The sequence below is a fragment of the Echiichthys vipera genome (assembly GCF_963691815.1).
Source record: "Echiichthys vipera genome assembly, chromosome: 22".
Taxonomy (NCBI): Eukaryota; Metazoa; Chordata; class Actinopteri; order Perciformes; family Trachinidae; genus Echiichthys; species Echiichthys vipera.
In genome coordinates, this window is record NC_139847.1 from 20,308,734 (window position 1) to 20,828,052 (window position 519,319).

The 519,319-nt window shown below is 41.9% G+C and overlaps 7 protein-coding genes across 9 annotated transcripts; 3 read left to right on the top strand and 4 right to left on the bottom strand.

The window, feature by feature from the left end:
* Positions 1–7,641: 7,641 nt before the first annotated feature.
* Positions 7,642–11,198, bottom strand: LOC310964333 (bolA-like protein 2). Of its 3 annotated transcripts, none has more exons than XM_083937420.1 (4): positions 11,138–11,198; positions 10,894–10,958; positions 10,336–10,433; positions 7,642–7,902 (listed from the first exon to the last, which is right to left on the bottom strand). In XM_083937420.1, exons 2-4 carry the CDS (start codon positions 10,954–10,956, stop codon positions 7,803–7,805), a joined length of 261 nt encoding a protein of 86 aa, XP_083793546.1. In that variant the 5' UTR covers positions 10,957–10,958; positions 11,138–11,198; the 3' UTR covers positions 7,642–7,802. The 3 variants fall into 3 exon arrangements, with proteins under 3 accessions (XP_083793546.1, XP_083793545.1, XP_083793547.1); XM_083937419.1 differs by having other exon boundaries at positions 11,052–11,190; XM_083937421.1 differs by having other exon boundaries at positions 10,894–10,972; positions 11,052–11,190.
* A 401-nt stretch (positions 11,199–11,599) lies between these two features.
* slx1b (SLX1 homolog B, structure-specific endonuclease subunit) lies at positions 11,600–21,618 on the top strand. The gene is made up of 5 exons (XM_083937487.1): positions 11,600–12,020; positions 12,115–12,166; positions 15,832–16,161; positions 17,765–17,966; positions 21,374–21,618. The coding sequence occupies exons 1-4, from the start codon at positions 11,848–11,850 to the stop codon at positions 17,948–17,950; spliced, it is 741 nt and encodes a 246-aa protein (XP_083793613.1). The 5' UTR covers positions 11,600–11,847; the 3' UTR covers positions 17,951–17,966; positions 21,374–21,618.
* A 96-nt stretch (positions 21,619–21,714) lies between these two features.
* Positions 21,715–31,278, bottom strand: LOC310963840 (membrane-spanning 4-domains subfamily A member 4A-like). Its single transcript, XM_083936780.1, has 7 exons — positions 31,176–31,278; positions 30,830–30,951; positions 28,482–28,592; positions 25,824–25,877; positions 24,575–24,736; positions 24,267–24,389; positions 21,715–24,131 (listed from the first exon to the last, which is right to left on the bottom strand). Exons 1-7 carry the CDS (start codon positions 31,180–31,182, stop codon positions 24,093–24,095), a joined length of 618 nt encoding a protein of 205 aa, XP_083792906.1. The 5' UTR covers positions 31,183–31,278; the 3' UTR covers positions 21,715–24,092.
* Positions 31,279–34,421: 3,143 nt separating this feature from the next.
* LOC310964014 (uncharacterized protein) lies at positions 34,422–46,065 on the bottom strand. Its single transcript, XM_083936981.1, has 6 exons — positions 45,909–46,065; positions 43,288–43,997; positions 42,816–42,935; positions 40,053–40,122; positions 39,502–39,675; positions 34,422–37,387 (listed from the first exon to the last, which is right to left on the bottom strand). The coding sequence occupies exons 1-6, from the start codon at positions 45,955–45,957 to the stop codon at positions 37,248–37,250; spliced, it is 1,263 nt and encodes a 420-aa protein (XP_083793107.1). The 5' UTR covers positions 45,958–46,065; the 3' UTR covers positions 34,422–37,247.
* A 10,545-nt stretch (positions 46,066–56,610) lies between these two features.
* ing2 (inhibitor of growth family, member 2) lies at positions 56,611–60,549 on the top strand. The gene is made up of 2 exons (XM_083937517.1): positions 56,611–56,819; positions 59,243–60,549. The coding sequence occupies exons 1-2, from the start codon at positions 56,675–56,677 to the stop codon at positions 59,941–59,943; spliced, it is 846 nt and encodes a 281-aa protein (XP_083793643.1). The 5' UTR covers positions 56,611–56,674; the 3' UTR covers positions 59,944–60,549.
* A 23,460-nt stretch (positions 60,550–84,009) lies between these two features.
* rwdd (RWD domain containing 4) lies at positions 84,010–93,733 on the bottom strand (the record flags this gene model as incomplete). Its single annotated transcript, XM_083937293.1, has 7 exons — positions 93,579–93,733; positions 92,863–92,943; positions 91,740–91,849; positions 90,662–90,812; positions 90,307–90,409; positions 86,916–86,997; positions 84,010–84,028 (listed from the first exon to the last, which is right to left on the bottom strand). The coding sequence occupies exons 1-7, from the start codon at positions 93,600–93,602 to the stop codon at positions 84,010–84,012; spliced, it is 570 nt and encodes a 189-aa protein (XP_083793419.1). The 5' UTR covers positions 93,603–93,733.
* A 64,577-nt stretch (positions 93,734–158,310) lies between these two features.
* adam19a (ADAM metallopeptidase domain 19a) lies at positions 158,311–424,912 on the top strand. The gene is made up of 23 exons (XM_083937316.1): positions 158,311–158,479; positions 197,629–197,708; positions 270,896–270,972; positions 325,609–325,690; positions 336,465–336,541; positions 347,699–347,882; positions 355,656–355,721; positions 356,330–356,401; positions 356,770–356,936; positions 359,502–359,586; positions 368,838–368,980; positions 369,439–369,616; positions 375,017–375,106; positions 378,481–378,676; positions 380,829–380,937; positions 384,100–384,304; positions 390,435–390,512; positions 407,127–407,235; positions 408,865–409,006; positions 413,978–414,077; positions 414,806–415,057; positions 416,298–416,506; positions 424,138–424,912. Exons 1-23 carry the CDS (start codon positions 158,350–158,352, stop codon positions 424,187–424,189), a joined length of 2,883 nt encoding a protein of 960 aa, XP_083793442.1. The 5' UTR covers positions 158,311–158,349; the 3' UTR covers positions 424,190–424,912.
* Positions 424,913–519,319: the final 94,407 nt, after the last annotated feature.

Genomic DNA, 519,319 nt, shown 5'->3' on the forward strand with positions numbered 1-519,319 from the left:
CATTCCTGAGTGAGACAGGTAGACTATGATGCATCATTAAATCCTGAGGCTGGTAGACTATGAAGCATCATTCCTGTGTGAGGCAGGTAGACCATGATGCATCACTAATGCGTCAGGCAGGTATACTAGGATGCATCATTGATGTGTGAGGAAGATATATTATGAAGCATACTGACACTTTTATGGGCAGCATGGAGGCTCAGTGAGTAGCATTGTGGCCCCACAGCAGAGGATCCTGTGCCTGATTTGGGGGCCCTGGTCTTTTCTGTGTGAAGTGTTCTCTCCATGTTTGCGTGGGTTTTCTCCGGGCGCTCCGGTTTCCTCCCACAGTTCAAAGACGTGCACTTTGGATAAATGAATGTAGTGTTAATTAAATTCTTCTTTAATAAACATTGAATTGGGAAAGTTCACAAAGCTGTGTAATGGTTGATTTACAAATGGTGATATTAATATCTAAAGTATGGTGGAAGAAGTATTTAGATCCTTTAGTTAGACAACCCCCCCCCCCCCCGACAAATGTGGTTTTATGTTTATATCTCCTCAAATGTCTGATCATGTCTTTACTGACTTGTGTCTGTGCAAAGTTTGTCACTTCCATGAATACTGACATTCCAACATATCCCAGGCAAGCTATAGGTGGAACAGCACAAATAGTCTTCTATAACAAGTCAATAAACAACAGAAAATAATAATAATAATAAATAATAATAATAAAATAAAAGATGCTGAATACATTTACCATTCTCGTACATAAACTCATCTTCTCGTCTTTTTGACCACTACAATGAAAGAAAAACTACTATGGGGACGAGCATCATCCAGGTTTTATGCGGGGTGGTAAAAGGTAGTAAAAGGTAGTAAGTGAAATTAACCCAAATTAAAGCCAGTAAAAAGTAGTAAAAAGTAATAAAAGTCATGTGACGAGGGAGTACATTTTTGAACCCCCATCCAACTAGACCTATGAGTATTTCAATTTACAGTATGTAACTTACATGCAGGCCAATCTCCTTAAATTACCGTATTTTCCACACTATAAGGCGCACCGCATTATACGGCGCACCTTCAATGCTTGGCTTATTTTGAAACTTTTTTCATATTTAAGGCGCACCACGTTATAAGGCGCATAGAACAGACGCTACAGTCGAGGCTGGGGTTACGTTAAGGACCGCCTCTAAATTCATTGATGTTAAGTTTGCGTGCTAGCGCTGTCGCCTTCAGTTGTATAGTGATTGTACGGACACTTCTACTTGCTGCTCTCTGTTCAACAACCCACTGTTGGAGTTTGTCCTCCAGCTGCAGCCGTCTCGCTCTGTTCCCTCTAAACTCTGTTTAGTCTTCTTTACTTGGCGCAGGTCGTCTTGTTGCTTCCTCCACTTCGGCACCATTGATTTGTTCATGTTCAACTCTCTGGCTGCTGCTCTAGTCCCGTGTTCTACTGCGTGACTAATGGCCTTGAGTGTAAACTCTGCGTCGTAAGCGTGTCTCTTAACAGGAGCCATTTTGGGCTCTTTACACAAACACACACATGGAAATGAAACGGCACGCTTCACGCAGTCGTATATCTCAACATGCACCGCGCGTTACTTCTTCTACGGGGGAAAATAGAGTCGGCGGCTGCTCACCGTAGTTGCGAGACCTGTTGTGGCTCAATATTGGTCCATATATAAGGAGCACCGGATTATAAGGCGCACTGTCGGCTTTTGAGAAATTTGAAGGTTTTTAGGTGCAACTTATAGTGCGGAAAATACGGTACTAGAACTTGCGTACACATGCGCATGCTCGTTGCGTTATGTTTGTTATGTTTATGTTGCAAGTAGAATCTAATATTAATGATTTCACATGGTGTTGGTGAACAAACCTCGTTGGCGCTGAAACCAAACATCATGGGCTTATTGCCACGTCTGCAAGAAGAGGATAAATATAACCTGGATGGGGGTGAAGGCCGTCAAATCGCATATGGAAGCTAATAGCCACCAAGCTAGGATACATGGTCGTAACCGGACGTAAGGAGCAGCTTCCTATGTCACTGTTCTGCACTACGGCTGCATCACCGCCCTCAACATCCACTGCTTTGCCTTCAACCTCGCCTGCTCTCCCAAACCACTGCCAGCAGTACCACTAGTACCATTATCGTCAACAGATGGGTGACAGACGTCAGACAACAGACGCTCACTATCACCACCTCGACATTGTTGGCTGAGGTACTGTGGGGTTTAGACCTAGCATCTAAACATCTCTTTCCAGTCTCACTACAGCATTGGTGAGCTGTTTATGTAATCCAAAAGAGTCTCAGCTTTGCAGTCAGAACCTTTTCATGCAACTCCAAGACTGTTTAGGTACCCAAGTATGCAGATATTTAATATTCAAATACTCCATTTTAGAATAGGCAAAATAACAGATGAAGATGACACAGTTCTTAATCCCACGTCCCCATTTCTATTTAATTCTGGCATATTTCACATTTGAGGGCAAAGCATAGTGAATATTCATCTGGGGAACAATAAACCAGTTACAAACAGGTTTAAGTATTATATGTTATTAACCTCTCCTCTATACAGATTCTTACGAGATGTATTCCTGCTGTTAACTATACATTAATACTCATATATATATATATATATATATATATATATATATATATATATATATATATATATATATATATATATTTATATATAATACTCATATAGTCATATATATCATATAGTCATATATATCACATATGACTATAATCCAAACAATGTCAATATCAAAATGCTGTACAAAAAAATGTACAGGAAATCACTTAGGGCACATACGAATATTACACACACACACACACACACACACACACACACACACACACACACACACACACACACACACACACACACACACACACACACACACACACACACACACACACACAACACACACAAACACATATATATATATGAACACATACAGTATCCTAAAAAAAATCTAATTCTTAAGCTCATGTTGTCACACAATTGACCTGAAAAGGTATCTTTACAATTGTATCAGATACACTCTGGAGCAATGTAGCAACCTTGTCAGCTAATAATGAACCAAGCCTCATCCTATAGGAAGAACAGCTGAGAGGAAGTCACTAAGGAGTGTTTGAATCCTGATTATATGCATCAGTGCTGTCTTACACCTCACACGGCTTTCTAATTTCACAGATATCTATGTATTGCAACCAGGAACTCAAAGGGCTGCTTGAAATGGGATCTATTATTAAACATAATTGCCTTAACTTGTCTGTGTGGACCATTGGCTGACTGGACAGAGAAGTACACACTTCCTAATGTGTCAGGTAATAAAGGGCTTTTATTAAAAACAAGCAAAGTGATGCTGTCAACCTCAGATACAACCCAGTCATATTTAAATTTACGGATCAAAGGCCCAATTTCAGGAGCCCGGTCCATATTCAACAGAAGGATCCAGAGAACAAAGAGTTAGTGAGCAGATTGCTCCATAGCTGCTCATCTCATCTGTGGAAGCCTCCATGTTGTTTACACTGAACAGTCTCTTCTCGTTTCATCACTTCAATCCACCTCTAAACTAACTCTGATTGGTTCGGTCGCTTAGCAAACTTTGCTCCAAATTTTCTCCGCCGCACGTTACCAGACTGATCTGAGAGTAAAATACAACGGAGCTCAGAGATCAGGATGGACTCACCAGGCTAAACCACAGACACATTGAATCTCAAGTTTCTGAACCGCTGTAATCTGTTCTCATTCTCTACATGTCACATACTAAGGAGCACAGTTTTAAACATGTGGTTAATGCTGTGAAACTACATGGTCAGGTTATATACAGGTATATTTTTAAAATAAATGTTCAGACGGCAAGGTGGTGTGGTAGTTATCACTGTTGCCTCACAGCAGGAGGCGAATCCGGGCTGGGGCCCTTCTGTGCAGAGTTTGCATGTTCTCCCCATGGCTGCATGACTTCCACATACACACATTCATTAAGAGGGTGAACACGCAGCTTGCTGTGCTCTACGGACGAATACATGGGACCTCAAGATGGAAATATCGCCCCAAACCACTCCCCTAATCTCTCTCTCTCTCTCTCTAAGTCTTGCCCAAGGCTATGGAAAAAGGCAAGGATGCCAATCAAAGATGGCGGTACTTTGGGGGTATGACACATACGCAGTGGGACTGGGTTGGTTTCCACTCTGGAGGCTGTGGTTGAGAGGAGGACACTGAAAAAACTCTTATCCATCATGGCTAATCCTCTCCACCCTCTCCAACTCACACTGGTCAGACAGCAGAGCACCTTCTCCAGAAGGCTGCTTCAGTTTCGCTGTCGTAGAAACAGAAACAGGAAATCCTTCCTGCCATAATCCATCACTGTATATAATAACTCTCTCACCTCTGCCTGACAGAGAACTCTGCTCTCTCTACTGTTTTGTTTATTATTGTTATAGTATATTCTGCATATTTTGTTGTACATATTATTATTGTTTATAGCACACTGTGCACTGTATATATACACTATGTATATGTTGGATTATATTTATGTTATGTACAAAGTGTTTATTTGCTGACCCACTACTGCTGTTACAAAATCATTTCCCAGTCTGGGATCATTAAAGTAGTTCTATTCTATTGTATTCAAAGATGACGGACAAGTAGTTTATCCAATCATATGCAAGGATTTTTGATAAGACCCAGCCTCCTTAAATCCCTAAATCTGTTTAAGATCACTAACTGATATACTTGTTAAACAACTTGGGCCGCATCAGCGTGATGTTACAGTTGAGCAGACAACCAGTGAGAGAGGAAAAGAATAGGATCGATGGTGAAAACTTAACCGCTAACTGTCTGTTGGGTTGCTCAGGAACTATGCTGCTTTCCTTTCCTCCTTTTCCAAATCAAAATAACAGATAAAGCCTGGTTATATACTGGTGTAAGTGATCTAAAGCACCGTTCTGGAACAAAATAATGAAATATGGAAAACTTTCAAAGGAAATGTTCGTTTAGTTATGTTCACTTCAGTAGCAACGTGTCAATCATTCTCTTAAAACCATGTTTTTGAGGTTATTGATAGGAACCAAATAGGGACATTATGAACTGTATCCGTGTACATTATATTGACACGCAATCTTCTCACTGTTTCTGAACACAACAGGTGATATTTTTTCTGAGAGAAAGTCCGCTTTTTTCATTCCCCAGAAATAAATTCCATCAGCCGCCGCTGCTCTGCACCCCCACGTCTGTCCACTGCACCCGTCTACCAGTCCACCTTTAAGATATTTTTAGCTATACATCCACACACTCAACAATGAAAAAAAAATATGAACGTATTAATGCACAGTGACAATATTACACAGTAAAATCACACAATTCTGTTCAGATCAATGTGACGGTGCTGCAGCACTACTTTCGAACCCCTATAGAACACCTGTCCAGATTTCAGGCTGAGCAGACAAGGTATCCAGGTCCTCCTGGGGGGTGCCCTAAACAGAGCGACAGCCTGGCTGGGGACCGACGATGGAGACCCTGATCACCACTGGATCTGCTTACTGGGTTGTCTGCAATGTATTTTGGCATACCGATTACATCGGTTCACCGGATGGTCCACAAGATTGCAGAAGAGGTGGTTGCTGTTTGGTCCAAATTCATCCGTCTGCCACAAAATAAGGAGGAGGTCCTGGACATGGGGGAAGGGTTTGCCCTAGTAGCGGGGCACCCTGCCTTCACGAAAAAGCAGCTTGGGCCATTGATGGGTCACATGTTCAAATTAAATTTTTATATATATATTTGAATCAAATTGTGTTATTTTTATTGATGCACTATATAAACGTAGTAATTATATTATATGCAATAATAGATGAAATTTGTTGGAGACTACAGTAGTCTCACTTTGTCCCACAGCACACTAAAATAGTTTAGATTTGTGTGCACTGCCTCTGTTGATAAGTTATTGTATCAAGTGTCCATTTCATTATAATATTCAGATTGATCATAAATAATTCAACGTGCACATGTATTTTTAGTTCTGTAAAGAAGGTGGAGGTGAGGTCCAAATTCTTTGACACATTTGAGCATTTAAAAATGAAGTTTAAAGTAACGCAAAAGTTACTTTCCATAGTAAATAGTTACGTTTAAAATTTGCAACTCAGTAACTAATGCAGTTACTTTTTGGGAAAAGTAACTAGTAACTATAACTAATTACTACTTTAAAGTAACATGCCCAACACTCCACCTGAGTAATGGTGTTTTGACATTAGAGTGTGTTTAAAAGCCTTTTGACTACACGTGGTCAAAGCCACTAATGCAGCGCATACACTTTGTACTTTAGTTGGAGGACCTGGATCAGCCCAGTTTAGTCCTGTCTGTATATATGCTGATTGTTATAGTGGTTAAAGAGTAGTGGTTAAGAGTATCACATTGATAATCATTGTTCATTGTAGCCTGTGTTGTTCATTGTAATTTTCATGTATTGTGCAGACAGTAGGTGCTTGTTTCTCAGCCGTGAAGCCACAGTGGGAGTGTGTGCAGAGAAGAGATAAAAAGGAGTTTGTGTAGCAGTCAGTAGATAGGGAAACTACGGGCGAGGGAGCACTGAGGCCTTCAGGGACACTGTCTGTGGGTGTGTGATATCTGCTTATACCTATAAAGGGGAAGTGTACTCTGTATCAGCAGATCTCATCGGGCTTGCAGCCTGAACACATGTGATTCTCTGTGGTGACGTCCCCAAAGATCTTTGTATTCATAAATATCTTAAGCTTGTTTGTGTCCAAACTGATCACTTCTCATGAACAGATCCGGGGAGGCTGCTTCACTGCCTCGACACATTCAAAGCAGTCACAAGCAGTTTTTCCACTGCAGGTAGAACCTTCTCACTGTAGGTGTGTGTAGGAGTGTCACGGCCAAAATACATAGGTCCATCATAATTAACTGAAGTTGCTACATTGACCATGGGAGCACATCACATCTCTATTTTTACGTAGCTAGTCTACGTAAAAAAAATAATTTAATAAAATACCCCAATTTACCAGAGACAATGAAAGCGATGTTACGTTCCACATCACGTGCAACCGTAAACTAACGTGCATTGGTTAAGGACCTGTCTGGCTCTTAAACTCGAGGCCTCTTGCTTTCAAACGGAGGCTATTTTCTGGATCTTTCCGCAGAAATTAAAATGAACTGGCATCAAAGAAGGCTCATCATTTTGACAATAAAAACAGCTGATATAAGACACAGTATCTATGTATGTAGGTTATGCAAGGATTGGACTGTCTATTGGACTAAAGTTCTGCTAGTCACCTCCAGAGACTGCAGTTTAGATTTGTCATTTCAGCTGTAAAAATAAGATAAAAATAAAATAAAAATAATAATAATAATTAAAAAAAAGTCGCACCTTGTAGTCTATTTAGAAGTCAAATCAGCCCAATATCACAAATAAAAAAAGAATTGTGGTACTTTATAATCTCTACAGCTGTCCTTCACTCACTTCAGTTATGTTGCTTCTGATTCTGGCTTTAACTCTTGCAAAGTTAGTCTGAAATCCATTTTTAAATATGAATTTATCAGAATGGAGAATGCAATTGCAACAATTCTGCTATGGGGCAAATATGTACAGTATTTATTGAGCTCTCGTGAAAGAAGTAACAAAGAAACCCAGCCTGCAAGTGTTTTATTTATTCATCAGCAGAACATTCTGTCATCATATCAATGTTACTGATTCACAGAGAGCTTGTGTATTGTTTCTACATATCAGAAAAGTACAAGGCCTTTTAATAGTAGACATTTGAGAGTGATGTAAGTGTGATATTGTGCGACTGTGTGTCATTGTGTTTTCTGTTTGTCCCACTGCTCTGGTGTGAGGGTCTTCTGTTCAAAAGCGTGGATCTGTTTCAGCTCCTCGGCTAAGCAGGTATTCACCATCCTGTTAAAACACAACACACAGGTTTGGAGTGTACAGTACATGCACAGGAGTCAGAGGAGCAGTGTTATGAAGATCTTTACTTGTGTCAAATCAAACTTTGGTTTATGTACAGGTTAGGAAGTATTATGATTTGCTCACGGGTCAGGCTGTAAACAGCACTAAAGCCAACCACATATTAAAAAAGTAATTTTACTCCAAATGAGACATTTCTGCAGAGAGTGTGCGTGTGCTTCAGAATAAGAGTCCAAGCTTAACGCATTCATCTGTGTTGGACCAGTGGAACATGTCACCTTGTGATTCTGATGAAGAAAAGAAAATCTTCCAACAGCAGATTCTAACAACTAGTAATTGTAAAACAAGTGTCATTAGGCTGCGTTCACTTTTTACTGCACTGATCTGTCAAATGATCAAATAAACAAAAGATTACACATATTGCATTTTTTTTTTATCTCATTAATGTAACTCCCTTTGTTCCCCATGCTCATTCTACAAACACTGATCAGCTCTATAGCCAGTGTTAGTATTATGAACAGAAACTCTGCACCAGTATACTGCACTTTTGCATAAGCAGTGTTATTGACAGGGTTTTTAAAGACTGGTGAGCGGACTCCGGTGAGCAAAATTCTCTCCCAAGGGAGCATGACTCCCAACGCCATGGTATGAATGGTGATAACACGGTATAGACATTAATTGACTATATCATTAGATATGAATGGTGAAGTCACACCGATAAAGCATGGTAAACAAGGCCGTGTTTTAAGACGGGTCAGCGCTCTGGCTGTGAGGCGGGTGCTACCTCAATAACATGGTCAGCTTCCCTATAGGCTATTAGCCCTGGTTGGGTCTAGATGGTTACCTTAGATCTGGCTGGCTTAGATGGCACCTGGCTGGCTCAACTCACTAAACGCTGGACTCTATGCTTTCCTTTGATATGAAAATGTTATACTGTGTATTGTACGATGTACCTTACTGGCGCTGCAGGATCGCATGATATTTGTGTGATGATCTATTGGCTTTGTTAAGCTCAATTACAGACTGGTTCGGTTTGGACTCAGATATGGGGTGGTTTCTTGTAGCATAGCTGTTCTAGAATAACTTAAACACACGATATAATGGATAGTGAAACAACTGTGTGTTTATAAAACCTTGTCAGTAGGGATGGTGAGATGAAGCATTGGAGCTTTCCATCCAGTTGGTTCACTCTTGGGCTTAAGCTCCCCAGCACTTCATTTGCTCCACTGTGCCACCAAGTGGACAATACATGTAAAACAGGCTCAGGAGTGATAAGAATGACACCCTGGCTTTGGTGAATCTTTGAATTGAATTGTGCTTAAGTGATAATGTGAACGAACAAATAATATACTCATTAATATAGTGTATGTTTTTCTGACCGTATGATGGCAGGGGCAGAGGGGGGAGTTCAAAGTAATTGGGGAGAGGGTTGTGATGTGGATGTGCCTGTGTTACAAGGGACATTTTATTCATTTATTTAAAAGTAACTTTTCCACAGTGCTGGGCTTCTGGCGCTTTATTTTTGTTGAAAGCATTTCACCGGCTTTAGAAAACACCCTTTCACAGGCCGCAGATGAAGCTGCGCTACAGAGAAAACTAACAGCAAGTTGAGATATATAATGTTACCATTTTAAACCATTTCCCAAATCAGTTACATGGTACAGCCGGCTCACAAGGCTTCAGACATCCCCACATCAGCATCGACACAAGCCTCCACACAGGCTTCTCAAAAAGCTTCCTCGATTACTTGACACACGCTTCGAAGCCTCGCCAAAAAGACACATCAGTACTTATCAGTTTGATCACTGATTATTTGGTAGGCCGATATTGAACTATCACAGACAGATCAGTATCGGCGTATATGTTTTATGATATGTGTCGATATCAAAACCTTTTTGACAGAACACATGAGACAGTAAAACGATGCTTGGGGTGAGTTAGAAATGGTATATGTATTTGAACTTTGACTGATTGATACTGAACTTGATGTTTATTTAGCTATTCATTTTACTTTTATTTATTTAGTTTTGCAGTGTTCATTTCTAGAATTGGTCGACAATGTAATACATTGTACGTATAACATACTGTGTGTATAATAATCTGAAGTATCCTATAGAAAAGTTATTTGCTTAAGAAAAGCAGCCTTCTTAGCACATTACTGCAAATTGTGTGCACAATCCACGTCGTAGAGCTTATATCAGCCGCCATATCCCTGATCTGTAACTTTTCCCAGTCTAAATAGTATTGTCTCAAAAGTCCCATGTCGTCCGGGCTTTACCTATAATGTCAGCAGAAATCACTTTTGAAAACTAACACTCTGTATTTTATCATGGTATTAATACCGTCTGCATGGCCCGCCCCTGCTTGTAATGTCCACACTGCACACATCCATTATAAGATAGTTACTACAGTGTGTGGTACCTGTGTCTCTGTAACAGCGGTTTGCCCTCAAACTGGGATGACACCACCACGACTTTGAAGCTGGCAGCACATCTGTTGTGGGATGTATCCTCCACTTCCTGTAAGACAAATCAAAGTTGCCATTGCAATGCTTCTCATACTGGATTACTGTAATTAAGATGATCTCTATCTTTCTACCTGGCTCATGTTTTAATACCACGGCTGCCTAGTTCTTGTATGAGTTAGTCCTCTAATCCAACAAAACCAGAGACCATAATGATCTGCCTTGTTTCATTAGTTGGGGGCCTGCACACCATGTATTGTCATGGTCACATGTACAGTCCACCGGGCTGCAGCGTGGACTGCGGTAGGAAGAGGGAAAATGTAGCCTGGAGAATGGGCTCGAAATTGCTATAGATTACAAATATATTAAATACATAACTCCTCAGTTATGTTCTACCATGTTTGTACTTTTTCAGATTAGCAACATAAGGAAACTGTTTAAATGGAGTTCGCGTGTTCCTGCTCTCTACAGCACACTCATAAAGCTATATAAACACAGAACAACAAGAAACCTACCACGTGTACTGCCGCGAGCTCCTTAATGAGTGTATCCCGGATGTGATCAGCTGTAATAGCCATGTCTGCGTGAACAAAACTGTAATGTTAGTAAGATCAACCTGGTTCAGCTGCACTGGGGCTCAAATGTATGTATGCTGAGACCGGAAGTACGCTACCTTCAGGTGTAAAATGTCTATAGCTCTTAAAGCACTGTTACAGCAGAGTTGTGAGATGAAGGTGTAATTTAGAAGTGTATCATTACCAAAGGTTGTTTATTATAGATATTACACGCTCGCTCATTGCAGTCACCGTGTTCATGGGTGGGTGGGTGGGTGGGTGTCACTAACCGCATAACCGACTGAAGAACGCCCGAGACTTTGGCCAATCAGCTGCGGTATATACACATTAAGGGCGGGGCATATTTTTTTAAAGCAGCGAATCACACTATTAGGGGTCCGTACAGAAAGACAAAATAAATATTATTATCAATTCATATAAACGTCAAGATATGTTTCGAGTTGACCCCATTTCAGTTAAATTAGTAACAATTTATTGTGGTCTATGAGGTTAGAGTTTTTATTTTTATCGCAGCTTGACACATTGCGTCATTTTGAAACACATTTGATCAGGCAGTTTTGTAGGCTACTGAGACAGGCTCTGTTTACGTCCCAACCGTAACAATGTATTGATATACTTTATGGTTTTAAGTCCGCTATGGGTAACTCAGAGCCCTCTACACACTCTCTAGCATGTCCAATATCTGCCTTCCTGCAAGTCATGTTGCCTGGAGAGTAGCAGTGTTACCACATCATAAGTGGCGAACATTTTATAAGTGTTATTACTGTTTTCGTCCTGGTTGTACTAACGTTAGCTAAGATGTACACAAGTCAGCTCCTCGGCTAACTCCAGCGATGCTCTATCTAACGTTAAAGCTATTGTACGATAACACCCTGCTGCTTATTTGATCCTAAAATGGTCGTGGAGGTTGAGAGCTTCTTCGGTGTGTACATGCTCTACTGCACCAACCCTAAATTCAAAGGTCGGATTTATATCGGTTTCACTGTGAACCCCGAGCGCAGGATCGGGCAGCACAACGCCGGGCGGCACAGAGGGGGCGCAAAGAGGACCAGTGGAAGAGGACCATGGTATGAGCCGACCATACTCTACTATGCTACTATAGGATGGACCCTGTGTCATTACATAGTTAGTGATATTCCTCGTGTATTCCTTGTTCTTCAGGGAGATGGTCTTCATTATACATGGCTTCCCCTCCGATATTGCTGCACTTCGGGTAAGTAAGAACAAGTGACTGAACATCCTCAAAGCAATTTCAGTCAAAAGCAACTGGACTTGGTTGTTTGTCTAGGAAGACGTTTCACCTCTCATCCAAGAGGCTTCATCAGTTCATGTACGCATGTGACCAGGCTGGGACTGGTCCTGGTCCCATGTGACTGGACAATATTGTTGCCAAAAGTAATAATAATAAATGTGACTCTATTCCATCCTAAATCATGAATAGTATTTGCCTGACATCTCTGTTCTTGACGGGCTGTAAAAGGCCCCGGAACAATCTAGGTTTGAAAGGGACAGCTTAGCTCCACTGGATGAACTGAATCAGCCTAAGCCCCACATGTGCTTCAACATCACTATGAGGACATGTATGAACAGCACATCAAGACAGAAAGGATTGTCCTTTTATTTCTGTGGGGGACAGTAATTCATTAAAATGCTTTTGGTAAATTCTTGATTCTGATTGGTCAATAATGGCTTTCTATGGACTGTTTTTTTTCTGAATAACAGACCGTTGCCATGGACGCAGTTCTGATCATAGACTCAGGAGAATCATTTTCAGTTCTATAAAATAATTTTTAAATAAATCATTCATATCAAATGCAGGGCTCAAGACTAACCTTTGTCACTAGGAGCACTGTGGCCCCCAACTGAAAATTTTAGGGGCGCAACCAGAAATTTTAGGGGCGCACACGTTAAATCAATAATAGATGGAGAAATGCAATGTGCTGTTTCAAATTCAGTGTCACATTTTTATTGTGCTCTTTTAAAGATGCGATATAGAAGGTAAAGTTACAGCACCATCACTGTCATGACAGTACAATATTAAAAAATATACCATACATTCAGAATAAGGGGTGTGACGAGACGATATACGGCGATATTTTAAGGCAATTTGAAATTGTCAGTATTTTCTTTTCAGGGGGTTGATTTTAGCAGACAGCTGTGGTGGTGCTGCAGGTGTCTTTGCATAGTACTCTGTTAGCCGCGGTGTAGCCTACAGTACTCACGCTGGTATAATATAACCCCACCCCCCCACACGGTCCACTGCGGGGGGCTTCGCCGCCTAAAAGAGCCCCGCCCCCAACCGACAACATAAGGCACTGCTACACAGAGAGCGAGATATTAAGCAGTGTGACAACCGTAACTCACTCATCTCACTTTATTAAGTAGACTGACACACACCTGAGTTTTCTCCCACTGTATGTGTTTTAAACATATGTACCGTATCTACACTGACTGATCAGATCAGTCTGTATGTGTGATCTCTTCCCATAGAGCCGACATGAAAACTATTTTGGTTTGGTACATTTCTGTTGTTGGGCTCGTCACAGACGGAGACTTCAGGTCCGTCAGGTCCTGACACTGTGACTAGTTGTGTTACGTGTTTGTGTTACGGTGCTGATGGCACTATCTTCTCACACTGCTTACATGATCTGTCACTCTGTTGCTGTTTAGCCCCCTACATATTAATATGGAGAGACATCTGGTCGCGCATGTGCAACTAGATTTAAAATCCAGTCGCACACTCTCAAATTATGGTCGCAGTCTGGAGCCCTGTAAATGATTTATTTAGTAAGTAGCCGAGTATTAAGTGGGATAATGTAGAGTGAGGGAGTCATTAGCATCTCTCCACTACCACGTCTCTGTGAGTTAGAGATAGCCCTGGGGCGGCCAGCAGAACCGCTGAACGCCCACACAGGTGTTTCGGTTATTCTGGCTGATTAGACCACTGCTTGGGGTGAAGGTGGGCGGAGCTTTGATGGGAATTTATGAGGTCACAAATCTCCATTGAGCACTAAGAATGATAATGGTGTAACTTGTCCTGCCTTAACATGTGCAAGAAAGCTAACAGGAGACTCAGGAAGATGTCAATCACTTTCCCTGTTTAACTAGCAGAATAAATACACAGCAAAAGGTTCACTGATGGACCATCATCCAGAAAACAAGAGCTCAGACCTGCTGCCAAAACCACAAATAAGTGACCTAGTTTCTAGACTCTGTTAATATAATAGCCTACTTTTACACAAATCATCTCATCTCATCTTATCTAAATTAAATCATGTCTGACTTTCAGGGTTTTCCGCAGCACTTTACAGCTTAAGGTGGCCACCTAAGCAACACACACCTGCCACCTTAACTTATGTCTTCCAAAAAAAAAAACCAATTATAAAAGCTATTTATAGAAGCTTTTCTCCCTGTCATTCCAAACCGTAACCGACGCCAGTCTCCCTTCTCTGCAGAACACATTTTAAAAAAACAACAAAAAAAAACGTTTTTAAAATCTGCCTCCGAAATATATGCCTCAAATCGTGTGATGTGTCCGGACAGCGGCATGTTACCTTTACAGCGTGTGAGCTGGTCTTATCCCAGAAACTTGGCTCGTGGCAGGTTACTTGTGTCTAGTGGCCGGGGTTAATGGAGCCGGAGGACTAAACAGCGAGGTGGTGGTTGCAGCGATGAACTCAGGCTTTATTACTTCACAGTGAGACATATTCACGGGCATAAAAGGCCCTTTGTTCTGCTAGCACTCGGGCAGAGTATGGACTGTGTTACCATTATGTTCACACCACAACCTACCACCTTAACTAACACATTTTCTGCGGTAAACCCTGACTTTGTGTGACACCTAAAACACATTCACAAATTTCACACAATTCCTCATTATTTTTATCTCCATGACCATGTGAATAAATGTGACGTTTCCGATACTTTTCTGACTTAACAACTCAGTTTGCACATTTTTATAGCTGCTGATTTAATATTCCTACGTTCCGGCATCCTGAATCAACCTGAAGGGGTTTATTTCACAATATTGTTTCCTGCTCCCTCTACATGATTCCTTACATGTACTTACATCAAAAACTAAATTGTGTCGTCGATTTCCCAACTAGTCTACAAAGAGCGAGATAAATGGAGAGACACTGGCGGTCGTTAGGGGAAAGTTAATGCGAAAAATAAAACTTTATCAGCCGACTGTTTCATTATAATAAATCACCATCAAAGACACTGTGGAGTTTTCAGTCTCCCTTGTGTCCATTCATTGAACTCTCTGAAACATCAGTCACTTCTTAGTAAATAACAAAGAACACAAGCACTCTGTGTTGCTGGTTTGTCATGTGTGACAATTCTTTTCAGTCTAATTCGTCTGATCTCCATGGTTCCTCAGATGAGGGTGAAACACACACAGTCAGGCCAAAGGGACGTTAGTTCCAAGGTTAGGTTTTAGGCTACTCATGAGTTTTAAACCCAGAATAAGCAAGTAAACATTAATACGTTAGTTTCACTAGATTTTTGGAATAAAGTATTGAAAGAAATGATTATTCCGCAGTCTACAGTTGAAACAACCCTTCAGGGTCTCTGTGGGGTTTCTTGTTGCTTTCCAGACTTCAACTCACCTGAAGATATCGGGCCCTTATATTTTTTATTTAATTCTAGCATAACAAAATCTTAAATAATTCTATATCAAATGACTTATCCCAAGCAGATTTACTAGAACTATGTTTTCTGTCTTGAAAGATTTACTCCAAATTACATCCTTTAAAATTTAGTTACTGATGTCCTTTCTTTCTTCTCTTTCTCTGCTTATTTGCCTTATATATCATATTCATTTGTGAAAAAAGCTTTTATCAAAGAATAATTCTCACTAATCATTCTGTTTGTCAGTTTGAGTGGGCATGGCAGCACCCTCACTCCTCTAGGCGTCTCTCCCACGTGTCTCGGCGCTCCAAGAAAGAGTCGAGTCTGCAGTTCCACTGGCGCGTCGTTTCCAACATGCTGCGGGTGGCGCCTTGGAATAGACTGCCGCTGACGGCCCGCTGGCTCAAACAGGAGTACAGGATGGACTTTGAGCCCAGTCTGCAGCCTCCTCTGCACATCCCCATCGCTTACGGGGCTGTGAGAGCCAAAAAGAAGCTGCCGCTGCAGGCTGCAGGAGAGGAGGAGAAGGGGGAGGAGAAGACATCCAGGTGTTGTCTCTGTAAAGGGCCGCTCAAGGTAGAGTCTCTATAGAGATTAAATGCTGTTTATTAATGGAGGAGTTTAACATTTTGTAAAAGATCCCCAACCTGTATATAATCAGTGTTGTGTAACATTAGCTATTTCAGGGGAGTGATGTGCTGGAACTCTCTTGGATGAACAACATTGTACCCATTCACACATTCTGTGCAGCATCAGGGAAGACCCAGGACCAGGTGGAGAGATTATATCTCCACACTGGCCTGGGAACGCCTCGGGATCCCCCAGTTAGAGCTGGTTAATGTGGCCCGGGAAAGGGAAGTTTGGGGTCCCCTGCTAGAGCTGCAGCCCCCGCGACCCGACCCCGGATAAGAGGTTGAAGATGAGATGAGATAAGATTGATTGATTGAATTAGTCACATTAGCTCACATTGGCTCCACCGCTTGGAAGCTAGGCTAACAGAACACATTACTAGATAAACAGGAGTGGGAGTCCAGTGTCTCTAGCGGAGGTTTCACCGGCTCCGGGTGTGAAGTGCAGGCAGCATTTATGATCTATGATTTAAACTGATATTCAACAGTGCTCCAGATTAGCATCTACTGTATGTGCCATCGATAGTAGGCTTTATTACAAGTCATGGTGCAAGTGCTGCTATTTAATTAGCATAACAGAGCTAACGTTAACACAGTGTGTTCCCAAACCATCTGTACAGTTGATCGAAGAGCAAACCCTCTTGTCACTTATGGAAACACCACCACAGGAAAGACCACAGTCCAGGCCGAGATGTTTCCGCTTAGAGCTGTTCTTTACTGTACTCAATATGATCAAATGTTGCATGTTAGCTTAGCACTAAAGCTGACACTCTGATAGAACAACATAAATCATCCGGTTTTAGAAAAAAAAACCCCCCTCTACGTGCACATAGAGAATGTTGTTTGTTTTGTAAAAATCCACCGCGCCCATATCATCCTGTCCACTCAGCACAGTTCACAGTTTGTGCACACACCATAGACCCTCGCCATGCCCCTTGCGCATGTTACAATGTCACATGCACACGCCTCAAGCTAGGCATACGCTAAATGAAGTTAGCAGTTGTTATCCATGATTTAGTTAGCCAGCCTCCCTCTGTGTAGCCTGTACCCCATGTTGTTTATCGATGAGAGAAGACACAGGCGCGTTCACAGGAATCTGGTGCACACGCACTGACGAGAACTTGATGGGAAGGAGCAGAGGAACTTGGTGGTAGAGTGGGAGGGGCGTGAGTAGACTCGATGTGCCAGACTTTTTGACCGCAGCTTTAATGCTAGGACTTAATTTTTAACAGTTACCATGTTAGCGTGCTAATATGCTAGCATTAGCATATTTCCGTATATGCATACAGTCAAAACTGTAAAAAAACAAAAAAAAACACAGCTAAACTCATAATAATAATTCCCTGTACCTTCCACCTGGATCAATCACTGCCAAACTAGCAGACTTTCTGGTAGGAGGTAAAATAATGGTACAGCTATGTTCTGTAGTCTGGAAAAAGCCTTGAATTTTAAATGGTCATCCCTTTATTCCAGTACAGTCATTAGTAACTTAGCTGTAGGCAGCAAGGTGAACTGACGTGTGTACATGTTTGTCTCTTTCTTTCCCTCAGGTGTCAGAAATGCTGAGCTGTTTCTTGTCGTCCTGTGAAATGAGCAGTCACGTGACCTGCCTCGCTAAACATTTCCTCAAGTCAGAGCCGTCCCACCTCCTGCCAGTGGAGGGTGAATGTCCAGCCTGTCATCACTCTGTGCTGTGGGGGAGTCTCATCCGCCATAGTCGGGCCGATGGGACTTGATCTATCAACGTCTGTGGTGAGTCGGCACTCTTTATGTTGGCAAAGGGATTGGAGCGGTGGAAGGGAGGGTGGGTGCGTCATCTGATGACCAAATTTTGCATTACTGTATTTTTTAAGATTCTGGTGGTTTCACAGTATATCATGAATGTTGTTTTGCATGACTGGGCCTTATTCTAGATTTATAGTGGCTTATTCTGCTGGCAGGAGTTCATGCACTATTAAAACTTGCTGTTCAAATATTAATGTTACTACACATTGATGTGTCACAGATTGTTGTGAGTCAGTGTGTTTTGTCCTGTTAACGACAGTTAGTGGTGGGTTTTTAATGGTTGTTATAAAAAGGTCTAACCATTCGTTAAAAGGGTATGCATTACACTCAGCTCTTCCCGACTGTAGCGTTATTCACAGTGAACAAGAGGTTTTTGCTGTTCAATAACAGTATCTTCAGATTCAGTGAGATTCATGACCAACGTTGCTTTGGTGCATTTGAATTTGAATGGAAAGGGTAATACCAGTTTGCTGCTACCGTACAGTCGGACAGGACTTAAAGGAAAACTTCATTTACTTACCTGTGTTACCTTGAATTCTTGCAACAAAAAAATGATTCTCCCACAGTGAGTGCAAATTTATATAGATAAACAAATGATTAGGGATGCTTCTTTACAGAGACAGAGGCTCAGACATACTTTCCGTGGACAGCTCCTACAATATTGTGCACAGGTTGCACTGGCCTGTCTGAGCTGCATCCACCTGTGAGGTTGTCAGCTGTTTGGCTGCCTGACATACTCTGTCAGTGCGTTTACATGCAGTTTAAAAACCAAATATTATTCGGTTTAAGGGCACACCCTGGTTTCTTGAACACCATGTAAACACCGTACCCCGGGTAAAATCTGGGTTTTCATACCCCAGTTAACAGACCCAGAGAACAGTGGCAGCTGCTGGTCTTTCAAGGAGGGGAAGCTCATTTTTCCGACCTACATCATAAATGTGTTTTTTTATTTATATGTAAATTCTTCCCTTTGTTCCTTTTCAAGAAAATGATCTGTGACCTTGTCGTACCAACTAGGCGTCTTTTCCAGAGACTTGACCAGTGTCCTCTCAATGGCAGCAGAGCTAGGCTGCTTAAACGGCCTTGGCCCAGCTGGAGCTGCTGCGCCAGGCTACTGTGAAGTGTGACCGCCTTTGAGTGTGAGTGATGGTGACGGGGGGAGAAGCTCCACAGCTGCCGCTGCTTGTTGGGGAAAGAAACCACAGAGTAACAGAACAGAGTCTCCAAACACAACGCTAGTGGTTTTTAACAAAGACAAAGTCTCTGGGGATTGGTAAAGTCTCCGAATCAGTGTGGAACAACAGAATGAAAAACTTGGAAAATGCTCCGGTGGATGTTTACTCTTCAAGATCGCTGATTTGCTCATTTATCTGTCAATCAAAAAAAGGATTCCGCCTCAGACAGCTCATCCAATCATCATGCAGAAGCCGAGTGTCCGGGCCAGCCCACTGCCCCATAGACCCCCAGAGACGCTGAGCGTCCGATGGGCGGGACAAAGCCCAGCATTTATCCAATGAGTGTCCTGTTTGGCTGCAGTGGAACAACCCGCTCTACGCTTCCCCATCAAAGTCAGTAGAAGCTGAGCGTCCGACTGTGTAAAGAGCTGTGGAGCTGTGGGGATGAATGAGAAGGAAGCTGCTCCAGTTACCTGTGATAAGGAGCTGATTCTGAACTAAAGATGAAGGCTTTCTTGTGCGTATTTAGTCAATGAGATGTACACACAGCAGTATATATTTCACCACTTTCTTTTTTTTTTTAGTGACATTTTAGGGGAAGCTGAGCTTGCAGTCTTAGAGCACTCACCACTGGTAGAGAACTCCTTCAGTTCCCTGATTATTCATGTACGCATCACGCATGTAAACAGCGTTCTCAGATTTTTAGCAGGTTTCTCGTCTGCGCATGCTCCCCACGCCACAGCAGTGGATTCTGACCAGGAAATAGAATAAAGCAGTAAGCAACAGCACCGAAAACAAGGTGAAAAAAACATTAACATTAATACCAAGAAACCCCGTTTTGGCCACAATTCTGTCCAAAAGTCGGCCATTTGTGATTTCAACCCCCTTTCATGTATATGTGGGGAACTTCAATAATATGATTATTCCCTAAAACCGGGGTAAGGTCGTTTTCGGGTTACTGATGTGCATGTAAACACACTGTAAGCGTCATGGAACTCTAAGCCACTGTCTCACATGTACACTGATCACTCTTTTTTCTAGCTTTTCCACTTAGTTGATGGTTTTCATACACACAAGTCTAGGCAGTTTACCAAACTGGAAGAACACAGCAAGAGTTGGTTTTGCTCATGCACGCAGGGTATGTGGTTGTATCCTTTATGAGTAGCTCCAACTGCTTTGTATCCTGGAGCTTTGCATCATACCATCAGTCCAAGCTCTTCTACTATTACCAAGACTAGGGCTGAAACTCCAGTTACTCCAGTTACTCTGAAAATCTCTGCTTTCGGTTTCTGGTTAACTCACAAGTGCGTCTGCGGTTGGCGTAGTAACTGCAGATGTTAAAAACAGGAAGAGAATGTGTAACGTTGGCTATACTCATGAATGTTTAGTTTTTCATGAATGTTAAACAGAACGTCACCTCCCTGATCAGTCTTTATAGTTTTGTTTGAGTAAATGTGTCAGTGGACTTTTGTTTGTTGTTTGTTGGAGAGAGAGACTCACTCTTCCTGATAAAATCTATCTCTAATTCATTTATGACTAAATCTATTTGTCTTTAAACCTGTTTGAGTAAACACACGTGTGTCACAGAGAATTTTATGCTCCACTTTGAACTGTGTAAATAGTCAACATGGTAAATTGCGAGTATTGCTTCAACACACATCTCATCTCATCTCCTCTCTCTCTGTCCCTCACGCATGCATGCACACACAATCACACACACCCAGATAGGCCTACCCCAGACATAATATACTTTATAATGTTAGTAATAATGCAAAAATGTTTATTCTTTTATCCGATTACTCAATTAATCGATGGAGAAATCAATAGAATACTCGACTATAAAGAGATTTGACAGCTGCAGCCCTAGTTAGGACCTGTGAAACCTGTGATCTGTGACTTGGACAATGGAGATGTTTCTGCACTTGCTTCATCTTCATGAACAATGCTGCCTCAGAGACCTGGAGATCACACTGGCTGCAGCCTGGTTAAAGAAGATATGCAAATATTCTATTGGAATATCTTCTTTCTGTGTCCTAAATCCTCCGGACTTTATACATTTTAGGTATTCTAACCAAAGAAAATTACATCCACAGTTACCTTCTGCACTAAAGACTGTGACCAGATCTTTATTTTAAGAACTAATGTCTTTGAAGAGAATGCAGTTTTTGCTTTACTAATTTGTCCTCTGATCTCCCACAGAGCCCCTGGGCGGATGAACTGCAGATATGAGGAAGTGCAGCCTGCGAAACTGGGCGTTTATTTCCTTCTCAATGAACTGTGGTGTCACGTGGCACTGTCATAGGGAATTATGTTTGAAGGACGTGCCTTTTCAAACTGAACATCTCTCCAGGATCCTGTTCTGATCATGAGGCAGTACAGGGTTGTTGTTGAAGTGTACATAAAAGATCATTTTTCTGTCGCATTAATACAGAAGTGAATCAAGTCATTTACTGTCATTTACTTTTACTTTCAAATAAAGAGATGAAACATTGACATGTTGCCACCTCACCCGCCAAAGCAATCTCTTTCACAAAGAAAAATAACAGTGGCAAAATGTGTTTTTATTAATCATATTATTAGTTTCAGTGACAAAAGAAACAAAGTGTTATACAGGTAACGATCATCATAAAGTCACCAACAATCTTAACAAAAACATTTGAAAAAAGCAATAATCATTTATGATTTGACATGTGTTGTGAGCTTTAAAACTAAGTTTATTTGATTCCATACAGCTGTAGTATTTCACTCCATGGTGGTCCTAAGCAGGCATGTTAAGTGAGACTGTCCACCTTTGAAAGAAGAGATAACACAATATTCCCTCCACAAATGAAAGGTTGAATGAACTATCACTGAAACACTCTTGTTCACTGTTGTTGCTTCAGTCTGACTTGGCCTGAGATGAACACTAGCTTATGGTGGCTTATGTAAGCTAGATACAGTATGTCCATGTAACTGATATTACTGAGCTGTTCACAGACTTTATGACTTTCTCTACTCATACTACTGTTATGGTACATTTTCACATTTGTCATTACCATGTAAGTGCTTCATGTGGCCACAAGTCAGCCAACATTACATACTGTAGGGACGCTTTAATGTCCTCCTGTAAATACACAGGAAGCACATGCACATGAGCCTGCTGTGGCATTTTAATTGACAGAAATATGGTTTAGAGAAGGAATATATATATCACTAAACAGGTATCTAGTGAAGGTAATATGCAAGTGTGAGTACATTCTTATTGTTCTTATAATACTGAAGTTCTTGCTTTAAGGAGCTCTACTCGAAATACTGAAAAAAAGTGCGATGAGAAAGCCTCCACACGGCCCTCAGAAGTCTGTGAAATACTGACGTGTTTTCACGGCCTTGCACACTCCACCGTCTATCACAACACAGAGAGAGACACTGGGATTACAGCACTCAGGGAGAGTGAGCTCATTCTCTGCTCTGGACGCTGCTACTCCACTATATCTCCAAATAGAAAACATTTGTTTGCTGCCATGTTAATGCTCTGAATGTTCAGTACAGGTCCTTTAAAGTGGCATTCATACATTTTTCTTCCCTTTTACCACTTGGGTTCAGTGGAACCAGCTGTAAACACAAACTTGACCTATTATCACTATATGACGTTGCTATGACAAATCTGTTAGAAAACATTTGCATACTTTTACATCCAGCAGACACAAAGCAACATTAGCTCCTGAGAAAGATCTCTCTCTCTCTTGAGCTGCTAAAGGCTTCCCTTTGTTCACCAACTAGACTAACTGTGTCTGTCTGCTGCTCAGCAGGTAGTTGACAGGGACTGATAATGAGTCAGAGACTTTAGAGTGGAGACGGACATAGCTTCTGGGTCTAAAGAAAACGAAAAGTGTGGAAGTGCTTTAAACCGGCATTCTTTCTAATGTCCAGCAGGGGGCGACGTCACTGGCTCCATAAAGAAGTCTGATTGTACAGAAAATGTACCACTTGTATGAGAAATGAGCCTAAACCTTTCACTTGATATATTACCTCAGTGAGCATTTCCCTAATGAGTTTCTGGTCTCTATCACTAGTTTTAAGTCTTCAACACAGCATGTTTGAATTATGGTCCCATTCAGAAAGCAGCGTACGCTTTGGGGCTTGGCTACTTTGTAATTGACCAATGGCTGTGCTGGATACAGGATAGAGGTTAAGTAATGCTTACTCACAGTGCTGTGTACATTAAAATAGCTGTGAATTTCTTTTTAGGTCTTGTCTATGTTAAGGTGCGTACATACTGGCTGCGTTTCCTGCAAACATACACAGTCAATGGAAAGATACAAATAAGAATCTTGCACGAATGGCGCTAATTGGTTTCATTTGCGTTTTCGGGCAACTCGACCAAGCAATTTGTGTGTTGCTCTGTCACGGAAGCCTACAGATCTGCCCCACAGGAGTAATGTATGTAACGTGAGTAAACACAAATGATCCAAATATGTTCCTGTGATTAAAGTCTCATGAATAAAGCAAGGCGAATATTTGCTTTGCATCCGGTCTGAACACCTAAGGACTTTGACCCACTCACAGTGTGTTTTCAATTCAGCACAGTTAAATGTTAAAATGTCTTGTTCAGTGTTCCGTTGCACACTAACGTTGGTCAAAAAAACATGTTGGCAATGGCCAGGAGGCTTCAAAACAGTTAACCCATGGATGACGTCACAGTAGCTACGTCCATCTCTATTATACAGTCTCTGTGATGAGGTTAATAGGAATGGCAGTCCGGAGAACCAGAAAAATGAGCTTGGGGCATCTGCAGAGGTGAGAACTCTTCGTAGGTTCATCACTACAACACTTTCACATTACACATGTTGGTTTGATCCATTGTTAATAAAAAAATATTGATTAGTGCAGCTTTAAATGTGTTTGTATGTTGCTGAACATCTGTCTTCTGCGCTCGTCCTCACTGTTGGACCGCGGGCACCTGTACAGTGATCACCGGCTGAGAGGGCCAGAAAAGAAGCAGTGTAAGCCATGGGATGGTTGACTGCTACAGGGGAAAGTTACTGATGTGGTGGCAAGATTTTTGACACAACTAGAACATCTCTGCAGCAGTATCGCTACAGCTTTTACTCACCATTTTGGGAGCTGGCGAGCAGCAGTTGACCACCTTGCAGCAGTAGGCGGCCAGAGTGACGGAGATGGCCAACAGAGCAATATTAATGACCACACCCTCAGCATAAAAGTGGGAGTGGGTGCTCTGTAATAGGGATAGGATTTGAATATCTTATGCTTGGACAGAATAAATAAAGATAAAAGAAAAAAAATAATGAAAAGGGTGAACAAATTGACTACTGTGTCAAAATGCTTTGACACAGTAGTCGACTCAAAATACACATTCTTCAAAACTGTTAGAAACAGTGCTTAGAAACAATTATAGCTCACCTCAATTTTATGGCAGGTGTTGCCATAAGATTCTGTGGTGTTGGCGTCATAGTAATAATGCCAGCAGAAATAGGGCGTGTCATCCATTTTAATCAGAGTACGGATTATGTTGACGACTGAGGCGCCACTGGCCACAATCTGCATCCCCAAACACGCCCTCAGCTGAAAAACAACACATTGAGCTTTACAGACTGGATCAAATGAGAGTAAAAGGGCAGGATATTGTCTGTGTACTAAGTCATTGCTGCCAGTTGAATCTGATCACATACGGAGAAGTCTGAAGGGGTCAGTGGACTTGGGTAACAACCAGCTTACCCAGTGACTCATCTGACAATAGAGGAAGTGACTGAAAGCAGGTCTTGTTGTGAGGCAGTCCGATAGTGCAACATTCTCATGACATTTTGGGGCGGCAGTAGGCCTGCACTTGTCTCTAATATGCCCTGTAGGTTTGTATTGTATGAGTTATGCACAAAAATCTATATGATATCTTATGAAACATGACGGCAACAGATTTGTACGATATCTTAGTAAATATGACTCTGTTTAAAGGGAAATTCCGGTGTTAAATCATCCCAGGGTCTTTTCCGGCAAAAACACTCATCAAATTTTTAAATTTTTAATATAACAACTATTGACGGAGAAATCCCAGAGAGACGCTAACAGCAGAATGTGGCTAACAGTGATTAGCTCGGGGCAGTACAATGAAGGCATTAAAACAGCTTTTTTAACCACTAATACTGCTGAAAATAACAGCAAACCTCAAACCAGCAGACGTTTGAATGATGTTGACGTTTGACTCTGGCATGATTTTACGCCGGGATTTCACTTCAACCTAGTTAAAAGGCGACTGGAAGTGGAATGTGAGGGTTAAGTTTAGAAAAGAAAAGGTGACGTTGGGGTTAGGTGTCAAAACGACTTGGCTAGGATTAGAAAAACGTTTGGGGTGTGTCTTACAGTCTTAGCACATCCAGGACACGAAGACCGTCCCTTCAGGTGAAAGTGTGTGTTTTACACCAGCCCAACTTAACTTCCCAAGTGGAGTCTAGCAGTCTTTTACTAAGTCACCTGATTATGCATTTTGCTCTGAACTTCATTTCTATGGTAATAAAAACATGAAATACATAGTGTTTCACTCCATTCCTTTTGGTAGTTATAAAATGAACAGTGAACGAGGACAGTCTGATGTGGTAGCTGTTTTTCCGTAGATTGCTTGTCATGTTGGTGTCTCCTCTTCAGCCAGGTGACTCACCGTTGGCAGATGGAGGTTCCGTGCTGCCACAGCCACACTCCCAGCTATTATCACCTGTGACGAGAACACAGATGATCCAACCAACAGTTTGTGCTGTCCTCCAAAATTTCACCAGTGAACTGCACAGTCATACACAGCAGAATCATGCCTGCTGTAACTAGGAGTGCAAATTGACATTAATGAAATCATTTCAGACTGACATCATCCTTTGACTGGGCAAACCTCTGAGCAGTGATGAAGGAAGTATTCAGTATTTTCTTTCTTTGCTTTAAGAGAGTTAACGTACGTCTGCAGCTTTAGTTATGGGGATATTTACTTAAAAAGACAGAACTGGCACTGGAGTGTGGTCTGAGACTATACACACTGTCGCTCTATGAGAGCTGCTACTTGTACCTGTGCATGGAACAATATTATCGACAGGACCCAATGAAAATCTGGGGACATGACTTACATTTTTTTCCCCCTCTGTATTGAAAATATAACATATTCTTAATTTTGGATGAGAAAAAATATATTTTAAGTCTAAATTAGAAATAGAGTCTATAAAGTCATAGAGTCATTTTAGTCAGACAATTAGCACTGTCGCCTCACAGCGAGAAGGTTCCAGGTTCGCATCCCGGCATGGGCCCTTCTGTGTGGAGTTTGCATGTTCTCCCCGTGTCTGCGTGGGTTCTCTCCGGGTTCTCCGGTTTCCTCCCACAGTCCAAAGACATGCATGTGTTAGGTTAATTGATGACTCTAAGAATTCCCCTTAGGTGTGAATGGTTGTCTGTCTCTGTTCGTCTCTATGTGTCCTGTGATAGACTGGCGTCCTGTCCAGGGTGGACCCCGCCTCACGCCCGATGTCAGCTGGGATCTGCTCCAGCCCCCCCACGACCCCGACCCCAGGATAAGCGGTTGAAGATGAATGAATGAATACAAAAAACCTTCTGAAAGATTGTAACCATTCTATTTCATGGTATAGTGTTAGAGGGTGGGGGTGGGCTAGGATCCTTTTTTCCGTGTTCTTGTGCATGTGCAGGGTGATGATGCATAAACCAACCCACTGTTAGGAGAAATAAATTGGTATAGTAGCCAGTTCAGTTCTAAGGGCGCACTCACACTGTCCATCCGTACCGTGCCCAAACAGGTTTCACGGCTAAAGTCTAGTTCCTTTGACCAGTGTGAGTGCCGTCCACGGACCATTTGGGAGAGGTGGGCACGTTTGCACATGTAGGAGCACGAGCGTGCACACGTGTACGAGCACGAGCACGAGGCCTACTCTGAGGTCATTTTCTGTGAGCCTGTTGGGACATAGAAAAAAGAAGGAGGGACCATGCGCGTACATTTATAACAATGGCGGCGAAAGGTTCACGTTGGTGTGATGCAGAGGTGGAGTGTTTACTGCAGATTTGGTCGATGAAGAGATTCAAAAACAGTCGACAAGACGCACAAAAACTCTGAGGTCTATGTAAAGATTTGGAAACAAAGTGACGCATCGCGATGACGTCATTAATGCGTGTGACGTGTTACGGCGTGGTGACGTATGGACAGGCAAGAAGCATTTGCGCGAGGCCCAGGCAGTGTGAGTACAAACATGCCTAGACCGCGGGGGGAGAGGGAGGGGGGGACAAGGACCCTAAAGCACGGGATGCGGTGCGGACGGACAGTGGGAGTGCGCCCTAAGAGCACAACAAATAAAATCTTGTAAGGCGTCTTCTTGCCCCACTGTTGGAGAGGGAAAAGCCCCTGATTCAGTGGAATGGCTCTCAACCATTCTATTTTGCATCCGTCTCTAACAAGTCCCCCAGCTTTAGGGATGCAAAATACTGAATCACAACATGTAACCGATGTTAATCCTCAATAGGTAATCTAGCATATTCATTCGGGGCTTGTAGTAAACTTTTTTTAAACATTTATTTTTTAAATGTATTTTTCATTGTTTTTCTAAAAGGCTTTTGGTAAAAAATTGGCACCCAACCCTCTGGTCGCCAATCTAGGGGCCACAAGTGTCCTTTTTTCTGTCAATAAATCTGAAAGAAGAGCAGTTCAGTTTGGGATGGTGATCACTAAAAAGCTGATTTTATGTGTGTGGAAACGGATTCTGTGCCTACTTATGACTTGTGGTTTGGAGAATTATAAACACTTTACATCTAGAGAGGCTGAGATTCTATAGTGAAGACAGGGGGATATGTTTGAGAAAACATGGGACCCAGTACTGAACTAACGTAAAAATGTGAGCTCATAAGCACTGGCTATTGTACAAAGCCTCACAGTGCCAACAAGAACGTGATCTTGCAGAAGTCTACCGACCTATTTAACTACTGTTTTCTGTGCTCCTATATTCTGTCTTTTGTTTACGCCAATTTTATAACCATGACGTATTGTTGTACTGTTTGATTTGCTGTGTTCTTTACTTTTTCTTCTTCTCTCTCTTCTCTTCTTTATGGAAAATCAATAAACATAGAATTAAAAAAAAGAAAATACTGAATCACTGGATTGATGACACAAGTTCAATTCAATTTACAACATTGCCTTCAATGAGCAGATATAACAAGAGCTTTTAAAGGCAGAACTACTGCACCTCTGCATACACTACTACCAGAATATACTGTACATATTTGACTGATCACCTACAGCTAATATAAGTTATAATACCTAATATAACCACATGCTTACCAGTAGAGATGAAATGAAGAGAGGTATATCAGATTCGACATGGCTCAGGCCTTTGGCAAGGAGCACAGCCACACAAATGATCTGAAACACACTCAGGCCGATCTGGGTGATCTGGGACAGCAGAGAGGATTCTTTAGACAGAGATGGCAACACTCATGCTATAGGGGAGACTGGGGATAGTTGGAACAATTTCTATTTCTCCACTCAGGAACAAGCTACGAATCACCTGCTTCACTCAGCACACGCTTAGTTTATTTCTTCTTATCTTTAAATATTATCGTGTCATTATCGTAGTTCTTTACTTAAGCAGCACCCAGTGAATGACACAGTCACGTTATCAGGAATTAAAAATGAGTGAAATTCTGGTGTAAAGTGTATTTTGGCAAATACACTGATCAAATAATCCATTGAAACATTAGAACGTCTTTTTTAACCACTAATACTGCTGAAAATAACAGCAAACCTCTGCAGCAGCAGGAGAAGAGTCCCTACACAGAAAACAAAGCACCAACAGGCTCCTTCCTTTGGGATTGACTTTGGTAATCCACTGTAATGGACTTTACTATGAGAGGAGCTGGTACAGGGGCCAGTAGGTAAGTCTTTAAAACACTCTTTTAATAAACTCTTGGTTCTCTAACTACGTTGTTGGTGCTTTGTTTTCTGTGTAGGGACTCTTCTCATGCTGCTGCAGAGGTTTGCTGTTATTTTGAGCAGTATTAGTGGTTAAAAAAGACGTTTGAATGCCTTCACCGTACTGCCCCAAGCTACTCATCACTGTTAGCCATGTCCGGCTGTTAGCCACTCTACAGGAGTTCTCTGTTAATAGTTGTTTCATGGAAAAAAATTGCCTCAATGGCTCATCAGATGAGTGTATTTGCCGAAAAAGACCCTGGGATGATTTTACGCTGAAAATTCACTTAAGAAAGTCATTTTTATATTTCATTCATATTTATATTTTTGTGATAGCATTGGCTTTGTTGTAGTTGCATTCATCAAACTTAAATCAAGTTGATTATAGTTTATTGTTTATTGATTTTTTATACATACAGTATACTTTCTGTATTTATTTAGCTAAGAGTTTACTGGTTTTCCTATACTGTATTTTTTTATACCTCTCCTGTGCTTTTGGAAGCTGCTGGAAACTCAGTTTCCTTGCAGGACTCAGCCCAAAGGATCAATAAAGAGAAGTCTAAGTCTAAGTCTGTTTTGTGTCTGTGTAGATACCTTCAATGCAAGTTGTTAGTGCTAATGTTGTAGCTGTTAGCTGTAAGGTAAGCTAGCTCATGGCTACAAGAGTCTGGGTTAGTTGTAACAACAAAATGTTACAACCTACCCCAAGCAAAATTTGTATTGATCTGTTTTCTATGAATTTCAGTATGTGTAGGTGTTAGAAGAGGAAGATTGACAGGGATGGGATGCCTCTTAACCACACAGTGTATATAAAGATGGATGACGCATCACTTCCTTTCTCTTTACAAAAGTGAAGCAGTAATATCCAGGATACAGGGGCCGCCATGTTGTAATTTTGCAACCAGAGTCTGCACAGCAGTGATGGGGTGGTAGAGTCACGTCACTGAAGATCAATACACTCACCCCACCAATTGTGAGTCAATGACAGCTGTCAATCATGACGTAAAAGAAAAATGAACACTTGAAGAAACATCAGCGTGATACAAACTGCCTACACCATCAGCAACCTACAGAAGCCCTAAAGGGTCATACATTACATACGTTTTAATTAATCTGTTTTCTCGTGAAAAAAATATCATTTTGATCTGTTTTCCCGTGATACCAGTACAGGAAGGAGTTTGAGTACAGTTTAATTTCATACAGTAAATAACCAACTGAAATCATCAGTGTTGTCTATAGTGTTCTTCAAGATATGAGACGTCTTTATGAGGCGTGACATGTCAGGTGTGATGGCAATCTCAGGACTATCCTGCTTCATTATCTATCAAATGAATGAGCTAGTTATCTCAGGAAAACAGGAAAATGATCTTGTTATAACGGGAAAACAGAGGAAATCAAATGTATGACCCTTTAAGGCTTCCGTAGGAACCAAACCATTTTTGTGAAAAATTAAATTTGAGGTGTACTTTGACTTTTGAGTTTGGCTCAGGTCATGTCCCATCCACTAACATGGAAGGGGCGGGACTTAAGACCTATACTGCAGCCAGCCACCAGGGGGCAATCCAGATGTTTGGATTCACTTTGGGGAGCTGTCAGGCCGTCCATCTTTATTATACATGATCTCAGCATTAAAGGAGAGCATCAAATATGTTACAATCATCCCCGGTTTCGGCTATGCAAAGTACGTACACACACACACACACACACACACACTGTACCCCCAGAGCTTTGGGCTCAGCCTCCAGGTACTTCTCTATCCTGTGGACGTTTCTCTGGAAGCTGACTTGGACCAGAGGGCTCTGGGCTGGGCTCATGCCTTCCTCCACCACCGCTGCTTCATCTGAAACAGCCACATCGTGTCTTCTGGGTTACACTGACACGGAACAGGCCCGTGGAAAACACAAGCGCACGCATTTGGCGTGTGCGCAGCGGAAGTCAGCGCCAGTATCTCCAGCAGAAAGCAACATCTGGACTTCATCACTCTGCACAAACAACACCGCCAGGGTATCGTGTCCTCCGTGCATCAAAGCTGTGAGATAAGGTTTGAATAAAGCGTTTTTTTACCTGCCATGGCCACGATATCCGCGGTCGCTTCCCTTTTCAACGAGTTTTCCAGCAGTCAGTCTGCAGATCGGAAGTTTTGCAACAACTCTGAGTTTGGGTGATTTAGTCCCGCCCCGCGTCTGCTCTGCGCCTGCAACATGACTCCTGCTGCGCACACACGCACACACACTCACACACGCGCGCACACACAGAACTGCTTTTCATTGTTTTCACACAAAATTCAGTGACCCCATTTGACCAAATCCATTCTCTTTTCTCATTCACACTGCATCAGCTGCAGAACACAATAGGCCCGACTGTATGAAGGGGAGACCGGGGTTGGTTGTGTCTGAGGTTAGTTGTCACAGTGTTTATTACAGCCAGACTAGACGGCTCTTTCTCATCATGTTGATACCAAGCCCCCACCACAGCGACTTCCTGTTCGTGGTTGTTCCAATCAGGAAGCTCCAAAAAATGCAGTGTCCACTAGGAGTAGATTGCATAATAGAGCAGTTTCTCATTGACCCCCATGTTAAACAGGCCGTTTTCACAATATAAAATTAAAACCTGTTGAAGGCCTGGGAGAAAAGAACATTATAGTCTGTATGTTGAGGTCATATCTCCATGACAACACTGAGGGGGGTGAATTTTTCTGTAACAGGCTAGTTTTTATTTTATTGGAGGTTAAAGTTTATGAATAATTAGGGGCGTGGCCTCTTGAGTGACAGCTAGCCTCTGGCCCTCACTTCTCCTCGGAGGTAACCATCCCCCCCAACGTCACATACATGCCCTATTTTGGTAAAAGGAAATGAGGCGGAGTCAAAGTCTGACAAGATGGCGACTCCCGGGGGCGAGGACGATTGGATCAAGTTGAGAGAACGGACCCCGACGGGTATGCTACGTCCATTTTGTATATAGTCTATGGTTGATATCAAACATTTGACATGATGTCATGCTCATTTCTATCTGGCCATTTGTGGAAGACACAAAAACATGGTGAGGAGAATTTTTCATATTAATGTTTTGAAAGAAACATTTATAGGCCATTATACATTTCATAATCAAACACATTCAAACGAGGAAGGTGATTGTTTTCATTTGAGTGTACTTCTAGTGGCTAGCCATGTGGTAGCTACGGCAACCTTTGTCAAAAGGTCAGGGCCTGTAACTAACTTGCTGATTTAAGAGTAACTCTTTGTGTCAGTCCTAATTTAAGAACCCCTCCATTTAGGTCCAACAGTATTTGACAAAATGTTTTAGCATTAAAAGAAGCTCCTAAATCAGTGAAAAGTTAGAAGTAGTCAAGAGGACTCCTGAGTCACTCAGAGCAAATCACAAACGATCCTTTAATGTCTGCTGCCAGTAATCCGCCTCGTAATCACCTCAACAGTTTAGAAACCTTTAATGATCGTGAGCTTTTATAAATCACTTTATCACTTCTGTTTAAGTCTTTTGCAGTTATCCCCACTTAGAGTTGTTGTTTGCAGTTCTCACTGTCATCATGGTTTTTGTATCCTGATCATTACGAGGCTTCTTACGTGGATACCTGCTTCCCCGGAGTTGTTTGTGCTTTGTCTCGCAGGTCTGTGCTGATCGTGGTGGTGCCTGCTGCCGTGGTCCTGCATGACGCTTCCTGCTGCTATTATAATCTATAACCATAGCTGTGCTTGTTTCTACTATACAGCTGCATTAACTGCCATAACATATAAGTCATATTCACATTACTATAGATATTATTATAGTTACTGGAAGTGTGTCCGTCTCTGTCTTTGTATCTGTCTTTGTGTCTTTCTCTGTCCATCTGTGTGTCTTTTCTCTCTTTCTCTCTCCTTTTCTTCCTCCCCAACCGGTGCAGACAGATGTCCGTCCTCTACAGAGCTGGGTCTGTCTGACGTTCCTGTCTGTTAAAGTGAAGGTTTTCATTGCCACCGAACTCTATGGGGGAATTGTTGGGTCTGTGTAAATCATGATTGAGTCATAGAGTGTGGTCTATACCTACTCTTAACTTTGTTATGATGTGGCACTATAAATAAAATTGAATTGAATGAATTGTTAACGAGCTGTCAGACATGTGAGAGGCTGATGATTACCTGCACAGATACTGGACTGGTCTGCAGCTGATGTTACTCTTTGGTTCATGTTCAATCATATTTTTGTAAACTCTTTATTTGAATATGGAAACACACCTCCTACAGTATTTCTATCAAGAATTCACTGACAGGAACACAAGACAGCCAATCACAGTTTGATGAAACATGACTTCACCATAGCAACGGGGTCAAACCCGCCCTTCTCCCAGTTCTTTAGTAAAAGTTGGTGTCAGCAGCTTTGTGAAGAGGTTTTAAAGGACACTTTAGTGAGGAACTTTAGTGCTGCAGGAGAACTCCTTGTAAAGGATCAAATGTTTTGTTAACACAGACCCAGGTGGGGACGGTTGTCTCACTGCCCTGGCCGTGGGTTGTCACAAGTATGAGAAATGTTTTTTTCTTCCATTTATGGATTTGTAAGAAGTTTTTTTGCTTCCTTGTTGGCACAATGGTCGGGAAGTTCAAAAGAAAGACAGAGGGGGGCAGCACACCAACAGACATGAGACCAAAAGTATAAAGGGCCTTGATGAGGATCGAGATGGTGAAATATCTCTAAAATATCAATATAATATCAATTTATGTCGCATGTGAGCGGTAAATGCCTTTAATTTAAAAAAATATATATTGTTTGAAATGTTACTATTGATGCATGAACTTGCATATTCATTTATTTAGCGTTTTTTTTATTTTTTATTTTGGCAGGTTCAGTCCTCCATACTAAAGAAGGGGCTACACTCTTGGTGTTTAAACTGGGACATTACATTCTAAATCATTCTAAATGCTTAGTATAAATAAAGAAATGTGTGAGCTTCAACTGTGAAAATAAAAGAAACAACAGTAGAAACTACAAATACTCTTCTACTATAATTGTATTAAAGTTCTGTGTATTAGATATTAGAATAAAACACCAGTCAAATACAGAGCAGCAAAACACAAAGCTCTTTATAGTAAAGATGAAAAACACATAATCTACCATAAAGTATATGTATAAATGATTGAAAGTCAATATGTAGCTATGGCCCTGGTAATATATAAACTTTACTATTGCATTATTATGATGATGCTGTGTATACAGTATAGTATAGGTACTGACACACTATTTCCCTCTGAAATGTACTAGAATAAAGTAATAAAAGAACTTTGCAGATCACACACACACACACACACACACACACAGGCGTAGAAATATATCCGTTTTTATTAGCACAGGAAGTTAACAACAGGTAAAAGTGCTCACACACTGTGGATAATTGTACATACAGGCCCCTTGTTTCTGTTCATTTCCTATCTTCAGAGCGTCACCTCATGGACGAACTGAGGAAGTGCAGCTGTGAGCAGCAGGGTCATCCTTCATCAAGCCTAACTGCTTCACTGGAGTCACTTACATCACACCCAGACCCCTACCTACCCCACCTGCCCACTGTTCATTCCATCAACACAAGCCCATGGAGAAGCCTACTTCACAACACTCAAAGGTTCAGTTCACACAAACAAAACAAATAACTCCCTGTACCTCTTGCAGACTCTGACATCAGACAGTTTTGCTTTCGTTTGTCCAGGTTTTGAGATATCTGCTTCCACCCAACACAATGGAGGGGCACAGAGTTGAAAACACCCAATGTCTCGATCCCCCTGTGTAATGTACACACTCCTGACAACCGTTTACACTGGAGCGACTTTCTACCAAAGAAACTAGCAAGCAAGAAAACTGCTGACAGCTGCATCTGTGGATCACACAGGGTGACCGGGACATGGGCTGTGGAAATATGAGCCATTATACAGTTTTCAGATTTATCAATGTATGTATGGAGGCGGATATAACAAAACCTGAGCACATAAATGTGAAAGATACCACCGGTGGTGTGGGATAAGTCTCTTTAAAATGTGGGTGAGTTGAGCCTTTAACATGAAGCTGGGATTTGGGCGTTAAAGCTGAAGAAGGTCATTTTTGTTTTTGTTTTTCTTTTCCGTCATGTATTTTATTTATAGTCATATTGACTGAAAACTCACTATATCCTGACAGTATAAGGTTACACAGACGACCTGTGAAACAACATGTTATCTGCCTCCGCCTGCACCTGCTGATCACATAAAGTGTTTTCTGAAACACATCTCAGTGAACTGTTCGGCTGTAAAATGAGAATTGTGCGGCGGGTTGGCAGGGCTTGATTTTGGTTGGACTTGGTCACAATCTCTCTCATTTTACAGCCAAACAGTACACTAAAATAAGTTTCTGAAAACATTTATACAGACATCTGTCCATTATATACGAAGCTAGCTCGACTGTTAGCTTAGCTTAGCATACAGACTTGAAACGGGGAAAGGGCTTGGTTAAAAAGCTTATTTACCAAAATGTCAAACTATTCCTTTAAGGTAGTATGGTGCATGAGAACAGACTGGGCGGGGGGGAGAGATGGACTCTGAGATGTGATGAATGCATTTAAAATGGAATCAGAATCAGACCACACACACTGACCCACATGGACCCATCCCTGCACTTCTATGGTACCAGTTACATACAGTATGAAAAAGACAAAGGCAATCAAGTTGGATAAGCAATCAGTGCAATTTGATTTTAATAATCCCTTTCAAACATCCCTCTAATTTTCCTCTTGTGCTCGTTAATAATGCAAACACAGTGTACTCCACTGTAACATTAATGATTGGATAACTTCCCTTCTGTAAAAAGACCTGGAAGACAGGCAACATAATATTTGATTCTTAAAAAACACAAAGGAGTAACAAAAAATGTACACATAAAAACAATGAAGAAAAAATAAAAGTACTTTATGGTGTATTTGCTGAGACAAGCTGAATCTAATTTGGCCAGTGCCAGTATGATGTGGGGTTAGAGTGATAAAAGGAGCCAATGTCAGCCACTGAAACGACTGACTGGTCGTCTACGGGAAAAATAAACCGAACTGATTCTAATGAGACGCTTTGGTCTGTTTTTTTTTTTATGTCAGTCTGTACAGACATTTTTAGTGTCCCAGTATAGGAAGGCTATTTCAGGGGCCAGTCAATGAGAAGACATGTCAGGGGTCAAACTCTTGTAACATTGTAAAGCACTGTTAAAAAAATAAATGCTCACATATAAAGAATAGTTATTGGCACGTTAAATCTTAAAATATTGATGTATGTATGTATGGAGTCTAAAGGGTGTTAATGCAAAAGCTATTGTAACTTGATTAATGATTCATTCATTTGCATTTGAGTGATGTATTATTCAACTAAGTTGATGAATTACAATTGACAATTACCAATTATATTTCTTATTATATATTTAAATAATAACAATAATTGTGTTTGTAAATGAAATTACAAAGTTATTGTAGACTAGAATTGTACAGTTTGTAATGGCATTTGCTCACGTGTCCGCCTGTCACATTCCACCACACAGCTCATCTGTTTCCTGCTGTTGTAGAACATTTATAGTTTCATTTTGTGTTTCTTTCCCAACTCGCACCAACACACAGCTGCTCAATAAGGCTCCATCTACGTTGGACTTTAGATATCATGTTTAGGTGACACAATGAAGCTGTAGATCAAAGACAAAAGATTCCCTCAATTGATCACAACTCTAAATGTTTAGGAAGGAAACTGATGAATTGTAATGGAATATGACAGACAAACAAACAAACAAGTAAACGGGATAACAAAAAGATACTTCTAATTGCCTTTTGAAAATGTATTTTGTATCCATTTAAATGCTAATTCCAGCATCTTAAGACAGAATGGAGGGATTCATTGGATAAATTAAATATCTTTGTGTTTTTTTTTTTACTTTGAATTGTATTACTTTCTTTAAAACATCATTTAAAATGGTAAATAATGGTAATTTAGTTAAACCATGACATAAAAGACCCTAAAAATGGCACCAAAGGCTTTAGTGGAAGTGCCCTTTAGCCCCTGAGAAAGATCACAGCCTCACTGACTTTGGTTTATAACGGGTGTGACCTCTGAGTGACCTCTGAGTGACCTCTGACTGAAGTGTGTCCGGCCTCCCTCACAGAGACTGGTAGCCATCGGCCCTCCTCCTGCGGCCCAGCAGGTAGGCCACCACCACGATGATGATGAGCACCAGCAATGTCACCCCCACCGCGATGGCAACACGGTAGTCAGGCTTGTCAGCAGCACATGAGTCAGCTGGAAAACACACACACGCGCACACGCACACGCACACACACACACGCACACACACACACACACACACACACACACACACACACACACACATCAGACATTTTGAAAACACATTATTACTACCAACAAATTTCAATGAAAACAAAGTCAACCATTGTAATATTGCCTAGTTTGACCATAAGAATGTTATTTCAATCTCATTATCATGAACGATGTGCTCGTATCAGGTTAAAATGCACGAGTCGAGTCTGCACTTCAGATCCGTGCAGCAAAGCTCATTTACGGCCAGCTGCGGCTCGGCTACGCTGCACGAATCTACCGTCGATTGCTCTGTGGCGTTGGCCGATGGTTGTGATTTGCAAACAGTAAGCTGTCGTGGACTAAATATGATTGTAATTAGTTGAACAGCGTCTGTTAACGTGATGCTGGTCAATCATGCTCAGGCCTGTGAAGTGTGAGCAACAGAGTGCCGGCTGCAGTTCAACAGACACCGGTGTCGCTCATAACCAGGGTTTTCTGACAGTTACACAGAGAGCCTTCAAGTTCACGTCACACACTGTTTGACTATTTGAAAATGACAAAGAAATCACAGTGTCATTATTATTATTATTATTATAATTATATTGTAATGCTTAAAATGATTCCATTGGGTTTAATTTGATTTTGTTGCAGTATATAAATCAAATACTATTAATTGTTAAACATACAATTGAACATAAAAATTTAAAGAATCTATCATTCATCATGCTCACCCACCTGGAATGAAATGACATCTTTACATTTATGAATTTGTTGAAATCATTTGATCTGAATAACGGCAAACACATACCTCCATAACTGTATCTATGTATTATGTATGTATAATTCACATACATAAATAACACTTGTTATGATTTGGCACTATAAATAAAATGGAATTGAATTGAATGTATTATAATATCATTTACAATGAGTCCGATCTGTACTGTGTGTGTGCATACTGGGTTCAAAGTTCCACACATGACACCATCTGTTTCAGCCTGCAGCCAGTCGCAGGCATGGGAACACAAGTGTGACGTGTAGAAGTTATTAAGCTGACGAGCAGCAGTCTATGCATTTGTCTGCTAAACAAAAATGAAAGTGTTTCTGTGGCTGCTTTATACTGTTGTTGGATAAACTATTTTACAACTACATGTTCCCTGGAGAATTGGATGCTAGTCTATCAACATTTTAACATTCAGAAAGAATGCTACAGTTCACGCAGCAAGCCTGCTCATGCTGTACACTGGGGATTAGGAATATGACCAGGCGAAAGAGAAAGCTCATTGCTAAAACAGGAAGATGTTTTTGTGTGTGCTAATGCAAATCTCCCATCAGGCACAGGCTGCTGGGGCAGTTCATCCTGCTGTTCCTGGCCTACAGGTGGCTGCTGACAACACACCGTCTTATGACACCCATGTGACTAAACTGTCTAAGGTGGACATAACTAAATACCTTTATTTAAGTGCTGCATTACATTTTAGGGGAAAATCTACTTTACTTAAATATTTCTATTTGGTGGTATTTTATACTTCTCCCTCACTACATACAGTGTATTCTTCTTTTTTAAATATTGCACTCTTTACACCACTAAATTGGTTTTAGAGCTGAGTAACAACTTAACCTAAAGTGAAATTACGGCATCAAATAATCCCAGGATCTTTTTTGGCAAATACACTCATCAAATAAGTCATCGAGACAAATTTTTTCGTGTATGAACTATTAACAGAGAAATCCCGTGGAGTCGCTAACAGTGATTAGCTCGGTGAAGGCATTCAAAGGTCTTTTTTAACCACTAATACTCGCTCAAATTAACATCAAACCTCTGCAGCAGCATGAGAAGAGATCCTACATTCACTTTTACTTAGCATTTAGTCACAAACACATGATCAGTTTGTAAAATAATGCGTTGTTACTATTTAAATTTCACAACAAAACTATTTTAACAAACTGAACTGTATATAATACATATAATATTATGAAAGGAACCATTGTGTGTAACGACTACTTACTTACATTAATGGATCTAACATGCATTTAATAGACTGCTCCATGTACTGTATTGACACGCTCTGTTTTTATTGCATGAAGACACTTACAAGTGCCAAACTCGTTGCTCTTGGTCAGGTTGAAGGCCTGCATCCTGTCTTGGTTGACATCCAGGTACAGTCCATTCCCCATGTAGAGCGACTCCCCCTTGCAGGAGTAGGAGTGTCCAATCCTTGCAGTGAAGAGATGCATCGACTTGTTGTTGGCAGTGAATGGGAGGTTGACTGCAACAGTGAAACAAAGCAATGCTCACGTGCGCTCAGGTTATACAGACGGTTCCCGTCAAAAGAAATGCCGATGATCCGATTTGGAACCAAACTTGTTAGACTGCATTGCACTGAAGGTAGGTCGGTTGTTACCTGCATCACATGCTTAACAGTAAGTCCACAGACTATTTTTATGTCTATTGAACACAAACAAGGAAGTTGCCGGCTCCTCAATGCCTCCTGTCCTTGTTAATATTTAGCAGTCTTGCACAACCTGACCTGCAGCTGAAATATCAGTGCGTACGCAGTGACCCAATTAGTCTAAAGTCTGATCGATCAAATGGCAGCATTTCATACGTGGAGACTGGAATAAAATATGAGGATTCACAACTTACCTTCTTTGCTTAAGGGGTAGGAGAGGTCGAAAGACAGCGCATCCACGTACACCGTGTTTTTATCAGTGCTCTGAGAAGAGAAGATAGGACATGTTGTTACTGTGATTAAATGTGAGATATTGGTTTTTATTTCCATGAACAAAGATTATACACTGAATGTCTTGGCAGACTTTACTGACTTCTGTGCAGCATTTGACATTAGAATGTGGGAGGGAATGAGCTGGATTCCTTTACAGCTCAGACAGATTGTTTTATAGCACAAACAGATTGTTTTATAGCACAAACAGATTGTTTTATAGCACAAACAGATTGTTTTATAGCACCAACAGATTGTTTTATAGAACCAGCGTTTACACCAATACACGTTGGTAGTAGTCTACCCACAAAACAAAACAAATACACTTGTCGATTATTCATAGACCCTTGTAATGAGTTTTGACTTTTGATTATTATAGCTAGACTGTTTTTAAAGTATGTAAACACCAGCTATTGGGCACTAATGTGGTGTTACACAAGACTATTTTCCCCCATGCATTTGTCATAAGAGGGACTGCACTAAGGACGTCCTGATTCTTATTCCACTTGTAGAAGCAATAGCTCATGACGGGCAGTGGTTGGTTTGATTATATCACAGCTGAGAGGCGTCTGTCCGCACGCAAAGCACCTGAAATATTCTAAAAACACGCCGTTCTTTCTGAAAATATCACACTGACTGGAAATAGTCTGATCTGTTGAAACGTATCATTCTAAATTCATATTCATGCCATTCTCGACTGTACTTCACAAAGGTTCCACACACAGTGCAGGTGGGTGGTAAAAGGTTACCAGCTAGCTCACTAACACCCAGTTAGGTAGTCACCAGCTGTTGATACTTTTTCAACCTACTTTTCAACTTTCCACAAAGACTCTGAGATTCACAACACATTTTCAATATTCTAGATGTTTTTTCCTCTGTTTTTTTTATTCTTCAAATACTATAATGCAATTCCGTTCTTTCAGTTTTTACTATAATGTATTTATTATAACTTTTGTACTTTTGAACGCTTCACTTTAATAGTAGTTAGGTATTTTCAGTCAAATAAAACAGACACTTTGTGAAACCAAAACCTCTGGGTTCAGTTACAGAAAAACTGGAGATATGAAAAAAACATAAGAAAACATAACACTCCTCAACAGTGTGTTATGCACTTAACTCATAAGGACGGTGCATGCTTAATAGAGATGTTCTGATACTATTTAACTTCCTGATACCTGACCATACTCAGATGACACCGAGTCCCAATCCTACAGCAGTGCTTCCAAAAAAATGGATATATATTATCATACTTTGACAGCTGTATTTTACTAACCCTGTATGACCGGGCTCTTGTTATACATAGAGAGAATGATAACTGAAAAAGAACATAAACAAACTAATTCAAAGTAAAAAAATGAATAAATTCATGATATCAGATCGGTGCTTAGACACAGACTCGCCGACACAGGGAGCAGCATTATAGGCCGTATCTGAGGCATTTCCAAAACTGGCATCAGTGTCGGAACAGTCATGCAATTTCTATCCATTTTGTTCTTTATTTTCTAATATTTGATATACTGTACATTATTTGTGTCCTTTAACAACATTTCACAAAAATCCAGGCCAAACCATCACTTATCACTTATTTAATTTGTACTTATTTTATTTCAACATGCTGCTAAACTGCACGCTGCGTATTGTTGTGTATTGTATTTACCTACGTTTAACCACAATGTGTGTTGCACTCTGTCACATCTAGTTAATTGTTTGATTTAATTGATGTTAGCTTTATTTTGATGTGATTTATGTTTTTATGCTTATTGTCACTCTGATCCTTTCCCATCTTTGTATTGAAACTGTTGCACAATCATTTCCCTCGGGATAAATAAAGCTTCTTGGATCTTGAATCACTATGGATTTGGAACTGGACTTTCCATCGTAACAGAACTGAGGGGGTTCTACACTGTACTGTACAACAGTCTTTTTAAGGGCTCCTTTTCTGGACTGATTTCAACATTATTCATTGACATGATTGTGTTCTGATACGCGGATGAAGTGTGAAATTATCCAAATGTCACCAAACCAAAGCTAACAGGTCTCTTTGTCCCCACTTTGTCATTAGCAAAGAGCAGTGTAAAGAACATTTAGGAAGTAGTTGAGTTCACATTTTAAAGTTGGTTATAACTTTCATTTGTTACAATTTTTAAGAGCTTTAATATCGATTAGTAGACTGACAGAAAATTAATCAGCAACTATTTTGATAACATGTCATTTTTTAGGCAAAAGGGACACATATTCACCAGCTCCTGCTCTTTAAACGTGATGATTTTCTGTTTTGCTCTGTTGTTTTTCCAGACTGTTGGTCGGACAAAGCGAGATGTCTGAAGATGGCACCTTGGACTCGCTTGGGAAACTGTGATGGCTGTTCTTTCAGCTCTTCTCTTTATTCAGATAATCACTAAATGAATAAGACGAGCGCTGCAATGTGAGCAGTGTGAGGCACTCCCCGTCACATGCTCTCAGAACAGGCTCGTCGATTAAACTTCCCTTTTTACCAACTCTTCTCTGGTTCCAGTTCCTAAATGAAGTTACCAGTCCAACTGAATGGCTTAATTGTGTTATTGTCACAGAATTGAATTGCTGTAGACTTTAGTAAAAATGCCAAATCAGCGTGAGCCAAAGATAGAAGATCTGCAGTTCTCAACATTAAACTTATTTTTGTGACAAATTTAGGACACGGAAAGTACCTTGTTGAACATGAAGGTGATGAAGCCCTCCTTGAAGACGAGCGTAAGGTTGGCCTTGGTTTGTTGACAACTTCCTTCTGCTTTGGTCGACTTTGGTTGAACAATGAAGGTTCCATTTGCCTGAAAGACAAACAGAAAGAAATCAGGCAATGAGATGGCCACCTATCGCAATGTTCCAGAAGGTACGGGCAGGGCTTTATTTGGCGTAGTCATGTAGCAACTGTCATATGACACACATCAAAACTTCCACAGTCTATCGAATGCACCGCAATGAGGAAATCAAAACTTGCTGTGAAAACATTTCTCAATCCTTCAAAGTAGGATGCTGACAATAGCATTGCTTAAAGCTGAGTCAGAGGCTCGTGCAGAAAGTTCCAACCGTGTTGACAAATTCCTAAATGGCTTAAAAACAATCTATAAATGCAACTTTCTCCTTTGCTGGGGCTCCTGTTGTGTCTATTGTGAAATGTACCTTTGGTGTTACCAGCCGGATCTGTAGCGCCATCTGAGCCATCAGACAAATCACTTTTTTGTCTGCCATCAGGGTGTAGTTTCCTACGGTCAAGTTGGTGGGAGGAGTGGGTTTGGGAGGTGGTGGGGGTGTAGGTTTGGTGGTTGGTTTGGGTGGTGTTGTGGTGGTTTTTGGTTTGGGTGGTGTTGTGGTGGTTTTTGGTTTGGGTGGTGGTGTGGTGGTTTTTGGTTTGGGCGGTGGTGTGGTGGTTTTTGGTTTGGGTGGTGGTGTGGTGGTTGTTTTTTTGGGAGCCAGTGTGGTGGTTGTTTTTTTGGGAGCCAGTGTGGTGGTTGTTTTTTTGGGAGCCAGTGTGGTGGTTGTTTTTTTGGGAGCCAGTGTGGTGGTTGTTTTTTTGGGAGCCGGTGTGGTGGTTGTTTTTTTGGGAGCCGGTGTGGTGGTTGTTTTTTTGGGAGCCGGTGTGGTGGTTGTTTTTTTGGGAGCCAGTGTGGTGGTTGTTTTTTTGGGAGCCAGTGTGGTGGTTGTTTTTTTGGGAGCCAGTGTGGTGGTTGTTTTTTTGGGAGCCGGTGTGGTGGTTGTTTTTTTGGGAGCCATTGTGGTGGTTGTTGGTTTGAGTGGCTTCGTGGTGGGGTCTGAATCTTGTCCAAACGCTCCTGCAGTGGACATGGCTACAGGAGGGTTGGGTTTCTTTTCCTCTGCAGCCAATGACAGCGCTTCATTCAAAAAGAGAGAGGGAGAAACAAATCACATTCAGCATTTATACATGCAACCTAAGAAGAACATGCTGAAAACAACATCTAACGTATTGTCAGGTTTAAAGCAGCTGTTCTTTACCTTCAGAACATTAATACAGCAGCAATCAAATCTTTTATGTGTAAAGATATAGTGAAGTATTGGAGTAATTGTAATCTGAGCTTCTCTGTTGTTTGTTTTGGTAGCCAGTCCAGCTGCGCGTACATGTTAGTGCATATGAGCCTGAAAAAACATGGCTATTTCACACAATCAATCCAATCCCACTTTTTTAACATTTCAAGGACAACTCATTAAATGAAGTTGTTATGGCTCCAAGTTAGCGAGCACATTTATTCATCCGGCCGGCTCAGAGCAACATTGTTGTTCATTTGGCGTCGTGCCTCCTTTTAAGTCCAATCCGGGCTTTGGCGTGATCGACCCCCCTCCCTCTTCCCCCGTGGCCCAGGCCCGTCCTGCACTCACGTGACTTGAAAAGATCTGGGCCGCAGCTCGATTGCTTCTTGCATATGCGTCATAACCCTCAGAGTTTGTTTGTTGTCCGACTGCTTTTGAATATTTGCATCTGACTAAATGTGCAGTTAACGCTCCTCCTCCACATCAGACCGGCGCGATCCCTTTTTGAATGTCCGTCACAGTTGTATATAAACAGTCTCAGGACCGCCGTTGTCGCTCGTGCTCGTACATGTGCAGTCGTGCTTTACTAAAGCCCACTTCTCAACTGGGCCGTGGCCAGGAAGTGGGCTAAGTGGGTTAAGCATGGAACAGTGTATCAAACCAAAATACTGAGCTGAAAAGGGCTCAAAAACACCCTTTAACCGAGGGGAGCTGCAGAGTTGGATGCTAATTATCTGTCACAATAAGTGATCCCTTTCACAATACATAAACTATTAATTGGTATTTATTTAGTCTTTTTTAGTCCATTGTTCATATGAGGAAATATTAACAATGTGAAATACTAGGCTTATTAAATACATTTTAGAGCAGCTTTGATGTTTGTTGATTAACATGGCTGATCTTTGAATAGTGAGCTGCTTATTTCTTTAAACAAACAGGAAAACCAGCAGACTGACATTTGATAACAAATGAGGGTGTCACCACAGTCAAGTCCACAGCACATGTATGACACTGTGATGAGTTCTCGGTGCACGAGTTCAGGCAGGGCTTACTCAAATGTCCCATTTCAGCTTTCAGATAGAACAGGTGACAGGTTTTTTTTGCTTTAAAAAAAGTTAGATTACCAAATGAGTGTGTGTTCTCATCTTGAACTAGAGAGGCACAAAAGAGTAAATACAGACCATGACCTCCAGTCAGTGGTCAGCATTAAACACACACAGCCACCAAAGTGGACGCAAATGAACCAGATTTCTGGTAAACATCATTCTAAACCATTTGATTTATTGAGGGTGATCTATTTGACTCACTTGTGCTTGTGTAGTATTTAATTGTAGGCTACACAGCAACAATAACAAAACCTGCTTCCTGCTCATTTCTTATGAGAGTTTGGGCTTCAAAACAAGTTTCAGATCCATCCCGTCCTTGAAAAAAACAGGCCTCTTCTGCCAGCACACATGTGACTCTGACAGAGGGCGGAAATTTCTGTTCCCCAAACAATCCAGGAAGTCACAGTGAGGTCTCATGAAACCTCTCATCTCTGCGCCGAGGAGAGGAAACACGGATAAAAGGAGAAAAGCGAGACTCCAACATAAAGGCCGCATCTAAGTTAGAACTCTGAAACGTAGAGCAACACCGCAGCATTATAAAGCACCTATTAATGTAAGCACTGGAGCTCCTGTTCACAGTCGCTCTTCACTAAACCAAACCAAAGAAACCACCTTTGGCACGGTTTGGGTTGGAGTCGGGTGCAGTCTTACCTGGGACGGCCCAGCAGACCACACAGATGAACAGCGCGGCCCTCTTCATGGTGACAGGTGCTGACAGGTGCTGACAGGTGCTCACTCACTCACTCACTTCACTGCTGCACTTTTCCTGACAGGACCTCACTGTGCATCAACTGCGCTGCGTCTCCACGCTTAAATCAACAGGCGCGTAAAGGTGCCGCAGGCGCGCACGCACGAGCGGAAATCATGTATTAAAAAGTAAAAGCTCCCATTATTGTCAAAGAAAAACAGTACCGGGGCGGCCGGTGGCTCAGTGAAGAAGATGAAGATGAAGATGAAGATGAAGAATTCCTACTATTTATCCTGCAAGTGAAATTCATTTTTTTTTTTTACCTCGTATTATTATTCATGTTACACACACACACAGGCCCGAATTACACACACATGCTCAGACAGGACCTATATACATGCAATTAATGGAGAGATGTCAGAGCGAGGGGGCTGCCAATAGTTCAGTGCCCCGAGCAGTTGGGGGTTTGGTGCCTTAATCAACAGCACCTCAGCAGTGCCCAGGAGATGAACTGGCACCTCTCCAGCCACCAGTCCACGCTCCATTCATGGTCCACACAGGGACTTGCAGTCGCCCCAAGTCAAGAGGCCGAAGGTCCTAATCACCTGCGTGCAAGGATGTGCTGGCAAAATGAATGAAAAGATGATGAAGATGACAGTCGTGGGAAATGATAACATGTTTTTTTCCATTAAAAAAAACCTAAAAAGATCCAAGATCCCATATGGGTTGGCTCTGAGGTCTAAGGCTATTTTTTTGTGATTGATGCATACTTTCTTTAATTCCCCTTTAACCCTTTTGCTGTGTTAGGGTCAAATCTGTTTTCAAGTTTAGATGTGTAAAAAGTATCATTTGCTTGTTTATATTGGAACAAGGATTCATGATATCCTCAGAGACAGCTAATATATCACACAAAAAATATATTTTTTAAACATTTAAGACAATTTAAAAGGTCTCTAAAAAAACACATGTGGGGTTTCTGGTCCTGAAGTGGCTGTCTGAGTGATTAGAGCGGTCACCCAATGTAAAGAGGCTGAACGTCCTCGAGGCAGCGGCCGCAGGTTAGACTCCGACCTGCGGCCCTTTGCTGCATGTCTCCCCCTCTCTCTCACCCCATTTCCAGTCTATCCTGTATCTAAAAAAAAAGGCTTGGAAAATGGCAAAAAAAAATAAAACTTTAAAGAAGGAAAAACAGTAGCTACAGTCGATGGCCCTTAGTCCTGCTCCTCCAGGATAAGTTGGATCAGCCTGCAATTATTTCTTTATTTTTTAAAGATCATTTTTTTGGCAGCCTTCAAGCCTCTGCTATAAAGGACAGACGGGAAACAGGGCGAGAGAGAGGGGGACACAGGCAGCAAAGGGCCGCAGGTCGGAGTCGAACTGCGCCTGCCTGAGGACCCCCAGCCTCCCCACATGGGGCGACCCTCCAACCACCATGCCATCGCCCCTCAGTTTCTTATTCTGATTTTAAGTGTGTTTATAAATGCAGCTCTCGGCGGGTTGATGCTTTTGACTTCCACTGACTACTGTAATATCATTTTGTTCTCAACTCTTCATACATGTACAATCTTGAAAGATGTTAACCTTTCAAGAGCTGATGTGTGATTTACATGTTTTTGAGCAGTGTAGGATTAACATAGGCGATGCATGAGATGAAACAAATGATTACCATAATCGAGAAGGAGTTGTGCATATTCCTATGGTATATTCAAAAAGAGGCGATTTTATTTTGAAAGCTCTAACCGGAAGCTCCAGTGTTGATTCTTGAGTGCTGGTTCTGGTTCTTTTAACTTGTGAGCTGATCTCGATACTCAGGAAACGAAAGTAATGTGACAGCAAGGAGGGAAGTCACTGCCTAAAAGGGGAGCGAAGGGTCGGCCGGTTACTTTCCACCAGAGTGAAACGAAAGCAACTACACCAAAGAGGCCGACTGCAGACAGACAGACAGGCAGGCAGAGAGACAGACGGGCAGGCAGAGAGAGAGAGACAGACAGGCAGACAGAGAGACAGACAGAGAGAGAGAGAGAGAGAGAGACAGACAGGCAGACAGAGAGAGAGAGAGAGAGAGAGACAGACAGACAGGCAGACAGAGAGAGAGACAGACAGGCAGGCAGGCAGAGAGACATACAGAGAGACAGACAGGCAGACATAGAAAGACAGAGAGACAGACAGGCAGACAGACAGAGACAGACATACAGAGAGAGACAGACAGACAGAGAGAGACAGATAAAGAGGGACAGGGACAGACAAAGAAACTGATAGACAGAGACAGGCAGAGAGACAGACAGACAGGCAGAAAGAGAGACAGGCAGACAGAGAGAGACAGACAGGCAGACAGAGACAGACAGACAGGGCCAACCTGCTCCGGTACTTTCTTCATGTCTTTTCCTTCCCGTGTGGTACATTTATCATGGTGATACACTACAATATATAAACAACTACCAACATAACAAATATTTTACTGGCACAAGAAGAACGTGTCTGTTAGCTTCCTTGTACATAGGAACACACACACACACACACACACACACACACACACACACACACACACACACACACACACACACACACACACACACACACACTGCAGAAGTTGACCCAGTATGAGGTCTAGGCAGTAGTGTTGTAGTTATAGTAGCAGTGATTGTGGTATTTAGTAGTAAGCTAAATAATAGTGTGGTGGAAATTACACTATAGGTACTATCTCGACTACGCTAGTTCTGATCTATCTCAAAAGAAATTTCAGTCTAAAGCAACTGGACTTTGTTATTTGTCTAGGAAGACATTTCAGCTCTCATCCAAGAGGCTTCATCAGTTCATGTACGCATGAACTGGTCACCAGTCCCAGCCTGTCAGATGGCAGATGCATGAGAACATTCACAGGCTTGCAGTTCTGACCTACTGTAACTACTAGTGCTATTACACTACTACTTAAATGCCACAGTTGTAGTAGTAGTATTTATAGTTAAAGTACTTATTATACAATTTGGCTCATTTCAAAAATATATATATCACTAGATTATAATCATGATACATTAATGAGGTTATAGCTTTAATTTATTTATTCTTTTCAAGATTATTTTTCTGGCAGTTTTCTAAGCCTGACATGAGAGAGAGAGGGGGAGACATGCAGCAAAGGGCCACAGGTCAGAGTCGAACCTTCAGACCTTCAGCCTCTTTACAAGGGGCGACCGCTCTAACCACTGTGCCACCGGCCGCCATGTAGCTTTAAAACTTAATGTATTTGATGCAAAGGTGAAACTAATTCCAATAACCATATAACCTCAGAACCCTGAGGACATCTGACATCATGTGACAGAAAGAGGAAATAAGTCATTTCCCAACACACACACACACACACACACACACACACACACACACACACACACACACACACACACACACACACACACACACACACACACACACACACACACACACACACACACACACACACACACACACACACACACAAGCAGGTGATTTGCAGTGACACTGAGGTTAAAGCTGAAGTTGGAGACTTTCTGCTGAAATTGTTACTATATTCCATCACAGTGGTTCTTAAAACTTTGTCCATGACGAACCACCTCAGAAAATATCAGGCTCTCTCCAGTCCCACCACTAAGACCAATGTTCAAACACAGCAGCTACGGACAAGAAGGTGTATTCCTAATCAGAAGATCATTTATTGAAGGTTTATTCCTAATCAGAAGATCATTTATTGAAGGTTTATTCATAATCAGATTATTTATTGAAGGTTTATTCCTAATCAGAAGATTATTTATTGAAGGTTTATTCCTAATCAGAAGATTATTTATTGAAGGTTTATTCCTAATCAGATTATTTATTGAAGGTTTATTCCTAATCAGATTATTTATTGAAGGTTTATTCCTAATCAGAAGATTATTTATTGAAGGTTTATTCCTAATCAGAAGATAATTATTGAAGGTTTATTCTTAATCAGAAGATTATTTATTGAAGGTTTATTCCTAATCAGATTATTTATTGAAGGTTTATTCCTAATCCGATTATTTATTGAAGGTTTATTCCTAATCAGATTATTTATTGAAGGTTTATTCCTAATCAGAGAAGATTATTTATTGAAGGTTTATTTCTAATCAGAAGATTATTTATTGAAGGTTTATTTCTAATCAGAAGATCATTTATTGAAGGTTTATTCCTAATCAGAAGATCATTTATTGAAGGTTTATTCCTAATCAGAAGATCAGTTATTGAAGGTTTATTCCTAATCAGAAGATCATTTATTGAAGGTTTATTCCTAATCAGAAGATTATTTATTGAAGGTTTATTCCTAATCAGAAGATCATTTATTGAAGGTTTATTCCTAATTAGATTATTTATTGAAGGTTTATTCCTAATTAGATTATTTATTAAAGGTTTATTCCTAATTAGATTATTTATTGAAGGTTTATTCCTAATCAGAAGATCATTTATTGAAGGTTTATTCCTAATCAGAAGATCATTTATTGAAGGTTTATTCTTAATCAGAAGATCATTTATTGTTGACTGTCTTCAGCCACTGTCACACTGAATGAAGGGTTAGCATCAGAACTGACATGAGAGTGTTTTGAACCATTCATTTGACCTCTGTCATGAACGGTGTGGGGAATAACTCAGAGGAGCAGGACCCAAATGCAGACACAGAGTAAGGGCGCACTCACACTGTCCATCCGTACCGTGCCCAAGCACGTTTCACGTGAAGGCTAGTTTGTTTGACCAGGTGTGGCACGCTTGCCGGCCATGGCTCATTTGGGAGAGGTGGGCTTGTAAAGCACTTTTGCACGTGTACGAGCACGAGGCCTACGGCGGTTCTGACATCATTTTATGTGCACCTGTTGGGACATAGAAAAAAGAAGGAGGGACCATGCCAAATCATTTAAAACAATGGCGGTGTTGGTGTGATGCGGAGGTGGAGTGTTCACTGCAGATTTGGTCAGATGAAAATATTCAAAAACAGTCGGACAAGATGTACAAAAACTACAAGTCAATGGAAAGATTTGTGAACAAAGTGACGCATCGCGATGACGTCAATCAATGCGTGTGACGTGTTACGGCATGATGACGTATGGACAGCAAGAAGCATTCACCGAGGCCCAGGTAGTGTGAGCACAAACGGGCCTGGGCCGCGGGGGGGAGAGGGAGAGGGGGACAAGTACCCTAAAGCACGGGGCACGGTACGGATGGACAGTGGGAGTGCACCCTAAGATTTAAACAGATATTTAATAAACAAAAACAATAAGCAAACAAAAACCAGGGAACGGGAGAACAGGTACAAGGTCCGGGTGAAGACGAGGGGTAAACCAAACGCGGGGATCAGGAGACGAAACACGAACGGGTGGTGGAGAATAGGAACTCGGGAAACTATAACTTAAGAACGCAACACGGAAAGGGAACTCGATCATAAAGTAGGTAGCAAACCAGGAGAGAGACACCAACCATTAAATAGCAATACGGTCTGGCACCAGATGTGGGTCACATCCAGCTCTTTATCCGTTGCACTGATGAGCGGACGAGCCACAGCTGGGCGAAACCAAGCCTACCAGCTCCAACAGACAAACACACAGGGAAAGACACATGCAGGGAGAAACAGATAGAGGGAGACAAACTCACACAAAAGGAAGAGGGGAGAGACTGACAGGACCGGAATCCTGACAGTACTGAGTGACGCAGGGAGCTTGAGGCGAACAGCACTGGGGTTAATGGTTGCCTCGATCTCGAAGGGACCAATAAACCGGGGAGCGAGCTTCTTGGAAGTGACATTCAAGGGAATGTCACGTGAGCTTAGCCAGGCCCTCTGACCCGGTCCGTACTCGGGAATGGGAATGCGACAGGGATGCGACAGGGATGCGCCATCCTGCGATTCTGCTCAGCCATGCGGAGTAGTGCCCCTCGGACCTCTCTCCAGATCCGACAAACCCGTCTGAGGTGGTGCTGAACTGAGGAGACAGTGATCTCTGCCTCCTGGGCAGGGAAGAGAGGTGGCAAGTACCCTAAAGATGCCTCGAAGGGGGACATACCTGTGGTGGAGCAGGTTAGGGAATTGTGGGAGTACTCCACCCAAGACAGCTGGGACGACCACGAAGAGGGGTTGCGAGCACAGACGCAACGAAGAGCAGTCTCCAAATCCTGGTTAGCCCTCTCCGTCTGCCCGTTTGACTGCGGGTGGTAACCAGAGGACAGGCTGACACAGGCTCCCAAAGCCTGGCAGAACGCCCTCCAGACCCCGGACGTGAACTGAACGCGCCCGAAGAACAAAGCCCACCAGGCTCAACAGGAATTTAGTCTCTTTGCTGTCTATATGTAAGAAAGGTTCTTATGGTCAGTCCAGACCACAAACGGCGTCTCTGCCCCCTTCCAACCAGTGCTGCCACTTCTATAAGGCTAATTTTACAGCCAGTAACTTGCAGTTCCCAACGTCGTAGTCTCTCTCTGCCGGGGACAGTTACTTGGAAAAGAAAACACAAGGCTGAACCTTGTTGTCCTTTACAGCTCGCTGCGACAACACTGCAGCCACTCCTAGGTCCGAAGCATCCACCTCCACGATGAACTGGCACGAAGGATCAGGCTAGACCAACACGGGGGTGGAAGAAAAGAGCTTCTTCAGAGTCTGAAAGGACTCCTCCGCAGCATGTGACAAAACAAAGGGGGTAAGCTGTGAAGTTAACTTGGTCATAGGGGACACCACTTGGCTGTAGTTCTGTATAAACCGATGATAGAAGTTGGCAAACCCAAGAAAGCGCTGTAACTGTTTCCTGGAGGAAGGAGTCAGCCACTCCGTCACAGCTTGCACCTTAGCTGGATCGGCGCTAACTTGCTCACGCTCAATGATGTAACCTAGAAAAAAAACAGTTGAAACGTGGAATTGGCACTTCTTGGCCTTGATGAATAGCCGGTTCTCCTGTAAGCGTTGCAAAACCTGGCGGACATGCTCGACGTGTTCCGACAAGTCTTTAGAAAAACTCAGGATGTCGTCAAGGTAAACGAACACAGAGCGGTTCAATAGATCACGGAGGACATCATTCACAAGGGCCTGGAATACAGCTGGGGCATTGGTAAGACCAAAGGGCATAACCAGATACTCAAAATGACCTAGCAGTGTATTTAAGGCTTTCTTCCACTCATCACCCTCCTCAATCCGGACCAGATGGTACGCAGTGCGGAGGTCCAGTTTAGAGAAGACGGTGGCACCATGCAGCGGTTCAAAGGCGGAGTTGATCAGTGGCAACGGGTACTTGTTCTTGACAGTTATATTGTTCAAACCACGGTAATCAATACACAGTCGTAGTGATTTGTCTTTTTTGGCCACAAAGAAAAAACACGCTCCCAGCGGAGAGGAAGAAGGATGGATAATCCCGGTTTTGAGAGAGTCATTGATATAGGTCTCCATTGCCTCACGCTTAGGCCCTGACAGATTATATGGGCTACTGGTGGGAAAGGTCGACTCGGATAACAAATCAATGGGGCAATCATAGGGAAGGTGAGGTAGCAAGAATTGAGCCTTAGTCTTGCACGGTGGCACGGAGGATAGATCAGGAGGTTCCCTGCCTGTAGCCCAGTCAATTACAGGATTTTGAGTGATGAGCCAAGGAAGACCAAGAACTACGGGGGCATAAGCAGTGGGGAATACCAGGAAAAAGGCTATGGTCTCTGTGTGATTCCCAGCTAGCGACAAAGTCATGGAAATCGTCTCGACTGAGATCTGGGCTACTCCTCACCACCGAGACCATTAATCACTAGTGGAGAATCTAAAGGTACGGTGGGAATCTGGCTATGACGTACTAACTCGGAGTCCAGAATATTTGTATCTGCCCCTGAATCAATTAAGGCGTGGAGGGAGGAATCTCTGTCCTCGCAGCTCAAAATAATGTCCAGGTTGATACGTTTACAGGGAAGTGCAGGGACAACAGAACGACTCACCAGAACCCTGTCTGCAACTGGTGAGCCTGGGTGTTTAACCTGACCGGGCAGGAGGCCAGTTGGTGATTGGGAGCCCCACAGTGAATACACAGCCTCTCCCTGAAACAATGTGTTCTTAAGAAGCAATTTATTCAATGTGCACAACTTCAATCTTATTGTAGACGTTGTGGACATTGTAGAGGTTATTGTATTTCATAGTAAATTTAGCAAGACTAGCAAACAGCTCAATAAATGTTATGATTCATATAAAATTGTTAAAATTGATTTAAATTCAATCATTAATATTCTAAAACAATAAGGACTATCAATCCCAATTCTTCTGAGCTGAGATGATAAGTCCATAAATCCTTTCTTGGGGGAAGAGATGAAGGGAGGGAATAGCCAGGCCCAGCTATTCCCCCTATTCTGCCAAACTGATGAAACACATGTCTTTACTCCTACTAGTACGATCATCAACTGTTAAAATCCTAAGTGAGTACTGATTAGCGATTATCAACTGTTGAAACCCTTAGTGAGTAATGATTACTACAATATCATGTCACGATTTATTACAATATTATATGGCAGCTCCAATCATCCTTATTGGTTACATACTTTTGTGTACTCATCAATACCATCTAGTGGCACAGCTGGAAATTACTCCATTCTCCCGCTTTATGTCTCAAATTGCATAATTTTAAGACCCTATGTTGGTCTAAGCAGGTGAGGGATCTCAACTAATTTTGCAGTATGTGCACGTGTGTGTGTGTGTATATGTGTATGTGTATATGTGTGCATGTGTCTGTATGTGTGTATGTGTATATGTGTGTGTATATGTGTATGTGTATGTGCACCTGATACTTCATAAGTCAGAGCCCCACTTGGGTCAAAAATGTTTAGACACGCCACTGTGACTGATATTATATTACATATTTTAAATAAACATTTTTTTAAATGCCATGTAGCCCCTGTCGTACAAAGTACCTCTAAGGGCATAGGTCCCTCCATTATAGAAACACTATAGCAGATGCTTTTGAATCAGAATCAGAAATACTTTAATAATCCTGGGGAAATTGTTTCAAACTGCTGCGAACATACTCAAACGTGTTGGAACACTGTCCTCTCTGCCCCTGGTGGTCTTATTGTTTAGTTGTATTTACTGCATAACAAAATATAAAGTTACCGCTAATTCACAAAAGCATGCAAACTTCCTGAGGACAAAGTGAAAATATGAAAACTAATAAAGTATAAATATTAGAGCTAAGTCCCCAAACTCACCTCTCAACCAAAGCTGAGGTTGATGTCCTGTATCAGATGCAAATGCTAAAGGAAACAGTAGTTGGGAGGAGAGTTGCTCAGCGTCATGGGTCAGTGTCAGGCCTCTGTTACTCATGAAGAGACCATGATAGACACAGTGTGGTCTAGACCTGGAGATAATATTGTAATGATTTGGCACTATAAATAAACCACTTGGCTAAATAATAAACCAATTGAACTGAAGAATTCAATTGAATTGTGAAACAACACTATGAAGCCTCGAGCCAAATCCATACTCTCAACGCCCCTTACTAATGAAAGGCACCAAGTTGCATTATGGGAAGTGTTTGTTTTTCTTTATAAATATATAAATATATTAACCCATGTTAAGGACTATATTAGACTTTTCACAATACTCAACCAGCCCTCGTTGCTTCAATTTTGACCATTCTTTTTTCAAAATGTGTTACGTTTTGGATATTAAATAATGAATTGTTAGAATAATTCTTTATGACATAAGGGGTGTATTGTTTTGATATTTTTAATTTAAGGCCCAATTTGAGTACAGAATATAGAAAAAGGTCTGCAACACCAGCACGAGTGTAAAAGAAAAGATAGGAACCTGCTGTTGCCCCTAACAACAATCCTAAATTCTTATGTCCTTCTGTTTTAGTACATTAATAATATGTGTAAACATGGTAGTAATTCCGAGTTCTGGCAGATCGGGATATTGGGATACATATATTTACATGTACATTTTCATTTTCATTCCCCTTTATTTAACCAGGAATATTCTCACTGAGATTTAAAATCTCTCTTCCAAGGGAGTCCTGGCAAAGACACCAGCATAAACACACAAGTTTCACATTTAAAACCAAAACAACACACAACTTATCATCATGACACACAACTAAACATGACAAATTAACTAAATAAAACAGCATTAAAAATAAAAAAGAAGGTTAAGTGCTCAGAGACAGTACATGTGCAAACTGTATTTAAAAAGTCCTTAATCCTGTTTTTGAAATGCTCCATGCTGCTGAAGGATTACACTTTGAAATGATGCTGGAGTTTATCAGTAGTCAAATGTTTCTGTGCATCTTCCTCCTCCTTGTTTTTATTTATACGTCTGTTTCTGTGTATGTGCATTGTCAAATTCCTTGCATGTGTTCACACACTGCCGTTAAAGCTCATTCTGAAACAAAAATCCAAATAGTTCACTGTCTACTATGCAAGGGAACTGCAGCAGCTCTGTGTTTTCAGTTTCTCCGCTGGCTTCATTTCCCGGGAAAATGTTATGATAATGAGCTCACTCTCCGCCAATCCCGACGCGCCAAACCCAGTTGGACCCGCCTCCGGTGACGACAAACGAGAGGAAACTGTACAACACCATACAAGGAAAAGACTCGCGCATGCGCAGTGGCGTGAGTGTTGTTTGAAGTGAACTGCTGCCTGGGACTGCCCTACGAGCTGCAAAGTCGCCAAGCATTTGAATCGAACAGTGTAGTTTTCTCCTCTTCCCCGTATTGTCTTAGTGCTTCTATGCAGCGTAGAAACGATGTTAGGCCACCACTACCCAAACGCCGACAGGTCGCAACAACTGGTCAACTATGTGGAGGATTATCTGGAATGTGTGGAGTCCCTGCCTTTGGACATACAAAGAAATGTTTCTGTGCTTCGAGAGATCGATGCAAAGTACCAAGGTATTGTGTTTCTGTGTTTTTATCAACCATTACAACTGCGTGTAAACACTTGTCAAACAGTAGTGCAGTCTAACGGGGTGGGCTGAAATGGTGGAGCAGGCGCGGGGCTTGAGTTCCCATTTTGCACAAACCGAGCCCCGCTTGTTCACATCTTCCCTACTTCGATAAACAGCAATGCGAATAGCTGCAATGTGGAAGAATACAAACGAGCCACTTGGTAAATAAACAGGTCGACCGACCGACCGTCAGTTAGCATAGCCCGGATACACTCCGTCCTGTTTCGTGTGTGACACCAAACTCAATGAGAAAATTCAGAAATTTGAGCTGTCTTGCTGTTGGCAAAGGTACGCATGCATCATGACCGGACACCAGATATGTATCGAAAACTGAATGTCCAATAGCAAATTCGGCGTCAGTATAATCCAAAAACTAGCACCGTGTAATGATAAAATCTCAACTTTTCAGTGGATACACACTGCCGCCCACCACGGTGTTTACGCGGAGGATTGTTTCGCGAATACCGAGGAAAACAATGAATAAACTCGAGCATTTTTGTGAAGTAAATGCTGCTTGCTTTCTTCAGTGTCTACCGAAGCCCAGCACGTATACTAAAGGGGTAGACGCGAATAAACTGCCCACTGACGTGTGAACCCTTGTCCGATAACCCCGGTGAACGCTGCCGTCTTTTTAATGTGAAACAACCCTCACTGATGCTTTATGTTGACTCGGGGTTAGCAGCAGCAGCTAACAACTAGCCTCCGGTACCCGCGACACCGTCGACCCACAATCACATATGTCGACAGAATTCGGGACACATTACATCTGGGTGCTTTTGAAACCGAGATTACACATCTTCTGTGTGTGTGTGTGTGTGTGTGAGAGTGAGTGGCAGAGCTCCTCTCCCAGGCAAACCCCTTTGACCATCTGACTGCCGTCACTTCCTGTAGGCAGACCTCACTGCAGCTCAGCCCTCCTCCTCCTCATCCTTCTTCTTCTGTGAGGCTTTAGGGCAGTTGGCATCCTAAAGGGTACTCAACTGTCTCCCTCTGTAGGTTATATAGACTACAGTCCTCAATGGCCATTTAAAAAAGTCCTTTAATTAGTCCTGTAGTTTTCATAAAACCAAATAGCCATTTGCCTGTGAATGTTCTCAGATAGCCGTTTCCTTCCCTCAACACTGTCTCTAATATGGGGGAGACCGGGGTTGGTTGTCACACTTTTTACTCTTGCGTGCATTTCTCCTCATCAACACATCTTACTATAGTCCTCCCTGCATAAGAGGGAAGCTTAAGGTATTGAGATGAAATGGGTTTGACGCGGAGTCTCCCTTAGAGAGAGGGGGAGAAGTTCAGCATCCGCGAGGAACTCGGAGTAGAGCCGCTGCTCCTTTGCGTTGAAAGGAGCCAGTTGAGGTGGTTCAGGATCATCTAGTAAGGCTGCCCCCTGGGCGCCTCCCTAGGGAGATGTTCCAGGCACGTCCAGCTGGGAGGAGGTCTCGGGGAAGACCCAGGACCAGGTGGAGAGATTAGATCTCCACACTGGCCCGGGAACGCCTCGCAATCCCCCACTTAGAGCTGGTTAATGTGGCCCGGGAAAGGGAAGTTCGGGGTCCCTGCTTGAGCTGCTGCCCCCGTGACCCGACCCCAAATACAGTCCAAAAGGAAGGAGCCCATTGGTGATTTTATTCCAGCAAAACACGTAAACATTTTTTGGTTTGTGGCAGTTTGGTGAAATATAAGTTAATAATAGATGGTCAAAGATCAGATCTCAGGGGCCGGGGCAGTGCAGGCCCGGGTAAAGCCGACTAGCCTGTAACACGGCACACTAAGTTAAGAGAGACAGAATGGTCGTGTTTGTATCTTTCCTGGCTCCAAAACAAAAATGAAACCTTACAACCCAAAAACTTTTAATAGGCTGCTATTGTGGTACGATGAGCGCGCTCTGATAACCAGTGGATTATTGTTCTAATCTGGACACTGAGACGCTGAGGTAGAGGGATTACCGTGTCTGCTGCAAACCACCAATCTCCATGGCTTATTTGATGACTAAATTTTCTTAAAAAGACCCTGGGATGATTTTACACCAGAACTTCACTTTAGACTTACCTGAAATGTCTGTTCTCAGTCTTGTGACCGGGAATCTTCAAGTTTTTCCATCACACTTGTGTAAGTTGCATATTGGACCATGATTGGTCACAAAATCCTGCTGGAACATCCAAACTGAGTTTTAAGGTGGGCACAGAAGCAGACGCAAGCACCATTCATACAGGAACAGTCAAGGAACAATAAGAAACACATTTTGAGTGTAAGGGGAATTAAAAAAACACTTCATTTTGATTGTTATATTCTATTGTGAAGTATCTCCTTGCTCTTCTCTGTGTCATTAATTAGTACAAATCTTTGTCTCTGTATCCTATGTTGCAGAGGTGCTAAAGGAGGTGGATGAAGTATTTGAGAAGTACAAAGGTGAGCAGGATGCAGCTCAAAGAAAGCGCCTGCAGATCCAGCTGCAGAGAGCGCTCATCATCAGCCAGGAGCTGGGCGACGAGAAGATCCACGTGGTGACCCAGATGACGGAGTTGGTGGAGAACCGCTCCAGACAGATGGACTCCCACTCCCTTTGCCTCCAGGAGCCCAGCGAGCCGGAGCGGCTTACTACGGAGCGGCGTTCTAGCGTCCAAGACACCCCAGCCCCTGAACGCAGCTCAGCCCGCCGCCCACGACGCCAGCGCAACAGTGAGAGCCGTGACTCCAGCCACCCGTCAGCCAATGGCTCCCTGGTGGACGACCCCGTGGAGGAGCTGTCCATCCCTCCGCCCCGAGAAAAGAAGTCGAAGTCTGCGAAGAAGAAAAAACGCAAGGCCAAACAGGAGCGAGACGCCTCGCCGGTCGACTTCGCCATCGACCCCAACGAGCCCACCTATTGCCTCTGCGAGCAGGTCTCGTACGGTGAGATGATCGGCTGCGACAATGACCAGTGCCCCATCGAGTGGTTCCACTTCTCCTGTGTGGGGCTGACCTACAAGCCAAAGGGCAAGTGGTACTGCCCTAAGTGCAGAGGGGACAATGAAAAGACCATGGACAAAAGCCTAGACAAAAACAGGAAAGACCGCAGGTCCAGGTAGTGACCCGTCTTCCGCTGCCCCTCACTCATGTGGAAGGTGTCTTCAGCCTGAGGGTTAAGACTATCAACCGTAGTTGATAACAGTACTCGTGATGTCGTAAGAGCACAATCGAACACCATTAGTAGCAGCGCTTATTATTAATCAAGGACAAGTTGTGATTGAACTTGTTACATCACTGATTGTTCCTACTGGCTATAACTGTTCCGTAGTCTTTAGGGAGTCAAGCTGCTGCAAGAATCATCCGCCTGGAGCTGCCATCTTCAAGGGTTTTGCTTTTTGTGAGACTTTGATTTTTTTACTTTGACTTATGAGGGGAAAAAATGAAAGCATCTTTTGGTTTGCTATCCCTTTTCATTCTTATTAAAAAAAAAAACCAAGGCGTTCCCGCTCATGATCATTATTTTCTTCAGTTGTCGCCAACAAACTATATTTTTCTCTTCATTTTTAACTTTCTCAATTGTACAGTTTGTACAAGAGCTAAGATTTGTTTTATTTGAAATCAGTGTCTCTATACAATAATGGCTTATAGAGAATAACTTACACATGTTTATGTTTACAAGAGATTGATATTTAATTGAGGAGATGATTGTTGATGGGACACTGGAATAGGACGTCATGTTTGTGGACTTCATATTTTCACTGGTTCACTATCGCTATTGTGTAAATGTCTTTTTATATTCATTAAAACAAAGTATAGTCATTCGGTTACCATTCAGTTCTCTTTTCTCCTTTGTCATGAGGTATGCCACAAGGTTTCTGCACAGCCTGGATCCAGCCAGTACACTCTGACTCTGTGCTGAGTGAAACAGCCCCTTAAAGCAACTCTTACCTTTCTGGCATTTTGACACTTTTCTTTTGTAATCTTCAAATGCTCCTAATAAGCGTATGGCACACTAAAATGTTGAAACTCATCAATATACAATTCTCATATACAGTCCTGATCAAAATCTTAAGACCAGTTAAAAAATGGCTTGAATTTGTATTTTGCACTGTTGGAACTTAACAAGGTCCTAAGTGGAGCTTCAAGATGCAAAAAGAAGAAATGGGAACAAGAGACCAAACGTTTTGAGCAGGTAATTTATTGAAAACCACAGTTTAATTGAAGTAGGCTGTTCATCAGCTGATCAATAGTTTAAAACCACAGCCTTTAAAAGCCACAGTCTGTGCAAACATTTGGATTCCCTGTCATTTCTTGTCAAGTAATCGTACTGTGAGGATCTCTTGATGGCAAAGGCAAAGAAGTTGACCGTCTTTAAACGTGGTAGGATTGTTGAGCTGCAGAAACACGGCTCTCACAAAGGGCCATCGCTGCTGAGGTTGGATGCACCGGCACTGAGCCGGATGATCCAAATGGCTGTCTGTCAAGACAGGGGACGATCCTTGTCCCAAATTAAGGCCATTACTGGTGCTGACTGCAGCTCAATAACCATCAGACGGCATCTGCACAGGAAGGGCTTCAAAAACAAGAAACGTCTACTTCAACGCCACAAAACTTGCCCGTTTGGACTTTGCAAGAGAGCACCAAACTTGGGACCTTCAAAGATGGAAGAAAGTTTTATTCTCTGATGAGAAAAAATGTAACCTTGATGGTCCTGATGGCTTCCAACGTTACTGGCATGACAAGGAGATGCCTCCTGAGATTTTCTACGCAGCACAGTGGAGGGGGTGCCATGATCTGGGGTGCTTTTTCCTTCAATGGAACAATGGAGCTCCAGGTTGTGCGGGGGCGTCAAACAGCAGCTGGCTACGTGGAGATGTTGCAGCGGGCATCCCTCATGACTGAGAGCCCTCGTCTGTGTGGTAATGACTGGGTTTTTCAGCAGGACAGCGCTCAAATTCACAATGCTCGAGATCAAGCCTTTTTTCCAGAAGAATAACACCACTCTTTTGGACCGTCCTGCATGTTCCACAGATCTTAACCCAATTGAGAACATTTGGGAATGGATGGCAAGGGAAGTTTACAAAAATGGACATCAGTTCCAGACAGTAGACGCCCTTCGTGAAGCCATCTTCAGCGCTTGGACCATCATTCCCACCAGCCTTTTGGAAACGCTTGCATCAAGCATGCCAAAACAAATTTTTGAAGTGATCCACAGTAATGGAGGAGCTACTCATTACTGAGACAGTTTTTGACACACTTTCGACACTGCAAAATACAAATTCAAGCCATTTTTTAACTGGTCTTAAGATTTTGATCAGGACTGTATTTCTGATAAAAGTCTGATCAATCATTTTATTGGTTCTTTGTTTCTTGCGCTGCTCACTTTCTCACCGCACGCGTCGGGGCAGGAGGGAGCGTCAGAGGTCAGGCAGAGGGGAAGAGGGTGGGACTTTGGAGGGAGGCGGAGTTGTTCAAGTGCTGTGTGACATGCAAGAAAGGTTAGAATTGATTTAAAGTCCCGATCGGCAACATTTGCACGTTACAATATCACAGGCACTCGTCTCAAGCTAGGCATACGCTAAATGACGTTAGAAGTTTCTAACTATGAGTAAGTTAGCCAGTTTACCTCCGTGTAGCGTATGGTCCATGCTGTTTAACGATGAGAGAAGACACGGAGCGTTCACAGGATTCTGGTGCACACGCACTGACGAGCACTCGATGGGAGAGTGGAGGAGCTCGGTGGTAGAGGGGGAGGGGCGATCTGCCAGACTTGCCAACTAAAGTTTTAAGTGTTTACTAGCTGCTATTCATGCTCCCCAGAGGATAAACCCTGGTGAATTTGGTTATCCTCTGACTTTTTATATTTATCAGGCCATTGTCCAGCTGTCCATCACTGCAGTTTATACCAGGACAATAATGACTGACACTAGCAATGCAGAATGGTACCAAGTGATTAAGTATTTCTTGTCTCACACTGAAAAAACCGTCACCATGTTCTTCCGAAATAAAACCAAACAAAGTGATATTCCCAACATATATGTGGATGGTAAAAAGCTAAAAAATGTTTCCACACTCACTTTTAAAAAACACATTAAAAATTAAAAAAGCATGAAAATCACTCACCTTAGGGCGAAATTTGCCGTTTTGAAACCAAAATAGGTGACCTACGTGAATCGTGTAGATCCGATGAGAAAATATTTTTGTGGGTCTTGGACGGGACATGGAGGAGATTATCAGTGAACTGCGGACGAACGATGGAATATTTCCCGGCCGTTTGAGTAGAAGCATTGACTGTATAAATGAAGCCTGTGTGAAACAGTGATTCATGGCCCTGGTGGCCCATGTTGACTGCTGTCCTCTGATCTCAGCGCGTCAAATTCCGGCACGATGGTGGACTTGCTCCATGCACGCCCTGTCGGCGCGCGGCCACAACGCTCCTGCTACACTACCGCTACGCTCTTCTTCGTGGGTTTCTGAATCATCTTGGCAACAACTCGCTATGCTCCGCTCTGTTTTTGCTCTCAATCGTTTCCGTCTCTTTCTACTCTGAAAAAAAGGAAGGTTGACACAGAAAACCGGAAACTGTCACTGTGAAGCCTGTGTTTACTCTGCAGCCATATCGGTGTGTAAAGAGTATAAGTTGTGAAGGCTAAATCATGCTAACTTCAACACCACTTTCCTACTGTACTTTAGAAAATACTCTGCATTTACGTTAACGTTCATTGTTGTCAGTCCAGTTTTTGATGAATAAACTAATGTTTCATATGTGCTTGTCAGCCTGGTAAAGTAACTAGTAACTGAAGTAATCAGATAAATGTAGTGGAGTAAAAAGTAGAATATTTCCCACTGATTTGTAGAGGAGCAGAAGAATAAAGTAGCATGTAAATAAAATACGCAAGTGAAGGACAAGAGCCTCAAACTTGTACTTTAGTCCAATAATTGAGTGAAAACCTCGGGTTCACAGGTTTGTTCATTTAACAAGGATTGTTTTTTGACAAGCTTGTTGCTTTGAGTCGGCCTATCACTACTTGTTTTGATCCGCTGTTATGCTGTTGCACTTTGAGGCCTATTGCCACTATTTATTGATAAAATAAAGACAATATATGCACGCCTATGTCACTGTAGTGTTTTACAATATCAATTAATGTAACGCGCTACCACCACCTTTGAAAGAATTTGTCCGTCTGTGCTCTGAACGAATGGGCAGAGCTACTAGATTTTGCTATGCTTTTTTGGGGATTTCTTTGTATGAGACTGGGGATGGCTGTAACACTTGGTCTCAGCACCAATGGGCCTGATCAACCTTCTGGGCCAGATTCCGTGTCGCCATCCTGCCTGAAGCACTGTGCAGACCAGCTGTCTCCTCTGTTCACGGACATCTTCAACACCTCACTGGAGACATGCCGTGTGCAAGCTTGCTTCAAGGCCTCCACCATCATACCAGTCCCCAAAAAAACAGGACCCACTGGATTAAACGACTACAGACCTGTCGCCCTGACCTCTGTGGTCATGAAATCCTTTGAGCGCCTGGTTTTGTCCCACCTCAAATCCATCACAGACTCACTCCTGGACCCCCTGCAGTTTGCCTACAGAGCCAACAGGTCTGTAGACGATGCTGTTAACATGGCTACACACCTCATCCTCCAGCATCTGGACTCTGCAGGATCCTACGTCAGGATCCTGTTTGTGGACTTCAGCTCTGCATTCAACACAATCATCCCGGCTCGTCTGCAGGACAAGCTTTCTCAACTCAACGTGCCCGACTCCACCTGCAGGTGGATCACCGACTTCCTGACGGACAGGAAGCAGCACGTGAGGCTGGGAAACCTCACCTCGGACTCCAGGACGATCAGCACCGGCTCTCCACAGGGCTGTGTTCCTTCTCCCCTGCTCTTCTCCCTGTACACTAACAACTGCACCTCCAGTCACCAGTCCGTCAAGCTCCTTAAGTTCGTGGATGACACCACCCTCATTGGACTCTGGTGGGGATGAGTCTGCCTACAGATAGGAGATCGACCATCTGGTGACTTGGTGCAGGGAGAACAACCTGGAGCTCAATGCTTTGAAAACAGTGGAGATGACTATAGACTTCAGAAAGAGCACAGCCCCACCCTCCCCCATCATCCTGTGTGACTCTCCAGTGGACACTGTGGAGTCCTTCCGCTTCCTTGGAACCATCATCTCCCAGGACCTCAGGTGGGAGCCAAACATCAGCTCCATCATCAAGAAGGCTCAGCAGAGGATGTACTTCCTGAGGCATCTGAAGAAGTTCAATCTACCGCGGACAATGCTGGTCCACTTCTACACCGCCATCATCGAGTCCATCCTCACCTCCTCCATCACCCTCTGGCACGCTGCTGCCTCTGCCAAGGACAGGTGCAGACTGCAGCGTATCATACGTTCTGCAGAAAAGGTGATTGGCTGCAACCTCCCTTCTCTCCCAGAACTCTACTCTTCAAGGACCCTGAGGAGAGCAGGGAAGATAGCTGCTGATCCCTCCCATCCTGGACACTATCTGTTTGAACCTCTCCCCTCAAGAACAGTTTCTTCCCCTCTGCCGTCAGGCTTTGGAATTCTGTTAAAGACACTTAACTGTCATTCGTTATATTAACGACATCTGGAACTCATACGTTATATTAACGTACCCAAATCACAGGTGTTATATTAACACCCCCCCCCCCTTTTTTTTTCACTGGACACTTTAACTTGCACATTACCACCTGCAATGGTCATTCAAACACACTCACTTATATTTCATGTATATAATTCAATGCCATATGTTTAGTTTGCTTGTGTTGTTCATGGTTATATTTATGTAGGCACTGTCAAATCAAGTCAAATTCCTTGCAATGAAAATTGTCTGGCAATAAACCTGATTCTGATTCTGATTCTCACACAGTTCTCATGACGTTTGTAACATTGACCAATCATTCTTATATTTTGTGAAGCTCAACAATCCTGCCACGTTCAAAGACAGAAAACTTTCTTGCCTTTGCCATCAGGAGATCATGACAGTGTGAATGTCTGACAGAAAATGATGTGAAAGCCAGATTTTAGCGCAGATTTTGACTTTTTAAGGCTATGGTCTTACACTTTTGATTGATATCTATGAACAGCCTGTTTGAGTTTAAATGCAGTTTAGAACCTATCTCTGATAAAATCATTTTAAGGTGAAATTTAACTGTAATCTAAAATGAGGAACTTTTTTCTTCAACATATGTGCTATGTTTACTATATACTACACTGGAGATCAACATTAGAGAACAAATTATAAGTACTTGATATATATATATATATTTTTTTATTGTTCATAACTTGATAGAATATCCTCTGTGGCTATACCACTGCTGTAGCCTGTGTTTTAAATAACCAAGGCACTTCAACAAAAAACTTTATTTTGTAAAAAAAATAAAATTAGAACAGTACCATTGTGGTACCAATGTTTTCTTCTGTAGGATTCAAAACTGAACAGGAAGTGTAGAGGCCACAGCTTTGAATGACTTCAGCACATCTGCACCCACAGGACATCACTAGTTTCTCACACTGCTCTGGTTTGATCTGCGTCCATTCTGACTCACTCTCTAACACAGTTCACTAACTGTGAAAGTGGGTTTCTTAGTCATTACTTTGTTCACAAGGATTTTCCAGAGATTCTCTATGGAGTTTAGATCTGGACTCTGGCCATTTCATTGTCTCAATATTCTTAGTTTCAATTAACTGCTTCACCTGTTTTGTAGTGTGACAGGGGGCATTGTCTTGTATGAAAATTTCAGCTGATTGGGAGACAGTTGCAGTGAAGGTATTGCATGTTGCTGAAGGAGGTTCACAAACATGTGCATTCACCTTGCCATGATTGACTTCTTTACACACTTTGGGTTGAACATAATTTTTCCCCCAGACCCAAATAAACTGAATGTCCTCTCATCACTGAAGTCACTCTGGACCGGTTCTCCTCTGTCCACACAACAAGCTCCTCAGCAAAGGCAAGCCTAGCCTTTTTATTCTTTCTGCTGATGAGAGGTTTGGTCACTGCAGAGTCGGCTTTCAGTCCAAAAACTCTTAGACTACGAGACACTTTGCCACTGAGTGCAGAGACAGATCCTTGTCCTGTTCAGCACTGAACTGGAGACCAACTCCAGCTGCAGTGTTGAACTGATTCCACATTGAGAGTCTTCTCATAATCCTGTCCTCTGGTGCACTTGTTTTACGTGGGCGACCAGCCTTTTTGAGGGACTTACATGAATCTGTGTCCTTGTGAAGTTTCAGTATTCTTGAAATCACAGACTGTGAACCTCCAACCTGTGAGAGGGTCATGCCTTTGGCCTTCATCTGGACAACCTGCTGTCTCAGGGTTTCAGTCTCCTTAGAGCAGCTCGCCATCTTGTAAAGTAACCAGGAGAGCTGCAGATAAATAGGGTGTTTCCAACAAGAGTCTACTCACTTTAATCTAATACAGCGTAGGAGATTAAGCCTACTTTTGTTATGGCTAAAATATATCAGTCGCTGAATAAATTATAGATTAACACGACTCGTTAAAATTTAGGATTTATTTTACCTCGAAGTAAGAGCACCACACCAAATTAAGACAGGATGTTTATTAAACTTTGGTGAAGGTTTAATACCTGTTAGTTATTTAAGTAATTGATTGTTAAATTTTATCAGTCTCGTCTTGAACGCGTTAAGTCGTACCACAGCCTTATCAGTGACCAACACTTTCTGCACAGAACAGAAGACTCTCACAACGACGTAAGGTTATAAACATTTATTTGACCACATACCAAGGAGAATACAGGACAGTGTGACATTGAATAGACAAGTGAAAAAGGTTAAATGTGGATATAAGAAGCTTGAGGCTCGAGGGGGGCTTGTTTATAATATCACTGGCGGATACAAAAACTTGCTCTAATTAGCCTGCCAACAGAACTCCGATCAGAATCTAACTGTCACCAATCGTTTAACCAAGAGTTGTATTAAAAGGCCAACCTTACTTTGCCGTTGATGTTACAGTCGCCCTGGCGTCTTACAGTACCGATGCAGGTTCCGTGGGTCCGCGTCCCGGTGTTTGGCGGACCTCTGCTCGGTTTGTAGACTGGGTCAGCTGTGTGGTTGGACTGGCGGCTCTCGTCGAGTCCCGTTGTGGCTTGGATTTGGTGCTTCAGGTGGCTTGGATTTTAAGTGGTTTGTGGGTTGACAAAAGCTGGAGTCGCGAGTTCGATGCAATTTGCCGGCCGGACAAAAAGGCAAAGACAGCACGAGGGGTTTAACTATACTTATAAAAGATTTAAAAAAACGTGTCGTAGAAAACTTAAAAAGTCAAGCGATAAAAATAGATTAACAAACGAAAATACTTTAGTAAGAAACAAAATATAAAGTAACGTCTCTTGCTAACTTTGGGTTAACAAAGGAACGAACAGTTGGAGGGGTGGTCAGAGGTGCTCAACGCAGAGAGAGAGGTCAAGAGAGGTCAAGAGAGGTGAAGAGTAGAAGATATGCAGAAGAGTAGAGAGAGGGCCGTGGTGACAGCAGTCTCTTCCTTTTCTACTCAGCAAATGGGGGGGGGGGGGGTGTCTCAGGGTTTAACCCATCCCTTTGGCTCTGAGCGAATCAACTGCTTTTTACGCCGGAATTCTAATTCTGAGATTAAACTATCTTTGGTTGATTTTCCATTATTAAGCTTTCTGATATCCAATTAAACCAAAATCTTTAGGCAGACAGTTTTAACAGATACAGATACTACACATCATCACACTCTCCTGGATATAGTGACGGGCCTATTATTAAAACACAAATTATTTCAGGAATTGGACAGAGACTTTGCACTTCTGAAACCACATAAACATAATCACAACAAGATACAAATAATGCATATACTGTTACACACTTGCAAAAATGTCTTTGAACAGCCAGTTGCAATGAAACATCGAACTTTAACTGTTTTTCCAAACATCTACACAAAGTTCTGTTGCTTAGATTTTATTAATGAAAGTCCATCTGCCTCACAGAAGCTCGAAGTGTGGTCAGATTTGACGTTGATTTAGGTTAAAAGGGTAATTTTCTCGAGTTCTGGGTTATTTTATTACCCTAGGAGGTTTGGGGTTGTAAAACACCTTATCTTCTTAGACACCAGTATAAAAATGTCTTCATCTACGACTCCCTTACTGGGAGTCTGAGCAGACCAACCAGACTCAAAGAATTCCTTAAACATCACTTCCCCTGGAGGTCCTACAACAGGTTACATATTTCTAACTTCAACAGTATCAGTACTAATCCAAAACATTACTCTCTTACCTCCAAAAACAGCATTTTTGCTGCAAAATATGCTTTTTCACACAGCTATGAAATTTCGAATGCAATGTCAAAAAGGAAGTGGTCACATATGAAGTTGATCACATAACTCTCAGCTCATCTCTTCTAGGTAAAAGTGGTGCTTTTACAACCATCCCTGCTCTCCCCATCTGAAACATGGTTACAACAGTCAACTTCCGCTAATGTATTTATGGTGCCTGCATATCAATGTTATATATATATATATATATATATATATATATATATATATATATATATATATATATATATATATATATATATATATATATATATATATATATAATAGACTTTGGAATAGGGGATGGCTGCAAACCATGTGACACCAACTGGCCCAAAAAGACCTTTTCCTATCCACCGATATGAAGAAAGAGGTGTAAAACGCTGAATTTTCACGAGTCCTCTTCCTTGCTACTGCTGGACTCTCCAAACAGCTTCCTGTGTTGAGAGACTTGACTTGCTGAGCTGACAGTCCTGGGTGTTAACCTGACGCTGATGAGGGCCGAGCTGTGGCTGAGGCCGAGCAGGACGGAAATCTGGCATCCAGGAAGCAGCTTCATACAGCGGACACGTGCATCCAGGGAGAGCAAAGACAGGACGGTGAAGGCCTCCAGGTCCCACAGAGTCAGCTGTCCTGCATTATCATAGCAAGGTAAAAAGTCACTGTTACACATGGATCATGTGATCAAGTAGTATTGAATAGTGTGAATAGTTACTGATTTTTTGAGTAAACCAATTTTTTGGGGGGTGACATGTTCATTCCTAAGATTTTAGTTCTGAAGGATTTGGTAACACCTGTGTGTTACTGCTGGTAAGAGCAAATGTTTTTTAAAGACCCCCTACGATGAAAATAAAGTTTTTAACCTTGTTAAAGCATTCTTACCTTTCTGGCATTTTTACACTTTTCTTTTGTAATCTTAAAATGCTCCTAATAAGCGTATGGCACACTAAAATGTTGAAACTCATTGATATTCAATTCTCATATATTTCTGATAAAAGTGGATTCGGGGGGGATCAACCTACTCCAAATTCGATAGTAGGAGGTTCCACTTTGACAGCCAGTCCAGTGCTCTTTGCCTAGTTGGAGGTCCAAAATATCGGACTTCCCATTCCACTCAAACGCAGCATTTCTCTCAGCGCACATCAGAGGTCAAGCAGGGGGAAGAGGGTGGTACTTTGGAGGGAATCACTGTGAGACATGCAAGAACAGAAAGAATTGCTTTAACATGTCTATATGATGTTAATCTGCTACAAGACATATCATCGCTGAGCATTTCTGACCTCAAACTGCAGTTTACTAATAACAGTGTCTAAATCCTGGATTCAGACAGCCAGGGTTTCATACATCACAGACCTATGGACCAGTCCCATCCACTTGTGACTTTAGTGTTCCATAGAGTGCTGCAATGAGTCGTAAAACCCTGTAATGAGTAGGCATCGTTGCACTTCCAGTTCTCTCACTGGGTTTTTGGGTAGATGAATCAAAGTGTAATTCAAGCGCAAAATCACCCCATAGTCATTTTCAGCACGTACATACATCCAATAAGCCATCGAGACAGTTTTTTTTGTTTAACAACTATTAATGGAGAAATCCAGGAGAGTCGCTAAGAGCCAGACGTGGCTAACACTGATTAGCTAGGGGCAGTACGGTGAAGGCATTCAAACGTCTTTTTTAACCACTAATACTGCTCAAAATAACAGCAAACCTCTGCAGCAGCGTGGAAGAGTCCCTACACAGAAAACAAATCACCAATGGGCTCCTTTCTCTGGGATTGACTTTGGTAATCCACTGTAATGGACTTTACTATGAGAGGAGCTGGTGCAGGGGCCAGTAGGTAAGTCTTTAAAACACTCTTTTAATAAACTCTGGCTTCACTAACTACGTTGTTGGTGCTGTGTTTTATGTGTAGTTAACAAACAGTTAACAAGATGGAAATCCTTGGATTGTATCTTTAACACAGATTTGAGACCTTTTACCGTTTTGTTTTATGAGATTTTAAAAAGGCTAAACTTGATTTATGAGATTCAAAGTCGGAAAAATAGTGTTTTGTTTTACCACCTTTAAAGTTTTATAGTAGCCTATTTATAAGGTGAGAAGCGCCACAATGTAGTCTCTCATCAACTGCTACATTAAACCTTGTAGCATCCTTCATTCTTTCTAACCTTCAGAACACAGTATTTTTCAGAGTTTGCTGCAGACATAGAAACCTGCACAGCATGCAGCAGTTGATTCAGAAGTGATGTAGTTTAACAGGTGGTGTAAAACATAACACTGGAGGTGTGAAACAAAACTTTGAATCTCATAAATCTGTGACTTTTTTCTTGAAATGTTACGGGGGGTAACATACTATGCAACGCAGATGTTTTGGCTTCTCTTTCAGGGAGCTGTCAAGCCGTCCATCTTTATATACAGATTGTTTCCAATAGATAGCAAACAGCTTGGTCAGTAGTTGCAGAGTAAACAGAGACATTTCCAAAAATTCCAACACAATTGTAATGTTGGTTAAAAAAAGAGAAAAGCGGAATACTTTTTTTCTACATGTTTTTATTTTGTATTAAAGAGTCTGCTCTTTAATTAACATTGTAGGTGAATAAACCCTTTAATGTGATCAATTTCTAAAACACTATCATCAGTATCATAGTACATAAAGAGGCTGTTGTCAGACTGATGATCTAAATCAGCCTCCTTTAATCCACCTGAGACTGCACTGGTTTCACTTGCTTGTAAGTGTGAAGACATGCTGTAATATTGCACCTTAATGTGAAAGAGCCCTGAGGAAACAGCTTGTTTTTAGCACCGAAGCGCAAAGACAAACACACACCTCAGGCCTAATAAATCCTATCATTGCTTCATAGGAGCTCTTAATAAGTCCTAATTGTGTGTCCCACCTGACAGCAGGATGGCTCTGGTTCCTCCCTCCTTCATGTAAAGCTTACTGGAGACTTTGATCGTCAGGTTCTCATAGCCACAGATGCTCCTGCAGTTTCTCCTCGAGGGCTCCCACACCTTCAGTCTGTCGGAGCAAACGGGAACACTCATTTTTAGATGTGAAAGCATTTTCACATTCACACATTTAAAACTGAATTCACTTGTCACACCTTTGGTGTTCTCCAAAGTTTGGTCTTTGGTTGATTTAATGCAGACTTTGCCCGTAGAAAGTAAGTATTCCTATGTAAAAGTGGTATCCCAAAAAGTCTATACATGCCCAAATGTAGCCTTTCTTTGAAAGTGGGACACGCAAAGAGGTGTCCATGTAGGCAAGCTCACACTGTCACTCAGACATACCACACACTGAGACACACACAGACACACAAACACAGTTAAACGGACGGATTAAGGACTTTTTAAATTCAATTTGCACATGTACTGTCTCTGAGCACTGATCTGCTTTTTCATTTTTAATGCGGTTTTATTTTGTTGATTTATGTGTGTCATGTTTAGTTGTTTTGGTTTTAAATGTGAAACTTGTGTGTTAATACTGCTGTCTTTGCCAGGACTCCCTTGGAAAAAATCTCAATGGGAATATTTCTGTTTAAATAAAGGGGAATGAAATCTATGATAGGGTACGTCCACACGATCGAAAACAACTGGGGAGACGCAGTGGAAAATACAAACACTGCCGAGTTTCTCTGGAGACTTCCCAAATCCTCCTCCATCCTAGAGACAAATGTGTCACTGTTTCTGGTGTAAGTGGAGACTTTTGTGCTGTTTTGGACTCTGATGCACCGATCACTCTGCAGTTAGTGTCCTCAACGAGCAGAGGGTGCTGCTGTGAGGCCCTTACCCGTCCCAAAGCACTCACAGGCGCCACTTTCTCACTACATTTAGAGACTTTTCACACCTTCTTAGAACTGCATTTAGAAACAGAGACTAGAGAGCAGTTAAGCTCCTTATTCAGAGCATCAGGGAAAAGGGAGAAATCTGTGCTGGGCCTCATTCAGTCCCATGCATGTGGCTCAGAGTCCAGCTCAGTAAACAGTCTCTGGGTCTGTCTCTCTCCTCTCACGCAGCAGCACTGTTGTTGTTATGCGATGACTGCATCGTTTAACAAAGTATGAGGTTTCACCGTCCAGACGACGCCATAGGGGGGCGTTTTTAAATCTTCCCACTCTGGGACCCGGTTACAAAAGATCCTGTTTTCAAGCTCTGATAACACCGGCTGTTGTGGATGGTCGGACAAAACCAGACTAAAGTTGTGCCGTCTCTGTGTGGATGGGCCCTAAGAAAATGTTAAACACACATTGACCTAACATGGTCAGACATATAGACAGAAAAACACAGGAATATACATATTAACACTACATTGTTGATGCTGTTGTGAATCAGGGACATTTAGGTTTGGTGTAAACTAATAGAAATTTTCTCTGACGGCTGAACAAAGTCTGTCTCAAAGCTACCAGGCCAGCAAAGGCCAACAAGCTAGGCTGACAAACAAGAAAGACTATTTCGCTGGGGAGTTATTTCGCTGCCTTAGTTGTCAGATTTCCACTGCAGGGAATCCAATTTCAGGACTATACAAGGTCAAAAGCTGGGTGTCATCTGTGCAATAACGGTATGAGTGTTGAAGTCATGAATAACATGGCCATGTCACTCAAGAAAGCTTAACACATATACCTGTTGCTTCCTGTGACCGCAAAGGCAACCCTGTCTGCATTGTCTATGATAGCTACGCAGCAAACTCCAGCCTCGATCTTCAGGGTTTACCTCACCTAAAGCAGGTCAATAAGAAATCAAATCATCCACAAGGCAATCACAAATCACCTATTTTTCATCAGATAACTGACAAATGCAATAATGAATTGCTTACAAGAGTTAAATAAAGTTAAAACAGACAATTAAAGAGCGTAGTTGAAGTTCAAGCGAACTGTAAGAAACAGGGACAGCCCACCGTTCCTCTGTGCAGGTCCCACAGGGTGATGTAGGGGGTCCTCCGCTCGTGGTTGTAGTTGGTCAGCACCAGGTGACTGCCAGTGTGGTTAACAGCTGCAGTGTTGATACTCAGCAGTGCTGTTTTATCCTCCAGGGTGTGGAGATGTTCCTTGAAAGCCATGCTGAAGACATTGAGGTGGTGAGCAAAATAGGAGCACACCACCACCTACAGAACAAAGGTGTGGGGGAGAGAATAATAAAACAATATTGTTCACGAGTGAATGCTCGGCCTATAATGACTCTGGTTTTTGCCCGTCTCCGCTCACTCAGCTGCTGGGACAAATAACGCCCCCTTCACTGAGGCTCTGAAGCAGCTGCAGGATTGGCAAACTCCATTTCACCCAGTGCCAGCCTACAGTAGCTGCACCCAACAACAGACAACTCTGGCAACTCGCTAATGGCTGGTACAATGGAAACATTGTACCAGCCATTAGTGACCCATCAAAAAATAAATTGCTTTTAATAAGAATTCTACATATTCAACCTTTACTAATAGGTCTGGATGCTGTTGAGACTGAATCAGAGTACACACGGATGAAGTGTAGACCAAAAACTAAACTGAACTGACATCAAAGAGAGTGTGACCTGGAATGGATATGAAGTGGCGCCCATGCTGCTGTTTGTGCTTCTGTCTGTAGATTCAAGATTCAAGATTCAAGATTCAAGAAGCTTTATTTATCCCGAGGGAAATTATTGTGCAACAGTTTCGATACAAATGCGGAAAAGGATCAGAGTAACAATAAGCATAAACATAAATCAAATCAAAATAAAGCTAACGTCAGCTGTAAAGATGTAAAGTTTGAAATCATGGGTGAGCACCACATCAGTGCTGCTCTAGAGGCCGTGCTCCACTCTGACTGGTCGGCAGGCAAAATGCCGTCTGGACAAGTTCCGTACATACACCGTCCCAGCTCTGATGGAGCGACACACAGCATACATGCCAGCAGAGGGAGCCAGACTCCATCAAAGGAGAAGGAAACCACATACACATACAGGTACATACACTACATAATAGACTGTATGGTACCTCAGAGAGTCTGTTTGGATGACAAGTGAATCTTTTCTTATCATTAAAAACAGAATCAAACAACAACCATAACATAAGTGAATGGCACTGACTAATATCTTCTGGATCAGAAGCATCACAAGATGAAAAGACAAAGTGACTGCTGTCAGTGCTACATCTCAGTACCTACCTCAGTGTTTTCCCCATAGGTACAACCTCCTGTGTGCCTTCACTCCTGGGCTTATAGATGTTATAGGTAAGAGCCTGGTCACTGATCCTGGCGGTCAGATCCCACAGGCGAAGGTACTTCTCTCCTCTGCAGATCCCCAGGCAGTAGCACAGATCAAAACCCAGGCCTGAAGGGAAAGGAAGATGTCTAGCTTAGTGGTTTTCAAAGTGGGGGGCCGCCAGAGGGCGCTAGGGGGGGCTAAGAAAATTGGAGGGAAGATAAGAAAAAAAAGGAAGGACAAAAAAAAATACAATCTAATTATTTTTCATCATTCTTTATCATTATTATAAGATATAATCAGATTTAAAAAAATCATAATCATAACACATCATTTATAATTTTAGAACATATCAAAATGTTATTTGCCATGCCCTTCTTTCTGTTTGCCTGTCAGTCAAAACATCGTTCATGACGTCATGTAAAGATCTGGTGGTTTGCGCCATTTATCTAGCTGCTTTGCTCCTGAAGCTAGCAAGCTAGCTCAAAATTGACAGGTTTTTGACAAGAAAGAGACCAAAAGAACAGACCTGTGGAGGACGCTGCAACCCCCCCAAGAAGTACCAGCCAAATAAATTCAGAAGGTATGGGGCAGCGTACGTTAAGTATGGAAAACATGTTGTTAATATTATTCTTATGCTAGACAAATGTAATAATTATTGAAAAGTGAATTAAAGTAACAAAAACGTTCTTGAAGTTAATGTGTGATATATTTTGTAGCATTGTTGGTGGGTTTGCAAATGGGGTCCCCGGCCAGAAGCTAATGCCCAGCCTTGGCTTGGGAAGGTTTGGGAACCCCTGCTCTAGCTAACATAGCTGCACTGACCACATATTGAGTGTAGTCAGGTGTGGTCCATTACATTGTGCCTCTATTCTCAGTACAGAAAATGGTGTAACAGCGTGTAGCAACTGTTACACTGCAGCTACAAAATCTGTCATTATTTCACAAGTCTTTGATGTCAGACAGAAGTAAACAAAGCACCTTCTTAGCTTGAGTCATTCATCCATTTTGTTGTCTGAGATAACAACTGTCACTACCATATTTTACCAGCTATAGCTCGGTAATACACATAACATTTATGTTACATACATTTGATGACTACATACATTTATCATTTAACAGTATGCTGCAGAAAAGATGATAAAGCTACATGGTGCCAGGAACGTTAGTTAGTTGTAGTGTAGGCTACCATAACTCCATTCAGATATTTTTTTTTTTACAAGCAACACAAAGGCTAGATGTATACTTTATTGCATTTGCAAGCATTATTTTTCACCTTTACATTACAAAGGTTAGAACTAACTAATGATATGACAAACTCATCTTTAGTAAAATTCTCCAAGTTTAATAAAGAGCAGGATAGAGTTGCTAAACTCCCATGCACAATGTAGGTCTAGCTAATCAGTTAATGATAGGCCCAGGTTAACTCTTAGAGTTACTTAAATAGATAGTAAGCTAGTTAGCCAGGACTGCTAAGGTTAAGTGTTTAATCCATTACACTTTAAAGATTAAGTTTAAAATTTTAAAAGATTTAACTTCAAAACATTTGATTGTTCTAAGTAAGGCTCTTTCTAAAAGTTACCCGTATTACCCACAAAACAAAATAGTTAGGTAATGTTAACTCTTGGACTTGGAAAAGTTACTAAAATAGGTAGTAAGCTAGTTAGCCAGTTTTAGCAGCAGACAAGAAAATGCTTTATCCATTCTTTAGACTTTCACTTCTTTTTTGGTTTTGGAAAGGTATTAAAGAAGACACAAGTCAACACAATACAACAATATTTAGTATTGCCATTACTAGTGCCCACTGTGGGCCATATTGGTATATTGGAAAATCCATCTTGACGGACCTGCTGTGCCTAGTCACTGTTGCTAAGCTATAATTGGACTGCTATAACTGCTGTTTGAGGGAAGGTCTGGTTCATTGGTAAATAAATTGTTTGGCCATCTTCTCTGGAAAAGCCTAAACCCCCTCTGGGTGTGAGCATCCCCACACTTTGAGCACCCCTGTGAAAACAAACCTTTCGTCAGTACAGCGGGAAGATGAGCAATGTGTTTGTGGTCCTCAGTCTCCAGGTTCCAGGTGACCAGCTCAGTGATGCCCGTACAAGGGGTGGGGCAAAAGGCCAAGATGTGTGTCCCTGCCCAGAATGTTTCACTACAGTGAGGTTTCACTGATACCTCAAGGGAGCTACCACATCAAATCCTGCAGGATTTCAATTTTGATTCACTTTATTATGACTTAATTATCCTTACTTTACTTGTATCATGTCAGAGATTTTTCTTCAGCATTTAACTGCTCCAACAAAATGTATTGCTGATAAATGAATCTAAATAAATCTAAATGTGTACATGTCTGTACTTTGTACAAGACACAATGCACACACACACTCTCACAGATAGCTGCTGGATGTTATAACAAATACAGGAACTGTACCTGTGTTCGCCACGCAGTGTGTCTCTGGTGTAACCTGCAGAAGAGCACCAGGTGTTGTCCCGCCTATTCACCCATAACCACCGATTTGCTTCTTCTGCTGCACCTGAGAGGGCTTTGATAGTTTGGCGCATGGTTTGGCCTCAAACTCCCAAGTCCTTAAGCAGCCTGATGGTTGACTTGCCTACAAAGCCTCTGCAGCCGACATCCACTGAGCAAACCTTGGCTCTCCATCCATATTGCCTAGCATCCTCTGCCAACTCGGTGTACTTAAGGCTCTTGCGTTCGAATGCCTCCTCGACAGCAGCCTCCCAGGAAACGTAAGCTCTATGATGTACACGGTGTGGAGTGAGGAGGATCAGAGCACAAGGTCTGGTCTGAGGTTTGTTGTATTAATCTCAGGAGGAAAGCAGAGCCTTTGGTTCAGATCTGTGGCCAACGTCCAGTCACGAGCCCCTCGGAGCTGGCCAGTGTCCAATGTTGTATGTGTCACACTGCGGTGAGAGGTGTCCTGTCTTGAGTTTTTGTCTTGTGAGATTATTGTTTTATTTTGAAAAGTAATCTTCCTGTCGTTTCAGGTCACTTGCCCTTCCTTCTGTGTCACTGATCTGCTATGTTCCCTGATTACCTGATTGTGTCCACCTGTGCCATCCTCTCTAATGTTAATATAGTCCTCGTCTTCCCTTGTCTTGCCAGAGTATAGCGTCTCGTCGTGAATCTCCAACCATTGCCACAGCCTTGTATTTTTTTTCTGAGGTCTGACTTTGCCTGCTGAGTAGGTCTATTTCCTTCCGGTCACCAGGGTAGGAGCTGTTTGGGCATTGCATGGGTCACAGGATGCTGCTAGTGTTGGTGTATTTTCCAACCTGAATTTAGAGCACTTGAACTCCTCTGTCAGGCTGGAAACATGAAGCTCATTTAGCTGTCAATCAAAAGCGTGTATTTAGTCACATTTAGTCACACATTTCAAGTACAGGCAAGTCCAGGCAAGTACATATTGCACCATTTTTTTTGGGTGACAGTTTAGGGGACTCTGAGCTTCCCTTGCAGCTCCACTGGAGCTGGGGTCTATCTGGATGTTCTGCAAACGCTCAGGGTATAAAGAACTACTGCAACCTCCTCCTTGTGTATTTTCTGGAAAAATAATTCAGTTTCAAATCAGTTTTTCAAATAAAAACAGTTTTCTTTCTTTGCATGCTACTTATCCAAATGAAACCTAAAATCTAACAAGTTGTTTCTACACAGTGGTTAGCATTGTTATCGTGCAAAATAATGTTGTTGTTGTTGCAGGTGACCTTGCTGAGATAAGGCAGAAAAATGATAGTTCCTCCTCATTTAAACCACTCAAGTCTAACCTGCAGACTTTGTCCCATGCAGACTATAAGCATCCTATCATCCTAGTGGGACTAGAACTACACAACAACCAGTGAAGCTAGTAACACATTAAAAGCAACAGACATTGTATACTGTATACAGTATACATTAGAATAAACCAAGACTGGTTTAAAGGTCACCATGAAATCTAACAGCATAAATACAGTATGAACTTTACCCAAGTAGCTGTATTTTGTATGTATTTAATATGTATCCAACAAGCTACATTCATCTTCCAATCATTTCTACTGTTAAGAATGACCAGTGTCTTAAAGCAAAGTTATGTTATATTGATGGATTTTTTATTTTTTTGCACACAAGGCTGCTAACAGAAAGCTCTCCATGTCAATATAACAACCACCTGCCACGTTTCATGAAAAGCAAAAGTCATAAGTGTCAAAGTGCAGGTTTGAGTGTTTAATAAAATTCTGCTAGTTATCAAATTAACATCATAAAAGCGCTGTGACACAGGCCTGTGATGTATGTTTATGGAATAAAATACTGATTTAAATGACTTACAATGTAAAAATATATAATACTTCAGGTCAGGCCTATTTGACTCATATACATCTCTTGACTCTCTCCACTTTTTAATCTGACCTCGTCCTCCTAAATACAAGTGAAATCGCATTATTAGCATAGGAATTCTTCAGTGTCATGTTGTTCCCAATCTTCATTGCCATACAGACCTAACAACACTGAAATATAATGACTGAAAGGCTAATCAAACTATATGATGAAGCTTTACATTTTTATATTGATGGGTATATATCTGCTGCCAAGACGCTGAGCTCAGAGGAGCTGATATTTGAGAAGAACACTGTTGGGTTGCCCATCCATCTGTCCCATTCTTGTGAACCTGATATCTCAGGAACACCCAGGGAAAATGTCTTGGCACAAAAGTTCACTTGGACTCAAGGACGAACTGATATGTTTTTGGAATTCAAATGTCGTTTTCATCTCACAAACCCATTTTGGGAAGATATTTTAAATTTAGGAAAGGGTCTGTGACAATTTAATTAAGGAATCCTAACTTTGGAAATCCCTAAACAAGGATAGTTTTAGCTCAATTCCTATCGTAAGATAAGATAGAATTTTTTCTAAATGCAGTTAGGAAACATGTTTCAATACCAAAATGTCTCAATGTCATCCAAAACTGATCTGAAATATGATTTCAGATCAAGGAAGTGTAACAAGGCAGTATATACTGTATATGATGTGTTACCTGCCAGCAGGGTGTATTGGAGGCCTCCTGGGGACAGCAAGAAGGTGGAGGAGGGCAGCAACAAAGTTAGTTTACGAAAGTAAACATGTCGGATATTTGCATCTTCTCCTCTGAGAAAAGCCTTCAGTGCTGTTTTTCACTCGTCTTTTAGGAATACTCTCTAATTCTGATCAAATTTGCTAGATAGTATAGATAGTATAGATGTATTATTTACTCTGTCATAACTTATGTTTGTGTGCTTGGTGATGCTAGAAAAAAACTTGATGTTGCTTGGAAATAGGACGTTTTGTCCAGGCCAAAGAGTGAGATGACCGGCCAGGAAAGATTAGACAAGAATAGGAGGACACTGGTTGGAAAACAGGATGTTTAGTTCCTGGAACGTCCTTGCGATTATAGGAACTCATCACTTGCCAGAAGAGGAAAAACCTTACTTAGACAGATAGAAGTTGGCCGATATTCAAACAGGTGGTGGATAGCTGGTCAGTGGTAAGCACATACCAAAAAAGGAACAATATCTGTTACAAAATGCTGACGTCAAGACTAAAGTCATGGTGGTTTTTGCATGATTATAAGAGCTCATGTAAGAGACATAGGATGGCTTTTTTTCTGACTGTGCTTCCCGGGAAGACAATAAAAAGTCTAGCGACTCTGTTAATCTTTGATGAGTCTCAATGTCATCGATTTTCTTTGAACAGTAACTAAATCTCCGCTTCAACAATAGCTGCACTCATCTCATCCCTGAAAGCCTCCGCGTTGTTTACACTGAACAGTCGCTTCTTGTTTCGTCACACTTAAACCCGCCTCAAAACCAACGCTGATTCGACGTTTGCTTGGCTCCAAAATTTCTCCACCGCACATTACCAGACTGATCTACGTGTAAAATACAATGGAGGCTATGAAGTCACTACACCACCAAACACCATGTCTTTAATGAAGACACGTGGATGAAAGACAGAAATATAATTTTTAATGCATTTGCCAATCTGACAATGCATTACTTACTTACTGTCTCATTTCATGTCAGATGAGACAGTAAGTTAGGTCAATCAATGTCCAGTTCTGTGCAGATGACTCATCTCATCTCATCTCATCTTCAACGGCTTATCCGAGGTCGGGTCGCGGGGGCAGCAGCTTTAGCAGGAGACACCAAACTTCCCTTTCCCGGGCCACATTAACCAGCTCTATCTGGGGGATCCTGAGGCGTTCCCAGGCCGGTGTGGAGATCTAATCTCTTCACCTTGTCCTGGGTCTTCCCCGACACCTCCTCCCAGCTGGACGTGCCTGGAGCACCTCCCCCTTGAATGCCCAAACTCAGGTCAACAGCCTCAGTCGCCTGCAACATCAAGAGATTGTCGGCTGAGTCCAGGCAGAAAAGGCAGGCCTAGGGTGGGGAGAAGCACCAAGGTTATGGTGCAAGGCCAACCACAAAGAAAGGAAGGAGATGGTGGTGGCGAAGGTGACAAGGTTGGAGGAAGAGCGCTATAAGATCAAGGCTGTGTCACAGGGCGGACACAGAAGCTGGACAACCTGGTAAAGGAATCATCAACCGAAACATCAGTTGGACAGACCTTTTGAAGATCCTGCAGGCAAGGCTCAGCTTCCGTATTCATGCAACATATAACACGCTTCCCTGTCCTCAGAACCTTCACCAGTGGTTTGGGAACAAGGAATGCTGCACACCCCTAATGCAAACCTCTAGCACATCCTGTCAGGCTGTAAGATCACGCTCTGCCAGAGACGCTCCATGACCAGGTCCTGAGGAAGCTAGCAGAGGTGTTGGATGGCCGTCGACAGGGCAGCAAAGGGGTACCACCTGCAGACAACCACAGCTTCATCGGCTTCGTCACGGAAGGGTGGGGGGAGAGGAGACACCAGGCCAAAAGAAACACCTAGGCTGTTCTCCCCTAACCAGGAGTGAAACATAAGAGTTGACCTCGACAGGCAGCTTCGCTTCCCGGTCGAGATCACTGCTACATCACTCCGCCCGGACGTATTGGCGTGGCCCTCTAAGGCAAAATCCCTGCTCCTTACCGAGCTCACGGTACCAGAGGAGGAGGAGGGGCTCGAGCCCGTCTATGAATGAAAAAAGGCCAAGTACTCAGAGTTGGCTGCTGAGTGTGAAGCTTTTGGCTCTGGTTAAGGAGGGAAGACAAGTGCTGGGGAACAAACAACTAACCCCAACAACAGCCGCAGGGGGGAACACCTATCAGCTGCAGGGGGTGGCAGGGAGACGTCCCTGTCACTTCTCCGCCACCAGGAGACGTTCCAGGATTAAAGGAGCGAAACGTTGGTGATCGGTGGTTCCTGGCTGATGACCCTGCAGCTTACCCGTGGGCACCGGAGGTGGTGCGACCAGCAGCAATGCCTAGCAGGTGATTCTATCTCCCTGTTATCTCTACTAACCCTGAAGTGGAATTAGTCTGTTTTGACAGGGCATTTCTTTTTAAATTAAACCCAAGTTCATACGTAATATGTCTCATATTTTAATTTCTTGTAGGCGTTTATTTTGAAACTGGACATCAGAATGTCTTGAAACTTCCTTTGTGACACTATGGGGTTGTGATATATAACCCTGATTTTGAAGAAGTGTCTGGAAACCGAGCAAAATTCCAATAAAGTCTATTGGCATCAGGTAACATTTGACATTTAGTTGGGCTTTTATTTTGAAAGTACATATCATAAAGTCCGTATATGTCCTTCAACAGTATTTTCTGTTATTGACTGTCTTTCGGTATGTACCCGAGGAATGCTTTGATTTTGAAACCAGTTCTAAGATGCTATCACCGTATTGGCTATATACAGTATATATATTGAGCCAAACATAAAATCGCTTGCCTGTGATTTGCAAGAGCATGTTGCACTTCGATTAGTTTTGGTTTTAGAAAAGACAAAATCAGCTTCTCACAAAATATTAAAACCTGTCTGTTTCGATCCATAACATTTACAGAGGGTCGCCATTTTGCGGGCGTTACGTTACAACACACTACACAGTTCTAGCTTTAGGAGATCAATCATTTTGATTTGATGAGCTAATCAGTGCTATACAACCACTTACTGTCACATATCACAGAAAGTGGGACAGAATCAGGGAGTGACCACCAGGCAGACGAAGATGACAGGGAGGAAGAGGGTCCCAGGCCTACTGCAGCTCCCCCTGGACCACATGGTAGGTTTATATTCTCTTTCCATATAAATTGCAGTACAGTAGCATTACATATCACGTCACTAAGGTCACCCATTTACATTTGGGGATTCCTGCGTATCATCCTCCCATGCCACGCTGCCAAGACCTCTTGCCACTGCTTTGCCACCCCATGTGGAATTTTCTAGATCCGCCACTGACAGTTGCTAACAGAACACTAACACTGATTAGCTCGGGGCAGTACATTGATGGCATTAAAATGTCTTTTTTTTTTTTAGGGGTGGCTGGTGGCACAGTGGTAAAGAGGCTGAAGTTCCTCGAGGAAGGGGCTGCGGGTTTCGACTCTGTTCATTGTGCATGGGGACAAGTGGGTGGATGTGGAGGTAAGTCCCTGTCAGTCCCTGTTCAACAGTCATGATAGACAGCCATGTACAAGATCTCCTTCCAAAACCATCTAATCCATGTTGAGATATGTGAGTCTGCAGATAACCTGACAGAGAGCAGTTGGGCCGTTGTTTATAGGTGGTTACAGCCCGTCTATCCTCCTGCAAGACAGGGCATATAAAACATCACATTTAAGAGACTGAAAGTCACATCTTTATCAAATACAGCAATTATACAAGTTACAACCTAAAGATAAACATCAAAAATAACATCCAAACAGAAGTGGGACTATCTATATAATAAGAATAACAGAGGTCCCGTATAACAATTAGGCATTTGACCAGTATAGGGTCTGCCTAACACTTTACACTCATCTGATGATGTATTTGGTCTCATTCAACACTGGTTTGGTACGGGTTGTTTTTTTCAAATACATTTGAGCTGCAGTGTTGGATGGTACTGCAGTTAATGAATAGAAAGCATCAATACAACTGAGATGTAAAGAGTTTTCAAACTAACAAAAATGATTATCCATGATTGCCAACTAAGGCTCTATAGTTTGAGGTTGAAACACTTACTTCCTTTTTCTCTGTGGGAAATAGCCCGTGTCTGGGATGCGTCCACATTCCGCCACCTCGGTGTAAGACATCCGTCCGTCTCAGGAGCCTCTATACATGGTAACCCTAGATTTGCGAAAACTCTCGCGAGACTCACATCCGACCACCTACACTAGCCTTTGCCATTTGATTTCGGTGCCTAACCTTAACCATCTCGCGAGAACGTCGCAAATCCGGGGTTAGGCTACTATGTAGCTCTAGACACGACCGTCAAGAGTAGGAAATAACGAAAGGCTGTCTTCCGGTTGCAAATAATAATAATAATAATAATAAATACAGTACAATAAAACGTTTAAAGGGGGCATCATCTTCCAGAATGAGAAATACCTCCAATGAGACAGTGTAATACAGAAACTGTGCCCCGTTCAGATACATACCTTTCATGATATAACCTTTCATTCATATGTAATATGCAGTCATTATTCCAGATGTCACTTATAGTCATGGGTGCAGATCCGGCGGGACCGAATTTCTGAGAAACCTGAATTGCTGTAGTCAACATCAGGTGTTCTCTGGACTGCAGATTCCCTCAGTCCCACCCCCATAACACTATTTTCACCAGCGTATAAAAAATAATTTGATTGTATCTATCCACTTCCCTTTTCAGTTGTGTTGTTTCTTAATAATGTCCATCTGTCTCTATTGTTGTTATCAAATTGTAATAGTGTGTGGAGTAGTATGAAATATCCCACTGTCAGTCACGTGCACTCACTTTAACCTTCATGAGAAAACAAATGATAAACCAAACAGCCTCAGGTTGTTTTCATGTCCTGTGTATGTCCACTGCTGCTTGTCTATATACTGTAGACCTTACCTGGAGGTGTTCCACTGGCCCTGTGCAGGTGTTTTTCAGTCGAGACGTTTGGTTCTGATCTCCTGATGTGCAAGACTCTGTAGAAAGTGGCTCCTGTTAGGATATGAAGTGTTGTAGGTCAGAGGTTATTAAAGTAGAGGTGGGCCTTCCCAGGGGGCTCCAAACCGTTTCAGGGGAGGCTCAGTAAATGGAAGTGAAAACAAATCTCACATTAGTTATCAAAGGAAGATCACACCGAAGAGTCCAGATGGGTGTGATTTGCTTAAAGGTACTTAAGCGATACAGACGTCAGAAACTAATACACGCAGGAGGACAGAGCTTTTTATGTGTTTGATGTAGGCTGAAGTTGTCAAACAGCAACATTAGGCTGTCCCAGCTCAACTGTTGAGTGTCTTTGGTATTAAATAGCAGTCATGATGTGATCCCATAGGCATCCAGTAATTCATCTTAAGTGTAAAGGGCTTACTTTTTTCCAAGCTTTGTCTAAGGGGAGGACCACAGTCTCAGACTTTGAAAATCCTTGTTCTGGGTCATATCATGGGTGTCTCTGTTATCTGTAAAATGTCCACTCCTTTTCAGGCCATGCAACTCTCAAATGTTACAGGACCTCAGCGTTCTCAATGGCAGCAACAGTAATGCTTAGATTTGGTTTTATTTAAAGGCCATTTTGGAGTTGTAGCCTGAGAACAGTCACTGCTGCTGTGATAAAAATAATTGTGCTGCAGAGTTAAGTGCTAAAGTTTGAAGGCAAAGAAACCTACAGGATGTTTACAGACGAAACACACGTGGTTCACATGAGTCAAGCACTCTTATACTCTTAAACCTCACACAATTCAAACCGATGGTAAACTTCCTTATTAGACAAGCAGTAGACCATTTGTTTTTATTTTTATACATAGGGAAAAATATGTCAAAATAGGAAAAAGATGGCATTTTATGTGTTATTAAAAATTCTCTGCACTGGGCTTATCTCAGAGTGAAAACATGGCAGTGACAGCAAGTATCTCAAGCCCACTCCCCCCTGATGGATGACTGAGCAGAATACTTCAGTGCTCATTGTGTATGATGAACAAAACCTAATGAGGGCCAGGTGATCTCTTCACCTGGCTGCATTCCACAAACACATAAAACACAGCAGGGGCTTCAAATATTCCCCAGCCTGAAGTCCTAGTTTGGCTGGAAGTGTGTGTTTGTGTGTCCTGAAGTCCTCCATTACACTGCCTGCTTTGGTTCTCAGGGTGAGGGAAGCAGCCGTGTTGAGTGTTACAGGTTGAAGATGGAAGATGTGAAGGCATCTTGACAGGAGCAGCAGCATCAACAGGCTGTGGCGAGTTCAGACTTCACTGCACCTCCCTGTACACAGCAGCACCAGACCGCTGCCCTCAGGCCTAATCGTCATCTTTCCCTCCCGTTTTACTCAACTGCAACAGGACAACAGAAGAAAAACAATAAGACGCTGCATTGTGTGAAGGATTTCAAACAAGTTCTTTCATTTAGATGCTTTTCACTTACATGCTGCATCATCAGGTAGAGGTGTGAAGCGAGGGAGAGAAAGAGAACGAGACAGAGACAAATGAATATGTGCAGGTCTATGATAAAAAAACGGATTCTGTGCACCACCTTGTGGAGAGAAGATAAAATGCACCTACTTTGATAACGTCAACCCAGTTCCAACCTCTTGGCAATTCCCCTTTGTTATCTGAAAGCAGATTATTAGAATACGCACTGTTACCTAGAGAAAACACAATCACTACTGACTTCATATTCTAGTGGAACTTCAACATGTGATACAGCTATAGAATATGTCTGAATGTTCAGGAAATGGGGATAAAACAGCATTCAATTTAAAGGAATGATAGTCAAGGCAGCATGGTGGTTAACACTGTCACCCAGCAAGAGGGTTTCGTTTCAAATCCGAATACTGTGTTCGAATCCGAATTCTGTGTGGAGTTTGCATGTTCTCCTCGTGTCTGCGTGGGTTCTCTCTGGGTTCTCCCGCTTCCTCCCACAGTCCAAAGACGTGCAGGTGTTAGGTTCATTTATTGCCCGTAGGTGTGAATGTGGGTGTGAATGGTTGTCTGTCTCTGTTTGTCTCTATGTGTCCTGTGATAGACTGGCGTCCTGTCCAGGATGGACTCCGCCTCACACCCAATGTCAGCTGGGATCCGCTCCAGCCCCCACAACCCAACAACCTTTTGAAGATGATGGAATTTTAGTTAAAACAATGAGCAGAGCTCCCACACACTGTCTGCTTAATGCTGAAATATTGAGAGAGGACTTTGGAGGTGGCATTCATCATGTTTACGTGGGTGGTTTACACAGTTTTCTGAAGTCAGCAGTGTTTTCTGGCCCTGGCGTGTACGAGCCCACAGTCCAAAATAATGTAAGAGAAAGTTAAAATACTCCTGCATGAGGCCCATTCAGTCCACTCAAGGCTCCCCGCAGATTTTTTTTTGTAGACCAAGAAAAGTAAATACTTTCAGTGTTTCTCAACAAAACCCACTGTGTGTTAACCTGACTCCTCCCGATATATTGATTCTCATTGTCTCTGCAGATCCATCTGGGAACTCTGGTTTGGAGATCTTTTGGGAAGGGGTGAAAATACTGGTTGCTGATTGGATAAACCATCTGTCTATCACAAACATACGCTTCTCTTTGCGTCACTGTTTGGTTCGGTCTTTTGGCAAACTTCTCCAAGGATGATCTTGCGAGGCTAATCGTGTGTATCCTAGAGCTCTAACCAATAGGTTGAGTGCATACTACATCTGCAAAGCTGATTTTATGGAAGTATTTTAAATACAGCCTTGTTAACATCCATTCTTCTTTGGTGCATATCTTGGTGTAATACCCCACCTGTTCCTCAGTGGAATAATGAGACAACTCTGTAGGGGCTTAAACAATTAATCAAATAATTCACTTGATTACAAAAATGCATCGAGGCCTATCTCGTGTGTCCTGCGGCCTGTCCAGTGCAGGGATCATTGTTTCACACGGACCGTTTTTGCAGATGCATACCACTACAGCCCGGAAAAGGCAGATAATAAGTTTGGGATCATTTCACATCACATTTGTTACCGTCATTTCACTGAGCGACGCTGTTTCAGTTTAAGGAGGATGGTTGCCGTAGTTACAGACAACCAGGAAGAGAATGGGTAACGTTAGCTGTCCTGGTGAAAGCCTCCATGTTTAGTTTTTCATTACAATGTTAAACAGAACGTCACCTCCCTGATCAGTCTTTAGAGTTTTGTTTGAGTAAATGTGTCAGTGGAGTTTAAAACTGCTTGAGTAAACACACGTGTGTCACAGAGGATTTTATGCTCCACTTTCAACTGTTTGAATAGTAACTTATTCATGGTCAATTGCGAGTGTATTGTCGCGCGCACACACACACACACACACACACACACACACACACACACACACACACACACACACACACACACACACACACACACACACACACACACACACACACACACACACACACACACACACACACACACACACACACACACACACACACACACACACACACACACACACACACACACACACACACACACACACACTTTTTTTTTATCAACGTTAAACATTGGAATAATCGGTAGAATACTCGATTACACAAAAGATTTGAAAGCTGCAGTCTAACACCTCTGGAAGCTGCTGCCTAAATGTTTCTACACTACATCTGCTAAAGCTAGTGCTAATTAGTAATAATTAGCGTCAGGGTTAGCATGTATTTTGCCAACCCAAGTGTCAGAACAGAGTCAATTACCAGTGCCATCAGGTAATATTTCACATTCACGCACTAATTTCCGCTGGCATATGGCTCAGAATGCTTGCAGTGTTGAGTCCAGCTGTTGTAAAGGAGAGCGGTGCTGAAGCACTAGCAGGCTGAGGCAAAGAGACACAGCAGAGTTCAGTAAGGAAGGACCACTGAAGTGAGCTAACTCATTCTCTTTCTACGGTCAATGCACGGAGCTAGTGCTTTTGAACTAGTCAAATGACCACAGCAAACAGTTCAGTGTCTGTTCTACACTCTCTCTGAAAATGTCTTGAACAGTTTTGTCGTTCTATCAAGCTAACCAAGCTAGCTTGTAGGCTTTTAAAGTTGATTTTAAAATTGTGTTCACCTGAAAATGTAATTTGATTGCAACTGGCTAACAAAGCTAATGTAAGGTAACCAGTGTTGGCCTTCCAAGTATTAGCGAATGTCCTCTGCATCATCAGGAGTAACAGTAAGACTATTACTAATCAGAGCCAGCAGTGGCTCCCAGGTTTGGTGGAATGTTGTCAGAGAACCCCTCTGTGAAAACTTTAACTTCTCCAACCGGAGACATTGTAAAATTTCACAGATCCAACTGTTATGAGTCGGTGGAGAAACATGTTTCCATTTAAGGAGAATGTTACGTCTGGTGAGCAGGGTGGTGAAGGCCACAACACGATGTGTAGTAATGGTCAGATTTTTAGATGGTGGAAGCCCAAAAAGAGCAGTCAGAGGAGTTGGTTCCAAATTTGTGTTAAGAGTCTGTTTGAGGGTTTGAAATATATCAGACCAAAATTGGACGTCTAGAACATGTGTATGTGGTCGGCTGGGGACTGCTTACAGCGGTTACAAGCGTCACTGTGACTAGGGTATATCTTAGCCAGTTTAGCGTTGGTGAAATGGGCTAAAAAAGAAACTGATGATTTTCAACTGGTTCTGTGTCAATGCAGGGTCCGGCCCCAGTGACCAGAGCTCATCCACCAACAATAGTCCAGCAGATGACTTGCATTTCACTCTTTAGCATTTAGCTTAGCGCAGTGCCATATAAACAACAGATATGGACAGCCTGAAGCTGCTTGGCACTCCTCCTCAGCTCCACCCTCTTGTCCAAATATGGTCACGCCTGTTCTAAAAATAACAAGATAGCGACAGGAAAAATTCCAATCTTGTCGTCCATCTCTATTATAAAGTCTATAGGACAATCTGACGACTGTTTTACTGTTGACAGGCTGACTGATGTACCTGTTCTGTTGATGATCCTCCTCTTTTGAGCTTTAGTCAGCTGCTCCTTCTTCTCCTTTTTCTTGGCTGCTGAGGTGGTATTCAGCCCCTCACTGCTGGATATCTGCAACAACAGGAAATAATATCGTATTTTATTAAAATATCTTGACACTGGCGATTTGTTAATCAATCATTCAGTTACGAGGTTCTCCTAGCCTAATCTAGGGAAGGCCAAAATAGCACTAATCCAGGGAAGGAGCTGTCACACAAAGGTTGACTGACAAGAGCCATCCGGGGTTGTGCAGATATCAAGGCTGAGTACCAAAAATGGAGACACAGAAAGTTTAAAAATGTCAGAGTGATGAAATATACTGACAACAGCAGTGACTACAGGCTTGTGGTTCTCCATGAGGGCCTCCTGGTTCTCCTTGGCCCATTCAAACAGAGTATACATCATTGCGGTGCCCAGGTTAGCCTCCACCTGCTCCTCCAGCTTTGTAAGGATCAGCTGCTTCGTCTCTGCAGAGCTGTTAATCAACATAAAAGGAAAGAAACAACAGGACCATCAACAACACACATTTAATGTTTCAATTCAACAGCTTTTAGACCGATAAGTAACTCATGGATTTAGTATTCTTTCATGTCGAGACATAAAATGTGCACAAATCTAAGTCCTAATCCACACGAACACGGGCATTTTTCGAAACCAAACTTTCATGGCCCCCAGTTAAAAAAACAACACAATTCCCATCCACACCGCCAGTGTGATAAAAAATATCTCCGTCCACATGAAACCGCAAAATCCGCCTCAGCTGGTCACGTCTAGAGCGCTCCACAAGTCTCCATGGCTACAACTACAACCGTTTGCCGTCGCACAGTGTGACGCTAAACAATGTCGACAAGAAATTGCGTTTTCCCTTGGTTTTCTTGTCCACACATGACTGCTGAAACTGGACTTTTCCAAAGAGTTCACCCTGGACCCGGGTTACAATAAACTCCAGTTTCAGGAGCAACAACTGCAGTTATGTGTGGATGGAAGGCCAAACTGTGCAGAGAAACACACGCTTTCAAACATACCTGTGTTTGTGTGGATGGCCCCTAAATAAACAGTTAACTTAATAGATAGAATGCAAAATACCTAAATAATTAAAACTTTTCTGATGTGTGGTTAAAAAAATTTTTTTTGGGGGGGGGGGGGGGGGTACATTGGGGCTACTGATGACCTCAGTATTTGTTCATATGCGCTTAGAGCACAGATGGGCTGCAGCTTTGTTCACAAATAAATGAACAAATTGAAAGAAAAAAAGATACTTTCTGCACAAAACACAAAATTCTACACATAGTGCCTTTAAGACAAATTGGCTACATCCAGATACAGCATAACACTGCTTAAAAACTACATCTTTTGTACAGTCATCGTGATAATGCTAATAATGATCACTGCTGCAACTTACATTCTGTTATTGAAAAAGGCATCAAGAGACATTTGTGGGGCTGTCTCAGGGTACATCTCAGGCCAGGTGATGTCCAGGATGAACGCTTTGGTGTCCTCAAGGTCTCCTATCTGGTGTATTACATTAAAATAGACGGTAAGACGATGTACTGTTACAGCACTGATCCCAGTTTGTGAAAGGTACAGGGTCAGTAACAAGAGAGTACAGGGTCGGTAACAAGAGAGTACAGAAGATGGTAATATGAGAGTACAGGGTCGGTAACAACAGAGTACAGGGGACGGTAACAACAGAGTACAGGGGACGGTAACAAGAGAGTACAGGGGACAGTAGCAAGACAGTACAGGGGACAGTAACAAGACAGTACAGGAGACAGTAACAAGAGAGTGCAAGGGACAGTAACAAGAGAGTACAGGGTCGGTAACAAGAGAGTACAGGGGACAGTAACAAGAGAGTGCAAGGGACAGTAACAAGAGAGTACAGGGGACAGTAACAAGAGAGTACAGGGGACAGTAACAAGACAGTGCAGGGGATAGTAACAAGACAGTACAGGGGACAGTAACAAGACAGTACAGGGGACAGTAACAAGACAGTACAGGGGACAGTAACAAGACAGTACAAGTGACAGTAACAAGACAGTGCAGGGGACTGTACAGGGGGCAGTTTAGGGGATAGTTTAGGGGACCGTACAGGTGACAGTGCAGGGGACCGTAAAGGGGACAGTTTGGGGGACAGTGCAGGGGACAGTACAGGTGACAGTGCAGTGGACCGTACAGGGGACAGTACAGGGAACAGTTTAGGGGACCGTACAGGGGACAGTGCAGGGGACAGTGCAGGGGACCGTACAGGGGACAGTGCAGGGGACCGTACAGGGGGCAGTGCAGGGGACCGTAAAGGGGACAGTTTGGGGGACAGTGCAGGGGACAGTACAGGTGACAGTGCAGTGGACCGTACAGGGGACAGTACAGGGAACAGTTTAGGGGACCGTACAGGGGACAGTGCAGGGGACAGTGCAGGGGACCGTACAGGGGACAGTGCAGGGGACAGTGCAGGGGACCGTACAGGGGACAGTGCAGGGGACCGTACAGGGGACAGTGCAGGGGACCGTACAGGGGACAGTACTCACCCTAAACTGAAAGGAAACAGAACTGATTTCCTTGAAACACTCATCCCCCTCGTAGATGGAGCGAAGAGCCTCCAGCTCCATCTGTGTGTGAAGAAGAGGAGTGACAGAGGTGAGTGTGATGTAAGCAGATACCTACAGCAGCAGCAGCAGCAGCCTGTCCTGAGAGCATCATTCGGACATACCGTGTATATGATAATTTAAAATGAAACGGGTTTGCAGGATGGAACCACGACTCAGGACCCTTCAGATATGAACAGACTACCATTAAAGTCAACAGTTTACCTGCTAAAGCCACTTGCCGGCGTCACCACCGTTAATGTAGCTTCTGTAAAGCACCGTTATTTAACCGGTACCATGCCGTTAGACAGAACACAAACACACCGGGTAGATTCACGGACGTTTTAGATAGAGAAAAGGTTGTGACTCATGGTTTCTGTGTGAGGCAGTTAAACCCACAGTTAAACACACTTTTGAAGGAGTGTTACGTGACATACTCCCTGTTAAACGCTCCCGGGGCTCAGCAACAGCTAGAAAGCCGTTTGACACTGTGGCCTGAGCCCTGACAGACCGACTCAAAGCTGACACGGTGACTCGTTTCGCGGTGTAATGAGCAGATACGTTGTCAACTAACCATAAGCTCGAGTAACACGCTAGCATATCTAGCAGTCCGCTGCTAACAACAGCTATCCTACTGCTGCAGCATCACTCATTCATACCTCCTGATCCTCGTTAGCTGTCATGGTGTTCCTTCTGTCTCCGTGCAGTATACTCCCCGTGTAGAGTTGATTAAAATCCCAGAGTTAACAACCCATTTCTCTCATTAAAACGTCACTATGATAATAAACTCACAACTTCCAGAAGCTGATACACACAGTGCTACCACATTACACGCATGCGCAGTGAGGCACTCCGCGTGAACTCTGAACCACGTCATTGGGATGGAGTTTTTACTTTTTTTTTTACCAAAATAAAAGCTTCGAACTTTTGGACTTCACGGACATAAATTAAACATTTAAACTGAAATGGGTGAAAGAGTGTTTGATGGCCCCTAATTCAAGTTGGTATTTTTTATTTACAACATATTTAAAGAAGTATTTTTGATTTTCTGTTAAGATGTAATTATAATGTATCCAAACTTTCCCTCGGTCTATCAAAATTCTATCAACCAGCTAGCATGGGAATTATGTTACACTCATCATTTTTCTCCACATAAAACAATCATTTGCTATAATGAGTATTTTACTAAAGGAAATAAGTCCCTCTATCTTTTTAACAGCGGAGGTCATACAATGTCATACGAGATTATTCTACAAAAAAAGGATTTCCCATCAAACCCAAGGAATATAGATTTATAGTAAGTTCTACCCCCAATGGTTAAAAAGGGCTAATGAAAGGCTGCAGTTATCTACACGAGGTTAACCCTCAACAGACACTTTACTTAGATGGAATCTAATTTATTACTTACAAATGTACCAATAAACTTATTAGAAGCTGCTTTTATAGCAAAAGGAAAATAAACCCTTATGGTAAGAGAATGTTACGTCTGGTGAGCAGGGTGGTGAAGGCCACAACACGATGTGTAGTAATGGTCAGATTTTTAGATGGTGGAAGCCCAAAAAGAGCAGTCAGAGGAGTTGGTTCCAAATTTGTGTTAAGAGTCTGTTTGAGGGTTTGAAATATATCAGAAGCTTCGGCACGTCCAGAGCATGTGTGTGTGGTCGGCTGGGGACTGCTTACAGCGGTTACGAGCATCACTGTGACTAGGGTATATCTTAGCCAGTTTAGCGTTGGTGAAATGGGCTAAAAAAGGAAACTGATGATTTTCAACTGGCTCTGTGTCAATGCAGCGTCAGGTGCCAGTGACCAGAGCTCATCCACCAACAATAGTCCAGCAGATGACTTGCATTTCCCTCTTTAGCATCCCTCTTCAATGATACAAACTGAAGTAGAGCTTGGCTTGTCCCGTTTAAATTTGGAATTTCTAACAAAATTAGAGAATTACGTCTTAAGCTATTACCGGAACATAACATCTATCCTACTGATGCATACATATCCACATGTTCTGACACTGATGACAGCTGTACCTTCTGTAAACAAGGTAGAAAAAGGTTCCATTTTGTATCACCTTTTAGAAACATTTGGAACATTTTCTTTTTTCTAAAACTACAGTTAGGTATCACTTTGATGATAAGATTATTATTTTTGGCTCCTTCTCTCACAATAAGAAATTTAACATAATTAATCTCTTCATTTTACCAGGTAAATTCAGTACACATAAAGTCAAAATGTCCAAGGCAACCCCTTCATTCACATTATTTTTATTTGAATTGAAAATATATTTTGAGTCTCTATTATCCTATGTTGAACCCAAAAAGAAATGTTTATCAGCTTCTCAATTTTCAAATGACATTCAGTGAACTTGTCTGCCGTTGTAACTCGCCCTAATGTTTGTCCTTATATTGCTTCGATGTGTGCCTTTGTCATGTCTTGGAATGTCTGTCGCTTTGTTTTTACCTTCCCTTTTCAATTGTTCGTACTATTTGATGATAAAAAAAGTTAAAAAAAAATAATAATAATAATAAAAGAGTAGCCAACTGTTTAATCTATGTGTTTAATAGGAGCAGTGTAGTTTTGACTGGAATGTGTGGGAGATTAAGACTGCTATTGGATACCATTTGTATTTCTGTAGATTAGAAAAATAGCAAGACTGTTTTTTTTCCATCTGATAGTTCATTGATCACACAACATCCTGGATGATCTTCTCAGCTCAATCATTTCATGCTCACAGATCTTTTAGTCATTTTTACAAATTGATGTGGACAAGCATTACTCAAACCCACAAAAGTTAACTGGAAATTCTAAACTTAAATTGAAGAACCCAAATCCAATTATACCCAACACTGTCTGTAACTAAGTTGTAGATTGGGTGTCCTGAACCCGGCATCAGTCAGACCCAGACTCAGATGAGAAGTCTGTTGTGCACTAAAGACGTATCAGAATAGTAAGTGCTGTAGTCGGCCCAATAACCTTGCTTGACGTTAACTCTCCTCTCACAGTTAGTCGTAAAATGAATTCAAAAAGTACATTTAAAAAAACGACATAACAAAATAGTCCAATCATGCTGGATTTGAATGTGATGAATAAGGATGAAATGTTGCTGAGAGCAGCAGGAGGATTTAATAAAGCCAACCACAGCAGCTCCTCTCATCAGCAACAGACGGTTGAATGAGCCGAGACTTGGGGAGAAAAGTGTTGTTGTTGTTGTTGTTGTTGCTGTTGCAAGACAAGCACACACACAAATATCCTGTTGAACATAAATGATGAGACAGGCATGTTTGCTGCTGTTAGACAGAATGATGAGAAGCTAGCAGTCCGTGGGTAAAGGCTGCCCACTGCTGGACTGGACAGGATCCAACACGGATCCACTTCAAATACTACTCCCAACATTACACTTAAAGTGAAATTCCAGCGTGCAATCATCCCAGGGTCTTTTTTGGCAAATGCACATCAAATAATCCATGGTGACAATTTTTTTCATGTAACAACTACTAACGGCGAAATCCCGGATAGTCGCTTAGAGTCGCTAACAGTCACTAACAGCCGAATGTGGCTACCACTGATTAGCTAAGGGCAGTACGGTGAAGGCATTCAAACATCTTTTTTAACCACTAATACTGCTCAATATAACTCCAAACCTCTGCAGTAGCACAAGAAGAGTCCTTACACAGTAAACAAAGCACCAACAAAGCACCATGCACAGGCCAGCCTAGGCTGCAGCCTAGGGTGTGACTATTTTAAACTATTTTAAACTTTCTTAATTTACCTCAATGGAAAAAAACTTGCCTTCTATCGGGGTCCTTAGAAACATTAAAAAAATTAAGTCACTGATTGGATAGATATGGGACACATTTACCCAAACTACTGTATGTCTAAGTCCAAGTGTAGGCTACCCACGTTGCGTAAAGATTCACACAGCTCCATTAAATGTAAGGGCGCGTACCTATGTACCCCAGGTCCCATGTTCCCCAGGTCCTATGTTCCCAGCTTTGTATGTGACCGGGGAACAGCAGACCCTTTTTTAAGGAAAGGGCCTGATGTTCCCTACTTTTCACAGAAAGGGTTCTTTGTTCCCCGGTCTGTTATTTTTTCTGAAATCAGTGCTGAATTCCCCGACAAATAGGCCTGACCATAACAGTAACCCCTAACCCTGACCCTAACAGTAACCCCTAACCCTGACAAAATGCTCAATTAAAGCAGCAAAGGTAGAGGCTTATGCAACTGGGGAACATAGGACCTGGGGAACATAGGGATGACCCCAATAAAAAGAGCCAGTTTGCCAGAGATTTATATATGTTATCGAAACATGTAGTGACTCTTAGCCATTGTCCGTAGGTTTACATTCTGAGTTTATCATGTTCATGCATTAACGCCAGACTTTAAATGTTTTCAACTTGCCATTAGTTTCTGTTGTTTGTTAGACGGTAACTGTCAGTGTCTGACAGTGTGTTTTCTCTCTGTACTGATAGGCCGCTCTGAGCTGGAGGTTTTCAGATTTCTTTGTCGGTGTTGTGTTGAAGTTGTTCTCACGTCTAATAGTGTTTCACATATCAGACAGCTTATGGGTTTTTGGATTAGTGACGTACCAACTAAAGCTGCCCAGATACGTTTGAATCTCAAATTACAAAGAAGTGCACAGACATTTCCTCTTTCAGGAGAGAAATGTGAAAACACCTCTCCAGTGACAAAAATGTGTCCCTTATAATCAGTGTCAGACAAAAACCAAAGGAAAACCTCCTTTTTGAATGGAGGGGGACTTTAAAATTTTGAATGCACGGTTCGGTGCAGTGGGTAAAAAACCTGAATGCATGCAATGATACGTTTCTTTTCATTTATTTGAGCAGACAAGTGCACATTTCACAGACAGACACAATCCTCCTGCTGGGGCTAAGGTAACGTTTTGCCAATTGGCCACTATGGTAAATAATTGTCTTTATTTCAAAAAAAGGAACATTTTAGTCTCTTCTGTCTGACACAGCAGGAACATCGGACAAACACTCTCTCAACAGGCAGCAGGTCACCAAAGGTTATAAAACTGAAAAGCATCTCTAATGCTTTGAAATTGAAAATACAATATAGGGGTTGCTTTTCCTGGTGCCAATGATTGGCATATCTGACTGATGAATTATTGCTAAACAAGCAAAGCCAGTCGGCCTGTTGTGACAAACTTGTATAGTCATCTAATAGCCACTTCAGGCAAATTTTTACTATTCATGACAACTGTACAGAGGTAAATGTTTATATAACCCATTTAAAATTTATTAACGCTTAAAGTTCTGCATAATTCACGATGTGGTTAGTGCCATCAGCTCCATCCATGCTCCACCTCTTTGTCTAGCTTTGGATTAACCGGGAATTAGGTGGCATCAGGCACTGGCAAGATAGTGTGAGCTGGAGCCACTGGGAGGTGCCAGGATCCACCCACTTTACAAAGGCCCTTCAGAAACCTACTGTATGGGTGAGGTATCTACATACCACATGCACTAGACTGTGACCCCCTATCATTAGAGCCCTATTGACTGCTGTTCGGTCCTGGACAGGCACTGTTCGGTGGATTTATTCGAGCATTTCCCCCGTAAACAGCTGCCAGCTGCTAATTCAAGCAATGACATAAATGAGAGTGGAGACTGTGGCCCAGAAAACTCAGAGAATGAACGAAAGAGGCTAAAACGCTCTGTGGAAGAGGAGGGAAAAGCAGTGTTTGTGACAACAAGAATACACAGTCATTTGATAAAAAATATTTTTATTACAGCTTTTATTTGTATTATATTTATATGTTATTAAGCCTCTCTTTCTTAAAGCAAAAAGCTCATCCTCTACAGAGCTACAGTATAAAATGATCCATGTTTACGTATGAGTATTTTGGCTCTATTACTGTGAATCTTACAGGACAGAAAAAATGAGCTGCTGAGTGCTGCCGCCGCTGCTACACCCCTCAGCTGAGATCGATTGGTTTGTTCAGACCAATTCAGGCTCAGCAAGCCTGAGTGCCTGTCTTTACTCCACAATATCAACATTTACATGAGAGAAGATGTGGGGCAAGTCCCACTGAATTCACTGGAAGTTGAAGAGGTAATTGAAGAGAAAGCAGATAGTGACACAGAGTAGCCTTGGTCCTCCATCCTCTCCATACTAATGGGTTTGTACTGCCAATACCAATGAAAGCGAACTACATGCCCATTTCTCTAATTAGATCCAACTTCTACAAAACAGGTAGATGTTTGTACGTTGTGCACGCACAAACTGACCATTTTAAAGCATTTTGATACATAAGTAATGATGCATGAACGTTTATGCTGTTCTGTTTAGCATTACAAGGCCTACTCACATGCTTCTTGATCAGAGTAAAATGATTAACAATGTAATATGAATTTAAAAATTATATTTATAAAAGATACCTCATTTTTTTTATAATTAATTGTAAATAAATACAAATCATCCTAATATTACAGGCTTCTTTATGTTCCAAAGCAATATTTGGAACTCACTGGCTCTGGACCTGGTCCACCTTGAGATCAGGACTTTGAGACCTGATCAAATCCCCATACTATTTGCTGTTATAAATGTAGTTTGTAGATGTGGACGAAACATGCCAAGTAAAAGAAGTCTCATACTTATTATATAAGAAGGTGTCTGTCTCTCACTCCCAGTCGCCTGTGCCTGCCCTGTCTTTAATGACCTAGAGACAGTAAACCTACAGTGTTTAGACTCTGACTCTACCGATCCACAGCAGGAGGACAGCTTCTGCTGGAGTACGGCAAAACCACTTGGACAAACCACACGCAGAACTTCAGCACACCGAGAAAAGGCAGTAATAATAATAATGGAAATTTGTCGCATTTATTTGATTTCCCATTTATTTGATTTCCCAGTGATTATCAGTGTGTGTGTCTGCCTGTTACACCATAGCAATTTTGTATTAAGATATATTTTTATCAATATATTTAGGGCACATCTTCAGCATGAGGGGAACATGGCAGAAGTCCATCACTCAACTATTGACTCTCAAAGAGAAAACTTCTTGGGCCTGTTCATACACTTTTATTACGGATCTCTTTTGAAACCTTTAGATTCTAAAAATCTCCTCAGAACAGTAAGCACCTCCAGTATTAAAGATGCCATCAGCATTACTCACTTTCACAGACTGCAAAAGCAGCTGTAGCACACCAGAGGCTTTAGAGCAACAGGTGGATACTATGAAGTTAATGAGGGTAATAATGGGGAGACACATTAACATAGAACAAGGCAAACAAAATTATCAGTATGTAATATTTTGGTAACAATATGGTAACCTGCCAACAATAATATGGTTATACCTGTGTAATATTGGATCACATGTGGTAATATGGTGACATTAATGGGGTAGTAACCTAATAGAAATGGTCATATAAGTTGTTGTTCCCACAATATTATAATTATTGTCAAGGTATTACCTTCACAAGAAGATTCTTGCAAACCAAAATGAGCAGTTACCATATTATCCATCCTCCCCATGCTCCAAACACGCTTTTGTTTCAGCGTTATACTGTACAAATCTGTTTTATGCTGTGACTTGTTACCTGGTAACACCTGTGGTACTTCCTGTGAAGCATTTTCCAAACTTTCAAGACTTTGTACAAACCCTGTAAAACATGAGTAGATGCATACAGACAATGGATACCCTAGCACTTTATTTTGTTTGTTATTTAGTAAAATAAAAGACATTGTTGTAGAGTTGTACAGTATAGTACAATTAGTATAATAGTATCATGAAGGTAGAGTAACAGTTTCAAACAGTAGTGCATCTATTGCATCTGTCTAACACACTGGTGCAATCTTTCCACCAGTGTGTTAGAGCGTGATCACACTGTGCTTTTGGCCGCGGCCAAAACCGGTTTTTCAGCTAAAGTCTAGTACCTTTAAGTAGTGTGAGCGCACCCGCTCCGCGCTCAACTGGGGCCAGCTGGCCCTCCACGGCCCGCTTGAAATAGGTGGGCTTTAGCGGAGCCGTTTGCACATGTACGAGCACGAGCGTGCGCACGTGTACGCGCACGAGCACGAGCCCTACGGCAGTAGCGTTATGTCCGCCTGTTCGGACATGTAAATAGAATAGACTTTATTGATCCCACAGCGGGGAAATTCACATGAGCAGTAGCTTACAACACAGACACAGACAACACAGACCCTTAGTTTACATAAGGTAAACAAAGATAATTAAAAATAAAAATAGAAGATAAAAATAAAAAATAAGAATAGAAAATATACTATATACAATATACAACAATTTACACTATGTGTCATAAATATGAAGTGGAAAACTACAGTGGATGGAAATACTAAGTACAGATGTTACAAATATGCATTACAAAAGTGACTTGTGATGATGTGGAAGTGTAATTGCACATGGGTGAATTGACAAAATAAACATAACAATCATTACAAATTATTATTGTGCAGTCTGACTGCGGTCGGGATGAACGACCTGCGGAACTGTTCTTTTTTGCATCTCGGATGCAGCAGTCTGTGGCTGAAGGAGCTGCTTAAGGCTCCCACAGTGTCATGGAGGGGGTGAGAGGTGTTGTCCATGATCGATGTTAGTTTGGATAACATCCTCCTCTCACCCACCTCCTCAATGGAATCCAGGGAACAGTCTAGGACTGAGCCAGCTCTTCTGGTCAGTCTGTTTGGTCTCTTCCTGTCCCTCTCTGAGCTTCCACAGCCCCAGCAGACCACCGCATAAAAGATAGCAGACGCTACCACAGAGTCATAGAAGGTCCTCAGAAGTGCCCTGCACACTCCAAAAGACCTAAGTCGCCTCAGTAGATGGAGGCGACTCTGGCCCTTCTTGTACAGGGCGTCTGTGTTGTGGGACCAGTCCAGTTTATTATTGAGGTGAACACCCAGGTATTTGTACTGCTCCACCTTCTCAATGTCCAAACCCTGGATGTTCACCGGTGCTGTTGTGGGAGCCTTCCTGCTGAAGTCTATCACCACCTCCTTCGTCTTGCTGGCGTTGATGAGCAGATGGTTTGCCTCACACCAGGCGACGAAGTTGGCGATGACGTCTCGATACTCCAGGTCGTCCCCCTCGGACACCCGTCCAACGATGGCTGTGTCGTCGGAGAACTTCTGGAGGTGGCAGCTGTTGGTGTTGTGGCTGAAGTCTGAGGTGTACAGTGTGAAAAGGAAGGGAGCGAGCACCGTACCCTGCGGGGCCCCTGTGCTGCAGACTACCACATCAGACACACAGTCTCGAAGCCTCACGTACTGCGGTCTGTTGGTGAGGTAGTCGATGGTCCATGCAGCCAGGTGACGGTCGACTCCCGCCCCTTCCAGCTTCCCCCTGAGCAGCGCTGGCTGGATTGTGTTGAAAGCACTGGAGAAGTCGAAAAACATGACTCTCACAGAGCTCCCGGCACTCTCCAGATGTGTCAGGGACCTGTGCAGCAGGTAGATGACAGCGTCATCCACACCGATGCCAGGCCGGTACGCGAACTGCAGGGGGTCCATCTCACTGTCCACAAGGTGACGCAGGTGGGAGAGTACGATCCTCTCCATGGTCTTCATCAGGTGGGAGGTAAGGGCTACTGGCCTGAAGTGGTTCGGCTCCCTGGGGTGAACAGTCTTTGGAACCGGAACCACGCACGATGTTTTCCACAGGAGTGGAACTCTCTCCAGACTGAGGCTCAGGTTGAAGATGTGCAGGAGCACACCGCTGAGCTGATCTGCACAGTCCTTAAGCAGTCTGGAGTTGATGCCGTCAGGGCCAGTAGCCTTCCTCGCCTTGGTTTTCCTCAGCTCCCTCCTCACCTGGTCTGTTGTTATGACGAGGCTAGGGGAGGGGCTGAGGGATGGGTAAGGGGGGAGGAGGTGGGAGACTTGGAGTGAGGATGGTGTAGTTGTTGCTGTTGGAGAGGCAGTGGGATGGAATGGGGGAACCGACCAGGACAGCTGCTGTGGAGAAGGGGGCGAGGGGGAGCATGAGGGGGAGGGAAACGTGTCGCCATCGAACCTGGTGAAGAACTGGTTCAGCTCATTCGCCCAGACCTGATCACCTTATACAGGGCCCCTCCCACTGTCCTTGGAGTGGCCAGAGATGGTTTTCAGGCCTCTCCAGACCTCCCTGGCGTTGCTCCCCTTTAGCCGCTCCTCCAGCTTTCCTCTCCTGATCCCCTTTTTCAGCTCCTTCTGCACTCTCCTCAGCTCGTCCTTGTCCCCAGATTTGAAGACCATCTTCTTCTTGTTGAGTAGGTCCTTCAGATCTGGGGTCACCCAGGGTTTGTTGTTGGGAAAACACCGTACCCTCCTAGTAGGCACGGTGTTCTCCACGCAAAAATTTATATAGTCAGTGATGCAGGTTGTGAGACTGTCAATGTCCTCCCCGTGAGGTTCACACAACACATCCCAGTCCATGGTGTCAAAACAGTCCCTCAGTGCCATACTAGACTCCTCAGACCAGTTCTTCACACGCCTAATGGTGGGTCGTTGTTTGTTCACCATAGGAATGTATGCAGGGGACAAGTGGACCAGGTTGTGGTCGGAACGACCCAGCGGGGGGAGAGGTGATGAGCTGTATGCATCCTTTGTGTTGGCATACAATAGGTCCAATGTTCTATTGTCTCTGGTGTGACATTTCACGTACTGTGTGAAGGTGGGAAGAGTGGAGGACAGGGAAGCATGGTTGAAGTCACCAGAGATTAGCAAGAGGGACTGAGGGTGCGATGTCTGGTACCGCGATACTACAGTATGCAAGAGCTCACAGGCTGTTGCAGCATCGGCAGACGGGGGAATGTACACAGTTATCGCGATAACATGTGAGAATTCCCTCAGCAGGTAATATGGCCGGATGCTAACAGCTAGCAGCTCAATGTCCCTACTGCAGTACCGCTCCTTCACCCTGATGTGACCCGGGTTACACCACCTATCGTTTACAAACATCGCAATGCCCCCTCCTTTCCTCTTACCAGTCTCCTTCGCTTTCCTGTCCGCCCTCACAAGCTGAAATCCGTCCAGCGCAACGTGCGTGTCCGGCGTGAGATCGTTCAGCCAAGTCTCTGTTAGGCACATGATGCTACACTCCCGATACTCCCGCAGCAGCCTGGTGAGCGCCGAAAGCTCCTCCATCTTGTTGGGGAGAGATCTCACGTTCCCCATGATGATTGACGGAACAGATGGTTTGTACCGTCTCTTCCTCTGTCGGCGCTTCAGTCCGGCTCTGCAGCCCCGTCTCCTCCTCTTTAATTCCGCGGGGATCTCCGGTCTTTCATCGGGGAGTACCTGCGTGTAGCGCCATGCTAACAGCTGCTCCCTGCTGATGGTAATGGAGCCCTGGTTGTACAGGTCCGCTGAAACCGGGTTAAACAGTCCAAAACCAATAAAAAGAAAAATGCATAGTCTTAGAAGAAGTACATCCATAGGAGTACCCCTCCGACCTAGACTAGCGGCAAAAAAGACACGAAAAACGGACAAAAACACAACAAAACACAGAAAGACGAACGGAGCTACTGCTACTGGCTGCCACACGCGCGGCTCCACACGCGCCACACGCGCGGCGCCATCTTGAAGGAGGGACCATGCGCGGACATTTAACAACAACAACAATGGCGGTGAAAGGTTCACGTTGGTGTGGTGCGGAGGTGGAGTGTTTACTGCAGATTTGGTCGGATGAAAATATTCAAAAACAGTCGCACAAAAACTCAGACGTCTGTGGAAAGATTTGTAAACAAAGCCACACACGCGATCAATGCGTGTGACGTGTTACGGCGTGATGGCGTATGGACAGCAAGAAGCATTGGCCGGCCCTGGCAGTGTGAGTACAAACGGGGCTGGGGCGCGGGGGGGAGAGGGAGGGGGGACAAGTACCCTAAAGTCCGGGTCTCGGTCCGGGAGGACAGTGTGAGTCCGCCCTTAGACTGATGCATGGAGGGACAATATGAGGAAACTCTTGTCATGGTAAACGAAAAATAACAGTAATATTATTAAACATTAATAAAATTCCTCTGCTGGCAGTCCAAATTGGAAAATTATTTTTTTACTCTGTTCTAAAAAACAGTAGTTGTCAGTGGCAGCACAGCACAACTGCTGTTTTAGTGCAGTGAAGAAGAATTGATTTCCATGAAAATGGTGGATTTACCTGGTTGGAACTACTTTAAAGCACAAGGTACTGAGACTTGCATGCTTAAGCAAAAGCTCACGACACCTTGTGGTATGTTGGGACTATATCCCGGCTAAGGGGCGTTGTTCAGCCCATCGTGAAGCGTCAAAGAAAAAGAAGCAGACAAAGAAATAGGCCCTCCTGGTCGGCAGTTGCTATGGCACATACTATCTTGATGTAATTTAGCCTGCTGCTGCCCTGTTGGTTTAACCGAGTGTGGCCTGGCGTTAGCATAGCTTGTAGACATCATGCAGTTTCTCAAACTGAATAAAGACCACACATAATTAGGGGTGCACATAACTGGTATACAGGTACTGCACATGCCACTTGTGTTACTACCACGCCTTTTGTGTAGCTACATGACCATCTCTCCTCCAACCCTACACACGTGTTGCTTGTCAACTACTGCCAGAGATGTCCAAAAAGCAACAGACAACAGTGAGCAGTTTCTTTGGCATTTCGCCGCCTACAAAGAAATGCCAACTGGAGCAAGAGCCGAAAAAAATACTTTTTTTGGAAAAGTGGCTCCAAGATGTGCAGTTACTTGAAGCAAACAATCAGCTCACTGAAATGTGGCGCAATATTTGCTGCTCACATCCACATCTAGCAGACAAAACGGGTACGTTTTATAAAGGAAAAGAGCAAAGAGCACACATATGTGGCACAAGCCATTACGAATAAACAAGCTAGCTGAGAAGAAATAGCTTCCCTTGCAGTCTTAGAGCAATCACCACTGGTGTAGACAGACAGTGTTGATGCGACTTGATAGTCTGATGCTTGCGTGCTGTTAGGACATGAAACTCCTGCGTTCTGTTTATATTTTCAGTCATCACCTTTGACTATGGATGAGAAATTGTCGTCACTGCCTGTATTTCTCTATGATTGGTCGATCAATGTGTCTTTAGGGCGGTGCATAAGGCGCACTAGCCTTTGGTGTGATTTGGCTAAGGAATAAAAAACATAGAACAGCAGTAGTTAGTTAGAATGTTCCTATGGACGATACTACGATCTCTCTGCTTTGGCAGATGGTCTATCAGAAATGCATGGGCCCATCGTCAACCCAAGCTGCTCCACATACACTCCAAACCCAGCTCTCCCACTAACTGGATCTTTAGAGCCATCTGTAAAAACAATCAAAGCGTTCTCACTGATTGAATTAAGATATTCCATTATTCTTGCAGTCACCTTGCCCTCATCTTTTTCCTGAAGAAAAGCAAGCCCAATAAGCAGTTCAGGTAAAACCCAATAGTGCATAGGCCCCCTGTTCTAAGCCCAGCTCACTAGCCCACTGATTTAGAGTGACACATAATGTGTTCTTACCATCCAAAAACTCTTGCAACAAACACCTTGCTGGGAAGGTATGATTACACACACACCCAAGTTTAACCCAGTAATGAAACTCTAGCTTAGTGCAGCTTAACCATCAGGGCATTTCTCCCATTTCAACAATCAGGGCAGGGACTGGGGAAGTTCTGAAGGCCCCACAGAAAAGCCTCAAAGCCTTTGCCCGCAACACATCTAGCCTAGCCGGAGCCGTTTTAGACGCAGACCCGTACACAAAGCACGCTGTCAAGAAGAGATCTGAGCATGGCCTGATAAATCAGCCACCCCCACCCACAACCAACCATACTCTTTTCACAATTTTACCTACACGCACAGCCCAAGTCACATGCTCTTCAAACCAAACACCCCAAAACTTAAAAACCTTTACCTTCTCCAATAGAGACATATACATATACCCATACCTTTTAAAACCAAATATCACATATTTACTCTTCCAAGCCGAGATTTTAGAGCCATGTGTGTTTCCCCGTTCCTCCACTCACACACTGTTTTAAAACAAACTCTACATTACGCCCTTTTTTCCAGATGGCCCCGTCATCTGCAAACAAAGACCGACCATATCCTCTCTCTAATTTACAAAAGATGTTGTTTTTCATTAGATTGAATAAAACTTGACTGATAACCCTTCCCTGCGGGGTTCCACTCTATTTCTAAAGTCTTTGAGCTGACACTACCAACCAATACTTGTATTGTTCTATTCATTAAAAAATCCTTAATCCAATTGAAACATTCGTCCCCTGACTCCCAAGTCAAAAGTTTTAATCATTAATCCCTCCTTTCACAAAGAATCACATGAAGAACTAAAAAAGGCACTTATATGTAGCACACTATAGATCAGCTTATTGTTAAATGCACTTATTGAAAGTCACTTTGGACAAAAGCGTCAGCTAAATTAAATGTAAGGTAATATGCCTTCCTGCCAATTTTCAGGAATACTCTCTCACAGAATATGTGTCAGAAGCCTGAGACAGGAGGAGAAAACTGACGTATGAAAAAAAAAACCTCATGTATTGTGTTTATGGGGCCATGTCTGTGAATCTGCACATATCCTATTCTACTTGATTTGTATTTATTTGGTAATTTAATTTATTTTATTTTATTTATATATATATATTTATATAATTATATTTATATGCTTAGTTTTGGCTGTTGTGGACGTATGCTCTGGCACGCCCGAAGGCTTAGTTTTTGTTGCATATATTTAGGTGTCTGTATAATCCTGTATGGGGTGGGACATGGCTACATGACCAGACAAGAAAATAAAAATGTTTTCATTCATTCATTCTGTTACTGTTTCCTTGCCCTTTAATATCCTGATCCAAAACTGATACAGACTCCATTGTAGAACTTCCATTCCTAAAGCCATTCTATACATCAACACAAAGTCCTCTGGTTTCTAATAACTGAACTGGTCTGTTGGTTACCATTCTCTCTGTAATTTTACAGAGCCCTGCTATGAGTGCTATACATTGCAAAACTCCTACAACAGCCCTTCCTCTCCCCGGGGTGGAATTTGCACCAGACATCATTGCATCCTTCAACTCTTTTATGGTAAAAAAAACAAAAACAGATTAAAGGTATTATCATTTTCTAAACTCCTCTCCAGCTTCCACTGATTAACTGCCATCACCTTGGTTCTCTTTTTCCACCTCTGCACTCCCATTCTCTCTGATCTATGCACTGCTTGAAAACTGTCTACACACATGTTTGCCTTTTCTTTATTGGAGAACGCTACCACCTCAACCTTCTGCAACACTAACAATCTTCTTTTATATACCCCTGACATTTTATGATTCAAATGCCTTACTGGACAAAACTCCCTCTAACTATTTCATCTTTGCATCCTTTAGAACTCTTTTTGCTCCTGCTCTGAGCTGCTTGTAATCAATTGCATTAACCAAAATTGGGTAGCTACTTTCTTAGTCTTCTTTAGGCTATATTCCTACTCCTTACAACGTCATCACATTCTTTATTCCATAAGGAACAGACGAACAAGGCCTAGAGTTGTTTTCCAATGTGAAGGTAGAATGCTCAACTCGCAAAGCACTGTTCCAATGTTGAGAGTATGAACCATGTAACAGCCACGGGAGATCTTCCTGTTTACATGATGCTCTATAAAAACGATTTAAAATAAAAATGTATTATAACTAGAACATTCCTTCTTTCAGCAGCAGAAAGAGAAGGCTTCTGTCTCTCCTGTGACCACATTGAATATTGATTCAGTTAGCGCATTTCCCGACCGTATAACAAACTTAAATTTAAAAACAAAAACAAAACAAATTTAAGTGATGAAAGTGTGTAGAATGTAAACAACATGGGGGCTTCCACGGATTAGATGAGCAGCTATGGATCGAGCTGCTCAGTAACTCTTTTTTCTCTGGATCCTTCTGTTGAATATGGACCGGGCTCCTGAAATTGGGCCTTTGATGTGACACAAACGGAAAATATCCTTTACCCACATGTTGTTTACTTTCTGAGCTTTGCCTCGATGCTGTTAGCACGTCAAACGCTTCAGTGATCTGATTGGTTGATTTGGCCCGTATGTTGGTGATAGACTGATGGTTTATCCGATCAGCAACCAGTATTTTCGCCACTTCCCAAAAGATTTCCAACCGGGAGTTCCCACATGGATATGCTGAGACAATGAGAATCAATCCATCTGGAGGAGTCAGATTACTGGGTTCCGGCTTCACATGAATAGTACAACAATCAGCCTCATGCATCATGAGACTGATGGGAATATTCCTACTATCATGAGATCCCTCATTATTAACCTTAACCACAACTTAACTAAACTTTGAGCCTTCTCTTGGAATTTATCCCATTTGACCTGAGAAAAGTTATACATAGCGAATTTCTTTTCCACTTCTCTCCTTAAATCCCTACCAAATCTACATAAAATTATCTTGTCATGAACGGTTCAGAGATAACACACAAAAATGGTGGACCCAATGCAGACACAGACACGAAGTAAAAGTACAAACAAAACGTTTAATAATATTAACAGACAGACGCAAAACACTACAGAGAAAACAGATAATATAACTAACAAGACGATCACGGGAAAAAAACAGGAACGAGGAGACGACGGAAGATCAGGGAGACGGACGGGAAACGGGAACACGGGAAACAACGGAGAAACAGAAAACAAACACGATTAGTATACTTAACGACGGGGAGCGTGATAACCACAACGTGAAAGGGGATGCCAATCCGGGGGGAATAGTTTTACCAGTTAAGGGTCTACAACGGTCCGGCGCTGCATGCCTGTCAGCTCAAGGTATTTGTAGTGGTACAGGTGATCAGCATAACAGGCTGCAGCTTGGGGGGAACACCTACCGGACCTAGACAAAAGGGAACACACATACACAAGCAGGGATAGACAGACAGAGGGAGACAAACTCAAACAAAAGGAAGAGAGGAGGGTACTGACAGAACCGAGTCTTGACAGTACCGCCCCCCCCCCCCCCTCAACGAGCCCCTCCAGGCGCTCCACCGGGCCTCCCTGGATGAGCCCGGTAGAAGTCCCGGATCAGGGATGGATCCAGGATAAGGGATCTGGAGACCCAACTCCTCTCCTCTGGACCGTAGCCCTCCCAGTCCACCAGGTACTGGAACCCCCGACCACAACGTCGCACGTCTAAAATAGAGCTAACCGTGAACGCCGGATGGCTGTCGATGGTACGGGGGGGTGGTGGTGCGACGGCAGGCGGGCACAACGTGCTGGTGGTAACTGGCTTTATCTGGGACACATGGAAGGTCGGATGAATCCTGAGGGACACAGGAAGCTTCAGGCGGACGGCACTGGGATTGACGATGGCTTAAATCTCAAAGGGGCCAATGAAACGAGGAGCGAGCTTCTTCGATGCGACATTCAGGGGAATGTCTTGAGAGTTAAGCCACACCCTTTGTCCGGGTCTGTATTTAGGCGCAGGGATGCGATGGCGATCTGCCATCCTACGGTTCTGTTCCGGACGAGCTCCGGAGCAACGCCGCATGGGTCTCCCTCCAAATCCGACGTACTCTTCGGAGATGGTGTTGGATAGATGGGACAGCTATCTCAGCTTCCTGGGCCGGAAACAGAAGAGGTAAGTAGCCCAATGAAGCCTCAAAGGGGGACATACCTGTATCGGTGCTGGTCAGGGAGTTTTGGGAGTATTCGACCCAGGAAAGCTGCGAAGACCACGTTGAAGGATTGCGGGCACAGATGCAACGGAGGGCAGTCTCCAAGTCCTGATTCGCCCTCTCCGTTTGACCATTAGACTGGAGATGGAACCCCGAGGATAGACTGACCTTAGCCCCTAAGGCCTGGCAGAAAGCCTTCCAGACACGGGACGTGAATTGAGGACCACGGTCTGAGACGATGTCCGCTGGTATCCCATGGAGGCGAAAAACATGGTCCACAAGGATTTGCGCCGTCTCCATGGCCGACGGCAGCTTAGGAAGTGGAACAAAATGTACCATCTTAGAGAAACGATCCACAATCGTAACAATGGTGTCTTTACCTTGGGACAAGGGAAGTCCAGTAACGAAATCCAAAGCGATATGGGACCATGGTCTTCCGGGTACCGGGAGAGGGCAGAAAAGGCCTGCTGGAGGTCGATGAGAAGTCTTCCCTCGGGCGCAGACGGTGCAGGCCAGGACAAACTCCCTGGTTTCTGGATGGTCTTCCACCAGAAGTGGCGACGAAGAAGGGCTAGGGTTCTGGTGATTCCGGGATGACAGGAGAGACGAGAAGAGTGTTCCCACTGTAGTACCTGGGAGCGAACGCCTGCAGGAACAAACAGACGTTCCGGTGGTCCACCACCAGGGTTGGGATGAGAGCGCTGAGCCTGCCTGACAGTGGACTCGATCTCCCAGGTTAACGCTGCCATCACACAAGACGAGGGGAAGATGCTCTCCACACCGGACTCCTCCTCCTCGGCTGGTCCAAACTGCCGCGAAAGGGCATCTGGTTTAATGTTTTTGCTCCCTAGAATATAGGTCAGGGTAAAATTAAATCGACCAAAAAAACAAACGGGAATTTAGTCTCTTGGCTGTCTGAATATAGGCCAAGTTCTTGTGGTCAGTCCAGACCACAAATGGAACTTCTGCCCCCTTCAGCCAATGTCGCCACTCCTCCAACACTACCTTAACTGCTAGCAACTCACGGTTTCCGACGTCGTAGTTCCTCTCCGCAGGCGACAGCTTCTTGGAGAAAAATGCACACGGATGAACCTTATTGTCAGACAATGTTCGCTGGGACAGAACCGCCCCTACTCCCAGATCCGAGGCGTCCACCTCGACGATGAACTGGAGAACCAGTATCAGGTTGCACTAGCCCGGGAGCGGACGAGAAACTCTTCTTTAAAGTCAGAAAGGTGCTGTTGGCGGCAGGAGACCAGTCAAACGGAGTAGAGGGGGATGTCAACCTGGTCATCGGAGAAAATACCTGGCTGTAGTTACGAATAAACCGGCGGTAGAAATTGGCGAAACCCAAAAATCTCTGAAGTTGCTTCCTGGAGGTGGGTGTAGGCCATTCGGTCACAGCAGTGACTTTCGCAGGGTCAGCCCTAACCTGTCCACTCTCCACAATATAGCCCAAAAGTGCTACAGATGACACGTGGAGCTCGCATTTTTCGGCGTTAACAAATAGACGACTCTCCTGGAGATGCTGAAGAACCTGACGAACGTGCACCACATGTTCACTCAAGTCCTTAGAGAAGATCAGAATGTCGTCTAGATGAACAAAAACGGAGCGATTGAGCATATCACGAAGCACATCATTGACTAAAGACTGGAAAACAGCTGGGGCATTAGTTAATCCGATAGACATGACCAGATACTCAAAATGTCCGAGTGGCGTGTTGAAGGCTGTCTTCCACTCGTCCCCCTCCCTCACCCTCACAAGATGATATGCGTTGCGGACGTCGAGCTTAGAGAAGAAGGTTGCGCCATGCAATGGCTCAAACACGGAATTGATCAACGGGAGGGGGTACTTGTTTTTGATTGTGATATTATTTAGTCCCCAATAATCTATGCAGGGACGCAGCGACTTTTCTTTCTTGGCCACAAAGAAAAAACCCGCTGCCAGTGGAGAAGAAGAGGGGCGAATGATCCCTGACTTGAGCGAGTCATTTATATATGTCTCCATAGACTCTTGTTCGGGGCCTGACAAGTTATAGAGATGACTAGTGACTAATCGTAAGGACGGTGAGGAGGTAGGGATAGCGCCTTAGTCTTGCTAAATACCTTGGCGAGATCGTGATACACGGGAGGCACAGAAGACAAGTCAGGAGGATCAGGTACAGAGGAACTGGGAGCACTAGAACATCTAGGAGGTGATCAGCGTAACAGGCTGCAGCTTGGGGGGAACGCCTACCGGACCTAGACAAAAGGGAACACACATACACAAGCAGGTATAGACAGACAGAGGGACACAAACGCAAACAAAAAGGAAGATAGGAGGGTACTGACAGAACCGAGTCTTGACATGTCTAATGATCACAAGTGTATATCTATCCATTCCATTCCATTCGCCATCTTGCTAAGTTTGATGAAGCAATTGATAAATCTATGCTGCTGCAGTTTCTTCTCTCCATTTTATACCTAGATGGCCTTCCATTATTTAACATTACCAACTGATGCTTATCTAGAAATTCTTAAACAATAATACAGTTTTCATCCCTGTAATTACTACCCTATAAAGGATTATGCGCATTCAAATCTCCAATCCATATAACTTGATATCTTACCTTCTCTGTTATGCCATCAAAATCCGACAATATCAAGGTTTGTAGTTTTTCACAGTAATAGAATTCTGACTGTGCCAAAACCTCATGATTAGAATAAATGTCAACTCTCCTATACTGCAACCCAGTCTTAAAAAGAGTTGCACAACCCCCATCGGATCTATCAGACCTATCTAATCGCACACATTCATAACCTGCAATTACAAAATCTAGACATGGCTTTAACCATGTCTCTTGGATACATACATTAATTCTCCAGGCATTCCTTTGAAGTATATAAAACATTACCACCTCACTGACATACTCCACACTGCTAGACCTTGACAGCTGTGATTTCACTCACTGGTACATGTTAAAAAATAAGACAATCATTGGCCTGCCCCCATCCTATCTATGTACATCCATTTATTAAAAGACAGAGTGCCATTACTCCTCGTGGTCAAAAGTATTTTATATGCTGTCTCTCCCCAGCGTTCGTACAGAGAGCGGAAAAGTGGCGTTCCAGTACTCCTCAGAACAGTTTACAGCTGCTTCTGTGATATGGGATTTTATTCAGACTGCATCTTTTGTTTGATTGTTGTGACCGCTGCAATGTCATTTTTTCTGTCTGTGTTGTCTCAGTTTGAACTGTTGTTGCTGCCTATCTTCGCCATGTGTCCCTTGAAAAGTATATTCTTCTGAATGGGACTTAACCTGGTTAAATAAAGGTTAAACCTCTCCATACACTGGCCCTCATTTATCAATCTTGCGTGAAAACGGGCACAGATCTGAACGCAGAATTGGTCGTACGACAGGACCCACGTGTGATTTATGAAACATTCGTATCTGACCAATCTCAGCGTATGAATGAGTGGGCCTTGATAAATGTAGCGGCTGACTTCGATCGTCATTAACATGTTACACCCTTAAATATTCCTGGTTCGGAGGCCTCACCCACTGAGGTCAAACATGAAACACTGGTAAGAAAAGAAACTTTTCCGACACAGAGATCGGCATCCTGACATCCAATATGGAGCAAAATAAAGATGTGCTTTTTGTCAGTCTTAAGAGTGGAATAAAAGGGGCCCATAAAAACGCTGTATGGAAAAGAATAACGGAGGCAATCAACCCGAAGCAGCACTCCACTGTGACCCGTGTGTGCGCACTGTTGAACCTGCGCTCCTGCTCTGTAGCGGGGTTTGCCAGCGGGGTTATTAGGTATTCCGTTAGAGGATAACCTTTGTCACCTAGAAGAACCATTCCAAAATGTTAATCATCTGATACCTTGTTTGATTTAATGTAATTTATCGAGGGTAGCCACTTACCGAGGAGATGACTTTGGCTCTGCCAAAACACATTCACATCACATTCGTTAATTCATTCATCTTCAACCGCTTGTCCCTGTTGGGGTCGCGGGGGGCTGGAGCCGAGCTGTTTTGAAATATAAAAGAATCGTGTGTGTCCCCCTGGCCACCACGTTTAAAAGCGACAGCTTGGCATCACAGATCACCTGTACATCTATCGAGTGGTAGTTTTTGCGATTGATGAATGCGTAATCATTCATGGATGGTGCCTTCAGACGCACATGAGTACAATCAATCACTCCAACCACAATTTATTTTTTTTAATTCATTTTTAGAATCCGTTTTGATCGCAAATACACAGGCTCAAATTTGCGTACACGATCTCAGACCTGACATGAGATTTGATCGTAAAGTCATGTGCCTCTACCTCCACCTTCTGCTCCTTGTCTGCTCCCAGAGCCCTATCTGTGTGCTCCTAATGGCTTCTGCTAGATTCCACTGCACAAGCCCCGACAGCAACCAATAAGAGCAAAGGAGTCTCTGACATAAGCTGTGTTCAAAATCGTTCCCTATCAAAGAAGTAGTGCACTATATAGTGTGAACACCATTTTGTAGAGGTGTTCGAATTCTCCGTGGTTAATTTCCTTCACCATATAGTCCCCTATAAAATACCCACAATGCACAGCTAATTTGAGCATACATACGATGTACACTACATTGTACTCCCTCATACCACAATGCGGTCATGTTTTACCAAGTGGAGGAAAAGGAAGAAGCAGAAGAAGCACTAACGGTAGCCAGAGAGCTAACTGCTGTTACTCTGTTGTGAAGTAAATTTACTGTGGGTCATTACAGCTCACAATAAGGACACAACCATTGTTAATAAAACCCCACTTTAACAACATAGAAATTTTAACGATTTATTCGGGACTTGGAATTGAAATAAACAAGCAACATAAATACAACCTTTACCGTCCTCCTCAGAGCAGGTTTGTATCATAAACACAATGTAAAATGAGTTTACAGCTCTGTGTGTTTACATGATGCTGGACGCACCGGCTTCCGTCACACATATATCCGGCGCATCTACTGACACAAGGTTGTTGTTGTTTGTTAATTCCAGTGTAGTGTCCGAAATCTCACTATTTAATAAACAGTATAAAGTATATAGTGTATATATACACTATACACTATTAGCTTTCTCAACCTTAAACCCATACATGGCTATATCATATATCAGAGAGGGTGCTCCAGTTTGGAGACAAGACACACACATCCGGGATCCTTCGATAGATCTTGTAGAACAGGGCTATTCAATTGGCGGTCCCCAGGGGAATATCAACTGGCTCTTTGAGTAGAAGTCTGTGTGAAAAGTAATTAATGACCGCTGTCCTCTCTCGTATCCATCTCAGCGCTATCGCCACAGCACGTTAAATCCCTGCGCGCAGGGAGACTTGCTCCATCCGCTCCCTGTAGACGCGCGGCCACAACGCTACTCATGCTCCCATTACGCTCTTCTTCGTGGGTTTCTGAATCCTCTTGGAAAAAGCTTGCTAAGCTTCGCTCTGTCTGGTTAAATCTGTGGTTAAATCACCACCGCAATGTCTCTTTCTACTCTTAAAAAGAAAGGTTGTCACAAACCGCCAGTTCTCCAGAGAACAGACGGAGAAGTTTTAGTTTCTGTCACTGTGAAGAGAGAAATCAGTTACAAGAGAAATCAATTGGAAGCCTGTGGTTAGTTTGTTTATAGCACTCACAGGAGCATAGTTCATTTGTTTCCTGCTGAACAAATGTTAGCATCATAAACCTTTGTTTGCCACAGAGCTTTTTTTCTGAAATATTCCCCCCAAAAAATGTTAAATCCTGTTGTCTTTTTGTAGCAGGAACCAGACTGATGCTAACTTCACAGGCAGCCTACAAATATACATACACATTATAGAAGCTTTGCAATGGCCATTGGGGGGTGCTTGGTTTTGGAATGACTTGGTCACAAGCCTTCTCATTTGTCAGTGCACTAAAATGTTTCTAAAAACATAACTACCAGGAAAAAATAGGCAATACAGTAACAGAATTGAACAGAAGGTCACATTTGGAGGTCAAGAGCAGTGACCGACACTGTGAGACTCCTATATTCTGATTGGTTGTTTCCCTTCAGGCATGGTGGATTCTTGCAGATGTACTTAGAAGCACCAGGTGGAGGCAGAGGAACATATTCAGTATAGTGACAGTTTGAGCAAATATGACAAAAATGTACCCACAACACAAACAAAACAAGTTGAAATGTTGTTTTTTAAATTTAAATCATTTAAAACATGCATGCATGCAGTCTGGCTGTTTGATTTTTAATAACATATGAAATTCCACACTCCAAAATCAAGGTCACATATTTGTTAGTCAACACCAGTCTTATTCTGCTATGATTTCATAGGGACAGGCTTGATAGTCCAGTGCCTTTCTTATGCAATTTCCTTCTGAGCAAATCTTGTCATGGTGAAAATACATTGAGCCCATCTGCTTAAGAGACTGAGACTTTTTAGAGCTGCATCAGTCAATTGGCTCGGTTCCACTCTGGCCTTGTAAAATAATGAGGTGTTTTTATCTTTTTAGATTGTGGTCCTCTGATAGACAATGACCCCCTGCCAGAAATACTGAGTATGAATGCAATTATTGTACAGCACAGGCAAAATACAAGGCTGTTATCATGCCTTCACTGTTCTTAATTAACTTATCCACTCTGCAAAAGATTTCTGGCCTATAGGGCACAGTCTAAATTGGCTGAGAGAGGCATGCTTCCTCTTGAGATGTGATAATCCAAATAAACATCTCTCTCACCAGGGTAGCTCAGAATAACTCAGAGAAAAGAGTAAGTAGGAGAGCTTTGTTCTTGGGTTTTAGCAGAGGAGGGGTAAACTTTAGGCACACTTGCTGTCATATGGGGATCCAGCTAAGCCCTGATTGATAAAACTGGTCCTGTGTTGTGAGAAGTGTGTTGCGTTCCCCAGACAGGTCTGTTAATAACATTAGTAGAGAGGAAGGAAACCTTTTACTATCTTTCACACACAGGATGTCACTTGCACATTTGCTTCCTCTTCAGACTCAACAGAGCAAATACACAGAACACTGAGAAACCATATGGCATGTATAAATAAGTAATTTGATTTAGAGGGAGCATTTCTCCAGGCTACATTCATCTATCAGCTTTGTGTTGGTGGCTTTGAGCTGGCAACCCTGTGATGAGATGTGGCTGGAGCCTCCATCCTCTTCAGAGGCTGAGGATGTTTCTTCCTGCTGGAAACAACAGCTCAGAAACGGTGGGCTTGTAAATAACATTGCTGTCCCAGACACCTGGGTTTACTGATACTCATAGGATGTGTGACTTGGCTAATTTTTGGGGGCCCATATTATTATTTCTTTAAGGAATAGTGATATTTTATGTGAAAATAGCTTGTTAGCTTCCTTCTTGAGAGTGAGGAGAAAATATTAAGACTCTTTCCACCCCCTTACTTCACACCGATCTTTGACCTCAACCTTCATTTTGATCTCCACTACACACACCTGTAACTAGGGATGCAACTAACGACTATTTTTTATTTTTTATTTTTTATTTTGCACAGTTCTTACACATGGATAGAAATGACAAAAATGACAAGTGATAAACAGTGTAGGAAGAGGGAAAAAAAACGAGAGGGCTTGTTTTGAAAGTCATCAAGTCTTCCATTATTGAATCAATTCGTTGACTTATTGGATAATAAATCACACAATAACTCATTGTCTCCCTTTAGCTACCAGCTTTTTAATTTACCTTGTAAAAGTTGTTTTTGTGCATATGCTAACTAATGTAAAGGAGGAGAGGTCCTACGACATGAAATAAGCATTAACAAATGAATTAAACATGATTAATTTGGCTAATTCATTTTTCCTCAAAAGGGCACCACGCCAGGATCTTATTACACTTTGGCAAGGATTTAATACTTTTTTTATCAACTTCTCTTCAATTATTTTCTCAATTTATTTGATCAATCTCAATCTGAAAATGTGTGTTCTCATAAAACAGTGACAGCAAGACTCTTTACAAAGACAGAATAAAAGATCACAGACATCAACTTGGGTGTTTGGTTATTTACTACAAAAATATAAATCTATGTACAGCATATACATACATATGCAGGGAATATTATAGGTTATAACATGAAATGACATACATAAGAATAACACAGGAAAATAACAGCCATGGTAAAAGTTAATCTAACTAAGTCTTATTTAAAGTAAAGTTTAATATCAACTGGCCAACGGTCACCATCTGCACTTTAAAGTTTACCAACTACAAGTCAAAGTGTGTTTGACTGATTCATAAAATATTAATAATCAAATAAAACACTGAACTTCTTTGAAAGGAAGTCAAGCAGGAAGTTACTAGATATCAAAATGAACTAGATAGATAAGGAAGAAAATAGTAATGGACAGGACAGCACGAGACTGAAGACAAGACTAGACTGAAACCGACATCGAAGTGGACAGTTTGGGTCTGCTATCTGTAAGTCCAGTTTTCAAGGTGTGGCTGGAAGGAGGAGATGCATTCATTTGCACGCTCAAAACGTCACAGTGTGTGAACCAAAACTCTTTTCTTTGTTAATAATCTGTGGAAGTTAATTATGAGAACAAAGATATTTCTATGATTTTGCCATAGTTGGTTATATAAAGATTAAAGTTGTTTCAAACACATATTTATTGACAGATTAATAAACTTTCACATTATTTACACTTAATTTGATAGTTGTTGTAGTTGTCCAGCTCGCAGCTCCTGGATCCGGCTCCCTCCCATGCTACGGCCATCTAAGGCTGGACAGCCTTCAGCACATCCTCAAGGAAAGAGCGATCCTTTTTCATTAAACTGACAACAAGGCCACACTGTTTAGGCTTTTCATGGCCTCCACCACCTCCACGGCTCTAGGCAGCCATCTTCTTCTGGGTTCCCGTTCCGGCTTCGCCAGCACACATCGTGCCGATGATTTCACGGCCTCCCGCAGCCCTCCCCGAGGGCCAGGTCGTATGTCCCCCTGTGCCTGCTCCCTCCGTGTCTGATTGGTCCTCTTTTTTTCATCCACATCCTCTTGCCTCCCATTCCACAGGTCACATTTTGGGGAACCTCGACTCATACACTCTAAAATTTACAGGATGGTATGCAACAACTTCAATGGTGTGGGCTGTAAAGTTTCTAGCTGTCACTTCCTCCACACATTCCACACCTGTTACTTTTTGGGCAGCGGGTCTGACTACACCGGTGTCTCAAGACACCCATCAAGATAAACAGCCAGTGTATCCTCTTCCATATCTGCAGCTTCACCTTTGGCATAGAAGTCATCCCAGACTCAATCTCCTGTCAGAACCAGCAACGGTGGAAACCTCTTGGAACAAGGATTTCTTACTTTTACAATAACCACATAACCCAGCCTGAAAACAGGCCGCTTCAAATCACTCGACATCATGAATTTCATCAGCAGACTCACCTTAACTTCAGTTTAACCAATTCATCATCCGTGCCGCCCACATTCCAAGCTACACAAACTCATTCACTGGCTCCCTCTCCCATCTCTCCTTTTAAAAATTATAGTCCTTGGCAGCAGACTTGGATCCCCTTACAACATTGGTCCCTCAATTTCCAGCCACCATCTTCAACTGAACCGGCACTTCCTCCACCCGGTCACCGCATCCCAGCAAGCAATCCTCAACAGTCTTGCCCCCCAAATCCTTTCATCATATTATTCGGGATGGTGCATCTTCAGATCTTTCCATGGCTCACACAACTTACCCTTCCCTTCCATCCATTCACTCTATAGTATCATTAACCAGCTTCATCACCCACACCCACTCAATCCTTAAAAATAAGAACATCCACCATCCAGGTTTACCTCAGTGGCATCAACTTTACTTCATTACTTCATTCAACTGCTCACTGTTGTCTGCCTCTTCCATTTCTCACCCCACATGTTAACATGTTAATCAAAGGCCTACCAAAAACAGAACCTCATCTCGCTCCAAAACATTCACCCCTGACAGCCGACCTAATCCTCATCTGCTGTTTTCCGACCCTCCATGCAGAATAATTCTCCCCCTCCATCGTCTCACCCCTCAACTCTATGTTCCTGGTAGCATTCTTTGGTTTTCTCAGATGTTCAGAATTCACCACCTCTTCATCCACATTCAACCCATCGATGCACACAACGACATCTTCATCCAGCCAAATCCTGTCAAAATCCTGAATTCCTCCTGTATTAGGAGTATTATACTCCATCCACTCCTTTTGCATATGAGCCTCTTCAACTGCTTCCAGGCAAGGGATACCACACCATAACATTTCTTTGGCACTGGCCCTTCTCACCTATCCGTTGAAATTCTCATTTTGGGGATAATGGACCAGCAGACCATCAAGACGTAACCCCATCTGAGCCGAGCTCCCCGGGTTCTGAGGCGCCCATCCACAACTTGACTGGGCTGACTGTCTTGCAACTTGCTTTGGCTCTGTAGAGTAGAAAGATACTCTCGTCTACATCTCTCCCAAAAGGCAGTTGCCAAATGCTGGACTGGCTGGATTTAAAGTGCTTGCAAAATAAAGAAAAGCAATGAGTTCAAAGGATAAAAAGAGGGCATCAAAGGAAGGCAAGTGTAAAAATGACCTTTAAGAAGTGACACTGATACACAGATACTTTTACTCAAGTATTGCTTTCAAGTACTTTATACAAGACTGAGCTAGTGGTACACTCATTTGCTCTTGAATTGCTTGGCCACTAATTGAGTTGTAGCTAAAACCGCGGTTGATGAGGAAATCAGATTATGCAAAAATGCAAAGCAGTGGGGCTGTTTTCTTGTCCTTTGGGGATTGGACACATAGCCTAGCATTTAAACGTGGAGATTTTTAAACATAAAGTGTTTGTTTTTGTCCCAAAATGATAAACATTTTGTTATTACTACACAGACAGCATTATTAAAAGGATGTTGCAGATAAGGTCCAGGTTAAAACTAAGTGCAGTTGTCAGGCCCGGGCAGGAATGAGGACTCAGATGCGGAGGTTTGCGGATCAAAACTGAATTTATTTTCCTGACGACAGGAACGTGGCACAGAGCAAAAAGTCACAAACAAAAAATCACTCCGCACAGGAGGAACAAAACAAAAGTCGCTGGTAATAAAACAAAGTACAAAATAAAGTCGCTCCGTCCAGGAGGAAAGAACAAAAGACAAAGTTAACAAATTAATCTCTAAACTAAGACGCTCCGTACAGGAGGAATAACAAAAAGCAAAGTGAACAAAATAAGTAATTAGACAAGGCCGCTCCAACCAGGAGGAAAAACAATGGATACAAGAAAATTCAAAAGGTTAAACTTACTATGATTAAACAAGGAGTACAAACGTGAACGTGAAAGCAATGAACCTAATGGCATGAACAAGACTGTCGAAAAACGCTGGAAACATTTGACATGAGGTACGAAATAATCTGGCACGGAACAGGGGGGAAGACACAGACTTTCTACACATGAAGGGAGGGGAACCACAGGTGGAAACAATCAAGGATCAGGGAATGACTTCAGACCGGTGACGTAAGAGGAAGGGCAAGTGACCTGGAACGAGAGGAGAGTTATGTTTCAAAATAAAACAGGAAATTCACAAGACAAAAAACCAAAGACAGGACAGACCTCACCGCTGCGTGACAGCAGTGAGATGAGAGGGGATCAGCCCCAGGAAGGAGTAGGGAGTGTTCTTTCTACAGGAACTGGCTGTTCATTGGAGGAACTGTGTGACCAGGGGGCAGAGGATTGAACTTGTGAACAAATGAGAGGCTGTCTAGGAGTAATGGATAGTTTAAAGTCTGGAACAGGGACTGTCTCAGCAACATTCTGAACCTATTAAAACAACCCAATGAACTTGAATGAAGGGAGGGGGTTCGGTGCTCTTTGTGGTTCATTGGTTGCAGTAACAGCTTGGCTAAAAGTCAGGATGACTGGGATTTCTGACCCCAGAGAGAGTCCTTGGCTAAGCAGAATATTCTTTGCTGTTTTTGTAATAAACTTTTTATACCTTACGTAGTAGTATGGCTTTCCTTATATAAAAAAAAAACAAGTAGCTGCTAACTGAGCGTGACTTGACTTCCCCAGTAGACAGCTTGAGGACACCAAGTGAGACAGATGCTACTTATCTTGTGTGAAACAAACCAGCTCAGAGCAGTGTTGTTGGTCATGCTAGAGTGTCTATTCACCCCACAGACCTCCAAACAGCTTCATCTTCCTCCACATGCATAATGACACAGAATAAAAATATTGCCTTTTTTAAAATATATGCACATTCTTTATAAAAGCCCCTCAGGTGTTTTTGGCAGTTTTTTTATTGTTGTGATTGGTCCTTTTGTTTCTGAGGATTACGTGTGGTACATTCTCTTCAATGAAGCGCTTCAGGCAGTTTGTTGTTTTCAAGAGCACAGGATTCAGCAAAATGGACCTGAACGTTAAAGTTGAAAAACAATGGGGGAGAAAGGGGAGCATATGGGATAATTCTGTAAAGATTAAGCTGCAATTGCTTTGAAGGTTTTATTTTGACTGTCTTTTTAAAAAATTCAGGGACCAAGCTGGTCTGAAGTTATCACACTGAACACATTTAAACTCAGTTAGTCAAGCCTAAGAAACAGTGATTGAGGTAGCAGAGGGGGACTATGAAGCATTCAGCCCTACTTACTGAAACGAGACTAGGAGGCCCTGTTAGCAGCCACCTGAGCTACAGTGTTAATCACTTAATAAAGTTTGAAATAAACTAACAACATATTCACAGGTTTCTATTGTTGAGCTGGAACTCAATATCATCCCACTGCAGACACAAAAATTGTGTGGTGGGGGTTCTACCGAATCTGGCTTTTTTCTGTAGTTTTACGTTAAATGTAACTATTGGTCATTGGTGATTTATTGTATTTGTAATGGAAGCACAGACTTCAGCCTGCCAAGATGTGAAGTCCGTAGTTTACAAGAAAAGGACAGGAGCTAGCTTCGTGCCGGAGTGTGTTTGCAGGTGAAGAGACTGTACTTTACTGCTACATCTGTACCGTAAAACATTGTTGTGTAACATTAGGGCACTCTCTTATTTTCCTGGTGATATGATGGATTTCAGAGTGAGACATTGAAGCCGACGCTGAAATACATGTGAGGCAAACAGCTGGTACACTTCCTTCAGTACTGCAGCCTCGTCAGCCCCCGGTGCTGCTGACGCCCCGGCGGGAGGGATGGTCATGATCATGGATATACCATAGATTTAATTTTCCAATGTTTGTCAGCTTACAAATGAACCAGCATAAGTGTTTCAGTAATAAGAACCGAAGTGTGGTTAGTATTTATTGCTGTGAAGCAGCCAAAACACACCAGCTAATAAGCTAATGTTATTGTTAGCTAGCATTAACAGTTAGCATCAGATTTTGTCAAACCTACATGTTGATTGAGCAAATTCTGTAACTCACTGTAATTCAGTTTGCTAATGTTAAAACCCTAAAGTGTAATTACAGAGTGTTAGTTTGAGATTATGTTTGCACAGCTTATGTATTTATAATTTATGGTTGTAACGGACTGTTACTGCCTGGGCCCAGACAGCCCACAGAGACAGTTAAAACCGAGATTCTAAGTTTAATGGAGAGACTGTCGGTAACGTTAATGTAGGGACAGATGCACCTACAGTTACAGAGCTACAGTGTTGTAGATTCAGAGCAAAGACATGTACATTTACTCTGATATATTTTCACTGTGACTAAAAGATCTGAAAATGGAATATAGAAAGAAATTACAAAGGCTTAAGCCAGCCAGAACAAGCGCCTCCAGCCCAGAGCTCAGAGCAGGAGGCCCATCGAGAATGCCCTTATTTCTGGTATTTTGATTGGTGGAATAGCTGCGCGGTATAATGTTATTTTCTCTTACGAGAGGTGGCTACAGGTAAGAGATTCTTTCATGAATTCATGCATCCATTCAGCTGTAGTACACACAGCAGAAATATCACTGATTGGATAGGCCAACCAAAGGTGTTCTTGTAAGTGTTACCGTTTATCATCTATGTTCTATGTTTGTCAAGATTAGTTTTTTTCCATCCCTCCTCTCTCCCTCTTGTGTGAGTTTGTCTCCCTCTGTCTGTTTTTCTGTGTCTCCCCTGTGTGTTGCTTTGTTCCAGGAACAGGAAGGCGCGGTTCCACTTTAGCTGCAGCTTGTTACGCTGATCACCTCCAGGGGTATAAGAAGCCGGAGGTGACATGCATGCAGCACCGGGCCGTTGTTCTCATTTACTTGGTAACTCTTCGTTGGTTGGCTCCCGTATCTCGTTCGTTCCTGTGTTTTTGTTCTGTGTTGATTGTTGTTGTTAATTGTTTCTTTGTTTCCCTCCGTAGTTTCCCGCGTTCCTGGTTTCTTGTCCTGATCCCTGACCGTCCGTCATTTCCTCGTTCCTGTTTCCCCCGACCGTCTCGTCTTCAGTGTCCTTGTTTCCCCTGTAGTAAATGTTTTGTTGTTTATATTAAATATTTGTTTGTACTTTTACCTCGTGTCCTTGTCTGCATTTGGGTCCAGTCTCTTCGTGTTATTCCCCTGCACCGTTCATGACAATGTTATTTAACCTTTGATTTATATGTGTATTTATTATTATTATTATCTATAATAAGTGTGGTAAAACAGATCTGTTTGTCTGTCAGCCACAGCTATTGCTAACATTTTTAGCAGCGCTGCAACTAACAATTGTTTAATTCTACTCTACAGTACACAGTTTTATTATTTTGACATTTCAGTGTCACACCAGCAGAAACTTATTCTAAACTATTCATCATAAACTTGTGGCAGCCTGTCAGTGTCAATGATGACCAGTGATGCGACTAACACCTTAGCCTACTTAGTAATTCTAATCTTACTACTTTTTCTCAGTAACAAGTAGGCTTGTTTAACGCGTTTCTATTTCCAAATCAGTAGTCAGAGAAAAGTTTAAAAAGCTAAAAGAAAAGCCTATTATTATCCATTCAGAGTAGCTCATTAGTTTCCTCCATTTTGTGTTGAGATGATGTGATCAAATAAGATCTAAAGCTAAAAGTTATATATTATGTTGCACAGTGCCTCACATTTGAGATGCATTCAGGTTTTATTATGGTGAAGTGTTTACTAAAGTCACAAGACTAGCAGTGCCATGTTTTCGTGGCTTGGCTTGAATTGGCTTAATGCTACTTTAGAAGGCATCAGTACAGACCGTGGTGGGGACACACCCTCACCAAACAACGGCTAATATTTTCATGTGGTTCTGCTGAGAGCACAATGAATGTCCCTGTGTGTGTGGAGTTATGGTATTTATTTATTGCAGTGTCGTGTGAACCCTTATATCACCTGTCTGAGGTACTTCCCTTAAAGATTGTTTTATATTTTGTTTTAGTTATTCATGGTTGTTTTATGTTCCAGGCATGAGTATTTAAAGCCTTTTGTTTTGATCCTGGTTTACACTGTGTGTTTTCATATTTTTACTGCTTTGGAATAAATTATGCCTTTGTTTCATATCCACATCTCTGATTTCAGTTGTGGCCTTTGCTGGGATTGAGGGAACCTCTGGTTTAGAGAATGAGAGGTAATTAAAAGTGAGAATTTGTGTTTGAACCTAAAGGTATACATGCAATACTACAGGAGGGGTTGTCATTTCTAATCCTCTTATTCTCAACTCTGTGCAACTGAAAGCCAGGTGAAGCAGACATGACGCGAGTAGGACTGAATGCCTCTCTCATATGTCCTTGATATTAGTGAAGGGAAAGTTCTCATATACCCCCAATCCCCCGTGAGTGATCAGTTTAATGAGCTGCATAATTATCAGCAACCAGCCACTAAAAATCACCAAGAAACAAGAGTGTACAGAAAAACACCTGAAGAGAGCAGAGATAATGAAACAGTACTTGAACAAATGAGGACCTCATGGCCTGTAAGGAAAAAAGAGGTGACTTGTTAATTAAGTGATTCGAGCATCTGCTCTCCTCAAGATTACGTATACAAAACCCTGGTCTAGCATTCAGCATGACTGAGCTGCGGCTAGTCTGATGGTTTTTCTGCACTTCATTAAGTCGTGTTCACTAAGAGCAAGATGCAAATCAAACTGTGACCCAAACAAGCCCATTTAAAGCACCCTATGCCAGGTAATAACCCCTTCATCACCAATTCAAGCAAAGATATGGCTGATGCTTTTTGTTAAGTTCCTTGTAATAAGCGTTAGTTAATAGGTAGTAAGGGCCTTAAGTCCCTATAAGAGGATTACAAGTGTCATAAACAAGTTCGCTGTTAGGTTATAAGATATTCATGAGCACTAAAAAGTATGATGCCTCTATTAACAGGTCATTTTACACTTATTAACAGTTAACCATCTGGTTCCTTACTCGTCCCATACTGACGCTTTTTGATGCTCCACGGTTTAAATGTTGTGAATTTAAACAAAAACTGTTAAAACGTCACTTAGGTTTAGGCATCAAAACTACTTGGTTACTACACTAGTAACTACTTTGAGACACTACTATGATGACGGAGGTTTTTTCCCCCTCAAACCACAATACTTAAACCTAACGAATCCATTTATATGCTTAAATCTAACCAAAACCTGCCCTGTCAGGTTTGTCCCATCAAGATCACAGCACTTTTATTCCTGGTTGTCCACATATAAGTAATCATGAAAAACAGCACTCACAGCAAGTCCTCCAGTCTAAATGACACAGTTTGCCATATGTTGTTTTGGTGCTCGGCCCAGTTCTGTTCACTCTCTATCTGGTTTTGTCAGGAAGTGGTTTGGATGTCTTCCCTTGCTATGCTGATGCCATCCATGTGTCTGTCAAATATGCTCAAAGGAGATAAAGACCTGGGGAGTCGGGACACATAAAACAATGAATGATCTTTTATTTTTTTCCTTAATATGGAAGTACTTTGAAAAGTCTCTTTCAAAATCAGTGCTATAAATAAATCCTTGATCTTCATCATTCTCACGTTTTAATAATGATGCTTGAGAGATCACCGTTGATGGTGGTTAACAGATACAAGTGATAAGTTAATGGCAAGGACGCTATAAATAGCCGTAGCTGTGTGTAACGTTTGTGTGACAGCTGTTGTGGTGCTATTGGAGAAACTCGCCCATGTGACATAATTGGTAAAACTGCACTGCTTCTGTGGTGCTCTTCACATTGACAGGTCTAATGAGGAATGGAAACAAGTATCTACATGCAAACAAGGGTTTAAGGGTGTATCTAAGGCTGACTTCGGAACGGAAAATGGAGCTTGTGCCCATGAACCCAGTTCCACAATAATTTGGATTTTTTAAAACAGATCCACGCGTACAGTGTGCACAGCTTTATAAATCTGATACAACTCTTGTTTTTACCTTTATCCGTTGGTTTTAAGTAGTTTTATTAGAATTCACAACATTAAAGGATCTGCGTGTAACAGTTTACATGTATCAATTGTTATTGTTTTTGCCAATTGATGGTTGTAACAACACTTAAAAAATGAGACATTCCCCTTCTTCCTCTGTTGCCTGTAACAGCCGGTGTTCTATGTAAAGGATTTGGTTTTCTTTTCTGATGAAATCCAAAGGATGGTGAGTTTGTGCTTGCCCAAGTCCATTGAAAAGATTTGATCACTGCAACTTTTTTACTCTTGTTGGACAATGGAGACCTGCTTTTTATGAACGCTCCTGATCAGTTTTTATAGAAATTGGACCCTGTTTACCACTGTGCTTTGCGGTTTCTTACTGGTTGCAGCTATCGTGTGCATTACTCTTTCCTTATATGCCGTCGCACATCGTCCGTCTTTGTATGTCCATAGGCTCTCTCACTAGCTGACTTTTATTTATAAATCTATTCTAGGATTACTGCCTACATGTTTGTGTTTACACATTTAGAAACCTCAGCCAATATGGCCTGAGTTCTCAGGACATCATGCAGGTGCAGGTCCAGAGAGTCAGAACTGAACGGAGCAAAAAGGCTTTTTTCTGCCCCGTCTGCCTGGAGCGATGCGCAGAAGGACTTGAAATTTACACATCTTTTAACTCTGGGGGAGTTCGAGACAATTCTAAAAAACAGAGGAATAAGGTCAATCAGATTGTCATTACATTGTGTAATCTTGTAATCCCTTAGGTTTCTCATGTCAATGAGATTTTTCACCTGGTAAATAAAGGATATTGAAAATTGTCTCTCTTCTTCTCCCTTACAGCCAACCAGAGAAATGGAGTACGCTAACATGAAGAGTCCACATATGTTGTGTTTCCATTATACACTTTGCAGCAGTGGGTGGCCCTGCTGGACCTAAGGTTGGTGTAACCATAGACATATATACATAAACGCAGCAGTGACTGTGTTGGGCCATGTAAACCAAGTAGAGGTGAAAGCCGTGGGTTTTCTGAATAAAAAGCGCTAACGTTTACATTAAACTGATTCTGAGGAATCAGTTTTATATGATTTATGATGATGATGATGTATATAGTAATAATAATAACAATCATTGAAAAAATTAAAGTCTGCAATTTTTCCTTCTGACCTACAAACCCAAGTACATCACTGATCTCCTCCACCTCCACTCATAGGCACAGTCCCTGCGCTCAACAGACATGGACTTACTTTCCTCTCCCTGTAGACTGAAAACCTATGGGGATAGGGTCTTCTGTGCTACTGCCCCAACTCTATGGAACAATCTACCACTTCACATCCGTTCTGCCCCCTCTCTAGAACTGTTCAAAACACACCTAAGAGCACACCTCTTCTCTATGAGCTACTCTCCCCCTGAAATAAAATTTTACTTGATAAACCATTAACATACGTTGTCTTTATCTCAATTTCAAACCTTAACATATACCTTCAATGACTGCACTGGTGGTGGAGCTGGACACATGACAGAGGGGAAAAGAGTGGGAAAATGAGAGCAAATAGCTTCTCTGTGCTTAACTATAATAATGTAACCCGAAGACCATATGGAGGATGTAAATGGGGTGTAGAAGCATGTGTGCTCAATTATTTTTTAGTTTTTTTGTACATTTATTACATAAAATAAGCTAAGGCCTCTGATAGCCTACTCACACTGTCCTTTTGGCCGCGGCCAAAACCGGTTTTTCAGCTAAAGCCTAGTACCTTTAAGCAGTGTGAGTGCACCCGCTCCGCGCTCAACTGCGGCCAGCGGGCCGTCCATGGCCCGCTTGAAAGAGGTGGGCTTTAGCGGAGCCGTTTGCACATGTACGAGCATGAGCGTGCGCGAGCACAAGCCCTATACGGCAGTAGCGTTATGTCCGCCTGTTCGGACATGTAAATAGACTTGTACATACAAGTACCCTAAAGTCCGGGTCGCGGACAGAGCGAGAAAAAGTTTTATAGAAAAAAAGGATACTTCTTGAAACGGGTCAATTTTTTATCAGAACACCATACAAGGGTTAAATAGGCTATGTGGCAATTCCTGCTGAATAACTTGTCTTTCTGTAAGTTTAATTTGTCATCTGTAGAGGGATTCAGTGACTGGGCAAAGCTGCCAAGAAGAGAGAAGAAGTCTGATTGGTATACATTGAAAAAGTGCATGGGTCAGGATCTGGGAGTGAGTAACACATTATCAAAGCACATTATCAGGGATAGGCTGTCTTACTGTGGTCTGTTCTGTTATTAGCAAAAATGTAAAATACAGAGTGTTCTAAACAGTATCCTTATGTGGTCGGCTTGTTGCTATCAAAACACACACACACACACACACACACACACACACACACACACACACACACACACACACACACACACACACACACACACACACACACACACACACACACACACACACATTGCAACGATGTGAACAACCCCAAGCAGCACATGAATAAGCAATCTTTCTAGCTTGTCACATCCAACATGGCAGTGATGTTGACATACGGCTCACCGTATATGTATATATGTCGATGGTCGTAACAGCAGCAACTAGTTTGCTGATCCAGCATGGAGTCTGACTTAGTGTGGTCGGGGATAAGACGTGTGTTTGGGTTTACACTTAAAATCCTATCAGAAAGGAGACACTGACTATATTGTTATGTTAAAGTAATAGCTGGCTAATGTTGGCTTACGTTAGCTTTCTTGCTAATTGAGATGAATTTCTTCCTATAGCTGACAGAAATACTCCCAGGGCTGATCTGGCTGGCTTGCCGTTTGCAAGTTACTTTATCAGCAGACGTAAAGCAAGAAATACTGGATCTATGCAGCGTAGCTAAGTTACAGCCAGCTGGCCTAACCTACACTTGCTTGCTTGCTTACAGGATAGCTAGAAAATACTGTCTGAGTGGAGATGTTAGTTGGCTAACTTGCCAAATTACTTTACCAGATAACGTGATGTAATGATAAAAAGCAAACTAACAATTGTTTTCTACTAGCCAAGAGAGATGCTAGGCAGGGGCCAACTAACATTAGCTCATCGTGTTAGCTAGCATTATTTTAACTTTCTGTCTCACTGTTTCGAATCTCACTCCACCTATGAAGTGCGAGCCAACAGGATGCTGACAGCACTTCTCTAAACAGCCACCAGCGTCACTAATAACAAGGGTTTTCGGAGAGTTGCTTACTTACTATAACCATGTGTCCATGTTTAAAACCGTAACAGTAGTGGAGCATCACAGTTTGGTGCCCAGGGCTACCCCAAGAAAAGCGTCCGAATGAGTTTACATGAGAATGGGTTGTTGTGTTCAGCTCCGACTCTGCTGACTCAACTCAGAACTACCCAGTTCTTTCATTTCCCTCCTGTCTCTCCTTTTCCCTCTGGTCTGTGTACGATTTTCAGGCAGATTCATAGAACCCAGAGGAACCTTTTTGAGTGTCTTCATGAGAAATAATCTTAACATTCTTGTCTGCAAACTACTTCTCCTTTATGGAGCACTTAATATTCCGAAAGAATTGCAACACAGTGAATGAGCTTTGATAGTTGGAATCCTCCATTTTGGACACTCCAACTCTCCGTCCCCCTCAAAGGTCAGCACTGTCAAGACAGCTTGCCCTTGTCTATTATCAATGGCGCAAATTCATCAAAATCGACACAAAAAGATTTACTTTAGCCGTGCACACCCATTCACTAATTGGGCCAATTCTACTGGAATGAATTACATTTCATTTGAGTTGCACTGTAACACTTCCTGTACAAACATGCCATTATTAACTTTGTGTATATTTTTGTTTTTTTTAACTCTGATAGATTGGGATATATATATATATATACGTATTCTGAAAGCCTTAAGGCCCTGAAAAGCCAAGTAAATATTGACACACTCTTCTCTCCCTGAGCAGCACGCAAGGGATGATGGCATTGAAAGTGTCTGGATCTAAGCTTTTGACATTTCAGTGTAACAAGTGGTGGTGACAAAATCCAATATCCCCCAAACAGAGCCAAGCAACAACAAAAAAAACAAGCCATTTGTGCCATGGCTCAGTGAACGAGTGTAATGTCCACTCCCCCACAGGCAGGATAAAGAGTCACTGAAGTGGTCGTATGGCAGAGGAGACATTTTCCAGATGAGGTGAAATAAATCCGTCTTATCCAGCACCCCCTCCTGCCAGCTAAGTCTAAATCCTTGCCATAATTCCAAAGTCAAAGAGAGTGAGCATGACACCAGCACGCTGCTGTAGCAGGGGAATGGATAGACAATGACTCTGGGCTTCATCCTGGCCTGCCAGCATGCTCTGAGTGCTACACATCCACTCATTATAGAGTAAGCAGCTCGTCAGCGCATGATCTGAGTCCCCTGGAAGAAACAGATAGCTTTTCTGAACTAGACCAAGCTGTGGATGTCATTTTGTGCTGGGCTAGATATGGCAGAGCAGAGGGCAACACAGCCAGTAAGCTGATAGAGAGCTGAAGCTGTTCAGATTGTTTGATTTTGCACAAGGCAGCGGGATGGAGAGGGCAGAAGGGGAAACACCAAAGAGAGGAAGGAAGATAAAAATTTGAGTTGCACAAAAAAGTTTCTACTCAGTGTTGCTACAGGCGGTAAGCTCTGAATGTAAATTTATATTGAATAAGTCCTCTAACACTGGTGGTAACCCAGCAAACTGAGAGGTAGTCTGCATTATATACCCAATCCCTTCTACATACTTTGCAACCCAAGCTCATAAACAGCCCAAAACACGCAACAATAGGTGGGAAATGGTACTATGAGGCCAGATAACATCCCAAAGCAACAAAGAAGCTTTTAGTATGGAGCCCCCGAAGTCTTCAAAATAATGATCTTTAATGGAATTAATGTCTCGTTTGTGATTGTTCACCTCAAATGTGTATTTTTCCAAAGATGATTAATGTCATTATGTCTGATTCCTACTGCAACATTACAACATGGCGATGCAGATATTTAGCTTCACTTTGTACAGTGGGTGGAAGTGGAGACATGTCATTCGTCTATATATTCAGTTTATCGTTTGCACAAGATATTATGTTGTTATTGTCACACTCACAGGTCTGTCAGGGAGAACATGCACAGAAGAGACATTAGTTAGAAATGCATAAGAGTGGCATGCTGCTGAGGAGCTCTTTCGAATGATAACCCTGAATTATTTTGGCTTAGTATATGTCTCTATTTGTCAACCTAAATACGATGAAACCCCAGCAGAGCTCAGTGTGGTTGGCGACACTGCCCAGCACAGTAAGTGAATGTGCAGAGGGTTGAGTAGAGCGACAATGGATAGCAAGTTAAGCTCACAGAAGTTCAGAGGGGTGTACTGCACAGCGGCTAAAGTCAGAGGTTTTAATGTCATGAAGGTGACTCTCTTTGAACCTGGCTGGATCACCATGGTAACTTATGCTGCTAATTTACCGGAGGAGATTATGTTTAGAGCTTCGGATTGAATTCTGCTATAAAAAGTCTCTTCCACTACTCAACTCTCTGAATCGCATCACCATTCTTGCAAGATCCCATGGATCTGAGACTAAATGGCTACAAGTTGATGTACAATGCTTGAAAAATGGTATTCATGCAAAAAAGAAGACATTTGTTTGATTCTTTCCGCTCTGGACCATAATTCTTCAGCCATGCATCTTTCCAGCCTGAACAGTAGACAGTACATCATCCTCTACCTCTGAAACCAATCAGCAAGCAAAGATACTTAATTACAATTTTGAGGTCCCCTGAAGCAGTTTAGCCTATGTGCCGACTACAACAAGCATATCATTGGATCATGATTACTTTCAGGCATGTCTGCTCTGGTTTACTTGGGTCCATAACTCCACCATATGATTTAAAAGAATTTACCTTCAAAGCCATCCATCCCTAAGTACATACACAGTGCCTCCTCATCATTGAGCTCCAACTGAAGAATTAAAGGGAAAAATCCACCACCTTATATGTGTCCAATCAGTGCTGATTGTTATATCAAATGACTGTGCTGGTGGAAGGAAGAACAGATTTTGCAGCTGCACCCCTGAGATAAAGAGAACATCAGCAAGAACTGCAGGGGTTCACACCATATACATAACTCTGATAGATGGAGCTAATGTAGAAAATCTGGATTCTTTTCCTTTAAGAGAACTGCATAAAGTGGATTCAATACATCAGCAAGCATTTCACACGGCCTTTCTCACACAGTCTGTTTTTTTGTGGTGGCTGTTACGCCTTACACATGTCCCACCATCTGTGTGAAAGGTACAGAGACAGATGGGGGACAGCTATGCCAGAGCATAGCCCAAGTTATTTATAATTTACAGAAACATTGCCTGTAAAAATCCACTGTCCTTTCCTGTGGCTCACTTCACTATCAGTGTAAAGTTTTATTGTACTTATAACGTCAGAAGCGCCACAATGCAGTCTCTCATCCGCTGCAGCTGTTTCACACACAGAGTGCACTAGTCTGCGAATAGCGAAATATTGAAACAAGTTAAGATAAAAACTGTCTGTATCTGTTCTGACTGTTTTTCTTTGGTTGACAAAACTCTTTGGCCAAGTGGTATAAAGGAGCTGCTGCAGAAACTAACCTGACACCTGTCTCTACCAAAGGTGGCTTATGACACATGATGTCATCGGACCTTGTAGCGTCCTTTATTCTTTCTAAACTTCAAAACACAGTATTTTTCAGAGTTTGCTGCAGACATAGGAGCCTGCACAGCATACAGCAGCTTCTGTGTTGATCCTAAAGCAATGTAGTTCAACAGGGAGTGTAAGTCAGAACACTAGAAGTGTAAATCAAAACTTTGAATCTCATAAATCTGCGACCTTTTTCTCGTAACTTCGCTTCTTTTTAATCTCATAAAATCGCTACTTAAGCTGCAGGCCCCGATGGTGTATTTCCCAGGGTGCTTAAAGCCTGTGCCCCTTCAGCTGTGTAGAGTACTGAGTCAAGTCTTCAGCCTGAGCCTGCACCTCCAGAGGGTCCCTGTGCTGTGGAAGATGCCCTGCTTCATGCCTGTGCCAAAGACATTGCGTCCCAGTGGCCCTCAGGACTACAGACCGGTGGCCAGGCGTGTCGCTTGCTCGTGAAATGTTTGAAATTGGGCTGATGAATATGCAATTGTGACGTAGTTTGGGAATTAAAGGAAAGACCTGGTCATGTGTGACTCCTGTCGGGGCAGGTCTACTGAGGAGGTTAATGTTTAGGTCAGCACAGACACCAGCAGCAGAATGAGACATGAGAACAGCCTACAGCCTCAGAAACACTGACATGCACCGACCCGATGTCAAGTGGACCGGGCTGAATCCACTGCAGGTCTCCTGAAACTGTGCAATCTCTCCTGACCAGTGTTTGGGTTTAACCCGTTAACTGGACACTTTCAGCTGAAAGCGTCTGTGGTTGCCATAGTGGCGGCCTCTGTTTACTTTTCATGGCACTTTTAAACATAACGTCACCTCCCTGATCAGTCTTTATAGTTTGGTTTGAGTAAATGTGTCAGTGGTGTTTAGATGTTGCTTGTTGTTACATTAATCAGGAGAGCGAGTTGTTCTTCCTAATAATATCTGTGTCTAATTAATTTTCTAAACAAATCTGTTTGTCTTTGAAACCTGCCTGTGTAAACACGTGTGCGTAGAATTTTATTCACCACTTCAAAAAACAAAACTTTTTTAGGAGATTTGTAGGAAAATAAATGAAAGTTAAGAGAATAACCCAGTGTTCCACCAGCCATGTCACCCTGGTGGAGTATCTAACAGATCTCCTTTGTGTACAGTCTATGGGTATCTCTCTTAAAAACATAATCCTGTTTTGATGATCTGCAACCGCAGAGGCACTCAGCTGAAAGTCTCCAATTAACAGAGTCACTGTTAAACCCAAACACAGTCACTCAGTGTCCTTTAAGTTTGATTCGGAAGTTAGCACTTGTCAGTGTGTGGACGCGTCAGAATGTTGCGGTTTTCACTGCTACAATGTTGCATCTGTGGCTGCTGGTAATGCAAGCACATAAAAGTCTACTATACTGGGCTATTTTCATCATCATTATGTTTCTTTTGATGATGGCAGAGAGGTCAGGGGCTATTTCCAAGAGATCCGGGGCTATAGCCCTGAATGCCCAAGTCTAACGACGCGCCTACCGGTGGCCCTGACGTCCCATATCATGAAGACCATGGAGAGACTCGCTCTGGAGCAGCTAAGGCCTTTGGTCAGGCCCTTCACTGATCCACAGTTTGCTTACCAGCCCTGCCTGGGAGATGAGGACTGCATCACCTACCTGCTGAATAGGAGTCTACAGCCATCTGGACAAGCCTGCGAGCACTGTGAGAGTCATGTTCTTGAAGATGGCTGCGATGCAGGTGGAGGCTCCCATCGTGTCCTGGATTGTGGATTACCTGATGGGCAGACCACAGTATGTACGCCTACAGAACTGTGTGTCTGACAGGGTGGTCAGCAACACTGGGGCCCCACAGGGGACTGTCCTCTCTCCCTTTCTCCTCACCCTCTTCACCTCAGACTTCAGAATTCAGAGTCCTTCAGAAGTTTTCTGATAACTCAGCAATAGTTGGCTGCATTGGAAAGGGGATGAAAGTGAATACAGGTCTGTTGTGGGCAACTTTGTCACTTGGAGTGAGCTGAATCCTCTGCAGCTCAACGTGACTAAAACAAAGAAGCTCGTAGTGGATCTGAGGAGGGTGAAAACACCAGTGACCCCTGTCTCCATCCAGGGGGTCCCTGTGGACACTGTAGAGGAGTACAAGTACCTTGGGGTGTACTTCAATAATAAGTTGAACTGGACTAGAAACGCAGAGCCTGTCTACAAAAAGGGCCAAAGTTGACTCTTCTTCCTGAGGAGGCTGAGGTCCTTTAACATCTGCCGGACAATGCTGAGGATGTTTTATGAGTCTGTTGTGGCCGTGGCGATCTTCTTGGCTGTCACATGCTGGGGCAGTGGGCTGAAGGTTGCAGACACCAACAGAATGAACAAACTGATCAAGAGGACCGGTGATGTTGTGGGGGAGGAGCTGGACACCCTGACGACCGTGACAGAGAGGAGGATGCTGTCCAGGCTCTGGTCTATCCTGGACAATGTCTCCCGCCCTCTCTACGACACACTGGCCCAGCAGAGGAGCACCTTCAGCAGAAGACTCCTCCCCAGATGCACCACAGAGCGCCACAGGAAATCTTTCCTGCCTGTGGTCATTAAACTATACAACACGTCCCTAGGAGAGTCTGTCACCTCCTTTCTGTGATTTAAACTTAACTATAGACAATCTGTTCTATCGCACATTAGTCTGTATAATATTTGTTGTTTGTATATCTGGAGTTTTGTGACAAAAATAATTTACCCCTGGGATTATTAAAGTATTTCTGATTCTGATTCTGATAAATCTACGATTTTTTTCTTGTAACTTTGTTACTTTTTAATCTCGTAAATTTGCAAATTTTACCCAAAATATCTCCCCCTCACCCGGATCCGTATTTTTTTTCTTTTTCATACTTGGCCTTAATACCCTGTCGTAGAAATCTGAGGGGAACTTCTGTTTTTAACATAATTCTTAATTTCGAAGTTGCTGCACGCGATCTTTGTCGCTGAGCTTCACTGCAACATTTTCAATTCCTTGAGTCTTTGAAGTGTATCGCCCACAGCAACTTTAAAGTTCCCCTCGGATTTCACATTTAATTGGTTTTGAAAATATACAAAAAATCCAGCAAACCTCAGAATTTTGAATATGTCCATTAAAATTTGATATTTGATATAATAATAATAATCAGGATCATGCTGAATGAGGAAGCGTTGAAAATATTAACAAACCTCCTTAAAAAGAATTTTAATGAATTTATTTTATTTACCTCAAAATCATCGCCCCCTTCACATCTCCATTACTGGCCAGCCTTGAGTGCTAGAGAGGGTCTCCTCTGAAACTGTGTAATCCAGTAGAGCTGACCCCCTCCAGTCTTCCTCCTCACGTTTTCTCCCTGTCTGCTTCAGGTTATATTAACACTTTCAAATGTGCATTTCCACATCATCCACACACTAAAAGAATGATCAATGCATAGCAACAAGAACACAGTACTTTGGATTATTTATTTATGCTTGTTCCGGATTTGCTGCCCTGTAATCACAGATATTATTCAATTAAATGGACATTGTGTAGCGTTTTTAGTAATTTATATCCTCAAGTCTTCATTCATAAATAAGTCATCATTGTTGCCCAGTGACCTCTGCCAACAATCTGACTTGTCCTCCTGAGTAAATCATTTCTTATCTGTATTTCCATAGGACGGGTCAGGTCTATGGAGGGTTCCATGTCTTTCTGGTCTATAAAAAACTATGAGCGGCAGAGAGGAACATAAAGCACTACATACGTGTTTTTGCTCTTAGCCAGCGTGACTGTGGAAGCCTGGAGAAGGAGCTCAGCGAGATGCGCTTGTCACTGCCCTGGCAAAGCGTGCACTGCACTTTTGTTCATAATGAAAGAGCATTTTCATGCCACGCCACAGGAGAGGGAATCCTCGTCGCCAAAAAAAGCAAAAAAGAGACTTAAAAAAGCAATGTGACCGTACATGAAGGCCACCGTAGCTTCTACTGCATGCTTGGAAAGGGAAGGGTGAGGGGAGGGGTATTGGCTGGTTGACCACTAGATGGCGCTAAATACGGCATTTCAGAATGTTTGCAAACAACAGCCGTCAAGATACTTCTGGTGGGGTGAACTACGAAGCTGGATCAGTGAGTTAGCGAGGTATGTTGCGCTCAAAGCCTGGGTCAGCTCGGACACGAAAGTCCCTCTCTTTTAGCGTGGCTGTGTCACCATGGTAACTTGTGCTTTCATCCAAACCTGGTCTGGAGGAGGTTTTCAGCTTAGACATAAAGCTAAGTGACGTAGACTTTCGTGTTAGATCGGCTCCTTAAAGCTCAGATCAGCTTCCTAGACCTCCTTTATGAGAGACACAGGTTCATCAGAGGGGATTCACTATTTGATCGTCCTTGTTGGACCTTATGTGGGAAATGTTACACAAAGAAGCCGTGCACGTAGTATTGCTCAGTGTGTCTGTTTCACAGTGATTCTTTGTCACAGGTACATATTATCATGCAGTTGGTGATGCCGAAACTCTGAGCAATAATCCGCTGTGCGGTGCTATCAGCAGAGTTGTAGCTGCGCTCAATTCATTGCACAATATGCTCGTAAAGTTTCAGAGCTTTTCGCCCACTCAAACTGTCACAGAAGGATTTTATACTGTTTCAAATAAAAGAAAACCTCAGGCTCTGTGAGACAATGGTTGAGTGGAGGCAGTGCGTCAGTCTTGTAATCTGTGTGTGGGGTTCGTTGTGCATTTATGTGTAGTTTAAAAAAAAACGAATTCTTATGTCACATGGAAAACGTATACACTAAAGGTTATGGAATTATGGCCAGTGTGGTGTATTACACCTTTGCATTCCCTGAAATATAAAATAAAGCAGGTTGCACTTTTTTGCATTTTAAATCATCATCACTCTATTTGTATTAATGGAGATCAATTCTGTATTTAGCATAGTTATTTTTATACAATATGCAGAATCTTTTGAGCGTCGCCCAAACGTTCTGACTGCTTTCTCTCATCAACGTCACTTTATTTTACTAATTTGACATGGAAATGCCCATGTACTATGAAATCTACCTTCTACTTCCACTTCGGTGCAGGTCACCCAGTAGTTCAAGCCATTGACTCTGTTTTCTCGATCGGAAGGATTTGTTTACCAGTGCAGCCAACGGAGAACGCTTTGCCTTTTGCCACCTGTCACATTTTTGCATTTAAAATCATCATCACTCTATTGGGATTGATGGAGATCAATTCTGTATTTAGCATAGTTATTTTTATACAATATGCAGAATCTTTTCACTGACGAATTTACAACATCTGCTATTTTTTTTTGCCAGCACGTCTTTATAATGATTCTAATGATCTGCTCCTCTTCAGTGAAATATGCGGCCCTTTATCCAAAGGACGACATCAAATGACGTGATACACATCCCTTTTATGAGAACACAATGAAACTAAAGCAGAAACCCTGGCTTGACGAATTCACTCTTAAGTGAGCTTTGTGATACTGTTAAACTCTGATTGCGAGTTTCTTTTTGTCGATCCAGGTTATCCAAAGATACCCTGGAAACCCTGCTTCGTAGCACACCCCTTGTGTGGCAGAATGCAAGCAGCTTCCACTGACCTGAAGTGATCCAGCCGGCTACTGTAAATGGTGTTAAATAGTTCAAAATGAAAACGTGTTGTGTTTGGGGTTGAGTAGAAAATGACCCTGTGGGAGAGCCGGGCCGCTTTTCTCCCCTGAGATTTACCTGATTGCTGATTGGATGTAGCTCTCACCTGGATGTGACGTGTGGTCATACAGATGCCACAACAACACAAAGAAGTAGAGCAGACACTTTTATCCAGTGGGGAAGAAGAACACAGCACAGAAAATGATCTGTCCACCGATTCTGGATTGAATTTCCGAACTGTGGTCCATTGCTGCATGCTATATACCTCTCTCTCCCTCTCTCTCTCTCTCTCTCTCTCCCATTTACACACAAATGCACGCACACGCAGACACACACACAAACACCGTACTGCAGAGGGGTGACAGCCTGTCTGTCAACAAACACTTTTACAGGGCCTCCAATCTTTATGGTAGAGCGTTTTCTTCCATGATACTTGTACATAAGTTGACGTTGTGAATCATACGGGCCACCTTAAATCAAACCACAACTATTCTATATTTTTCTTGAGGAAGAACGTGCACTGCTGTATCACTGATTACTGATCACTGGTGATCTAAACCCATTCAGAGTGATAGGTCACTTCTGGAGTCTCGTAAATCCCTCTCTGGCCTTTTTTTGTAATGGAAACACGGCAAGTGAACGGCCATTTGAGAGGGCGTGCCCTGAAACTTTACGAGAGGCCACTCTACAGGGCTGATGGAAACACGCCTAGAGAAGACCGACAGACTGTGGAGGAGGAAGAGCCTCTTCTAACGGGGCAGACTGGGAACAAACGGCGTGCAGGCGGGTCGTGCACCTCGAGACCACGGGAGTCCTCCGCCGTCACCTCCGCGTACTCGCCCCCTCTTCTCCCCGACCACACTGATAACCGGGGACTCCATCGTCAGGAATATTCGCTTCTTCAATGCTGTCACTCGCTGTTTTCCTGGAGCCACCGTGCCAGATATCCTGGACAAGCTCCCGGGGCTGCTGCTCTCACTCCCTAACACTATCAGTCGGGTGATAGTTCACGTTGGGACCAACGACTTAGCCCGGGAGCAGTCAGAACTGACCAAAAAGGATTTTAATTGTCTTTTATCCTTTTTAAGTACCTGTGGTAAGTCTGTTTTTATTTCTGGCCCAATCCCCACAGAGTTCTTCAGGAGCGATGGCCTCCACCCTAGCACGCTGGTTAGCCGCATCCTTTTGACTAATTTACAGTACGCTGTACAATCTGCACAAACGACCCACTGACTCACTACTGATACACGTGCACACGGACCCTCTGCTCCACACTCACCTTCACCCTCCCCCTCCTACACTACACACACCCCCTCTGCCCCTCACTCACCTTCACCCTCCCCCTCCTACACTACACACGCCCCCTGTTCAGTTTCACCTGAGGCACAGAACAACATCCACACCATCAAAACCAGAATCTCACACAAACAAATTACACCCAGGACTGTTTTTAGACCGCGCTGTGTTTTTAATGTTCCTTTAGAAAGACATGACGAGCGCACGTTCAACACAGACATTAAAATAGCTGTACTGAACGTGCGCTCTCTTTTAAACAAATCCTTTATTATTAACGATGTAATTTTAGATACCACCTAGACAGCATTCTCCTTGCAGAGACATGGCTTGGCACTGATGCACCTGTTGTTCTCACTGAGGCTTCCCCACCAAATTTTAACTTTTTATTTTCTACTAGAGGGGGACAAAGAGGAGGCGGAACTGCGTCAATCACCAAAGACACCATGTTGTCAAATGAAGTCTTTTTTAACAAATATTTATCATTTGAGTATCATGCCTTTGTTTTTGCCCCATCCTCTGTATGACAGTCTACAGAACACCCCGCTATTCCACCTCTTTTAACAGTGAATTCTCAGAGCTACTGTCAATAACACATAGCATGTATAACAGAATACTAATAACCGGTGATTTTAATTTACACATAGATAATTCCTCAGATCCTATGTCGAGAGAAATTTTAAACCTTCTCCATTGCCTTGATTTTAATCAACATGTCACGCAGCCGACCCACAGCAGGGGGCGCACCTTGGACCTGGTCATAACCTATGGCCTGTCCATTGGTGCGCCCTCTGTTGTGGACCTGGCTGTGTCTGACCATTTTTGTGTGTTTTTTACAATCACCAGTTTTAACCAGCAGGAGGCCCCAGTGAGAACAGTGAGGAAACGCTACCTAACTTCTGAAGTGGCTGCAAATTTTATCCAGATTTTACAGAGCACTCCTGCAGAAATTTTACCAGCACCATGTGATTTTATTGTTGACAATTTTAACCATAAAATAAAATCAACGCTGGACTTGGTGGCTCCACTCTCAATAAAAAGAAATATGACAAGACCGACACCCCTGTGGAAAAATGCAGAAACTAAAAAACTAAAGAGAGACTGCAGGAGTGCTGAGAGGAGATGGAGAAAAACAAAACTGACAGTTCACTTTGAAATTTTACGTGAACATCTCAAAACATACAATAACGCAATCAAACAGTCAAGAATCTCCCATTTCCAAAAACTAATCAACGAACATAAAAACAACCACAAATTCCTCTTCTCCACAATTGACCTTTTTAACTAATTTTAATAGATCCTCCAAAACAACAACTGACGCCCTTTGTGAGGACTTTGCAGATCACTTCAGAAATAAAATCAATGACATCAGATCGAGTCTTTTACCCCAACAGATTTCCAATGTTGACACACCTGGATCATTGATTTTACCCGAGGAAACACTGGAGAGTTTTGCCCTGGTTGATGCGGGGACACTTGGTCGAGTCCTCTCCCAAGTAAAGTCCACAACCTGCCTATTAGATCTCATTCCCACACCGTTTTTCAAAACACTTTGTGGATTCTTTGAGGATCAGCTTTTATACATGGTGAATTGCTCTCTTCAGACGGGGGTCTTCCCCGCCTCCTTTAAAGCGGCGGTGGTGAACCCCCTTCTGAAGAAGAGCAATTTAGATCCCAACATCTTTAATAATTATCGGCCTGTATCCAACTTACCGTTTTTAAGTAAAATTTTGGAAAAACTTATTTTCAATCAAGTAAATGACTTTTTAATTGCAAACAACATTTTTGAGAAGTGTCAGTCTGGTTTCAGGGCGAACCACAGTACAGAGACAGCCCTTTTATAGCGTGATCACACTGTCCTTTTGGCCGCGGCCAAAACCGGTTTTTCAGCTAAAGTCTAGTACCTTTAAGTAGTGTGAGCGCACCCGCTCGGCGCTCAACTGGGGCCAGCTGGGCCGCCACGGCCCGCTTGAAAGAGGTGGGCTTTAGCGGAGCCGTTTGCACATGTACGAGCACGAGCGTGCGCACGTGTACGAGCACGAGCCCTACGGCAGTAGCGTTATGTCCGCCTGACATGTAAATAGAAGGACGGACCATGCGCGGATATTTAACAACAACAACAATGGTGGTGAAAGGTTCACGTTGTGTTTACTGCAGATTTGGTCGGATGAAAATATTCAAAAACAGTCGACAAGACGCACAAAAACTCTGAGGTCTATGGAAAGATTTGTAAACAAAGCCACACACACGCGATCAATGCGTGTGACGTGTTACGGCTTGAAGGCGTATGGACAGCAAGAAGCATTGGCCGAGGCCCAGGTAGTGTGAGTACAAACGGGGCTGGGGCGCGGGGGGGAGAGGGAGGGGGGACAAGTACCCTAAAGTCCGGGTCGTGGTCCGGGAGGACAGTGTGAGCAGACCCTTAAAGATTTTAAACGACATCAGGTGCAACTTGGATAACAATGAACTCACAGTCTTGGTACTGCTGGATCTAACCGCCGCCTTCGATACAGTAGACCATCACATTTTATTAGATAGACTGAAGAACCTGGTCGGCCTCTCTGGTACTGTTCTTAACTGGTTCATTTCTTACCTCACAGATCGACACTTCTTTGTAAGTATGGATACATGTTCCTCAGAAACCCACAAAATAAAGTGTGGTGTTTCCCAATGGTCAATTTTAGGTCCAACTCTTTTTAATCTTTCCATGCTTCCCCTTTGGGACGTCATCAGAAGGCACGGCATCAGCGTTCATAGTTATGCTGACGATATGCAACTGTATATCGCCGTGTCTCCTGAGGACACAGGGCCTATTGATGTCCTTTTTAACTGCATTTTAGATATCAAGACATGGATGGCAGGGAATTTCCTACAGCTCAACCAGGACAAAACAGAGATTTTACTCATTGGTCCTGAGGGCCAGAATGAGAAACTTTTACCAAAGTTAAAGAATTTTAAACTATCACAATCTGTAAAAAATCACGGTGGGATTTTTGACTCTGAGCTCACTTTTATTCCAAACATCAAAAATATAACAAAAATAGGTTTTTACCATCTTAAGAACATAGCCAGAGTCCGCCCGTTTCTCTCTCAGGCCAGCACGGAGGTGCTGATGCATGCTTTTATCGCTTGTCGTAAAGACTACTGTAATGCCCTGCTCTCTGGCCTTCCCAAAAACAGCATTTCGAATCTACAATTATTACAAAACTCAGCTGCACGAGTGCTGACAAGGACCAGAAGGCGGGAGCACATAACACCAGTTTTAAAGTTGCTGCATTGGCTCCCCATGCGTTTCAGGGTTGATTTTAAAGTTCTTCTACTAGTTTTTAAGTGTCTAAAAGGTATTGGGCCTTCTTACCTATCTGATTTGCTTTGACCTTATCGGCCGCCGCGGACCCTGAGGTCTTCCGGCACCAGCCTTTTAACCATACCACAGGTAAGTTCAAAAAACACGGGGAGGCGGCTTTCAGTTGTTATGGGCCCCGACTGTGGAACAGCCTGCCGGAGAGCCTCAGGGTCGCGGAGACTGCTTTGATGTTTCTCTTTTTCTGTTCATCTCTGTAAGGCACTTTGCAATACTTTTCTGTATGAAAAGCGCCATATAAATAAAGGTTGATTTGATTTGTTTTGATTTGATCATGGTGTTTGTGGAGACATTTTCTCAAAGAGAACACATCTGTGTCTCCAGACAAACAGTTTTTGGCTGAATTCTATCAAACTTTCTCTTTAACCTATAAATATAAATGATGGTGTCATTTTTAGAGTTAAATTGATGGTGTTAAACTAAAGTCTAACTTCTTATCTCTGTAACCAAATATTGTTTTAAAGACCTGATTTATCTTAATGACATACTTTAACAGCTCCAAAATACACCGTCTTCATTTCCATTTTTAATGTAAACCTACATCTGAGCTGCTCAGGCTGACCGTCGCCCAAACGTTCTGACTGCTTTCTCTCATCAATGTCACTTTATTTTACTAATGTGACATGGAAATGCCCATGTACTAATATGAAATCCACCTTGCAGATTTTCAGAAGTGTGTAAATAAATTCTACTTCCACTTCGGTGCAGGTCACCCAGTAATTCAAGCCCTTTACTCTGTTTTCTCAATAGGAAGGGTTTGTTTACCAGTGGTGCCATCGGAGAACGCTTCGGCTTTTGCCACCCGGAAGAACAATTATGATTGTTGTGATGTCATGGTGAATTGTTGTATACTACACACTGCTCCTTTAATATAATTAATTTCACTTTGATTTGGTCAAAACCTGAAATAATTTCCAAGTATCTTTCTTTGTGGGACGGTGTCAGACCTAAATTCAGTTCTTGAGTATATTGTTTAAATCTGCTGCATTAAGTTTAAAGAGTAAGAACAGTAGAATATACTGCTGTCACATTTAATAAACAGTAGGTATTAGTAATTGTGAAACTGTCCGATCATCCTAATCTGAATCTTTTATTTTCAACACTGAGTGTAGTCCTAGTGCCAACCCTCAGGATGGAGACTATATCACCAGCTGCTGCCGTCTGGCAGGAGGCTCAACGTTGCTCTAGTCAGAATAATGGCTACAAAGGTGGTGGAAAACAAATCTCCACAATGACATCTATACAGAAAGATCTTTGCAAGCCTTCGTCTATGACATCATTGCCAAAATTAATAATAATGCATGTGCCTTGTTTTCTACTGTTGACAGGCGAACAAACCCTGAACTGCTTTCCACCAGGGCCTGCAATGAATTTGTCTCCTTTTTCAATGACAAAACTAAAAACTTTAGGCAAACAGCCAGTGCCTCCACATCAGGTGCAGGGCATGGGCTGTCCATGTATCCACCTAACGCTAACTCAAATACCATGGCACAATTTCATGTGATTAACCATAGGACCTTGGAGGACATTATACAACATTTGAAATTCTCCTCCTGCTACCTCGATATTCTCCCAACAGGCCTTTTCAAAGATGTAACAAACTGCATGGCCTCAGATCTTCTACAGATTTTAAACACATCTCTTCTGTTCAGGTGACAAATTAATGTTAATAAACAGCTGTTCTGATGTCTTCCAGACCACACCACAGCACCGAGACAGCTTTTGTTAAGGTCTTCAATGACATTCACTTAAACACAGACAATAGCTAAATTTCAATGTTAGTATTACTGGGTCTCAATGCACATTCCTACTTCAGGGCGAACCACAGGACAGGGACAGGGACTACTTTGTGCCTATAGGTAAATACACATCTGAGCGGGGAAAAATTACATGTGGAGTTCCCCAAGGCTCCATTCTGGGGCCTCTTCTGTTTAATATCTACATGCTGCCACTGGCTCAGATCATGAAAAACAACGACATATGTTACCACAGCTACACAGACTACACACAACTGAAGCAAAGAAAGAACAATCAAAAGTTAGCACCCAGCTTCAAAAGGTAATGCTAAAAACCCCAAACCAAGCCCTTAGGTGAAATCTTGGACTCAGACCTGAACTTCAACAGCCACATTAAAACAATTACAAAGTCAGCCTACTATCACCTAAAGAATATATCAAGGATGAAAGGATTTATGTGTGAGCAGGACACATAAGTCTTGTAAAAACTTGTCCATGCATTTATCTTCAGCAGGCTGGACTACTGTAACAGTGTCTCCCTAAAAAGTCCATCAGACAGCTGCAGTTAATTGAGAATGCTGCTGCTTGAGTCCTCGCTAAGACCAAAAAGTTGATCATATCACTCCAGTCCTCATATCTTTACACTGGCTTCCGGTCTGTCCAAGAATTGATTTCAAAATACTTCTGATCTTCTGCTCTACCAACTATCCAGACCTCTCGGATCATCTGGGAAATGTCTGCTTTGTTAGCGTCATTAGCCCATCCTGATCTCTGAGCTCCATTGTATTTTACTCTTAGATTAGTCTGGTAACGTGCGTTAGAGGAAATTTGGAGAAGTGACCGAATCAATCAGTGTTGGTTTTGAGAAGCGACTGTTGAGTGTAAACAACATGGAGGCTTCCACAGATGAGATGAACGCAGCTATGAAGCAAGCTGCTCACTAACTCTTTTTCTCTGGATCCTTCTGTTGAATATGGACCGGGCTCCTGAAATTGGGCTTTTGATCCCTAAATTCACGTTACACAAACAGTTAGTTTGTCATACGCGTCGTTGATCTGAGTTTTTGATGTGGCCCGTATGTTGGTGATAGACAGATAGTTTAGCCAATCAGCAACCAGTATTTTCGCCCCTTCCCACAAGATCTCCAAACCAGAGTTCCCAGATGGATATGCTGAGACATTGAGAATCGATCCATCTGGAGGAGTCAGGTTACTGCTCTGTGTTCCAAGAATCAGAACTGAACATGGAGAGGCAACATTCAGTTTTTATGCTCAACATATCTGGAACAAACTCGGTCTGCTGCAACTCTTAATTCTTTTAAATTAAGACTGAAGACTTTTCTGTTTGCTGCTGCCTTTCAGTAATCAAAATAATGTATTGAAACCTGGGGAGCATCGTCCAGCCCGTGTGCTCCACTCCTGGACCTTCCTATATCTTGTCCCCTGTGCTTCAACCACGGTGCGCCCCAGGTACACTGAGGGAGGTGCACAAATAAATTAGTGGTCATAAGCACACCTCACCTGGGACCACAGGCAGGCATTTCTCTGCTCACCAGCTCCAATCTTGTCCACCATGTTGCCTCGGCCGTCTCTCTGTGTGTCTCTCTTCCTCTTGCTCTTTTCTTGTCTGCCGTGTGTCTGTGTCGCTCCACTTATATCTTGCCAGCAATCTCCTGTTAATTCCCTCCACACAGGTAAGTCCCATTTCACTGATGGCTGTGGCCACATCAAAATCTCAGAAGCTGTACACTAGAACTCAACACCATGGGAAACTAACAACTTATATTTACAAATAAGCAACTTATAATGATTACATGTAAAACAAGATAAGCAAAAGTAAAATATAATTTGTGCAATCGAACAATGCAAACCAAATCGGGCCATAACAGGTCACAACTGCACACACAGAGCCTGATGAAAAGAGCCTGGGTTAACAAAGTTGATAACCAATGTTGTAATGTCTGTTATCTCTGACTGGGGCTTTGGGCTTTGTCCAATCAAGAAAGCCTGCCTCTGTCCAACTACATCTTTTCTTGTTGGCAATTAAGGTATTGATGGCCCTGTTCCATAAAGCGCACTAAGGGCCCAAGCACGAATCACGTCTAGTTCTTTTGACACTTGTGAGTAAAACACTTCCAGGCCGTGGCCCAGTTAAGAGAGCTGGGCTTTAGTAAAGCACGGATCCGCGTGTACGAGCACTAGCCCAAGCTTTGTCGGCGGTCCTGAGACTATTTATATAGACCTTTTCAAAGATTTAAACATAAAAATTCCAAAACAGTCCTAGTTTATTTCCTGTTGCAGTGTATGTGAATGACATCAGCTGACAGGAAGTTATCAAGGACCAAGGCTGTTGCCTAGCAATGGAATCTCGTTGAAAAGGTCTATATGACCGTTTTCCACAGAGGGCATGTGTTTACTGCAGATTTGGTCAGATATATAAAGCAGTTAGACGAGGGGTGATGATGTATAATCAAGAGGCATTTGAGCCGTGGTCCGGATCATTTCAAGTAATGTGCAGTGAGTGCAAGCGACCTGGGCCGCAGGGGAGGAGGGAAGAATCAGCATAAGCATAGATCCTCTGGGCCAAGTGTGAGTGCACCTTGAGAAATGTGGGGCTTAAAGACAAAACCTGTCTTGAATGAGCTATAGAAATCAGCAGTGTTGGGCACGTTCCTTTAAAAAATGAATTAGTTATAGTCACTAGTCACTTCTCCTGAAGTAGTTACTGAGTTACAAATTATAAAAGAAACTAGTTACTATGGGAATTAACTATTGTGTTGTTTTCAAGTCAATTAAAAATACATGTGCATGTTGAATTATTTATGATAAATCTGAATATTATAATGAAATGGATACTTGATACAATCAATTAACGGAAACAGAATCCCCAAATCTAAACTATTAAATGTTCTGTAGGACAAAGTGAGACTAGTCTCCTATCAAATGCCATGTATTATTGCAGATATTATAATTACTATGGTCATATAGTGCATCAATAAAAATATTGGAACACTGGAATTGCATAAAGAACTGACGTGCAGAAGCACGGGCATCACAGGGCATGATGTGTATTTCATTTCTACGTTTGTTCCTTTAATTTCATGTGAGGAAAAGTAACATCTATACTTCCAATTCAAGAAGGCTACTTTGGGATTATCTGGGCTCATTATTCCTGTTGTTGTTGGTTGACTCAGGCCTTGTCCACACCAAAACTGATCATGTGAAAACAGATTGTATGAAAACAATCAAATTTTTGATCAATTAGAATTGATTGCTCATTACTGAAAAAAGATTGGCTGTTAGTAACGCCGTTATGTTTTAACCCTGTTATTCTCATCATCGGAAATCAGTCGGGCTAAATCAGCTCCATAAAGGTCAATTGAAGCTTAGGCAGTCAGACTAATTTGAGACAGGTTCAACTGCACGAGGTTGAACACAGATCAAGCCGATACACCATGGCAAACAGCTGTGGTAAAGAGAGAGTGTGACATTCACAGCCACAGAGAAGCACTTCCAAGCCGTAAATACTATAAACATATAAAAGAAGATTGAGATGAAAGTCAAGTAAATCATCTCTTTTCCCGTCGGGTCGGTGCTACAGTAACTCTGCTTAAACAACACCTCAGTCTGAGCCCTGCACCAGGCTAGTTTGCCAGCATAACTGAGCCTGGCTATTGCTGAACGTGCTTTCTGGAACTGAATTAAATGAAATGAGTCAGACTAACTGAACTTATAATAATAAAAATTAAATAATAAAGAATGGTTCATTTGGTAAACTTGCTTTATGGAACCTCAACTTCTGGAAGCTTCAGGTTATCTTGTGGCCTGTTATCAGCTGGAGCAGCTGAACGATGTGATAGTAATCAAATCAACTAGACCCAACAAATAATCATTTAACCAGTACTATCTGTGGTGTGAATATCTGGCATTACCTTATTAGTTAGTATCTTGTTTACAGATGTTTTCTTGTTTGCACAAACTAATCATTTGTGCACACAAGTTGTTTAAGTAATGAAGCGATTCATTTTGGGGACTCCACAACTCATTTCTTTACTCTACAGAGAGCTGTTACTGTTCTAATACTGTTATACTCCCTCCAGCAACCTGCCACATTCTGCCTCTCTGTCATGTTCCCACTTCCTCAAACCTGTTGGTAATTCTCTCACTGTCCACCAGATGCCCTCACACTTTTATGTCTTCCCTCATCTACCCTGCAGCATGGTGCCAATCCCCTGCAGTCCCAGTCACCGAACCTTCCACCTGCTCAGAGGCAATTCAAGAGTCTGTTGAGGCCCTAGGCAAGAAATCTTTAGACAACAAAGGAACTTCAAATAAACTGACCTTTGAAAATTGTGCTTTACGAAAAAACAGCCATTGTTGACAGAAAAATGTAATAGGTTGGCACGATATAAACATACAGGGCTTATGACTTAAAACAAATACATATTGCATTTGTTGTCATTATCATTAGGTGTATTTCAACTGAATCATGCACGTCACAAAAAAAACCCCAATAAACTTGCGACGGGAGTGGGTGGAGGCCCCCTAAGGAAGGTCAGGTTTCCTACTGTCATTGCAAACTTTGCGCATTGTCACTGCTGCAATTTAAAGTTTGTCAGTCCTAAGGGCCCCCTTTCAGCCTGCTGGCAAACAAGGCCTCTGCACCTGCTCACCTGTTTCCACTTTCCACCAGCCCTGCCGTTTTGAACCGGCCCATTTCCATCCATTCCCTACCAGATTGTCAACATTTCAAAGTTGCTTTGTTGTTTCTTTCCATTGCTTTTGAGCCTCTGATTCCCTGTACCCTTGATCCTTCTTTGTGATCCACAAACTGATGATTGCCTAACCCCTGTGCCTGTGCGGACTGCCTTCCTGGTTGTGCCTGTCTCTTCGTCATGTAAACTTATATACATCCATTTGGTCAATAAATCACTGATAAAAAGGTCCAGCTTGAAAAAAAAAGCTTCAGATTAAAAAAGGAAAGAAGAAAGCATTACACACACACGCGCGCACACACACACACACACACACACACACACAGGCCCAAAATACACACAGGAACAAACAAGACCTATTCACATGCATTAAATGGAGAGATGTCAGGGGCTGCCCCATGGAATTGTATGTAGATCAGGTCCTTGTATAACCTGTATGTAAGAAAATAAATTAGCAGGTAAGGTCAATTTGATTATATTATGTAGATTAAACAAGACTAGTCTTTGTATAAACAACTTATTTTTTGCATAGACAATATATTTGCAAGTAAAATCATCGTACTTTTTGCATTTCTCTAGTCAATTATTCTGAGAATGTGATCTGTTTATAATCCAGTGCAGGGGAGTATGTTTATGTAGCAAAGTGCAGCTGTGGTCAAGCAACCCAACAGCCCGCACTCATCCAGACTCCTCACATACTGCTGTTTTGTCAGGACCCTGTGCATAAAACGTATGATGCTCCTGATCGCTCTTTTTTAACATAGAGAACACGTTTCTGTTGTTAACTCACATATAACTATGTGGTTAGGTTTAGGCAACAAAACCACTTGGTAAGGGATAGGAAAAGATTGTGAGATGGGTTAAAAAAAACTGCACGGACTGCTGTTTGTCTGATCAATGCACCACCCAAGCCTGCCTCCATACACAGAATTTGGCGCTCTTAATCCTAGAGCACTTGCTCTTACAGTCTACTATAACCACAGACCGGTTTACAGTTGAAAGCCTGGTGCTTAATGCAGAGGGATGTGACTAAGTGCTGGTGAAAAAAATGACAATTGCCAAAACAAATGACAGAACGCCATGTTGGACGCTAACATAAAGTAAGATTTGCATTTCGGAATATAAAGCAGCAAATTTAACCAAATGCTCAGTCCAGCACTAGGCATGATGGGAAATGTCGGCCCTCCCACTTCACAATTTTATTCGAACAGAGTAAATCTGACATGGTCCTTTTTGTGTTGAGTCGATACCAAATTCTCCTTTCACAACGGGGGCTCAGCCAGGGTTGAACCAGGGTAGATGGTGTCTTAGAAAGGGTTATCCGGGATGACTCACCCTCACAACCCAGGTCAAGAGGTGGGTTGGACACAGGTCGGTTTTAATGTGAACTGCACTCTACCAGGGTCGAACATTTGTCATTGGTTGCAAATGGATGCGCACAGTCAAGATGGGGTGTTTTGCAGTAATGTTAATGAACATAAACGCCACCTGCCGTAAAACTGAGCAGGAATGTTTTCAGCGATAGTGGAGGTTAACAACTGACAATGTGAACAACACAGCACAGGCCCCCAGGAAGTGTGCCAGACTTTGAAGCCAATTTGATAAAGTGGTCAAACGGTGGAATTGCAACTATCGGGTGAGTCATGGGATGCTTTTTCAAGATTCAAGATTCAAGATTCAAGAACCTTTATTTATCCCGAGGGAAATGATTGTGCAACAGTTTCAATACAAAGATGGGCAAGGATCAGAGTAACAATAAGCATAAAAACATAAATCAAATCAAAATAAAGCTAACATCAAATAAATCAAACAATTAACACGATGTGACAGAAATCAAACAATTAACACGATGTGACAGAAATCAAACAATTCACACGATGTGACAGAATCCCATTGTCGAACATGGCAAAAAAGACTTCAATTAATTCTTGGATACATTCTTTCGAGCATCACAACCCCCATGGAATGATGATTATGTTCATATAAGAATTTGTTTAGTTTGGCCCGATAACATTTTGAAAGTCTAGAAGAGCCACTTGATTGAATCATTTAATCCCCATTCAAGTTAGCTAAACTGTCTGTAGCCAGCTGGGCTGCAGAGGCCCCTCATGTGCCTGCTCTACGAGCTGCACAGTGCCGAAGTAGTGCTGATCATCCGGGGAGTTTTGGACTCATGCACCACTGAGCAACCTTCAAAGTAATAAACGGAGCTTATGTATCATTTACTTTATATCATAAACTTCAAAACTAGATCATGTAAAGACAGAGATATCACAGATTTAATTATTACATTCAGTAAGATATATTTTTTTCAGGGTACTGTTCCTGTCTGCTCCATTGTCTGCACTTGGGTCCAATTCCTTGTCCCCTCACACTCCAATGACAGTAATCTAAATATTCAGTAGGGTCTTTGGATCTGAGTAAATGGCAACCACATTGAATGGCGCACAAGTGGTGCCCCGCGATGCATTATTCATTCCGTCTCATTTTCATAACTTTATGGAAATTGATAAGCCATAATTCATACACATTAGAACAAAGAGAGGCAGCGCTGTGTTTCTGACAGCCCACCACTCACATTGTGCGGACCCCCACCAATAACACACCTTCCAAAAGATGATAAGCTCTGCAGCACACAAAGATCTGCACAGCTGGAATTGAGTTAGAGCTCCTGCGGTTTCTACAAATTAAGAGCTTCATGTTTTTATTATTATTTTGGGCTGTATTGTTACAGGGTTTTGAAAAATAATCCAGATATTTTCATGCTGAAGTTTATCCATCCCTCCAGTACTTTTTTATTTCACAAGCTTAATTAAAGCAATTATTTTAAGCAATATCGGGCTACTCTCATAAAAGAAAACTAAAATGATTAGACTTAATTTAGTTAGAGTTTAAACTAAGAGCCCTTTTATGTAAAGTGCATGCTGCTTTTTTAAAATTGAAACATCAATTTCTTGTTTAATTGATCAATAAAAATTCAATGCCGAGACAAAAACCATTTCCTAATCAGTCTGATGACATGATCAGATTTTTTAAATCTCTGAAGTCTTTCTGTGTCTTCTGAATTTGGATGAAGGAGTTTACAAGGACATGTGAAAGCAACATTAATCAAAACCATGCCTTGTTTTCTCAAGTAACCTCAAGTTAAACACACTGAGGTTGTTGCCGGATGATAGTTGGCTTGGACTTCAAAATAAAAGCATGAAATCTTGCACACACACCCCAAACTGTCAGACAACATTTATAAGTAGTGAAATCATTACAAATAAGATGAAGCTAGTAAGTAAATAAGGCATATTATCATCACAGTTGGTGGTATTAAAAAGCCCCCAGTTCCTGTGGCTGAGGACCTGCAGCTGTGGCAGGCTGCATTACAGGCAGCAGGCGGGACAGCTGCAGGTTATCGGGCTGATTAGCTTGCTGATAAATAGGCCAGGAAACAGGTGTTTACGCTCTTTGGCTTTGCAGCGAGGTTACAAGAATACACAGTGAAAGGACAGAAGCAACTGCTGAGTGTTTAGCTCAACATTTTGTGTATGCAAATGTATTGACTTTGTGTGCACTGTCCAGCCCGTGATTGATTCAATCTGAAGTGGAAAATGTGGACTGGAATGCAATCAAGTTTTCCAGTCAAGGAAAAATTAAGTAGGAAAGAAGTCTATAATCTGTCTGCTATATATTAAAGTGGAAATCTACCCTAAGTTAAACCTTAACTGTCTTAAAGAATGTATTTGGCTAATATGGTTCATTCCTGAGGTCAAGTGTGAAGGTAGACACCTTAAACATCAAATGGAATGAAATGTTTTCATTTTTCTCAAAGCTTTGACTTCACTGAATTTCCAGATTGTTTTTTTAGGTTTTCTGTGCAGGGGCGTAGGTAAAGACGGTGCCTATGGTGCGACGCACTGGGGCCCTTGATGGGCCCCTGACCCCCAAAAATCTGTTCAACCAATGGATTTCCATTGGTCCAAATGCAGATGCAGGCCGTGCTCTTTTGTAAATGTTGAGAATAAAATAAAATAAACGAAGTAATTGTGATTATGATTTTTTATATTCACAGCCAAAGTATCATTACTGAAACCAAATAAACATACATTCAAGAAAAGGAGAATATAAAGTTCTCCTAGAGTTGGGTGGAATTACATACCACCATGACTGTGATGTATGAGAAAGTGGACAAATACCAGTCAGATTTACAGTATGTTGTTTCATAAGGAACTGTTCACAGGTGATGATGGTGAATGGTAGTGTAACAGTGTAATCTGGCACTGCATTTCTGCGCGTCACACTGGAAGCACCCTCCTTACATCCCTGGGCCCAATGCAAGGCTTGCATCGGAGTCTAGCACAACTACCCTACGCCCCTGTCTCTGTGTAACCTTCAGAAAAAAAAAAAAAAAAAAACGGTGGACGTTGAATTGCAGTCAGCATCCTGTTGCTCTCGCCTACATGCTAGCACACTCTAGTGTGTGTGACTACCGGCCAGAGAAAGGAGACTGATCATAATTGACCGGCATCAAATGAATTACAGTCATAATTACAACAATGCTAGCTTGCTGTTTTCAACTCACCCCGTCAACCAGCACCACAAAGCAACAATGGCAGTCACGCAGTAAAGCCCAACCAGCTTAGGGTTTGTCGAGCGAACATTAGCAAGCTAGCTGTAACTTCGCTATGCTGCATGGGTCTGGTGGTGCTTGCTTCGTAACATTAGCTGATAAAATGATTTTGCAAGCGATGTGCCAGCCAGATCAGCCCTGGGAGTCTGGATAATTAGCTGATGTCACCAACTCAAGACAGTATATTGCTACATCAGGTAGCTGCCAATTGTTGGGCACATACCTATGTTCCCTGGGACCTTTGTACTGTATGTTAAAAAAGGGTCAGATGTTCCTGTTATTCTTTCCACAATTAGTGCCAAATTCCACAAATAAAAAATAGGCCTATGTAGACCCTAACCCTACCCCCCAACAAAATGCTGAATTAAATCAGCTAAGGCAGAGGCTTATGTGACCGGGGAACATCACAACATAGGACCATGGGAACATGGGGACGTGATGGTAATGATAATGGTTTTCTGAAGTGTTCCTGAGCCCCTGAGGTCATATCCTTTACAGAATGATGTCAGTTTTTAATGTAATGCTGCCTGAGCGATCAAAGGTCACAGGCATTCACTTTTATTTTTTTGGCCTTGCTGCTTACATGCAGAGATTTCTGCATTTTCTCTGAATCTTTTGATGATATTATGGACTGTAGATGATGAAATCCCTAAATTCCTTGCAACTGTACGTTGAGAAACCTTGTTCTTAAACTATTTGCTCACAGTTGTTCACAGAGTGGTGACCCTCGCCCGATCCTTGCTTGTGAACGACTGAGCCTTTCAGAGATGCTCCTTTTCTACCCAATCATAGGTTCAAAAAGATTTGCAAGTTATTGATGTTTTACACAACATCCCAACAGCATGTGTCGACTCTGCCGGTTCATTTTTTGACATTAGCGAACTCCATTTAGCTATCACTGTTGGGGACAGGCGAGGGACTTGGGAGCGCATAAAACGTTTCTTTGGAGTTTCCTGGGCAATCATATCCTCTACATAGAAGTCAGTCCACAGTTTAAATTTTTCCGTTACGTAACAACCCGTTCACCTATTGGCAATAGAAAACGGTTTAAACATGTTAATTGTTGAACACAGGACCTCTAAGTTCTGCTAATATAGTGCATTTACTTGCAGTTAAGAAGCTGTTATATCTGAGCTTTGAGAGTTTGCTGGAGTCCAGTAGTTACCACGGGAAACAAACTGCCGCCATGTGGAGTGGTGAACATTCCTCATTACAGCAGCAAAGTGGATAGCAATTATAGAATCATAGCATCAATAAGAAAACAATAAATTGTTGAAAAATGTGAACAATATATAATAACAGGTGCTATTAAAAAGATAACAGGAGAAACAACATAGTCATCCCATATGTGGCTGGGGTATCGGAGAAACTCAGGAGGATTTTCAACAAACACTGCATCCCTGTGTATTTCAAACCCGGTAACACACTCAGACAGAGACTAGTACATCCGAAGGACAGAACACCACACCACCACAAAAGCAACCTGGTTTATGCTGTCCAATGCAACGAGGAATGCAAAGATCTTTACATTGGAGAAACAAAACAACCACTGCATAAACGCATGGCCCAACACAGGAGAGCTAACTCTCCTCAGGCCTGGACTCCGCTGTCCACTTACACCTCAAGGAGAAAGCCCACTCCTTTGATGACAACAATGTCCAAATCTTGGACAGAGAGGACAGATGGTTTGAAAGAGGAGTAAAAGAAGCCATCTATGTAAAAGTGGAGAAACCATCGCTAAACAGAGGAGGGGGTCTGAGACACCACTTATCTCCAATTTACAATGCTGCCCTTTCATCCCTTCCCAGGAGATTCAACAATCTAACCTCAAAGAACAACTGTTCACAAAAGGCCCGGGTGACCCCAACGACTGTCGTTCAGACTCAATAGAGCACTAACGAAGTCGAAACCAACTGCCCACCAACGACTGTCACTCTAACGACGGGCGTGGGCACTTGGAGCACAAAGGGTGTCAGTGACATCATCCGCCTTGTGAGAGGTTAAATACCTGGATCTCACGCCAGTTAGTTGGACCAGTCCCAGTCTGGTCAGATGAGTACATGAACTGATGAAGCCTCTTGGATGAGAGGTGAAACGTCTTCCTAGACAAACAACCAGTCCAGTTGTTTTTGACTGAAATTGCTTTGAGGATAACGATGACCTGGACGAATGAGAACATTCACAGGCTTAGGTGCTATTAAACAATACTTAAAATATTTGAAATGTACACCAGGGCACAGAGGTAAATATTAGAATTGCACGTTGAGCATAATAGTATTCATAGCCTACTGCTGCTGAGTTATGCCAGCTAATGAAAACTGGTCTCAATGTTAAACGTCTCAGGCTCATTTTGAGGTAAATCCTCGCACAACTATGTTAAATGACCATTCCAATTAAAGACATAATGTACTATGTAAGGATGGGTCGTCACGGTTTTATTTTGACGGGTCGGACAGGAAGTGGTGTATGTGACTCTCCAGTGTGACGCCGGGAGAAGTCAGCGAAGGAGGCAGAGTCGAGCACGGCGAGGACAGGGAGGACGGGTGGCGGCACCGAGGGTCACAGGGATGTACAGTAAACACAGGCAGAAAAATGGCCAGAAAACACCGGCAAAATGTGGACGTTTGTTGGTTTTTCTTTCTTTCCTGTTGCTGAACTGCACACTGGACAGAGCCAGCGGAAACAGCGGAGAACAAGGTAAAGAAAAGCGCGGACATGCTGTAAAACTTCTGTCAGTGTTTAACCAGTTGCGTGTCGGAGCATTGGAGCACAATAGATGAACACATGAAATGTTTAAGATGTGTCATTCACTATAACACGGTGTAACTGGCGCGGTGTGTGTTAGGTGTGAAGGCGTTGAAACTTTACCAGAGTCATTAGCCGTTTATATGACGCTCATGGTCGCGTGGGCCGAATTCCATATACAAATCTGCAATTTAATGCCACATTAGTTTGAGGCAGAGGCACAGGACACACATGACACACTACATATGTCCCGTATAGCACGAGTTCATCTTCATGTTACCGTGAGCTGCATCTGAAACACTGAGACAGAACCTCTGTGATAACATCTGTATTACCACCGGTTCCCTCCCACGACCGCCTCCTGATCAAGTCGGTATGAGGCGGGTTCCAGAGGTGGAATCAGGTCAAATTCTAAAAAGTTGACGTCGTTGAGTTGTGGCTTTCATGCCGAAGTTGGCGGAAGACATTAGGTGTTTCAAAAACAAGGTGCAATATATTCCCTAACATATTTCTATTCCAGTGTATGCTAGAGAAGGTGAAATGGTCAGTTTTCGAACGGGATTCGGTCGAGCGTCTCCTCACACAAGTTCGGATCGAAGCGCGCGGCTCTCCGCTAACCAAATGGTTTCTTATTTAAGATCTATAACAGAAGTCTGTGCACTTTTGTAATGTGGGATAGCAAAAGTTTGAAATGTATTTATGTTCAACGACGGGTGCTTTTCCAGCCTGACTGCAGAGTCAGAGCTGGACTTGGTGTGCTGTCCTTAAAAGGCAGCAGTTCAGAGACATGCTGGAATACAACAGCCCGGACCGGTACAGTACAGTAGAGGGGTCCACATTTAGGCCACTTATGCCACAGGAGGTCCGTTCGTGGGCTTAATGAGTGGAAGTGAAGCAAAGTCTTGGCTGGGTTTTCTTTCTCACTGCTCTGACTTGGCTGGGAGTCCTGGAAGCACTCTGGATTTGAAACCACATGAAATGAACTTTAAACTGATCGTATTGAGCACCCTGTGATTCTCAGCCGACAGGGAAAGGTCGTGATAATGGCTGCTACGTGATGCATCACCCTGTGTCCTTTCATGTGCACTGAACTACCCCGAGGAAAAAACAAGACTCAAACACTGTCTCCATTCAGGAAAGATGTTCCAAGTTAATGCAGTTACAGCCCGTGTGTGTGTGTGTGTGTGTGTGTGTGTGTGTGTGTGTGTGTGTGTGTGTGTGTGTGTGTGTTTGTGTGTGTGTGTGTGTGTGGCCTCTGCACTAACCTCTGCACACAGATGAGTTTTCTGTAAGAGTACACACATGTGGTTTTGTTTCAGATGTCCAGTCTGTGTATACTATGACATGTGTTGTGTATCATAGTAAAGTGAATATGTTGGCTGTTGAACTGCTGATGTGTCAAAACGATCCATTTGTGGATGTTGCCATGGGCAATTGTGATCCTTGCAGCCGTACAGCTCCTACAGTCAGGAGAGGAAACAATGGCCGGCCTTGAATGAATGAATGATATGTTTATTTCGAACGATTATAAATATTTGATTTATTCTGAAATATTGTTATTTTTGAATGTTCATAATTTGATAGAATATCCTCTGTGTCTATACCACTGCTGTCCTAGCATGATTTTAAATAACCAGAGCACTTCAACAAAAACCTTTATTTAGAGAAAAAAACAGTGATCAGAATGAGAGAACAGTGTTGATTGTGTCAGAAGAGAAGATTTCAACAATGTTTTCTTCTCTAGGATTCAAAACTGAACAGGAAGTGTAGAGGCCACACTTCAGCACATCTGCACCCACAGGACATCACTAGTTTCTCACACTGCTCTGGTTTGTTCTGCGTCCATTCTGACTCACTCTCTAACACAGTTCACTAACTGGAGTGGGTTTATTACACATTACTTTGTCACCAAGGATTTTCCAGAGGTTCTCTTTGGGGTTAAGATCTGGACTCTGACACTTCCTCCTCCAAATGTAACTGACTTCTTTACACACTTTGGCTTCAGTCTTTCCCCAGTCCTACGCCAAACATAATGTTTCCATCAGACCCAAATAAAGTGAACGTCCTCTCATCACTGTAGTGACACTGACGAGACACTAGGTTTGTTTCCACTATGGTCGACTACCCTGAATGAGGCGGCTCTATCTCTCCAAAAACGCCCCTAATTTGCACGTGAGTCGCTCAAGAGGCTGTTTGACAGAGTAGAAAATGGCCCCGTCGGAGAGCAGGGCCTCTTTTGTCCCCTGAGATTTCCCAATGGCTGATTGGATAACGCTGAGCTGGGTGTGACGTGTGGTAGTAGAGATGCCACAACACCACGGTGAAAAAGACACAATTGTCAAGAAAATGATGTGTGCAAGCACTGGCACGGCTCCCTCTCCCTCTCTCTCTCCCATTTACACACACACACACACACACACACACACACACACACACACACACACACACACACACACACACACACACACACACAGACACACACATACACACACACACACACACGAACACACACACACACACACACCGTAACGTTAGTACTGCAGCGGGTGTCACAAACACTTTCACAGCGCCTCGATTCTTTAAAGTGGAGTGTTTTCTTCCATGTTTCTTGTACATACTGTAAGTTGACGTTGTGAATCATGCAGGCCACCTCAAATCAAACTATTCTGTATTTCTCGCTCTGAGGATGTGGGGCGCAACGCTATATCACTGACCAGCTGATCACGGGTGATCTAAACCCATTCAGGGTGATATGTCACCTCCGGAGTCTCCTAAATCCTTTCCGGGCCTTTTTTTTACAAGAGAAACACGGCGAGTGAACGGCCATTTGAGAGGGCGTGCCCTGAAACTTCCCGGGAGGACACTCTACAGGGCTGATGGAAACACGCCTACTGTGTGCAGAGACAGATCCTTGTCCTGTTCAGCACTGAACTGGAGACCAACTCCAGCTGTAGTGTTGAACTGATTCCACATTGAGAGTCTTCTTATAATCCTGTCCTCTGGTGCACTTGTTTTACGTGGATGACCGGCCTTTTTGAGGGACTTAAATTAATCTGTGTCCTTGTAAAGTTTGAATCCTCTTGAAATCACAGAGTGTGAACGCCCAACCTCTCTCTAAGGCTGAGAGTGTCATGAACGGTTCAGAGATAACATAAAAATAGTGGACCCAATGCAGACACAGACACAAAGTAAAAGTACAAATAAAATGTTTAATAATAACAACAGACAAACGCAAAACACTACAGAGAAAAACAGGTTATATAACTAACAAGACGATCACGGGAAAAACAGGAACGGGGAGACGACGGAAGATCAGGGAGACGGACGGGAAACGGGAACACGGGAAGCTACGGAGAAACAAAGAACAAACACGAATAGTATACTTAACGATGGGGAGCGTGATAACCACAACAAGAAAAGTAATGCCAATCCAGGGGTAATACAATACAACGGTCCGGCGCTGCATGCCTGTCAGCTCAAGGTATTTATGGTGGCACAGGTGATCAGCGTAACATGCTTCAGCTTGGGGGGAACGCCTACCGGACCTAGACAAACATGAACACACATACACAAGCAGGGATAGACGGACAGAGGGAGACAATCTCAAACAAAAAGGAAGAGAGGAGGGTACTGACAGAACTGGGTCTTGACAGAGAGGGTCATCCCTTTGGCCTTCATCTGGACAACCTGCTGTCTCAGTGAGCCGATCCCAGCTGACATCGGGCGTGAGGCGGGGTCAACCCTGGACAGGACGCCAGTCTATCGCAGGGCACATAGAGACAAACAGAGACAGACAACCATTCACACTCACATTCACACCTACGGGCAATTTAGAGTCATCAATGAACCTAACGCCTGCATGTCTTAAGACTGTGGGAGGAAGCTGGAGAATCAGGAGAAAACCCATGCAGACACAGGGAGAACATGCAAACTCCACACAGAAGGGCCCCACACCACCATGCCGCCTAGATAATGATATATATCAGCCAATATGAATTTTTGCATACAACCAATAGAAACCTTCTAGCGAGGTTATCACACCCCCTATGACAGCGAAATGGTTCCAGGGGCGTGAAGTGGGGGTGGGACAAAATATCGATACGGCAATACATCTTCTCATTTCCTCTTGCAATGCATTATGGATACACTGGCTCCAAAAATCAATCTGTTTATTAAAAATATGTACTTTTTCCAGTATTTTATTAGTGTTTTTAGTAGTACTTATAGTTTAGAAATAGAAAATCCTTTAGTGAGGCATAGTTGGATCACTCCTTTAAACATTTGAAGCCCACAACTGTTCTGCTTTCTGGCAGTTTGTTCTCTGGCCAGGTCATGGCTGTTTTACATTGGGATGATGACGCACCTGGTCATGGATGAAGTGTGAATCTATATAAATATAGATAGTCATATACTAATATGCAGCCTGTGTATGTGTTAAAGAGGCACAGTGGTGCATAAAGTCGATTTATAAGCTTAGCTAACATTCAGTTCTTTATCACACCCCTCCTTATTTCACAACAAAAACCCTGATAAATGTGTTGTTGGAGCTAAACAGGGCCAGATAAGGTAAAACCCGAGGAGTCTCGGAGGAAATGAGAGTGTGTGGCACACTACAGGGCAGGAGTGGAGATTTGGGGAGACGGTATGTGAAGTGACTGCGGCGCTGGCTCCTTATTTGCTAAACACATTGGAAGTCCGCTGGTTCACATGTGGCTGTTTTTCAGGAGCATATTTTACAGCTTGTTCCTCAATTCCATACACTTGCAAAACGTCCTTACTTGATTGAGGAATACATTTGTGCTCATCCCGACCAATAAATCCCCATAGAAACCATAAAACAAAACATTTCAATCATCCTTTAGTAAATGCTCTCTTTCATTTGAACAGAACCAGGAATTTAAGGCAACACAACAGCATTAGAACAATAAAGTTGTTATTACAGATGACAACCTAAAGTGCGGTTCATCAGTTTTTGGACGGTAGCATTTCCCAGGTCCTTATCTGTTATACATGAGTTGTATTTGAGCACAGATACTGGTTATGAAGCAGTTCATTGGTGCAATCTCTTTATTTAATGTATAATAGCAGATGTCCCACACTTGTCTCCCACTGATGGAAACTGGCAGCAGGTCCAACAGAAGAGGACCGTGCCACTTTTCCAGTCTGTTCCCAAACCAGTCTGTCCTCCTCCCTTTATGCTTCACCATATTGTATCACTTTTTGTCGATCCATTACTGTGTATCAGCATTTTCTTCTGCAGCATGGTGTCACTAGTAATGCACCAGTTAATCGGCTGCAGATCATAACTGGCCACAATCACTCTAAATAGAACAGTGATAATGGGCTGCTCCCCTGTTCCCACTGCCTGCTTGAAAATCCCCTCCAGAAAAAAACCCAGTACATCAGGAAAGTGGTGATTGTGGGCCATTAAAGCTGGGAGCTCATTTGCAGTAGTCAGCAGAACCAAAGTCATCACATCATCCATCTGCCATCAACGGTTCTTATCTGAAGCAAGACAAGGGAAAAACAGTCCTAGAGAAAATCATTTGGGGGGTTTCTTTGAATCACAAACAAAAATAATTATTTTATTTAAATAATTTTATGGTATGTTATGTGCATGACAGGGCGATTCAACCATATTGTTAAGGGGGCCTGGGGACCGGACATAGCTGAGCTATTTTTCTTATTATGTATGCACACTTGACCTCATCATAAACAAGAGCATAAAAAGGCTTTATGTAAGTAATACAGCTAGGTGCTTAATTTTTACAAAAGCAAATATATTCTACAACAGGTCATGAATGATCTCCAGCTTTAGCTACATCACAGCATTTCTTACATTTACATTTATAACCATCTTTCTTGTCTTCAGTCATCTATTTCTCTTATTGTAAACAGCTAGTTCAGGAGTTTGAGCAGCACCAACGGAGGGCTTTCACTAATGCATGTTGTGATTGGCTATTTCTTACTCTTCATTTTTACTGTGGCAATTTGAAAAAAATGCTAAAATTTTATTCACATGATTTCTAAGCCAGACTGGCTTGAATAGGTATAGAATGTTTTTCAGGGAAAAAAAGAAACTGGTAGACCAACTATGTGACAGAGGTTAGAGCCCAGCACTGGGGGTTGCTATGGTTGAATTTGAGTTGCAGGGCTCCAGACTGCGACTAAATGGGCTCATTTTGCAACCAAAACTTGAGTGGCGACTGAATTTTACATCTGCTTGAGCATGTGCGACCAGATGTCTCGCCATATCAATATGTAAGTGTCTAAACAGCAACAGAGTGACAGACGATGAAGAAGATAGTGCCGGCACCACAGTAACACAAACATGTAACACGTGAGCCCCCAGCCTGGTATCACCAAAAGGCGCGTGAATGACACGCTATTTCTCTCAAGCCATCTCGCGTATAATTACAACGCATTTCATGATTTTTGCGTGTCATTTCACGCCATGTAGTCTCAATTGACTTGTGTAGTGCAGAGATGGCGTTGTCATTTGACGCACAAATGTCATTGAGGGAAAACCCACGTGTTGGTATTTCTCCGCCACCTTGCGGAGAAATACGAAGTGGTGGAGCTTTCTGCCAGAGGGTTGTTTTTAAATCAATATTTCATGTGAAGGATGGCTGAAATAACGGGCGTGAAATGCCCTAACCCTAACCCTAACCCTAACCCTGGGGAACTACGGGCGTTAAATGAAAAGCTTAATATACGCGAAAAGCGCGAAAAGCTTAATATGCGTAGACATGCACGCGAAACGTCATGAAAGTCACGAAAAGTGGCGTGCTATTTATACGCCCTCCCATGAGACCACGTAGCAGCCCCAGTGTCGGCACAGACCAGTTTACATCTGTGAGTACCGCAGGCGTCACTGCAGCTAACAAAAGTGCTATGCAAAGAGACCCGCAGCAACACCAAGGCTCTCTGCTAAAATCAACCCCCTGTAAAGAAAATACTGACATTTAAAAAAAGTGTTAAAATCGTTGCATCTCGTCTTGTGGACTCAATATTGTGTATGGTATATTTTTTAATATTGTACTGTCATGACAGCGATGGTGCTGTCAGTTTACCTTCTATGTTGCATCTTTAAAAGTGCACAATAAAAATGTGTCACTGAATTTGAAAGAGCACATTGTAATTTCTGCATCTGTTATTAATTTACCATGGGGGAACACATTTCCAGTTGGGAGCCACAGTGAAAAAAGTTAGTCTGGAGCCCTGAGTTGCTCCGGTAGCTAACTGAAGGTCTGTTTCTGGAGCTAATATAAGATTTTACACATTTTAAATTGTAAAAGAAAAAAAGAAGAAAATATGTGGTGGCCAATGTTGATGTCATGGTAAACACTGTCTATCAATATGTATCAAAATCTTGTATCCTGAAGTAGATAATTTCATATCTCAATAATGAGACATATCACAAGTAGAATGTTCTCTGATAATTCGATAAATAAATATTCTATATGAAATAACCACATGATAAAGCCTATTTTTGTATTCTCCTGTGTGAATTTAAAATATAACAAATGGAAAATATTGAGTATTTTCTCATTTGATAAATATTTATTATATTTATATAATTCACATCAGATTTTCTGAAATTATTAAGTTAGTATGTGCTTGTTATTATTAATTTAGATGACATAATTGTGTATCACAATATCTCTATATATGATTTCATCACAATATGATTCCATTGAAACATGGTAAACAATCATATCCAATTATTGCCCAGCCCTAGTATAACCTGACTCTTGCCAGATGAGTTTGGTTCCTCCTTGCTTCACTCATCACTCTGGGTTCCCTCCATAGGAAAGTGATTTCAGGAGGCTGGGCCTTATCAAAAATCCTTTCAGATGATTGGATAAACCACTTTTCCGTCATCTTTATTGACAGGCTACTTCAACCACTCACATGGAAATCAACCTGTGAAGCTGATGAGAGCGACGCAGGGAAAAGCCAAAACAGAACAGCCGACATGGTTTCCACCAACAGAAGCCTTCAGAGCCGTTCTCTGGTGTTCTTTAAAGAAGAAAGATTCTCTAGATTGGACAACACGGATGAAACAGCAGCATCCATGTTGACGTCTGCTTCCTCGATACGAGCCGCAATTGTTATCTGAATCACAACAGTGCTTCTCTGCTACGTCACATCTATAAAACCCCACCCGCGGTCCTGATTGGCTCGACCACCTGAAATCATTTTCCTATGGAGCGATCCCAGATGGTTGAGTGGAGGTAGGCGAGTCAATGCGGAAGCAAGGAAAAAACAAAAGTCATCTGGAGAGAGTCGGGTTAGTCCTAGTAGGCAACCACAGACAGAAGTCATGCCACAATAACTTCAATGACAAGCAGCTCAGCTCCCGACTGTTCACCCCCGTGTAATGTCAGCCAGCCTCAAGTGGCCACTCGATGAACTGCAGTTGGCACTTCCTTGTTGGCTTCATTTCTCTGCCGCTGCTGCTTGCTGCTTGGTTTTCTCAAACTCTCTCTATCGCAGATGTGTCATCCAAAGGTTAAAAAAGCCCTCTTAACTCCTAATGCACTTTTGCTCTGCCAGGATTTAAATAAACTCTGCGCTCAGCAGTTTACTCTAGAATATCTGCCTTCAACACGGCCCATTTAGCAGGCACTGAGCACAGCCTGCCCTGGGCCTGCGCTCCACATGCTTTTGCAATGCAAGGCCTGTTCTCTGAGCCCAGAGAATTCTGTATGGAATGATCTGAGAGCTCTTGAGAGCGTGGGCTGTTATTTCCGGGGGGGGGCAGGGGCTGGCTGCGCAGTCGGCAGAACTGTTGGAGCTCGACCTCATAATAAGCAAACTTTTATAAGCGACATGCTCCCTCACAATGCCCAGCTCACCTTTTCACATCGCCTCATTTTCCAACTGCCAAAACCAGCTCGGTGTGACTACGAGGTTGCACCCTTTAAGAAAATTTTGTTTGAAAACTAGCAGATTGCGTGGCTGTTATTTGTAACACCCACAGAAATACTGCGTAAGGTCCCTTTTGGTCTGCTGTGTGGGCTTCCTTTAGTCATTATTCATTTTCTGAGTGTTATGTTTATGCTTTGTGGATCTGGTGTGTAGGTGAGGGGCTGCCACAGAGTGCTGTTTCTGAGAGCTTTCTGTTACAGTCTCCATGCTGGGATGGAGTGTAATGTAGTTCTACAACATAAAAGTTTCTAACCCATTTCATAATGAACTGAGAACAAGTGTCAGAGGCTATTGAAATGATTACATCATTTAAAGGAATACTTTTAAGCTTTAGATCTCTAGTTGGGATAGGCGTGATCGATTCCTCAAGTCCTCCTCGTTTCAAATGAACTCAGTTGGTAAACAACGGCATACGAGCTTTTTGTGTGTGCATGTGCAGCACCTCTTGATTCTGCGCTTGACCCGAAACACAAACACCTTTGATATTTGGGACCGGCTCTTCGTCTCACCATCAGAGAAGTTGTGTGACCTACAGGACGGGGTTACTGTGAAAGGCCCAGATGATATGGAGGGAAAGAAGTCACGTTGAGGGCTGCAGCATCGAGTCAATGGACACCCTCTTCAGGAGGACTAGTTTGAAAATATTGATGTCAACGAGCTAGAGGCTTGTTTCAGTGAGCCATGCATTGGTGCTTAGAAAAAACCCACTTCAGTAGTGGAAGTCCAACAGGCACCAGGACAAAAAAGTGAGCGTTGTGTCTGTGGCAGCAGCTGCTGATACCTGCCACCTCTGTGCCAGAGGAGCACCTGTTCTCCACAGCTGACTGATCATTAACAGGGCTTTGACTCCGAACTTCAATATTCGATTATAAAAAAAAAAAGATATCTGAACGAATATTAGGCAGCCCTTAATATTCAAACCTGTTATGGACAATATCTTTTGTAAATCTGTTTGCTTGTTAACATTGTTTTCAATTCAGATTCCAAGGCTTATTCACGCTTGGTGAAGTTGTGAATCGCAAGCTCATTAGCAAGGCTATTATTGTCCATCTGGGCTCCTGTAGGTGAGGTTAGCGTCAGTCAGGAGGGGTCAGGAATGGGGGTGTTTACACTCAATGAAAAACTGATGCTTATTGTCTGAGCAACATCCTCTAACAGCAGTCAAGTTGTGAATTTGTTGTAATGTCAGGCAAACTATGCTTATTCATTGGTTGTTACCCTGTTCTTTGTTGTTGATTGGCTGGCTGCTGGTCAGCGGCAGCTCTTGATTCCTGCCGGTTCCACAGTGAGAGCAAAGAGAGCGGCGTTGCTGCACCGCGGCCAGAGACTTTTTGGGAGCTGTAGCATATTCTACATAATTTTTCCACGTGAGAAATACGATGTGTGGGGGGAGTGGGTGACCAAAGACCGAAAAGAGTGACTGACACGCTTAATTAAAAGCAGTCGCGCCGCAGGGTCTTACTACTGATATTTAATGGTCAAAATATTATTCAAAACTATTAGAATATTCAAATATTAATATTAATAAACAGACAATCTTTAAACATGATTTTTGGGCAAAAGTCACAGCCCTTCTCATTAACAGAGTGAGAACGTTTTTGTAAGGAAACAATGTTAGAAGTTGTGGTTGTGAAAAATAAAGTGCAGTGCTGTGCATGATTATTCCTGCAGGAAGATGCGTTGACTTGGAATATTGGAAGATTACAGTTGTTTTGTTTGTTTGTTTGTTTGTTTGTGTACAATAAATATCAGTGTACTTCAGGACAGGAGTGAGGTTAAAGTAAAATCATCCCCGGGTCTTAATCGGCAAATACACTCACAAATAAGCCATCGAGACAATTTAGGTTAATTGATTACTCTAAAAATTGCCCGTAGGTGTGAATGGTTGTCTGTCTCTGTGCGTCTCTATGTTCCCTGCGATAAACTGGCGTCCTGTCCAGGGTGTGCTCCGCCTCACGCCCGATGTCAGCTGGGATCGGCTCCAGCCCCACCGCGACCCCGACCCCGGGATAAGCGGTTGAAGATGAATGAATGAATAAATTAATGGAGAAATCCTGGAGATACAGTCACTAATAGCCGAATGCGGCTAACAGTGATTAGCTCGGGGCAGCACGATGAAGGCATTCAAACGTCTTTTTTAACCACTAATACTGCTGAAAATAACAGCAAACCTCTGCAGCAGCATGAGAAGAGTCCCTACACACAACAACGTAGTTAGTGAAGCCAGAGTTTATTAAAGAGTGTTTTAAAGACTTACCTACTGGCCCCTGTACCAGCTCCTCTCATAGTAAAGTCTATTCAAGTGGATTACCAAAGGAAGGTGCTTTGTTTTTTGTATTCAGCTGTTAGCGACTATCCAGGATTTCTCCATTAATACTTGTTACATTTTTTTTGATGACTAATTTGATGAGTGTATTTGCCTAAAAAGACCCAGGGGTGATTTTACGTCTGAATTTCACTTCGAAGTGTCTGATGACTCGCATATTTGTTACGGATGTTTGGAAACACTGATGTAGAGTGTGTCCAGGAGTCCTGTCCCTCCCTGCAGGGGGAGTGAGGGTGCAGTGAGTCTACAGCCCCGTGGAGCTGTGAGGTTTGACAGCAGCCAGTCTGTCAGGTAGGCTGCTATCACGGCTTTCTATTGAGATGGCTTTATGTAAATGGAAGTCTCCGACGTCCAGCCCTTCCAGATCCATGTGCTGCGTGCGGCCTCGGGAAGCAGCAAGGTCCATCCTGGCCCGGGCCTTTCCAAGCTGAACAGGTGGCTCACCGCCATGACCTGCCTACTTCAATCCTCTGGGCAACACTGCCAGGTCCTACAGCTGCTTCTGCGCCCGTTGAGAAGTGTAAAAGTATTTCCAGTTCATTATGAAACTGTGGTGTTCCTCCTGTTTGACTCATAACAGCATGGCCTGCTGCTACTGCTGACTGGAAATTATGAAGTTCACTGTAAGCATTTTCTTCAGCTTAGAGAGAACTGTTTTCAGAAAGATTTTAATTTGTTGGACTTTAACAGATTTGACTGGTAAAAAAACAGCAAATACCAGATAATGGAAACCCAGCTCCAAACTGTACTCAGCTAAAGTACTTCAGCACATGTATTTACTGTAAATGTAAATTTGCCCTGTAAATGCAGTTCACTGTTTAATGCTTCATGTTCCTCTTTAGTATTTGTCTAGCTACGTTAACTCTATTTGCAAAAATATAAGAAATTACCAAATCAGCACAATCTGAAAGTCCAAACCGGTTTTAAAATGCTTCCAGTGTGGTATAAATGGAGGACAGAACGAAGCGCAGTCGCAGGCGGAATGGGGCACAGCTGCACCTGGTGAGAACAGCTGTTAGTTGGACGCTGGAAAGGACACATCGATAGTGAGTTTACTGCTCAAGTGATGTCACTGCCTCCTGCTATGTTCTCATTGAAGCCAAACAAACCCACGATTCTGCGTCTTGGAGACTGTCGCTAACTTTGGTTAATGCTGGACACTTTTCACCATGGTTTGATCAAATACTGATAATTTAAGTTGAACGATCCCTACATTAGACATGAACTTAAACTAACATGTTTGAATTTTAAAAATGGCTGTAGTTCCCTTTTAAACTTAAGGGGAACTACCTCGCTCACGTGGACATAATTGGTTTGATTATATTTCCTCCCTGAAGTAAGAGCGCCAGGATGACACACACACAACATCACTGTACTGTAGCTCAGCTCAAGGGAATGCTGTTTGCACGTGCCAATCCCTAATCCCTGAGTACTGGCACACTTTTCCTTCTGTGTAGAGATAGACAGTTGGCAGGTGTACTTTGGTACAACACAGATCTTAATGAAACAGCACTGCGAGCTCCGTGGATTATTCTTTCTTTGTAATTTAAATGTGACAACGCCTTTACAAATGTCACTGAGCTTTGTTGTATGTAGATGATAGATATTTTCAAAAAGCGCTATCACCATTTCCTGTCTGTCCTGTATAATAAAATGCTTAAAAACTGCCCAAAAAATAATCTTAAAAAAAAAAAAAAGATTTCCGGGTTCAAACGCTCCGTTGAAACAAAACAGACAACAGTGGGCGTACTAGAACAATTACCATCACCTCTTTCGTCAGACAACTTTTTTATCGATAAAGGGTTAAAATGACAATTACCTTTTTCTGTTTAAAAACAACTCAGATCTGTTCCAACTACGGGGGACACAGCACTGCGGCGGTGTCCGTCGTAGAATACGAGGCTTTGACCGGCTTGGACCCGGAAATCATATTTTGAAAGAGCGTTACTTGGCGTCTTAAAAGCCAGATAAAATGTCAGACGATAGTAAAAAAAAATGACCATCACATTTTCCCCATAACTAAAGATGAGGATTTAAGCCATAAAGATCATTGTTTGGCCCTTTTCTGTGCACATGATCAAATATGTATTAGATGATGAAAGTCAGGGATATGTTTTGTTTGGATAGGAGGTTCCATTTTGGACCTTTGGATCCTAAGGATTTCTCCTGATGTTCTGCCAACATGTCTCCCTGAAGTGAATAATCAAGGGACACTTTAAAAGTTTACCGTAGCAAAATTCCACACATCCTGCAAAGCTTTTGTTATTTTCCTCCTTGGCATGACATTAAAGTGCAAACATATAACCAAGAGAATCCTAATTTTTCACAACACCGGGAAACAGCTAATCTAAAGCAGAGCGTGTCTGAATGACTGCTGTGTCCAATCCCTTGGTGATAGAGACGAGCAAAACCCACACTTATTTATATGTAAATGCTGCAGCTTTTTAGGAAGTGCAGGAAAAAAGTTTCAGCGTATCATTGGATCTGGTTATTATTCCGTCTCACACACATTCTAACAATGACTCTCTTTCTGCCAGGTGTGAGGGAAGGTGAACACTGCAATCATCAGTGATGATAGGGACCCACTTTCACCTCGCAGCACTCATACTGATTCATCCCACTACTTCACTTCTGTGGAAAACAAGGAAGGAGGAGAGAGAAGGGAAACTCCTTCACTGAGCGCCTCATTAAGACTGGGATTAGCTCAGGAATGCTTGAACTGAGAGAGAGAGAGAGAGAGAGAGAGAGAGAGAGAGTGAGAGAGAGATAAAGAGCGAGGTAAAGAGATGGAGTCTATGGGGATTCAGGATATAGGAAATATACTGTAAGTCTAAGCTGTTATAGGGGGATTTGGCTGCTGTGGCACTCCAATACTCACGTGGAGAGCACTAGTTCATCACTGCCAGTTCCTGCAGCTGCATCTGTCCCACAGCCCCATGGGCTTTTTGAACCTAGTCTTCTTTTGATTTTCAAGCCTTGTGAGTCCATCCTGATCTCTGAGGCCGTTGTATTTTACTCTCAGATCAGTCTGGTAACGTACAACGGAGAAAATTTGGAGATGTTTGACCAGCAACCGAACCAATCAGCGTTGGTTTTGAGGTGGATTTGAGTGATGAAACGAGAAGAGACTGTTGAGTGTAAACAACATGGAGGCTTCCACAGATGAGATGAGCAGCTATGGAGCAATCTGCTCACTAACTCTTTTTTTCTCTGGATCCTTCTGTTGAAAATGGACCGGGCTCCTGAAATTGGGCCTTTGATCCGTAAATGCACGTTACATAAAGGGAAAATATCCTTTACCCACATGTTGTTTACTTTCGGAGCTTTGCCTCCACGCTGTTAGTACGTCATACGCTTCGTTAATCTGATTGGTTGATTTGGCCCGTATGTTCGTGATAGACAGATGTTTTATCCAATAGGCAACCAGTATTTTCGCCTCTTCCCAAAATTTCTCCAAACCAGAGTTCCCAGATGGATATGCTGAGACACTGAGAATATGCAAATCAGTCCATCTAGCGCAGTCAAGTTAACACTCATCTAGGTCCTGTTCAGATTTGAATTCCCTTGTTCTGTTGTCCCTTTGCGTTCTGCAAATGTAGCGGTGCAACGTTAGCCCTGTTTGGGACTGTCCCCATTGCATTAGAGACAGTTCCAGATGCTCCCTATTGAAAAATGACTGTGAGCTACTCTGTATTAGAGAAGGAGAAATTAATGATTTGCTGCCAGACCACCTACTGGGGCCTCATCCTTGCAGTTTTTTCTTCTATAAAACTGAATCAATTTTGAGATTCAGATGTTCGCTTTTATATTTTCAAAACTGTAGAATTTCAGAATCCTTTAAAAAAATAATGCCTTTATTGAAACAAAAGACATGTTAAAGGACTGTTTCCATTTTAGCTCAGTGTGTGAGACTTTACTGCGTGTCACCAAGCAGTCTGAAGTGTGATGAGGTCTGTGTTGTTTTACTGAAGCAGCCTGGTTTCAAATTTATGCCATTTGATAAAGATAAAAACAGTTTACGGTTATGTGTAATACCAGTGGTGCTGAGCTAGCTGGCTGGCTCCTTATATACATGTATTCAGGGTACCACAGCATAAATACTGCCTTTGCATTGCTTGTTGAGGTTTGTTGTTGAGTGAAACTTGAGTAGTCTCATTACTGAAGGGGACAACAAACGGCCAAACGGGATACCCAACACAACTATAGTTGGTGATTCTCACCAACTATAGTTGTGTTGGGTATCCCCCTCCCCCCACCCTCCAAAAGACCACAGGGGATCGGAAGTCGTTCTGACGGGGCTCACCAGAAAGGTGTGAAGAAGACGTTGCACTCCACTGGATTTGTGATTAGCTCCTGGTTTACATTACCAACAGTTCTAATCAGCTGGTGGTCACACAGGACAACGTACACATACATACACACAATCATAATACGACTTTATCTCTCAATTAGTGGTCGACCAATATTGTTTTTTCAGGGCGCATACCGATTACTAGCAATTAATGAGACAGATAACCGATACTTGATACCCATGCGGATTTAGGGTTAAAATGAATATCTTGAATTTAGAATCTTATGACACAACATACTTATCGTGACAAGTCAAAGTGCATTCCAGAATAATACTGTATATTGTACTGCTGGATTATAATTAGTGATGCATCAATGTGTTCAGCACTTGCAGGTGTTGCAGCTGATGAAGGTGGAGCTCATTTTATTTTATTTATACTGAAACTGCAAACTAACAATTAACTAAGTCATCTTATACATTTGAAGTGGTAAAAAGTAGTATTTTGCCTCCAAAATCAGGTGTAGTAAGGTCATAAGCAAGTATTTATTAAGTACCAGTTCTGTTATGTCTAAAGTCTATTTCCCTCATCTCTATAACATTACAAGAAACAGCTTCAGGACATTTCAGCAGCGTTGTTATTAACAGGTAGCTCAGGTGGTCATGGGATGAGACTGAGATTATGACCAGCTCGTATACATTATGTGCAAGAAATACCATCATAGCCTTTCTGGGTTTTTTTTCTAGTCGTCTGGTTAAATAATGTCAACAAATGAATTTATGGACATTTGCTAAGGCATTCAAATGATCTGTAAGAGACTGTGGAAGCTTCAGTCAGTCCCACTGGCACCAGTGTTATTTAAAAATACAACATTATCTGTCGCTCCATACATCATTTGGAAGTCCTTTAATGCTTAGTCAGCATAGTTAACACTGCAGGCTAACTTTTTTATAACTTCAGTGTGGGGGACAGTAATGTTATGAACTATAGAAATACCTGCTACTCTACATTCAGAGCTCAGCACCGCCAAATCAACGGGCGACTATCCTGCTCTCGTCCTGCTGCAGCTGCCGTCTAGCCAATCAGATAGTGTTGTGGGCGGGACATGAGAGAAATTGGTGAGTGAAAACAGACCAGAGGAACAGAGAGGGCACAAACAGCTGCCTCAGAGCCAAAGCCATTTAAAAAAATAATCCATTTAATCTGTAATCAGTACAATAAAAAGCTATAATTGGCTAAATGCTAAATATCTGCCTCCTGTTTTTGGCCAGGCCGATAATCTGTCGACCCCTACTCTCAATGGATGCGTTTGGAGGTTAAACGGCACCAAATGATCAGAATTGTAGTGACGAATCCAAGGGTTTATCTTGTTTTATGCTTTCCAGTGTGCTTGATGTAAATTTGTCCAAAGCCCCTACTACAGTGTTGAAGTGCAATAACAGCTCCTGTGAGGACGAGAGTGTAGCAGCATCAGTACGTTCAGACAGGAGTCCGTAGAGGAGATGGAGCAGTGGCCTTGTTTAGATCTTCAAACTCTTGCAAGGGAGCCACTAGTCACTTGAAACCCCGAGCACTTGCCTCAAGGACAGACCCATCATAGTGCAACACCTTTGGTGAAACAAGTACCGAATTGGTGATCGGGCGCCGCTTGGGCCGATGATACGATCCCTGATTTTGTAATAATGACCAACAGTGGCCTAAAAGTGCAGAATGAATCAAATGAACAAATGACAGTGTCTGTTTCCTTTTTTTGAGGCTTAACTGGAATTTCAATTCAACCATGGTGCGTTTTACACTTGCTGAAAGACCAGCTTCACACTCACACAGTTAGTTCTTGCATACAGTACATGTATAATGCAAGCAACCTACCAACATCCCTGTTTTACTGAAACTGCCTCAAACCTCTGGTACATTCGTAGTTTACTTTGTTTAATACCACAGACGTTAAATAAAAAACATACAGTAGACTAAATCATGAATTTTTTATGATTCAATCTCAGACAGAGACAGAGTGCGTTTTTACTGAGGTAACAGCAAAGTGAATGTGAGTGCCTTGCTGTTTGGAATAGTTAAGCAGTCATTTTGCTTTTAAATGAGAATGGTGCTTTGGGAAAACAGCCATAACCTGGGGGTACAACAGCATATTCTGGAGGCATTACTTACACATGTTGATAGCACAAGTGATATATTCAGGGGACTATTGATTTGTATAGTGCTTTTACAGTTTTATGTGGGCTGCAGTAGTGTAATGGAATCTTAATAACAATAGAAATGCTTGTCAAATAATGAAACTTAAGACATAAAAGAGCTGCCATGTGCAGGGTTGATAATGATGAACGCGTACAGTTGAGTCAACCGTAGTGCGGAATATAAATTCTTAACAAGTCCGAACTTGGATTTAAAGGTTGTCAAAGTTGGAAAAGGTCTTATATATTTTATAGGTTTGTTCCAACTCTGTGGTGCAGAGTAAGGGCGCACTCAAACTTGGCCCAGATGATCCGAGCCATGCTTTAGCGTGACTGCACCCCCCCTGTCTCTTCTCTCATTGTTAAATAGCATGGAGTACATGCTACATGGAGGAAGGCTGGCTAACTCACTCATAGTTAGCAACTGCTAACGTCATTTAGCGTATGCCTAGCTTGAGGCGAGTGCCTGTGCTATTGTGACATGCATGCGCATGAACTGTGAACTGTGTGGACAGGCTCTATCTGCACATATAGGTGCCTTTTTTGTCTAAAACAGGATGATTTATGTTGTTCTATCGGAGAATAGTGTCGGCTACAGTGAATATGATCAAACAAATGTTGATGACCGTGACTTTAATGAAGAATATCTCAGCACTGCTCTTATTAACCCAGAAAGCACCTGAGTCTCTGCTATTTTTCTGACTCATCATGTAAATCCTTTTAGATAAGAATTCATGCACAATGATTATGTATCCATGATGATAATTCCATTGCTGATGTTTGGTCAGTGATAACAGTTAAAAACACATAAAGCACAGTTGGACTTTTATAAAACTCATTTGAATATCTTCAAATATCGATTTCAAACATCAAATATGAAAACATGTTTACAGTACACAACAAAGCTATGAAAGACTTGGGCAGATTCTGATTGGATAGGGCAGGAGAGGTAGCTTTTGCTATGACTTTTGTCATCATTCTGCCCCTCAATCCCTAACCCCCTTGGCTCATGCTTCAGAAGACAGAGATCACAGAATGACTTCCTACTTTGTGAAGGATTTTACATTTAATGAGGCGGTTGGCTGCATTAGAAGTGAGTGTCCTCAATGCCCAGTGAAAAGGAAGCGGCTACACTAGCCTACACCACCCACTTTTAGTGCTTGATGTTAATACTGCATGAGTTGTGATTATATTTGAACAAGTTTGGCAAAAAAAACTTAAACCCCTCCCTGTAACTTTCTCTCCTGGTTGCCGTCCTACAAGCTTCCCACCAACACTCTCGGTTTCACAAAAAGTCCCCAATGTGGAGTAAAAAAAGAGCATCATCCATTCACATACAATCTCACACTGGACGTCAGGGAAAGCATTTGCTGTACAATCTCAATTTTCTGTAGTTCTACACTGGGCATTTACCACAGAGGAAAGAAGAAGAAGCAGAAGAAGCAAAAAAGGGATTCAGCACTTGAATAGGACTGGGCAAGCGTGATATGAAACAGCAAAGCAGCAGCAATGTGAACATGCCAAAGCTGTCATTACAGGTGCCATCGGTTGTCACAGACAGCACAAGGATGGATGGTAATAGGCCAAAAAGAGGTGCATTTGAATCCGATAACATAAAGCAGCTGATTGCCCTCCTCTTTGGAAATTCCCTACTTTATCTCTTCCATTATTTGTCTCCTGAGAGAGCCCTCGACGCTCCCTTTACAAAATTAATCTGCACAGTCATTTCTCGAGAAGATAAAGCATTTGCTGTGTATTATTCCTCCTTTTCTCTGCCCAACCCTCTTTCCCGTCCTTCCTGTTTCTTTCTTTTAGCCTCTGGAGTAGATATCCACCACTGTCAGATATAGATCACGACTCTCATTGTTTTCCCCCAGCTCCATGCAGTGATAGCTCGCATAAGAGTGCCGCGTGTGAGCGTGACTCCTCCGGCTTTCTCTCTTGATGACGACTGAGTCCCTCAAGGGCCGCAGAAGGAAAGTAAATAAAAAGTAAATAAAAAAATAAATCAATAAGACGAGTGTAAGAAGTGTGTGTACGAGGCATGGTGAAGGACAGGGCCTTGGATGGCTTCACAAAAAGAGTGTAAAACAAGGACACTGTTTGGACAGGACGTGTATTGTGTGTCTGTTGAACGTGATAGAAGACTGAATATACAATGACTGTCATGTAAGTGATAGCATTTCTAGGAATATTCTCTTTCCAGGGGGGCTGCCAGTGGGTTATATTCTGATGATATGTCCTTAGTAAGACTATAGTGTGGTAGTAGTAGGGATGTTGCCATAACTGCAGTTACATAACATCACAGTTTTGTTGCCCTGTGAAAACAAATCCTATGAGTCATGTTGTTTGTGTGCATTCAAATCTCCTCTCACCAGCCACGTAATAAGTGTGTGTTCCAGTTTGTTTTGTGTATGAGAGTCGTCGTGCCACTCACCTGTTAAGAAGAAAAGCTTTAAAAATATACGTTATATATATGTCCCAGCATCGCCGAGATAATCATCCACTCCTTTATGCCAAACACTGCATGAAAACCCAGATTATCGGCCTGTGAAGTCTAGATTATTCCCGCAAACCTCCCTGATTCCTCAAAGTTATCAGCAGTTCATCCGTGCCGATAACTGTCAAAACCAGACTCACGGGGTGGGGGTTGGGGGTTGGCTCTAATTAGCATTTCATGTCACACCTGTCTGGTCTGCCTGATTGGCACAAACAACCATTGGATGAAACAACAGACAGCTCATGAAGCTCTTTGGGGCTTGTGGTCGTTTGCCCCTCCCATGTTCAAAATAATAATAATAATAATAATAAGAGGAAGAATAATAATAATCAAAACGAAACTACTACTACTACTACTACTATTATTATTATGATAATTGTTATAATAACGATACTACTACTATGCATATTAAGGATTATAATAATAATGATACTATTGCTACTTCTACTACTTATAATAATAATACAACTAATGAGAGTACTGCTACTACTAATTATCATTATTGCTATTACTAACTAGACCTGTAACAGCAGTTTATTGAGAATAAAAGAGACATAGGAAGGAACATACTAAAATAGTAAAGCTTTATTAAAAAAACAAACAAACACTTTCCACTGTGTTCCCTTGGTCTGGGTCACACACTATAACATTTGAATGAAGGTTCTCTTGGCTGCTTCAGGGTCATATGATGTCGTAGCTGGTCTTGCTGAGGGTGGCCCAATGTGCAGCCTTCTGTGGTGGGCTGTCTCTACTGCAAAAGTGAACACAGTTCAGACAGCTCCTGGATCCTCGCTTCCAGCAGCTGGAAACACAAGTCATACATTAGTGCTGTTCTGTGGTGTTAACATGACAAAGATATTGTGTGTGTGTGTGTGTGTGTGTATGTGTGTGTGTGCCCGTTCATAAGGAAAAGGTCTTATAGGCCTGTTTGTACTCACACTACCTGGGCCTCGGCGAATGCTTCTTGCTGCCTATATGTCATCACGCCGTAACACGTCACACTCATTGATCGACGTCATCGCGATGCTTCGCTTTGTTTCCAACTCTTTCCATAGACTTCCGAGTTTTTGTGCGTCTTGACGACTGTTTTTGAATATTTTCATCGACCAAATCTGCAACACTTCACCTCCGCATCACACCAACGTGAACCTTTCACCACCATTGTTTTAAATGTCCACGCATGGTCAGTCCTTTTTTTTCTTCTTTTTTCTATGTCCGAAAAGGCGCACATAAAATGACATCAGAACCGCTGTAGGCCTCGTGCTCGTACACGTGTGCACGCTCGTGCTCGTACATGTGCAGACATGCTTTACAAAAGCCCACCTCTCCCAAACGGTCCCTGGTTGGCAAGCTGGCCGCAGCTAGGCGTGGTGCGTTTGCACTCACACTGGTCAAACGAACTAGGCTTTACCCGTAAAACCTGTTTGGGCAAGGTACGGATGGACAGTGTGAGTGCGACCTCAGACAGAGGGTGCTGCAGCCATGAGCAGTATAAAGTGTTTTATATTAAACTGGAAATTGAATGTGAACATTAAAGCATGTAAATATGTTCTAGTAGAAACACAACACCCATGTATGAAGCTGAAAAAGAGTACAATAGGACCCCTTTAAAGGTAAAACAGCAAGAAGCTCTTTTGTCTATACTGGGATCTCTGTATGAAACATCCTGCCACTGCATATTAAACAAAGCCAAAGCAACAATTTTAAAAACAAAAGTGAAGGAGGCTCTGTGGGGAGAGTTGATGGTTCATTTTTAAGGGAGTTTAAACAATGGGCGTAGAGTTGCAAGAGAACTAGTGGGTTTATGCACTAATTTGTAACTTTGGATGTTCCCATGTAATTCGTTTGTTGTTGCCATAGAAGAACATTTTGTAAGTAAGTGTTTTTTGAAATGCTTTTAAGTGCTATCTTCTGGGATTATTGTCACAATAGTCATTTGAGTTTGTGTGCTTTTAATTCCTAAAAGAAATAAAATACTCAAAATAATCATGGATGTAACTCCTGTTCTACGGAGTTCTTTAGTATGTGCAGGCGAAACCTTGGGAGAGCCGTTGTATAGAAATAAGGGCTTTTTCTTCTCAGAGCATTTCACTCTTGTGGAGTTATTAGAAATTTCACAATTTCCACATCACTGAGGGTCACTGAGGTGTCTGATCTACTGTTGGTGGAGAGAATGAGTTGTAACTCTTGCGGCAATTAAAAGTGGATTCCACAATCAAGGAGGAAGAAAGACATGCTGTGACTGTCTGCTGAAGTGAAGGCCCAGATCTCTGCTGTTTTTTTTTTACATGTTCTATTCTAATTACCTATTCTTACTGTAAATCATGCTTTTATCTAGATGCGATTTTCTGCTCCTGCAATTACCCACTTCACTCATGGGGACTTTAATTTGATCTAATGTACTGAAATGATATTTTACCACCTAAAACGTAATCTAGTTTACTTGTGACAAATGACATAACTTGTGTCTAAGTGCACAAAACGCAGTATCACATAGTATCTCAAGTTATTATGGTGTATTTATTTAGATAGATGTGTATTTTAAAGCAAATTGAACAATCACTCAAGCTTAAGACCAATAAAATGATGTCAGTTTTGTGGATTTCCTTCAATTATAGTGGATTATCTTAAGTAGAGACTCATTTCATGTTACAAGTCGTATACAGAAAGTAAATGCCTCATCGTGAACAGAGACCATGCTGTGTCCTATTATGTAAATCACAGGCTTCCATTGAATTTACATCAATTCATTATAAATGTATCCATTATTGTTGATGGACATACGTTTTGGCACAGCAGGGACACATTACCCGATGCAGAGGAAGGAAGGGTTTTTAGATTTTATATATTCATTTATCTTTAAAGTTCACTGTACAAAGACACAAAGAAAAGTGGGACAGATGTGACAGCATGCCATTAAAAGTCCTGGTCTGGCCTTGAAGCTGATACATTTACATAATATGCACCCCGGCACAGTAATCCAAAAGGATGTCTTAAAGCTTAACTGATTTACTCTTTAGTTGGGGAACCTGTGAGAGACAGAATAGTCAAGAGGCCGACTGACTCAAGGGTTTTTTAATCGGCTGATATTCTTTTTTTTTTGTATTTATTATAATAATTCATTGAATGTGACAATTGAATTGTGACCAAGAAACAGTGTCCTGAGCAGGATAACTGTAAGATAATAATGATATACTATAGTACAATAATATCAGCTGGCTGATGCATAGGTTGCACATTTCTAGGGAGAGAATTTGGGGCTTGTGTCTGAAGATTTTTGTTACTACCTGAAAATGACACTGATAAGAGGGCAAATTTCACGCAGCCATGGCACAGATGTGTGGAGGTGAGAAAGAAGCGGGGGTTAAACTTCTCTCCTAATCTCTCTTTTTTATTATGCCTCTATGCAGAGGCATTCTATTTTTCAGGTTGTCCGTCTTGAAACTAGGCACACATGTCCACTTGGTCTCAAGTATGAACTGATTTACATTTGGAGGCCAAAGGTCAAGGTATATAAAATGACTACACCACTACATGGTTAGTGGAGGAATACAACCACAAGGTGCTGATTCTAGTTTTTCACACAATGACTTCAGACACTTGGGAGTGGATAGTTGGAATTAGTGATAGCTAGGGCTGTAGAGTATGGTCAAACATGTAGATCACAGTATAATTTGAAGCATAGACGCAACGGTATTATATCATGGTATATTCATTAATCTTAATTGCTGTTACAGTTACTGTACTGAAGTATACATTTGAGGCTCTGGTTTTTTACTTAGTATTTTCTTTAATGCTACTTTTTACTCCACTACATTTGAGTGGGAAATAAATTAAGATTTTTGCTTCACACCCATATACACTCATAGCAGAGTAAACACACAGGCTTCACAGTGACAGTTATAAACTAATACTTCTCTGTCCATTCACTGTTGAATTGCAGGTTTTCTGTGTCAACCTTTGTTTTTTTTAAAAGTAGAAAGAGACGTTGTGGTGGAGATTTGACCATGAATTTAACCAGACTGAAATGATTACAGGAACAACAACAGGGGTCCGTTTCACAAAGCATGTTTAGTGAAAAAGTCTGTTAACCCTGAAATGAGGGAAACTCAACCCAGAGAAAGAGGGGTAACTCTAGCCTGTTTCACGTAGGAGGTAACTTAACCTCTCGGTCAGTAACCATGGTAACATGCTCTATGAATCTAACCTGGTCGGGACCAGGTTTTTCTCAGCAAACCTCGAGTTTCTCTCTGTCTCCGCCCTCTTTCAGCCACACACGGTGTTTGATTTCCTCATTCATTCAGTCAGCAGCAGAGTTTTGGCGTAGTATGGTTCTGCTATAGTTCTATAGTCTGTTTTCTGAGAAAATCATTGCAATTAAATTAAATTAAATATCCTACCCTCACCTATGGTCATGAAAGTTGGGTCATGACCCAAAGAACAAGGTCGCGGGAACAAGCGGCCGAAATGGGTTTTCTCAGGAGGGTGGCTGGAGTCTCCCTTAGAGATAGGGTGAGAAGTTCAGCCATCCGTGAGGAACTCGGAGTAGAGCCGCTGCTCCTTAGCGTTGAAAGGAGTCAGTTGAGGTGGTTCGGGCATCTGGTAAGGATGCCCCCTGGGCGCCTCCCTAGGGAGGTGTTCCAGGCACAGCCAGCTGGGAGGAGGCCTCGGGGAAGACCCAGGACTAGGTGGAGAGATTATATCTCCACACTGGCCTGGGAACGCCTCGGGATCCCCCAGTTAGAGCTGGTTAATGTGGCCCAGGAAAGGGAAGTTTGGGGTCCCCTGCTAAAGCTGCTGCCCCCGCGACCCGACCCCGGATAAGCGGATGAAGATGAGATGAGATGAGATAATTAAATATTTGTTGGGAGATGATTATCCGACCGCGCATTGATGTTCTTACATTTCCAGACAATAATCTTTTTGAGCGGTACAGTTTCACGTCACAGTCCATCATTTACATACACAACCTCATCCCTCCTTACATTTCCAACATTAACAACCAAAGTCACGCTCTCACATCCCAGCAGATATTGTGCGTTGCGCTACGGTTTTTTTGCAAATGGGAGTTTTTTATACAACGTATAAAACAGCCACTTACGGTAATATTTACTTTACAATGTAAAACATGCTCAAAATGAGGTATCACCATGAGATTCTTCTAAGGTTTTACCTGTTTAAACATTTTTTTTTATGTTTCATCTTAAGCTGCTGCCAAGTGCGCTTCTCCCCCGTGTGAAGCACCTAAATTAAATAAATTAATAGACTACAACTCAAGCAGTTTCCCCTGTGATATTACTGTGATTGCAAAGGACTACTTTAAAACTTACACATTGACCCGTGCAGCAATGTTCTCCCGCGCTGTCTCCCTCTCTTTTGTTGCTGCAGCGGTGTTACACTTTAGTCGAAAAACGTGCTCAAACTCACCGTATGAGCGCATTAATATTTACAGTTGCAGTGGTAGCGTAGCCCTCCTCTTTTCTGTTGCCATGGTGACTCGTCGAATCAGGGCTCCATTGATGCTGTCTTTTTATACTTGTGGTGCACGCGCTTAACTCCAGGTCAAACTACTCCGAGTTGATCAAACTAACTCAAATCAGCTGTTCTGGAACTGAAAACTCAGTTTCCTATCTCAGAGTAGATCAACTCAGAATTCAGGGTTAGACTCAGAGTTTGTTGAACCTGCTTCGTAAAACGGACCTTAGGTGTGATGAGGGCTGTTATGGACATGAGCGATGCAAAAACAGTGGTAGCACGTGGAGCGCATGGAGCAGGTCCCCCAGCGGCAGGTAGTTGACACACTGAGACAGTTTTGCTGAGATAGGAAAAGAGGACATCGGCCACTACGGTCATGAATTACTTTTTTCACATAGGCTTCTAGTTAAAGGGCCAGTAAATATTCCCTTGTGGACTAGATCTGTTTTGTTTTGCCTGCGCGCATTGTGTGGTTACATCAAAGCTGAGCCAAAATCCATACCGTAGGCAAATTCCTACGGTCTATATCGTTTATACCATACACCCCTAGTGATAGCCACTGTGGCTGTAAAAAGTGCAACATTTCCAGAAACTCATAGCACAAACATAAAATCCAGGGACAAATATGAAACACCACTGTCCATGCTGTTAGACAGGTGATCATGAGAAAGTACAGGAGAAACACCACCACAGTCAGTGCTTTGTAGTAAGATGGAGAACTAGAGATTAGAGGAGCTCACAGGTCCATAATGATGGAGGAATAACTTCTACTTTACTCCACCCCTCTGTATAAGTTCAGAGTGAATGTGAAATAGCAAAGACATTCCCTCTAATCAGTGGCACACTTTCTTTAATGACTCCCCAAAATCCAGTGTGGATTACATCATGTAGTACAGTTTGTCAGAGCCCTCCGGTTTTGTCTGTTGACTTAAAGCAAATGTGGATTTTAAATCTAGCAAAGTGGGCTGGCCTTTAGGGAGCTGTGAGAGGCTGAGCTTCACCTCTTAACCCTTTTCTATCCTGAGATATTCAGTTTATGGAGCTGCCAAGTTGTAGAAGAGCTGGAAACTCAGTGTATGTAGTATGACACCTTCTTAAACATCATTTGAATTTCTCTAAGGCCGGGGGCAGCCGTTGTGAAAGACATGCTGAACTGCCTCTCTCAAACTTTGTCCAACTCATCTTTCTCCTGCGTCAGAGTTGCCGTAGAGGTCAGAACTCTGTGAAACTTTGAAGCTACTCGATGCTCAGCAGCCCCCGCTTTTCCGTATGAGCAGACGTGAGACTATCCAGCAACACTTAACAGAGCTGTAATAGGAACATGACGGAGAGGAGCGGTGAGGAACAAGACATGAAAGAGAGCATTTAAAAGATCATTTGCCATAGACAGCTCTATCTCTGTCCCTGACTGTGAACGGATGCCCCGAGGTTTGCGTTTTAGCAGGCGGATAAGACGGTGTATCCAATGAGCTCTCTGCTAAACTGGGGAACGGGTTTAGGTTCTTGGTTAGAGGAGCGGCCCCTCTCATCCTTTTTGCCTTTCCTTATCCTCTTCCATTTACCCATCTGTCCATCCATCCATCGCCGCTTTATTCTTCCCCTGCAGAATGAGGGAGATCGGCTTACCCAGCACACATGTACCACCTGACAGACACGCTCACACACACACACACACACACACACACACACACACACACACACACACACACACACACACACACACACACACACACACACACACACACACACACACACACCACCCACACTGTCAAGTACTTTTGTAATTGTAAAGCTTCACAAGAGACTCTGGCAGTGTCGCAGCCAGGCGAAGTGAAGTAAAGAACAGCAGTGATTTGTCGACTCAGAGGTTGGGCATCGCATCTGCCTGGTGTTTATTAAGCACCCCCAAAGCCTCGCTGAGCCACAGTCGATCATTCGGCAGGAGCGACGTGATGGAGAGCCTCATCCCCTCCAACCTCTAATGCTGCTGCTGAAGCTATTAGCCAGCCTTAATGTTTTCTGCAGAAAGGATGCCATAATGACACACTCCAGACCAATGTGTCATTTGCTGATTTTGGCACTGAATGAATATTGAATACCGATGTTGCCTTTTTCTGTGCCACATCTTAGCTGGCCCTATTTGAAAAAAGCTAGTGAGGTTTGAAATGTTTTGAGGCTAAGAAAGCTTGGGAGATATGTCAAAAGCTGCAAGCTCCTAGTTTGGACTGGGATTTATGTCATCAGGTAACATGTACTGTATCCTTTCCTGTAGTGCAGCAGTAGACCACTGTATCTGAACAAGCATCCCTTATTTTCTACTTTCAGATCAATACCATATCTCTGCCAATATAGTTCTTTAAGGAGCCCAAAGACAATACTGCAATCACCATCAGTTTCCATATAAACCCAAGAGCAATGCGTGCTGTATGCAGAGGTGGGGGCTTGGGGGAGGAGAGTGGAGCTACAAATTTGAATTGAATTTCCTGAGAGACTGTAGATTAGAAGCGAGACGGTACAGCTCAGTCATTTCCTGTGTATGTGTCATCACGGTGGCAGGTCCTGAGTGAATTGATTCCAATGGGAGAAGTAAACGTGAATACAGCAAACGCCTCAGATAAGACATTTTTGTAATGCTAAATATGGCTATTTGCTGTGTAAGTATCTAATGTTATCAAAAGAAAATCTGAATATAACTATGCACACACTGGGCTCAACACTCACTTTTAAAAGAGGTTGCCAGGCTGACCACCAGGCCTCAGCTTTTGGCTGGCAAAAGGAAGATACTTACTAAGTAATTAAGATACTATGCAGTTATATGTCAGCTTAATAATGAAAATGTGACTATTGAAATGTGAATATTTTCTGCAAGTTGTTTCCATACTTAATTTGCTTCACCATTGCCTCTAAAACAGCCGCCTGTGTGCATGTGTCTGGATCTGGCTCTGACTGTAAAAGCAACATCTAAATATCCCTAACAAATATTAAAAATGTATTTAGCTGTTTCCTGTCTATGTTTTATATCTTAAAGCGTGGATACAATTGATGACACCCAAAGGCAAAGAATTGGTTGCCAATGGCAAGCTGGAAACCGTTACTGTCGAGCCCGACATATAACTTTTCATCCATCCATGTGACGTTCACTTAACTTTGAAAGAGGTCACATCCATTTAGGCTGTATACCAATGAATTCCACTGGCGTTTCCATACAGCAGCCTGTGAAAAGATGTTGCTTACCATGATGAGGTGATGTTGGCAATTTAAGTTCACCCAAAAGGCCTTTTGACATTATCAGAGGTCAAAATTGACACAGCACAACCAGAGATTTCGTCTTTTTGAATGCCATTTGAAAATGTTCTTCTTTCTTGTCAAAACCTGGTGCCTACGTAATCCACAACTGCCATAAGTTCGGTGGGGGACTCTTGTCTATTATGCTAGAAGTAGTCTGGCTTTGTGTAGATAGAAGGGGAAGAGAATGTCTGCCGCACTGTACATCCAGTCTATTTCGCAGGGTTAGGGTCTAGTTAGTTTTACCAGTGTGACTACAACTGTACTATGCTAGGCACGGCACACTTCCTAGCAGTGGCCCGGTTGAGTGAGCTGGGCTTCAGTATAGCACGAATGCACATGTTCCCTGCAATGGACATTTTAAAAAATGCTGCCAAAAGGGTTTGGGGTGTTCTGATGCAGAGTTGGAATGTTTACTGCAGATTTGGTTGGATAAAAATATTCAAAAGTTGGCAGTTGGCTAAAGCAAAAAACTCAGAGGGGTGATGACGACGTATAAAGAAGAAACAAGTGAAGAGGGAGGGGGGACAATCACACTAAAGCACCACGCGGACCGACCGTATGAATGGTAAGTGTGAGTAGATCCGTTTTGACTTACAGTTCAAAACGATATTACCATGACAATCCAATATGTTCAGTTTACAGTGGTATGAAACAGAAAAGTAAATTGTCACATTGGAGAAGCTGCAACCAGAGTTTAATTGGTGTTTTTTTTATTATTATTAAGATTTTACACCAACTAAAATCCCCAGTATAGAGTCTACAGAGTATTGTACCACTGTGGGACAATATACTGGAACTGAACTGGCTGTCAGAACTCAACTCGTGAGTAGGGCCCTCAAACTTTTGTCAAATATACAGGATGGTATTATAGAGATTCACTCAAAATCCAGTACATGTATGATATTCAATGGTTATTCAACAACTAATGTCAATAATAATAATAATAATAATAATAATAATAATAAGGAAATAAAAAGGGGTTATATTGGGCAACCTTGTCTGACACCACTTTATGTCAAAGGGGAGGAAGTTAATAACAGCAGAATTATCTAATTGCTTGTTTTTTACTCTTTCATCATCTCATCTGTATCCAGATTTAGATGTTGAACAATATTTATTAAATGAGCAGTCGGGAGGCTGTGGCTAATCTCTGTGACTAAGTCAACACCAGTTGTTAGCCAGTAGAAAGATTACATTGTGAGTGATGTAGTGATGAACAGCAGCAGTAACAGTAGTAGCAGCACAACGAAGGCTTTCTTTACAGCTCTCCACTGAGTGTATCAGCTTTACACTGAAGATATGAATGTGGTAAAAGCTACTGAAAGCATTCTTAGTCTTTGCATCTTCCCATATTTGCATACCTGACCACACGCAGAGTCAGTCACTTTACCTTAATGTCGACACACTGTGGTGGAGGACAGGCACCGGCCCTGCTCTGTGCTATTACCCTTGGTCAGCGTGGTTGCCCCCTAATGTGGGGATGCAATAGAAATACAAATGAGCACAGCATGCCACACCAATATGTGCACACTAGGTAGGTGGGTGGGGGGTGGGGGGTGTAGAGATCGAGATCAACAACTCAAGCAACCACAGACATTCATTTGTTTCCCCTCCACTCCGCTCAACTCATTATTTTGATTGTCCCTCTTGTGAAATGTCACAGAAATGTTTCCCTGTCCCAATCTGTGGTAATTCCAAGCCAAGTGCTGCTGACATTTTATGGATTCCTTTCCGTCTTATAAGTGATTAATGGTGACCTTTTCTGGGGGGGGGGGGGGGAGCACATACCACAGCAGATTATATGGCATACTGCATTCCCTTTGGGGAGGTATTATTTAGACATGCAGATTGCACAATAAAAGTGCACTTGACAATGAGAGCATAATGGATTATTGTACCAACAGAGGCCATGGTTACAATTGTCTTTTTTAATGCCACATTTCTCATCCCATCATGCTAGGATGTATTAACTGTCAAAGAGGATGTTCCTCTCATTGGGATCTGATCAGCTCGACCACATGCTGAGGAGTAACTCAGTCAGCGTTTACATGCACAAATAATCGGATACTGAAGGAGTTATCAAGGTCTGTTAATCGGGTTATGAGAACTCCGATTACACTACGGTACACTACGTACTAGGGTACGGTTTTTACATGGTGTTTGAGAAACCCGAGTTTTCCCTCGACCTGAATATAAGCAGGTTTTTACGCACTGACTGAGGTGTGGACAGCGTGTGAGCACAGTCCCCCAACACAGGAGCTTTTTTCTCCCAAAACAGAGCAAAGGGAACTTGGGTTTCTGGAATGAGCCGTTCTGCATCAAGGATGTATCTTGCAATGCTGTTTCCTGACTTTGCTGCTTCATAATTGAATAACAAAATAGCTTTAATGTTGCATTCACACGAAACGTGAATGATGCGAATACAATCGCTTCAGACTTTGCATGTTTTGCAGGTAGCTGCCGCGGCGGCTAGTGATTGTATAAGCGTCATTCGCGTTTGGTGTGAACGCAACATGATTCTGGGGAAAAATGAAATGTGTGTCACCATATTTGCAGAGGTTTTTTAGTTGGTTAGTTTTACTGCTATTCCTCAGTAAAAACAAGAGGCTGGAGTCCCGCTATCGCCGCTGCTCTCTCCTCAACAAAGCGTGTCTTTTACAGGCTCTGCTGCCAAAATAAATGAAATATGGAGAAAAGAAGAATGCTCTCTCTTGCCCCAAGTTTTATTTTAGATGCACGTATTGTGTTGGAATATATCCACGTGGATCAATATACGACCAAGAAGGCCACTTTAAAGTGTCAGTCGCTGCGATGTGGAGCAGCTGATCACAAAAGTCACATTGAGAAGACAAGTGTAACCTCTTCCACAGAGAGTGACACTTGCATTCTGTAAGACGTAAGCACAATATGTATAGGCTTTCACCTAAGCCTGTTTTCAGGTAAAAGCTTTACTTCTACCAATGTAGGCCAGCCTAAGGTGTGTGAAATAGCTGTGTCAGTTCCAGCAGTAGAGTTTGATTTGATTTCTTTTATCTCTAATTGCACATAACATTGTGTGTTACCTTTGCATGTGTCAGTAATAGCAGAAACAGTTGTAACGCAATATAATTGGGCTTCTTCTGCATTTTTATAGATATATATATATATATATGAATCCAGTGTTGAATCTGCTTATTGAAGCGGAATCCTTTCAAACATATTTAGGTTAAGCCTTTCATTATTTTACAGAAGGGAAGTTGAAAATGGAGAAGCTGGAATGCTAATGGATCATGAAATAAATCTAAATCTAAATAAAACAAATCAAAATCCGATCATTTCTGTCCTGTGTTTTGTCACAGCTGTAGCTCGTCTTTACCACTGAGCGAGCACTCTGCTGCATATCCAAGTGGAAATGAGTGTGTGTAAATGTGAGAAATGATTGGGGCGAGTACAGAAACTGAGGTTGGCAACATGCCTGGACTAGCTAAACTACAGTTCTAATAGTCATCTCATTAGCAAAGAGCAGTGTACAAAACATTCAGGTTGCAGCTTCTCTTTTAAGCCGAATCTGACATCTTTTTCACCGGTTACCTCATGTCTTGACCGCATATGTCATGTCAGCTTTTTGCTCACGGGCCAAGTGACAGCGTAAATGTATAGTGTAGGTTACAGTTTGCCCAAGAACTTACACTGTCTTGCTTCCTAGCTGCTGGGAAAAAGTGAAGGAGAGTCTGTGCTGGGGGGTTGTCAAAAAATCGATACTCAGAAAATAAACATTTAAAAATTAGTTTTGGATTAAATACTAATTTACGGAAGCCCTAAAAGGGTCATACATTACATACATTTTTTTCCTCCGTTACCTCGTTATAACAAGAAAATTTTCCATGTTTTCTTTTGATAACGAGATCATTTTGATCCGTTTTCTCGTGATAACGACATCATTTTGATCTGTTTTCTTGTGATAACAAGATCATTTTGATCCGTTTTCTCGTGAAAACGAGATAATTTTGATCTGTTTTCTCGTGATAATGAGATCATTCTGATCCGTTTTCTCGTGATAATGAGATAATTTTGATCCGTTTTCTTGTGATAATGAGATCATTTTGATCCGTTTTCTTGTGATAATGAGATCATTTTGATCCGTTTTCTCATGATAATGAGATCATTTTGATCTGTTTTCTCGTGATAATGAGATCATTTTGATCCGTTCTCTCGTGATAATGAGATAATTTTGATCCATTTTCTCGTGATAATGAGATCATTTTGATCTGTTTTCTCGTGATAACGAGATCATTTTGATCCGTTCTCTCGTGATAATGAGATCATTTTGATCCGTTTTCTCGTGATAATGAGATAATTTTGTTCTGTTTTCTCGTGATAACGAGATCATTTTGATCCGTTCTCTCGTGATAATGAGTTCATTTTGATCTGTTTTCTCGTGATAACGAGATCATTTTGATCTGTTTTCCGGTGATAATGAGATAATTTTGATCTGTTTTCTCGTGATAACGAGATCATTTTGATCCATTTTCTCGTGATAATGAGATCATTTTGATCTGTTTTCTCGTGATAATGAGATCATTCTGATCCGTTTTCTCGTGATAATGAGATCATTTTGATCCGTTTTCTCGTGATAACGAGATAATTTTGATTCGTTTTCTCGTGATAACGAGATCATTTTGATCCGTTTTCTCGCGATAATGAGATCATTTTGATCCGTTTTCTCGTGATAATGAGATTATTTTGATCTGTTTTCTCGTGATAACGAGATCATTCATTTGAGATGTGGAGAATCAGTGTATGAATGTCAGAGGAGCAGGAGAATATGGAACACCATCACAGATCTCTTCAGTCAAGTCCTAACTTTATGCCTTTTTATCACAGTTCACATTAGTGAGCGTCATTTAAGAAGACAGTAAACAAGACTTCAGCGTTATCAGAGGAGTGAGGGAGCCTGATGTCCTCATTAACTACAGTTTTCTGCTTTTTTAAAAACTTTATTGTCAACAATATTATATTACAACGACATAAATACCAGTACAGGGAGGAGTTTGACAACGTGCACATAAATATGCAGAGTAAAGTTTAATTTCATAACAGTAAATAACCAACTGAAATCATCAGTGTTGTCTATAGTGTTCTTCAAGATATGAGACGTCTTTTATGAGGCGTGACATGTCAGGTGTGATGGAGATCTCAGGACTATCCCGCTTCATTATCTATCAAATGAATGACCTTGTTTTCTCAGGAAAACAGGAAAAGTATCTTGTTATCACGGGAAAACAGAGGAAATCAAATGTATGTTATGCATGACCCTTTAGGGCTTCAGTACTATTTTGCAAAAGCATCAACACATCTGCCTTCAACAGTGCCATCTCCGCCCCCCTCCAGCTGATGCGTAACAGCACCCAGCAGCTCTGCAGACAAAACAAGACAGAAGCTAAAGTGTCTCAGCACATAAACGCTGGTTCATCACGTCAACAACACTGAGCTGACTGAACACAGCTAGAGAAAACGAAGCAGTTTGAAAGCCTAATCAAACAACACACATGAGCAGATCTGGTGATTGACCAACAACTTGTGTCAGTTCAGATTTGGTGTAAAACTGTGTGAAATCAGGGCCGCTTCCCAACAAGGTCCCAGGCTGCGTTTTGTTGCTTGTCCGCCCCTGGGGCCGCTGAGGCAGGTTATATTAGGTGTGACTGATTAACACAGCTTCTGTGAGTAACTTATGAACAGAACAAAATAAAACATACCTGTTGTCTGATTTGTGTGCCCTCTGCAGTCAGTGTCTGTCCCCTGCCTTACTGTAGATCTGTTTTGAGGGAAAAACATCCACTGTGTAACACGACTGTGTGTCTCACTCTCAGAGTTAATCTTTCACTGATGTCATATCAATAACTTAGGCTTCTAAACGTAGTATCCTTAAACCACCAGGATCTTCAGTAGTTGGACTAGGTTTAGAATTAATAAGTATTAATATTCATAAGTCAAAATTAATATTTAAGTAAATATTAATATCATATTGGACTTGGCATCAGCAGACATCCAACATTAAATGACCTGATCAGGACATCGGAGCTGTGATTTTAGGTATTTTAGAACTAAAAGTCAAAGCATGGCATTCAAAGAACTAAAGCTATTTGCCTTGCCTTTGAGCTGAATGACTACCATAGTGTTTTGTACGTTGCCTTTTCCTAACATCAGAGCCAGGAGATATTCAAAGGATTAATAAAGGATTTGATTCTGAGCTTAAAAAATAGGAGTATTTCTCTCATGTGGAACTGGATTATGTACAATATTTAATCAACAACTTCAATAAATAGTATCTGTCTCTGATCCTCACATTCTTTACATAGAGAAAATGTACCTGTGGACATTATCCTCATGTTCCTGACGCCCCCACAATATCTACATGGTTCACTTTGCCATTAGTGTCGTGCAGAGTGAAGATCATCTCCATGTTTCTGTGAGTGGCTCCTCATTACCTGCTGTGGGTCGGTTAATTGGCTCCAATGCAGAAGCTGGAGATGGGAAGGTACATTGTTCCAGGGAGGGGCAATTTAGACATACAATACACATGCTATTACTGCTGTCAGGTTGATAGCCATGTCCCTGGGTGATTATTGATCGTCTTATTGACTTGGGGAAAGAAAACTCATTTCCAATGTGCCATGTTTTTTGCCCTTTAAAAACCTTCTGTGTCATTCATTCGGTAAGCATGGAGAGGGAGATCATTACAAAAGCTTGTCTTCTCCCATGCTTGGCCAACTGTGTGTTCTTTTGTGTGTGTGTTTGATTCAGGGGGCTTGATAAACCGCACACAGGTCTTTATAAGTCCATTACACTGTTCTTTCAGATGATATCAGCTAAATGTTCCCCAGAGTTGAAATGAAAGTTCTAAAACCCTTTTGTCTGTTCTGTTCATTGTGTTCCGTTAAAATAAAATGCTCTCTGTGATAGAATGTATAGCTGGCCCGGGCTGACGTGTATGAATCACTCTCTTTTAAATCCACCGTCCTGAGAAGTGGTTTTGTCAATTTGAAGTGGGTCATGATTCATCTGAGCTAATCTAGTCATCCTGTTGAGATCTTTGCTCAGTGAAAAAGGGAACCATTATTCCACAGAACTGCATTGGTGCAATGACACAAATCAAGCCACTAAGACATTGGTTGAAATAAACCTAAGAAAAATAATAGTTTTCCAATGATTGTGGCATATTTATTTAGATCCTTTAATGATCTTTTATGAAGATAGATTGTTGGTTATAGGCTTTTGTGTTGGTCTGAGAAAACAATGGTGAAAATTTGAATTTTTTCACTTCCAGCACCAGAGCTATTGACACAACAACATGTATAAAGTAATGTGCACACAAAACGTCTGCATCTAAAAATCCCTGGATGATTGTCACTACTTCCGCTCCAGCTAACTTTAATAGGGATTAAATGATTTAACCATGCCGCTCTTCTAGACGTTCTATATTTAATCGGACCTAATGGATCAAATTCTGATTGTGGAATGAGTCGTTTCCTGACTCAGGAGTAAGTGGGGACCAAAGCAGAGCTAAAACCAGCTGAATGTGTAAGCAACTGTTTGCTAACAACTTAAAGGGTGACGTTATGTTCAGGGCGTGTTCCCCCTACCCTCAAGTGGCTGAAAAACATCGTTATTGCATGTTTGAATTTGATTATGCTTTGTGATCAACTTTCATTTACATCAGAGGATTTATTTTCTTCTGTCTGTAATAAGATACTATTTCTGTCTTATGGCCCGTCCACACAGGGACGCGTTTTCCTGTAACAGCACAACTTTAGTTTGGTTTCAGCAGCCGGTGTTATCTGAGCCTGAAAGCAGGATCTTTTGTAACCGGGTACCAGAATGGGAAGATTCAAAAATGCCCCCCTCCGTGGCCTTGTCGTCTGGATGTCCTCATACCTTTTTAAACGATGCAGTCATCCCCCCACTTCCAACCTCTGACCCTGCGACGTCACATAACAACAACGGTGCTGCTGCGTGAGAGGAGAGAGAGGGACCCAGAGACTGTTTACTGAACTGGACTCTGGGCCACATGCATGGGAATGATTTAGGCCAACCACAGATTAGCTCCTTATTCAGAGCATCAGGGAAAAGGGAGAAAAGTGCTCTCTAGTCTCTGTTTCTAAATGCAGTTCTAAGAAGGTGTGAAAAGTCTCTAAATGTGGTGGGAAAGTGGCACCTGTGAGTGCTTTGGGACGGGGAAGGGGCTCACAGCAGCACCCTCTGCTCTTTGAGGACACTAACTGCAGAGTGAAGGGGCTCACAGCAGCACCCTCTGCTCATTGAGGACACTAACTGCAGAGTGATCGGTGCATCAGATTCCAAAACAGCACAAAAGTCTCCACTAACACCAGAAACAGTGACACATTTCTGTCTGGGATGGAGGAGGATTTGGGAAGTCTCCAGATTTGGAGAGAAACTCTCCGGTGTTTGTATTCTCCACAGCGTCTCCCCATTTTTTCTTCTCTGTTGTTGGTGTATTTCTGTGGCAGTTACAGCGCTACATCCAGGCCTGGCATGTGCACTACAGCTTTTGGAGTCGGTTTACCTGGTTTCCTGTGGATGCAGATATTTCTTGAGCTGAGTTCGTGTGGATGGAAAAGTTTTAAGAACAGCAGAGAAAAAAAAGATAGTTTTCGATCGAGTGGACTAGGGGCGGGGTAGCCATCGAGACAATAGGGAGAATTCCCGGTCGGCCAGGGGCCAATAAGCTCAAATGAACCGGCTGGCACCAGCTGGGTGATGTTCATGACCGGTCCATTGAGTTAAAACTCCTCAGAAATCTCTACAAATCGTAGATACTGAGTCCAGCCACTATATATAAGACTTGTTGTGTCTCTACATCTCACTCTTGGTTGCTACAGTGTCACACTCACTCTCATTAATCCAGTCTTGATCTAATTATTTTTGTTCAGACGTTACATTACTTTCATGACCACAAATATAAAATGACCAACGGTTGAATTTGTTTTTTGTTCATTAATTAATGTAGAATTGTCGGAGCACAGCCTCATGGGAAATGGGAAATGCGTATCGCTCTAATGATCGCTCCGTGTTTATCCAATGAACGAACGGGGATGAATGAGCAGCTGTCAGACAGAGAGAAAGGGCCATGGTTGAAGTAGTGGATTTTCTTACAGTGGAAAAGGAATCAGATTTGCGTGCTTGATTTGCTCAGTTACACCTGATGGAGGGAAACAAGAGAAAGGAGAAAGGAGGGGCTGAAAAGGCCAGAATACAGAAAAAGCAGATGCTGGAGGAGAGTGCATCAAAATGGTCAAAAATCACGGCTTTATTCAGAAACAACCAGGCGTCAACTAGTGATGCAGGTGAGTTGACAGGGAAACGGTTAGCTCAAGCTTTGACATTGTTGAGAATTAGCAAAACATTTGAGCTGAGTTCTTCATAGTTCCTCCTAGGTGGGGCGGTGTCGTCATTTAACTTGTGTCAGAATAACAGTCTCAGTCAGTACAGATCAGTAGGCTCTGATGGGTTGGGCCAGTTGTGCAGTCAGAATTGTCCCGGTGGATTTTTGTGCCCCACTCCGCGGCTGGTGTATCCCAAGACATTGGTTATCCTGATTGTTTCCCCGACATCGCAGTGTGCTCCTGTGATAAATTATGAAGAGAACGGACAATATGATTAATCAGTTAATCACCTACGGTACTCATCTGCTTATTTTGTTTTCATTGTAGTTAGATGATGGTCTAAACATCTGCCTCACTCCTGAAATATGGGGCCTTTGCTGTGTCATGTCACACCACTCTCTTGTTATAGACATCATTAATTTCTTCTGATATTAGTGGAGGTGTTCTTGACTGTAGGGGGAAATATCCACAAAGTTAACATGTGATGCCATGTTTACCACTACAGTGCACCTAGGTCATATTGCACTTTCATTGTAAAGGCTGTTTGCTTTTTTCCTTCAACACAACACAACACAGCACAATAAGTTGACCCTGTCTATTACTGCTCTGTGTAACTTCTCACCTGTAAGCATCTTTGCTGATCTGCCTCTCAAGTAATGTGACAGTCTATGTACACACTCCTGCATCCTACTCATGTCCCTCCTATTCTGTGTGCTGCAGGGCTGCGGGGAGGAAGGACAGTGACGGCGCAGTGGCTGTCTCAAAGCCGAAGCAAGAGGGAGGCTGGAACCTTGACACAGGTCAGACAACTCAATTACCCTTTCACTGATCTTTGTTCCCTGAACCTGGCCCTGCCTTACAAAAGAAACTAAACACTACAACTGACTTGCCTTTGGCTATTGCTTCAACTGTTTATGATTACACCGATATAGCTGTCTGATAACTAGAGTAAAAGTCTAAAGCCTGCTTGTGGCCCCAAGAGCTGGCAGTGGTTAAAACATCTAACACGATTAAAGGGTTGTAGAAAGCCAGCAACACGGTCATTTTTCCTATTGTTAGAGCCTCACTGGTGGTGGGACCTAAAATGTAGAGTTGTGGAAAGGCCTGGGGATGGGGCCATAACAATCAAAAGGATTTATCCATACTCTGAAGTGTGCCTAAACATGTGCTCAGATTAAACACACAAGTGTACTTCCACCATCTCTTAGAACTTGGTCTTGGTATTTTACATGTTTGATCATCACACACAACGTGGTTCTGTTCTTGTATCCTGAAGGGACGCCTGCTTCTGTGGTGTGATTTTTGATATGGAAGCTTTTTACCGCCCTCATTTTCAGCCCACAGACCACCTCATCATCCACAACCTCTTCAGTGGTTCACACACACACATACACACAAACACACACACGCACACACGCACACACACACACACACACACACACACACACACACACACACACACACACACACACACACACACACACACACACACACACACACACACTGTTCTGTACATACACACACAGGTGGGAGGATAAAGACATTAAAGACTATGTGCCCTTTAGAAAAATGATGAGGAGGAAAGGAGTTCCAATGTTGCACCAGTCGTCAAAAGAACAGACAGATTTAACTTAGCACAGCATATTCCAACAAGATTAGCAACCAGACATTTACAATACAAGGCTTAGTTTGTAAAAACTGACCTTAAAATAATATTCTGTATTGTGTGTGGCGCTTACTTCAGTTCAGTCAATACAAAACCTCAGCGGTTTCAAAGACCTACAAGGTATGAAACAAATGCTGAAACACAATGTGCACAATGGGCTTGGTCAAAAGGATAATGTTCTACAATGAGACAAGTTCAGTTTCTCACTGTTGCCTTACACAGCACCTAGTGAATCTTAAATGCGCATCTGTTAAACTACTACTACTTTAAGTATCCATGAAATATCCTAGAATTTGGGAAATCTACAGAAAAAAAACGCTACCATACCTACTGGCTAACACTATCATTCCTACTAGCTACCACTAACGTACGTACTTGCTGGCACAATCATACCTACTAGCTAGCATTAGCATACATACTGGCAAGCATTACCATACTTGCCTGCTAGCATTACTGTACCTATTTGCTAGCATAACCGTAGTTACATGTTAGTAGAGTATGTGTTGTAGCTAAATAATGTCTGTATTTTAGTTAAGGCATAACCACTAACCAGTAGAACCCAACCAATGCTGGATTTTTGAGGCCAGTTATTGATATCAATATTTAAGAATGTAATACATTTCATACATTAAAGTGGTTTTATAAATATTTTTGACAAAAAGTTGTCTTTTAATTGTATATTGAAGAACTGTAACCATAAACTGTCTGTGGCATACAATGGTATATGTGCCAATATAGACACAGCTACAATCAGGTAGTGATAGTTAGCTCTAAGCTATTGACTCATGAATAATGGGGGATGGTGAAAGGTTTTGCGACATAAAAGTGAAATTCAGGCGTAAAATTATCCCAGGTTTTTTTTGGCAAACACACTCATCAAATAAGCCATCGAGACAATTTTTTCCGTGTAACAACTATTCACAGAGAAATCCCGGACAGTTGCTAACAGTTTAATGCGGCTAACACTGATTAGCTCGGGGCAGCACGGTGAACAAATGAAAATTGCTTTAACCACTAATCCTGCTCAAAATAACAGCAAACGTCAGCAGCAGAATGAGAAGAGTCCTTACACAGAAAACGCAGCAATGGGCTCCTCCCTTTGGGATTGTCTTTAGTAATCCACTTGAATGGACTTTACTATGAGAGGAGCTGGTACAGGGGCCAGTAGGTAAGTTTTTAAAACACTCTTTAATAAACTCTGGGTTGACTAACTACGCTGTTGGTGCTTTGTTTTCTGTGTGTTTTTTTGAGCAGTATTAGTGGTTAAAAAAGACGTTTTACAGCCTTCACTGTACTGCCCTGAGGTAATCAGTGTTAGCCGCATTCAGCTGTTAACAACTGTTAGCGACTCACCAGGATTTCTCCGTTAATAGTTGTTACTAGGGGTGTCCCTGACTAAAAATGTTCATAGTCAAATCTGATTCGTCACATTTCGCATGTAGTCGACTAATAGTCGAATAAGTTTGTTTTTTTTGCTCATGAAAAACCCTCTGATCCGGTGGCGAGCCATGGACATGAAGCAGACAGTGGCGGGTGCACGTGAGTCCAGCGCTGCGCGGTCACATGTGTCAGGCAGAGGGTTACCAAGAGATGTGATTTCTGATTTCTGATAGGAGCATCTTATTGAAAGTATTTGTTGTTCTAACATAAATGTGTTTTGATGTATCTGTCTTTGACAACAGCTGACGGTATATTTAGAACTGTAGTTTGTCAGACTGTGTCAGACTCATAATAGACTATAATGAAAACAACAAATGGGCAAATATTCAAAGTAAATGATGCTGATTATGAAACAGGAGCAGACTGTTGTGTTTCTGACGCCCAGATAGATTTAAAGCCCAGCCAGGATGCGCTCTGACGGTGCAGATCCTGGCTAGGACAACTTAGTGTAAGAGGGGGAGGGGGTTATTCCTGCACACTTAGGAGACAGATTAAAAGCACATGTCACTTTTTTAGCAACAGTATTTATTAATAGGCTTATATTTATACTCAAATAAGCCATTTATCATGGTTTATTGGGAGAAACCAAGCATCTATATGTCAAATCAGACATTCAGCACCCTCCCTTCAGCCAGAATGGAATAATCCATTGTTTCATAACCACATTTTGCAACGATTCGACTGTGAGATTCGCAGTCGAATCAGGCTCCTCGGCTATTCGGGGTCACCCCTAGTTGTTACACAAAAAAACTGTCTCGATGGCCTATCTGATGAAAGTGCATCCTTAAAACCATTGTTCAGAGACCACTCTGAAAAGCTTTTTCTCCCTAATTGTTGAAACATCTCAGAAGCATTTTCAGCAGATGTGCAGATGAGTAACTGTGTGCGGGTTAGGGTGAGAGGGATTGACAACTTGTTTTGTCAGTGATATCTGTTATTGTTGACATGGAATTGGCGGGACTACAGCTAAACATTGGAACACGGCTCAGTGCCTCGCTGTACAGATGTCCCTGCTTGGCCTGGTGGTTGCCTTGGCAAGAGAGGAAAAGTTAGTGTGGGTGGCAAGAGGAAAAGAGAGACTGGGGCTTTAGGCATGACCACCCTCAGAGCAGCCGTCAGTCTTATCAAGGGCCTCTGCACTTCAGACAGCAGGGCCTGGCTTTCATTCTCAATGGAATAATGACTGAGAGAATAACATAACTAGCAAAATAGTTGCTTGATTTTGGAATATTGAATAAAAGTTAATAGATCATTAATATTTACCACAAAGATCAAGTTAAATCCTCCATTGCCAAAGGAGGGGCTAGGGAGTGCTGTATTGTTTGAAAATCTAAGTAATACCTGCATGTAGTGAAAACTGAAGGTTATTTAATTTAACATTTACCACGTTAAATGTCGGAGAGTCAAGAACTTGGACTTATGAGATATTTTAAAACAGGCACAAAAACGGGTACCTGTCACCTATCACTAACTACATAAGATATAACATAATAATGATTCATTGCTATCTCTACCCATCTATGTGGTCGTTTTTTAAGCTTACGTTCAAATTCAAGTGTGTCTAACCTGAAAAAAAAAATCAACTTTACCAAGAAAAAAAAAGCAGCAAATCTTTGGCATTTCTTCTTGAACCGTAACTGAAATGAATGTATTATTTAAATAGTAATCAGCTTAGGGATTCATCATTCATTGTTTCCAACTCTAAACCAACATCTCAAACGCCTTTAAATGCAGCCTCAGGTCCACAGGTCACAAGCATGACTCATTTAATGTAAAAAATGATGTCACTGAATGTGTGGTATATTTACACACAAAAAAAAAAACGTGCCATGCATGGTAAATTCACACAGAAAGAACAGTGAAATGACTGGAGTTATGGGTTGAGGCATAAACCCAAAAGCTTCTAAGTGTAGCAGCACATCAGGCCTTTGGCACCTCATCCTCATCTTCCTGTTGATGATTCACTGACAGGCTCAGGCCAGCTTCCCTGACGGGCACCATGTAATTGACGGTGATCACTGGAGGCGCCTGACTGCCTCTTGTGCATCTTAATGCTTAGGATAATAGGAACATGGAGCCCTGCTAAGAAACATAACCCATGCATTAATCTGCAGACCAGAGTCCTGGCGCTAATTGGCATGCTAACGAGTGGATATTGATGCCCGACTGGCCGTTGTCAGCATTAGAACGGGCTTAGCATCCGTACAGGAGTGATCAGCAGGATTAGAAAGCAATGAGAACGCCTGATTGAGGATTGACAATACTAGGAACCTGTGTGTGTGTGTGTGTGTGTGTGTGTGTGTGTGTGTGTGTGTGTGTTTAAGAGGGTTTGTTTGTTAGTTATCCCTTCAGCTTCAGCATAGCTAGAAGCTATTCTTCCAGGGTTTTACGTTGTGACAATCCAATTTACACAATCACATTAAACACAATACTCAAACATGAAACATTACATCACATCACACAAAATATAGAATTATAACTGATGCAAGTAAACAAAAAAAACAAAAAAACAGACATTACACGACGCCACGAATTAATCCATATCTAAAGAAGAAGTGATAACCAACTCACTACAAGAACTAGCATTAGATACTGAAGTTTTGTTGAAGGTAATATTCTTTAAGTGATTTTTTAAACCTATATTAATATATTTGGGAGTAAGGGGGCTCACACTGTCCATCCATACCGTAACCAAGCACGTTTCACGGCTAAAGTCTAGTTCGTTTGACCAGTGTGAGTGTGAGTGACCAGTGTGAGTGCAACCGTACCACAGCTAGGCGCGGTTGCTGTCAACGGCCCATTTGGGAGAGGTGGGCTTTTGTAAAGCACGTTTGCACATGTACGAGCACGAGCGTGCACACGTGTACGAGCACGAGCACGAGGCCTACACCGGTTCTGACGTCATTTTATGTGCACCTGTACGGACATAGAAAAAAGAAGGACGGACCTTGCAACGTCGACTAAACCGGGTCAAAAAGCCAAAAACGTTACCATGGTTTCTGCGCTGCTTTCCATTATGTGGCCAAAAGACGGCCCGCTTTTGTAAACAAAGCGACGTATTGCGATGACGTCAATCAATGCGTGTGAAGTGTTACGGCGTGATGACGTATAGGCAGGCAAGAAGCATTCGCCGAGGCCCAGGTAGTATGAGTACAAACGGGCCTGGAGGGGGGGACAAGGACCCTAAAGCACAGGGCATGGTACGGATGGACAGTGTAAATGCGCGCTTAGTTCCATTCACATGTTGCTCTGTTTGTGATGGAACATCGACTTGATTTGGTTTTCACTTTAGGTAAAATAAAAGAACCTCCAGCTGCACGCCTTGTTTTAATATTTATATATAATTTAATGTGTATCTGTACTAAAAGATTGTTTTTTCTACACAGTAACAGGTGTTTTAGTTGTCCTGACATTTCGTAAGAAAACCATGAGTGAGGATAGGAAATTATTTTGAACTTTTAACCAGGAGAGGCTTTCATGCATTTTAGTGACATTTGACCTGAACCCACATGAGAGAGCTCCACGTGCAGCTTTATTCTGGATCAGTTGTTGTTTTTTAATATAACTTATTGAAATGCCGGACCAAACCACAGAGCAGTAATCCAGGTGTGAAAAAAAAACAGAGCCTGAATTACTTCTTTAATGATTTGTGGTGTTACGTTTTTTCCCCACACCTTTTAATAATGGACAGTGTTGCCCATTTTAGTAACCAATCTCTGTCTGTGTTTGTCCCAACACAGTCCGTTATCAATGATAACCCCCGATAGTTCAGCCTCTTGTTCTACTAAATTTTGATTTATACTAAGTTCAAGTTTTGGTTTGGAACATAAAGAATAATGACTTCCAGCCATGAAACTAGTGGTTTTAGATTGATTTCAAATAATTTTTGTTACTACTGATTCAGACTCCTACTGACTGTGACTCTCTGTAACTTGGTATTAAAATCACCAATAGGGAAACATATAGGGGATGGACCGGAAGAAGAGAGGTGCATGTGTGTCAGTAAAGTTTACAAAAGAGGAAAAAAAAAACCCGAACATAGCGACCGCAAATGTGACAAGATGGAGGCCTTTGAAAAAAAATGTGTGACCACGCCGTCTATTGGGAACTTTTAGTCACAAGGTAGCATAAACAGAATTAGGAGCTCTTCTCCTTTTTGTGTCTGTGTCCGTTTCAGAATATATCTGGCCTGTAATTGTGGTTGCTCAAGGATACTTGGGGGAATTAACCCCAACCCAGCAGTTAGAGGTTGATTTTACTAATTGCATGTCCAGAAAGAAAAAGGTGTGACAGGGTCATTACGTGGACATCTGTTAGGGTAGCATTCACCTTCTTTTTTTCTTTCACCTTCATTTCCTAACACACAGAAGAAGCTGCTCAGTGTCAGAGCTTCCGTCTATCCAGCATTTGTTGTTGTAGCTTTATACTCTGTCTTATGTCCTTCAATTATTTGTCAGGGGTGTTCAAAGACTCGCCGTGGCCTCTGTCCTCCTCCTTCTTCTTCTTTTATCTCCCAGTCCTCTCAGAGCTCTGCAGTATCTTCCCACCTACCCCACATCTCTGCTTTCTGTCTCCCTGGTGATTAGATTATCTCTCACCTCACGAGCGCACTGGAGATGGCAATGACATTCACCCTGGCAAGATTAGAGGGCGCACACACGGATCCATGCCTGGTACAGACGGTGTATAGAGGGTAGGAGGGGTGGGTTGTCGACAGTTGCCTTTATGCAAAGGAGCTCTTACATGCTCATGAAGATACCCACTAGGATTCATCTGATGTGGTTAGAAAGCTGCCCATTGAAAATCTGCAAATTAGAATCATAGAAAGACATGGTTTCTTTGGAGTTTATTAAAACTAAAGGTTACACAACTGTTAGTATCGATCAGTTTCTGGTCATTATATGTAAACAATCAATTTGCATTATTTTTATTGTATTCCCTTGGCCTGCATCTGGCCCTATATTGATAAGACACAATAACAAACTGAGGTTGTGCAGACACTCAAACTCAGCCAACTAGAAAGGTTCTGGACTGCTGACAGGGTTTTCTGTGGATTCTTTCATAAAACAGAACTGAACTCATATTATGGATAGATTTCACATAAGTACCTCAGAGCTTTTCTCTGCCTTTTCAGTATACGTAGGTTGGCATTTGTCGGCTTGAAGCATTTTAAGGGAGGTTTCAAGGCACTTTGAGCTGTCAAATGAAGCTGGATGGAATGTGTTGACGTGTTCAGAGAAAAGGCGCATTCAGCAGATCCAAGGCCTTAAAGAGCAAAAAGTGTCAAAAGAGGTTGCAGAATCTCTTTGTGCACATATTAACATTTGTTTAAGCAAGCATTCTGACACTTTGTGCTCTTCCAGTGTTTTCAGTGGCTTTTTAACCCATAGACCCATTTATTCCAACAGGCAGAATACATTGATTTTGAATTTTTATGTTTGAGGCCACAATTTATCACAGTGCATTTTGCTGTTAAGCTAAATAGATTTTTGCCTCATCTTGCAGAATGAAATGCATTTTAAGACATTCATTCTCAATCGGTGGCTGTTGATTTTGGCAAAGTATTCTTTGATATACTGTATCTAATCCCTGTCATTCCTTCAGAAACCTTTGTAGATTGACCATATTTATGTACAGTAAGTACTGTTGCAGTGGGGAGGTAAATTTCTGGTACATTTCCAGAAACTTTCCGTGGGAAATTAAGCTGGGGAATTTTGGAAATATTCTGAAGTTTTATGCAGTTCTCTCTCTCAATAGTTCAGGGTTCTAGAACTCAGACTGATCTGAGAGTAAAATACAGAGGAGCTCAGAGATCAGGGTGATCTCAGAAGGCTAATAAATTCCAATAATTCCCATGGAAAGTTTCCAACTTTAAAATTTACGAAATTTTGCAGCCCTAACAGTTTATATGGCGATTATGGTCCTGTAGTCTGATCTACATAATATGAATATCAAAAAGAAATCCAAAAAATCCAATTAGTCTATCAGCTGTAGGCCTGCATAGAGCCATTATATAAAATGACCTAATATAATATTATAATGTATGTTGTTTGGTCATTAAAACACTTGACTTGGACACATTACACTCCCATCCACCACCTGAACTCCTTTACTCTCCTACAGTAAATAAGGTGCACACTGCTTTCTGCATTTGATGTAACTCGCTCAAGGCTGAATTATGGTCCGACTGGTCCTATGACTTGAGTTGGTCATTACTCTGATCATTATTTCTGTCAGCACATTCTGGAAACCCTAACTGATGTACATAGCTTTTCAGATCATTTTTCTTGATGGCTCTCTTTTTTGATAACAGTTAAACGATCTTTCCTAGTGATCACTGTATTTCTCCCAGTTCTCTGCAGTCAGAGACTGTTTAAACTTCAGCATGTCTGATATGGCTGAGAGATTTGTTCCTTTGCTCTGTATGTACATAGTTTGATATTTCCATTCATTCACCAATTTGCCTATCTTCTTCTTTCATTACCAGATAACTGGAATTACTTAAGTTTTTTAAAATTGTATAACTTGAAAGCATCTCTACATGACTCATCATTCATCTGTTTTGTCCAAAGCACTCAATGGGGGGTGCTGTACCTTGTATCTGTTGTGATACTTGTGCAAAATGATCTGCTTTGGTTAGTAGTGCTGAGATGTTGTGTTCTACAGAACCATCCTCAGTGTTTCCATAGGTGGCAACACTGACTACTAATACCTAACAACTACCCATCAATCAATCCATCAATCCAGAGGGTTTAGCTGCTTGTCGGGGTCCTGGTCATGGTGGCAGCAGCCTAAGCAGGCTAGACCACATGTCCTTCTCCCCAGCCATGTCTGCAAGCTCCTCTTTGGCTGTCTCAAGACATTCCCAGGCCAGATGGGATCAGTGAACCCACCAGCTTTTTCTGGGTTCTCCTCCTGGTAAGTGGTCCCAGGCAGCAGTCAAAGGGGGTTGTCCAGGAGGCATCCTCACCACATGTGTGAGTTTCTCACCCTATCTCTAACGGTGGGGCCGGCCATTATGTGAAGGAAAGTCATTTTGGCTACTTGTATGCGATCTTCTTTTGGTCAAGACCAAAGATGAGGGTAGGGATGTAGATTGAGTGGTAAATTAAAAGCTTTGCCTTCAAGCTCAGATCCCTCTTCTATCCGGCTGTTAAGACTTGATGTAACACCCCTTCAAAATATGATTTCTGGGTCCATGCTGGTCCGAGCCTCGTATTTCTACAACACCGCAGTGCCGTGTTCTCGGTTGTTTGAACAAATCTGAGTTTTTAAAAACACTGTAATTGTCATTTTACCTATTTTTTATCGATACAAAAGATGTCTAACTGAAGAAAGAGTTGGTCAGAATTGTTCACATGTTTGTCCGTTTTTGTCTGTTTTGTTTCAATGGAGAGTTTGGACCCAAAATCAAATTTTGAAAGGATGTTACATCAGACTGAACAGACGGATAGTATTCCATCATAGCAGACACGTTCTTGCAAGCTACTGTTTAGCTTGATTGAGCATTGATGTTGATTTCATGAGCTGTTTCAGTTCGTCTTTACAATAAAAGTGTACGGGACATGCTGGCTGGATTTCGGTACATCCATCTACAGATGCATCACAGGATAGTCTGCAAGTCAAGTTTAACCAAAAATAGAACTGAAATAAAAGGACTGCATTGATTGTTGACTGTATGTTGCTTTGGATACCAGTGAGACAATGAAATACATGTAAAATTTTATTGACACCAATGCCATTATCAATTCTGCTTATTGGTCCGATTCTTTATCGATTCCCTTATTGATTCCTGAACCACATTCTGTGTGGCCTAAAGGCCAGCATCAACACATCTGTTCTATTATCTCTGAGTCCGAGAGTCAAAGACATGGTATTCCTGAATCCATGTTGTGTAGAAAGATGTTTCAGTTCATTGCTGCTCTTTCCACTTACTTGAAATCATCAGATTACATTACAAGCTGCACTGCTGTCATCTTTCTTCATGAAATGAAACCATTTTTGGACCATTTCTTCCTCTCCACCATGACTCCTCATTGTTACAAGTTTCCAGCAGCGCAGGCGCATGAGTTTGACGTCATTGTTTTGCGATGCATAACTGTAAGAAAATCATGCCGGCATCGCTTAAATGAATTGATAAGCTTTTAGGTATAGAATTCTGATTCCATTTGTTACTGGTTCTCCACTGGAACTGGTTCTTAATTTCTCATACCTAGTTTAGAATATGTTGAGGTTTTACATCTGCATGGCCATGGTTTCATCTTCTGGTACAACAATTAAAAGGAGGAATGTGAGCTTGTTTTTGCCTAAAAAGCCTGTGCAAGTACAGCTGCTCCACCAACACAGTGGTCTCATTGAAATGAATCACTTGATAGTGTTGGTCCAGCGATGGCTTCTCTTTCTCTGGATATCTTATATAAAAAGAAAAAAATGCTTGTTAATCAGAGCGTTTTGTGAAAAAAAATATAAACTGCAATATTTTGATGTTGACTTGCAAACAACACTGCTCTTCAAATTCAGCAGAAGTCAAACGTTCAAGGCCTCCCAACCTTTTTTTTATTCACTGTGCTTGAACAAACAAAGCAACAGAGCTGTCTCAGCTGTAGTGTCCTGTAAAGTGGCGCTTAGACACGAGTGATGGGCTGGAGGGAAGAGTCAGTGGCACAAACCTCTCTAAGGTGCAGCTGTAGTTCTGGACTGCCCTCCCGCAGTTCCAGGCCTTTTGGTCCTCACCTGGCTGACAGTTACTGCTGCCTCAGGCACTGTCCCAAGATGTTAGTGAGGTGAAGCAGAGATGAGAGAAAGTGGGTTTCAGGGAGGTCTTGTTCCAGAATAACTGATGAAAAATAACCTTTTAACTTTAAGATGTTAAAAGTTTTTTTGGTCCAAAGATATCTTTAGTTCTTAAGCATGAATATTTTCATCAAACCTCAACTGTCAAGTCTGCATTCAGGATTCAAAGAGACAGCTGATTGTTTTTCTGAGCAAAATTCTATAAAAGACTTTTATCTTCCCATCGTGCAAACATGATCTAGTGGAAACAAAGAGTGGCTTATATCAACATGTAGACAGAACCAAATTAAATGTTTGCTTGTTGGGAATGCTGTTCATCATCTTGCACCGTCGCTGACAGGAAGGAGCTGTACTACAGTCTGTTCACTGCTACTATGTTGGCTTTTTCTCTCTCTTCGTTTGTGTACATCTGGCATTTGTACGCTCCCCTGCTTTTCTGCTTTGTGTGTATTGAGCAAAGTCAGCAATAAGCTGCTATCTGTATTCCTGCCAAGCCCACCTTCCCACTGCGTGTGCCATGGTTTTGGTTTCACCTAAGAGTGATATATTTGAATTGATACTTAGTGCTGCTATCTTTGTATGTTTAAATTTAAGCACTTAAGGCCTCCTAGTTGGCAAAAATATCAATTTCCTATTCTTTAATGGTAGTAAAGCCTCTGCAAAAGCTTTTGTTCATCATATGGGACCAGCGCTGTAGCCAAGGTAGGATTAGAAATCCATGCAGTGTGACGGCAGCACATCAAGGTGCAGTGGCTATTATCCCACATTAACTTCTTTACATTTTTGTTTGAATTTGCTGTGCCTATAAGACATTTTCTCACTCTGAGAACACTGGTGTTACTCATTACATCGCAAATGCACCACAGCTGTGCCTGGCTGGCTCTCCGGCTGAACTTTTAATGTGCAATCCATTTTGTCAGCAGCTGGGTTGAGGCAGGAAGCACCCTTCAGCACCCATGTTAAACATAGGATGTCACCAATTGGGCTGTTCAGACCACAGTGTCAGACGTGACAAGGAGCTGACTCTCCATGTCACGGAGACATGGCTGACTCTTAATCTAATCTATTTTCTTGGCAAGCCACGAGTGAATCAAGGACACACACTGATAATCTATTAAAAACAATATGAATATAACATATCTCTAGGGCTGACGTCTTCCAGTCGTTTGGTCAATTGTTGGGTCAATATCATAGACTGTATAAAAAATAAACTTAGCATACCCGTCGGGGTCCAATCGTACTCGCCTACGGGAGTCGCCATCTTGTCAGACTCTGGCTCATCTCCTCATTTCCCGTTATTATTCATAAACTTTAACCCCCCCAAAAATTAAAACTAGCCTGGTACAAAAATGAATTCCCCTCAGTGTAGTCATGGAAATATGACCTAAACATACAGACTAGAATATTTTTTTGAAAATGCCAGGCGCCCTCCTGAAAACACCCATCAAAGTCCACCAAAGCGCATTGCAGATCCCACGAGTCTCACATGATCTTGTGATATCACAAGTGTGTGTGTGTGTGTGTTTTAGATGATCTAATTCTGATGATTCTTTTCATTTTGAAAATCAAATTGTCTTGTCGGTCTCATCGCAACTTCTACTCTGTGCTGAGATTGGTTTTATTTCTATTAAAATATCAGAACTATGGTGGGGGCGGTGGGAAAGTGATGTAATAAGTATATGCCCAAACACTGTGTAACACCGGCCTTTGTTTCTGGTTCGTTTTCCACTGCATGGTTCGACTCGAAATCCTAGAAATTATTAGGAAACTACAAACCCTTAAAGTAAGGCCTTGCTGTTTTATTTTCCAATGCGATGGTCAAATTTGGTTTCAAATCCCCAAATTGTCAGGACTAAAACATGTACTGTAACAATATACTCCACAACTCCCTGATGTTGCCCAGAAAGAATACAAAGGAGATGACCTGTGTTCTCAGTGCCCTGCATTGGGGTCTCAAAGTGCTCTGATACAACCCAAAGCAAGCCTTATTTTGTTGACATGAATTTGACTGCTAGAATATTTTTGTCAGTTTTTTTGAGCCACAAAAAGCCAGCAGATGTGTTTCCTGTCTGATAGTACAGACATCGGCTTTCACAACATTCACTGATGGTGTGAGAGGGTTCATACTTTGACTTGCAGATTGCAAAAGGCAGCAGAAACTCCAGTTGTTTCTCTGATTTTCCATCAGCCACATCTCCTTTTTTACATAATCTTCCCTTTCCTCTGTGACTATACCACAGCATGTTTTTTTTTTAAATAACCAAGGCACTTCAACAAAAACTATTTAGTGAAAAAAATCTGTGATCAGAATGAGAGAACAGTGTTGATTGTGTCAGAGAGAAGGTTTCAACAATGTTTTCTTCTGTAGGATTTAGAAATGAACAGGAAGTGTAGAGGCCACAGCTTTGAATGACTTCAGCACATCTGCACCCACAGGACATCACTAGTTTCTCACACTGCTCTGGTTTGATCTGGGTCCATTCTGACTCACTCTCTAACACAGTTCACTAACTGGAGTGGGTTTCTTACACATTACTTTGATGCTGAGTGTTTTCCAGAGATTCTCTATGGGGTTTAGATCTGGACTCTGACACTTTCTCCTCCAAATTTAACTGACTTCTTTACACACTTTGGCTTCAGTCGTTTCCACCAACATAATGTTTCCAATCACACCCAAATAAGTTGAACTTTACCAATGTCATGTTTTCTCTCACTGTACCTGTGCGATGTGACACACAGAGCGTCTGAAAAATGTCATGGCGATACACCAGAGAGGGACAGAAAGATAAATAAAGTTAAATAAAGGACCTGCAGCCCTTTGCTGCATGCCCCCCCCCCCCCCCCTAAATAAGCGCTTGGAAACTGCCAGAAAAATCATCTTAACAAAAAAACAATAACTATGTCAACAATGTCAATAACCACAACAGTCTGCAGGGGCAGATGGGCCATAAATTGTGGGCGTTGGCTTTACATCACAGACAATTTTCTCGTACAGTATGAGCTGGAATGAAACAAGATTTCCAAAATCATACATTGTATGCCCAGCATTAAATGTACTGAGTTCAGTACCCAATCTTAGTCTTGATGCACAAAGTTTGGCGTGATAGAGCTTTGACCTCCCATCCAACACCTTCAGGATGAACTGGAACACCGACTGAGAGTCAGGTCTTATCACCCAACATCAGAGTTGGACCTCACTAACGATCTTGTGTCTGAATGGCAGCAAATCCATTATCTGATGAAAAGCCAGAAACCAGAGGAGGCTATAAAGTGTGTTTTGCATGTGGATTAGGAGCCCAGTGATGTGGCATTCGCCTCACCTGTTTTCTTTCAGAAAACAGTTTTTGGATACACACTCGCTTTAAATTACAAAGATAAAACAAAAAAATATTGCAAAATGCTGCAAACCTTGTGACAGTGTGTGTGTGTGTGTGTGTGTGCGTGCGTGCGTGCGTGCGTGCGTGCGCGCGGTTGTTTTATGGTTGGTGAGGACAAAAGCAGAGGCGTGGAAGTGTCAACAGTGAGCTTTCATCACTTTCTACTGCCCCTCTCTTCCTCTTTCTTTCAGTATCATCCAAGTCAGGCTGCAGGGTCAGGAGTAGGAGAGCAGTAGGATGTGTGTGTAAAAATGTGTGTTTGCTAATTTATTTACTCCAGATATAGTTCCAACGTTTTCATTCTAAAAACCAAACAAAATTGAATCCATCATTCCTGCACACAAATCCAAGCTGTCAGTCTTCATTTGAAACGTTACAGCACAATAACATAAGCTGTGTGGGGGTGGAAGAGCACTGGAAAATATTCAGGGGGTGGAATTACATAAAAAAACAAAAACATCTGCCACGCTTCAAAGCAGCAGATTGTGTTATACAGATCTAAATTCATTTACTGCTAATGTCAAGTAGAGTGGACTATTGTCTGAATTTCATAGGCTTCATATTTTGAAGAACCTTGGAGAAACATTTGATGATGACCCATTTTAAAAAGCTGACAGCTTCACTGTACAACCTAAATATACTACTTCTAAATAAAGTAAAGTAGTAATAGTTGATTTTTGTGTCTTGCACATATATTCATTCTATTTGAAATTATGCAGTATTGCTTGAGGAAATGTCAGAATTTTCTGACCTGTCATGAATAATTGTGCACCTGTAGCTCAGTAAAATTATTGCTCCTGTTATCACAGCTTCCAAGGTTGCTCAGCATTTGGACTTTCTTCAATTGTACAGTCCAAACTCATAGATCTTGGGTTTATATTTGATCTTAATATGTGTTTAGATCAACATGTAAAATCACTGACCCCTTTATGTGTCTTTCCATTAGGAAACATTGCTAAACTGATAGCTGTTGTATCACGTTCTGAGCTTGAGATGATCATTCATGGTTGTATATCATCCCAGCTTGAGTATTGCAATTCACTTTTCCCCTGCCTCAGCAAGTCACAACTGGTCCAGAATGGTGCTGCAAAGCTGTTGACCAGGTCCAGCCAGATGTCTCTGCCATTTTATCTTCTTAACATTGGCTTCCTATCAAATTCGTATAAGTCAGTAAAGGGGGGTATAAAGTGGTATAAGGGGAAATAAGGCAGTAAAGGGTGGTATAAGATGATATAAGGTAGTAAGGGGGGTATAAGGCAGTATAAGGCAGCAAAGGGGGGTATAAGGCAGCAAAGGGGGGTATAAGGTGGTATAAGGCAATAAAGGCGGGTATAAGGCGGTATAAGGCAGTACAGGGGGGTATAAGGCAGTAAAGGGGGGTATAAGGTGGTATAAGGCAGTAAAGGGGGGTATAAGGCGGTATAGGGCAGTAAAGGGGGGTATAAGGCGGTATAAGGCAGTAAAGGGGGGTATAAGGTGGTATAAGGCAGTAAAGTGGGGTATAAGGTGGTATAAGGCAGTAAAGGGGGGTATAAGGCGGTATAAGGCAGTAAAGGGGGGTATAAGGTGGTATAAGGCAGTAAAGGGGGGTATAAGGCGGTATAAAGCAGTAAGGGGGGGTATAAGGTGGTATTCAAGATTCAAGAAGCTTTATTTTCTATTTATATTTATTTAACAGTTTCACTACAAAAATGGGAAAGGGTCAGAGTAACAATAAGCTAACATAAATCGAATAAAAATAAAGCTAATATAAAATAAATCAAACAATTAACTAAATGTGACAGAATGCAACAGTATAAGGTGGTAAGGTGGTATAAGGCAGTGTAAAACACAGATTGGGAGTCGCTGCAAAGTAAATACGGAAACATTACACTGATTGGTTGATCATCCTTCACTGGAGGAATCACAAAAGATGTGAGTGCCTGCTTCCAATTGCCTTCGTTTCTGCCTCTGCAGACTAAAACTAACTTAAACAGGCCTGGCAGCTCTTCCAAACATCTCTGTTTTAATGCACGCCAGGTGAAAAAGAAATGAGTTTTAAATGAAAATGTAATGTTTCTAATTAAGTGTACTTTTTAAGCATCATCAGTTGTGAATGTAATTTGTGTAATATTGTTAAATATTGACTGTGATGCTTCTGACAGAGCGGGTAGGTGCTTTTACTGTTGAGGTACCAAGCTTTTCCTCACTTTGAGCTGGGGAAAGCCTTTCTCATGCAGACATTTTACCTGCTGGAAAAGCACAATTCCATTTAGATTTATCATAGGAAGCCTTTCCGGTGAGCACAGTAGCACTACCACTGACTCTGGCATACTTAAATGTAGGGCAGACATTTTTAATGTTACCAGTTACGCCTGTGTTTGACAAATCAAAATGTCCGCCATCAGAAAGGTCTACTTAGGGAAAAAACAGACAAAGCACAGTGTTCCACTAAATAGAAGATCAAAGACATCACAGTGCTGTCTACACTGTTTGATTGACAGTTGATCAAAATACAAAAGCAGCAGAGCAGTGCGCTCCTGGCATGAAAGATGCAAAGTAGATGGGAAAAAACGTAGATTCCACAGACACGTTAACTATTTATGACTGTTCCTTGGTACTTTTCCTCAGTCTGATTGTTCCTGAGATTACATTAGTCAATACTTGTCTAAGTCTACACATTTTCTGTCTATAAGCCTCTCACATTCTTACATTTTACTGCATGGACATACTGCAGTAAATTAATTTATATGGACGTGACCCCCACTGCTTCCCTTCGCCGACTGCTGGAGACAGCTGTGCTGGAACTCTGTTTGCTTTCCTGCCTGATTGACAATAAGATGTTAAGCAATGCTGGGACTGCTCTTCCCCAGTGTACATCTGGTGCCTTCCCCATATGACTATTGTTGAGCAATAAATTGGCAAACCATCTCCACTAAACCTCCATCTGCACACAAATCCAACACACCAATGGCCAGATTCACAAATAACTGTGAGAATAAAACTGACACTACTTTTCAACTCAAGTCTAAAGCTCTGCTAGTGGCCATTACAGGCTGCAATTTTTATTACACCCTCTTTTACTAGTCTTACAGACTTACTAGCAGGATGGCTAAACATGCAGAGTTATGTCTTGAGGATGGGGCTAAAGGAAAGGCAATGGAGTAATTAGATAGAAAAGGGTTTATATGGTCTATCCCTTTGGGAGGATGAATGTGCTCTTTTTTCATTCTTCACACAGCACTTCCATCACTTGGCAGCAGGAGTTTCACAACACGACTTCTGTCTGAAGGTTTGTCCCACCATCTCTGTTTGTATCTGGTTGATTCGTCATACTGTTCGGTCCCTGTTGAGCACTCTGAATCCTTAAGTTCAATTTGTGGATATTTGATGTGATTTACTAGCCTCGTGAAATCAGGATTATCTCACGAGGCCAGTCCATTGTATATTACTCGCAGATCAGTCTGGTAACGTGCGACGGAGAAAATTTGGGGAAGTTTGCCAAGCGCATGTCCAATCACCGTTGATTTTGAGGTGGGTCGAAGTGTGACGCAACGAGAAGCGACTCTTCAGTGTAAACAACATAGCGGCTTCCACGGATGAGATGAGCGCAGCTATCAAGCAAGTTTGATCAGAATTAGAGCCTGCTCACACTGTCCTTTTGGCCGCGGCCAAAACCGGTTTTTCAGCTAAAGCCTAGTACCTTTAAGCAGTGTGAGTGGACCTGCTCCGTGCTCAACTGCGGCCAGCGGACCGTCCACGGCCCGCTTGAAAGAGGTGGGCTTTAGCGGAGCCGTTTGCACATGTACGAGCACGAGCGTGCACACGAGTACGAGCACGAGCACGAGCCCTACGGCAGTAGCGTTATGTCCGCCTGTTCGGACATGTAAATAGAAGGACGGACCATGCGCGGACATTTAACAACAACAACAACAATAATGGCGGTGAAAGGTTCACGTTGGTGTGGTGCGGAGGTGGAGTGTTTACTGCAGATTTGGTCGATGAAAATATTCAAAAACAGTCGACAAGACGCACAAAAACTCCGAGGTCTACGGAAAGATTTGTAAACAAAGCCACACACACGCGATCAATGCGTGTGACGTGTTACGGCGTGATGGCGTATGGACAGCAAGAAGCATTGGCCGGCCCTGGCAGTGTGAGTACAAACGGGGCTGGGGCGGGGTGGGAGGGGGAGGGGGGACAAGTACCCTAAAGTCCAGGTCTCGGCCCGAGAGGACAGTGTGAGTACGCTCTTAGAGAGTATTCCTTCTCTGAAAGAAGAGCAAAAAACAGCACTGTAGGCTTTTGTGGACCAAGCACCTTTTAACCGTAAATTTGCGTTACACAAATGGCAAATATCATTTACTGACATGTTGTTTACTTTCTGAGCTTTGCCATGACGCTGTTAGCACATGCGCTTCGTTGGTCTGATTGGTTGATTTGGCGCAGTAGACAAACAGCAACCAGTATTTTCATCCCTTTCATCCAAACGATTATTTTTCATTTTGGAGAAATTTGGCTTTGATTTCTAATTTTATTTCTTAAGCTTCTGTATGTAACCCCCTCTGCATCTGTAAACACCGTGTCTGTGTCCATTCAGCATATTTCCCTCTCAAACGTGGGACCTGACAGGGCTGACTTTCTCTTATTACTACACAACGTGTCGTGACCTTTACCACCCTGCTCACCAGACGTAACATTCTCCTTAAATGGAAACATGTTTCTCCACCGACTCATAACAGTTGGATCTGTGAAATTTAACAATGTCTCCAGTTGGAGAAGTTAAGGTTTTCACAGAGGGGATCGCTGAGAGCATTCCACCAAACCTGGGAGCCACTGCTGGCTCTGATTAGTTATGGTCTTACTGTTACTACTGATGATACTGAGGACACTTCCTGTTGTTTTTCTCTTTCTTGAATTACTCTTTACTTTTTGCTATTAGTTATTTTTTTTTTTTTAACTTTACCTATCTACTTATGTTACATGTCATTCGGTTACTTAGTTGGCTATTGTGACCGTGTCTGACGTGGGTTGTTGGGAGGGATAGCGGGATTCATGTTGGGGTTTTTCTGTTCTCATCTGTGTTATTTCACCTTAAAGCAGACACACTGTACAACTGTCATACTTTTTTCTGTGTACTTGTGTCTGCAGAATTAAAAAACAAAATAAAATTTGGGGTAAAAAAAGATCTCCAAATGAGAGTTCCTAAATGGATATGCCGAGCAAATGAGAATCATGCGAATCAATCCATCTGGCGGAGTCAGGTTAGTGATTTACACCTTCAGGAGAAAATATCTACCTAATGGTGGCATTAGATGGAAGTTCAGGGGTCCCCAAAGTGATTAGGAATCATCATCTGGAGACCACGATTGTCAATATCTGTCCAGTAAGGTGTCAAGATATTTTACTGTGGATGAGGGATGAAACGATTCCTCTAGAAAGATTATCATAGAGGCAAATTCTTTGCATCGAAACTTCGTATAATTAATTAATTTCATGTAAATATACAGCGCATTGTTGTTTTCATGATGCCATGGATTACTAAGTAGAGGAAGAGAGAGAAAATAGAGAGGGGTAAAGAGAAGAGACAGGCCAGTGAAAACTTTTTGGGTTTTGGAACATTTCAAGCTTGAAAACTAAAGTAAAACTCTGTACAGTGTGTCTACTGGAAAACTCAACTACCTTAGCACAATAGCATGATGTGTATCCAGTCTTCACATCCAGTCTTAAGAGAGCGACCCTTCATAGGGTAACATTAACCACGTTGCAAGGTAACGACACTTAAGACTTTAAACTGGTTCCACCTCACTGCAGCCGGCGGCACATGCAGACAATACAACACCGCCCACTTGAAATCTGACGCAGCGGACTGAATACGGAACTTGTATATTGCTTGAATGTGGTACCTTAATGCACTCAATGTGTGCATTTATATTTTTGACGGATAATATTATTGTATGCAATTAAAACAATAAAAATGTTGATTTTAGGAAAAGGAAAATTAGTTCTTCCTTTTAAGAAACCTGTCTTATTTCGTCTTTTGAATATTTCCGACTGCTCTTTAATTAACCAAACGTATTTCTCACCAATTCCTCTATTAATCAATAGAATAAAAGGTAGAATACTTTATTACTCAAATAATCCATAGCTGCACTTCTCTAGTGCTCTTTTGTCTATTCTGAGAATTGTTACTTACATTCAGACATTCTTGATTTGATTAGCCATGTGATGAATCAATACCTTTTTCTGGGAAAATGAATCTAGGCCAAGCTCTCTGGACTGAGTTAAGGCTCACCAGTGCTCTGTACTCATCAGTAAATGTGACAGCAGAAATGACATTTATTTTGACATTTTTTAATGTCATCCAACATTTATCACCAGTTGTTTATCAGATCCACCAGTGACATCTTGTCGGCATCCACAACAGTGCATTAGCCAGATTATATTCATTCTCATAACCCTATGTTCTGGTCATGAGTCATGAGGATCGACACTGCTGCAGCTGTGTAGTATCACAAGATCATCCTCTCTTTTTTTAAACATGGAGATGATAGCTTCTATATCCCTTGTGCTTGTTGACATCTTGCTTGATGTTGGGCTTGGGCTCCGCAGGGGTGAACTCAAACTACCTGATGAATAGTTTCATTCAAATCTCATCTCATCCTCAACCGCTTATCCGGGGTCAGGTCGCAGGGGCATATAATTGAATTCCCAGAAATGATCTCAGTCAGATGACATATACGATTGACTGTTGTAATCATACTGTGGGTATCCCTGAGTTTAAATATTAAAATAGAATCTTCACAGTCCTTTATGAGACAACATCATATCAATTGGTGGCTTGTTTCCTTGTCTGTATCTGTTTTTGAGTCAGTGACATAAGAACATTTCAACCTAATCATTTATTGATCCTACTGTCAACATTACTGCAAACTAGAAAGTTTTTCTCTTGCAATCACCTCAATAAAGGTCCAGGTAGATTCACAGTAGCATAATAAAGACTGAACACACATATTCTTACATCTAACTGCATTCTTAATAATGATTTTATGGCACCTGTTACTTTTTCATGTATTGATTCTCTTTTACTTAAACACTTTTACAGAGACTCTCAAATAACAAGCCAATGAATCCTCCAGTTTTCTATTATGTTATTTTCTATTTTGGACACACCGCTTCAAAATATTAGTATTCTTCTATTCTACTAGTTACTCATTTCCTTTAGTCTATTTTATTGCGAACAGTGCTTTATTACATCTTGTCATATTCAATTAGACCCTTAAAAATGAAAAATTGTGTCCTTTGCTTCAAAGATCTGGATAGTTTTCCTTCTACTGCATGCTGAACACAGTGTGACAAATAGGATGATTTTTATGTCTATGACATACCTGATAAAGCTGACAAACAGATTGCTGTTGACACCATCAATCCAGTCTCATCATGATCTCTTTCTGTGGCACAACAATTGTTCATGGTCTCTTTCTAGGCGAACCTTAACAAAAGCCCTACTTTACTTTCAACTTCTACAGTTCCATTACAGCTGAACAAACTTCCTCTGAAGAAGGGAACATCTGAACATCAAAGTTCCAGCAGGAATGTGATCCAAAAATGGGGAGAAATTAACGTCGGCAACCAAGATGCAGCGTTTCCTGACATTATGGCATGTAGATAGCTATGTGTTACATTACACATGAGCCGAATTCTCGTAATAACATGAAATCATGCGAGAATCATATGGAAATGCCTCCAACTAATGTGTTTGTGCTTAGGATATACGTAATGTAACAGTCAGTGTGTTTACATGCACAAAGGCCTTACACCGGTTAAGGGAATAATCAGATTATTGAATTTCCCCACGTATTCATGAAAGGGGTTGAATGGGAAAATGACGGAGTAACTCTAATAGGTACAGCAGGTGGCGCTCCGCCAAAATAAAGCTGGTTGGACTAAGGCTTTTTTTCCGGTTTACCTTTGTCAAAATTACAACAACTTGGAAAGCAGTGGAAATGGCCGACTTTTGGACAGAATTACGATAGAAACTAGTCTTCTTGGTAGTGATGTTACTGACATGTCTCAGTCCTCCCTGGGTTTAAAGGGAAAGCTCCATTTTTTTCGGCCCACAGAGCATGCGCAGACACGATATTATTCCGGGTAAGATGTTTACATGCATGAATACCCCGGTTACTAAAGGAGTGTTTACATGATCATATTTGGGTTAAGGGCATACTCTGGTTTCTCAGACACCATGTAAACACCGTCCCCAAGTAAAATCGGAGTTCCCATACCCCGGTTAACAGACCTAGATTACTCCTTCAATACCCCGATTATTTGTGCATGTAAACAGCTTAACCAGAGTATTATTGGGTTTTGCGTCTATGCATCCTCCGTCAGTTAGAACTCCCCCTCCCCACTCTGCGGCAGTGGCTTTTGACCTGGAAATAGAATAAACCAGGGGCCTGTTTCACAAAGCAGGTTCAAAAAACTCTGAGTCTAACCCGGAACTCTGAGTTGATCTACTCTGAGATAGGAAACTCTGAGTTTTCGGTTCCAGAACAGCAGATTTGCGTTAGGTTGATCAACTCAGAGTAGTTTGACCTGGAGTTAAGCGCGTGCACCACAAGTAAAAAAAGACAGCATCAATGGAGCACTGATTCGACGAGTCACCATGGCAACGGGGAAGCGAAGGGCTACGCTACAACTGGAAATGGAAACATTAATGCGCTCATACGGAGAGTTTGAGCAGGTTTACACCGCTGCAGCAGCAAAAGAGAGGGAGACGGTGCGGGAGGACATTGCTGCTCGGGTCAGTGCATAAGTTTAAATGTAGTCCAGTTGCAATCACAGTAATATCACAGGGGGAACTGCATGAGTGGGAGCCTATTAGTTTATTTCATTTAAGTGCAACCCCGCGGGGGAGAAGCGCAGCTTAAGATGAAACATAAAAACATTTTTCAAACAGGTAAAACCTCAGCACAATCTCATGGTGACGCCTCATTTTGAGCAAGTTTTACATCGTAAAGTAAATATTACCGTAAGTGGCTGTTTTTTATACAACATATCAATGTTGTATAAAAAACTCCCATTTTGCAAAAAAAAAACGCAGCGCAACACACAATATCTGCTGTGATATGAGAGCATTACTGGTTGTTAATGTTGGAAATGTAAGGAGGGGTGAGATGGACTGTGACATGAAACGGTGTTGTGCCGTATTCAGCCCCCTCGCATTATAGGTGATATTCTGGATCAGAAGGCTATACAGTATAGGAGTAGTTAATATACCGGTAACCCAACTAAAAGCACACACTTTTGAACCTATGAATTGTAAGAAAAGCTGGGATTATATTTAGAAACGCTGAGTCAAATATATTCAACTTGCTCAAAAGATCCATTTCATTCATTTTGTAATTATGGCTGCAGCATATTAAGGACGTCTATGCGCGGTCTGATAATCATCTCCCTACGAATATTTAATTCTCTTTGCGAAATGCGTCACCTTCATCCACGGGATCGTTATCAAAATGACACGCCATGGTAGTGTAAATATTCACCACCTAATATAACTTCTAATGTAGGCCTACTGAATGACTTTTATACGTTGTATACAAAAACTCCCGTTTGCAAAAAACCGCAGCGCAACACAGAATATCTGCTGTGATATGAAACGGTACCGCTCAAACAGAGAATTGCCTGGAAATGCAAGAACATCTATAATCAATAGTCTGATAATCATCTCCCGACGAATATATAATTATCTGCGCAGTAATGCTGCAGCTTCATCCACGGGATTGTTATCAGAAGGACACGCCATGGTAGTGAAATAGTCGCCACCTAATATAACTTCTAATGACTGATTTTTGCCATGATTTTCTGAAAAAACAGACGGAACTATAGCAGAACTATACTTCGCTAAAACTCGCGTGCTGACTGAATGAATGAGGAAATGAAACACCGTGTGTGGCTGAAAGAGGGCGGAGACAGAGAGAAACTCAAGGTTTTCTGAGAAAAACCTGGTCCCGACCAGGTTAGTTTCAGAGAGCATGTTACCATGGTAACTGACCGAGAGTTTAAGTTACCTCCCTTTGTGAAACAGGCTAGAGTTACCCCTCTGTCTCTGGTTTGAGTTACCTCCCTTTGTGAAACGGAAAACTCAGAGTTTCCCTCATTTCAGGGTTAACATACTCAGAGTTTTCACTAAACCTGCTTTGTGAAACAGGCCCCAGCAGGCAACAGCGCTGAAAACAATGTGAAAAAACAACAACAATAGAGCGTTACCTTTAAACCAAGAGAAACTTCAGCATGTAGAGTAACATCACTACAAAGAAGACCCCTTTTATGTCGTCATTCTGTCCAAAAGTTTTCCCTTTCCCCTTGCTTGTGATTTTGACGAAGGTGAACATTGAAACACGCTGTGTGTCTCTTAACCAGAGTATGAGAACTCCGATTTTACCTGGGGTACGGTGTTTACATGGTGTTATGGTAAGGGCATACCCCGAATGTAATCGCATTAAACCGCCTGTAATCCAGTGGACTGCAAGCGCAGCTCAGCTTCCCCTAAAATGTCACCAAAAAATAGGCGCTAGAAAGCCTTCATCTTTGGTTCAGAATCAGCTCCTTATCTTAGGTAACCGGCACAACTTCCTTCTCATTCATCCCCACAGCACCACAGCACTTTACACAGTCGGACGCTCAGCTTCTACTGACTTCAATGGGGAAGCGTAGAGCGGGTTGTTCCACTGCAGCCAAACAGGACACTCATTGGATAAATGCTGGGCTTTGTCATCGGACGATCAGCGTCTCTGGGGGTCTATGGGACAGTGGGCTGGCCCGGACGCTCGGCTTCTGCATGATGATTGGATGAGCTGTCTGGTCACTGGTCAAGTCCCTGGAAAAGACGCCTAGTTGGTACGACAAGGTCACAGATAATTTTCTTGAGAAGGAACGAAGGGTAGAATTTACATAAACAAACACATTTATGATGTAGGCCGGAAAAATGAGCTTCCCCTGGGGTAATGACCACACGAGGGGTTACCGCTCATCCTAAACAACAATGGCGGCTCCTAAAGAGGTTAGCTTAGATGCTGCAATAGCATCAGCTTAATTAGACACTGATGGCTTTTCTCCATGGAAAAGATGTTTTCTCTCATCCAGTTATCTTTCATATAGGTTTTGAAATTGCCTGTCCTTTTCCCAGTTTCCAATGACGCCTTTTCAAATGATTCTGTGTAAATCATTTGACGAGTCAGGTTAAGTTACATGTGGCAGTGTATGTTAAACGTAAACACGGCAGTAAAGTCAGTTGTTGTGATTTCAGATCACATTCCTGCTGGAACTTTGTGTAGTTTTTGGTTCATATTATATTTATTGGTATTTCATCATGTTAAAAAATGTCGCTACATTCTGTCAGTGTCATGTTGAAGCAATAAATTTGTCCAACTATGTCAGAATGGTTTCATCTCATCTTCTCATCAAATTTGAAAAGTATGGATCAAATCTTTTGCAATAAATATGGTCTGATCTGATAAGATTGCAATTGTTGGTTGGGAAAAATATTAAATTATTTTTCTCAAACTAAGTTAATATTTCAAGCTGTTATCTGAGCTAAATATATCCCGCAAAATGTCCCTGTGATGATTAAGAGGAAAGATGTGTCAGGTACATCCAAAAATAGTCTGTATAAAGAATGCCTTCACAGTCTTAAACAAAGCTTTTAAATGCAATCACAGCTCTTTATTTTGCTGTTTCTTATGTTCCTGTCATTCAAATCAGAAATTGAAGCCAGCTCAGAGGATGAAAGGAATTATATTTTATATATAATGAAGTGTTTTGGGTAGAGAAAGGTAGGGGGAGAGAGACATTAACAGATGTAGCACGGCGGTAAAAGAGAGCATGGGTAGATCCATTGGGAGTCATGTTTTGATCGCTGCGGGGTCGGCTCTCTGAACGGCATGGAGGAGAGTCTACAGCTGCGCTGCTCCATTAGGAGAGGCTCCTTTGATCAGGCTCTCTTTAGAATACAGAGACATCTTCGACAATGAGCAGGGAGATGTCAGTCTGCTGGGGTTTATGGATATTTCAAAGAACACAAATGGGATATGACTTGTTTTCAAAGCAAATTTTTAGTTTGAATAGTAAGCAGTGCACTTTTTTTCTTGAAGCAGATGCCAACACGCACACAACCGTGACTCATAAAAAACACACAAGCGAAGACATGGAGTATGACTCCAGCATAACAGAGAAAAAAACACACACACACTAACTTCAAAATACTTCTCTGTTATGTTCACCATGACAACCAGCAGGAATCTTGTCTATCTATCTTGTCCTTCGAGATAAGGGTGCAACAAACAGACAGCACATTAAAACACTGTCAAACTTCTGGATGAGCTTTATTGCTATCTCCTTGAGGGAACTCCTAAGAACTAGTTTAATGTACAGCAAATGTATGTTGACAAATACAAATGGGAGTAGGAGTAGGTTTTATCAACATAATGTCATATGATTGTGAATGATGAATGTGTCTAAAAACTATTCACTGCCTACCCAAACATTAATATTAAACATACCTGAAAAACTTTGTCCATGGCATCGAAAGCATTAATCCTGGTTTCTTTTTCAAATCCAAAGCACTTAGTTAAGGGAAGGGGATGTAATGCTGGACAGATTACGTATGTTTCCCATTAACAAAATGACAAAGTGTTTTTAATAATGTATTTGGCAAGTCGTAAAAATGTTATTTCTGAAAATATCTGGAAAATATCCACTAACAGAGTATTGTTATGGTGGGACTCACAGCACTTGGTTAGCGTTTGGGAAAGATTGGGGTCCTTGGTTGATGCAGAAAAAGTCCACAGTGGCTCAAGAATTATTATTATTATTGACATGAGTCGTGATCTTTCCTAACCTTAAACAAATGGCTTTTGGACCAAACCACAGACGGGAGTCTAAATATAAACTCTGCGCTCTGGAATCAAAGTCCTGCACTTTGTATGCCCAACCCCTGTGATTCTGGTGCGATATATTAGCACAGCTGTCATTGCTAGGTTCAGACCAATGCATTTTCACGGCCATTGTGGAATTTGCAAATGTACTTGCGCCCATCTGTGCACCCATGTGTGTGCGGATCATAAAATAAGGTGTGGTCAGGTGTATTGTTGGTGCATTATTCAGATAGTAAGATTAGTGGTTGGTGGAGTGCAGTTATAGCCACGGCCCTGTGGTTAATCTGTGGATAAGGCGGGTCAGGTCATAAAAATAAACATTCTGATCAATAGTGGATAGGTTGGGGGTGGGTATACTCAGTGAGGAAAATATTGATTACATTCTCTAAAATATGAGCATAGCAGATCTATGCATCATGCTTGTTAAGCACACAGGGAGATGCAGCCGTGCCCCTCCTCCTCGGGTTAAAAGGTGATCAGTGCAATTGCTTATATGCAGTCAAATGGAGTTGTTGTTGGGACAGAAGGTAGGAAGCTGCTGTTGTTAGAGCTGCTATTGCAAATAATTAAACATTCATGGTAGAGTCTTTCCTGCAGCGGCCTTAGGTTGTAATCTGACATGTGGCCCTTTGCTGGATGTCATCCCCCCTACCCCCGTATTCTGTCTATCTCAAGTTGTACCTATGATAAAGGCAAAATACCCAAAAAATGATCTTGAAAAAAAGCCAAAGTATCATGTGTCCTGCATTCCCTTGCCTTAAATTACTAATAGACTTTTGCAGGATGCACCATCTTTCCCTAACACATGTATTTGCTGTTATACATTTGTTGAATGTAAAAGTAATTTCTGAGAGACATGGTTGGATGGAGATGATGCACCATGTGCCGCTCAGATCCATAGATGTCAAGAAGAGACAAGTCACTGCTGCTCTGTGTTGCCTTTTAGAGCGTCTCACCTACTGGATTGAATCAGATGTTGCCAGTTGAATTAATTCCAGCAGCAATTACATTTCCTCCTAAGCAAATGAGTAATGTGATGTGTTTTATAGGAAAGGTTGCATGAGGTGATATACCTTAAGCAGTCTTGACATCTGGCGTTGGAGCACTGCTAACAGGGACTGTGAGAATTCTTTAGTGAACAGCTTTAGTGACGAGAGATTTCTCAGGACCTGAAAGTTGAGGAAAAGTGAGATCTCTCATCTCTCTTTCCAAGAAGTCGGCCAGCTGCACAGAGAGCTCCGGGTCTGTCACACCAGGGTCCTCCCTGCTTCCAAATTCTGCTCTCTAGTCACTTTCCTAAAAATTGAGCAACATTTGGAGCGCACATGGAGCCAGCAGAAATGGAGTTTGCAGATATCCTGCACTGGCTCTGGCCTGATAATCCTGTCATGTCACATTTGGGCTCAGTTATATTGACCAGGCTTGGGTTTTGTCCCAGTCGCTCAGCACAAACTGGAAGCAGTGATCAGACAGCAAGAGCACTCAACAGATGTATGAAGGATAATGACTCTTTTCAAATGTCTTGTTAGTAGTTTTTGGACAGGAATGATGCACTGATTTGCCCCTCCCTCTTCAGAGTACAGCAGATGGTCCGGTGCTACATCTTAATTCAAGCCATGATCTTGGATTGCATTGTTTGCAATGAAATGGAGAAGCCCCAAAGGTCTTTTGTACGATAGGAAATTGATTGCCACTGGTATTGTGTGGTGGGTATTCAGCTGTAGAATGCAGAATTGGAGGAAAAAAGAAGAAAAGGTAAGGAGTGATGTGAATGCAGCCCCTTGTTAAAGCAAACTGAGTTGGAGGTAATTACAGCGGGCCTCTTTTTCCACAAAATGGATTAGATAAAGATTGATACTGTAATATCGTTTCAATTTCATTTTAACAGGATCTGTTAATGGATGTGTGCATGTGGCACTGTAAGAATTGTCTGAGCAGGTGCATATGGAAGCTCGGGGAAAAAGAAGCATCTGAGAATCTATCATAACGATGAAATGGGGTGGTAGGAGATGGAAGCAGCACATTTGGCAGGAAGTCTAAGAAATGAATAGCACTGTATTTAATTTTGAGATGGTACTCTGTCAAAGCCTGAGTCAGTGACAGAAAGTTGGACTCGTGTGTGTTCACACAGGGTGGAGATGGGGGAGGGTGAAACAAATACAGTATAGGTCATCCACTGGCCCATGTGTTCTCCATAATGCATGCATTTCATCTTTCACACTGTCTAAGGCACTTTACTGTATATTTTATTATTGACAAAGAATGCAAATTCTCAGACTGTTGGTGTATGTCTGGAAATGAGACACTTCATATTTATTTTGGATTATAAGAGACCAACAGAGTAGTCCTATCAACCGATGTTGTTTGCACTTGTCCAAAAAAGTATTTTCCAGATGTATATTGCACATTCATTTGTGTTCCACTACAGCTTAATTTTGATATACTCATTTCAGGAGAGAGACTAAAATAGTGTAAGATAGTATTATTGTAGTTTTCTCGATCGGCACTTTTGGCTGGGCCGAGCCAAACCACGCCAAGCTCATTTGCCCTTTATTTTCACTTCCTTTGCACTGAGCACCGGCACTGCGCACCGAGCAGCGCCCCAGGCGTGTCTTTTCCAGGGGTAGGGCCAAACCCTAATGCCCAACCCGCCCCCAAGAGGGCACCGGCGTCTTGCCCACCGTAGCCACTGATGTGAAAATGGACAAATCAGGAGAAAATGAACTTTGAGACTACGGATGCAAACAATTAATCAATCATCGATCGATAAGATGAAAAAACAAATTATCGATTAATGAATTACTCGATAATTTGCATCCCTATTTGAAACCTGTTCCTGTCTCAGCAACAAAGTCTTGCCAAAGCTGTGAACACAGCTAAGCTAACATCAACTATTGTTCATGAACGCCTTAGATAACACTAGAGATGCACTGATCCGATACATGGATCGGATATCGGCCGAATGAGGCCGATCCATCATTCCGATCCAGTCGTTCCTATTTTATTAATATCATACACAGCAATACAGTTGCAGCAATCTAGGCAGTTCCATTCAAATAATATTAGGTACATTCATATCTGTGTTTATTTGTTACCTTTTTTTTTAACAAGGCTAAATGTTTATGTCAAGCCTGATGCCTTCACTACAGTAATATTGGATCGGTGTCAGGTATTGGTCGATATGCTCAGCCCAGGTATCGGTATCAGATTGGAAAAACTGGATCGGTGCATCTCTAGATAACATATTTTTATAATGTTAAATTTGGCTGTTGGCTGTGTAAATATCTAATATTAGCAAAATAAATAGAAATATGTTATGCAACTTTTTATCCATCCACATGATGATCACTACACTTTCAAATAAGGCAACACCGATTTAGGAGACAGGAAGTGGATATCATTTCATTCCACTGGTGTGGTGTCTTTAGTATAAGGAATCTTCTGATGAAAACCCAACATTTCCTGATTTTGCTGCTTCACAATAAAAGCTTTTAAAGAACAAAATAAATGGACCACTCACTTGCAGGTTTCTAAATAGCAACAGCAGACATTGTAATGTCATAGAACAGCAACATGTGTAATAGCCTAGATTCATTGGCGGGCCGAATCTGGCCCGCGGGCCTTGACTTTGACACCCATGCTCCAGAGCATCACATGAATGTAATTCACTACCACAATCATATTAATCTTTTAAGTGTAATTTTAAGAAATGGCCCTTTGAGAACCAACAATGTCAACAACGATGCTATTCTGATCCAGCTTTAATCTGATTTTTAAAATTTAAACTTTAAAATTAGACTGGATTCACTCTGTAGTTTTACAATTGCTATTTGTTTTTTGACCACCTATTTGTTTAAGTGTATTGTATATGCCTTTTATCATAATATATAATTTTTTTGACTATCATACATCGTCTATTACCTTACTAGGATGCCTTAAAGCATCAGGCTAAAGGACTGCCAATGAAAACTAGCTTCTCAGTAAACTTGGGTACATTTACATTAGTTTGACTTGTAAATGAATGTGCATTGTCCCTTTATCAAATAAATTATAAAATGAAAAATGAATTACATCTCTGCATCTCCTTTCAATTTAAATGAACAGCAGGGTGACATACTAGATGTCCATAATTTGGGTTGAACTGAGGCATGATGTAATCATCTTGGCATGAGCAGATGGAAAGCCCAGTGGGAAGAAATAGCTTTGAAAGATAGAATTCCTTTACTAGTCCTTGGAGGACAAATTTTATTATTTTTTTACTCTGTTATATTACGCTCGCACAGATCCGGAATACACACATGCATTAATGGAAAATATCAGAGTGGGGCTGCCTCAAGGAAAAGCACCCAGAGCATTTTTGGGTTTGGAAGTGAACTGTCACCTCTCCAGCTACCAATCTACCAATCCCTGCTCCTTACTTGGTACTTGGGGACTTGAACTGGCGACACTTCGGTTTCCAGGTGAAGTGAAGATCTACACACTACTCTGTGAGTGTCTTGTCACATAGATAGAAAAGACACTGCTATTCAAGGATGATTGACAGTGTAGCTTCAAAGCATGAAGGAATTAGCAAGCTAGCTTAGTTAGCTTCCTTTTCAGCGTGCTTTAATGCAACACTAAGTAGTTTAGGAGTAGCAGTGGCGGGGTGCGATTGCTAGCTGTGGTCTGATAAATTCACCAACTCACCAAACCATAAGTTCTAGACAAGGTAGGTCTACTGAATATCTGGGTTATCCTATGACCTTATGGGTATTGCAACATATGCATCTCCAGTCCAAAGATATTTGTATGGACATCGCTCTCTTTTCCTTTGGTAGGATAATATTGTATATCGTTATTGTCTTAAAGCAATGTCATCAGGGGAAACGCATGGCCCAACACAGGAGAGCTAACTCCTCAGGCCTGGACTCTGCTGTCCCCTTACATCTCAAGGAGAAAGCCCACTCCTTCGATGACAACAATGTCCACATCCTCTTGGACCTGAAAATTATCTTTAGATAGGCCTGTGAATGTTCTCATTCGTCCAGGTCATCGTTGTCGTTATCTTTAGATAGGGCATTACTTCAGGACTTAAAGATCAGACTTCTTATGAGATGAGCCTTCACACCCTCCTCTGAAGCTTGTTATGTTATGTTATGTTCTGTTCTCTTCTGTTATGTTTTGTTATGTTATGTTGTTCTGTTAAGCTTGTTCCACCTCTGCCTCCGCTGGTCCCAAATCCTCCTGCACAAACGATGGCTCCATTCTGATTTCTAGAAAAAAGTAAATCAAATAAACGGGTTGATATGCTTCTTATTCATAATAATAATGAACCACACACACCTGTGCTAGAATGCTCCTATATAGCGCCCAATGATCAACCTCCTCCGTGAGTGCATATTGTACCGCTTCTCCTGCTCCATCTGGGGTAACATGATCGGTATCATCAGCCACTTTATGAAAGGGTAGCCACAGTCTCAAAGTATTACACTGGAGAGCCATCCTTCCTTACACTCTCCTGCCACTGCACTCTTCCTGTAAATGCGTGTCATTGGCAGATCAGCCGAAAATACCACAATTTCAGAAGTCTCTGCTAAACCCTCTTACGGTATGTGTGGCCTCCTGCTGGGTGAGTAAAGTGAAATAAGAAAATGCAGTGCTGGAGCAGAACTTTATGAAATTTAAATCTTAGTACAAAAGATGATTAACTGAGTTAGAAAATCATTCTTGGTGGTCTTTTATGTCCTTTTCTTACTATAGTTTCTTACCGACTCAACTGTGAAGCGCGCCAGCATCTGCTCATCACTCTGGCATCTCTCCAATGCAGGGCATGAATATCCTGAAAAAAATTAGTTTTCCCCATTCTTCTTCTTACTTGCAGTATTTTTGCAGTCTTGGCTTTCTCTTGCAGTGAGGGATTAAAAGCGGCATTTGGTGCTCTAACTTTCAAGGCTATGGTGCCTACAATAGCAGAACTGTTGGCTTCTTTAAAGTCAATATGAATTCTGTACAAAACGGAGTCAACTGAGTTATGAGCCAGGAAGTGTTCCCACTTCTGACACCATTTAAAGTGATCTAGGGTCGGCTTGATCCATTTATATTTACTTTATTGACAGCACAAACATCTAAACAAACTGGCATAAAGCGTCTTCCACAACCAACACATTAACTGCTCTGTGTTACAATGTTCCAGTTGCTGTGGCAACATTAGTTCTGTTATATTAACTATATAGTCAGGAACGCCCGATTTTTTGTTTTTTAACAGGTCAATGGTTAAAACCTATGTACGTAAAGTAAAGTAAAGTAAAGTAACGTAACGTAACGTAACGTAACTTAACGTGCAAACGTTAGCTTGCTTACACTTTTCAGAAAATCTGATAAAATATTCTGTCTGTTTCAACCATTATAATTTTTGATTGTGTAGACCAGTGGTTTTCAACCTTTTTTCAGTGAGGTACCCCCTGTGAAATATTCTTTCAGCCAAGTACCCCCTAACCAGCACAAAACATTTTTGGTTGAAAAAAAAAAAGACTTAAAACAGAGCGCCTGATTTATTAAACTTTGGAACTGATAAACACGTGCAAAATTCAAATATTTGAAAGATAAAACAATTTCACACATTTTAAATGTTAATAATCTGTCACTAAATGTATTGCAAATATTTCTCATCACTTAAATGTAGTGAATCAAACTAATGTAGTGAACACAGTGACCATATAAACAGTTAAAACTATAAAAAGGAACCCTTTAAAACTCCATAAATTTGCAAAGCACTTCTCATTTTTAGTGGTCTCCCTTGAACTATTTGAAAATGAAAAGATATCACTAAAACATTTTTATTTAAATGAACTTAATTAAAAATAAAGATCTGTGCACATAAAAATAATCACCAACATAAGGTGTTCTCTTTTGGGGTCATAGCTAAGATCTGCTCTCAAAAAGAAATTATTAACTTAATTTTAAAGAAAGCAGAAATTGCTCAAATTAAAAAAATAAAAATGTTTAATATGTTAAAATATCTTTTTAAGAATCAAAAAGAAGACTGACATTTTTACATTACCAACTTTTAACTGTGAAAATTGCACTGAACTGAGTGTTTTTGAATTTTGTGAGACATTTTAGTGAGGCACCCGGTGGCAGGGAGGCAACTGCTGTGATCAAGATTTTCTCCAGGGAAAGTCTGTTTCTCTGCATTGTTTGGATCACAGTCATTGCAGAGAAGGAGGCCTCACATAAATATGTGGAGGCAAAGGGTAGTAGCTGCTCCAAAGCCTTCTGTCCCAGGTCAGGGTGCTCCTGCTTCACACACACCCAAAACTGAGTAAGTGTGAACATGGCAAACTTCATCTGGAAGCCACGATCAGATGATACTTCCAAGAGTTTCTCCTGATAGGTCACAGGGAGCTTGCTTCGGTTTGCTTCAGACAAGAGAAACAGGTTTCTCACCCAATCCAGCTGTGCAGATTTCTCCTCCATGTCAGGAAAGTAGGAATGAAAATCCTGAATCAACTTGGTCAGATGTCCCGCTATGACCAGCTTGACTGGAGCTCTGTCCACATCCTCACTAGAGAGAAAATCATCCAGCTGAGGAAAGCAGGTGAAATCCTCCTGTGTGCAGGTACTTCTGCACAGCTCTGCTTTCTTCAAGAAGCCACCTACCTTGTCATACAGGTTTAAAATGCTGGTGTCCTTGCCTTGCAGAGCCATATTCAGTTCATTCAGTTTGCTGAATATATCTGCCAGACAGCACAACTTTGCCACCCAGTCGGTGTCCTGGAACAAGGTGGCATTGGGAGATCTGTGCTCAATCAGAAAGGCGTTGACTTCTGATCTCAATTCCAACAGCCGGTTGAGGATTCTCCCTCGAGAGAGCCAGCGCACTTCTGTGTGCAGCAGTAGTTGCGTGTGTTCAGCTCCCATATTTTCGCAGAGGCGTTGAAATAGGCGTGCATTAAGCGACTTAATGAAGTTAATCACTTTGATGGTGCTGTTCAAAACATCGTGTAACACAGGACTCATTTTCTTGGACGCCAATGCCTCCCTGTGTATGACGCAGTGAGTCCACATCACGTCGGGGTTTTCTTTTTTAATGCACGCCATTAGTCCTTTCGTGCTGCCCGTCATTGATGCGGCTGCGTCTGTACAGATGCTGCTGCAGGATTTCTAGCTCAAACCGTTTTCACAGAAAGCGGCATTGACGTCATCAAATATATCCTCTCCTGTTGTTTTCCCCTCCAAACCTTTGGAGTTGCGCATTTTAACTGACATCTGTGGATTCGTCCAGCTGGAGTGAAAAAGAGTCGCCAAGTTTCCCCACAACTTGTTCGACAATGTCTGTACCCTTTTTTATCTACTCTGCGACAAATAGAGTGATTTGACAAAGGAACAGTCTTTAATTTATCGGCCGCATTTCTGTCCAGCATAGTCTCAGCCAGCACTACAGCCGCTGGAAGGAGCAGGTCTTCAGCAATAGTGAATGGCTTCTTGGCTTCAGCTACGAGCAAAGACACTGCATAAGAGGCCTCCAGGGCTTTGGCTGATGTTGTGGAGGCCTTCCACATCGTGTCTTGAGAAGATCTGAATTCAGACATTTTCCTCTTAAAAAAGTCATGTGGCTTACCAACGTGACATCCATGTTTTTTATTAAAATGGCGCTGCAGATGTGTCGGCTTCATGCTACTGTTAGCTAGTTTCTCTCCACAGAAAAAACACAGTGCCTTGGGTGGGTTGCAACTTGTGGACGGAAATCCAATCAAAACATAATCTTCATGATATAGCTGTAATTTTGCCGGCTCTGGTTTGGCATTCTTTGCCACTTGTCCCTCTGTGTTCTCAGATGAATTGCTTTTACGCTTCAACCACGATCTATTGTTTGAGTTTTGACAGTGATTGACAGGTAGCTAGGTGGCAGATCACAGGTTGGGTGGAAACATCCTGGTATGGGGGAGACTCGTTTTTAGGATAGTGAAACTGAATAGCTTACTGAATATAAAATTCATCTTATGAACTTGTACTTGTACTAAATGTATTAGATGATACATTTTAAAGGATTTTTGCATGGATGCAACTTTTAAAATATATTTTATATATATTTTATATCTCAAGTACCCCCTGGAGTGCCTTCACGTACCCCCAGGGGTACACGTACCCCCATTTGAGAACCACTGGTGTAGACCATATATTTTATATAACCCCACGACTTCAAGAATATCTCTAAACTTATTTAAGATTACCTGTTTTTATGGCTTTCTTCAACAGTTATCATAATTTTAATGTATTAAATTTTGTTAAAAAAAACATTAAATTGGATCAAACTCTTAAATCCTGAACTTGAACTTCATCCCTAGCGACCTGTAGTAGGTGGCATTAATTGTGCAGTTGTTTGTTGCATCAGAGAGAGCTGATGGTTCCACTACAGCAAGAATTTCACTGAAGCCATTAATCAGCATAACATGTACGAATAGGAAGATATTATCCATTATGTTAACGTTGTTGGTGAGTGGCTGTGATTTAGTTATTTAGTGACAGGACATGAGTTTCATCAATAATTTAAACTATTCATGGGGAATTTTTATGTTCAGGAAAGAACCTTGTATTGTATTTTTGTTATGGCTGGTTGTTAGTTACCAACTATTGTGAAACCAGTCAGAGCCCTTTGCCATCATAAGCAGTCAAGTTTGTAATTTATTTCTTTTCAGGAAAAACGTTCCTGTGTATGTCTGTGTGTGTGTATTTGCTTGCACTAGACAATTCATGATCATATAGTACATCCTAATTCCTTAGTAACATGGTGAAATGTACATATGCATAGGAAATAATTACCAAAGAAAAGCTTATTAAGCACACAGTTTTGAGTTGGCCTTTTCTGTTGTTAGTGAAGCTTTTACATGCCGCTCTCATGTATTTAAAAGTGCAATGTCCCTTCCTACCCACGCGATTACCCCTGACAATGTCACACATATAACACTGGATGATTCATATGTCAGCCATTCAACTGCACTTTTCAGTTTGTTTTATTTACATATTACAGAGACTCAGCGACTGTCAGTCACACACTCAATTTTAATTTGTATAATTCCAAAGGAGTCAAATGTAACTGTTGATGTACAAATTCTGGATGAGCAACAGAGATATTTTTTTTGTCTTGATAGGGTGTTTACAGATTTGTTTTAGTTTAAAAAACAGAATGACTTAATTTACAGATAAGATATTGGGTGAGGCAAATGGCTTTCTTCACTGGTTTTTAATTGGACATAGATCTGTGTATTATCTGCATAACAATGTAGTGAGTCTTTTGTGTGCAGATTTGATGTGGATGTGGAAGCATCCAATTCTGTAGAGAACAAAAGGGGCCCAATGATGGAGCCTTGGGGAACACCGCAGATCAGTGGGGGGCACAGAAGAAGATGTAGCAACAACTACTGAAAAAGTTTTGTTTGACATAATAAACATACTTTTCAAAGTTATCCAACAAAACTGCATGATCAACAGTAGGGAACACTGAGTAGAATAAGATTACTAAAAGATAATTGGCTATGTTAAAGTTTGAATAGTGAGCTGAGATCAAGTAGAATGAGTTTACTAAAAGATAATTGGCTACGTTTAAGTTTGAATACTGAGCTGAGATCAAGTAGAATAAGTTTAGATCATTGGCTAAAGTTGTAATCCTTAAGATTCCATTTCTGGTTAATTTGGTGACACCTGTGGATAACAGTCAGTGTGATCATAAATGACTTCATTAATATGTGAGTGATTGTGGTCAGTGCTAACCATGGTGATAAATACACTGTGATCATGGTGGCTTCTTCACATTAAGAGCCAACCTGCTTTTCACACGTTGAACACTTTTAATATGTAACAATAGCAGTACAATGTGTTTGGATTAGCAGTAACTTTATACAGCTGTGATACGGTGTAAACAGAGTAAACAGCGAGTTTGCTAAAAGTGACATAAAAATGTCCTCTACTGTACACACTGCATTTTTTTCTGTGTATCTTTCATGCACATGAGAGCAACTTGTATCCAGCACGCAATGGTGCACTCTCACTACTCACAATTTACTGTTCACCCTCTTTGTACCGTATCAGAGCTGGGTTAAGTTACTGCTAATGCAATTGGAACATTCCACCCTTATTAGAGAGTATTCATATAAGAGATAAACTCTGAGGAAACTGCTTTTGCTGAAACATAGCACAGTAAATGTGCTATGTTATGTAAAAAAGTATTACATAAGCATGTTTTCCTTAACCTCTTCCCCCACACAGAGGGACAGAGCCTTATGTATGTTGACGAGTTGTAAGATGATATGCTTGTTATTACATTATCCATAGCCTCTCCACACTGCACCCCCTCCACACTTCTCTCCAAACTCTGGAGGTCTCTTTTTGGGATTAGTTCTATTTGGGAGCTCAGCGCTCCCAGCAAGGTAACAATTCACCATGCAATCTGCGGCAAACACACAGCGGACATGTTTTAATTTGTCACCTCACCAGCTCTCTGCCTGCCGTCAGTGCAGGGAGACGCCAAAGCCACTTTGGAAGAAACTCCTTTACTCTCTGTTCCATTTCATAGGCTTTTATGTTATAATCCACTGTCAGCTTCACTCATACATCTGATCTGGGCTCAGGGTTCAGGAGTGTGTGTAAATGTGTGTGTCGTTCTTTTGCTTCTTTTCTCACATTACGAAATGTTCTCATAAACACAGAAAGATGTTGAAAATCCTCCAGAGGATATTTTTGCCATTCCTCATATTTCACCTCTTCCTTATAACTAGTTTAGGATTAGGACTATGGAAGACGCCAAAGCACACATCCTTCACACCAACCTATCTTTCCTGGAGAAGAAAAGACACTGTGTGAGACTGCTCTTTTTTGACTACAGCTCAGTGTCAGTGTTCATACAAAGTAGTTCCCTCTAGGCTCATCACAAAGCTTAAGGACCTGGGATTAAACACCTCATTGTGCATATGAATCCTTGACTTCCTGACAGGCAGAGCCAAGGTGGTGGGGGGGCTACACCTCATCCACCCTCATTATCAACATGCAATGCTCCCCGCCAGCATTGAACCCTCTGCTCCGAGACTAAAATGGGCCTGCAAGTGGTGTTAACACACTCCCACAGAGCTCAGATTTCCCAATCCTACTAGCACTTAGTGTGTTTACATGCACATCAGTAACCCGAAAATGGACAGAAACAGGTCTTCTTGGTTGTGATGTTACTTGCCGTGGTGAAGTCCTACCTCGGTTTAAAGGTAATGCTCTATTGTTGTTGTTTTTTCCCATATTTTTCTGCGCCGTTGCTTCCTGGTTCATTCTGTCGAAAGCCACTGCCGTGGAGTGGGGAGGGGGAGCTATAACCTACGCCCGATAATACTCCGGTTAAGCTGTCTACATGCATGAATAACCAGGTACTGGAGGAGTTATCTTGGTCCGTTAATCGTGGTATGAGAACTCTGATTTAACCCGGGGTACAGTGTTTGTATGGTGTTTGAGAAACCGGAGTATGCCCTTGACCTGAATATAATTAGGTTTTTAAACTGCATGTAAACGCTTGTTAACTGCCATGCCACACTGCAGTGCGTGTGTTGCAGAATCGGTTGCTTTTTATTTTGTCGCCCATGTTAAATATTTGGAGCGGCCACAATGCTTGCACTTTCACTAAAGTTTCAGTGTATATATATGTATATATAAACACTTTGTCACAGACAATAAAGTGAAAGTTAGTATTTCATAGTAAAGGTAATAATATTATCGAAATCATATTTGTAATGCACTATATTACTTATTTACTGCTCAAAGCAACATATTACACCGAACACTGGTACCAAATGAAAATATGAGAGAGGCAGAGCCTGCAGTGGGTGGGATATGATGTGGATTACACCACGCTGATGGAGCTGGTTCGTACCTTGCTCATTAACAGCAGAGTTTCTTGCTGTTTGTCTGGTGATTTTGGTGAGTCCTTACTTACAGAAGTTCCTGAATCTCGTTGTCTCTCCAGTTGGACATGTTCATTGCAGTCTTTGCATCTTCTGCTTCATTGTCGGAAGTTTGTTTTGCTCCGCTGTCAGCCGAGACATGATAGAAACGTCATCAAGACGCCCCATTCAAGTTTGCGGAGACACCGGAGAATGAGCTGCTTCAGTCACACATGGGTTAACTCCAAGATTAGCCGGTCTTTGTACTGGGAGCTGGGGGGCTCTGTTTGATATCTGGTCTCATTGAATCAGATATTTGCATTCACACACACAGCCCCGTCGGGTAATGTCTGGATAACTTCAGGTTTGCAGTGCATGTGTGAAAGGCTGTAGTATGTGAAGTAGGCAGGATCACCAGGTTGTTTATTTCAGAAAGTTACAAAAATTGTCATACCGACACGTCTACACTGGATTCAGCAATAACTCATCTAGAAAAACAATCCTTTTCTATATGCAGATTTGATATCTTAAATGCAAAATCTAACCACCCTTAAATTGATGATGTTTTCAGTTGTTCTGCATTATCCACTAAGATTCACGGAAATGACAACAACATGTTCATTTTGAATTGCATTATCACTACTCTGGTGTTAACTGGATGTGTCGGCTCTAATGTAAGTCCAAGTCCAGCCCAGCATGGCTGATCATCACAACAGTGGCTCATTAGTGGAAAAGCTGCCGATAGAACATGACACCTGAAACAGCGCGGCCATTTGTACTTGGATAGAAGATCCAGAGAGAGAATCATTAAAACCATTACTAATGGATTTTAACCAGGAAAAAGTCACACACGCTTATCAAAAACAACAGAAGAGAAGAGAAAGTGTGAGACATAACCAAAGATTAACCTACCTTATTTATCTATGATGTAAATCCTTGATTAACATAACAGTCAAGCTGTGAATGAGTGCTGGGGGGATTGTGGATAGGAGTCACATGGGGGTTTAGAAATGGTGACATTTGGGGTGGTCGTAAACACTGATAACATCCACTCGGGTCATAAACATTGGGTAGTGTGTTTTGGTAACTTTGATGTCCCTGTGTCTGCAAGGAGCTTTGATGTTACTGTATAAATGTTGAAGTGACTTGGAGACAGGCAGAGATGATTTGAGAACTGGTTGTTAGTAGACTCTCTCCTGTATGCATGCAGTATTTAGTAAAGACATGATTTGAGAAACACTGAGGACTCCAGAGAATTTCTTTCACAAAAGACATCCTCTTACCAGAGGTTCTTAGAAGTATAGTAAACACACACACACACACACACACACACACACACACACACACACACACACACACACACACACACACACACACACACACACACACACACACACACACACTCTCACACACACACACACACACACACACACACACACACACACACACACACACACACAAACACAGTCATGACTCATTCCCATATCTCTGGTGTTAACACAGTCAGACCTATTTGACATGTCCAGCACCAAAGCACCGCAGCCAAACAGCGATTTGAGTTTACCTCATTTAGGTGCTCGACAAAGGCTAGGCTTTGTGTGTGTGCTTGTGTGTGTGTGAGTGTGTGTGTGTTTGTGTGTGTGTGTGTGTATGTGTGTGTGTGTGTGTGTGTGTGTGTGTGAGTGAGAGTGGGGGGCGGTCATGTGTGTTTAATTAGCACACAACACCTGCCTCCATTACAGGGCAATTAGACTCCACATCACATCCACAGACATTACTGGTGAGCTTTTCACTGTGATGTGTCTGTCTTTTTAGTGCACTGTATTCCATGTAGATGTGCGTGGGTTGTTCTGCATTTATGTCAGTACGGCTCTGTTTATTGCTCTCTGAATCAGGCCCTTTCACTCTTTCCAATGTTTCCTTTTTACGTCTTTCATTGCACATTTACCTTCACATGTTTTTTATTTTTCATCATCCTACTCTTACATCACTTCTTGTTGCCACTGGACTTTGTCCTTTCTCTGGCTGGTTGGTTTGCAAATGACAACTTGCAGTGAATTAGCACAAACACATCAAACTGAGACAACAGAATGATTTGATAGACCTGAACACATTTGTGAAGACAAACTGATTTCTTGAACAGATGTTCTGTCTGTTCTTGGAAGGTTGATTCAGTTAATGTTTGCAGTTTGTTTTTCACTGAACTGATTACAGTAAGTCTTGCCTGGAAAGACGCTGGTGCTGGGCTGCTGCACCCAGCTGCTGGGCAGAAACAGACTCATCAGTTGTGGCTGTACGATGATCCTTGTTCTGTCTTCCTGTGTGGGGTTGTAATTATCTGTAGTTTTGAACTATCACATAGATAATGTCTTTGCTTTTAGTATTTGATATTTCTGGGGAGAAAAGGTTAGAAAATTTGGGTTTTTGTGGAGGAGTGACTTAGGCTTTATAACAGGACAGTTATGTATCATGACATGCTGACTCGTGTCATCAAGATGCCATTGATGCCCAGACTCAAATATAAAAAAATTGGTTAGGGTGCTTTAACCCTTTAGTTAGACTGTGCCATAATTTATTGAAAAATAATTGTGTGATGATCATCATGATGGATAAATAGTGGCTGCATTCAGCACCTTTTATCTAAAACACACTGAATGTGCTGGTCTGACACATAGACAATAAAAAATGGACGTAGCATTCCTTTGGGGGTCCGTTTCTCTCAACTAGATCCAATCGCCCTCACCTAGGGGAGTCGCCAAAACCAAAAAGAAAGATAAGAAAGAAAAATAAAAAATAGCCTGGTACTGTCTGATGATGATTCAGCTTTTTATTAGGTTTTTGTTTTAATCAATCTGATTTCAGATGCAGATATATGATTATAGAGAAGTCATCTCTCAAATCCAACTCTGTTCTGAAGTCTTTGGTTGTTAATTGGATCATAAACACTGGCCCGCGCTCAGAGGGGGGAAAGTCCTGGCCTTGAAAACAGAAAGTCCAAAATATTAGCTGTTGCCCCAAGAGGCTAAATTGTCGAAAGACTGACAGTTCTGAGATTGGGTTCTGGAAGTGACTTTAGATTAAGTGTACTCCAAGGACAGCACTGTCAAGATGGTTTACCATTGGTTAATGGTGCACATTTGCTGTTACGATCTCATTACACAACCAAGCAGTGTCCTGGGCTACTCGGACTGGTTCAATATGTGTGGCTGAGGCAAGAGGCACAGCACCAACTTAACATCTCTGTGAGCTTTTATAGGAGAAACTCTGGTTTGTGGACCTTGCGAACTGCTACGACCTGTGGCAACATGAGGCCCTACGCACAGTGAATGTTTTGTGCTTAGGGAGGGGTGGCCCTGTGTAGGGTTTCTTTCAGCTGCGGGAGCAGGCCAACAACAGGTCCTAGACCTCTCTCTCCCTGCCTCTCCTCAGTACGTGTCTCCCAGATTTTAGAGCCCTGCACTGATTGCAGGCCACTGATACAAAAAACACACAGGAAACCGTGTGTAAAGGCTACATAATGGCCTCAGCGTATTTCAAGAGATCCAAGAAAAGGACTGAAAAATTTCCAAAACCATGCTGTGAATTCAATCCCTTCCTCTGTTTCTCTCTAGAAACACCTTTCACTGCACACTTCTCCAATCAGGAAACTCTCCACATGTTCCTGTCCGTGCTCATCTATTATTGTACAGCATTAGCGGAGCAGCAGGATGGATTTCCCAATTCGGCCCAGACTGACAACAAGTGTCTCTGTGTGTGGTGGCATGTGCACAGTATATATATGTGTGTAAAACCGCGCCCCATAGACTTCTCCTCAAACATCACAACCTTAAAACATAAAGCATTAATTCAAAATGAAGACAGCTATTGATTGTTTTTACATCAGGAGTACAAACAAACCCACACTGAGCTGTGAAGACACTGTGGAAAAAAGCTTCCACGTTGGCTTCACGGCTATTTTCATGACCGTCATGAGCCCGTCTCCTCATCGCTTGCTGTTGGAGAATCGAGGTTCCGAATTTTATCATTAAAAAAGCACAATGTCTCCAAGAAACAGGTCCTGTGAAATGACAGGTGTGTGGCCACAGAGCAGCCCCCCTCCATGCAGCATTTCAGTGCAAACCAAAGCAGTGAGGGGTCAGAGATGGTAATAACATGTTACACTGCTTATAATATAGACAAAGAGTGTAGCTTTAACTAAATTTAAGCCACAGATCATTCTTGTGATTCATGCAATTTCTTCATGCTGCAATTTTAATGAAGAATAAACATTCATCTGCACATTAATTCCTGTTTACAGTCCTCTACATAAGACATTTTCAAAGTGTGAGGTGGGGTTACATTACATTATTTATCAAAAGATAATATCACTGAAGGCCCTTTCACACTGCCTTTTCGTTTGCCGGTTTATTGCCCCTTTATTAGGCCTAGCCGTCTGTGTTTGACGGAGACAGAATGGGGGGACAGATCTGATACGCCGGCAGCAGAGGTAGTCACAGAGTCATAGTCACAGTGCCGAGCCCACGTCTGTGTCATTGAGAAAGCCGACAGGGCAGAACGACACACAGTAGGGATGACGTGACCCACAAAAGTGACAAAGCAGCATTCAGAGTACCCACAGTTATTCATAAATTACAGAAACATTAGTCCACCATCTCTTCCTCTCTCTCTTTTCTCTCTCCGTCTCTTAAACACACATGCAGAGGCACGGCACTGCAGTCAGTCTTTGTCCTTCCCTCTGCTGACATCTGTTCTACTACATTGTATACAGTTGGCTGTTTGTGGGTCGGATTGGCTTCAAGTGGTTGATAAACAGAGCAGATCGGCTCACACACACTAGATTCTGATGCCTCTTTGGTTCCAGAATAACGGCGTTCTGTGTGAAATCACAACTGGGGAGACTTTATGCCGCCTTCGCTTGGTCTGTGTGAACGCCCAAAAAGCCAGTGTTCAGGTGTTCCTACATTCTGGCATTGTTAGAGGATCTCTGCGTGAAAACACATATAGAATAGAAAAAACTTAAGTTGGCTACAGTAACACTACATACATACATGTACATGTTGGGGAAATATTATGGTTTCTGACTTCTCCAGAGTCAGAGACTTATAATTGACTAAAGATGGAAGTTATGTATGGAAGTCTGAAGGTATGTCAAACAGAAATATCAAGTTATCTTGGCTCATTATGGGATCAAATAATATATAATGGTCCCACAGGCAGTCTTTGGCTTTGTTTACACTGCAGGTCTTAGCTCACAATTACGATTTATTGCTCAAATCAGATTTTTGTTCTGCTGTTCACATCACGTCTTTAAATGTGGCCTGTCTACAGATTGCTTCGTGAACAGCTCACGCTCCTGAAGTGATTTGTATGAGCAGTTGATCATTGATGACATCACGCAATAATGGTGTTTACAGAAGCAAACATGGAAACGGCAACCGGAAAACATATCAGTTACGATAAGACCATCCAAGTCTAGCTTGCACCCAAGTGTCCCCCCAAATACTAATGAGGTCTAAAACTTCCCTCTCCCTTCCCTCCTCTGGCTGCCTGCTTCACTGCTGTCCTCCATGTTTGTTTGGATTCTGGTCCTAGCTCCCGCCTGAGACACACTTTTTTTTCAGTCAACTTTGTTTGTCGTTCATTTACACAACAGTGCAGCGCGGGTCAGAATGTCGTCAAAGCTGCATTAAATAAAACCTGGCTGTTCCGATTGTGGTCGCATTCAAAGAGTCAGATACGTATCTGATTCAGTATCACATTCAAAAGTGTCCTGATTCTGATGGAAAGTGTCAGATTCAATGGGACTTTTGCTGCTCACACTGTCTAAAGCAAATCAGATATGGGTATATATATATATGGGGAAAATCACATTCAGTTCACTTCAGAGAAGGTCCCCAGTCTGAAATCCCTGATCTCCACAATGTGTAAAGAAATCACCAATGTGTATAAGAACTGGAAAATGTGTTATTGCGGCAGCGGGGAAAATGTGATGATGCACAATGACCATGATCTCTCTTAGGAGGTGCTTTCTTTGGTCCTCCTTTTTCTCCCCGCTCCATAAGTATAGGTTGAGCCTCAAAGCATTTCCTCAAGTAGAGACTGGAGTGTCTCGTTTACAAGTGTCCTCTATTTGGAGAGGAATGATAGTGATTTAGACCCTCACCACACACACACACACACACACACACACACACACACACACACACACACACACACACACACACACACACACACACACACACACACGCAGCAGCATTAAAACAAATCACCAAACCTACTTTCAGCGTGCACTCAAAATGCTGCTTCATCTTTTTCTCTTTCTCTAACTTGTATGGACTCACTGTAATCTCACAGCCAAACCACACAGTGCTGGTTTTCATCGTTCTCTCAGGAGGTGGGGGCGGGGAGGGAAAAGAAGACGAGAAAAAGAAGAGGAGGAAAAGAGGGGAAAAGCGAACCACCGCTGACCTAAATGTGGCTCTCATTAAGATGGCCTGCACACGAGGGGAGGAGAAGTACGAGCCAAGAAATGTCCTCTTACTCTCTTCTTATTTCCTCCTTTCCTCCTTGTGCTGCTCTCATCCCTCCTCCTGCCTCATTGTCTTCTATTTTCACTCTCTGCCCTCACCCTTTTCTTTTTTCTTTTCTGCCTCCAATTTCACTCCCTACCCCCACTCTCCATTTTCCTTCTCTTTCTACAGTATTTATTGGCTCAAGAGGCCCAGTGTTTATGTATGTTTGCAGCTGGAGAAGCAGGAGAACAATGTTTCGGCTCCGATATGAAAACTATAAGCCGCTGAAGATTGTTATACATCGTGTTTTTTCTCTTTTTGTTTTGCAAAATTGAGCTTGTAACTTTGATTTTTTTAACCTGGTACCTAATGTAATCCTCGACGTGGAATGGGATTTACTATTAACATGAATTTTAAAGTTGCCTGACCTACTTTTTTTAGCCTCTGTAGCAAAAAATCTATACAAAACAACAGTAAAATAATGAAAGCCGCGACAATGTGGTCCCCCGCCTCTGAGCCTGAATAATAAGGTGACGAGCAGCAAGCAAGAAGGAAAGGCAAATAAAAAAAGGGCCAGAACAATATCAGGCTTGAAGTCTCTGGCAGACAGAGAATACCCAAACAGGCTATTAACATGAGAGAATGATGCATGCCATGTGCAGACAGAGCTGGGAGGGTGCTGGAGCTACAAAAGTACAAAAACATGGCTGCTTTTGTCCGACTGTTACCGAATGTAATAGACAGGGTGCTGTCCTTAGCAAAAATATTTAATGTACCAAAGCTATTGCATCTGGAAATGGTATCCATAAATTAGTGTTTAATGCCCCGCAATCCACCTACCCCCCCCCCGCCTGTTTGTGTCTCTGCCCGAGATGAATAAGTCTTTGTGCTTCATCAGGGCTAGAGCCAGAGGCTGGAAAGAGCGCAGCATCAAGGAGTAATCCACATCTTTAATTTATGACTACATCCACACAATGTAACTAGCATTACATTATCACACCGCGACCCGACCCCGGATAAGCGGTTGAAGATGAGATATGAGATGAGATCACTTAGTAAAAGGATTATTTTCTCTAATTTAATAGGTCCATTTTTCTTTAGAATAAAATGCTGTAAATTGTCAAAAATACCGATAATGGGACGGCCGGTGGAACAGTGGTTAGAGCAGTCGCCCCATGTAAAGAAGCTGAAGGTCCTTGAGGCAGTGGCCGTGACCTGTGGCCCTTTGCTGCATCGCATTTCCTCTTGGAATTCCCCTATCTCCCCCTCCCTCTCTCCAAAAAGCTAATCTTATATATATATTAAAAAATGCAGATGATAAGTCTACAGAACTTAGAGACATCTGTGAGTGTGTTGTTTGGTTGACCTTTCGCCCCGAACACAAAGAGATCTCCCTCCCCCAACGTCACATCAATGCCCTTTTTTGGTCAGAGGAAATAATGCGGAGTCAAAGTCTAACAAAATGGCGACTCCCATATGCTACGTCCATTTTTTATACAGTCTATGGTGTGAACCGGTCTTCACTGGGGATGGGACGGTACGAGTAACTGGCAATATGATACTGTGACGATTGCCCTCGATAAAGATTATGTCATGATATGCGATATCTGCAACAATCGATATATTGTAAGAAATTTCATCCTCGATATATCACAATGTCTGTGTAACTGAACTGACATGGAAGCTATTCGATTCATTAGCTTGCATTAAAAACTGGCCGCTCGCACATTAAACAATGAACAATATTTGTCGTTTCCCTGAAGCTGATCAGAGCATTATGTAATAGAATTACATAATATAGTGAGAGGAATGACACAGTATAATATGCAGTAGTCATATACTGTAGTATAGAATAACATAATATAAAGTACAGTATGACAAGATAACAGTATATGGTAGAGTAATCACGCAGCATTATAACATAATACATAGTATAATTTACTGTATGATAGGATGTAAAACGTTGTATAATACAGCAATATATCATATTATATCAACATAATATGGTATCATATAACATATGGTATATTATTATACAGTATATTACATGGAAATACATTAAAAGTATGGTGAGGTATATAATAAGTCCAGCAGAGAGCCAGTGGATTAGGTGTTTAGTGTTTAGAGTGAGTGACACTGGAGAAATGGCTGTGTGTGTGTGTGTGTGTGTGTGTGTGTGTGTGTGTGTGTGTGTGTGTGTGTGTGTGTGTGTGTGTGTGTGTGTGTGTGTGTGTGTGTGTGTGTGTGTGTGTGTGTGTGTGTGTGTATGTGTGTGTGTGTGTGTGTGTGTGTGTTTGTGTGTGTGTGTGTGTGTGTGTGTGTGATTGAAAGGGTGAGATCTTTGACATTTAATGCTAATTACTTCACTTGCTTGTATTGACATACCAACTGTTATTGTGTTCAATAAAAAAAAGGGGCTTAGTTTTAACCAAAAGGCCGTTCATAGTCAACTGTTGCTTTTCAAACCACTTAGTGGAGTCAATTGAAGCACACATCAGCTTTAATAACCATTGTCTTGGCCAGGTGCCATAGCAAATCAGATTATATCATGAGGATAGGGAAGCCTAAGTGTAGCAGAAAACCACAACAAGCATGGCTACGGCTATAGAGGACCTGATCATGAGGTAAGGGAATCCAGGCAATTCCAAGCATTTTAAGAGAGAAAATCAACTCTGTTTACTTCTATATGCTTATCAGGACCTGCAGTCTGAGAGCATCTTAAGCTGCATTCACATGGCAAGCCTGAGATCACCATCAGAGGAATTTTATGCCATAATGTGAAGCCAAACAGATCACATTCCTTAGCCTGCAGACCTGCACAAAGAAACAAAGAGAACAACACAACAAATATCATACATATGGGGTCATTTTATGTGCAGGAAATATTGTCTGTAAATGTATTACAATAATAGCTTTGGCTTTTTATGACAACTACTTCTGTGCCTAATGATACTTTGATGGGAGATCGATGAACCATGAGTGTTACATGGAGGCATTGTCAAAATCTGAATTCATACAAAATTTCAGGCTGCTGAGGGGTGCTGTCAGCGACTCTCTGTATAATGTTCCTGGCCAGACAGTCACTTATAATGACCCATATCACAGAGAAAGCATGCATACCCAGATTTGTATTATACTGCATGGATTCCGAATTGACTGAGGTCACATTGCCAGAAAAAATATTTAGACAGTAGGACATTTGATACTCAATTCAATTTTATTTATAGTGCCAACTCATAACAAAAATGATCTCAAGACACTTTATGTTTAGACTTATTATATACGACTTATTCATGATTTACAGAGAACCAACAATTCCTGCATTAGCAGCAAGTCGCTCTATCTTTAGTCATAATAATAATATTTATAATAATTATTATAATTACAACAATAATAATATCTATATACAGTCCCCCTATATATATCTATATATATGTATATACAGTATATATGTAAGTATATATATATATATATACTGTATATATTGTAATATTCAGGATTCAGGGTACACAAGAAGGCTAGGTATATATATATATATATATATATATATATATATATATATATATATATATATATATATATATACAAGAAGGCACAAGAAGGCTAGGTATATATATATATATACCTAGCCTTCTTGTGTACCCTGAATCCTGAATATTACAATTTATAAAACTTATGATAAATATATGAGTAATAGTAATAATAGCAGCAGGGAGGGTCATGCAGGACCACGGCAGCAGGCACTACCACGATCAGCATTGACCTGAGAGATGAGAAAGCACAAACATGCATTAATGGGACGTGAATGATACAAATGGAGAGGATAGAAGCTCAGAGTATCAGGTACAGGCTTGTAAACCCCAGCTGTAAATTTTTTTAGAGAGGAAAGTTTTAAGTTTACTCTTAAATAAGGGGACGTTGTCTGCCTCCCGAACAACACTTGGGAGTTGGTTCCACAGGAGAGGAGCTTGGTAGCTGAAGGCTCTGCCTCCCATTCTACTTTAAGACTAGGAACGACAAGTAGCCCTGCATTCTCAGAGTGCAGGGATCTATTTAGGTAATACGGTACTATGAGCTCTTTAAGATACGATGGAGCCTGACCAATAAGAGCTTTTTAGGTAAGGAGGAGGATTTTAAATTCTAGATCAAGTAACAATAACTACTAACTATAACTAAGAATAACATTACTGATAACTGTCACTTTAGATGAACAGTGTACACAGTCCCCCTATTGTGCCTTAAACCAGCATTCTTTCTAATGTCAAGCAGGGGACTGTTAGTAAATTAGTGTATATATATAATATATATATAATATACCATAAAGCAGGGCTACCTTGTGATTGACAGGTCACCATGCTTGTGACAAGATAAATGCTTGGTGATACATATCCACAGCACTGTGTACATTAAAATAGCTGTGAGCTGTGTGTTGTCTGTGTCAAAGTCTCAGGACTTTCTAACAGAGATGTGAATTTTAATATGATTAGTCATGCAGCGGTACTAGAGTATGGGATTATTGTCATTATGTTAAGTGTCATCATCTTACTGCAAAATTGGGGGGGGGCAATATCTAACAAGCGCTATGATTCCTACGCTGCTCACCCTACATGAATGTGAACACCCTAACACCATATCCTAACAGCAAGCATCAGTCAAGCAAATCGAGTGCAACGTTTTTTTATTGGAATGTTCTTATGTGATCGGTGCTGCACTACGCAGTACGGAGCGCTTTGTACCTGTTTTTCCTTATGCGGACAGAAAGTGTCATTGCCACGTGATAGTCTAATGCTTGCATGCTGTTAGCACACAGTGTTATGCAGCCTTAAATCTGAAAGGCATTGCTGTATTGTATCTCTAATGCACCGGAAAAACCTGACACATTTTAACTATAAATTTAGCTTTGTCCCATAACCTTTTATTTAAAATCCACTTTCAATTAATTTTCCAGGATTCAGGAATGCTAAGGCAAGAGAGAAATTGCAGAGCTCTGAAACATCCTCACCAAAAGTTCTTGCAGCTGTAGAAAGCCAGGCCTGCTGAAGAAAAGAAAGAGAGTTGTGCCTGATTGTGTGTCTGTTGCACATTTAAATTGAACCTCTAAATCAATTTTCATTTTCTGTCTGTTTACAAGTGTCCACTGTGTTTTGGGAGTGTTTATGTGTGATGCTAGTAGGATGGTATAATTGCTGGTCAGTGCCTGTTGGACATCAAGTACAATCAGTGAGCTGAGGGTTGTGTGCGTCATCCATCCGGACATGGTACAAAGTAACTGGGATGGAGGCGGAGATGGACCTTCTCATGGCCCTAAAAGCACTCTGCGAGCTGGGTTCTTTGCATCTTCATCCACAATGTCAGCACCTGGGAATTGAGTCTGCCACTTTCCGATAAGGGCTCAGCCAACTTCTTAACCACGCCAGTGCCCATTACCTCATGCTAGATCAAATCCCCAAGGGGCTTCAGCTCCCATCTCTATCTCTCTTTACAGCCCTCCAGCGACTCATTTAGAAATGAAAGTGGAAAGGCTCACCTGTGAACTAAAGCAGAGGGACAGCAGGTGGAAAGATAGGTAACTGTCCCATCTTTGCTCGTCCAGTATCTCAGAGCCCTCACTTTGCTCTTAGTTATACACTTTCTCAAAGTATCCTTTCATTTCTTTTTTTTTTAAAAGTCAAATTCAGCTTTTTTCTTCCGCTATTTTTTAGTGCTAGTGGAGAACACATTTCTCATGCCAACTCTCTTTGAAACCTTGACCCTGAAGGGAAGGAGCTTTAAAGCTATGTCCATATCCTGTAGCCCATCTCTGTATTATAAACTGCAGATAAAATGTACTATAAACTTCTGACTTCTCAAGAAAGATACCAGGCCCAGTGTAGATGTCAAGAAAGTAGTCTATTTCCCTTGGAGAGCAAGAATGTCATCACCCTGCTTCCCCCTCAACTGCCAGTAGCTCCATGCAGGGCGCTGATTGGTCGGCTCATTTTCGATCTGAACACTTACAAATTACTTGGAGCTTTCCGTGTGACGTGAAAATGACATTCTTATGTGGTAGAGTGAACTCTGTTTATACCAGTCCGACTGACCGGTTGGACATTTACGCTCTCACATACAGTTCCTTATTATAATTTCAGGTTTGCAGTGCATGTGTGAAAATGAGCTATGTACAGATATTTGTGGCGTGTTATACAGGCAGAAAAACTGAGGGATATTAAATTGCATAAGACTCAATGTACAGTACCATTGTCCACTTTTTTGAAAGTCTGGCAGTGTGACTGTGCCATAAGCCTGTAAATAAAGGGAATGAAAACCAAGCAAAAAGGTTTCAAAGAGTTAAAGCAAAGGATGATCCAGCAAAAGCTTTCCAACCAAAGTGCAACCAGCTAAGCTGGCTGCCTGCTCACTTACTGTAAGAGCACTGCTGTTGCGTAAACAGGGTTTTGGTAGCAGCTGGTAATGCAGTTCATTGTAAGTAGCCTGCATTATTGATCAGTAAATGTGTTCAAAGCAAAGGTACTGAAGTGTGTAAGGATAAAGCAAACAGGCCAAAGGCCAGCAGAGATATTTCACATTAGGCTGGATACAGAATGCTCTGTCAATTGCTCACACTTGGTTCTCCTAACAGGCTCTTTATTTTTAAATAGCTTTAGAGGAGTGCTGTTTATGGTGCCCGGCTCTCTGTGAATATTAAATAGGTTAACACTAGGTGCTTTTTAGCACAACATTAAAGTTTCAAACCAAGGACCCTCAATTTCTCATATCAGCAATCATCCAGCCGCCCACGTCTATTTTCAAAAAGATTTCATGCTGCTGAAGAATGAGGCAAGAAGCGATGCACTGCAGGTGAGGAGTCACTCACTTCTTAACTGATAAATAACCCATAAGGAATACATCTTAACTCTTTTTTCCATGGTACTCAGATAGCGGAGTGCACAAACAAAAGGAAGTGAAGACTTTTAGAACAGAGTGTCCAATTAAGGACCTGGAAAAGTTGTCAAGCCCACTTTGCAGACTTTGTAGCTTGTTTGCATTATGTATATTTGTCTAAAGAGGTTGAATGCTACAGTTTGCATGAATTTAATCATTGTGTGGGCTTGTAGTGGAATTCTGTGTAGTTAATTTATGGAATTCTGCTTTGATTTGATGTCATATGAAAAGGACTAATGTTAGCATTATTTGTGCTAGCTGGCCCACAGGCGGACGGCTGCTTGGTGGGCAGCCTGGCATACGGGTAAATGCAGCTTTTGGACAAAAGGTTAGAGGACAGCGAGTTTGACCCATTGTTGAGGCCATCTGGAATTAAAAGCGAGAGGTATCATCTATCCTGATATCCTGATCATTTCATAAATAAGTAGTCTTTATGAAATAATCAAATAGTATAGCCTATTTTTGTATACTCCTGTGTGAGTTTAGTATGTAACTAATGAAAGATATTGAGTATTTTCTCATTTAATCTGGAACTTTGGTGCAAAATATCAACTCAAAATATCTCACATCAGATTGTCTGAAAAATTTACATTGGGTAAGTCACCTAGTTCATTCTCTTGTGCTGTTCCTACCCCGTCTATCTATTGTCTTTTGTGTTGATACAGCTAAGGAGTTGCTTCAAGGAGTAATCACAACCTAAGACTGTTTAGTTGTGCTATCTTACAATCAATGTGTCGCTTATGTAACCAGTCAGAACCTGAAATGGTTTCCCCAGCTCACTTCTGTAAGACCTTCATTTACTGTGATGCCTCAGTCCTATCCTTCTAGAAAGCCCTTAGCACTTAGTCACATTAGTTATTTTTTCTTTAAACAGCGCGTCATCTCTAATTGGGTGTATTTGTTGCTTCTTTGCTGCTGGGATTGTTTTCTCATAGCCATTAGTAATGTGAAAATTAATTTTTATTTTCCTTAAAGGAAGTATCATGCTGGGAAGTTGCTCAGTGAAGTAAAATAAAAAGACGGAGTGGAATATCTAAGGCAGAAGGGAAGAAAAATGATGTCGTTTTGGCTACAAAGGATTAGATTTATATGGAAATGATATTGTATGAAATTATACTTCTGACTCCCCTTTTAGAAGTAAAGTTGTTTTGATGATTGAGTCTTGAACTTGAATACAAAGCTGGCATGATAAACTGACTTTAAGATAGAGAGAGATGCAAATCAAAGATCTGGTCTCAACGTTGCTAAAATAGCCTTTTCTTGTCAACAGTGTTAGATAATATGCTAATGATGAACAGAGATCCGTCTCACATCTCTGTCCTTCGTGGAATTCCGGGACCTTCATTGCCTTCACTTCTAGATTCCTATTTTCCTTTAATGATTGTTGCTGAGGACTTCTAAAGCCTGAGATATCCCAACCCAGATGTGAAGACAAACGAAACGGCTCTTTATTTGATGGAATCCCCACTTTACTGTGTTTGATGTCATGAGAGTGGTGGTGGGTCGCGTCTCAGCTGGCAGATTAGTTGGGAGAGTAAAGCTGTTGGTATATTAATTTCAAAATCGAATTTGCTGTATTCTGAAAAGTTGTTAAATTTGCGGTGCTGTGTTCAAATGCCATAGTCATTGTATCAGAGATTGGTCTGTCCATGGTGGAGTTGGAGTAAAGGACACAATGGTAGAAATAATCCTAAAACAATGACTCAATTCGCTTGTCTGGAAACCAGGCAGATCTACCAAATTCATGTTCCATTTGTTCTGGTACAGGTCTGGGTCTGGCATCTCTCCTATACAGACAGATTTCCAGAAGTTTGACATCGGACCAATCACAACCATTGATCTAATGCAGGGCAGGTTTAGGACAATGACTGACAGTGTCACCGTCCAGTCTGCAGGTCCGTTCAGTGTAGCTTTTCAGGCATAAAATGTTTCAGAAATACATTTAATTGTTCTGTTTAGCTGTAATTTGAGAATGTTTATTACAAGGCTGCCGTTGTTTTCTACAGACCTTTGCTGCTCTGTCTCTTTGGGGTTTTTTTGTGCAGTTTTTCAAGCCTTTATTGTATAGGTCAGACAGAAAATGGGGTGAGAGAGAGGGTGAGACATGCAGCAAAGGGCCGCAGTTTCGAGTCGAACCCGGGGCCGTTGCCTCAAGGACCTTCGGCCTCTTTCCATGGGGCAACTGCTCTAACCACTCAGCCACCAGCCACCCCACTGCTCTGTCTCTTTAAAGCACTAGTCCACGCTTTTGGACCGCCCACGCCCTCCTGTAGCAACGTTTAAAATTGCCACAAGATTTGTGTTACAAGATTTGGGGCAAATACAGTCCTCTAACCCAAACCGGCTCCGAAGCCAAGGAGTAATGAATTAATGAATCCTGGTGATGATTGGCAAAGCAGGTTAAGGAGAAATGCTTAAATTTCGACAATTGCTGCTGGATGCCCATGCACACTGCAGCAATTGCAATCCTGCCATATTGGCTGTGAGAAGTCGCTGCTTTGTTTCGTCTGTAATTTACTGTTAGTCTGTGAAGCCTTTTGTATCCTCCCCAGGTGGTGCCTAGTATTGTTGTCCAGTAGAAGAGCAGCATCACAAAAGCTATTTCACATCTTACTCAAAGAAATACCTTTGGTTGTAAATGGTTCTCTCCAAAAGGAGGGGGAGGTGGTTGAGTCTGTCTCCCCAGCAGTGCAGAAGCAATCTCACTGGCAGTCATGTCCTGCTGGCAGTTTTGTTACGTGGACTGGACTGTAGTTATGTACTGTCATGGCCAGAGCAGAGGCAGAGAATGGACTTTGCAAAAGAAGAGTAAGTTTCTCTTTCAGGAATGTATACTAATCTTAATTCCATCGCAGCTTTGTGAGGATTTAATCAGTGATAAATTCTCTTGCAGAGACATGTCCCTGAACTCTCCTTTCCTCAATCACTGATTATTGCTTCTTCTTCTTCTTCTTCTTCTTCTTCTTCTTCTTTTCTGTGCCCTGCATCAATGTCATCTACGTGACAGGAAGTGGCACGGACTGGAAATGCCTCGGCTGTCACTTGTTTTTACAGCTGAGCCCACATTAATGTTAATTACAAATGTTAATGATTAATTTTTATTAGGAAAGAGCCAACAAGCATAGTGCTTTTGGCATAGGAGTCAAACGAAAAGCGTTCCAAAAATACAACCTGGCCCATTCTTTACAAGAGAGCTGTGCTTTGTGGTCCTTTTTGTCTGACACAAATATCCAGCTGTGCCATCACAATAACAAACATTTCTAAATTCCTTCTTAGATTGATTTGGTAGAAATTAAACAGGCTATTAGTTTTTTTTGTTTGTTGCATTGGAAATTCTACTTCATAGACGGGATCAGAGTGCTGCGATGCATGTGATTAGCCCGGATACCATGTCTGTCACAGCATGAGGTCGCGTCAGAGCCAGAAGATCTTGACAAACATCAATACACTCCTAGACAGGCTCCACATCACAGCACCCACAGCTGTTGACTCATAATAGAAGCCGATGTCTGAAGGTGTTTGTTGGATAATGAAGCGAGGATGTGCTTATGTTTTTTGCTCAGTTCAGTTTCAACTTTTCCTTATGTCTGAGTGAACAGTGAAGCATTTTGAAAAGTTATGACATGGGTAAGTCAGTTGTGATATAAAACATAAAAAAGGAGGGTTAAAAGGTAGATAGGTCAGACGTGTGTAGCTCGTACAGGTGTGTATCACATAGATTCACTTGTAGCAATACCATCTGGTTTAAAGCCTATTAGATATGACTCAGTTTAGCTCTGAATAAGTAGGATTGGATGCTTTTGCTTGCTTAAAAATAAGTGTATTAGGGCCCAATAAATACATCTAAAATACAATCAGTATCATTAATTTCTTAAATCAAGTAGTGAATCCAAAACAGCTGCAACAGAAAATGATGTTGACTGCCTGACAATACAGAGCCAATGTAAACCAGAACTTAGGGTCTGTGTCCATAAAGCCTTTTGCTCTGGCAGAAAGAGGCTGTAGAGCGCTTTGTTTCAGCATTTTCAAGCACTGCCCGCAGGTTTTGTTTCTATGACAACAACATTACCATTACCCAGGCATACATATAACTTTACGCTACGTTAATAGGGGGTTAGCTATTGTTGTGTTCATTGCTCAAGGAAAACCAGACTACTTCTTAAGAATAATCAGGTCACAAAATCGCAGTCATCATGGCTTTCAGGCAAGCTTTTTCTGGAACCAATGAGCCAGAAAGAGCACAGAGCCCCCTCCCTTCACAAAGAATTTATACAGCAATAAAGTTTATTGGGTTGTTGTGATTGGTTCAGAATGTCAATCACTCCCAGACTGGCTCTCATTTGTTCACAAGTTGAGTCCTCTGCCCCCTGGTTACACAGTTCCTCCAATGAACAGCCAGTTAGAAAGAACACTCCCTACTCCTTCCTGGGGCTGATCCCCTCTCATCTCACTGCACCTAGTTTTAACCTGGAGCTTATCTTCAACATCCTTTAATTATGCCTCCTGTTTTAAATTTAAAAAAAATGTGAAAGCATGCTAAATCAATTGTATTTAACTTCTATACGTACACAGTGAGTTATAACAAAACTTTAATTATATAGTGACAAAAATAAACACTTCTTGTTTAAAAATCCCCACACTACACAGCTAACTTGCGGTAATAAAAGCACAACACTCTACAGCAATACTCAAAGTGGTGTTTTGGATGCAAAGGTCGCACAACTTCCAAGGATTGGACGCAGCATGCTGACGTATCAGTTTCTCTTTAATGACCAAGGACAAAAAAAAAGGAAACAGGCTATACCCTCCTACATCCGGAGTCGCATCAGACACCTTTGGTTTGCATCTATTAGCCTGGATAACTTGAGCTGCTTACAAAGACAATGAATGGGAAGCAGGGAAATGACGGCTCCTTGTCCAGCTGATCTGCTCCCACAAATGGGCTTAATGTCTTTGTTGTGATCATTCTCTGAAAAGCAACCACAGTGACAACTCCAGCACTTTTCTGAATTCAGTAGAAGCACCGAGAGCAGCCGCACTAAAAAGGTGGAGGGCTCTGAAAAAATACACTTGATGCAGCAATTTTTCTCCAACCTCAGAGTCTCTCCTCATTGGCAACTGAAAACAAATCTGCTAAAAATCGAGCCTTGGAACATTTGCTCAGCAGTAAGCTGTGCAGTACACATTTCTTTAGACAGGTGTTATAGATTTAAGACAAAAGACTGGAGTATTATTGTTTATTAGTATTGTTGTTGTCAGCAGCGTTTACTGAACAAACCTAAGACCATAACAGTTAAACATCATTACATCGACAGAAGAAGTAACAGCAGCTTGTTCAGACTCAGCAGCAGAGCAGCAGAGATTACAGAGGGAAAGTTGGGACATGGGTGTATATTATGGATAGTTATTAGTCATGTGTATGTGGTAAAAAAAAAAAGACCAGAGCAATATCCTACTTAACTTTGCTATTTTTTTCAACAGCTGGAAATGCTAGCATTACTAGGCTCAAGTGGATTTTTGCTGCAAAGCAAATGCAGAGTAGATTTCAGTGTCGGAATTCTTTTTAAAAAGTTGAAGGCTTGAAGAAGTTATTCATTAGCTAGCTCGCACACATTGACACACAATAGAGGCACAGGAGCACAGTTATTTGAAAAGATCATGTTTTTGACAGCCTTTGATGGAATTTACACAGAATTTGGTTTGAATCTTTCACTCCTGTATTGGTTTTCTAGCGTGTATCAGTTAATCTTAGATTATCATACCACTGCTCATACTACTTCTCATCAACTAAGGCTACATTTATATTACAGGGCTCAGTGCTCACCTTTCCCCAGATCCAATCTTTCTGCCTAGAATGTTCAGATTCATGTTTGAAGTTAACAATATCTGACATCAGTCCGTCTATAGTGTGAACGCATGTTTGACCTGAAACGCCTCACACGCAACCAATGACCCCACACTTGGCACATTAGAACAACAAATTACATCAGACAGGCATGTGACGGCTATAGCATAGCTGTAGCAACAGCTGTTCACTGAAGGTACATCTCCGCTCTCAGGAGCTGCCGACCGCCTGCACTCCCCAGTAAAGGGGATTGGCCTTTCCGCTTGCCAACAGCCTGCTTCTTTGAGTCATTTCTGTAACCAGTGTAGCATTAAATCATGCTGGAATTAGTAAGCTAGCTAACTAGCTAGCTAGCCACTAAGGTTTAATGATTAAAAGCTAACAAGTTAATATTTCATCAACACACTCTTGTCACAGTATAGGAAAGCACATTGCTGTCGACTCATGAATACCAACTTTGTTTGGCACATTTTCTGTCACAAATGTAGGACAAGACAGATGGTCGTCCTCCACAGAGCTGGGTCTGTCTGACGTTCCTGCCTGTAATAGGGAAGGTTTTCGTTGCCACCGTACTCTACAGGGGAATTGTTGGGTCTATGTTTATCATAAATAAGTCATAGAGTGTGGTCTTTACCTACTCTGTAAAGTGTCCTGAGATAACTTTTGTTATGATTTGGCACTATAAATAAAATTGAATTGAATTTAATTGAATTGATGAAAGTATGGTGAAATTAGCAAGCTAGTTCGCAAACTAGCTTAGCTTAAATTAGCCGAACAAAGATGTTGTCAATCTCATCCGCATAGCATCCAAACACAAGGACAGGGCGAGGCAATGAGTATTGCCCAATCATAGCAGAGTAGGACAGGAGTAGGCGTAAACACTGTTTGATGATGTGGAAAACACCCATGAATTCTGATATGATCATTCTTACAGTGGTCACATGGCCACAGAACCACTTATGAAAGTTGTAGAAAAAAAATTGGATTTGTTTCCAAATTACTCTGAAAAAATCAGATCTGTGTCACTATGGGCAAAAAAATCAGGTCTGGGGTATATTTGCCTGAAATATAAAGAAAGCCCAAATGGGGCTTTGAGATAGACACTGTCATGTCTTTTTAATCAAATTTACGCTCAGGAATTGCAGCGCCTCATTGCGTGAGCAGTCAAAGAAACCAAAATGGTTGATGGGTATTCTGTTGTACTGATACTGTACCTTGCTCCCAACGCTTTTTCGGCATGGAAGATCATTGGAAGCTGTCGACAGCTCACTTTGGCTCAGTGGGGGATGAAGGGAACAGTAATAAGTACCTCGCTCTATGTGCTTGTACCCATCCACCCCCCGCCACCTCTCCACGCTCCTAGCCTCTGCCCCTCAGAACAAGACTTTAATTTTAGCAGCTTTGACGTACATTTGACATAGATTAATTATAGAGGCTCTTCATGCCATTTAGCGAGTTGCATATGAACACACACACACACACACACACACACACACACTCAGTACCAGAGGAAACAGTTATTCAGGGCATCGGTTCTTCTGCAACAAATCAACTTCATCCCAAGCAACCTGCCTCAGCTTTTACACCTCTCCCACCATCCTAAGCACCACTCCGTCCTCCTCCACCCTCGTTCTCCATGCCCTCTCAGGTCTCAGACGTGATTGCCTCCTCATGTAAAGCTCTATCCACTCACACCTTTCCTGGCCCTTCACCATGCTGCTTGACTGATCGGGAGAAATTGCACCGGAGACGACTGTAGCTCCTTCAACAATTTCATGGCCTAGTTTCACTCCGATAAGAAAAGCTGTCAAAAAAAATGAAGAAAGTAGTGAATGGTTCACAGTCAGTCATCACCTCAACTGGAAAGCTCCATCCTGGATCCTTTTTTCCTTCTTTTATTGACTTTCCAATATTTGGGTCTTGCAGATATGTGATTGAACATTTGCTTTCTCAATAGACATGGAACAGTGAAACTTATCTGAGTGTGTTTCAGGGTAAGAGTTACAACTATTGTTTCTGCTCTAGACCTCTGATGATTTGCGAAATATATGATATAGAACCAAATTCAGTTTGGGTTTCAGTTGTAGTCGCTGGTGAGGAATCTCCTTTGCGTAATGATGAAACTTAAAGAAACAGCCCACAGCTTGTGTTGCTGTTATACAAATCGAATGTTACAAGTTTGCAAGGAAGCAAAAAAAAGGCAGAGGAGAAAGATGAACTTAGGTGTTTGGGATTTCCTGAGAAGTTTTGACACTGTCTTTGCAATCTTTCATCACTGCTGCCAATAAAGACTTGGAGGTAAGTCTGAAGTAGTGAAACATTACCCTGACGATCAGGCTGAATTGCCATTCTGTATTAAAGATGCGATTACCTTGATAAGCAGACCCGTGGTCCAGTTAAAGTTAAGTTCTGAACCGGACTAAGCTTTGCTGCTTCTGCACACAGCCTCCACTCTCGTAAAAGGTAAAAGGTCAACCCTAAACTCATGAGACTTGTATTGACCAGAGTACAACGTTACACCAGGGTTAATCGTTGCTATGGTTGCTTGCGAGAACATGGCCAAAACAGTTTACAGTGCACCATCAAATCTAAAATCTAAAGTTTGGAAAATATGCGGATTCCTGTAAGTAGGAATGAAAACATTTGTAAGGTCTGTAGAACAGCTCTAAAGTCCTGATGACGACAAATTTTTAAAACTCACCTGGTGAAATGACACAGGGAAAGCTCTACGGGTGAGAACGATACTCTGGGTGCTAGTAATGTTACAGCTAACACAAGCAAGAACACAGAGACAAAGACAAAAAGTGTTTCCTGACACAACTAGGCGAGGTCTGAGGTCACACCATCTATAGCCCGTTTTAACGCTCAGGACCTGATACCTTACAGTAGAGTTAAAGCCCTGTCTTGGGTCACATGGTAACATTAGGTTGTTTGTTCACACAGAAGTCTTTTTGTCTACCTGTGTGTATTGGAAAAGTCATAAACACAATGACATGTAATTCTGATACTTTTGTCTTCCATTCTCTTCCCATGCCATAATGTAAGGGAACAAAAAGACTTTTATGAAATAAATCTATTTGAAGGTTAGCAGCAGTGACACTTTTATAGAATTAGCTTAGTATTTTTCATTAATGTGATGTTCTTTTGTTTTAGTGTTGTTTAACGTGGTTCCTGTTTGATTGGCTATTTCATTTTTTTTATGTGTAAAGCGTTTTATGAGTACTGAGAAAAGCGCAATATAAATTGATCTATTATTATTATAATTATTATTTTAATGTATCATGTAAAATGTCTTTGTGAAACAAATGTAGAGAAATGTATCCGTTTGCATTGTATCGCATCAAACTGCACCGAAACGTTATACAGTATATTAAAATTGTTCCCTGAATACGGAAATGCTGACCTAAGTCAGACAACAAAGATCAGCCAAACTTCGTGGAAGAGAAAACAACGGCAAGGGATAAATCTATTTTTACAAATTATCTGTTGTAAGAGTTCATTACAGTTAAAGGAGCCATTCATTTAATTCCTTTGTGTGGTTTACTTGCAACAGTTGTCTACACTGTGCACTATTAGAGCCATTTCAGGTGCTTACCTTCAGTTTTACATTTCAACAAAGTGGTTTAGATACTCTGGATAAGATGTAATCTGACCTTCGGACTGCTCGTCTTTCTGGTCTGTTGTCAGATCTAAATTATTACTTTGGTCACTACAATCGTAACCAATAGAAATATTGGCAAAACCTATGCTAACAAGGCCTAAATTGGATTAAATCAGAATTATCTAAGGTTTATGTACAGAAAACAAAGCACCAATGGGCTCCTTCCTTTGGGATTGACTTGGTAATCCACTTGAATGGACTTTACTATGAGAGGAGCTGGTACAGGGGCCAGTAGGTAAGTCTTAAAACACTCTGGGTTCACTAACTACGTTGTTAGTGCTTGTTTTATGTATAAGAAAAAGATAATGTCTAATAATAATGTGTTATATAAATGTAATATAATATGTTATATAAATAATATGGGGACCAGGCTTGCTGCAGCTCAGACACACAAAATCATAACAACGTGCGATCACTTTGCTTTTTCTCTAAAAAAAATTAACCAGTTAGTGACTGGTTACATTATATTAGATTTCATTTCACTGACGCTTTTATGAAAGCTACTACCATTCACACCTATGCGCAGCACAGGGAGCAATTTGGGGTTCAATGTTTTGCCAAAGGCTGGGGATTAAACTACAGATCTTTGGTGCTCACTCTACCCCTGAGTCACAGCCGCCCCATTGGGCGAATGGGTGTTGGACTTATGAGAGCAAAACATAACTAATATATAACAACAAATGTCAGCTGTCACTAAGCAACTGTTGCCTGGTATCTTGTAATGCACATGAGCATATTGAGCATATTAGAGCATAGTTATTGCCACTGTGGATGCCCACAGTCACATCAAAGATCAGAAGAGTTCATGCATCATCACCTCTTTGTATGCTCACTGTTCATAACCCTGTATGATAATCGTTGCTCTCAGGAGGAAAGGGAGGATTGTCAGGGCCCTCTCATCATATTCTTAGCATGTAGATTACACAAGCTTTGATCCATTTAATAAGCCCTCCTCTGGCACAGTGTGTGTTAGCTCTACTTCATTGGAGCACAGAGAAGGCCCAGGCTTGGAGCTCCATCTGATGCATGGATGCATCCCTCTCCATGTCTTTCACAGCCCGCAGCAGATAAGCATCAGATTTCCTTTTTTGTGCTGTCTCTTTGGCTTCCTCTTGTCTCTTTCCTGTTGTTTCTCACCATCGATCTGTCTTTTCCTGTTTCTTTGTTGCCTCGCCTTCTGTTTCTCTTTCAGTGCCTGTTAGTGTCTCTCCAACTGTCTCTTTTCATAAACTAAGCCTTTTGAACGGGACTTTCCTAACTTTGATTCAAGTGAACTACCAAACCCTCTATCCCTCTCACTCACCCTACACTATGTTTCATCTTCTACCTTATCCTCCAGGATGTGTTATACTAACTAAATCCAAATGGACTCAGAAACATGATCAAACATGTCACTTCACACAGTTAACTAAGCATATACGTGATGCAGCTTTACATTGTACATTTCTTTCCAATTTAAGCTAGTGGGGGTGCAGGATGAGGATTAAAGCTGCATAAACCGTAACCTCGAGAAATCAGGAGTAGCAGCTCAAATCACTCAGAGCACAACACCAGTGGCTGCTGAGAAAGATCGACAAATGTGGCTGTATGAGGATGGAAGTCGTTTGATCAGTAAATGCGCAGATACCCCACAACAAACTCAGTAAGCAGAGCCTCTGAACCAATCATTTTGAAGAATGGCCCCGGAGATGTTATCCCGGCAATATGAAGAAAGGCAGTGAAGTGGAAAGGGAAATGGAGATGTTTTTCCACAAGGCAAAGTGGCTGGTTTTGAGCTAGAAAAGCATGCAGACGGTGAAATCTGATGAAAAGTTATAATTCTTAACCACTTCTTTTCTGCATGTGAATCCTCCGTATTGAGGTTTCACAGTGGTTTCAGTGGCCAACCTTTAAGATGGGGCAAAAAGCCTGCCTGTCTGGGAACACTGAATCTGATTGAGATTGCAGAGGCAGTGGGATGTATCCAGGAAGAGGCTTTGACAGCAGCCTGTTTTCCAGTTTTCAGGTTTTGCCATTAGGGATGGTTATACAGACTTACGGTGTGTTTGGACAACTCACATCTAGACAGAGATCAGGGAGGCAACTTTAATCTGAGAGAAGAGGGGTAATGGTACATGCTTTGGCTTTTTGACAGTCTTAAGAGCATTTGTGAGTTTCCCAAAGTTTTACTTGAAAAATTGACAGAAGTAGTTGTGTCAAGATTGAAAAAAGAAAGGTTGAGAGAAACCATACCCACTTTATGTAAATCATCACACTCCCTCTTTCACTTCCCAATCTTCACCTGCTGTGACTCTGTCGTGACTTATCAAGGTCTTTCAGCAGGAGCTGGGGAAGTTTCACAACTAAACAGATAAGTGGAAGTGCATCTGCTTAGCACTTTGTCACTTAATGTTGCACGTTTAATGATAGAATGGTCTTGAATTCCCAATGGGGTGTTTTTTTTGGAGCCTTGCTCAGAAATGAGGGATAAGAGAGTGAATACAGATGATTATATTGATTCAGGAAATATTTTTTATAAACTGAGACTTTAATAAATCAGACTTTTTTAAAACAACGTTGTAGGGTTTGACCTTTAGTCCCTGGGACTCCTTTTTCTTTCACTGAAACTTGAGGCCTCATTTATTAAACATAGAGGCAGTTCTAAATCGTTTGTTAGAACTCCCCATATGAACATGACAGTTTTGTATTTATCATGCACACACTAGAGTGCACGATGCAAACCATTATGCAAAAACCTTCTTTATTTATGTTCACTGCCATTGCTCTCCACGATATCTGGGTATAGCAACTACAGTATGGTTGATGTTAGCAAAATATTATGGTTATGGCAGTTAGGCCAAAGTTAAGGTGCCATTAGGGTTAGGCAACTGTTCAGCGCAGGGATCATTGTTCCTCACAGACCGTTTTTTTGCGGATGCACACCACTACGTCTGGAAATGGCAGGGAATAAGTTTGGTATCATTTCACACTTAAAAAAGAATCCAAAAAGGTTCAATGTGTCCACTGTTAACTAGAATTGTTCTACCACAACAGCAGGACATTGATGATTCAGCGTCTGAGCACAAAGCAGCCCGTTGTTAACGCCACTTTACTGAGCACCGCTGTTTGGTTTAAGGAGGCGGTTGCCTTAGTGACGGATAAACAAGAAGAGAATGGGTAACGTTAGCTGTCCTCATGAACCTCTCTATGTTTAGTTTTTCATTATTGTTAAACAACGTTTTTCTATCCGATTAATAGATGGAATGAACGCTAGAATACCAGATTACAAAAAGATTTGATGGCTACAGACCTCACTGTCATTGGTAGATGATAAAACAGTGGCTTGGAGCCGCAGGTGCTCAGTGGTGCAGTACTTGATCAACAAGATGAAAAAGGGGTATATTAATTAACCTATGACTCCTTTTCATTTCAGAGTACAGAAGTTTCAAGTTTAAATTCAAACATATGATGTTGGATCATCCAATTTGTAATTTATACTGCAGTAACAATAATGATTAATCATTAAACCTTTAACCCACAATGAGTATTGAATTGAATATTGAATAATAGGATCTGTTAATTTTTTGTGATGCACATGGAACATTGTGGCCACGTAACTGGAACAATTCTGAAGCTTTACGTGGCATACGGAAAGTTTGTCCTAGCTCTCTACCGAACAGGTGAACTGACTCAGCTGCCTCTGTGTCTGTTAACGGTTAATGATGGGTTACAGAGGGTTGACTATTGGTCTTTAGGTACCATAGGTTTCACTCTATCAATTTTGCAGACATGATTGGCAATAGTCGCCCATCGGAGTATAAATGTCTCCAATTTAGGAATTGGTCTACCGACCATTACACTGTTCAACAGGATTTAAATGTGACAAGACAGCAGCTGCTGGTGACTGACAGAACACACAGTGTGGGACATATGCTTCAGTGATGGCTGCATGCTCATTCTTGCATTAGACACAACACAGCAACCCTGAGCATTTTATCCTAGCATTTTATAGCACTACAAAATATGGTTTAGGAACCTGTGTCTTTGATAATGTTGAAGGACGTCACTTCAGATAATTCTGAGAGAGACACACAGTCACACTTTTCCTCTCTTTTTTAGGCATAGGGTTTTCTCAGGGCGCACTCACACTGTCCTTCCGCACCGCGCCCCTGGCTTTAGGGTACTTGTCCCCCCTCCCTCTCCCCCCGCGCCCCAGCCCCGTTTGTACTCACACTGCCAGGGCCTCGCGCAAATGCTTCTTGCTGTCCATACGTCATCATGCCGTAACACGTCACACGCATTGATCGCGTGTGTGTGGCTTTGTTTACAAATCTTTCCACAGACCTCGGAGTTTTTGTGCGTCTTGTCGACTGTTTTTGAATATTTTCATCCGACCAAATCTGCAGTAAACACTCCACCTCCGCATCACACCAACGTGAACCTTTCACCGCCATTGTTGTTGTTGTTAAATGTCCGCGCATGGTCCGTCTTTCTATTTTCTATGTCCGAACAGGCGCACATACCGCTACCGCCGTAGGGCTCGTGCTCGTGCTTGTACACGTGCGCACGCTCGTGCTCGTACATGTGCAAACGGCTCTACAAAAGCCCACCTCTTTCAGGCCGTGGACGGCCCGCTGTCCGCAGTTATGCGCAGAACGGGTGCACTCACACTGCTTAAACGTACTAGGCTTTAGCTGAAAAAACGGTTTTGGCCCGGTACAGAAGGACAGTGTGAGTGCGCCCTCAGTGCAGACGAGGGTAATGATTTCATCATGCTTGTAGAGAGTTTATGGTGTTTGAGACACTTGTAGAGCAGCAGTGTTCCTTAAAGCAAACCCTGTTTGTGGTAAAGCAGCACAGATCATTTTGTTGAAGTCTAAACACTACACTATATGCAGATTAGATTAGATTAACTTGAATGCATTATTTCATCTTGAGCGTGTTTTCCTGCTAGTGGGATTTCACAACTTTCCTCAGATCAGTATTATTTTGCAGAACTGCTGTTACACAGTCAGCAAAAATATCATTTCCTCTATCTATAGTACTTATATCTGCATTACATAACATTCATTGCAGTGTCTGATATGCTCAAATAAGAGAACGTCTCATCATAGTGTATCAAAAAGCGATAATACCAAGATTGTTTATTTGCCTAAAGGAGTAATTTTCTGCTGCACAGTTAGCTGCTCACTGAATGAGCAATCAGATAGGGCTGCAACTGTAACAGTTATTTTCATCAAAGATTGATCTGCAAATTATTTTCTCAATTAGTCGACCAGTTGTTTGGTGTTCAATGTGTCAGATAATAGTGAAAAATGACCGTCAAAGTTTTCCAAAGGCCGAGCTAATGTCATCACGTCTGGTTTTATCTGACCAGCAGTCCAAAGAAATTGAATTTACTATCACGATGAAGGGTCTAGCTGCAGAGCTCCAGCCCCAGCTTGAAAAAAGCAATGACGCCGAATACTGTGTACATCACGATATGATAGCATGCCTCGTAGTTAATTAGTTTAGATAAGCAACACACCTCAACCAATAACACCAAGCTAAACAATACAACATTTATTTATTTATTTATTTACATAACATATTGATAAAACTGAAACCAACATTAATATAGCAGCAGCAACTCTCCCACAAAATATGATGAGCTGCTAGCAATAATCTAATGTTAGATAAAATCATGTTATACGTTACACTATGTGCTGCTTAATATTAGTAAGTTAGGTAATAATTAATATTATAATTATTACCTAACTTACCTGACCTAAGCTAAGTTACAGTTAATATTAAGGTTGTATTGTTTACTTTGGTGTGACTGGTGGAGGTCATATGGCTGAGCTTATAATAAGCCTACTTAAATAGGGGCATGGATGTGATATAAAATGCAACAAACTCATAAAGAATTTAGTATGACTGTTGAACCATGAGATAAGAGATTTGAGATAACAGAATTTGCTACGTAACATAGCTCCAGTGGCGGCTGCTGCTCTTTCAAGGAGGGGGAGCTCATTTTTCCGGCCTACATCATAAATGTGTTCGTTTATTTATATGTAAATTCTTCCCTTCGTTCCTTTTCAAGAAAATGATCTGTGACCTTGTCGTACCAACTAGGCGTCTTTTCCAGGGACTTGACCAGTGTCCTCTCAATGGCAGCAGAGCTAGGCTGCTTAAACGGCCTTGGCCCAGCTGGAGCTGCCAGTGATCGTGACGGGGAGGAGCTCCACAGCTGCCGCTGCCCCAACACAACGCTAGTAGGAATGAAAAACTTGGAAAATGCTCCACTGGATTTTTATTCTTCAAGATCGCTGATTCGCTCATTTAGCTGTCAATCAAAAAAGGATTCCGCCTCAGACAGTTCATCCAATCATCATGCAGAAGCCGAGCATCCGGGCCAGCCCCCTGTCCCATAGACCCCCAGAGACGCTGATGGGCGGTACAAAGCCCAGCATTTATCCAATGAGCGTCTAGTTTGGCTGCAGTGGAACAACCCGCTCTACGCTTCCCCATTGAAGTCAGTGAAGCTGAGCGTCCGACTGTGTAAAGCGCTGTGGAGCTGTGGGGATGAATGAGAAGGAAGCTGTTCCGGTTACCTGTTATAAGGAGCTGATTCTGAACTAAAGATGAAGGCTTTCTAGCGTGTATTTAGTCAATAAAATATACACACAGCAGTACATATTTCACCACTTTTTGGTGACATTTTTAGCAGTCTTAGAGCAATCGCCACTGCTGCAGACAGTAGCTGGGTGTGTTACTTTAGCAAGTTATCTCTCTAGTGGGATGAGAGCTGTTGGAAGAACTGCAGATGGATGGCTAGCTATTTAGCTTTCTTATTCCACCATGTTTTCATGCTACACTGGTAACAGAAAATGAGCCAAACAAAGTGGTCTTTCATCTGCTGACAGCAATGCTTTCTACAACAACAACTAGCTAATGCTAGCTTGCTAAGACGGGGTCATCCCTAAGTTCCCCGGTTGCATAAGCCTCTGCCTCCGCTGATTTAATTCAGCATTTTGTTAGGATTAGAGGTTACGGTCAGGGTCAGGGTAGGGGGTAGTGTTAGGGTCTACATGGGCCTATTTGGCGTGGAATTCGGAGCTGATTTGGGAAAAAAATTACAGACCGATGTTCCCCGGTCACAAACAAAGCAGGAAACATAGGTACGCTCACGCTAATTCCCTGATGCTTCGTGCTAGGCTACACTAGTTAGCACCGCAATGAGAAAACACTAGACATACATTAAAATACAATAACATTAAGTGAATAAGCATTACGAAGCATAATGTGAATGAAACTTTAATACAGCAACTAGTTATTAAACATTATTTCTGCCTCAGATTTACATTGACAATAGAAGAAGAAGAACTTTATTTATCCCGCAACGGGGAAATTTAATTTTTTCACTCTTATTATTAATCATGTTACACACACAGGCCCGAAATACACACATGCACAGACAGGACCCATACATGCAATTAAGGAGAAATGTTAGAGCGAGGGGGCTGCCAGTGACCGGCGCCCTGAGCAGTTGGGGGTTCGGTGCCAGTTCCCAGCCAAGTCACCAATGGACTGAGCTACCACACATGGAAAAGTTATCATGAAATATACAGTATCTCCATATTGTTTATATCACAGTCAGAGTTATCTGAGTTCTAGATCCAGAACAGAAAACAAAACATCAATATGTCCTCGGCCCGTAGTAATAAAGACTACAACCCCCATGATCCTACACATGTTATGTCACAACGGCATCGTGTTTTGACTGAGACCTCTAGCGATGATTTTCCACCTTGGGTCCTGGAGCTCTGCAACTGGACTTTATTGGCATGTCCTCATATCTCAGAAGCTATAAATAATGAATTTTGGAACTTTTGCTTTAAAAAATAATAAATGATTAATCAATGAATCGATTCGTTCTTGCAGCGCTGTTCGTCTGTAAATGTTGATGATACATTTTTTTTTTACCACTTGCGTCTCTGCATCTTAAAATGACAAAAAGTACATTTGTAAGTTTGTAATCTGTAAGGGGTTGTTTTTCCCTTCTTGCAGTGTCCAAAGAAGGAGCATGAAACAGTATTTTTCTCTGCAGAGATGCCCGCCAATAGTGAGGGAAGTGAGCATGAGTTTGTTCATAGAAATGAAAAATGAGCTCCAGTGTTTCTCATAATTAAAACCACATGGACAAGTAATCATGAAATATATCTCCATATTGTTTATATCACAGTCAGCATGAGTCAGAAACGAAACATGTGAATATCTGAGTTCTAGATCCAGAACAGAAAACAAAACATCAATATGTCCTCGGCCCGTAGTGAGATAACCTGACAGCGACTGAAAGATTACCAGTTTGCTGTGGACATTTGATATTTATGTTTCCGGATGAATCCCAATGATTTCCATAGCCCCTTGGCCTTTTCTCTGGCATCACTGTCTTGTCAACATGTCCATCTATTGGCCCACTGGACATTTAAATCTTTCACTGTTACTCTCAGAACATGCAGAGATCCGTCACTGCTTCTGGTTTACTTTATGGACAACATTTTAACACTGTTAATAAATATTAGCATAACCAACTCACAACAACAATGAGGTCCTGGGGCCAGATACATACAACTTTTCATGACTAAAACTGTGTGGATGCACAAAGATAGAAATGTCCAGATATGCATTATTTCCATCAGATTGATAAAGCCCCACATACGCCTGCATGTGTGAAGAATCATTGTCACTTCCACAGTTATTCATACATGGATGTAGAAACGCTGTTTGCATATGGATACACGTGCCTACTCCCCCATTCATTAGACCCTGCACAGCTGGGGCAGTTTGTAGTTTCAGTACCACTAATTCATCACATGTTTCTGCAAAACATCATCATGGTAAAATCTCAGTCACCATTATTATTAAATGTTAAAAGGCTGATCAATGATTCAATTATAATGCTTCACAATTCAGGATAAGAATAAACTATCAATAACAGAGATGATGGCTAAAATGTAAATAAACATTATACAATGTAATTCTTTCAATTTCATAAATGTGTCTTTAATTTACATTTAACAGAATGTTGTGTAAACTGCAAAAATAATTACACAATCAAGGAAATTGACAAACAATCTAAAAACAGTGTTTCCCTTCTCTCAACTTATAACACCAGTTTCTGTGTGGGAAAAGAGTACATGGTTTTGGCCCCTGGAGTTATTTCCATCATTGACCCGAGTGTATTTTAGAGGCTCTACAAATATCTCATCTGTCACGGCACATATTTATTGTATCACTGTTGTCGGCCAGTAAAAGGACATGTCAGTACTGTGTGTTGCTGTTACATTGAGATCACCCAGGACGGCTCTAGTGTACATACAGTGTATTTTTGTTGTGTGTTTGAAAACAGTTGAACACAAGGTTTTCCTTTTATAGAAACAACGTGCAATTAAGCATATATATTTATATACAATTATTTTGATAATTGACTAATTGTTTTCATATTTTATCAAGCAAAAATACCATATTCAAAAATTGGATATTTTCTGCTTTTCATATCATTGATTCAATTGTATATGTTTGGGACTTTTGCTTGGACAAGACAAGCACCTTGGGCTAGTAGTGATGGGTATTGTTTCAATATTTATTTTTTATATAGATAATGATTGTCAGATTAGTCAATAAAGAAAAAAAAAACAGGTATGATCAGAATGCAGTTTGAACATGTATCCCCATGTCTCTGAGATGTTTACCAAAAAAGCATTTATTGTGAAATGTATTTTAGGGAATAGATGTGTCAAATGCATTTATTTTCCACTCAGGTTCCATGGCCACTCAGCTAGAAATGAACTGCCTTTGGGCATCTGGTTGACTGTGTTACCTGCAGGTGCTGTAAATGCACTTTGATGCTTTTAAATGCACTTCAAGCAAAGTGTTCCTGGTGAGTTCTTCTGCTGCTGTGACCTGACCTGATCTCATCTCTCTTCTTAACCTGACAGGAAGAGTACCCAGTCAGAGGGGAAATAGTGCTCTCATCCAATGACCTCCAACTGGTGCTACAAGTGGAACGTAATCAGTGAGTATTCTTTTTCTCGTACCATGTTTCCTGCCTCTGCATGTTAAATAACCTCCTCTGCTCCCCACCTGAGGTGAATTTATTGGGAGACAGAGACTGTAGAGTGGAATGATAAGAGATACCAGAAAGCTCTGCCTCTTCTCTCTCGGCTCTGTCTTGACTTTTTGGTGAGTCTGTGATTTACCACAAGCTTGTTTCCACATCTTGAAAACATATTAAAGATTAGGATATAGATGTGTGACAGTAGCATTTGGTAGATCAAAACCCTGAAACAAAAAGGTTTTAGCCCCCAGGAAGTGCGCCGGGCTTTGAAGCCAATTTGACAAAGTGGCCAAATGGTGGAAATGGTGGTGGTTGAGACAGGCTATAACACCTGAGGTATCAGTAGGAAGAATGGGGAAACTGTGATAGCAAGCCTTTTATCACTAAGTCAAATATTGAAATGTCAGTTTTAGGCTTTATTTCTGTAAGTAAAGCTAAAGCATTTTGACAGTCATCATATGCCTCTGAGGGTGCGTCCACACGATCGAAAACAACCTTTTTTACTCTGTTGGTCTTAAAATGTGTCACTGTTTCTGGTGTTAGTGGAGACTTTTGTGCTGTTTTGGACTCTGATGCACCGATCACTCTGCAGTTAGTGTCCTCAACGAGCAGAGGGTGCTGCTGGGAGCCCCTTCTCCGTCCCAAAGCACTCACAGACAGGCACTTTCTCTCTAGATTTAGAGACTTTTCACACCTTCTTAGCAACTTTATTTCGAAAAAGAGACTAGCAACCAATTTAGCTCCTTATTCAGAGCATCAGGGAAAAGGGAGAAATCTGTGCTCGGCCTAATTCATTCCCCTGCATGTGGCTCAGAGTCCAGTTCAGTAAACAGTCTCTGGGTCCGTCTCTCTCCTCTCACGTAGCAGCACTGTTGTTGTTATGTGACGCCGCGGGGTTAGGCCAAGGGTCAAGGGTCGGCCAAGGGTATTAAAGTTGTGCGTGTCTACGTGCGGATGGGCCTCAAAATATGTGCGCATATATAAGCATGTGAATCGGGACATTTGTTAAGAGGATGTTGCGAATGAGATGCTAATTTCAGTTAGCACGATAATGATAATTCCCATTATGTGTAAGTATTGGGTCAACTGATTTTTTTTTATTTTATATTTTCATAGTGAATCAGTAAACATTGCAATAATACAAATAAACAGCCGATGGACTAAGCACAAAGTATTTGCAAAATAATAATAATAATAATAATAATTCAGCATTATGCTCGATAAATCAATAAGATATGGAGTAATATGTTTGCAAGGGCCTTAGCTTGCTGACACATGTTACACATCCTAAGTTTTTCCTTACTAACAGCTAACTTGTTCTCTCTGGTATACATAGGGTGCCAAATAATCCATTGGCATGCTTAAAGCTAATGTTTTTAGCTGGCTACAGGAAGCGCTCATAATTGTATTTGGGTGTAACCTAGGTCTGGACTGTTTAACAAATAACATTTATAAATAGTTGAAAATAGCACCATAAGCCTTTTTTGTTGAAATTCATTAAATTAAAGCATTCCTCAATTATTTGTCTCGAACAGTAGCTAAACCATGTCAAATTATGCTACTTCAGTAGGCCTTCACAACAGACACATGTTGTAGAACTTTTAATATACAGTATAACACCTTCACTGACCACTAAAACAATTTGACCACATTGATCATACAGAGCAGGGTCCAGGCATACACTAGGTTTCCACCTAGTCTTGCTAAAACGAATATGTGAAAATCCTGTGAGGACAGGCAGCTCTAGGAAGCACTGATGCTGAAAAAGAAGGCTAATGTTCCTTCAAGAACATTATTTGATGGTTATGGACAGTTGCTCATCCATGACCATGGAAGTTTAATTATGGTTTGAACCTATGGCATTGGAAGCTTTTCATATTGGCCTCAAGAGAGATAAATATGACATGCTCTTGAATCATAACTTTAGATATTTGCTCCTTTGTAATGGGAGCAGGGAATGTGTGAGTGACACACCTCAGGGCACACAGAGAAGCGAGGCTAATCAGAATGAGCGCTGAGTTCTCTGGAGGGCACGTGGAACAGGGTTCAAGGCCAGCAGAGGTTATGATGTTCCTGTGATAACATCATGGTGAGCCCCATCTGGTGCGTGCACATTAGCCTTAGACATGCCGAGACTCCCAAGGTAGACCACTTAACATGCCTGTAAAGCCCAGAGGTAGAGAGATCATGTCTAAACACCTCCCCAGTGTTCATCAGAGCGGAGCTTCCTGACTAAATAGACCCTAATTAGACTATGCATATGATGATTTAATTTAGGAAATATTGTTATGATAATTAAGTGTGGAATTACTTATATTTAGTGAGAAGCAAAGTCTATGATTAAACTAGACTTCAATGTTTATTTTGTGATGTCCCAAACTCTAGAGAAAAGATTTTTTTTTATGAACACTGTTGGGAAATCAGAAAACAGTATCAAAACACAACACCCCATATACACTGGAAAAAAGTATAACCTTGCTCAAACTAAAAGAAAGTGTCCAGTTATTACATCAAAAATATTTGACTTCACAGAATCTAAATTGAGTGACTTCTTATGACCTGATTGTTTGATGTTGATGTAAACAATAATACTGTACTTGACTCATGCTTAATTCTTTGCCTTGATCCAAATTATTTTCTTAACATTTTAGTTATCGAACCAAACTAACAAATTGAAATTGAACCAACCTAATGTATTCAATTTAAACTTAATTATCATGAATGAATGTTTGCATTGACACCAGTTAATTAATTTACATGTATTCAAACTATGTATTTCACATTTTATTTGACTTTTTAAATAATTTATTTCCCACAGCATAAACTCTATAAAAAAGACACTTGGCCAACAGACTACGCTAAATTAATTTATTAATCTTTAAAATACGTATGAATCATATGCAAAATATTAACATGAGGCAATCGGGCTTCATTTGTTTTAATCTAAAAGAGGGCAGATATATGTGAGGAACCCTGGCTAGCTTCCGACACAGCTAGCTAGCTAGCCATCTTAAATTCGGCTGTTCTTGGCAATTTTGACAACACAAAACACCAAAACTTTAATTCTCAGCAACTGCTTTGAAATCCACCCAGGACATAAACAATATCCACAATGTGAAATGGTGTGCCTGGCCAGCATGCCGAGACAGAGCTACGGGACCTAACATGTGCTCTGACTGTGCAGTGTGCATGCGCAATTCACATTTGACTTAAACTTAAAATATTGGAAAAATAAAATCAAACATGATGTCTCTAAATGCAAAAGGAATGAGTTTCACAATCAAACCAATAATTTTATCCTGTTTTAAATGGCAGTTATTATTTTGAATGAACAAATGCATGTTCAAAATTTTTCACGTCAGATGTTTAAATCAAATTTTGACAGAGGGAGCCCAAAAAGAGCAGTCAGAGGAGTTGGTTCCACATTTGTGTTTAGAGCCTGTTTGAGGGTTTGAAATATATCAGACCAAAATTCAAAGAGCTTCGGCACGGCCAGAACATGTGTATGTGGTCGGCTGGGGACTGCTTACAGCGGTTACAAGCGTCACTGTGACTAGGGTATATCTTAGCCAGGCTAGCGTTGGTGAATGGGCTCTATGGAGAACCTTCCACTTTCATAGGCCGTGCCTGGCACAAATCGAAGATAAGTGCACCAGTTTCAGAATGTCTCTCCACTGGTCATCAGTAATGTCTACCCCCAAATCCTTTTCCCATGTATTTTTAGGTGAGACAGTGGTGCCTGGGCTCAGAACAGCAATCTTATTATAAATGACAGATATCAGTCGTTTGTACGTTGAGAGACAGGAATTGGTCGATCTCAGCTTCAGAGGGGTGGTTCGTAAAATGTGGGAATAGCTTTTGGATATTATGCAGGCTGTATTTGTCTGAAATAAATCCAAAGGACGCAAAAACCCCTTCATCATACAGTCAGTGTGTGCAAGTGTTTGGAGGCCCTTATCTGACCATATGCGGAACGCAGGGTCATTCAGGAAGGGAGAAACGCATAGTTATTCAAAAATGGGGCAAGGACCAAAGCCCTTGGCAAGCCTTACTGATTCCTGAACTGGATTCAAATTACAATGGTATTGGTGACAACAACCGGATTAGGTGAGACCTTGTGGGCAGTTATGGGGAGCTGTGAGCAAATCAAAGAATGCAAAGAGCAGGAGGAAGATGTTATCTCAGTATGAGCCCAGGGAGCCCACCGCAGAGCCAATATAGAAGTTTATTAATGTTGTAGGCCCAGAAGTAGTGGCGGATATTAGGGAGTGCCAGTCCCCCTTCAGGTTTAGGGAGTTGAAGAATATGTTTTTGATATGAGCTGGTTTATTCTGCCAAATAAAGACGTTAAATTGTTGGTCTAGATTAGTGAAAAACGATTTATTAAGACTTTGTAAAATTAACATCTTAACAAGATTAACCTGGCCTGCAATGGACAGACTGTTACTCTAGACAAGTCTGACTTGCATTTATCCAATAGCGGCTGGAAGTTCTTTTGAAAAAGGTCCCTGAAGGAGCTGGTGACAAACACCCCTAAGTACAGCTACTGTATTCTTAACTGCATTACTAGGACATACTTCACAGTAGGGCTCAGGGAATGATACTAATGGTTGCCGGCTTGCGAGGGATAAGTACCCTAAAGCCCGGGGCGCGGTGCGGAAGGACAGTGTGAGTGCGCCCTTAATAAACAAATTAAACAGCCTTGTGTTCTTTATCTTATTTACACGATGGCATGTAAATTCTGTCTCTACATGGCGGCTTGTTTCAAATTCTTATTGTTGTTGTTGTTGTTGAATTGTTTGTGAAGAGGCTCCACTCCTATTAGGGGGGAACGAAACTGAAACTTATCAGAGATCCTTTATTATTTTAGTTTGAGAAGATGATTCACTCCTACAAAAAACAACTAAAACAGAATTAAACAAACTGAAATTCTTTATTTTGTTGTGCTTGAAACCATAAAGTGATTTTTGTTTTATTCATGGACTGTTTCTGTTGGAGAACATTATTTGGACCTTTTGGACAATTATTTAAAAGACATTTTCTGAGTGTAGCTTAGTTTGCATTGTGGCTCTGATTATTGCTGTATGATTGTGATCCTTCTGTCTGGTGATGTTTAACGCCTTTTAACACTGATTCATTTATCCATGTGGGGATTGACCTTTAATACGAACCTAACCATTAAATTGTCTGATTAAACAGCGACTGGCACGCTAAAAAAAAGAACATTCAGGCAGTCCGCTACAGTGCGTTGGAAACGCATTAAAACCATGATTCCTTTAATTATTTTGTCATTGTGCATTGTCAGACAGTTAAAATCGATTAAAATGTGCGACGATTCAAATTGATTAAGATGTAAAATGACAGATGGCGCTATCTACTTTGTTGACGTTCGAAGTTCGTAGTCTTGTTAGACATGGAGCGTGGAACTTCCATGGGTGCAGCATAAAGCAGAGGATGGTGTTTTGTTGTGCAACGTGTGCAGTACATGTTGGTTTGATGTGGTCAGGATGAGACTGGTGAGGAGTGTTTACATGTAAGAGACATCGCTTGATAAAAGGAACAATTTAATTATACCCATAATTGTTGAACAGGCTTTCGTTGTTATTCTATTCTTGCCCGATGGGCAAGTGCTTTAGAAACCTTAATGCCAACCTCTGGGGCTGGACATGACTATTCAACTATTCAATTGTTGGGTATGTGTTTGGGCTTCGGATATTTTTTTTTTTTTTTATTGTTGTTGTTTTCAGTAGTGTAAAATAAGAGAATACTTTAAAACTAGAACCGTCCATGCTGGAGTATGGTATGGCTGCATGCCCTGGCTTGTTTGTACTTTTTTAAACCAATCACAATCGATTTTGTGGAGGCTTTACAAAACTGGTGAGACAGGGAAGTCTGCTACCACAAACGTGTGTTAAGGTTTTATGATTTTTCCTGTCTCCAGGAGCAGATCTTCTTTGTCTGCTGTTTGAGATACAGTGTGGGATTATGCTTTAAGACTACAAATCTGTGGCAGAAAGAAAGACATGTAATACCTCTATAATTATGCTCCTTACAACTGAGATTATCATACATGTTTTCCATTCGTCTTATTTTAAAACATAACTTATACCTGCTTGCAATACAAACCATCTAGTTTTAAGACTTTTCTAGAAAAGTGCTGTCAGTACATTTTTTAACATTAACTACCTGCCACCACCATGAGTGTAAAAATGACTACATCTGCTGCTAGTAATTGTGTGCTAGTGTGTTAGTGTGTGAGTGTGTGTGTGTGTGTGTGTGTGTGTGTGTACGCGCTGCGAATTGGCATCAAGAATCGTGTAATTTCACTAGTATTGGCACAGACTACTGAATTTTTGTTATCGTGACTTAAATGGCAGGTGAGATCCGAAATCTGGCAAGTGTAGTAGGATAGCATTGAGGTGCATGTTATTTCCCACATAGGATGGTTCTTTTCAGCTCCTGCTTCAGTTTGTGTGTGTCACTTCAACACTGACACTTGGCTGCTGTATTCAGATGTGAACTGTGGCTGTGATGGTCGTTTTGTTGTGAAGGAATGTGGGAAGCATTGCACTGCAGCTGTGTGATTTTGAGGTGCCTCAATGAGTCTGTCAAAGGCAGCAGACACAAACTGAATGCATACGATTTCAGTTGCTTAGAAACAGATTGATGACTTGGAGTAAAATGAGACAAACTGTGCTGAGACAACGGTGCATACATGATGCAGACAGGCAGTGATGACTGAAATTGACAGGAGACAGAAAGTGGTGACGGTCCACTGTGTCTGTGCCGGGGAGCCACACTGTGTAATACAGCACAGCCAGTCAGCAGAGGCTGTGCTTATTTTAAAGCAGCAGTCCCAGGGAAGCACAACAGTTTGGTCTGGACCAGTGAATGTAGGTCAGAGAGAGGGACACATTCTGCGGAAGCAGTCACTCTGTTGATGGAGTAACTGGGAATGTTACTGGAAACAGAGTTTATTTTATCTACTGGGCTTCTTCCACTGGGACAGGACTGGAACATGGCCACAGTGTCTGAAGGCCAACACCATTACTTTTACTCCCATTAGAGGAGGAGAAACTATAAAACAAGATATACATTTCAGAAAGATTCAAATGGAAAGAATGTTATGTTATAATGGAAAAGTGTGTTATCACAACAAAGCATTATGTTACAAGAATGGAATCTGTTTGGATAATAACGGTCTTGGTTTACACCAGCATGTCATTCAAGAGAGAAAACATCTTTTAATGCTAAAAATATCTTGTTATCACAATAAATCTTGACACAAACTCATGGTAAAAGTATCTTGTTTGATCTCATTTTTGCAATATAATTATCACAGCAATAACAACAATATTTTGTTTTTAAGAAAAGGGGACTTTGTTAACATATCATCATCTGGAGCAAGCATATCTCATGATGTGTCTCATTATCATCAAACAGTATATACAGACAGTAAAAAATGTTTTATATTGATGGAAGTTATTGTTTTAATGACAAAAATATCACATACAAAATATATCATTGTAGGAACAAGAAACAGCAGTATCTTGTCATCAGTGCCTTGTTATATGGAGAAAATGCGTCACATGATAATGAAAAATTAAAGAAAGCATTCCTTTATTTTTATATCTTATATCTTTTTAACATGAAAATATATCATACGCTTGTATGCCGTTGTATGTCGTATCGTCTGTCATGTATGTCACAGCAGTGTAGGTGTGTTAGGTGCAAAAGTCTATTTAAAATGATATAATCTTCTTATGAGTTAGTCAGGCTTTTTGTACAAGTGCTTAACATTAAAAAAAATACACAGCGCAGGGCTGACAAGATAAAACCACAACAGTAGCAAACAAATAAGGAGACTAATAAACAAGCCATTAATAGCTACACTGGAGATCAAAATTAGTGAACAAATATCGTTATTTTTTACTGTTCAGAGTATCAGCTGTGACAATACCACTGCTGTCCTAGCAGGGTTTTTTTTAAATAACCAAGCCACTTCAACAAAAATGGCGTGAAAAGCACGGTCACCTCGACTTTCAAAGTGGGTTCCAAGAGCCCCATTTGGCATTTAAGGTAGCCGTGCAGGGCTCTTAAACTTAGCACCAGTATTGTGTGAGTGAGGATCACATTTATGTGGGATGTGATCTCTTAGTAGTTTGCGTGAAAAGACAAGCAGCTGCTTCAGTAAAGTATGATTCTAAAGTCCAAAGAGCATGACAGTAATCTAAAGGAGAAGAAATAAAAGCATTAATAATCATCTCTCAGTTTAGTCACCACAGATCTTGATTATAACAACAAAACATCGTTGCTTTAAGGACAAATAATATCTCAAAAATAATAACAGTATCAGAACCCAACAGAATATATGTAATATGTGTAATATATTGTATGGAAGGACAAAAATCTCTCAAACAAAGCGTCTTGTAATAGGGAAGACACATATCTAGTTATTCCATCAAAATACATCCTATATCTTGTTAAAAAGATAAAACATGTTGATAACAAAAGGAAATGATACCAGGATTTGGGTCATTTTCTGAATCATATAAGAGGGGAATAGGTGCCTTTAATGTGGGAGTGGAGGTCAACCTGTGTATTATCATAAAATCTTTTTGTGTACACAGTGTTTGGAGTTGGGAGATGTTTGTGGGCTTGGATTTGTGTATGTATGTATATTTACAGTATATGTATATGCACATTTTGTTCTTATGTGTATTTTTGTTTTAATATAGTGGATTTGTTCGTATTATAGTTGGACGTCTTTTGTATGATGTTTTAAATTCGAACTTGAATAAAAACTTAAATGACAAACTATAAAACATGTTATAATAACACTTTAAATTATGTCCTTATAAGGACAGATAATATCTCTTTAAAAAAGCGGTAAAAAAGTACCACAATATCTCGTTCAAGGTCATCATTTAACGTTGCAGCTATCAACGTATTCTTCTGTCCATCCTTTCCACCTTCCTCCCTTCAGCAGCGGAAACAGGTAAATAATATCTGAGAAGTGCTAAATCAAACTGATAGACTAACAAAGTGGGACTCTTTCGCATCCAGTAAGTTAAACAGACACGAGGAGGAGGAGGAGGAGGAGGAGGAGGAGGAGGAGGGAGCGAGGGATGGAATGAGAATGAGCTAGGAATGTGCTGATGGGCAGTGACCTACACACACACACACACACATCCTGAGAATAGATTGGCCTGTGTGTGGGGGTTCATGGAATGCCAGCTGATGTAAGGCACAACATGCCTGTGCATGCTGAAGAAGCACAACAGACTGATGACATAGGATGTGCTGGCAGCTGCTCTGTGAATCCCATGTTTGGCCGTCCTGCCACTGGTTCCAGCTGATGGAATGACTAACACACTCACACAATCACTTGCGTGTTTGCGGGAAAGATCAGTTGTGTTTACAACATTTCCCAGGTCAAGAACTATTCAGTTTTTGAGCCAACTGGTTACTGGAAATTCCATGAGAAGCAAGCAAACTCCTCAAGGGGCCTTCACATGATCAGCTTTTTGCGCTGGGCTCACCGCTAGGTTGGTCACAGAGACCCAGTAAACGGCTAAATCAACGTTAGTATTATAACAACCGTTAGCTCGTAAACTGCCTCTTCACAAACCTGTTGTGATGCTGATAAACCTCCATCATTACATTTTCTTCTCAGATCGTGATACGACTTTAATGTAAGGTTAAATAGTTCAGGAAACTTGGACAAACAATACGTTTTTACTCCATCATACTAGCTGACTTGATGTCGCTCTCCGGTTGCCTAGGAAATATAAATGTAACACTCAAAGCTTCTATCTCATTGGCTGCGCTTTTGAAAGGTCAGCTGAAACAAGGTCAAAGTTCACCTGATTTAAACTTTGAGTACAGCGGCAGAGAGGCAGATCTGAGCGGTGAGCGCTGCTACATTGGGTGCTAACACCTCCTCCATAGGGAATGAATGGAACGGCCTGCACAGATCATTTTTCCTCCGTATCATAGGGGCCTTTATGCTGATGAAAACAGATTCTTTTTTTGGTCAAATTTTTGTTTTATTTTTATCCAAACACAAATCATTAATGATGTACAGCCACTGAACATACTGTTACATGCCAAGCGATCGACCCAATCAGTGTTGGGATCGAGAAGCGACTGTTGTGATTTTCTATGTCCATGGATGAGCGCAGCTATCGAGCAAGCTGCTCGCTAACTCTTTTTTTCTCTTGAATCCTTCTGTTGGAATATGGACTGGGCACCTGACTCTCTCTAGATGACTTTCGTTCCGCCTTGCTTCCATCTTGACTCCGCCTAACTCCACTCAATCATCTGGATTCGCTCCATAGGAAAGGGATTTCAGGGTCCACAAAAAATTGTTTAGCCAATCAGGACCGCTGGGTGGGGTTTTATAGATGTGACGTAGCAGAGAAACGACTGTAGCTGCTCTCATGGAGGAAACAGACGTCAACATGGATGCTGCTGTTTCATCCGTGTTGTCCAATCTAGAGAATCTTTCTTCTTTTAAAAGAACACCAGAGAACGGCTCTGAAGGCTTCTGTTGGTGGAAACTATGTTTTTCCCTGCGTCAGTCTCATCAGCTTCACAGGTTGGTTTCCATGTGAGTGGTTGAAGTAGCACGTCAATAAAGATGATGGACAAGTGGTTTATCCAATCCTATGCAAGAGTTTTTGATAAGGCCAGCCTCCTGAAATCACTTTCCTATGGAGCGATCCCAGAATGATGAGTGAAGCAAGGAGGAAGCAAACTCATCTGGCGAGAGTCCATTTATGAAATTGGGCCTTTGATCTGTAAATTCACGTTACACAAACAGCAAATATCCTTTACCGACATGTTGTTCACTTTCTGAGCTTTTCCCCAACACTGTTAGTACATCATACGCTTCATTGATCTGATTTTTTGATTTGGCCGTATGTTGCTGATAGATAGATGGTTTATCCAATCAGCAACCAGTATTTCCGCCTCTTCCCAAAAGATCTCCGGACCAGAGTTCCCAGATGGATATGCAGAGCAAAGGAGAATCATAAGAATCAATCCATCTAGAGGAGTCAGGTTAGCACTCCCACACCATATGGAGGAAAGTGCCAATGGTTTTTAATGTCCACAGGGTGCATTTGGTATCATTGATAACTTTCATAAAATGTAGCTTATGCTGGGTCAGGTAGGTCCTGTGTATTGATGTATTGACGAGTTTGATATTGACCCACACACCCTTTCCCAATCAAAATCCGATCCAATCCGGGGACATCAACCCTCCATAACCTGTCTACTGGGAGCGTTTTGTAGATGGTCTCAAGCAAGTATTAGTATAGAGTAGATATCATTACCCTCACTGCTCTTTTAGTAAAAATAAAACTCATGAAGTGGATGTGTAGGCAGTAGGTGCTGCCAAGGTACATTGTGTGCTTTAAGAGCTGCTCTTAGCTGTAAATAAAAAAAGACGGAAATGCCTGGCAGATTGGAGCTATTCTTAATGTCTTGAAAGGAGCGTAAACCATCTGAGCCAAAAATATCACCCAAATGAAAACAGATTCTTAATGCACCCTGTGAGGAGTTTTCTTGTTGTTGATCAAGTGGTCAGTGCTCCATCAAAAGGGAACAGTAATACAGTGAACTACACAAGAGCCATATTATTGGCCTATCTGTATTTATCTGTACCTGGTTACATGTTTGCTGATATGCTATGATATGAAGACCTTGTAATAAATGATGCTTGGGCTGATTTAGAATTGGTGTCTTATAGTTGTTTGATTTATTTATTTATTTATTTATTTATTCTTTATTTAAATGGTCAGCAAGGGAATGATACTGAACATAAAGTACTATTTATCTATTATTTTTATCTATTATTTATTTAAATGGTCAGTAATTGACTGATACTGAACAAACTGTACTATTTAGTTATTTATTTATTTTTTATTTAATCTTTGTTTAAATGGTCAGTAATTGACTGATATTGAACATGATGTTTATTAAGCTATTTGTAATGTATAATGTAATTCACTGTATGCATAATTAGAAATGCTCTTAAAGTTAAAGTTATTTGTTTTGGAAAGCAGCCTTCAGAGCACCTTTGCAAAGTCATATCGGTACAAAATCCACAAAGAAACGATATTCATTCATTCCAGCTCAAACATTCACTTTATTCATAATCAGCCGCCATCTCTGTATCTAAATTCAGTATCAGCATCAGCACTCATGGACCTACCACTCTGTTGGCATTTTCAGCAGCAAGAAAAGCAAACCCACTTGCTTCCTTTTAGATATCTTGGCTTTTCTTTGTGTTCTAATCCATCTCTCTGTGAGTACACATGCAGGTAATTACAGCTGTAGAGATTGGACATTTTGTGTTTAAAAGAGCTCATTGTTGCAGTTGCACACTCTGGATTAAACTCTGATATATATTCTCCCATCAATAATTATTTATTGAAAAAGCTAAGAAGAAAGCAATTTCCTCATCAAGCAGCAGGAAATGAATCTCATAATAGCTAAACTAATTCTCAAACAGAGAAAACAAAATGGCTTTCTAGGGAAAACATCTACACTAAAAAAACAAATGTTAAAAATTGAACTGGCACAGTTTCAGCTAATTAAATCAAGAAAAAGCCTCTTCCACTTTGAAAGTAAGAGCACGACTTTTGTCCCAGGTAACTCTGTTTACATAACTGCGAGTCTGTGTGCATGTACAAGCAAGGAAAACAAATTAAGCAAATGTACATTATTTAAGAAGTGCCAGCAGGGCAATCATCGTATGTTAAATATTAATAGCATCAAAACAATTGGCCGTATCATTCAATTAGTTTGCGCGGTGCTCAGCAGCTTTATCTCCTCTCCTCGGTATCTCACACTCACAGCTCAAGATGTTGGCATTGCACTTAAAGAGCACATTTAATTTTAATTGCAAATGTTCTGTTGAGAGTTACTAGATGAAGTGAGAGCTCTCTGTATGTTAATGAAAGCCTTGATTACACTGCCACCCTGGGATGATATGTAATGAAATGGGAAATACATGTCGTCCATTGTACTTAATGATGAGGCAGACCCTTGTAAATGTGTCTAGTTGAGCTAAATGAAATGCTGTACTCCAGGCGGCAGACCTGACAAGGTGTTAATTAGGACTGGAGTCCTCTGAGAGTCTGACTTCACAAAGACGAGTTTAGAGGAACTGGCACTTTTTACGCACTCTCCTGGCATCTGCTTTTATTATCCCAGTTCCTTCATCGATTTTTCCCCAGGAACTTGTTTGTTTGAACTTGGCTGCAGCCCCATAGTGTTTCCACTTTAATAATGATTTAAATCAATAATGAGCTTTGTTCTGTTAATCTGCTCTAATCCAGCTCGGGGTGTCAGCTCAGATAATGACTGGCAGCTCCGAGCCAGCTTGCGTCTACCTCCCTTTTGCAAAGGAAAATCCAGAGAAAACGGCTCTGATTCAGAGCTGCTTCTGCTGGCAGGATGAAGGGATGAAGGGGAAGGGGGGCGACGACGTATAAGTCGGTACCAGGAAATGTGTTGTCCTTCAAAGGTTGTGTGGAGTGTGGGAAAGACTGCAGAGGGTTAGAGAAGCTCACAGGAAACAGAATAAACCTGCAGTGAAAGTTAGTCCTGGAGGTCAAGGAGTGTGAGGAGGAGAAGTAGATGTAAACTGAGCAGGTGGTGGTGTTTGGCTGATATGAGCCTCGGCTTGCCAGGTCTGTATACCCTGCAGACTTTGTAGTGTTTCCTGTTTGGCATGTGCTGAGGAAGTCCTGTTGGAGCAGCTGTGCAGCCTTGAAACATTATATTTTCTCCACATTTCTGCATGGTTGTGTATGTGCAGAAACACACACTCTCTGACATCTGATGCATGTACAGTACAGCCCCATTCACCACTGTGTTTGTATCCCCAAAGACAGCGTAGCCTCATCTGTCAAAGAGTGACCTTCTGAAAGTGAATGTCTGAGACAGACCACGACCGAGGCTCAGGCCTGCAGGGTTTTGTTGCCATCTCTCATTTCACTTCAAGCCTAAAGTCCAGGATGACTGATGGCCAGCACAAATCACACTTTACACACCTTTTTCCCATCCTCAGACAGCAAAGTCATGCACCACAATCCACAGTCTGAAGGTTTTTCATCTTCATTCAGAACATTTAAAGGTCTTGATAAAGAAATACAGTACAATAATATGACTTTCTGTCTTTGTTCCATCCACCCAGTGGATATGTAACATGCTAGTATCCTCGCAGTGTTTGAGGCTAATTGTTCCCATGAAAATAGCCTTGAATGTTATTTGAATTGACACTAGTTTGATGTCTCTGTTATTGAATATTTCAGCCATCATAATTTCATGCCATTTCCCAGATCCAATTTCTCTATAAGCCTGTCTTGTTCGATTTGTAAAACACTCAAAGACTTCAGCTGGCAGCCTGCTGGACTCTCCAAATGAGTTGGCCTCTCTAATGTTAACATATGATTACTGTATGTCTGAGTCCATGCAATTTAGATTTTCCTCAGTGCCGATTCTAATGATTCTGACATGAGTCTCACTGATCAGTCCAGCTGTGTCATGGCCTCGTGGGAACGAATTCTAGCTGATATCAGCCCTGCGTTCAAACAACTAAGGGGGCTGCGTTGGTGGGGGCGTGTTGCATCAGATGCCAGTGAGACGATCCAGGAAGTCGAGTTTGACAGGTCTGTGACATGGATGCTCACTGTTCTGTTTAAAAGGTACGGCCATGGAATGGGGGGACAGAGTTGTTCCACAGCCTGCAGTGGAGCTTAGAACAGAGCAATGCCCGTGACCGGCCTAATGTCAGATCTTTGATATGGCAGTGTTGGGGAAACTCTGTGTAAAGAAGCTTAATTCAATGCACTGACTGCAGCTTTCATTATTTGAGTTGTGCACAAAACTTAACGCATACAACTTAACATGAAAGACCTTCAATAGAAGCCCATTGCTAGGGCAACAGCCATGTCATTCAAATTCACTGCAACAGGAAATCAACTGGGACACATCAAGTCAAGTCAGTTTTATTGTCAATACTTCACATGTGTTATACATACAAAGGAATTTTTCTGTGTATTAGTGTGAAATGGTGTATATTTAATGTAACGACCACAAATCCCATACATGACTAAGATGGCCGAGTGGTTAAGACGTTGGAGTTGTGATCCAAAGGGATGTTCCCACGCGGTTTGAACCACAGTGTTAGTGTTTTTCTTTCTTTCTTTTCTTTGCAACAACAAAGACATGCAGCAGTGTAGCCCGCCTGTTTTATGGACTATTTGACTCTAAATGGGACCATCATTTACTAAATGAACAGCATGCTGTATTGCAGAAGAATTGAAACTAGTGATTGAGACCAGAAACTCATTAGGAAAATGTTTACTGAGGTAATAAATCAAGTAAGAAGTTTAGGCTCATTTTCTCAGTGACTTCTATACAATTACACTTCTCTCTTCAGCCAGTGAGTCGCTCCCTGCTGGACATGAGAGAAAAAAGATTAAATAAAGACGCGTTGTTAGGATGTTCCACAATGTACTGAAATACTGTGCGGCAGCCATGTGTTGCTTTGTTGTGACAAATGCATTACAATGACAAGCTAAACTGCTGTCTCATGTCTAAGTGTTTATGCATGATGTGTTTTAATCACTGCTTAGCACAACCGTGACTACTTAACCCTGCATGTATGTTTACTGTGTGAGTGTTCTATAGCGCTGGTGTAGCACTTGTTCCACTGGTGTTACTCAAAACAATCTCCAAAATAAAAAAAGTAAACACTAATTACTTAATAAATATAATACAATCAAAATACTACATTTCGAAAGACAATACTTAAACTTTTAGAATCCATGAAATGTAATTTAAACTAAATCTAGCAATTCCTTTAACATTTTTGTTTCAATATCAGCCTGCTACAGAGTCATGTTCATCAATTACGAGCTAAACTGGGATGGAAGATAATAAACACAGGTTCAATGATTAGTTTAAAAACACAATCATGCAATCATGGCTCCAATCATGTTTGTTGCACTCAGCTCCACTCTTCACAAGGCCACTTAGGAGATGCTCAGGGCTCTACTTATACTTGTTTTTCTTAAATAAACACATTGCGTATTGAAAACTAAGATACTTTGGCACACAATTTACAAAGATATTATGGACCTTGCTATTTGTTAGGTCATTGCAGTGTCTTCGATTAAAGTACAAATGATACCACGGGCAAGCCAAGAAGCAACATGTATTTTCCCTGAGCAATCATCACTCTTTTTGTTTTCAGCAGAAACCATTAACCTTGATCCTGTGACAGGGGCTCAGGGAGCTGACAGCATACTTCACAGATGGCTGACGGGCCATGAACAGGCGTTGGGGCCAATTAGAGCCAGTGTGACAAACATGGAGGTTCACGCTTGTCCTGAATGGCTAAAAATGTGACCACGGCATGTTTGTCAGATTTGGATTAGCTGTGAAGCCTGCTTGTCAGGTCACCCCTGCTGCCCGTCCTTGTTTAAGAGTATTATATGGTATATTGATGAGGGGGTTAAATGTCCCACCGTAGAATCCGTGTAGATTTTTTGATTGGTTGTTACATTTTTACCAGTACTTGGATATAGAATGACAATGGGACACACACATACTAATAAAACAAGAGTTACATCCAGGTTGCATGTGTCATTACTGACTAGGAGACTGTTTCTGGGCAGTTGCTGTGTCATTCATTAGCTTTGATGGAAGGTGGAGCTGGTTTGCATTACAGATGAATTTGTGTGTTACTCAAAAGGAGAAAATCGCAATTATTTCTACCAGCAAGCTGACCAATCACAGTTCTTGTTGTCTCTACTTGCTGTCTCCAAAGCAACCATACCCCTTGTGTGTTTTTGAGGGGGTGGCGTCTACGAGCGTAGGCTCTGAAGCTTCTTCCCCTTAGTGCACAACTATAAATACTGCTCAGTCTTTTGTGTTGCTGGCTGCCAAACATCAGTCACCTTATTCATCACATCAGAGACCAAGAGAAATAAAAAGGTCAAGACTTGATGTTTTTCTTGGCCAAATTGGGAGCACAACATCTGATATCACCTTTGAAGTTATGTTTAACTGGGTAGCAAATATTTGCTCATTTACACATCTAGTGGCTGCTGATCAGCATTGGCGTCTGAAATATCTGTCTCTTTAGCTGCTAGATTTCAATGGCATTGTGTGTATTTCAGCCTGTGTGTGAATACATAACGGATCGGAGAAAATGGAAGTAAAGTCAAGTAAAGTATACCTTGTTCTTCTAGACATTAAACTTTCTTCAGCAGCTAGTCTCTAACTGTGTTCCAGTTGCAACCAATGATATCATTTGTCCCTCCCCGGTTGTTAGAGATCCTGGTTGTGTGCAATCCAAATTGAAATCAACCCACATCCAACCCTTTCCAAAGTTGGACATTAGTGGTGCAACGGATCATCATTGATCCGTGATCCGTTCGGATCAATATCTTCCTTTAGGCACACACGTGATCCGCGGATTGATTTATGATTAAGAAAAAGGTTGTGCGCATGTTCAGTCCACACACTTATTAAGAGCAGCATGGTCATAGCGAGCAGAGAGTAGCGTCATTTAAATCCCCTGTATGGAGCATTTAGGCTTCCCTGTCAAGTATAATGTTGAAAAAAAGAGGTTAGTGGATAAAACCATGACGGTGTGTAGGCACTGTGGCACAAAAAGCCATATGACAGTAGAAACGCATCAAGCATGGCCAGGGGAACGCAGAGCTATGTGACGATAACTGCTCACTTCATCACAGCAGACTGGGCGATGAGAAGTTTGATGCTCCAGATACGCCCCCTCTACCAGAGTCACACAGGCACTCATTTTACACAGGCACTGACACAAGCAATGGAGGAATGGAAAAATAATCATATTTAAATATAAACAAAAGACAAAGTTATGTTTATTCGTCTTTTTTTTTCGCTGATGCGAAAAATTATCCGATCCGTGAGTTTTTTTTATCTTTTGCACCCCTATTGTGCATACACTGTACGATTCTGGAAATGTTATTAAATTCCAACTCATACTGTACGACTTAATCATCTCTGATGTAGAGGCAAAGTTCACAATTTATGTGCTCACAGCGTGCTGTCCGATCACCAAGCGGTGTATCCGGAGTGTTAGGATCCAATTGTAGCACAACGAGCCACAGCTTCAGCCTGTCCATGTTCAAAGAGAACTAATGCTGCGTGAAGTGGAGCTCCACATTTTGTTGGCTGGATTCAGAAAAACATGAACCATTGTTTTAATTAAAAATCTTTTAGATAACACAAAGCTTCACTTCACAACAAACTCTTCCTGCTGGTGATCCTCTCTCAAGTTCCACGGATGCATGGATGTATTCCAGCAACAAATTAATGTGAGATTTTCAAATGAGATGTCACCTTCTTTCTATAACACAATCAGATAATAACAATCTGAGCCTGTCCGTGGCAAAAAAAAAGCACTTTTATTAGATGTACGGTGACACTATACAGTTGGCCTGTTAGATTCCATTGCAGCCCGGTGGTTCACAGCAGCCAGGCTGCAACACTCACATTCAATACTGGACCAATGTAATCAAAAGGTGTTACCATACATCAATTACTCTGAAATACATGTGGAGATAGGGTTCAGGTTGAAACATACAGACATTCCCTTTTAGTTATTGAGGTTCTGTATGTTCATTTTTATGTCTTTAAATACTGTTATGTTGAATCAACACATTTCGATGTGAAAGGTGTATAACTGTGTGTCTGCTGTTTGCTGCTGAGCAGGGAGTGCACAGTGGCTTTATCCAAGCTTTTTCACTAAAATGAACAGCTTCTTGCTGCTGCTGCTTGAAACTAGGCTGATGGGAGAGCTGTTTGCTAGCCTGAAACCAAAACACTGAGCTGAAAGAGGCCAGCAGAGTTGATGACCATCATCATTCAGTACATTGACATGCACCCGCAAATGGTCTTTCCCTGATTGAGGGAATAATGGGATTATTGAATTTCCCTAAATATACATGAAAGGGGGTTGAATGGGAAAATGATGCAGTAACTCAACCTCAGGTACAGTAGGTGGCGCTCCGCCAAGGTACAGCTGGTTGAAATACGGTTTTATTTTTCCCATTTGCCATGGTGAAGTCCTCCCTCGGTTTAAAGGTAACGTTCTATTGTTGTTTTTTTCACGTTTTTTTTTTGGAGCCATTGCTTCCTGGTTTATTCCAACTCCCTGGAACAAAAGCCACTGCCGCGGAGTGGTGAGGGGGAGTTATAACCTACGGAGCATGCGCAGACCGGAAACCCAAAATTATTCCGGACAAGACGTTCACACGCATGAATACCCCGGTTACTGAAGGCGTTATCTAGGTCTGTTTTCGGGGTATGAGAACTCCGATTTTACCAGGGTTACAGTGTTTACATGGTGTTTAGGAAACCAGAGTACGCCCTTAACCCGAATATAATCAGGTTTTTAAACTGCATGCAAACACACTCACTATAAGCAACACCTTTTACATTAAATACTGCCATTTGATCCATTGTTAAAATAAAAATATAATAAATGAATAATAAATTATAAATTCTCACTATTGGTTTCTTACCAAAGCACTGTAACAGTAATCCTGTCTTTAATAGTAATTGTTTCCTCTCTGCCACTTGCTTCCTGTCTAGTAGCAGTCATGTGTTTCATTGATTGAGTTAGGCTGTCTGCTGTACTGTATAATCCTGGCCCCTCAGTGGGCCCCAGATGCTAGCTCTGTTTTTCCAGATGTCTCTTAGAGGACCAGGCAGGGACGCATAATTACATTAACTGCAGCGCTGCCATTGATTTTTTTTTTTGTCCAGAGGCCATTAACTTAGCTTAACTCTATCTCAGGCCCGGGAACACTGTAATTATGATTAAAGTATTTGTATTGGTTGCAGAGTGCACAATAGAAGGGCTAGCAGTGTTTTGATGCAGCTATGGGAAACAGCACCTGCTATCATTTCTTTGTTGTGTTATCACCACTGTTCCCGCTCCCAGCAGCACTCAGCCCTTCCTACAGACGTGATGAATGTCTTTCTCAGCCCTCCTGTGTTTCTGTCTTTGAGGCTCAGCACTATACGCTCACTTCAGAAATTCGCACACATTCAATTAGCCCCTTTTTATTTTTTTTGCTTTTCTGTTTTGACCTTGTTAGGCATCCTTTTTTCTTTTGATAAGGATATTTGCATACCATTCCATTCAGTACCCTATAGCAGAACACAGAAAACGGTTGGCCGTAATTTAAATCAGGTCATGGTGTATGGCGGGCCTGACTAAAATTAGATGTGTGTGAACTTGAAAATGTATTTAAGAGCACATATGCGGATAACCTAATATTAGGTTGTGTTCACACCGTTTTTTGCAGATGCAGCGGCCAGTTGATGAACAGAGGTTTATGACATTTTTGTTTCATTTTGTTGTCTTTTTGTTTTTGCAGCAACCTCGTGAACAGTACAGCAAGTTTATTTTCTTTTAGAATGCATACCTTTGTTTATTTGCCACTTTTTGTCACAGTGTCATAAAATGAGCTATCTTAAAGGGCAAGTGGGTGTCAGGTAGGGGTGGGCGATATGCAATATTAGATTTTGAAGGATCAGAACATGTTGTCGATCTGCCAAAGCAGAGAGATCGTAGCATCGTCCGTAGGGCACATTCTATCCACTGCTGTTCAATGCTCTACACAGACACATCAGGGTTTTTTTTCCTCAGCCAAATCACACTATTGGCTATTTTGTCTCATGCACGCCCTAAAGACACGCTGATCGACCAATTAGAGAGAACTAAAGGCAGTAACGTGGCTTTCTCACCTTATCATGTTTAATATAGAGAGTAGAGGGAAATAATGGCTGAAAAAATATAAATGAAACTACCGTGTCCTAACCAAGTCCCAACCACAGCAGCTTCCTTGATCCCATACGACAATTCACCATGACGCCACAACAACAATACTCGTTTTGGCGAAAGCCGAAGCATTCTCCGATGGCACCACTAGTAAACAAGCGAAGTGGAAGTAGAATTAAACAGTTGTACATGGGCATTTACATTTCAAATCAGTATAAGAAAGTTACGTTGATGAGAGAAAGCTGTAAGAATGTTGGTGGTGGTTTGCATTAAAAATGACTAAGACTTTACGGTATATTTTGGAGCTGTTATAGCATGTCCTTTTATTGTGAAGGACTGAAGTATGACCCTGAATGTTTTGAAAACATTGATGTTAATGTGGACAACCAGCATCTCCCAGTGTTTATGGCGAGGACATCGGGTTGTCCGACTAGAGAGAAGCACACGGCTAATTCACCGGTGTTAGCGTCCTTTTGACCACTCTTGTTAACACGAAGATAAATTAGACCGCTAAAACGATATTCGGTTACAAAGATAAGAAGGTAGACTTTAGTTTAACTCCATTAAATTAAATCTAAACATGACACCATCATTTATATTTGGTTACAAAGATAAGAAGTTAGACTTTAGTTTAACTCCATTAATTTAACTCTAAACATGACACCATCATTTAAATGTGTAGGTTAAAGAGAAAGTTTGATAGAATTCAGCCAAAAAGTGTCCGTCTGGAGACACAGGTGTGTTCTCTGTGAGAAAATGTCTCCACAAACACGATGATGGAGGTTTGTTGAACCTCTATAGAAGAGGCCTCTCCCCCTCCACAGTCTGTGGTCTTCTCTGTAGTACTCGTATTTTTGACCACTTCCACTCTCTCTAACCTCCTCACCCACAGTTTCAGATGAATAAATTTAGTATTTTCTGAAGGAAATCGATAAAACCCTACACCCTTTGCTGTATATCAGGCGGCTCAACCCCAAACACAACATGTTTTCATTTTGAACTATTTAACACTGTTTAAAGTAGCAGCTTCTCAGCTTCAGGTCAGTGGAAGCTGCTTACGTTCTGCCACCAGGAAGTGTCTGGACGTTTGTTGTTTACAAATATTCTGAAATGCTCTATACAAAATGCGAAAAACTGCAGTTTTCCAGTGTCCAGTAAGGGTAGTTTTCACGATAGAGCAGTTTTCATTGACCCCCATGTTAAACAGGCAGTTAACATCATAATTAAACCTGTTTAAGGCCTGGTACAAAAAAAAACATTCTAGTCTGTATGTTTAGGTCATATCTCCATGAGAACACTGAGGGGGGTGAATATTTTTGTACCAGGCTAGTTTTTATTTTATTGGAGGTTAAAGTTTGTGAATGTCCTCACTTTATCTAGGAGGCTAGTTGTCAGGATTAGCATCATTAGCATGCTAACTCCGTCATCTCAACCTGGACTGTGGTCATTCCTGTGGCGGTGTTTCTATAAGTGACAAGATGGTTTTCTCTTCGATCAACTGTACAAACAGATGGTTTAGGAACACACTGTGTTAATGTTAGCTCTGTTATGCTAATTAAATAGCCGCACTTGCACCGTGACTTGTAGTACAGTCTGCCATCTATGACACATACACTAGATGCTAATCTGGAGCACTGGGAGGATGCGGGCCATGAGGATCGGTGGTTTACAGTCTATGAGCATGGTACTGTGTTGAATATCAGTTTAAATCAGAGATCATAAATGCTGCCTGCACTTCACTCACGGAGCCGGTGTGTTTTCCACTAGAGACACGGGACTCCCAATCCCGTTTATCTAGTAGCGTGTTCTGTTAGCCTAGCTCCCGGCGATGGAGGTAATGTGGCTAATGCTGTAAACGTCACCCAGACGGACGTATCTCCCTCCCCCCCAACATCACATCAATGCCCTTTTTTGGTCTTTGACAAGATGGCGGCTCCCAGATTCGAATATGATTGGATCAAGTTGAGAGACGGGCCCTGGCGAAGAGGCTACGTCCATTTTTTTATACAGTCTATGGTCCTAACAGCATGTGAGTGTCGGACCAGTCCCAGCCTGATCAGTTGCGTACATGAACTGATGAAGCCTCTTGGATGAGAGGTGAAACCTCTTCCTAGACGCTTTCTGTCCACACTTGTTCATAGAATTTGTCGAACAAGCTGTAAAATTTGCGCCTAAAACAGGTAAATGCAAGTTGCGCACATCTGATGGTAACATAACAAACCTTAAGAGACAGCATCCTAAACAGCGGCAAGGAGTCCAGCCACACCACAGCCAGCAGAGGCAACAAGCAGCTTTAGGCAGAGTTTTGTTCAATGTCCACTGTACTTGGCACACTGATTCAAATCTGTTCTTTGGCCTTGACACTGTCGTGTTCTTACTCAAGGAAAGGCAGATTCATTCTTAAAGTTAAAAAAGTTTATCATAAAAACAACAGCAAAGAATTCTCAGCATGGCCAGGGGCTTCTCTGGGGTCAGAAGTCACAGGCATCTTTGCTGTGACCACTTAGGCAGAAAGAGCCGAATGCCTCCCAGACTGGCTCTCATTCGTTCATGAGTTGAATTCTCTTCCCCCTGGTCACACGGATCCTCGAATGATCCACCAGCTCCTGTAGAAAGAACACTCCCTACTCTGAAGAATCCAACCCCCCCCCCCCCCCCATTTTACTTCACCTAGTTTGAAACTGGAATGTATCTGCAACACCCTTTAAATGGCATCTGTGTTTAATTGATAATATTGTGAAAGCATGCTAAATCCTTCTTATTTAACTTTGATATTACTATATCACAGTGAGTAATAACAGAACTTTAATTATATTGTGACAAAAATCAACACTTAAGGTTTCAAAATCCCCACAACGTTCTGTTATATTTCTTCTCTCTATATGTTGTTACGAAGGGAAATACTTTGGTTGCACTGTTCAGTAACTTGCAAAACAATTAAAAATCAATGGTAAAAAAAAAGTGATAAAATCGTGATTTTACTGTAAAAAAGAATTGTGATATGATATTTTTCCATATGGCCCACCCCTAGCGTCAGATTAGGATTGATGAAACAAGGTTTAGGTCGCAATGATAATTTTGATTCTATGAATATGAATGTGGAGCTGTTTCCCCACATTTGTTTATACGATTTCAATGAATAAAGTGTATTTAATTCACCTTTAACCTTATACAGTTCAAAGCCAATTCATGTATAAATAATTACATGATTATTAGATACAAACAGTTTGAAGCAGAAACTATTTTACTTTTTAAAGCAAAAAATTACTTGTACATCTTGTATTCCTTTATTACGGCATTACACATTATTTAATTAATTGTCATTGTGCCCCTAAAGTTCTTTATGCAGTCACACATGTGCTCCTTGAGAATAAAGTTAGGGTTAAGCCCTGGATAATCCATTATTTCAAGCAAAAGAGGCTGTATTCACGGAACGGAGAGCAAAGAAAAAAGAGGTAAATGTTCCCCTCCCTCCACACAGTGTCAGATGTTTATCGGGCCTGCTCGACCGCTGGTGTTGTGAAGGCCCTGGGGCGGGGCAGGGGCAGGGTAGCCAGTATCATTTGTGTGTGCACAGGGTCAGCAGGAGGAGAAATGAGTTAGGGCTGGGTATGTGTGAGTAACGGACAGATGATCAACAACAGATGGAAATCCTTAACGTCTGAGAAAGTGTGTGAGCATGAGGAGAATGTGTTTGAACTTTTTTGTTGTTTCTCTTCATGTCTTTTTCTGTCAGTAAGGCAATGGGTCACCTATCTGTATCTCTCTCTCTCACCTTCTCTCTCTCTCTCTCACCCTCTCTCTCACACACCCTCTCTCTCTCACACACTCTCTCTCTTCTCTCACCCTCTCTCTCTCACTCTCTCTCTCTGTCTCTTCTCTCTCTCTCACCCTCTCTTCTCTCTCTCACCCTCTCTCTCTTCTCTCACCCTCTCTCTCTCACCCTGACTCTCTCTCCCGCCCCTCTCTCTCCCCTCTCTCTCTCTCTCAAACACACTCCCACACACCCTGTTTCTCTCTCTCTCCTCTCTCTCTCTCTCTCTCACACACCCTCTCTCTCTCTACCTCCCCTCTCTCTCTCCCCTCTCCCCCCCCCTCTCTCTCTCACACACATCCTCTTTCTCTCTCTCACACACCCTCTCTCTCTCTACCCCCTCTCTCACACATCCTCCCCCCCTCTCTCTCTCCTTTCCCTCTCCCTCTCCCCCCCCCCCCTCTCTCTCTCTCACACACATCCTCTTTCTCTCTCTCACATACCCTCTCTCTCTCTCTACCCCCCCCCCCCCCTCCTCTCTTTTTTATCTGTAGATATTGCTCTGCCAGCTCTTGGCAGTAATTCATTGTAGACACAACAGCTGGCCCGGCTCTGGTTTTTTTTGTGTTGTTTCAGCTGACCAATAAATACTTTCTACAACAGACCTGATGGGCATTAAGGAGTGCAATCAGAGGGAAGTATTTATTGCAAATGAGCTCATTATTGGAGGTTACAGGCTGAATTTTCCTATAGTGCATTGCTATTGACTTTATGCATTTCAACAAAAAAGGACTCTGTTGTTTTGTCTTTTAATTTCATGTCTTCTCAGGAAGTGGGACAATGTTGAGTAGATTTGCATCTGCTGCTTTTATTTATTTATTTATTTTTTTACTTTTTTACATTTTAACAAATGTGTGAACAAGGAGAGACTTTAGTTTACAGTACAGCCTTAACCTGTTCTTTCCTGAGTCCCTTTTTGAGGTTCCTGCTCGAAAATGACATGCTAAGAATAAATAGGGTATATCTCTGTAATTACAAGCTTTATGGGCATTATCTTGGTATTACAATAAAGGTAACATTTGTGAGATTCCATCAGAAGTGTAAGCAGCACCATTAATGCAACTGTGTCAGAGAAAATGCAGATGGAACACAGCCTAAAAAAAACCCGTCATTTTATATAAATATCCCCTCCAAAATAATGCCACAGTAGCCATGGAACAACATCTGGACATCACCTGTGAGAAGTTTGATGCTGCTGAAATAAGGCAGAGAAAAAAATATAGAGGTTTTAGTAAAGAAATATATAGGCGTCCTCATGTTTGACACAATTTGGCACAATCTGGCACAATTTGGCACCATTAGTGCCATTTGAGATTTCTTAGGTACCAAGTTGTACAATTCATTTAATTTAATTTAAATGTCATTTTGGGTCTAAGAGAAAACAGTTTTTGAAGGAAAAAATAAAAAAATAAATATTTAACACTGTTTAAAGTAGCAGTAACCCCCACACACACAGAAACCCTACTAAAGTACTACATTTGTCTCCAACAGGAGCAGATTACTTTATTCATTATAATATAACAATGAATGTAATAATATAATAATAGTAGGGACATAGTAATAAAAATAGTAACAATAATGATGGAAATCAGCAACAGCAACAACATCAAAGTGCCACAACACAGTGCAATAGCAACAGCAAAGTGCACACTAAAATACTCTGCAAACAACTATTTACATGACACAAATCCTTGGCTTGCACAGCCACAGGAAGATAAAATACACAAAAGTAGCAGAACAGCGAGTGTCAGTCCGTATATTCTTGCGTCAAGCTAGCCTCCAGTGTGTCACTCTGCGTCATAACCTTTTAGCGCGACTGAGCCCCTTTGTCCTTACGTGCAGCAATATCTTCCGTCCCTATTGGTCAATCTTGAAGCATGACACCTCATTGGAATCGTAAGAACCAATACAATCAAGTTCTGAGTATTGTTTTCAGTTAAACCACACGACTAGCGAATCACAAAGCGATAAGGATGAGCGACACTACGTGACGGACAGGCGCTTTGACCCAATCAAAGCCTTTGAAAAGCGGGCTAAGCATGTCAAGAGGCCAAAAACACCTCCAAGGCATGCTGGGAGATGTAGTCCTTCCATTTCAGCAGTTCCTTTTTCTGTGGATTAAACTTTTAGCTGTGATACTACAAAGGTAAGACAGCATTTCTGGTTTTGTTTTTCAAATGCGCTTGTTGTTTTCTGTCATATTTGGCTGCTGGATCAGTGAAACTTGGTCGTAGAGGGATAAAAATAGTATTGTTGGAACGTGTGGAGACTGCTATCGAGTGGATGCAGTGAAATCTTGCTGACATCAGCCAGCGCCACCTTTATTTGTCTTTGTCGCCCGTATTTCTGTGTTTTCACCTTGCATTGATTGATTGCTCTGTGTTGTAACTGTGTTTGTTGGTCATACGAATGGTTTATATGAGCGTGTAGAAGAGATTCTTAGCGTTCTGTGGGTATGCAGCATGTGTGTCCGTATGCAAGCTACATGTTGCTGCAGAGTGGGATGTTGTTATACTGTCTGATAGCCCCCGCCGGCAGGGGCTATCAGGCAGAGAAGAACAGGTTAAGAAGAACAGGTTAATGTACATAACTGAGCTTAGATCAATTTACTACACAGCTCTGGGATCAGCTGCTAATGTTACTGTTAATAACCATAATAGTCATGGTGACTGTTTGGTATTCGTGTTTTTAGTATGTGTTTATAGTAGTATGATATTATAACAGAAGTTCTCTAAGCAGCTTCTCAGTTCCTTCTAACCAGGGCAGGGTTCTACACTAGGCATGGGCCCATGACCAGCCCCCTGTGCCCACCAAGCTTTATCAGGCCCCTATTTAAAATGAGACAGGAGGATGGAATCTTAGCGTCCCTTTAGCTCACCCCCCACCCCCTCCTTTAGAAAGAGGAGGAGGGGGTGGGGGGTTGTGTTTAGTTGCATTAAATTGCAATTTCTGTATAGTTTCTATGTAAGTTTGCATGATGGCCACCAAAAATGTTCTTAAATGTAGGGGCTTGGTGCCCCGTTGGGCCACTGCTTAAATATATCAGCGTCCATCCCTGCAGCGGGATCTTCTCCTGCCCATGAAGAGGAACCACACCCATTTTGCTGTGGCCTAGGACAGTTCAATCAGTGTTTGTGAACATGAGCTTCTTTTTGTTCATGCCAGAAAACATAGAAGAATGATGATGTCATCAAGTGTGTGTGTGTGTGTGTGTGTGTGTGTGTGTGTGTGTGTGTGTGTGTGTGTGTGTGTGTGTGTGTGTGTGTGTGTGTGTGTGTGTGTGTGTTTGTGTCTGTGGAGCTGCTCCATAGACAATGAATGGAGACGTATTTTATTTGTCTTTTTTATACCCAAATGAGCTTTATTCTATTTTAGTGTTGTCAGTTCTGGAACAGAAAATGTCTCCATATACTCAGAACAGTCGTGACAAAACTGTCTGTCATTCAGGTTGGAAGACGTGTTGACAGAAATAGCCCCACAAAATGTATAAATCTGCTCATTAAACTCTAAAAATTGAGAACATGATGTACAGCACAGCTTCCTGTTCTCCAAATGGGAGTGGAACAGAAGTTGTGTGAGTGAAGACTACCAAACATATGACATATTCAAAGAATTGGCTAGAGAGGCCCATCTCCTAAGACATGCAGGGGTGTCAGACTGATCCAGTAAAGGGGCTGCAGGTTTTTATTCCAATCAAGCAAAAACACACCTGATCCAACAAATCAACTGTGTGAAGACAATTCAGGTGATTGAATGAGTCAAGTCAGGTGTGTTCTTGCTTGGTTGGAATGAAAACCTGCAGCCACAGCGGCCCTTTACTGGATCAGTTTGACACCTATGCATTAAAGTATAAAAAATCAAATCAAAGCAGAAGCTAAAGGAGAAGTGCTTAAATAGGAGACAACTACTGAGACTGATGTCAAAGCAAAAACATGCTGTACAAACCCTGCACATCAGATACACTGCTGACACCCAGGTCTGCATGAAATACAACCTTTATGACAAAGAGCTTGTAAAACGCTAACAAAGTCATAAATCAAAGCTCATTCTGTGCGGACAAGAATGATTATGGGAAGAATGATCCGAGCAGACTAACCAGCCTCTCAGAGACAAACAAAGGAAATAAAGCAGAGTCATCATTAACGCAATTCAAAGAGAGAACAAATGCTGCTCTCCAACAGATAATAAAAACACAAGGCTCTATTCATAACAGATGCATAAGTCAAGGATGCCATCTGAGTCGCACTTAATTCAGCATTTATATTAATGAGTTGGCAGCAACAACTCCGCAGTCATCTGCATCACATGGGCGCACTGTAGGGGACCAAGAAAAATGACTTCTATATGCGGACAACTTTGTCATAGTGTCCCCTACAGCACAAGGACTGCAATAAAGTCTGTGGATTATCAATAAATGCAGACAAGAAGAGCTTTCTTTTCTCTGTTAAAAAACACTCAGTGCATTTTAAAGCCAGAGAATAAAAACTTTATATAAATTTACCTCCCGATAAGATGAAACATTTTCAGAAGTTTAGAATTTAACTGGATATAAATAACACATTTTCCTCTTTAAGTGGCATTAAAGGTTGAATAATAATAATACACCCACAGGGCATTTTGAGGGGTATAGAATGAAAGTGGCAACTGAACCTGGCAACCCAACTGCTGGAATTCTTTTTTGTTGTTGTGACTACGATCTTGAGACACGAGATGGCGGTGTTCTGCTCATTCTCTATATTCAACCTCTAAGTACCTGCACTGTCTGGGCGCTTGTTTACGATGCCCAGTCGAATATGGAACCTTTCATGACATATCGTCCAAAACCAACATGCTTAATAATGGCTGCTCTAATGGTTATGGCCTGGCCAAAATAAATAAAAGCACAACCTTTGCACTCATTAGTCAGATGGTTAGGGGACATGATGTCCACACATGTCCCATTTGATTCTCTTTCAGGTTGGATATCTGTGTGGACTTCAATAGTCTATTCTTTGGGTCCTTGGAGCAGCATGCCAAGCCAAGCTATGATGACTAGGGCTGGGTCAAAAATAAAAGATTTTTACCTTAAAATTAATCTTCATTTGAATGATCTGGTATCAGTTCTTGAGAAGAACTATAATGGGAAACTAGAAGACCTGAGGAATCTATTGGTACCAACTGAACTACGGAAAATTAGCATGACCATTTTCAAAGGGGTCCCTTGACCTCTGACCTCAAGATCTCTGAATGGAAATGTTACTCAATACTCACTGACTGTAGAGTACATTAAATAAAAAGTACATTAATACAACTGCTTTGGGTCAGCTCTTAATATAAACATGCACAACGTAGAGCATTAGGTCTCTGAGAATCTTCATATCCAAGCAAAACAACTTTGTCTTCGGCAACTAAACTAAACTGTGCTGGAGACAAGAGAGAAGGCTCTGTTATGAAAAGCCTCCGTGATGCTAGTGGTTTGAGTTTCACAAACAATGTTCCCGTTGGTACTAGTTTTAATTTTTATTTGACTGATTACTGATTACTTTCAGCTATATTTGAGTTACGTTAAGTCACAGCTTTCCTGTTGTTACTGCCAAACACGAAACATTTTTTATTTGGCGAACTGGTCAGATGCTTTTATTGCAAAGTGTTTTTCTTTTTCTCTGGCATTTTATGGAAACCCCTTATTTTTAAAGGGATAGTCTGGCTTTTTTATTTCAAAAAGCAATTTATTTATAGTGTCAAATCATAACAGAAGTTATCTCAGGACACCTTTCATATTGAGTAGGTCTAGACCACACTCCAGACCTAGAAATTCCCCTGTGAGCAATTTTTGCTACCACAGAATGTCCTAACTTAAATACTGTATACTGCCAGAGGAACATAGAAATGGAGCTAAATGATTCTGACATAATATGAAACTAATATATATCAGAGTTGTCAGAAGTCTTACCAAGGCACTGCAGGGTGAATCATAATAATAATATATAGTTTGATTGGACGACCTAATGGGCTTCAAAATGAGTATAATCTCAGATACTCAGAAAATATGCTTCTTCTAAACCCATTTTCAAAACTATTGCTTTACTTCTTCCTTCCCCACAATCCCTAAGGCCCAAACAAAGAACAGAGCAAGAAAAGACAAACTGTACTCTCCCCACAACTGTAATCTGCAGCTCCAAAGCGCACCATAAAATCCTGTCAGCCGTCATCATGACTTAAAGTGTTCTGAAACCTCAGCTGCACTGAAAAGTACAGGATCACTTCAAAAGTGGAGAAAATTACAAACACACACACACACACACACACACACACACACACAAGCATGCTTCAAGAGATAGACTCATTATTACAAATCGCCTTGACCAGATTGGGTCATTATCTAGTTCTAAAGTTAGCCTTACTTTGTCCCTCAATTGTGTGATTATTGATAAGCCTTGAGGTAAGCAAAATGTTTTGGAGCAATTACTGTTTAATTGTCAGCTCACTATGTGGGATTTCAAAGCGACTTCAAGGTAAATTGTGCATGCACTCTTTTTATGTTTGTGTAGAAGTGTAGGGGCAGTTACAGTTCAAGACCAGCAGACAGCCACCATAACTAAGTGTGTTCATGAAAAACACAAAGAAATATGCCACTTAATTGTGAGCTCTACAGCATGAGCTGTGCTAAGGTATACTTCTCTATCGTCAGTTGTACCTCACTTCAGTCTTAGTCGTAGTTGTCAAACACCTCTTTACCAACATACGAGGCTTTATCCCTTAAAATGTTCTGCTTGTTACCTTTATCAAGGTGGTAACTGAAGTTTCCAGTTTTTAGCTCCATGGATGGCAATGTCAGTCCCTTGGGGTAAGGGGATGAGTCCTTACCCCAAGTGAAGAAGCTCAAGTGCCTCAGGATCTTGTTCACAAGTAAGGGGATGATGGAGCGTGAGTTCGGCCAGAGAGTTTGCAGTCGCTTTACCGCACCGTTGTGAGGATATGAGAGCTGAGCCGGTCAATCTTCGTTCCTACCCTCACCTATGGTCATGAAAGCTGGGTCATGACCGAAAGAACGAGTTTGCGGGTACAAGCGGCCGAAATGAGTTTTCTGTTTTCCTCCCACAGTCCAAAGACATGCAGCTGTTAGGTTCATTGATGACTCTAAATTGCCCGTAGGTGTGAATGGTTGTCTGTCTCTGTTTGTCTCTATGTGCCCTGTGATAGACTGGCGTCCTGTCCAGGGTGGACCCCGCCTCACGCCCGATGTCAGCTGGGATCAGCTCCAGCCCCCAGTGAACCCGATAGGTACAAGCGGTTGAAGATGGATGGATGAACAAATTGGTTGCTAATTGACACTACATAAGGGTGTTAGCGGGGATTTTCCATTTGCACTTAATACATGAGATTATCTGAGGTCAACACAGATTTGCATGCGTGTCAGCCTTTCACAACGTGTGAACGGTTTTGCACTACATGTTTCACAAACCATGTCAGGGTTTGTGGTTAACCACATCCTTGCTGAGGCAGTGACACACCTTAACCAGACTGACACATCTGCTGTGTTTCAGAGAAGGGAGGTATCACTCTAAAGCACTAGAGCACTGATATCAAAGAAGTTGTTCTAACACATGCCAGAGAGCACATCGACACTTCCTGCAACTCAGCGTAAAGGCAGATTCAAAGATAACAGGAAGTGCGATGCAACAGTTTGTGATAAATGAACAACAGCTTCAGCTCTCAGTCCTTGCTTCCTTTATGTCTGTGTTTCCAGTACAGCATGGTATACTGGAAACACAGCTCTTGTATCATTTCCTGTTCTTCTAAATCTGTTCTTAAAGATACATGTAAAGTAAAAATCTCATCTCCTTTTTGTTTTTTGAATGGATATGCCTGGGAGCATGGGATGGTTATGATTTGACTGAAATGAGTAGAAAATTAAAATTCATATACAGGCAGTCATTATGTTTTTCATAGAGCTGCAGATTTTTTCTTATTTTCCTTCTTGATAGTAAAGTAAATAGTTTGTACAGGGTCTGTACTGACGTGAGATTACATACCTCTTTTTTGAAAGAAGCAAAAAAGTGTATTTACAAAAATGGCACAATTGCTTTAAAGCAACAACATGTAGGATTTGCTCCCCCTATAGTTCGGAAACAGTATTTTCTTCAACTAATGTCATAAAAGTTGTTGTGGTTAAGTGATCAGGGGATACACATGCATTTGTTGACAAGCCAAGGATACATGCAACACATGTCTGCCCAAGCTACTTACTAGTAGTAATACTTACTAGTGGTAATACTTACTAGTAGTCGCCCTTTGTGGTAAATCCCTCTTCCTCCTTTAGCTCAAAGCAGCAAGTGAACACCTCATCCTTGGATTTTGTCACTATCCCTTTTTCTTTTCTTGGTCTCCACTGACAAAACCTTTCTTTGGTTTAGTTTCATTTTAATTTAGTTTCAGGGAAACCCTGGGTCTCTCCCTGCTGGCTGTGTTACTTTGATCTCAAGAGCATGCTGTGGCCATCAGAACTGACATTGGCACCATGTTTCACTAAGAAAGACGTCTTCCAGTGCCCCATAAGAGCTACTAATATCTGAGAATTAGGAAAAAAAGTTGACCAGGACAATCAGCCATGTAGTTTGAGGCACATTAGTTGAGTTGAGTGGAAAACAGGCATGATTGGATTGGCTAGGAAAAGGTTTAAGCCTGATGTTGTGTTTGGGGTCCATGCTCTTTATAAAAGCTGAAAAAGTATAGTTTTAGATCTTGGTGAACATACTTTTTCTGTTTTTACAGGAATTGCTCATAAACATGATTTTGAACTGATCATGCTCCAAATCCCAAATAAGTTAGACACAGAGAAACCAGAGCACAGCGAGCAAGCCAGGTACGCAGCACACTACTGCTCTTGTTGATGAAATGACCTGGTGAAGAATGAGTCTCAGGCCGGTCTTCCTATACTGGAGAGGAGATGATCAGTGGAGATGGAAAACGTCTTGTGCCGCCTGCAGGAGAACACCACACTCCCAGCTCCCACACACACACACACACACACACACACACACACACACATGCATAAAGGTTTGTCTTTACTCATCAGAAAACAAGCAGGAATCAGGAAACCAGGCAGGCAAACAATACCTAGAAATAGTTCATAATGAAGCTTAAAACAAAGCAGCTTTTAGTTTCTGAAAAGGGACCATCGTAGAAACGCAAGGTTTTCACCTGACAGTAGTGATAATTGACGGTCCCCAGAGACTGATCTGTGTTGTCAGCCATGAGCGTTTAACTGATCTTTACTTACATTTATCAGTGAACCAGAAGGTGAAGCCTAATCCCTGGGATATCACCATGGATACTATCAGACGCATCCTTTAAATCAATTCTCTATGGAGGTATAAAGAGCATCAGTGTGCAACCACACACAAGGAAGGAGGAGGCTCTGTCTCTGTGGTTTCTGGTTCAGGAGACAAAAGTCAGCGCATGTTCTCTCCTGGACAAAGAAACATTTCAGGCAAAAACAAAGCTAAAGTAACAACTTCTTTTAACTTCAATTACAACATGACCGTGCTGTTAGAAACCCTCCAGAAAACTTCATGTAAGAGCAACTATGCCTCAAAACCTTACTGCATTTAGTATTCAATCATTGACTGTATTAAAAAATACAGTGTACGCGTCTGGGTCTGTTCTCTCAACTTGATACAATCGTACTCGCCCAAGGAAGTTGCCATCTTGTCAACTAATTTCCTCTTACCAAAAAAGGGCATGTATGTGACGTTGGGGGAGGGGGATACGTCCATCTGGCTGACGTTTACCTCCGAGGAGAAGTGAGGGCCAGAGGCTAGCTTTCACTCAAGAGACCACGCCCCTAATTATTCATGAACGTTAACCTCCAACAAAATAAAAACTAGCCTGGTACAAAAAAAATCACCCCCCTCAGTGTTGTCATGGAGATATGACCTAAAAATACAGACTAGAATGTTTTTTTCTCCCAGGTCTTAAACAGGTTTAATGATGCTGTGAAAACGGCCTGTTTAACATGGGGGTCAATGAGAAACTGCTCTATTATGCAATCGACTCCTAGTGGACACTCAGGGAACTGCAGTTTTGGGCACTTCTGTATTGGATCGACCAGGAAATCGCAGTAGTGGGGGCTTTTATTTAACATGTTATAGTTCCATTCAGCGAGTCAATACAATAATGAAGAGCTTTACTTCAAAAGGGCTAGTCAATGATGCCTTGTTTTTCTATTAGTCCCAGAAGCCCGTAGGCATGACTAAATAAGACCTTCCCAAACAGCAGAGTATTTTAGTCATGAGCTATTAGTCATTTTGTAGTGTCTGTTTAGACAGCAGATATAACACTGGTTGTATTTGTGTGTTTGCTTGTGAAGTCTGGTGATGGTAGAAGGCTGTTTACCTCACATTTCAGATGGACAAAGGAAAGGTCTGTGTGTGGTGGGCTGTTGACGTGTGTCTATCCTGGGTATATCTGCAGAACGTGTGGTGTTCCAGTGATCCCATCAGTTTCAGATGAGAACACAACAAGTAAACACCCACAGGCAATGACGTTTAATAGAGCAACTCATACTTGGTCAGCATGTACCGTGGGAGAAAAAACAAACATATTTTTTCTTATTTTTGTAGTTTATCATCACTGTCTGGAATGGTAACAGCTTTACTGCTGAAGATGTTTTTGTCAAAATTACTACTTTTATTAATACTGCTCATCCATTCCTTTTGATTACTTTGCAAGAAAAAGAAAATTAGGATCGTAATTAAACGTGAAGTCAAGGGATTTACTGATGGACAGAGATCGCTGACAATCTTTCAGATGTGTGGTTAACTAGGCCAAACACACACAACATACAAGTGGCTCTAATTTTATCTTGTTTTTAACAATTTAGTATAAACATAATAAGCTCCAAATGGCTGTGCAAAACATACCAGTCCCATTGACAGGGTGATGCAATGCTTATGTAGTCTCCCTTACTGGTGGGTTTTATTGCATTCAAGTAACCTGACTCCTCCAGATGGATTGATTCTCATTGTCATATCCATTTGGGAACTCTCGTTTGGAGATCTTTTGGGAAGGGGCAAAAATACTGGTTGCTGATTGGATAAACCATCTGTCTATTACCAACATACGGGCCAAATCAACCAATCAGATCAAGGAAGCGTATGATATACTAACAGCGTGGAGGCAAAGCTCACGCTCATGTGGGTAAAGGATATTTGCTGTTTGTGTAACGTGAATTTACGGATCAAAGGCCCAATTTCAGGAGCCCGGTCCATATTCAACAGAAGGATCCAGAGAAAGAAAAGTTAGTGAGCAGCTGCTCCATAGCTGAGCTCATCTCATCTGTGGAAGCCTCCATGTTCTTTACACATAACAGTCACTTCTCGTTTAGTCACACTTCGACCTGCCTCAAAACCAACGCTGATTGGTTCGGTCGCTTGGCAAACTTCTCAAAATCTTTTTTTGAAAACCTACAGCAGCGAAGTGCAGCCAAACTAAAAGTTGGGGACAGTTTAACTTGGAGCCAATCATTACTCCTGATACATATTGAACTACGTTTATAAAAAAAAGTATTCTAACTTGAAACACATGAACATGCTGCCAGTCCGAGAAAGATGTAATTATTGTGGCGAGTGGCAATCTGCTTGGTGTATATACTGCATTAGTCTACAAGTTGACAGTTTTATCTAAGAAGTCGTATCAGCAGTAAGGGGTAAGGAATAGGGAAGGGCCACCCCGACTTCACGCCCCTGTACCCATTTTGTAACACAGCTGGTGTGATCACATGATCGTCTCTAGTTGTCTCTGTCCTCAGTCCTGATAGTTGAGTTATTATATTGCCTAAATTTGGTAATTTGCGTGTTTGGTTTCGGATGGTTGCTTAATGCGTATTTTTGCGGGTTGGGCATTTGACTCAGGTTGGGTGCACGCATCACTATATGCCACATATTAAGGCTCATTTATGATCTATGTTAGATATGCATACGGATATGGACGGAGCCTTCTGTCTATACTCTGTGTACCTTTCCTCCGTATTTCTGCATGTTGCAGTACCACCTAATATTGTGGGGGCAGTGTCAAGCATTGTACACAAAAAGTGCTGTGAATAGCAGGAGTGAGCAAGTCATTAAAAGTCATGACTAACATCCTGAAATACTGAAAATCACGTTTGTCGTCAAGTTCTCTCATCTGTAAAACCGATGTCTAGAATTCTCCGTCCACACTCTGGGCTGTATTGAAAAGCTGAATTACTTTAAAACTGAAGATTTACAGACCAGCGCTGCTCGCACTTGTGACAACAGACGCAGAATCATCCTCCATCGTTGCCATGTTTGTTGTCATCATAAACTTTTTCTTTTCATCTTTATTGGAATAACTTTTGTTCTGAACGACACCCTCTAGAGGATGTTTTGCTCAAAGTCCATTGGAAGGTAAAGAACATGAAAGCATGAGGGCAGTAACATTTAGAACATTGATAACGTACATCTCTATTTACGAAATGGGAGTTTAAATGAGCTTTAAGGCAGTAAAAACTAGGACAATAAATGAAGAGCTCTTTTCCAAAACGAGATAAAAGCCAAATTTTAAAAAATGAGTTTGAGCCACTTTGCTGTATACAGAACCTTTTCCCTGCTTCATCAGTGTTTCAGGCCAAATCGCTATATTTCCTTGTTTAAAATGGTCCTCAAGATGCAGTTCCTTTCCAAACCGGGACCAAAAACGACTAAAAACAAATGGAAAAACCCCACAACAATGTGACAAAATTACTATAAACAGATGCAAAATACCACAAAAACTTGAAAAAAAGACTAAGAACAGATGAAAACACCACAAAAAAGTGAAAAAATGATTATAAACTGATGAAAACTCTCGACGAATCAGAATTCAGTGAGCGTTCTATGCGATCCAACATGGCGGCGCCCTGAAGCGGGAGAGTTTTTAGTTTTGTCCGTCCGTTCAACATCTTCAGACTGAGCCAATAAACCATTTAGACAAGATACATTGAATATTAAACAAATGTTTGGGTCTGGGTAAAAAATGTAATTTTCCTGAAAACTATTAAAATGGATTTATAGCGTTTTGGAAAAGAGCTCCTCAAATATTCAGTCAGTTGACAGAAAAGTGAATCAGTAGTTAAATAGCGTCAATGTTCAAGGTTTGTATCCGTCACATTTACAAAATATCATTACATCGTTCTTTTGTACTATGAAATAAAATTAAAAATTACAACATATACAACCATAAAATATACAAAAGCTAGTAGTAAATGCAAAATGATACATTAGATATAGTGCAGAAAGAATCCTAAATATGGTGCAAACAAAGGAATGCAGGGAGAGATTGGAAGTCATTCTCAGCCACATCAGAGGCAGTCAGAAGCCTTGGCAGGATTTAGATCGTCCTAGGGAAGTAGCTCCTCTTTAGCCTCTCCATCCTGGCCCTGGCTTGTGATTGCTGTAGTGCTTCCCTGAATGCAACAGTTCAAAAAGGTTATTGTTACAGATCGTCAAAGAGGAGGACCCAAAAGCGGGAGACTGAGCGAATGAACACAGGAGTTTATTAACAAAGTCCAAAAAATTAACAGAAAGTGTCCAAAAGGGATTAACACAAGGTGTCCGCGTAGGCAGGCAGCTGGAGGCTGGAGGCGAGCGCGTGGCAGGCAGGGCGGCGAGGCACCGAGCTGACGAGGAGGACAAAAACAGAGTTAGTGCGAGATAATCTTCAAATGTTAACGAGTTTCCAAGACGCAGAGAGCGCTGGCGACAAGCTCTACCAATGAGACAGAACTATCTAGCACAGGAGTGAAGTCAGAGCTGACTTCTTATGGAGCAGGTGATTAGATGAAGATGAGAACCAGGTGTGCCTCGTTGCGCTTGCCTGAGTGGATCAGCCGCGCCTCCTGGCGCTCTCCACACTGAAAGTAAAAAACACAGAAAAGAGCAGGGTGCACACAAACATATGTCCCCGAATAAATCGGGGCAGCCCAAGCCATGACCATTGATGTCTCACACCGTTCCTGATTCTGACAGTCTCAGTCCTGCACTGCCTGGTTGTACATGTCCTGTACATTTTAATAATCAATGAATTGTCTTATGTAATAATTGCTGAACAGAAAGATTCATTTTGACCCAAAATTCCCTGGGAAAACAATAACTGTTATGTTCCTTCAGCCCATTGTTGAGCCCATGAGTCAGGAAGCCGACAGAATGCCCAACTTTACTTTAAAGTTTTCAAACTAATAGAAATGATGGAGAAAATGAATGAGATTTTCACCAGAACCACAGTGTTGAGCTTGTATGGTTTGTTTGTCTCTATTTTATGTCACTGTTAAGTGGATAAAACAAACAATTTGAGGTTGTACGAAAGTGGAATGGATATCTGTAATTTCTCCCATTTTATAGATAAAATGAATAAGTGATTAATCAAAGCATAACCAGTCCTTAACCTTGGACATGTCTGCAGTTATTGTGCTCCTCTCTTGGAGGATAACACACAAAAAGCATCTAAAGTCTGTGGGGGATTTCTGTAGCAACATCTTTGTAGCACAAGATGTGAGAAACAGCCTCCCTGTTGGTTTATCACTCACCTAGTATCCTGGATATAGTATTACCAGTATCATCCCTCCTTTCACTCACCATACCTCTGTCACTTGTATTTGCTTCTCTCCTCCCTTCCTCTTGTGGTTTCTCCTACACCTTGTTTACCCAAGGTATGGGAGCTTTGCTAACCAATCTGAAGCCAAAAGGAGAAAATATCATGAGTATAAAAACACAGAACATACACAGTGCCTCTTCAGTACATCCACACACATGATTGTCCAGCTGTTTATCCTATTGGCTGGCTCATTAGAGAAAATGATGTCAGCACACCAAAGCCAGGCTGCCTGTTATCTTTTCGCTCTGCCTTGAAATGAGCAGTTACTTTTCTTCTTGGAAGTAGCACAGCCGTTTGACCCCAGCTATACTGTGTGGCTTTGCAGCTGATGTTCTGAGGGAAAGAAAAAGGGTGGGTGTGTGAATGTAATTATTCAGTATCAGGACTGCTGATGAGTTGCTCCACATCCACTGGCACTTTTTTAATGAGCATTTGTGGTAGATGATAGTGCTAACCACAGTATGTGTCAGAGAGAGATCTGCACTTTACATCTCTTATAGAGAGGTGTGTTTGCGGAAGGGGTTGTATCTAGGGTCCAGAAACTTTCTATGGGAAGTTAAGCTGGGGGTTTTGGAAATATTCCAAATTGACATTAACATTAATACCATACAAAAAATATTTACCCTACATATCAGCAAAGCTTACTCCACTTCATGTGTGGCTTCAATAGTCCAGGATTGTAGAACTAATCTTTGCATTTGATGGTGGAATGCACAGTATGCGTGTGTGTGTGTGTGGGGGGGGGGGGGGGGTGCTATCTGCATGTGATGGAGGAATAGCATCGATATTCTCCAGTGTGCCTGCATGGGATGTGCATGTTTTTTTTTTGCTAAAATGTATTTTCCCCAACTATATTTAAAATCGCTGTTAAGGGTCAAGCCGTAAATTCCTGTTCATTCCCAGAATTTTGCAACCTTAGTTATATCTAAGAAGAGAAGAAGAGGAAAAATCAACCACTAGATATGGTTAGGTTGGTAAACTTAATTCAAAAGTCGTCACATAGAGAGCACTAACTGAAATTTGATACCAAGTTTAATTTAACGAAAGAAGAAGCTTTCCCTGCCTTTGTGCGATGTATTCATTCAAGCAATGTGACACTGAGAAATGATCTATTGTGCCCCAAAATAATTAGTATAGTCATATATAGAAATGTAGGTACTTTGGGTTTAATTGGATCAATAGTGTGACTATCAAATGAAATATTTGATAAGGAAAATTAATAATGAAAAATTACTAAGAATTAATAACTTTAATTTATTAAAAACGTCACACGGAGAACCAATCAAATGTAGGGCCCTGACTCATGTTCAGATTATGAGATTGAGTATTCTCAATAAACTTATCGTTATTCAAGGAAATATTAGTTATCACCAATAATTATCAAAGATAATAATAAAAATGACTCTAGTTAAACCAGAGTTCCTCGGGGCACCACCGTCATAGACGGAGTGACAATTAATATTAAAGTCTCCTTAAGTATATTAAACTACTAATTAAGGGTTAAACACCGATAAATGTAAGAGTTTAATCAGTTGAAGGATTTAAAAGTTCTTTTCTTAGTAGAGGCTGGCTCATTCATCTTTGAGTAATATTAAATAAACAGACATATGGTAAACACAAACATTTATTAACAGGTTAATAAATGCAACAAACAAAACACAATAAACTAACTAAAGATAACAGCAAACGTATGTTTGTGTATATGTGTGTGTGTGTGCGTGTGTGTGTGTGTGTGAGAGAGAGAGAGACAAAGAGATAGGTGGGGGCTCGAAGAAGGTGTGAACATTCTCTTTGTTACACAAAGGCCGGAAGCCTGATCTCTCAGTTCTTATGACAAAGTTACAATGGTATCTAGCCGTTCATAAAGTCCTATAACATGTAGTAATGCCCAGTTGGTGATTAGTTACCAGTCCATGAGATGGGAGATGTTTTGCGTTGCTTGATGCCAGTGGCTGGGTGAAGAAAGGAAGCTCCGTGGTAGTTCTTGTCTGATTGTGGCTCTTAGGGCGCGCTCACACTATCCTCCCGGACCACGACCCGGACTTTAGGGTACTTGTCCCCCCTCCCTCTCCCCCCCACGCCCCAGCCCCGTTTGTACTCACACTACCTGGGCCTCGGCCAATGCTTCTTGCTGTCCATACGCCTTCAAGCCGTAACACGTCACATGCATTGATCGCGTGTGTGTGGCTTTGTTTACAAATCTTTCCGTAGACCTCTGAGTTTTTGTGCGTCTTGTCGACTGTTTTTGAATATTTTCATCCGACCAAATCTGCAGTAAACACAACGTGAACCTTTCACCACCATTGTTGTTGTTGTTAAATGTCCGCGCATGGTCCGTCCTTCTATTTACATGTCCGAACAGGCGGACGTAACGCTACTGCCGTAGGGCTCGTGCTCGTGCTCGTGCTCGTGCTCGTACACGTGCGCTCGTACATGTACAAACGGCTCCGCTAAAGCCCACCTCTTTCAAGCGGGCCGTGGCGGCCCAGCTGGCCCCAGTTGAGCGCGGAGCGGGTGCGCTCACACTACTTAAAGGTACTAGGCTTTAGCTGAAAAAAACGGTTTTGGCCGCGGCCAAAAGGATAGTGTGATCACGCTCTTAGAGCGTGCTCACCATAGACATATAAAGAGTAGATGCCGCATCGAACGTTGGGCCGCGAGAAATGCGGCCGCCATCTTGGATCGGTCCTTCTCCCAGATAAGTTCTATGAGTGACTCGTTGAGCCTATGAGTTGAGCAGCAGAAGGAACAAGATGCCAGAGCACTGTGCAGCGTATTCCTGCTCTAATCTAATATTACAATATTACAATTCATAATCAGTACGGTACAGTACAGTTTTAAACAATTATACATAAATCCATGCATTTTTGAATGTTATAGTGAGTCCCTCAGGCTGTGGCAGGTAGATAAATATTTAGCTGCCAGAGGAGCTGCTGTCCCTTATTTTATTATTATTATCTTGTCACAGTAGAGGCGTGGAGATTAGCCTCTGTGGGAATGTTAGTTAATTTACCCCCCGGCCAGATGTGTGTGTGCAAGCCTGTGTATATATTAAAGGAGAAGCAGGGGTTGTCGTACATGTGGTCTAGTGTAAATGGATTGCACATTTCCAGCAGTAGGTCAGCGGAGGATGTGCTGTGGTTTCATGAGAGGAAGACACTTCAGAGACAGTTCATCTCAGGTCACCTCAGATATTCTCAGTTTTGTTTTTTTAAATATTGAACATGACATTGACGTGAATTATGAGATCATTTTTCATGTCATGTCACTTTTTTTTTTAAGTTTAGACTATCAAAGGAGAAGTGACAGAATCTGACCAATATCCTTTGCTGTTAAACTGTTTCATCAAACAGGAGCAACATGATGTGGGGTTTATTATAAAGAATGAATTAGAGATTTACGAGGCAAGCGTGAACATGTATTTCCACTCTGTGCCCGATATTCTCACAGCTGAACTAAATGTTCCATACATTTTTACTTGGTTCTCCACATCTCCACTTAAAGCAGGACGAATGTCACATGTTTGTAAAGCAGAACTGATGAGTCCAGGCTTTTTTAGTTCAGTTGTACCACAGAAATTGAAACAGTCTGAAAAGAAAAAATCATACATTTATTTAACTAAGGAAAAATCTTAAATGGTTTGTATAATTTAAAATGGATATTACTGAACTATGCCCCGTGTTTTTGTTTGCACATTAAATACAATTACTACATAATTAAAATATGTAATAAAGAAGACATTCACATAATTAGACCTTGCCTAAAAACAAAGGACACAGTCATTTTAGATACTATACAAAGTTCTCCTACAACATCACTTTCTTTACCAATTAGAGCTACACTCTCATTGGTAATTGTGCAAGAACAAAACAGTGTGAAAATGATCGATTTAACAAAATGTTATATATATTTTTATACCACACACACTCGCTCCCTCTCCTCTCCACTACCACGACTATGCGACTGGCAGAGCATGGATCATTTCTGAATATTTATAAACATATAGGGTTCGGCTCTTGTTTTTTTAGTGCTTTAAATGGAAGTGTGTCTGTTTGACTTGTATTTAGATGTGTCCAAAATGTCATCTCTCTCTCTCTGACCTTATTGTATTGATACTCTTGATTTATATGTATTTTAATTTTCTCTGAGTGTGTGTGTGTGTGTGTGTGTGTGCGTGCGTGCGTGTGTTTGTGTGTGTGTGTGTGTGTGTGTGTGTGTGTGTGTGTGTGTGTGTGTGTGTGTGTGAGAGAGAGAGAGAAAGAGAGAGAGTGAGTGAGAGAGAGATTTATGTATTCATGTATGAAATACAGCCTATTAATACTCTATAAATGATTTCTCTTGTTGTGTTTATATTTATAGTGTTTGCAAAACACCTATCATACATCACATATATCATATATCAGAATATTCTATTACTGTTAATCCCACTGTGAATATTAAAATACGCTGAACCGTGTCCTGTCCTTACACTGAGTGGAGCGGGCGACCGGGCCAAGATGGCGGCTCCACCGCTCGTCAGCGCCAATAGGCCCAACGTTCGATGAGGCGTCTACTCTTTATGTCTATGGTGCTCACACTATCCTTTTGGCCGCATGTACGAGCACGAGCGTGCGCACGTGTACGCGCACGAGCACGAGCACGAGCACGAGCACGAGCCCTACGGCAGTAGCGTTATGTCCGCCTGTTCGGACATGTAAATAGAAGGACGGACCATGCGCGGACATTTAACAACAACAACAATGGCGGTGAAAGGTTCATGTTGGTGTGGTGCAGAGGTGGAGTGTTTACTGCAGATTTGGTCGGATGAAAATATTCAAAAACAGTCGACAAGACGCACAAAAACTCTTTTTGTAAACAAAGCCACACACGCGATCAATGCGTGTGACGTGTTACGGCTTGAAGGCGTATGGACAGCAAGAAGTATTGGCCGAGGCCCAGGTAGTGTGAGTACAAACGGGCTCTCCCCTTCGCGCCCCAGCCCCGTTTGTACTCACACTGCCAGGGCCGGCAAATGCTTCTTGCTGTCCATACGCCATCACGCCGTAACACGTCACACGCATTGATCGATTGTGTGTGGCTTTGTTTACAAATCTTTCCATAGACCTCAGAGTTTTTGTGCGTCTTGTCGACTGTTTTTGAATATTTTCATCCGACCAAATCTGCAGTAAACACTCCACCTCCGCACCACACCAACGTGAACCTTTCACCACCATTGTTGTTGTTGTTAAATGTCCGCGCATGGTCCCTCCTTCTATTTACATGTCCAAACAGGCGGATTCACACCTGGGTGTGACCTGTTGTGGGGGAGACGGCATTGAAGCGAAGGCTTTCGGCCTAGTCTTTTGAGGTCTTTGTTTCAGCAGGCTGTGGGCCTACTTTTATCAAACTGACAGTTCGAGTTAATCCAAAAAATGAACAATCATCTTTGGATGCCGGTTGTACCTACAGAAATATCTTCTGTACTTCAGTCTTCCCCACAAACCATTCACCATCAACACTGACCTAGAGTACCTGACGTGATTCATCAAATAAATCCATCAAACATTCCTTAGACCGGTAATCCTCTTCCATTACATGGTGCTTGTCTCATGGTCTAGGGTGTCTTTTGCCAATTTTTGAGATTTTTTAAATCAGACGATCACGCCCATTTTACCCAGCAACTGACTAAGTGTGCAGAAATGTTACAGTGTGCAGGAACTACTCTCTGAAGTGCAATACTGTAGCCTCTTTCACATATACAGTAGTTCCTGGTATATCACTGGGTAGAGATGCACTGATTTATCTGCTGAACATCTGTATCAGCCAATGATCACAGTGGCCGATATTTCTTTGCTATGTTGCACAAGTTTTGCACTAAATGTTGTGTTCAAATGTTAAAAAGGCCTTTTAAACAGTTATTTTAAAAAATTGTTTTCATGTGAGAGACGGTCATATTGAAGGTTGTATGATTGAATGTGTCCTTCAAAGAGTTGAGGAAAAGCTGAATTACTTTAAAACAGTATTTTTTTATAATGAAGATTTTTGTTTTGACACAAAAGTAACCTGACTCATTCCAGATGACTTTCGTTCAGCCTTGCTTCCGTCTTGACTCCGTCTTACTCCACTCGCTCCATAGGAAAGTGATTTCAGGGTCAACAAAAAATGGTTTAGCCGATCAGGACCGCGGTGGGGTTTTATAGATGACATAGCAGAGAAGCGACTGTGGAAATAGACGTCAACATGGATGCTGCTTTTTCGTCTGTGTTGTCCAATCTAGAGAATCTTTCTTCTTTAAAAGAACACCAGAGAACGGCTCTGAAGGCTTCTGTTGGTGGAAACCATGTTGGCTGTTCTGCGTCGCTCTCATCAGCGTCACAGGTCGGTTTCCATGTGAGTGGTTGAAGTAGCACGTCAATAAAGATGACGGACAAGTGGTTTATCCAATCATCTAAAAGGATTTATGATAAGGCCCAGCCTCCTGAAATCACTTTCCTATGGAGCGAACCCAGAGTGATGAGTGAAGCAAGGAGAAACCAAACTCATCTGGCCGAGTCAGGTTAACACAAAAGGGGAATAACAACAAAAACAACAAAACATCAGCACTAGCTATCAGCCAGATAGTTATTTTAAACATTGTTATGGTGTGAGATGAGTTTCATCAGTGCATCCCTATTACTGGAATAACCCTTCAGGCACTGCTAGTGATTTTCACTGTTCTCACATGCAGCCACATTCAGGAACATTTACGCCTTTTCACACTTGCTATGCCGGTGCCAGGTTGCTTACTTTAGCAGCCCTCATGCTGGGGTCAACAAGGCTGCCACCTTTTGTTTGTACTTGAGGCTGCCACCTTTTGTTTGTACTTGAAATGTTAAATATTAGACTGTAATCGAAGTTAAAGGCGAAAGGTAAGGTGCCTTGTGTTAAACCATTTAAGAAGAACAATTTTATAATAGGACGGGTCCCTGCCCTGGGAAAGCTGGCAGGGCAAAACGCACTGCGGCATGGATTAAAACTGCTCAAATCAAATCGTAGTGACACAAAAGTTGGCAGAGGCACATTGTCACCATTATTAATGATATGATGACTATTATTGTATTGATTATGACTTAATTTCACCAGATATCAATGCCTTTTTAATTTCTGCAGTCTTCTGTCTGACCTTCCTCTGTTCCAAACGAGACTCAGCCCAGACCCAGTCAGCCATGGATAAATCTAATCTAATGAAATATGAGCAAATACTGTATATTAGCAGAATATCTTTGTCCTTTTTTGTTTATTCTGTGTGGAGTTTGCGTGTTCTCCCTGTGTCTGCGTGGGTTTTCTCCGGTTTCCTCCCACAGTCCAAAGACATGCTCTTGTTAGGTTCATTGATGACTCTAAATTGCCCATAGGTGTGAATGGTTGTCTGTCTCTGTTCGTCTCTATGTGCCCTGTGATAGACTGGCGTCCTGTCCAGGGTGGACCCCGCCTCACGCCCGATGTCAGCTGGGATCGGCTCTAGCCCTGACAGGGACAAGAGGTTGAAGATGAATGACTGAATGAAGTCAAAACCAATGGAGTCTTGTGATTGGTTTGCTCGCTCCACATACAGTGTTTCCCCTTCATACATCCAGCACTGTTGAATTATTTTAAGTATAACTAATTATTTTATTAATGTTGTGGTTTTTTATAACGAGAGGTTGGTCTCCATGCATGTCTTAACAGTACACCAGCGTCAGACTATCATGTCTCAATGACGCTCTCTGTTCATTTTTTCATAAATAACAGGTATTTGTCCTGTCCACTGCGGACTCCTAATGAGCGCCGTCATTTCAAAGCTCAAAGCTTCCACACACACAGTCAGGCACACACAGGCAGTGACGCTCATTTCCTCCAAGCCTCAATCTGGCCTGTTGAGCTACAACAACCCAGTTATCCAGGCTTCTTAGTGAAATGAGGAGGTCTCTTTAGATAATTCATCATCTCAACTTCATCCAGAATTATTACAGTACTTGCACATTATTACAGCAATTTTGATCTGTATATATTACTATTGTAAATGTGATATTTTATATGTATGTAGCTATATATATATATATATATACTGTTTGATATTCTGTATTTACAAATATATATTATCTGGATGATATTGTTGTTGTTAAATTTGTTGTTTGTATAGCTGGAGTTTGCAACAAAAATAATTTCCCCCTGGGATTATTAAAGTATTCCATATTCTGATTCGACGCTTTCAACGCGCGCAACAGGAATAAGTTCAGCTGCGTCGCTCGCGGCCGGTTAGTAAAATCACATTGTGTGCTGTTAGGACACGGTGCTCCGTGTCTGCAGATCACAGATCTTATCCTTCACTGGAGGGATACAGTCCTGTAATGGAACATGTGACTGATACACGGAAGGTTTCATCTCAGACAATATACAGATTCCCTGACAGTTATTATCCGTTAGATCGGCTACATTACCTTCATTAAAGAAACAGCATAAACATAAGTTGCTTTATCAACAGTAACACCATTACAATGCATTCTGTTTTTCATTAGTTTGCTCTGTAAAATGACATACAGTGATCTTAACATAAAGGGACAGTTGTGTTTGTTGTATTCATGAAGACACCTTTCATTTATTTGATCAATAATGTTTTAGTTTAAGAAAATAAGCAATGCATTTAAATAAAGGCATGTTTGCCTATATTTCGTCTTATTATGATAACCAGACATTCAGTGCATTTAAAATGCTCTGAACTAGTGTAAGATTGTGTTATTGTGTGTTTTCATCTAAAAGACTATGACTCAATTTAAAATGGATAAAGATGAACACTGGGTGATATAAGTCACTCATAACTGCTTGTTTCATTCATTCATTCATCGTCAACCGCTTATCCCGTGGTCGGGGTCGCGGGGGGTGCTGGAGCCGATCCCAGCTGACATCGGGCGTGAGGCGGGGTACACCCTGGACAGGACGCCAGTCTATCGCAGGGCACATAGAGACGAACATAGACACACAACCATTCACACCTACGGGCAATTTAGAGTCTTCAATCAAGCTAACACACGCATGTCTTTGGATTGTGGGAGGAAACCGGAGTACCCGGAGAAAACCCACGCACACACGGGGAGAACATGCAAACTCCACACAGAAAGGCCCAGACCGGGATGTGAACCTGGAACCTTCTTGCTGTGAGGCGTCAGTGCTAACCACTACACCACCGTTGTTTGTCAAATCATTTTTTTCCTGCGCGCTCCTCCACTGCTCAGACTTCATCACTGGAATGAAAGCGTCTTGAAGCTAACCCTTCACCTGCTTATGTCTACAATGTTTCTACTTTCATTCACTACTCAGCCGTACCTGCATTTCCCCCTCAAATGTTAGCAGGCCTGAGGTGATTAAGTGGGGGGACAGATTTCCCTGCATATTGACCCTTGCTCCCATTCACACATGACCCTGTGCAGGAATTGACTGTATGTGTTTAAGGTACTTATGTATGCCTTTGTGGAGAGACCAAGTCCCCCACATCTGTCCGATTCATCACACCCAGAGTCTGAAGTGAACTTTTTCACTTACCAGCCAAGTTGGTGGACAGATGAGGTCTTCAGAATACTGGAGACACATGGAACAGCTCATCACAACATCATTGTACTGAAGCCGCTCTCTTGAAACACCGTTATCTCCAAACTGACCATTTCTCACAATATTTTCTTTTACCATCTCTCTCCGTTCCTTTGTCCTCCCAGAGCGTGCTGCAGGGAGGACAAGATGCTGATTGTACCATGCTGATGGAGCAGGTTCTTCATTTGGCCTCAATAAACAGAGTCTCTTGAAGTTCCCGAATCTCATCGTCTCTCGAATTAGACAGTTTCATTGCCGTCTTTGTGTAAATCAGCCTTCTTCTCCCCCGTTGGAGGTTTGTTTTACTGTTTTTTTGCCGCAGCATAATAGAAACGTCATCAAAGGGTTTCATTCAATCTCCAAGAATACACCAGAGAATCGGCTGCCTTCACACATGAGCCCACTCAGAGATCACCCAGTCTTTGTACTAAGGGGCTGGTAGGGTAAACTCTGTTTGGTGTCAGGTCCGACTGAATGGGATATTTGTGTTCACTCATGCAGCCCCGCTGGGTAAGGTCTAGATCATTTCAGGTTTGCATTCTCTTGGAAAATGGGGCTTAGGAATTGTTGGAGACCATTCTATCAGTACCTATTCAGTGAAATGAGACCTGGTATAGATCTGACAGAGAAATAAACACAAGTGCTCAGACAGGTTGCAAATATACCTTCAGATAAGTCAGCTTTATTTGGAAGTAAAAAAACAAAGGCGAATGGTAAATTAATAAACCACACTGTTCCACCATAGTTCAACTTTGACCTACTGTCCTTGCCATACTCTTTTTCTGTGCACTGAGGGGTTATTTGCCTCCTTATGGGTTAAGGTCATTTATCATAGACAGTGAATAATAGGTGATCACTGTTGCACATTTGGGCAGTGTTTGCTATGCTTTACTTAAAGGCAACCTTTGCTAGTTTTAATTAAGCCATAGAATATATTTGACTATAATCTTTGTCTCTACACCATCGTTACAGCTTGAAAGACTGCAAGACCTGCAATGAAAAGCAATCAGCTTTTTATCCTTTCTCCCTTTGATGAAAACGCAATGTAAATACTGCTCTGAATAAGATAGAATTTCACCCACTGCAGTCTCTGCAAAAGCTTCAATCGAATTAACGTGAAAGGACTGCCACGTAATAGTCCTTTTATATAGCAAAGCAAATTGTCTTCAGTAAAAGGGGTGAGAAAGCTTGAATTTGTTCCATTATGACCCCCCTCAATGAATTATACAATAGGACCTCCAGGACCAAATGGAGATTGGGCTCATCTTTTCATGTCCGTCTTCCATTTGCCCATTTGTGCTCAGGGATTTGCTGCCAGAGTGTGTCTCCTGCCGGGTCAGTGATTTTTTATTCAGCCACACACAGAGGCTGAATAAGGCCAGACGTCCTCATGGTATCACTGATCCATACATCTGTAACAAGGATGCGTCCGTCCAGGGACGTCATGGCATTTGGCTACGGACTCCTTCATCCCCAGACATGACAAATGTCACCTTTTCTTCTTGCAGGCTTAAATGGAGGCAATGCATTTTTGCTGTATAGTGACCTTTAAGGAGACATCACACAATCTCTTTTATTTTTCTTTTGTAGCACTTTGCAAGCTGTCTTTCAGCAGAGCTGTAAGAAAGTGCAGATAAAGAAAAGTTTGGTTTCACCCGATAAGAATTTGCATCAGATAAGTAACTAATCAAATTTGATACAATCGCAGTGAAGGCATTGGGATATTTTCCTTCCCTGTCTCTTTTTGTAATCAATGCCCAACTCCATCAACATGAAAGATTTTGGTCCTGCTGATCCAACATTTCATTTGGAGGAGATTATGCTTTTTGCAATAAAGCTTAGCAGTATCAGAAAAATCATACAGGGATGTCAGCATGTAAAGAAAGAAGCTATGAATATCATTGAAGCTTTGTCTGACTTTGCACTTTCTTCAACTCCGAGATTCAGTGTGTAAGTAAGTGTGGCATGAGATAAAATGAGGTCTCAAATATGAGGCAGTTATTGTCTTTACTCTGAGTCTGCGCCGTAGTGGTGAAGGACCGTCCCGCTCCCTGTCAGACATTTATAGAGCTGGTTGCTGAACTGTGTTGTCTGTTTATTGTTCATGAGCCCAAGTGTTGGAGTTGTTGCCTAATCATGTAATCCATCAGTTGAATCTAGCAAACACATGGAGCCAGTGAAGCAACAGGAGCAAAAGTCTTATTAGATTTAATTTGGTGAAGCCGTTTATATGAATACATCAATTTTATGCCATTATTCTACCGTATTACATAGTGTAAATGGTTACATCCTATCTTAAAATGTGACACGGCAATATTTGCAGCGTAGTACAATTCAAGAATAACACATGAAGCACAAAAATTGTATTTTTCATTTTTAAAGGAGGCTCTAACACACAGGATTCATGAGCTCAGGTGATCTGATGGCTCTCAGAAGAATACAGTTATAACGTCCATCTGGTGTGTGCGGCTATTCTGTGAGCAGTGTGTGTGTGATGCCGTGTTTCCATTGCTGTGAGTTCACATCTCCTGGAAGATTCAATGTCCCGTGCAAATGGGAGAAATTCCAGTCAAATATTATATTAAGCGTAAAACGATTGATAGGCAGGCTGTATAGAGAATGACACCATCAAGGCATGTAGACTTGTAATATTTTGTGTTGAAAACTTTGTTACTTTTGCTTATAACTTATTCTTTTCTAAATTAAATAAGTCATGACCTGCTGACCCCAGCAGTGTCAAAGTATTTTCAGTTCATTATGAAACTGGTGTGCTCCTGTTTGACTCATAACAGCACTGTGATGTTGCAGACTGGAAATCAAATAGTTCACTATAAGCCTTTTCTCAGATCCAATAAAATAGAATCAAAACTATTTGATAACAAAAGTAAAAATAACAATAACCTATTGATGACTCATTTGAATGGACTTTTCTGCAGCAGCGAAGGTCGCAGCTCATTTTCAATGGGCATCATGACAAGAAAGATTTAATTTGTCAGACTTATACAGATTTTACTGGATAATGGATCAGAGGCTGCAGGTTTATCAACAACAACATCAGTCTTGCTGCCTTCAGATGCTGCAGGGATTTAATGAACTGAAGGAGGAACTTTTCATACAACATAAAGCAGCTGTGGACAAAATATACTGGAAGAATTACTCTTATACAGAAAAATGCATTTTTATAGATATCAGTGCAGTCTGCTTTACTGGCGTCACAGCACATTTAACATTATTTCTATTATTTCTGCACAAGTGTTGTAAGTATTCAGCCTGGTTTCCTTGACGGCTGTGCCATCAGTGTGTGAATGATTAAATTAGCTCCTGATGAGCAGGTGGCACCTTGCTTGGCAGCCTCTGCCTTCACTGTATGAATGTGTGTGTGAAAGGGTGAATGTGGCATGTTCTGTAAAGTGCTTTGTGTGGTAGCAAAACTAGAAAGGAGAGATATAAAAGCAAGTCATTTTAACGTCTCATAAAGCACTTTTGTAAAGTTGCGGACAGAATATTAAAAGTGAGTGTTAAAAATGAAGAGACCAAGATATCCTCAGTTTTCTGGTTAATGTCTGAAATGAATGATCCTACATTTCCCATAATGTAATCAGTAGCATCTGTTCATGAGGCTGTCCCTGCCTGATAAATGCAGCGGCCAAGTCAAGAGTACCTCTGATAATATCTCCAGTGAGTGACATCAAACAGGCCTGAATGTGTCATCCCATAGATGAAGCAGTTCTCTGCTGGATTAAATTATGATTACATGTTAAATGAAATGCCTTGACCTTTAAATGTTTATTTAGTATTTTTGTATTCTATTGCACCAATGTTGTGCTGGCTAAATGTTTTTAAAGGTTAAAAAGGCTTTTGAAGCAGTTATTTAAAAAAAAAAAAATGTTATTACCAGACACTGGGAAACTGGGACCCAAATGCACGCACAAACTCAGAGACAAAATACAAGTGATTTAATGGGTGTTATATACACACACAAAATGCACAGTGCACAAGGGGGGAGAGGAGTGGGGATTGCTGGTGTGCTCTCCTGACAGAGCCCAGTGCCGGTGAGGTTCATAGTTCCACGCAAAGTGTCCCTCCATGTGGTAATGGCATCCTCCAGGTAACAAACAATTCATGAGGTGAGAAGCGATGACTACAGGGAATGCACGGAATGCATGTAAGCAGAGGAGAAAGAAGGAAGGCAGGCAGGCATGAACAACAGGAGACTGCAGGGAGAGAGCACAGGAGCAAGTTACGAACAATTCAATTAGGCATAGAGAAACCAGAGCACAGCGAGCAAGCCAGATACACAGCACACTCCTGCTCTTGCTGATGAAATGACCTGGTGAAGAATTAGTCTCAGGCCGGTCTTCTTATACTGGAGAGGAGATGATCAGTGGAGATGGAAAACGTCTTGTGCCGCCTGCAGGAGAACACCACTCCCCCAGCTAATTTTAGCAGCTTACACGTACATTTGACATGGATTAATTATAGAGGCTCTTTATGCCATTTAGCGAGTTGCATATGAGCACACACACACACTCACACACAGAGGGAATACACATGTAGGAAAACAGAGGAAAGAGGTGGGCTGCCATGATGCTATCATGACAAAAATATTTTTCTTGTCATGATTGAATTTGTGCCCCTTCAAATGTAGTTTAATGAAGAGCTGAATGACTTTAAAGCACATCTGATATGCTTTAGAATCATGTTTTGTTTGTTTCAAAAACATAATAAAAATAAACATTGGTATCAGCCCAGAATTTTACAATTGTGCGTACTTATTTAGAATATTTATTCAAATATATGGTGGTATGTTTAGGTAAATTTAGAGAAGTTTGCCAAGAAACCGAACCAATCAGCGTTGGTTTTAAGGAGGATTTAAGTGATGAAGCTGCTCACTAACCCTTTTTTCTCTGGATCCTTCTGTTGAATATGGACCGGGCTCCTGAAATTGGGCCTTTGATCCGTAAATTCACATTACACAAACGGAAAATATCCTTTACCCCCATGTTGTTTACTTTCTGAGCTTTGCCTTGATGCTGTTAGTACGTCATACGCTTCCTCGATCTGATTGGTTGATTTGGCCTGAATGTTGGTGATAGACAGATGGTTAACCAATCAGCAACCAGTATTTTTGCCCCTTCCCCAAAGATCTCCAAACCAGAGTTCCCAGATGGATATGCAGAGAAAATGAGAATCAATCCATCGGTTTCATCTGGAGTCAGGTTAAGGGAATATAGAACATAATTAAAAAAAATAGTTGTGTCGTCACAAATTGTGGTAAGCTACAGAATGTCATTTAAGCCCAGGAAACATCCTTTGTTATTGCTAGGCAACCGCACAGCAAACTGCTGTCAATCACCTAGCTAGTATAGATAATGATATTAGCTAATGTTATCAGCTAATATCATTAGCTTAATAAAGAAGACACTCCCAACCTGGTGCTGTTTATTATATCATGACATTATCTGATGATGAGACAGGGTCGGGAAGAAGCTGTACACGCTGGCCTTTATTAGTCGCGTGGTTATGGAGGATATAACGATACTTTTAACCAAATGGACAGTGTGGTCATGTCCTCAGACTGTATTTCTCTGTGTTCTGTCCTTTACCCTACCTGCTGCTGCTGCTGCTGCTGCTGAGACTTAAATTACACAGGCATCATTAAAGGTAAATCTTATCCAATCATCTACCCTCTTCTCTTTTTCTCTCCCAGCGAGCTTTTAGGTCCAGACTTTACAGAGACTTTCTACACAGAAGATGGACAGCCGGTGACTGTGACCAATAACAATTACACTGTAAGTATTAACGAGCCACAGGTTAAACTAAGTCTGTAGGAGGTTGTGTTAATCTCTCCCTCTTTCTGTAAAAACTGTTTACTAGCACATCATCATGCTTGACACCACTGCTTACAGAAGGTTAGCGCTCATTAGTGTGGATACAAACACTGTTATAGTTATGGTTATAGTTCTTGGTGTGGATGGCCTTTAAATCCTAAATTAGACCTGCAAAGGGAAATATTATGTTGACTGCATGTAACTGCTAACTCGTTTATAAAGGATTACAGAATTTATAATATGTGCCTTTTATCCGTAAATTCACCTTGCACAAACGGCAAATATCCTTTACCCACATGTATGTTGTTTACTTTCTGAGCTTTTCCTCGACACTGTTAGTTCGTCATACGCTTCGTTGATAAGATTGGTTGATTTGGCCCCGTCCATCACCAACCAGTATTTTTGCCCCTTCCCAAAAGATCTCCAAACGAGAGTATTGTCACCAAAGAAACAAAAAGCCAAGCTGCTTAAGTTTCTTTATATTCTGTAGCGGTGATTGATATTTGAAAGGAGGAGGAATAGATCTGACATTCTCACACCTGGAGTTCACCTGTGGTCAGTTTTATGTTCATACTGAGTTATCACAAAACAACTAAGAGGGTTAATAGAATTAGGAAAAAGAACATTCCCTTTTCTTGGGGCTTTCTGTGAAATGTAGGAAATCAGTAGCTAAAATACAACTTGATCAAGGGAAGGAGGAGAGTTCACAAAGCAATAAAATTCCAGCAGTACATAACAAAATAGCTCTAGATTGCTTTAAACGCTGCAGATTGAAATCCTACACTATAAAATGGGGATTTTTTTTCTTTAATCATATTTCTTGCCACTACATGGGAGATGTTGTGGTGGTAGAAGGCCATTGCCATAAGCGATGCATTAATTATGAAGCACTTTATTAAGGCTGTCGGCAATGTATTAGACAGGCTGAGTGTGGCAGTTTCAGGAGCAGGGCTCTTCAGCCAGGTTGAAAGTGTGTTAAAGGAAATAGAAGCTACTAAAGACTACTGCTATAGCCCCAAAGCAGCATCGTGCTGCTTTGCTTTCAACTCCAAAACATGCCCACACAAATGCATAGCCCAATATGTAAAACAGCTAAAAGAGAGACATGTAAAGTGAAATATGTTCGAAATAAACACTATTATTTCACACATTTCAATACACACTGACAAATGTACTGTAACTCTAAAAACCCCCAATAAAGTCCCGGTTCGGCAACATTTGTTTGATCATATTCACTGAAGCCGACACTATGCTCTGATAGAACAACATAAGACAAAATAAACACCCCTCTACGTGCACGTAGAGCCTGTTGTTTGTTTTGTAAAAATCCACCGCGCCCGTATCATCCTGTCCACTCACCACAGTTCACAGTTCATGCACACGCCACAGATCCCCACTCCCCGCTCACGCGTGTCACAATATCACAGGCATACGCCTCAAGCTAGGCATACGCTAAATGACGTTAGCAGTTGCTATCTATGAGTGAGTTAGCCATACTACCTCCATGTAGTTTGTACCCCATGCTGTTTAACAATGAGAGAAGACACGGAGTGTTCACAGGAATCTGGTGCACACGCACTGACAAGCACTCGATGGGAGAGAGAGGAGGAGCTAGGTGGTAGAGGGGGAGGGGTGTGATAGTTGTAAATATTCAAAATCCGAGTTAGAGTCAGCTCGATCTGTCAGACTGGCCAACTGCAGCTTTAACATATGTACAAATACACACTTGGTTCACACACAAAGACAAAATACATACACAATGCATCATCACACACGCACACACACTGCTGATCTGTATTCTTACGGCCTGACTAAGCAACAGCATGGACTCAATCTATAACGTGCATGTAACTGTGGACAGATTGCTGCCTCAGTGGAGCATTTAATCATTTAATGTGCAGGTGGAAATTAGCAATATAAAGCATATTGGGGCAAGACACTGAACCTCACATTGCTCCTGATGATTGTACAGCCCCTTGCATGGTAGCTTGTTGTCAATGGGAGTGTGTGAAAGGGTGAATTAGAGGCTAAAATTGTAAAAGCACCATATAAATGCACTCCATTTACTATGCTACCATGTCACATTTGGATGACCTTCATGCAACTCCATGCTTTTTAATATGGAGCACAAAGAGGCTGCTATTCTTTAACCACAAACAGATAGAAAGTTTGTTTGCATAGGAGAAAGAAAAATGGGGATAGACAGGCTTTTATTTACACCCCTAAAAAATACATTTGAGTTTATATTAAAGTGTTAAAAACAGATACATATTTAGAAAATCTGATAAGCTCAGGCTCAAAACTGAGCATATTTAGTATGTTTTCTCCTAATTTTGACTGTCACTCTTGTATTACTTTGCTGACACGTCGTCATCACAAAATGTGGGCATTTTGGGTGGTAATTCATTTTTTAAAAACACTAATAATATGACAAGGACGAAACCATATACGAGACACTATAATGGCTACATGGTCAAACTAAATGACCATCCACTATAGACCCTGCTTTGACTCAAGGGTTTCAAGCCTGTAGTTAAGTTGCTCTTTTAGGCTATTAGGCTATTAGGTATACAAAACAAAGTGCAGACATGATCCTGCAATCAATCAATCAAGAATCAAATGTGCACATTGCAGTGATTTCTGCTCATCTCAAATGACCCTGGTTTCCTCATAAAAAACAACAATCTGGATTGTGTTATTGAGTAATTTTTTTTAAGTTTATCTTTAAGTCTAAATAAATACCCAGACCCTGACCTTTTGGTGAGTGCCTCTTTGGTCATTCATTAGCACTATTTAGCAAAGTCACAATCCTCTTCATGCAACGTCCATTGAAGTTACTTGATTTCAATTATTAAAAACTCAAGTTATCAGAACCTTTGCATTTTTCTCATCTTAAGCGTTTTTGATGATCAGAGGTGGTTGAGCACCCTGATTGGCCCTTTGATCAGCCAAGCTGTTAAGAGCTACATCATAGGAACCAAATCATCTGTTTGTCCTCAGTAGAGTTTTGATTGCAGTGTTGCATGCCTAATTATGTAAGCTCATGCTAAGTCAAATGATGAATGACTTTTTCGAAAATAATAGTTGATTGAAATAGATGGTTAATTTATTTTTAGAGCTGCCACGATCTCTGTTTTTCCACATGTACCACATTCACTTGCTTTGGAGACAGGTTATGTAAAAAAGACCAGCATTACAAAGGAGTCAGTCTGGCTAACTGTATATTTCTGTAAACCAGAAATATTGAAATGAAAGGTATCTGGCATCCTTTAGCATCTGTATGAGACAGACCAGGCTTTAAACTGACTTTAATGTAAAATCATCCCCGTCAATATTACACAATCAGGGCAAATGCTCTGGAAGTCCGTTTAAGACGTAAAACAAACTTTGCCTAGGGAGGAGGTCTGCTGGATGACTGGGTCATACAAATGCCGAACACTCCCCGCAAGAGACCACGGTGTTCCGTCCAATGTGAAAGTGAGACTTCATTACATGACAGACGTAACATAATTCATGATTTTTTGCTAAAATAGACAGATTTTTTAGGAGTTCACCTCACATAAAGGACACCCAATATCATGTGTTCTACTTGTAAGCTGGATCACCCCATTGTGTCACAACTGCTCGATCTTGGATGACGTAGTATGAAGAATGACAATGTTAGGGATGTTGATTAATTGATAACAATCATAAAACTTCATTAATGCGCACACTGAGTATGACTTTGTAGGAAAAGCATACAGGATATTCTACGCAAAATCATCCCATGGCCTTTTTTGGCACTTGCACACATCAAATAAGCCATGGAGTTTTTTTTGTTTATCAACTATTAACGAAGAAATCCGGTAGAGTCGTTAACAGTCGCTAACAGTCACTAACAGCCGGACGTGGCTAACCGATTAGCTCAGGGCAGTACGGTGAAGGCATTAAAATGTCTTTTTTAACCACTAATACTTCTAAAAATAACACCAAACCTCTGCAGCAGCATGATAAGTATAACCTGACTCTCTCCAGATTACTTTCTTTCTGCCTCTACTTCCGTCTTGATTCCGCCTAACGCCACTCAACCATCTGGTTTCGCTCCATTGGAAAGTGATTTCAGGGTCAACAAAAAATGGTCAGGCCGATCAGGACCGCCAGGCGGGGTTTTATAGATGTGACGTAACAGAGAAGCGACTGTTGTGATTCAGACAACAATGGCGGCTTGTATCAAGGAAACAGACGTCAACATGGATGCTGCTGTTTCATCCGTGTTGTCCAACCTAGATCATCTTTCTTCTTTAAAAGAACACCAGAGAACAGAGCTGAAGTCTTTTCCCTGCACCGCTCTCATCAGCGTCACAGGTTGGTTTCCATGTGAGTGGTTGAAGTAGCACGTCAATAAAGATGGCGGACAAGTGGTTTATCCAATCATATGCAAGGATTTTTGATAAGGCCCAGCCTCATGAAATCGCTTCCCAGTCGAACGATCCTATATGGACGAGGGAAGCAAGGAGGAACCAAAGTCATCTGGCGATAGTCAGGTTTATGCTAAGTATCCCTACACATAAAAACGAAGCCACATCCGGCTGATAGCGATTCTCCTGGATTTCTCTGTTAATAGTTCATACACAAAATGGCTTATTTTACGTATGTAAGGGCCGAAAAAAACCATGGGATGATTTTGCGCTGGAATTACACTTTAATAACATCCTGTCAGTGTTCGCTGGTGGACAATGATATTATGGTGACATCAGTGCGAAATGACTTCGGGCATATATTTGGATCATCTGATACAGTATATCGGCCTAAACAACTCCTCAATGTAGCTTTTGAAAAGCTTTGCCCATGTATTTGATGATCGATAAACTGTACACTGTCTTGTTTAAGAATAAAGACATTTCTTTATTCTGCTGCTGCACAATGGAATCATCTTCCTACAAGTCTAAAGTTAATCACATCAGAAAGCAATGTGCCCGTAAATGACATTCAGTCATTTAAGGCCTGTTTTGTAAGAGTTTGGAAGATCTGAGTCCCTTCACCTTTGTATGTACCTGTGTTGTTTAGTGTTAAATATCAGAAGACCAAACTGGAAACAAGCCATTAAACTTTATTGTGTCACAACATTGAGGACTGTAACCACTGAGGGGCAGTTATACAATCAATGAATAAATTAAAAATGATGAAAAAAATGTAGTTACTTTAGAAAGTTACCAGCTACATTGGCTGGTGATCAAAAAAGTTAATTTAGAACCCTGTTAATGGAGTAATAATGTAAAAATTGTGGGTCTCTGCTCTGTAATCAGAATGTCAACCTATGTAGACAGTCTCCCCCACACAGCAATGAAATTAGTGATAATCACTTGTATCTTATAACAGAAACAATTCATTTGCAAAGTGGTAATTCTTGCTTTATGAATTCAAGCAGCAACGGATGTTTTATTTTATTTTATTCTCGGCTCTTAGAGATTGAAGAATGCCTTTAGTTCCGTAGGTCTGTGCCCAGTCAGGATGTAGTAGCTTGCCTCAGGCGGTGGAAACTGGATTCTTCCACTCAATGCCAGAGGAAAATAGAAAGTGTCACCTGTGTGATGTGTGGAGCTTGAAGATAAAATGCACTTTTCATTCTATTGTCCAGATAATATCACAATCTCAGGCACAGGCTTTACCTTAAAATGTCTGCAGAATGTTGTTTTCTATGTCTGATGAATGTAGACTTCAGTACCTGTAAGAGTTTCACCTAGCTCAGTGTGTGGTTTAATATGTGGTAGGGTGCTTTATGTTTGTTGCGTTGTAGGCACAGTCTGTGCCTCAGATGTGCCTAAAAAATGTTTCAGAGGATTGTGTTTGTATTTGCTTTGACATTGTCAGACTTTGTTTTTAATGCTTGGAGGTGTATTATAATTGTTCTTTCGCTCTCTTTCGCTTTGAAAAATGAATTACTAGGATTAGCTTCAGTAAGCTTTTATCCCACAAGCCACCAAGTTAAAGACTTTGGGTTTGAAATGAAGTCAAACCTAATATCATGTGATTCCTACAGAATTTTACATTTTTTAAATGTGATAAGGGAATGCATTCAGGGGCGGAGTGGCCATCGGGAGATTTCCTGGTCGGCCGGCGGCCAATAAGCTCGAGAGAACTGGCCAGCAGGCTGCCTTGCACAGCTGAGTGATGTGAAAATCTCCAAGATCTTTATAAACCATGCATAGAGAGAGTCCAGCCACTATATCTAACACTTGTTGTGTCTCTACATCTCACTCATGGTTGCTACAGTGTCACACTCACTCTCATTAATCCAGCCTACTGATTTTTGTTTAGCCTCCTATCTTGATCTAATTATTTTTATTCAGACGTTACACAACTTCCATGACCACAAATATAAAATGGCCAACCATTGTATTTGTTTTTTTGTTCATTAATTAATATAGATTGGTCAGAGCAAAGCTCCGCGTTTATCCAATGAACGAACGGGGATGAATGAGCGCCTGTGCAGGTGAGTGGACAGGAAAACGGTTAGCTCAAGCTTTGACATTGTTGAGAATTAGCAAAACATTTGAGCTGAGTTCTTCATAGTTCCTCCTAGGTGGGGCGGTGTCGTCATTTAACTTGTGTCAGAATACCAGTCTCAGTCAGTACAGATCAGTAGGCTCTGATGGGTTGAGCCAGTTTAAGGCCGGGGCAGTCAGAATTGTCCCGGTGAATTTTTGTGTCTCACTTGCCAGAAAAATCTGGGTGCTATGAAGTTTTTGCTGTGGACCCTTGGGGCTGAAATTTGTTCAAGTGCAGGTGAGAAGGTCAAACATATGCTAGGGTACTTGCATGCTGCAAAGTTTTCCAGTTGCCTCGACTCAAGAAATATCTGTGTCCACACGAAACAGTGAAACCGACTCCAAACGCTGTAGTTCACATGCCAGGCCTGGATGTGGCGCTGTAACTGCCACAGAAATACACCAACAAAGGAGAAGAAGGGACGGGGAGACGCTGTGGAGATTACAAACACCCACTTTAAAAAAAAAAAAAAAAATGTTATTGTTCGAACAGGCGCACATGAAAAGACGTAAGAGCCGCCGTTGTTGGTGTCAATCAAAACCCTGGATACTTTTCAAGACCCGGCTTTATTTGTTTGGGTTGGCCATGCCCCAACCATTATTTGAGACCTGACCTTTATTTGAGGAAATCTGGGTGTCTGATGGTACCCTTATTCGTGTCTTTTGTCCTCATTTCCTCATTAAATTCTGAAACATCCCTTAAATCTGCTCACTTCTGTCAGGAAAGTTAACAGTTAAATCCCAGTGTTGTTGAAGGTGTCCACACTGTGCCAGCTGTGCATAATATTACATATCATCCATCTTGCACTGGTGATGTCATTTGGAGTCAGAGACTGCGCGGTAGTGATTGGGCGGTATCAATGTCTTGAATGGCAATGTTGGACAATAATGTGTACTCAGTAACACATTACTGTATGATCATTACTTTTCCCAGAGTTTTCACACAAGGCACGAGATCACAAGTAAAGACAAAAACAGGGATTGAGAAAGGCCTTATCTGTCTCTGCAGCCACTTGAGCTCAAATGTCTAATCTGGTGAAACAAAGTGAACTAAAACTGTACAAAGTTGAAATAAGCTGCTGCAAACATGTTTGATGTACCAAATGTAGTCCCACAGCTGAAGCTGCAGATTGGATCCAGTCTCTGCATATGCAGTGGTTTTCTGCACAGTTGGCCCTCACAGATAGCAGATTGTTCTCCACGCAGCTGAAACAAGGCCGAGCAGGCCAATCTCTTGGGCTGCATCCACATCACATCCTCTACCTGTAACCAAACTAATTGCTGAGGGTTGGCAGGAAGAGCTCTCACTGACAACTGATTTGTATGTTGGCTCTAACAGAGCGCTCGTGGCTGCTGTTTGAAATGAGAGAGATCATTTCACTTTCTAATGAGCTGACTGAGACTTGTGAATTGTTAAAAATCGAAATGCAAGCAACATTGAAACCTTGTGGGGATCAATCCCTTTTCAACATTAACAGCTGGTCTTTAGGCCGATAGGCAGAGTTTGATAGAAATCATGAAAGCTGTGATACATTTGTATTTTAAAGGCTGTTTTTTTATTTCTTTGTTTTTCTTCTCTACAAGGTACAGTAGTGCAGTGGGCAGAGTGAGTCAGGTGTTCTAGCAGCCTGTCTGGTTGTAACTTAAGGGTATGAATTCTGCCCTTCTGATTCTTTATTAGCTGTAATATCATATATAATATCATGATAAAGCATGTTTTCTGATAATTTGAAAAATAAATATGAAATAACCACATGGTAAAGCCTATTTTAGTAAACTCTGTTTGTGAATTAAATACTAAAACAAATAGAAATAAATACAAATGAAAAGGACGTAGGATTTTTTATGATTTTATAAAGAACTTATATGCAAAGTGAACATAATGTTTAAGGATCGAAAGGTAAAACATAGTCCAAATGACATAAATATTGCCTTAACCCAGTTCAGCCAACGGTTTTTCCAAGCGTCCCGCTGATGAGCTCCAGGCCTAGGGGGCCTATCTCTGGCACCAGAACTCTTGGTGGAAGCCCATGATCTTTCTATAAAACATGACGCCCTCGTGAAGTAACGCATGTGGGATCATGGGAGTTGTAGTCTTTATTGCCACTGAAAATCTCAGGCAGAAAGAATGTTTATTAACGAGTCAATGAGTTAAAGTTTTATTCACGTTAGCGTAACGTTTTGTAATGTTTATTTTCTTTATGTCAATTTATTCTAATGAAACATTAGTTTTACCATACTGATCTGCAAATAAAATACACTGGAGCTCAGAGATCAGGATGGTCTCATGAGGCTATCGTATGGTATCGCCCTGATGTAAACATTTCTGGTGTTGCTGCTTTCTCCAAGCTGAGCACCCATGAGGGCCAGTGGAGGAGGAGAGTCCGAGCCTGGAGCTCTGCACTTTCTCAGTTTTTTAACATTGCGACAGAAATGATCAAGAAAAAATATAAAACAGACATTTTTATATTGCTTTGATAATATGCTGTACAAATTACTTCTCCTTCTGAAGGACTGAAGGTACTTTATAATTCATATCATAATATCTGCTTACTATGTGAAAATATGGGTTATGTAATCAAATTGATTTTCATCCCATTGAACTGTGTGGTAAATACTGTAACATTTAATCATAAAAAACAAAAATGATATCCCTCAGGTATTTCACACAACATTTTGTTTTTGTATCATTTTGGAAAGTTTGAGTTAATGTGCTAGTTATTGTCAATATAGACAATGTAACTGTGTATCACAAAGTGTCTATGTTTTTTTTCCGCAATATTGACTCCATTGAAAGACAGGAAACATCAGGTATCATATTTGTCGCTTATTTTGAAAAAAAATAAACATCAAATGGTTGCTTTAACAACAGGATCACAGGAGTGCTGCTTGTGTCTCTCATAGAAAAGGTGCCCTTGCAAAGGGTAACAAAACAGAAAGAAAAAAGTGCAGGCAATCAGGTGCATTTAGTGGGTACAATTTTAAAAAACACCAACGCATGTCGGCTTGCGCCTTCCTCAGGGTGTATGAAGACAAGAGACACATCAAAGCAATTGTAATAAAATCCAGTTGAGCTGTGAATCCTTCGATCTGTGCAGTGCTCCTCCAGGCCTGCAGGAGGACCCGGCAGGAGCAGTCTGGAAACGTCATCAGGGTCCTGAAGAAATTCTACTTCTGAAATAATCAGAGCCAAGTGATTTTTGTAGATTATTTTCTACTTCCGAAATCAGAGTCAAGGAATATGTAATCATCACACAACAAAAAATACATTCATCACAAAAAGGATAAGAGGTCAAAGTCTTCATTGCGGCTAGAAAAGCTGGTTGTCTTCAGGGCATGAATCCAGTCAACCTATCTCTGCTTCAGGCGTTTGACTTTATCCCCAGCCCTTACATCAACACTAATAACCTCAATACCTGACTCACTAGAGTTGAATCGTCTGTGTTTTGTGCTTCCATATAATGTTTGGCCATGGGATAATTCACATTCCTTGTTTGAATGGCCCTATCTATGTTCCGCCACTATGTCCCTCAGTCTTCTTTTAGTAAGGCTTATATAGAAACAGCCACAGATACATTCAAGTCGGTGCACAACGTGAGTAGTCAAATGGTTGCTTATTGGCCATAATTCCCTTTAAAATTATGGCAGTGAAATGTTGGCATATGGTCTGTAAGACAGTAAACACAAAGACGAAATTTAAATACAGTTAATTACAGCCAGCAGTGAAGTTTGGCTCATTAGCACTCAGCACAGTAGTGAGTTTTATTCTGTTAACATGTTGATGTTGCTCATTGGGGCAGTGTGCAAACATTGGCTCTTTCTCCAGCAGTGAGTCACTCCAGTGCCACCTGAACAGCTTTGACCTGACACATGTGTATGTCCATCACCCTCCCGCAGTCTGCCTTCTTCTCATTAAAGTTCTTCAAATCCAGCTTTTCTTTTTGCAAGTCAATTAATTTCAAATCCTCATTAAAACTCTAATCTTTGTATGAACACCGTTGTAAGCTGCGCTGTATTGATAGGTCATTGTTCAGACGCAGCAGTTAGTGTTTTCATCAGCAGCTTATACATAAAACCTGCACATGAGTCCATCCAGCTGATTGATTTATTGCTCACTGCACCGGAGGCATCTCTGCATGAATATTATCATTGCTTTGTAAAGTTTTTCTACAAATGAAATATAAAGTATTGATTTTTTTCTCTTTCAGGACCACTGCTTCTACCATGGCCATGTGAGAGGACATCCAGAGTCCTGGGTAGCTCTCAGCACTTGCTCAGGAGTCAGGTACAGTAAACAGCTGACGATTGTGTGTGTGTGTGTGTGTGTGTGTGTGTGTGTGTGTGTGTGTGTGTGTGTGTGTGTGTGTGTGTGTGTGTGTGTGTGTGTGTGTGTGTTTCTATGTTACCAGTCTGGGTAAGGCTACACTGTCATTTGACCCAGACGAATTATAGTACGTTAAACACTGTATTCAATACTTGAAGTAAAGTGAACGAGTTGATTGAGCTGACATACCACACTGTTTCCTCTGGGTGGTCTATGACACACAACTGCAACATCCCTGTCTCCCCGTTTTTCTGCTGCCACTGATCAAAACGCCCCCAACACAATGTGGAAGAAACCAGGTAGGCAAATTATGTACAGTACAGTTGTGTGAACAGAAGCAATTGCATCTAGGTCACTAAAAGAAGATCTGTATTTGCAAATTACTAAACAAATAGTACAGTTGAGGCTGATCGGAATGTTAGTGTTGCTATTTGGTTATAATAAAGTATTGAAAAAAACAACAACACAAATGTCATGGCACTACCATAGACAATATAGTATACAAGGGGTGGATGAAAACGCAAAGTTGGTGTTGTTGGTGCTGAAATGTATCCACTCTGGGACCAGTTTTCAAAACGATACAAAACTTTTGCGCGAACAGCAAAATGCCCCTCAGGTCACTGTCAGGTAACTTGAAGCTGGCTCCAAATGCAAGCAAATCCCCATAAATTCCCAACGCTACAGCAGAAATAAACATGTTTACAGCCTGGTACAAAAAGAGAAATCAGTTTTGGTCTCTATAGCTAATTTCACTATTCATAAGGACTGTACGGGGATGATTTTTTTTTTTATCACTCACCTGTTACTTATATAAAGGCTTAAACTTCTGTATAATTAAGGGCATAAAAGCATAGACTATAGGCTTCATTCGTCCGTCCCAGCTCCATCTGCACTCCACCCTTTTGCCCATTTTTGGATTGGCCTGGCACTTCCAAAGTGGCGATGGTCGGAGCCGCCCCGCACTGAGCTTCGTTTTGGCTCTCCCTCTGTTACACACTCCTACCACCACACCTAATTCCATTCTCAGATTTCAAGTTTCTGTAAATATTTACACCTTACTTTTTGAAATCACATGAACCCCCTTTACATAACCTGTATAGCACTTATTTAAAAAGAAAAGATGTCACTTTAAAACTGGTTCACCTGTTACTAAGAGTGCTCATGTTACTGACCTTAGTGATTTTACGTCACCTGACTCACATGGTTTTTACACCTGTAGATACAGGGAAGGGATTTGTTTATTATAATGGCAATAAAAGGCTCATTGTGCAGCTTTAATGTTTGCCACTGAGCGTAGAATTTGCCCTCAATACCTTAGGACAAAGATTTGTCCAAACACAGAAAGTTCCACTTGTGCTGTCAGAGCTCTTCTTTTTTCCTCAAATTCTCATGAAAATGAGTAATCTGATCCTCATGGGGGACCCTTGCATTATTTTAAAAGTCTTAAATGTTCACAGCCTCAGACGGGTTTTAATGTGGAACGCCCTTCATATTGAAGCCGTCTCCTGGCAAAGAAGATGCATGTCCTGTGTGTCCCAAAACTATGTTCATGAATATGATTCAGTAAAAGAGACATCAAGTTGGGTTTTAGTAGGAACTAATTCCAAAGTTGTTCCTGTCCCAGGAATCTATACAGCTAAAAGTTTGAGGACGTTTTTTTATAACGTCATAAGAATATTTTTTATTTTTCTGGTTCAGTGCTGACACGTCCGTCCACTCTTCAGTCCCTCTGTCTTGCTCTGGGAAAGTAGCCATGGCTGCTTGTTGACAGCAGCTTTGATGGGAACAGAGCAGAGATGGGGGAGAATAGAGATCTGTAAGCCAGCAGAATGTAAAGACTTTCTAGATGTCCAGTCATTCATAAAAGCTGTCCCAGTGTGTGCTGACCCACACAACTTTGTTCTTGCACTGAAAACCAAACTGAGGTTGAATTAAGCCTCGTCCCTTCATTCAGAGATTACCTGCTAAAATAACAGATTGATAAATTATATCCTCCAGTTTGCTCAGTATAAACAAAGTTTTCTACAAAGACTTTTTTCAGCTACCATAGACAGATTTCCCATTTACAAATAATCATGGATGTGTGTACTGCAGGAGGATGGAAAACCCCAAGTCCCACAATAGTTCATATGTGGATGTTTTCAGTATTTAGAACTTTAAAGACACCAGCTTTGATAGACTTCTGTCAGCTCTGGCTATTAAACATGACAAATATTCAAGTGAGAAACAGCAGCTAGGGGCAGTGATAGTGCAAACGCACACAACAAATAGTGAGCTCTACACATGGATATATACACACACACGTGTAGATACCACACTGACCACTGCTGTCCATTGGAGCGATATGTCAACGCAACCACCAGCTTGTTAGCCTGGTGAGTCCATCCTGATCTCTGAGGTCCACTGTATTTTACTCTCCGATCAGTCTGGTAACGTGCAGCGGAGAATATTTGGAGAAGTTTGACCAGTGAGCGAACCAATCAGTGTTGGTTTTGAGGTGGATTTAAATGACAAAACAAGAAGAGAATTCACATTACACAAACGGAAAATATCCTTTACCCACATGTTTACTTTCTGAGCTTTGCCTCCACGCTGTTCGTGCGTCATACGCTTTGTTGATTTGGCCCGTATGTTGGTGATAGACAGATGGTTTATCCAATCGGCAACCAGTATTTTCACCCCTCCCAAAAGATCTCCAAACCAGAGTTCCCAGATGGATATGCTGAGACAATGAGAATCAATCTGTAGGTACTTTAGGTTAATTGGATCAAAAGTGTGACTATCAAATGAAATATTTGAAAAAGAAAATTAATAAAGAAAAATTACCTAAAATTAATAACTTTAATTTATTAAAAACTTCACACGGAGAACCAATTAAATGTAGGGCCTTGACTCATGTTCAGATTATGAGATTGAGTATTCTCAGTAAACTTATCGTTATTCAAGTAAATATTAGTTATCACCAATAATTAGCAAAGATAATAATAAAAATTACTCTAGTCAAACCAGAGTTCCTCGGGGCACCACCGTCATAGACGGAGTGACAACTAATATAAAAGTCTCATGTAATATATTAAACTACTAATTAAGGGTTGGACACCGATAAATGTAATAGTTTAATTAGTTGAAGGATTTAAAAGTTCTTTTCTTAGTAGAGGCTGGCTCATTCATCTTTGTGTAATATTAAATAGACATATTGTAAACAAACATTTATTAACAAGTTAATAAATGCAAAAACCAAAACACAATGAACTAACTAAAGCTAACAGCGTGCGTGTGTGAGAGAATAAGACAAAGAGGAGAGGTGGGGGCTTGGACCCCTGCAGAGAAGGTGTGAACATTTAAGTTACAAAGGCCAGCAGTCTGGAGATCTCAGTTCTTATTCAGGTTATGACATAGTTACAATTCTATCTAGCCGTCCATACAGTCCTATAACATGTAGTTATGCCCAGTTGGTGATTAGTTACCAGTCCATGAGATGGGAAAGATAAGTTGGGTTGCTTGATGCCAGTGGCTGGTCCTTGGAAGGAAGCTGGTTGAAGAAAGGTTCTTGTCTTGGTTCTTGCTCTTAGACAAAAGAGGACTCAGATCGCTTGTTGTTCTTCTCAGTTAAGTGGATAACCGGTTGGTTAACCTTTGCCAGTGATCCTACACCATACAGGCCATTTTCAGGGCCAAGGACAGCGGTCAGCTGGTCCCTGGACCCGGCAGGAGAGCGTCAAGTTGAGTCTGGAGATTCGAAGAGAGAGATCCGAGAGAGAGTGAGGAAGTGGTGTCCTACATATTTATAGACACCGATGATGTCATCACCAGAGGTCAGGTCAGCCAACAGTTTGGGTGTGACCTGTTGTGGGGGATGGTTGCATGGCAGGCCTTTGTTTGTGACCATGCCTCAGCAACAGAGGCTGAAAGTTCCAGAAATGAACAATCATCTTCGGGGTGCCGGTTGCGCCTAAAAATCCATCTGGAGGAGATGGTTATCAGCTTGGTACATGAGAGATGATTTTAAACCGTTTGGTTTGTATCAAATGCAGACATGTACTGTATATCTATACAGGATTCTTTGTTACATTTAAAATGCATGTTTTCATACCAACATGTCTCGTGTAGAGTAACAGTAAGCAGCTTTAAGCCTTAATCAAATTTGAACACAAGTTTAAAATGTATCCATTACAGTTATTAATGCGGACATTTTTTTATACAGGTGATATCATTGAGACACGCGGTCTCATTCTGAAGAGAGACCTGATTAACATACAACAGCAAAACAACAGTTACATAGAGCAGGACATTTACACAAAGAAAACAGAACAGTCCATAAAAGTGACAAGTGCCATGGCAGTAATTTTATACAACTATCTAGAACAACAAGAGCAGACCCCACAGACGATCTATTTAGGTAACAATAAAAAAAATTTAAAAAACACGCCGGAAACAGTTCCTGCTGCAGTTTGTTCCATATTAGCTATTGAGACCAAAAGTATTTTGTGTACCAGGCTGTAAACATTTTTATTTCTGCTGTAACTGTGTCGGAACGGTCTGAACCCTGTTCCAAGGTGGCTGCAGCTGAGACATCCACATGGGCTGTATGTCTGAGCTCTACAGGTAGAAATAACGTGTGTTGTCCAAACCATCAACAAACAGCACAGATTTAAAGAACAGGCGCACTCCTTAGTAACCTTAGGATCAAACAACAGACAGATGCACCATTTTTCACAAGGACACAAAGTATCTCATCAAAAACCCATAAACAAGACTAACCATCTGGCAGGCAATAACAGAAAACAATTTAGACAGTACTCAAAAAGTACTGATGTTCCATGCATTGCCTTATTTTTTAATTCAACTAAATTTTATTTATAGTGCCAAATCATAACAAAAGTTCTCAGGACACTTTACAGAATAGGTAAAGACCACACTATGATTTATTCCTACAGTGAATTTAAATAGGCTTTCCTCTGAGGGAAAGGCACCTGGGACAGATATTGATAAAGTTTCTAAATTTAAGAAAATATGTTTATCCAAAATATTGTTCAAAGTGTTTATTTAAACAGATGTTTTACTTAAAATTAGACATTCAAGGTTAAGTTAGCCAACAGGAACCTCCGGTGGTTAAGACAACATATGTGGACAAATAATCTTAACTCAGGATCCACTTACAAACAACATCAACTGTATGTCACTGTCTAGGAAGTTCATGAGGAAATGAGATGTGGTTGAAAGCTCATACTGAGATAAAGAGCACTACACCTTCATAAAATTGTCATCCTCTATGGACAAACTTATATTAAAAACAGAGGAAATCTGTATAACACAGTAAACTATAAATATATATTTTCTGTAGAGTAGTTGGAGCCCACTGGAAAACTGCGGCAGTGGTATAGTCACAGCAGATAGTCTATCACATTCTGAATAAAAACAATATAACATTTCAGAATAAATCAAGTATTTATAATATAATAAAATAAGATTGAGTCTTGGCTGCAGATTTTTCTTCCCAATTTTGGATCACATTCCCCCTGGAACAAGTCCTGTTGTGTAGATTTTGCTGCACTCTGAGGGTGAAGAGAGGGGCAGCAGTCATGGGCAGTATGACATCAATGAAGGGTTGTTTGTTGAAATTCTGGCATACAACCATCCCAGGGTCTTTTTCAGCAAATAAGCCATCCAGACAAGTTTTTTTTTGTGTAACAACTATTAACGGAGAAATCCAGACAGTCGCTAACAGCTGAATGTGGCAAATACTGATTAATTCAGGGCAGCACAGTAAAGACATTAAAACCTAGAGCCCCTGCACAGAAAATAAAGCACCAACAACGTAGTTAGTGAACCCAGAGGTTATTAAAAGAGTGCTTTAAAGACTTACCTGCTGGCCCCTGTACCAGCTCCTCTCATAGTAAAGTCCATTCAAGTGGATTAGCAAAGTCAATCCAAAAGGAAGGAGCCCATTGGTGCTTTGTTTTCCATGTAGAACTCTTCTCATGCTGCTGCAGAGGTTTGCTGTTATTTTCAGCAGTATTAGTGGTTAAAAAAGACGTTTGAATGCCTTCACCGTACTGCCCCGAGTTAATCACAGTTAGCTGCATTCGGTTGCTAGCGTCTGTCCGGGATTTCTCCGTTAATGTTAGGCCTTGCAAAAAGGAGGACTCAAATGCAGTCAGGGAACAGTAAATGCAGGCTTTATTTCCGACACTGTTTAACCTTAAGACAGTGCGATAAACAAACTACAAAACTCTACACTCGTCAGTTCGGACGAGGGAATAAACACAAAACAAAATGTGCAAAGAAACACCACAAACTGAAAATCACTCCCGAGGGAGGAAAAGACAACAGGCGATAATTACACTGATCTGAATTAATATCTCTGAAAAGTTACAAAAGAACACAATGAGGAGAAAAAAAAAAGGCAAACAAAAACCCATGCTGCACAGAGGTACAAAGAAGCTACAAATCAAAAACACTCCAAGGAGGAAAAACAAGGACACAATGAAAATAAACTAGCTCGCTACTCAAGCTGACCTAAAAACTTTAAGAAACAAGAAAAACCAACAAACAAGAAAAAAAAAAAACTCTTCAGATGTAAACAAGGAAACAGAAATATAAGCGAGGCAAGACTCACGACAAGGCTGTTGCAATGGCTGGCGGTTCACGCCAAGACACTACACTCTGGCAGCAAACAGGGGAAGACAAGGACTATATACACATGAGGGAGGATGACACAGGTGGACACAATCAGGTAATCAGGGAACACAGCAGTGACACAGGAGGAAGGGCAAGTGACCTGAATGAGAGGAGGATTACTTTTCAAAATAAAACATTAATCTAAGACAAAAAACCCAAGACAGGACACTTCTCACCGTGCTGTGACAGTTAATAGTTGTTACACGATGAAAAATGGTCTCGATGGTTTATTTGACTTACTTTTTGCCGAAAAAGACCCTGGGATGATTTTACGTCGGAATTTCACTTAAAAGCATTTAAACATGTTTCTCGTAAAAACCCAATATACAAGTATGAACCTTAAATGAGCAGAATCGGTCTGCTATAAATAAGAGCCCTGTAGAATAAGCTTTAAACCCAAACATCAGGAATGGCATTAAGCTTGCTATTCTCTCTTTCTTATAAAAGATCAACATTTTAACTTTAAATGTTAATGTAGGAAGGTGAATAATACCATAACATGATAATATTAGAAAGATGTGCAAGAAAACCAATAAAACCAGCAGATGAAGGTGGTTTCGTGTGATTCCCTGGGAAAAGGGTGATGTCTTCTTCAGAAAGCAATCACTTTTTATGCTTTTTGAACATGTCCTCTGCTGGGTAACAGTGCTGTCATAAACTCTGAGTCTACGACATCTTTCACAGAACAACAGTGGGACTTCACCGCCCGTCCCCATCACGCTCATTATGAAACCATGATTCGCCACAGACAATTTAATGAGGAGGTTTGAAAATGACAATGTTCTCCAATTTTCTTCCTGGTATATGCATACCGTAGGATGTGTTCATCAGGATAACAGAGTTAAAAAGGAGCTTGATGAGGCTATTGACTGTGCTCCAGCTGCAGTGCTGTATCGAAACCCTCCTTATTTTCTCACTGGATTTGAGGCTTTACTTTGGAATGGCCAAACTGCACGACCCTACAGTACTCACACGGAACTGATGATTATGCAAAAAGAAAATCTCATGATTGCAAAAATTGCCGGTTACCGTCGGCCCCCGCCGCCAGCCTAACAAAGTTTTTGATCAGAACTTTTTGTGAAGGTTCCAGCATTGACCCTTCTCTGTTCTTATCTGCAGTCTTCCAGCAGTTCTGTGTATTTTCATTTTCACTCATGCCCCGCAGTTCCCTGCTCATTTTCCCTGCTGGTGCCTTTAGTGCCGTAACGAGGTGTTTTGTATAGACTCAGGATGAATTAGATGTTTTTAGGGGAAATTGTTTAACAGCCTTAGAAACATAATGCGTTTTCTCAAAAAGCATGGCTCCGAGCTCCGCTGTGCCCATACAACCAGCAGTGCAGATGAACACAATAGCCAGCATTACTCCCTTCACAAGAAAACAATTTGATTTTCTTTATGCCTGTTGTGTCTGCTCTGAAATAAACAGCAACTCTGACAAGATGTTCACAGACAAGGTGAAATGGTTTTCATACAAAACTCCTGAACTGAACCACAGCGAGCAGAGCCTGCACAAACCATTCATTTTCAATGTCATATGGTGCCACAGTAACACACTATTTTCAGAAAATGAAAATCTAACAACAAGGAACCTTTGAAAGAAGTAGGACGCATGACGTCATTAGTGCAAGCATGGCAAGTCCCACTATAACTCATCATATCTGGATTGTTTCATCTTTGACTCAAAAATGATTCCATAAAATGACAGAGAACACATTATGTGATTTTGACTGATGTTTTTGATCTAAATGTGCACATTTGTTTTCCTTGTTATTGATCTCTTTGCAGATAGTGGCTCTGCTGCATCTATAGATATCTGCTACATCATGATACTGACCTGTTATCGATTGAGCTGGTTAACGTTGACCCTCCGGAACATTATTAACTATCATTAACAGTTTGATGGTTGATTAGTTATTGATAACAAATATGCTTTAATACAATCAAACACATGTGTAATATTAACTCTCCCTTCTTTCAGAGGTTCACTGAACTGCAACACTAAATAAACTGAGACACATTTAGAATGTTTACAACTGTTTAATGGTGACTTTTCTGTGACACTTCTTGTTACTTATTGGCCCATACATGCTGCTACAATCTGCCCTTATATCATTAGTGAGGTTACCAGGTCTGAGTATTAACTCTATACTTTTTTCTTCGTACCATTCATATGCTTGTAGCACCAAGTGTGGAGAATCAGGTCAGATTTATATTCCATAGTAAATCCTGGTTGTTACTACTATTCACATATACTGTATATACACTGGAGATCAAAATTAGAGAACACATTATTAATACTTGATTTATTCTGAAATACTGTTATTTTCTTATTGTTCAGAGTTTGATATAATATCTTCTGTGGCTATACCACTGCTGTACTAGCATGTTTTTTAAATAACCAAGGCACTTAATTTTGTGAGAAAAAAACAGGGAGCAAAATTAAAGAACAGTCTCAAAAGTCTCAAGAGTTCAATGAAAATGGGTTGAAGCTGACATGGTCTGCCATACATTTTTATTTGTGTTTTTCCTGTTCGATTTAACCCTAATAACCAATAATCGGAGGGTCTGCTCTGCCGGAAATATCACAAAAAAACAATTGTGGACATTTTAGTGTATGCATCCTTTATTTTTCATCAGAAAAATGTGAAAAAAGATTTTTTTTTTTTTTAAATAACTCAAAACACATTTTTACATGATTTTGCATCAATTGAATGCAAAAAAAAAATAGGCTTTTAAAATAAAACTTTTTTCCAATATTTTCATCTTTACTTCACTCTACCTTTATTTTGTGAAAATGAAAAACAGTGATCAAAATGAGAGAACAGTGTTGATTGTGTCAGAAGAGAAGATTTCAACAATGTTTTCTTCTCTAGGATTCAAAACTGAACAGGAAGTGTAGAGGCCACAGCTTTGAATGACTTCAGCACATCTGCACACAACCCGAGTCCAGATTTAAACCCCATAGAGAATCTCTGGAAAATCCTTGTGAACAAAGTAATGTGTAAGAAACCCACTCCAGTTAGTGAACTGTGTTAGAGAGTGAGTCAGAATGGACCAAGATCAAACCAGATCAGTGTGAGAAACTAGTGATGTCCTGGAAATCAATTACAGCTACTATATAAGCTGATATTCTATCAAATTCTGAACAATAAAATAGAACAGTATTTCAGAATAAATCAAATATTAAGAATTTGTTGTCTAATTTTGGTCTCCAGTGTTTATAAATAAATAACAATCAGTGTTCAGCGTCCATTTTTATGCAGATGATACAATTTTATATGTCCCTGTCGGGCTTCTACCAACGACTCTTTGGTGCTTTCTAATGATCACTTCTTAATCATGAACTTGTTTTACATGGTATTCAATTCATACACTAGTGTGTCTCCGATTACCCTGTGGTTAAAAACTTTGGTACCCATATCACTCTTGTTATGATCAATTCAAGGAGCGGCCTATAGCTCATCTGGTAGAGCATAAGCATATAGGCTCAGTATAGGCCCCCTCCTGTCACTCCTTGCGTACTCTCATAAAGGAAAAAAGTATAGAATAAAATATTGTCTGTCCTTAGTTAATGTAAAACTATTGCTCAGTCAGCTTTAATGACAGCACTTGGGAACAGAGATATTCTGTACTGTTACTGTGCCATCATTACTTCAGCAGCTTAATCCTGTTTATCACAGAGCATTGCACTTAATCTGTAATGACTAATTTCACACTCATCATTGTTTTCCATATCACAAGCAGTATTGGGGAAGGTACTTTGGAAGCATAGCTTTGCAAGCTAACCATGTTTTTACACTGCACAACTTTGAACTGCAGCAAAGTTCTCCTAAAGGGGAAAAATCTAGCTTGGTTAACTTAAGCTACTTAGAAAAAGCAGGTCAAACTTATTTTATAATACAATGTACTTGTGATATGAAATGAAAACAAACAGCCAGCAAGAAATGACACTGACTTGTTGTCAGGTTGTAAGGTTACTGTGGATGTAGTGATGTGATTTCCTCTGTGTTTTGTGATATTTTCCTTGTATGTTTAGTGAAAGAGGAAGCTTAGAGTATTTCTCCTTTTCGGCCCTGTTAGGTTCAAGGCTAACTCTAGGTGTGAGGATAGTTTTCTTCAGTTGGTAGTTAGGGCTATGGATCTGCAGCGAAGAGGTCAGACACCACCTGGGATTGAGACAATCTGATGGATGAGTTTAGTGAGGAAGAGAAGTACAAGCATTTGTCTGAGGAAGAGATGGAGCCAGGCAGACTACAAGAGATTTTCATTGACATATCAGTGTTGACAGTACAATCTACTTAAGCTGCATTCATATATTTTTGGCCTCTTGGGGACAGCAGAACTTCAACTTGCAAAGAAAGCCAGATTATCCCGTTTTGGTGTCTTCCACAAGCTCACCGGCATTACTGCCTTCCTTCCTGTCTTTCCTCCACACAGGGGCCTGATATCCTTGAATTCTAGTGACACCTACTACCTGGAGCCAGTCAATGGTGTGTATCCTCCCCACCATTCACTGTGGAGTGCTGAGGAACTGCCAATTAAAGGTGGTAACTGTGGGCACGGTCATCACACCACACAGTCCAACCACATCTCCAACCTGCTCCAGCAGTTTCATTCAAGGGTGAGTCTCACTCACACACCAGCAACACTCTTACTAGAAAACATGGTTAGACCATATTAGGTTGTTTTCGGGATACAAAAATAAGTAGTGTTACAATTCTACATTTTGTTACGTACAAAACAGATACACTTTTTTAATTCTCGCCCAAACAGGCGAGAAGATCAATAATAATTTTATCTCTACTGGAATATAACAGCAAGAATCAAAAAGTGTTTTGTAACCTTGTAAAAACTTTTATTTAATTTAGATGCAAAGTTAATCCATATTTCCCTGCTGGTGCCTTTTTTGGAGAACCACGGTTTCTCTTAATAATATGTTTCAATTAGAGTTTCGTCACAGCAGACACCTTAAGTAAAGTCTCAAGGCTGCAGCTCTAGTAACAGCCTTATGTGTAACAAACCACTTATGTGGTTTGTGCATGTTCTGATGGGTGCTGTCACTTTATGTGTAGAACACAGAGCCAAGGAAACGTCTATTCACACGACACTGTGCTGGTGTTCACTATGTCTACTATGAAAACACACTTTCCATTCACCTAAACCTATTATACTCAGTTTTGAGGCCCGTCTGTTGAAGTCAGCATCCAATAGTACCCACTCATGACTTTGTCTTTTACTTTATCCTTTTTGTGTTTGTTTTTAAAAAAGGAACCTACATACTGTAAGTCCAGCAAAATATATAAATTATCTGCTGAACAGAGACCACTGTGGCTATATGTGGAAATTAGAGGATAGATATAAGTGTCTGATTAAAGTTTGCAAACATCAGCCATCATTAGCCACCACAAGCTACTGGTCATACCAGACTAAGTAAAGCTGTAGACATTAAACCCCTGAGTGTATTGAATTGAATAAGAATACATTTTGTGTCTAGTGAATTCATTTTTTAAGAGTAAGATTGTGTAACTTTTGGGAAAAGAACACTAATAAAAGTCTTGCTCTTATATAGGTCTAATTCCATTTTCCTGTGAAGTAGGGATTACATTGGTCATCCTATGTTAAAGGGACGTCTTTGCATTGAACTAGTCTCCAAACTTGTTGTTCAACACCACCATGTTTGGTATTCACATTGAGTTGGCTACTGAAATAGAACTTATCAAGCTCAATGTCATGGGCAGACACAGCTTAAAATCGGAGAGCTTCCCTTCGATCGTGGTACTATCTGGATTGTGGTTGCCGTTGTGAAAAATCTAAGAGTCAGTGATCTTGGAGACTGAAGAAGAGTTTGGGAGATCTGATGAGATGTCTTACCAGGGTGTCCGCGGTCTTATAAATTGATAAATCAATTTTGGGGAAATTAAGGCCCTTTAAAAGTATTAAAAGTATTTTTCACAGTTTTATGAGGTATTATCAACCTGCCAAATTGGCTCTGGGCCGAAATCCCAACTCCTGGTGCAAAACAAAATCCGAATTGGGAAAAGTAAGTTTGCAGACTCCTGGTTGTAGATGCCGGAGTTTAAACAATGGCTGAAGCCTGTGGCTGACAAAAACCGGCAGACTTACTATACTGTAAAAAGAAGATTAGCGTAGCTTGATAAGCATCAACGCTGTCTAGTCTCACATGCACGGTGCTAGCCGCAAGACTGCCATTGGCCACAGGGCAGCATCAGTTGTCCATCCCCAGTTTCTGTGCTCCACCAGCGAAACCACTCCCCAGTAACACGACAGCTGAACTAACAATTACGACGGTGTGACGACAACATCAGTGTGGCTATGGAAGGTCTCAACCCCTTCTGTGAATCACCACTCACTGAACTCAAACAAAGGCATTTCTTATCTTTTCAAGTCAATGTTTTCAAATTGGAACAAAGCTAAGACTTTCAAATAAACTGAGGCACATGTTATGAGTTTTGATCGGTATTTATAGTATTCACCAAGTTGTTTCATAAAGTTGTCCTTGGTGTTGTGACCAGTGGTGGAAGAAGTACTCAGACCCTTTACTGAAGTAGAAGCACTAATACCACACTGTAGAAAATACTCAGTTACAAGTATAAGTCCTGCATTCAAAATATTACTTAGTAAAAGTACAAAAGTACCAGCATCAAAATGTACTAAAAAGTAGTCATTATGCATAATGATCCATTTCAGAATATTATATTATCATATTATTATTATTGATTGAATAATATCACTTTAATATTTCAGCTGATAAAGGTGGGGATCATTTTATTTATTTTATATTCTGCTTTGTAGCTTAATCTGTAACAATAAATGTTATTTCATTTGTTGATAATATTTTGTATTAATAATCTGAATCTGTAAAATAAACAAGTAACCAAAGTTACCAAATAAATGTAGTGAAGTAAAGAGTACATTAGAGTAGAAGTATAACGTAGCATAAAATGGAATAACTTAAGTAAAGTACAAGTACATCAAAACTGCACTAAAGTACAGTACTTGAGTAAATGTGCTTAGTTACTTTCCACCACTTGTTGTGACCTAAGGGATATTTTAATAAACTTTGCCTTAGGTTTAATGTATTCTATCGACCTTTGTTCCTTTCCAGCTTATCACTTCTTCTTCTTCTTTTTCTTCTTCTTTAATTGCAAACTACAACTGTTTACTGAACCTGTGAATGTCCTCCTTTGTCCAGGTCAACGTTATCCCGAAATCAATTTCAGTCAAAAGCAACTGGACGTGATTATTTGTCTAGGAAGACGTTTCACCTCTTATCCAAGAGGTTTCATCAGTTCATGTACGCATCTGACCAAGCTGGGACTGGTTCCAAATCTGGTGTGGAGATCCAGGTATTTAACCTCTCACAAGGCCGATGGTGTCACTGGAGACTTTGTGAACAAAGTCAGAGACTTAAAAATGGAGCCAGGTGAAACCACGGTTTCCTTCGATGTGACTTCCTTGTTCAGCTTTTTTCCAACCATGGAGGCTTTGGCCACAGTAAGAGAGCGGCTCACACAGGACCTCCTTACACAACCGAACAAATCTCAAACCAGACCACATTTGCCAACTTCTGGATTTGTGCCTGAACACCACATATTTCCAGTGTAATGGCACTTTTTACAGACAGAAACACGGCTGTGCCATGGGTTCACCAGTATCCCCTTTTGTGGCAAATCTATACATGGAGGAGGTAGAGGACAAGGCTTTGAACTCCTTCAAAGGAAAAACCCAGAGCCATTAGTTTAGATAAGTGGACGACACAAAATCAAATCCAAAGGTGCAAACTTTTACCGAACATATAAACTCAGTGGACAGAAACATCAAGTTCACCAGCGAAGAAGTCAAGGACAATAGTTTGCCTTTTTTAGACTAAGTCCATATGGAGAATGACAGGAGCCTCCACATTGGGGTATACAGTAAACCCACTCACACAGATCAATACCTACTGTTTGACTCCCACCACCCCCTGGAACACAAGTTTGGAGTTATCAGAACTGCAACACAGAGCTGATAACGTACCCACCAGCTCACAGGCCCAACGGGAAGAACGCAAGCACCTGAGAGGCGCCCTCACAACCTGTGGCTACCCCAGCTGGACCTTTGTGAAAACAGCAGCTGCTTCCAGAAAGAAACCCAAAGTGGTTGAGAAAGAAAGAGAAAACAAGAGAAACAACATAGTCATTCCGCATGTGGCTGGGGTATCAGAGGAACTCAGGAGGATCTTCAACAAACACTGCATCCCTGTGTATTTCAAACCCAGTAACACACTCAGACAGAGACTAGGGGCGCACTCACACTGTCCTTCCGCACCGGGCCAAAACAGGTTTTACGGGTAAAGCCTAGCTAGTTTGACCAGTGTGAGTGCAACCGCTCTGCGCCTAGCTGCGGCCAGCTGGCCGTCCACGGCCCGTTTGAGAGAGGTGGGCTTTAGTAAAGCGTGTTTGCACATGAACGAGCACGAGCGTGCACACGTGTACGAGCACGACGCCTACGGCGGCTCTCATGTCAAGTACCCTAAAACCCGGGGTGCGGTGCGGAAGGACAGTGTGAGTGTGCCCTAGTACATCCAAAGGACAGAACCCCACACACCCACAAAAGCAATCTGGTTTATGCTGTCCAATGCAACAGGGAATGCAAAGATCTCTACATTGGAGAAACAAAACAACCACTGCATAAACGCATGGCGCAACACAGGAGAGCTAACTCCTCAGGCCTGGACTCTGCTGTCCACTTCCATCTCAATAAGAAAAGGAGAAAGCCCACTACTTTGATGACAACAATGTTCACATCCTGGACAGAGACGACATATGGTTTGAAAGAGGAATAAAAGAAGCCATCTTTGCAAAAGTAGAGAAACCATCGCTAAACAGAGGAGGAGGTCTGAGACACCACTTATCTTCAATTTACAATGCTGCCCTTTCATCCCTTCCCAGGAGATTCAACAATCTAACCTCAAAGAACAACTGTTCACAAATAACCTCCTGTTACTCCAACGACTGTCGTTAAGACCCAATAGAGCACTAACGAAGCAAAAACCAACGGCTGGCATGTGGAGCACAATGGGGTTCCAGTGACATCATCGGCCTTGTGGGAGGTTAAATGCCTGGATCTCCACACCAGATAGTTGGACCAGTCCCAGCCTGGTCAGATGAGTACATGAACTGATGAAGCCTCTTGGATGAGAGGTGAAACGTCTTCCTAGACAAATAACCAAGTCCACTTGCCTTTGACTGAAATTGCTTTGGGGATACAACTGTTTAGCAAGTTTAAGATGTTTTGCCAATTACAGCGTGAAGTGGCAAAGAGGTCTTAAAATATTGAGAAGGTCTTTATGAAGGATTAAGTACAGGATTCTACATATACCCTGCTTACACTGATGTCTTTTTCTTTTTTTTATTGACCTGTCCCCTGCTCCAGTAAGGCTTACACCATAAGAATGAAGCATGCCTGAGCGCAGCAGTACATGCAGATGAACAGCGCCCTCACACTCCCTCACAGCGGGCACTGTTCCTCTCATAAATACAACACAGATTTTTTTCTAATTTTTTGGAGCAAATGGTGAACGGTTTGATTGAAGCAGCCTAAGGGAATAATCAGATTATTGAAGTTCCCCACGTATTCATGAAAGGGGGGTTGGATGGGAAAATGACAGAGTAACTCGACCTCCGGTACAGTAGGTGGCGCTCTGCCAACATACAGCTGGTTGGAATGTGGCTTTTTTTCCAGTTCATCTTTGACAAAATTACAAGCGAGGGGAAAATGGAGTACTTAATGGAAAGAATTCCGACAGAAACTGGTCTTCTTGGTTGTGATGTTACTTGCCGTTGCTAAGTCATCCCTCGGTTTAAAGGTAACACCATATGGTTGTTGTTTTTTTACACGTTTTCAGCGGTGTTGCTTCCTGGTTTATTCTATTTCCGGTTCAAAAGCCACTGCCGTGGAGTGGGGGGGTTAACCTATGGAGCATGTGCCGGTGCTGAGCCCGATGCTGTTTACATGCACAAATAATCGGGGTACTGCAGGAGTTATCTTGGTCTGAATGAGAACGATTTTACCTGGGGTACGGTGTTTACATGGTGTTTGAGAAACCGGAGTATGCCCTTAACCCGAATATAATCAGGTTTTTAAACTGCATGCAAACACACTGATAGATAACAACTTATGCTTCAACCACACACTCCTGTCACTGCATTAGAAACACATAATTATTCATTATTATTATTTTTACCAAATGAGTGACAACTTTGTTCAGCTTGTTTTGATTGGATGTGACAGAAAATGAGCTGACCACTGGGTCTAATGGTCTGCCTCGCCACTACGACTGGCTCTAACTGTCCATTGACCCTCTGCCGCTGGGTCTAATGGTCCGCTGACTCAGTGGATCTAATGGTCTCGTCCCTCACTTCCTGCCACTCTGGAGAACGTCTCCCGAACTGCCCGAGCTGCGTCAGTTCACTCTCTCCTCCCAGCGAGGCGGCACTCTCTATGGCCCAACTGACAGGTGTTGTAACCATGACAACTAACAACAAACGGCTCAATGGCCTTTCTGTCCAATTGAATTTCTATGCTCAGCACATACAGTTGAACAATTCCAAACAACCCAGTGCTCAGTGTGTCTGGGATCTCGACAGTTCATCACATCCTTTCAGTGGGACCATTCAAGTTTTGTGTTGTTTATAAAGAAACCGAATTTCTCTGCAGGTGAAATGGTCTTAATCATATGCAGGGTTCAAAATTACTCCCGCACCAACTGGAAATAGAGGTATTATGGATGACTCAGCTTTTCCGATCTGTTACAGCCATGGCCATTAGTCAATTTCTAGTGCCTTTATAAAGGAGAAGAACTTAATGCAGTCTGATTTGCTCATTTGCAATTATAGACGATAAAGATGGGCCCTTCCGCCTTTATATGTCTCCAATTCATTCATCTGTATCTGATGAATTCTTTGTTTTTTTCTTCTCACAGCTCTTCCATAGTTATCATTTTTCAGTTTACGTTCTCAATCACTTTAAACTGTGTATCGTCTCAATCTTTCTCCCTACCTCATATGCTAAAGCCATCTCAGCTCTCCACAAGGGCATCATCCTTCCCCTTTGTCTTTATCTTCCTCCCTCCTGCACTATACTCCTTGGCTCTCCCATTTCCCTCCACTGCCACCCATTAATCCTGGGTTGTTATGCAGAAATGGCCGCCACAGCAGACCCCAGAGTCCCAAGGATTTTGTCACTATTTGCCTCTCAAATAAACAATGTGATGTGTGAATGGGTTAGTGTGGAAATGGGCCTAAGAGTCCCCACAGATCTGCACTATCGGTGTTGAGTCTAGACGGAGCCGAGGCAGCAACCTCCTGGCACGTAAATCAATGCGTTTTAATCACAGCTGAGCCTTTCCCTAATGGCTCTAATCAAGTTTTAGGAGGATGGAAACATACAATAATGATGGAGGGATATAAGGAGCTGTGAAGGGACTCATACATATTGGGCTTTTCACCTCATTATTTACCATTTTTTAGACTGTGTAGTTGCAAGGGTTTAATCAGTTTTATTAGGTCAAATAATCAGGTCTGCTTTCTAGCTTTGTTTTGCAGTGCTATACATCAGTACTTGCCACCTTTCTTGTTAGCGCAGAACAGTCAGCAGTATCAAAACCAAGGAACACTGAAAAACTAGATGGAATGGGAATAGAACTACAATAAAACTAGGAACACTGTAGATCATACATTTTGATTTGTTGTACTGTACTTTGTGTCTGTACATAAAGTGCTTTATTGACTTGAAGTTTGCTTAAATACTTTGAACAGAAAACAAGCTATAATGAAATCAGACAAAAGTAACAAACATAACACAGTAATTAGTGGATGGATTGTAACAGTAAGATGATAGTTAATTATAAAATATTAGTTTAACATTTAATAGATGACTAAAAGTAAAAAATGAAATTAAAAAAAGCTCTTGTCTAATTTACCGACTGGCATTTTAAAACATTATGTTTGTTTGTGTTTTACAGTATACACAGTATAGTATATCCTACTACGTATACTATAGTATAATGTAGTAAAGTACAGTGTTGTATAGTATAATATAGTATAGTACAGTGTATTTTAGTATAATATATTAAAGTACAGTGTAGTTTAATATAGTACAGTGTATTATAGTATAATATATTAAAGTACAGCCTAGTATAGTATAATATAATAAAGTATAATATAATATGTGTAGTAGAGTATATTATAGTTTGTCCTTTGTGTGCTAACTGCATCTGATTCTCCTGACATTGTCCAGAATTCACATGTCACAACATCTTAGTATAATCTAGTGTGTATAATCTAGTAAACCAAAGAGACTGATGTTCTGTTGCCTTTGTCTTTACTGTCAGGTTAAAAGGAACGCCTGGGGTACAACCAAGTACATGGAGCTGTACATAGTGGCTGACAACACTCTGGTAAGCTGAGAGTTACTCTCCACCTAACCCATCCATCCCTCAGCAGAACATTTCTGTGGACATCAGCGTGATCACCACATTTGTCCCCTGACATCAGCCAGCCATCAAATGACACACCAGGATGGAAACAGGGTCCACATCTTAAACAGTAATGTCATTCCAGATAATTGGCTCTTTCATACTGAGAGCTCTGTGCAAATGATATTCACAGCCAGGCAAAAGCATGTGGAGATGAGGCAGAAGGATTTGTCTGCTTAATGGCATGTATTTAGGTGGAATCCAAAGGTGAAAGGGCTTTTAAATAGACACTAAGCTGCTGTGATGAGATGCTATATCTTCATAAAAGTCAGTTGGGGTTTTGTCTTCTACATTAAGGCCATGGTAACAGCACATGGTGACCTAAGAGTGTGGTCCTATCCTATTGTAATTGGTGTAATTATGATGATGGACTGGGGTGGAAGTGGTGAAGCAGGACTGTTTGGGTTATAGTTATGTTTCCATGGGTCATTTGTCTCATCTGAAAGAATTGTCTTGAACATTTTATTTATTTTTCTGACCACTGAACTTATTCATCTCACTGATATTCCCCCATCTTACCTATCCTGCAGTTTAAACGGCAGAATAAGGACTATGAAAAGACCAAGGCGAGGATAATGGAAATTGCCAATTACGTGGATAAGGTAAGGCTGATGGGCTCTCCTGCTGCAGACTGCAATCCTCCAGTGAACATGAACATACTGCTCCATTCAGCAAGCTAATAGATATTGCCGTATAGTCGGCGCATATAGTGATGTCATCTATTACTCATCAGCTTTGAAGTTTGTTGATATTCCAAATAAATAACCAATGTTTGAAAAGTGTACTCAAATATCTACTGCTGTAAGAAGCCTTACCAGGATTTGATCAGTAGTGTCCTTGACAGCCCTTAAAGGGACACTGGGGAAATTCCCCTTGTGTGACCAGATTGTGTTATGGGAGCTTATGACAAGATTGCAAACAGATCTGTGTGTGTGCGTTCAGGTACATATTTGTTTTGTCATGTGTTTAGTTCTATAGGGCTCTGAACATCCGTGTGCCTCTAATTGGTCTGGAGGTTTGGACAGACAGGGATCAGTGTATCGTCACAGAGGAGCCAAACGCCACTCTTTGGTCCTTCCTCCAGTGGAGACAGAAGCTGAAATCCCGCAAGAAACACGACAACGCCCAGTTACTGACGTGAGCAATAGACACACAAACACAAACACACACTCCACTGTTTGGCCACTATGTCAAATTGTCTTCTCCACTACTTTCACTTGCACTTGAGTACAGTCAGTGCGTTTACCTGCCGTTTAAAAACCCGATTATATTCGGGTCAAGGGCAAAGTCCTGTTCTCAAACACTATGTTAACACTGTACCCTGGGTAACAGACGTAGATAACTCCTCCAGTACCCCATATTATCCATACATGTAAACAGCTTTAATATCGTGTTTCGCGTCTGTGCATTCTCCGTGGGTATCACTCCCCCTCCCCACTCCGCTGCATTCATTTCTGAACCGGAAATAGAATAAGCCAGGAAGGAACGTTGCCGAAAACAATGTGAAAAAAAGAGCGTTACCTTTACACCGAGCTTCACCATGGCAAGAAACATCACTACCAAGAAGACCTGTTTCTGTCATAATTCTTTGATTCAATTCGCTTGTGATTTTGATGGAGGTTAACCCGAAGAAAAGCTGTATTTCGACGAGTGGAGCGTAACCTACTGTACCGGAGGTCAAGTTACTCCGTCATTTTCAACCCCCTTTCATGTATATGTGGGAAACTCCAATAATCCCATTATTCCCTCAACCAGGGAAAGACCATTTTTGGCTGACTGATGTGCATGTCAACACACTGGCCCTCATTTATCAATCTTGCGTGAAAACGGGCGCGGATCTGAGCGCAGAATTGGTCGTATGACAGGACACGTGTGATTTATGAAACATTCGTATCTGACCAATCTCAGCGTACGAATGAGCGGGCCTTGATAAATGCGGCGGCTGAATTCGATCGTCATTAACATGTTACGCCCTTAAATATTCCTGGTTCGGAGGCCTCGCCCACTGAGGTCAAACATGAAACACTGGTAAGAAAAGAAACTTTTCCGACACAGAGATCGGCATCCTGACATCCGAGATGGAGCAAAATAAAGATGTGCTTTTTCACAGTCTTAAAAGTGGAATAAAAGGGGCCCATAAAAACGCTGTATTGAAAAGAATAACGGAGGCAGTCAACCCGAAGCAGCGCTCCACTGTGACCCATGTGCGTGTGTGCACACTGCTGAACCTGCGCTCCTGCTCTGTAGCGGGGTTTGCCAGCGGGGTTATTAGGTATTCCGTTAGAGGATAACCTTTTTCACCATCTGATACCTTGTTTGATTTAATGCAATTTATCGGGTAGCCACTTACCGAGGAGATGACTTTGGCGCTGCAGTGCGCCTTCCTGCAGCCGTGCGACAACACATTCATTCATTCATTCATTCATCCATCTTTAATTGTTGTCCCTGTCGGGGTCGCGGGGGGCTGGAGCCGAGCTGTTTTGAAATATAAAATAATCTGGCCACCTGGCCACCACGTTTAAAAGCGATAGCTTGGCATCACAAATCACCTGTACATTTATCGAGTGGTAGTTTTTGCGATTGATGAATGCGTAATCATTCATGGATGGTGCCTTCAGACGCACATGAGTACAATCAATTGCTCCAACCACAATTTTTTATTTTTTTATTTGTTTTAAGAATCCGTTTCGATCTGTTCTTAATATGTGACTGCTTATGCTTAATGAAAGCTGAGGTTTGTAAATTATTTTCAACCAGATTTTGCTGTGCTGCACCGCAAATCCACAGGCTGAAATTTGCGTACACAATCTCAGACCAGACGTGAGATTTGATCATAGCTCCCGCTCATGTCCAAATTGATAAATGCGGGAGTTTGCTTGGAAATGGTCGTACGCACGTTTTTCTGCCGTACATTCGTTTGATAAATGAGGGCCACTGACTGTTACAGTTTTCCCTACTCTGCCCACCTCTGATTTTACATTCTTTAAATGGAAGCTGTTTTAGTTTTGGTTTGGGATGAGAGCATGCAGACTTTCTGCCCTCCTGATGTAAATACACAGGTTAGTACACAGGATCATCCTCACAGTACTTCAGCGCATAAGAAAGCTGATTAACTCCACATCCTCCCACATATACACCTCCTATCCCCCGGTGAGCCTCTGTTCGGCTCTGATGACACAAACAGTCACAGTTGCTCAGGTAATTTCAAGTGTATAAATTGACACTTGATTAGTTAAACAGAGATTTTACTAAACAAAAGATCTCGCTTCAGTCGGTTGTAATTGGGCCGAACAACTCAGCATGCCGGCAGTAACACAAACACACACACACACACACACACACACACACACACACACACACACACACACACACACACAAACAAAAATTCATCCATTAGCTAAATTGTTGCCCCCTGTTGTTCTATAATTAGTTGTGCTGATACCAAAGGGCCTATATTGTTTGGTTTTATCAGACAGGGCTTGATTTTGTTTTGGATGATAATTGATAAAAGCCAGGAGACCACGTGTTGGATTGAGGGTCTTCACACGTCCTGTCCCACAGCTGACGAGCTTCTCATGTCTGCCACTGTGCACTACTGTTGCATCTGCAATCGATGTAAAGCCACTGTGAAGCCTGTAAATGAACAGGGGGATTAAGGTTAAGTGATTTTTTGTGTTGTGTGTGTTTGTGTGACTCCGATAGTGGTGTAATTTTCAAGGGGACAACTATCGGGATGGCACCGCTGGAGGGGATGTGCAGCCTGGAAAACTCTGGAGGAATCAATGTGGTACGTGGGAATCCATTCTTCTTCTTTTCTTCCACACTCTGTCATTTCTCTCCTCCAGTTTCCTTGCCCTGTTTATTTTCACTCACAAAAATTCCCTTTCCTCAATATTTTCTCTCAGCTTGAACTCATCTTCTATTGATAGTCTATGCTTTTGTGTCCTCTAGAATATTGGCTTTTGGTCACTTTGAACATGGGCCACACAGCAAACACTTGTCAGAAACACCACAAGAACATTTTTTTCTCATAAAATTACATTATTCCAGTAATACTTATGGCTGCTCGATTACGGCAAAATCCCAATTATTTTGATCAATATGGAGATCATTATTATTTAGCACAATAACTCACTGAAATCAGAACCATTTTTTTTGTCTCATCTCATCTCATCTCATCTTCAACCACTTATCTGGGGTCGGGTCGCGGGGGTAGCAGCTTTAGCAGGGGACACCAAACTTCCCTTTCCCAGGCCACATTAACCAGCTCTAACTGGGGGATACTGAGGCGTTCCCAGGCCAGTGTGGAGATATAAGCTCTCCACCTAGTCCTGGGTCTTCCCCGAGGCCTCCTCCCAGCTGGACGTGCCTGGAACACCTCCCTAGGGAGGCATCCAGGGGGCATCCTTACTAGATGCCCGAACCACCTCAACTGGCTCCTTTCAACGCAAAGGAGCAGCGGCCCTACTCCGAGTGCCTCACCCTATCTCTAAGGGAGACTCCAGCCACCCTCCTGAGAAAACCCATTTCGGCCGCTTGTATCCGCGACCTCGTTCTTTCGGTCATGACCCAGCTTTCATTACCATAGGTGAGGGTAGGAACGAAGATTGACCGGTAGATCGAGAGCTTTGCCTTCCGGCTCAGCTCTCTTTTCGTCACAACTGTGCAGTAGAGCGACTGCAACACCGCCCCCGCTGCTCCGATTCTCCGGCCAAACTTATGCTCCATCTTCCCCTCACTCGTGAACATGATCCCGAGGTACTTGAACTCCTTCACTTGGGATAAGGACTCATTCCCTACCTGGAGTAAGCAATCCACCAATGATTCCCCATCAGCCTCCAACTCTGCCTCTACAAAAGAGGGCGTGTTAGTCGGATAAAGGAGTTCCTCAATGTACTCCTTCCACCGCACGATTACCTCATCAGCTGAGGTCACCAGCGTCCGGTCCTTACTGTAAACAGCTTGGACGGTTCCCCGTTTCCCCCTCCTGAGATGCCGAATGGTTTTCCAGAAGCACCTTGGTGCCGCCCGAAAATTCTTCTCCATGACTTCTCTGAACTCCTCCCACACCCGCTGCTTTGCCTCTGACATGGCAGAGGCTGCAGCCCTTCTGGCCTGTAGGTACCTTGCAACTGCCTCCGGAGGCCTCCTTCTTCAGTCGGACAGCTTCCCAGACCACCGGTGTCCACCACAGTGTTTAAGAGTTACCGCCCCTTGAGGCACCTAAGACCTTGAGGCAACAGCTCACCGCTGCAGCTTCAGCAATGGAAGCTTTGAACATTGCCCACTCCGGTTTAATGCCCCCAACCTCCACAGGGATGCCAGAAAAGCTCCGCTGGAGGTGTGAGTTGAAGATCCCTGGGACAAGGGCCTCCTCCAGACGTTCCCAGTTCACCCGCACTACTCGTTTGGGCTTACCTGGTCTGTACAGAATCTTCCCCCATCCTCTGACCCAACTCATCACCAGATGGTGATCAGTTGACAGCTCTGCCCCTCTCTTCACTCGAGTGTCCAAAACATACGGCCTCAGATCAGATGATACGATCACAAAATCGATCATCGACCTTTGGCCTAGGGTGCTCTGGTACCACGTACACTTATGAGCATCCTTATGTTCGAACAGGGTGTTAGTTATAGACAATCCGTGACTAGCACAGAAGTCTTTTGTTGTTAAGATGATATGATATGTATATATTTGCAAACGTTATTTACATTAGCGTATTAATGGTTTTTCCCATGATGTGTAGCATTGAGCTAACGCCTGTATCCCCTTTTGGCTTCATAAAGGCTCTTGTAAAAACTGTCAACCTGTATTTTGTTGTTTTTAGTTTTTAAATTTCATCAGAATGCAAAGAACAAAGTCTCTTAAAGTCACATTTTTCTGACCCCTGGACTACCACCTTTGTTATCGAAATCCTCACTATTTTTGAGGTGTCAAGATGCAAGACGCTTTATTTGTCATTTCTTTGTGTATTTGCATACATAAACAAACAAAATGCAGTTTCTCCCGGTCCAGTCAGTGCAAAAAGAGAAAGTAAACAAATGACGATAAATATATGTGTTGCAATAAAAGATAAAAATAGAATATGAAATATAATTAAATGTATGTGTCTCTACATATATACAGAGTAGCAGCATGGAGTGTGTATTTCTTCAGGTATATGCAGTGGCCGTGCTGTTTGGTTCATTTAATGGTGGTTAGGGTGGTGGTTAGGGCGGTGTGTGTGTGTGTGTGTGTGTGTGTGTGTGTGTGTGTGTGTGTGTGTGTGTGTGTGTGTGTTGCAGGCTTGGTAGAGGTAGTGGAAGGGGGCACAGTCCATTGATTGTCCTGGTGGCTTGTGGGAAGAAGCTGTTCAGCATCCTGTTGGCTCTAGTCTGGACACTTCTGTACCTCCTACTTGAGGGCAGGATGGAGAAGAGGTAGTGGGATGAGTGGTAAGGGTCCTTCATGATCGTTGGAAGATCTCTACCAAGAAGAGGAGAGGGGCACCAATGATGGGGCGGCTGTGGCTCAGTGATAGATTTGAGAGATCGCCGGTCCGCATGTCGAAGTGTCCTTGGGCAAGACACTGAACCCCAAATTGCTCCCTGCATGGGTGTGTGAATGTGGTGTAAATGGTTATATTAGATAGTATGTAGATGTGACAAGTAGTGTGAAAGTGCCTTGAGTAACCAGAAGACTAGAAAGGCGCTATACAAGTACAAGTCTATTTACCATTTACCATCCATCCTGCTGGCTGTTAGCACGAGTGCGTCCTGCTGTTTCCGAACCAGAAAAAAAAAAGTGAGGATGCTTTCAGTGGTGCCCCTGTAGAAGGCGGTGAGGTGGTGGGGAGGCCTACCTTTCTCCTTCTGAAAGGAGCTGTTGGCTGAGCTGTTCTCTTCACGATGGCTGTGGTGCCAGGTAGGTGCCCAGAAACTTGACTTCGCTGACCTTCAGTACCGTGGTTACCATGTGATGTTTAGCGTCCCTTCCCTGAAGTCAATTACCATCTCCTTGGTCTTATCAATGTTCAGGGAGAGGATGTGGGATCTGCACCACTCTTCAGTTGCTTCACCTCTGCCCTGTAAGCAGACTCATCATTGTCTGTGATTAGTCCCGCTGCTGTGGTCTGAGCTGAATCTGGCAGTGCAGTCATGTGTCCAGCCCTGGGGCATGATATACTGCTCATTGTGACTGTTCCTGATGTGTGGCTGCCAACCCTCACTGTCTCCCGCTTTTGTGTTAAGAAGTTGAGGACCCACTTGCAGTTACCAGTGTCCACATCCAGCAGCCTCAGCTTTGCCACCAGCTGTGGGATGATGGTGTTAATAGCTGAGCGGTAGTCAATGAAGAGGAGCCTAGTATATGTGTTCTTCCGCTCCAGATGTGGCAGGGTGAGGTGCAGTGTGGTGGATAGCCCAACCTCTGTGGACCGGTTGGCTCTTTAAGCAAACTGTAGGGGATCTAAGGGCGTACTCACACTGTCCGTCTGTACCGTGCCCCGGGCCTTAGGGTACTTGCCCCCCCCTCCCTCTCCCCCCGCGGGCCAGGCCCGTTTGTACTCACACTGCCTGGGCCTCGCGCGAATGCTTCTTGCTGTCCATTCGTCATCAAGCTGTAACTCGTCACAGGCATTGATCGACGTCATCGCGATGCGTCGCTTTGTTTACAAATCTTTCCATAGACCTCAGAGTTTTTGTGCGTCTTAACCGACTGTTTTTGAATATTTTCATCGACCAAATCTGCAGTAAACACTCCACCTCCGCATCACACCAACGTGAACCTTTTCACCCCCATTGTTTTAAATGTCCACGCATGGTCCTCCTTTTTTTTTTTTTTTCTATGTCCGAACAGGCGCACATCAGAGCCGCCGTAGGCCTCTTGCTCGTGCTTGTGCTCGTACACTTGCGCATGCTTGTGCTTGTACATGTGCAGACGTGCTTTACAAAAGCCCACCTCTCCCAAACAGTTGTGGCCGGCGAGCGGGCTGAAGCAAGGCGCGGTGCGGTTGCACTCGCACTGGTCAAACAAACTAGCGTTTACCCGTAAAACCTGTTTGGGCACAGTACGGGTGGACAGTGTGAGTGCGCCCTAAGTTTGCAGGGAGGCGGGCCTTGATGTGCTCCATGACCATTACAGGCATCTCAGTACAGTAGAGTTCTATTCCAGAGTTATATAGCTTTGTTTGTATCTAAACTGTTTTAAACATGCTTAGGTTCACATTGTCGGAAACTCTATATTTTTATCAAGAAACTAATGGGCAAATCTGCAGTACCTTAAGAACACTGTTTGCTCCTGCTTGCTTGGTTTGTGTAGGATCTAGACATTCAAATCTTGCCTGGTTTCCTGCAGCTTCTACTACAGATTCTACTGTATAGCTTCATATTAGTGTGCAGTGGACTGAATGGACGCAGTCAGAGAGATCGATCGCTTTTCCATGCTTGATTAGCTTCTAATGGGCTGTTAGCTCCCCTGTGGGCAGAGGTGGTCTGTAGAATCCAAATGTCCTGAGGCTGACTGAGCTGTAGAGGCTCCGCTCACCACCACAGAACCAAGACACACTTCACACACACAGTTCCAGAAAGTCAACTTTTTTATACAGTATGCATTATTCAGAAGCAGGACTTAGAGTGAATGACAGCTTTCAGCGGATCAAAGAGGAGCTAAATACATCTGAACACTGTCAGTGCAAGTGTGTGTGTGTGTGTGTGTGTGTGTGTGTGTGTGTGTGTGTGTGTGTGTGTGTGTGTGTGTGTGTGTGTGTGTGTGTGTGTACATGCAGCTCCAGTCGTTGGGGTTTGACTTTCTTTTTACCTCAGGAATGAAGACATTAAGGGCTGTTCCTTACTTCTACAGGAGCTAAGCTTCAACTTTACATCATCTAACCACTTTAAGCACATGTACTGAACTATGTCTCATCTCATTTTCATCCGCGTATCCGGGGTCGGGTCGCGGGGTCAGCAGCTTTAGCAAGGGACCCCAAACTTCCCTTTCCCAGGCCACATTAACCAGCTCTAACTGGGGGATCCCGAGGCGTTCCCAGGCCAGTGTGGAGATATAATCTCTCCACCTAGTCCTGGGTCTTCCCCGAGGCCTCCTCCCAGCTGGACGTGCCTTGAACACCTCCCTAGGGAGGCGCCCAGGGGGCATCCTTACTAGATGTCGAACCACCCCAACTGGCTCCTTTCAATGCAAAGGAGCAGCGGCTCTACTCCGAGTTCCTTACGGATGGCTGAACTTCTCACCCTATCTCTAAGGGAGACTCCAGCCACCCTCCTGAGAAAACCCATTTCGGCCGCTTGTACCCGCGATCTCGTTCTTTCGGTCATGAAACTATGTACTGAACTATGTACCTTACTTTATTGAACCCCTAGAAGTCTAAATGATTCTACACTGTCTCTAGAAGAAATCTCAAGTGTTTATCAAGTCATTTTTGTCAAAGATAGCAGAGTAGCTCTAGGGACGGCATGGAGGTGAGATTTTTGGTCAAAGTTGGACAAATTATAGATGGGTCGGTTGCTATATAATTTTGTTGTCATTCATGATTCCCAGCTCTAGCATCTTCTGGCGTTAGGACCCATTGTGGAAAATCACTGCTTGGGGTCTCTCAAGTAATATGTGTGGGAGCATGGGAGTTGTAGTCTTTATTGCAGATGAAAACAAGTTAAAGGCTCAGTAGGCAGTTGATTTTTGGCAGTATTAGGCAAACACTTCCAGAATAACCTTTGGGATAATGTAAATAAAGTGATGTGAGAAAAGATCAGAACTCTGCGTTTCTCCTAGGCTCTGTTTTCAGTCTGCAAAGAATCTACCCTGTGACGGGCTGAGTTACCATGGAAACAGCCTGGTCACAGCGGCTACCCATAACGCGTTGTCGGAGGTTTCTAATACGTTTGCCTCCTGCTAACCGTAGACAAAGGCATACGGCTGCTGCTTAAACAAGATCAGGTTTATGTTGCTTTGTTAGAGTCCTGAATCAAACTATTCCACCTCAAATGTCTTTACATTCCTACAATTTTGATAAATTTTCTGATAAAGATCCCTTCTATCATTTTAACAATAGCAATCATGATGAGGACGATGGAAATGAGTGAGGCGTGAGCAGACTGATACAGGTGAACATATGAGTAAAGTTAGTTCTCCAGTTCAGTCACCCAATGAACTCATTCAGCACTGTTCACCATTGCCTATGAATACTATTGACTACCACTCGTGTGTTTAAAAGGATTTTCTTACCTGTGACACAGACATTATGGAGGATTACGTTAAAAATAAGCTTTGGCAAGTTGCCGATTCACACTGGTCAAACCAACTAGACTTTAGCCATGACGCGTGCTTGGGCACGGTACGAATGGACAGTGTGTGTGCGCCCTAAATTGCAGGAAGACTGATTCTATGTTATGATGTACGGCATCGTACGTGTTGTTAAAAAAATACACCAGCTGATAGGTAGATGATGCCTGGACACAAATCTGATCTGATCACATGGAGAGAAAAAAAAACAACACAGCACCACAGCCAACATCTGGTAAGGAGTGTGACAGACAGCCCAGCTGACCAAATCATTATTTTTATGACAACATTGTCTGACCAAATCAACAAATACACAGCTGAATGTCAACAGCTGTGCTGCATCATTGGCTTTATCAGCATTTAAAATGAGTGATCACAGAGAATATTTGAGGCATCAGAGAGTCACTTAGCTTCACTGGCACACAGCCCCTAACCCTCACCAAAGATCCTTTTACCTCGTACACACTGAAACTCAGAGAAGGGGATTTAAACACTCTGGAGGCTATTTTGGAAAAGCTCCATTTTGGAGCAAGAAAACCACTGTTGTAGTCAAATTACAAACTCACCTGACATAGTGTTGATGTAAAAAAAAAAAAGCACTTCGGTGCTTCTCTGCTGGGTGCCAGCTGGTGCAGTGTAAACCACAGGATATCAGGATTGATCCTGATGCACTGCTGGGCTCTGGAGTTCAGATATTTTGGTTTCTTGGTGTGGATGTACTCTAGTGTTGTTATCATGTATGCTGATGAAGAGTATGGTACAGTATGTTAGCACTACTGAAGCACCCTTTTATGAAACCTGAGTGATCATATTTTATTATATCACAGATACTATTTTTATTCTCAATGCAGTACATTGAGAATAAATGCACTGCATATTCCATCTCTGCTACACAGAGAGGATGCAGGTATCACAGTAGAACAGTGTCAGCGGCCTCCAATGTTTCATATACGGATCTTTGTGATCCCCCTATAGATCTCGCTATGTGAGCAATGTGATGATGCGCTCTTTCTGTGTTTCTGATGATATCGACAGGTCTTCGATAAGCACGGCCAGCACCCTGAGCTCCCCGCTCACATGCTGGCAATATTCCGCTGTATGACTCACATCAGCTGGTCAAAAACAGTCAGTCTCCCCCCTCAGCCTAGCAAAGCTCCGTTGATTAAACACTGGCGTTATGCTCAGCCCCGCCCTCTCATCCACACGGTTCCTACGCTGTATGGGAAAGTTTACTAGTTTACTAACACAACACAGCCGACCTGTAGATGATATGAAACTAATCAAGCTGGCTGTAGAATGGTGTCAGGTTACCGAGGTTACTATGGTTACCATGCGCCATGCAGCTGCGATTCCCATTTATTGAATTTCTTCCATACGTGTCTACATTTTATTTATGATTTATTTTTATTGATCATTATTTTATTTAAGTATATTTAGTCCAATTAAAGCCAATGAAGCACAGACTTGTGTTTTCCTTTGTAGTTCCTGGTTAATTGTACATCCCTACTGCTACTGTCTGAAGGGGTTACAGGTTCAATTCAATTCAATTCAGTTTATTTAAGAAGGGGACAGTGCAAATGAATAAAACACATGATCATACATGGGTTAAAAATGCCAGAATTAGCCAAAAGGCTAATTTTCATCTGTAGTCCCCTGGCATTGATGTACATTAAATTTAAACAATTCAAATAAACAAGATAAAGAACAATAACATAAACAGGAGATAACAAACAGAACAGGTAGTAAGGTAAAATAACAGAGCGCAGAATACAAAACACCAGTGAAAAAACAAAAAACAAAAACAAATACATAGTGTGTTGAGTCTGCGAGCCAACAGATACTATTCACAACAGATTATTGTAATGCTGACATGTATATGTATTTATCATCCATTGTCTTAACTGCTTAGTAAATGTGTATGTGTTAAGTTCTCTGATGTGTTGTGGGATTGAATTCCCTTCTCTTGCACTTTTGACTGGCTGACTGACTAAAAGGGTTTTTTCTCAAAAGAATAACACAATCCCCCCTAGGCGATCCCCTTGTGACTCGATCAGCACCTGTTCCTCTGTTGATATAAGCAGCAAGTGGTGGTGGAGCTAGATTGTGAGTGACCTTAAAACCAAACATACTTAATATATTTAAATATTTTTGAGCTCGTTCCAGCTTAAAACCTGGTACACAGGTTCAATTTCACCCTTTTAGCATTTAGCTTTAAAAAAAAATGCTGTGCGTTGAACATGTTTCAGTTTTGAGTTCATTCACCTATATGAGCTACAATATGTAGGTAAAAATGTCTTGTAATTACTTGGCGACATAATGGCATACATAGTCAGAATTAATATACGTGTTAAAAGTTGGATTTTAACGCCATTTATTAACATAATAAGCATCTAACAGTTGGTATTCAGATGTTTAATATTGACTGAAAAATCCTGAGAGGAGTCTGGAAATTTGAGTCTGGAAAAGTCTGGAATTTTGAACTAGAAAATGTGTAGGAACCCTGATAAATATGGTCATTTAAAAAAACCAAGATGTTCAACATGTTAAACTCTTTAAAACATCAGTCTACAATCCCATGTGTGATGTCATTGTAGCTCCATCCATCTCTTTTATATACAATTATATGGGACAAACAGGGAACAGGGAGCTCATGCAGCATACGGCCTGGTGCGAATGAAAAGAGGCTGTTGCATGAAGTGTGATCTTGGCCTCCACATGATGTTGTCAGTCATATAAATGACCTCCCTCTTATCTACCCACAGGACCATTCAGAGTTGTCCATCGGCGCTGCGGCCACCATGGCCCACGAGATCGGCCACAACTTTGGTATGAGCCACGACCACGACGGCTGCTGTGTGGAGGCTACTGCTGATCAGGGAGGCTGCGTGATGGCTGCCGCCACCGGGTGAGCCTTGAGCATCGCATCAGGCTTCAGCACAATCCTGCTTACACCCAGCTGTTGTTGCTAACAGCTTGACATATGAACAACACTTTCATCAGATGCAGGAAAACAACAATTACATATTAATGTGGCTGCCTAGAGAACTCGTCTTGTCACTTGAGATTTTTGATTTCTCTCGGATAAATAACACAAACTCTTGTTCTACTTTATTATGATCATAGATTTTTAATCAGTTGTCACTGATATTGTATTTGCTGTGTTGTCTTTTAAATTAGCACAGTAAAAACAGAATGAAAGTTAATATTTCCCTGTAGTGAAAGCCATGTCATCCACCACATAGAAACATAAGGAACTACTTTTGCATCTCAGCAAAGCAAGGCAAGAAACGAATCATCCATATAATATATTTTCGAAAATTTAGCTTCTCAAAAATGTAGAGAAAATGTCCCTTCTCCTTCCAGACATCCATTCCCACGCGTCTTCAGTCGCTGCAGCAAACGTGACTTGGACAGCTACTTCCAGAAGGGAGGAGGCATGTGTCTCTTCAACATGCCCAACATGAAGGACCTGGTGGGGGGCAAGAAGTGTGGTAATGGCTTCGTGGAGGACGGAGAAGAATGTGACTGTGGCGAACCTGATGTGAGCACATTTATTCATTGATGATTGTCTAAACTACCTCAGCCCCATCAAACTATCCCTTCAAATCAAATTATTTCTAGTGATATCTCATTTTAAAAGGAGAATACTGGTGTTTTGTATGTTTCTGCTTTTTTACTCCATACTGTGGTGTTTTGGATCGTTAAATGTGTTTTTCCACGTTGCTAAACAATTTTGGTTGTCATCTGTTTACGATGGAATCATGATTGCATTAGCACACAGTGTTAGCCTGGAAACCAGAGGAATCTGCTGAGCTCATGCTTAATTTGCTCTGGCGGTTACATCTAACCCCTCTCACATTCAGACAGATGTACAACTTGAGATCTGACGGACAAATCACAGCCATCTCTCTCATGAACAAGATTAGGGTCAAGATAAGGGAGATGGAGGCCTGTGTGTGAGTAGGTGGCAGGATCCTAGTTAATGCAATTCCTCAAACATTTCTAAGATTTTGTAAAATTCCACCGGGAAACCCAACGTGCCCCAAAGATTTACCATTATGCATTGATCTCCATCAGTGATCTTGGATAAACATAGAGTTACATTTGAAATATCAGGCTTGTCTGAACAGGGGCTACACGGTGGTGTAGTGGTTAGCACTGTCGCCTCACAGCAAGAACAGGTTCGCAACCTGGCCTGGGGCCTTTCTGTGTGGAGTTTGCATGTTCTCCCCGTGTCAGCGTGGGTTTCCTCCGGGTACTCCGGTTTCCTCCCACAGTCCAAAGACATGCACGTGTTAGGTTAATTGATGACTTGCCCGTAGGTGTGAATGCTTGTCAGTCGCACAGAAGCTAGCGTCAGGCAGAAGCAGGGGACCAAGACGCCAGGATCTACAGCCTTTGGGATGTAATCCAAAGAATTACGATAGCCTGGTCTGAGATGGTTATCTGGACCATGTTTATCCCAAATAGAAACAAGAAAAACAAAGAAACTTTATTAAATAACAACTTTTTCTGTATATAGTATAAAGTTTGTGAAGATTAGTTAAAAAGACAAAGTTCATTTTCTGTGGCTGGTGGAAAGAGCAGCTGTTTTCACTCTTTTCCCTCAGGGTTAACTTCACGTAGAGCAGCATGGTCGCAGCCTCATCAATAATGCGCTCTGCGTTGCCTTCATGCACCACGGCTGAAAGATTGCTGAAGGTTTACTCAAACCGGGATGAAGTGTTTGCACTCAATAAACCCAGAGGTTAAGTAAACCTACTTTGGTTCAAGCAACAGAGCATATTGGAAACAGAGGAAGTAAATTGGTAGCTGACAACAGAAGTGGCACTGACGGGGCTGTTTGTTATGACTCCCACTCAGAGCAGGACTGACAGTTGAGCTCAGGCTGCAGACAAGCCACCTGCTCTTAGCATTACAAATGTGACTAGCTACAGGATGCTGCTTAAGGGTCTCACCTTGTGATTCCCAAATGTGTGATACACATGGCCAGGGCCTGAAGTTAACTTTTTTGGCCACCAGCCACAGTGGCAGGTGGATTTTGAAATCCACCTGCCACAGTGTTTTTTTTACTAGACAAATTTTTGTTTGCCTTAAATAAAGGTGAACAACTCGGAAAATGCATAAGAATGGTTCTTGAACTAGTACAGAATCCACATTTAAGTGCTGTTGAGTTATTAACCAACTTAATCTCATTAAAGACTAGAATGACTTACAGCTGTGTCTGAGCTGGTGTGGCAGCATTTAGAATAGAAAGTAACAGAAATAAAAACAGCCAATCATCTCATTGATAGGCTCATATATTTAGGTAACACCCAACTGCAATCCATTAGTCACTGTTTCTTTGTCACTGTAGTGTCTTTACTTTGCATTCACACCAAAAGCGATGGAGGCGATGAAAGCGCCAAGCTGCCGTTCAAAATCGATGTAATTGACGCAATGACACGCGATGTCACTTCGGGCGACGCATTCCGAGCAATAAGAGCGATAAAGCGTCCATCGCCTCATCGCGTGTGTCGCTTGAAGTTGAAAAATTTGAACTTTTCAAGCGATATCGCGTGATGCTGTGCCGCCACAGCCAATCAGCGTTGAGACTGCAGTAAGCGTCATCAAAGTTCTCCGTGAAACATCCAGGGGCTAACCGGGCTCACCAAAGCCACTATTGATGCTGTGCTTGAGGGAAATCCGACTGTTCCTGTGGATATAATATAGTGAATATAACTATGAACTGTGGATGGCAGCGACGTGCCTTTAGGCATCTGTTCTGCCAGAAATCCAGTAGAAGAAGAAGAAGAAGAAAGCCGTCAGTACAGAGTGAAGCTGAGGAGGAGAGCGGGCAGCACCTGAACAGCTACGGAGATTTAATCCCTGACGGCCTGATCTCACTGCAACACAACAGCTCTTTTGAGAGCCACACACTTCATCTGAGAGCTCATTTCTGTTCTTTTAGGCATTCAGATCCCTGTTAGCACTAGCATCACTTCCATTTAGCACAACAGCAGAGTAGGCTGGTTAGCTTCAGTTAGCTAGCCACCTTGGCTGCTACCTGCGATAGACACGATGAAGCCATGATGAAAAATGTGACAAATAGGAGCAAGCGACGCGAAACTCGCGCTCCGGGCGATTTAATCGCCTACATCCCTTTTTGTGTGAATGAACGATTAGATACCCAGGTTCAACTTTTTTTCAATTTTAGATTAACAATAAACATAACATTTAGAAGAAATGACTTGTTTGTGTTGCTTTTCAAGATAAGACATACTATGATTATTTTGACTGAATAACATAATTAACAGAAACCAAACTTCATTCCAGTGTAATGTGGAGGTCAGACACTAAAACCCCTTTCACAGAGCACAGAGCACAGACTGAGGCTCTGAGTCCTTAAAGAGGAGGAGGAGCAGACTCTCCCCTCTGCTTCCTCCGCTCTCCAAACACACGATGATCCCCACAGTGCATCTTCTCTGTTGTGGCGTCGTGAACCTTGCCATCCCTTTCCACTTTGTATTAAAACATCTTTTTACATTTTTTTTTAATCATCCTCCTCATCCTCTTTTTGTTCTGTTGCAGCCAGCGGCCTCTTCACGCCAGCAATATGCCGCCACATTTTTTTTTTCTTCTTCTTCTTCTCGTTTTTTTATCTTGAAAGTCCAAGAAAGCGGCGGGGCTTGCTTAGCAACAATAGGCTACTTGGTTGGTCAACAACACACAACACTATGTTGTGTTGTCTTATTGGCTACACGCCAATGTGGCAGGTAGATTGACAGTTTCACCTGCCAATCACAAATGTTACCAGGCGTGTGGGCGGGGCCAATTTCATGCCCTGCACATGGCATATACAGGGGGTGTTGAGCTGCAGATTGTAAACTAAATTCAGGGGATGTCAGAATGCTTTCACAACCATCAACACTTTACAGTAAAGCTAGAACGGGCAAAGTTTTTATTTTGGATATGCCTGTTGAAAAGTTGGAAAAGGGAAAGCCATACAGAGACAGAATTTAAAAGACATTTTTTCATTGATGTTGTTGTATTCATCTAAAACCCCCGTCTATTCCCTTCTGCTGGTATCCCTGGCTTTTTTTTCTCCTGCTTAAGTCACACTCCCACATTTGTTTTGAGTGTAAACGTGGCCAAGTTGGCAGAGGGCACCGTGGCAACAGGAGACGTTTTCTTTATGTACATGGTGTGATACAAGAGCAGCAGCACAATCTGGTCTCCTGCCAACATCTGCTGAAACTGTAATTTGTCAGTCACAGTTGTCATTCATCTGTGTGTGTGTGTGTGTGTGTGTGTGTGTGTGTGTGTGTGTGTGTGTGTGTGTGTGTGTGTGTGTGTGTGTGTGTGTGTGTGTGTGTGTGTGTGTGTGTGTGTGTGTGTGTGTGTGTGTTCACAGTTGCATACTTGTGCGCTGTCACAACCCTTTTTAAATGACCCTGTAGCTTTTGTATTTGCTGTCTTGTTCCGGGCAATATATCAATATTAGATTCTATTGTGATTTGAGACCAGATATCGTTATTTTGAAAGTGTCTTTTCCTTGTTTTAAATGCTGCATTACAGTAAAGGGATGTCATTGTTGTAGCTGTTCTATTATTTAATAGATATATTCATTTTACACAATTATATCCACTTCACTGATAATTATTTGTTCAAAACGTCATTGTGTGATTTGATATTCTCCATACCGCCCAGCCCTAGTTTCATGAACTTGTATTATTAACATTTATAACTTATAACTTACTGTTTATTAAGATAACTTATTGATATTTCAAACTGCTGGCTTGATGGCTTATTACCATTTATTAATGATTTACTTACATTTGTATTGGCTAACTTATGTTAATAGCCTTTATAAATGATTACAAACATTAACTGCTGATTTTCTTATTGTTTATGTTTATTTCCCATTAATATTGAGGACTCAGTAACATTTATAACTGTTGTTATTTTTAAAATAATTTACTCAGTGACTCTCCTTTGTTACTCTTAATAATGACTTACTGACTGTTGGCAAGATGGAGTATTACCCTTTATAGTGTCTCACTATTATCCTGAAATAATAACGTACAGACATTAATAACTGCTGAACTCGTGTTTATTATCCTGAAATAATAACGTACAGACATTAATAACTGCTGAACTCATGTTTATTATCCTGAGATAATAACTTACAGACATTAATAACTGCTGAACTCATGTTTATTATCCTGAAATAATAACGTACAGACATTAATAACTGCTGAACTCATGTTTATTATCCTGAGATAATAACTTACAGACATTAATAACTGCTGAACTCATGTTCATTATCCTGAAATAATAACTTACAGACATTAATAACTGCTGAACTCGTGTTTATTATCCTGAAATAATAACTTACAGACATTAATAACTGCTGAACTTGTGTTTATTATCCTGAAATAATAACTTACAGACATTAATAACTGCTGAACTTGTGTTCATTATCCTGAAATAATAACTTACAGACATTAATAACTGCTGAATCATGTTTATTATCCTGAAATAATAACTTACAGACATTAATAACTGCTGAACTCATGTTTATTGACGTTTATCTTTAATCAATGACTACTACTTACTAAGATTAATACCTGCTGAACTAATGTTATCCTTAATGACTTACTAACATTAATAACTGCTGGTTTATCTGTTAATAGTTAAAGGAAATCCCAGCCAAACACTGTTCTTTTGGTTTATAAGTGATAAATCAACCTTTAGCCTTACTAAAGGTTCTGTTTGTGATGTAGAAGAAGAGTAAGGTATGACGATGTGTTCATCCAGAGAATTCTGTGTTTAATCAGTGTTGACTGTGCGTGTGTTTCTGTGACTGTGTGTGTGTGTGTGTGTGTGTGTGTGTGTGTGTGTGTGTGTGTGTGTGTGTGTGTGTGTGTGTGTGTGTGCGTGTGTGTGTGACTGTCTATAGGAATGCACCAATGATTGCTGCAATGCCAATAATTGCACCTTGAAGGAGGAGGCTCAGTGTGCCCATGGAGTATGTTGCGAGGGCTGCAAAGTAAGAAACACACACACACACACACACACACACACACACACACACACACACACACACACACACACACACAAACACACACACATGCAGGCGGAGTGATGTAGCAGGGAGAAGGGATATCTCAGTATCATTAGTTCACTGTCAGTCATGGTGTCAGTGTGTTGACATACTGTACCTGCCGCTCATGTCAGCTCCCATCACAGCAGGGCTTAGCGTCTTCACATCACACCCACACTTTTCCTCTGCGCTCTCATCTCACTGTACAAATGCAGATCCTGACGTCCCATTGTAATTCCCACAAACGTGAACCCAAATTCTACTGAGCTTTAACTTCACAGAAGAGTCTAATTACTGAAGACGGCAATTACTTCTGCACCGTCTGCAGAAGAGGAGCCGTTCTTCCTCTCAGTCTTTCTGTGCTCTAATCATTTTGCTCTTCTTTTATATGCTGTATATGGAATATATCTATATTCTCATACTGTACCTATTACACAGAGGTACATATTTTATATTTTTATAGTTTTAGCCTCTTTTAACTCCTTATTTGGGTATTTGGGCAGCTGTTCTAAGTTATAAAGCTGGTGAACATACAGGAGCATTTAGTAACTAAATAGACAGATATGTGCATTTCTCAAGGGTTGGTGGAGACCAAAGCTGAGCTAAAGGGAGAGTCAATATAGGGAATGGACATGGTGGCACATTCTCGGACTGCACCGCCATCTTTGGGGGTTGGCACATAGAGTATCGTTACAGGTTACATTAGCTGTCGTTATCCATCACTAGTCTGGTAATCTGTCGTTCATTCATCATCACAAATGTATATGTGTAAAAGACAGAGACCCATATAAAGAGAAGCTCTCAACAGGCAAAATGAGTGATTCATTCAAACTAAATGGAGTTAGTTAATGATATCAATCCTTATGAATATAGAGAAGACAGCCCCCCCCCCCCCCCCATTACATATTTTCACATCTACATTCAGTGAATTAAGGATGTATTTATATATATGTATGTGAATGTTATTAAAAGACATCACTATAACAGCTGTACAAGGGGCTAAAATGTCAGATGTAGTGTTATAAGCCTGATTTGCTGCCCCCAGGTGGTTAAAAAAACGGATTCTGCAGCTTTATGTTCGTTTCAAAACATCTGTGCACCATACAGTGGGACAATAACACACACTGTACAGGGTATTGTTTATCTTCCCTCTCAAGACCAAAACTGGGGAGTGTGCCATTCCCTCAACTAGAAATGAACAAGATGTTTGAAAATTCACAAGCAGAAATGTTATCCTGGGGAAACCTGCACAACAATTCCTGTTATATCTTAGATATTTAACAGTATGGTAGGTGAGGATAGGTTTAGACAACAAAAGGTGACGGTTAAGTTTAGACGACAAAAGGTGACGGTTATGTTTAGTCAACAAAAGGGGACGGTTAAGTTTAGACGACAAAAGGAGATGGTTAAGTTTAGACAGCAAAAGGAGACGGTTAAGTTTAGACAACAAAAGGTTACGGTTAAGTTCAGACAACAAAAGGTGACGGTTAAGTTTAGACAACAAAAGGTGACGGTTAAGTTCAGACAACAAAAGGTGACGGTTAAGTTTAGACAACAAAAGGTGACGGTTAAGTTTAGACGACAAAAGGAGATGGTTAAGTTTAGACAGCAAAAGGAGACGGTTACGTTTTAGGCACTTAGTTAGGATTATAAAAAAAGGCTGTGGTTCGGCGTAGAACTTCCAGGACATGAACACCAGTCCCAGTCCTGTCTTTGGGATCCTTCCATCAGCCCAGACCCTCCTTGGTGGACTTTGGCGCTCTTATTAGACGGACCCTGGTTTCATTCTTTGCTCTGGATGTCTTTTAAATAATAATAATAAATATGTGGATTACATATGAATCACTGTGCATTCCTGTTCGTTGGTGTATGTGTGAACAGAGAAGGAGGAAATACGCACAGAACTGAATCAACATCTGTGTAAAAGGGGCAAACCTTGTCCACACAACATGCGTTTGCAAAGATTTGATCACCTGCCAACCTCACTTTCTGAAGTTGATTATATTTACAGTATATTTATCCTTTCTGACCTTTTTTTGGCTCTGCCATGGCCAAAAACCTCTGGAGCAAAATGGGCTCTTGTTGACCCCCCTTTTCCTCCTCTTCTCTCTGAATTGTTTACTTTTTTTTTTAACAGGGTATCTTAAGGCTACATTTACACATAGCTGGGTGTTTACAGAAAATAATATGTCTCAATTTTCAATAACAAGGTCGTACACACCAGATTGTTTTCAAAAACGTTTTTGTACATGAACCCACATAAATATTGTCCATGGAAGTTTTTGACGGAGACGTTATGAAACAATAACTTGTTTTGAAAAACTTAAACGGGATTTCTAAGAGCCCCGGATCAACTGGGCATAGACATGGTCCAAATAGCAGCAGATAGTTATACTTTTAAAATTACGACCTAGTGCTCTCTGAAAGGACCCGTAGACCGAACCACACTGAACATATTTGAATTTAAAGTGCCTTTGGTTGACAGAAACCTAGCAGACATCTGTTCAATTTGGTATTGATGTAGTGTTTTGTTTTTGGGTGCTCTACTATCTCCTTTAAAACACACCTTTGCAGTTACCAGGTAACGTATTGTGACTCACCAGGACTCAGAGCTTTATCTCTCTGGTTTCAGTTGTGCCGCCAGGTATATGATGCTGATGCTATAAGCCCACGCCATCACAACCACTCGTTAAGTTTTCCCACCAGACAGGGGTTCACCCGGATCAGATTCTAAACCAGCAGCGTGTTGGCAGACAATGAGCCTTCGTCTTGGGAGGGACCTCCAAGCATAAACCTAAAAATGATTACCACCTTAACAGCATCCATAATGATCAGTAGTCAAAAAAACTGTACACAGGACGCGCACATGACGCTAATTTATTTTCTGTTGCATAGTGTGACGTTCAGGAACCACACACACTGTTTCACCCAGTACACAGTGTTCACAAATCTCCACTTTGGACAGAGTTTTCAGAAATGACTGATTTTTTTGTAACTGAAAGGCCAAACCATGTGAAAATATATGTGTTTAAATATTAGTTTTATTCTTTGTAGAGCCAGCCAGTACACTACCTTGTTGCCATGTCATTATATTTGTCTTAATTTGTTAAGTGCAAAATAATTTGGGGCTATTTACCATTTCAACGCACTATCAACTGAAATAATAAAGATCTTTAAACTATGTTGGTACTGTACCTCTATAAGAAAGGGTCCAGTATGCATCATGCCTCTGAGATTCAACACATCAGTTATGATCTTCATGATATTTCAGATGTATTTCTCTAGCTCCCTTTTCACTGCTTGTTCCGTGTCTCTGCCAGTTGAAGCAGGCAGGTACCATGTGCCGGGGGCCAGCGGGGGCGTGTGACCTGCCAGAGTACTGCACCGGGGCCTCTCCTTACTGTCCTGCCAACGTCTACCTGCTGGACGGCTCCACCTGTCAGTACGGAGTGGCCTACTGCTACAACGGCATGTGCCTCACCCACGAACAGCAGTGCCTGCAGCTCTGGGGCTACGGTAATGAAAAATCTATGACACACAATACACACCACACTCTTAACTCATTAACTCAATATTACAGGGATAAACACACCCGTGACCAGTGTTAAGTCTCTGTTGAAAGACTCTGAAATGAGGGATTTACCAGTAGAGGTTTTGAAGGTCCATGCCTTTATTTGAGCTATTAGCCAATGATGGTGTAAGCTGCTTTAAAGAGCAGTTATACGGCACCGTATATCAGAGTTTATTAGTACAATGAATAATATAGGCTGCCACTAGTCTGTCAATATAAACACTCATCAAAGCGAGGGATTTGTGCTTTTTCCCTCTCAGAAGTGAAAGCTGCTATACAAACAAAGCATGACAGTGTTTGTGCAGCAGCACAATAGATAAAAGCCACACGTTGACTTTTAATGTGCATCATCCTATTTTAGTGTTTGGCATTATTCATTTTTTACAAAAACTAAAATCAAAGCTTTTCTTTGACAGAGTTGTAGTCCCGCTGCTAGGAGAAAACTGAGAAATGTTATGAGAGCAAAGTTGTACAAAAATCCTAACTTCATGATGATAAAGTAATTGTAATTTTAAATTTTCACAGGCATTATGTTCCTACACATTTATGGCACAAATGTCCACTTGGACTCAAAAGACGAATTGACTAGATTCTAGAGGTCCATAACGCAAGAGTTCCCGTGTTAATTCTGACAGGCTTTCACACAATGTCAAATAAGATAAAATGGTGAAATTAGGACATTTTTCACAAGGTCAACTTCACTGTGACATCATAATGTTTCATAACTCAGGAACATAAGGGGAGACATTTGGTCAGAATACTGACCAAATGGCTAACAGTGATTAGCTCGGGGCAGTACGGTGAAGGCATTCAAACGTCTTTCTTAACCACGTCTCATTTCTTAATACTGCTCATGATAACACCAAAACGTCTGCAGTAGCATGAGAAGAGTCCCTACACAGAAAATAAAGCACCAATGGGCTCCTTCCTTTGGGATTGACTTTGGTAATCCACTTGAATGGACTTAACTATGAGAGGAGCTGGTACAGAGGCCAGTAGGTAAGTCTTTAAAACACTCTTTTAATAAACTCTGGGTTCACTAACTACGTTGTTGGTGCTTTGTTTTCTGTGTAGGGACTCTTCTCATGCTGCTGCAGAGGTTTGCTGTTATTTTCAGCAGCATTAGTGGTTAAAAAAGACTTTTGAATGCCTTCAAATCACTGCTAATCACTGTTAGCCACGTCCGACTGTTAGCAACTCTACCGTATTTCTCCATTAATAGTTTATTCACAAAAAAGTAAAGTAAACTAAAAACAAATACAACGACACAACAAAAACGAAAAAAACAGATAGAAAAATAAAAACCAGACAAATGCCGGATAACACAAAACAAAACAAAGTCCTGTTGCAAGTGAGTCTCACAACTATTTCAACCCAGAGAAAAAAAACAAATTAAGCAAAGCAAAGCAGTAGTGGTGGTTCCTGCTCTCTGAGGACGACCAAGACATGCGTTAATGGCGGTTATAATATAAGAAACATGCATTAAATGAACTAGCATGGACTAGAGGTTACCTTGGCTGAACACGCAATGCTCCTTATCATTGGTCGCTGATGATAATGCACCGCAGCAAGTGACCAATCTCACCTGGGTTTCTGCAAGCTATTATCCTCATATACACACACTGGAGCAGCGCAGCACACAAGGACATCGTATGAAATACATAAGTAAGACTAAGTAATGCTAAAACTTAGCACACACCACAGACCTCAAGCAGGGAGAACAGGAACACCACGGTGAGCGGAAGAGGAAGCTTTCTGTTTATTTCTGGGGGACTGATTTGGAAACTCACCAGACTGGCCGCACAGTGCGGGTCAGCCAACTGCAGGAGGCGTTACAGTCGCTGCCTTAGCTCTGTTGAAACTCCACTGATTCTAAAGGTGGTGGATGAAATTGATATTGATTTATTTTTTGACTCTCTGGCTTCGACAGCAAACAAGCATATTTCCCAAAATGTCGACGAATCTCATTTTGCCACATGCATCTCTAACTGTAGCTGAAGGAGGGTTTACACTATATGACCTTACAGTAAAATGTATTGTCCAGCTGAGGTAGGTAAACAGAGTCCAGAGGGCTGATGGGATATGTTGTGTTTCCAGGAGCCCGACCGGCCCATGATGCCTGCTTTGAAGATGTCAATGCAGCAGGTAACGCTTTTGGGAACTGTGGGAAAGATGAACATGGCAACTACATGAAGTGTGAGAAAAGGTAAGAGATGCTGGTGACACATTATACCTTATCACACATTTAAAAAATATATTCTACTCTTTATTCTACTTAAAGGTTGAATATGGAGAATGAGCAGAACACCGCCATCTAGTGTCTCAAGATCGTAGTCGCAAGAACAAAAAATAATTCCTGGGTTGCCAGGTTCGTTGCAGAGTGTCTCAAGTGATCAGCCTGCACCATGTCAGTGATGACTCATACAGGGTAACCACTCATTTGGACTAATCAATTCATTTGACAACAGTATTTAACGTTAGCCAGTCTTCAACTGAAGTCTTTCTTTGAGTGCTGTGTAATCAATTATCTAGCTCTCAACCTTAAAGCATTCCTTGTTTCTGTAGCAACAGACAACCCTGGCAACCTGCAACGCCCAACGCTATTGGCTGCTACAATAGAAACAGAATGTAACAGAAAGCCATTGTCATACCTGTCAAGTGTGACTATGTGTGTGACTATGTTCACAGTGCAGGTCTTAACACACAATTCAGATTTATTGTTCAAATCTGATTTTTTGTTCTGCTGTTCACCTTACGTCTTTAAATGCGGCCTGTCTACAGATTGCAGTGTGAACAGGTCACGCTCCTGAAGTGACCCACATGCACAGTTGATCATTGATGACATCACACAGTAACGGTGTTTACGGAAGCGGACATGGAAACAGCAACCGGTATTGTAGGACTTTATGGCCCCGTGCGGACATTTCTCTAGAAATGTTATCGAAAACAGATCGGTTAAAATAACTCCATTCAAGTGTCCCCCCGAATACTAATGAGGTCTAAACTTCCCTCTCCAGCCTCTGGCCGCCTGCTTCACTGCTGTCCTCCATGTTTGTTTGGATTCTGTTCCTGGCTTCGGCCTGAGGCACACTTTTTTTTTCTATCAACTTTATTTGTCATTCATTTACACAACAGTGCAGCGCGGGTCACAATGACGTCAAAGTCCCATTACAATTTTAGAAATAGAAATAAATGAATGGGTTTCTATACATATACAGAACTAAATTCTAATCCTGCACAACAGCCAAATTTCTGCGATAAGGCGTTAACACTTGGTGTTTGTGCTTTGGCCAGAAGTCTGCCGGCCAATCAGCGCTCTGTGAGGAGCTACTGGCAGTTGAGAGGGGAGTGCAGGGGGGAGGGGGGTCGGAGACCATTTGTTAAAAAACAAAATGGCAGTTTCTAAAGACGTTGGCTTATATGCTGCCATAGCATCTTCTTCATTTGCTTGAGAGTTTGATAGATGGATGGTTCATTCAATCACCTGTCAGGTATGTTTTGAAAGCACCTGTGTGACTGTGTATATAATATAGCGTACACTTTACTTCAATATCTCTGATAATGATTTATCAGGTTTCTTCTGTGCTGGTACTGTCTGCTTCTCCAGTAGGTAATACACTGACTATGGAAAAGTACCGCATACAGTTCTACTTCAAAAACCCTGTTCTGTTGAAAATAAAAAGCAGTATTTGCTTAATTTAAGGTGAATTACATATGCTGCGGAGGTCAGGAACCATGGTTAGCCACTGGGACTAACTAGTTAACTGCTACTTCTGCTACCTCACCGGAAGTTCCACCCATAATCATTTCTACACTAAAAACCACATGAATAAGGTGGATAAGGCCATATTTTGCCAGATAGTGTCCGGCTTGCTCTGCTGCCCCCAAATGGCCCAAGACAAATAATTGCCGCTTTAATGAAACCATCTGGCGAGTCCGGTTACTGGTTTCTTACTGTCACAGTTCTATAGTCATATATTCATCATAAGAACATTTTGTTCTTCACAAATCTCAGCTGCTGTTAACAAGCACACTTCTGCTGAGTGTCTCATCATTCATCCAACATACAAACACTCTCACACAGAGTCAGGCCCTCTGTACACTGTCAACACAGGCCTCTGAGTTTACATGGCACAGTGCCAGAGCTAATTACTGGAGCCAAATTAGCTTTTAAACTATGTAAATGAGGCTCTGGATTAAAGTGGTTGACAGCTGCCTCGTATGATCCACCACTGCCCAAATCCATTATGGAGTCCCACAGGAGTCATTAGAGTGTTTTTCTGGCCACGGTGAGACAGAGAGCTGATTAAAGAATATGTAAATGCACTATCTACTGTTATTAAGACATGTGAATAATCTGCCCAGAGCTGCTATCTGCCCATCACTCTGTAATCCTCTCCATTTGTTTTACTTGAGATGGAGGTGATGTGTTTGGTGTGTGTGTGTTACCTGAATCTCTACATTTGTCAGGAAGATGTGGCTGTTGACAAAATAAAAGTTTTTTCTCCCTCTGTCAGTGTTGATAAGGCAACAACAGTATAGAAGCGTCCGACTGTGTAAAGAGCTGTGGAGCTGTGGGGATGAATGAGAAGCAGGTTGCTCCGGTTACCTGTGATAAGGAGCTGATTCTGAACTAAAGATGAAGGATTTCTAGCGCATATTTAGTCAATGAAGTGTACACACAGCAGTACATATTTCACCACTTTCTTTTGTGGCATTTTAGGGGAAGCTGAGCTTCCCTTGCAGTCTTAGAGCAATCGCCACTGCTCTCAACTCAAAATGCTTTCTTGTTTCTGTAGCAACAGACAACCCTGGCCACCAGCAACGCCCAACGCTATTGGCTGCAACAATGGAATCAGAAAGTCATTGTCAAACCCGTCAAAATCTTTTTAAATATTAATTCAGACTAAATATATTTGTTATGGAGAAGCAATACTTTCATTCTATACCCCTCTAAACGCCCCATGGGTGTATTATTGTTTAAAATATATCGTTTTTAATAAAGATTCTACATATTCAACCTTTAAATAATGAAATCTGGTTTGTATGGCGCTTTTTTTTCAATTTATCACATAAACGCCACCACAACAACCACCACCAGTATTGTAAAAAAGCCTACCATCATGATCTGGATCAGCTCGTAATTCACAACACAGATTCAGTGACAGAAGTCAAACTAAAAAACAGTACATCTGTCTATCCATCCTCCCTACTGCTCTACTGGAGCTGCTCAGTAGCCCCCCAGGTTCAGTGACCTTGTAGAGCTGTTTGACTGGAAAGCAGCGTTTCTAAAATTTAACATGGATCTCCAATGACTTTGGAGTGAAGGCTAAATGTTTTTTTTGTGTTTGCTTGTATCTCTGCCCAGAGATGCAAAGTGTGGTAAGATCCAGTGCCACAGTGCTGCCAAGAAGCCCAAAGGCACCAACGCCGTATCCATCGACACCACCATCAAGACGGACGGCATCGAGGTGAAGTGCCGTGGCACCTACGTATACAGCACCCAGGACGGTCAGGGCGACCTGCCCGACCCCGGCCTCGTCATGACCGGCACGAAGTGCGGAGAGGGAAAGGTTAGTCCACACCAGCCTGGGTTTCAAGTGATTTAATTCATTCAAATATTTATATTCTATGTTTTAACTGCACAATGGAATAAAGCTACAGTTTACATGAACAGTTAATCATTTTGGTGTGACACAGGCCTGTAACTCCAAGTGAATGAGGAGGATTGTTCTTGCACAGCATAGAGTGACCATAAGGTTCAGAATCAGCAATACTTTAATAATCCCAGGGGGAAATTATTTAAAAGGCTGGAGTAGTATCAGGCAGCGTGCAGCTCCGCGCATGCACCCTCAGGAGGAAACCGGGTTTTTGATCAATCCCAACATTTCACTCAACAATTACTGAACATGGCCACCTTCTGAGAACATGAACATGAACACCTGCCTGCTTTTTTGTTCTGCGATTGAAAAGTTTGCAGGGAGATGGCAACAGGCAGCATAAAAGACCAAATGTGATTCTGATGTGCACTGATTGTGCTCTATCTGTACACAGATGTACCAACGCTTCATCAGACCATTTTATTTGTATAGTCCCTTTCATACACAGGTAAACTCAGTGTGCTTTACAGTAAAACAAATAAGATAGAAAACACATAAAATACAGCCAACCATACAATACACACACACACACACACACACACACACACACACACACACACACTTATATTAATAAAATACAGCTCTTCATAACACCTTTCCATTTCCTCCAACCCTGTTTCTGAGTTCGTAAGCTTCAAAAAATGTAAATACAAACAGAATGTCATGATTTGCAAATAATTGAAACCCCATATTGAATTGAATTTAAATGTTGAAACTTTTTTGTTTTTTAATGATATGCCCATTTTGTATTTGATGCCTGCAAAAAAAGTTGTAACAATTGCAACAAAAGACTGGGAAAGCTGTGAAAAGCTAAAAGAAAACAACTGGTGGAACATCCCACAATCAATGAAGTTAACTGGCAACAGGTTAACAACATGACTGGGTATAAAAACAGCATCCAGAGAGGCTGAGTCTGAAGTAAAGATGGGGAGGAGTTCATCACTCTGTGAAAGGCTGCACTGGCAAACAGTACCACATTTTAAGATTTAATATTGTCTCTCAACTTAAATGTCAAAGAATTTCAGGAATTTATCATCAACAGTATATACTATGATTAAAAGAAATCTCTGTATCCAAGAAATAAAGCTAAAAAATCATTATTGGATGTTGTTGATGTTCATTCAAACTAGACAGATTCATCAGTGCATGGTCTCAGGAACACTTCCATAAACCATTGTCTGTGGACACAGTTCACTGCTGCATCCACACATGACAGTTGAAAATCTACCATGCAAACAGGGAAACCGTTTAGAAAACAGATCCAGAAACTCCAGCGCCTTCTCTGGGCCCGAGCTCATTTAAGATGGACTGAGGACAAGTCGAAATTCTTTTGGAAATCACCAGATTATCCAGTTTTTTATGTACACACAGTTCAAAGGCCAGCATCAATACGATATATATATATATATATATATGTTTGTCCTGCTTGTTTCAGCAGGACAAACCACATTCTGCACATGTTACAACAGCATGGCTCCGTATTTAAAAAATCCAGGTGCTAAAGTGGCCTGCCTGCAGTCCAGACTTGTAACCCACTAAAAATGTTTGGTGCATTATGAAAAGTAAAATATGACAAAGAAGACCCCTTGAAATGACCGCAATTGGTCTCATCAATTCCTAAACGCTTACAGAGTCTCTTTCAAAATTTGAAGCGTTGTCTTTGTGCTATTTTTACTTAAATATGGGGTTTCAAATCCTACACAGTGTCGCAATTTATTTGGAAACAGATCTCACGTATGGACTACAACAAGCACACACAAAGGCTACCCCCCCCACACACACACACACAAACACACACACACACACACACACACACAAACACACACACACACACACACAAACACACACACACACAAACACACAGAAAAGCATTGTATTACGGCTGCTTTTAAAATGAGATACACCTGCAGCAGATCTCAGGTCATTGGGCAGTTTGTTCCAGAGAACAGCACCATAGTGACTGAATGCACCTTCACCTGATTTAGTTTTAGTCCTGAGTACATTCAGGAGACAGGTGCTTGATGATCTGAGGAATCTGACAAAGTTATATGGCCCTTAAATCTTCTCTGTACAAGCTCTTCGACTTGATATTTTCACTTTGGAGATATAATTTAATTTATTAGGCAAAGATAGTCTTCAGTAGCCTGTGTTCCCATTGCAATTAATCACTAATATTCTCCTTCTGCATTAATATCAGGGCTTTATATTGGCCCACTTCATACAAAACTAAATGTCACACAGACCCAATACGCCTGTTCTGTATCGGGTGATTGTTTAAGGCACTTTTTTTAAAGCCAGATACTGAGTGGAATATATATTTCCAAGTAAACCCACCTACAGACACACAAAAATCATACAACATAAGGGCTGAATTATGCATGTGAAATACATATGTATGAATATGCACACACACACACACACACACACACACACATTCCAGCCCCCATTCCACCAGTAAATTCTATTTCTCTGTCTGTCTGTATTGCTTTCCCTATGCAGCACATTCCAGCCACTTGAAATCCATTCGATTTAATGTGCAGGCACACCGAAAGCACTGAATAGTGCTGCATGAGTAATATATTATAAATAGGCAGCAGAGAATATTGTCTGCCATCCAGCATGATAAATTTTGAGTCATCATATTGAACGGGTCTTTTCTCAGTAATAAACGCATACATGGCACAAAGCTGCTGCTTCTAATCACACAGTCACACAGTCACCTCCACTAAATTGATTCTGAGGCTAACAATAGTGACACAACAATAACAACAGGCAGAGAAGAGATAAAGACCTAATACAAATATTAATATTAGTGCTAATACAACTCAGTGATGGAGTACTACACAAACAAATGCTAAATTATGACCTACAACCAGACTAAAAAAGATACTTATTCCTGCTATTTTGTACCATTTTAGGACTTAGAGACTTTAGGACTTAGGACCTCATAACCAAGACCTGAGACTCAGTGTGATACCTGTGACTTGCAGCATTTCTATATTTGCTTATTTTTTACATAAATTAATCAAATAATAGTTTTCATGTTAATATTCACAGTTTTATCTTCATCTGGCACTAGATCAGTGTTAGTCCCTTTCACATAGCCTGTGCGTTGTGTGGCTTTGTGAACGGCACGGAGATGGAATGGGAGGAAAGATCTGTTGTGCCTCTGAGCTGGCAGAGGTGGTCCCAACAGCACTGAACCTCCATCGGTGTGAAAGGGAAAGCCGGGAGGACAGAACAGAGTTCAGGGTTATTCATAACTTACAGAATCATTACATGCAAATCTAAGATGTATTCAGAGAACTGGATCCAATGTTCGTGGCGGGGCCCTGTTCATTCCTATGAAAGCTGTTCAGTGTTAGCCTGGTGAGTCCATCCTGATCTCTGAGCTCCATTGTATTTTACTCTTAGATCAGTTTGGTAACGTGCAGAGGAGAAAATTTGGAGAAGTTTGACCAGCGACCGAACCAATCAGCGTTGGTATAGAGGTGGATTTGAGTGATGAAACGAGAAGAGACTGTTCAGTGTAAACAACATGGAGGCTTCCACAGATGAGATGAGCAGCTATGGAGCAGCAGCTCACTAACTCTTTGTTCTCTGGATCCTTCTGTTGAATATGGACCAGGCTCCTGTAATTGGGCCTTTGATCCGTAAATTCACGTTACACAAACAGCAAATATCCTTTACCCACATGTTTCCTTTCTGAGCTTTGCCTCCATGCTGTTAGTACGTAAATCAAATTTTTATATTAACATGGGTCATTTCACAGGGATTGTGGCGCTCGAAAAATATTCATCCATCGATTTACAGATGTCTCTTTTGCCATGTAAGTCAATGGGAAACATTTTTTTTTTCGGCCAGACAGCATCATCTGTTGCAATCAGGTGCATCGCTGGAAACAACCCCAAACCTCTTAGCCTTCTAATAAAAAAAACATAATGATAATGAAAATTGCCCAATACAGTAGAGTTTTATGTGCTTGCATTACCAGCAGCCACAGATGCAACATTGTAGCAGTGAAAACATTCGGACGTGTCCACACTGACTCAAACTTAAAGCAGACTGACTTGATAACTTCAGAATCAAACTTAAAGCAGACTGACTTGATAACTTCAGAATCAAACATAAAGCAGACTGACTTGATAACTTCAGAATCAAACTTAAAGCAGACTGACTTGATAACTTCAGAATCACACTAAAGCAGACTGACTTGATAACTTCAGAATCAAACTTAAAGCAGACTGACTTGATAACTTCAGAATCAAACTTAAAGCAGACTGACTTATAACTTGCCGGTGTTTCGGTTCAACAGTGACTCTGTTAACTGCAGACTTTCAGCGGAGTGCCTCTGCGGTTGCCGTAGTGACTGCAGATGATGAAAACAGGATTACATTTGAAGAGAGATACTCATAGACTGAATAAAAAGGAGATACTCTGAGATATGTTTTACTACACCAGGGGGACAGGTGGGTTAATCTCTGGGAATTTATTTTCCCACAACGGCATGGCTCTTCTAAAAAAGTTTTTTTTTTAAAGTGGTGAATAAAATTCTACGCACACGTGTTTACACAGCCAGGTTTCAAAGACAAATAGATTCATTTTTAAATTAATTAAGAGCGAGTCACTCTCTTCCTGTTTACTGTAACAACAACGAACATTTACACATTTACTCAAACAAAACTATAAAGACTGATCAGGGAGGTAACGTTATGTTTAACATTCATGAAAAACTAAACATAAAGGCATTCACCAGGACAGCTAACATTACCCATTCTCTTCTTGTTATAAATGTCAGGCCTGGCGAAATTAGGACTCAGATGCAGTCGGAGAACGAGTATGACAGGCTTTTATTATGAAGCACTTGTATCTCCTTCAGAGGAAGTGACAACAAAACGGCTTTAAAACTCTACCTCGTCAACAGACAGAGGAAAGACAAGAAAACAATAAACAGGGCTAGAAACTGAAAGTCGCTCCCGAAGGAGGTGAAACCAAAAACACTACACTGGTCTAATAATGAATAAACTAAGAAAAGTTACACCAACAGAAAATCACTCTTGAGGAGGAAAAGGACAAAAGGCTATTAAATTATCTACTCTACACTGTGCTGATAGTAATTACAATATCAAAACGCTCCACAAGGAGGGAGGAACAAAACAAAAGGCTATGGCTTTCTAGAAAACAAAGGGTTCACAACTAACCAAAAAACTTTATCAAAAATCAAAATCACTCTTCTTCAGAGGGATACAAGGAAACAGAAAAACAAGCAAGGCAATACTTATCAATTTTACAAAGGCAACTCTGTGGCAAGGCTGTGAAATGCTGGAGCTTCATGACAAGACGAAATACTCTGGCGACGTGACAGGGGAAGACAAGGACAATATATACACCAGGGAAGGGAGCACAGGTGGAAACAATCAGGGATTAGGGAAGACACCAGACCGGCGACACAAGAGGAAGGGCAAGTGACCTGAAACGAGAGGAGAGTTACTTTTCAAAATAAAACCATGAAATTCACAAGACAAAAAGCCCAAGACAGGACATTCCTCACCGCGGTGTGACAATAAACATCTCTGGTACTGTTGCAGAATCTCTGTGTGAAAAGGGCTACTGACTTAGTGTAGGAGTTAAGCCTGTGAATGTTCTCATTTGTCCAGGTCATCGTTATCAAGTCCAGTTACTTTTGACTGAAATTGTAGGAGTTAAGGTACAGTTACAAACAATAAATAAACAAAACATCACTCCAGCTTCGATGTCAGGGTTTTTTAAAATCAGTATTAGAGCAGCAGTAGAGACCAAATGTGTTTGGTCAAAGCAGATCAATAAACAACATTAGAAGCTGTAAAATCAAGTTTATAAAAGTAGTGATTTGGTCGTGATTTAAAACAGGATACTGCTGCCGCTAGGCCAATCTCCTCAGTCAGCCAGGTTGTTCCAAAGCCCAAGGGCACTGGAGAAGGCTGATCAAAGTCTGCAGGCTGTGTGTGAGTGTGCACTGTTTTCTTTAACACAGTATGTGATCATTCTGCTTGTGTTGCCACAGGTGTGCAGAGACCGCCGATGCCAAAATGCCTCTTTTACCGAGCTGGAGACTTGCATTGTTCGCTGTCACGGGAAAGGGGTACGCACGCACACACACACACACACACACACACAACCATACAGAGCCATGCAACAGACTCAACTCACTTAGCTCCTGGGCACAGCTCCCTAATCTTATTGTCACACTGTGTCCTTGGGCAGAGGTAGAGCTCTGCAGCTCTGTCACCAACTTTGTCGTAAAAGGCAGGAAAATAGATGGCTGGAATACAACAGCAAGTGAAGTGATGAACTATTCATTGGAGCAGTACAAGCAAGCCTGAGGCAGATAAGGAGGAGCCATACATAGTTTATGAGTCAGTAACCAAGCTCTGGAGTGGAGTGTTGGGGGCTTAAACACTTGTTACTTTAAGAGAAGATGGTGATGCAGATAGGACTTATGTATCAGGGAACTCTGACTTCTGAAAACATTGTTGAATGGTTTATTGATATGATATGATTATCTTATAATGGAAAGCCACCAAACATAACCTTAGACTTCTATGTAAAAACTACTGAAAATAATTTGAACAGCATATGCTGGTATAGAGGATGGATGGATGGGCGGATGGATGGATGGGTGGATGGATGGACAGATGGGTGGATGGACGGATGGATGGACGGATGGATGGATGGACGGACGGATGGATGGATGGACGGATGGATGGTCGGATGGATAGATGGATGGACGGATGGGTGGATGGATGGATGGATGGACGGATGGATGGATGCATGCACAGGCATCAACACACAGGAAATAGAAAATAGAACACTGGCTTCTGCTGTGGCAGATGTGGGATCACTGTCCCACTGCTACGACTATGGTCTAAAGTACATTTAGGGCGTGTTCAGCTCCTCTATTGTTAGTTACAGGTCACATATTCTGGGTGCAGAGTAAAGAACAAGGGGCAAAGGGCTTGTATTTAATCTTCTAATGAATCATGCATATGTTTTGGGTGAAACATGAATTTGTGTCTTTTATTTAACTTTTTAAACTTATTTAAGCTGTAAACAATGTCTCAGACTACTGGTTTACATGAATAACTGCAGTGAATATACTAAGAATGGACAGAGAAAATGTAAATTATTTCCCAAACAGGGGTTCGGTGCGAAGATAGGATACATTTTAAGATAAGATACACTTTATTGTCCTTGGAGGGAAATTTGTCTTGGACTCCAATGCTGTCACGTAAAGCTGCTTTACATAAAATAAATACAAATACAAATACAGACAATGCATACATATAGGCCACATGCCACACACCCTCCCTCCCTACCTGCTGTTTTACACTATGGGTCATGGTCAGTAGTACTATTTCACAATTAGTTTGGCCCTGGGGGCATTAATGATCCGTATTAAGGTGGGCAAAAATGGATTCCTAAAGGGAAGAGGAGGTACCTTACAGTCTGAACAGGGTTCACGTGATTGTGTGTGTGTGTGTGTGTGTGTGTGTGTGTGTGTGTGTGTGTGTGTGTGGGGGGGGGGGGGGTAGTGGTAGTTGTGGATTTGTGGATTTGTGGTTGTGTACTATCTGATGGATGATCACCCACGTGTTTCAAAGTTAACCAAGCCACTCAAAATTATTAAGTTAATTAAATGAATTATTTGTGATTGACGAAAGTAGGAAATCTGTCAGATTTGACCCGAACACGTCAGAAAGGCTAAAACAGTCAGTGTCATCTCCCATTCCCTGTAAACGCTGGTGCCCTGCTATTTTAACAGCAGATTTGAAACATTAGAAAGGTGAGCGGCTTTCTTCTGAGGAAAGTGATCTGGTGGATCTTTCTCTGTCTCACAGTCCTCAGTCCCATCAACAACTCCATTTGACTGCATATGAGCAAATACACCGTTAACCTTTTGAGGTGAGGGGGAGCTCACCAGCCCTCTGAAGAGCATAGAAGCTCCATGCTACATTTGCTGCTGTACTAGCATTACACACCTAAATATACAACCAAACTGCAGCAGTGAGTGGGATTTTGAGTAAAGTAACTTTTAAATGTTTTATTTTCCAACGTTATGAAAGTACAAAGCTAAATCTGTGGAGTAATCTTTTAATGTAGCTAGCAAAAGATATGTATTTAAGTAGCTCAATTTGTTTCAGTTAGAAAGAACCAGTTCCTTCTGCACGGCTGTCCTGGCCCCTGATTTTAGCTCTGTATCAGAACTAATCTCTGTCCACATTAACACTGTACACTGACCATGTACAGTGGGCATACGCGGTGGACACAGGAAGCAGATTTTTGAATGTTACTCTGTTAAAATCATGGATGTGTAAATTGAAAATACAAAAAGTATTTCACAGAAATAACAACAATGGTGAAAAGTAAGAGCAGAGATTTATTTGCTCGGGCCGATGATGAGATGGAACTGTTACTCAAAGTAACATGAATATAAGGTGGTAACTGGTTGAACACACAGAACGGGAATCATTCTCAAACGTCTCCATTTCTGCCCGTCCAGACTAAAACACAACTCTGAGTTTTCAAACTTTAACGAACATGTCATCACCACACACAAACGTGCACAACAAAGACTACATCATATGCAAACTGAAATCACTGTCTATGGCCCCCTACCTACTCTTACTGCTCTACAAAAGCATCATCCAACCCATCCTCTCGTACTGTTCCCCGTGCTTCTTCACCCTGCTCACTGTCAGAAACAAACTCCAAATCTCACCCACAGCAGCTAAGATACTCAGCCTCCCCACCCCCCCCTTTTTCTTTTTTTTTAATGTATGCAGCCGTGGAAAAGAGAACCGATTTGTGTGAAAACAATTATCCCCTTGGGGACAATGAAGAACCTAACCTAAACTAACCTAGCGTTTCCAAACATCTCGGAAACATCGGCAGTAGTAGTTAGCATTGTCTGTATTTACTTACACTTTATTTTGTGCTCTGTGTACATAAGGCAATCTTAATTTACATTATTTGTGTTGGCGTTTCAAACAGCAAATAGAAAAGCTGCCATAAACTTTGTGTAAGTTGATAATAATAGTTGTATAAGAATAGATATATAGACTGAATTTGATACAGTAAACATACTATACTGAGTGAAGAGTTCAGTAGGTCCACTGGCAATAGCTCATTTTGCCATTTTGAAGCTAGAATGAATTGGTAAGTTAGGTTGTGATTTATTTTGTCATTTTTCTATAAACAGTATGGTTCCACTGAGCTCAGGAAAAAACACAGCAGCGTAATGCAATATGCCAGTTTCCATTAATGTTCCACCAGTATTGCTTTTTGATAGCTGAGGGGTTTCTGGCCGAAGCTGCTGACATGCTTTTATCTGTGGTGTAATATTTGTAAAGCCACAAGAAAATGTAACCTGGGTTTGTTTCACTTTTCAGAATTGAACATTTCACAGTTTTCCCCTCAGTCCCCTCCCTGTCTTGTTTTTCCAAGCCTCAGTGTCTCCAGAGTGAATACATGCGAGCCAGTCTGAGACACTGATGGAAGCAGTTGGATTGGTCTCTGTTTAATGCTGTATTACAGCTTAATTACAAAGTTCAAACTCAAAGTTCCAACTTTATTAGTTTGGCTAGTGGTTTGTCCCACTAAAATCTCACAGAGCTCAGTCAAACATCATAAAGATATTTTAAAATATATTGTGATTCTCTATTATAGAGAGGTAGACAGGTCTCTGCAGATACATCAGAAAGGGTCCTTAAAGGGGATCTCAAGCCTGAGTGAGCAGGCTATTGTAAGTGAGGGACAGCTGAGATAGCAAAACTGGTAGCTGTAGCTTACAAGGAAGGCTGTGGGAAGTGAGTTTTGGTTGGGGGTGTTGTAGTGGGGGGGTCACATTACGCACACAGAAACAAACAAAGTAACCGTCTGCTAAGGTAACAAATGTTGCTGTATAGCCTTGCACCAAAATTGACGGTGAAAACACATGAAATATAAAACTGTTGAACACCCAAATAAGTCAAATAAAACTTAATAATTGACGCTTCTGACATGGGTGCCATTCTGGCTAAGACAACCGTATCGCACAGCATTTTAGATAACGACGAATCTCATCAATCCCTAGGGCTTTGCCACTGTGGAGTTGTTTGACTACCTCAGTGACTTCCGCCAGGGATATTGACAATGATTCCCCATCAGCCTCCAGCTCTGCCTCTACAAAAGCGGGCGTGTAAGTTGGATTAAGGAGTTCCTCAAAGTGCTCCTTCCACCGCCCGATTACCTCATCAGCTGAGGTCACCAGCATCCCGTCCTTACTGTAAACAGCTTGGACGGTTCCCCGTTTCCCCCTCCTGAGATGTCGAATGGTTTTCCAGAGGCACCTTCATGCCGCCCGAAAGTCCTTCTCCATGACTTCTCCGAACTCCTCCCACACACGCTGCTTTGCCTCTGACACAGCAGAGGCTGCAGCCCTTCTGGCCTGTCGGTACCTTGCAACTGCCTCCGGAGTCTTCTGGGATAACATATCCCGGAAGGCCTCCTTCTTCAGTCGGACAGCTTCCCTGACCACCATTGTCCACCATAGTGTTCGAGGATTACCGCCCCTTGAGGCACCTAAGACCTTGAGGCTACAGCTCACCGCTGCAGCTTCAGCAATGGTGGCTTTGAACATTGCCCACTCAAGTTCAAAGCCCCCAACCTCCGCAGGGATGCCAGAAAAGCTCCGCCGGAGGTGTGAGTTGAAGATCTCTTGGACAAGGGCCTCCTCCAGAGGTTCCCAGTTCACCAGCACTACTCCTTTGGGCTTACCTGGTCTGTCCAGAATCTTCCCCCATCCTCTGACCCAACTCATCACCAGATGGTGATCAGTTGACAGCTCTGCCCCTCTCTTCACTCGAGTGTCCAAAACATACGGCCTCAGATCAGATGATACACTGGCAGATGTTGACAGTAAAATGTAGCGGTGGAGTTACCGATACTGATAATGCTGGTATGGGTATAAGTATCAGCAAGTACCCAAGTCAGTGCACTGATCCAATATCAAGTAATTTAGCCCCAAAAATAATCTAAGTACTGTCACACTAGATAATAAAAGAAAGTTCTTTGGTATTTATTTGTTCATGTTTTACAAAGGGTTTAACCTGAAGGCCATACAACAAATATAATGACCATGTCACATCCATACAGGGTTAATCGTATAGAGCTGTAAAAAAAAAAAATGTTAAATGCTGTATTTACATATGTATAACAACCTTTTTTCAATGCACGGCTTTCACAGCGGCCCGATACAGTTCAGGTATGTGAATCTGTATTGGAAAGGAAAAAAATGGTATCAGAACATCTCTAGATCAAAGTGCTACTGCTGACTAGATCATTAGCAGGGGACACTCCCCAGTGAATATCTGATTCAGCAAGACAAAGTGCAGGACAAGACGTCTGAGGCACAGAGACATTAGCTGGAAAGGTATAAAGAAAGTATTTGGCTCCTTTTGTTATGTCTTACGGTGCATTCCTTTAACCTTGAAAGTGATAGCTGGGAATGACATCACACCTGAGTTGACCACATTCCATTTAAAAAGTCAGAAAATTATTATATTAAATGGGTTAGCAAGGTTAGCTGAGCAATACCAGCTGATAACAATGCATTATTCTGTATAATTGTAGGGTCTTACAAACACAATACAAAAACAAATTTCCAACTGGGAACTCAGAAATTCTGACTTCTGAGTTTAAGTGGACCACATTGGGTTGCCACTTTTGTTTGTTTTACTCAAAAGACAAACATTATATCTGGAGCTATAGCAGACAAAACATGCAATTTAATTGAAAATGTTCTAAACCCTGCACCTAACAATTGTACGCTCATATCTAAGCAATTGTAGTCTGGTACGGCAGGCCCGTCCAGCAGGCCGCCCGTACTCACGCCAAAGCCATGTGCATTGAAAATATATTAAGGGTAATTCTCTTAATCCATAGAGTTTGTAGGGTTAGAAATGGTGTTATTGACTCACCAATAAGTGTAAGGAATTGATTAAATAGGGTATTTGTCACTACCCTTAGCATGACTGGCTTACTACCTACAGTAGTAACCTAGAATTAGTTTCAAGACCAAGAGTTAACAAATCATTAGCTAACTAATTTTGGTGTGGTTACAGTAGGAATTATACAAAGCCCTGTTCAGGACTGACAAATGCAGTGCAATGTAAAAGCCATTTCTCACCAGTGGGATGTGAGAATGCAGTGTGGTAATACAGACAATTCACTTGTGAATTTTCTCGATGACAACCAATGTTTGGCGTTACAAAGTAACAACTTAGAGTACTCAGGTTACTTTTTTTTTATTCAAGTTTTCAGTTATTTAGCTGTGTTTTCAAATAAGTAATCCATTGATTTTAATCCACGTATTTTAGTATTTCCCTGTAAGAACCACTGAACTACCACCACATGCTCATGTCACTGGAGGAGACGGGTGGAGAGAGAATCTTGGCAGACACTGAAATGGCAGATCATGTCATCTCACTGCCCTTACTGCCACGGCAGAGCTGGACTTAAATCATCAAAATACAGTATCTCTTTAATAAAGAGCTGAAAATGAGATATTGCCTATGTTACTCATGTTATGAACCTGCAAGGTTACAGATTTTGAGCTGTGGAGGGGCTACAGTGTGTCACAATTCACATGAAGTTGGGACGTTGTTGTAAAACATAAATAAAAACAGAATACAATAATTTGCGAATCATGTTCAACCTATATTCAACTGAATACACTACAAAGACAAGATATTGAATATTCAAACTAATAAACTTAATTGTTTTTTGCAAATATTCACTCAGTTTGAATTTGATGCCTGCAACACATGTGATGAAAGTGAAAGATGAGCAGGTGAACAGGTTCATTGTAAACAGGGTCGTTATTAGGCTCAGTCATCTATAGTCCATAATATCATCAAAAGATTCAGAGAAAATGGAGAAATCTGTAAGCAGCGAGGCCAAAAAAAGCAACATTGAGTAGCTTGACCTTCGATCTCTCAGGCGATACTGCATTAAAAAGCAACATCATTTTGTGAAGGACATTACCATGTGTGCTCTTGCCTCTGTCCCAGCTTTTTTTGGAACGTGTTGCAGGCCTCAAATTCAAACTAAGTGCATGTTTGCAAAAAAACTATAAAGTTTATTAGTTTGAACATTAAATATCTTGTCTTTGTAGTGTATTCAATTGAATATAAGTTGAAAAAGATTTGCAAATCATTGTATTCTGTTTTTATTTTACGTTTTACACAACATCCCAACAGCCATTATTCCAGTGAACCAGCACGCACAATACCAGGAGCCCCCCTAAGTGGATTATAGCTATCATAGCTATCATGTCAAAATGCTGTTAACAGGTCTAATAACTGACTAGCACAAGCATGTTCCCTGCTGGCTAACGTGTTAGCGGTTAGCTGCACAGTAATTCATCATTAATCTCCATGTCACCAAGCTTCTAGCGCCACATATTTTGCCAAGATGTGCGGATAAAGTTTGGTGTCCAACTTGACCAGGCCTTAAAAAAGATAAAAAGTTTTGACTACAGGACACTTTCATACATAATGTATATAACCCTAGCTGGCGTGGCCTAGTTTGTGTTGTGACCATGAGCGTTTGAAGCGAACCCAGCCTGGACAAACATTTCACACATCAGAAGTTTTTAAAGACTCGTCTTTGTTTACCCCATCTACTGTATGAGGAGTGGGCTTACCAGCCATTGTTATTTGATTAGGATTTAAAATATTATGAGCGGGGAGAAAAACATCAGACATATTCTCTGCTCCTTTAATCCCCTTCTCCTTCTATCCTCACTATGTTGTTTCATGCTGTTTGTCCCTTTTTTGTTTGTTCCTCTCAGTGTAACAGTAGATGAATAATGGAAGTGGCTTTGAGTCAGGATTATTCTAAATAGACGGTTTTTCCTTCCCCCAGCTTAGGGTCCCCTCCTGTGTTAGGATGTGCTTCCTTTTGTTTTTTTAATTTAGCATTATCATATGACTCATATTGATCCTCGGGCATTTGGAGTGCGCTGGATGTCCATGCAAATAAACAGAAATAATAAGCAGGGGAAGTATACTCGAGAGCACTACTGATCTGCTTCTTTTAAAAACGTATACAGGCGATTTTCATGAAACAAGCTCAAAACACAATTAGTTCTGAACTAATATGATGACGGTGTGTTGAAATCCAGGTCGCGGCATTTCACATTGTATAGATTCGCCCTTCTTAACTTTGTATGATATAGAAATGCCTTCAGTACATGCTCTCCTAAAGCTTAAAAAGAAAATCACACCCAAAACACACAGCTGAAGTCAACAGCTGTGTGCCCTTCATGTCGACCAAGTGCTAATGGGGTAAATAGGCATTCTAATCACTGATGGGATAATTATATCTGGATATAATTGGAGCATGGCAGTATGTTCTCCTTCATTTAGGGGTGGTGAATTACACAAGATGTCTGGAGATATTAATCAAGTTGAAATGCTAATCTCGCGCTAAAAGTTTTCTAAAAGTTTAAAACAAGTTAATTAAAAACTCTTGGAGGGGATTCAATGCCACGTAGTGAAATTAAAGGACTGTCTCCCAGCTCAGGTCACATTTCGACTCTTTGTCTCAAAGATGGCGCAATACTGGTACATACTCAAAGGTCTGTTGGGATTAAATGGCTAGCAGTATTTTCTATTCTGTATGGTAATTATTAGGATGGAGAGGGGGATTGACCCTACATTTCAGCAAGTTTCTTTCTTTTTTTATATGGACCCTCCCCTTAACTATTAGAGAAATTGTAACACCCTCCCCCTGAAATCTTTTTAAAAGGCCTTTTTGTGCTTTATATCTGGACAGTACAGTAGACAGGAGACAAGAGAGAGAGAGAGGGGGGCGACATGGCCCATGTCACGTGACCAGTGGCACACGCAAAAGCGATGTTTTTCATGTAACTTAGTTACGTTTTGTGTTTTGTGGAACTGGCATATCTGCACATTCGATGTTGCCACCTGCATGCCTATATTTCAGTACTTGCACCAAAGGCAGGCAATGGGTGCAAGCAAGGGTTTTTTTCTGCTTGTCTGCTGGAGGGGAGCTGAACAACTGATGAGTGTGCTGCCAGTCCACTCACCAAACACATTTAAAGCGCCGTTAAATGTCTGAATGACCTCCGGCCGGTGGCCCTCACCTCTCTTGTGATGAAGGCCATGGAGAGGATCATAAAACAACGCATCATCAGGGAAACCCACTCCCAGATGGACCCGCTCCAATTCGCCTATCGAGCTGGCAGGGGCGTCGACGATGCAAAAACATTCATTATAGACACTGTTCACAAACACCTGGAGCGCCCCAACACCGCAGCCAGACTCCTGTTTGCTGACTTCTCCTCTGCATTTAATACCATGCAGCCCCACATCCTGGCTGACAAACTCTCAGCCCTCTTTCACCTGGACCAACTGCTAATCCTGTGGATACTGGACTTCCTGACCAACCGTTCACAGAGAGTCCTGGTCAACAGCACCTTCTCCGACCTCCAACACACCTCAACCGGCTCCCCTCAGGGCTGTGTGCTCTCACCTCTGCTCTTCATCCTCTACACCGATGACTGCAGAACCACACAGCCTAACTGTCATCTGGTGAAGTACGCTGACGACACCGTCCTCCTGTCTCTGCTGTCAGGCCCATCTCTGCACCACGGACCAGCTCTCCAGGAGTTTGTGGAGTGGTGTGACAGCTCCTGCCTGGAACTGAATGTCAACAAAACCAAAGACATGGTGGTGACCTTCTCCAACAAGCAGAGGGAACTGGCTGCATCAGCAAACACTGTGATCCACGGGAAGCCTGTCGAAGCAGTTGAGGAGTACAGGTACCTGGGCACCATCTTCGACAGCCTGCTGAAATTCTCCTCCAACACAGAGGAGATTCTCAGGAAATGTCAGCAGCGGAAATACCTCCTTAGGAAGCTCAATTCCTTTGGAGTCAGCAAGAACATCCTCCTGACCTTTTACTACTCCTTCATCGAGAGCATCATCACGTTCTCCATCACATGCTGGTTCTACTCCACCAGCCTCCAGAACAGAAACCGCCTGCAGAGCGTCGCCACTGTCTGTTCTAAGATCATTGGACTTCCTGTTAGAACTCTATCGACCATTCACGAGCAGCAGACACTCAGGTTAGCTGGTCAGATCATGCAGGACCCCTCTCACGCTCTCTTCTCAGCGTTTGAGTGGCTCCCCTCAGGACGCCGTCTTCGCTGTCCCTGCTGCCGGACACAGAGGAGAAGAGCAACCTTCATCCCCAGGGCTGTCCAGCTCCTCAACTCCTGACCCCTCTGACCATCCCCCTCCCCACTCCTGACACCCTCCCCTGGACACTTCACCCCCCCCCCCCCCCCCACTCCAGACACCCTCCCTGGACACCGCACCCCCCTCTCCCCCCCGGACACCCCTCCCTTCACCCCTCCTCCTCCCCTCTCCAGACATCCTCCCTGGACACCATCACCATCACCCCCCCTCCCCACCCCTGACACCTTCCCTGGACACCTTCACCCCCTGGACACCCCCCCCCCCCCCCCCCCCCCGGACACTCACCGGACATGTGAACTGGCTATCTACCTCCACTCCTGTCCTCAAAGCTGTGAACTACTGGTTGATTCACAATTCCACTTATTCTGTTCACTCTGTTTATAATGATACTGGACTGTTGCACTACGCCACTTATTTATTCTGTTATTATGTTCACACTTATTCTGTTACTCTGTTCTTACTGGTCCACTTGATTGATTCTGTTAGTTATGTTAATTTATGGTATTAATGCACTGCTCCACTTTTTTGTGTTATCAGGTCTTATATTGTATCCATGACAGCACTATGGTCACTTTATTTTTCAGTATTCATCTGTTACACAGAGCTAGCATATACTTAGACTGCTGTTTTCCCGCCATGCACCACCATCACTTTATTATTCACTTTATTATTTAGCTTACAGTTATATATTATATTTATACTCTATTACTGCACTATAGTTCTGTTACGTCTGCTCATTATTACACACATGTATCATGTCTGACCTCATCTGGATCTGATCACTGTCCACTTATATCTTTTCTGCACTACAGTTCTGTTTATACCTGTTTCAACAGTCTACTGCATGTTTACATTGTTTACATCATAAACACCCGTTCACATGTCTGCTTACAGCATATACACACATGTCTTTCTACATCTCACGCCGACGATGTTCTCTGTATCTAACCTGTACTAACACACTAACATCCTGACACTTATCCTACCTGTACTAACACACTAACATCCTGACACTTACTCTTCTTTTACACTTTATTCTTGTGTTAGGTTAAAATGTTTTTTGTATAATTGCACTGTCGTGATTTGCTGCTCTGTGTGCCTTGAATTGCCCCCCGGGGACAAATAAAGTTTTTTGAATTGAATTGAATTGAACACCACTTTGTTGTGGTCATGAACGTTGGCGTTCAACCGAGGTATTAGTGTCGTGCTCAGCGGTCAATTGCAACATTTCCTACATAAAGATATTAAAAGGGATAACTCTTCTGTACAGTGCAGCAAACATGTCTGTGGTCTCATGGTTTTCAGTGTATGCTGGTGCAGGTTGGAAAGCAACTGGAGGCATGAGGTCTAGAGCTGCAGCTAAGCAGTTATGATATTAGCTGTATGACACTGCTTTATTGCTTTGTTGAAACTGTGGTAGGGTATAGTTCAAACAGCAGCATATGAGTGTTTGTACTAACATGATTAAAACACACATTTATTATGGATTATGTGTAATCCAAAATAAATAATAGTAATAGAAAAACTAATTGTATTGTGCTCTGTCACATAATACTTAGCAAATCAGCAGTTAATCAATTGATCAATAACTTTTCTGCTCACAATGGGCCTCATTTATCAATCTTGCGTGAAAACAGGCGCAGATCTGAGCGCAGAATTGTTCGTAGGACAGGACCCACTTATTATTTATGAAACATTCGTATCTGACCAATCTCAGCGTACGAATGAGCGGGCCTTGATAAATGCGGCGGCTGAATTCGATCGTCATTAACATGTTACGCCCTTAAATATTCCTGGTTCGGAGGCCTCGCCCACTGAGGTCAAACATGGAGAGGAGAAACACTGTGAAGAAAAGACACTTTTCCGACACACAGATCGGCATCCTGACATCCGAGATGGAGCAAAATAAAGATGTGCTTTTTGGCAGTCTTAAGAGTGGAATAAAAGGGGCCCATAAAAACGCTGTATGGAAAAGAATAACGGAGGCAGTCAACCCGAAGCAGCGCTCCACTGTGACCCGAGTGCGCCTGTGCGCACTGTTGGACAGGTGTTGTGCCGTATTAAGCACCCCTGCCGTGAAATGCACCCCCTCGCATTATAGGTGATATTCTGGATCAGAAGGCTGTTGTTTCCACCTATAGGAGTAGCTTATATACAGGTAACCACATTAAAGCACACACTTTTGAACCTATTAATTGCAAGAAAAGCTGGGATTATATTTAGGAAACGCTCAGTCAAATACATTCAACTTGCTCAAAAGATCCATTTCATTCATTTTGTAATTATGGCTGCAGTATATTTCCACAGCACATACAAAAAGTGTTGTTTTGTGTTCGCTATTATCTAAGTTTGTGATTTTGACTGTAAGTAACCAATGGTCTGGCCGTTGTGGGTTAGCTGTATATAAACTACTCCTATAGGTGGAAACAACAGCCTTCTGATCCAGAATATCACCTATAATGCGAGGGGGTGCATTTCACGGCAGGGGTGCTGAATACGGCACAACAGCGGCGCTCTTGCTCTGTAGCGGGGTTTGCCAGCGGGGTTATTAGGTATTCCGTAAGAGGATAACCTTTGTCACCTAGAAGAACCATACCAAGATGTTAATCATCTGATACCTTGTTTAATTTAATGCAATTTATCGAGGGTAGCCACCAACCCAGGAGATGTCTTTGGCTCTGCAGTGCGTCTTGCTGCAGCCGCGCGCCAACACATTCATTCATTAATTCAGTGTCGGGGTCGCAAATCACCTGTACATTTATCGAGTGGTAGTTTTGGCGATTGATGAATGCGTAATCATTCATGGACGGTGCCTTCAGACGCTCATTAGTACAATAAATTGCTCTAACCACAATTTTTTTTTTTATTCGTTTTAAGAATCTATTTATAACTGTTCTTAATATACGACTGCTTATGCTTAATGAAAGCTGAGGTTTGTTCATTATTTTCAGACAGATTTTGCTGTGCTGCACCGCAAATCCACAGGCTCAAATTTGCGTACACGACCTCAGACCAGACGTGAGATTTGATCGTAGCTCCCGCTCACGTCCAAATTGATAAATGCCGACGTTTGCCAGGAAATGGTCGTACGCACGTTTTTCTGCCATACGTTCGTTTGATAAATGAGAGCCAATGAACCTAGTACCTCTGGGGCCCTGATGGATTAGGGACCTCATGGCAGTTTTGCCCAGATGAACTCCCAGATGAAGCCAGACCTGAGGAGAAAGGAAGTACACACTCCAGTTCAAACATACATTCTACCAGCCTGTGAATGTTCTCATTCGTCCAGGTCATCGTTATCCTCAAAGCAATTTCAGTCAAAAACAACTGGACTGGTTGTTTGTCTAGGAAGACGTTTCACCTCTCATCCAAGAGGTTTCATCAGTTCATGTACGCATCTGACCAGGCTGGGACTGGTCCAACTAACTGGTGTGGAGATCCAGGTATTTAACCTCTCACAAGGCCGATGATGTCACTGACACCCTTTGTGCTCCAAGTGCCCACGCCCGTCGTTAGAGTGACAGTCGTTGGTGGGCAGTTGGTTTCGACTTCGTTAGTGCTCTATTGAGTCTGAACGACAGTCGTTGGGGTCACCCGGGCCATGTGTGAACAGTTGTCTTTTGAGGTTAGATTGTTGAATCTCCTGGGAAGGGATGAAAGGGCGGCATTGTAAATTGGAGATAAGTGGTGTCTCAGACCCCCTCCTCTGTTTAGCGATGGTTTCTCTACTTTTACATAGATGGCTTCTTTTACTCCTCTTTCAAACCATCTGTCCTCTCTGTCCAAGATTTGGACATTGACACAGTGACATCATCGGCCTTGTGAGAGGTTAAATACCTGGATCTCCACACCAGTTAGTTTGACCAGTCCCAGCCTGGTCAGATGCGTACATGAACTGATGAAGCCTCTTGGATGAGAGGTGAAATGTCTTCCTAGACAAACAACCAGTCCAGTTGTTTTTGACTGAAATTGCTTTGAGGATACATTCTACCACTTTTTTTTTCAGAAACAAAAAATAAAATAAAATTGTACATAGAAAAGTACATTATATACAAAAAATGGAAACACAAATGTAAGACATCATTGCTTATAATGTCAGTGTTCTGCAGTGAATAACATTATTAACATTATATGTAAAGGTAGAGGAAGGAAAATCCCATTAAAACACATGCAGTGCCAGTCTATAATAAACATGAAATGAGTGCTTCTTATTTGGCTGGTACACCTCCAGGCACACACAGACAGGATTATACTTCCACTGAACCACAAATCACATTAACAAATGCCTTGTGGTGTACGTGCGTGCGTGTGTCTGCTTTCTGTTAAGACAATTTCTTTAAAAAAATGTAAAAAGGAGTCGTGCAGTAATATTATAGGTAAGGACATTTACAATTCTATTGTTTATTTCATTGACCCACAACTAGGGTTTGTCAAAAAAATTGATACTCGGAAAATAATGATTACTAAAAATTAGTATCAGATTAGATAAAAAACTTAAATATTGATACGCTGGTTCATTACGTTAACAACACTGAGCTGACTGAACACAGCCAGAGCTGCTGCTGGAGGACCTTTGCTACAGATTTTAGTAGAAAATTAAGAAATCAAAAGGATTCAGACAATCCGCTAGCATCTGATAATAAACTGTAACGTTCACGACGGAGCTAAGCAGCTAACATCATCAGTGCTGCCCGTCTTATGTTTAGAGATGTTTATTTAACAGGATGACACAATAACGTGTCTGAAAAGTCGACCAACAACGAGACAGAAACAGTAGCAGCTGCTTTACCATCTCTATTTAATCAGCAGAGATAATATGGAGCCAAGTCAGCAGAAACCATAGACTGTATAAAAAAATGGACGTAGCCTCTCCCTCGAGGTCCATTCTCTCAATTTGATCCAATCATATTCGCCTCTGGGAGCCGCCATCTTGTCAGACTTTGACTCCGCCTCTTTTCCTCTTACCAAAAAGGGCATTGATGTGACGTTGGGGGAAGGGAGATACTTCCATCTGGCTGACGTTTGCTGAATTAGCCACATTAACTCCACCACCTGTGAGCTAGGCTAACAGCACACGCTACTAGATAAACGGGAGGTGGAGTCAATGTTGAGATTATTTTCCGGGAGAGAACGGGAGTCATTTTTTTTAATTTTGTAACAGAAACAGGATTTTTCAGACGGCACACAGCACTCCATGTCTCGAGCGGAGATTACACAGGCTACGTTAGTAATATGTCAGTTTACTGGAAAACACACTGGCTCTGAGAGTGAAGTGCAGGCAGCATTTATGATCTCTGATTTAAACTTATATTCAACACAGTACCATGCTCATAGACTGTAAAACACGGTCCCTCATGGCCAGTATCCTCCAGGTGCTTCAGATTAGCAACTAGTGTATGTTAGAGATGCACCGATCCGAGTATCAGCTCTGATATTGATTAATTAGCTGGATGGATATCGGATGAATGAGGCCGATCCAGCATTCTGATTCCCTCATTAATATTATACACGGTAATACAGTTACAGGGATCTAGTCACTTCACTTCTATGTTTGCAACAGTAGTTAAGGTTTTATATTACATTATAAATATCTTTTTGCAGTGCACTTTACATGGAAGTGTTATTTCTTTCTTTTGCTGCTAATATACACTCTGTTATTTGTTAATAAATAATATAAAGTACATTTATATCGTGTTAATTTGTTACTTTTTCTAACAAGGCTAAATGTTTATGTCAAGCCTGATGTCTTCACTCACATGGACAGGTATAAGCTTCATTCATTCAACAGTAGGATCAGATCGGTATCAGGTATCGGACAATACGTTCAGCCCAGGTATCAGAATCGGATTGGATTGGAGAAAACTGGGTCGATGCATCTCTACTATATGTGCCATCGATCATCGTGGCGATGTTATATTGCAAGTCGTGTTGCAAGTGTGGCTGTTTAATTAGCATAACAGAGCTAACATTAACACGGTGTGTTCCTAAACCATCTGTTTGTAAAGTTGATGGAAGAGAAAATCATCTTGTCACTTATTGAAACACCACCACACGAATGACCACAGTCCAGGTCAAGATGACGGAGTTAGCATGCTAATTATGCTAATCATGACAATTAGCCTCAGAGAAGATGTGAGGGCCAGGGGCTAGCTATCATTCAAGAGGCCACGCCCCTAATTATTATTACACCAACTCAATCCAAGGTTTAACCTCCTTCATGGAATCATTTAATGTCCACACAAATCCCTGAGCTCTACAACACAAGGAAACAAACACTTTCACCCTACACTTCTGTGTTTACCTTTTTATTTTCACTACATCAGACAACTTTTTAAAAGTGTTTTTATTGATGTTGTTTGTATTGATCTTTATTTTTAAAATTTTGCCTTCAATTTTTGTGTGTGTGTGTGTGCGTGTGTTTGTGTGTGTAGGTGTGTAACAGTAACGGGAACTGCCACTGTAATCGTGGCTGGGCGCCCCCCTTCTGTGAGAAGCCAGGACTCGGCGGCAGCGTGGACAGTGGACCTATCCAGTATGACAGTGAGTTTGCACACACACGTGCACACACACACACACACACACACACACACACTAAAGCTAAATGACATGTGACACTGACATACATTTGAACACAAGGTTTGTCCATTCAGCATATTTGTTTCATGCCAGATTCATAGACTATCATTCCTTATTTTCCGTTTTCCATTTAAAATTCTCAAATATCAGTCAAAATAAATTTCATTCCATGAATATAAAGAGAGAAAGACAGATGTAGTTTCAGAAAGTGTTTAACATTACCTGTAGGCCCGTAGAATGACACACCTGCACACAATAATAAAAACCTGAAGACATAACATTGTACACATACCGTATATTATGTATGATATTCAACTATATACAGTATAAAAGAGATGGGATGCTGTGTAAAATGTATATACAAACAAAATGTTATAATTTGCAAAACATTGAAACCCTGTATTTAATAGATATTTCAAGCCACATTTCAAAAAAATCGTGACAGTTGCAACAAAAGACTGGAAAAGTTGAAATGCTGAAGGAAACAGCTGGTGGAACATCTCACAATTAATGAGGTTAATTGGCTGCTGGGTAGTAACATTATTTGGGTATTAAAAGACATTATATCATAGTAAGTGTACAGTACATAATATCATTAAAGAGTCCAAGAATCTGAAGACATCTCAATGCAACACTGAAAATCATTATTGGATGTTGTTGATGCTCATTAAAACCAGACAGATTCATCAGTGCATGGTCTCAGGAACACTTCCATAAACCATTGTCTGTGGACACAGTTCACTGCTGCATCCACAAATGACAGTTGAAAATCTACCATGCAAAGAGGGAAACTGTTTAGAAAACAGATCCAGAAACTCCAGCGCCTTCTCTGGGCCCGAGCTCATTTAAGATGGACTGAGGACAAGAGGGAAACTGTCCTGTGGTGTGACAAGTCAACATTTGAAATTATTTTGGAAATCATGGCCGCTGCTGCGTCCTCTAGGCTGAAGAGGAGAGGGACCATCCAGCTTGTTATCAACACATTGTTCAAAAGACAGCATCGATACAATATAAACAGGTTTTTGAGCAACATGTGCTGCCAAGTAGACAACAATATTTCAGGGACGTCCTTGCCAAACCACATTCTACACGTGTTACAACAGCATGGCTCTGTACTTAAAGAGTTCGGGTGCTTAACTCGTTACCCACTGAAAATGTTTAGCGCAGCTGAAATCCTATATTAAGTAAGAATAAGGAAACATTCCACTTCCATATTTCATATATACATAAACACACAGTGAGGGAGGGCTGTGATGATGGTTAAGTTTAGTTTATTGACACAGTGTGATATGATAAAATGTATAAATCAATATGAGTAGCGGAGAAGGGATAGGAATTAATTATTGTATCCTTCTTCCTCATTTTTCAACATGTAAGACTTAAGTTTTGTTGTTTATGAGAAATGTATTTATTGAGTTGGTCTATTGGTTTATTGTTAATAAAGAGAGTAAGAATGAACATGACTACATTAGCTATGTAAACATCATGTTCCAAATCTCATCAGAAACAGGATATGACTCATATCAGGGATACTAGTATACATGTAAAACACACAGTGTGTGTGTGTGTGTGTGTGTGTGTGTGCCCCCACAGGTCAGGTGGGGCTAGTTGTGGGGCTGCTGTTTGCCTTCCTGTTGGTCCTGCCTGCAGTGCTGCTGCTCTTCTACTGCTACAGGATCAAGACTTCATATTACCATAAGTGGCTTTCCCAGAGAGAGAAGAACAAGAGCAACAAGTACTGTATCTTGTCTGTCTGTCTGTCTGGCTGTCTGTCTGTCTATCTGTAAAAACACATGATGCAAGATACTGGAACTACACCAAGAGCAGGGAGAAATCAGTAATTACATATACTGTACAGCACACCATTGCATCATTGAAGGTCATTACTTTTTTACATTCCCGTAATTAATGATACATGAAGTAAAAAGAAACCACAGAAAGTAGGTGAGACAAAACAAGATCATTTGTGTGATTCTAATGCTTGATTCCCTACCTCTGAACTTGTTTGTTTACGATGCAGTGGAGTCTTCACATATCACACTGGTCACATGAGAAAGGAGGTAAACAAAAAGTGAAAGGAGGAAATGTATCATACATGGAAGGAAGGAAATATTTCATGAAAAGGAAGGAACAAGAAAACAAAATGTAGCAGCAGACTGGATTAACAAAAAGGTCATGGAGGAAAAAAAGAATACATGAGAAAGGGAAAGGAGGAAGAGTTGAATTTCAGGACAGAAAGAAGCCATGTCTGCCAGAGCGCCAAGCAGATGGATGTGTACACCACCCACCACCAACTTTCTATCTCTACATCGGCATACAGTAAATGGCAGCATTTTGTGCTGCAGCTCACCTCCACCAGAACCAAACAAAATAGTGTCCTCATAAAGCCTACAGCTTCCTTTATGAGCCCTGCTATATACCTCACCCAGAGAGACAGCCTCGTCATAACACTGGCTGAGTTAGTGCCTCAGAAAATACTCAAGTGTTCCACAGTGATTTACAGAAAAGAAATGGGTCTGGAAAGGATCCGGCTTTAAAGCAGCCTTAAGAGCCCCTGACCTTCCAAGTGAAGACCGGCAGAAAGGCTAAATATTATTGATATTGGGTCTCTGCAGGATTTTACAGTAACTGGAGCTAAAGGTAGACAGAGGGGAGACAACTAAATGAATGACTTGCGATATGGAAAACTGAGCCGCTACGATAATTAGAAGACTCTTAACAGCACCAGCTGCACTGCAAACCCTCTGCTTTCTTGGTTTGGTTCCATGGCCAATCATTTGGGTTCATTTACAGTTCAGCAGTGGGATAGTCAGTGGCTCAAGCTGATTAAGGGCCTCTCTAAGCATATATACATCCAGTATGCTTGGAAAGACTTCCAATCAACTAAGAGCCTGCTGCAGATACATACACTGAATTACTAGTTTACGGTCTCATTTAATCCAATCCAATGCAACAGCCCTGCAGTAAATCCTTCCTTTGTGAAGCTTTTAATATTTAAGTTGACTGCACTGTGTTGTTGCACTAGATTACATGTGTCTGCAAATGTATGGTGGAAGTAGCATATACATATCAGGTTAGAGGTACCCTGTTGATAGTGGTGGGAGTACCAACAGCAGTATCAATTCTGCTTATCTGTCCAATTCTGTATCAATCCCCTTTTATGTGTATAAAAAATGACTCATATCGTCCACGCAACTGTTTTATTATCCGACTCTGAACACAGTATAGATGGAGTAAGAGAATATTTGTACAGATTTTCTTATTTGGGATTTTATAGAAACAAATGTTATAAAGATTTGGACTGTTTGACACCTTGCCTTCTTCCTGTTCCTGTTTCCAGCAGAATTGTTTTTGCAATGCACAACAGTCAGGAAAACATGCAGGCGTTGACAAAAGGAATTGATACGCCTGGAGGCATGCAATTTCGGTTCGCATTTCAATTTGTTACCGGATCTCCACTGGAACTGGTTCTCAGTTCTCATCCCTATCTGTTGACTTTAAGCTGCACTAACCCATATTTTTATATGAATGGAAAGTGTCATTACAAGTGACCAATCCAGACAGATTTATCACCAAGGCTGCAGTTCCCCTGAAACCTCTTTTAATGAATTGTTTTGGTTTTATGGCTAGCAGCTTTACTGTGTCGTTCCCCGTCACCGCTCCAATCAGCCGCCTTTCCAGTAGCAGCAGGAAGCTGTTTTCAGTTAAAAATCTCTGATAAAGCCATTATAAACTACCTGCTCAGCACCAAACAGCAGACACACACAGTTAGACAGGCACAGTTAGGGACTAGCTGGTGAACACCATCGAACATTTAGCAGCTAAAGAGACAGATATTTTCCTCGAGTTGCTGGAGCCCAAACCAGAGCTAAAGTAAGTGAACATTGGACTTACATTCATCATATGGACACAAACACAACTACAAATACAGTGGAGATCAAAATTATAGAACTAATGATTCATTAATTTATTTTAAAATTCTGTTATTTTTTGATTGTTCATAATCTGATAGAATATCCTCTGTCTATCCCACTGCTGTCCTAGCATGTTTTTAAATAACCAAGGCACTTCAACAAAAACCTTAATTTAGTGAAAAAAACTGATCAGAATTAGAGAACAGTGTTCATTGTGTCAGAAGAGAAGATTTCAACAATGTTTTCTTCTCTAGGATTGAAAAATGAACAGGAAGTGTAGAGGCCACAGCTTTGAATGACTTCAGCACATCTGCACCCACAGGACATCACTAGTTTCTCACACTGCTCTGATCTGCATCCAGTCTTCTTTAGTCTTTTCCACAGTTCAGTCTGTATGAAAATTGCAGCTGATTGGAGACAGTTGCATTGGAGGTATTGCATGTTGCTGAAGGAGGTTCACGTAAACATTTGCATTCACCCTGCCATGTAGCTGTACAAGAGGCCCAACTCCTGCTGCAGAAAACATCCCAAAACCATGACACTTCCTCCTCCAAATGTAACTGACTTCTTTACACACTTTGGGTTCAGTCTTTCCCCAGTCCTACACCCAACATAATGTTTCCATCAGACCCAAATAAATTGAATCCCGTCCTCTGGTGCACTTGTTTTACGTGGACAACCGTCCTTTGAGGGACTTGAATGAATCTTGAATGAATCTGTGTCCTTGTAAAGTTTCAATCGTCTTGAAATCACAGACTGTGGACCTCCAACCTCTCGCTGATGACTGAGAGGGTTATCCCTTTGGCCTTCATCTGGACAACCTGCTGTCTCAGGGTTTCAGTCTCCCTAGAGCAGCTCCCATCTTACAAAGTAGCCAGGAGAGCTGCAGATAAATAGGGTGTGTCCAATAATTAAGTTAATTGTCACCAGGGGCCTCATTTCTAAAACTGTGCACAGGATTCACTTCAAAGATGGCATACGGACAAAGCCTAGGACGTCTGTGCGCCTAAAAATTTTGGTATTATAAAACAGTTTCCACATACGTCCTACGCTGGTTTCCCTTTATAAATCACAATCAAGGAGTCAATTTAACGCCCCAAATGAATATTCATTCATACCAACATCATTATAAACGCAGAGAGGAAAGCAATAACAAGACATAATAATCAATGTGAAGTTGACGTAACGGGTTTGGTTGGGACCCAATAGCAGCACAAATACAGGCAGGTATCGTTGGTAACAAACTTTATTGGTTTGATGCAGGGAATAATCAGAGTCACGCCGCTGCATGTAGCCACAGAGGAGACTTGAGTTACACTCACTCTGAAGAGCTGAACCAGGTAACCGCCAGTTAGCCACAGGAGCCGACAGGCAGAATCCAGAAGGGGACAGGCGAGGATCGTGGTCAGGGACGGAAGGCTGAGGTGGTTTCCAGGAGATCGGTCAGGCAGGATAGTCAGAGGCAGGCTGGGTCAAAACCGGGAGATCAGGCAGAGTAACGCTGGAGAGTCTGGTGCAAGCATCGAGAACAATCTGGCAATGAGTGAGTGTGGCGTTGGGGCTTAAATGCAGCCAGAGCAGAGAGCACAGGTGAGTGGAGTTTGCTTGATGAGGGGGGTGTGTCTGATTGACAGATTGAAGCAGGTGCAGAGTGTGAGGCAGAGATGAGCTGTGACAGTTGTTGGAGAGGTGGAAAAACTGGAGAGGTGGAAAAACTGTAAAACTTGGCACAGTGAGGACATTACCAATGAAAGAAAGGAGAGAGTGGAGACATGTTGCAGACACAGTTAATGCAGCGTCAGAAGGTCGGAATGGTACTGAAATGAAATGAGATGAATGAAAGCATTTTCATTCTCACTCAGTGCTCTTACAGCAACATGAGTGCAGTCAACAGCAGCAGTTACATTTGAGAAACGGGACATTGATGCAGAGAGAGCTTTTTTATTTCCCTGTTCTCAGAGATCCAAACGAACCATGAGAACAGTACACGACAGTCGGAGCGGCTCATGAACCGCTCGTCCTCATCTGTCAGTAAATCAGAGAGTGTGTGTCTTTACATAATTTACACCGCAGAGAGAATCCATCTGTTTCTGTATTTTTGTAAGGACGGCTTTTGTGAATTCTTCATATGATTAAAGTGAGGGAATATTTCTGGTCTCAGTTTCACACAATTTCTCGTGTTTCATCCTTCTGCCATACCGTTTGTTTGCGTACGCCTGGGTCAGAGTGTGTGTGGAGCCACACGTTCTCCTGTCAAGTTTGCTTTTTATAATCCCCAAATTTGCTTAGAAAGTGGCGTGCATACACCACCTTATAAATGAGATGCCAGATTAACACCAATATCTGAAAGTTTTCTCTCATTTTGATCACTGCTTCTTTTTCACAAAATAAAGGTTTTTTTGAAGTGCTTTGGCTATTTTAAAAAAATCATGCTAGTACAGCAGTGGTATAGTCACAAAGGATATTCTATCAAATTATGAATAAGAAAAAAAAAGACTATTTCAGAATAAATCAAGTATTTATTGGTTGTTCTCTTCACTGTAAATGCTAATGTTGCTTTGTGTCTGCTGGGTGTTTGATAATAACCATATCAGCTTTAAGAGGTGATGCTTTGTCAGTGGTGTGTTTATCCTTCACCCCTTAATTTCCTCTCACATCATCCTGGATTGGAAACTCTATGTTGGCTTCTCTTCTGTCTCCTTTCCCACCTGGGGCCGTAAAATCAATGTCACATTAAGAAGAGTGATGGTTATTGTGGGTTTTTTTTTGCCTGTACTCATTTCTCTGCTCAGGATGGAGGCAGCGGTGGAGAAAGGGAAGAACGGACATCTGAATCCTGCCTTTCACCTGAAGGTGGTCGGACCAATCAACAAAGCTAGCGGCCACAAGGGGGTGAGTATGTTACAGAAATAAATAGTTGATGAATTGAAGAAACAGGAGGATGGTTTGCTGTGTGTTAGTAAATAATAGACGGCCCATGTAGTTGACTTTCGTATTAAATGGCCTGGATTTACAGCAGCTTGTTACATTGTGTAACCACTTCGAGTCTGCCTCCTCCCCCGTCCAAAACACTCCTCTCAACAAGTTCAGTGTGCGCTCAGCTTCATTTCATCATCAGTTCAAGGTCAGGGTACATTTGTCACTGTCAAGGAAAGAAATACGAGGAGCAAGAGAGGAGACAAATACATCTTTTATAGACAAAAAGGTTAGTGGTATTTACAGTAATTGTGATGGCTAGGATTGATAACTAATGACACAAACACTCAACTTAATATACAATGAAAAGAGAGCCAAACAGCAACAGTGGAAATGGAATTATAAAAGGTGAGGCTTAACATCAATGACCCCTGGTTGAAACATAATAAGACTGAAGAGCAATGGACCCATGAAAGAGCCTTGAGGCACTCCATATGGAGTATTTGTCGTGATAAGAAGCTTTAAAGAGTTGTGATCTGATGGGTAAGACGGAAAGCAGCTTTGGACTAATTTTCTCAGATTCACAAATCTTGATACTGGGGTTATTATCTCACTCTGAAACCAAACTGTAATTTTTCAGAAAGGTGTTGTTGTTTAAATAGTCTTGCTTGAAGTTTGTGTTGTGTTGTTTGTTCTGATCGTAGCTTCCTCACACAAGCAAAGAGGTCCTGCCTCTCAGACCAGGCCCTGCACCCAATGGCACCCAGCCAGTCAACATTGTGCGACCTTTGAGACCAACCCAGTCTCCCCAGGGGGGTCAACGGGAAGTCAAGGTGATTCGCCCACCTCTGCCTGCTGGAAAGCCCCCAGTAGCCCCATCCAAATCTCCCGCAACCCCACAGAGACTCAGCCCACCCAGGAAACCTTTGCCCCTCAACCCAACCCGATCTCCACTGGTAAGGCCCTTTTTGACCTGTTTCTGAGCTATAATTGAATATAATTTGATATAAAATCTATAACACAAGATATAAAAGCCAGAATGGAAGGAATGTGGAACAACATCCAGGCGGGGAGCCACAAAAGGTACAAGCTTTAGGAAAGCAGAAACCAACACTTACCTCTTTTCACACAAATCATCATAACTTCCACTCTCAGTTTTCTCCGGTATCAAAATGACCCAGTGATAGTTATTTTTACACGTACACTGCAAACTAAGAACCTGTTTTAGAGGAACGGGAACTGCTAATAGTTTGCAAAAAGGTCAACAAGCTTTAGAAAATAGGGGTCAAGTTGTAGCCCAAGGTGTAACTCAAGACTTGCTGGGATTGGTTGTAGGTCACGTTTCATTGCTGCGATTAGTTGTAGGTCACGTTTCATTTCTGCAACTATACGCATTTGTGAATTGGTCTGTTGATGCCAGGCTGGGACCTCAGTGTCAGACTTTGAAAACTGATGCTTTAAGAGAACTTCACATTGCTCCTGACTGCAGCCAAATGCCTAATTTGTTTATGTAATTCAGAGCTATTGCCAAATACACAGGGCTAATGAAAAAAATGTCCTCTGTGTCAGAGTACATCTTAGATGAATTGCAGAGAATCTCAACATCTCAACCCTGAAGAAATAATTAATACAACTGCAGTTTGTTTCTTATCCGATTGCTTAGTTATTGTCTTATCCTCTTTCATCAGTGCTTCAAGTAAAACGTCTGCCAAGTTCTGAAAATCGTATCGGTTTTTCCTGTTTTTGTAAAACATCTAAAATATCCAAGGTTTCATGTGAGTGTACTTTGTGATCTGATCTCTGTGCAGTAGCCGTCATTTTCATCTACTGTGACAGAAGTCCCTTTTTTCTCAGCTAGCTGAACAGGTTCTGGAGATAACCTGGATCCAGTCCAGTACAAAACCTGGAATGGATCTCCCCTCCCTGCTGTGTCCATGTGCCAGGGATTTAATGTTGTGTTGGCTGTGATCACACTTTTTCTCCTTTTTGATAACCCTGTCTTTTTTCCTCTTGTAGAAGCTTTCATCGTTTGTATTTTCTTTCTCCCTTTTCCTTGTAATCTACAGCAGTATGCGATATGAATGCAAATGTTTAATAATTATTGTTGACACCTAATCTGGTTGGTATGTCTTAGTGTTCAGCTGTATATGAATGTTAGATAATCAATATACAATATTTGTGTTTGTTCTCTTTTAGTTAGTGTCTGAGCTGCAGCCAAGACCATCCCCCTTCCCCCCTCAGAGGCCTCTCCCCCTCAGCCCAGCCAGAGGAGCCTCCCCCACAGTGAGTCCAGCCCGGACCGTGATCTCCAAACCCTCCCCGGGCCTGCTGGTCATGATGCCCCCAGCAGTGGGACCCAAACCTGTGGGCAAAGTCTCAGCCATCCCCCCTCTCAGAGCTCTCAGGTGGGCAAACACAGACACACAGCAGTGTAGTGTATTCTCTCACTACAATAGGTTTACATGCTTTGTGTAAACAAAAAAAAACATATCTTGCCCATTGCTGCAGCACTTCTTTGTTAAATGCTCTGTCTGAGCTTCGGCCTACCCTCCGGAAAAGCCCAGTATGTGCTGATCCACTCTGCTGTGATTGGTCAATCACGTAGGCTGTGTGTCGGAAATGTTACGCCCCGTACCATAAATGGAATCAGTCACCTGTGAAAACAACGGAAAAAAAACGAAAAAGCATAATAGGGCCTCTTTAATGTCATTCAACGTAGTAATGTCATTAGATTTGGCTGTGGCTCAGAGGTAGATTGGTTCGTCCTCCATTCAAGAGATCGGTGGTTCGTTCCCCGGCTCCTCCGGTCCGTCTTTGGGCCCTTTGACCCTGAATTGCACCCTGTGTGAATGTGGTGTGAATGATTAGATTAGATGGTATGTAGATGTCCACTGCCATCTGTGTGAATGTGACAAGTAGTGTGAAAGCGCCTTTAGTAGTAGTTTAGTAGTTTAGTAGAAGACTAGAAAGGCGCTATATAAGTACATTGCACTCACACTCTCCATTCCTACTGTACCATGCCCCCTCCCTCTTCCCCTGTGGCCCAGTCCTGCTTGTACTCACATTACTTGAAATGATTTGAGCCATGGCTCGATTGCTTGTTGCTTATACGTCATCACTCCTCAGAGATTTTGTTTTGTCTGACTGTTTTTGACCACAAACCGTTCGGTGGCCTTTTTTTTAAATGTCCGTCGCAGGTTATAGACGCATATAACTAGACGCATATAACTAGACATCAGGACCACCGTCAATACTCGCGCTCGTGCTTGTACACGTGCATTCTCGTGCTTGTACACGTGTGCACGCTCGTGCCCGTTCATGTGCATCTGTGCTTTACTAAAGCCAACCTCTCTCAACCAGACCGCGGCCGGCAAGCGTGTACTCACACTGGCCTGTGAGAATTGAGAATTGAATATTGACGAGTTTCAACACCTGGTGGATTTCTTTTAAATTTTAGTGAGCATTTTAAGATCACAAAAGAAAAGTGTAAAAATGTCAGAAAAGTAAGACTTGCTTTTATTCAAACTGTTTTCACTTCTCATCAAGTGAATGTAGGACTTATAAGAAAAGCCTACTTATGTATGTATTGTAATGTATTAAACAGCAGCTAAACTGTCAAAACAAAGAGAACGTAGAAAAAGAACGTTGCCATGGAGACTAGTTTTTGTAGTACAGTATGTCGAAGTTGAAGTCCAGCTGTGTCCCCTACCTGTGTTTTTCTTATGTGGATGGATAAATTAATGAACTGTGTCTAAATCCATGACACTAGGGTAATATACACTTCTTCCTCTCATTGTGAACAAAAATCACAGACTACAGCATGCCTAACATAACCTAACTGTTGTGCTGCTTCTCCCTGTCTCACCCTCTCTGTTCTGAAGCAGCTCCATCTCATCCGTGCTCTGATTAAACACAATCGAGTCATGAGTTATGATCATATTGAGCCACTGGTGTGTAAGTTTAACATTAAAGTGCTTGTCACATTGATGATGGAAAATGCTGCGGTTTAAAGTTAATCGTTTATCACTTTACACATAATGTTCCACATTCAATATTTAGCTAACAGACCGATGTTACCTAGCAACAGAGTTAACATTAGCTCAGTCAATGTTAGCATAACCTCAACAGGTGTAGACAGAAACTATGATTATCCTGAGATAATTAACTGAGTCAACAAACTCTCCACTTTTTCTTTCTTTCTTCTGCTGCTTATGTTTCATTTTTATTTTAACAAAGTTCCGCAGGTGCGATATCTGCTCTTGCGCCTCAAGGGCCTCATCTCTAAAAGTGGCGTACGCACAGAAGAGGGCGCACGCCACTTTTTAAGCAAACTTTGGGATTTTTGGGCCTGTCCACAGGCTGGCTCTCTGTCCTGCTCCTCCGTGGCGATGACGGCTAAAAAACGAATTTGAAAGTGGGGGGACACAAGCAGGATTTTTTAAGTCCCCAGTGGAAATTATGCCGATGGTTGCACCAGTGAGCAAACCTACTGTAGCAAGTGTTACTGGTGCACAGGTAGCAGAGAAAGTTCCAGATTATTCAACTGGTTACGGCCCGTTTGTACTGTACCTTTGTGGAAAATGTATAGGATACACCTAACTCACAGTAGTCCACAACCTAGCAACCAGATCTATAATCTTAACAAGAGTTTAAACAAAGTGATCACAGCTCAGGGGCAGCTGGTGGCTCAGTGGTTAGAGCATCTGCACCATGTAAAGAGGCTGAAGGTCGCCGAGGCAGCGGGCCTTTGCTGCGTGTCTCCCCCCCCTCTCTCACCCCATTTTCTGTCTGTCCTGTGTAAGAAACTTGTGTGTGAACTGTGAACCTCAGGTGTGCTCCTCTTATTGAGGGCCCCAAATGTTGACTGACCAGCTCAAAGCCTGAGGGAACCAATGATCAGGAGGACTGGGCTGCACAGGTCGAGACCAGTCACCTTGTTAGCACCTGGACAGAAAACAGGAGAGGAAGAGAAAGTACAAAGGAGGAAAGAAACACATACAGCAGGCACTTTACCCCTGTCTGGCTTTTACCAGAGGCCTCATTTAAGGCGGCATATGCACAGAAAAGGGGGCACACCAATTTCTAAGCAATCTTTGGGATGTTTAAAAAGCAAACTTGATTGGAGAATGTACGGTTCTCCATGCACACGCTGACCCAGAGTACGCAAAGACACTTAAGAAAGGAGAAATGTTGACACTAATGGCAGAAGGAGTCGCGCTTAAGTCACACACAAATGTGACTTGACTCAGACTCGAGATTTGGGACTTGTGCACAATCTTTTTATTTATGCACTTTTTGGAGCATTAACATCAGGAGCAGAATGTCAGCGGCCACACTCCTCAGATGACACTGAGAGCTCATCACCTGCTGCTGCTGATGACAGGGGTGTAGTTAGTTTTAAGTTGGATGTTTGACAGATGCTCACTCAGGTGCCAGCCTGAATATCCAACTTCAAACTAACATCAACCCGGTCTGCTGCTGCAGTTCCATTACCGTTATTGTTTGGCTTTAATAACTTCAGGCACAGCCCAAACAACAGAATCACAGAATGCAGCGTCTGTCTGTTGAGCTCATTCATAAACTATCAACGTTAGCTTGCTACTAATGTTAGCTTTGTGAGAGATTAACTTTCAAATTGGTGTTCGTTGAATTAGATATTTTCAAAAAGTGTTTTCTTTCTAAAGTAACAGGAAGAGCTCACTGACATTAAACATCTCTTGAGTGTCCTGAGATGGACAGCGTATCTGAAAAACATAATGAGCAGCCAATACAAAATACATGACTATAATACAATAAATATATCAAATAACAAGTAAAACAGCAAATCTATATAAAAATACGTGACTATAATACAATAAAGTATATCAAATAACAAGTAAAATGGCAAATATAGATCAAAATACATGACTATAATACAATGAAATATATCAAATAACAAGTGAAACAGCAAATCTATATAAAAATCGAGCATAATCCTGAATATATCAGTCAGAATATCTACAGCCAGATGTGTCTGCCTCCAAGTTCTTATCAAATGTCTTCAAATCCTCCAATGAGAGCAGGACCTGAAGTTTCAGGTGTGTCTGTAATTAGTTCAGGTAAACTTTCTTTATTTACACTAGATTATAAACTGTCTTTGTGTAATTATACGATACGGTTGCACTTCAACTCTATTTTATTATTTATTAAAACCATAAGAGACTTGATTAGGACTTTCTGCTGCCCTCAGAGACTTGAGACGTGACCTGGACTTGCAAAAAGTGACTTGTGACCATCTGCCACCCCACCCACAGCCAACCGAAGACACGGGTGAAGGTTTCCCATGGACCTGTAGTGTTGACGTCATTTCACTTTTTTTGAAATGTATGCAGATCACTTCTGTTACACTGTGAAATCACAGAGGCCTTTACTCAGAAACATGGCAGTTCTTTGATAAAGGCTTTTGATTTCTTATTTTATATCCAAGTTTCACTTGTTTCTTTGAGATTGCCATTCATTTGAGAAAAAGTGGATTAAATATGCCAAAGGGTGTTTCTAACAAAACTTAAAAATGTTGTTTTGTTTTTGCTGCCCTCAGGTATTCCTTCTTATTATTAGGTATTTCCTGTCTTTTCTGCTGTTGTCTTTGTTTAACGTGACAAATATAAGTGGCTTGGTGGTTTGAGGTTTGCACAGGGCACTAAAATCTGCTGCCCTTATATAATAATTAAATACTAATAATAATAATTATAATAATAATAATAATAAATTAATACATCAAATTTTTAGAGCGCTTTTCCAGGTGCTCTAACACATTTCCCTGCTTATTCCAAAACTGCTTTGCATACAGTTCACATCCACTTTAACATAATCAAACCTGATTCATCAACAGTTTCATGTTTCATGATCACAAATGATTTTCTTATTTTCCTCTTATTGCTATGTGCACGAACAAATGTCAGTGAAAAAGAAGACAAAGTCATCATTTTTGTGTATTGAATATTTTCTCCTAACCTATCTGATTTGAAGCACACACAGCTTCTGTAGCAGTGTAAGCATTATCTCCACCCACTCCAGGTGGATGTGCTGTAGTCAACAACATGCTTTAGCTCGTCTGACTGCATGTAAACCACATCACAGCATTTCCTATTGTCAAAGCACCATTCAACACTACTGTTACTACTGACTTTAGCCTGACCTCAGGGAGAATAGTGACTACTTCTCTTGATATGAGCTAAAATATCTGTAATGTTCACGAAGCTGCTATTGCTCATAGTTTCTTTACATATCTGGAGTTCCAGCCCGGTTTAATAGGCATTTATGACCCACCTATAAAAGTACCAGGAAGTGGCTTTATCTGTAAGAAATGCTGCCTCACAATATTCCTATCTTTTCATTTCATGCAATTTTCTGTTCGGGGTGTGTGTGGGCACATAGACACCCCAAGTTTACAAACCATGCAACGCATTGACTCAGTTCTTCATCAGCAATCAGATTTAAAAAATGTATACGTCACAGGCCCTCCATTCCTAAAATGTGCTGTTTATCTGTGAATGCAGTAAAAGTCAGGCAATGTGTCTCCAGGTGATTATTGTTCTTCAGGTTTATGGTTCTTCTGTTCCTGTAATCTAGCAGATCGATCAAAATGACTCTACATCTGGTTCTCTGTTGCAATACCGGGATCAGATTTCACACTGAGCACCAGCTGCTGGTGTAACACTGTTAGTTCGGAGAGAAAAGCAGCCTGTATTAGACTTTACAAATCCCCAGCAAAATATGTCTTTGTGTTCAAAGAAGGGTTCAACCGTGTAAAGAAAGCAATAGAACAGGTTCAACATATCTTTGGAGCGCACTGATCACTGTGCTTATTATACCTGTTCAGTCTCAAATCCTGCATGACCTTATTTTCATGAAGGTGAAAAGTCAGTGAAAAAGCACTCACATCATTGTCTGCAGTAAAAGGAATATACATATGCTTATATCATTTAATACTTCCTAATTGTCAGCAAACCTCATAAAAAGACCTTAACCACCCAGGTTTAAAGGCTCAGTAGGCAGATGATTTTTGGCAAAATGATGTGAGAGAAGATCAGAACTCTGCGTCTCTCCTAGGCTGTTTCCAGCCTGCAAAGAATCTCCCCCCATGACGGAAGACTTAGCCTCCTGCTAACCGTAGCCAAAGGCATACGGCTGCTGCTCAAACAAGATCAGGTTTATGTTGCTATGTTAGAGTCCTGAATCAAACTATTCCACCTCAAATGTCTTCACATTCCTACAATTTTAATACATTTTCTGATAAAAAATCCCTTCTATCATTTTAACAATAGCAATCATGATGAGGACGATGGAAATGAGTGAGGCGTGAGCAGACTGATACAGGTGAACATATGAGTAAAGTTAGTTCTCCAGTTCAGTCACCTAATGAACTCATTCAGCACTGTTCACCATTGCCTGAATATGAATACTATTTACTACCGCTGGTGTCTTTAAAAGCGCGTGCATCAGATGCCCGTGCGTGTCTGGTGGAAAGAGCTTGGGACAGAGCTGAGGCGATGAGACCCGTGTAGACTCAACAATCACCTTTTTCTAGGTTTCCTGCCTACTCAGCTTTTAATCCTTTTTAATCCTCTGTGACACCACCCTGTGTGAGGTTCTCAGCCCCGAGCCCATTGGTTCCTGATGAAGGCGTCAGCTATCAAAAAACAGGCAGCAAAAATATGGACTTCCTTTCCTACCAGGAAAACATTGATGAAAAGTTAGAAATTATTAAAAAAAATACTTATGTGAAATGTTACTTATGAGCTACTACCTGTAAGACAGACACTAAAGTGGGCTTCATACAGGTGAACAGCCGGAGGTATTAGTTTGTTTAAGTCAGTGCTAGGTTTCATCTGTTGATAGCACCACCACAGCATGAGACAACCAGGCCGTATGGTGCTCTAATTATGTTCTTTTTTTTATTTGATTTTTTTCTCATATTGCTCTCAGGCGTTGGGTTACACAAGTATTCAGAGAGTTAGAGTTGGTCTGCACCTTCTAGTATCGACTCAGCTCGCTTGGAACCTCGACCGAGGGGGAGCCAAAAATGGTACCAGGTACTATCCACAACTGCTGATAATGGAAAACCAAAAGCAAGGCGAGCTTAATCTAGGAGAGTCGAGTCGTACCATGCAGTGGAAAGAAGACATTAGTCTTTCTTGTCTTCACTTTCAATAACTTGCACCAGCATCAGAAACACAAGGATTACAAGCTTAACGATCACAGTTGTTGTCTCGACACTGTATCTCCTGAAGCCCAGGCGTGTAATTACATTTCTAAGGGGTGCCCATTAGCTACGACCATGGATGGATTAATAAATCGGCCGACCAGGAACAGGTCAGAGGTACATGCAGACTCACAAAAAGGAAAAGAGACGCTAAATGACCAAATACAAACACAAAACGACTACAAATGACTGAAAATGACTACAGGGTGGGGGGCCTCTTACATAACTTTGCCCAGGGGCCCATTGTTTCATAATCCATCCATGGCAATGACATAGTTACTTTCAACATAGTGAGACAATTATTTTCACTCACTAAAGTGGAAACAGAAATCTTTTCCACTCACTATCAGATATTTTTTGACTTTGTATTTTTTTAAAAGCAGACTGATTACACCTGACGTCCACGGTTTAATTCCTGCCGAGGGCCTGTGTTGTATGTCATATCTCTCTCTTCACTGTCCCCTTTCTTCAACAACAAAAACACCACGTTCACCGTCTTAGTTTAGCACCTTTGAGTATGTCGGGATTTTGTTTGATTTTGGACTGTGTGGTGTGTGTGTGTGTGTGTGCATGCGTGCATGTGTTCATGGTAATGAAGGAACATGTCAGTGCAACAGCATGGCTCACTGATGTGTCTTTAACGACAGTGGAGAGTGGCACAGAGGAAGAAGATGAATCAGGCTTTGAAACACACAATACTTGTTCTTGTTCTTTCCTTATTCTAAAATATCAAAGTCAGTATGCTGTGCGAGTTCAACATTAAACTAGAATCTCTTCTTTTTGTCCTTCCAGACCGGTCCCAGGTGCCAAACCAAACACAGCCTCGCCTCCGCCACAAAAATGACCTTCTCCTCCACCCTCAGAGGAGGCAGCAGCTGACATCCTATTTGCACTAAACAGACTTTGGCTGGTAAACCACAGAGCTGTCGCACATACCACAGGAGGACGTTCACAAAGTTAAAACCTTAGACACGAAAGAACAAACAGGACTCATACCAGTTCAGACTTCAAAATGAACCCCCCACCCCCGCTCATTCTCAATTTTGACCCCCTCCACCCTTCTCCCAGCGCGCTAACATTAACCATGACGCGGTTTTGCACGGAGGCCTTGCAGACTGAGACAAGTGTTATCGCTGGGGGACGGTCACATTTGCCAAATCAATTTTTTTTAGGAATATTGTTTGGGTTTTTTTAATCTGTTAATGTCTGTGTATAAAAAATGCATTTTGTAATAACTGTTGTTTTGTTTACAGTTTGTTTGGTGTCACGTTTTATGATTTATGTTATGTGCCAAAGAGGTCTCTTCATACCTGGGGTGTGTCCCGAACGCTTGAAAATCTTCTTTTGTCACAAGAGTTTACCGCAAGTCAACTCCTCCAACGTTTGAGGTTTTATAATTTATTGTAATGTATGACTAATGTCTAAAACACAAATCTGGAGATACAGTGGCCTATCAGCAGGAAGGAGAGCCAATCACACAGCAGCTTTTTTTCAACACTGTTTACATGGTGGAGGATTATAAGGATGTTTGGGACTTGCAGGACACACCCTGGTTGCTCATGTTGATTTGAATGTCTTTTACTGTGTTATGGCTTTTGAATCGTTACATAAAATATTTTTACAAAACTATCATGAAGTTTCTTTCATTCTGTCTTTTTTGTTGTGGTTTTAATAGAACAGGATGCTTATGAATAAATGGAACTTGACCCATACTATGGAATAAAAGGAAATCAGGAAATGATAGTTTGCTGCTACAGTTCTTTTTTAAATCTGTATTTTTCCGACTTTATGGAAGTGCCTTACTAACTTAACTATCAGACAAAACAAGTCAAGCGAGGTTATGGGTGCAGAACACCAAGGTTTCAAACCTTTTAGCTAATAATCATTTGTTGCACTGCACAGTAGTGAGTAAAGTATAAGTCCACAAAAGCTCGCACATCCAGGCGAGAAGTACTACAGAAGAACATGTACAGAACAGAAACCTGCACGCTAGATTATCATCCCATTGAACAAATGTAGCGTCACCAAGGTGACGTTTTGAATAATGAATGAGTATAATGACACCTTTTAGATAGATATTACACCAGGTCACCTGACTGGCTTTATTGCCCCTTTGGGAGAAATTTGGCCTGGACTCATTGCAACAAGTCCAATCAACCAATCCCCCAAGACACAATATCACTGTCCCAGATACAATAAATAGTATAAATTATTAAATAAACACATACAAAATTAAAGAGATTCATCAATAAATACAAATCAGTGCAAAAGATACTAAAATGATGTTCATGTGTATTGTATTGACGTAGCTCTAAGCACTTAAAGGTTCTTTGACCTGATATACAAGTGTAACATTCTAAGTGAGCTTTGTGTATATCATGCAGCATCTTGGTTAAATATGCAATCACACAGTGATTCACGCACTTTCGAGCATCTTTTGCACTGATGTATGCTTATTGATTGATATATTTAAATATTTATGTATTTCATTTACCCTTTTTCTTGTATCTTTGACAATCTAATATTGTATCCAGTGGATTGGGACCAGATGACCTGGGCATAATACTGTAGGTATTATTTTACTCTTCTTTATCACCGGTGGTAATAAATGTATGTTTCACGGTTGTGTAACTTTAGCACACTATGGAATATATATATGTACAAGTGCTTAATCAAGGTACTTTTCAAGGAGGAAGCAGGGGAATGAAATTACTCTGACACCTGTTTAAGATTATTTAGAACATTGCCGGCATTTATTTGACCTCAACAATACACATCACAGTCGTAGTACGTATGTAATCCACCATTTACATTTAAGTCAGGTAAGTTTAATTTGTTAGTCAGTTCAACCTCATGTTATTCCCATATTTGTCCTTTAAGTTGAGAAAATAAATGTCTTTCCTTTAAGCATCAACCAACTCAGGTTGAGGAGAAGGCAAATAAAAAATAAAAAAAGTTCAGAGCTCTGAGAAAATAACAAACCAAACCAAATAAAACAGTGTTTATTTATCCGGGCAGTGTTTCTTTCCTTTAAAGAAGTACGGGGAGATCTCAGTGCTTATCTGTCCGGTGTGATCGACCCTCTTGGCAAATAGAAACTCCACACTTACCACGTGTCTTCTGCTCTTCTGCTGGTCCTCTGCTCTCTTGTCCCTGGGAGGTCGGTCTGACGAACAATCCTTCCCTCTCACTTATCACAGGGTGCAAAAAAAACCAACCTGCATAAGCAGGGCAACATTCAGTTATCACCCTTTTAAATTAGAGTATTACAAGATCTGGAACACTCAAAATGTCTGAATAATGACTTCACAGTAATTCTAATATGGCTAAATACATTCAATATCAATATCTTTACGCGTGTTAAACTGGAACTAGCATATTACACATCAAGATGACCAGCATTTTCTCAAGACAATCTTATTACACTTCATTCAATTTTTACTCTGATTGTTTCTTTTTACTATCAAGATAAAGCAACATTGTGAAACACAAAACACAGAAAATAGCGAGGCTACATGACATGAATTAGCTTAGCTGCATTAAATGAATTGAATGCAACCACGTTTATCCTTTGCAGAACTTCAACCAGTTATTTCTTGTATTTTTTTATGCTCACAGGATTCATTACACTAACGCTCCTTGTATCTGTATTTACACTTTCTTTTCTGCATCATTAGTTTCCCTTCTTTAGCTTTCTGCCGTTCGGCTCTCACGCTCTTCTCCTCCTCTCCGTCTCTCTATCAACATGGCGCTGTTGTTTATTTGTCTCTGCTGCGCCATTACTGCCCCCTACTGGACTTAAAATGGCTACTGCGATTATTGGGAGAAAACCGGGCTTAGGTCACCCTGATAAATGGACATTTTGTGAGGGCTACATCTGCATTATCAAGTTAACACATAATTCATGGCACAGTTCAAACAGGATCAAAAAAGAATGTAACTCTCGCCATTCACTCCCATACATATTTTTTTCTGAATTTAGGTCACATGGGGTCCACCTGAGAAAGAGGGACTTCACCTCTCCATACACCAGAATCTGACTGTTGGTGGTCACGTTGCATTCTGGGTAATGTATGCACCAGGTTCTGACAAGGAAGAGGCATTCCTCTCGGAATACCAAAAATAAAAAAAAAACTCTGATTCTGCAGCATCAATTTTTGTTGTATTTGTTTTTAAACTTTTCATCATGAGTTCAACAAAGTTATACAGTATATTATCAGAGTAATTCAATTCAATTCAATATTATTTACAGTGCCAAATCATAACCAAAGTTATCTCAAGACACTTTACATATAGAGTAGGTCATGACCACACTATGCAGCAAGTCATATTATTTATATACTGTATTTATCCAGCAATCTTGTGCACAACCTTCCCTTTAACAGGCAGGAACGTCAGGACAGACCCAGCTCTGTGGTGGACGGACATCTGTCTGCACCGGTGGGGGGGAGAGTTCTCTGTTCAGGTTCACTTTACAGATTCCTGTAGGAAAAGGATTTTATTGTCCCCAAAAGACCAAACTATGGGGTGATTGTTGAGTGTGGCTTTACTGCTTTTGATGCTGAAGTTCAGAGTCTAAGAAGCACACACAATAGCAATGTTTTATTTTAACCCATGTCCTGTGGTTGAAGAACTGTCTTATTTCAGTCTATGCCTCATGACTTATAGCGATTCAATCAAGTATACAGTGGGATGAATAAGTAATCACTGTCGGACTGAGGGTGTTCCTTTTGAAAAACAAATAATCCAACCTATTTCGCCTCACAGTGGTGTCATGACGATCTTATAGCTCCTGCCTGATGAGCAAGTATGAAGTCTTTACATCATGGGTAGTCTCCGCTCTCACCTGCCCTTAATGGATTCCACTCTGTTGGAAATGAGATATCTGAAAGAGGCAGCTCTCTTCTCCCTGGAGACTAATGCATTTGGAGAGTCGACGGTTCAAGTGCAATGCTATTGGACAGCAAGGAGGAATGGCCTCGTGGGGAGATATATCGATGTAGACGTTTTCCTAACCCATTACCGGGGCGCCCGGTGCCCAAACAAACCTGTGGGGTGAATTCTGTGCCAAAGAGCAGACGTGATCCAAATGAAAAGAGCAGAGTTTTCCAGGAGCACTGTCTATAAATCACACTGTGTGCAGCCACACGCCTAAGGGAGGTGAATAAATACGCTGATGTCTTCCCTAGCGTTCACTTGGTGAGCGATATAAATGAGGTGAAGGGGTTTATAAAAACAGACGCCAGTCAGGTTTCGTTGCCTCCTAAGCTCCGACAGCACATTCAGGATAACAGCAACACAGAGTGGAAGTCCTGATGGGAAATCCAAGCTAGCCGCTGTTCTGCTAGGCTCTTCCTGCTGTTTTTTTTAAATAAATATATGAATATCTGCATGACCACAGCAATTCCTAGTCGATAAATCTTTGTGATTTGAACAGCGTTTAACAACATTTCATTTAGTTCTGAAATAACTGATACAGTTATCCAGCTAACCTCTTTAGGAGCTACTATTGCCTCTCTGTGTCTCCACCCCTCGCTCCCCCCTCCCCCTTCAACCGCCAGTAGCTCCTCACAGGACACTGATTGGCCAGATCACAGTGGCACAAAACACAAATGCATTACTCTGAGCCTGACCAGACGGATTTTGGCGTGAACCTGCGATTCTCACGTGTTTTCCTGTCATGAACACTTGTTTCTGATTATTCCGTTACCACATGAATGTATCCCCTATTGTGCAATGTTGGCGAAAGTGTAAAATAATTTGTGAATCCACCCTGTGATCTGGATCTGTTCCAAAATCGAATGGGTTTTTCCATGCTACAAACTTCTACCAAGTTTCATGTAAATCAGGCCAGTATTATGTCTGTAATCTCGCTGCCAAAACCATAACCTCCTAAAACTATCTAATTAGTGAAATATAGACGAATCTGGTGAGCCGCTTCTGTGTTTTTCCATCTAGCGGTGCTGCCATTGCCACGATGGCGTCTCCCTCCAGTATGTATGAGCTTGAATGGGAGCTGTCATGTGAACCTTTTCTACTTTTATCTGTACTTTTTTTTAATGCAGCAGTACTTTAGACAACGATGTCTAGGAAGTCAGGAAGAACCTGTGCGATTCTCGGCTGCTACAACAGCAGTGGGAAACTTCTAGTTTGGAAAAAAACTGAATGTAAACTACACAAACCTCTACCCTAGGGGTCGGGAACCTTTTTGACTCAGAGAGCCATGAAAGCAAAATATTCGGAAATTTACTTCAGTGAGAGCCATATAATATATTTTAAGACTGAATTCAACTACATGTGAGTATAATAAGCCTCTGAATTTATTCTTTTAAATAATGTTGTTATAACACTCACCATTAATGCGACTTCTGCTGCTGCATGGATTTGCTCATGGCTTTGTAGTCTGGTTGGTACTTGGTGAGGTTAAGCTTCATGCAGGCGTTGAGGCTTTCATCTGTTAAACGTGATCGTAGGTTGGACTTGATGTTTTTAAGATGTGAAAATGACTGCTCACATGAATACGTAGATCCAAACATGGTCAATACAGCAATACTCACACGCTTCAGTGTGTCGTATGTGACAGGAAGCGCGTTCCAAGTTTTGATAATCAGCTGGTCTTCGGGTTGAAGTTTTTTCATTTCTGTCCACATGTGCTTGCTCGCCAACTCCGCTTTCTGTCGTGCGATTCTTTCCAAATCTTCATTCAGTGACTTGAACTTATTCACCCACATGTCTGCGGCCTTCAGGTCAGCCACTTCTGCTTCAAAATCTCTAAGGGAGACATCCGGAATGTAACTCAGGTCTGCTGTGTTCAGGGAACACTCGTTTGGATGTGTGATGAACTTAAAAAGACGAGTGTGCTCACGAAATTCTCCAAAGCGTGCTTTGAATGACTGTAGGAGACTGGATGTGAAGCCAGCTAGCTGGTGGAGATCAAAGTTTTGAGTGGGCTCACTTGCTGTGCATGCATCTTTAAATTGTCTCAGTTTTTCAAAATGTAGTAAACGACCTGTTTCAAGATCCTTGATGAAGAGCTCCAGCTTGTTTTCAAAAGCAAACACGGCGTGTTGAAGTGATAACACTGTATTTCTAATGCCTTGCATTTTCACGTTGAGCTGGTTCAGATGTTAAGTCATATCCACGAGATAGTAAAACTTGAGGAGCCACTCAGTTTCGGCTAGCTCAGGATGCTCGATACCTTTCATTTCAAGGAAAGTCCGGATTTCGTTCAGGCAAGCCGCAAAACGGCTGAGCACCTTTCCTCTTGACAACCAACGCACATTGCTGTGCAAAAGCAGGTCGTGATAGTTATTTCCAACTTCATCCAGCAGTGTTTTAAACTGGCGATCATTTAAGGCTCGGGCAACAATAAAGTTGATCACTCGAATGACCAGCGACATCACTTCGCCAACTTGCCCGTCACACATCTGAGCACAAAGTGCCTCCTGGTGTAGAATGCAATGGAAACCTAGAATGGGTCTATTTTCATGTTCACGGAGAAGCGCTACAAATCCTTTGTTTTTCCCCACCATACACGGAGCACCATCAGTACACACTGAGAGAAGTTTATCCATAGGCAGATTTTTTTCATGAGCGAACTCAATGAAAGACTTGAATAAACCTTCTCTCTTGTGGACCCTTTTATTGGCAGAACAGCAAGACTTTCTTCGCGCAATGTGTCACCAGCGGCATATCTTGCAATCACACTGAACTGCAACAAATGACTTACGTCTGTTGACATTAGCTACATCCAGCATGAAGGTTTTAGCATACTTGTCATCTGTGAATGGTTTTCCGTTCCTCACTATTGCTAAAGATCCAGCAAAACTAGCGGAATTATAGTCACCTTGCGGGGTCCATACGCGGAGTTGCTGCTGGCTAGCTTGCACCCTGCTCAGTAGCTCTTGGCACGCTTTCTTCCTGCTGTCTCCCGCAGGGTATTTTGATGCAAAGGTAGCATGGCGTGTGTCGAAGTGCCGCTTAACATTCTACCATTTCATCGATGCAATTTTGTCATTGCAAATTAGGCACACCGCAGAACCTGCTCTCTCCACAAAGGCGAATTCTTCAGTCCATTCGTCCTGAAATGTACGATGCTCATCATCTTTTTTTCTTTTCGCCATCTTCTTCGTCGAAGGGTTAGCTTTGAGCTAATGAGCGCGCAGACTGATTCAAAAGGGGGGATTTACCTGTTTACCCAGCAACGGCATCTTAGCACCACCTAAGACAATTGTGATTGGTTTAAAGAAATACAAACAAGCCAGAGGGTTTTTCCCCCTATCCCAGAATACATATCTCCCCAGTTGTAGTTGCAGTTGGAGGACAGTTTCATTCATTTGTTATTATTCAAAAAGTTAAATGCTAAAATGTTTGTTAAAGAGATGGGAAGATCATCATCTAACAAGGATGGGAAGATCATCATCTAACAAGGAAGTAAATCGTTGACTGCATGCTGCAGCTTTTTGTGTGTCTGCATGAGTTCAGCACATTAGGTAAATATTACTGCGCTCTGCTGCATCGGTCCAGCTCAGCCTTGGGTAGACTGCTTAGGCGGGTCTACAGCCTTTAAGTAAAGAAGGGGATGAAAAAGTCCGGAGCTGCTGTTTTTATCTCAGTTTGATTGTAGCTCTGAAACAGAATCGGAGTTATTGTGGGGAGGACTTTATGTTTGGATATTGTCAGCGTTCTCGGCTCATGACAGTTTGTAAGCTGAACTTGTTCTCAACTGAGGCCAACCAAAAAGCCATTAGTCAGCTTAGTCAATGAGAGAATACACTATTATCACAATGTATGCACGGGTTATACAAAATGGATCAAACTGACTAAACTCACTGTGGAGGGCAGCTGGTCTCCCTGGAAACAGCCCCCCTACTGATATATGCTGTGGATACCCATCCTCCACAGGTGACGAAGGTTTTTCTTGACCATGAACCTTTCATCTTGTGTCATTATCAAAAAGATATCCACTTCTGCACAGGAAATATAAAAATGTAACAAGCAGATATCCATGACATTTACACAGCATGCTCCCCAGAGGAATACAGTTTTTACCACCAGCTGGCTGTAGCCTTATATTTAATGACATTGTAGGAGCCATTTTCAGGTTTAATGTGTGTAAGAAAGCAAATTGTACTCTAGGTTTCACCTATTTCCTGTGGAGCGTTTAGGTCTGACAGGTGTTGGTAGATGGAGGAACACCGAAGAGGAACCCTTCGCACCAGAACACCATGCTTAACTGGTTAATTGTTTGTATTGAAAAGTTTGCCTTTTATGGAGATTTTATGACCGTCATTATGGACACTATGTCAAGAGTCGGTTCTGTCAGTACCCTCCTCACTCCCTTTTGTGTGAGTTTGTCTCTGTCTGTTCTTCCCTGCATGTGTCTCCCTCTTGTTTTCTGTCGTCCAGGTCCGGTAGGCATGTTCCCCCCAGCTGCAGCCTGTGACACTAATCACCTGATGGAGTACTTAAACCCTGAGCTGACAGGCAGGCAGCGCCGGACCGTAGTTATCCTTCCCTTGGTAAACCTTTTCCCCCCCGGATTGGCTCCCGTTAATCGTTTGTGGGTTTTGCGCTCCTCGTAGGTAATTGTATTAATCGTTGTTGTCTTTTTTTTCTGTAGTATTCCATGTTCCTGTTTCCTCGTCCTGTTCCCTGATTGTCCGTTGTTTCCTCATTCCTGTTTTCCTGGACCGTTTAGTCCCTAGTTTGTTTGTTACCCTGTAGTTGTTTATTGTTTTGTTTGTCGTCTTTATTAAACGTTTTGTTTGTACTTTTATCCTGTGTCTGCATTTGGGTTCAGTCTCTTCGTGTTATATCCCCGTACCGTTCATGACAGAACGGTCCGGCCATAAAATGGACCCCGCGGACATGGAAATCGATCCCCCGGGTTTTTCCGTTCGTCACGCGCTTACCTCCCAGGGAGTACTACTCGGTAAGCATTCGCAGACGCTGCAAAGAATCCTGGAGAGTCTGAGTCAGCTGACTGCCTGCATATCTCGTTTGGAGGGAAGACAGGTAGGACCTCTCCTTGCTGCACCTGTGAATGCAGAGTCACCCGCTACTACCGTGAGTACTCTCCTCCCTCGTGAGCCCTATGTTTCGGCACCCGAGTGTTATTGTGGTAAACTGGGTGAATGCAGGATTTTCCTGTTCCAACGCTCTCTGGTGTTCGGTCAGCAGCCTCTCACATGCGCTAATTATAGCACCAAGATAGCCTATGTACTGGGCTTGTTGTCCGGTAGGGCTCGAGTCTGGGGAGCTGCGTTTTGGAATAATCCCCTGACTCGGCAGGCCACTTTCCAACAGTTCTCCAGTGAGATTTTGTCGGTGTTATATCATCCTGTATCTTAATGCGATTCCAGCAATCGGTTGCTGGATCTATGCCAGGGTTCCACTTGTGCTGCAGATTACTCCGTAGAGTTTCGAACTATAGCGGCTGAATTAGGTTGGGATGATCTGGCTCTCCAGAGTATATTTTTAAGGGGCTTAACGAGGAGGTTAAGGACAGTTTAGTGGGTAGATCTGAGACTGATAACCTTCAGGAGCTTATTAGCCTCGCCATAAAGATAGACAACCGTCTATGTGAGAGGTGCCGTGAGAGGCGGTCATACCCCCTAGTTACGCCTGGTCCTCCACTCCTTGTGTACTTGTGAGCAACTGGGTTCCCTTGTCGCACACTCCAGACCAGGAGGAACCCATGCAGTTAGGTCGTAGCTGTTTGACTCCAGCTGAACGTCAGCGGCGCTTTAGGGGTAGGTTGTGTATTAACTGTGGAGCTCCCAATCACCAGTTAGCTAATTGTCCGCTATGGTTAAACTGTCAGACTCACCAGTCGCAGACGGGTCTCTGGTGAGTCCTTCAGTTGTCCCTGATATTCCCCGTAAGCGCATTAACCTGGACATAGTGTTGAGCTGTGAGGGTAGAGATTTCTCCCTCCAAGCACTAATTGACTCTGGGGCTGACACGAAAACATAATCAACTCAGAGTTTGTGGAATCCACTTCGATTCCTGTTAACCAGCTCGAGACTCAATTAATGGTTAATAGCCTCAGTGGGAGTGAGCTCGCACAAATCTCCGCTGAGACTTTGCCTTTAATCATGTTCCTTTCTGGTAACCACTCTGAGTCGATTGCTTTTCACATTATGCCGTCGACTAATGCTCCCGTGGTTTTTGGTCTTCCGTGGCTTATCACTCTTATTGACTGGTTAACTGGTAGGGTTGTGAGTTGGAGCAGCAATTGCCATTCTTCCTGCCTTCGTTCAGCTCCTCCTAGATGTCCCAGTAACCCCAGTCCCTCATTACCTGAAGGCGTTATCCTTACCTCCTCATCGTCCTTATGATTGCCCCATTGAGTTGTTGCCCGGGTCAACCTTTTACTGCTAGTCGTCTCTACAACCTGTCAGGGCCCGAACGTGAGGCGATGGAAACTCGCTTAAGTCAGGGATCATTCATCCTTCTTCTTCTCCACTGGGAGCTGGGTTTTTCTTCGTGGCCAAGAAGGACAAGTCGCTATGCCCCTGCATTGATTTCCGTGGTCTCAACAACATCACGGTCAAAAACAAGTACCCCCTCCCTTTGATCAATTCCGCGTTCGAGCCGTTGCATGGGGCAACGGTCTTCTTCAAACTAGAACTCTGCAACGCGTATAATCTTGTAAGGGTGAGGAAGGGGGACGAATGGAAGACAGCTTTCAGCACTCCACTCGGACACTTTGAGTATCTAGTCATGCCGTTCGGGTTAACTAATGCACCAGCCGTCTTTCAACTATTAGTTAACGACGTGCTTTGTGATATGCTGAATCGTTCGGTCTTCGTATACCTGGATGATAGCCTGATTTTTTCAAAGGACTTGACCGAACATGTGGTGCACCTTCGTCAGGTCCGCCAGCGTCTTCAGGAGAACCATCTGTTCGTTAAAGCAGAGAAATGAGAGTTCCACGTCTCCTCCGTGACATTTCTGGGGTATATCGAGGAGAGTGGACAGGTTAGGGCAGATCCTACGAAGGTCACTGCGGTGACTGAATGGTCGACGCCCACCTCCAGGAAGCAACTATAGCTATTTTTGGGTTTCGCCAACTTTTAGGGTCGTTTCATCCGAAACTACAGTCCGGTAGTTTCACCGATGACCAGGTTAACGTCACCCTCAACTCCCTCTACCTGGTCTTCTGCCGCCAATCGCGCTTTTCTGACCCTGAAGAAGTGTTTCTCGCCCGCTCCTGTGTTAGTCCAGCAGATACTGCCCTTCAGTTTATTGTCGAGGTGGATGCCTCGGTTCTGGGAGTGGGGGCGGTTCTGTCCCAGCTGGCAGTGTCTGACAACAAGGTTCACCCATGCGCATTCTTCTCCAAGAAGCTGTCTCCCGCTGAGAGGAACTATGAAGTTGGGAACCGTGAACTGCTAGCAGTTAAGTTAGCTTTAGAGGAGTGGCAACACTGGTTAGAGGGGGCAGAAATTCTGTTCGTGGTCTGGACTGACCACAAGAACTTAGCGTATATCCAGACTGCAAAGAGACTTAATTCCCGTCTTTGTTTTTTGGCCGCTTTAACTTCACCTTATCCTACATTCCTGGCAGCAAGAACATTAAACCCGATGCCCTTTTTCGTCAGTTCGGACCTGCCGCGGAGGAAGAGTGTGGTGTGCCCGGTGTGGATCAAATCGTTCCCGCATCATGTGTGATGGCAGCATCAACCTGGGAGATCGAGTCAACTGTCAGACAGGCTCAACGCGCTAACCCCGACCCTGGTGGTGGTCTGTTTGTTCCTGCCTGTGTTCGCTTCCAGGTGCTTCAGTGGGGGCACTCTTCGGGTCTCTACTGTCATCCCGGAATCACCAGGACCCTATCACTCCTTCGTCGTCACTTCTGGTGGAAGACCATGGGTACGGATACCCGGGGGTTTGTTCTGGCCTGCACCGTCTGCGCCTGGGGAAAGGCTTCCCATCGCCCTCCAGCAGGCCTTCTCTGCCCTCTCCCGGTACCCGGTCGACCATGGTCCCACATCGCCTTGGATTTTGTTGCTGGACTTCCCGTCTCCCAAGGTAACGACACTATTGTCACAATTGTTGACCGTTTCTCGAAGATGGTTCACTTTGTCCCCCTGCCTAAGCTGCCTTCTGCCATGGAGACGGCATCAATTTTGGTGGACCATGTCTTTCGCCTTCACGAGATACCCGCAGACATTGTTTCAGACCGGGGTCCCCAATTCACCTCCCTTGTCTGGAGAGCCTTCTGCCAGGCCTTGGGAGCCAAGGTCAGCTTATCCTCAGGCTTCCTTCATCAGTCCAACGGGCAGACGGAGAGAGCTAACCAGTACCTAGAGACCGCTCTTCGTTGTATCTGTGCACGCAATCCCTCGTCGTGGTCTTCCAGCTGTCCTGGGTTGAATACTCCCACAACTCCCTGACCTGTACCGCTACAGATATGTCCCCCTTCGAGGCTTCGTTGGGCTACTTACCCCCTCTCTTTCCGGCCCAGGAAACAAAGATTGCTGTTCTGTCCGTCCAACACCATCTCCGGAGAGTTCGTCGGATATGGAGAGAGACCCGAGGGGCCTTGCTACGGACGGCAGAGCAGAACCGCAGGATGGCGGATCGCCATTGCATCCCTGCGCACAAGTACAGACCAGGTCAGAAAGTCTGGTTAAACTCTCACAACATCCCCCTGAATGTCGCATCCAAGAAACTCGCTCCTCGCTTTATTGGCTCCTTCGTGTTGGAGGCCATTGGAGGCTCCCGTTACTCGTTTGTGGTTTTTGCGCTCCTCGTTGGTAATTGTATTCATTGTTGTTGTCTTTTTGTTTCTCCGTAGTATCCCGTGTTCCTGTTTCCTCGTCCTGTTCCCTGATCGTCCGTCGTTTCCTTGTTCCTGTTTTCCTCGATCCTTCTAGTCCCTAGTTTTTCTGTTACCCTGCACGAACTAGACTTTAGCCGTGAAATGTGCTTGGGCACGATACGGATGGATAGTGTGAGTGCGTTGTGTGTGTGTGTGTGCAATGTAATTGACTGGGTCAACCCACACCCAGAAACACCCACACTGTAAGTGTGGCTCCGTCTGTGTCCTGTTACTGCCCACTTAAACTATAGAGTCCGAGCATATAGTTGACTCGTTCTTCAATAAAACTCCATAATCCATGTTCTTCATTTTTAACGTTTACTGAAGGGTTTTTCACAAACAAACGTGTTTAAATGGAAGCATGTCTTAGCAGATGACGGTCAAAAACTAGTGTGTTTTTCAGGCTCCATAGTTTCCGCCAACAACAAAACATGCACAGATAGCCTGATCTACTTATTAACCAGTCAGAAACCAAGGCTGGTCACTTATTTGTTGTTCTCTTTAGAAAGAGAAAATAGATTATCTTAGGCCCCTGAAAAATCATAAAGCCAAAAAATGTGAAAAACTGTTCAATGCCTCAGCTTCATAATTCAGTATTACATGAATTACAGTCTTTCCGGTGCTTACTGCAATCATTTTATGACATGTATAATATGTTCTGTTTATGTGGTCTCAAACTGTGACCTAGATCTGGTTCTCGACTCAAAGGTCAGAATCCGACAAGTCACCCATATTGTTATAATACAAAGAAAATCAGTTGGAATCACTGAATGTCAGTCTAAATTGGAAATACTAGGAAAAGAACACAGCAAACTAAAAGAAAAAGTACTCAAAGGTACAAACTGTGGGGATTTTTTAACATGAAGTGTTTCTTTTTGGCACAATATAATTCAAGTTTTTTTTATTACTCACTGTACACATATAGAAGTTAAATAAAAAATATTAAGCATGCTTTCACATTTTTTTTTATCAATTTAGATGGCATTATTAAAGGATGTTGCAGATAAGCTCCAGGTTAAAACTAGGTGCAGTGAGATGAGAGGGGATCAGCCCCAGGAAGGAGGAGGGAGTGTTCTTTCTACAGGAACTGGCTGTTTCATTGGAGGAACTGTGTGACCAGGGGCCAAGGATTCAACTTGTGAACAAATGAGTGATTGACTGCCTCAGTAACATTCTGAACCATTAACAACAACCCAATGAACTTTATTGCTGTATAAACTATTTGTGAAGGGAGAGGGTTCGGTGCTCTTTCTGGCTCATTGGTTGAAGAAACGGCAATTTCTGATCCCAGAGATTCCTTGGCCAAGCAGATTATTCTTTGCTGTTTTTATAATTAACTTTTTAAACTTTAAGAAATAATCTGGTTTCCTTGAGAAAAGAACACAACAAAACGCAAATGGAGCTTAAGACTCTCTGGTCTCAAAAAACAAAACAAGATGGAGAAAACATCAGAAAGTGAATTGAAGAGCTTCTCCTCAGTTTTCTTTCTACAGTGGAAGAAAAATATAAAGATGTTGTCAGATTTGTTCACTGCATCAGAGGAGAGACGAGGGACAGAGAGACGGACTCTCCCATGGGTAAGGAACAGGGTGTTCACTTGATGCAGGATTTTACCAAGGAGGATCATCAGGACGGGGTTGAAAATCATGCGAGCAGGATCACTGGGTAAGGTGCTTTTATTTTACAAAGGCCACATCACAGTGAGTGATGGACACAAGTGTCAATAACGGTACTGGAAAAACAGGGAAACTGAGACTCAAATGACACAAACTCAGTCAGATTTAAAAGATTTAGTAAGGCTAACGTTCAAACAAAAAGTGCACAGTGAACAAGTGGGAAAAGGAGTGGGGTCTTGTGAGTGGTGAAGGGATCTCCAGAGCGTGCCCAGTGTCAATGAAGAATCTCGGATAGTTTGTCTCTCCACGTGGTAATGACATCCTCCGGGTAACAAACAATTTGTGAGCTGGAGGAGATGGCCACAGGAATAACACAAGCGGGTAGCAGGTAGCAGGCAGGCAGGTTGACTGGTAAACGGGTGACTGAAGCAAAAGAGCACAAGAGCAACCACAAAAGGTTTGCAAAGACAGAGAAAAAACTGAGCACAAAAAGCCTAGGTCCACAGCACACTACCGCTCTCTCTGGTGAAACGATCTGGCTATGAATGAGTCTGAGGGAGACAAACACAGAAATAAAAGGAGAAAGGGGCAGCCATGATGCCATCATGACAAAAGGCTGGTCATGTGATATGAATTATGAGTTTTTCTTCACTATAAAGTCATTTTTATCAAGACACTGCATAGGATGTCAGGAAGAGAAAAGCTCAATGTGCTTCAAATGATTTGATTTTTATGTTCACTTCCGGAAAAATCTTCAAGACGAGTTTATGGACTTACGTTCTCATCTATATAACAAGAAGCTTCTGAGAAAAAAAGCTCTCTGCTACTACTTCATTTAGATTTGTTTTTCTCGTTTAATGATCACATTTATCCACTCAGAAGTTCCGTTATCCAAACAGTTCACATACAGACCTGAATGGAAAGTTTGTGTCCAAAATGACACATTTAGTTTGCAAAATGCTCTAACAATCACAAAACATTTAACACATGCAACAAAAGCAAATATTTCCATAAAACAATACATTTTTTGGTCAAATTAAAATATTCTTTTAATTAATCATTACACAATGGAAAACAAAATGCAAAATACAGCTATCAATATGAACCGGTTCAACATTAATGTGTGCTGTATGCCTGTGCCATTTGTTGAAAGAGATACATTTTCTTAGAGTTTTCCTCATTCAGTGTATTCTTGTTTGCAGGTATTTCCGTGCCGATGAACTCGACAAATTCACACATCCATTGTGGTGCAGCTTTTGTACTGCATTCTTTCTTCACAAAAGAACCAACTAAGAATTTCACAAAGACTGAGAAATACTTAGAAACACAGCAACCAAAAGAAATCAAATTGAATGAAACTTATGGGTAAAAAATATCCAACAAGCAAAATAAAGTGTTTAAAATCAGAACTTCACATTTAGTAAATTCCACCCAGCAGCAGTTTCTCACAGGTGCATTAGAGATTCATAATCATGAAAGTCCTTTTTATCAGCTGTGAATAGATATTTTCCTTTTGTAGAACACAAAAGGAAAACATCTCATGGAGAACTGTGTATATGTAACTTTTAACTTGTGAAAATTAAATTAGAAAAATCTAACTTTAATGAACTCTGGGGAGAACTTTGTTGTCAGCACTTGAATTAACCTAATTACTTGTTCCTCGGACATTCCATTCCACATTTACTGACTAATGTAAGAATGTACCTTCTCTTCTGTTACGCTTATGTAACCAAGGTCACCAATGTAATGAATGAATCAGAATGTAAACTTTTTCTGTGGTGTTAAATCTTCGTGAAACTGGTCGCCAATCAGTGGCAAATGTGTTAAATGTAGCAGTAGTCAGATGACTGGTGCTACCGCAGAGTGAAGAGCTACTGCAGGTCAGCAACAGAAAAGTTTAATTTAAAGCCACTTTTAACCTAAAAACGTTCAGATTTTCAGTGTAATAGGTTGTGCTTTGTTGCTGACCAAGTCGCTGAAAACCCAGTTGAATCATAACTCTGAATGCCAAATTGATGAGTCACGGCGGGAGTCACGAATGTTTGTGTTAGGGACAATGACGTGACACCCATTTTTTTGTGTCTATAAGGTTAATTTAAATTTTAAAATGGTAAAAGTTGAGAAAAAACTTACAAATTACTTGATTACTGTAATGTTTAATGCTACTGCTGCAAGCAGGACCTTTATTTTGATACCGGAAGTAGAATGGAACTAGCTAAAAACAATTAAGGTTGGCTAGCAGAAGCGTGTATATGAAATTATTGACTATATAGCGAGTCACAACATGGTGTCAGAGTAAGTAGTCAGACTACAAACCCACTGAAGAAACAGAGAAAATGGATGCTTTCGGAGGTGAAATGTGGATGGACTGGAATCATCCAACCTGCCTGATGCGTGGCGTCGGTTCAAACAACATGTCAAGCTCATGTTCTAAAAAAGAGAACGGAGGATGAAAAGTGCAGTTTCTCCTGCTGTGAATCATCAGGTTGATGCTAAATTTTCAGCGTACCTCACGCCGAAAGCTCATCCCCTATTTGCCAGATACAAATTCCATGAGAAAACACAGGGGAACATTTGAGCACTTTGTAACGGAACTCAAATTGCCTGTGAGACTGTGGATATACAAACAGCGAAGAAATAGTCAGAGACCGCAGAGTGTTTGCTACCAACTCACCTAGAGTATGGAGAAAACTGCTAAGTCATGGACCGGAGCTATCTTTACCCACATGCAGATAAAGGCTATGGCTACCGACAGTCATGAAGTGTACGCAGTGCACCGTAAGACTTGGAAATCAGGCACTGCTAAACAAGCTTGCAGACCAAATAAAAGCCCAAAGACGCCTCAAGAAAACCTCCAGTGTATGCGGCAGGCACCACGGTAGGCAAACCGAGTGCCCAGCAAAGGGGAAACAGTGCTTAAAGTGTTGAAATTTCAACCAGTTTCTAGAGCATGCAAATCAATGTGTCAAGAATCAGTCCTGTCAGTACCTTCCTCTTTGTGTGAGTTTGTCTCCCTCTGTCTGTGTTTCCCTGCATGTGTGTGTCTCTCTTGTTTTCTGTCTTCTAGGTCCGGTAGACGTTTCCTCCAAGCTGCAGCCCTTTACGCTGATCACCTGATAGACTACTAATACCCTGAGCTGACAGGCATGCAGCGCCGGACCGTTGTATTCCTTCATTGGTAAAACTATTCCCCCCTGATTTGCATTCCTTTTCTCGTTGTGGTTATCACGCTGCCCGTCGTTAAGTATATTATAATCGTGTTTGTTTCTGTTTTCTCTGTAGTTTCCCGTGTTCCTGTTTCCTGCATTCGGTCCACCCGTTTTTGTGTGTTATCTCTGTACCGTTCATGACAGAACGGTCCGGCCATAACATGGACCCCGCGGACATGGAACTCGATCCCCCGGGTTTTCCGTTCATCACGCGGTTACTTCCCAGGGAGTACTACTCGGCAAACATTCACAGACGCTGCAGGGAATCCTGGAGAACCTGAGTCAGTTGACTGTCTGCGTAGCTCGTTTGGAGACAAGACAGGTGGGACCTCTCCTTGCTGCTCCCGTGAATGCTGAGTCACCCGCTACTACCGTGAGTACTCTCCTCCCTCGTGAGCCCTATGTTCCGGCACCAGAGCGTTATTGTGGTACATTGGGTGAATGCAGGATTTTTCTTTTGCAATGCTCTCTGGTTTTCGGTCAGCAGCGTCTCACATACGCTAACGATAGCACCAAAATAACCTATGTGCTAGGTTTGTTGTCCGGTAGGGCTCGAGTCTTGGAAGCTGAGTTTTGGAATAACCCCCTGACTCAGCAGGCTATGTTCCAACAGTTCTCCAGTGTTCGATCATCCTGTCTCTAATAGTGATTCCAGCAATCGGTTGCTGGATCTACGCCAGGGTTCCGCTTGTGCTACTAATTACTCTGTTGAGTTTCGCACTTTAGTGGCAGAATTAGGATGGGATAATCTGGCTCTTGAGAGCATTTTCTTTAAGGGGCTTAATGAGGAGGTTAAGGACAGGTTAGTGGGTAGATCTGAGACTGCTAACCTCCAGGAGCTCATTAGCCTCACTATAAAGATAGACAAACGTCTACGTGAGAGACGCCGTGAGAGACGCCGTGAGATACGCCGTGAGATACGGTCAGTTTTCCCCGTAACTCCTGGTCCCCTTACCAGTTTGCCTGAGCATATTCCCTGTGTACCCGTGAGCAACCAGGGTTCCCCTGTCCTCCACTCCAGACCAGGAGGAACCCATGCAGCTAGGTCGTAGCCACTTGACTCCTGCTGAACGTGAGTGGCGCTTTAGAGACTGGTTATGTATTTACTGTGGAGCTCCCAATCATCAGATAGCGAACTGTCGCAGATGGTTAAACTGTCAGACTCACCAGTCACAGGCGGGGTCCTGGTGAGTCGTTCGGTTGTTCTTGGACGTAACTTTGTGTTGTGAGGGCAGGGAATTTTCCCATCAGGTACTAATTGACTCTGGGGCTGACACGAATATTGTTGATTTTGAGTTTGTTACAGCTAATGCTATTCCTGTGAACCAGTTAGAGACTCCCTTAAATGTTAGTAGTCTCAGTGGGAGCGAACTCGCTCAGATCTCCGGGGAGACTTTACCTTTAACCATGTCTCTTGCTGGTAACCACTCAGAGTCGATTGCCTTCCACGGTATGCCTTCCACTAATGCTCCAGTAGATCTTGGTCTTCCCTGGCTTATCACTCACAACCCAGTAATTGACTGGTTAACGGGTAGGGTTGTGAGTTGGAGTAGTAATTGCCATTCTTCTTGTCTTCGCTCAGCTCCTCCTAGATGTCCTAGTGCCCCCAGTTCCTCTCTACCTGATCCTCCTGACTTGTCTTCTGTGCCTCCCGTGTATCACGATATCGCCGAGGTGTTTAGCAAGGCTAAGGCGCAATCCTTACCCCCTCACCATCCTTACGATTGTTGTATTGAGTGGTTGCCCGGGTAAACATTTCCCACTTGTCGTCTCTATAACCAGTCAAGTCCCGAACGAGAGTCTATGGAGACATACATTAATGACTCGCTCAAGTCAGGGATCATTCGCCCCTCTTCTTCTCCACTGGGAGATGTTTTTTTCTTTGCGGCCAAAAGGATAAATCGCTACGTCCCTGCATAGATTATCGTGGTCTCAATAATATCACGATCAAAAACAAGTACCAACTCCCGTTGATCAATTCCGCGTCTTCTCCAAGCTCGACCTCCGCAACGCATATCATCTTGTGAGGGTGAGGGAGGGGGACGAGTGGAAGACAGCCTTCAACACGCCACTTTGAGTATCTGGTCATGCCATTCGGCTTAACTAATGCCCCAGCTGTCTTTCAGGCCTTAGTTTATGACATGCTCTGTGATATGCTTAATCGTTACGTTTTTGTGTAGCTTGACGACATCCTGATCTTCTCCAAGGACTAGAACGAACATGTGGTGCACGTTCATCAGGTTCTTCAACGTCTCCAGGAGAATCGTCTCTTTGTTAAGGCAGAGAAATGAGAGTTCCACGTTTCCTCCGTCGCATTTTTGGGTTACATCGTGGAGAGTGGACAGGTAAGGGCTGATCCTTCTGAAGTCACTGCTGTGACCGAATGGCCGACACCCACCTCCAGGAAGCAACTTCAGCGATTCTTGGGTTTCGCTAATTTCTATCGCCGTTTTATCTGTAACTACAGCCAGGTAGTTTCACCGATAACCAGGTTGACATCCCCCTCTAGTCCTTTTGACTGGTCTCCAGCCGCCAACAACGCTTTTCTGACTTTAAAGAAGCGTTTCTCGTCCGCTCCCGTGCTAGTCCAAACTGATACTGCTCTTTAGTTCAATGTCAAGGTGGACGCCTCTGATCTGGGAGTAGGGGCGGTTCTGTCCCAGCGGGCAGTATCTGACAATAAGGTTCACCCTTGTGCATTCTTCTTCAAGAAGCTCTCGCCCGCTGAAAGGAACTACGAGGTCGGAAACCGTGAGCTACTAGCGGTTAAGCTAGCGTTGGAGGAGTGGCGACATTGGCTAGAGGGGGCAGAAGTTCCATTTGTGGTCTGGACTGACCACAAGAACTTGGCGTATATCCAGACCTCCAAGAGACTCAATTCCTGTCAAGCCCGGTGGGCTTTGTTTTTTGGACGCTTTAATTTTACTCTAACGTACATTCCTGATAGCAAGAACATCAAGCCAGATGCCCTTTCTCGGCAGTTTGGACCAGCCGAGGAGGAGAAGACCGGTGTGGAGAATATCGTTCCCGCATCTTGTGTGATGGCAGCATTAACCTGGGAGATCGAGTCCACTGTCAGACAGGCTCAGCGCGCTCACCCCGACCCTGGTGGTGGTCCAGGTCTGTTTGTTCCTGCTGGCGATCGCTCCCAGGTGCTCCACTGGGGTCACTCTTCTCGTCTCTCCTGTCATCCCGGAATCACCAGGACATTATCCCTTCTTCGTCGTCACTTTTGGTGGAAGACCATGGGTACTGATACTTGGGAGTTTGTCCTGGCCTGCACCGTCTGCGCTCGGGGAAAGACTTCACATCGCCCCCCAGCAGGCCTTCTCCGCCCTCTCCCGGTACCCCGTTGACCATGGTCCCTTATCGCCTTGGATTTTGTTACTGGACTTCCCGTTTCCCAAGGTAAAGACACTATTGTCACCATTGTTGACCGTTTTTCTAAGATGTTTCATTTTGTTCCGCTACCTAAGCTGCCGTCGGCCATGGAGACGGAGCAAATCCTGGTGGACCATGTATTTTGCCTCCACGGGATACCGGCCGACATCGTTTCAGACCGTGGTCCCCAATTCACCTCCCGTGTTTTGAAGGCCTTCTGCCAGGGCCTTAGGAGCAAAGGTCAGTTTATCGTCGGGGTTCCATCCCCAATCTAATGGTCAAACGGAGAGGGCAAACCAGGACTTGGAGACCGCTCTTCTCTGCATCTGTGCTCGCAATCCCTCGTCGTGGTCATCGCAGCTTTTCCTGGGTCGAATACTCCAACAACTCCCTGACCTGCACCGCTACAGGTATGTCCCCCTTCGAGGCTTTGTTGGGCTACTTACCCCCTCTGTTTCCGGCCCAGGAAGCTGAGATTGCGGTTACGTCCGTCCAACACCATCTCCGGAGAGTACGCAGGAGAGACTCGAGGGGCATTGCTTAGGACGGCGGAGCAGAACCGTAGGATGGCGGATCGCCATCTCATTCCTGCACCAAAATACAGACCTGGACAAAAGGTGTGGTTGAACTCTAATGACATTCCCCTGAATGTCGCATCTAAGAAGCTTGCTCCTCGTTTTACTGGCCCCTTCGAGATCGAAGCCATCATGAAACCCAGTGCTGTCCGCCTGAAGCTTCCGGCTTCCCTCAGAATCCATCCAACCTTCCATGTGTCTCAGCTCAAACCAGTAGCCACAAGCACGTTGTGCCCGCCTGCCGTCACCCCACCACCCCCCGTACCGTTGACGGCCATCCGGCGTTCACAGTTAGCTCCATCTTGGACACGCGACGCCGTGGACGGGGATTCCAGTACCTGGTTGACTGGGAGGGCTACGGTCCAGAGGAGAGGAGCTGGGTATCCAGATCGCTTATCCTAGATCCGTCCCTGATTCGGGACTTCTACCGGGCCCATCCTGGGAGGCCCAGTGGAGTGCCTGGAGGCGCTCGTTGAGTGGGGGGGGGGGGGGGGGTGTACTGTCAAGAATCAGTCCTGTCAGTACCTTTCTCTCTTCCTTTTTGTGTGAGTTTGTCTCCCTCTGTCTGTGTTTCCCTGCATGTGGGTGTCTCTCTTGTTTTCTGTCGTCTAGGTCCGGTAGACGTTTCCTCCAAGCTGCAGCCCTTTACGCTGATCACCTGATAGACTACTAATACCCTGAGCTGACAGGCATGCAGCGCCGGACCGTTGTATTCCTTCATTGGTAAAACTATTCCCCCTGGATTGGCATTCCTTTTCTCGTTGTGGTTATCGCGCTCCCTGTCGTTAAGTATATTCTAATTGGGTTTGTTTCTGTTTTCTCTGTAGTTTTCTGTGTTCCTGTTTCCTTGTCCGTCTCCCTGATTTCCGTCGTCTCCTCGCTCCTGTTTTTCCCTCGACCGTTTCGTCATTTGTATTACCTGTTTACCCTGTAGTGTTTTGCGTTTTGTTTGTTAGTATTATTAAACTTTTGTTTGTACTTTTACTCCGTGTCCGTGTCTGCATTGGGTCCACCAGTTTTTGTGTGTTTTCTCTGTACCGTTCATGACACAATGTCCCATACTCCAAACAGAACAGGATATAGACATGTACTCACTGTTGAACATGGGGGTTAGGACTTAAATTTATAACTGCTTGTGGATGTTGTCACAGCAGAAGAGGGAGATGAGGATAATATGCAGACATAAAGCTAGGACCACAGAAAACAAGATTGACATTCAAATTACGTACTGGAGCACAAACGAGTGTGATACTTGCTAAAGACTTTGATGAGCTAATGTCCAGCACACTGTTGCTACAGGTGAAACCTAAGCTACTTGGCTATGGGGGCCACTCACTAAAAGTGAAATGTTAATACAAACTTGTCCTTGTTTTTACAAAAGTAAATACAAGGACAAGTTAATAACAGAAGTTTCACATCGTAGATTGCAAAGGACCACTTCTCTTCAGCTACAAAGCATGCAAAGCCTTGGGAGTCATCGAGTTGGAATGCAGTCACAGACACCACCAAGAAAGAGTGTGACTCCCAGTCAGCCGACATACTGAGCAAGTACTCAGATGTTTTTAAAGGCAATGGCGAATTTCAGGGTGACTGCAGCTTCAGAATAGACCCTCGTGTAGCACCAGTAGTTTGCCCGCCAAGGAGGGTCCATTTGCCCTCAGAGACGCCTTAAAGCAGAGTTAGACCACATGGAAAGAGACAGTATAATATGCCGATGGTCTAACTACAGACCCCCTCATTGTGAGAGCCATCCGAGAGATGAAACCACCAGAGAATAAGGTTGAGCTGGAGATGATCCTCGGCATGGTAACCTACCTCGCCAGATTTGCTCCCAAGCTGGCAGAGGTGAGCGCACCACTTAGACACCTGCTACGCCGTGACACAGAGTTCAAATGGGACATGATGCATGATAAGGCTTTTCAGGAGATGGTAGAGACTATCACAGCTGAACCAGGGCCAGTCTTAGCCTACTTTGATCTCGAAAAGGAAGTGACTCTCTGAAAAAATGTTTTGGGTGCAACCATCATGCATGAAGGCAGACTGGTTGCATACACCTCAAAGCTGCTTAACAACAAAGAGCAGGATTATTCCCAAATCAAGAAGGAACTTTATAATCAGACCACATACCATCAGAGACTTTACTTGGCAAGCCACTAGCTCTCGCACCACCACGCCTACAGTGCATGCTGCTCATGCTGCAAAAATACAGCATAACTCTCATGCACAGACCAGGTAAGGAGATCCCGGTGGCTGACACATTGTCAAGAAAATCCATGGATGAAAAGGATAGCTCTCTAGCTGAGGACATGGAGACCCAGGTACACACCGTCATCAAAACAGCACCAGTGAGTTTAGCCAGGCTGCATGACATCAAGTCAGCCACGGCTCAAGACAACCAGCTCTCCACACTCAAGCAGGTCTTACGGTCAGCCTGGCCGGAGACAAGAAAAAGGTGTTCCCCACTCATCAGTGAATGCTGGAACCACCGTGATGATATCACTGAGGCCGATGGAATCAAAGACCAACACAGGTCCAGGGACATAATGTTTTGGCCAGGCATGGGACAACAAATAGAGCAAATGGTCATGAAATATAATATTAATAATAATAATAATAATAATAATAATAATAATAATACATTTTATTTGTATATCACTTTACATTCAACATTCTCAAAGTGCTATAGAGCAGAATAGAAAAAATATAAAAAAAGGTAAAATGAAAAATAAGTAATAAGTTAAAAGGAGAACATCTAAAAGACATTTCGGAAAATACTTTGGTGAACAGAGGTCCGTTTCACGAAGCAGGTTCAACAAACTAACCTTGAACTCTGAGTTGATCTACTCTGAGATAGGAAACTCTGAGTTTTCAGTAGTTTGACCTGGAGTTTTATGCACCACAAGTATAAAAAGACAGCATCAATGGAGCCCTGATTCAACGAGTCACCATGGCAAAGGGGAAGAGGAGGGCTACGCTACCACTGGAATTGGAAATTTTAATGCGTTCATACAATGAGTTTGAGCATGTTTTTCGCCGAAAGTGTAACACTGCTGCAGCAGCAAAAGAGAGGGAGACAGCGCGGGAGAACATTGCTGCTCGGGTCAATGCGTAAGTTTAAATGTAGTCCTTTGCGATCACAGTAATATCACAGGGGCAACTGCTTGAGTGGTAGCCAATTAATTTATTTCATTTAGGTGCATTCCCGTGGGGGAGAAGCGCACTTGGCAGCAGCTTAAGATGAAACATAAAAAAAATGTTTAAACAGGTAAAACCTTAGAAGAATCTCATGGTGATACCTCATTTTGAGCATGTTTTACATTGTAAAGTAAATATTACCGTAAGTGGCTGTTTTATACGTTGTATAAAAAACTCCCTTTTGCAAAAAAACGCAGCGCAACGCACAATATCTGCTGGGATGTGAGAGCATGACTTTGGTTGTTAATGTTGGAAATGTAAGGACGGATGAGGTTGTGTATGTAATCGATGGACTGTGACGTGAAACTGTACCGCTCAAAAAGATAATTGCCTGGAAATGCAAGAACATCTATGATCAATAGTTGGATAATCATCTCCCGACGAATATTTAATTCTCTGCGCAGTAATGCTGCACTTTCATCCACGGGATCATTATCAAAATGACATGCCATGGTAGTGGAAATAGTCGCCACCTAATATAACTTATAATGACTGATTTTTGCAATGATTTTCTGAAAAAACAGACGACAGAACTATACTACGCCAAAACTCGCCTGCTGACTGAATGAATGAGGAAATCAAACACAGTGTGTGGCTGAAAGAGGGCGGAGACAGAGAGAAACTCAAGGTTTTCTGAGAAAAACCTGGTCCCGACCAGGTTAGTTTCAGAGAGCATGTTACAATGGTGACTGACCGAGAGTTTAATCAGAATCAGAATCAGAATCAGAATACTTTATTGATCCCCGGGGGGAAATTCTTTCGTTCCAATGCTCCGTGCACAGTAGAAACAAGCCATAAAGATGAATAAAGTAGAAATAAAATAAAGTAAAGACTCAAATAAAATACAATTAAAATAAATCTAAAGTAGCTAATAAATAGCCAATAAAATACAGTACAAATAAATAATAAACAATCAAGTAAACAATCTGAAGTGTTCTTAAGTTCTTAAGTTACCTCTCTTTGTGAAACGGAAAACTCAGAGTTTCCCTCATTTCAGGGTTAACAGACTCAGAGTTTTCACTAAACCTGCTTTGTGAAACGGACCCCAGAAAGGTTTTAAAGTGTTTTTTTAAAAGCATCTGTAGTCTGCGGGGCCCTCAGGTGGTCAGGGAGGGTGTTCCATAACCTCGGAGCAGCCGAGGAAAAGGCCAGATCACCTATGGTATGGAGGTCTGGGGGTAAGGACATATTGACACACCGCAATGCTAACACAAAGAAGCCCATGCTCTCACAAACAATTCCAGAAAACCCATGGCAGACTGTAGCAACAGATCTCTTCTCCTGGAACTCTGAGAACTACATCGTCAAATGCGACTATCTCAGCAGGTACTTTGAAATTAAACACCTGCACAACATGACCACAATTGCTGTCATCAACAGACTGTAAGCAGTGTTCCCTAGACATGGCATACCATAAAAAGTCATCAGGGACAATGAGCCGTGCTATAGCTCACATGAGTTCCAGCAGTTTGCAGATTCATGGAGTTCTCAACGCGTCACTTCGAGCCCCCATTACTGCCAGAGCAATGGGCTGACTGAAAAGACAGTTCAAACCGCAAAGCGAATCCTCACAAAGGCCAAAGAAGACAAGAAAGACCCATATATCAGTCTTTACTGGAGTACAGTAATTCTCCTGTCGATGGTCTGAAATTTACAGCCCAAATTCTCAAGAGCTGCAGACTGCGTTCTATCTTGCCTACAACATGACAACCTCAGGTCACCCTGATTAAACACAGTGTAAGCAGTAAGAGAGGAATGCTGTGAAGTTACCACATAGAAACCAGCGATGAACAGACTTTCTTGCGACACATCCTCGTTAGCGAGCATGCACCTGCCACACAGCAGCCAGAGTCGGCAAGGACTATCTCATTTCTGGACAAATAGAGACAGATGAACAACAACCTCACCATGGTTCGGTGTGTGAACCAGAGCACTCCAAACCCTGTTCGAGGTATGGTCCTACTATTAAGCCGAGTCCTTGTCTTGTAATTGATTGTAATAATAAAGCAGTTTCTCATTGACCATGTTAAACAGGCCGTTTTCACAGCATAATTAAACCTATTTAAGGCCTGGTACAAAAAACATTCTAGTCTGTATGTTTAGGTCATATCTCCATGACAACACTGAGGGGGGTGAATTTTTTTTGTACCAGACTGGTTTTTATTTTATTGGAGGTTAAAGTTTATGAATTATTAGGAAGTGGCCTCTGAGAAGATGGCGACTCCCGTAGGCAAGTACGATTGGATCAAGTTGAGAGAACAGATCCTGACGGGTATACAGTCCATGGGTGTAACCAACATTCAAGGTGCCATGTTGTTAAAAATCAGCAAAGAGACCATGTGACAGGAATTTACATCAGAGCGAGGAACCCTGATGAGCGTAACTGCTGCTTTTTAGGGTACGTTCAGGTATCCTTTGGTTAACATAAAATGTCGAATGGTATGACCCAAGGAAAACATTGAAAAACATTTTCTTTTGTTAATTTAGTATTTTGGTTTGAAACTACTATTTTTGGGCCAAAAGAGTTGCGCTCCCTTAGTGGCAGCTGCAACAGGAACTGCCTGAGAGAGACGTCTTTGCATTAGAGAAGAACACTCAGTGTCTGTTTTATTCCCTGACTAGTCAGAGCGTGTTCTATCTCCTACGCATTTCCCCCTTTAGAGCTGATCACTCCTCTCACCAGTGTGTTGGAGAGGGGTCATGCTCTGATTATGATAGCCCCACCGCTGGCCGGGGAAACTGGCTAGAGAGATATATCAGCTGCTGTGCAGCCAGCCATGGCCTCTGCCGCAGGGATCTTCTGACGCAGGTGCTCAGAGAGGTTTCCTTCCCCGTCCAGAGGGCACGGGTCTGTAGGCCGGCCCATGAAAGGTTAAACCTGACTATTACCGGGTTTCCACAGAGTGTCACTGCAGCTATTCAGAGTGCCAGAACCGCCTCCATGTGTGCCACCAAGACACAATGCCACTAAGGCCAGTAACATAACACAAAACAAGGTTCAAATGCAAAAATAATTTATTATTGTTTAACAAAAAGAACTAACCTTGAACCAAAACAACAAAAGGGTCAGATGGGCTGGTGAAAATAAGAATAACTGGTGCTCTGGCCAACCACACAATGGGCCGTCGGACCAGAGACTCTAAGCTACCTAAATAATAAACTAAACTAGAAACAAAGCCATGAAAACACCAAAGCTAGCCCATCCTTCCCAAACAAAACAAAATTAAATGTATCTGCCTCAAATCAAATCAAACCTAACCAAAACAAAACAAATCAAATCAAATCAAACCAACAGGCTGCTGCCACCAGTCTGAGTGGGAGAGAGCTCTCTTTATGGCTGAGACCTCATTAGGCCAACATAGTGCAGCTTGGGCCAAGAGCCTTCAATCAGCTTTGGGCAATCAGCCAATCAAGGTTCAGCAACAGCAAGGCAGCCTGAGGTACCGGGGGAGCAGAGAGACACGTTAATACAATATTAACACCAGCAGAGGGAGCGCATAACAGGCAGTATCAAGAAACCGAACTGCACTGTCAGATTTACATGGTGCTTGATGCACTGTCATGTCCACCTTTTGAGCACTTAGAGAGAGAGAGAGCTTCAATTTCTCTCCTTTAAAACGCCCTAAATATCTGGTCAATAACTCATGGATACTCAGGGATACTGGCAATCTCATGAAAATACGATATAGTTTGCACACACGCTCAGTTTGGTCAATGGCTTAAAGTGATCCCTGTTAAGTTAGATCAAAAGTCCTTAACACAGATAAACACTAATGGTAAAAATCATTTTCAGATTAATTGGTAGGCCTACGTAATCACCTGAACAATATATCCTATACTGTAGCTTATAGGATCGTATAGAAACTCCATATCACAATTCTTTTTCAGAATCAGACATAAAAATGAGTTGTAGCTCTACTTTAGGCAATTTAAGATTTAACCTTGCTCACACTAGCTGCATCTTCTGTGATGGAATTGAAACTGTTGATGATCTGTTTTCCATAGACTCTCCTAGGATTGGCCAGACTGGCTGCCAATCGAAATCCAACTAGGCTACTTACTCCTCTCACAACAGAAAATTAAAGGTTGAATATGGAGGATGAGCGGAACATCGCCATTTAGTGTCTCAAGATGGTTGTTGCAACAACAAAAAATAATTCCAGCTGTTCGGTTGCCAGGTTGGTCAGACCCGTCCCAGTAGCTACAGGAGACCAGAGTCTGTTTGAGTCGGTTTGAACCCGTCCCCTCCAGCAAATCACACCATAAAAACAAGTATAGCAGAGGAGTTTGACAGTTGCTGTTAGCCATTAGCATTAGCCATTCCAGCTAAGTAAAGATGAAACTGATCTTACCAATCAAGGAGAAGCGTAGTCATTTGGGCGTGCGTTTGAATGGCATTTCTCTCCTTTCTCTCAGTCCATGGAGTGAATGCTCGGCCTATAGTGACTCTGGTTGTTGCCCGTCTCCGCTCACTCAGCTGCTGGGACAAATAACACCCCCTTCACTGAGGCTCTGAAGCAGCTGCAGGATTGGCTAACTCCATTTCACCCAGTACCAGCCTACAGTAGCTGCACCCAACAACAGACAACCCTGGCAACCAGCAATGCCCAACGCTTTTGGCTGCTACCATGGAAACAGAACAGGACAGGAAGTCATTGTCAAACCCATCAAAAATGTTTTAAAATATTAATTCAGACTAAATATATATATTTCTTTATGGAAAAGACACACTTGCATTCTGTACCCCTCAAAACGCCCTGTGGGTGTATTATTATTATTATTATTATTGTTATTATTATTATATATATTTTTTAAATGTAGCTTTTTATAAAGATTCTACATATTCAACCTTTATTGTGAAGGAAATTAAGAGTGATTTGAATAACCTGATTCTCCCGGCGAAAATGTTCATCCACACTATGTATGAGTGCAGACTTTTACTATCATTTTATTTATTCATATATATTTTTGCATCATTTTAAATAATATATTCAAAATTCAATCATATATTTCCTCTTTTATCTACAGAGGGGACTTGTATGCTGAGAGGGGTTTCTGTTGTTATGTTTGAAAATAAAAATAAATAAACTTTTTCTATAAATTTAAAAAAAAAAAGAAAAAAAAAAAAAGAAAGAAAGGAAAAAGGAAGAGGTCACACGCGGCTAACCCATTCGCGCACTGCAGGACTACGGGAGAGTGCACGCAGTCACTCAACGGTAACATTAACGTGTTTTACTAGCTAACCTGAATCACGTGGAAGGAGATAAAAAGACGACATTACCTCAACACCTTTGGGAGACTAGTGACAGTCGCTTGAATTCGGCGTGTGTTAATATAATTCGTCTGCCGTAGTTGGGTTGGAACTCCCACCAACTTGTTTCCTTTAATTGGCATATTTTTGAATGGAGTTTGGTTTGATTTGTCGCTCACAACTAATGCCGGGCAGCGTTGAGAAGGTTTGTGGTAACGGAAGTAGGTTGTCATTTTTAAATAGGAGGCTAATGCCGCTTGGTAAATTATCATTATGCATAGGCCCTACAATTAATGCTGCGTTCCAGTGCCGTGGGAGGTCGGAACTTTCGGAACTCGGTGGAGCTCAACCGTCCCCGACCTCACCAAGATAAGTCGGAGAACAATGGCGGCGACACAATTTGTGAGAGATAAAACGTCAAAGAACAGGCATTAAACGTTACTTCCCTGCATGTGGTGTTATATAAGATACTGACATTTTAACACAACTTGTTTTGAATATTCTGGCATGAAAATATGAGGTATATTCTCTTATATATATATATATATATAGGCAGGCAGGCTACATTAGTTTGCAGACTCTTTTAATTTACTATTACAGTATATTTTTTCTATACACATTAATGTTTCATTTTGATGATATAAAAATCTAAATCTCAAGTGTCACAGCAAAACTGAAGGCCCTTTGTAATATTGTACCCAGTTTTATTTCATATCCATATGCAGAGCTTTTACATACACGGCTCAGATCCGTTGATGAAGATGTTTTAGCTGAATACCGCTCTAGTGTCAACCATTTTGTTCCACTGCTGGACAATATGTTTATTTACGTATTTGATGGCGGTCGCCCCTGTTTTCTGGTTACATTCGACTTAAATGGTCTGGGACGCTCTGAAGTCGGAGCTTGTAAACTCCAGGTAGGAGAAGTCCCATGTCCCTGTGCTTAGGGATGCAGCAGAAGACATGTTCCAAATACGCCATGCTACTTTTGATGGACGCTGAACGGAGTTTGGGATGTCACTCACAAACCTTGAAAGGTTGAAAGTGAGTGACCGGTGTAAGCAATTGTAAAAACATCATATTTATTCGAACAGTTGGCGCTAGCTGTAGTCAGACACACTCAGGTAGCCATAAGAGCACCGTGAAGCCACATCAAGTCAAATGCTACAATGAAAGAAAGGTCAGAGAATGTAAACCGTAAAATGTGAAAATAATATTAAATCTGTTATCATCCCCTCCTCTCTTCCTCTCTTCCCTTCCCTCTCCCAAACATCAGTCCAGTTAAGAGACCGCAGTGCAGCCATGAGGACGTTTGTAACGCGGCGTCAAGCCAGGCAGCTTCTGTACAACAAATTCCTGGTGGTTCTTGGGGGCTCAGGTGAGAAACATGAACGTGAAATGTGATTTTTAAGTGTATTTATAGTGAAGATCAAAAATAAAGAACAAATGATTCATTCTTGATTTATTCTGAAATATTGTTATTTTTGATTGTTGTGTCTATAACACTTCTGCCCTAGTATGTTTTTTTTAAATAACCAAGGCACTTCAACAAAAACCTTTATTTAGTGAAAAAAACAGTGATCAGAATGAGAGAACAGTGTTGATTGTGTCAGAAGAGAAGATTTCAACAATGTTTTCTTCTGTAGGATTCAAAACTGAACAGGAAGTGTAGAGGCCACAGCTTTGAATGACTTCAGCACATCTGCACCCACAGGACATCACTAGTTTCTCACACTGCTTTGCTTTGATCTTGGTCCCTTCCGTCTCTTCCACAGTTCACTAACTGGAGTGGGTTTATTACACATTACTTTGTTGCTAAGGATTTTCCAGAGGTTCTCTATGGGGTTTAGAGCTTGATTGTTTGATATTGATCACTGTTTTTTTTTTCACAAAATAAAGGTTTTGTTAAAGTGACTTTGTTGTTTAAAAAAATAATTTTGATCTCCAGTGAATAAGCATTTGAGATTAACAGTGTAAACCACGTATGTATAGTTTAAGATTTTCTCCCTGCTGTCTCAATAGTGAAGTGTTTGCTGAGATTAAAGATTAAGATTACATTCTTGGACAGAGAAAAGGTGCCAGTTTAGATTCAATGCCCCATGTTCAGAATTGACCAGAAACAGAATCTTATAAGGATTATACAAGAGTACTATGGCTTCACATGAGAGCAGCTATACTCCCTTGAAATCTCCCACTGCTCTGTTCCTTTTCATTGCATTTGTCTTTGGATTTCAGTGCAGCGTTCCATGTACAAAGATCTGGTTCTGCTGCTTCAGAGGGATCAGTACTTGACTCTGCCTCAGCTCAAGTCCAAAGTAAATCTTTCCTTTCACATGAAACAGCACAAAATACCTGTAATCACACTTTAGAACCTGCTGTCTCAAGGTGCGTTTTTTCGTCGACTTCAAGACCTCAGCTCAGTGGGATTTCCATTCCTCATTCCCTTTTTATCGATTGGAAATAAATTCTCAAAGAAACAAAAGCTGCCAAATCATGCTACAATAATATGAATTGCACAGTGATACAGTGGTAAATAAAATAAAGGATAAGCTGCGCAACAGCTGGTGATCTTCATAAGGCAAATAGTTACCAATATGAACAAAAACTGTGATGATACTTGATTTTCTACCTTTAAATTGACATCTTTTTCTGTGAAATACTGAATAGCTTTGCCTCTGGCTGGGGAACTAGCTGAGGTCCGGCATAAGTCTCTAAATTAAATACCTTCTAAATGGGGAAAGTCACTTTATACTTTAACTCGTAATTTCTAAATTGCAGTAATTAAGAAAGCATTTAGAACTTTAAAACCAACTTTTGAGTCTGTTAGAAATAAGAGGCACTAAAGACGTGAAGTAGGGCTCAGATAACCTACACTTAAGACCATCTTGTGATGTCTTTCCAGCTGCGATGCCAATTAGGACCAGGGCATAAAGTGGGATGCCACTGGCCCTTCCCATACTTCCTCCCCCCTACTTATGGCCCCCTTGCTCAGACCACACCCATCTTTGAATTCTGCTTTTACCCAACTACACACCTGTAATGTTTTTAGGTGACAAAATCTGTCTGCAGACGGACAGACATAAACACCTGGCAAACTACTCAAAACCTCCTCTGTGGTAGTTCACGCTACAGTAGGTATCTCAAGGACCACATTTAGCCATGATGACACATGGGGTTGCTGTGGCAGCTGCTAACAAAGCACTGTCATACAGGTGACCTACACTCAATACTGTGACTGAGTGCATCCTGTGTAGACACAGGCTTAACACTGAAGCTGCTGCTGTTGCTCTGCTAACGTGCTGCTTTCACCACCCAGCCTGAAAAATGCAGTTATGCTATGGTAATGGAAATTCCAGCTTTCTACCAGCATCACTCATCAAACAATATTGTTCTTCAGACCTCAGTTTGTTTGGCAGTTCATTAAAGCAGCTGTCTTTGATATTCTAATAATAATGGGTCAAATGAGAATATGAAAACAATACATAAATGTTAAAGGGGTCTTTCGTAGTGATGAACCAAAAGAAAATGATCACTTCACTCTGCAGCTCCCTTCTGCTTTATAGAGCTTTAAAGTGAGTTTCAGCTAATGGTGTAGTTGCCACATCTTAACAACATTTATCAGGGAGTTACATATTTTTTTCTCAGGAATTGATGGAGACTAAAACCAGAGCTAAAAGAGAGACAGTGTTGGACTTGCATTCATCAGGTGGACACAAACAGGACTAATTGATGATTATGTTGCTCTGTGTCTGCTGACGTGTAAATATGTGTAAGGGGTTTGCCAACAACTTCACCATATCAGACCTACACATGTTAAATTATATGGTGTGTGTGATATCAAACCTTTAAATTACCACAATACAATGAAAATAGAATCAAGAGCAAAAAAAATAAAATAATATATATATATACACACACGCACACACACACAGGATATCAAAATTACAGAACAAAGTATTAATACTTGATTTATTCTAAAATATTGTTATTTTTTATTGTTCATAATTTGATAGAATATCCTCTGTGGCTATAACATATTTCTTCAGTCTCTTCCACAGTTTAGTAACTGTAGTGGGTTTCTTAGACATTACTTTGTTGACAAGGATTTTCCAGAGATTCTCTGAAGTTTAGATCTTCAATATTATTATAGTATAGTTTCAATAAAGATATTCAAACTATCTACTACTACTCTACTACTTCATATATTTATACATCATATTTTAATCATAAACATTAGTGGTGGGACATGATTAAAAAAATCGAATTAATTAGAGGCTTTGTAATTTAAATAGTTCTCCTTTGAGCAGGACAACCTGGTGGAGGGAGGTCGATTAGGGCCCCTGACTAACGGCACAGAGTATAAAGAGGTCCGACAGTACCGCTCTGACCAGCACGTGGTGCGTTTCTATTTCCTGACACGGATCTACTCACTGTACATGGAGAGCATCCTGGAGGACCTTAGGAAAGGACTCAAACCTGATGTCATCCTCATCAGCTCCTGTGTATGGGACATAACCAGGTAACAAGCTTCATTCATACACTTTGTATTCTATTGATAAATTATCTGTCGGTAAGATATCAGATGTGAATGTTCTCCTTGATCTTTCTTCGAACATCTACTGACTCCTGGTCGATGACCTTTGACCTTTTCTCAGTGGATGTGAGTGGTTTTGGTCTGGTGTTCACAGACAGCAAATCAGTCTCTCAACCAGGGTCCTTGCTGTTGCAAAGTGTCCTTCACAGCTGTCATATGTACCATGTGTGGTTAAAATTTTGTGTACATCTGTAACATTAGCCCATCTGCTGGAAACATCAGCTTAGCTGGACGGGCGTCCTGGGGACGAATAATACTCTTGCTTCGATCTGTCCATTTACTGCCCCCACTAAAATGGACCTAGTAAATGGACTTGAACTTATATGGGTTTTTATAAGTAGTCTTCTGACTACTCAATGTGCTTTTACACTACTTGTCCCATTCACGCTAGTGTTGCACGGTAAACCGACACTGGAAAGGTACTGCAGTACACTGACATTACAAATAATAGTTTTGTCAGTATCTGTACTTTATGGACTGAGTGTGACAGTGGGGCAGTGTGTCTGTGCGTTTACATGCAGTTTAAAAACCCAATTATATTCGGGTTAAGGGCATACTCCAGTTTCTCATACAGACTGACAGGAGGACTTGTTCAAAGAGTTCAGAGAGCTGCAGGTTAGCAGTAAAGCAATGTTCACACTGGTAACATTAATGTTGTGTATGTGGCCTTTGTACACATAGTTCACTAACTAGCAGACCGCGGTCCGAGTCCGGACCCAGAGGCAATCCTGTACGGACCCGGATCTATAATCCATTTATTATTACGGGAAATTAATTTGATGGGATACTTTTAACATGCGCAGCTTTTCCGCGCGGCTTTTCTAGTGTTTACGGTTGCTCCGGTTGAGATGAGGAAATTAACTGATCAATCACGTACGAGCTAAGTCATCCCACATGATGCTACTCAGCCAATCAAGTCTCTGCATTCCAGGCAGCAAACAGCGGCACAGTTAAACAATTAAGAGGCGAATGATGGATGACAGGACGACAGAGAGACAGAAAGGACGATAAAGAACGCAGTACAGAGAGAGGAGACGATCAGAGGAGTGATTTGGAGACAGGGAGAGAAACAAAGACGATCAGTACACGGCCGGAAGAGTGAGGCAGGAGTAGGGAGAGAAATAGACGATCAGAAAGGGAGGCTGGATCAGAGAGAGAAACAGACGGTCAGAAAGTGAGTCGGGATCAGAGAGAGAAACAGATGTTCAGAAAGTGAGTCTGGATCAGAGAGAGAAACAGATGTTCAGAAAGTGTGTCTGGATCAGAGAATGAAACAGACGGTCAGAAAGTGAGTCTGGATCAGAGAGAGAAACAGACGGTCAGAGAGAAACAGATGGTCAGAAAGTGAGTCGGGATCAGAGAGAGAAACAGCCACAAATGGCACTATCTAAGAAAAGAGAAGTTGATAGCAAAAATAGAGCTTTCAATCCGGAATGGACAGACTCATTTCTGTTCATTCTTCCTTCAGGCAGTACAAAACCACTGTGTCTGATATGCTCCAAGACTGTAGCTCTCATTAAAAGTGGCAATGTGAAGCGCCACTATGACACAAAGCACAGAGATTTCGACCGAGCATACCCGCTTAAGTCTGAGCTGAGGTCGCAGAAAATAAGCAGTCTCAGAGCCTAGTACGACCAGTCCACCAGGATCTTGACCCACTCATTCACTGCCCAACAACGTGCTCATGAATGTTCCCTCAGAGTTGCTTGGATTTTAGGTCAACACAAAATTTGACCCCCCCATTTACTGATGGGGGGGTTGTCAATGAGTGCAGTAGCTGAAACCTTGTATGAAGGAAAACAGAAAGAAGAGCTGTGTTACAAAATAAAGAAAATACCTATGTCAGCATTATCAGCCACAAAGAAAAGTGAGGTATTAACACAGGATGTACTTTCCCAGCTGAATGAAGCCACCCACGAGGCACCATGTATAGGCTTGGCTGTAGATGAGTCCACTGATGTGTCTGACAATGCTCAGTTGTTCGTTTATGTCAGGTTCTTCAACAAAGACCAGAAAACATTCTGTGAGGACCTGTTAGGTGTTACTTCCCTTCAGACCAGTACACGAGGAGAGGACATCTACCAGACCATTAAGGAGATGTTAAGAGAGCGAGGAATAGAGCCAAAACAAGTTTCCATAACCACAGACGGAGCCCCTGCCATGACAGAGAGAGAGAGAGAGAGAGAGAGAGGAGCTGTAGCAAGATTAAGAGAAGACAATCCTGAGCTCATTGCATACCACTGCATAATCCACCAGTCTGTCCTCTGTTCCACCCTGTCAGATGAGCATGCTGAGGTGATGTACACAATAATGAAAATCATCAATTTTTCTCAGGGCATCCTCTTCCTATCAGCATCGTATGTTCAAAGAATTCCTCAGAGATGTTGAAGCAAACGCTAATGATCTTTTGCTGCACAACAATGTGAGATGGCTAAGGAAAGGCAGAGTTCTGGAGCGGTTTTGGTCCATCAGAAGGGAGGTAGCAGATTACTCGGAAGCGCTTAAGAGTCAGAAGGCAACACAGTTTTCTCTCTTTTAAAAGAAAAAGATGAATAAAGTGGCATTTTTGGTTGATATCACTTCACATCTGAATGAACTGAATATGAAGCTACAGGGCAAGAAAAAATCTATTCGTGAACTGATAACAGTTGTGCGCTCCTTTCAGAGGAAACTAGAGTTGTTCAGCGAAGACCTGCAAGGAGACTGTGCCCACTTCCCAGCCGTGCAGGACAAGGTTCAGGGAAAGAGAGATGTGTCTGCCTTTTTTGACTTTGTTAATAAGCTGATTGTTAACTTTAGCAAACATTTTGATGGCTTCTGGACAGTAGCTCACCATCTTCATTCAGAACCCATTTCTCATCACAGATGTCAGGGGATTCTCAAAGGAAGTCACACAGCTCTTCAAGTGGGCAAATACTGCACCTCTTCAAATGGAACAGGTTGATCTCCAGGCAGATGTTGCCCTGAAAGAGCAGTTCAGAGGAGCTGACCCTGCCACTTTCTGGTTCCAAATGGTTTCTGAGTCAGCTTTCCCAGGTCTGAGGAAAGTAGCCCTGTACATCATGACCATATTTGGCTCCACATACAGTTGCGAGGCAGCTTTCTCCACAATGAACATAATTAAGACAAAATATCGGTCCAGGCTTACCAATGAGCACCTACACATGTGCATGAGAATGGCCCTGACACCATTTAGGCCCAGATTTAAAACCCTGGCAGGAAAAGCTACAGCTCAATTCTCTCACTGAGCAACAGAAAGAAGTGAAGTGGAATATAAGAGGGAAAGACAGAGAAGCTGAAAGTGTTTAATTGTTAGGATTTGTAAAGATTTTTATTGTAGAAGTGGTTGAGATTCATCTCATCTCATCTCCTCTTCACCCGCTTATCCGGGGTCTGGTCGCAGGGGCAGCAGCTTTAGCAGAGGACCCAAAACTTTCCCGGGCCACATTAACCAGTTCTAACTGGGGGATCCCGAGGCGTTCCCAGGCCAGTGTGGAGATATAATCTCTCCACCTAGTCCTGGGTCTTCTTCGAGGCCTCCTCCCAGCTGGACGTGCCTGGAACACCTCCCTAGGGAGGCGCCCAGGGGGCAGCCTTACTAGATGCCAGAACCACCTCAACTGGCTCCTTTCAACGCTAAGGAGCAGCGGCTCTACTCCGAGTTCCTCACGGATGGCTGAACTTCTCACCCTATCTCTAAGGGAGACTCCAGCCACCCTCCTGAGAAAACCCATTTCGGCCGCTTGTACCCGCAACCTCGTTCTTTCGGTCATGACCCAGCTTTCATGACCATAGGTGAGGGGAACGAAGATTGACTGGTAGATCGAGAGCTTTGCCTTCTGGCTCAGCTCTCTTTTCGTCACAACGGTGCGGTAGAGCGACTGCAACACCGCCCCCGCTGCTCGAATTCTCCGACCAAACTCGTGCTCCATTGTCCCCTCACTCTTGAACATGATCCCGAGGTACTTGAACTCCTTCACTTGGGGTAATGACTCATTCCCTACCTGGAGTAAGCAATCCACCGGTTTCCTCAGATTTAGAGGTGCTGATCCTCATCCCAGCCGTTTCACACTCTGCTGCGAACCGATCCAGTGAGTGCTGAAGGTCACTGACCGACGATGCCATCAGGACCACATCATCTGCGAAAAGTAGAGACGAGATCCTCAGCCAACCGAATTGCAACCCCTCCCCACCACGACTACGCATTGATATCCTGTCCATGAAAATCACAAACAGGATTGGTGACAAAGAGCACACCTGGCGGAGGCCAACCCCAACTGGAAACGAATCCGACTTACTGCCCAAGGATCCAGACACAGCTCTCGCTTTGGGTGTACAGAGATTGGATGGCCCACAGAAGTGACCCCCTCACCCCATACTCCCGCAGCACCTCCCACAGTATCTCCCAAGGGACCCGGTCATATGCCTTCTCCCGATCCACAAAACACATGTAGACTGGATGAGCATACTCCCAGGCCCCCTCCAGGATCCTTGCAAGAGTGAAGGGCTGGTCCGTTGTTCCACGTCCAGGACGGAATCCACATTGTTCCTCCTCAATCTGAGGTTCGACTATAGCACGAACCCTCCTTTCCAGCACCTTGGAGTAGACTTTACCAGGGAGGCTGAGTAGTGTGATACCCCTGTAATTGGCACACACCCTCTGGTCCCCCTTTTTATAAAGAGGAACCACCACCCCGGTCTGCCACTCCCTTGGCACTGTCCACGACTTCCACGCAATGTTGAAGAGGCGTGTCAACCAAGACAACCCCTCCAAACCCAAAGCTTTCAGCATTTCTGGACGAATCTCATCAACCCCTGGGGCTTTGCCACTGTGGAGTTATTTGATTACCTCAGTGACTTCTGCCAGGGATATTGACAATGATTCCCCATCAGCCTCCAGCTCTGCCTCTACAAAAGAGGGCGTGTTAGTCGGATTAAGGAGTTCCTTAAAGTGCTCCTTCCACCGCCCGATTACCTCGGCTGAGGTCACCAGCGTCCCGTCCTTACTTTAAACAGCTTGGACGGTTCCCCGTTTCCCCCTCCTGAGATGTCGAATGGTTTTCCAGAAGCACCTTGATGCCGCCCAAAAGTCCTTCTCCATGACTTCTCCGAACTCCTCCCACACCCGCTGCTTTGCCTCTGACACAGCAGAGGCTGCAGCCCTTCTGGCCTGTCGGTACCTTGCAACTGCCTCCGGAGTCTTCTGGGATAGCATATCCCGGAAGGCCTCCTTCTTCAGTCGGACAGCTTCCCTGACCACCGGTGTCCACCACGGTGTTCGAGGGTTACCACCCCTTGAGGCACCTAAGACCTTGAGGCCACAGCTCACCGCTGCAGCTTCAGCATTGGAAGCTTTGAACATTGCCCACTCCGGTTCAATGCCCCCAACCTCCACAGGGAAGCCAGAAAAGCTCCGCCGGAGGTGTGAGTTGAAGATCTCTTGGACATGGGCCTCCTCCAGATGTTCCCAGTTCACCCGCACTACTCGTTTGGGTTTACCTTGTCTGTCCAGAATCTTCCCCCACCCTCTGATCCAACTCATCACCAGGTTGTGATCAGTTGACAGCTCTGCCCCTCTCTTCACTCGAGTGTCCAAAACATACGGCCTCAGATCAGATGATACGATCACAAAATCGATCATCGACCTTTGGCCTAGGGTGCTCTGGTACCACGTACACTTATGAGCATCCTTATGTTCGAACATGGTGTTAGTTATAGATAATCCGTGACGAGCAGAGTCTAATAACTGACGACCACTCGGATTTAGATCAGGGAGCCCGTTCATCCCAATCACGCCTCTCCAGGTGTCTCCATCATTGCCCACGTGGGCGTTGAAGTCTCCCAGCAGAACTATGGAGTCCCCTACTGGAGCCCCATGCAGGACTCCATTCAGGGTCTCCAAAAAGGCCAAATACTCTGAACTGCTGTTCGGTGCATATGCACAAGCAACAGTCAGAGTTTTCCCCCCTACTGACCACAGGCGTAAGGAGGCGACCCTCTCGTCTACCGGGGTGAGCTCCAACACCGCAGCGCTCAGCTGGGGGTTTGTGAGTCTCCCCACACCCGCCCGGCGTCTCACACCCTGGGCAACTCCAGAGAAGAATAGGGTCCAAACCCTATCCAGGAGTACGGTTCCAAAACCGAGACTGTGTGTGGAGGTAAGCTCCACCAGATCTAACTGGTAGCGCTCCACCGCCCGCACAAGCTTGGGCTCCTTCCCCGACAGAGAGGTGACATTCCCCGTCCCAAGAGCCAGCTTCTGCTGCCCGTGTCTGGTCCGTTGAGGCCCTTCCCTTTCACTGCCACCCGTGAAGCAGCGCACCCGACCCAAGTGGTTCCTCCTGGGAGTGATGGGCCCACAGGATGGAGAGGAGGGAGGTGCCAAGTCACTTTTTCGGGCTGTGCCCGGCCGGGCTCCGTGGCAAACCCGACCACCAGGCGCTCGCCGGCGAGCCCTCCGTCTGGGCCTGGCTCCAGATGGGGGCCCCGGGCTTCCTCCGGGCAGGGTCTCTCTTCCTCTTCCTTGTTTGTCCATTGAGTCTTTGTGAACCATTCTTAGTCCGACCCCTCGCCTGAGACAACTTTGCCATGGTAGACCCTACCAGGAGCACTAGGCTACAGACAACACAGCCCTCAGGTTCACAGGGACAAACAAACCTCTCCACCACGATAAGGTGATGGTTCCCGGAGAGGGTGGTTGACATTGTTCAGTCAAAATTTGAGACAGTTAAAGAAAAATGAGATTTCTCTCAAGTTAAGAATTTTGTTTGAAGATGCAAAATTTTTCCAGAGCTATTGTATTTATTTTCTCTTTTACAAAAATTGCAGCACTTCTTGAGAGGGATTGTGTATCTGTGTACTTCAATACTAAGTGACAGATATTGTCAAAATGTTAATGTTTTATAATATGTTTATTTATCTGTTATTTACATGCAGACACTGATACGACTTCTTCAACATATAACCCACTAACACAAGTTGGACATGATGTTCCGGACCATAACATGTTTTTGTTGTGATATATAAGTTTCATCTGAGACCCATTTACAAATCAAGTCTCTGGGAAGGCTGTACTGAAGCGTTTGTCCTTAGGACTGAGTCTCTCCTAGTACATCAGGTGTGTCGTCATCACAGATGACAGTCCTTCTGTAGATGGCGCTGGTGTGGTCACATCAGGACTGTAGGCTTCCATGTCAGGTGTGTCCAGGCAAGGTGGTGTTGTGTTTTCACCTGAGCATCCAATTCAATTCAATTTTATTTCTAGTGTCAAATCATAACAAAAGTTATCGCAGGACTCTTTACAGAGTAGATAGACTCAACAATTCCCCAGTAGAGCACAGTGGCAACGAGAACCTTCCCTTTAACAGGCTGGAACGTCGGACAGACCCAGCTCTGTGGAGGACGGCCATCTGTCTTGACCGGTTGGGGAGGAAGAAAAGGAGAGAGAAAGAGAGAAAATACGGACCGATGGATAGAGAGAGACAAACAGACACACTTCCAGAGATGCAAGCAACCAAAGCGTAACAGTAACTATAATAATATTTATGGTAATGTGAATATGACTTATATGTTATGGCAGTTAATAGAGCAGAATAGTAGAAACAAGCACAGCTAAGGTGATAGAATATGACAATGACAGCAATTATGGTGGCAAACATGATCTATGATGAGTAGAGGCAATAGCATCTACGATACAGCGAGACATACCACTGGTGGTGTTTTTATGGTTAAAAACTTTTATAGTTTATTAAACTAGTGATAGAATATATGAGTAACCGGTGCAGACAGATGTCCGTCCTCCACAGAGCTGGGTCTGTCCGTTCCTGTCTGTTATAGGGAAGGTTTTCGTTGCCACCGTACTCTACAGAGGAATTGTTGGGTCTATGTAAATCATAGATAAGTCAGTTATCAGATAAGAGTGTGGTCTTTACCTACTCTGTAAAGTGTCCTGAGAAAACTTTTGTCATGATTTGACACTATAAATAAAATTGAATTGAAATTGAATAGAATCAAATTAAATGTTTGATAAAGGAAATGAATAAAGAAAAATTACTAAAAATTAATTACTTTAATTCATTCAAAACTTCACACAGAGAACCTATTAAATGTAGGGCCTTGACTCACATTTAGATTATGAGATTGAGTTTTCTCAATAAACTTATCGTTAATCAAGTAAATATTAGTTATCACCAATAATTATCAAAGATAATAATAAAAATTACTCTAGTTAAACCAGAGTTCTTCGGGGCACCACCGTCATAGACAGAGTGACAACTAATATAAAAGTCTCATTGAATATATTAAACTACTAATTAAGGGTTGAACACCGATAAATGTAATAGTTGAATCAGTTGAAGGATTTAAAAGTTATTTTCTTAGTAGAGGCTGGCTCATTCATCTTTGTGTAGTATTAAATAAACAGACATATGGTAAACACAAACATTTATTAACAAGGTTATAACAAATTATAATTCTATTTACCCGTTCATAAAGTCCTATAACATGTACTAACGCCCAGTTGGTGATTAGTTACCAGTCCATGAGATAAGTATGATAAGTATGAGATAAGTTGTGTTGCTTGATGCCAGTGGCTGGTTGAAGAAATTCTTGTCTTGGTTGTTGCTCTTAGGCAAAAGAGGACTCAGATCGCTCGTTGTTCTGCTCAGTTGAGTTGGTAACCGGTTGATGATCCTACTCAATACAGGCCATTTCCATGGCTGAGGGACAGCGGGCAGCTGATCCCTGGATCAAGCAGGAGAGCGTCAAATTGAGTGTGGAGATTCGACGACGGTCCAAGGAAGAGGAATACGAGAGAGAAAGAGAAAGTACAGGAAGTGTCCTACAGTTTTATAGACACTGATGACGTCATCACCAGAGGTCAGATCAGCCAATGAACAGTTTGGGGGTCCCTTGAATAGTTCACACCTGGGTGTGACCTGTTGTGGGGAAGGTTGCATGGCAGGCCTTTGTTTCAGCAGGCTGAGGCCTTCTCATAATCAAACTGAAAGTTGAGTTAATCCAGAAATGAACAATCATCTTTGGGGTTCCGGTTGCAACTACAGAGACAATTCCTTTGTCTGAAGCTATTAGAAGGTTGTTAGTCATTTTTTACCAGTGCTGTCTCAGTGCTATGATTCATTCTAAATCCTGACTCGAAGTCCTCAAATAACTCATTATTATGTAAAAAGTCACACAGCTGATTGGCGACTAATTTCTCGAGGATCTTACAGAGAAAAGGAAGGTTAGATATAGATCCATAGTTGGCTAGTACCTCAGGATCAAGACTCCGCTTTTAAAGAGGAGATTTAATTACAGCTACTTTAAAAGACTGTGATACATAACCTGCTGATAAAGACATGTTAATCATATCTAATACAGGATTGCTAACTAAAGGTAACACTTCTTTAAGTAACCTATTTGGAATAGAGTCTAGGAGACAAGTAGAAGGTTTTGATGCTGAAATAGTAGAGGTTAATTTTTTAAGGTCGACCGGAGAAAAGCAATCCAAGAATATATCAGGTCGTACAGTTTCTAAGGTTCCTGGGTTTGAAAAAAAATTGGTGCCAAGCGAGTTGATTTTGTCTCTAATAGTTATAATTTTGTCATTTTGTCATCCAGGATATGGTCCACATGACGTCTCCAGGTTTTTGCTCCCACCTCCACTCTAGATCAACATCAGTAGCCATAGCAGTTTGGTAATCACATGCAAAAACAGACTGTCCCACGCTTAAGCTCCGTTTTGGCTTTGAGTTCAAATGTTTGAACTGTTCCCAACCGTACATCTGGTTTGAGTAAATCCATGCGGGATCTAAGGTTCCTGTTTAGAAATCATTGCTGGACTCTACATTACATTAGGCAAGGAGGAAGTTATCTATCTTCCTGTGGAAATGGTTGATGTTTACTGTCCAGTGCTTTAATGACTTTCTTAAATGACTGCACAAATCTTTCTGCCAGTGGATGGGTTGTAGGTGGCAAATGTAAAGTGCTTGATGCCATTGTTCTTCAGAAAACTTTGGAGTAAAATTCTCCATTTGTTTGTCGATTCCTGGCCACCATAAATAGGCATGGGCAAAACTTTTCACCTTCACGGTACCCAGGTGCTCTTTGTGTAGTTCCTCCACCACTCTGTTGCGAAGCTTAGAAGAAATCAGAACTCTTGAACCACACATTAGTGTTCCCCGACACACACTGATAACTACTTCATCCATTCTTCTTAGTCAGGGGCAGCCCTACTTGTTTCCCTGTGATTTGAACTTTTTCTGCTGTTTTCTAGCTTTGCACACTCTTCTAATGTTGCTCTGTTTACCAAAGTTCCTGCAGTCATCAGGGTCATGTGACAAGTTCCCACAACAATAGCATTTCTTTCCTTCATTCCTATTCCAGTGTTTCCCCCAGGTTTACAGCTTTGGAAATGTTTGCTCGCATCAGGGCGGAACACTGCCTTGCTTGATACAGAGAGCAGAGGAGAATTGTAAACGTGCGACCATATAGAGACAGAAAGGACATGCCGTCATGTAAATAAGAGGCTATTAAGTTTGTTTAAGGACAAGATATAGACCTGTTCTATAGGAAAGTATCCTTTATCATCCTTTGTCATCCTTAAATGACTTCTGTTGTGATCTGGCGCTCTTGGGCCCCTAAATACAAGCAGGACAGAGGATAAGCTTGTCAGTGCACGTACAGTTTCTGAATTATACGCAAATAAAGAAATGCATAAATATGATTCATTTCTTATACCCAGCATTATATAAGCATTTAAGGATTGTAACTTAAATCTGCATCTCCTCTACATCAGTATTTAACACAAAAGGTAATAATGTTCCCTCTTAAAATCACATTGAACCACGTTACCTGAACATTTACAGGAATACAAGGCAGCGTTAGGAGCTAGCCAGTTAGCTTATCCCTTAGTGCAACTAGTTTGGGATCAGACAAATGACTGAAATATGTGTCTTAAAGCAACACAATGAACAGACTTAACCCAGTGCATACACTTAAGTAAAACGACATCAAATCATAAAATATCACGTTATTGTGCTTCATGAGTCTTGTAACAGTAACATCATAACTGGCATCTTCACTGCACCGCGATAGTCGGCAGGAACAGTAGCAAGATGGCGCATTGACAGGAAACGGAAAAACAGCACGACTTCACAGCAAAAAATTTCAAAGTAAGTCTCTTTTCATCCTCAACACTGTTAGCATTACAACGCCACTCTTTCAATGCAAGCTGCCCAGTCTTCGATACTAACATCAAACACTTTGATGGTTCTCTGTTATGTTATTAGCCCGTGCTTTATTGTTGCTTGTATTTTGTGTTTACCTCCTTTGAACAAGCTCCTTGCAAATCGCTGCATAGTCAACTTGAATCACGTGTATCTTTTAGCTAGCACAACGAGCGCACTCGTCTTCATGTGTATCACTCCTTATCGGCTTTCTTTCGAGTGTAGTTATCCACCATAAGATGTAGGTTCATAATTCTCATCGCAATTTGTTGTGTTTGTGGCCCATGTACACAACTATATTGTCAATAAGAACACAGGAGAAGGTAACTTAGTATCATGGTGCTTTGCTGGTAAAAACATAACGATCAATGCGCCTCAGAATATCCCCTACAAAAGTGTGTTATAACGTAATTGTAGTTCCCTTCTTATAATGTAGGCTATACAGTACAATTTAGCATAACATGAGCTACTGTTCACAAGTATGATGATCAACAACACCGGTTATAAATTATTTTTTTAAGTCAGTCAGTACTTATAAAATAATCATAGCATGTACATTTTTTTTAATAATGTATAATAAATATTGTAAATTATATTATTAGAGAATAGTGTGAGTAGAGCATGGACCTTTAACAGGACTGGATCATTTGTGTGTACTTTATAACAGGTTAAGTAGCAAAAAGCTCAGCATCTTTTAAAAAAATAAATTTTATTTTGACTTTTTAGGTTTAAGTGTTTTAATTAATAAAAACAAATAAATAATTTTAAGTTCCACATTCTGTCATCTAATATTTTATGCCATTTGATGATGTTTTAGTTTTCCGCCATGGTATCGTTTCAGTATTTGTATCGAGATATTTTAGGCAGGCATCATACCAAAGTTGAAATTTTGGTATTGTGACGATATTAATTCACACACATTTATACACTGTCCCTGCAGGATGAGCTTTCTAGGTTCACATTTTTTTTCCTTTTTCCTTCTACTCCGCTGCTACAATTCCATCGTAGGGGAAACGCTGAATGTCAGTCTACCTTATTCCAACAAGAATATAACAAACAAAGGTTCAAATAAGAGATCAACCGACCTGATACCCGGATCCAATATCGACTCTGATATTGACTAATTAGCTGGATCAGATATCGGATGAATGAGGCCGATCCAGTCATTTCTTGTTTATAACGCTCATCTAGGTATCGGAAATAGATTGGATCGGAAAAAACTGAAAAATTCAAATCTGTTGGCTGTGGGAAAAAAGTACAGCCAGTCTGTTGAAAATAAAATACATTGTGTTCAATGGAAAAAAAGGATGTTTTTTTCCCCCAGACATTTAAAAATAATACAATATAGAGCTGTAATTGCAATATTGCAATACTAGTAAATATTCCAGTTCATTAAAGTTCATTAAAATAAATATAAATTTGTTAAAAGCTGTTATTTTTTTTTTTTTTGAAATTCTCTTTTTATTCAGAAAGACAGACCTCCATCACATACATCACTTCTCAAATACATTGACTCAGTTTGTGAAAGATACAATGATGTTGTACAAACTGCCCATCTGGAGTTTTCTCCCACGGACCCAAACAGTTCCAGGTGGAAGCATTAATGCAAAAACAACAAAACCGGGAAGCTCACCCCTACATGTAATCATTACATCATCAATCAATCAATACTTTATTTATTAGGGACAATGCACATTAATGAACGATAACATATCACTGTAAAAGTGCCGGATTATAGCAAAGATGCTAATTTGCATCCGTAGTCCCTGCTAAAAAAAAATTGAAAAAATACAAATACTACTAAATAAATAAAATACAAATAGAAGAGACAAGACACACCGCACAATACATTACATACTCAGGGGGACACCAGACCCACACAGGATAAAACAATGAAATAAAACTTCATGTGCAATATGATACAGTCGAGTCAGTGGTCACACTTTTGATTTGATTTAAGCCACTTTGTGAGTTAACCTTGAAAAGATGAATATGTGGGGCATTCCCTTATTGTGGAGGGAAGACTATTCCAGGTTTCCCCCCCTACAACAGACAACACATTCTTCCCAAATGCAGTGCGCTTGTGGAGGATCTCACAGTCTCCTCTAACACAAGCCATGGTGCTCAGACCTTGCAGAGTCCTTTTTTTAATGAATTCAGTCAGTGGTGGTGGAGGGAGACCATGGAGACGTTTATATACACAACACGCAAATCTTAATGTTTTGAAATTATGGAAACTTAAAAAATTGTGTTTTTTAAGAGTCTTGCAGATGTGGTAGGTGAAGGGTTTTTTATCCAGAGTCTTTAGGGCTCTTTTATAGAGACTGTCTATTGGTTAAAGTGCTTTCGTACATGCCAGTGACCAGCTTGTGAAGCAGTAGTCTATATGTGAGATGATCATACAGTGTAAAAACATCAAAGCTGCACTGGTGGGTTATGAATTTCTAATCTGTTTGAAATTTGCCAGGTTGTATTTGACAGAGTAAGACACTTTTTTGATGTGTTTCCTAAATGAGAGTGTCGAGTCCAGGATTACTCCCAAGTATCTGAACTTGCTCACCAAAGTGAGCTCCTCCCCTCCCAGAAAGACACCAGAATGATCAGCATTTGGCGGCCTTTTAGCAAAATACATACAGACACTTTTTTTTAACATTTAGAGAACGGCATCAATCAGTGAGCCAGCCCTGAATATGAGACATTGCTGTCGTGAGTATTTGAGCAGCCTCTGTTGTGTTTTTCGCAGGGGTGAAAATCACTGCATCATCTGCGTACAACGATGCATTTACACCCTTACAGACATCAAATAAGTCATTAATGTAAACTGAAAACAAAATGGGTCCAAGTATGGAACCTTGAGGGACCCCTACTGGACAGTCCAGGTAAGGGGATTTGACTTCGCTGACCACCACACACTGCTTTCTATCTGCAAGATCGGATCTAAACCAATTAAGGGCCTGTGTAGAAAAATAAAATTTTGACAGCTTAGTTAACATTAGTCGTTGGTCAACAGTGTCAAAGGCCCTTTTAAGATCTAGGAAGACAGCTCCCACACAGTTGTTCCTATCAAGGAGACACTTGTTTTTTTCTGTTTTTCTATTGACATTAATAATAAAAGAGGGTAGGTTCACACAAAGCACAAGTATAGTCAGATAAATCAGTTCTGATTGGTTTTACAAACTCAGTCCATTTGTTCCTGATCCTTTAAAAAAATGTCTTTCTCAACTTTGAGGGAAAATAAATCTTCTCCATAACATAGGTGGGAGTTTCCACTTTTAACCATTTTTTAGTAACACATTTCTTACTAGCTGCCAAAAGTATGGTCAGCAGTTTCTTGTCTTTTATGTTCCATGTTTCAAACATTATGTTGCCCAAAAACAGAGTTTCACATTTTAATGGAGTGTTCGTATTAAATATACTTTTAATATGTTTATGGATCTCTTCCCAGAAGGATTTTATTATTTGACAGTCCCAAAAAATGTGGAAGTGGTCTCCAACAAGCATCCCCGTTACCCCCATGACGCTTCTGGATTGGTGTGATAAAAAATCTTGTTATACTTTTCCAACAGAACTCCCTCTAAGTGTTTGATCCGGTTGAGATCCATTGTAATTGACATATTTTCCCCCAACTCTCCTGTGTAATAATCATCCTTATTTCCGTTTCCCATTTCCTATTTATGTATTCTGTAGTCTCTGGTTTGGATAATTGTATAGCATTATATTATTTGGAGATAATTTTGTTCCAAGATCTGGACTTAGTTAATGATAAGAATACCTTTAACTTTTCTTAATACCTCTTTAATATTTTTGTTAGTAGGCACTTAAGTACCTAAAAAATGATCCTTCTGTAGGGCCTCAAAACTCTGAAATGCCCCCTTGTGGACAAATGAATAATAGGTAGTTAAACCTTTTGGGATCTATGTCTTAAATCTGCCGTCGGTTTTATTTGGGGTAAAGTCTGAATCATAGGCACACCACCTCAAAATCTTAGATGTGTCTTCTAATCTGCAAATTTGAAATAATTCTTGCCAGGACTTCAGGAAGCTGCTTGCTATAGAGTCCTCCGGGATCTCCTGTTCTTCTTGTAATTTATTGTCACTTAATAAAGCTGTTATTGGAGCTCCCTTTATCTTCGTTCCTTCAATTTCCTTCCAGGCAGATTAAAGGCCTCACCTGAGCTGCATGGTAGTAATCCTGTAAGCAGGGAAGACCCATTCCCCCTTTTTCTTTTCTTAATTGCAATGTTTTAAATTTGATTCTGGCCCTTTTTCCTTGCCACAGATACCTCGCTATTACTCTGTCCCACTCTAAGAATTGTTTGGATGGTATTTCAATTGGAAAACATTGAAAAAGGTACAACATCCGTGGAAGTATATTCATCCTGATTGATTCTATATAAGTCATATTCACATTACTTTAGATATTATTATAGTTACTGGAAGTGTGTCTGTCTCTGTCTTTGTGTCTGTCTTTGTCTCTCTCTGTCCATCTGTCCGTCTTTTCTCTCTTTCGCTCTCCTTTTCTTCATCCCCAACCGGTGCAGACAGATGTCCGTCCTCCACAGAGCTGGTTCTGTCCGTTGTTCCTGCCTGTAATAGGGAAGGATTTCATTGCCACCGTACACTACGGGGGAATTGTTGGGTCAATGTTTATCATAAATAAGTCAGAGTGTGGTCTTAACCTAAAGTGTCCTGAGATAGCTTTTGTTATGATTTGGCACTATAAATAAAATTGAATTGAATTTTATTGAATTCTATCCGGTAGCTTAAACCTAAAAGGGAATAACGTTCCATCTTTGTATATCAGTTTTTATCTTTGAGTTTAGTGGACCATGATTTATGTCTCGTGAAGTCCCTAGGTAATGAGACACCCAAATATTTAATGGACTCTGCATCCCATTTCCAATGTGGTCCTAATTGAAGGTGGAGGGTCATAACTAAATGTTAATGCTTGGATTTTATTAATATTCATTTTGTAATCAGAAACTAAACCAAATTCCTCTAACAATTTCATCAGTTTTGGGAGTGTCTGAGTCAGTTGTGTTATACATTTTTTGTTCCCCAGAAGTCATTGTTACCCTCTTTATATCATTCCTCCTAATTAGTCGACTCATGGGTTCTATAAACAAGGTGAAGAGGAGTGGCGACACACAACACCCCTGCCTTGTTCCTCTTTCTAAAGTGAATGAATTGGTTAAGTTTCCATTGATTTTGATTTTAGCTGTTGGTTTGTTATATAGTGCTGCAAACGTGTCAATTATAGTTGTATGGAAGCCAAATTTCGAAAGTACTTTGCATAAGAATGACCACCTGACTGAGTCAGATGCTTTTTCGGCGTCCAAACTTAATATCAGTGTCTTCAGTTTTTGATGTGTGACTTGTGTCATAACGTGCAGTGTTTTCCTGATGTTATCTTGGGTCTGTCTTTGTCTGACAAAGCCAGTCTGGTCCTTGTGTGTGGTATTGGTAATAACAATTCTATTCGTTTGGATATATGGAGGTGAATAGTTTATAGTTATTATTTAGAAGACTTAAAGGACGGTAATTTCCACAGGCCAATTTATCATTTTTGTTCTCCAAAACCCAGTTAAATGTTTTTAATAATGTTGGAATTAGTTGATCCTGCATTGTTTTGTACCATTCTGTGGAAAAACCCTTTGCCCCTGGAGACTTCCTCCCTTTCATTCTCCTAATTGCTGTTTGGATTTCTTCCTTTGTTATTTTGGATATTAATTTCTTATTTTGTTCATCAGTGATCTTTAGAAGAGTTACCTGGGCCAGGAAGGCATCAATCTGGTTGTCATTGCTTATCTGTGGTTGAGTATATAATATTCTATAGTATTCTTGGAAGCATTGTTGTATTTTCTACGGGCTTGTTTCTATTGCATCCGTTTCGGAGTTTCTTATTTTATATAAAGTTCTATCCGCTTGTTGTTTTCTTAACCTATACGATAGGAGTATCAGTGCTTTCCCACCATTCTCATAGTATTGTTGCTTTGTAAAAAGGAGCTTCTTCTGAATTTCCTGAGTATTTATTTCAACTATTTCTTTTTTTTAAACTCTTTGATCTTACATTTGTCGTCATCTTTGTGAGACTTTGCATGTTTCTTCTGTAGTCTCTTCAAGTCCTCTTCTAATTTTTTGAGTTTTTGCTCCTTAATTTTCTTCTCATATAAGGAGATGGCTATTATTTTGCCCCTAGACACTGCTTTTAATGTATCCCAAAGAATGGGTGGGGTCACTTCTTCATTATCGTTATTTTCCAAATACAATTTAATTTCGCTTTTCAGTTTATCTTTAATAACTGGGTTATTCAGGAGGTTTGAGTTCAGTCTCCAGAGAGTGGATTTCTTATTATTATTCAGATGGATTGAAATATGGTTGGGACTGTGATCTGAAATAGTACTAGGTCCTATTTCACAGTTGCCTACCCTGAAGAGGTCTCCTTTAAGCATAAAAAAGTAGTCGATGCGTGAGTAGACATTGCGAGCATACGAGTAATGTGGGTAGCCCCGGCCCATCGGGTTTATCACGCATCCATGTATTTAATCTATTGCTGATGTTTTTAGTGTCAGATTTCCCGTGTGATGAGTCAATTCTGGGATTTAATCGGATATTAAAGTCTCCGCCATATATTTTCTTTGTTGTCATTAAATCAACCATATGTTTATAGAAGGACCAGTCACTGCCCGGCGGCACATACACAATAAGGAGACTTATCACAATACCTTCTACTTCTCCTTGTAGCCCTGGTCCCGTTCGGCTAGGCCCTTCTTTGCTCGTCTGTCCACTCTCGTCCAGGAGAGCCGCTGCACCTACTCCATGTTACAGCTTAGCCTCTTCTCAGCAGGTCCTCTGATGCTTCCTCTACCGTCTCGTAGGTTCTGGTTCCGTCCTCATGTCTCACGCGCAGCCTGGCAGGGAAGAGGGTCTGGAACTGAACTCTATTCTCCTTCAGTATTTTTGCGGATCTCTGTGTATTCCTATCTTCTTTTGAGTATTAGAGGTGGGTAGTCGTGATCCAGGTTTATGCGGTTCTCTTGCCAGGTGAAACCCCTTCTTCTGCCATGCCTTGCAGAGTAATTTCTCTTTTGTTTTAAAACTTAAACACTTGATTACGATGTCCCAGCGACGGGTGAGCCCTTTCAATCTGCAGGTCGGGCATGTCGTGCGTTAGCGCGAGACTATCGCGGAGTAAGTTTTCCACAAATGAGACCAGGTTGGTTGATTCCTTCTCGGACCTCTCCGGCACCCCAAAGATCCTTATGTTCTCACGCCTGGAGCGGCTTTCCAGATCCAGCAGCTTGTCCTCTAGCTTGGTGTGTAGCTTTAGCATGGCCGTGATGACGTCTTCTGTGTTTTGGATCCTCTCCTCTGCTTTCTCAATTCGTCCTTCCGCCTCGTCCAGTCTGGTATTCGCCTTTATAATTTCTTCTCTTATGGTCTCTAAATGTACTTTGTTTTCTTAGCAAAAACCTCTGAGTTCCAAGTCGGCGGTTTCTCCGCACTGCACTGCGGTGTTTGCTAGCCCCGACCTGTTAGCTGCGATCCGTCCTTCTCTCCCACTTGTCTACAGATGACGTTTACTGCTCAAAGTGGTGATATCACTATTTAACCCCTTTCTCTACGTTTTTTTTTTAAATGGTTTGTTTGGTTTATATGGGGGTATTTCTCGAATTGCTCTGGTTCAACGGGGAGCTCCCTCTCTATGCGGCCATCACGGCGGTGTTCCGACCGAAAGTTCCAAAACTGTGTAATTTAATCGATTATAATCAAATATGATGGTTTCCAGCTATGTTTAATAAAAAAATTTGAGGATAACCGAGTAGCCGAACATGCGGCTTTCATCATGGTTACACTGTGTTTAAAGTCGTGTCTTAATCATGGTGTTTTTTTTAGATATTGTTTCTTTCTACCCATAACGCACCACATACAGGAGAGAGGCCATAAGGTAAGATTGTCTGTCATATTTTGATATTATTAATTATGAACTTTATCCGTACACATACTTATTTCCACACCATAAGTGAATATTACCGTAATTTGTAATATTTCATCAAGTCATCAATTGGATCGTTTGCCATAAAGAGGTTTTAAGGAACATAACTGATGGTAAAAATATTTTAGCTGAGTCGTCATGGCCTCTGCCATTTTTTGCCAGCTTAGCTATAAGAAAAGTGTAAGAGGATGGCATCGAGAGCTAGGGTGGAGAAACACAGAGAGAACATTTTCAGCTACCCAGAACTCTAAGAGGAGTATAGGCGAAAGGGAAGAGAAAGATAGGCGTAAATGAGGGAAGACACTCACACTCACACTCACACTCACACACACACACACACACACACACACACACACACACACACACACACACACACACACACACACACACACACACACACACACACACACACACACACACACACACACACACACACACACACACACACACAGGGGTGTGAGAAACAAAAGGAGGTGGATGGACGATCATGTCAAAGTTTTTCTGCACAGAGATGATGTCTCCACAGTATTCAATGATACAACCAGGGAGGTCAGGAAGGTTTGGCAGATTTACAGGAAGAGGTTCCTCACGGATACAATAGAAAACTACAAAATCCAAATTCATATATTACACTTTAGCCCTTACTACAAGCCTGACTCAGAAGTTGGAAGTCCAGGATTTCCCATTACACATGAATGCAGCATAACTGTTGGTGAGGATCAGGCCCGGCAGCTCAACCGCTGTCAGCAGCGGCACTAACGTGGTGGCTTATTTCCATCTAGAGAGGGAGTGTCACCACAGACACACAGATGTGAATACTCAGCAAAGAGACAAGTGCTTTCATTAGTGTGTCATGTGATCAATCACCATTGTTTTAACTCACTCGATAGATTGGAACTCAAGACAATTTAATAGTTGGAAATCTTACAGAGTATACCTTTTTGAATTGTTCCAAGATATTTGCTGTAGTTACTTTACTGCATGCATGGAAATTTGTGCAGTTAGGACCACAGCCTCTCTAATCATTAAAAAAACAGTCATACATCAATGCAGTACATCATTTAAAATGAAACAGCCTGCAGGGGCTGGTATACGAGGCATGAAAATCATTAATTCAGGTGGGTGGCGGATGGATGATTTAAGTGGTGGATCGGATGGCATCAGAATCAATCAGTACATCATGCTTGTCCACACACAGGGACTCCCAGCATCCCTCCACCTACTCGGTTATCAGTGCATTTTCCCATATGCAGTCTATTGCAAACAGGAGTTACAGAATTCCAGGTGAATGTAAGCCATCCCAATAGTTGAGGTTTTGCATTACATTCAAACTGATATGTCATTTTTTGCAAAACAATTTAGAAATTTCTGGAACTTCTGTGCTACCAAGTATGTGCATCCACCAGTAGGCAAAGCAGTGTTACTTTGCATTTTCAGACAAACTCTATTATTTCAGCCTCCACACAAATTACACTAATTTCAGCTGACTAAAATAAGAACTCTTGTACAGTGTCTGCATTTGAAATGAAAGTGGTCTCTTGAGTGGTATGTTTTATAAAGAATCCCGATGAAACAAGTTTTTTGTTTTTTTGCTCACTGGAACACATCCTGGTATGGCTGCCCCCAAATAGATACAGATGCAGGAAGTTGTGACACTCGACCAAGCACTGGTCGTCCAAAAAAACCTTAGCAGACCAAATTTCATTGGTCGATCGGTTGCAGGAAAAGAAAAAATTTGGAGCTGTGTCTTTTGAAAATCTAAGTGACTGGCGGCTAGTATCGGGCCTAAAGTGTTTAAAGTGGGCCTGTCCGTGTTTTTTTTAACATGGCAGGTCCCTTGGCTGTGGATCGCGGTTAGACAGTTAATTATTAATAGCCAATCATGTTGTGTCAGGCGACAGACTTAGGGCCTGCTCACACTGTCCTTTTGGCCGCGGCCAAAACCGTTTTTTCAGCTTAAGTCTAGTACCTTTAAGCAGTGTGAGCGCACCCGCTCCGCGCTCAACTGGGGCCAGCGGGACCCTCCACGGCCCGCTTGAAATAGGTGGGCTTTAGCGGAGCCGTTTGCACATGTACGAGCACGAGCGTGCGCACGTGTACGAGCACGATGCCTGCGGCGGTTCTGACGTCATTTATGTGCGCCTGTTCGGACATAGAAAATAGAAGGACGGACCACGCTTCGACATTTACAACAACAATGGCGGCCAAAGGTTCACGTTGGTTTGATGCGGAGGTGGAGTGTTTACTGCAGATTTGGGCGGATGAAAATATTCAAAAACAGTTGGACAAGACGCACAAAAACTCTGAGGTCTATGGCAAGATTCGTGACCATCTCCTAAACAATGGCTACAACAGGAGCATCGAGCAGTGCCGGGACAAAGTAAAAAAGCTGAGGGCCCAGTACCTCCGAATACGGGATACGCTCCGCACGCCGGGCAGCTCAGCTGAGGACAAAGATAAGTTCCAATGGTACGACGCGGTCCACCAGACCATCGGCCTCAAACCGAGCACCGACCCGTGGTTCTGGAGTCGACCCCCCCGGCAAACGGACAGGACACGTCGCCAAGAAGTGAGTAACGTTTGCTATGCTTTTGGCGGGGATTATGCGTACACAGACTGTGTTTGTATAGGGCCTAGAATTGGTGCTACACCCCTGTATACACATGTACAAATGTGTTACCTTTCGCGCTCTGTTCTTACTTTAAATGAATTTGTCATTTGTTTTTGCAAAATAAAAAAACAAATCAAATTAAATCTACTTTAATGTTTAACTTATATTGTTGTTACTGCACTTTGGCTCTGTATGGCTACCTTGAATGTACCTGTATCATTATGCTCTTTACCCTGCTAATCATATTTTTTTAAATGTTCACTATTTGTTTTCATAGGCTTGTCCGGCTCGGAAGATGGACTTCAGCATGGAAGCAGCATGAGCAGCAATGCTGAAAGTACCACTGAGGTGAGGCAGCCCAGGACAAAGAAGAGGAAACGCCAGACAAGCATTGGGGACATTATGGACTCCTTCATGGAGCAGCAGAGAGAACAACAAAGAGACTTTATGCGCTTAGAGGAGGAGCGCAGCAGGCTGGACATGGAAACACTTAACGCCTATATCACCACTCAGGCGGAGATTGAGGGCCACCGACAACAGCGGACTGATGCCATGTTCCAACAACTTCTGTGTGCCATGACACAACCGTCCAGGCATCCCACGTCACAGGAAAACCAGAACTACTGTCAGTTGTGACATTAAAATTATTGAAAAACAGACCCGGAGTCTGCCAGAAGACTGCTGCGTGCACTATTTTTTGTATTTCATTTTGTTATTGTAAGGTATTTTGCACAGCTTACAACTTCCATGCATGTTTATTTTATATAGTTTTACCTTTTATATAACTTGATTGTGACTTTTTATATTTTTTAAAGGTTTGTCTAGATATGTCGTTTATAATTTGTTTTGCCAACTTTTAATAAAACTGTCTTACCATACATCTTGTCTTTTATAAACCAATAAGGTCCATACATCTATTGGAAACTATTTATTGTAAGCATCAGTGCATCAATACATAAAGATCAGGTTATGAGATGTAAACGATATAAAACAAATAATCCCACTGTTTCAAACAAGTAAATGTAGACAACAAAAATGGTTTTAATTCAATTTTATTTATACTACTAAGTCATAACAAGAGGACACTTTACAGAGTATGTATAGACCCACCAAAAAAAAGTGACAACAGAAAAAACAGTCACTTGTGTGCATTACAGACTACAGAAGTAAGAACACAAGGCATCTCTTGCAGTGTTTTGAGTGTTGTTCACATTACCGCCATGGTGATTGCGCGCCTCATTTTCATCATTAACAACAGTGGAATCATCATCATACTCCTCGCTGTTATCTTCGCAAAAGTTATGGAGCACACAACAGGCTGACACAACAGTGTTAATGTTGTCAATGTTACCATCATATCTCTTCATCAGACAACGCCACCTTCCCTTAAGCCGGCCAAAAGCCCTCTACACAGTCATCCTTGCCCTGCTGAGACGATAGTTAAAGTTCAGCTGAGATGGGGTGGTGAGCTGGTTTTCAGCGTAGGGCTTCATTAACCATGGAAGTAGAGGATAAGCTGAATCTCCTAGCATGACCACACTTAAACATTTAAGTAACTTTGGATGAACATGACCTACCACCCTAAACATGTAAGGGCGCACTCACACTGTCCATCCGTACCGTGCCCAAACAGGTTTTATGCGTAAAGTCTAGTTCGTTTGACCAGTGTGAATGCAACCATACCGCGCCTAGCTGCGGCCCGCTTGCCGGCAACGGACCATTTGGGAGTGGTGGGCTTTTGTAAAGCACGTTTGCACATTTACGAGCACGAGGCCTACGGCGGCTCTGACGTCATTTTATGTGCGCCTGTTCGGACATAGAAATTAAAAAAATAAAAAATAAGACGGACCATGCGCAGACATTTAAAACAATGGGGGCGGAAGGTTCACATTGGTGTGATGCGGAGGTGGACTGTTTACTGCAGATTTGGTCGGATGAAAATATTCAAGGAGGTGAACTAAACCTGTTGAAAAACTGGTTATACTGTGAGATGGAGGTGGGCTTGATGAATATTAAATCATCATTGCCATTGTGAGGATGTTTGCATTTAAAGTAAAGCATCACTGTACCGCCAGCATGGCTGTAGACGTTTATTCCTGTTCCATGGAAAATCCAGAGTGTATGTGGCAGTGCTTGCAGTCCATCACTCACTTCAAAACTGTGCCACACACCTTTGACAGCAGCGCCTCAATCTGGAGGCATTGAATAACCTTTATCCGCAGTTCGAAGCTATGAACATGCTCTGAAGATAGGGGTGGGCAATATGGCAAAAATATTATATCGCAATTTTTTTTACAGTAAAATCATGATCACAAACCAAAGTATTTCCCTGAAAATATAGCCCTAAAAGAAAAGATAGTGGTGGGACACGATTAAAAAAATTGACTTAATTAGTTAGAGTTAGCTTTGTAATTAATTGTTCAAGATTAATCGCATATCTGTATTTGACACAAGTAGCAACATTTTTCAATTTAAATGGATTTTGATCTATGAGTAAATATATTATAAAAAATAAAACAGTGCTTAGTACGGTATATTCAAGACAAGTGAAAACCTAACATTGAAGAAATATTTAGAATAATATCTTTGGCATAAAATAAACAGTTAAACATAGAGTGCAGCATGTTCAGCATTGGGGAGGAGCGGAGGCTGGGAGGGGAATTCATTCTTTCACAATTTTCTAAAGTTGCGCCTGACTAAAAGCACGGGAATCCTCCTGTCGCCAAGCAGCAAATGTAACCACCGCGTCGCTCTGCGCCATTGGGGTGCGTTTACGCTCGGCACAATGTTTGAAAGGAGCAAAGCCCCTATGAGCCACGCAGGAACTCAAGCACTGCGTCAACGTCATTTTGGGAGCGGAAGCTGAAATCAAACGCACCTCTTCTACTGTGATCGAATTGAACTGAGTTGAAAACACACGCCACTGAGCTTCCATAGAACTACATTGATTTTCAATCAAGATTCTAGCGCGGCGGCAGACAATTTCAGTGAAGTGACCACCTCAAAATTTATACTGCAGAAAAAACCCTGCCTTGTCTGCCTGTAGTTCACTAAGATAGGTTGATCGACGTGTCTTTGGGGTGGGCATGAGGCGGACTAGCCAATGGTGAGATTTGATCTAGTAAAAAAACCTGATAAGATTGTGCAGAGCATAGAACGCTAATGGGATAGAATGTGCCCTATAGATACTGCAGTCTCTCCGCTTTGGCAGATCGTCAACAAGTTTTGAGCCTTCACGATCTAATATCATCATATTACCAGCAACTGAGGGCTTGTACAATTCAAAATGTCAGTAAATGAAATATTACGTTCAGTGAGCCTTATGTGTTATTGGGATCAGGGCTCCAGACAAATTTTAGGGGCGGAACCACACATTTTTGGGGAACACACGGTAAATCAATAATAGATGCAGAAATTAGAATTTGCTGTTCAAAATTCAGTTTCACATTTTTATTGTGCACTTTTGAAGATGCAACATAGAAGGTAAACCGACAGCGCTTTCATGACAGTACAATATTAAAAAGTATACCATACATTCAGAATAAGGGGTGTGACGAGACCCCCAGCTCACAAGACGATACACGTTATTGAGTCCACGAGAACGGGACAAGATGAGACTTTAACATTATTTTTAAATGTCAGTATTTTCTTTACAGAGGGGTTGATTTTAGCAGAGAGCTTTGGTGTTGCTGCAGGTGGCTTTGCTAAGGACTAACTTGTGTTAGCCGCTGACTGCACTTTCTTCTTACAGTGCTTACATATTGTTCCTGTCTTATCTGTCACTCTGTTGCTGTTTAGCTACTTACATATTGATATGGGGAGATATCTGGTAGCACATGCATGACCAGATGTAAAATTCAGTTGCTCACTCTCAAATATTGGTCGCTAAATGCGACCACTTGGTCGCAGTCTGGAGCCCTGATTGGGATGCATAGATGACCTAAATGTGCCATAATGCAGCACCATTAACGTGGAGTGCTCCTTATTATTTAGTTCAATGTAAAAGTTCTTATTTCAAATGTTGGGTGATTTCCTCACCCATCACATTGTGTTGTTTACTTGAATCTTGACAAAAGCAGCGCAGATAGCTTCACTTCTTCTGTTCTTACCTTTCACAATAAAAGCTCCAGACACACACACTACACAGTTAACTGTTTAATCAGAATCAGGATCAGAAATAATTTAATTATCCCAGGGGGAAATTATTTTTGTTGCAAACTCCAGCTATACAAGCAACATATTAACAACAATATATACATACATTATACTATATATTTTGAAAAACAGATATATAAAACAACATCCCATATGTATTTATATGTATGTATTTATTCACATGTGTATATACATAGCTATTATGGCATGCCATTCAGGAAATTAATATATATTGAATGAACCTTTTAAAAAATGGAATGAAACTCTGAATATATGGAATGAAACTCTGAATATATGGAATTAACCTTATATATAGAATGAAACTCTGAAAATTTTGAATGAAACTTGAATATATGGAATAAAACTCGGATTATATGGAATGAAACTCCGAATATATTGAATGAAACGCTGAATATATATAGAATGAAACAGAATATATTGCATGAACCTTGAATATAAATGGTAAATGGACTTGTACTTATATAACGCCTTTCTAGTCGTCTGACTACTCAAGGCGCTTCACAGTGTCTGTCACATTCACCCATTCACACAGACATTCACACTGATGGCAGTGGACATCTACATACCATCTAATCTGATCTAACCATTCACACCACATTTACACACCCATGCGCAGCACGGGGAGCAATTCAGGGTTCAGTGTCTTGCCCAAGGACACTTCGACATGTCGACCGGGGGGAGATGGGGATCGAACCACCAATCTCTCGAACAGAGGACGACCCACTCTGCGACGAAGCCACAGCCGCCCGCATATATGGAATGAAACTCCGAATGTATTGAATAAACCTTGACTGATGTCATCAAGGCACTGTCACCATCTTGTAATGTGACCCATGCAGATGTGGTCAGCGTGTGCTTTGGTTGCAGCTATTTTAAATAATGAAGAGGTCATATACACACTTGCAAGTGCTTGTGCAGGCCAAAATCCCAGACCTGAAACCTGTGCGCACTTCAATTCTCCAGGTGAAGAAGTCCGGACACTTTTTAAGAGGAGCAGAACTGCTGCAACAGGGCAGGCAGCTGCTCATAATGCAAACTTTAGCATGGCTTCAAACTCGGCCCCGGTGAACAATCTACACATATAAGACAGGGCTCAAGACACAGGAGGGAAGAATGGTTAGCTTAGGTGATTTAATAAAGGGTCTCCTGGGGGCAGCTCGAGTAGCTTTACCCTGGGTGCAGGTCCACCTGGCGGGCCGTCTGGTGCTGCTGCTGCTGCTGTGGAGCCGAGCTGGACCTGCCTGGAGCTCCAGTCGTACCGTGGTGGTCCGTGACATTTCTCCACAGACGAACATTACCCGGGCATATTATTGGTGGTGGGCGGGGGGGAGTGAGAGACGCGTATCTGTTACTATTGTGTGGGATCTGCTGTCGAACGAGACCACTCTGAGCCGCCTGCTCAGCGGAGGAGAAACGTGACCACGGGACTCTGGGGACAAGAACCGCCTGGGCGACTTTTGACTAAATCACTACCTGTCTGTTTGCAAAGCCGTTACAATGGTATTATGAAGTGATACTTTTTAAAAAATTCCCAGAAATTATATTTTTCTATATATTCAAGTTTCATTCCATACAGTATATTCAGACTTTCATTCCATATATTCAGAGATTCATTCTATACGGTGAGGTCTGTCCTGTCTTTGGGTTTTTGTCTTGTGAATTTCCTGTTTTATTTTGAAAGATAAATCTCCTCTCGTTCCAGGTCACTTGCCCTTCCTCTTGTGTCACTGGTCTGATGTCATTCCCTGATCCTTGATTGTTTCCACCTGTGGTTCCCCTCCCTTCATGTGTAGAAAGTCTGTGTCTTTCCCCTGTCCTGTTGCCAGATTATTTCGTACCTCATGTCAAATGTTTCCAGCACTTTTCCACAGCCTTGTTCATGCCATAGAGTTCTTTGTATCCACGCTCAGGTGTTTGTATTCCCTGTTGCTCATAGTAAGTTTAACCTTTTTGATGGCTCTTCTCTCCGTTGTTTTTTCCTCCTGGTCGGAGTGACTTTGTTTAATTACTTATTTTGTTCACTTTGTTTTTTGTTATTCCTCCTGGACAAAGCGACTTAGTTTAGAGTTTAATTTGTTAACTCTGCGTTTGAATTTTTCCTCCTGGACGGAGCGACATTTTTTGTACTTTGTTCCTTAATCATCGTTTATTGTTTGTTCCTCCTGTGTGGAGTGATTTTTTTGTTTGTGTCCCTTTTGGCTCTGTGCCACGTTCTTGACCTCAAGAAATAAATTCAACTTTGATCCTCATTCCTGCCCGGGCCTGACACTATATATTCAGACTTTCATTCCATATGTTCAGAGTTTCATTCAATATATTCAAGGTTCATTCAATATATTCAGAGTTTCATTCAATATACTCAAGGTTCATTCAATATATTTAAATATTAATTTCCTGAACGGCATGCCATAAGCTATATATATATAGCGATATATACATAAAATATCCAATTTAAAAAAATAGTAATATATACAAAATTACTGTAAATTGCAAAGTGCCGTGAACATGTGCAAAAGAACAATTGCTTATGATTAAGTCCGTATTACAGAGAGGAGGTGACAGACCCTCCTAGGGATATGTTGTATAGTTAATGACCACAGGCAGGAAAAATTTCCTGTGGCGCTCTGTGGTGCATTTGGGTGCGAGGAGTCTTCTGCTGCAGGTGTTCCTCTGCTGGCCCAGTGTGTCGTAGAGAGGGTGTGAGACATTGTCCAGGATAGACCAGAGCCTGGACAGCCTCCTCCTCTCTGCCACGGTCGTCAGGGTGTCCAGTTCCTCCCCCACAACATCAAAGGCCCTTCCTATCAGTCTGTTGGTGTCTGTTACCTTCAGCCCACTGCCCCAGCATGTTACAGCGAAGATCGTACTGGCCAAAACAGATTCATAAAACATCCTCAGCATTGTCCGGCAGATGTTAAAGGACCTCAGCCTCCTCAGAAAGAAGAGTTGACTTTGGCCCTTTTTGTAGACAGCCTCTGCGTTTCTAGACCAGTTCAACTTATTATTAAAGTACAACCCCAGGGGTCACAGGTGTTTTTACCCTCCTCCTTGCCCACAACAGTTCTGTATTCATTTTTATCCCCCTTTCCAATGCAGCCAACTATCTCAGACATCAGAAAACTTCAGAAGGTGGCAGAAAAGGGAGAAATGGCAGTCCCCTGTGGGGCCCCAGTGTTTCTGACCACCCTGTCAGACACACAGTTTGGTAGGCGTACATACTGTGGTCTGCCCATCAGTAATCCATAATCCAGGACATGACGGGGGCCTCCACCTGCATCACAGCCATCTTCTCACCCAGTAGAGCCATATGGATGGTGTTGAATGCACTGGAGAAGTCAAAGAACGTGACTCTCACAGTGCTTGCAGGCTGTCCAGATGACTGTAAACTCCGTTCAGCAGGTAGGAGATGCAGTCCTCTACTCCCAGGCAGGGCTGGTATGAAAACTGTAGCTGATCAGTGAAGGGCCTGTCTATAGGCCTTAGCTGCTCCAGGACGAGTCTCTCCATGGTCTTGCGCTTTTCAGGGCCACTGGCTACTGGTTGTAGTCCTGGAGGCAGGACGTCTTCGGGGCCTGCCTCCAGGAGTGGAGTCTTGTTAGCTGTCTTCTCACCAGGTCAGGCGTGACGGACACGTGACCTAGTGAACTGGTGACGGATCCCCAGCACAGAACGCGATATTATGGCGGTGTGGGAGTCCTGTCTCCCCACACTCTCAAAACTGAGGGAGTACGTCTCTGGCCTGAAGGCTGACCTCAGGGAGAGGGACAAAATCCTCCTGGATCTCTCCATCGTCGCCACGACCCAGGCGAAGCTTGTTGACCATCTTAGGGCTTATGGCACTGGGGACCGGACCATGATGGCCGCCATGTACTGGCTCTCCGGCACCAGCACTCACCGAGTCCCGCTGGCACCACCAGGAAGCCAAGCCCAAGTCAACGGCACCTTCCACCTCCTGCCACTCCACGGGGTGAGAGGACGGCTCGCCCATCTCTCCCTCCTCCGGCTCCGGATCTGCTACTGGATAACAGGTATGACGTCCTAAGCCGGTCGTGGCTCTCGCCGACCCAGGAGCCGGGGTCTTCTCGCCCAACCCAATCCCTCCCCTCCCCCTCGGTTAGGAGCAGCCATGGGCTGGCGCACTTCCAGGCAGCCCGTGGAACAGCGCACTCTCTACGTGCTGGTTGTCGGGACCTCAATGGTCAGGCACGTGGGGGTAGTCGACGGCCAGACCATCTGCTGCCCTGGAGCGTGCGTGTCAGGGAGGTTGAGTCCTCCGCCCTCCAGCTGTGTTCACAGCACAACTCAGCCTCTAAAAGCAGGTGGAGTAATGTTATAAGAAAGTATTTATTAAGTACTAGTAAAGTACCTTAAATGTATTGGGATAGTACAAAACGTTATAAGAAACAGCTTCAGTGTCAGCAATGTGTTCCCAAGCTAAGGTCCCTCCCTCCAACCTCACCATCGAGGAGAGAAAAGCAGTAACTGCACTGAGCAAAGACCACAACATCACAATTCTTCCAGCAGGGTAAATGCACAGTTGTTCTCAATACAATTGATTCCCAGACAAAGATCTCTGCACTATTCAGTGACTCAAACATTTAAACTCTGAAATGAGACCCTACTAGCGGTTATAAATAGAAGTTTATAGAGTATCTACAACAACTAAAAAAAGAAAGGGTCATTGAAAATTCACAATATTACAGGCTATATCCCCAGGACTCAACCCCCTGCTTATATGGACCCCCAAAAATCCATAAAGAAGGGGTCCCACTCGGGCCTATTGTCTGTAGCATGAACTCGGTCACTTACAACATTGCCAAGCACATAGACAACACCCTGGCACAACTGGGCAACACCCCACACAACATCCAAAACTCCATTGACTTTGTGAACAAGGTCCGAGACTTAAAAATGGATCCAGATGAAGCCATGGTATCCTTCGACGTGACCTCCCTGTTCAGCTGTATTCCAACCATGAAGGCTTTGGCCACAGTAAGAGAGTGGCTCACACAGGACAACTCCTTACACAACCTACCAAATCTCAAACCAAACCACATTTGCCAACATCTGGATTTGTGCCTGAACACCACATATTTCCAGTTTAATGGCACTTTTTACAGACAACTTTTCACTAGTACAAGGACAAGGCTTTGAACTCCTTCAAAGGAATAACACTGAGCCATTGGTTCAGATATGTGGACGACACATAAAAACTCAGTGGACAGAAACATCAAGTTCACCAGAGAAGATGTCAAGGACAAAAGTTTGCATTTCTTAGACTAAGTCCATATGGAGAATGACAGGAGCCTCCACATTGGGGTACAGTATACAGTAAACCCACTCACACAGATCAATATCTACTGTTTGACTCTCACCACCCCCTGGAACACAAGCTTGGAGTTATCACAACCCTGCAACACAGAGCTGATAACGTACCCACCAGCTCACAGGCCCAAGGGGAAGAACGCAAGCACCTGAGAGGCACCCTCAGAACTTGTCGTTACCCCAGCTGGATCTTTGTAAAGACTGCAGCTGCTTCCAGAAAGAAAACCAAAGTGGCTGAGAAAGAAAAACAAAACAAGAGAAACAACGTAGTCATTCCATATGTGGCTGAGGTATCAGAGAAACTCAGGAGGATCTTCAACAAACATGGTCCTATGTATTTCAAACCCAGTAACACACTCAGACAGAGGCTAATACATTCCAAGGCACACCACACAGCCACAAAAGCAATCTGGTTTATGCTGTCCAATGCAACGAGGAATACAAAGATCTCTACATTGAAGAAACAAAAGATCCACTGCATAAACGCATGGCCCAACACAGGATAGCCAACTCCTCAGGCCTGGACTCTGCTGTCCACTTACATCTCAAGGAGAAAGCCCACTCCTTTGAGGACAACATTGTTCACATCCTGGACAGAGAGGACAGATGGTTTGAAAGAGGAATAAAAGAAGCCATCGATATAAAAGTAGATAAACCATCGCTAAACAGAGGAGGAGTTCTAAGACACCACTTATCTCCAATTTACAATGCTGCCCTTTTATCCCTTCCCAGGAGATTCAACAATCTAACCTCACTGAACAACTGTTCACAAAGGGCTTCCAGTGACTCCAACGGCTGTCTTTATAACACAGTAGAGCACTAACAAAGTCGAAACCAACCAACCCACCAACCAACCAACCCACCAACGACTGTCACTCCAACGACTGTCGTTGGCACTTGGAGCAAAAAGGGTTTTTACAGCTTTCGTTATTCCTCACTCATGTTATTAAGTGTTTGTATGAGAGCAAACCGGAGTTTTTCATATTAATATGTTGAAAATGTATCATTCCCGTGGCGAGGTTGCTACTCCGGTAGAGGCTGGGAGCACTCAGCTGTTGGGTAACTTGGTCGTTTCAGCGCTGATTGGGGCTGGAGACCCAAATCAGCCTGACAGCAATAACCTGGTGACGTGCAATGTCTCCGCATTTGTTACACTCGACTACTTTCTGCAAAACACGGTTATGGTGTTTGTTTGTTTGTTTGTGGGGATTTCAGACCTCTCCCGCATTAGCACCGTTGGTGCCAGCGACAACAGCTGTTCACGAGTGTAAACAATGGAGCGGCCGCATTGTTGCGTCCAGACGGAGACACGGTCGGCAAAAATAGTCCCAAGAATGAGACAAACGGACATAAAATGGTAAATGGACTTGTACTTATATAGCGCCTTTCTAGTCATCTGACTACTCAAGGCGCTTCACAGTGTCTGTCACATTCACCCATTCATTCACACTGATGGCAGTGGACATCTACATACCATCTAATCTGATCTAACCATTCACACCACATTTACACACCCATGCGCAGCACGGGGAGCAATTCGGGGTTCAGTGTCTTGCCCAAGGACACTTCGACATGTGGACCAGGGGGAGATGGGGATCGAACCACCAATCTCTCAAACAGAGGACGACCCACTCTGCCACCAAGCCACAGCCGCCACATAAAACACGTAAGAAAGTTCAGGAACATAGTTGACTAAGGTTAGCACGACGACTTACAGGAAAAAGCACTAATAAAAAGACAGTAAAATAAGATAAAATAGCAAAAAAGTGCGGAAAGGAGAGAGAGCAACTGTTGCTGGCTGCCGCTTTACACAGCGCCGGAACCGGAAGAGTATCTCTCAGGCGTAGGTTTTCATTCCAGCCAATCACTGCACCAGCTGATTTCCCTTATTTGCACCTTAATCCAGAATGCAGGGAAATTAGCAGCTTTATATTGACATTGTGGAATTAGGAGAGCTGCAGAGATGAAGCATAACAAGAGATTGACTTTAATTTTTATACAAAAAAAACAAAGCAGCTGGAACACAACAACAAAAGAAGAGTAGCAAGTTGTGCAGGTGAGATTTAAAAAAAAAAAAAGGCTTTTTGAAGGAATGTCATTTAAAATAAGTACTTGTGTTGTTTCTCAGAAGATTCCCAGTTTTCTGTCACATTCATCTGTGATCTGAGACCAGGGCCCTATTTTAGGAAGTAGGATTTTGTATGTCAAGCCTGAGATGAGGTAAACTCTGGATATTCAGTTTCAGAAAGAAAAGATAATTAAAAAGAAATAAAAATATGGATGTATTTACCGTGGTAACTAAGTCTGTGAACCTAACCTGCTCCCTGGCAGGTTTTCTTCAACAAAGCCTGAGATTCTCTGAGTCTCCTCCCTCTGACAGACAGACATGCATTTCCTTATTCATTCAGTTCAAATAAAAGCGCATTATGAAGTGCTTAATAATTAATGAATGTCAGAATCAAAATCCTGATTGGCTATAAGTATATTACCTAGGACTATCTAATTTCATCGTTGTAATGTGCTGTCAGACATTTCTTTGAACAGCGTTTTTTGCCCACACATTCAAATATTCAGTACAACTCTGAATTAAACACTGTGACTGCATATAGCCGACAGTTTGTTTGAGCACTGTCACTAAAATGTTTATGGGACATTATGTGTAATAATCCCAGTTTAAATAGGCTAGTAAAAATCAGTATGAATTGTCTCTATCACTCATGATGTGATCGGTCACGATGAAATTAAATTGCTTTGATATTAGAGAGTAGCTACATTTTCATATTTGTGAGTGAGAAAGATCATGGTGCAGCTGCAGAATGACGTTTGAAAGTAAGTTTTTAAAATAGTTGATAGTCTGAACTGTTTTAACAGCATTTTACTGATGTGTTTAAATTGATTACATTTGTTGAAGAAGATGAAATAAAACTCCTAGCCTAAATGTTGAGCCAAGATTAAACTTAATTTAAATACATTTAAATCTATTGTATTTTAACCTGCAATTCACAAACACTTTTATTACTGGATCAGATTGTGATCTTTCAATCATATCTCTGTCTATTAACTATATATATTTTTTTAACTTTAACTATATTTTAAAACGAGGAAGGAAAAAGAGCTGCTGTCTTTCCGTGAGTCCAAGTCAGGTCCTCACCGATGTGGACCCAGAGAAACTTGAATCTGCTGACACTCACTGTCACCCTGTTAAAAGTGATGGGGGTGTGTCCTACTCCCTGTCACTTCCTGTAATCCACAATCAGCTACTTAGTTGATTAGCAGCCTCAGTCCCTTCCAGACAGACGCATAGTCATTTTTTGAGACCTGCTGTTGGAGTAATTTTGAATGTTGGTGTTTAGCATCTCTCACTGCCTTGCTAAACCTGCATTTAGACTTTTTAAACCAATGTTTTCCCCCACTCTTAAACGCTTCTCTGATGCATGATGGTACGCAGCTGTCCTCACAGAAGCTGATGTATGATGTCACAGCATCTGTGTACTACTTAATCCAGACTGTTTGTGTCATATAAAAATGTCTCAATAATACATAGACAGTACATGATAATACTGAATTACTAACAAACACTGTGTTTAGAACAACAAATTCAAATTGTTAATGAACCCGGTGTAGGTTGAATCACCTGTTACTATTACTGAATCTCCACAGGTGAGCCACTTGGCTCCCTCGCTGTGTTATGACACCATTGAAGCTAACTTCTACAGCGGTCTGCTGGCAGATGCCTACGGCTTGGAAGTCCTCGACCTGCACTTCCACTTCCGCCTCAGCCTTCAGCACCGGATGCCAGACGGGGTCCACTGGGATGCGCTGGCACATCGATGCATCAGCAGCAGGCCGCCCCTTTTTTCCAGGACAAGGTCAGTGCACACAGCTCATAACTCAATACTTTGTTTCTGAAAAAGTGTCTAAACATAAATTGAAGTTCATAACTACTCTATTTACAGCCTGAGTGCCAAATTTGTTTTAGTTTGGTTTTTTTTGTTAAGTTAATTATGTTTGTATAGTGTGCCTGACTTGATATTTTATCTGACTCAGGTGTGTGCAAAGTAGACCCTGACAATACAGTAGCCAGTGGTGGTGCTGTTCTATTGGATTGAACACCTGTCTGAATGTTTAGTGCTTCAGGGTTACAGAAAGGACTTTGGACATGACAATATCAGACCTGAGAGGCCCCGCCTGAGGCCCCTGATGGACTCAGGTTGGTAAAAAAGTTTCTCCTATTGTAAGTCCTTCAGAGGTTAGAACTCATAGGCACCAATTTGAACAACTGAAGAATGCAGTTTATTCTAAAAAAAAAGTTTGAACCAGTATCCATATACTATTTACCTATATATATTATATTAAAACATTACATGTTATTTTTATGCTGTCTTTATTTCAGTACCACTTCAGAGATGTGGCCTGGTTCAACACCAGCAGAGTCACTTCAGATCAGACAGATTTCCCCTTGTTCCGCCAAACTCCGGTAACAAAGCCTGTAAAACACTGTAAGAATGTGTGGAAACATTCGTTCAACCAATAAAGTGAAGGAAAGTAGAGAAAATGTCCAATTTGATGAAGTGGAATTGCTGAAGCTCACTGTGGCAAAATCCTGCAGATTTGATTTAAATCCCTCTAGTAACTGTTTCACTCTGAAATACGTCACATTATGTTGGCCCAACAGAGGACAATTGATTTTATGAACTGAATTTGGTCAGTCCAGTAGTGTGAGGGGTTAACAGACGTAATCCTAATGTTACCCACTAGACTAAACACATTTGATCAATGAAGTTAAAGCTCTGCTCTCTGTTATGTTCACATTTTACAGAATTTAATTAATGGATGTATTTCACCCATCTGCTGTTAATTAAGTGTGCGACCAACTGCAATCCACCCATCACTAAACTAACTATCTTAATAATAGCAGGAAAATACTGCACCGTTGACTATTGCATAATGATAGAAATGCTCTAACAATTGGCCTGACCACACCTCATTTTAAGACCAACACAGATGGGTATAATTACATTTTGCTACCTACACAACGTGGAAATGACACCTGCATCGGTCTGAAACTAGGAAATGTTTTTTTCACAATATCTCAGGAACTCAGGAATTTAATTATGGTAAAATAAAAGCTGCCAATAAAACCCCTGAAGTTTGTCCTGGAAAAGTATGACTCAAGTGTAATCTAAGCATTTAGAGTTACAGTCTACTGTTAATAAGTCCCTCAGAGGACTTATAAACTCAAAATAGAAGAATATTCAGATACTATATAACGGTGGAAAGTCTGGGGATACGGTTATACTCGGATACAGTGTACTGTATACTGTACAGTAATGTGAACGTACTTTATGTCCTTCCAGTAAAATGAAATGAATATAATACAATAGAAACATTCTATTTGTGCATTAGGTGAAGGAGACACTTTCTAGGTTTGATGATGCAGAAAATAAAACTGTTAATTGGAAAGGTAAGAAATAGAGTGGAGAAAGGAAGGAAGAATAATGGACTTATTATTGTCTGAATGGCAAAAGACTTATTTTACTGTTTTGGAAAAAGACCAATTGACTAAGTATTAAATAATGAGCAAGGCAGATGTCTTACCTAAGTCTTCCATTAGAGAAGATTAATTCAATTCAATTCAATTTTGTTTATAGTGCCAAATCATAACAAAAGTTATCTTAGGACATTTTACAGACTAGGTGTAGACCACTTGTATATTTAAAGGAAAACAGGTTGTTTTGGGATGTGAGTAGAGTTGTATACCTTGGAAGCCACATAATATTTTTGTGAGACTGTAATTAAAAAAAAAATGATGTGAAGTCTATTAACTCTACATTGCATACAATCAGGTGGGCTCATACTGGTCTGACTGGGAAAGGATAATGACTTTATATGACCTCAAGTTATGAGGACATCCTTCACAGATCAATAAACAGGTCCATTACTTTGACAAAATGTATGAGGATGAGGGTGGTTGAAAATTGTATAACCACCTCCACAGGTCATTATTCCTTCCTAGTCAGACCAGTATGAGCCATTAATCTTAAGCACAGATGCAAGCTCACCTGATTGTATGCAATGTAGAGTTACACACTGGTCAGTATAACGTCCCTCAGCTCAAAGGGATTCTCAAAGCAAACTTATAAAGATATGAAGTCAAATGGTCTCTCTGTAGGCCAGTATAGCCAATTTCATTGTTGTCAGACGATTGAATAGGCGTTATCAATCGCATATAGCTATATATACATTCAGCTTCGCTCTCACATGCTTGAATCCAGTATAAAAAGTCCAAAAACAGTGTAGTTTTGTTGCCTAAGCCTAACCATGCCTGTATGTTATGTTACAAAAACATGATTCAGCCTTCACCCTCTGCCAACCTATACCCTGTCACTGCAAGAAACCCCAATCGACACAAATCTGAACCAGAAACCAGAAAACTTTGTCATTATGGCTAGAGTGAATATTATCATCCCTGCAGGAATGAAGCTGTAATGTTGGCACATCTCTCGAAAACATTTTCACAAAAGGAAGGGTCCTGATCCTGTGTTGCCTCAGTATTTGCCTCCACAAATCCCTTAAATCCTGATTACTTCTCTTGTTCTGTATCTTTGCATGTGTGCCCTGTTCTTAAGGGGCGCAGGACACAAAATGCAGCATGACTACCAGCAGCCTAAGGGTTTGTTGATTGGTGGTTGGATTCAAACAGCTTCAGGAAATCACAGACAAATCTGAACGTAGCTCTTTAAGCATGATGAAAAGGCATAACTTATTTACCATTAATTTCTTACTTCTGGTCAGGAAATTGACACCAGCAGTCCAACCATATTTCCCCCCTTCACTAATCCTGTGTCAAACTAATTTGTAAACCTAATGCTGAACTACTCAGCTAACCTTTATCTAATTATGAAGAGCCACTGCTTTAGAATATACCCTCCTTCTCAGACAAAAAGGAGCTGGAAGCAATAAATGGAAGGAGGACAGGGAGACAGGGCAGATAAACCCCAGTGAAGTGTGGACAAGCACCGTGTCACCACATTACACCAGGTTTGAGCATGACCGTAGTAAGGGTTCCTCTGTGAACTTCCCATTCCTCCAACAAAAACCACCGAGGCATTATTTTCATAAGGTGTTTTTATACAGAAAAGCCATCACATAGGCGGCTAGGCTAAAGGGGGGGAATTTGACGTCCTGTGTTTGTGAAACCGAGGAGTAATATTCCTCTTTTTCTTAAACATGTGACGTTACAGGAAGCACAAAGTTGCACTCCTGTTATTGCAGTCACTGTCCTTGTTTAACTTTTTTCTCAAGTTCTTTAATTTGCTGATCACTTGTTCCTCGGCCATCCCATCTTTCACCATCCCGGTGATCTGAGAATTCATTACTTTCTCTGTCAGCATCTCAGAGATTTCACAGGCTTTGGAAAACCAAATGTTAGTGAGCTCGGCTTTTTTAGGTCATGGACAGAGCAATATAGACCTTTTAAATGTAATTGCATTACTAGGCAATAGCTTTGGTCCTTGTTCTCTGCCGATTTCAGTCACCTTTTAAAGGATCCTTGGCTGCAACAGGAATTAAACTGCAGAACTTTACAACTATGAAATGTTATTTGGTTTCTTTTTTTCTCTTGGAACCCTAATGAAAGATATTTTCTACCAATGAGCTAGTCCAAAAAACAAGCCTAACCTCGTCTGTTGTTTGGACTTAGTCGTGGCTTAAAAAATGGCATCCATAGAAAAGTTTATTCTCATTTTGAACCAGAGCATGTGCAGATTAATTCCATACGTGATATATTCTGATCCACTAAAGTTAGACATAATACAAGATGAATAAATCCCTGTTTTTGTTAGCTTCCCCTTCATTTTGACTTCAAAGCTGCTACAACAGACAGGATGTACACAGCAAGGTAAAGAGAGTGGCAGCAGAGTATTTTTTCGTGTGGGAGGGGGGAGGGAGTGAGAGAGATGCAAGATCGGGTCAAACAAACACGTGATTTTCACTCCGTGTGACCCTATAAAAGTGAGGGAGACAAACCTGCCAGAGATCTACACTCTACTAAGTAACTTTTTCTAGCTGACTCTCTGTTCACTTAGAGGTTAGCACTCTCAAGACGCCTTGCTGCCACTCACCGGTTCAAAATTTGTGCGTCAAAATCCACCAAAATGTTCTCCCATTCTCTTATTCCGTATCCCATTCAGTTGCATATGACCACACACATTTTCATTATCTTCAATATATGCAAAATAGGAATTCCACATTTTTTATACCCAACGCAAGCAGTACAGCTATCTATACAATTTTCGCAAGCCATTCTTCTGCTGTATTTGCTGTACTACAATCAGGCATGTCTGCCCACTCGTCAAGGTCCATTGATTCATCAGTACGATAATCATCCCTCATTCAGAACCTTCACCTGTTGGCCAATTCACAATAGCAAACAAAAGCCTCTTGAGAGTTTTGAAAGCCTTTAATCAGCCAGAGAGGATAATAAGGTAATTCTCTTGTTTCTTTAACTATTTGTGATTCCATAAAAAAACCTCCTCTTCTTCTAAACAATGTTTATGACCTATAAAATGTCTGAGCTTGACTACACTCACTTGTTTGTCACTAGAGATGTTCCTATACTGAAGAGGGAGATGTCTGTGCACTCCCCTATAATCTGAGATTCTGCATACCCCCGACAAGGTAGTTGGTATGTAAAAGCTGTCGCTAGATCGATTGTATTCCTAATGTCTTCTTTATCTATTTTGAAATTTAGAGTCTCTTCTAGTCAGACAAATTAGTTATACGTAAGGATGTCCTCTTACCTTTTCTTAGCTTACAGTTTCGGCTGTACTCCAGCCTTCCTCAGAGCTGCTGTTTTCTTCCGGGTATGACGTATTTTATGAAAACAGCTGACCGGGCCGGGAAACTTCAAAATAAAGTTCCCCAACACAGTTGTGTCCGTTCCTCGCTCTGGTGCCGCTGGCCTTTTCTTAACTGTCAGCTAAGAAAAGGTAAGAGGACATCCTTACCATATAACTAATATGTCTGACTAGAAGAAACTCTAAATTTCAAAAAGCTGTCGCTGTCTAATATAGCCTGGGAAACATTGTCATCATTGTCATTTGCTCTGGCAGATACATCTGGCCCCTCTCACATTCAGACAGATTTCAAGCTGGTCAGATCATAGGTTGACCAATCATTCTGTTTCTCATTCTAACGCCTGCAAAGAAACCAAACCTCCGGCGCAGAGTAGACTTGTCAGTGCAGAGAACGGAAACACACTTCAACATTATAAGCAGGGTTCTAAATTAACACCCGCCAACCCGCCACCTGCGGGTTCAAATTAATTTTAGTGGTGTTAATAATAACTTACTAGCCAGTTTGGCCGGTGATTTACAATATGAGGTATTACATGCATGATACAAGCCTCTTTTTTCGGTCATTTATCCCCATGGCAGTACTTCCTACATTTCCCATGAACGCTGTGCTGCAATGCTACGTGATGACGTTTCATAAGCCCATTGGCTATGCGCAGTTTGCATTGAAACTAGCACGAGAAACCATGGAATCAAACTGAGTGTCCAACAGAAAACACAAGGAAGAAGAAGAACAACAACCAGAACCGAAACAGGGAAATAGACTGAAAGAGGAGGGAGTTAGCTAACGTTAGTGAAGTCAAAAGTTAAGATAAACTAAATACAGTGGTGGTTGGGGCAGACTTCTGGGGGCGAGAAGAGGAAAGAAGCAGGGGATGGCGATTTTTTTTTTTTTTTTTAAACTTCTTTTATTGAGTTTTTACATTATAAAAACAGTTACAAAATCAACCTTGGAATATCTAAATATCTCCCCAGCCCACCCCCCCTCTTGATGTACAATTAAATGCATATAAATAACATCAAAAATAAAAATAAATAAAAGTAGTAAGTAAAGTAAATAAATTAATAGTAATAATTATAATAGCACAGGAATGAATAAGTATAACAGTAATAATACAATAAATAAATACTAAAATAAAATAAAATACAGTAAAAAAAATAAATAATAAAAATAAATAATAATAAATGAAATCAAATTGAAACCACTCTTTCTGACAAGGGATACACACTCATGGCACTACTCCATACATTACGAATCCACCCAATCTGTAATTTGGGTAATGTTGTCAAAATATGAGAGAAAAGGCATCCACACTTTTTCAAATTTATTTGCAGCTCCCCTCAATGTGAATTTGATCTTTTCAAGCTTTAAATAGAACATGATCTCTTTTAGCCATCTAGTATGAGATGGTGGGACTGGTCTCTTCCAGTTGAGAAGTATAAGGCGGCGAGCTAGCAAAGTTGTAAATGCGATCACTTCATGCAACCCAGCCGGCCATATTGTATCTCTGGGCATCACCCCAAAAAGAGCAATGGTGGGTTGAGGACTCATTTTAATACTGTAAATGTCGCTAAGAGAGCCAAAGATCTTTTCCCAAAACGTCTGAAGCCGCTGGCATGACCAAAACATATGTAACCAGGTGGCGGTAGAAGATTTACATCGCTCACATGTGGGATCGGTGTTTGGATATATCTTTGCTAGTTTCTGGGGATGACGATTTTGACAGAGAAACGATGAAAAGAAAATTTAATGCCAAATGGCAGACTGGTCGTGAATTGCTTGTTTGATCACGAATAGGTCGTCAGGTTTTGTCTGGAACATTACACAAGAAATGAGTAGCTTCATTTAGCTTATTTTTCTAAATGATTTAGTGCAGGAGGTGGCATGGCAGCTCTATTTTTGAGCTCCACCCATGCATTACCCATGCCAGCAGTACCTCTATAGGCAGCAATTTCATCATCCTCCTCCCGCTGGATTGCAGGCTTTTTACCCACACTGTACATCCATTAAGCCAGAGTACTCTCAGACTCCATGTTTGGTTTGTTGGGAGCGCCTTGATAGCAGAGTGGTTAAATAAGCACGCCATGTCACTGCAACGCTGTCGCACGCCCTCCTTCCCCCATTTTCTGTCTATGCTTCACTGTCAAACTGTCCAATAAAGGCGACAAAAAGGATCTTTAAATAAAAAAGATCTGTTATGTAGGACTAGATGTTGGTATCCCTCAATGAACGCGTACTGATGAGACTCCATGGGATGGTCAGTTGAGTGATGGCACCCTTTGGGTTGTCAAGTGGGCCCCCGCGTTCTTTGGTGTTTCACTGATAGGCCCCCACAACACCTCTGCACTTGAAGGCCTGGAGAAGTCTTTGACTGCCTGCTAGTGGGCCTTCATCATCAACATCAAGTAGCCTGGATGTTGAGGTGGCTACGAATCCTCTACAGCCTACTTCCACTGGGCGTACCTTTGCTTTCCAGCCTTGTTGTTGCGCATCGGCTTCAAGTTTGGCATACCTCAGCCTTTTCCGTTCATAGGCCTCCTCCATTGCAACCTCCCAGGGCATAGTGAGCTTGATGATGTGGACAAGCTTGAGTGAGGCTGACCAAAGAACAAGGTCTGGTCGCAGGTTGGTGGCTGCGATCTCAGCTGGGAAGCCGACCCCAAGTCCAAGACCACTCCTCCACTCCTGTACTCAGCCCACGATGTCCCTGTGTCTGAGTGCTGCCTTTGCTTGCTCAGTTGCAGCCAATGCGGTCCACTTCCTCCCGGTGGCCAGGATGGAGGCAGCTTGGGCTACAAATGGATCACTCGAACCCAGTAGCATCATCTCCAGTCTGACTTTGGCGCACTGGTGCAAGACTGGAAATCGGAAGGTGTAACATCCCTTTGCCGTAGAGTCCAATGCTGCTGAGGCACCTGGGAAGGCTGAGGCACCTCCTTACATATGAGCTGACCAGTCTCTCAAGCTTTTCCATCTATGAGAGCAGGACTTCATAGAGGACCAGATGAAACCCGTCAGTTAGATAAACTTCTAATGTGCATTAAGGAAATAAAAAGCTGGATGACCTGCAACTTTCTGATGTTAAACTCAGATAAAACTGAAGTCATTGTGCTTGGCCCCGAAGGCCTCCGAAACTCAATAACTAAAGATGTTGTTACTCTGGATGATGTTGTGTTGTCCTCAAGCACCACAGTACGAAATCTGGGTGTTATTTTTGATCAGGATATGTCCTTCGATTCTCACATAAAATTAACAACAAGAACTGCATATTTTCACCTGCGTAATACTGCGGAAATTAGGAACATTTGGTCTCAGAAGGATGCAGAAAAACTAGTCCATGCATTTGTTACTTCTAGGCTGGACTACTGCAACTCCTTATTATCAGGCTGCTCCAATAAGTCTTTTAAGAGTCTCCAGTTGGTCCAAAATGCTGCAGCTCGTGTACTAACTAAAACAAATCGAAGAGAACATATTTCTCCTGTATGAGCTTCTTTGCACTGGCAACCTGTAAAATCTAGAACAGAATTTAAAATCCTTCTCCTTACCTATAAAGCTCTTATTGGTCTGGCCCCGTCGTATCTTAAAGAGCTCATAGTACCGTATCACCCAACTAGATCACTGCGCTCAGAAAATGCAGGGCTACTTGTCATTCCTAGAGTCTCCAAAAATAGAAGGGGAGGCAGAGCCTTCAGCTACCAAGCCCCTCTCTTGTGGAACCAACTCCCAAGTGTTATTCGGGAGGCAGACACTGTCCCCATATTTAAGAGTAAACTTAAAACTTTGATAAAGCTTACAGCTAGGGCTTACGAGCTCTCAGCTATGTTGCAGTTGTTATTCTTAAAGCTGCGTCCGTTCAGCTTAATGATGCTGCTATAAGCCTAGTCTGCAAGGGGAAATATTACCTTTCCTAATACTCTGAGATTCTCTCATCTCTATGTCATTCATGTCTCATCAATGCATGTTATTAATTCAACTTCTTCCCCAGAGTTGTTTGTGCTTTGTCATCTCGCAGGTCTCTGCTGATCGTGGTGGTGCCTACTGCCGTGGTCCTGTGGATCACTGCTGATGGTGGTAGTGACTGCTGCCTTGGTCCTGTGTATCAGGTCCCTGCTGATGGTGGTGGTGGTGCCTGCTGCCGTGGTCCTGTGTGCTAGTCTCTGCTGGTGCTGGTGGTGCCTGCTGCCCTGGTCCTGTGTGTAGGTCTCTGCTGACGGTGGTAGTGCCTGCTGCCTTGGTCCTGTGTATCAGATCCCTGCTGATGGTGGTGGTGCCTGCTGCCGTGGCCTGTGTGCTGGTCTCTGCTGATGGTGTTAGTGCCTTCTGCTGTGGACCTGAGTGTTGGTCTCTGCTGATCGTGGTGGTGCTTGCTGCCGTGGTCCTGTTTGCTGGTCCCTGCTGATGTTGATGGTGCCTGCTGCCCTGGTCCTTTATGCAGGTCTCTGCTGATCGTGGTGGTGCCTGCTGCCGTGGCCCTGCATGACGCTTCCTGCTACTTCAATAACTATTAGTCATTTATTCTGTCACTAGTTTTATAAATTATAAATTACAAATTATAAATTATAAAATTTGTAGCCATAAAAACACCATCAGTGGTATGTCTTGCTGTATCATAGCTGCTATTGCCCCTACTCATCATTTTTGTCATAATTATTTTCATTTTCATGTTCTGTCACCTTGGATGTGCGTGTTCCTGCTGTTCTGCTATGCAGACTGCCATAACATGTGGGTCGTGTTCACATTACTATAGATATTGTTATAGTTACTGTTACTCGCTGGCTGCTTGCATCTCTGGAAGTGTCAGTCTCTCTGTCTTTTGTCTATCTTTGTGTTTCTCGCTTTCTCTCTCCTTTTCTTCCTCCCCAACCGGTCAAGACAGATGGCCGTCCTCCACAGACCTGGGTCTGTCCGACGTTCCTGCCTGTTATAGGGAAGATTTTCGTTGCCACCGTACTCTATGTGGGGAATTGCTGGGTCTATGCCTACTCTGTAAAGTGTCCTGAGATAACTTTGGTTATGATTTGGCACTATCAATAAAATTGAATTGAATTGAATTGTACATAGAGTTGGACGTCCTGAAAGTAGACCTTGACAAGGCTTGTGAGAGCTGCTGGGACCCTTAAGTAGTCAAAGGCTGTAAACAGTAGGTTGTGAATGACTGAGCCATAGTTGTTTACGAGATCCAGGAACACCACTTGAAGATCTGTTCCCTCCTCTTTCGCAACCCTGGATCTGATGCCAGATGACACTAGCTTGTTCTACACAACCAGAGAAGCCTGCGATGCCTGCTTTTTGGATTGATGTGTCAATCACGTTGTTTCTTGGCAGGTTAGCGACCCTGCTGAAGAAGATTTTTCCCTCTGTTTAGAAGGATAATGTGGCGGTACTGGCCAATCTCTGATATGTCATTGTACTTTTGCTTGGTGATAAGGATCCCTCTGTTGCTCTTGTTCTACCGAACTCCACCTGGGTGGACTGATGGTGGATTGACTGGTGGCATGTCAGGTGGGAGAATAACTTCACCCCGGTGTTTGTGATCTGTACAGTACTTTTAAGGTGTTCTTCCAGGTTGGCCTTTGACACTGAGAGACTCCCGCTCTTCTCATTTGCGAAGAGACTCTTCTCAAATTTGAAGGGATCTTTGTAGAAGCTTGATTTTGTTTGCTCATTCCTTCTGCACCTCAGGAGGCTTTCAGTTCTCCTCAATGTTGCAAGCTTGCTCTGAATCTCTTCCTGCAGCAGGTGGATACCCTCCTTTTCCTCCTCATGTGGCCGTCCTCCATTGCTTCTTCAGTTGCCTCTTCTCCTTGACTAAGCTGTCTATCTCCTTTTGCCCTCTGGACTTGTGTGACTTGTTTGCTTTCGACCACTCCAAATCATTCCACGCCATATAAGATCGCTCAGTCTTTCCAACCTCCCTGTTGACCCTTCTTTCCTTTCTGGGTCTTGGGTGGAAGTAAACTTTTTACAGCCACAACCGCAGTACTGGAGTTTACGTCCTGCTGTAGCTGTCGGAGCCTCAAGTATGTTGGATCTGTTGATCCAACATACTTGAGGCTCCGACTACTACATCTCTTAATCTGTTCTGTTTCTGTGTTCATTTCTGAGTTATCCGCCGACGGGCCATCTTCCGCACCCCTTCTCGCTGGCTCAGGTGGTGTTTTCTTTGTAGGATTTTTTCGTAGCTATGTGTGGATGGGACCCATACACCACTCATGCTGGATCCTGCCGCCACAGACAGCTAGCCCATGGCGGTCCCGTTGGGTTGTTGACATGTTCAAAAGACAGGATGTACAGGTTGCTACATGTTTTTCTGTGACTGCTTGGCAGAGCAGGAATTTCATTGCCACCATCCCCCCCTCAGTTTGGCTTTCATGCCCCTAAAACATTTGATGTGCTATGGCCACAGTGACCTGTCTATACGGTTTGTTGAATTCTTATTGAGCAACATCAAGTGAAAGGCAAAAACAGAAATTTGCATACACAGTCTTATCTTCAGATGTATAAAGCCACATGTACATTACACCCAATTGCCTATTTATAAATCTCAATCATTGTGGAACTGGGTGCACATGTACGAGCCTTATTTCAACACCATCCATTATTGGTCTATATTAATAACATAATAATAATAACTTTATTTATATAGCACCTTTAAAAACAGGGTTTACAAAGTGTTTTAACAGACAAAGCCCAGAGAGCTAAACAGTGGGGCCAAACAAAAGTAAGACAAAATTTGGGTGACACAAGAACAAGTGCAGAACATACAGTGTAGATCAAAATTAGAGAACAAAATATTAATTCTTGATACTGTTATTTTTGTTGTTTATAATTTGATAGAATATCAAACAGGAAACTGTATAATATCACACACATGAACAAGCAAAATTAGAGAACAATTTCAGGTACCTCCCAGTTATTGGTGTTAATCTGGCACCTTCAGGCAATTGACTAAATTGTTGGACACACCCTATTTATCTGGCAGCTTTCCTGGTTACTTTGCAAGATGGCAAGCCTATGGTGACTGAAACACTTAGACAGCAGGTTGTCCAGAAGGCCAAAGGGATGACCCTCTCAGCCATCAGAGAGAGGTTGGGCGTTCACAGTCTGTGATTTAAAGAAAATTGAAACTTTACAAGTGTAGGGGAGTAAGCCTACACGTATTATGGCTAGAATATATTAGTCGCTGACTTAATATGAATTAACTTGACTCATTATAATTTAGGATTTATTTCACCTCGAAGTAGGGCACCACACCAAAATAAGACAGGATGTTTATTAAACTTTGGTGAAGGTTTAATACCAGTTAGCACTTAAAGTAATTGATTGTTTAAATTTTATCAGTCTCGTCTCGAACGCTTTAGTTCGTACCACAGCCTTATCAGGGACCATCAGTTTCTGCACAGAAGGGAAGACTCTTACAACGACGTAAAGTTATAAACATTTATTTGACTACCTAGCAATGAGAATACAGGATAGTGCAACACTGAATAGATGAGTGACAAAGGGTTAAATGTGGATATAAAAAAGTTTAAGACCAGAGTGATTCAGACCTACGGGGCTGGTTTATAATATTACTGGCGGACTTAAACTGGCTCTAATTAGCCTGTCAACAAAACTCGGATCAGAATTTAATTATCACCAACCTTTTCAACCAGGATTTGTATTAAAAGGCCAACCTTACTTTGCCGTTGACATTACAGTCGCCCTGGCGTCTTACAGTACCGATGCAGGTTCCGTAGGTCCGAGTCCCGGTGTTTGGCGGACCTGAGTTTTGGTCTGTAGACTGAGTCAGCTGCGCAGTTGGATTGGCGGGGCTTGTCTGCTCCCGTCCCGGCTGGTATTCAGCTCTTCAGGTGGCTTGCCTCTAGCTGTGGTTTGTTGGTTGACAAAAAAGGTTCTGCCCGGTTCTGTAAACTGGTGTTAGGATTTCGATGCAATTTGCCGGCCGGACAAAAAGGCAAAGACAACACAAGGGGTTTTACTATACTTATATAAGATAAAAACGTGTCGTAGAAAACTTAGAAAGTCGTGCAATAAAAATAGATTAATTAACAAAAATATTTTAGTAAGAAAACAGAATATAAAGTAACGTCTCTTGCGAACTTTTGGACAACAAAGTTGAACAAAGAAACAAAAGAAAAAGAAAAACGCAGGAAGCGCAGAAGACGGGGAGAAGAGAGAAGTGAGTTGAAGAGGAGATAAAGTAAAGAATGAAGTGAAGCAGAAAAGAGAAGAGACACCTCTGTCTGTCTTCCTTTATCTCCTTGGAGGAGCGAGAAGGGGGGTCTTGGCCTAACCCAACCCTCTTGTTCTGAGCGAATTAACTGCTTTATATCCAGAATTCTAACAGGGAAGATTAAACTATCTCTGGTTGATTTTCCGTTATAAATCTTTCTGATATCCAATTTAACCAAAACCTTTAGACAGGCAGTTTTAACAGATAACCCTACTGAGTGAAGGGAAGTATTATTAAAACACAGAATATTTCCGGAATTATTAGGAGACTTGCACTTCTGAAACCACATAAACATAATCACAACAAGATACAAATAATGCATACACTGTTTTTGAACAGCCAGTTGCAATGAAACATCAAACTTTAACTGTTTTTCAAACTTTCCTACGTCCTGTTCCTTTGTCCTTATCACTGAAATTCCCTCTGTCTCCAGAACAGAGACCGACCCTCCAGTTCAAATTGCGGTTAGATTGGAAGTTGATTTAGGATAAAAGGTCCTCCGTCCTGAAGTTCCGGGTTTTAATTACCCTAGGAGGGTTTGAGGTTGTAAAACACACCTTATCTCATATTGAAACAAGTATAAAAACGTCTTATCTCCCATTCCCTTCCTGTGACGCTAAGCAGAAAAACAGACACAAAGGACTTACAAAAGAGCACTTCCTACCGGGGTCCTACACAAGGACAGGTCTTTCTGGGGAAAACCTGGTCTTATTAGGAGAGATGGTATTAATCCTACTTTCGAGGGTGCCGCTCTCTAAGAATCTGGTAGAGTTTGTTAGCGGTCTAAAACCATTACAACCCAGTGTTGGGATCAGGAAGTAGAGTTGCAGTTTAATACACCTCTCTGCGCTGCCCTTTTCACGGATTTCCCCGGAAGCAGAGTGGCAGTCCCACACACCTCTCTGCGCTCCCTGTGGAGCACTCTCCAGCTCAGTATAGTATACAAACACTGCCCCACAATCATTTAAACTAACCAGATCAAAAATTAACAGAAGAGGAGCTATACAGAAAAACTTGATGCAAATTAACACCAAATCTGCGATAATGCAACAAAATCATGTTTGGGCTTTTAAACATCAGATCTCTGTCATCTAAAGCTGTACCAGTAAATGATCTGATATCAGATAACCATATTGATTTGCTCTGTCTGACTGAAACCTGGCTTTGTCATGAAGAATATGTCCTAAATGAATCCACTCCTCCCAGTCATATTAATACTCATATTGCTCAAGGCAGTGGCCGAGGAGGAGGCGTTGCAGCTATTTATCACTCAAGCCTATTAATCAACCCTAAACCAAAAATATAACTCAATTTAAAGTCTTGTTCTCTGTCTTTCACATTCAACCTGGAAAACTGTGCAGCCAATTATACTTGTTATAGTGTACCATGCTCCTGGTCCGTACTCTGAATTTCTGTTTGAATTCTTAGTTTCTGTCAAATTTAGTCCTTAAATCTGATAAAGTAATCATTGTAGGAGACTTTAATATTAACATGGACATTGATAATAATAGCCTTAGTACTGCATTTATCTCTCTATTTGATTCGATTGGTTTTAGTCAGAGTGTACATAAAACCAGTATCGAGGAAATTGGAAAGTAAAAGGCAAAGCACTAAATTGGAGGAATCTCGCTTAGTTTGGCAAGAAAGTTTAAAAATATACAGGAAGGCCCTCCCTAATGCCAGAGCAGCCTATTACTCATCTTTAATAGAGGAGAATAAGAACAATCCTAGATTTCTTTTCAGCACTGTAGCCAGGCTGACAGAGCAGCAGGTTATGTACCACAGTCTTTTAAAGTAGCTGTAATTAAACCTCTTCTTAAAAAGCCCAGTCTTGATCCAGAGGTTCAAGCCAACTATAGACCTATATCTAATCTTCCTTTTCTCTCCAAGATCCTCAAGGAATTAGTCACTAATCAGCTCTGACTTTTTACATAATGAGTTATTTGAGGACTTCCAGTCAGGATTTAGAACGAATCATAGCACTGAGGCAGCACTGGTAAAAATTACTAATGACCTTCTTATAGCTTCAGACAAAGGAAGGTTCTGTACTTGTTTTACTAGATCTTAGTGGTGCCTTCGACACTATTGACCATCGCATCCTGCTACAGAGACTGGAGCATCTAATTGGCATTAAAGGAACCGCATTAAGCTGGTTTAAGTCTTCTTTATCAGATAGATCTCAGTTTGTACATGTTAACGACAAATCCTCCATACACACTAAAATCAGTCACGAAGTTCCACAGGGTTCTGTCCTTGAACCGATTCTATTCACCTTGTATATGCTTCCCTTAGGAAATATTATAAGGAAGCACTCCATAAATTTTCATTGTTATGCTGATGATACCCAATTATATTTATATAAATATTTATCGATCAAATCACAGGAAACTGATTAGTTAGCTAAACTTCAAATGTGCATTAAGGAAATAAAAAGCTGAATGACAACAGTACCACAGTAAGGAATCTGGGTGTATGTCCTTTGATGCTCATAAAACTAACAACAAGGATATTTGCATATTTTGGATTGCGTAATATTGCGAAAATTAGGAGCATTGTGTCTCAGAAAGATGTAGAAAAACTAGTCCATGCATTTTTTTCCTTCTAGGCTGGACTACTGCTGCTCCACTAAGTCTGTTAAGAGTCTCCAGTTGAATGACAATCAATAAATAAAATCCAATAAATGGATGTAGAAACACTGTTGAACTCAGTTTGCATGTCAATATTTGTGCGTGTTCCATCAGTCATTAGACTTGTTAAGAAATTCGGCAAAGAAAGGTCACTTTCACTAAATGTGTTTCATCGGCGAGGTTCTCCAACAGTAAAGGTTTCTTGTATTATTCTGTCCAGGTGCAGGTTTCAGGTTCCATCCTCATTTCCAAGTAGAAGATCACTGTATGAGGAGCGAGAGGCCTAATTTCCGGACTCATACCCTCCTCACCTTCCCCAGCGGACCCCCAGACCCCCTACATATAGATGGTGAGCTGCAGACACAGAGAGCCATTTTAGGAGGGACTACGGGACTCTGGATTCCACATGAACTGAGTGATATCCACAGAAGATGAGTCACTGTTGGTGCTGAGAATACTTGTTAGGAAATAAAGCAGATAAGGGCACAGGAGGTTAAATTAATTTGAAGTCGCAGCCTGTATCTGGATGTTGATGAGATTAGTAATTGAGGTTGGTCGGGAGCACAGTGATGCATACAATACCTGCATTAGAATTCACTGATCGGTGTTTCTACATGATCCCCAATCTAATTTAGATTCTAGATGGATGGCATTTTGATTTTTTTGACATAACAATGGTGATAATAAAAAGATTTTCTGCAACCTGTCTGTGCTCCGTTAGTCGAAAGACTGTAGTTTCCTGTATAGCCTAACCCTTTTCTTTCTTCGAATCCTATCATCTGAACAGAGGGGTTCTCCTCGTCTCTCTGATCTCCAGCCTCAGGCAGTTGGCCGCATACAGGTACACTGTGTTAATTCTGCAGGCAGCACAGGCAACAATTGACACAGAAATGCAGACAATGTGCCATTTTACATGATGGAAGTTTTTACAAATCAGGCTTTTGAGTTTGCATGTTTGCAATTTGACGTTTTAATGAACAGATGCAAAATAGTTGAGAAGTTGATTTCAGCCATTCTCAGTTCTCTTCAACCCCTATTTGATTAGAAACACTCAACTGAAAACAATTTCAGTTGTAAGTAGGGTGGCTGAGCTCACCCTTAGAGATAAAGTGAGGAGCTCAGACATCCGGAGGAAGCTCGGAGTAGAGCTACTGCTCCTTTGTGTCGAAAAGGGTCAGTTGAGGTGATTCAGTCCTCTGATCTGGGCGCCTCCCATCATAGGTTTTCTGGACACGTCCAACCAGTAAGAGGCCAGGGGTAGAGCCAGAAACGTTGGAAAGATTATATATCTCGTCTGAGCAGGAAAACGCCCCCCCCCCCCCCACCTGGAAGACTTGGAGAGCGTTGCTGGGGAGAGGGATGTCTGGAATACTCTACTTAGCTTGCTGCCACCACAACAGGGCCCAAGATAAGCGGATGGACTTGTATGAGTCCACACCCTTTACTTCCTCTCCCTAGATGCAGAGCTGTTATTACGCAAGGGCCCTGCCTCCACCTTGTGTGTCAGTGTTATAACTTTAAAAAGAGGATGGAGTGTCATGAAAAGAGAAAAAAACAACCATGAGTAAATTGCGTTAGCTTGAAATTCATTCGTCTGTCGGTTTCCTCCATCTAGAGCTGTGTTCTGATCTGGGAATTTGTGCCTCACAAAAGTAAGAGTAAACTTTTTATTTCATCTGATGCACGCCAACTGGCAACAGTGCTTATGGACTTCAGCTTGGAAAATATAACCATATCAGATGTGAACATGTTCACATGTGCATGCACAAAATAGGGGGGTGCAATGGGTATAGGGTAATTTCCCATAGATTGGAGTGAGACCGTAGAAGCCTCTCGAGCTGTCGCAATTGTCTTTTGAATAAAACAACTTAATTGCAGCGTCTCAGGTCTTTTGACCAATCAGAATCAAGATAACTGCATCATCTTCTTTTCCATCGATGAAAACAACTTTTTGCAGTTCTGCAACTCTGAGGTAACTTTTGCCAGCATTGATAGTATGCACTGTTAAACCAACTCAACCTGTCACAGTAATATTAACTAGACAAATCAGGTTAGTCAGGCTGCTTCACCTGTTTTACAGGGTGACGGGGGGCATTGTCTTGCACAAAAATTACAGCTGATTGGAGACAATTGCAGTGAAGGTATTGCATGTTGCCGTGTTCACAAACATATGCATTCACCTTGCCGTGACTGACTTCTTTACACACTTTGGGTTCAGTCTTTCCCCAGTCCTACGCCCAACATAATGTTTCCATCAGACCCAAATAAATTGAACGTCCTCTCATCACTGAAGTCACTCTGGACCAGTTCCCCTCGGTCCACACAACATGCTCCTCAGCAAAGGCAAGTCTAGCCTTTTGATTCTTTCTGCTGATGAGAGGTTTGGTCACTGCAGAGTGGGCTTTTAGTCCAAAAAGTCTTAAATGATGAGACACTGTGTGCAGAGACAGATCCTTGCCCTGTTCAGCACTGAACTGGAGACCAACTCCAGCTGCAGTGTTGAACTGATTCCGTATTGAGAGTCATCTCGTAATCGTGTCTGTGCTGCAATCCAGAAAAAGTTCTGGGTTGCAGCACAAGGTTTTACACACTTCTCATGGCACTGTTGTAAATGATGGTAGAAATTCGTCGTGCAGCCTGTTCATTCTCTACAGAATACAGTGTTCTGCTGCTCATCTGAAACTTTGAATCCAAATGATTGAGCCATTATTTTAATTAATTTTACTTACCAACTCCACTTCAGCTGCTCTTGCTTGTGTCTGTTACCCTTGTGGCTGAATGCAGGACTTGTGTGAGAGTGAGCTGGGAGGGTATTGGGTATTGGTTTCATTCTGAGAAGAAGACAGGTGGGACAAGACCAAGTTCTGTGAGACAGGGAGAGGAGAAATAGGCGAACTGGCAGCTCCACGACAGAAACATAACTTTATTTTAACACGACATAAATCTCAATATACACAATATTGTCTAATGGCGTGTTTGAAAATATATCAATTTATTTTAAAAACTTGATATATCACCCAGCCCTACACGATACCCACCCCATGTGACCATTCACAGCAGCTGTGTGAGCATATTTATGGACTCCTAGGGAATAACAGTTGCTCTATTATTTACATTATTATTACTATTTGCTTTTATTATAACATCAAGATCCCCAAGCTCCAGAGGAATAGTCCAGAATAGGACATACACAAGACTGATATCTTTGGGTATAGGTGGCATGGCCCATATATAAAAGTAAAGTCTTGGTTTTCCCAACAAAATCCTCAAAGCAATTTCAGTCAAAAGCAACTGGACTTAGTTATTTGTCTAGGAAGACGTTTCACCTCTCATCCAAGAGGCTTCATCAGTTCATGTACACATTTGATCAGGCTGGGACTGGTCCAAGTAACTGGTGTGGAGGTATTTAACCTCTCTTATAAGGCACATATAACTGAACATATAAACTCAGTGGACAGAAACATCAAGTTCACCAGAGAAGATGTCAAGGACAAAAGTTTGCCTTTCTTGGACTGTGACGTCCATATGGAGAATGACAGGAGCCTCCAATTTGGGGTATACAGAAAACCCACTCACACAGATCAATATCTACTGTTTGACTCTCACCACCCTTTGGAACACAAGCTTGGAGTTATCAAAACACTTCAACATAGAGCTGATAACGTACCCACCAGCTCACAGGCCCAAGGGGAAGAACGCAAGCACCTAAGAGGCACCCTCACAACTTGAGGCTACCCCAGCTGGACCTTTATGAAAACGGCAGCTGCTTCCAGAAAGAAAACCAAAGTGGTTGAGAAAGAAAAAGAAAACAAGAGAAAAACAACATAGTCATTCCGTATGTGGCTGGGGTATCAGAGGAACTCAGGAGGATCTTCAACAAACACTGCATCCCTGTGTATTTCAAACCCAGTAACACACTCAGACAGAGACTAGTACATCCCAAGGACAGAACACCACGCACCCACAAAAATCTGCTTTATGCTGTCCAATGCAACGAGGAATGCAAAGATCTCTACATTGGAGAAACAAAACAACCACTGCATAAACGCATGGCCCAACACAGGAGAGCTAACTCCTCAGGCCTGGACTCCGCTGTCCACTTCCATCTCAAGAAGAAAGCCAACTCCTTTGATAACAACAATGTCCACATCCTGGACAGAGAGGACAAATGGTTTGAAAGAGGAGTAAAAGAAGCATCTTTGCAAAGATAGCGAAACCATCTCTAAACAGAGGAGGAGGTCTGAGACACCACTTATCTCCAATTTACAATGCGACCCTTTCATCCCTTCAGGAGATTCAACAATCTAACCTCAAAGAACAACTGTTCACAAATGTCCTCCTGTGACTCCAACGACTGTTGTTAAGACTCAATAGAGCACTAACGAAGTCCAAACCAACTTCCCACCAACTACTGTCATTAAGACCCAATAGAGCACTAACAAAGTCGAAACCAACTTCCCCCCAACGACTGTCACTCTAACGACGGCCTTTGGCACTTGGAGCACAAAGGGTTCCAGTGACATCATCGCCCTTGTGAGAGGTTAAATACCTGGATCTCCACACCAGTTATTTGGACCAGTCCCAGCCTGGTCAGTTGCGTACATTAACTGATGAAGCCTCTTGGATGAGAGGTGAAACGTCTTCCTAGACAAATAACCAAGTCCAGTTGCTTTTGACTGAAATCGCTTTGAGGATACTGATGGCCAATGTTATAATGATGTGTTCAGCGCTACGTCTCAGCGCGCCAGGATTTGGCGTGCTGGGAGACTTGCTCAATGCGCTCCCTGTAGGCGCGAGGCCACAACGCTATGCACGCTCCCGCTACGCTCTTCTTCGTGGGTTTCTGAATCCTCTTGGCAACAGCTCGCTAAGCTCCGCTCTGTTGTTCTTCTCAATCTTTCTGTCTGATTAAATCTGTGGTTAAATCACCACATCAATGTCTCTTTCTACTCTGAAAAAAGAAAGGTTGACACAGAAAACTGTCAATTCACCAGAGACTGGAAAGAGAAGTTTTTGTTTTTGTCACTGTTAAGCCTGTGTTTACTCTGCAGCCATATCGTAGTTTAAAGAGGATAAGTTAATAAGGCATTTTCAGAAAAATCATGCTACTTTGCATTTATGTTATGTTCATTTGTGTCAGTCCAGTTTTTGATGAATAAACTAATGTTTCATATGTGCTTGTCAGCCTGGTAAAGTAACTAGTAACTGAAGTAATCAGATAAATGTAGTGGAAGAAAAAGTAGAATATTTCCACTGATTTGTAGTGGAATAGAAGAATAAAGTAGCATGTAAATAAAATACTCAAGTAAAAGTAAGAAAACCTATTTCTTAATTTTTTTGAGATTTTATAATGTATAAGTGTTTATATTCTTACCTAGAGGGCAAATAATTGTTTACCTTTTTGCCAAATATATATATAAATGCATAAATGCAGCAATGTGTCTCCTACTGTTTCAAAATCTCCCTTCACTTTTATTTAAGATTGTTACAGTAATCCCTAAGCAACCTGCCTCATTATTTCAGTTATTTCAGACTAATTTGTCTTGTATGTGCTTTTTTTAAAAGGTATTCAGTTATTTGGATATAGCACCCCCAAACTTATAAATGTTTGTCTTTTGATGTTTCTAAACTGTTGTTTCAAAATGACAACAGCTGATTTTTACATCTTTGCATTATTTTGGATGATGACAGTAACTGTGTTCCACACGTGGAAATAATGACATCTTCCAGTTGCAGGCTCATCACAGATGTGAGAGGCTGTGGTGCTGCACAGTGTCACAGCATACTGACTCAGACCACATGGATCACAGTGTGAAACCGACTGAAAGACCCAATTATTAGCTGCTGTTCTATCAGTAGATTCACTTTTTAACAGTCACCTTCTTCACCTCTTCTCAGCCTCCTCTCCCTGCGGGCTGAAGCAGGGCAGCTGATCTGCTGCTGGCTGATACCAATCTATGCTGGAGCGTGGGGGTTCATACCCATCTTCAATTACATCCCATAAATGTCAGGCTGCCTCTTCAGTCCTCACGGGGGCATCCACTCGGACGTGACAGGAATGTGGCTGACGACATTTCCATACACATGTGTGAGCATTCATTAAGTGTCTTATCAAGAAGTGAGACGATAAGCTGGCAGCAGACGGCCCTCCAAGGCGGAACGGGATAGAGCAATTAAGATGATAGTCAATTAGGCCATGCTGCTAATTGACTCGTGATTAAAGCCAGTGCTGATTAATAAAGTGAAAGCAGCTCTCTTCTTCTTGGCCTTGATAGGGAGGAGGTGTGACAGAGAGCCTGGATGTGGTTATGCATAGCAATAAACAGGTTGGGCCAGCTGTGACAGTGACACTGGTATTGTTTTCCGAGTGTGTGTGTGTGTGTGTGTGTGAGACATCATGGAGATGTGATGGGATCTATATGAGGTCCTGCAGACACCAACTGTAGCAGGAAATATCACAAGGGATGTTTTGAGTACTTTATCAGGTGTTTGTATATGCCTGTCTGCCTGTGGACATATTTTGTCACCGTGAGCATCACAACTGTGAGAGATGCACAATATTTTCTGTAGTGGAGATCAAAATAAAGGTCCAGGTCGAAGATGTCTTAGGTAGGGCACCGGAAGTAGTGAAGCCAAGTGACGTAGTGTAACAGGCCTCAGTCTCTGCTTACGGAAGAGGTTGGGGTGGACACGTTGTGACACTAGCAACACTAAAAACCTTTTCATTCGCTTTATAATATACAGTTTATGGTTGTAACATACAAATAAGTTCTAAATACAGTACACTTATGGTAACTGTGTCCTGTGTTTTATAGCCTAAAAACTTGTTGTATTGTAATTTCCATCAAACACATTCTTTCCCTCCTCGTAATGTAGAAGTTCTTTATCTGGACATGCAGCATGTTTCACCCAGGGAAAACCCAGAGACATTGTGCTTCCTTGCATAAGCATGATTCACTGTATATCTTGTGATATAGACTCTTTTGCTCTTTTGTTGTCCCACTCTGTTTGTGATCCGCTGTGATATGAGTGTGACTAGTGTTACTGCCTTATCTTAAACGTCACACCAGCTGGGCTGTTTGTGCTTTCTGTATAAAACGTCCACTGTTCTGACCTTCACGGCCTCTCTTCGGGACGGAAGCCTTTGTGCATGGCGGCCTTCCTTGTAGGGAAATCAATTTGAAAATAACCTCACACAGAGAAGCCGATCCTCGTTCTCATTGACTGATTATTCCCACGACAACACCACCACACGAATGACTGCAGTCGAGATCAAGATGGACTAACTGTCACTCATGAGGCTGCACCCCTAATTATTCATAAACTTTTAACCTCCAATAAAGTAAAAACTAGCCTGGTACACCCCCCGCCCCAGTGTTGTCATGGATATCTGACCTAAACATACAGATAGATGGATAATGCTTTATTTTTAAGATAGGGACAGTGCACATTAATGAACACAGATATTTACATATCTCTGTAAACTAGCTACCAATTTGCATCCGTAGTCCCTAATAAGTAAAATAAAAGAATATAAAATATAAGAAGAGACAGCAAATGTATAGATAAAATAGAACTGGAGGAAAAAGGCCACACAGCACTATCTCACAGTCTCCTCTATCACAAGTCCAGGTGGTCAAACCCCCCAGAGTCCTTTTCCTTAGAAATTAATTTAGCGGTGGTGGAGCTAGATCATGGAGACTTTTATATACAAAACAAGCAAATCTAAAAGTTTTAAAATAATGGAAACTCTTCAGAGTCTTGCAGATATGGTAGGAGAAGGTTTTTTTTATCCAGAGTCTTTAGGTCTTTTTTGTAGAGCGAGTCTATTGGTTTGAGTGCTGTCATACATGCCAGTGAGCAGCTTGTTAAGCAGTAGTCTATATGTGAGACGATCATACAATGTAAAAACATCAAAGCTGCGCTGCTGCTTAATGAATTCCTGTTCTAGTTTAAATTTGCCAGGTTGTATTTGACAGAGTTAGACACTTTTTTGATGTGTTTTCTGACTGAGACACCAGAATGATCAACATTTAGCGGCCTTTTAGCAAAAGACATACACTTTTTTTTTTAACATTTATAGAAAGGCATGAATCAGTGAGCCAGTCCTCGACATGAGCCATTGCTGTCGTGAGTATTTGAGAAGCCTCTGTCGTGTTTTTTGCAGCGATGAAAATAACAGCATCATCCGCATACAACTGTTCATTTACACCCTTACAGACATAAAAGAAATTGTTAATAACACACAAAATAGGTCCAAGTATGGATCCCTGGGGGCCCCCTACTGGACAGTCCAGGTAAGGGGATTTGACACCGCTGACCAACACACACTGCTTTCTGTCTTACCCCTTTTCGACCAACCCAGACCTAGTTCTAGTGTGGGGCTGGTGCTGGTCCACGGTTCAACTTGGGAACCTTCTCAGAACCTGTTTGGTTTTCCACAGGCTAGAGAGCCCAGCGTGCCGTGTCATTACATCACTGTATTTTTTCAAATTCTTTTAATTGATTTTTGCAGACCGTATCAGAGAAACAGGTAAAACACATGTACAGTACATCTGCTTTAAGGTGAAAAAAAAGAAAACCACAGGCAAAAACAGAAAAACCGCAACATGAATCCCTCCCAACAACCCACATCAGACACGGTCACAATAACAAAAACAAGTAACTGAATAACATGTAACAAAAGAAGATAACGTAAGATAACGTAAATCTCTCTCCTTCCAGCACTAGGAAGTGTCAGCGTCGTCAGGAATAACAATAATTCTATTGCTAATAAAAGCCAGCAGTGGGTCCTAGGTTTTGTGGAATGCCTCCAAAGATTCCCTCTGTGAAAATCTCAACCTCTCCAACCGGAGACACTGTAAAATTTCACGGATCCAACTGTTATGAGTCGGTGGAGAAACATGTTTCCATTTAAGGAAAATGTTACGTCCGGTGAGCAGGGTGGTAACGTATGGAGTAAGACAGCTGTCAAAAAGAGGTGTCCAGAGATGATGCAGTCCCCAGTCGAACACACACACATGTTCTGGACGTCCCCGAAGTTTTTTGAATTTGGTCCGATATATTTCAAACCCTCAAACAGGGTCTTAACACAAATTTGGAACCATTTGTATTCGTAAATAAAAAAGTTGTACACAAAATTGTGCTGTCATACACGTCTCTGAGAAATTGTTCGGGTTAGGATTGTTTTTATGTTAGTATGAATTTAAAAGCTGTGAGTACAACTCCAATTTCTACAACTACGAAGTCTCCCCTGTGAACATGAATTCAGTT

Bases quoted from the DNA above. Each gene is read 5' to 3' on its own strand.
- LOC310964333 (XM_083937420.1), bottom strand. From the start codon at position 10,956: ATGGCTATTACAGCTGATCACATCCGGGATACACTCATTAAGGAGCTC. The intron at 10,434-10,893 runs GTAGGTTTCTTG...TTTGTCTTACAG, and splicing joins AGCTCGCGGCAGTACACGTG to GAAGTGGAGGATACATCCCA. The intron at 7,903-10,335 runs GTACCACACACT...GTGTTTTAACAG, and splicing joins CCGCTGTTACAGAGACACAG to GATGGTGAATACCTGCTTAG.
- slx1b (XM_083937487.1), top strand. From the start codon at position 11,848: ATGGTCGTGGAGGTTGAGAGCTTCTTCGGTGTGTACATGCTCTACTGC. The intron at 12,167-15,831 runs GTAAGTAAGAAC...TCTGTTTGTCAG, and splicing joins CCGATATTGCTGCACTTCGG to TTTGAGTGGGCATGGCAGCA. The intron at 16,162-17,764 runs GTAGAGTCTCTA...TCTTTCCCTCAG, and splicing joins TCTGTAAAGGGCCGCTCAAG to GTGTCAGAAATGCTGAGCTG.
- LOC310963840 (XM_083936780.1), bottom strand. The intron at 28,593-30,829 runs GTACAGTGTGTG...CTGCTGTCCCAG, and splicing joins CTGAGCCCAAAGCTCTGGGG to ATCACCCAGATCGGCCTGAG. The intron at 24,390-24,574 runs GTGAGCTATAAT...TCCCTATTACAG, and splicing joins ACACCTGCCATAAAATTGAG to AGCACCCACTCCCACTTTTA.
- LOC310964014 (XM_083936981.1), bottom strand. From the start codon at position 45,957: ATGAAGAGGGCCGCGCTGTTCATCTGTGTGGTCTGCTGGGCCGTCCCA. The intron at 42,936-43,287 runs GTACATTTCACA...TTTGTCTTTCAG, and splicing joins TCCGGCTGGTAACACCAAAG to GCAAATGGAACCTTCATTGT. The intron at 37,388-39,501 runs GTAAGTGTCTTC...TGTGTTTTCCAG, and splicing joins GAGCAACGAGTTTGGCACTT to CTGACTCATGTGCTGCTGAC.
- ing2 (XM_083937517.1), top strand. From the start codon at position 56,675: ATGTTAGGCCACCACTACCCAAACGCCGACAGGTCGCAACAACTGGTC. The intron at 56,820-59,242 runs GTATTGTGTTTC...CCTATGTTGCAG, and splicing joins GATCGATGCAAAGTACCAAG to AGGTGCTAAAGGAGGTGGAT.
- adam19a (XM_083937316.1), top strand. From the start codon at position 158,350: ATGTACAGTAAACACAGGCAGAAAAATGGCCAGAAAACACCGGCAAAA. The intron at 356,937-359,501 runs GTGAGCAATAGA...TGACTCCGATAG, and splicing joins GACAACGCCCAGTTACTGAC to TGGTGTAATTTTCAAGGGGA. The intron at 380,938-384,099 runs GTAAGAGATGCT...ATCTCTGCCCAG, and splicing joins TACATGAAGTGTGAGAAAAG to AGATGCAAAGTGTGGTAAGA.